The sequence below is a fragment of the Nomia melanderi genome, chromosome 1 (genome assembly GCF_051020985.1).
Source record: "Nomia melanderi isolate GNS246 chromosome 1, iyNomMela1, whole genome shotgun sequence".
NCBI classification, from domain to species: Eukaryota; Metazoa; Arthropoda; class Insecta; order Hymenoptera; family Halictidae; genus Nomia; species Nomia melanderi.
Window position 1 is genome coordinate 35,441,672 of NC_134999.1, and position 545,338 is coordinate 35,987,009.

General features: G+C 47.3%; 26 protein-coding genes and 2 long non-coding RNA genes across 66 annotated transcripts; 12 read left to right on the forward strand and 16 right to left on the reverse strand.

Moving 5' to 3' along the window:
- The first annotated feature begins 5,610 nt into the window (after positions 1 to 5,610).
- Positions 5,611 to 27,707, forward strand: Pdk (pyruvate dehydrogenase kinase). Of its 5 annotated transcripts, XM_076374134.1 has the most exons (9): positions 5,611 to 6,031; positions 10,599 to 10,731; positions 23,611 to 23,818; positions 23,961 to 24,145; positions 24,226 to 24,390; positions 24,624 to 24,802; positions 25,093 to 25,317; positions 25,483 to 25,710; positions 26,306 to 27,707. In XM_076374134.1, exons 3-8 carry the CDS (start codon positions 23,682 to 23,684, stop codon positions 25,645 to 25,647), a joined length of 1,056 nt encoding a protein of 351 aa, XP_076230249.1. In that variant the 5' UTR covers positions 5,611 to 6,031; positions 10,599 to 10,731; positions 23,611 to 23,681; the 3' UTR covers positions 25,648 to 25,710; positions 26,306 to 27,707. The 5 variants fall into 5 exon arrangements, with proteins under 5 accessions (XP_076230249.1, XP_076230196.1, XP_076230204.1 ...); XM_076374081.1 differs by lacking the exon at positions 10,599 to 10,731; XM_076374137.1 differs by lacking the exons at positions 5,611 to 6,031; positions 10,599 to 10,731 and adding an exon at positions 13,256 to 13,915.
- Positions 27,708 to 30,544: 2,837 nt separating this feature from the next.
- On the reverse strand, positions 30,545 to 67,865 carry atos (atos homolog atossa). 2 transcript variants are annotated; one of them, XM_031976472.2, is made up of 9 exons: positions 66,850 to 67,862; positions 38,347 to 38,561; positions 37,847 to 38,067; positions 37,514 to 37,736; positions 36,668 to 36,833; positions 33,644 to 36,116; positions 33,175 to 33,496; positions 32,767 to 32,966; positions 30,545 to 32,264 (listed from the first exon to the last, which is right to left on the reverse strand). In XM_031976472.2, exons 2-9 carry the CDS (start codon positions 38,557 to 38,559, stop codon positions 32,096 to 32,098), a joined length of 3,987 nt encoding a protein of 1,328 aa, XP_031832332.2. In that variant the 5' UTR covers positions 38,560 to 38,561; positions 66,850 to 67,862; the 3' UTR covers positions 30,545 to 32,095. The 2 variants fall into 2 exon arrangements, with proteins under 2 accessions (XP_031832332.2, XP_031832333.2); XM_031976473.2 differs by lacking the exon at positions 32,767 to 32,966 and having other exon boundaries at positions 66,850 to 67,865.
- A 136-nt stretch (positions 67,866 to 68,001) lies between these two features.
- Positions 68,002 to 69,147, reverse strand: LOC116426874 (translation machinery-associated protein 7 homolog). Of its 2 annotated transcripts, none has more exons than XM_031976497.2 (2): positions 68,992 to 69,147; positions 68,002 to 68,522 (listed from the first exon to the last, which is right to left on the reverse strand). In XM_031976497.2, the coding sequence occupies exons 1-2, from the start codon at positions 69,042 to 69,044 to the stop codon at positions 68,327 to 68,329; spliced, it is 249 nt and encodes an 82-aa protein (XP_031832357.1). In that variant the 5' UTR covers positions 69,045 to 69,147; the 3' UTR covers positions 68,002 to 68,326. The 2 variants fall into 2 exon arrangements, with proteins under 2 accessions (XP_031832357.1, XP_031832358.1); XM_031976498.2 differs by having other exon boundaries at positions 68,909 to 69,077.
- Positions 69,148 to 69,730: 583 nt separating this feature from the next.
- On the forward strand, positions 69,731 to 71,261 carry Dhfr (dihydrofolate reductase). Its single transcript, XM_031976491.2, has 5 exons — positions 69,731 to 69,961; positions 70,044 to 70,199; positions 70,281 to 70,404; positions 70,473 to 70,582; positions 71,106 to 71,261. Exons 1-5 carry the CDS (start codon positions 69,879 to 69,881, stop codon positions 71,179 to 71,181), a joined length of 549 nt encoding a protein of 182 aa, XP_031832351.1. The 5' UTR covers positions 69,731 to 69,878; the 3' UTR covers positions 71,182 to 71,261.
- Positions 71,259 to 72,477, reverse strand: HINT1 (histidine triad nucleotide binding protein 1). The gene is made up of 2 exons (XM_031976492.2): positions 72,159 to 72,477; positions 71,259 to 71,625 (listed from the first exon to the last, which is right to left on the reverse strand). The coding sequence occupies exons 1-2, from the start codon at positions 72,360 to 72,362 to the stop codon at positions 71,356 to 71,358; spliced, it is 474 nt and encodes a 157-aa protein (XP_031832352.1). The 5' UTR covers positions 72,363 to 72,477; the 3' UTR covers positions 71,259 to 71,355.
- A 116-nt stretch (positions 72,478 to 72,593) lies between these two features.
- LOC116426869 (Cyclin-dependent kinase 4) lies at positions 72,594 to 102,097 on the reverse strand. 9 transcript variants are annotated; one of them, XM_076373966.1, is made up of 6 exons: positions 77,773 to 78,370; positions 77,532 to 77,683; positions 74,745 to 75,409; positions 74,038 to 74,382; positions 73,797 to 73,957; positions 72,594 to 73,712 (listed from the first exon to the last, which is right to left on the reverse strand). In XM_076373966.1, exons 3-6 carry the CDS (start codon positions 75,387 to 75,389, stop codon positions 73,493 to 73,495), a joined length of 1,371 nt encoding a protein of 456 aa, XP_076230081.1. In that variant the 5' UTR covers positions 75,390 to 75,409; positions 77,532 to 77,683; positions 77,773 to 78,370; the 3' UTR covers positions 72,594 to 73,492. The 9 variants fall into 9 exon arrangements, with proteins under 9 accessions (XP_076230081.1, XP_031832343.1, XP_031832341.1 ...); XM_031976483.2 differs by lacking the exons at positions 77,532 to 77,683; positions 77,773 to 78,370 and adding an exon at positions 101,975 to 102,097; XM_031976481.2 differs by lacking the exons at positions 77,532 to 77,683; positions 77,773 to 78,370 and adding an exon at positions 90,303 to 90,460.
- Positions 86,613 to 99,417, forward strand: pwn (calcium-binding EGF-like domain-containing protein pawn). The gene is made up of 15 exons (XM_076374191.1): positions 86,613 to 87,943; positions 93,419 to 93,728; positions 93,825 to 94,166; positions 94,243 to 94,490; positions 94,577 to 95,401; positions 95,568 to 95,750; positions 95,826 to 96,024; positions 96,103 to 96,341; positions 96,421 to 96,548; positions 96,628 to 96,898; positions 96,982 to 97,198; positions 97,310 to 97,435; positions 97,513 to 97,720; positions 98,018 to 98,260; positions 98,334 to 99,417. Exons 1-15 carry the CDS (start codon positions 87,886 to 87,888, stop codon positions 98,439 to 98,441), a joined length of 3,705 nt encoding a protein of 1,234 aa, XP_076230306.1. The 5' UTR covers positions 86,613 to 87,885; the 3' UTR covers positions 98,442 to 99,417.
- Positions 99,162 to 107,858, reverse strand: LOC116426875 (protein N-terminal glutamine amidohydrolase). The gene is made up of 5 exons (XM_031976499.2): positions 107,032 to 107,858; positions 106,800 to 106,961; positions 102,714 to 102,867; positions 102,284 to 102,554; positions 99,162 to 102,141 (listed from the first exon to the last, which is right to left on the reverse strand). The coding sequence occupies exons 1-5, from the start codon at positions 107,280 to 107,282 to the stop codon at positions 101,987 to 101,989; spliced, it is 993 nt and encodes a 330-aa protein (XP_031832359.1). The 5' UTR covers positions 107,283 to 107,858; the 3' UTR covers positions 99,162 to 101,986.
- On the forward strand, positions 104,516 to 106,592 carry LOC116426870 (isochorismatase domain-containing protein 2). Of its 2 annotated transcripts, XR_004234990.2 has the most exons (5): positions 104,516 to 105,317; positions 105,580 to 105,723; positions 105,808 to 105,993; positions 106,062 to 106,262; positions 106,358 to 106,592. XR_004234990.2 is itself a non-coding variant. In XM_031976490.2 (4 exons), the coding sequence occupies exons 1-4, from the start codon at positions 105,189 to 105,191 to the stop codon at positions 106,206 to 106,208; spliced, it is 606 nt and encodes a 201-aa protein (XP_031832350.1). In that variant the 5' UTR covers positions 104,516 to 105,188; the 3' UTR covers positions 106,209 to 106,316. The 2 variants fall into 2 exon arrangements, 1 of the variants encoding a protein (XP_031832350.1); XM_031976490.2 differs by lacking the exon at positions 106,358 to 106,592 and having other exon boundaries at positions 106,062 to 106,316.
- A 1,313-nt stretch (positions 107,859 to 109,171) lies between the features above and the next one.
- Positions 109,172 to 111,308, forward strand: LOC116426873 (uncharacterized). 3 transcript variants are annotated; one of them, XM_031976495.2, is made up of 3 exons: positions 109,172 to 109,509; positions 109,882 to 110,198; positions 111,005 to 111,308. In XM_031976495.2, the coding sequence occupies exons 2-3, from the start codon at positions 109,883 to 109,885 to the stop codon at positions 111,097 to 111,099; spliced, it is 411 nt and encodes a 136-aa protein (XP_031832355.1). In that variant the 5' UTR covers positions 109,172 to 109,509; position 109,882; the 3' UTR covers positions 111,100 to 111,308. The 3 variants fall into 3 exon arrangements, with proteins under 3 accessions (XP_031832355.1, XP_031832353.1, XP_031832356.1); XM_031976493.2 differs by having other exon boundaries at positions 109,214 to 109,590; XM_031976496.2 differs by lacking the exons at positions 109,172 to 109,509; positions 109,882 to 110,198 and adding an exon at positions 110,280 to 110,892.
- A 1,136-nt stretch (positions 111,309 to 112,444) lies between these two features.
- gem (transcription factor CP2 like gemini) lies at positions 112,445 to 127,138 on the reverse strand. Of its 4 annotated transcripts, none has more exons than XM_031976477.2 (12): positions 126,498 to 127,138; positions 125,995 to 126,184; positions 124,615 to 124,759; positions 121,888 to 121,965; positions 120,134 to 120,343; positions 119,878 to 120,022; positions 119,207 to 119,443; positions 118,828 to 119,076; positions 118,684 to 118,760; positions 113,770 to 113,962; positions 113,016 to 113,466; positions 112,445 to 112,915 (listed from the first exon to the last, which is right to left on the reverse strand). In XM_031976477.2, exons 1-12 carry the CDS (start codon positions 126,633 to 126,635, stop codon positions 112,863 to 112,865), a joined length of 2,166 nt encoding a protein of 721 aa, XP_031832337.1. In that variant the 5' UTR covers positions 126,636 to 127,138; the 3' UTR covers positions 112,445 to 112,862. The 4 variants fall into 4 exon arrangements, with proteins under 4 accessions (XP_031832337.1, XP_031832336.1, XP_031832334.1 ...); XM_031976476.2 differs by having other exon boundaries at positions 119,207 to 119,419; positions 125,995 to 126,226; XM_031976474.2 differs by having other exon boundaries at positions 125,995 to 126,226.
- A 161-nt stretch (positions 127,139 to 127,299) lies between these two features.
- LOC116426866 (receptor-type tyrosine-protein phosphatase F) lies at positions 127,300 to 144,109 on the reverse strand. 7 transcript variants are annotated; one of them, XM_031976463.2, is made up of 32 exons: positions 143,779 to 144,109; positions 143,465 to 143,617; positions 143,132 to 143,403; positions 142,841 to 143,048; positions 142,402 to 142,743; positions 142,206 to 142,334; positions 141,977 to 142,132; positions 141,704 to 141,847; positions 141,523 to 141,641; positions 141,283 to 141,454; positions 141,146 to 141,213; positions 140,888 to 141,077; positions 140,690 to 140,805; positions 140,412 to 140,601; positions 140,038 to 140,337; positions 139,704 to 139,957; positions 139,015 to 139,623; positions 138,576 to 138,841; positions 138,212 to 138,503; positions 138,038 to 138,125; positions 137,752 to 137,963; positions 137,543 to 137,683; positions 137,269 to 137,466; positions 136,961 to 137,157; positions 136,790 to 136,896; positions 136,503 to 136,717; positions 136,304 to 136,429; positions 136,091 to 136,245; positions 135,864 to 135,999; positions 134,255 to 135,781; positions 129,079 to 129,452; positions 127,300 to 128,602 (listed from the first exon to the last, which is right to left on the reverse strand). In XM_031976463.2, the coding sequence occupies exons 1-30, from the start codon at positions 143,948 to 143,950 to the stop codon at positions 135,707 to 135,709; spliced, it is 5,802 nt and encodes a 1,933-aa protein (XP_031832323.2). In that variant the 5' UTR covers positions 143,951 to 144,109; the 3' UTR covers positions 127,300 to 128,602; positions 129,079 to 129,452; positions 134,255 to 135,706. The 7 variants fall into 7 exon arrangements, with proteins under 7 accessions (XP_031832323.2, XP_031832321.2, XP_031832322.2 ...); XM_031976461.2 differs by having other exon boundaries at positions 127,300 to 128,644; XM_031976462.2 differs by having other exon boundaries at positions 127,300 to 128,661.
- On the reverse strand, positions 131,178 to 132,434 carry LOC116426882 (putative inactive tRNA-specific adenosine deaminase-like protein 3). The gene has a single exon (XM_031976505.2). The coding sequence runs from the start codon at positions 132,432 to 132,434 to the stop codon at positions 131,178 to 131,180; it is 1,257 nt and encodes a 418-aa protein (XP_031832365.2).
- Positions 144,110 to 144,328: 219 nt separating the features above from the next.
- Positions 144,329 to 150,077, reverse strand: LOC116426881 (uncharacterized). 2 transcript variants are annotated; one of them, XM_076365572.1, is made up of 6 exons: positions 149,716 to 150,077; positions 146,189 to 147,503; positions 145,790 to 146,035; positions 145,298 to 145,677; positions 145,030 to 145,184; positions 144,329 to 144,951 (listed from the first exon to the last, which is right to left on the reverse strand). In XM_076365572.1, the coding sequence occupies exons 2-6, from the start codon at positions 146,811 to 146,813 to the stop codon at positions 144,615 to 144,617; spliced, it is 1,743 nt and encodes a 580-aa protein (XP_076221687.1). In that variant the 5' UTR covers positions 146,814 to 147,503; positions 149,716 to 150,077; the 3' UTR covers positions 144,329 to 144,614. The 2 variants fall into 2 exon arrangements, with proteins under 2 accessions (XP_076221687.1, XP_031832364.1); XM_031976504.2 differs by lacking the exon at positions 149,716 to 150,077 and adding an exon at positions 147,606 to 148,134.
- Positions 150,078 to 150,080: 3 nt separating this feature from the next.
- LOC116426878 (uncharacterized) lies at positions 150,081 to 154,906 on the forward strand. The gene has a single exon (XM_031976502.2). It carries the CDS (start codon positions 151,602 to 151,604, stop codon positions 152,757 to 152,759), a length of 1,158 nt encoding a protein of 385 aa, XP_031832362.2. The 5' UTR covers positions 150,081 to 151,601; the 3' UTR covers positions 152,760 to 154,906.
- A 130-nt stretch (positions 154,907 to 155,036) lies between these two features.
- Positions 155,037 to 166,757, reverse strand: LOC116426877 (uncharacterized). Its single transcript, XM_031976501.2, has 10 exons — positions 166,639 to 166,757; positions 162,922 to 164,534; positions 162,661 to 162,847; positions 158,638 to 158,810; positions 158,432 to 158,494; positions 158,221 to 158,348; positions 157,759 to 158,124; positions 156,677 to 157,020; positions 156,293 to 156,559; positions 155,037 to 156,217 (listed from the first exon to the last, which is right to left on the reverse strand). The coding sequence occupies exons 2-10, from the start codon at positions 164,524 to 164,526 to the stop codon at positions 155,775 to 155,777; spliced, it is 3,576 nt and encodes a 1,191-aa protein (XP_031832361.1). The 5' UTR covers positions 164,527 to 164,534; positions 166,639 to 166,757; the 3' UTR covers positions 155,037 to 155,774.
- A 3,603-nt stretch (positions 166,758 to 170,360) lies between these two features.
- Positions 170,361 to 193,473, forward strand: LOC143174566 (uncharacterized). Its single transcript, XR_012998717.1, has 3 exons — positions 170,361 to 170,626; positions 173,159 to 173,281; positions 193,355 to 193,473. It is a non-coding gene; the product is annotated as an uncharacterized LOC143174566 (long non-coding RNA).
- LOC143174592 (uncharacterized) lies at positions 177,623 to 179,415 on the reverse strand. The gene is made up of 4 exons (XM_076368263.1): positions 179,169 to 179,415; positions 178,774 to 179,089; positions 178,535 to 178,704; positions 177,623 to 178,401 (listed from the first exon to the last, which is right to left on the reverse strand). The coding sequence occupies exons 1-4, from the start codon at positions 179,407 to 179,409 to the stop codon at positions 177,974 to 177,976; spliced, it is 1,155 nt and encodes a 384-aa protein (XP_076224378.1). The 5' UTR covers positions 179,410 to 179,415; the 3' UTR covers positions 177,623 to 177,973.
- On the reverse strand, positions 179,481 to 182,696 carry LOC116426880 (uncharacterized; the record flags this gene model as incomplete). The annotated part of the gene is made up of 8 exons (XM_076373011.1): positions 182,479 to 182,696; positions 182,258 to 182,416; positions 181,963 to 182,183; positions 180,456 to 181,411; positions 180,234 to 180,365; positions 180,056 to 180,172; positions 179,762 to 179,991; positions 179,481 to 179,727 (listed from the first exon to the last, which is right to left on the reverse strand). Coding segments are annotated over exons 1-8 (2,280 nt in total), but the record flags the coding sequence as incomplete, so codon positions are not given.
- A 29,503-nt stretch (positions 193,474 to 222,976) lies between the features above and the next one.
- Positions 222,977 to 288,285, forward strand: LOC116432715 (uncharacterized). 3 transcript variants are annotated; one of them, XR_012998626.1, is made up of 5 exons: positions 222,977 to 223,254; positions 243,649 to 243,779; positions 280,909 to 281,232; positions 281,472 to 281,678; positions 287,891 to 288,285. It is a non-coding gene; the product is annotated as an uncharacterized LOC116432715 (long non-coding RNA). The 3 variants fall into 3 exon arrangements; XR_012998625.1 differs by having other exon boundaries at positions 281,472 to 281,671; XR_004236158.2 differs by lacking the exons at positions 222,977 to 223,254; positions 243,649 to 243,779 and adding an exon at positions 255,955 to 256,181 and having other exon boundaries at positions 281,472 to 281,671.
- On the reverse strand, positions 288,181 to 290,998 carry Atf-2 (Activating transcription factor-2). 4 transcript variants are annotated; one of them, XM_031989960.2, is made up of 9 exons: positions 290,803 to 290,998; positions 290,538 to 290,610; positions 290,400 to 290,457; positions 290,216 to 290,309; positions 289,995 to 290,140; positions 289,592 to 289,920; positions 289,309 to 289,528; positions 288,885 to 289,227; positions 288,181 to 288,809 (listed from the first exon to the last, which is right to left on the reverse strand). In XM_031989960.2, exons 3-9 carry the CDS (start codon positions 290,448 to 290,450, stop codon positions 288,400 to 288,402), a joined length of 1,593 nt encoding a protein of 530 aa, XP_031845820.1. In that variant the 5' UTR covers positions 290,451 to 290,457; positions 290,538 to 290,610; positions 290,803 to 290,998; the 3' UTR covers positions 288,181 to 288,399. The 4 variants fall into 4 exon arrangements, with proteins under 4 accessions (XP_031845820.1, XP_031845821.1, XP_031845822.1 ...); XM_031989961.2 differs by having other exon boundaries at positions 290,767 to 290,998; XM_031989962.2 differs by lacking the exon at positions 290,803 to 290,998 and having other exon boundaries at positions 289,357 to 289,528; positions 290,538 to 290,760.
- Positions 290,999 to 307,172: 16,174 nt separating this feature from the next.
- Positions 307,173 to 373,639, reverse strand: LOC116432712 (neuropeptide CCHamide-1 receptor-like). 4 transcript variants are annotated; one of them, XM_076367807.1, is made up of 7 exons: positions 373,204 to 373,639; positions 317,742 to 318,252; positions 315,808 to 316,000; positions 315,018 to 315,151; positions 314,188 to 314,356; positions 311,697 to 311,947; positions 307,173 to 309,862 (listed from the first exon to the last, which is right to left on the reverse strand). In XM_076367807.1, exons 2-7 carry the CDS (start codon positions 318,087 to 318,089, stop codon positions 309,695 to 309,697), a joined length of 1,263 nt encoding a protein of 420 aa, XP_076223922.1. In that variant the 5' UTR covers positions 318,090 to 318,252; positions 373,204 to 373,639; the 3' UTR covers positions 307,173 to 309,694. The 4 variants fall into 4 exon arrangements, with proteins under 4 accessions (XP_076223922.1, XP_031845816.1, XP_031845817.1 ...); XM_031989956.2 differs by having other exon boundaries at positions 314,183 to 314,356; XM_031989957.2 differs by lacking the exon at positions 373,204 to 373,639 and adding an exon at positions 361,474 to 361,714 and having other exon boundaries at positions 314,183 to 314,356.
- Positions 373,640 to 375,441: 1,802 nt separating this feature from the next.
- On the forward strand, positions 375,442 to 412,654 carry LOC116432725 (neuropeptide CCHamide-2 receptor). 3 transcript variants are annotated; one of them, XM_076372463.1, is made up of 8 exons: positions 375,442 to 376,035; positions 376,591 to 377,082; positions 401,225 to 401,461; positions 403,213 to 403,361; positions 404,117 to 404,316; positions 405,040 to 405,221; positions 409,395 to 409,609; positions 410,217 to 412,654. In XM_076372463.1, exons 2-8 carry the CDS (start codon positions 377,059 to 377,061, stop codon positions 410,464 to 410,466), a joined length of 1,257 nt encoding a protein of 418 aa, XP_076228578.1. In that variant the 5' UTR covers positions 375,442 to 376,035; positions 376,591 to 377,058; the 3' UTR covers positions 410,467 to 412,654. The 3 variants fall into 3 exon arrangements, with proteins under 3 accessions (XP_076228578.1, XP_031845837.1, XP_031845836.1); XM_031989977.2 differs by lacking the exon at positions 376,591 to 377,082; XM_031989976.2 differs by lacking the exons at positions 375,442 to 376,035; positions 376,591 to 377,082 and adding an exon at positions 399,027 to 399,085.
- Positions 412,655 to 413,805: 1,151 nt separating this feature from the next.
- Positions 413,806 to 416,577, forward strand: LOC116432722 (uncharacterized). The gene is made up of 4 exons (XM_031989970.2): positions 413,806 to 413,823; positions 414,190 to 414,243; positions 414,359 to 414,464; positions 415,070 to 416,577. The coding sequence occupies exons 1-4, from the start codon at positions 413,806 to 413,808 to the stop codon at positions 415,525 to 415,527; spliced, it is 636 nt and encodes a 211-aa protein (XP_031845830.1). The 3' UTR covers positions 415,528 to 416,577.
- Positions 416,044 to 432,466, reverse strand: LOC116432724 (6-phosphofructo-2-kinase/fructose-2,6-bisphosphatase). Of its 2 annotated transcripts, none has more exons than XM_031989973.2 (6): positions 431,124 to 432,466; positions 421,860 to 422,024; positions 420,350 to 420,519; positions 419,228 to 419,608; positions 418,728 to 418,997; positions 416,044 to 418,188 (listed from the first exon to the last, which is right to left on the reverse strand). In XM_031989973.2, exons 1-6 carry the CDS (start codon positions 431,323 to 431,325, stop codon positions 417,760 to 417,762), a joined length of 1,617 nt encoding a protein of 538 aa, XP_031845833.1. In that variant the 5' UTR covers positions 431,326 to 432,466; the 3' UTR covers positions 416,044 to 417,759. The 2 variants fall into 2 exon arrangements, with proteins under 2 accessions (XP_031845833.1, XP_031845834.1); XM_031989974.2 differs by lacking the exon at positions 431,124 to 432,466 and adding an exon at positions 423,339 to 423,562.
- Positions 432,467 to 435,897: 3,431 nt separating this feature from the next.
- LOC116432719 (transmembrane protein 45B) lies at positions 435,898 to 437,474 on the reverse strand. Its single transcript, XM_031989966.2, has 2 exons — positions 437,364 to 437,474; positions 435,898 to 437,157 (listed from the first exon to the last, which is right to left on the reverse strand). Exon 2 carries the CDS (start codon positions 437,128 to 437,130, stop codon positions 436,360 to 436,362), a length of 771 nt encoding a protein of 256 aa, XP_031845826.1. The 5' UTR covers positions 437,131 to 437,157; positions 437,364 to 437,474; the 3' UTR covers positions 435,898 to 436,359.
- A 6,977-nt stretch (positions 437,475 to 444,451) lies between these two features.
- Positions 444,452 to 476,233, forward strand: LOC116432716 (uncharacterized). Its single transcript, XM_031989963.2, has 2 exons — positions 444,452 to 445,258; positions 472,620 to 476,233. The coding sequence occupies exon 2, from the start codon at positions 472,628 to 472,630 to the stop codon at positions 473,813 to 473,815; it is 1,188 nt and encodes a 395-aa protein (XP_031845823.1). The 5' UTR covers positions 444,452 to 445,258; positions 472,620 to 472,627; the 3' UTR covers positions 473,816 to 476,233.
- Positions 476,234 to 511,902: 35,669 nt separating this feature from the next.
- On the forward strand, positions 511,903 to 519,626 carry LOC116432718 (transmembrane reductase CYB561D2). Its single transcript, XM_031989965.2, has 3 exons — positions 511,903 to 512,250; positions 515,491 to 515,746; positions 517,505 to 519,626. Exons 2-3 carry the CDS (start codon positions 515,504 to 515,506, stop codon positions 518,003 to 518,005), a joined length of 744 nt encoding a protein of 247 aa, XP_031845825.1. The 5' UTR covers positions 511,903 to 512,250; positions 515,491 to 515,503; the 3' UTR covers positions 518,006 to 519,626.
- Positions 519,627 to 545,338: the final 25,712 nt, after the last annotated feature.

Genomic DNA, 545,338 nt, shown 5'->3' on the forward strand with positions numbered 1-545,338 from the left:
TGGATAATTGCTTCCTTCCAGAACTCTCGCCGGGTTCCCACTGGTGGTTCCAGGTAGGGTCGTAAAAGGGCTTTGATATAAAATTAACGACTTCGCGGATATCTTTTGGCCCGCTAGACAATTTTTTCCCCCGGAGTTTTATAAATGATGCACCGAAAAAAAGTTTCTCTGATATTATTACCATTTTTTCTCGCTCGTAATTCGAGGGAGAGGGACGGGACGGAGGCCGCTGGTGAACGCGAATAAACGCTACGAATGATCGGTATTACGAATTTATCGAGAGGGGGAAGGGAACGGCGTGTCCGCGTTTAAAGAGAAGAATTAAACGATCCGCAGATCAAAGGAGGCCACCTTGTTCGTGTAACCGTGCTCCCGTGGCCGCCGCCGCCGCCGCCGCCGCCGCCGCCGCCGATTATTCTTCTTTTTTAGGGGAAAAGTCGGCGCGTTTTGTCGCAGTTAAAGTCAACGCCGCCCTCCGCGCCGGAGTTTTTCTCGGAAGGGAAATATCCTCGGATACGGAGTGCCCCGTGGTGTATTGTGTGGTTTTATCTTTCAACAGACTCGTTTGTTCAACCAGTATCCAGCGGTGCACCCGATACAGTGTCAAAGAACGCCGATACTCTGGACAAGTGTCACCGTAACTGGTTCCGGTCGCCGTAATCTCCGTCGTTTTAATTCCCTGACACTTTAATCGTTCCTCGTCTCGCGCCATTAACCAACGAATATCATATCCAATCGCAAAAACTCCATCGAGATCGTTGACGAATCAGTTTACGCACTCGACTCCTCCGTTCTGATGGGAGATTGACACCGGCGCGTTCGAGGATCACCTCCCGCGGAGAGGACTAAAAACGTCGGCGGCTTAGAAGCATAAAGACCCCTACGAACCTCAAAGTCATTCCGACCGTAGCACCCGGCAGATCTATCGACGGAAACTTCTGTCAACCCGGCTCGTTTAACGTCGTACAGTCAACTCTCCGCCGAGACTTTCCTCGTGGTTCGAACGTACACGCTACGATAGCTCGCGTGTACGAGCGTGTACAAAAAATTCCAACGAAACGGGGTCCAACGTTCCGAGCAGCGGAGGATACAGTAGCTTACGATCGATCGAAAGGGTGTCTGGTCGGAGCGAACCGGTGCGTAAAGAAAGAACGATGGCCGGACCATTCGGAGGACCTGCAGAATAAACGTAGAATCGGGGAAATTGGATTTCGTTGTAAATTACGGATAAGCCTCGGCCGATGCGACTCCGTACCCCTTTCGAGCGTTCCTCTACACCCTCGCGTGGCCATAAATTATCGTCGGAGTTCGTGCCCGTCGAGTCCTCGTACTCGTTCAATGGGGATTATGTCGTCAAGAGCCCAGGACGCACCCAGGTGTACCTGAACATTGAGCTTCGTTCGGAAGTGGGAGGTCTCGTGAGGAAGTCGCCGGCCATGCCGCCACGGCACGATATCCGTGGACATTATTGTTGACTTGTATTTACAAGATAATTCGCTTTTACACGGAGATTACGGATGTATGATTGTTTTATTGCCGTTTCCGCGCTGCGCGCGGTACCTTCGTCAGGTATAGCCACGTCTCGGCCAGAGGGAACAGTTGTCCGCCTTTCACGGGGCGAACGTTCGCCGATTGTCACGGGACAAGGGCTGGTTTAAAACTTAGAACGAACTGCGGTTGCAAACAAAAAGGTCCTAGCGGTTTTTCATCGGAATCGCTGCTCGGATGCCGGAGGACCTATTCAACCCCGTCACGGCTCCCTAAATGAACATCTTTGTAGTATCACTGCTTGCGACAGACTTTCAAATTTTCACGGAGATTAGAGAGCGTGATTGTTTTATGATACTCTCGTGGGCTGACCTTTGTGCGAATTCGGTCTACGGTCGAGGAGCCCGGCACTTTCCGAAAATACAGGGATCGTTTATATAATAAGTATACCTACGAGAAGTACTCTTTTTCTGCAGTTACAGCGAATTGATCGATGATCGCTTATTGTTTCCTCGTCTCTGCGTTCACGCTATTCAGAGTACTGACTGTTTCCTTAGTTATTTAATATTCGTAAAACACCGACGAATGAGTATTAGCATAGTTTCATAAAAACATTGGTAAACATGTAGGTACACAATTTGTTAGTTTTAACTCACTAATATAAAATTGCGACAGGAAAAATCACTTTTCGTTGGAAGATAACAGTTTTAACACTAAGCGCCATCCGTGGCAGAATGCTGAAACTGGTAGCCAATCGTTACTGATGACAGCGACCGTTCGAAATGACTGTAGGCGCCATCCGTGGCAGAATGCTCAAATTGGTAGCCAAATGGTACCGACGAGACAGTGCACCAGGAGTAACCGTGTCGCCATCTATAACTGAAACGCTAAAACTACTGACAACATATTACCAGTATAAAAGTTAACCCACAGTTTACTAGAAATCTGCAATATTTCACAATGAGATGTAAACGACGTTCAACACTACAAACGAAAAAATGTATGTGAATTAAAAATCATAGATATTTTATTTCAATATGTCGCATTTCGATACATTGTACGAAGCAGTGTTATACATAAGATTATAATTTTGCTATATCAAATCTAGTGGTGACTCTCAATCGCCATTTGATTTGACCCAACCAAATTATATAATTTAAAATTCAATATTAAATTTTCTATAATCTACCAACACATGGAACATCGAAACAAACTGGTTCTGTCACTTAATTTACGCAAGGTATTGTTGTATATTAATTGTAAAAAATACCATTGACATTTCATCAGGAAATAAGGAATATTTGTTGCGAAAAATATTCTTGAGTGCAAGGGGTTAATAACATCTGACTACCAGGTTCAACGTTCTACCACAGATGGTAAAATTAACATAAAATTCAATATTCTTGCTCTTGTTTACGCAACGTACACATGAAAATCAAGAACTCTCCTAGTTTGCTCTTCCCATTTATAATCTGCACAATTAACTATTTGGGCAAGGGAAGACACCGCTCGGTGCAGTTTTATGGTTCACTTTCGACCTTTGTTACTGACCCAGTTGTGGGACAAAGACGACCAATAACAAGGACGTCCGAAAACGAGCCGCCATTACAAACGAATCCAGCGCAGCGAGTGGACGTCACCCTTCCCCTGTGCACTTTGACATCATGCCAAAGGCACTGACATGGAGACGAATAGTAGATATATGGGAGAGTGAAGGATAGAGATAGTAGTGTTGGTGATACCATCTAGTGAACACCATCTGTGCTATTTGGATAGGTGTTTGAGTAGTCTTTGGATAGGTGACGCCACCAAACTTTGAGAAGGAAAGACAAGGATAGATGTATGGGAGTGGCAAGGATAGAGATAGTGTATTTGGTGGCGCCATTTAGTAGAGACAATATGGTACTATTTGGCTAAAAGTTTGAGCGGTCTTTCACTATGTGGCGCCACCAATCTTGGGTAAGGAAGTGGGATTTTTAAAAAATATTCAAGACTGTGGTATTAACCCTTAGCACTCGAGAGCCGTCCTTCAGTCGCCATTTGATTTGACCGAACGAAATGATAAAACTAAAAATTCAATATTAAATTTTCTATAATGTATCAACACATGGAACATCGAAATGAAATAGTTGTCACTTAATTCATGCGAGGTATTTTTTTATGGTAGTGAAAGTGTCATTGATATTTCATCAGAAAATAATGAATATTTGTTGAGAAAAGTATTCTCGAGGGCAAGGTGTTTAGCACTCCAGGTGGTTTTGTAATCTATCAGCAACTGCAACTAATTTTTATACTGCTATAACATTTCTTAGATCGTTCATTTTCCTTAGTACAAAATTTACACGTGTGGAAAATCTAATAATTTTAGGGTAATTTCTTTAAGATTCACTAAAATATTTAGTATTATAACTGGTGCAATATTGGAGCCTACAGAGTTCAAAGGGTTAATGAGATATTTCTTAAATATTTGACAATGAACAATTCATTACAATACTTAGATTTATTATATGAAGAAAACATGTAACTGTTTCGAACTCTGGAGAATGAAATAAGATTCTAGAGTGAATATTTCTTCTGTTCCTGCTTCGTGCCCTCTCGAGGAAACCTCCGTTGACCCCTGGACAAAACTATCTTTATCCTTCGCTGGTGTACACCAATTTCTTCAATTAAAAACAAACCCCGGATCGGTGGCGCCTCATATCGCGAAACGGCTTCAACTTCTAACCAAATAGTATCACATTGTCTGCACCAAATGGCGCCACCAAATCAACTACCTCTATCCTTCTCACCCCCATGCATCTACTATTCGCCTCTCACCTTAATGTCATCGATATGTCGTTAACATGTTCCGTGCCACGGAAATTTCGGTCATATTTTGCTTATGAACTGTATTGATTTTTTCAATAAAATATTAAGTTATATTCAAGTTTCCTTTTAATTTTATATATTTTGATATCGTTTCTTTATGTTCTATTCTTAACCATGTGTCCCTTAAAAATATTTTGTTACAAAAATTAACGTGTACCACATGTGGTACACATGGCACTGAACGTGTTAACCTTTTGCGCTCTGCAGCCTCTACTACGACACCACTTATATTATTAAACATTCAAACGATCAAAAGTGAAGAAACTACCCTATGATTATTACATTTGCTACACACGCAAATCTTTTCCTAAGGACAAACAAAAAATCTACGAAATGTTATATTTTTTCATATTGATCACGACTAAGAATGTCTTGGAGTTGCTAGATTAGAAAATCAGTTGCTAAGGGTTAAAAGTGCTCCCTGGCAAGGGATGACGTTCGCTCGGTCTGATTATTATGGTAGGTAATTTTTGACTCATCCTTGTCATTACCCGTCTGCTTTTCTTCGCCCACGCCTCGACCAGTAACAAAGACACACCGAAACAGAACCACCATAACAATCTATCCGAGCGTGTGGACGTCTTCAAGCCAGTTAGCCGATCGTGCGGTTTCCAGATGGTAACAGGCGAATCGGAGTCATTAACCCCTTGGCGTACTATTTACTTTCGCCACTAAGCTCATGTACCATTTCACTATCGACAAGTGGAAATTTCATTTGAGGATAATACAATGATAACAGCAAAACAGTTTGCTTTGATCCGTGGGTAATAACATCGATTGTCGTTAAATTAGTCTAGAAATCTCCATCGCGAGTCTCACTGTTATTCTACTGCAAGGGGTTAAAATTGACCACTCGCCATGAATCATCAAACGCAATTAAACTAATCTTCCACTTTCTAATACACTACCTACAAAAATAGAAAGTTCCAGTTACACGTTGTGAGACAAAGACTCATAAACATCAGAGTTCCAACAGGAAACTCGCAGCGCGAGGAAGATACACGGCTAGATAAGAATCGCCGCATAACGAAGAGGCGAGGATCGGTTCAGAGTCGCTCCATGGAACAAATGAATCATCCTCGGGGTAGGGGTAACCTCCGGCGAATGGAGTCGTTCGAAAATCCCGTATCTCCGCGGCGCGATAACGGCGAGACCGTTGGATTATTTTGAATGTGGCGCTTTCGGTTACCCCACTTTGTTGTTCCGTACGTGGCTACGCAGCCGCGCGTACGGACAGAGAGAGCATATAGGGGATCCCCTTCTTGAAACGCCAGTAATCGTGTCTAGCCTTGCCACGAACCAACACGACCGGAGGTGTCTCCTATCCTCGTGCCGGTGTACTACACGGCGAATTCTCGCGCTATTTCACCTGCTGCCCGCGGTAGATTCTTTCACTGGGAGCCCGACGCGGTTCATCCTCCAGTGATCCGGAGAGACGCAAAAAAAAAAATAACAGCTCAGAGAGGGAAGAGAGAAACGGCCACGCAGTAACGGTCCGATTCGTTAGATCGTCAGAGAAACGGAGCCGGTGGCCAGAAAAGAGGTTCATGTGTTACGAGAACGCTTGGCGAAATGAAGCTCACGCCGAAGTGTCTAGGGAACATCACCAAGATGCTGGACTTTTACTCGCAGTTCAACCCCTCGCCGCTTTCGATAAAACAGTTCATCGATTTCGGTGAGTGAGAGCGAGTGCGAGTGTGACGGAGAAAGTACGAGAGAGAGAGAGAGAGAGAGTGAGAGAGAGAGAGAGAGAGAGAGAGAGAGAGAGAGAGAGAGAGAGAGAGAGAGAGAGAGAGAGAGAGAGAGAGAGAGAGGGAGAGAGAGAGAGAGAGAGAGATAGGGAGCGTGAGAGATGGAGAAAGGCAGGTGAAGAACGGGATGCTCTTCTATTGGCACAACGCATCCTGCATCGATGCGTACAATTTTTTGACAATCGGTCTACCGCCCCCGACATGTTTCCCTCGATGTACACTGCATTCGAAGGCCCGAGAGATTCGAATCGATCGAACAACGACCTCGAGACAGGCGTTTTCAGGGTAGCCTTTGATAGCAATCGTAACAGTCCTGGGACCATCGCGTCTCTGGCTCGCAAGACGGCTTGCGGACGCGAATGGCAACCCGCGATGGCGTTACTGTACCTCGTGTATGTCGCATCGGTTGTGGCACAAAAAAAACGCAGGATATCCGGTGACGTTCCGGGATCGGTGCTCGGTTGGCCGCGATTCGATGTTGTTGTTTCTGTTATTAAGGACAGCGGTTTTCTCGGTATTTTTACGAAGATGAATTTATTGAAACTTATGAACTTGGAAAATTGATCAGATTCAAATTCGACGAGAAAATTTCGATACGTCCTTTATCGATCTTGGATATCGGTCTTTTCGGAATGACCCTTGAACAAATATATTTTGTGTACGGCAAACTCGGGGAGCCTCCCTCCTTCGGTCCACCTGGGGTTAGACATAACTCGCGCGAATACCGTGGGGAGGAAGAGGAGGACAATGGGTTGATCACGTGAGGTCACGGCGCGCCGAGAGTAATTCATAAATCGTTGCGTTATCCGTCCGGCTTGTTTGTTTCGGCGTCCAATCGAAATTGATATCGTTGAATGAAATTTGGTAATCGAATGAGATTACTCTCGATGGGTTACCGACGGGGACACTCGATCTCTCCGGGGCACGTGACGGAAAGAAGGCGGTCACGAGAGTTCAGGTAAATACGTTACATTGTTTCGAGCTCGAAATCGATGGGAGTGTCATTGGAAGAGCTCTCGACGCGAAAGAAGCACTGTTCCTGACAACTAGGAAGAAGCTTGCGAAGTCCATTCAACGTCGAGGACATCTCTGACACTGAGCCTCATTGATCGGAGTCCTCGATTGTTTCGTCCGTCAGCTTCGTTTCCGATTCGCAGTCACGTATGCGCTCGATGACTCACGTTCCTGCGGGTTCTGCCCTCGATCGGAGAAACGGGCGTCCGAAAATCTGGAAAAACACCTTTGTCGGTGCGGTGGAAAGGTTCCCGGAACCAGGTTGCGTCGACGCGAACAATTTTCACATCGCGACCACAACACCGATAATTCTGTCTCGCGTATAGTTAAAATTAGTATCGCATCATCGATGCTGAATTTTTACCACGAGGTCACGGCTGCGCATTTTTCACGCTAGCTGCTCGGTTTTATTACCGTTTTGTATACGCGACGTTTGTTTGTCCGGTTGATTGCGCAGAGAAGAAACTTGCTAATGAGTATCGCGCGAGCTGCGATAACATCCTGCGTCACCTTTGATCGGCAGACTTTGCATGCGAATTAATTACGTCGCTCCGCTTGTCGTATTCCGCTGGCCAATGAACTATTTCCGTGATAATCGTACGCGAATCAGTGCAATGGCTCGTCGGCGAATCGCGTTATCGGCTGTCGAATGTGAACCGACTCACCTTTAGTTACCTTTAGCCTAGTAGACACCGAATTACCGATGCGCGAACCGTCTCGTAATTACCATTAGGTTATTGCCTCTTTACCATTTGTATATAGTCAAGTTTCGAAAATTACACAACAAGATTACGGCTGTAGAATTACGCGTTAGCTCGCCGCTGCATAAATAACGTCAATCCGCGCGCGTTTAATATTCATCAGTCCTCTTAACACTAAACCTACTAGACAAGTCAACACGACCCATTACTGGCGTCTTTCTTTTGCCATTATTCAAGGGATGACAGATGTTTCTCCGAGGAATTATTAAAGAAACTGATTCTGCGCCGTGCCGACTGAATTGTAAATTAATTAGTCTCAACAGATGCACTTTTGTAGCTTCTACAGAGAAATTTCGAAGTCTATTTAACTTCTTGGTAGTTTTAGTGCTAGAAATGCGAGACTTCGTAGAGCAAAATACAGAAAATGGAAAGAGTTTAACCCTTTGTCCTCGAGGATACTTTTCTTAGCAAATATTCATCATTTTCTGATGAAATATCAATGACATCTTTACTACCATAAAGAAATACCTCGCATGAATTCAGTGACAACTATTTCATTTCGATGTTCCATGTGTTGATACGTTATAGAAAATTTAATATTGAATTTTTAGTTTTATCATTTCGTTTTATCATTTCTCGAGTGCAAAGGATTAATATTAAATCGATCGAGTTGCATTATTATCGCACGTTATATAGCTGGATGTCACCTCGATAGAAAAATATTGTTTATAATATAGAAATGTTTTCAAATCATCATTTACTTCCGCGAACGATAGTAATCCGATTTGGTTGGGGGTCACCGGTGATCCAATAGCAACGTGTTAACCAGTCAATTAAGCTTGACGAATATATCCGTCATCTTACAGCTCAAAATGGTGCTAATTTTTCAAACGACAAATTATTCATTTTCTCAGACAAACACGTGATTCTTCATTGTTTTACTTCAGTTTTTAGTTAAAATATATTATAACTACATTTACCCTGCATTCGACGAGTATAGACTTCAGTATTTAATTTCATTGTGCGTACAATGAGAGATTCTTCAAACTAAATTCCACAGTGAACACGTTCAGTGCCACGTGTACCACATGTGGTACACGTTAATTTTTGTAACAAAATATTTTTAACACATGGTCAAGAATAGCTTTATACATTACAAAGCACCGAAAACATCAAGAAACGATATCAAAATATATAAAATTAAAATGAAACTTGAATATAACAATATTTTATTTAAAAAATCAGTACAGTTCATAAACAGAATACGACCGAAATTTCCGTGGCATTCAACGTGTTAACAGGTTAACCCCTATACAATGACGAGTGAGACTCATGATGAAGATTTCTAGACTAATTTGGCAACAATCAATGTTGTTCATTATCCACGGATCAAAGCACATAACTATTTCGTTGTTATGAATGTATTATCTTCAAATGAAACTTCCGCTTGAAGTAGAATGGAAAATTTCGCTACTTTTCTTCTAAATTCCCGATAGTAAAATGTTACACGAGCTTAGTAGCGAAAGTAAATAGTACGCCAAGGGATTAATGAACAATTCTGGTATTGTAGTTTTAGGGGGTGTGTTTTTGAGAGTGTTTGTGATGTTTGGAAGTATTTTTGTGCTTGATACTATTTTGTCGGTGATATCCTCTGGCTAGTGACGGATTATCTTCAAATGAAACTTCGGCTTGAAGCAGAACGGAAAATTTCGCTACTTTTCTTCTAAATTGCCCATAGTAAAATGTTACACGAGCTTAGTAACGATAATAAATAGTACGTCAAGAGGTCAAAGATGCTGAAAGTAACACAGGTGAAGCTCCAGGTCTAGCGTCGAAAATTCCGCGGATCGTTCCGGTTTGACGTAACCGAATCGCGACGAGGGACTCGAGCAGGTTGCTCTCCCTCTCTTTCTCTCTCCCGAGGAGAGAGAGAGGAGGGAGGAGGAGGTCAAGGTTAGGCGCACCAATCTACTCGGGAAACCGCGGACCATCCCCCTATTTCGGCCACTGCCATTGGTCCCCACCAACCGCGAAACGCGAAAATAGAGTAGCGAACGCGTTATTATTGCGGCTGGAATGCTGCCATTTCCCCGCGAATCCTTGTCACTCGGCTGACCGTGGGCGTGCGGACCCTTGGAGTTTCGGTGCTGCCGACGAATTCGCAGCAAAGTCCGGTGTATAGAAAACGGCCTCTGACGTAAATCGACCGACGCGAGTTCGACCGGAATATTACTTCCTCCATGCTCGTTCGCAGAACTCTAGGGATCGCTTCCGCTTCGTGGAAACTAGACACCGGGCTGTTTAAATTAATCCCACGCTGTTGGAACATCGCGAGTATCCTTCCACGAAAGTGCTCCTAACCGAACTCGTTCGAACGGTAATGGTCTCGGGTCGAACAATCAGAAGTTTGGTACGATCATGTTTTCGTAACCCTTAACCCTTTGCTGAAACTGAAAATAATCTATTGTTACAATTTGTATAGGGATTACATATTAATTGTATTAAATACTCGGTAGTTCTAGTGTTAATTAAGCAATTGGTGTATAATTTATCTTTAACTCTTGAAGGTTTTGTACATTTCAAAGAATCTTCGTCCGCAAAGGGTTAAAGGTGTATTAACCCTTTGCACTCGAGAGGCGACTCTCAGTCACCACTCGATTCGATTTGCAAAATTGTAAAGTCTTATAGATAATATTAAGCTTTGTATGACGCATCAATATAGGGAATATTGAAATAACTTTCTTTCTTAATTTATATATGTTTTCTCGTTAATTAGTTTCAGAGGACATCGTCTGTGTCTCATCGGAGAATATTGAATATTTCTAGTGAAAAACTTTCGAGTGCGAAAGGTTAAAATGCTGAGTGGGGTCCTATAGGGAGTCAAGAAAGTATTTTTCCTTAATAATTTTGTAAGTAATTTTTTGTAATTTTTTATATTTCATGTATTTTCTCCTTTTTTATCGTCGAGTATTGTAGATGATTTGTCTATTCTAAAAACATCACTGTTAGTTTGTTTTTAGCTATAAACATACTGGGTTCTCCCTACAGGACTCCACTCAGTATTTTAAGGGTTAACACATTGCATACTGGTAACGAGAAATCTCGTTTTTATGTAAAGACACTTAGCTGTGTGACTTTGCTAATTACAGCATTTAAGGAAGTATTAAAGTTGCGTTGAACGGATGATGTATTTGAAATGTATTACACAACAATACGATACCTGAGTTCTTCTGGAGATAGCGATATAAGTTGATCTCACTAAAAATCACAATTTTTTGAAAATTAACACGCAATGTGTTAACCCTTTGAACTCTGTGAGCTCCAATATTGCACCAGTTATAATATTAAATATTTTAATGATTCGTAAAGAAACTACCCTAAAATTATTAGATTTTCCGCACATCCAAATTTTGTACTAAGGAGAATAAAGGATCGAAGAAATGTTATAGCATTCATTGTCGCTGGGAATACTATAAAAACTAGTTGCAGTTGCCGATACATTAAAAAATAACCTGGAGTGCTACGGGTTAACACGTGCCAGTTTTTTCCAGCGCGTTTCTCGTCGGGGAATAATTAAAATCGCATATTCATGAAGAAATATCAGGCTGAACGCGTGCTAGCGCGGCGAAGGTGTCGAGATACGTTCGGAAAGAATGGATACAGCTTATTCAATGAGCTCCCGCCGCGGATCGACTCGCGAGTTCATGTTTACGGACAAGGAGACCGCGACCTTCGCGTCGAACTCGTGACTACGCTCACGGAGAACTTTCCAAGAGCTTTGCGTCTCTGAAGAGCCGCTTCGAGTTTCCAAGGAGAGCGGGGCTCGTATTGTCACGATTAAACTGTCCCTTGTACGGAAACAAAAAGAATCTCAACAGGAGAGCTTCTGTTTCTGGGAACCTAACCATTCGAAGCTGGTGCGTTTACTTCGCGCGTGCTGCGAGATATCGCAGCTGGCACTGTTTGGAGATCACTCGATGGCGAGGACGTCTCAGGAATTCGGATGATTCAGTAGTTTTCATCGCATCTCATTTCATTTTCCATTGGTTTTATTTACCAAGTGTTTATATCTTCGATCACTAGATTACTATTAACAAGTAATCAATGAACCACTTGCACTCGAAGTTTCTCAGTAGAAATATTTGAACATTTTCTGATGAAATATAGACATTGAAACTATTCTAACGATTCACAGGTAAATTAAGCAACAAAGCTATTTATTTAAATATTTCACATTGCAATACAAAGTTTAAGATACTGAATATTCAACTTCGTTTTGCTGTATCAAATCAAGCGACTGAGAGTCACCTTTCGAGTGCAAAGGGTTAAGACTAGAACTTTGAACTAGAAATATATATTCTGTCGGTATATAATTCAAAGACGTGAATTCTCTCAATCATCTTTCAGTCATCAACCGTATCCACATTCCATTCGATTACTCCAGCAAGCTCGCGCGAGGACTGTTTGTACATCTCGTTCGCCAAGATCGATAGCGCGTTACATAGAATTCGTCAATTGTTCGAACGCGGCGATCGGCTCGTTGGCTGCGTCGACCGACGAATTCGGTCCCTTTCACTCGGAATCAGTCGCGTTTGTACTCGCTGACGCAACGCCAAACACTAGCTCGCAAAGAGACTGTTTTTACCGCGTGTAACCTGATTAGAGACGCCGCAGGCCTCGTCCGCACCGCCTTGACTTTTATCACGGCGTTCCTCCGGCGAGCTTTCGTCGTCGGTTCGAACCGGCGAGAACGCGGCTTCGGGCTGAATGCGAATCGCATGAATATTTTAAAGAGAACCTCACTCGAGGCTCGTAGAAGCTCCGGCGAGGAGCGTTTGATAAACGTCGAACGAAGAAAGAGATACCGTCAGCTCCGCTTTACTGCGACGACGAAATTGTTCTGGCTCTTTGAGCCATTGAATCGGCTCCAATAGAATTCTGATCTCCTATTCCCGCGATGAATCAACGTTAACTCGACGTTGAAAAGTCGACGCTGAGCGCGCTCGATTTATATGCATGCGGAGGCGCAGCGCCGAGAACGCGGCCCGGCGAGCGCGCCGCGCCCGACTGCACGTTCCGATTAAGGCTTTAAACCTAGCTGCTTCCTGGCGGCTGCCAGCCGATCGGAGAGACTGTTCTAGAACGACGGAGCATCGCTCGGTGGCCGATGATCTTTCCTATTGTAAACTAGACCGACGCCGACCGCCCGACCGTGCAATTTATCGCGCGCCACAGAGAGGCGCGATCAAACGGAAACGATGATGACCGGCGATCGGTTTTTCATTCGAGCACGTGAAATCATCAACGTCCCATTCGTTTCAATTACTAAAAACGAGACTCGACGCGTCTGAATTTACATGGGGATCCGGTTCAACGGACATATGACCGCCGATTAGGGATCGTTGTTTTCTACGGGTCGATAAGATTGACGTCACTTTCCGCCGCGGATCGAGTCGGTCTCGTTTGAAACTTATCGAACTGATATTTACAGCTCCATCGAGCGTAACATTTTTCTAGAGCCGACGATGTGCCGTTATCGGAGGCCGGATTCGAGTTGGTGTTCGAACTGATAATAGGCTTCGATGTGCAGCTGCCTCATCTTTGGGGCGTTTGTTTACCGCGGTGGCAGATTTATCGAACTGGGAAAAGCTCTGGGGAAAGCAATTGTCGAACCACGATCGGGGAATAGCGTTATCAACGTGCGTGTGGGTCGTGTGTACGATAGTGAGGCTGCTGGTTGACGCGTGAAAATACGGGCCGAGAGGATTCCAGCGAGTTCTACGGACTGGAGATGAACTTGGTCCCCGAGAGTCGACGGCTGGTCGAGTTTTTACGACGTCGACGGACCAGGTTCACTCGGGAAGGACAGCTTTCGTCCCCACCTCGGGGTCCGTCGATCAATCGACCAACGGAACGAGCAACCTCGACATTAGAACTTTTTTAATGGTTTCCTTGAGAAACTGAAGACACTTTGCGCATTAGCTCTGGATAATTAAAGTTAAATTAGTGTTATGAAACTGAACGTTCGATTAGTAGATTGTGCATCGAGTTAGAAGATAATGTGGTTTTGGTTTGTTGGTGTGTTCCAACTTTGTACGTATGAATAGATAACATGCTTTTTAGTTGTTCAAGGATTTACTCGGTTCTTTGTTTTTTCGGTAGAAAGATTCGACACTTTCCGGTGAGACATAGATGACACTATTTGAAACGAACTAATGAGGAAACACGCGTAAATTAAACCTTCGTGATATTTTATTTATTTTGTATGAAATATTTTAATTTGGTGATGAGATGAAGACGATATTTTGTGAAATTAACTCGAAGAGGAATCATGTATACATCGAGGAACAAAGCTATTTATAGTATCATATAATATAATATTATAATATAGTATAGTATATAATATAATATAGTATAATATTAAATATCAAATTTTATAGTTTTACTGTACGAAATCACGTGGTGACTGAGTCACCTCCGAGTGCAAAGGTTTAATTTCCTCAATGTTTGTTTCATAGCGTTAACCGTATTAGCATCTGCGACTTAATTAGAGAGGTACTTGAAAGTTTTAATTAGACGATAGAAAAGCGTCGAATTAACGTCTGCGTCTTAATTTCTCCGTCTGAATTCGCGGACGTGCCGGAGGTTCGTGAACCGTTTAGAATGTTCAGTTATCTAGGGTTAAATAAATGAGACGCATGTTTATTCAATTAAAGATATCGAATACCCAAAAAAACATCGCCTGACTCGCGATGCCAAGTATAATCACGCATATTTACGCGTGTGCGATATCGTTTAATTCCATGAAAAATCTTCGCCGACGCGTAACGGAGTTTTTTGTTTTACTTCGAGCGCGATAAATCTCGCCGGCGAAGGAAACGAAAGTGTATTTAACTTGAAACGCCGTTTCGGGAGTGAAGGAAAACAAAAGGGAAACAAGAAAAACACGATTCCCGAGACATCCGACTCCGTTTCACGGACATGGCGGCCTGCCGGCACCGTTCGCGTTGATAATCGCTGATAATTACGTCCTCGTGCACGCTACATGCAGCAGCCTGCTGATCGTGCTTACATAACGCGCGAACAACACGCGTTTTCATCTCGAGAAACGCGATGTGGAATGGCAATTATCCACGACGAAATGTGTTTACTAGGAGAAACACTGTCGAAAGGGACGACGCGCGCTCGATGAGTCATTTTCCGAACAGCATCCGGGGGGACGGTTTACGTCTGAACGAGGATTATTTATGACCGAGTGGAAAAAAAATTATCCACTCAATTTACGGGAATTACTGCAATTATCGTCGGGTTCTTTTACGATACGCGAAGAGTGCAATATAACAAGCAAGAAGGAAAATTCACGAACACAAACGGAACGCATCTGCGACAAACGCGAATAAGATAGAGTGCGAGCTGCAGATACGGGTAATAATAGGATTAGATGACAGCTGGGTAAACGAAGAAAGGAACAGTGAGTCGACGAAGAATGAAATCGGAATGACGATTCGAGGCGTTTTTGCGGATAAACGGTTTAACGCTAGGTTAATTTCGAGTTTCGTGAGGGATATTACGGAAATTGTTTACATTGTTTTTCTGACACTTGTGCTGACACGTATCCGTAATTCTTGTTGACGCCCGCACCTCGCAGTCCCTCGTAAAAGTATTTAAACCGGCTGAAAACAAAGTTCCTTGGGATTAGCTATTTGAAGGTCGTTTTATTACGGGGGATCACCACGTGAGCGTACCGAGCGTTGATACCTGAATCGGACATTACCTGGATTATCGACGGAAAAGCCCGCGTAGCATTACACTGCTGTCAAGTGCCTTGGTAAGAGGTAACCGTGCAATCAGAAATGGTACTGGCCATCAAGGCATGACCCAACAATTTGTGTTTCATGCGTCACCATCACCTTCGTCTAGTTTCTTAACGATACTGTGAGACGTTTAAAATTCACCGGACAAAGACATTCTTTTTGTATAGATTCACACGAACAATATGCATCCAAAGACGTTATATATTAACCTCTTGCCGTACAATGACGAGTGAGACTCGTGATGAAGATTTCTAAACTAATTTAACAAGCGTCAATATTGTTCATTACCCACGGATCAAAGCAGACTATTTTGCTATTATCAATGTATTATCTTCAAATAAAATTTCTACCTAAAGTAGAATGGAAAATTTTGTTGTATTTCTTACAAATTGTCGATAGTAAAATATTACACGAGCTTAGTAACGAAAGTAAATACGCCAAGGTGTTAAACGTAGTGGTTAACCCCTTGCCCTATGATTTATTTCTCAACGGTGATCAACGTAACTTTCTCATTAATAATCTATTGGAAAAAGAGAAAAATTCCATATATATTTTATGTCAAAATTTGCTTTATAATATAATAATTGATAAGAGAAAAATAATATTTCATTTAAATTCACAAGAATTGTTATATATTAAACATTGCAGTTAACCCCTTGCCCTATGATTTATTTCTCAACTGTGATCAACGTAACTTTCTCATTAATAATCTATTGGAAAAAGAGAAAAATTCCATATATATTTTATGTCAAAATTTCCTCTATAATATAATAATTGATAAGAGAAAAATATTGTTTCATTTAAATTCACAAGAACTGAACGATATTTATATTTGTTAAAGTCTGTCTAAAACCTTCACGAGTCTCACACGTTATTGTATGGCAAGGGGTTAAAAACATACTCTATTCATTTGACAAATCTATCTTCCAATCATCTCGAGACGTTTAACACTAAAACTAGGCGTTTCAAAGTGACCTGACGTCTTCCTTTCGTAATTCTTAAAAAGATAACAAATGGTTCTCCGAGAAATTATTACAGAAATCAATTTAGCAGTACGAAAGCTGAATTGTGAATTGTGAATTACTCTCGGAATCTACAGAAGAACTTCAAAAAGTCAATTTAACTGCTTATTTAACATTTTCTAACTAGACAAAAACGATGTTTTTTTAAATGAACTCAGAGAAATATCGCAGGTGAATTGAGAAACAAAGTTTTTTATCTCAATATCTCACACACCGATGCATTATATACAGTTGAATATTGAATATCAAATTTTATAGTTTTACTACATGAAATCAAGTGATGTCTGAGAGTCACCTCTCGAGTGCAAAGGGTTAAAGAACCATCGAACGATGTTTTATTCGACGATTTCCCCGACAACTGCACGCGTTCCACAGTTCTCTCGACCGCATGTAAAGCAAACAACATTAAAGTGACGAATCGATTCTCGCCGGTGGACAACGTCGAAGGACGTAACTTTATGACGTTCCGCATCGAAATGCAGTAAGCGATCCATCGTCGTATTCGCGATTCTACACGGCCTTGTGGAAAAAATCGTATCGTGGCATTGTTTCGTCCATTGAAATCGAGCTTAATCGACGTCCAGCTTCGTTTCGATTTCATTCGCGGCGAGTTACACGGCGTATGACAGCACAGAACCCGTCACGTTCGCTGAATACGATTCGTTTTCTTTGAAAACGCTGCGAAGTCATCATCCCCCATGCGACTTTCGCCGTCTCCGGCTTCTCGCGAATCAAAGTTGTTAATTGCGCTATTCTCTAGCGACCGGGTCACGCTTTACTCGGAATTTCGCGCGCCCTTCGACCCGCTGACCCCTTGCTGAACCATTGAACGCTATTTCTACCGAAAGTGTCGAAAGAAATTTTGAAATTTTAACTTGTAAAATTGACAATTCTATGTCAGCGTTTGCTATAAATGTTAACGGTTGATAAGAGACTATCAACGTTTAATTTATGTTAAAAATAAGTAAATGGCATTAGGTTTGTCCAAGGCACTCTAAAATCTTCATCGCGAGCTTGACACGTCATTATGAGGAGTTAATGTGACCCTGACATGTCATTATAAGGAGTTAACACTATTTCTACCGAAGGTGTCAAAAGACACTTCCTGAAATTTTAACTTATAAAATTGACAATTCTGTGTCAACATTTACTATAAATGTTAAAGGTTAATAGCAGACTATCAACGTTTAGTTTACGTTAAAAATAAGTAAATGGGATTTAGATTTGCCCAAATTACTTTAAAATGTTCATTGCCACTCTGACACGTCATTATGAGGAGTTAACACTATTTCTACCGAAGGTGTCAAAAGACACTTCCTGAAATTTTAACTTACAATCCTTTTCTCAGCTCAACAATTTTTCTCCAATTGAATTTTCGACATTTCCTGTAGCTAATGTTATAATCGTTATCGGTAAAGTCGAAAGTTAGTTCAGAATACACGACTAAGGTTAGAAAATAATTTTAAATCGAGAATTCGACAGGTGTCTGTCGGTGCCTCGGTAGAAATAGAGTTGATAATGTAACTGAGCTGCTAATAATCTAATGCAAAGACTACAACGCTAAATAATTAACAATTGTTCCTGTTTTTCTTCGCTACAAGAGAGTAACTCTACGAAGAAATGGTCAAGATTTGGCACTTAACGTGTCAAAATGACAGGTTTCAACGTTTTAGTTTCGAATTACTGATATCTTAAAAGCATTGAATATTCGAAATGATCTTGAAAGTAAATAGTTTCACTTATACTATAATGAATGTCTGAAGAAACTGATAATAATCAATTATTACAATTTTTATAGGTATTACATATACTAATCGTATTAAATGCTCAGTAGTTCTAATGTTAAAGCAAAAGGAAACAGGATCAAGGACTGCGAATTGTTTACGGCGCATGTCGTCCGACTTTTCGGGAAATCGTGGCTGATCTCTTGGCAGCTGATCACCGTGGACCGGATATCTCGATGAAAAAATTATCTTGGCAGCGTCAGCCGGAAGAACATTCGACGATTACCGGTGAAAAACACAGTCGGTTTAAAGTCCAATGGCCGGGAGCCTCGTGTCGATCGCGGATACGGATACGTAAACACGCCTTCGCAGAGGCGTCGCATTTTCGTTTATCGCGTGGGAGACACTCATTGACTTTGTTTCGCGACTGGTCCAAAACCACGTACCGATTCGATTTCGCAACTTGCGTCGCGACGACACTAATACTGCTCCTCGTTATCGGGACGCGGAGACCTTCCGCCTCGTGTGTATACTAAAACTATTCAAGCATCTTTTACTCTGTTATTCGAGCAATAAAAGCAATATGTTGGTTCCTTTTATAATGGAATAATGAAATAATAAAACTAATAATAATAAAACTATTCAAGCATCTTTTACTCTGTTATTCAAGCAATAAAAGCAATATGTTGGTTCCTTATATAATGGAATAATGAATTAGTTTTGATTTAATTAAGACTGAGTGAACACGTTTGTTTACAATTGATCAGGACGTAATGAACAACTAAAAGCAATATGTTGGTTCCTTTTAAAATGGAATAATGAATTAGTTTTGAAATAATCTAATGTCTTCTTTTTGCAATTATTACAAAGATAATGTTCCTTTGAGAAACTATTAAGGAAAAGTGATGCGCAAACTGAATTGAAAATCGATTAAAATCGATAGATGAACTCTTGGAGTTTCCATAGAGAAGCTTCGAGAAGTCCATTTAATTACTAGCTTTAGCATTAACTTGTTCCATAAATATTGTCATGTAGATTGAGATTCAATTTTCTTAATTATCATTTTATCCAGTCGAGTCCATAGAGTCCATTAATTGACAATTCTGTTTCTACAATATATTCCACGAAAATGAATCAAATTTCCGGAGATGCATATCTATTGGAACTACTATTGGAATCCTTTACCAGCGAATTATTCGACAGAAATCGGCGAACGACACGCGGAACGATACGTGCGCCGAGTCGGCTGCGAATGAACCGTGAAAACAATCAATGGCCAGTCTATATCAATTTCACGGTTCGCCCACGGGCTTGAATAAGGACGGGTAATTTAAGGAGAGCCCGTGACGGAGCGCGGCCGATGAAAGAGCCTGTCCTCCGATCGACGCATCGATCGAGGCGAATCGTTCCTCGCGGAAGACCTTGCGCCTCGTTCGGCCTGTTTCCCGTGGATAAAGTCGACGTGCAATTTCACGGCAATTTCTCATCGGCGACCGATCGCGCTTAGCAGTGAATCAACTGCTCGCCGACTTCTCTCCTGTTAACACTTCCACGTCCGCACGGTTCGCAAAAATTTTCTTCTCTATCGCCGGAACTTTCTGCAAAGTTGCTCATTAAAATGTACAAATATAAAATATAAAATTTATTACAACATAATAAACTTAGCTGCTTTTTATTAAATTATACGTGTATTTAATAATACGTGTAATTTCCAATGGCACCATGCTGGTGTCACCGCAAATAATAAACGGGATGCAAATGGCACCACGTTGGTGTCACCGGACGTGAAAGTGTTGAATGATATTTTTTACAACTAACATAAAGAAAAACCCTGCATAAATTAAGTAACAGAACTATTTTATTTCGACGTTCCATATGTTGATACATTAAATAAGATTTAATATTGAATTTTAAATTTTACCATTTCACTGGGGCAAAGCAAATGGCGACTGAACGGCGCCCCTCGAATGCAAAGGGTCAACACATCGCGTACCGGAAATTTTTGAAAAACTGAATCGCGCGAATGGCGATTTTCAGCGAGATCAACTTATATCATTATATATATGAAAACACAGATATCACATTGTTATGTAATATATTTTAACCCTTCGTGGACGAATGTCGACATTTCGGCCAGATGAAACGTTCAGATTTGGAAGACTAAGTCGCAGGCAAATGATTTAATTACTCGGACAGCAAGAGATTAGCAAATGAAATTTAATATTTTTTCAATGCTGCGGTAATTAGCAAAGTTGCATAGTTAAGTGTCTTTATATAGAAACGAGATTTCTCGTTGCCAATGTTAACCGTTCGAGTAAAAAGGCTTCTTGCCTTTGCAAAGGCTTTGCAAACGCTTCTTTCGTTTCAGTTCAGAAACTGAACGACGCTTTTCTATTTTTACATGAAAAGATTGTAAACAGCGCGATCGTTCCATTTTTCCATTTCTAAGTAGGTAATAAAAATAAATGATTAAAATACAAATAAATGAAGTTAATTTGATTCTACGAACCGATAGAGTGGCAATTTTGGATAGTGCAACGGAGAAGCGCGATGCCGATGGAAAGGGGCGTGAAAACTCTTCGAGCGGAAATACCGTTTCTCCCATTACCGCGCGAACTCGCCGGTAAATTCGAATTGACCGTCGAATTGGGTTTCCCGACGCGAGTTTCTCTCCGGAACACTTTTCATTATCAAGCACCGGGTACGAAGACGATTTTAGAAAGGACGCGTAATAAAGAGCGTGCGTCTTGATTAAAGAACCATTCGCCGACCCTCCTATATTTACCCTTTGATTGAAAATAACGTCAACTCGAGTCGTTCCCTTCCGCCAGCCTTCTGCAATCTTATTTATGTCCAGCCGGCGAAATATTTCCGCGGCCGTGGAAAATTACGAGCGCTCGTTCACGGATCCCGCGGCGAAGTTGGCCGTTGGCAGCTTTGATGCAATTAAGCGATGGGCTCAGCTTATTGCCCGGCGGAAGTGTATTACCACTCGTGACGCAAGTAGATTCCAGACCCGTGGAAACGTTGTTTTTCAGTTAACAATGGACCGAGAGAAAAACGAACGTGGATGCTTGCGTTTCAACCGTCGAACGCAGCTGATCAAGGTGAACGCAGTCCGATGTTTAGCTGTTCGGGTTTAACAGCTTGATAATGAACGTTAAATCGATGGCCGGCGTTTTACCGCGATGACTCTCGAACACGCTTTAATTAGCGACGAATGCAGCAACGTATGATTATACTGCCGCGAATAGAACAGGTATAATCGAGTAATTGCGAGGCTAGGAATTATTTGATTGTTACCTAGGAAACACGAGCAGTGGCACTTACGTTTCGCTAATGATAATGTCGTTTACTAGAGCCAACGATACCGACGGTACACGATAACTAATATATCTGATAACTTAATTATATTCCGTTGAACGGCGAGGGATCGATGCAGTGATCTCCCGTTGTGTTTTCTCATACAGAATCATCCGTATCTCGCGCATCACGAGACAGCCCGAACGACCGATAAAATTGTATAAAATTTTTAATGGAATTGCTCGATCGATCGAGTTTCACGGCAGATAAAGTCGATTCATAACCCAATACCAATATTACGCACTGTACGCTCTCGATTACGGGTGGCACGATAAAATCCTATCAATCTGTTAGTCAGGGCCGTGCCCATCGCCGGCGGGACGACGAAAACGGATTCCGCGCGCGTATCGCGCGGGTCGAAGGCCCGCGCGTGACCCACTTCTCCGATCTCGCGTGATCGAAATACCTCGAACAGTAAGATTCCCTATTGTTCGACGCGTGCACGCGCCTGCATTGTCTTCCGCTGCAATCTAATCTCCCTCGGAATTACGACGATGCTCTCTTTTCGAGTCGCCAGACACCGCTACCGTCGCGCTACGTGACTCGCGGTGTTGTCCACCGAGATTCACCGGGAGATAAGGAAATCGTGCGTTCAAGGAATCCGTTCCCTCGTTCCGAGAACGCGCGACCGGGTTGCGCAACGACCCTTGTTTGCCGAGGCCGCCGTGCAACGCCTCCCCCGACCAAAACAACGCCGATGCAATGCCGTCCGCGGGGGCGGACGGATCGTCGTCGAGATAAGATCGCGCCGCGTTATCACGGCTTCCTTTGGAATACCATGGATAAGACGCCTCGCAAATATGTTTACAAACTGAACGGGGAACACAGAAAACAGCCGCCGACACGCCGTTTGTCGGCGCCGCGGACACTATCTTCGCGATGCTCCGATACACACGAATCGCTTAGAAGTCATCGCGGTTGACTCGGTTCTTGTGTATCTTCTGGTTTTTCTCAATTTTCAATGGGATGAATAATATGCTTTTGGTTATTCAAGGATTTACTTTTCTTTGTTTTTCTTGATCAGAATGCAGGTGTTTTTGGAGCTTTTGAGTGTGGTGTGTAATCATTTCGGAAACATTGATTTTCGTCATTTCTGCTTCGATACACATGAATCGCTTAGAAGTCATCGCGGTTGACTCGGTTCCTGTGTATCTTCTGGTTTTTCTCAATTTTCAATGGAATGAATAACATGCTTTTGATTATTCAAAGATTTACTTTTCTTTGTTTTTCTTGATCAGAATGCAGGTGTTTTTGGAGCTTCTGAGCGTGGTGTGTAATCATTTCGGAAACATTGATTTTCTTAACCCCTTGTCCTATAACGAGTGAGACTCGTGAAGAGTTTCAACATGATTCAACAAATATATATATTACTCAGTTCATTCGAGTTCAAAGTAAACATTATACCTCTGTAATCAACTATTATACTTAACAGGAAATATAGGCATAACATATGCTTAGAATTTTTCTCTTTTTCCAATAAACTATTAATGACAAAGTATCGATCAGAGTTGAGGAAGAAATCATAGGCCAAGGGGTTAATCTAGATTTGATTAACTGTGGAATTTAGTTGGAAGAGCCTCTCGTTCTGCGAGCAATCAAATCGAAAAATGGAGCGTATGCTCGTCGAACGCAGGACGAATGCACGTAGAGTATATGCTAATGAAAGATCAAAGCGAAACAAAGAATTACATGTTTACGTGAAAAACTAAAGAATTCATCGCTGAAAGAATTATCGTGTCAAGCTTCACGATGACGCGTATACTCGTCGAACACAGTTAACTGGTTAACCGCGTTAGTTACTGAGCGACTCGTATACGACTTTCTACAAGAGACAACAGATTTACATGCGTCGTTACATGTTGCAGGACTAAGTGCATGCGAAAGGAAGTCTTTTATATTCTTAAGGAAGGAGCTGCCAGTCCGACTGGCGAACATTATGAAGGAGATCCACTTGCTGCCGGAGAACTTACTGAAAATGCCTAGTGTGGGTATAGTTAATAATATGTACGCCACTTCGTTCGAGGATATAATACAGTTCGAGAAGGTCGAAGTCAACGAGACCACTTTAGACAAGTGAGTCTTCAATGTTAGAACAGTCCATTGAACGATTCGCGTTAGGTTCACTTCTTACGCCGCTATCCGAACAATTCACCTGTATCTTTTATTCTTATTCGCTCGAGGGAAACGTTGAAACGAGCAGTCTTTGTTTCCGTAGATTCTGTCAAACGCTAGTGAAGATACGCAACAGGCACAAGGACATCGTCGAGACGATGGCTCAGGGAGTCCTGGAGCTGAAGGAATCCCACGACGTCGACGCTCAAACGGGGAACAACATTCAGTATTTCTTGGACAGGTTCCTCATGTCTAGAATCTCCATTCGCATGCTCATCAATCAGCACAGTAAGTTCCCTCGCGTGCCAGGCGAACGTGCGAACGTTCGTTCGGGCGTCAAGTGAAAAACACCGTTCTCTGTTTCGCAGCTCTGCTGTTCGGCAGCGAGTTGAACGGGCACAGTAGACACGTGGGATCCATAGACCCTTCGTGCGACGTTATCGGCGTCGTGAAAGACGCCTACGAGAAAGCGAGGTTACTGTGCGATCAATATTATCTGGCTAGCCCGGAACTGATAGTCAAACAACATAACGGCAAGTTTGAAACATGTTGATTGTACTGTAGTATCGCTAGTAAGTAGCACGACAAAATTCTATTCTCTAGTAGGCGTAGTGAATTCCCATGGCGCGACGCGCTCGATAATCGGGGATTAAAAGCGAAATCAATCAAGTATACTAATCGATCACTCACACCTCGCAGGAATATACCAAGCGATACTTTTCTCATACGGTATCCCGATCTCATCGTTGCGCCTCTCGTTTTCCAGATCACGAACGATGCAGCGAGATCAGGATAGTCTATGTGCCCAGCCATTTGTTCCACATGCTGTTCGAACTGTTCAAGAACAGCATGCGCGCGGTGATGGAGCACCATCACGAATCCGAGTCGGAGTACCCGCCGATAGAGGTGATCGTGTCCCGTGGAAAAGAAGACATTTGCGTGAAGGTAAACGATTCTCGCAGCCTCTATCGAAACCGACGCGAGTCCAGCGTCGAGCGACGTCTGAACAGCGAGGTTACCGGTTATCAGCGTGAAAATTGATCCCGACGTTTCGCCAGCATTGTTACTCAACACCGATGCATCGGGTATCGAGTGTATCGACGTGCCCGCCGACCGTCGTCGTCTGAAACTACGGGAGAATCAATTTTCGCGCGGATCGCGCGACGGAACGGCGGTTTCTTCGATTTCCCGAGTCCTCCGATCGTGTTTCGATTGCACAATTGTTATTCCCGCAGATGTCCGACCGGGGCGGCGGCATTCCTCGCTCTCAGATGGACCATTTGTTCAAATACATGTACAGCACAGCGCCCCGGCCGAGCGTGACCGACGCCCACACCGTCCCTCTGGCCGGTTACGGTTATGGTCTTCCAGTGTCGCGATTGTACGCCAGGTATTTCCATGGAGATCTGGTTCTGCAGAGCTGCGACGGCTATGGGACGGACGCCATCATATACCTCAAGGTGAGTGACGTATTTTTTCTCGATTGCGCAACGTTGTATAACGTTACGCCATCCGGCGAAACCGTAACCTCCCCGGCGTGAGTCAGTGCCGGACGTCGAAGGGGCTGCGGACAGGGTCGGATCGGGGGTCGATTCTCGATAACGAGGAATTTTCCACTTAAACAGGCCCTGTCGAACGAGGCCAACGAATTGTTGCCAATCTTCAATAAGACCTCGTCGAAATTCTATCGCACGCCGGTCTCCACCACCGACTGGAGCAGCCAATGCGGGGGTGGCATGGCCAACAGGCAGCTACGCATGAGCGACGTGCAGAGGCACAAGCTTCCATGAGGGTTGGAGGTTAGACACTGCTAGCGAAATTTTACTTGTATGGACCAAAGAATGGGAGGATAAGTACGTTTAAATAAGTTTCTTCGAGCGAGGGCGGGATTAACCCTTTGCGGTCCGAAGCGCTCTTGGTTTCTCGCTTTGAGGTTCACGTCGACGTTGGTTCATTCGATTACAGCTTAACCCTCTGTGGGCCCATGTAACTTTGAAGTCACATATCAGCATATTGGCATCTTGTTGATTTATTTCGTTTTGCATTCAAAGTGGCGAATAAAATGAGGCAATCGGTTAACTGCAACTTTCATACCCTCAGGCGTGAAGGTTTAACGTCATTGTAACTCGAAAGTTACGAAATATATTCGTTTGATGAAATTATGGAAACTATTGAATACTATATTTATTAATTTTGTACTGCATAGGTTTTGTTATAATCGTGAACAAAAATTCCCATAGAGGGTTAATGTGACACTCTATTTATTTATTCAAGAATATTTTGGAGTCATTGAAATGTTAGCTTTATATAGTACAATTGTGATACGATATTGAAAAAATTGTTAAAACAGGTAGAGGTTGCAGTAAAATAGAATCTGACTCGACATAGGACTGCTAAGGGTTAACGATCGAATCTAAGAAACTTTGAACTTTGTTACGAATGTTGCAGGTGTCTCTAACCAAGTCCCACTTTCACCGTGAAATCGACAGGCTGGCAATTTGAGAATGAACAGGCATGCAGCTATCAGGAGGAACTTTGTGGGCCGCGGTTGAGACACAGCATATCATGCTAAACGAATATCGGCATTTGATTATCCTGCGTTGTTCTTCTTCCGGACGTAAACTACCGAGCCTTGGAATCTCCGAATGACTCAGACGGTAATTCTTTTTATTCCTTCGGGACCTGATTTGTTTATTTCCCCTCGCCTGGACAGATTCTGAAGAAATGAAAGCTACGGCTGCCGAATACGAGACGAGTTCCTGCCGATAAACGGGATGATGTTCTTAATGTTTCAAGACTCGTCCGGAGATTCCGAGTAATCACGTTTTATTTTTTTATACGCGGTTCTGTGTAAGTATACTGTGCGTTTGTCGGATCGACACTTCGATTGTACGATTGTGTAACTACGAAAGAATTTCATTGCGTTCCGACGGGATCATTTTTTTCGTCTGGGAGAGCGTCACGTGGTACGCGAACTGTGATTTCGAGAACTGGAGGACGGTTCACTGTGTAAAAAAGAGATCGGCGATTTGTCGATTGCTCGCGGGTGAGAGTTAGAGAACCGACGTAACGCGAAGTCGAGCAGAACTGGCCGAGAAAGGACTGTCGTATCCGAATCTCCGTCTCCAACCCCGAAATGTATTTTGTATACCGTAAACGAGCAGATTTCCGAGGAACTGTTCTGACTCCTCACTTTTCCATGAACTTTTTATAAGAGAAATATTTTTACCGACCGTTTCGTTTACGCACGCGACGATACACACACACACACACTGTCATAAACAGCAGCAACGCTTCGAGGAATCCGAAGAAAATTTTGAACCTGAGATTTCCTGCGTTTCTCGAGGCGTTACTGTGCCTAGCTACCTTGTAGATTTTTTACCTGTTTACGTTGAACTTCACCGAAACGGGTTAACGTCCCTGCTGCAAGAAAATGGAAATGTACACGCGTCGACGGAAAGGTTTTGCATGACTCACGTCTCGTTTGCAATCGCTTGCGACGAAACAAGCGGGGAGACAAAAGCCAGAGGTCTCAACGATTGTTCCTAGATTCTATTTTTCCGTAGATTCTGTATAAAATTCAAGTATGCGTGCGCGTGAGAAATAGAGAGAGAGAGAGAGAGAGAGAGAGAGAGAGAGAGAGAGAGAGAGAGAGAGGTATTCGCGATGCAGTTGCGAGTGTATTCTGTACGTTCTCAGTGTATATAATTAAGCAATTATAGAATGGTCAGAGAATTGTGTGTATAGAAGATCATTTCTTAGCTGCAACTATGAGAGTTAGGGACACTGGCGCGCGTGGCACGAGTGAATTGTTGTACCACATTGTTAATAAATATTATGCGACGTACAACCTTTATTTCCATTACTGAAACCTAAATAAAATTTATAGTGGAACTACGTACCTTATCCCAAGGATGAACCTGATCCGACGACTGCCGATTTCAATTATTCGATGATTCAGTTGGATGACTCATAGGGTTCTCGTAGAATTGTTTTGTTGTTCCGTCGAATAATCACACAGTGGCAGTTGTAATGCATTGCTGTACTTTTATTACGTTTGGCCATGCGTACCATAAGTGAATCTCTGGACACAAATATATCTCTCTTCCTTTCTCTCCTCCTTTCACGCTCGCTTGCTCTCTCGTTCGCTCGTTCTCTTCCTCTCCATCTCTCTTTCTCACGGTCCCGTTCACTCTCTCACTCTCTCACTCATTCACTCGCACGCACTCTCTCTTCCTCCCATACCGGACACGCTTCGCTCGCTGAATAATAAAAAGTACGTCTTAGCAGTAACAATGAATTTTTGTTTATAAAATAACGCTACCCTATGTACAATGCCTGGCGTTCATCAGTGTGCTCAGGTGACTCAACGCAACGTTTGTAATAACCAGCGCTGACGAGTGGAATTCGAATTACCCGCGGACTCGATCGACGGATCCGAGGACCGCGATGCCGATCGATCGACGGGTAATTTACAAATTAGGTCATAGCCGATTCGCTGATACGTAAAAACAAAAATCCTCGAAGTAGTTGCGGTGCAACGGTTAAAAAACGAAATTATACTTTCTCTCTGTCCCTTTAAAAGCATCGTCGAACGAGCTACGGATTAAAACGGAAATTAAAATCACTGAAATCCTGAGGATAAAATCGTTAAAAAAGAAACAAAACAAAAAGAAAAAAATCAAAGAATACACACGCGCGAGGCTGTGTTGAGATTGATTTAAAAGTATTGCTGGTTGAGCCGTTCCTTCAACTCCTCCTTCCATCCCCCGAGTTTGGCACCGGTCGAATCAACTCGTCACCCACCCCTTTCCGCCCTTATTTTCGTCGACAACAAGAAAATGCACACAATTTCCGGATCATCCGCAAACCTCTACGTCCCGATAAAAGTCTTTATCACAATGAATAATAATTACAGTAATGTTCTTAGTGCGCGTTTCTACGGTTTCGTGGTACGAGACGTCCCTCGACTGTAGGATTCCAAAAATACAATATTATCGTTCTCCCCTCGCAGTATCCGCGATTCTCCCGAAAGGTACGCTAGAATGAATTGCATAAAGTGTTGCTCGATCTTCCCGCCGTGTGAAGGTTAACCTGTTAACCGGTGATGGACGATCCGACTTCGTCAGTTCCCGATCGTGCGCGATTTATCAAATTACAGACGTACAGATTGTATCGTGCCTCACGCGTACCGTGGAACGATATCGCTTCGATATCGTGTCCGATCGTTCTCCGTTGCGTCGTTAATCGAAGAAGCTCGCGGCTAACAGGTTAAAATAGCGCGTAGACTTTAAAGCTATCAAAGCGACTGTCGTTCAACGTTGAATCCGGAAAAATATCTGCTACGAAGAGTTTCACAGTGTGTATGCGTGTGTTTGTATCTGTCTCTTTGTGTGTGTATACATGCTCGTATTATTGATCGTTTCGCGTTGACAGGAGAATTTCGTTGACGGTTTTATCCAGCGTTCAAGATGTTTGCGTCAAATACGGAAAAGAGAAAGCTACGTTCTCGAAGTTTCATCGAAAGCAACTCGACGCGCGATTACGAAGTTTCTCACACGGATAGCCCAGCTGTTCGAGGCTTCTCGCCTCTGGTCAATGGGATCTCGATCAGGCGAAAGACTATTGCTAAAATTCCCTTCGATCGTTTAGTCAACGGTGAACCTACGCTACAACGTATGTATATACAGCATGGCAGTGGTTACACACTCTACGCTTTCCCTGCCGTACAATACACGCGCCGCGAAACGTTCCGGCTCGCGACAACGAAACAACGTTTGGATTCGTGCCTGAAAACGAATCGAAATCCTCGCAATTCCTTCGATCGTTCCGTTCGACCCGTGAATCTCTCGCGGAAAGTTTTGTTCTCGAAACACGGCGCTTCGTCGATGTTCCTCGTCGTTTTCCCAAGTCGAGAGACAAACCGATCCTCCTGGTGAATCGCAAATTGCACCTTTCAATGAATTTACTCGTCTCGGTTCTTTCGTGTATCGACGAGACAATCGTATATTCGTTTCGCACGGAACAAATTGTGTTTGGTTTGCTGACGACCACCACCTGAACCTTGTTCACTCCGATTCGACTCGAACGGGGCGACATGGAAAATCCGGGACCCGTTTCGTTTCCGTTCGATTCACGACTGATCATCGTGGAACGTTTGGTTACAAGAAATTGTTCGTGTGCGCACGGTTCAGGTAACGTTCGATCGAATCTTCCGAAGCGGAGGTATCCTCGAGTTGAGTTCGTTTTCAACGCGCGTAGAAAAATAAAGGGAAACGAACTGTCGTTCGGTACGGTGACAATAATGAGCGCCCTCGTGTGTCTGCGAAAGGTGTGTGTAATTCTGTACGGTTAGTAAATTACGCTCGGTTACATTCCTCGTACGACATTAGTACAGTTATTAATTAATTACGATCTAAGACATACTCGCTACTCAAATAGATACTTTTTATAATAATTACTCTTTATAGTCTATCAAAATATTCATCACAGTGCTACGGACACAAAATTGTGTTCTGTTTATACGTGTAAATAATGATTTTCTTCTTCATTTCTGGTTTTTTTTTTCGTTTTTCTATCATCGAGGAGGAAAAGTCGCGTAATCCAGCCACTCGTTGATCGCAAACTACGGTGTGTCACGCGAAAGAGTTCTCCGATCTTCCATTCTTCGATCATTCCGTTTCTCTCTCTTTCTCTCTTTCTTTTTTTTTTTTAATAAAATAAACGACGTCTTTGATCGTCTTTCGCTTTGTTTTCTTTCGAAAATATCAACGAATCGATAAATGGCATCTATTTTAAATTACATTTTAAACGATTTCCTAGATCACATGTTTTTTTTTCCACTTCTTCCTTGTTTTTTTCTTCGTATTTTGTACAGTTGCTTGAGAGGATGACGTTCGATGTCAACGAGAGACCCGATTTTTGACGTTTTCTGTACTCGTGTCGCTTACTTGTTATTATTCTTATCCGTCTTTCCTTTTTTCTCTTTTTCTTTAAACATTACGAGTGCTACACACACATGACAGTATCATCCCGTTTGAAAGAAAAAAAAAAGAAGAAAAAAAAACGTTTCTTACTCGACTTTTATACGTGACTGCTATTTACAACAATATAATCGAGAAGATGGCCTTCCAAGGAGATCTTCTAGCTTGCGATTCAAAGTCCGCGGGCCTGGCAGCTGGAAACGTTTGAATTTGAAAGACAAAGGGACCTCAATCGGCAACGTAGAAACGAGATTACAATCCAAACGAAACGGCTCGCTGCAAAGACCATACACTGAACTGAAAATTTCCATTGATCTTCGAACACGGTGAAAACTAGAATGGAAGAAGCTATCGCAAGCTAATGACGCGCCTTTCGTGTTATAAATAAAATTATTGCCTAAACGAAAGAAAAAGAAACAAATAAACCACGGCTAATCAATAAAGACAAGCGGCTCTTAGACGAAACAATCTTAAATGTTCCCCTTAGCATGCCTTTCTCGCTTCTCTTCGCAAAACATTTCTCCAGAGAAAGCAGCGTCTCTTTTAAAACATTTCTCCCGAAAATCGTCCAACTCTCCGACCTTCTTCTCCTTCCTTCGCAGACGATCGTCTGAAAATCATTCAGCTGCGCTACACGAAAATAGGTAGGCAAGCTCCTAAAAATCCATTTGTCCGTCCTTCCATTTCCTCCAACCAGCCATCCTCTTGAAAATACACAAAGGTTTCCCTCTAGTCCATTCCACAACCATTTCCGGATAAAGGCTCCTTTCCTCTTCGAATCTTGCGAATTCCATCACTTTCCCTCTTCCCTTGACAGTCTAACCTTCCTCGAAAAGCGTCAGTATTAACAGACTGCGGACGTTTATGCGATAAAAAACTCAAAACGACTTAGCGATCGAAATGAAACGAAAATATTTATATACTCTTTTAAGAGTCGTATACGCGAAGCCCCGAATAACGAAGGAAGCTTCATTAAGCTTCGATATGGATGGGGAACAATCATTGAATCGCATAGAGATCCGTAGTCTAATTATTAAAGACTGATTTCGATCGAACTGTACCACTTGCAGGGTTCCCCTTTCCTCGGGCTCGTCTCAAAATCCGTTTTCGTTCGACGCGCAGCCTTTTCCAAAGCGAACAGTGCCTTTCTGCGAAAGATCTGTGCGGGAAAAACAGTCCGAATTTAAACCTCTGCGTAAAGGGGGCTAGGAGAGCGGAGCGACTGGCAGCAACCCCATGGAAAGAGCCACATGGCTCAGCACCTTGGCGAAAATTTCGGATTGGTAGGACCGTGGATGTAGCTCCGGAGTTCCTTTGGTGGCTCTGACCCGAAGTCCGATGCCGTGTCGACGTCGGACTTCCGGCAAATGATCATACGAATGTCCGTGTGCAAGTAAATTCGGCCCGACTTGCCGGACATGAATCTGAAACGAAAAATTCCGTTGTAACGCCGCGGACGTCGGCGGTTCGTTCACGCGCGCAGACGCGCGCGCGCGCGCGCGAGCAGACAAAAAGCATGCCTAGGATCGTGGAGAAACTGAAGAAAGCTTAGGAGGCGGGTTAGTAGACGAATCAGCGGCGGGAACAGCGAACAAAGCGTAACGTAGCGTCGACGCAAAGAAAGGAGACAAAAGTCACGACTATCGAGCGTGAACGTTGTTCGCGCGTGTATTGATCGTCGATCGATAAGTGCGACGATAATCAATAATGATCACGTTAAAACTCCGTTTAGCGATAAACAGAAAGGGTCTTCTTCACACTCGATAGCTAGGACAGCTACTGGGAACACTGGACATGAAAGCTTTAAAACTTTAATCGATGAGGAGAAGCGCGTGCACTCCCGCCGCAGCTAATTAAAATTTCAAAGTTCCACAGTTGTACGGACAAAATTGGACGTTTCGTTCTAGAAACAGTTGTTGTACGCACCTAAGATGAACGAGGTAGCGTAGCGTTTTGTCCCGCAGTGTTCTCTGACGTAAAAAAGTATGAGATCGTGGCGGCATATCAGAAAGATCGTATAGTACTACGAACATCTTAACGACAGTACCCAAGGGATTGAGAAGCGTTACTTGTATAGTACCGCTTCTTGGTACTTGGTAGCCCTTTTTGCCCAAATTAATATGTGCCTATGCAAAAAAGGAACAGGTGTTTGTTCAGATCGGTCGTCCCCCGGTTACGGATTAAAAATCAAATTCAACGGAAGAGAGATCTTCCCTCGAAGTCACGCGAATAGGGAGTAGGAATCAAACGATATTTTAAACAATATTCCAAAAAATAATCAAAAGAACAAGAGACTAAAGTCGGAGAACAGAGAATCGGATCGTGTATACGTACGAGATAGGGCGTAGAAACTTTATCATTGTCACCGAGTGTGTAAAAGAACACGGTGACCGGAAGTTTTCGATGTTTCGGGCAGAAGGAACCGCTCGCGCCGAGCTCCGCCGTGAACCCGTGAACCGTCGACACCGGTTCGAGCCTTCCGTTCAACGCCGATTCCTCGAAGCTGCCTAAAAGAGCGTGACTCTGCGGTCTACTGCGAGAAGTGGATCGCCTTTTCGGCGTCTCCTCGCCTTCCCCGGCGTTCTCGGTCTCTCTGTCGGTTTCCTCCAATGAGACAGCGCCTGGGCTCGGCGGGGTATTGAGCTCGAACAATGCGCTGGAACAAGCAAACCTCGTTTCGTCAGCTTAGCCGTCACGCGCCTCTTCGTGGGAGAAGCTCTACGCTTCGATTCGAAGGATTAACTCGGCTTCGACGCGAAAGACGGTAATCTTAGGGTATCGTTGAAAGACAAAGGGCTCGTACCTTCTCTTAGATGACACAGAATTCAAGCTACTATCGTAATCGAAACAACAGCTGCCTCTTCTCAACGGCGCCGGGCTGGAGGTCAACGGCAACCCGGTCCTGCTGTGGAACACCATCGACGCGGCGTTCTCCAATGATCTCCGGAATCTCTCTTGCTCGATGGCAGTGGGCACTACCCTGTCGAGGGTCTCGTCCTCCTCGATGATCGTCGTATTGTCCTTCGCGTTGCTCCACGGCTTCGTTTCCTTGGCCAGCTTCGCAACAGCTTCGTTATCGTCTTCCTTCTGCTCGGTAGCTGTGCTATCCTCCTGGTTTGTACTATACAGTCTGTTCTGCCACTTGAGCATACCCGGATCGTCGTATCCGCCGGTGCTACCCTCCTTGTAATTTGTACTATAGGTTCTCGAGTTTTGATGTGCGCCATTTGTACTAAGCTCTGAAGGATCGGTGCACGCCTCACTCTTCTTCTCCGGCTCCGCGAAGCCCGTGAAGTCTATCCGTCGCTTCGCCCTGCTGTCCCTCGTGTTCTTTGGATCGTGCAAGCTCGGTTGCACGTTGTTGTACGAGAACGAACGTTGGACGACCGTCGGCTGTGCCTCCGCACTGTCCCCGGCTTTCTTCTCTTGCTCCTTCTTGAACAGCTGTCGAATCCTGCTGAACTTCTTGTTCAGCGCCACGTGCAACGACTTCTCGTCCTCCAGCGCCACGGTCCTCTGCTCCTGGCACATACGCTCGGCCTCCACGTTGCTCCGAGCATTCTCCGTCTCGCTCGCGGCCGCCGACGACGACACGGACCTCGGCTTGGTCCCGCTAGAAACCTCTGGCAGATTTCTTCGTTCCTTACTGGTTCGTAAGATTGCTCCCAATAGTATGTCCGCCTTGTTCGACACGTTCTGTAGACAGTCGGCGGCCTCGTTCAACCGTTTCTCGGTGTTGGTGCACTTCACCGTTTGCGAATCCTCGTTCGATCCGCTGTCCAGTTTCTCCCGCTTCTGCGAGGGATTGTAGATATTCTTATTGCCATAGATCTCGCCGAAGTGGGTCTTCTCCATAGCTTGCTGGTCGTTCTTCCGGCAGAGCTTGTGGCTGCAGCTCTCGCAAGCCTTGCCGCGATTCGCTATGTTGTTCGTCGAGCATTCGCTGTTCTCCAGGTTCACGTACTTCCTTTCCGGCCCGTCCTCGAACGACTTCTCCGACCTCTCCCGCCTCTTCACCGTCTTCACGCTGGTCCTCTTCCGGCCGGACGGCGTTCTGGCCCTCAGCACGGCCAGCACTTCGTCGAATTCCCGTTGACTCAGCTCCAGGTTGCAGTTCTTGAATTTCACCTCGGTCCCGTGCTGCTCTTGGCTCTTCAGGTTCGTCGCTTTCACCTTGTTCTCCACGTAGCCGTTGCTCGGCGCGACGCCCAGCATTCTGCCGGGCACCTTGGTGAACCAATCCAAGAAACCTCCTTCCTCCTTCGCTTTCTCCTTCTCCTCCGGGAACGACAACTTGGACATCAACTGGCTCAGATCCTTTCCCGATCTCCCTTTGTTATTCGCGGCGCCGTCTAACGCGGAGTCCGCGAATTCCTGGCCGGCGGACACGGCGTTGGAAAGCTTGTTCGACGGTTTGGTGCAGCTCTGGTGCACCATGCAAACAGAGTTCAGGGAGTCCTGCTTGAGCCGGTTATTCGTCGACGGGCCAGGATTTGACTCGTGGAAAGGACTCGGTTGCCGGAACGGATTGATCACTAAACTCGTATCCCTGGACACTGCCGGTTTGCAGGTTCTCTCGGAGTCGTTGAAGTAGCTCTCCTTGTTCCCGCGCAGGCTCTGGAACGCGCACTTGCTGTTCGCGGTGCTGTTGTTCCAGGACTCGACGAAAGACCACGGTAACGAGGAATTGAACGGTATCAGATTCTCGAACAGCCCGTTCCTCTCCGCCGGCTTGCTCTCCGCGTCTTTCATCTTCTTGTTGCCGGTCTTCGCGTCTTTCTTCTCCAAGTTGCACTGCTTGTCCTTGAAGCCGGCCGGCTTCGCTGGCTCCGCATCCTCGAGCGACCTCTTGTAGCGCTTCTCCACGTTCCCGTCGCGCTCCTCGATGCTCAGCTGAGCCTTGAAGCAACGCTCCAGGTTGTCGGCGTTCAAATTGTTGCGGTTCCTCACTCCGTTCTCCTCCAGCTTGCAGTGGCTCTGGCTCTGAACAGACTTGCCGCGGTTGTTCGAGATCTCGGCCGAGCACTTCGGGTAGCTCGAGCTTTGGCTGTCCTTCGCCTCCTGCGTGATGGACTCCTGGACCGCCGGCAGAGGCATCGGTTGCACTGTCACGGTGTTCACGTCCGAGGGACCGCATGGCAGCGAACGGCGTCGTTTCCTCTCTCCGGTCGGCCGCGGGATGGACGGTGAAGGCGGCGAGACGTCCTCGTCCTCGCAGCGGCAGTGATGCTTGCCGAGCTTGTCGCAGGACGTCTGCAGTCTGTCGTCCACCAATGCTGCGCGAGAAAAGCAGGTGTCAATCGGAGGTTCGGCAGTTCTCGGTGAAGCCCTTCCAGAGCGAACATCTCAGTATTTCGCAAGCATCGCGGCTAACCGACAATCGTCGATGTCGCCGTGGTCTTTCATTATATCGGCGAAACTGGGAGGAGCGCGATCCGCGAGACAACGGGATGCGAGATTCTCTTCGGCGAAGAAGGAACCACTGCTAGAACAATGAAGCTGCCTGCAACGCTTGCGAAACGTTGAGACATTCCTTCTGAAAGAACGAGGCTTACACCTGAAAACCTCGACGGCGAGAACCGTTTCGAAACGATTCGAGGGAACGGAGGGGGAATATCAAAGGGAATCCTGGAGTTTTACAACGATGAAATCAAAGGGGGAAAAAAGATTGCAAGGTAAAGGATAGTCGGCGAACGCTGGATCAGCGGATTTCTAGGCAGAGTAGGTTAGTGTCAAGTCGAGGGATATAGAAAGGAAGACACGGATTCTGAAGGTGATACAGGAACGCTGAAATATCACGTTCATCGTCTCTAATATCTTTGATTACCAGGCAGAACGAGGCCCTCGGTGTTCTGGGAAGCAGCGGGGACCGGGATCGCCTTGGTGGGCGTCAAAGCCCTCGCGACACCCTCCTCGTCTTTCTCTTTGATCGGATGCAACGGACAGGTGAGAATCGGCACCTCCTCCATCCTCGGCAGTGCCCACACGGTGACCTAAAATTTACACAAGAAATCCTCTTCAGCTCGATTAAGTGCAGTGATGGGTACACTCGAACGAGACCGGCGGGTAGCCGGTGTGACTCATCTGCTGGTTAAAAGTAGGCATTCGTTAGTGTCCTCGGCCACCAGAATAGAACCGTGGAAGGTACTCCAAGTACGTGGACGGGAGGACCATCGCACGGATTACATGAACGGTTCGAGGAACATTGACCTCGGCTTTTACCGTGAGTCGAACTCTCGAACGTGCCGTTTCTGTACGCGTATCGCTCTGTGTGCGGGTCGGTTCGCCGGAGTCGCTGGATCGATTCGGACCATCTACGCTCTCGCCGGTATCGCACGCGTCAAATGCGGACGAAGATGGATTTCACGATGGAATCGCCGTCGATGAATCCTATAGTCTGTTTTTTCGAGAGAGAAACAACCCGAGGTTCACCCGACACTTTCAATCTAAACGTTCTCCACATTCTGAATAATTCGCGCAACCGCGTCGGAGTGGGGAGAACTATCGCGATCGCAGATGTACCTTGGACTCGCTTCTTTCAACGAACAGACCGTAGCGTTTGTTTGCTCGCGCGACGATAAACCTGCATTAGTTTAACAAGAACCAGGTTGAGACGAAGCGATGCCGAACGCGATGGATCGGCTTGGTCCAATCTCTCCTCCGTTCCACCTACCTTTATCGAATTTCCATCGCCGCTGCCGGCCAAAGGGAAGGTATGCTCTACAGGGGCCTCCCGGAATTTCCTCAGATTCTCCTCGTTATACGGCACCACCCTCGTCGTGATGTAGCTCGGCGCTGTGCCGTTGCTTCGGGACCACCAGGCCGCGACTTGACTGAAGTGAAGCCGGGAGCGTACCGCTTGGTACAGCCCGTAAAAGTTCATCGTCTCCGGACTCCTATGTTTTTGTTCGTTCATTTTTTTATACAGACCAGACAGGCGTTTACGTAAATTCCCGTAAGCCGGTATACTATCGAGAGACCAAGTGCGTCGATCGCTTGCACTCACTTGCTGGGAACGACGCAGATACACCAGTACTCCAGCAGCATCTCCGACGCTTGTTGCCATGGTGAGATTGATAAGGACGGCACGGTACTGATCGGATTCTTGTTCGTCGCTTTGGCCAAACCGCACGGACAATCGCTGCACAACATTACTTCGATGCACAAGTACGAACCGATCGCTGTACGATCGGCGATCTCTCGAACCAGCACAAGATATCGATTGCACTGGACAAAACGAAAATGCAGATTTCACGGTTAGACTCTGATCGATTTTATTTTTACCGATAACTTTAACCCTTCGAGGACGAATGTCGTCATTTTGGATACATCGAACTTTCACATTTAATATATAACAGATCACTCGATAGTTTTCTTTTTCAGCGTTCAAGACAAGAAAGGTTCTCGATACTTGAAAAAAATCCTCATCCGCAAAGGGTTAAGCTTGACGAAAGAGAACAAGGTATCTGAAATTTGTATTCGTCTCTAGGACATGAATTATTTTACCAAGTAATTGTCTTCCTCGCACACATGGTCGTTAGGAGCCGCCTGCATGGGCGCCGCACAGTGTGGGCCTTCTTTGTAACCACGTGGAAGGCCCTGAATCCTCCCTTCGGACACAAGGACTCCAAGGGCTCGGAACACGCTAAGAATGCCACCCCGACCGCCAACCCCATTTGGGCTGGGAATGCCTCCTATCACCGCGCCTAGGCAGTGCATACCTGTAACACGCAGGAAATTGGGTCATCAGTTAACGATTACGAATAGGACTTCCATATTTCAAGTCCTCCTCGCGAGTCGATGAATCGATCGCGACGTCGGCGAACGGAATCGAGTCAGCCGCGTTTTTACAAGTTTGCAGAGGTCTAGGGTCTGCGTGCAGCGAGGTATCCATCATAAAGGGGCCCATACACGCTGCGATCGCTCTTCAAACAGTTGTAAACGATCGCGTAACTTTCATCGGCATAGGGGATGAAAAGAAAAAGCGACCGACCGTTTAAGGGTGTCGTAAACAAGGTCTTTCTTGCGAAGTCGCGGAGCCAGCGATGGTCGTTTCGCCAGTGAATCGTCGACGTACGCTTCGCTTTCGAACACGTCGTTACGCTTCGTACTTTATTTTAGTCTTGTGGTTTGGACAGTTCCGGTAGCGATGCGAGGCGAAGCTGTTCGACTCGCGGCGCGATAAATCGGAACGCGTGTGGGCCCCTCGAGATGCGAAAAGTCGGTCTAAACAGATGCTAGGCTGCCAGGGGACCAGCGCGAGCACGAACCTGCGCGCGTTCTCCTTCTGTGGAAGCAATGCCCGACGCACTGCAACAGGATCGCCGACATTTTTGAGACCCGGTCTCGGGGGAAGGAAAACTGGAACGATTCGATCGCCGCTATCGTCGATCTTAAGCGCGCGGCGAATCATGCTCGGCTACCACGCTTCGCTCGATGTCTTTATCAGGAGAACGAACTTTGCTCTCCGGCTCGCGGCCCTTTTCAGGAGGAACGCGTCACCATTATCATCCTGGCCGCGCGCTCGTTCCGCGATCGATCTCCTTTCCTTGTGCAATCGCCTTGGCGAACGGCTGGACCCTCGTAAGCAAATTTGCCGGATCCTCTCTAAGAGGAGCGATAAATAGCTGAGGAGACAGTTTCGCGTGAAAAATGGAGCTCTTCGCGGAACGCCACCCGCGCGGGTCCGGCTCGGGAACTTCTTAAAATGCTTGCCGCCGCGTCTATGCCAAGATCGTGCGTCACTTTTTGTGAAAAACCCATCCGTGTTCTCTTTGTCCTATCGTGCTTCCCGCTCGGGCGAAGACGAATTCGCTGGTCCAGAGGTACACGGTGATCCAGCTGATATTTAGAGAAACGATCGGGATGGACTCCACCGAACATTACTCACTGTCGCGATTCTATGAGTCAGGCGTGTGCAGTTAGATCCTTTGAGGCGAGCATTACGCATCGCGCGGGTCTCGGGGTGACGAAGCGATATTTCACCGATATTGTCGGACGCGTTCGGTCATCTAATCGGAAAGACGAAATGAGAGGCAGCCTTCGAAGACGCGAGTCTCCGACGGATTACGGGGACCCGTTCGAGCCGAAAATCGCGGTTATACGGTATCGAGAGATTTCGGTGGAATGGCTACGGTGTCCCGTGGTTTTTAAGGGCTTTCCCGTGTCTTTTCATCTGACACCCGATCCGAGAATTCGTCGGCCGTCTTCCGCCAGTCATTATGTAAAGGTGAATACGCACAGGAGGGCGATGGGCATTATTTATAACTTTGCCCGCCGCCATACGCGGCGAAAGCGACGAACCGGATTGGCTTCCTCGCCGCCTTTCCTCCGAGCGTTTCAGCGTTCAGTCCAACGAGCACAGAACTCTCCGCGTTCCTCCGGACGGAAACTCCGAGAATTCCAACGGGAAATGTAACGCTGCCAGCTTTCGTGGAAAATTCGGCTAGTTTCGAGGACAACCGCCTGTCGGCTCGCAGGCCGCGGCTTTAAAAAGATCAAAGAACCTGGCGAATTCTAAAAGCGTATCGGCCGGTCAATGATACGATATCGTGTATCGTTCAGATTGGAAGCGACGCGTCGAAAATACCAGATCCGTTTTGGAAACGCTATCTCCCGCAGATAAAAATCACAAAGTTCACGACGCAAACGTGTCTACGTCCCACGATTCTCCGGGCAACACTCGTACGTCGCAATGGCCATGCAACCATCACATTTTCCCGAACTTGGAACGGGGAAATTCCTAATTATCCCAGATCATAAGAAGCACAATCGTTGTAGCACACCGATCGAAGCATCGAAGGCATTGGAAAAAGTAAATTTCCGCGGATGCACGCGGAGGAAGACGATCAGACGACACCAGAACTGGAAAGTCCGCCTACTGCGCGAGAATTTTGAAAAAAACCGGGCCGCGAGCTACACCAGACCCGAGGAGGAATTTGAATAAAGTACTGCGCGGCGGCGGCGGCGTAAGCCGGCACACGCACGCTGCTCTGTGTGCGTTGAGGGTCCGTATGCAGAAGGGCGAGCTTGTGGGGCTCCACGAGGGTGATCGTACTCGCGTGTCATGCGCAAAAACTTCAACCCTCGGCAAAGTCCTTCGCAGCAGAGAGAGAGAGAGAGAGGGAGAAAGACAGACAGAGAGAGAGAAAGTTCGAAACGCCGTCAGGATTAAGGGGAAACCTCTGCCTGGAACATCTCCGGTTAAACAACCATCAAGATGTTCCGGTTAATCCGCAGTTATTTCGAGGCGACCGAGCCTCGGGATGTTCATGGAACTCGCGTCCTGATCCTGGCAAGGCCAGCCGTCGCCAGGCTGATTAACAAGGATGCTCTCAAGCGATCCGCCGACGACAAGGCGAAAAGAAGATACTTTTATACCGCTTCTAATCGGGTCGTCCGATAGTCTGCAATACTCGATAATCCGCCGCGAAAATCCTGTTAGCGCCGGCGACCGTCTGAGTTTTCCTCGTATAATTAGTTGCTCTAAATCCGGTAAACAGCTGACCGGCCGTCCGATTCCTGGCGAGTCGTGCCAGAACAGTGGCTCGATCGAAGCGAGCAGGACAAAAGCGCAGCGGTATCAGCTTCTTTCGAGCTCCATACGGACAACAGCTGAAACTAGAAGCGGAAATTGAGAACTCCGATCGACGCGGTCCTAAGTCCGCGGATTCGTTTCGACGGATTTCTCGACGACTCGAGGAAACTTCATATATTTTCGAGGAAATCTTCGTTCAACCCCGACAGCCTTTGGAGAGGCGTCTATGAATCGAGTCTGGGAGCTAAAGCCGGAGGCCCACGAAGGCGCGAGCATGTGGCGACGTCGCGGGAGACTGAGGGGGAGGGCTGATGCGCTTCTGATGCAGCTCGGCGCGCGGTGTGAATGCACCGGCTGGTCCAGCTGGGAAAACACCGGCTCCGCGGCGGCCGTGTTATCCAGCGCGGAGTAAACAGGAATTATTCGGGTTCACGAGCTGCCCCCGCGTACATTCGAACCACCGCGCGCCCTTGTCTGAACGCGGACTGGTTGCAGTTAATTGCATCGACCTTGATGCAGTCCCGATGACTCCTCCGCCGTTTCATCCGAGCGGAGTATTCGGCTCCTCGGCTGGGAATTCCTCCAAGAACGATCTCTTTGTTTAACAATAAGGCGGGAAAGTCGGGGAGAGGACGGAGAGGTGCCTTTTGAAGAGACAATGGCACCGGAGTGCTCGTCGCGAGATGTACGAGCTGGCGCAGAATGTAAACTCCTTTCGTTCGCGGGTGCGCGCGGAGCCTCGCGCGCCGTGGAAGTTCTACGAGGCTGTCGGCCAACAAACAGATAGCCAGAATTAGTCACTAAACGACTATCAATTATCACGATCCGCGCCTGCTCGCCGAGATCGGCGGCGATCGGCGTGGACAGCGGTCGCGGCGAGACTCGTCGACCGAGCGACCATTGAAACAGCACCGTTTGAGAACCACTGGCGGCGAAATGCACTGGCAACTCTTCTATGCGCGACTTCTGTTAAGACCGGACTAATGTGGAACGCGTCTCGACCCTATCGCTATCGATCGTTGCGCTCCGTCGCCGGAAAAATACTCTGTGTCGAGCCCCGATGGATTCGATATCGGTGATTGATTTCGCGAGACAATGATTTGACGGCTTTCTAAGGGGAACGTATCGCTCGTTCCGAATGTGTTCCACGTTTCTTTCGGAGTTTCGTTTAACGGTATCGTTGCCAAACGATTAATTCCTCCGCGACGAATAGAATGACAATCGGATGTTCCGTCCGTCGCCTCGAAATATAATTTCCGCGCGATCGGATTCTGTCGCGGCCGGAAGAGGATAGCGGCGAGCGCGCGTACACCGCGGAACGCGCGGCAACTTATGCATACGCTAGGACGCAGCATGAATTTTACGGCTGGAACGCGCCTGTAAACGCATTAACAGAATTACACGGCTTCCGGGGGCTGCCGGTTGAGTCCCTTAACGACGGCGATATTGCGATTTTTTGTTTCCGTAATTATTTACGCGCGCCGCGCGAGACTTTTTGCATCGTCGACGCGGGAGACGCGAAATTGCGGTCTTATCGCAATCGGGACGACCTCTCGCCGCCGTCGAGATAACGGCCAGATAGACGGGGGACCCTGTCCTGGGTCAACTTTCCGCGGCTTGTAAATAATTCGGCTAAGATTACGCGATCGCCGATCGAAAACAATCCTCGGTGTTGATCGTTTCGGCCGTTCGACGCGCGCGCGCGCGCGCGCGGCGTGTACCAGATGAAATTCACCGGTTATGTAAGGCAATTATTTCGCGGCGATAAGGTGGAAACACTGTCGTTGATTACGATGAACGTGTAAATACGCGGAACGATCGCGGATCGAACCCGCGGGGCGCCTGCGCGCGAGAAACTGGAATAAATACGTCGCGAGCGTTGCTAAAAATATATAACACCTTCTCGCTTCGTTGCTCTCGTTAATCCGTAATTTATGCTTGTCAATTTTCGCTCACCGAATCATCCGACTCCGAGCGTCTAGGTACCGTGCCGAGAACGCGGCAGATGTTTCGCATAAAAGTATCGAGGAAGGATTTTCGCGTTGCTCGTTAACGATTCGAACAGCCGGTAGCCTGGTTTTATCGGTACAGACGGAAACGCGAAGCACATGCCTGCCTTTTCTTCTCCTAATCGCTCGTGTTTACACGCTCGATGAAGGAAATCATTGATTAGGACGAGGCCGTCTTCTGTTACTACCGGTCCGTTACCAATTAGCCGAGCATGCCTCGCAGTGCGCTAAGCAGCTATAATTCCCCATCTCGTACGATAAACCGACGTCTTTCCTCTAATTCGGTAGCCTCAACGGTAACGCCGGCTTTATCTTTACAATCAATCAACGACGCAAGAAACGAGGTAGTAAGACGTTACCTGCCTCGGCTCCGAGCACCCTTCTAAATCAGTTTCTACCTTCTGAACGAGAGATAAAGGTTTTTTCAACGAGAACCGAACACCGTCCCGGCTCTCGGAACTGGCTTGAACTCGCGAAAGAAGCTACTCTTCCTGGTTCCATAAGGCTTATTAGCCCGCTAGATCTTTAACTCCCATTCACTGATCCGACATCAGTCCGCAGCTAGCTTTAAGAGGCTCCATCTCCGCTAGAAAGTCGAGAGAGGTCTGTACTGTTCGCAACTTCTTCCGTGACCCGTGCTGCTCGCCGCAGTTCCGGCAAACAGACAACCGCGACGTTCAATCGTTGGCTGGTCAGTCGCTCGAGGATAACGGATCCCCTTGACGACTCCGCTTTCAGAGTGCTCCCTCTTTCCGTCTCGGGACAAGAGCGTTCGAGGCAGCGACAGAGATACAGGGTACGTTCCATGAACTCCATAAACCGAGTTCCACCGTAGGTGAAAGTGTTGCTACCGATGATTCCCGTCGGGGCAACAACAATTTACACTTTCTCAAATACTGATGGTAATTATACGTCTCCGGCGCGCACTCGACAAACGACGCCAAACAGAGAAGGAACACCGGAAGCTGAGAGAGCCTCGCCGATCTCGCTCGACGGTTAGCGCGAATCAGTCGGCAGTTAACTTCGTTCACGGTCGTTTCCGAATTCGACAGCTTTCCAACAACTTTCGATCGTTCCCCGGCACGCTGCCGAAGTCATCGCCGCCGGTCTCTTTAACCTATCACGACGATCGAGCTCGTCTCCTCCCGACGACCCTCTCTCGACGACGAGATCCGCGGTGGAAACTTCGAGGGGACAGCGTTTCTCGGGTGGCGGTTTAACATTTTACGACCGTGAGAGTTTCCCAGGCCGCGTTCGGTATCGACCGGACCGAATATGTACAGCGCAATCAGTCGCCGGGCTGAAAAGGGTAATGATTGCGGCCCGCTCGCCGAGCAATCCTATAAATCTTCCCGCGTCACGCGTCGACGGAGCTACTCGGGAGGATCCGAGCTCCCGCGGGACGGTGATTTTCTTATTTCCGTGCCGCGGAATGCGCTGCATAGGGAATCAGAAGTGTCCGTTGACCGCGGAGAAATAAAGGGAAACGAACCGGCGAGAGGCGGAGAGGACCGAGAAAGTTATTCCGACAGGCTGCATTTTGAATACGCCTCGCCGCGGACGGCTTTATTTCTCCTCATTGGGGAATCAAATGCGAGCGGAATTATACTAGACGGAAGTAGCCCGACGCCGGTTCTAACTATTTAATAAGGGGCACGCCGGGTCGGTCGCTTTCGTTCGAGCTCCCCGGCCCCTTTCATCGTTCGCGTTTCCTTCGCGGAAATCCTCCGCGAAATCTTCGGTTTCGATTGTTCAATTTTTCACGCGACGCGGTCCTGCGCCTCGACGTCTGCCGTCGCAATCGTTATCACTCCCGAAGGATGGAGAGCTCTCTCTTTTTTCTCTCTCTCTCTCCGTCGTCCCTTCGTCCTTCGAGGAAAAGGGTCGTCGGTTGCCGCGTCTAGACGGCCGTCGAGCCGCCCACCCCTCCGATTTCGGGGGCGACGGTCGAGGCTGAACAACTGCGCCAGCTTCGGGCGCAACCGAACGGAAAACAAAGAAGCCCGAGATTACGCATGCGAGAGCGGAGAGAACTTAGTCACCGATTAATCGAGCAGCCTTCGGAGACAAAAGCTTCTCCGCAATTTATTCGAACGCTCTTTCGCCGATCGTTTATCGCATCGATAGTCCTATCTGCGCGTACCTTTGACCGACAAAGAATTCGATTAGCACAGATAAGATTACGCTTTCACGACCCTTGGAACGCGCCGCCGGATCCGAGAGCGGGCCGCGCGCGGAAAGCTTTCGGGAAACGGAAGCGAACGCGGTCGCGTAACGAGTAACGGAAACTATTGAATAACGGAGAACCGTGGCGACTCGCGCGGCTTATCGCGCTCGGTCTTTAATTATTGCGCTGCGCGAGGGAGCGATTAGGGCAGAGCAACTCGACTCGGTAACCCGCGGAACGAGGCAGGATTGCAGCATCTCTACGATTCCGCTGTTGTCCCCGTCGACGCGCGCAGCGTCCGCTGATTGCTTTATCCTTAATTTCACGTTTCTCCCGAGCCTCCTTCGTCCACCGGCGACGGATTCACGGTCATTACGCGAAGTTCGAAGTCGGCTATCTCCTCCCGTCCCGCGCGATAACAGAAATTACGAGTCCCCGTCGTCCCCCTGCCGCGCGGCTCGCGATGCTCCTTTTTGCCGGCACGACGATAAATCCCTCGCGAGCTATTGTGCAACCCGGCATCGCTTCTGCGACGTTGCTGTGTGCTCGACCCGTTCGACAGAGCCGCGCGTCGCTGAAAAACACGACTCGATTTCTGTGCCGATGTTATCCCCGACTCGCCGAGCCGCCGAGACGAGCAAACCCGTCCGCCGCGTCCGAATCGAGCGCGGTGTTGCCTGCGGTTTCGAACTGATTGCGAAAAACTGCCGCGACGCTCGCAATAAAGCCTTTTCTCTTTTTCGCCGGGAAACGTCGTCTCGAGCTGCGCGCTTCGAGCGAAACACGCCGTGCAGCGGCGCAGGAGAAAACGGGATTCAAGGGAATCGAAGAAATCACGGGAACCCGTCGGCGAACGATTCCACGGTACTCGAACACGAAATGGATCACTCCGTGTATAATAGACGATTCAATTCGACGCAATTTCGTAATTACGCCGACATCGAACCCGCTCGTCTCGCGTGCTCTCGCCGAAACAATGGCGCGTCGGAGTCTCAGCCGCGACAGGAGAAACTGTTTCGTTACGAAAACGCGGCCCCTTTTACGAGAGGAATAATGGACCGAGGAGCGGACTCTGTCAACGCGGAGCGTGCGTTCCCATTGATTGCGGCCCGGGCTGGCTTCGCAGCTCGGCCCTAAAGCCGTACTAACCGTTCAGGATACCTAGGACTCGCCGCACCGGCCGCGAACTGCACCTTCGCCTCGGACTGTCCGAGTGCGTATTTTTATTTCAACTTGTTTCTCTCCGCTCGACCGTTCGGCTACTGCTTTCCGGTCTCCCCCGAGGAGCAACGTACCCGCCGATCCGTTATCGCGGCGAATACAATTCCGCTCCATTTTCGGTCGTGACGCGCGTCGCTTAATTACACCAATTCGCTTCTTGTCGCTGCGCAAACATCGCCCTTTCCTTCCGCCGCTCGCCAGGAGGCCGTCGGGCGGATGCGAGCAGGGCAGTCGAAGGGCAGAAATCATTACTGACGCTCGGAAACTCGGAGCGTTTCGTACGCGGTGAATTTACGTTGTCGATGGAGTTAAACACCGATGATAATCGGCGTCGATTAAGTAATAGGAAATCTTTACGCGGATTACTAGACGGACGACGTCCCTGGCGAGATAACGGGACGCGTTTATTTTTCTCCCGGGCAATCGCGTTTAAAGAGCGGAATCGTTATTGTTCTTACCGTTGGATGCTCGTTGATAGGAACGATTGTTATCTATTAATAGTACCTTCGGCTGCGATCCGCTCGGCGAGACGCGGCGGAGGAGGGAAACTTTTCAGTCGGATGATGTTTTCCCACCGACAACACGATCAAATACTTAATGGCTCTTTCATTATACGGTTTATGGCCCACGTTGTGCATACGGGCGCCGTGTGGGCTTCGAGACCGAGCCCGGGTATCAAGCGATCGAAAAACATCGAGCTCCGCCGACCGCGTGTCGTCCATTACGATATTATATTCCGCCTCCGCAGGGAAATTGTCGTTTGCGCAATTGCACGTGATTAAGGCGCACTCGAAGGGATCGACTTCGAGCGGCCGTCGATGGCGGCGGTGGTGGCTCGTCGAAAAATCGCTCGGCGACAAAGTGAAATTTGAGACCCCGCGTCTCTAACTGCGAACTCCCACGGCCGGCGGGGACGTTTAATGGAAACGATAATGACGACGGCGGCGATGATGTCGCCATTGTTGGGAGAGAGAAGATACCGCCGGCACGGAATCGGAAGTCGGAGGAACAATGAGGTAAAAGTGAAAGAAACGCGAGGACGGAGGCGGAAGGAAGCTTTAAATCGATTAATCGATCGACCAACTAAATGAAACATCGAAGACGGCGTTGCGTGCGATAGAACGGTTTTACCGGGCTGCCGCTAAATCTACCCCAAGTATGATTCGCTAAGGATGAAAGAGAAATGGAGCGTAAGGGCACTCGTCTCGAACCTCTCGCGAGGGTTAACGCGTTCACTGGCACGGGAATTCCGAGCGTTTTGTGTGGTGGTACTTATTCCTTCGGAACAAAGGCAATTATTAATCATTTGATATCAGTGTTCGGACCGTTATCTAGCTACTTATGTTACTAAATATTTTCATCCGACGTCGATCTTCTTACTGCAATTGATCTCAAGCAGCTTAGACGCTCCGGTCACCACGATGGCAATCGACATATTAACCCTTTGCACTCGAAAGTTTTTCGATGGAAATATTCATTTCTGACGAGATATAGATGGTTTGAAACGAATTCAACGATAATTCATAGATAAATTAAGCAGAGTTTCATTTCAATATTACGTAGCAAAGTTCCATTTGAAATATTAAATATTCAACTCGATAGTTCTTGCATCGATTCAAGTGGTGACTTAGCCACCTCTCGAGTGCAAAGGGTTAATCCTCCCAGAACGTGCCGCGTGATAGTAACACCTCGAGCGGACTCCGTCGAAAATCGCACCAGCTCGTCGCGGGGGATCGTTGCGCAACGCGTCGGACTCGCCCGCGAAAAGGTTGGCCGTTGAAAAATCGAGAAGCTCGCGGTAACCGCGGCCAGCTAATGGCACAATAGTTTAGCATCCGCCTTGCGAATGACTTTCTATTTCCAGAAGCGTTAGAGAGGCTCGCGTGTGCAGCTGTTGCACACACGAGTCATGTATATTAAACAGCCGCGAGTGAAATCTCGACTGAACAAGCAAACCGCCGGCGATCGGAGTCGCCGTTGACCCTAAACCGACATCAAAAGTCGATCGTCCCGGGCCGGGCCGCGCTGAAAATCGAAACCGAATCGCGGGGAACGATCGGTGGTTGCCGGAACGAACCGTCTGCCCCGTTGTTCACGAAAGAATAACGAGGTTCTCGGGTTTACGCGGCGATCGCCGGGGAATAGCGACGGTGGGTCCGCGTTACAGAATTCACGAGGCTCGTATCGAGTTACGCCCGAAGCTCGGCGATAACAGCGCGGAGCGGTCGGGAAAGGAAAAACCGAGCGTCCGAGCCGGGGCGCGTCCACCAGCGATTCGAGTATCCACCGGCACGTATCTATTTCTATTTCCAGAAACACGGTGGACATCGCAGGCTCGCGCGGCTCGTGCCACTCGAATCGGAACGCCTTCGAAGAACCTCGGAAAGGAGCACGAGGTTCTCCGCGTTGCCCGTCGAGGCGCGTCCCGCCGGGACGTGGAAAGTCACGCCTTCGATGCGCGACAGATGAGAACCGGCCGATCGATCGGGCCGATTTCAGGCACGACGATCGTAGGGTCCGGACGACGAGCCGAGTCGACGTTTCTCGGCCGAGCGACGGATTTTCGAGTCGCAAGCGGCGCGCGTCGGTCCCGGTTGTTTTCCACGCGACGAACCGCCTTCCTCCCCCGAACTGAAATTCAACTCGCGAAAAATCGGCCGACCGACCAATGACGTAATCGAGCCAGTGAGAGTAGGCACCGGGAGACCTCAAGCTTCCGCTCGTACCGGATTCCCGTTTACATAACGCGGCCGGTTGCGATCGCCGCGGCGACCGTTTCGCCGCTTTTCCAGGCCCTGTTTCCTTCTCTCCGTTTGGAAAGATACCTGCTCCTTATCGGCGCGGTCCGGGGGACTTCGGGTTTTAAATGTCCGTCACGTCGCGTCCCGTCGCGGCGAGAATCGGCTGTGTTATGACATCGTTATTAGTAGACTGTGCATCCTGATGCGTTCGTTGCACAACATCGTCGGGCTGTGTACGGGACAGAAAAGTTTGCGAAGTTCCTTGTGATTCTTGCGTACTGTTAACCCTTATCACAGATGATTTTGTAATCTACCAATTCCAAGCCGTTTTTATAGTATCCCTAGCTCAAATGAAATATGTTATATTCTAACAGTCTTAGGTTTCTTTATTTTCCTTGATACAACATTTGGATGTATAGAAGATCCAGTAATCTTAGAATAGTTCTAAATTTATTCATTGAAACATTTAACCCTTTGAACTCTGTAGGCTCTAATATTGCACCAGGAATATTAGATATTTTAATGAATCTTAAAGAAACTGCCCTACAATTATTATATCAACAATTATTATATATATAGTATCCCTAGCGAAAATGAAAAATCTATAACATTTCTTAGATTTTTTATTTTCCTTCTTAGTGCAGAATATAGATGTGTGAAAAATCTAAGGAAAATAAAAGATCTAAGCGTTTCTCATTTTCGCTAGGGATACTATAAGAATTAGTTGCAGTTGATGGATTACAAAACCATCTGCAGTGCAAAGGGTTAATAGTATAGATGGTGTCATATTCGAGCCTACAGAGTGCAAAGGGTTAAACACACTTGTCCTCTGGCAACCCGATTTCCACGAGTAGAAGTTGCGCGTTTCTTTTCCGTGCTACGTAGCGACACTCGAGGTATCCTTCGGACTGCACGTGTGCGCGAAGGTGCAACTGGGAAAAGCGACCGTTGGTCGAATAAAAGAGTCGAGGTGAAAGAGCGGTCCTCCGGATATCGTGTCAAGGCTAATGTTCATCGATCGGGTAGTAGGTCCGCGTGCACGCGTGTGCTTATCGACTGGCCGGAGAACCGCATCGCTTCTCCGCATCCTTCTCCCCTGCCCGGGATAGGTCCGACGCGTGTTCAGGTGGAACAGTGTCGGACCAGGGACAGCCGTTTCCACTGGCACCCGAGTGGAACGTCGTTTTGCAACCCGCGTGTCCGCCACTCGCCGAAATCGCGCCGCCGATCGCCGGGGAAATGTAATTCACGCGTTCCCGACCGGATGCCGGAGCTTTACCGCGAGTCGACGAAACGCGCGTGTGGGAATTGCGTAAATAAATTCGATTCAGCCGCTGACGCTTCAATTTCCCGCTTATCTCTGGCTCAGGAATATTGCGAAAATCGTACCACCGATAAGCCGACCGTCACCGGCGATCTATCATCCGGGAATTTGTAGTTCAGATTCCCGATAAGAAGTCCGCGTCTTGCGACCGCGGATTCGAATGTCGAGATTCAACGGGTAATTACGCCGACAGAATTCGAAGCGCGGTAAAAATGTCGATGAAACTTTTAATTAAGCTGAAGTTCAGTGTGACGAGAATGCATTGTATTTCCCGAGTCGCGTTTAACGAGGAACCCAAGCGGGGCTCGGCTAGGTACGGTCCTATCCGTGCTGGGGGCTCGTATCAGCGGCGAGGTCAGCTGAGCGTGGCGTCGAGCCCTCAGCTGGGAGCGAAAGATGGCGTCGAACAGCTGATCGACTGTCCGCGCAAGCGTGTTGCCGTCAAGCGAGCAGCAGACGCTGCGCTGCAGCGGAGCGAAGCGAGGCGAGCGCACGTGCGAAATATCGAAAGTCTATTTCCAGGTTGGAACGAAAATGGCTCGCGTTTCTCGCGCCATATGGCTCTCTCTCGGGCCGCGTTCGCTTCCTGCGAGGGAACAAAGCCAGCCGAATAACCCTTTGACCGGTCGATTATTTTCGGAAGAAGGTACAATAGCGCCGGCAGTCTTTCTATTAAAAACACTCATCGCGAACGAGCGGTGGAAGAGGGGAGCCGGGTTCAAAAGAAAAATCGTGCGTCGCGCACTCGGCCCGAGGCACGATAAATCTAGACGTAGGAACGGGTGCCATTTTTACGGTCCTCTATCTGCCCACGTATCGACAACCTCTGTCAGGCATTATCAGTAATTAACGGTTGCACCGTGAAAAACGTTCGTGCCGATCGGCGTATCGTCGTGTCCACCGGCGTTGCCTGGCGAAAGCCACGGAATCGCCCTGCGTCGCAGGGACCTTTATCTTATCGTCGGCACAATGAGCTATCTCTAGGACGAGCCGTGTACTTTCGCCTAGCAACTGGGCGGCCCGGCCTATCCCGCGACGACGCAGAACATCGGGAGCTTTTCACCTCGTTCGTCCCGAGACCGCGGAGCCCTTGAAACTGTCGCGCGAGGTTGCCCCGATCGAAGCTGCTACCGGTGCTGCTGCTACTACTGCGGAGGCAGGCGGCAGCTACGACGTACGCTTACCAAAAGTCACTTCACACAAGCCCGACATTCCGGCTGGTGTCGTGCCAACGGTAATCGTCGCGATATTGCGGCACGCTCGTGACGTTTCTGCCCCGCGTGTCCTTTCACTCTGGCCAGATGTGCTCGAATCGCGCGCACTCATCGGCCCGGCACCGCGGAAATCGTCGGGGAATCTCACTTTGGTCGCGACCTGGACCGGGCCTCCTCTTCGATCATGCGGTATTTGCGGAAGGGAACTTGGCAAAATTCGCGCGAGGCAGGTGCGACGCGCGGCGCGCAGCACACTCCCGGCCAACTCCTGTTCCCCGTAGCAGGATTCGATTTTACGGAAATCTTGAGTTACCGTGGAACAGGGAGGATTAACCGCAAAGCTGCGACGGTCATTCGATCCGCGCGTGAAACCCTACGCTGCCCGTGAGCACGAAAACGAACGGTGAAAATTGGGTGCCCCGGCAACAATGTTGCTGGACGGCGAACCGAACCGGACCGCCGTCCGCCGTTGGCAAGGCCAGGCCATCCTGCTCGAAAATCTGTTGCACGGCCAGTCGGTCACCCAACCGAATCACGGCGACTGTCGATCGGGGAGAATGAAGGAGCGAGAAATCCTTTCCCGACCGTGTCCTTTCACTCGGCGTGCCAGGTGCTGCGAATTACGGGACCGCCTAAGTAGGCACTCGTGAACCATTCGCGGTTGCCCCGGCGATCTCAAGGCAGAAACAAACGGCACCTCTCGTTAACGAGACCGGCCACGTTCCCGAATGGAGCCTAGGCGAAACCAGTTTCGACTTCGGGGCTGAATGGGAGCCGCGTTGAATTTCGAACGCCACAAGTGGTCACCTATTTTCTCCCGGCCGTTGAATTATTCAATGCAACCTGGGCAAAAATGGCGGCTCGCCTGCAACCGCGACAAGGTAAAGCCTCGTCGCTTCGGAGGTCTCGGGCTCGGATAGCGAATGGTAGCGACGCTCGTTCGTGGAACGTTCGCGCGATCGTCGGTGTACAGGACGGAAGATAACGATCGAGAGGAAGAATCGAAATGCGACGACGATAGGGAAGCATCATTCGCTGGAGGAACGTCGGACTTTTTTGCAATACGCGTTACGTACGGGCAATGGTAATGGCCGCCTTGAACTTGAGACTCTCACCGTCTATCCCGATTACTAACGTTCATCGTAACCGAGCGAACACATCGAGACTGCAGCCGTAACGCGAATCTGTATTTCTCTTCGGCGCGGTATTGACGCTCCGAGTAATCGAATATGATTATGAAATCGATGCATTCATCGATGACAAGGTGACGACGATCGCGAGCCGCGCACAGCTGCAATGGCGTCGCGCCGGGGCGAATCGATCGCGCTCGGACTAAGTGGTACAGCCGCCCGGCGATCGAAGCGTCGATCGAAAGTGGACTTCTGGATTGGGGGAAACGCCGATCCACGCGAGATCGAGGCAACCTGTAACGGGAGAATGCCGCGCGTATCCCTATCACGTGGGCACCGATCTCCGCAGACCTATCGTCTGGCGACACCGATCGCACAGCCGAGCCAGGCCGCGACTTCCGCGTGGTGTCCTCGCGGCGGGCATGCGAATTGCGCGTAAAATCGGTCCGACGGATTGCATAATGCCCTCGTGCACGGGCGCAACGGTGCACACGCGTGTCGGTGCGTGGTACGGTGCGCCGATACCGTGGCTCGACCGGCTGTTGCTAACTCGCGAAACCGCACCTTTCTTGCGGCGCACGGTCCGCCATCGCTTCGCGACCATTTCTGGGGAAGAGAAACGATGCACTGTCCGCTGGAACGCTCGGAAACAACGGGGACCGTCGTCGAGACGGTCGCCGTTGGAAATCGAGAACTCGATACCCGCGAGTTCGACGCGGACACGGTCCGCGGAACGTCGAGATTCGCGTGCGACCAGATTGGCGATCGTCTGCGCGATAAATTAAGACCACCGTCAGGACACGTGGAAACTCCCCAAATTAAACCGAGACCGTTTCTGCGAACCGTCTCGAAGTTACAAGGTCCCCCGCGCGAGGGGAAGACGTCGACGCGAGGAATCTCCCGAAACGGAGGTCGGCCACGTGGGAAGAGAGGCCCGATTAAATCGAGATCGATTAGCTCCAAGGTCTGCCGTGTAATTAGCAAGCAACGTTAACTCGCTAGAAATACACCGAGCCGCGTACCTTTTGATTCTATCCGCGATCGGACTGCCAAAAGAACGGTTCCAACACCGGCCAGAAATAAACCCGCGCTTCCGGTAGGCCCGCGGGTGTTTCGCAGCGGCGAAAGATCGCGGGGAACGGAGCCCCGTTTCCTCTTGAGTGACGCTGGTAGCCTCCGGACGACACGTTCTCACTTCACCGATGCGACGAAACCGACGAAAGACACCCGCGTACACCGCGCTCGCGGGGGGAAAGCGGATTTCGGTTTCTCGCGAAAAATCGAGAGTCCGCTCGGGGTTGACCCGACGACACGCGTTCCACTTTTCCGGAGCGCAAGCTTGAAACTGGGTCGGCTGGCCGAAGTAACAAGGGGTGCACGGGTTTGCGGACGAATCTATCCCGGCTAGCCGTGACGCTCTCTCGACACGCGGACACGTTTCAGATGCCACGACCTAAATGGACCTATCTAGTCGTGAAACTATAAGCTATCGTCGTTCCCCGCTCGCTCGGATGGTATTTCAAGACGGGGATTCAGTTCTACTTCGTGCGTCGTCCAGGCCGAGCCGTCGAGCGCAATTACCTTACTATTTAGGGTACCCGTGTTGCACGTCCAATCTTTTTCCTTCGGGCGGCAAGAACGGCAACCTTTTACGTGGAAGATCGCCGCGGAAGGACAGGAACGGCTCTCGTACCTGTTTCGTGACTCTAATACGCGCGGAGGCCGTGACTATCCAGTTTCACGATGATAATCAACGCTGTAAGAGTAGACTGCAATATCGAAACCCGAGACGGCCCCGAACGAGATACAGAGGCATCGTTTTGGATTCTTCTTCTCGCTACATCCGCTCTGCCTTTGGCACGGGCGTCGCGCGCGCGCGGCCATCCTCGTGCGTGCACTTTTCGGTTCGAATATCACCGGTGTCAGGGTGAATTCGAATGACTCGACAGGTATCGTTAACCGATTTATGGCCGGCATTAAGCCCACTGTCGTCGGCCAACCCGTCGAGCGCCGCCTGCGGATTTCCACCGTCGAACGGTCTCATTAACATTCGCGTCGTTACGATACCCTTTATCTCTCTCCCCGCGTACTCTTTAATCTGTTAATCGCGACATTTTTTCAACCGTAAACGCTTATATGGGGACGATTAAACGCGAATAACAACGTTCCGAAACGTAACTTACTCCGCAGTAAACGTGTAAGCGCGGGGTAATTTAAATTTCCGCCGGTGTTACGGCACAATTAAACGCGAGCGTGTCCTCCGCTGAAAATGACGAGTCGGCTCGTCCTCCTTTTATCGATTGACCAAACAAACATTATCCCCGGGGATCGTTTAAAGTCCTGCCCTTGGAGACGCCACGACGGCTGCCCGCGGGATCATCGGACGCCGAAATCCAACGGGAAACCGAGCGCGCCGCGCGGCCTCGATCGCGCGAGAGAAAATTCCTCGTTTTCATGCGAGGATCCCACGTGCCGGCCAGCGTCTCGACGATGAATAATTACGCCGTTTCGAGTCAGCTTACGCCACCTCGCGAATAAATGATAGGCCTCCGCGCGGCGAGCGTTGCGTGTGTACCGCGCGAAACGCCTTCCTTCCACATTGACGGATCTCCCGGCGAGCTCGTCAAGGGAGTGACGTCAATTCGCTGGAGGGTGGCAAAAGGGCTCCACGAGGATCTTTCTCCTTCTACTGCACCGCGCCGAACACTTCACCTTCTTTCCCCGTGGTCGAGTTATTATCGCGAGCATTTGCTCGCCGAGTCCTGCGCGACCTTCCTCCTCCAACCAACCCTCTCCTCCTGCGACTCCAGTTCCGGTGAGAAACCGTGAGTCCCTCGATAATTAAAAACACGTCGTCGCTATTCGCGATCCAATTGGGCAACGGATGGAACGGCGAATCGATCTTCGACGACTTGCACCGGGATACTGCGACGCGGCTCCCTTCCGAAAATGCATTTGTGTCCAGTGAACCCGTGGCCACGATCTCGCGGCACGTCACGGAGAGCGTCTTGACGCGGGACAAAGCTTCTGTGAAGTGGCTCGACTCGGGGACAGGTGAAGGAGAGAGAGTGAGAGAGAGAAAGAGAGAGAGAGAGAGAGAGAGAGAGAGAGATCCTCAAAGGGGTAATGAGGCCGGTGGGTGGCAAGCAGTGGGTGCAAATCTAGGTTACCTGCATATTATGCAACCAACACCACTGCGATTCCGCGGTTGCACGTGCAACTGCATACAGAAACGCTCGGATCATTAGTTACACCGCCGCGTTTCGACTGACCAATGCCTGTTCGGTTTCTAATTCGGTTTGCCGATTGTTTAATTGACTTTCACGCGCCGCGGACGAGCACCGACGACACGGGGCCTCGGGAAATTATACTTTTCACCATCCCGTGAAAGTTAATGATTCCAACTTTTCGACGTCGACGGAAGAAGCGTGCTTCGCGACTTTCTGTCGAGCGTGTTCGATTGCAGCGGCTAACGATCGAAAGAAACTTTTAGGGTTGAGATTCGCGGTGCGCGCGCTGGGAGACGCTGTTTTTGGGTCCTTAGCAGGTGTTGGTACTTGCGGGCAGGTTGTTCCGCGTGAGTAGCTTCCCCGCGACCGTATCGATAACGAATGTAAACTATGGGTCGTCGAAAGGGCTGCCGCTCGAGGTGCACGAGTGAAGTGTGCGCCTGGGTTTCGTCAACCGGCGAAAGTTGGAGTTCGATTGCGCAGACACAGGGTTGCGCATCGCGCTTAGACTGGGTACGGAATACACCCTGCATCATCGGGAATCATTTAGGAACCACTTTAATCCCTTGCACCGTGATCTCTGTCGCAATCGCGTTTGAAAGGATTATTTCATTCGGAATTATTGTTATTAATTCATTGATTATTCGTTCAGAATTCGTTAGGAAAAGGTCTGTTCTCTGTATGTCCGGATTTACTCCAGTGTTATCATTGATGATAAAAAGATAATGCATAATTTGGACTTGAAAGAATTAACCCCTTGCACCGTGATCTCTGTCGCAATCGCGTTTGAAAGGATTATTTCATTCGGAATTATTGTTATTCATTGATTATTCATTCAGGATTCGTTAGGAAAAGAAAAAGTCTGTTCTCTCTATATCCGGATTTACTTCGAAGTGTTATCATTGACGATAAAAAGATAATGCATAATTTAGACTTGAAAGAATTAACCCCTTGTCCTATAACGAGTGAGACTCGTGAAGATTTTCATATATATATATATTACTCAGTTCATTCGAATTCAAAGTAATTATTCCTCTGTAACCATTATACTTCAAAGGAAATATAGGTGTAACATATGATTAGAATTTTTCTCTTCCAATAAATTATTAATGACAAAGTAACCGTATCGATCAGGGTTCAGAAAGAAATCATAGGCCAAGGGCTTAACCCGTTGCCCTACAGTATCGTGTCAGACTCGTGGCGAAGATTTTAAATATATTCATTTAACCCCTTGACCTGTGATCTCTTTGTCAACTTTGATACGGTTACTTTGTCATTAATGATTTATTGGAAGAGAAAAATTCTAAGCATATGTTACACCTATATTTCCTTTGAAGTATAATAGTTGATTACAGAGGAATAATGTTCACTTCGAATTCAAATGAACTGAGTAACATATATTTGTAGAATCATGTTGAAAATCTTCACGAGTCTCACTCGTTGTAGGACAAGGGGTTAAGCAACCACCTCTGCCCTGAAGGAGCTCGCCGAGACAGTAAAGAGTAGGCGGTTAGTTGTAAAATCCTGATCGGTGGAAGCCTTTTCAGAGCTTCAACCGATCGGCGAAAAGCTGTGGGACTCGGAGAAGAGTCGGAACATCGACACGGTCACCTACGCGCGCCAAGTGTTTCACGCGCGTGTAAACAGTTGGCTGAGAATAAAAAAAAATCTGTATACACGCGGCTCGAATTCGTAACGAAACCATCGGGCTTCATAACTTTCTTATCGATTCTGTCGGCCGCGGGACGGATCACGGAATTTTTCGCGGCGTCAACGACCCCGGCGACGTCGACGCGCGATACCAACGTAACGACGTGCCGACGAGGAAACACCTATGACTTTCAACGGCGTCGAATAACAAACCGAGGCCGGCTTTTGTGTTCCGATCATTTATGGAACGACCGAAACCGCGCGCGCCGTTCGCGTTATATCAAAACAACGTGGGGGCGCGGTATCCTAAAACCGGGGACGTTGAACTCGGCTCTGTTTTGGACGTGCACTCGAGAAAATTCAAGGTGACTGGCTCCCGGTTCAAGCGCGTTCGACCCACGAGCAGTTGTTCGGTTGACTCTCGAAATAAATCGCATGGGCAGGGTTCAATCGAATCGACTCGACTCGCGAACGTTCCTTTTCGAATCGTTGGAAATCGAATAGCAACGGACGTATACACGAATGTTTCGAAGATTCGAGATTCGAGATCGAGAACGTCGAAAACTGTCCAGCGGAAATGTTCACGTTCGACGGAGGAAGCGATTCGAAGAGACTAGCCCGTTGCCAATTACCGTCGACGGTTTGTCGAGACTTTCTCGAATCCGTGATTTGACGGTAATTATCGCACGTGGGATCGAAATGGATCTCGGTGAAAGCGAGCGAGAACGACGGTTATCGATGGTACGTTTCAATAATCCGCGGATAAGTGTAGCACCCGAGGTCTGCTTCCTCTATCGAAGATCGTTTGAGATCGAGGATAGTCGAATTCCTCTGAACCGTTCAGAGATGGATACAAAGACGATTCGTAGATTTTACCGACTAGAATATGTTAATAAATTATCGAAAGCGCAATCTTATTTCTTCAAGAAACCTTCGATCTTATCGCCTATAGTCCTGGATCTTCCCGCGTGAAATTGGTACGGATTGATCGAAACGTAACATCGACGTGCAATGTTCGACAATCAGCAACGCAAATGAAATGGAAATTGAGATACAACGTCTGCAATGGGTCGCGGCGATAGGAAACGTTTCCATGACTCGCGGTTTTTTCGTCGGAGCGTTCGATTCGCGCGACCGTTCCCGAAGGGTAATAATGCGAGGCGTTTCCCAATTGAATCGAGCGACGAGCCAAGCCCTCGTTTCCCTCGGAACCGTAGCAGGAAGGAGCGCGCGGATCCGCTCGAGCGAGGATCTAGAGTCAACCTTGGCTGCGAGTTCCTATAAATACCAAAGAGGAATACGCGGTGTCGCTAGATGGCCGAGGTGCAATGCAGTTGCACAGGCTGCAACGTCCCCGAACAAGGCTGCGGTAAACGGTCTCGTCTCTCAGATAACACGTGCACCGCCTATCTTCTATCTCGCGTGTATCGAGCTTACATAAGGCATCGCGGTATTATGCCTTGTCAACGACAGCGGCGCACCGTGAAGCGATTAGTTGCGAAACTCCGCTCGGCCGCAGTGTATTCTCTCTCTCTGTCTCGTTCCACGTTACATCGATCTAAGGTTCGATGGAGGTTCCCCGCGGATCGGGGGCGACGATTCGACGAGCGCCGTTGAAGAAATGAAATTGGCTAACGGAGAGAGACGCGCGGAGGATTAAGATCGCGCCGCTCGAATGGATGCACGGTTCGCGATAAAGAACAGGGGAAGACTTCGACGTGCGCTATTCGAAAGGATTAAGATCGAGCCGCCACGCTCGGGTTTTCGTAGGCCGAGCGAAACGGAGGCGCGTTGTTCAGGTAGCCCGTGCGCAAACAACGAAGGATGTGCTACTTGCACTCGTGAAAGTGGAGCCATGCGAGGAAACTTTGCGGGCTCGTTACGATTAGGCCGGTGATTCATCGGTGTACTAGTTTTCGGATCGCGAGCGCGATACGCGGGACACACCGCGGCCGCTTATTACTCGATTACCAACCAGCCGGGAGAAACGACGACGAGGCGCGTCCATCATCCGAAAGGTTCCCGGCGAGGTCGTCTTCCGATCGGTTAAAGTTCACCGGTTCAGCCTTCGCCGAGCTATTGTCAGACCAAGACAAAAGGTGTTCCGCGGACAGAAACTGTCGCGCGCGCGTCGATAAGCGCGTAAATGTCGGGGGAACTCTTGTCGCTCTTGTTCCGGTGAAAATAATAAATGCGGCGCGCCACGTTGGAACTAATCGAGCTTAAATCCTCGAAACTTATCGAGCCGGAAGCCGTCGGAAGGTCGGCCGAACAGCTTTTTCAATTTATACATTCTGTCGTCACGGAACACACGAACCGCTGCGTCGCGCTACGCCACGCCACGCCGCGCCAAGCCGAGCCACGCCACGCCACGGCAACGTGCATGTACACATCCTGCTCGTACGAACGGTTCTTCGGCGATGTGGGTCAGCTCGTTTACACGACCGGCTCTTGGCTTATCTCGCCGCTAAGCTGCATACGTTTCGACAACTTTTACGAGCCGACCCTAGCGTAGGGCCAATCCTACGGAACTACGGACTCGCGGTGGTCGTCGCGGGCTCGGCAATCAAGATCGCCGCCCTATTTCACCTTTCCCCCTTTTCTCGAAATCGCTATCGTTATCCGCGGTGTAAAACAAGAATGTAACTGTTCCGTCGCTTACGCGGCAGAACTGAACTTCTCGCATGCTTCGCCGCGCTCGCGCTCGTCACAAATGGACCGTGGACTTGCCCGTGTGTTTACAGGCTGGCAAACAAGTTTTCGAGAATGAAAATTAAACGGATCGCGCCGGTGGCACTAGCGCGCGGGCTTCCTTACGACTAAAAATAGGAGAAAATCCGTCTCGATCGTTTTATTTTAGAGCAGCCCGCGCGCGTCAGCGGTCACGAGCGATGCATAAACGGAAAATTTCGAGCGGAACGCACGCAGTTTTCTTCGGGAACTACGGTTCACTTATGTAATTCGTAACGAGCGCTTCCTGTACGATAGGTTTCGAAACGCGGAACAAGGTGTACGGAGCGTTAGCGTTTTTCCTCGTGAACTTACGGTTCGCTCGCGCGGAGCTTACCGCTGCAACGTCGACGCGTTAGGCTCGGTTTACCGTTAAGCATTTCGGTCCAGCTAATTTCGATCGTGACTAGGATCGAGGATCGGAGTCGTAACGGTTTTCTCTCGAAATCGAAGCAAGTGCAACGGGGTTCCGCGTTTTCACTGTTACCGCATTGCGTACCGCTAATAACGTCCGCGTTGGTTCGCGACGAGGTTCAAATGAGATTCAAAGAGATCGACGATAATTCCTCGACGTCTTTGCTGCACGCGCGCGCGCGAGCTCGCGATCGTGTTTTGCGTAATACAGTTGAATCCTAGCCGAAGCGTTCGATCAATTTCACCGAGCGTTACTCGCTTTATCACCGAGAAAGTTTCGCTCGTGTCGCGCTTATCGAGACAGAGGAAACTTTCTGCGATCGAGTGATTATACGTGCGTACATATTTATGAGAAGGCACAAGACGCATAATCGGCACAGCCGATAATGAGCTTTTTATAACGACTCCGCGGCGTTACGCAAATTTAAGCTTGCAGCGGAACTTTGAATTCGAATCGGAGCTCGTCGTTGCACGTGCGCGCGATTCAAGGCGAATTCGAGCTCGCTCGGAGAATTGGACCGCGATGATGCAACCATCGGGAAGTAATTATCGGCAACCGACGGTCTCCTCGTCGTGTTCGGCGCTCCTGATGACATCGAATCATCGCTAAGAATCGTTTTTATCTAGAAGCAGTGACGCAAGCGGCGGCCTGGTGCAATCGCGAAAGCGATGCAGCTGATTGCCGTTAATTACAGTGGAAGATCGGTCGCTCTATGACGAAAAATTCTCTTCTCATGGCGGAGCCTCGCGAACGCTCCCGGAACGGAGAATCGCGAGCGGATCAGTTTCGCGTAAATGCAAATCGCTCGAGTGTTGCACAAGGTTAACCGTAGCGTGCGTACGCGCGCGATGACGAGGCCGAAAACGATGACGAGGAATTGAATCGCGCAATGAGACCGAAGGATTTAGAAGCTTGGAATAAATTCCCTCGGAACAATAATCGATTGTTTCATCGTAAAGTGGATTTCCGAGGAAGTACGATTCATCGAAGGTTCGTATTCCAATATTAACGACACGCTCGTTCTTTCCGCGACGAACCCTGTCAATTACGCGCGCTTCGCACCGCCTTCGATCTTCAACGAATCCAGTTGAATTTGAATCGTACTTGACGGTCCGTTGGGTTGGCCGGTAGCTCCGTGTTCGCGAGCGAGCAGAATTGATCGATTGGTCGAGTTGCGAACGAGTGCTCCACACTCGCGATATTTTCTTTCGTAATTGCCACGGTGCTCTCGACGCAGAAGTGTTGGGCCGCGCGTTGCGTGTGTCAGCACGTGTCTTTGATCGTGTTCAAAGTCTGACGCAACGAGCGCGAGCGAGCGAGCGCGGCGCGGCGCGCGGCCGCTGGAAACCACCAAAACCCGACGAAGACGGGAGCGTGTCTATCGATTCGTAAAAAAACTAACCCGTCCGCGACGGAAAGATAACCCTGGCGAGAGTGTTCCGCGCATATACACCGAGTCCCTCGTCTGGGACGCGGTTATTAAATCGCCGCTGGACGTTTCACGTGCGGCGCGGATGCGTCACGGAGCTTGACGCAATTTCGCCGCGTGGATTGGTAAGAAAACGGAGGCACGATCGCGCCACGACGACGAACGCCGAAGGGTCGACGATGCGAACGTGACCGCGATTTATACGGATCGTTGACAAATGTGTGAAACTTTAGACCCTTCGCGCTACGAAGTTCTCGCCATTGATCGTGTTAACCCTTTGCACTCCGAAGTTTTTCGCTAGAAATAGCTCAACATTTTCTGATAAGACGAAGACGATATTTTGTGAAACCAACTCGACGAGAAATTCACGTGAATTGACGGACGAAGCTATTTTACGTCAATATTTCTCAGATCGATGCATTATATGAAGTATAATGTTAAATATCAAATCGCTCGTATATAATATTAACCCTTTGCACTCCGAAGTTTTTCACTAGAAATAGTTCAACATTTTCTGATGAGACGAAGACGATATTTTGTGAAACCAACTCGACGAGAAATTCACGTGAATCAATGGACGAAGCTACTTTACGTCAATATTTCTCAGATCGATGCATTACATGAAGTATAATGTTAAATATCAAACTTTATAGCTTCACTGTAGGAAAGCAAGTGGTGACTCGATGATCACTTTGATTCGATATACTCAAATTATAAGTTATATTATATTAAATATATTAAGCTTTGTATAAAATGGATATATGAAATATTCGAATAAAATAGCTGTTCCTAGATTCCTGTAAGTTTCCTTATTGCTTTCAACGAACGTTGACTATCTTATCGGAAAACGTTAAATATTTCCAGTGGAAAATTTTCGAGTGCAAGGGGTTAAATAGAAATAGACGAATCAATCGGAACTATTTTATTCCAATGTTTCGCGTCTAATTACGGTTTGTAATACACGAGACTGAACATTGAATTTCATGTTTTGCCCGTATCAAAGGAAATTATAATTGTCGCCTCTGGCGAATGGTTAATGCCTAGTGTAGGAGAAGTTCCTCGGAATGAGATCAATTATGCTGGAGTGACAAGTCGAATTAATTCCGCTGGAGAATGAAAAGGTATTAACTAAAAAAGAAGAGTGCATACGTAATATATAAACCGTTCGCGTGCACTCGAATGCGTCATAGGCTTGTCCCGGCGATTGTTTCTCTCAACCCGTCGCGACAAAACGAGCCTAGAATCGATTCTATAGCGGCGAAGGCTGATCGTTCGTACGAATATCACGGGACACGAGAATCAACCGCAAAAAGAGGAGACGGGAATAGCGTTGTCCGCAACGACCGATGCTTCAAGGTGTGCGAAATGATTTAACGGTGCAAAGTAATCATTATATGTTTGGACGCTATAATGGCAGACATGCCAGACGGTATCGCGGATGGTATCGAAGTCCGATCTTTTCGAAACGGACCTCTAAACACTGGCGTTACGTGTTTGGACTCTGGAATAAATGCCTCCTTGTAATCTCCTCCCTTCCAGCGGCGTAGAAGAAATTACACGTGGCCATAATTATTTGTGATACCCTATTATATCAGCGGCGCTCTAGAAAGTGCATTAAAGCCGCACAAAGTAATCAACGGAAAGTAAAAGTTCCGTGTAAGTTCTACACGTGTTAACCCTTTGCACTCGAGAGGCGACTCTCGGTTAGCACTGGATTTTATGTAGAAAAATTGCGATAGTGTTTCTAATTAAACTTTGCATTGCTATGCGAAATGTTTAAACGAGATAGCTTCGTTTAACCCTTTGACGAATGTCGACATTTGGGGATGAAATTTTCATATTTCGAAAACTGAGTGTCAAACAGCCGATTTAATTGTTTGAACAGCACATACTTTCTCTAGTTTCTATTGTTTAAGCAATTGATGTATAATTGAACTTCATCTGGTGAAGCTTTCGTATTTAATTGTTTGAACAGCGAGAGATCAGCACATACTTTCCCTAGTTTCTATTGTTTAAGTAACTGATGTATAATTGAACTTCATCTGGTGAAGGTTTCGTATGTTTCTAAGAACCTTCGTCCGCAAAGGGTTAACTTATCTGTGAATTGTCGTTAAAATCCTTTCAAACGATATCGTCTGTATCTTGTTAGGAAATGTTGAATATTTCCAGTGGAAAACTTCCGAGTGCGAAGGGCTAACCGATAAAACCATTTAACCACTTGCGCTGGAAAGACGTGTCACGCGTGTCGAAACGTTTCTGTTCGAAAATTCTCAATTATATCTTTATAGATTAACAATCTTGTTGCATTCTGTATCAATGTAAAATAGATAAAAAAATTTATTGTGCCAGACTGCCAAATCTCCGAATTTACAGCGGAAGTGGTTACCATGTTAAATGCCATGTTAGTCACCGATGACCGACGCTTCTGAATCACTTGAAAACAATCATACAAGATAATCGATGTCGAATCGAAATGTTTAATAACTAAGTTGGTAATAGTCGCAAATAGTGAATAATTGTTGCTATTTCTTCTGCTGAAAAGGATAATTGTACAGAAAAATAGTCAAGATCTTCGTCACGCTTAACAATAGAATCACCAAGCAGTCAAGTTGACTTTCAAAAATTTGTAAAAACCCCAAAAGTGCATCTACCGAGACTCCCATCGCTCGAAACTTAATTTTCATATTACTGAAACAATTCCCTTCGAAGGATCTATTGTTTCCAACAATTATAATAATTTTCGAAGAATTTCGGGTGATTTCGACCCATCTGGTAGTTCCAGTGTCAACACATTGCGTACCGGTAGAGAAATCTCGTTTATATAAAGACACAGCTACAAACTTCGCAAATCACCACAGCATTGGAAAAATATAAAATTCAATTCGAATTCATTATCTATTTAAAGCAAACTTCTAAAATGTTCAATTCAATATTAAACCTCGTGTACTGTATCAACAGATAAAACATCGAAGTAAAACAGCTGTCTTCTAATTTACAGAAGACAATCAATTGTATCGCGAGAAATATCGTTAACATTCAGTCAGAGAGTAACGAATATTCTTAATGAAAGATACTGTCAAGTGCAAAGGGTTAAAACACATTACATAACAATACATCCGAGTTTCTGTATACACAGTGACATAAGTTGACCTCGGTGAAAATTTCCATCCGCAGTTCGGTTTCCCGAAAATCAGCCGGTACGCGTGAACGCGCGGAACCGATACTGATCCCGAGGAAACCCGATCGGTAGCGCGACATTTAAATTGGAAACGGTGCGTTGTTCGGAATAACGCGACCCGTTAAAGAGCCGAGTGGCCTTAAAGGGTTCTCTTCTCGCGGGGACAACGAGATCGGAACGAGAAGCTCCGGACGAGGCATATACGCGTGGCGGGGGACAAGATATACGCATTAAACCGAGCGTGCCGTCTCTCTCGGCCGATCCTTCTCTCGCGACAGAGTACACCTACGTGGAGATAGGCATATAGGTTCGTACGGGGACCGCGTTAACCCACACAGACGTCGGGCCAGGAAATCGCGCTCTATCATCTCCGCAGCGGTTACGGCGCTACCCTTCGAGGGTGGTGGAAGCGTAGGGAAAAGCACAAGGTACGCAATATGGTACCGTGATGCAGGTGAATAACATGGTGTCCCTTTGTGGCCACCGCACGGGAAACGGGTTATCCTTCGGGTAAAGACAGAAGCTTCCTCAAACTCTCTTCGAACGATCGTAATCATAACTAACATCTAAGTAAAAACCTGTCGAAAGTTTTCGGTATGGAAAACCGTTCGCAGGGCCGTAACTAGCAGCTCTGTATCTTATTATCCGTACCCTCGACTCGACTTTCTACCTGTCCCACTCGCCTACCTGAGGTCCCTGGCTTAAGGGCTAATATACGGAGCGAGTATACGTAGTTACGCTTCTGAGAGTTGACCCTTCGATGCCCACATACGTTTGGCACACTGACTTTAAACAGTCGTGGTGTACGTTCGCCGATGGTGCACACGTCCATGGTATAAAAGCCATGGACGCTGGATAGAAAGAGGAACAGAGAAAAGGGAGAGTGAGAGAGAGAAGGGACGAGAGAGAGGGGAGAGGAGAAGAAAAAGACAAAAGCAGCCGAACTTTCCTCTCGCCCCTCTCTTGTCAGCGGAGCGGAGGGACGAGTTGTCAACGAGATGAAATAGAATTCGAGAATAATTTGAATGTCTCACCGATTTGTAGTATCAAACGAGGTAGCACGATCCACCGAGCCTGGAGTCGTTCCCGTGGGTCAAATGATCCTGACTGACCCCATACTTTTCCCCGAACTATCGACGCGCTCCTGGACTCGTCCCTGCTCTGTCACGATCCGCTTCGAAACCCTTCCGCTGGTCGTCCTTTCCGCGTCGAAACCCCGACAAGAGAAGTTTGACGGGCACGAGCTGCGACAGCACAAGCACTCACGACCACCTCGAAGGTCTGTTGCCAACTGACCCAGCCAGTGACAGCTCTCTGCGGGACAGCACGGCTGCCAATGCTCGCCCGAGAAAGACACTGCGTGGCTCCCTCTTACAATGTTGCACAAAGGTCTACTCTGGATCGACTTATGCCCCTCGACATCGAATCCGACGCGATTTTACGTCGTGATCACGAGTATCGCCGACTCCCTTGCCCTTGCCATTGCTGACCACAGCTTGCCGATTGTCAAGGAACAGAATCGAGGATTTAGCGATAAGAAAATGATGTGGTTCGCAGTAGAGGGAATAAAAGAACGGGCGACAAAGAACGAAGGAAACGAATTGTCAAGCTTCCTCGACGCTTTGTAAACGGTGGATAATGTAATTAAAGATTTAGGGAATTGGAGAATTTGATGATTTCAGTGTATTCGTTGTGTACGAGGATAATGCGAGCACGGAGAGTCGAGGGTACGCGAAATGGAAGGAACGAAAACGGCACGGGGCGAAGGGATTTTTCGTTGGAAGGTTGTCGGCACTGGCGATCATATGGCAATCAGCTGTAATTCACGTTTCGTCAATGGACGCGTGTTTTGCGGCTGAATTCAGAAATCGGTGCACGGGAGGATCGGGCAGCGTGCGACGTTCGCGACGTATTTGTCGGGTTTATCGGACCGCATGATTTTTTCAGTAAACTTTGCGCAACACGCACCGATCGGATTCGCGGCAGACTGAATCGTCGCGACACTCGAAATCGTCGGAGTATTTTCGCGTCAAGGTTAATTGATGTAACGGTTTCGTTATTCAACGGTTAAATGAGAACAAGTCTTAAGCAATCGGAAAACTCGAATCTTGTAATGATTTAGGGGCCGCGATCCGGTTGGTCGTGTTGGGTGACGCCGCGTTGCGAGTCTTGAAAGAACACGTTGGTTTCGTCTGATTTTTTAACACTCTTTTATTGCTATCACATCCGCCGCTTCAACGATCACGGTACAAACAGACGAACCCCGAGCGTCCGGGGGTCCCTCTTCGATCGCCGCGTCGAACGGAGAGACGTAGATGCCTATTAAATGCGTGTACTACTGTGATTTGATACATGATCATTTTATTTACAAGTGGTTTACCATATCTCGATGACGAGAACACCGTTCGGGCGTTCTTTGGTCGACACGTTAGTTAGTTATATCAAAAATCATGGTCTCGATAAAAAACACATTGCGCACGGGGCGTGCGGTTGTTGTCAGTCTTAAGTACATCATTTTTTGCCTGATTTCTTTATGCCGCCCGTGACCAGGGGCCCTCTTTGGCTCGCCTTTTTCGCGGCCTCCTGGAGAGCTTTCTGCTGTTCCTTTTGCTTTTGCTTGAACGCTAAGTCGTCGTCGTCCAAATGCTTTGGTTCCTTTTTCGGCGCCTTCAGAGGCTTTTTCTTGCCACCGTCGCGACCAGACATTCTGAAAGAACATCCCTCACTTTACGCGATATCTACGAGCCAAACGTCACACGTCCGTTGCTGTTCGAACGATTTGTACTCGAGTTAAAGCGTTCATTCGAACACGTTCGAATTCAACCTCCGCCGGAAAAGTCAACGGTTCTCGGAGACATAACCTACAAATGCATTGTCACATACGAAACTGACAATTACTCAGACTAAAGCGAATTAATGCACGCGGTTAGTCGAACGGAATAACGAGACGTGTTACACAACCGAAATGATTGAATATTGATTAAAGAACCCCAATCTCTAGTAGAAATCCGCGCATGGAAGACAATTCACGTGGGTTACTGGCACTCAGTACTTACGATAATTGATATGGAAAAAGTATGGATAGACTGTTACCTTGTGGGTTACTAACAAGTGGAATGCAATTGTCAGTCAACTTTCAAAATATCGTATTTTAAATCTTAATATTTTCAACGTACTGCTTCCACAGGACGAGCGACGAGCTGTGTTGTTCCACATTCAACTGCGGCATTCAACACAGTGCTGCCATCGACCAAAAGTTTGGTAACTTGATGTCCAGTACCGTACTCGTATCTACAGACGTTGCATCATCGACGAGGGACAAGACGGACTATGTATCTAAAATTAACTCACAAACTTAAGAATAACTACATAATGATTTATTTTTTTATTTTGCATATTATGTAATCATCTTGCGGCAAGAATGATCCGTTTCTGAAAATCTACGCTTTCGACTGGTAGCGACATCCGTGGCAAAACACTCAAACTGGTAGACAGCGAAGTTTGCGCGTTTCATAGAAGATGGCGCCACAGTCACTCCGCGTGAACACCCACATCGGTAACATTTGTCTACCGGTTTAAGCGTTTTACCACGGATGTCACTACTAGTCAAAAGTATTAATTTTTGAATGTTTAATTTTTAACATACATTATACAGTATGCACAGAATGACAATAATTATTCATCGTATTGGAAAGATTATATACTACACTGAAATGCAAAAAGAAATTTTCCATGATTAATGTTTTCTTTCTTGAATTTTAGACTAACTTGAAAAACACTTGTTTATATTAAACTATATATGGTTTAATTATACACATCCCAAAAGTGTAGGAGAATTGAAGCTTCATCCGTTTCATAGTCTCCCGCTAACAACTTGTTACATGGACATTTTTATTTGTCTTGTATAGTAATTGCACATGGCGTTGAAGGACTTTCCAGGTTGCGCTGCCATGGGCGCCGTTCAAATTAAACCGTTGTCACATGCTTCGTCACACGTAACACCCGTCAATGTGAGTTGGTCGAATATCTTCTGATAGCTGAACGTTGTGTTCTCGTTCAGAGAATGCATTTACATCTAAATTTAATCGCTGCTGCCTGCGAAGGCATGGGAATCGGCGTGAACGGGTCCTTACCATGGAAATTGAAGTAAGCTGACTTGTGATTTTAAATTTTCTCTCAAACCTTTCCTTTCGCACGTGATTAATCCACTTGTTTCACTGTGATATAGAAGCGAAATGGCCTTCTTCACGCACATGACGTCGAAAACGACAGACCGATGTAAAAAAAACGTTGTTCTGATGGGACGAAGGACGTGGGAGTGCATACCGACTAAATACAGGCCGTTACAAAATCGTGTAAACATGGTCCTGACATCGCAGTTTTTGTAATACTAATTGTTTTTCCGCGTAGAAGGAATATTCGAGGAAATGACATTTTACATTAACACCGTACAAAAATTACGTAGGAACGTCGGGGACAGTGCGATCCTTTGCAAAAGTATACCGCACGCGATCGAGATTATCTCGCAGCCTCCGCTAAAGGATCAGATCGAAAGTATATGGGTAATCGGCGGCAGCTCCGTGTACAAAGTGCGTATCGCGAGTCGAAATCGTGCGGAATTTTCCGATCGCGATTTACTTCTGCCTTTCACTTGCAGGCTGCAATGGAATCTCCTTACTTTCATCGGTTATACTTAACACGAGTAAGAAAGCATTTCGAGTGTGACACCTTCTTCCCGACGATTCCTAACGACATTGTCTTGAAGCAGTAAGTTTTACAATGTTCGACGACTGATTTATTCGTAAGGTATCGCTTAACCAGTTAATTGTGACGAGTATACACGTGATCGTAAAGCTTGACGAAATACTAATTCATTCAGCGATGAATTCTTTATTTTTTCACATAAACATGTAATTCTTTGTTTCGCTTTGATCTTAAATATACTCTACGTGCATTCGTCCTGCGTTCGATAAGTACACGCTCAATTCTTTGATCTTATTGCGCGCAGAATGAGAGGTTTTCCCAACTAAATTCCACAGTTAACTGGTTAACTCTAGGTTTACGGAACGCGTCAATTCGACGCAGATTGAATTTTATAAACATTATTTGGTAAATGTTTCAATCGGTTCTCGTTGATCCAATTACACGAATACGAATCCTGATTGTCTGTTTCTACATCTACAATTTCCAGAATCTAAATGAACGAATATCAACTTCCCCGGGAATAATAGAATAAACTGTACAATAAATGCCCGTAAACCTAGTGTTAAATATGTTTACTGGTTTTCAGAGATACAGATGTTCCTCAAGGCGTACAAGAAGAGAACGGTATTCAGTTCGTGTACGAAGTATACGAGAAAAAGTAAGCGGATTTCAATGGATGCAAAATACTTCAGATTTTATACTGTTTATATTTTGGAATAAAAGTATTTTTCTCAAAGTCTCATCTTCGATTAGTATTTTATTAACCAGAACCTGTACGCTTTGGAATAAAATGGTACAATCGCCATAAACGTTTGATCAGTCGCGGTAAAATTTAGTTAACCAGGTGGCCATTGCATCTGGCGACCGCCGAGGACATGCAGATGCAAATGATAGACCGACTGTGCGCCCTGTTTCCCGTCGTTAATGACCAAACGAAAACCGTCGTTGAGGCCTTGCTCCTTGGCGACCTTGCGAGCGACTATCATCAAATGACCCAGAAGTGCTTCGTCCTCGTCCTCGGCCTTGGAAAGTTGAGGAATCGGTTTTCGTGGTATCACCAGGAAATGCACTGGCGCTTGACCGTTGATGTCTTGAAATGCAACACACTAATACATAATAAAATCAATTTTATGCGATGGATTACATAGCCGCATTATCAACGGCGCAATAAGTGATGTAAGAGGATAATGATTATTGATATTGCTTGAGGGAATTCACACAGTCGCGTAATTATGCGTATTCTACAAAAAGTTTACGATTAAAAGTAGTAGTTACGACCTGAGTAAAAACTATAGTTTCAATAAATACAGTACATTTTTCAAAGTGAACTTATGAGATAAATTAACTTTGAAAAAGTTGGTGAAAGGTATAAAATAAATTTTGCTTCATTGAAAGTATGATGAAAGTTTCAAAATTAAAAAATCTTCCTACCATTGCTGTCTATGCGTCAGCACATAAAAATCAATATTTATATAAAATAGATTTTTATGTCAATCAGTATTTATATAAAATAGACAGTCCAATGATCATTGCACGATTGTAACGTGCCGGCAAATAACCTAGTATCGATGTTTACAAGGAAAATGGAAGGTGTACGTTTTGCAAGCTGCCATATCTTAAGCTGTTTCCGTGAGCTTACCTTATCATCCTCGTAAATGAAATTACATGGGATTTCTTTACGCAGTATCTTCCCAAAAATAGTGTCACCGCTAGGAGCAGCGGTTTGTGCTTTTTCCACCTCGGTCGCCATTTTTCTCCAGCATGGACTGTGATGCACGAGATTGCCGTTCAGGCACGCTATTCTTTTGGACGAAGTTAGTGCAAAATTTAGAAGGAATTTCATATTGAGTGTCCTGAATGTTTTTCACACTGTAATATCCATGACTAAACATAAGATTCTTAATGACTGATTAAATCTACGATTACGTGTGGTGCAATGTACAGAAGCCAATGGCGGAGACAAGATGGCGGGTCGTTTAAACGACGTACGAACTCTGTTCTTATTCCTTTTTAGGTTAGTTCGCGAAGATGTACATCGAACGAACGAATTGCATCGAATAAAATAATCAATATATAAAACTATAAAAAATCTTTATTTTATTGTACAGTCTTTTTTTAAACGTCTTCCACATTTCCTTACAAACTGCATGCTAAAGTGTATATAAATATTATTAGCAAAGGTTTATACATCGTACGAAACGTAACGTTACAACACTGAACGCTGTTAACCGTTTGTATTACATACATATGGCAGTGTACTTTCTGGTTTCATACGCGAATGATCCTAGGTATTCCTCCAACGGATCTGAACGGGTCTGGATAGACCCCAGTCTTACGAGAACAATGTTATTTAATGGTACACTTATCTCATAAGTTTAATATAGAAAATTAAGGCATAGGGTTCGAATGTTTCGTGCGAATTTAACGAGGTTCGCCCGTTTAATCGTGAGACAAATGATTTTGCAATCGCGGATTCTACGCGCTGGAAACTACGTTTCTGTGAAAAATAAAAGTGGGTAACGCAATACTTTTCGCGGGAACAAATCGAACCGAGGTACTACTTAACTCTAAATAAATAACGTATCGCTAACGCTACAACTAAATAAACTAACGATGGAAATTCTACGGCTATTCGAATAGAACGAGGAGAAGCATTGTTCACCGTCAGAGTAACGACTGAATACAATGAAATTACGATCGATGCGTGTATGAATTAAATATGATGACGGTTTTATAAACAGCAACAAAAGTATTTTGCAATTTTAATCCCTTAAACGAGAACGGAATATTCACGAGCTCTGTTCTAATTAGAAAGATATCCGTACTGTGCTTTATACTCGAAACAGATTATATTACTCCATTGTGCGGGAACGAAGAAAGTAACTGTAACGTTTCTCTTTATCCATAATCGGTACTATACGATATACTCGATGTATACGGGAATCTAATAAAAACACACGCGAGAAACAATCATCACGAGCTATCTTCAGCGAAATACCTGTGTCTGAGTGCCTGGGCTGCAGTCAATCGAATGTGCGGATCAAACGTGAGTAGACTCTTAATTAAATCTAAACCATCTTCGTTGAGATCAGGTATTATTTCTGCTAAAGGCTTCGGTTGCCTGTAAGGGAATGCAGTCCAACTAAGCGACACGTTCTCAGGCCACTCGTCTTGCGATGGAGTACCTATTACTCTGCAGAATGATAACAAAGCACGTTGTTTACTTCAAACACACTTTCCAAAAGGTAAACGCGAATAATCGTGTCAATCGACTTACTGAAAAATCCTATCGAGCTGATCGCCCTCACTCGTACCCGGGAACAACGGTTGCAAGCGGCTCAATTCAGCTAATATGCAGCCTACGGACCAAATATCCACGGGAGTCGCATAGGAGCATCCCAGGAGTACTTCAGGTGCACGGTACCACTGCGTCACGACCTGAATAAATAACAAATTCGATAATTTCCTTCGCAGGGATACAATATGGTAGACAGTAGATTATTTTGCGGCTAACGCACCACGGAAGTCAGTCTCATTTCGAAGTCGTAGGTCTTTGCCAAGCCGAAATCTGCGATCTTTATCCTCCCCTCCCTGGACACCAGCAGATTCTGCGGCTTCAAGTCCCTGTGTATGATCCTGTGACTGTGTAAAAATTCGACACCCCTGAGTATCTCCTTCGACATCTGCTTTACCAGTTCAGGCGGGATACCTGGCCGTGGACACGAGGACATGTAGGATGCGAGATCCCGTTCAACGTGCTCGAACACCAGCCACAACGTGAGTCCCCGGTTCAGCCTCTCCGATCTCCCGTCAGCGGAGGGCAAATGCAGATAATTCCCTTGGCAAACGTCCAACAATCGTACCTGCGCACACGACACAAAACAGGATAAGGATCGAATCGTTCAGAAAGATACAAAGTTACTTGCGCTGGAAATGAATTTAGAGATTCGACAGTCCCGCGCGAAGAATTTTGTTTTCGCCTATTTTACGCAGATGTGCACAATTTCGTTAATCATTTTGTATAGAGCGATACATTTCGAAACAATCCAATACGCGTAATGCAACAAGATTATCAATGTGTAAAAGATATCGTTGACCATTTTGAAGCAGAAACGCGCGTGGCACGTCTTTCCAGCGCAAGAGGTTAATCTCAGAAGACACAGAGCAGAGACAAAGAAGAATTAAGATGAGACGAGGGAGGAATCATCAATAAAGAGTATCTCACAATGTGCGGATGCTCGAATCTCTCGAGCTGTTTCAACGTAGCGATTTCCCTCAAGGTAGAGGTGGGCAGTCCATCTTCTGTAAGAGGTACCCTAACTTTTTTAAGCGCGACAACCTGGCCGGTGTTCAAGTCCTTGGCTTTGTAAACGGTACCGTAGGCACCGTTACCGATCAGGGAAAGTTCCTGATACAACGCGTCCCCGCCCCGCAGAGAAGTCTGAGTCTGCACTTCGCTATCGGTGTCCGACTTCCTGCTGCAGCTGCCAGAGTGCTCCTGCTGGCCGTACTTCATCTGCACGATCGTCTCGAAGCTGCCGAAGTGTCCCTCCTTCGACGAGCCGGGTGTCACTTTAGCCGGACCCTCTAAACCGCCCTGGATCAGTTGTTTCGTGCTGTCCAGAGATTCCTCGCTGATCTCGAACGGACTCGTACCCGCGGGGATCAGTTCCACGGTTTTCTCGGACAGGGAGGCCGCTACGGAGCTGGCCAACTTCTCGACGCTCTCGAGTTCCTCGGCGGTCACCTCGTGCTCCTTCTCGGAGGTATCGCCGATCGAGACCTCGGAGAACTTGGACTTCTTCGGAGGCGTCGGCGACGACAGGTCAGGTCCGAGCTCGGAGCTCGGACGTCGGGACGTTCCGGCCATCACAACATGTCGGCTTCTACCTGGAACGAAGAGACCAGTGTTATCTTCCACCGTGTTCATCATTTTCCGTTTATTAATTCGCGAGGATCTTTCGCCCGTGTTACTCCGTCGATTTTCCGTGCGATCGCGATGGAACCTGGGAAAGACAGCCGGCTCGAGCAATTACCTACGCGGAGTCTAGATGGGATCACGAACCGAGAGACAATTGCGATCGAATATTAACACACTCGTCGGGAAGTATCCTCGCGGCGAACGAAATAAAGGTGAGTTCGGTGGTTTCATTAAAATTTACGCGAACGATTCCGCTGCATCGTCCGCTGCGCGACATCTGCACCGACACCTGCGTTCGTATAATGGCGCTGCTTGGTCGTAGGCTTCCCGGAATATCTTGTAAATGCGAGAACGGCCCCATTGTACAGCCCTAACGGGGTTCTTGCCCTTTGTTTTCTTCGACGCGGCACTGGCCGTCGTCGACTCAGCCGAAAATCGTGCTACCTGGCCGAGTACAAGTCAGCAGAATTCCCCACTGAAAAACCTTCGGCATACACGACCATTTTCCTGTAGTTATCGAACGGGATCTCCGACTCGATAAATGTTTCGTTTGAAAACGTTTCCGGCGGAGTACAATTCGATGCAGCTAATCGATATAATTATTATTAATTCACGGGATTAGCACATCGGTAGAAATACTTATATACAAAAATTCGAAGTAGACGATATGTAGCCGTCTTATAGCTTCGAATCGAGATGTTACCTCGAAAATGTGGATATCGCCGATGAACGTGGCGCAAAGGTAGCTGGAATGCCAATGCGAAGTGACTGAGCGTAGAAGAAAACAAGTACACCTCTTGCCTGTGTACATACGGTGGTTAAACGTCACGCCGCCAACAACAAAGTTGAATGAAGAAGTCCGTCGATAATGCCGAGTTGCGTGACGAGATACGAAGACCTAGTTCTCGTCCGTAGCGCACGTTACGAGCGAAGAGAGTGTCGTGCAAGAGGGCCGAAGGGCCGTGAATAGGCGAACCACCGGGTTTCGTAATATTTACATAGGCCAACAAGGGTGTAATGGAACAAGCGATGTTATCGCCTCGAGATTTATAACCTTTATCGCTCGGCCGTGCATTCCACCGTCAATTTCCCTCCTCCCGGAAGCTTTTTTATCGCGCGGGACCGTTCTTGAATGAAGTTTTCGTTTATATAACGATAGGCGAGCCTGTTCTGTGCTCCTTTTTTTCACGCTCTGAAAATTGTCATAAGCGCCGTTGTCGCGTCATCGCCGAGAAGAAAGCGGGCCAGTCGGCTCGACACTTTGATTAAATTCTTTTATCAACTTCCTTTTGTGATAAACTCGACTGAAAAAGTGAACGGCCACGAAGGAACGAGCGTTACATCATTGGAAGACGATCGTCGAGTAAAATAACCGGGCTCTTCGAGTCGACGTTCGCCGGCGAGCTTCGCGGATCGGCAACTTCGTACGCGTTCCCACGTAATGTTATCTCGAAGAACAGCTTCTCGGAAGGATCGCGGGTCCCTCGAAGTACCATTTGCACGAAGGGAACATGCAGTGGCTGCGGAACGAGCCGGCAAACTACATTCCGCGAAGGTACGGCTGAAACTTCAGCCTTGAACTTCGCGCGCAGGGAATAGTATGCGGACTTGGCGAACTTTTCCGGTAATTAACGAAAGAAAATCAGTGGAACGATAGCGCGGAGAATGCGTCCCGAGTGGTTCAAGGCTTCGCCGATAAGAAACTCGACGACGGGAGGAAGTGCGAAGACAAATACCAGCCGAGGCGAGAATTGAACTTTCTACTATACAATTACGGAAGCCGAAGTCGGCCGGACGCCTCGACGATACGCGGGCCTAGATTTCAGTGCTCCTATCTGCGAAGCTGACGTCTGATTTCCCGAAACGTCTGAATCGTTACAAGCACGATTACCCTCTCTCTTTGGTGCGATCGACCGCGTTACACGTGTTACCACTGTTTACGGACTACGTGGCACGGAACGATAAAGGTTCCCGCGTGTCAATCACGCGTCGACCCGATCGCAACTTAATCGTCGCCCATTTAAACGGAATACCGAGCAACGAGTCGCGTATGAATGAACCGATTCTCGTAAACGCGACCGCCCCACTTACCAGCCGACCACTACCGCCGTTAGAATTTCTCGACTGTCGGCCGCAGGATCGGCAACCTGTTCATCGTTCGATTTCCTCGAGCGTCGGCTCGCGCGTAACCGAACCGATCCGAAGGGGTCGGATAAACACGATGAAGATTTATCGCGAGACGCCTGCAGGCGAGATCGTAAGTTACTCTTAATGTCGTGACGCAAGGGAATGCAAGAGGAGTCGATGTAAACAGAGATAGAGCGTGAAATACCTGGCGTTGCTCGAATGATCGAAGAATCGGGAATTAAGGGGGAGGGGAGTCGGGGAGCGGTGTACATGTATAGCTCGCCGAAGGAACGAGCCGACGTTTCGGTTAGACAGGAAGCAACACGTAGACGGGCCGAGTAAACAAGAAGGCGCCGGTGGATTTAGGATTATTCATGGGGTTGACACTGCTATCTGGCCGGGGTCTTTCACACGAGACGGAACACTTAAACCCGGCCCTCCCCCATTCACTTCCACTCGTAAACTGTGAGACCGAACGAAGGTCCCGACGAACCACACGGGAATTACGGTGGCGCGCACGATCGATCCGGAATTTACGATTCGCGCCGAGATGAATGGAGAGCCGCTGGCCGGAACGGTTTCGCGGAAAAGCGGCGGCCGATTACCTGATGGAGCACGGACGCGATTATTGATTTATCTTTTCGCGGTGACTAATCGACTAGCCGGCCGCGTTCCACGCATGGCCATTCGAAAGTTTCGCGTGGTCGGCGACGCGTCAAATCGTTTCACCGTTCGAACGACGCGCTCTCGATTTTTCCTCTTACCGCCAAGCTCGTCTTTTCAATCGGAAGTTCGAAATTCTCATCGATTTCTCCGCGAGTAATTCTACCGGAGATCGCTGTCAATCGAGATCTCCATCCGATAATTACGCGCAAGAAACGAACCGCGATCCGATCGTATCGATTTCGAGGAATCACGTGCTCGACCACGTGGTCGCCGACGACGTTCCCTACGCGCGCAGTTCGTAAACAAGAGAGAAGTGCAGGGGGACCCACCCCCGCCGGCGAGTGGTAGACTCTTGTCTTATCTTCACGTGTCGCGACATTCCAGGTTCTCACGTTCCACGAGATACGCTGCCTTTACGTGACCGGCGTTCTCACGAAAACTCCTCGGGGAACCGAGGGGTCGAATATCGACGAAGGGTAGCGTCGATCGAAACCGGCGCTCTTTTCGAAAACCTCCATGCCTCTTACCTCTACGAACGGACACGAACTATACGGAAACAAACGAGTCTCGCGTTTCGAGGTCCGTCATCGGAATCGAAACGAAGATCGCCGGTGTTTGTCTTTTAGCACGGAGGACGGAAAAACGAGAGCAACAAGTGCCGCGTATCGTCGGCATACGCGGCCGGGCGTCGGGTAGCGGGAAAGTGCGTAGTTTTCCGATTGAAACGCGGCGCCGCGTCTCGCCGGAGAAAGGTGACGCGCGTCCTTGCCGCGGGTTCGTCCGAAATGTGTACTGGCCGGTCCGGTGAGAGCCCGGTCTCTTCACTTACCCAGCCGGCTAGGTGCTGACCTCCCACGAGAGAAGCTCGGAGCGACGGGTAGCCAGACGGAGGAGGCAGCCGGGCAGCAGCCAGCGATGCGCCAGGGCACAAAAACAGAAGTGGCTGCTAGGTTCCACGTGCCGGAAGCGGTATCGGCCGAAGAACGTCTCGGGGTTCCCGGTGCCCTAGGAGTCGACGCGGCGCGGCGCGATGCGCGGATGCGGGACCGTCGCGTCGCTTTCCACGCGACGAAGCAGGACACACGAGCACGAGACACTGGTACGGCGGCCGGTAGCGCGAGTAGCTCGCCGCAGCGGGAAAAAGGGAGAAAGAGAGAGGGAAGGAGGAAAGAGAGGAAAGAGAGGAACAGAGAACAGGGTCGACCACTCGCGAGCGTAACCCAACGGCGACTCGACGAATCGTTGTGCAGCCGGAGCGCGAACGTGCCGCTCGAAAACACGATCGTAAGCGGACTGCACTGTGGACCGACCTGAAAAGTACTGACACGAGCGACGGACACGCATACGGGCAGAGTCAGTCGTTGCCGAGCCCTCGAGGAACCGTACACAGGCAAACCGAACGTGCCTGGCTCTCGAGGGGACTTCGATCGAGCCGCGTTCGCATCGACCGCTACCGACAGCTGCCACTGGCCCTTCCAACACACTCCTGCCGCCTCGCCACGATCGGCTTATCCGCATGCACCCGGAGAGGGAGGACAGAGAGAAGTCCGGTAGAAACGAGAGAACGATAACCGACGCGACGCGACGCCAGGCGACGCGGCGCGGCGCGGCGCGTCCGCCGCCAGGATGCACCCGACACGCGGCGCGACGCCCAGCCCACGAATTTACTCACTGACAGGACTACCGTCCCTCTTCGATTTATATCGCTTCCCCGAGCACCGACGAAGTCTTACAAATCGCGCCGGACGTTCCAGGAAACGTGTCACGTTTCGAGCGCGATGCCCGTGCGCGAGGGAATACTCACGCGGTACTCCTGACGTGATTCACGCGGTACTCCTGACACTCCTCTCATGATGCATAGAAACTGACTCTCGGTGATCTATCCGCTTCTAAGAATCTATTTCACTAATACCGAAACGATCCTGGCGTCAGCTTTCCGCGTGAGTCGCGTTTGTCGCGGCACGTTCGAAGATTGCCGCCTTCGAAAATCGCGACCCTTTCGAACCGACGACCACGTGATCGCGGAGCGCTCGTCTCGTTCGTTTCGAATCGCGTCGAACGGACGCGGGAACCGAGAGAATAGCGGAGCGAAGCTCCGACAACGAGCGGAATCGGTATCCCTAGTTCCGGGGCGAAATCCTCTCGAGGCTGGATACTCACGCACCAGAACGGCATCGCTCCTGTAGATCGTGGCTACGTCCAGGTACCAATTAGAGGCTCCATTTGTGTCGGAGAGAAGCGAGTTCTTCCCTTGATGGAGGCACTGCGCGTCAGCCGGAAGAAACGCACCCCGAGCGGGCTTCCGTGGTCGGGAACCCAACGCGGATGGACGCGGACGGGACCAGGGGACTTCCGAGCACGTGGCTCTCGCCTCTCGCGTAACTCTCACGTTAACACGCCGATTGTCATCGCGACTGCTGCACCATCGGGGCAGGTCGTTGTTCCTGGCGGTGGCGCCAGGCAGCGCGGTTAGTCCTCCGCGAGAAGTCCCGGTTATCCGGCTCTTGCTCTCTCCCGTCGGCCGATCAGCGTCCGCTCCGCGTCCCGAAACATGAATGGAATGCTTCCCCTGGCGGCCGATGTACGCGAGAGAAGACGGCTCTGGAATGGAATGGGCCGGGAGAGTCTTCGGGCCAGGGCCGGATCATTATTGTCGGAGCCCTTCGTAGGGCGAGCAACGACCACCCGACGGCCAAGGGCTTCCACGGGCACCGGCGACCCCTGACCGCTCCGCGCGCCCCTTTCTCGCTCGTTCCACGCTCGAATTTCCGGGACGGAACCGCCGACGGCGGCTATCGGGGAAATTTTATTTGAAATTGAAATGAGAAATAACGAGGCGATACGCGCTCTATCCGGCCGGTCAAATCGATCGCGATAACGGGAACCCGAGCGTGGACGAAATACCGCTTGGAATGCCGATCGGGAGATAATGGAACATAGATTGGGCGATGCGAGGGATCGTTCGTTGTAACATAGGCTGCTCGTTCGCTGCATCGCGTTCAATCGCTTCGGTCGATGGGTTTCGTATGATTTTCATGAGGTTTGTACTTGATCCCGTCACCGTTACACTTCTCGCTCGTCGCTGGCGAATATCGATGCACCGTACGTGTCTCGTGTCCGTTTTTTCAACGCCCTGTATACGTGATACGAATTCTGGAGTCACGAGCCGGGCTCGCCGTTACGTGCCTACTCCGTTTCGTCGGATTAGTAGATCCGGTTGGAATTGCGTAGCGCGACGAGCTCGTTGAATCACGCTCGTAAATTTTTGGCAGGCTTCCCTCCGCGCCGGCCCTCGCCACGAGTTTCCGCGCCCGCGAGCCTACGCTTTTTGTTTTCCGATCGAGAGAGATGTCCGGCGCCGCGATCAACCGAGACGTCACTGTCGCGCGAGGACACGGGAGCGGGGTGGGAAATCATTTCGCGCATCTGCGTGTGACTAAGACGCGGTGCGACGTGCAGCAACGATTACGAGTATCTTGCGCGCCGTTCGAGCGATTCGCGCGGCGAGTTATCTCGCGTACCCGGTGAAAGGTAATAGCAGTTGAGATTTCTGCGAACGCGATGACGCGGGATGACAGACGGAGAGCCGGCGTCATCGTCGACGATTCGGCGATCATCGACTCGACTCTCTTTCCTCGCGAACCGCCGAGCCACGGCTCGGCGATGTTTCTGCTGTGGATACGAGAAGTTCGAATGGTCCAGAACGAGCAGTTGGACCCGATACGATACAGGAAGCGTCAGTTAAGTGAATAAGAAAATGAGAAGACCCTGAAAGACCGGATCGAGTACGAATGACTAGTTAACTCGTCTTCCGGAGTTAACAAAGTTAACCCCATGACTTATTCCTTAGCTGCGATCGATACGGTTAAATCTTTAATCATTTATGCGGAAAAGACGAAGTTTTCATGATTATTCTATGCCTACGTAAAAGTCAACGATTAATAGAAAATTATTCTTAAAAAGAATCGAATGACGCTCAGTCCTGTGAGATTCTTTAAAATTTCCATCGCGAGGTTCACGCGATAATCCAGGTCAAAGTGTCTTGGATTGTTCAATGTCGCACTCGGATCGTTCATTTCAACTGTCGTGCGTTCCTTAGTCATCGTAATACCGGCAACTCCGAAACTACGGGTGCACGGTTAAGAACTCCCCGTTAATCCTAATGTATTCGCAAGGTATTCCGGAAATATCCCGTCGACGTCGGCGCTGATACTGCCACGCGTGATTTTCCCTAAAGCGCATCGATGCTACATGCGATCGTTCACGGTGAGTAATCAGGAGTACGTGACTAAATGTGTTTTCCACGAACGGCATGGAACACATTATTACCTTCTCCGGGCTTACCGAGTCGCTCGATTATTATGGCTGGCCGGGGAAGGAAAATAGGATTTACGACACGGCTATTAACGCGGACGAGACGTTCCCTGTTGGAAAACACGGCGGCGTTCCGAATGGAAGGGCAATCGGGTTCCGTTAGGTGCCATATAACGAGAATTCGATGCACAGGCGAGGTGGTTGTCGCTTTGTGCCGCAGTCGCCCGTTAGATTATTGAAACAGTTCTGGCTGTTTGACCATATTCTGGAAAAACCACTGAGGAACCTGTACCTCGACGCGCCGCGTTATCCATAGATGGATGAATCCCGAGCAAAAACCGTTTCGAGCGGCATGGTGCGAATAAGAGGTTATTTCGGAATAGAACGAAAACGGAGTCCGAGCGAACAGCGACCGAAAATCGTACCGGTACTCCAGCGCCGACAGTTCGGCGAGGGAAAGAAGGAAACGCGTTACTCCGTCTACATCGAACGAATGAAGGATTATCGTTGTGCCTTCGATCGACCTCGAAATTCAGAGGCCGCCACCTGGAAGCCGCGTGCACCTGGCAAATTCTGGATAGTCCCGCATAGTATTTCGAAGCACAGAGGCAGAAGGAGCGAAAGGGAAAGGGAGGGGGAGCACAATGAACCGATTGTACACCCGCGAGCCCCACGGAATGCCACGGAAATGTGCATCTTATCGTCCGCGCTGCAACACTGCGCGTATCGACCCTGTCGCCGGCAGGCCGTCCTCTCGATTCACGTCGAGCCGAACCGCTAAAAATAATCCCCGGCCTTTCAGGCTGTCACCGTAACAGGCCCATCAATCCGTGGAACGAAACGGACTCGCCAACCGTTCGGCGCGATTCGAAACACGATTAATAATGCGACGAATTGATGCACGAAACGAATGGAATTCCATCGGAAGTTTCTACATTATTCATTACCCTGCACCGTGAAATTCTCTTCGCGATCCGCGGAACGTTTGAACCGCGCCGCGACGCATCAAGCGTGATATACCGATTCCTCGGGGTTAGATAACGTAACGATATCGCTTCGCACGCGCTGAACTTGCTCGTTGGAACACCATTATCGCCGTTGCATCGCCGCGCATGCACTACCGGTCGGACGCGGCGGCCGGTGCGATCGGCCCGAAAAGTCGCGACGATAAAGCAGCGGCGAATAAATAAAAAGCGAGCGGTGTCATAACCGGTCGGGAGTACGATGAACCACTCGCGACACGGTCCCTCCCCGGAACGAACCGAAGAATGGGACATTCCTCGGACGAGCGTGCTTAATTACCACTTTCGCCGGGGAGTCGCGGTTACCCGTGGGCCCGGCGAGGCCGCGAAAACGAGCGGTCGGTACCACCAGGACCGATTTCGGGCACTGGCTGCCGGCTACGTCGACCGGGCCCTTATTGTCGGACCCCGACACGCAGACATTGTTCCCGTCTATGCCACGGAACGCCTATGGCCCGGCCAAACTAGACGGCAGACTGGTTTTTGCCCAATTTAGATCCCCCATTGTTCGGCTGGCTTGGAATGAAAATAGAGAATACGCTGCCGGCTGTGTTCCGACCGTGTGTTGCATAGGAAAACGCGGATGGAGCGAGCCTGCTACGCTCCGAACGAAATCTAGTGACCGTTCAAGGTCGTTCTGCGGCTACCTCTATCAAATCGGCTGGATCCTCCCCCAAACGCTATCTTTTGTGCAGCGAATCGATCGTTAGACCGTTTCGTCTAACGAAATTGTTTTTGTATGCGATGAACGCGCCGGTGCATCGATTCACTTAAAGGTTCACCGTTCAACGTTGGTACGTGTTTCTAAATGAGATTCAGTTAGTCTCGTACACTGCAGTGAAGCGGAAATTACATTTAAACCCTTGATCTGCCGAGCGCGAAACGCTCGGATTATCGGCAACAGAGATCTATCTAACCGGTGAACGGTTACTGGACCGGCTGCCTCATCGACCGCGGTTCACGCTGCACGCGCACCTGATCGAATTCGTCAAGGCGTTCTTAGAATTCGCGGCGCGTTTGTTGAACACCGGGGAACGTTAATTAACAGTGACATATAATTCCGAGTACCGGTTGAATCGAGCGCAAGCTCTATCGAGCCGAACGTTGAATATTTAAACGTTCGTCGAAGCACGGCGCGCAGTCATGATATAAGATATATTCTGTTCCATGAACCGGTCGAAGTAATGAAACGATTTTCATTCTATTATTCCCACCCGGATGAGGATGAGTTCCTGACCGCGTAATTTCATGGATACTTGCCCAGGGGGCTGCCCGTTATACAGAGATGCAATTTTAATTCCCTATGCGGCGTGTGTTGCGACCACGGGCAAGCATGCCGGTCGCTCGAACTTTGAGAATAGGAAAAAGGCGCGCCCGAGCTACGTGAGGTCAATGGGTAAATGGACTTCTCGCACGCCGGGATAACACTCTCGGGGAATTCTAATCGGAACCTGGAAAAATCACGGACCGGCTCGGATTCAGTGAAATATCCTTTGTATACACGCGAATAAGACACGTCTACCAGAACCGACGGAATTCATTGGGATTCCAGTTGAATTTTAAATTCAGATCATTGGCCAATTAAATTTATGCTTGGGCGGGAGAGGTGAAATGTTCCGTGAATTTCGAGCAGTCCGGTCGATCGCTTTAAAACCTAGAAAATCCGAAACACGCGCGACGTTCGAACGTTTCGAGCGAGATCGTTCGAATTCCATACCGCGCAATGTTTCTGCCAACAAATAAGGTAGCGGGCGAGTTATTCCGCGCGCAGGAAGATCGAAGATTACGCTGCAACCTCTGCAACCATCCGTCGCCCCGAAGATCAATGTTGCTCGACCGATCGGGGAAGGCAGTCCCGCGCATTCCAGCCTGGTTTCACCATACCGAGAAGGAGGAAGGAGGAGGAAGAAGCAGAAAATGAAGGGTCGCGGCCGTGCAACTACGCGCGAACATTACGCCGGCCCATGAAGGAACGACCGAGACATCTCGGAGAAACTCCTTTTTCCGCGAGAGTCGCACCTGTTGAACTTTCATAAGCTAACGACTCTCCCGTTAAATCGCTGTAAGAGTTTTTCGTCGTTTTCTAGGCTGCGAACGTTACGTAACTTTCGGCTTTCGAGAATAAATTTCCAATAGAAACTCATCGCGATGGATTGAAGAGAGTTTATAGCATTCGGTTACGCTTCATCATATCCAACGGCAGAAATTCCGAAGTTATTCGCGATGTCGCTCGGCGAACTCGACGGACCCTTGAAATCTCTACAAAGAGGAACGCCGCTATCTTTTTCATCGAGCCCGATCATTTATCTTCGGCGAGACATCTGTTTCCTGGACACCTTAACGCGAGACGGCTTCGTTGATTCGGCGAACCGGCCTACAAGAACGCGTTTCATTTTCTGATCTTATCGATAACTCGGGGTAAAAGGGACTCCGGGGGTATCCCGTCGCGTCGGGTCGCAGCTTCCTTCCCGAACGGAACGTTGCACCTGTAACTTTTCAGCGACGCGATTCGGAGCCGATTAATTCCTCGTGGCAGCGTTCTGGCAGCCGAGTCCCGTTACCCGCACATGCACGCGCTTTCGTGCGAGGACTCCGCGCGATCGGCCGCGTCCGAGACGCTCGATCCGTTTCGTTGGATTCTCGTTAGTCTACGGAAAAAAGTTCGTTTCCCTTTCGCGGCAGGACGCCCCGGGAAAAAGAGAAGATAACGAGGAACGCTCGGCTGGAAAATGGGCGCTAGTCGCGGTGCCGGCGTGGCGCGGCGCGGCGCGGCGCGATGGCCGCACAGGTAGCAGCCACGGTCCGCCGAGGAAACCGCGCAACGGGAGAAAGAGAAAAGGGGAATCACCTTGCGAGTAACGCGGACAAAGGCAACGATGGAGCGAAGCTCGCGGGACGGGCCGAAGGTCCCGAAAGAATCGGAAGGTAGGTCGAGGTAAAGCAGACGCCGCCGTCAAAACGGCGACGAAACGCGCGGACGGGGACGATGGAACAGTTCGCAGGGAAGAGGAATGGTTGATCGGAGAGAGCCAGGGCTGCCCGAGGAAACGGGACAGAGCGAGGGAGAGAGAGAAATTTCGTAGGAGAGAGGGGAGCACGGGAGTTGAGTGGACGGTGGAGGCCAGCATGGTGGAAGTCGAGCCACGAAGACGTGACGTATACACTCCAGAAGAGCGTGGTATAGTGCACCATGGTGTGTAGCATGGCATAGTTAAAGTGGGAGAAACTGTGTATGACCGTCCACACCGTAAGCCAGTCCCGTGTGAACGACCGTGAAGCGAACCTCGAACGAAACTCGATCAAGCCGTTGAAGGTTTTCTGTTCCCTTCGGGTTCCTCCTTCTCGGCGCGGCTCGATCGAGCCGAATCGTTCGACCAGTACGAGGTGTCGCGGCGAGAACTCTGCCCGAGGAACAGAAATTTCACAGTGCTCGGAAAGTTGGATGGTCTCCCGACGCCGATTCCCTGTTAATACGGTAACGCCGGTTCCGAGAGGGATGGCTGATTCGACTCTTTGTGGCTAGTGATCGAAATTAACCGAGTGATTCTTGTGATAGAGGGTGAAGTGATTCGCGCGAAGCGAAGAGGAAATATTACCGATAATGTAAGGAGTGCGGAGGAACCGGCAGGCAGAGCAGAGAAGATATTCCGCCTCGGTATGAAAGAAAGTTCGGGGTATCGTTAGGCACACGAAATCGCGTGGGACTGGAGCGCTGTTTCGAAATTCGAGGATCGGAGTGAAACTTTTCTAATAAGGACACAGGTGTGTACGACGTCGACCCGCATCGCACGGTGAAACGCCGGGCAGATTGTCGCCGGGAGCCGGGGCCTGGAAAGCGGAATAGCAGGAAGGAAAAGAAGCTGCGATTGAGGGATACGAAGGCCGGGAAATCGAGGAAAAGGTGAGCGAAACCGGTGGCATACCGTGACGGCCGAAAAGCTGACGCGCACACCGGACCTATCCGCGACCAAGTAGGTCAACCGGCGTGCGCGAGAGTGCGAGACCGAATAAAGGAGAGGAAAAAAGGCGTATCGGTAGGGAAGGATACGGGGCAGGAGAAACGAAAGAAGAATGGCGAGCAGCCGGGGGAATCAAAGTTTCCACGATGCTCGTCGTTTTTACACGGCATAAGTTCGCGATCCAAAATGGCGGCGATCGGTTGGTACCGTGGCACGTTTCACGACGATAAAGACTGGTCCAGCCATCGGCACTCCTGAGGAGAGATCCTTCCAACGTGTCCTTGACATCAGCCCGACCTTGATCGACAGGAGTAACCGCGGCCCAACGTTCCACCGCAACGCGCCAAAGGAGCCAGGATGGCGGGACACTCGAGACTGACGGTCCTGGAGACCTTGTTCCTCTTAGCTTTCGTAGGTAAGATCGCGAATTTCCAAATGTTCCTCGCGCTCGCTGGAAAATCAGCTAACCGGCACTAGAATCTCTTTGCGAGGTGCGTAGGGAATTATGCGTGAACCTTGTGTTGTTGTGAGAAGCGTTCGCAGAATGCGAGGCAATTAAGGTCAACTGCCGAGGATTCTGGTATCGTTCCAAATTCCTGCGGCGTGGATATCGCGCGTATTCGATTCATCTTCACGGCGCTTAATTTCCTGCGGAGGTCCGCGATCCGAGTCAGGAGGCGGCATGGAATCCCGACGACTGGGATCATTCGGGGCATACTTTCGAAGCGATCTCGCAAGCTTCACGGCGCTAATGATCGTCGCGAATCGCATCGCGACGAGAAACCGTGACGATCGGAACAGATTCTGTCTCTGGCCGATCGTCGTTATCCGCGCGAGACAACGAATGCCCGACGAATTAATGCCTGAACCTGCTCGATAGGCGTTTAAACCAGCCACGCGCGGCCGAATCCGAAACCGGTATCTTGACCTCTGTCGAAAATTTCATGTCGTTCGGCGAGTTTCTTGGAGCAACGAGCGGACCGTTCGTCTTCGAGACTTCCGCTCGGCCGCGCGGCGGTAATCTCGTTTCGGGATTCCGCGCGCAACATTCCCGACAACTCTTGCACCCCCTTGACTCCCAGCGAGAAGGTGGAGCAGTGGACTCGGCCGTAATTGCCGCAGAGACTGGTAACATACGATGATTTACCATTTCTGCGATTGCGGATACGTAAGTAGGTGTACGCATCCGGTTCCGGATAAGTTGCCGCGCAGGCGCCCATCGCGGAGAATTAACTATTTACCATGAGAATCTTGGAAACGTGACGCGAAGTTTACAACCGGAGCGACTATCGTGGAAACTTGAAAACCAGAGGTTCGTCGACCCGACGGGGAGCTGTCTCGCGTATAAATATTTAAAAGTGGAGGAAAGCTCGCGGTAATTGCCTTCTCGCCGGTGCGAAGACCATTGGCTCTCTCCGTCATGCGCGTTAATTAGAAACGAACACGTTGCAGGGGAAAAACCTGGTGAAATTTTTAGGCGACTCGTTTATTTCACCTAAAGCAGACGTCATAGGCCCGTCCGAGAAACGACAGAGGAGAAAGCTGAGAGAGCATGACGTGCATTCGTTGCCTGGCACGTACCTGTTACTTTATCATTTTCACATCCCGAAATGAAACGTACGCTCGACGAGGCCGGTGTGAATAATCTTCGACGCGCAACGACGGGAAGCCAAGAAATTCCAACGACTCGGCGAATTTTGATTCGACCGGGTCATTGGCTTATGCAAATTGATTATTTCTCGAGACCTAGGTGCGGTTCGGCTCATCAAGGTTTCGCAGTCGTCGACCCGTAACCGCTCCACGATGAACGAAGGCCCATAGAATTTTGATGAGTTTTTTTTTCCTGATCCCGTCTCCGGCGCGAGCGCCTCATTTTACGCAACGCGTCGAAGTCTCGTAATAATCGGCGCGCGATCGCTACCGCGGATCAACAACGACACGACGCAAACGCGAACGGAAAGTTTCGTCACCGGACTTTCGCCCAGCCGTGTTCTCCGTGAAAGTGTCACGAAATCGTCGCGCGCGGCGGAACGTGGAGCCGATTGGTTCACCGAGCAGGATTTCGTCTGCTCGAGGATGACGGAAAACGCTCCTCGAAACGCACGTCGCGCGGACGTCGCGTAACGTAACCCTTCCACGAAATAACTTTCACGCGAACATTTCGAAACGTTCACAGCCGGTCGGACCGAGGATCCTATTCCGATGCGCAAACGGAAGATCGATCGTGGAATTCCCGGGGAACACGTGTCCGGCGAGCGGACAGCATCCGTACACCTGCCGAATCTCGCAGGGGAGCTACGAAATGTCGCGTTCGCCGGCGAAAAGAATAAATATTGGGCTGGAATGGTGTACCGTTAACTCTGCCGTTACCGCCTCGAGAGACAGCGCATAGCTCGGTCTACGCTTCCACGGATAAACCCCATCGACGTTTCTTTCTTCTTGCCACGAGCCAGACGTAGTTAGAATTGCGTCACGGGGTCACGGTATACCCCGGTGGCTATAGGCAAACATCGAATCCACGCGTACCGGCGATATTCGCGGCTCGCCCCGTGTCGCTGGAGGGTAACGGTCGCTTCACCTATTCCACAATCGATAACGCTGCTATCGATCCGACGCCGGAAGCGGCGCGGAGATGATTCGTAAAGAGCGGAGTACCTTAATCGCCGCGGCGAAGGTGAACGACGTGGAAGAAGGAAACGCGGCCGTGGATCGCGTACACGCGGCATTCCATTAGCGGAATCCGGAGGCGGTGGATATCATCGTTGCATACATACCTCGGCTGGCGATCGATGGTATCCAGAACCGGTAATCATTTTTCCCGTCGCGTCGCACGTAAGACGCGAACTGTGTTACCTCGTTACCTCGTGAGACGCATGTTTACCGTGAACTTCACGCGACGACGTTCCTGCGTTTTCTCGAAGTCGCTCGCCTGTGAAGCGGCGAACAGTTTACCAACCGCTCCCATCTACCTCCGCGATAAAACCCGATAACTCGCGTAAAGTGTCACGGTCAGGAGTAAAAAGGAGATCGAGTGGGAGGCCGCGGAATCGAAATAGCTATCGGAATTCGAATCGCCCCCAGCCGGCGATTTCATTAATCCTCGAGCGCGACTCCGGTTAGTCGGAATAACAGCCGCCCGCGAGTTTCCTCGGCGAGGATACCCGGCTCCTGCGCGTCCGATCCAGGACGCTCGAGGTTCGAAACCTGACCAGCAGGAGGCTGCATTCCGCGCGTCGCGACAGAATCAACCATGCGATTCACCTACATTCTCACGGCATCCCTGCGCGACGCTCTCACGTTGGGAAGGTTATGGTGTTCACGCGAACACACCGTTACTCAAGCGAACAGCTGCCTGCGTTTATAATTGTCCTCCCGGGAACACCGCGAACCGAGTCGGAAACGAAAGTCCTGGCGCAGGACGTTCGAACCGAATCGGTCGGGGACGCGGCTTTCTCGCGGCGACGCGATCGAAAGGAAACCGGCGATTAATTAAGGCCGCTCGAATTAGACGCGATTTCCAAAGAGATCGTCGCCGTCGACGCTCGGAGTTTCCGATAGGATTCATCGCGGACCTGGTTGCTCCGGTGCCCGGTTGCGCCGCAATTTACCTAGATTCTCACGCAACCTCGTAACGTCGAAACCTCGACAGCACGTCGACTGGCGAACCGAGCTCTCCACTTCACGGTAATGTCAGCTACAACAGAAACCGTAATCTCGCCGGCGATAATAACGCGTCCTCGCCGGCGCAACAATGCGTCTGCATCTCCATAATGGAACGAGGATAACTGAATTAGCTTGCGCGAGCCTATCGCGACGGAGCTAACTGTAGATCTAGCTTCTCCAGCCGGGGATTTCAATAGTATTACACGTTAGAACATTTTAATAAGCATTAATAACGCGCCGACACGCGAGACGCGGTAATGCTAGTGCGCGTCGTTCTCTTCTACGATCGAGTCGGTTGCAACGCTGACACGTCGCTATGATTCTTCTGAACGGACAATGATCGGATACCCTCTAAGACGTGAAACTGATGCCCGCTGCATCGGCCGTTCCTTTTTCCGCTGTTTCCACGCGAGTCGAAGAGAGAACATCGGGAGCACGATGCTCGCCGAGTAGAACGAGGCGGCGGTTGAACTTAATTACGATCGCGGGTGGGCATTTGTTTGGAAATCACGTCGCTCGGTGCGCCGCCTAATGAGCAATTAGCGAATTAGAGTTACGGAAATGAAAATCGTCGTTTTGCAACAGCGTACCACGGCCGGCGCGGTCAACGTTCCGTCACCCTTGCCCGACAGCAGCGCGACCGAAAGCTCGATCGAAACAAGAAGCGCGCCGATACGCTCCTTACGATCCAGGATATGGTTAATTAACAATTAGCTATAGGTGGAGGACTGTTGCGACCGCAACGAACCGTGGCGATATAAATCGTACAGAAGTTACTCGCGGCAGGCAAGCAGAACGAGGAAAGGATAACGATTAACTCTTCGATGATCGTTAGTATAATGCTACGAATTGGTCAGCTGTGTAACGAATTGAATAAAAAACTTCGCGTGCGCGGTGTCTCGTGAAAGGTTCGAGAGACGGTGAAAGGTCTGGAAAGAAGGGAAAAGTCCGACAGGAAAAATGCCGCGCCGTAATACGAACGCACTTTCTAAGGAACAAAGCTGAACTTTTCGCCCGTAACCGGCTACTTTCGACGAGATCGAGACCCGCCTCGTTCCGCGGACCAGTCCGGCGATCGGAACGATTAGTCGTGCAGGCCAGAATCGCGGGTTTCCATCTGCGATATTCAGGACAGCCGATCGTTACAATCGAGCCCCGACGATCTGTACACAAGGCTCGGCCGCCATCGTAGTTTCACTCAAATTGCTTCGCGCGTCGCTGAATTGCTGCATGGAAATCTCCCCATTGTTTCTGTCCCGGCCACCACGGAATTTTAATGCTGGAACTGTACCCGGGCACGACCGTAAAATACGCGGAGGCACGCGTCCGCCTAACTAGTCGCAATAAAAGTGATATCGAGATAATCGTAAATGCCGGGGGGAATGCGCGATAGAGATAAACTGCGCGAGGATAGATCGAGAGAGAGAGAATTCGAGGCTTCTCCGAACGGCGCGCGATATCCCCCGAGTAACACGAGGATCGCGGCTCCCTTGAAGCGATCGAGAGGAATCTATACAATGTCGATGAACCTTTTTCCCTCGCGACAAGGCGGAAGAGGCGACGCGAAGAACGAGAAAGGGTACGGAGAAACCGGCGGCACGGAGGCAGAGAGAGAAGGAGAGTAGTAATTTCATACGCGTCACGTCCACGGTTGGTCAAACCACTCGATACCGGCCTCGAGAATGTCAACCGTTCAAGTACCGTTTTCCTTCCCGATCGGCCGTGGATCTTCTCGATTTTTTGCGGCCCTCGATCGCGACCCCTCCACCGATTCTACGCGATAGCGCTGCGTTTCTTGCAGTTACCGCGAAATCGTTTAAGCAGCCGATCGACGGCCGACGGATGGATCGCGTAACTCAGCGAGACGCTTTCGTCGCGTCCGTATCGCAGCGTTCGATACTATTCCAGAGATATGCGTCCAATCGAACGAGAACGAACGAAAAAAGCCACGAGGTCCACGAATACCGTTCGACGCGAAATCGGCCGGCCTCCCTCGAATCGTGCGGCGGACGCGTTTCTTACGTATACGTCGAAGGTCTCGTTCCACCGTCTTAATCACGATACGATTATCCATCTCCTTGTAGGGCAATTACGGGCTTCGGTGGGCGATGAGGCGCGCTCCTTGAACTCGCCGCACGCCGTGGCTCTCCGTTTTCCGTGCACGAACGCGCTCGCGAAATTTATGCGATGCACTGCCCGCTAAATTGCTGTATCGAACTGTGCGCAGGTGTGTCGGCTATCCAAAACGATCGAACGTCCTCCCGTTCCTCCCGGGAAGACATAATTCTTAGCGGCAGCGAGTACAGAGAACCGGAGAGGACGTCCAGCGTGTTCCATCGCGATGGATCGCCGACATTCCAGAGGACGATCCCAGCCTTGCAGCTGGAGAGCTCGAAGAGCGTCGCAGGCTTCGAAAAGAACGACGTCAGGTTCGAGGGTACCGGCCACGGGGAGGCTATCGACGAGCTGACATCCTCGAAACACGTCGACCAGATCGACGGGAACAACATAGAAGTGAAGCCGGCCGAGTATTATCGGTGAGTCCATTAATCATTCTTACTGTCGTTCGCAGTTCTGGTTCATTATCTCGAGTCGCACGTTTCTAACGTTCTCGGACCCACTGTCTCGTGCAGCATAGCGCCGACAACGAGCGACACCAGGTCGGGGGAAGGGCAAGGGGCTCCGCAGGGACCAAAACTCTTGTCGGAGCCCCACCAGCTGGTTGGAGAGTCGAACCAACGGGCACAGTACCTGCAGGCGCACTACCTCGATCAACAAAGACAGCCTCGCCAAGAGACCCCCAGGATCTATAGCGAACACGCTCCGCCGCCGATCCTGCAGACCGCAACTCCGGGACAGAGGCAAGCGAATCCTGACATTCAAGACATCATCACTGGCATCGTCAAACTCCTCAACGGGAACGTGAACGTCGCCGCCAACACGGTTAGGCCTCTGCGACCGATCCAAGCGACTAGGTACGTCGAAACGCGGCTTCCATGGCCTGCTGTCTCGTGATCTCTCAATGGGAAACATGGCATTTCCTTTTCGCAGGATCAACAATAGAGGTCCGCCAAGAATATCCGATGTCCCGCCTCTGCCTCCCGATTTCGATACACCTGGAATGAATCCGCCACCTCCGCCGGATCATCCTTACCCATTCGAGAAGCCTCCGGCCCCCGAAAGACCGGTGGTCAATCAGCTGCCGCCCGAGAGGCCTGTCAGACCTTTCGTCAACGGAGTTCCGCTGCCGGAACAGATCGTGCCTCAAGGAAATCGTCCTTGGAACTGGAATCGACCTGGTAATGTCGGAAGTTCCATATGCTGCGTGTCTAGAACTCGTGTTCTTAATCGTTTCGGTGCTAATTCGATCGTGTTGGGCGTGCAGGAGGAAACAGGCGACCGATCCCGCCCTACAAACCATTGCCGCCGACCTTGGACTCCACTTTCCATCGGGAGAAGGATCACGACAAGTATCCAGATAAATCTCAATTCGGCCCGAATCGCGGAGATGAAACGGCGGAATCTTCTACCAAGAAGGAGGACAACGACCGCAACGAGGCTACCACGAACAGTCTGGACGATATGAAGAACCACGAGGAGAGTGTCAATCACAACGACAAGAACAGCGATTCGAAACATTCGGAAGGCGAGGATTCAGCGAAGAAGGAAAACAAACCTCAGTCTCCGTCCAAGGAGAATAGAATAAGCACCGAGAAGCCGTCGACGCCTGGGTCGGAGTCTAGTCAATCCAATCAGGTGAGCGACGCGAAGAACGAGGACTCCCCGAAGCCTGTGATACCTTTGGAAATCAAACCGACGAAGTCCTCGAAGATCAGCGAACACAGGAATTCCACTTCTAGCGTAAATAACGAGAAACCCGGGGACAAGTCGATAATCAACAAAACGCCTACCAAATCCGTCTCGACGCTGAATATCGAGACCAGCTCGTCGGTCCAGGTGATCGAACCCACGACGACGAAGCTCGTTCAGTCGACGACAGTACCGACCGATAATGCTCCGAGTAATTTACCGAGTACGTCGGCAACGATAACTTTGGAGCCGAGCAAATCGCCGGATTTCGAGAACACGATGAGCCCGTCGAGCGTTTCAACTCCCACGGAAACTCTGCCTTCGACTTTCACCAAGCCTACGCCTAGCACAGAGAAAACCGTGATCCACACGCCAGCCAACGCGTTCACCAAAAACACAGGTAGGGAGGAGGCTCGCAGGGGAATCAATCTTTCTGATCCTCTAAAGCGGCCGTATCGCAATCAATCTATAATGAATTCCTCCGGCGACCTCCGCGGAGAAGTACGGTTAATTAGTCTCCTTTGTAGACCCTATCAGCCGTCATGGTCAATTAATTTCCTTTGTAGCCCCAACGGATCGCTATGCCTACCGACCCCGACCTGGAATCGTTCTCGACGATACCTTGGATTACACAGGATCCCAAGGACTAGCTACCCAACGACCCTACTCTCCGCCGAGACATCCGCCTATCGGTGATATTTTTGATGTCACGGTCTCGGCTATCCAAGGTCCCGGCGGCGGAGGCACCGGTAAACACCGACACGTTCAATTGCGCGAAACCTACGCCGACAGTTTCCCTGTATCCCCTTTTTTCCTTTGACCAGGGGAAGGCGTGAGGGTGCCGATAAACGGTGGGAGTGCGGACGTGATACTAACGTCCGCGGTTGAAGGCCAGGGGTTCGTCAGTATCGACGGGAAGCGAACGTATTTGAACTTGTTCGAAAATTCGGATAGAACTTCGACGCACGTGCAGCCGCAGCCCCAACCGACTAGAACGCAACCACCAGCCGTAGTTGGCACAGGGTTAGTACTCCTGCAACAACGGTAGGGAACATAGTTAACCTAATACAGTGTAATCATCGATTCCCCGCGTGTCCACAGATTCGCAGTTCCCCAGCCGGATCCGCCGACGGCAAGCCCGAGACCAACCGGGCCAATTCGAAGACTAACTTTCCACAGAAGACCCACCCAACCACCGGTCAGAATAGACACTTGCATCGTGGGAGACACCAGCACTTGCGACGTTAGCCAACACGAGGCTTGCGCCACTGTTCAAGGAGTGTCCGCGTGTCACTGCAAGCCGGGATACGCCAGGCTGCAGCATTCGTTGCCTTGCAAAAGTTCGTGCAGATTCGTACCTATCGTAACTACCGTTAATTACTGTCGGCCGTATGCAAAACTAGAGATTTTTGTTGACAGAAATCATAAGTATCGTAGTATCCATCCGAGTAGACAAGATCTACGATAGGAAAGTCGTCTGGGACAGAGGATTCACCGATAAAGACTCCGAACCTTATCAGACATTGTCCTACGAAGCGAATCGAGCTGTGAGTCGAGCTGATCTCAGTAGAAACGAATCGAAGAGCGAAGTGGAAGTTCAAGGGAATTCACCTTTAAATTTTCCAGATCGAATCCGCCATGTCGATGACACCGTTTTCGGACGAATACATGGGCTCCTCGGTAAACGGCGTGTACCAGGGCGACGTCAGTCAGGGGCAAGGGGGAGTCTTCGTGAACGCAACTTTGAAACTCACTTACGAGCCGAGAACAATCAGACCAAGCTTGGCGGGGGAACTGCAGAGGCACTTGCTCGGTGTTATTCACAGGAGGAGCAATAACATTGGGAACAGCGCGCTTTACGTTGACAGCCCACCTGGATCTATATCGAACTTGCAAGGTTTACATCCGAACAATAAAAAAGAAACTGCTGCAGATAGAAAATTGCAACGAGAAGGAACAACCGGTACTTTACATTTTCAGACCTGGACGAGTGTGCCTCGTCGGAACTGAACGACTGTCATTCGTCGGCGACCTGCACGAACAATTGGGGCGGATTCACCTGCGCGTGCAACCCAGGATTGAAGGATCCGCACAAGGACGATCCGAACGAGTCAGGAAGAACGTGCATCTCGTGTCCCTCGACTTACTGCAACAATCGAGGCTCGTGCTCGTACCAGGGCGATCATATGCAGTGCACGTGAGTATATTAATATCGGATCGCAATAAGGGTTCGCGGGTCCCTTCCGGTGACCTTGTATCAGCTAGGCCCTACAAGAGTTTCCGGACGATTAATTCGTTCTGTTCGCAGGTGCACTGGAAATTATTACGGTGCTCAGTGCGAGGTCGACGGAGAGGTTCTAGGGGTAGCAATAGGAGCGTCAGTAGCAGCTTTAATAATTATAGTCTTAACGCTGGTGTGTCTCGTCATGTGGAGGTAAGAATAATAATGTCCCCGACACGCCTACGTTTATCAATTGACTACCTTCGTATTATTAATAACGCGCGTTACAGTCGAAGGTGGTCGCGGGAACAGAAATCGATCGGCTCGCCGGTCTACGGGTACATTCAGGGTGGCATCCCTGGTACCCTTCCGGGAACGCTGGCTAGGGTCGGATCTGTGGGCACCCTGGCTTCTGTAAAGCAAGGGCCACCGACTAATTTGCCACCCTACATGTGGGCGCATTTTGGAGACCATATGGCGACGGCCAACGTATACGCGGTGAGGAGAATCATTGTTTCAGGCACTCTCAATCCATTAACCGAGTTGTTAACGCTAGGTTTACGGAACGCGTCAAATTGACGCATACTGGATTTTAGAAATATTATTTTGTAAACGTTTACGCCGATTTTGATTGATGCGATCACACTGATATGCACCCCAATTACCTACTATCAAATCTCCAGTTTCCACAATCGAAATAAACGAGCATCAATTCTTTTAGCAATAATAGAATGAAGTGTACTATAAATGCTCGTAAACCTAGTGTTAAATCGTTTTTTTTTTTTGTTGATTTAGACGGAGCCGATGGGTCCAACCAGGCCGAGCTCAGCGGTGTTCGGTTACCCACCCATCAACGTCCATGGAACGTTACCACCGGTGCCGCTGCCGAGACTCCAGCCACCGTTGAGATCGAGACAAAGACATCAACCAGATCCGGACAGCTCGGATTCCGAGCCACAGGATAAGGACAGGGCCGATTTGATCCCGCAAAATAGCGGTTTTCACGTTCCTAGGCCAAAGTCTAGGTCATCTTTAGCTGTGAGTGTTGCCGGATCGTTTCCCGCCGTGTTTCACGCTAAAGGTACACTACGAAATTTCTCTTTGGTTTCAGAATCAAAGCGGAATCTACAATGACGTAGAGTACGACCAAGGTGACGTGCACCATTTATCGAAAAACAATATCCCGATGTCTACCTACAGGCCGTACTATCGGACGTGAGAACCGAGGAGAAAGTAATTTAGTTATAAATTGTGACTTGTACCCCGGTTACTTAAAACGAAAAGAACTGACAGCGTGGAGTATTAGGTGTTAAACGTAAGCGGCCGCCAGTGGTTCGTATTAAGCGGTTGATTTGCCAATGTCGGCGAAACTTCTGATAGAATAAGCTCTCGGAAGTCTTTGATGTTGTGTTAATAGAGATTCGCATCGATGCAAGTCAGTCTTAGCGTTACTCGATTCCTGGCGACTAATTTGTTATTATTATAGATATTTATTATCCTAGCACTACTCTCGGAATGATGTATGAAAACCCCCAAAAAATGATATTAAGGCTGTTTCGTGAGAACTTATCAAACGAAGGGTGCATACTGAAAGTCTAGTATTAAAATGATGGCTCCTTTTAATTATTATTTAGTCTAATACTCGTGTTGCAAATGTAATAATTTATATTCTACGGATCAGCGGCAAGGTGTCGACGAAAATCAGATGCAATTTTCACACGTTCTATTCTCCTTGTCGTCACAGTTTTCTTTTTTTTCTCGACACCGAACGCTACACCGATGAACGAACGACAACTGAGCACGTCATATCGCTTATCGTATGTAAATGTTAAGAGTTTACCGCTAACTAAGGATCCTATCAGCGTGGAGGATCGAAGGACAGTATACAGTCGTACCGGCGAGCGATCGCCGGCACGACAAATATTCGCAATTCACCATGTAACTTCTGTAATTGTACATTATATATTTTTGCAAATTGAATACAATATACATTTGAAAATCCATGCGCGTCATTGTTTCTCTTGAAACTCTCCGATGCCCAAGGTACGGTCCGAACGATTGTTCAACCGGGTCGAACGCCGAAAATACTGTGCGCGTAATGAGCAAAAACGTTAAAACCACTTTGCGTGTGTATCGGTAACTTCGGTAACGAACATCGAGTATCTCGTGACAAGACGAACGGATTTATAGAAAAATCGTTTGTGCGACAGAAAGTAACGGTCGACGCTTGGTATTTGATAGTGTTTAACATTCAAAGAAGGAAACTGTTCGTCGCGTCGAAGGAAGTAATGTGATTATACGCTTTAACGCTTCGATTACCATTCGGAAGTGTATCCTCATTTTTTTTTTTCTCTCCTTCATTCTTTTGTGTGCAACTTTTGCTTCCTGCGTTCATCGTGTCAGTGACAAAGTATGGCACCTGACCAAGGAAAAAGGGAGGTGGACCTTGGAGCACGTGACGATTCATTTATATAGAGTCTGCAAAAGTACATTCATAAGATTCCAAGCGGAGACGAACGGAGTGCATCCATTTAATATTATAATAACTTATCGTAGACTCGAAAGATGAAGTTTATAAAGAGATTTTCTTCCGCCGTTTCGTATATATATATATATTTTTTTTTTGTTTTTTTTTGTGAACATGCGGGAATCGTGATAAAAGATTTGTGATCCTCAGAGTCCTATCCGTAAATGTATATCGCAGAATGAGAATGATAAGAAAATACGTCACCGAACGTCGACAAATATATATGTATATATAAAACATTGTATAATTCAACATTTCTCGGCTAAACTCTCTTATCGTATCGAAATTGATATAATATATATATATTTATTTATTTATTTATTTATATATAATTAAATATATCAATATAATAAATATGAAATATTGATAAATATATATTTATATAATTATCATCACTGCCGGTGATAATGCAATAATTCCTTCTGATATATTCAGCAATATCGTCAACGATAGAGAGATTAGGTCTATCTTCCTCCGTTTTTCTATCCCGTTAATCGAAGATATTACACGCTAGAAGGATCGGTCCCGGGTTTTCCACATACGATACGACGCCGGTGTGTTCCTGTGTGAAAACGATGAGGGCTGTTCCCCGTGCTCGATTTTCGGTGACTAGATATATAGTTTCTTCGGAGTCGCAGCGAACACGCAGCCGCTCGCGTGTACACGCGGATCGAAGAGAAACATATGTCGATGAGAAAAGACAAAGAGAATTAGTGAAAGATACTGGAAGGCAAAGAGTGGACGAACTCTTAAACTATCGACAAGACCGACGGTTCTTCGTCTTCATGGATCGATCGAGGAATCCTTCCTCGTCCTGCCTTGTACACCGACGAACCGACGGTCCAGCTTGCGTTCGCTCGTCGGACAACATTCTCGAAATGATCACCGCCGTTTAATAGCTTGAAAGAGTCTACAGATCGCGCAACAGGCAAGAATAGCGATAGTTTGTTATTTCTCTTTGTTGTTCACCAAGATTTCGTTGTTCACACCCGAGATATCCAGTGGATTCACGCGTTCGTTGACTCGTTGAAGACGATCTTTCGATGTGGGCAATTGGTCGTGCGGGGCTGCGGTCCCCTCCGCTTCTTTTCCTACGGTTTCGTCGCGGGTATCCGCGTCGACGAGCGAACGCACCGTTTTTTTAAGCATTAGTTTCATAGTATACAAACAGTAGACAAGTATAGCTTGTAGGTATTCAAAGTAGAAAGTGTAAAGTATCACAAGAATTACAATAATCGTAATATAATATTACATTATCTCAGAAAGATCAAGTTCCTCCTGCTGTTACTCGTATCGATTGCGCAATAATGGTAAGCGCGTTCAGTCGCGCCTGTGTCGCGGACGCGCTCCGCACGGGTATAACACGATCCTCGAGGAGCTCCCTGCGGTCCTCCTCGCGGTGCCGGAGCGAGTCGTCCGTTAAATACAATCAGTCTTTAGACACAATAACGATAACGATACAATACCATCGATAGAACAAAGCCGTGACAAAGATTCATTCACGAATGCATGGTGGAACGTATGTACGAAGACGAGGACACTTATAAACCACACGACTCGAAACTTGGAATACGGTCGATCGTAACGTGGTAGCACACTCTAACTGAGACGGAACGGTCTCCGCGACACTCTGCAAAAAAGACTTTTAAAAAGAGAGGAAACAAACATTTCAGCATAGCCTAGAAATATAACGAGCAAATACTTGTGACGAAGACTTGTTTTGAAGGGGAGAAAAGGCAACGCAGATCACGATAATTGTTCGCGGCGCAATATCCAGCGAAATCACGCGACCGCGAGGCTCGCGTAATCGAGACGACGCGATTCTGTTATCCATTTTCTCCGCCGGTACATGTAAGATTTTGATTTCAATGCGGATACGAAAGTTACAAACGCGTTGCTCTGGAACCGGACGATTACTCGAACAAGTCGCCGCTCTCGATCGTAATCACTTCGGGTGAGTTGCTCGATTAAGTGGCAAGATCGAGGCGTGACAAGGGTATAAGTAAAAATCAACGGATGGAAGGGAACGTGTCTCGGGAGAGCAAACAATCGGTTCCGTTTTTTTTTCGGGTCGACAACGATCGGAGCAACGTTATCACGAAATTTTGACCGAATGCGTCAGCTCGGGAGAAATTGCATGCACCTACCAATTCCCTTAGGCCATACGAGCGATTCTGACGGTGGAAATGTCAAAACAAACGATCGGTTACCCTGCGGAAACTTACTTAGTGGTACATTTAAGTCGCCGTCGGTTGTGACTGGGGGGCACGGGGTGCCTTTGCGTTCGCGTTCGGCCTATGAAATCGGTCGAAAAATTGTTCTAATGACAATACGATGCCGAAACCTGTCCCTGGCTCGGTGTTAATAAAGGAATCCAAGTTGCTTTTACACGCTGCAAGAGTCGCAGAGCAAACCAAAAACAAAAAAGAGAAACGTTCATCAGAATGTGGACTACTCCGATAGAGTAATTAAGCTGCAGCTAGAACGCCCCCGTTAAACGGGGCGAAAAAATTGCCTATCCGAGATAAACGTACTTGCTGTGGAGATCGGTGGATAATCTGGCGGTGTCTTGATCCACGTCCCGTCCTCGCGTTTCATGTGATGCCGATCCGACGCGAACTCTCGCAAGTACACGCTGGCTGGTACCACACGGAATCTCCTGTGATGCTCCGGTTGCACCACATCGTCCGACCTGTACGTTTCCATCGCGTATTTCCAAAAATGGGTTGGAAAAGGCAACGCACTATCTAAGTCGTAAACGACTGCCCTTTCGTCGGGTGCGTAGATAAGGATTACGTGGTAGTCCTATGAATATAACAAACAAACACGTTGTCTCTCCCCCAAACAACATGGGAAAAAAAGGAAAAGAGAAAAAGATAGAAAGGAAGAAGCTCGAACGAGACCGTAGCAGCTTCTAGCGTTATCTTTTCCTTTTATTTCTCTATCTTCAGCAAACAAACTGACCCAAACTACGAGCTTATCCTCGTCCTTTCCTGCCCGTTGTCGCCAAAGTGGAACGCTACGCCAAGGGTTGCTCACGAATGCAACATAGCAATGCTGTAATTGCGATGCGTGTCTCCTGGCTACGTCCTGACACAGCTTCCATACATTCTCCTCGCTAGAATAACACAGTTGATTCTTGCTGAGGAGCGTGTCCGAGGAATGGTTCGTTCGGTTCTCCTGTTAACCGGGCATCGACGAGTTAACTCGTCCTCCGTACAGACTCGAACTCGACCCATCGTTTCATGTATACCAATTGTCGAACGATCCCCCGGTTAACAGGTTGAACGCGACGGTTACACGGTGCAGCAACGTGAGCGCAGATGAAAGAGTGACTCAAAACACACCGAGCAAAGAATGATCCTCCGGCGTGGAAATAAATTGGAAACGTGAACAAACATTTTCCACGAACCCGTTTAATAGAGTAGCGTGAAGTGCATGGAGGTCGAGAACGCAGGTGTGTACAAGAGAGCGAGGCGACCGGTGGAACGTCAGCGGAACGTATGTGCAAGCGAACGTATATAAATCTATTCCATAACGAAGCGTGGCGTGAAAATATTGTTGAACTCGGATGATCGATGACGGGTATCGCGAACACGCTGAAAGCTTTGCGACACACCGGATGGTAATGAGAGGCCTGGATACGGAGGTCGGATGATTAAGATACGGCTGGTTCTGCCAGGCGTGTGCGCGCTGTTAAAAAAAGAGCCTGGATTTGCGTTCGTGTTACGCGAAGCACAGTCGTGTCGCGCGAATTATCCGCTAACAGCATGCATTATTAATCGAAAGTAACGTCGTGGGGCCGCGTATTCCCGGCGTACACAGCGATAACAAAGGCGAAATTATGAATTCTAGCAAGAAGCGGGGAGTTACACGTAACGCGCGGGACTTTTCAAAGCCGTACAGCAAGAGAGAAAGGGAAAGAGCGTGATACGGTGCACCGTGATTCGTAGGTATTTCATACCGTTCCAAAGATGGCGGCAGCATATCGCACTGCCGTCTCTGTACTACTGCATCGTATCGATCCATCACGGGGATGAATACCGCAATACGACACGTTTATTCCCGCGAATCGATAAAATTTCCCGTGCGCTATGTAAAAGCCGGCGATGACCGACTATGATCACTTACCAATAGCAACTCGTGTACACGCACTCTGATGCTTTCGGGAAAAGCTGCAGTAGCGGCTTCGCGTGCCCGGCTTCACGAGGCTCCACGGCCATTCTTTGTTTAGAAACTTGGCTCGCTCGTACCAACACAAAATCCGAGAGTATTCTCAGGAATAGAATAAATCGGAGGACAAGGGGACCCGCAACTCGGATCATTAGAACGTCTGCGCTCCCTGAGCCGGTGAACCGTACGCGAACATCGTCACCGATTGGCCGGATGATCAATCTGGTCAACTTGAGATACTCAAATCGGACCCGTACATCCGACCACTCGAAACAACATTGTTTGACTGCCGCTGCTCGCTGCTGCCGCTCTATGTGGCCTTCCCTACATCCAACTCGCCTCTAGCACCTGGGACGTTGCGGCAACACGCACGCGCCAAACACAGTCGATTTAAATCACTCGACTCGCAGCAACGGGAAACTTCCTATAAAATGCATACATACATTTTGCAAACCGGCTGCCGTTGCTCTTGCGCGCCGCTCTCGTTTCACGCGACAACTTCCCTGCGACGGGGAAACGATTCGTCGCGCAGATGATCAACCGAGATTTACGGAACCATGGCCGCCATACGGCACTGCGGGCTTATCACGAATGATGATACTCGTTTAGTACAACCGAGAACTACTCGACGGTGACTTGCATTTCTCGGTTCCGATGCGATCTACTCGGAAACTTATCGGATTTCGTTCTACGAATTTTAGGTTTCGGCTGAACTTTTGTCACGTTCTATTCGAGTATTAGGGGCAGGGCTGTTTAGATAGCTTCGAACTTGTAAAATTATCAAATTCCAGCTACTCTTGATACCGTCTAAACATAGATGTACACATGTTGTGCGCAAAAAGTATTCTTATCGTGTCCGAGTACGTTCGCGATTTCCTTGAACAGCAGAGATAGTTTCGATACTTTCTCGTTAAACCTTGAACGCTTCTGCTATCAAGCTACCATCGTTTGTAACCCTAAATAAACAAACAATTATTGCGTACCCTTATACGGTCAATTATGTCGCTTGCGCATCGAGAGGGTCCGTTGAAAAATCGATTAAGTGTTACATCTAAAGTTAGTAAGTCCACGACTGACCGTGAACTTTGAATATCGCAGAAATATATCACGTGCGTCACAACACGAGATCCAGTCAACTCAAAGGTGAAAATTCGTGTCTGTTGTGCCAGTGATAGCGACAACAAAATTTTCCGTGTGATAAAAATCGACGTATCGTGGTACGGACTGATTTCATTTTTCTAAAGGATTTCCATATCTCTCGGAAAAATGGCAATGAACGCAGCGAGAGCGGTTCTTAAACAAACGAGAACCGCCTTGTTCATATGCGACGTTCAAGAAAAGATCGTTAAGGCTATATCCGATTTCGACAAAATCTCGCAAAACTCGGTGAAACTGGTAAATATGTAAAATACCATGAATAATATCAGTAAACGCACAATTCGAATGATTTCTTAACACTCCTATACTTAGCACTGAAGGATATTTCTTAAATTTATGTGCATATTAAGTTTACGTTCAAGCGACGTAAGAAAATATTTAACGTTTGCAGATGTCTGCTTCGTTTAACGTTCCACTTACGATATTAATTATATTCAGTAACTTGATACTTACATTAAAACTCTTTTCGTGTAGATTAAATTGTATATATTATGCTCAGATAAAGGCGTTAAAGCTCTTGGAAATTCCTATGATAGTCTCCGAACAAAATCCGAAGTCGTTAGGTAAAACGATTTCGGAATTTGATATTTCCGGTGCCAAAGGACCGTTCGCAAAAACTACGTTTAGTATGTGTACACCTGAAGTAAGTCAGAGAACTACTGTGTTGAATCTATGATTATTTTTCATTCGGTTGTTTTGGTAATTTTCCTCTTTTTGGTTATATCAGATAAACAAAGAGCTTTCTACAGTCTGTTCTGGTGAAAAACCAGAAGCAATTATCTTAATTGGTCTTGAGACTCATGTGTGCATAGAGAACACAGCGATGGACTTGAAACAAAGTGGATATGAAGTACACACTGTTGCAGATTGTTGCAGTTCGCGTACTAGAGAGGATAGATTGCTTGCTTTAGAGGTAAAAACAAATGTGAACTATAATCCTATACATTAGATTATAACATGTAAATTAAATTATGTTAACAGAGGATGAGAGGCATGGGCTGTCATATAACTACTGCAGAGAATGTTATTTTTAAATTATTGGGAAGTGCAGATCACAAGGAGTTTAAAAATATTCTACGTTTAATAAAGACACCGTCATTGTCTACAGGACTTAGCCCAAAATTATAAACTATAAGGAATAAAGACTTCAATGTGCCATAGTCGGTTCTCATGACCAACAAGGTTATATTTTTATAAAAATTGTCCAATTATTAAATACCACATAAAGGTTCATAATTCTCGTTAGAGCGGTTTATTCGTACATTAATACTTTTTAGGTAAAGATACAAGAATTAAGAAGAAACCTAACAATTTAATTTTTCCCAGTTGAACCAAAACCTCCTTCTCCTCTTTCTGTATCATTTAAAGTGTCTACCTCCTCTAATCCTGGATAAACAACTCTTTCACAAATCAATTGTGCTATACGATCACCTGGAGATACTTTAAAGTCTTGATCACTGAGATTAAATAGCACAACCCCCACATTTCCTCTACATAAAAAAAAAAAATAATAAATTAAAATATGTTTAACATAAATGTATTTTTGTATCTTAATAATATAGGTAATAAGATTTCAATCAATATTCACAGAACCTTTATTTAATTCTATTCTAAGGCAATTCTTAATAGAGAATATGCTTTCTGAATAATTTATGGTTTTGTAAGACAGTGAATCCTTACGACAAATTATAATCTACTTATGATTGACAAGGTACTTACCGGTAATCCGCATCAATCACCCCGGCACCTACGTCTATATGATTTTTCCATGCCAGACCAGAACGTGGTGCGATTCTTCCGTAAGTGCCTTCAGGAACTTCGACTTGTAAATCAGTTTTGATTAGTTCTTTACCACGAGCTGGTATAACGTATTCATAAGCACTGTTAAATAATGAATGAAAATGATAAAGCTATTGTATACACGGTGGATCGTGAAAATTGTCGAAAATACCTTCTTAAATCGTATCCAGCAGCAAATTTGGATCCTCTCATTGGGGCATACGCTTTGTCAGACAGTTTTGCGTACTTCAATGTATCTGAGGACTTTGTATTAGTCATTTTGTGTTTGTTCAATGTTTTCACTAGACGTTTGAAATCGAACTGCGAGTTGTAACGAAAATGGAACATCCTTGCAGGGTGTTTTACCGCGCTTTTATTACAGGAAGTGTTACACCATGAAAGGGAAATCAATTTTTTCTTCATTAAAAAAGAATTCTGCGCTATAAACTTTTGTGCAAGGACTGATTATAATTATTCCTTTCATTACTTGCATATAGTAGTTGAAACAATGTTCTAATGTCATTCACAGATGTTAACAAATATTTGTGAATCCGGTCCGCGAAATTTAACACGCTGAGTGTTACGAGAATATGGGGTTTTATATTTTTTATTTGTTTGTAGTAAAGATAAGGAATTATTAATTATTTAGTATTGCAGTTCTTATGGTATACTATTATTTAGTGACTTACAGTACTAATCATTTTTATATAATATCAATCATCTTATATATTATCACTTTCGAGCAATTTAAAATTTCTGTTATCGATGGCCACCATATAGCAGTCAACGTGCTAAAAGGTTTTATTTGATGCTGCCATTAAATGTTGCTGTTATAACCTTACTTATTGCAGGATGTGTTCTCTACGTTCAAATAAACGAATATTGTTGCAGATACAGTACATTATTGTAAACAGTGTAAATACGCGTATTGCGTTGACTTTAGGTATTTATTTATTCTGTAATATAAAAATTAATATAAACTCTGATTCATCGTCCAATGAGATTTTCTGTCTGTTTCTAAATTGCCGAGGGCGCTATAATCAGCGTTGGATTTCTATGTCGGTGAAGATCTATTCTACATCTTTTCCATGATCGTATTAAACTGATTCAAAAAGATCAAGAATTTCACACATGCTTTAATATATTACTTTTCAACGTCAATATTTATAACATCCCCATTCTCGTAACAGATCAATGTTACGCAGGGATTGTACTCGAGCCCTTACATTTCGCGTCCAAGGATGAAAACAATGTCATGTATGCACGCAAATATTTTGCTGCTTAAGGGAATAACGAACGAAATGATATTTTTAAGATCATGCTGTAAATTCACTTGCTAAATATTCTCGAGGCTCGATCGAGCGATGTTTATTTAATGAATGAAGCTTTGAAAACGAATGATCATAGGAAAACGCATAATTTTAACGACAAACGTTTCACAGATGGCGTTCTCGTGAACACCTGTTTAGTGTAGTCAGTTACTACGGGTATCTCTGTTCTTAAAATTTATTGAAAGTTCCTTGAGCTGAAAGATGGTGGATCTCAGCGACGGCCCATTCGAGCACGGCTTCAACAATGTCGTCTTCATAGTTCCTGGGATTGTCGTCGTCGGCCTGGGCGGTAAGAATTCCTCGTGAAAAGCGCGGCATCTAACGCTCCCCATACTCTGGTAACGGCTCCCTTGAAACATATGGTTTCCTATTCAAGCTCGATAACTTCGTTGCATCTTCTATTTTTTAGCCTAATCTATCCTTCACGCTTTACATTCGGCCAAGTGTCTTCCGTTCCGCTGATATTTTCTTTGAGTTTCATTCAGGAAAACTACGAATCGCATTTGAAAAACTACGACCCGGCACTGTCCGATAACGAGTGCTCCTCGAAGGCAACAGGTTTATACTTCATTTAGTCAGGTCAAGCACCTGAAGCCTGTTCCACGTGATCCGCATTCATGGGTATAGCGTGATGCGATGCGCTACATAGATTCAGATACTGGAACGTTAGAATCGTTTCACGGACCAATTACTATACGGTTTACCGTCTCCCTAACGATTCGTTTAGAAAACTTGGAAATAGGACTCCCTGGCCACAGAGCGATAGAACCGAAAGTTGTGAAAGTGTTCACCCTAAAAACAGAATGAATTAGTCGAGGCGTTAGGATAGAAGTAAATTAGCTAAAGCGTTTAGTCCGCCTTCCTCGCAATTTATAGGAATTCCTTGTTAAAGATACAAACATCGGCTTCCACTCTTGCTGCGAGTGTTCGTGTGATAAACAATAAGTTAGCAATTAGCATAATGTGACATCTGGTGTAGTTCAATGGATGCAATGCAACGCTTATGGTCTCGAACGACGAGGATGCGTAATGCGCCTGCTTAACGCAGTTCAATCTACACGTTATAAAGGTCATGTAACGTAGATTGACTCACGCGTCGTGGCTTTCCGACGAACACGTTGGAAGCGGACACGTTGGCTTGATACTGTACAACTACCAATGAGATAAGAATCCTCTTTCGAACCGGCCAATCGACAGTTGATCGCCGGATCATAGTGTATCTTCGCGCCAAACACGAGTGATCTGCCCAGTGAAAAATTATCTTCATTCCGTGTGTATTCTCGACGAATTTACATCGTTCCAATCGTTCTTACCTCGAGGTACGTTCGATCATATTCGACGTGTGTATAATCTGGATTTCGGGTGGTCGATCTCCTCAATCGAATCGCACAATCAATCAGGTATGCCAGTAAGTTAGTTCTCGACACAGCGAACGCTTCAATGGAGGTTCTTCGAAGAATAGGCGAAACGGTTTCACGCGAAATATTCAATGAAATTATACCGTGCTGACACTATGGAATGGAATTTTACGTGTTTCCGCTGCTCGAGAAGAAATGTATTTGCGTTTTATCGATGATCGTAACTGTCCGTGTAAAAATAACGTTATCTAATCTTTGAATTCGCAGCGGGTGTACTCGAAACGATCGCAGACTCGAGTTCTACCGGTGTAATTAGACGATATTTTTAATTAGGATGTGGATGACACTCGTGAACGGCCTTCAGGCTGTGGCATCTGCAGCTGCGAACGATGCGGTCGAAGATGTATCGGAAGAAACTGTCGATGCAGCTGCAGTTCCTGACGCGTTACCAGAGTTCGACGGAAAAGTTCCGTCGCCGCAACAACTTCTCGAGATACTCGAATCGATGACCGGCTTATCGGACGAAGAAAAGAATTCTCTCAAGATGGACTTGCTGAGAAATATACAAGAGAATACCGAGCAAGGCAATGATCTAACAATGCAGACTGTGATCCTCTTGTCCCTGCTGAGTATTGTCGGGCTTATTTTCGGTAATTATCCTCTTGAACCTGTCAGACGACGGTTTCTTCGCTGAAAGAGATTAAAACTGCGTTTCTTGTACAATCTTTCGAGATGGGTCGATAGGCAGAATTCTTCTTGCTGTTGTCCTGGTTTCTTCGAGCAAATATTCGATGAGCTGACGATATTTTTGTTTTATCAGCAACGTTGCATAATGATCGATCTGCAAATCGATGTTGTGATTTCGCATATGGTTCCATCACGATTCCTGCCCACTTCTTATCTAATCGTCCACTTAACCGGAACCAGAGGACAATCGTTTACCTCGCACCTCCTTAGTTTTCAATCGGTGGTTCGATTTGACACTTGTATCTCTTCGCAGTCGATCAAAGGCTTAGCGAATCGTTCCAGTTCGAGTGAACGTAGAAAGCATGGCGGAGAGTATTTTGAGTGATTTGAAGAGCAAAGGTTTAACGCTCGACGGCTTGCAAGAACAGTTGTCTAGTGTTTTGTCGGAGGAAGCCAAGAATAAGTTGTCGAATATCTTCGAAAGATATCAGTCGTTGAACGACGAGGAGAAAGACGAATTCTTGGATACTGTATTCGGAAAGATACAGCGCGCCATGCACGAAAAACTGGAGGAGGCTAACCCATATACGTATCTTTTGTACACTCATTCGCATATCGTGTTCTTATTCGCTGTATTGTTGATAACTCTGGTTATTGGTATGTGTATATGGTCGCTGCGAATTACCCTATCCGTGGTCTGATAGAAAGTCCATTCTCCTCGGAACATTAATGTCCGACGAACGATCACGCGGTGTTCTTTCGATTGCAGTTTTCTTCGTCTACAAGCTGTTCAAATGCCTGACGGAAAGAGAGATGAAAAGGGAGGAGAAGAAGAAGCAAAAACAACTGAAGAAGAAAAAGTAATGTGAACGAACGTCGCGGGAGGTGGTCACGTGGTCGAGAGTGCGGTGCAAGAAAAATCTACTGTGCAACGTGTCCCGAGCGACAGCATGGACACACGTTGCGTTGTTTCGAGGATAACCTGTCGTATCCGATTGTATGATACAGGACGATCCACATTTTATTAAGGCGTGTTCTATTTTGTTAAATAAAAGAATATATTTATGAGTAAATATCCTATTTATTCGTCGGTTCCTTGGGAAACACGAACAGCTTGGCACCGGAGCATTATTTATTGTGCCGTTTTGTAACATACATGACATGCTTGGAAGTTCCTAATGAAATATACAGCATGCAGTTTACTGATACGCGCGCGAACTTCCGTGCGTCGAAAGATTCCATTCGAATATTACATTAAAAATCAGACAGTTCTTTCGAGTTTGGCGCATGTAGAATCTTTCGGACTGTCGCGCGATTCGGTCTAGTTGCTTGTGATGTGAACGAAACGCGTTATTAACGCACGCGATCATTAACCGTTCGATCCCGTTTTAGAATGTCGAACAAAACGAACTCTCGAGAACTGTCTTGCTAGTTTAAGGCTCGTCCTGGAATCGATCGGTTCTTCGCAAGATTCCTAGCTTACGAGTTATCATTTGGTAAATAGAATATAATACTTCATACGATTGCCCAAAACCCTCGAAGACACTCAAGGATGATTGCATACCCCTTGCAATTTGTACTACAGAACAGAATAAACAGAAAGAAAATTTCCTTTGTTCCTCTTCGATAATTGTTCTCGTTATCTCTAGAATTGTCAAGCACTTATTGAAATAAGTTCTAATGATTCGCTACCGATAGGAAATCCAAGGCACTTACAGCTTTCCTACGATCGCTCTGTTCTAAATATAAGAGCACCGAGCCTTCGGCGCTCTCCACTCGTTTCTTTTGCTTATCCATTAGCAACCACGCTTCCTCGCAAGCCGCGATTCACCATTCATCCCCGCACTCGTTCGGACTTAAACGTCTACGTAACATGATTTATAATTTGTAGAAACAAAGAATATTACACACATCGTGTAAACAGAGATCATATTCATCAGCAACGTCCACGATCAACGAAACGTAAACTTGCGGTAACAGCGGACCAGATGCTGGCGAATAATTGTAACAACAACAGTAGTTCGTAAACTAGTTTCGCATAGTTGCTATGTGGCACAAGAATTGAGTAGCCGCGGTTATCGCTGCGACATAAATATTTCCTAAATATTCTCCAAACTAAAGATTTACTTAGATCCTATAAAAGAAACAATTAATCGAGTTTAGTGGAAAGTAATGCGTATGCGATATATACGTATATATATATATGACACATTTACTTTGCGTCGAAACGATCGATAATCATAAAAACATAATTATATTGAAAAATTCTAATGAGTATTGAATATAGGAATAAGATTTTCCTGTTTTCCTCGTCTCTCGCAAATACGATCTTACCGCGGGACCAAAGACCTCCGGTAGTAAAAGGAAAACATCCCTGCGATACACTTTTGAAGACTCCTTTTTCCCGATTTTCAATAGGAATGAAGATAAAACTACGCGTCTCGAGAATGTCTTCGAGTAAACATCCACGTACTCGATACGCTCCGTTGATATAAAAATTTGCTTTTTTTTTTCCTTTCTTTCGAATCACAGATACATTTGGCAATGTGAGACTCATGGGAGAATTCTGTAACCCAATTTCGCAATCGATTGGTTAATTGCGGTTAGTCGATACACACGGTTTGCTTTTAGGAACGCGACGAGGGCTTTAGAAGAAGTTTGTAGCGCTCGCTCGCGTTATCTGGAACAAAGAAGCAAGCGAGAGTTCGTTAGAACGAGTTTCGCGAAGAAAATGGGAGCACGAGCTCGCGTTACCTCGCGCGAACCACTTTCCGTCTTACCTTTGATGGTTTCGACGAAGTACATACTCTCATCTTTCATATTCGCTACCAACTCGTCGGTGACCAGAACGTGGATACCCTGAGGGCCGAGGAAGAGCACAGAATGCAGTCGTTCGTGAGGCAAGTTCACAGTGTTCAGTAATTTGTTCATCAGGGCGCTGCTGGTTAGGCTGTCCAAATAAGCCACTCTCCAGAGCGAGCCGTTGTCTTCCAGTGCGAAGTAGAGAGTGAGCTTCGGACCGGGCGCTTTCGAGTGCAACGCGTTGAACAATCGAATCCCATCGACCAGGCCGCAGATTTGAATCAAGTCGTCCCGCGAGAGTCGCAGAATATCCGAGGCCGAGAAGCTCGCGAACGTCGACTCGAAGGCACCGAAACGGCCGGCGCGAAGCCACGTGCTCATCTGAGCTGCACTGGCGTCCGGTGACAATTGGGCCAGACACGGTGATCCCTGTGCAATCAGAGCGCTCGTATTAGTCCTGTGAATCCGAGCGGAAGGTGAGAGTTTTGTTACTCCTTAAGGGATCCAAGTGAGGAATCTGTGGTGCGAGATCTTCGGGAACTTCGGGACAAGGTAGGATCACGTGAAATCCCAAATTGCGTGGTTCAACGATTCTTTTCCGAATAACAATGGCACGAGCCAATGTTACGCTGCAGTTGCACCACGTATTTAGGTGGAGGCTGGATATTCTTAGGTCTCCGTTCACGGTGGACATGGTTCGGGCAGAACAGAAATCGTCGTGAGAGAACTAACTTCGCTTTCGATGCAAGACTGATCCGGCAAAATAGCTGCGGGCGATGGCAAAGCGGGCGCTGTTCCCACGTTTTCTTTCACGGCGTCCGAAACTGGAACTAGCGGCACGATACCTGCATTGGAAACCGAAAGAGCCAACGGTGCGACTACTGGCGAGGTATTGCCGCTTATGGTTGAACGAGATTGGGGTGATCTACAAGAACACAGGAACCTTTAAGTGAACGTTGCCGAAACGCAAGGCGTTAAGACTATTCGATATAGTTCCAAGCCCAATTATCGCCCCTGTAATTCGATCGACCTCGACTGCGAGCTTATAAAACTTTAAACGAATCTAATGCTCGAGCATTTCTGCGCCTATTAGCGGGATACATTGTAGAGCAGCCGCAACGCGAGATTGATGTACGCGCATAGTGTGAATTAACGTCTTTAGGCGCAATGAAAGCGAACACGGCTAATAGTTGACCCTGTAATCTATTACGACGCGCGAATATCGAGTCTTCGGTGGCTATCGTAGCAGAGAACGGCCGGCGTTGCTCGTAATTAACGTTCCTCGCGTCGAAAAGGAGGCGCGAACGAACAAATAATGCCGCTCCGTCGTTGACCTTAGAATCATTGCATAGTTACATAAGCGAGCCGGATCTCGAAAAACGCGGACTAACGAGATTTCCGATTTCGTTCGTGACACGGTGAATCGTAGGTCGCGCGGCTGTCTTACATGCATCGTCTCTTCGGCCGAAAAATCAGCTTGGAGATTCCCCTATCGTCGATCCTCCTGTTGTTACGGCCCTTTCTTATTGTGACGCTGACTAATCCGCCGCGCACGAGATTGCCTCGTCTCGCTCTGGATTCCGAAATAGAATGAATAAACTTAGCCACCACTTCCACTTGCCGGGGCCCACCGGTGACCGTTACCTCGTGCTCCAGAAGATAAGCGGAGACATTGCCGCGATATTCGGGCGTGGATCTGATGGCCCAGCAGCTTTTCAACTTCCAAATGGGCCGGCTCTTTGGCATCTCGAGTACGCGTCTCTTGAATTCCATCTACGCTCCCAAAGATTCCTTCTCGTCCGCGTACCTTCTCCTACGCCCTGCAACGACAACCCGTGTCTCTCGCGGTGCCTTTCTTCCGTCTCTTCACTCTTTCTTTCATGAATCCAGGCAATCCGATTATACGAACGCTCGAGTAATCCTTGATTGCCTTTCCATCCATTCGTACGAGTTCTGCTGGCAATTATCGAGCTTTCCTCCTTTGACTCTTTCTCGTCGAGTCCGGGAACCGACTACATCTCGAACAGTGATTCTCATGGACTCGAGAGTTGACGGCAGTGATCTTTTCGGTGGGCCCGGTTGCTCCGATTCCCGAAGCGTGGACGGCGTTGCGCCTGACTCGCGACTACTAGCGCGAACCGATCGTTCGAAAGCTTTGATTCACGAACCAGAAGCTCGATTCCGGATACAATCGGTATGAATCAGATCGCTATTGGTACCTACTCGCGACTGCCCCGAACCGGATATCTCCGGTCGTGACCGAGCCGGCAATTGTCGCGGCAAATTTAAAAGAAAAAAAATAGAAAAGAAACGAATATTCGATCTTCCCGGCGATAAGAAATCCTCCGATCTTTCCTCCGGCGGACCGCTTATCTCCTCTTATCGATCACTTTCATGGTCCGTGCTGTTCAGTAGACTGATGCGTCCTGGCTGCGTTTCTCTGCGATTTCGTCGAGCGAGTTCGCCGCGGCTACTGGCATTTGCGAAACGTATTCTAATCGGAATGCAGCTCGCGCAACGTCCGACGAGTATCTGTCCACGAGGTAGCCGACAAATCGTTCAAACGCATCCTCGCGTGTCTCGTTTGATCGTCATCGGGATTCGTTCCACGTTCTTCCTCGGTTTCCGTGCTTCCCCGTGTCACTCGCGCGGCTAATTGAAAAGGAAGCCGGCCAACGTCCGATGCCGGACCTCTCCACCTCGCGGCTCAGACCAGCAAAAATTCCCGCCGCCGAGCAAATCAGTTTACTTTCCCCGATCGTGTTACGTCGTCGCCCGAGATAACGAGGTGGTTTGCTCGCTCGCCCGCTCGATAGCTAGTTTAGCTCGACTGAGCAGTTCCTTCCAACGATCGTCGAAATTCGATGGTTCGAATCCGACCGAGGGTCACGCCCTGGGGACGACCGAAAGAGTGTACGAGGAAAAAAGGAAACAACCGGAAATTCTCCTCGGAAACGTTCAGTTCAAAGCTGAATCGAACCGCCCTGGCATCAGCTTTCCGGCGGCCAGGCTGCTCGTCATCTGACGAAGTGATCCTGCCGTGACAGGAGCACCTGCTGGCTGGCCAGGAAGTCGCGCGCGAGCACGCGCTGATCGTCGCGTTGCAACAACGACTCGGGATCAATGATACTCGACGCGCGGCGAGACGATTGCGGACGAACAGCCGGAAATCGAGTTTCTACGCCGGACGAGGGCATTCCAACGGCGTGCGGGTGCTTCACTCTCGATTCGACGACGCTCGATCGATTCGAAGAAAGTTTCGCCAGTCCTGCGCCGCGGTAGATCCGCCGCGTGGTTCGTGGTGGCTCGTACCGACTCGTGGCGTGTTTTAGAAAGGCGGACGGGTTACAGAGATCGAAGCATAAAGAGCGTGGCGGTCGAAAAATTATCGTCGTCGCGATCCCTGATACATCACACGCGTGCAGTCCAAAGTGCGGATATCTCTCCTTATCTCCTCGTCGGATCTCCGTTCAGCCAGGGCGCAGTACGGGACCCACGATCGATGCCCTCGATCGTCTACGATTTCTCCGTCTCACGCACGCCGCGCACACGTACACGCGAGCAAATCTCTCTTCCTCTCTCGGTCGGTCGCTCACGCTCCGTCCGGGAAACGCGAACGGTGTTCCGGATACCGCGAACGATTTATTTTTAAATTCACGGTCGATGCAACGATCCGTTTCTCCTCGGCGCTTTATTCGCTGATGGACGCGGACCAAATCGACGGACGATCGTTCCCCTTCGTTTCTTCGGCAACGAGATTATTTCACCAGGCGTGAATCGTTGCGCTCATTTCCGTGCATCGTGAACGAGGAACAGCGTCACTGACCAGTCCACGTGGGTACTCGTTATTTCCCTCGGACGAGCAACGGGTTTGACGTTTCCCCTCGGTTCGGATCCCCCACGACGACGATCGAACCGCAGCGTCGCTTGATCGCGTCCAATGGTCTCCCGGTGGTTACCGGAAATGGCTCGAGGTCGCGGAAGTGACCACCGACAACCACCAGCGTGTGTAAATTGATCGCGAGGCGAACGTGGATGGTGGAGAACGAAACGCGACGACGGGAACACGACGTCCGGTCTTGTAGCGGATCTCACTGGAGAAGACGGTCACCGGCACCCGTTTATTTGTAAACACGCGTGGCTCTCCTCAACGGTAGATCATGTCTGCGACTCTCACTTGTTACCGTTTCCCGTGGACTATCCTCGATCACTAGTGTCGCGGGCGCGATCGTTTCTCCGCGATCCCGTTCGCGAGAGAGTCTTAGCTGAGAGGTAGAGATCGGCCGCAGGGAAAAGAAAACGTTCGACGTGCCAATGGATGGAATCGCAGCGGATTCTCGGAGCGGTATATATCGCGAAAAGACGAACGACACGAGACTCGTAGCGAAAGGTTCGCGAATAGATCCACGGAGAGAGAACCGAAGCGGCTGCGCGGCGACGCGTGTATCGTGCGCCGTTCTGAATTTATTTGTCGTCGTGGCTGTCTCTCTCTTTCCCTCGGCGCGCATCGTTGTCGGCTCTACCAGACGCCGGCTCGTGCCAGTTCGAGCCAGTTTCTCGACTCCCGTGCCGACGTCTCCCTCCTCCGCCGCCGCCACCTCCTCCTTCGCCAACCTTATATCCCAAGTGCCGCCCGTATCGTCCATTGCCATTACCATCGCCACCGAGCTTTCCGCCACCACTTTGCGAATCGTTTCCACCTCCATCGAGTTCGATTCATCCGCGATCCCCCTACCTCGGTCCAAGGTGAGACACGGCAACGCAGCACTGCATTTCTGCTTCGCTCGCTGCATCATCTACTGCTTGCCCGAGCACGCTCTCCGACTCGTATGTCTAAAGTTGGTTCGCCCGCGACCCACGGGTTCATTAGCGGATCTTGCGCCCGTTCGACGCGTACGATTTTTCAAAAGTCTACGCGCTGACGAGTTTCGAACGAGCCGGAGGAGGGCTTTTTTTTTACCCTGCTCGGCGGTTGGTAGAGGCTTCGATCGGACGAACCGATTTCTGTATAATCGCAGCGATCCCTGCGGGCTGTGCCAGCGCATTTACGCAGGTTGTTGTATATTATCAAGTTTATGTATTTATCAAAGGAAACTGGGTATCTCGAGAGTCGCTGTCGCAGTGCTTCGCTCGCGAGTGGAGACGCAGCTTACAGTATCGAAAGGCGTTAAGGGTACTTTGATCGTTACAGAATGTTTACTGTCCCTTTTTCCTGCGGCACGAGAGATACTCCGAGCAATTATGATTCGAAATTTAAAGAAACGTCTACGTTCGATTCTGGTGTCCGAAACGGGCACGTAAACATGGCTATTCGGTCGGACGGGCGACCGAAACCTGTTCTATCCGAAATGGACCGGTTAATGTTTACGCGGCGCAACGAAATTCGTTAAATCGCTCGGCGCTTTACAATAGACTTTGCCAATACATCTCGCGCGCGATACAAGATAAAAATACCGACGATAAGGAAAATGGTGCAAATTCCAGGAATCGTTGAAAACGATTCGTCGATCTCTCGATAACGTTACGCAACAATTAGAAAATCCGTAGTATCGCGGAGAGTACTGATCGCTCGATATTCAGTGGCAACGGACGCTCCTAGTCAGACGAAACGAATGGAATTCAAAGGCAACTAATGGCGGTACTCACATTGCCTCCGTTGGAGTGTAAGGACTACCTCCGTTTTGCGCAACCAGGTTGGACGGCGATAGGGACTCTAAAGAAATCTGAAACCATATCCAGGGGAAACTGTATCGATCACCTGCGACGTGAAATCGTCACGCTGCCACTTACGTCGGAGAGAACCGTGCAGTCGTAGCTCGGCTGGTACTTGTCCTGCTCGTGCGGCGGTCGTCTCAAAATTTTGTCACGGTCCTGTTTGTGCTTGCGATCCGCTCCCTTCAGCTTGAACACCTTTACCTGGCAGGACGCAGCATGCAGGCGGGGTCCACCGGGTAAACGAGTCTCTACCTGGATTCTGAAAGGTACGCCTTTCTCTCCACCGTGCTTTTTCGGCGTGAATTCGGTGCTGATGCAATTTACCTGCAATCAAAAGGGTTGCAGTGGACTGCACTGGGACTCTCGCGGCTCCCGGCATCTTTCATCGTCGTCGGGGATATTCGCGCGGCGGCTACGCGCCGCCGATTTCAATCCCAAGCCTCTAAAACTGTACCTTTATGTAGACGCCGACTTCCTTGGTGGGGTCCCACATGAATTCCACGCTGTTGTTCGACGGCGATGGCTGACAAACGTCCACCATCCCATAACTGAGAGGAACGTCGACCTCTAGTAGACGTTCACCAGGTCTCGCGCGTTGCCAGGCAAGCATCTGTTCCCGTTCCGTATACTGGAGCCGCCTCTCGTGGAAGCATATGCGGATTGTGGACTGAAATAAAAAGGTCGGATGTCCCTTCAGAGACGTTGTAGCACCGTTTGGGTGACTCACATCTTTCGAACGTCGAGGACCTATGAGCTCACGCCGAATTGCGGACCTCTCCTGTGCCGAACGAACGAAAGCGATCGCTCGGCTCGAGGAACTATTAAAATATCAATATGTCGCAACGCTCAATTGCCTGCTCGCCAAGCGAGCGCTTTCGTTCTGTATCAGAGGCCACACGTCGAATCTCGGTGATCCGGTTAAATTTCGCGTCGTCGTGTCACCGACGCCCCACCAGTTTCAGCGGAAAAACAGAGTTCGCGGTTTTTATACGGCGATCACACGCTGCGACCAGAGTGAGCTCGCTCGATTCCATCGTGGGAAACCAGCACGTTTTTTAAGATGTCGCTACCCAAACAATGAGAGCTTCCTGATTTCCGTGGACCAATTAGCAAGTGACCAAGTACCTTTAATATCTTCCCCCGGTATGCGGATAGGTCGCCCAATTTTTTCAGCTTAATCTCGTACGACTGGCCTTGGTTCAGGTAGGTTAGCGTTTCTTCGTTGACTTTCGTCGCGATGCTCGTCGCCGCGGCGAGAACATACTGGAAGCTGGGGATCAACGTTTAACGTTAGCCTGGCACGATCTCCTCCGCGACCGAATCGAATTCTTCGATTCCTGGACCGCGCGTGTTCTTTCGATATACTGTTTCAACGACGTACCGGCAATCTTCGTTGAGCTCGTTCACGTGCTGAGAGGAGGACACTTGATTACCCGAGGACGAAGTCGGCGGATACTCCTCGTTGGAGGAGTACAACAACTGATGGAGACTGGCCGCCGTTTGCCCGTTATTGTTACTGTCGGAGTCGACAGGGCCGTTCGCATTGTTCGCCGGTGCCGAATTGATTGGTCGCTGTGACACGTGGTTCAAACTGAAGCAGAGATTCAACGGAACAAATCAATGCAACGGTACACGGCGGCCCGTCGCGACGCAGAGATCCGGTTAGATTTAATCCCGAGTAATTTCACTCGTTTACAGCACTCACTATAAATTAAGGAACGCCGAAGGTGGGAGGATTAGATCCGGAGGTGTTCTCATCGCAGCTTTCGCGCGGTGTGCAGATTCGACGTATCGCTGATAAGAAGGATAAAATATCGATCGCTCGAAATCGCCCAGTTTACGCGAGAAATGTCACTGATCCGACGGGAACGTTGATGAAGTTATTCGCGCGTGGGTTTCACGTATCACCGAGTTCCTAATTGGCGGAAATTTCTAGGGGAACAATTTGTCCATTACACGCTCGGCTTTCGACGCGCGGTGACCATAGCGGCTCCATGGCTTTCCCCGAGGAGTCTTCGAATTGCAAGCACAGGTAATTCCCGGACTAACGTCCGCAGTCGAACACACTTCCGGTTCTCGCGAATTACGCGCGACGACACGCTTCACAGGAATAACATCCGAAACTCTCGTTGAACGACGCACTGTGGAGTTTCGATAATCCGTGCATGACTTAATCCGACTCCCACTTGAACCGAAGTTATGATGCAATGGAAATTTTACTGTTGTTCGCGACCTGTGCAACGCTTTTCGCGTAGGAAACAGAGCGACCTTTCTCGGAATAGTATCGTTCAGGTTTATCACAAGAGTCTCGCAAAATAAAAAACAACAACAAAAAAGGTTACGCTTGATAAGAAGCTCGACGAGCCTCGCTTCACCTTGGATTATCGAAACACCACTGGTATTCTAGATCGGCGCGCTTATCGATCTCGAAACGACGCCAGTCTTCGAGTGGTTCGATCGTGTAGATTAGCGAAAGTCGCGCGAAGAACGAACTGCATCCACCGAACGCGAGTCCCGTAGAACATCGCGAGGAATTGCGTTTTTCGCGTGGCGGATCGGTCGAACGACAAACTGGCACTCGACGCTGTCGGAGTGACGCCGCGAGATAACCGCGGAGGATCCTCGGTATAGTAAAGGTCTGACCTGCGTGCCATTCGCTAGATAGTTCCGCGAAGAAACGCAACGATAACGTGTTTATCGGTGCCGAGTCTCTGCGGGGGAGTCTCTCGCGGCAAATTCCGCTACCGATTTTTTCCTTCCCTGGCCATGGCTGCTTTCCTCTGCAGCTTTTCCAACGAACGCGACGAAATATGACTGTCGCGGTATGTTTTTCCATCGAAGGTGTTATGCTGGCGCGACGCGGAAAAACCGATGTCAGTGCACGACTGAACTCCGCCTCCGGACGAGAAAAAAAGAGCACGGTACAATGGAAAAAAGGATGCTCGTCGCGGATCGTCTCCTCGAGTCATATTGGCAATTCTTGCACGTAGACGTCTTCCACGAACCCGAGGGGAAAGGAGATTTCGATGACAGTGCGCGAGCCAACGTAATATTTGTCGGTGCATATAAGGAACGCGATTACGAAACACGCGATCGAGGTGTGCTTCGAACGAAAGGACGCGGGCGAAAACTTACTTGGAATTTTGTTGATTTTCCGGCGATGGTGCTTCCTGCTTGAATACCGTCAACGATGGTAGGGCGAGCAGGGCTTCGCTGCAAGTAAACGATATTTTCGATACAATCGTTCCTTAATTCTGACCTCGCATTCATTCCTGAACTGTATTAACTGATTTCCTACGCGTGGTCTCGCTCGATAATTCGCCAGGAACGCGCTACGATCGAAGGGAATCTGATAACGTGTCCGGCCATGACTCACTGTTTCTACTTATTGGAAGTCTAGTTCTAATTGCAAACCAGGCAAACTTTCGAAACCGATTATCTCGGGAACGAAGTACTCTGGGAAAAAATGATATTCTACGTTCTCCGCTCATTCTTTTGCATGCAGAATCGCCGTCTTTCCGGTTGTGAAAGGTCAAAGGTTGAGTTCAGCGTCGCCAATGTATTCCTCAGGGAGAACGCAATTAAAGGGAGTTTCGGTCTTCGGTCGGAATATACGTTTCGACCGATAATAACCGATAGATTCCGGTTTTCGTTATCGACGTTTATTGATCAGTATGTCGTGACGCAAGCGAGTGAGAACAGATCAAGCGTAATCCATTCGGAGCACCCGTGAACGTAAGTACGCGTCCATTCGTCGGTGTCGCGTGAACTCTGTGACGATCGTCTCGTCCCGTAAAAATGCGTTTGAAAAAGTATCGTATCGGTGTCGGATGACATAAGGTACCTTTGAACTTCAGTACAATTGATACGGGAATGACCGCTCGAACTGATTCAGTGCCACCACTTTTGCTCGTAAACAGTGTGCATCGAAATGTTGTATACAAGCGCTTCTCGTGATTCGTCTCGAGATAGAACTCGGTATAAAAACCAGCATGAACCAGAAATGAAGTTACCGCTTATATAAACCGTATTTTACGTAAACTGCAGGCAAAAAACGGGATATTCTTGTTTACTGTGACGACAACATCGTCGGATTAGTCCTGGAAACGGCGGGATCAGATGGAACGGTAAGCTGAATAAACAAGCAGATAGCTGCGTGGGTCTATCGCGATACAATTCGATTGTCGAAGACGGAATGGGTAAAACGATTTGAGAACCGCTTTGATAAGGATTGAGTCAGTAAGGTCAACCGAAACCAGACCGCATCGGTTCACCGGTACAGCGAAGCGAATATCGGCCGCATTCGAATAAAAGCGTCGCGATAAAGCGACGCCGCAATTTCTTTTGCATGTACGCTCAAAGGATGCTCCCTTTAAGCGTATCCACTCACCTACTTTTCAGATATTGGTGCATGATTCTGCGGTTCGAACGTTACCCCCGACGCTTCGTCCACGGAGACGTCGAGTTAAAGTGACACTGACACTGGCCGATTCAACCGGTAGCACTTGCGAGTTCGACGGTCAACGATCATTTTCAAGTGTGCGAGCTACCGAAATACCGTTCCGTTCGAATTTTACCGGGTGTTCGGCTGTTCGCGCGCGTGGCCGAGACTCGCGGGGCTTCTAAATAGGAAGTACGACTAGAAAGTGGAAAGTGATTCACCGCAGCGGACTCAAATCGCCCAGAATAACTGGTTCCACGCTGGGGAACCGTTTCGGGGTTCGGTCCCTGATGGATCCGCGTTGCGTGCCACGAATTCCCCGATTCTTTTCATTCATGAATCGTTCGAAAATCCTCGCGGGCCGATTAACGGGACGAACGAGGACGTTGGAACCGCCGTGCCACGTGTTCGTCGAACGTCAGCTGATTCTCGTACGTTATTCTAGTATCGTCCTATCGCTAGCGTTTACACGTGCGATTATATTGCCCGTTATCTCGCCGGGCGAGAGCCTTGAATCGATGATAATTTTTTGTTGCACCGATGCTGATACTACGATGACAGCCTCGAAGCGACTCGCCCCGATCTTCCTACCGGAGGAACGGTAACGTCGAACCAGTTAATCGTTCCTCGACGACGTTATCACTGAGGACAGTGGCCGAGGGTGATAACCGTACAGAACGCGGAGTAAAATGAACGCGATAAGGATCGACCTGATCGTCCGGAACACGCGGAGCGTAGGTCGATAAGGGATACCATTCGAAACGCGTGTTCGAATGAAGGGCAACGATAGACCATGCGCGATCCTTAGGATGCATTCAAGCAGATCGAGGCTTGATTTAGCCAAGAAATCCGGGATTCCACGTTGCCGCCACGGTAATTAGGAGCTTCCTTCCGTGCAATCGAACGTGAAAGTAACTCGGAAGTGTCGGCGGATGATACGGAACCAGACGTAGATGTGCCTCCCAGTGAAAATGTTTGGAATTGGTTCCGTGATCGAAACGCACGTGTCTGTACACGCGAACACTCGCTAAGCGTCTACGCGTCTATGCTCGCCGTGATTTCGCGGTGTATGCCATCCGAGCGACGAAACACCGACAACTGTGTCTGGTTCGAACCGGATTTCTCGCTCGACACACGCTCGTTCCCACTACTCGGCGAGCACGTTTTAATCGGGATTCGATCCACGCGCGCGCCCGCGTAGATCACACGGGGAAACCTACTTTATCGGCGACAACTGCTCGCGAGGAACGAATTTCTTCGTGATCGACCAGTGGTCTCGCTTCGACGGGCTTCGATTTAATCCGTTCCTCGTTCGCGCTAGAGATTCCCAGCGAGAACGGCTCGGCGATCGAAATTCCTTCGTCCAGCTTGCTCGCTTTCGTCCCGGCCACCGTCGCCGACAGTGAAAATGTTGTATTTACCTCATGTTGTAGGAGGCGACAGCAGTGGCGAGGTCGGACGCAGCCAATGCCGATAGGGATCCATCGAAATCGGCGGCCAGGTGTTCCGCCAGCTCTTCCACTTGAGTCGACCAACCTTGCCCCGAGCCGTTACTTCCGACCGACCCTGCGAACGCGAAAATTTTCAGTCGCGTGTACTGTACGTAAGTGAATAGCCCGTTAAACCCGAGCGATCGGTTAGGAACGCGACGTAAGCTAGAGAAACATTAAATCTATCCCGGTATTCTCTCGTGAGTTCTCCTCTAAACCTATCGTATCCTGCCCCGATCGATTCTACTCTATCCTATCACCTTGCGCGTTGGCATAATTGATGTAGAACTGATGATGCATCGCTCCAATCCTCGACTTCGTGTCTTGGAGGCTCGTGACCGCGTTCCGACGTCGACTTTTCGACGTTACCGGTGTGTATCGTCGGCTCTGTAGAAAAGGCAGCCTCGAGCTGTCGATTTCGCACCACTTCATTCTATCTGACCACGCGAACCAAAGAAGATCGAGCGATGACCGAGGAAAGAGTAAACTGTGAGCGAAACAAACGCGCGAACGCACCACCGCCTAGTTTCTTTCGGAGGAAGGACTAGCATCGGCCTTTCTCTCTTCGGTTGGACTTAATCCGCGATACACTGTGTACTCGGGAGTTATCAGTTTCCGCGACCACGTGGTCAAAAAGGCGTCGAACGCGGCGAGCAGGCCGGCCCCGATGCTTTTCATAGATCAGTCCTGGACAAGTGTTCGAGGTAGAATCAGCTGCTATATGCGCACTCGATTTTCCAACACTACCCTGTCGCGTGAACGTGGATCGTTCTTGGTGAACAGAGGCGACGAACGAGGATGCTGCATCTACCATTATCATTTCGATTCTTCGGTAAAATTCGCGAACTGCAATTTCCGGATGGCGGACAGACGTTTCGCGAACCCTAAGATGTTCAGTGTCTCCAGCCTAACGTATCGCAACTGATAGTTTAAAGGAGTAATCGGGCATTTCGCCGCAGAAGCTTGATCGAGTGAGGTAAGAGTCTGAAAATGTCGCGCCTACGACTGTGTATCCGGGGTCGTTTGGACACGACCTTTCGTGCGATATATCTATACGGAGAGCTGAACGATAGCGGCTGCTGCGGTGCAATTCAGTGCTGCGAACATTCTTTCAAAACCCGACGAACAAAGAGAATCTAACGACGTATACTAATCTCTGTAATTGATTCCCCAAGGGATAAACGAAAACCATAGTCCAGGTCTTCTTCGAAACATTCGATTCGCGGATTGGGTCGGAAAAATGGAATTTCTCGGATCGCCTAACCTAGTGAACTTTAACGCTCAACAGGTGGACACGTTAGATATACTAACCATCTCTTCTGGGATGTTTCTTCTCGAGTTCTGTGATTTGCTGCAACGGTTCCCCGGCTCTGCGTTTCAGACTAGTTTGCTGGCAACTGAGAGAGTGGTCTGAGGATGGACTGAGGTGTTCGGGTGAGCCACTGTTCGAACGTATCTGGACGCTGTCCTCCGGAGAGTCCTTCGGTGAGTTGTACTTGTCCTGCCATACAGAATTTTGTGGACTGTGATATCCCATCGACGCCTATAAAACGTTTCATCAGCATTTCGTCAGTTCACGGGGACGAGTCTCGCACGGAACCCGACGCGGATTCGATCCGTTCACGATTTTCGACGAGGGTGTCTCTCGGCGAGACGATGGAGGAACAAAGGGAGGAGAAACGAGAGCTGTCGAAAGGACGGTCGAATCGCTTCGCCCGGAACGACTTGTTTGGCGAAGTTAACGAAGACGAGCGTCTTCGCGGCGCATCAACGAGACGCGATTAAGCACGGCGAAAGAGGAGATCGTAACTTACGTGCTGAGTAGCGATGGGGTCGCATCTGTTCTGACGAACTGGAGACAGCTGCTCGTACGGTGGCGACGGAGTGTTGGGAAACCATATCGTCCCGTTCAAAGCATCTGCGCCGCCGTCCATGATGAATTGAAGCTCCATTCAACGACTCTAAATCCCGACGCACTCTTACCAGGGTTCGTTTCTCGTTTCACTGATCTTCGGCTATCAATTGTTTCGATTCTGATCACCGTTCCGGACCGTTCTTGGTGTTCGAGCGCTCGGCGACACTTTGGAGAACGCTTTGGTGGCTTGCTCGAAAGAGAAGACGATAAGTCCGAGCTCGATTCCGTTGTCATCGACGATCATCCACGGCGATATTCCGGGATGCATCAAGACTTGTGGACTTCTCTTTCGACGATTTCAGACGCGCGCGTGCATTCTGTGGTTAACGATCGACGCGGGTCTTTTGATTCGCAGCTTTCCTCCTTGGTCCGCGTCGACGGTTTTCTTCTACCTTTCGTTTAACCAACGCGTTCTCCCGTCTCGCGCGATCCCCGTGTTTTCTTCGGCTGGTTCCTCCTGTAGGGGGCCGGAACTGCACGGTGCATCACTCGACTAACCGTCAATTAAGTGCCGACGTTTTCGCGAACGTTGAGTTATCCTTAGAACATCACGAAGAAGCTGTTGTACAATTTCTTGATGCCAGTTGTCTCGCGCTGCCGGTGTGTTTCCAAGAGTGCGCAACCCCGCGACCTCAGGGACAAAAATCGCGAAAAGACGACGAACGCGTCCTCGAATACCATCGCCACACCTTGGCTGCAACGCATTTTGTTACTGTTTGCCGTGGAAACTCGAAGCCGCGGAATGGGACGCCGGTCCGCTCTGTGGTCTGCTATCGAATGTATTCCTGATCCTTCCAGTACGGTATCCCCCCAAAAGTCGTACGGAGCTTGAACACTTTTTCGAGAATGAAAGTTAGCCTCGATTTTACGCGTCCCAGAGAAGCTCTGTTAATCCCTGGAACGATCCTCGGGCACCTTTTCCCTTTCGTTGGTGGTACTATGATGAAGAGAGGTATGGTGCTCTCAGAGCGTGTCACTGGACACTCGTAAAATATCTTGAATGTTTTCTAACGACTATGCCTCACACACTCGATAGTGTCTTGGTAATCGAAGGCCTTCGCCTGGCACGTCGTCACCACATTTTCAGAATCCTTCGTTCCATGGTGCCGATGGAAATAGAAACTCGGTTCCGGGAGAAGAACGAGGCTCTGTGCCTTAGAACCAAATCGAATGAGTGTTTCGTGCCCCGACGTTCCTCAAAATCCCGGCGGCGACGGTGGAAAGGAATCCTTTTCGCGAAGGCCAGCCAGGAACGATAACTTCTCGGCCGGGAAGTGAACCAACTACCGAGCTCTTCTCGCCTCGTTGTTTCTTTAAATTTGTTGTCCAAAAGGCTCGTCCGGTGTTTCGTTGCCAGGCGTAAAGCGATCGATCAATATCTCTCAAAGAGCAACAACCAATAGATCTGGGCCATCCAATTGCTGATCGAGATTGCAGCAGGTGTTACTCCGAGACCTTTGCTTATCGGCGCCTTATCAAACCGTACAGTCGGTTCCAACCGATAAAACGATCTCGCTGTGGGGGGAATACGTGATCCGTGCACGAGCAAGACGAGTATTTCACCGATCTTCCAGATCGTTGCCGCGCGACGAACGGGTTTTCGTCAACGAACGCTCGCCGAAGAAGTCGTTCTTCCGTCGAAACCGACTGCGTGGGTGTCGTAGAAAAGCATCGACTCCTCTACGGAGTCACTTCCTGCGCGTCGCTCCGGTTGTCTCTGCTCGCGAACTCTCGCTGCCACCGTTGACCGACTTAGACCAACTGAGATGGGAATCGGGCAGGCGGATGTCTCTCGGATCCTCGGGCTTTAAGAACCGACGACGTCGGACAGCAAATTGCGCGACACTGGCGACGTTTAAAGTTTTCAACCGAATGCTCCGGCGATGTCTTCTGTCTAAGAACGATCCGGGTATCTGATCCAATCGCGACCGCTTGTATTAAAAGGCTGACCAATAGTGTCTACGCTGGAGGGTCGACCCGACCGTCAATTGGAACCACTCAGCGCTGATGAGCAAAATGTGACTCGGTTTACCTCGTAGAATCGTCCTGTATACGGTCACGTACTGAATTCGAATTCTGATTAATACCTGACCCGTTCCCACTCTCTTTGCCCCCTCTCCGTCTTCGTTCCAGCAATTATTGTGTCATCGAGTCGTTCGATGCCCGAACAAATTTCTCGAATATTTTCGAGCAACTCGAAACCGACCGCGTTCTAATATTCCGCGACGGACGGAGAGAAAGAAAAAGAGAGAAAGAGAGGGAAGAAGAACGACGATGCTCGCGTCGTCTCGACGAAACGTAACCGCATCGCGACAGCTGTCTGTTTGCCACGTGGATTAATTAATTGCGGAGACCTTATCTGCTGATACCGATGCGTGCGTCTCGTCGAGAGGAACGGGTTCGCAGGCGCTCGCGCTCGCGCGGGAGACCGCCCGCGATCGAACAACAGGAAGCGGCAGATTGCTCTAACGGCGACGAACCTTCTCGTTGGTGTCGATCGCTGGCTAAGCTAGCAACGCTCGTGGAAAGAGTCGACGCCGATGCGTTTCCTGGTTACGATTATCGGAGCCACGTGTCCGCCGGTTCGACGAAGGACGGGGACCAACTGTTACTCGTTACTAGAGCTCCTCGGCAACGCGCGAACGCATGTTTCAATAGAAATTCTAGCCTGTTTGCGGCGGGATTACGCAACGATGCGGACTACCAGATTCTTTGATCCGTTGCACGAAGAGTCCAGGCCACTTTGTACCGGTGATCCTCGAACGCTTCGAGCTTGCTCGTCTACGCGCGACACGGCTAACACCCTCGACCCCAAGAGGTTCGAAGAAGTTAAATAATAGCAGCGTACCAGAACCTGAAACAACAAAACAAGTGTACGTCCACGGAACGGCTGGTGACACCGTCGGATAAGGAACTTTCCGTAGACGCCGACTTTCCGCGTAACATCCATTTATTCCACCGGCATCAACAAATCAATTTTATTTACAGAGGCATCGTTAACAGGGTCACGGTTAAGCTGAACAAACGAACACCGTCCGAGCTTCTACTCGCCGCGTTACAGGATCGAAATCGTTTACGCGGAACTCGTCGTCCGAGAAGTATATGGAGGCGCCATCCATCCCGCTGATTCGTCAACCACAGTAACTTTCATCCTTCTCAGTCCCGGCACTGTTTACCGTCGTTCCGCGGTTCGTCGTGGCGAACAACCATCGTCTTGCGACGTTCTCCGTTCGTCTCGGCGCGCACATCCGTTCCCCAACGGAGAACCGTGCCGGACCAACGGGGTTAGACGTCTGAAGTTTCGCTGATTGAAGTTAATTCCGCAAGGTCATTATTATAGACGCGCTACTCGTTTCCACACGAATTGAACCGTCCGTGCGTTACGCAGGAAAGAACGCAGACGCGGGAAGCGTCGTCGGGCTCGAGCCGACGACGAGTCGGATTCTTGCGTGCTGCGTGACGAGGAGGATCCGGAGGAGGACCGTGCGCACGTTTCGTGCGTTCCCTTCGAGATCAACGACCACCGCGGTCCACGTTGAACCGCTCGGCGGCCTTGTTTCCCGCCACCGTGCGGAATACGTGCACGCGACGCTGATCGGATAAACGAGGTTATTCGCTCCGCGCGGCTACCGTTTACGGAGGCGAACGCTCCGTTCGGGACGGAGTGATCGACTCGCGAGGACGATCACTTTCGGTGTCATCGATGAGACCGGCTCTTGTTTCGAGCTGGCCGGTCAACCCGCGTCGAGCAGGTCAAACTCGGAATTTTGTTTAACCGACGGCGCCCATCGAATCGTCGTGGCACGCAGCGCAATGGCTTGATATTTACGACAATTGTTACAAAACGTCTTGTCCACTTAACCCCCGAAAGGCGAACTTTTATTACATCCTTGCAAATGATAGAGTCTAAATCTTTCCAGGGCCTCGGATCCTAAATCTGGCACATACGTTTGGGGATCTATTTCCTCGAGACATGTCTCTGTAACGAACCTAATATGAAATGGAGTTTCCCGAAACTTGGATGGGCCTGCAATGGCCGATGCTCGAAAATTTTGTGTTAGGGAGCTGCAACCGAACGACAGGTTAAGAGATGAATTTGCGAAAATGACCGTCTCAATCTTCCGCGAGCAATGCGTCATTGCGCGACGGCTGGTACGAGCGCTAACTTGCTCCGTGCACGTGGAAATCGCTACGAACCCGGACGCATATCTCTATTCCCGCAAATTATACCAAGACGCCAAGGTCGTCGGTGTATCTGCGTGGTAATGGACGAACGCACGTCTGAACCACGTGGAACATCTCCTGAGTCGCCTGCCTTTGATTGAAATTATAAACCGGTCGTTAGATCCACGTTCAGCGGCGCGGGTCTCGATGTCGAGATAGATCTCGCGCCGTTACTATTAATCGGGGAATTGATAAGTCAGCCGCCGATGAATCATATACAATCTATGGAACCTGTTTCGTCATTCGTTTCAATTTTTACTGAACAGTCGGGGAGGATCGTTTATATTTTCTCGGTATACGTGCGCGATCCATCCCCGGGGAATCGTGATGCATCGCCCCGAGAACGTCGCGTGAGTCAATCCACGTTTCTGTTCTCGATTTCTTGCAACGCCTGCCGGCATTCCTGCTCCAGGATGCCTCCCCAAACTTTGTACCGATGATTTAACCCTGAGACGCTGTGTAAAACGGCTTTGGAACCCAAAATCCCCGCGGCTTGATTCGAAACGCCGTAGAATATCCTTGATACCCTAGAATGCACTAGAGCCATGGCACACAAGGGACAAGGTTCCCTTAGTAGAAACGTCCAGTACCCTGTGCAAAGGTAAGGCCCACATTTCTCAGTGTCTGTTTCGGCTTCACGCGAGTCTTCCGCTGATGTCGTTTTCAAACCGTTGTTCTTTCTGCCACGACGAATAATAGTCGACTTCAGAGACTCCTGTTTCGGGAGGCACAGAGTGGACAATGATTCTGGGAAACGAAGGGGAGCTTCCTCGACGTACTTTCTCTTGATCCTCTTTTCTCTCGCTAGATAGTTTCCGTCGTCCTGTTCGTTAATGAGATTCGAAGCTGCTGATTCGTTAGCGTTTCCCATTGTCTTTCCGTCTAGTTTCCAGGCACCACCTCCGTGAAGTTTCGCAACAAGATCCACTGACAACATAGCTGCGTGCCACATGGGATGCAGGTCGATCCTCGACGCGGTTATCGTGAGAATCCTTCCATCTTCCGGGTCAACGATCAACGCGCTACCGTTGCAGGTCTCGTTTCCGATAGCGCCTAATCTGGCTGCTTCAATCGCGACGTTCATGTATCCTTCGATCGACTTCAACTGTTGCTCCGTGAAGATCGATCCGTCGATCAATCTTTCCAGATTTGGATCCGGATGAAAGTTTAGAGGCCAAATCTTGGAAGCTCGTGCTGCCTGAGCTTTAGTCCTCGCAGCTCTGCTTGGTACCTTTACTATTTGAAAATCATCCTCTAGCAAGTCTAAATCGAAGCCTTTGTCGTTTAACAATATCTTCAGCTCGTCTTGGGTCAGTCTGCGTTTCTCGAGGGACGGTTCAACCGATTCTTCCAACAGTCCCGAGGATCTCAGAGGTACCAGTAACAATTTATTCGAGGAGCAACGTTTCAGATGACTGAATCCTGGCAAAATCGACGATATCCTCTGTATCGCGGTCGAGATATTTTTCTTTTGCCTGAGCAGACCCACGAAGACGTCTTCCAGAGGAGGATCATCGGTGAACTCCGAGCTCAAAATCGGTTTAGCTACCCAGCTTCTAGCCGTGGTTTCCACTTTGTCCTCCTTGGCACGCTTCGCCAATGTGATCGCCATACTCCCTGAAAAGACGGTGCCTTCACTTTACGTCGAACCTTCTTCGTCTGTGATAAATCTTCATCTCCTCGGAGACTACGTAACGCAACAGGTGATATAGGAAACTCATCCTCCCTGTACGAACACGTTGAATCGTCGAGTCTGAACGACCCAAATCGTGAAACGTGCGAGCCGATCGGTCCTCGAGGCGGGATCGTGCGATCGTGACAAATTGCATCGGAGATATCGTATCTTAACGCCGCGCCGGTGTCTGTGCAACGTGTTAGCCAGTTAGAAGTGCAGTTAAGGGGACGATCGATATCGGACGACGACTTTGAAATCACAGCGAAAGCTGTCCGCTAACGATCCGCCCGGGACACTTTCTCGCTCGGCCAAGGAAACAAGCTTGACCGTTTTGATTCGCGAGAGAGGCGGAAGAATATCCGCGGCGACCGCTTTGTGGGAGAGTGGTTGCTCGTGACGGTGCACTTGGTACGGTTCGCAGGAGGAGAAGCGATTTTAAATTGCTGTCAAGTTGGGCCATGGTCGGATCGATTGTCGGAGTTAGGCGCAATTGTGCAACGTCGATCCGCGGACAGAAGGAGCATAAGGTCTTTGTTGCTAGGCCGGTGAAGTCGTGATCGCTTTTCAATTAAAACCGAATCTGTTCCTCGTTGTACGAAGCTGTAGGTATTCGTTCCATCGTGAATACGATCCTCCGGTATGTAAATATATTCGATAGAAACGATCAATTTTATCGTTAAATCATTTACAAACAATCATGGAGTTAGCATTGTATTCTATGAATACTCGGCAAAACTAAAAGCAGATCGTTAAAGTGTGATCGATCAAGTGGGGCAATGATAAGGCGCACCAGGAAACTGGTAAATTTTGAAACGCATTCTCAACGAGGAAACAAAGTTACAGATCTGTTTCGTTAGTAACGGAAACGCGATTGAATGACGGTTGTTAGGAAGTCAGTTCTTAAAGCGTATTAACTAGCGGGAGGGAAATATGCCACGGTCAGATGATCTGTGAATGGATAAATGAGTGGACAGAACAGATTAAATTATAAAACGTTCATAGCGTAATGGCATACGGCGAATACGAGGTTATTGTTAAAGCTGGTCATTAAACGAGCAATAATTTTATTATACTTTCCAAACGATCCCGCCCGTCGAGTAGCAAATCCATTAATCACTTAACGCATTCAATAGATTTATCCCCAATCACGGAAGCATCTGTTACCCGCGGTTCAATGAATCGATACGCTGTCGTTACGATCAAATAAACATTATCCCTGTTAACGCGGTTAAAACCACTCTAAGAGAAAGCTTCCGCCGGTTGAAAAGCTCCGCGCGTCGAACGCACGGGAATCAAATTTCGCGCTGCGCCGCGTCCACCAACATGGCGACGGTCCATTCGTGCGAAGCGTGTTCCTTATATAATAGAAAAGGAACAACAAGCGGGCACGAGTGACGCAGCACGCGTAAACGTAGACTCGCGACAGGCGAATGCACCCGTCGAACCGAACGAGCCAGTGCAAGCGATCCAAACTGCCAGATAGTCCTGGACCGATCGAAAAATCGCGTTTCCGTTGGTTCGGAGCGGTCTGCGTTTTCAATGGGTCCGGTTCACGCGCCAATATGTCTTCCTCCTGGCCTTGAAACGAGACGTGACACGCGTGTCCCGCATCTTGTCAACACAAAACAAAACAGAGTCGATCGTGGGGAACGATCGGCGCCTTGGGCACAGGTGGAACACGACCGTGACACACGAGCACACGTGCTCGTCGTTCTTTTCGTTCACAGGCAACGTTAGAAACCATGAGAATCTCTTACCTGCTGCTGTGAGAGAGGACCGTACACGTATTCTTCGCTAGTCAGCTCTTGCCTGCTACTTCCCTCGACAGACGACAGAAGAAAAAAACCAGTTCCTGTCAGCCACACCTCGCGAAACCTCTAGTTATCCAGCACTCGAGCCACCGTCACACAAATACCACGGTAACCACACGTGAAAATATCCGCGGAGATGGACGTTTAGAGGAGGTCGACACTTATACCTTTCGCGATTACGAGTTATCGGCGCTACCGGCGCACCCTCTGTCGGCCGTCGACGGAATCTCCTGACTGGAAGAAGGGAGACACGGCGCGCCACGGGCAGAGCTACTTTTTCCCTTTTCTCCTTTCGTCAACTGTGATTTTTCGTCGCGTTAACGATCCAACATGACAATCGACCGGCCCTCCGACGAATCACGAAAGTTCACGGTCCCGCCAGTTACCGATTTAATGATAATCGTACGAAAAGTGAGTACCTTTTTTCCATTGGGTTTCTTAGGCGTCTAATGCGATTAGTCCGATCAGATTTGACGCGAACACTCGCGCGTATAATACGAAACGACGCTCCTTAAACTTCCAAAAGAGAGTTTCACTCGCGATACTTGAATTCATCGTTGGGAATGATCGTTTCGTTTATTAATATCACAGCTCGCACTGTTCAAGAGCGGAGAGATGTTAGCGACCGTCGCTTCGTGTCGCGCGGTCCGCATTTCGATAGTTATTTCGATAGTCATTTCGATTATTCGTTCGAACTCGTTCCGCCGGTTTGAAAGTCGATAGTGTCCGTTGGGAGATCGCCGATCGCCAGAAATTCACCGTTGCGATCGGCGAAAGGAAATATCCAGAATTACGTACGAATGTATTTGTATATTCCAATTGAGAACTGTTTATTTGATTCAAGTTCTTCGAACGGGCACGTTGGGACATCGTCCGGAGCAGATTGATGGGAGTTCTCGCGAAAATTCCAACCAATGGCGTCCGGTAAGTATCTTTTTGAGCACGCTTGTCCGCATCACAAATGATCGCGCCTACATTGAGATCGATGCTTGTACGTCAACGTGAAACTTTTATGCTCCTGTTAACCGTTATTACGATTAGTTAACGAGGACGCTTCTTCGTATGCGATCCATAGATGAAACGGATCGCGATGAGCGAAGGTGGTGGTGGAGGAGGAGCAGGAGGAGGAGGAGGATGATCACAGTGCAGCGAGGCCATTGCTGCATATGATTATGATAAATCAACGATAATGCTCGTGGGAAATGAAAGTCGTTTGCCTTGCGCAGGTGGAAAGCAAAAGGAAAAAACAGGAAAATCTGGTGTCAGGAATTTCGAGCTGTTAATTGACGTAACGATATAATTTCTCGGGTGGCACAGATATCGGGAAACCGGTCCCAACGTGTTTAATTCGATCGAGTCAATTGACCCGGTAAATCGAACGATCGATCACCGAGTCGTTCAAGTAAAGTTCGCGTACGTTTCGAAGTATTTCAAATACGCGTTCGCTGCGTCGTACAGGTACTCCATCTGTTCCTGTAATTGAATATTCGATAAGCGAAACTGAAATTCGAGGTATGACATTGTTATCGTGGTGTCTATAATTCGTTGGATTTACCAAGGTTCGAACGAAATCGTGGTTAGACCGCCTAACCGCGCGAATAGCCAGGCAAACGTCGCATTCTCGTTCCACTGACATTCTTTCCAGTAGCAGGCTCATGGCTAGGTATAGGCCACAGCCGGTTACACCGTCGCTAAACGAAGCGGGAAAGGTTTTCCGTGTAATTCTATGGGCAAATTGAAATTCGTCTAGCAAAATTGAAATTCGTCTCAGTTGGTACTTACTAGCACATGACGATGGTAAGCTCTCTGCCTCTGACGATTCTTTCTGTGGCTTGCCACAGCGTGATCAGAGCGATCATCGACGGCGGAGCTTGATTTCTACCGGCTTTCCATTCGGTCGAGCGAATTATTATTACTTGTTGTTCCGTGGGCGGCCTCTAAAATGAAATTGCGAACTGAAACGTTCCGCGTTCGAAGACGAGCTCAGCCACTCACCGCCATTTCATTGTCCAGCGTCAGCTTCTGCAAAGTGTAGTACTCGTATTCGGTGCATTCTTCCGCCTTGATACTTATGTATGGCACTGGTTTGAATTCTTTGCTCGGGGCGATCGAGCAACAAGTCTGGAACAGAAAAATCGCGATTAATCCGGAGAACACCGGATAGATACGGTAAAAGGTACAGAAATTAGCGAACCGTGTCATCTGGATCGGGTGGTTGCAGCTCGACGATCAACTCAACTTTGTACTCGTCCACCATTCTCCAAAAATCGCTGAGCGTCCCGGGCATCGGCAGTTGCGTTGCGATGTACTGGTTCTGCAATTTCACGCCATCCACGTAGATGGCGGATATATAGTCGCTGTCGTCGTCAGTCGGCGGATACCTTGTCAAATACACTCTGTTAGTGTTCGCTGCAAAGAAACCGCGTTATTGGCGTCAAGCGCGATAGAGCATGGATGATAGCGTAAACGGTGATTCTGAACCTGAAGTTAATTTTGGGAATCTCATTTTGGCAAGGTTGCGCATCGACAGTGACATTTTACTGGTCGCTGGTTTAAGGGCTTCATCTTGCCACATAGCCTTCTCCAAACTGTAAATTCTCTTTTGTTTACTCCAGTCGTGCACTCGAACCGATCGTCCATAGGACTCGTTACCTTTGTTGTTGAATCGCCAACTGTTTCTTGAGCTCCTCGATCTGCATTGGCAAAGCTTCGTCGCAAGGTAAACACGTTGGGACCGGAAATAGATACTCGACCAGAGTCAGATGAGCAAATAGATATTGCTGCTTGGTGTCCACCATGTTAGCCCTTTGGCTTCTGATCGATTGTGTTTCTCTGAACACGTCGATCACCTGAAAGTACGCTGTTTTTGGTTAATCGTGTGTCCAGTAGTTTCTACGCGCCGTAGTATGTTGCCGAGGATTCTCGGACACGTTCAGGAATGTTTTTAAAACAAGTTGTACCCCTTCAGCGATGGCTCGCCGCAGACAGATGTCGCAGAGAATTATAGTTCCAGTTCTGCCGATGCCTGCGCTACAATGGACGACGACGGGCCCATTTCTGGGTGACATTGCCAACAGCTTCTTTAAATATGTTACCACGGAGTGTGTGGACAACGGTACACCGTGATCCGGCCACGCTGTGTAATGCAGGTGTTCGATCTAATTTTTAACCACCCTTGTGGATTAGTTGTAATTCTCGGAATGCTTGAAATTGGTCTTAAAGAGGTTCGGTCACCTTACGCATCTCCATGCCCTGTTTCAGATGCAACGTGCGGAACGTGTAATCCGCGAACACCGTGTGCTTAGCGTTGAACACAACCAGTTCCCCGTATTTCTTCTTCTTCCCGATGTCCGGCCAATATTGTTCGCATTTAGTCTATCGATTGATTTACTCGTTATTACCACAGGCATCCGTAGCTGTTAGATTTTAAGAGAAACTCGTACCTTTCCGTTTTCGACTACGTTCGCGAGCATGCAAATGACCGTGGTCTGTTCCTGCCAGACCATCCTCCAGAAGTCGTTCACCGTATTCGGTTTTGGTCCTTGCGTGGCTATGTAATATTTCTCTTTATTGTAGCCTTTAATGTAATTAGCGTTGATGTAATCCGAGTGCGGATCCTCCGGAAGTGTCTCCAGTATCACCCGATTCTCATCGTCTATAACACACGAATAATTGATTAATCCTGAGTCTATTGGATCTATCGAATGCGAGGATGGAACTCTTACGCACACGCTATGAGGTTTCCGTAACGATTCTTCGACTTATTCTGTGGTAGCTTGCCGTAATCCCATGGTTTTGTCTGTCCCCTGGGCAGCGTCTTCCGACAAAAGAAGAATTAAACGATCGCCTAAGCGAAACGGCAGGAAACATTTGGAAAATAAATTTGAACAGCGGAGGATTTACATTGAATTGCTTGTCGAGGAGTCCCGAGTCAATCGCTTGCTTCACGTAATCCTCGAAATTCTTTACTTCCACCGGAGGTTTTACTTTACTTCCATCTTCGCGTGTATCATGCGCGAGAGGACTGTTGTGCGGCGTGTTAAAGTGCGATAAACGTTCTTTATGGGAAGTATCGGGCGTAACGGCTAAAATTCGATTTACATTCGATAACTCGTTGTTTTCGGGGATTACAGAATTTCGAGCGGAAGCCATTCCCTCCTGTAGAACGACGTTCGTCGACGGTACCTTCGTTTTCCTGTCACAAATACAAACGATCGCACATGTGAGCAACAAATTCTCCGTTCGCGCGTCGAATGACTGCTCGCACCTTTGATAAAGATAATACCCGATGGCCGCCACGATGAGGCATATCACGATAGGGATAAGCCACACTTTGATATGTCCTTTCGGCAATTCACCGATATAGAACGATGGCGTTTTTGCGACTTTAATCTCACCGCTCATCGGTCCTTCCTCGAGTTGCAAAACGACCGCTATCGTATAGAACTCTTGACGTTTTAGCGGGCAATTTATTGCACCTTCGTAGAGTTTGTTGTCGCCCACTGTAAACGTTCTCCCCGCGAACTTGTCCGTCTGTGTCATGCAAGAAAATTACGGCCATTCCATAGGTCGTAAGTCATTAGATCATGGACGTTCAAGTGCACTTGCGTTTTGAAACTTATGCTCAGCCGATATTTCGTGAAGTTTACTGTAAGATCATACGAATCCGCAACCTATCAATGATAATCGAGTTTAGAGATACTTACGGGAAATGTAGCGACGCGCCACGCGATCTCGATGAACGTAATATTCGTCTTCTCGGAACGTACAGGAGTCGCCTTGGCGGAATGGTCGCAGGGTTTCGAACCTATTACCACTACATGCATTACACTGTTTTTTGTGTCGTTCACAATCGCAGGAATGTGCAACAGTACTGTTGAATCTTCGGTGCCTGTTTCCACGGTCGGATCATTTTTGAATCCCGTTGCCGAAGGTGTTTTCACTTGTTTGGACATTTCTGAACTCTTCGCACCGGCGATTGTCTCGACAATAATTTTAATGTTATAGGCGGTCGATGGCATTAAATGAAACTGTTTGTTGTACAGCGCTTGGTATTTCAGCACCGGATATTCGTACGGCGACTTTTCCTTCAGTTTCGCCGATTTCAGACAGGTCGAAATCGTCTCTGTAAATATGAGAAACCTCCTAAGTTGTCCGCCTGTTCGCCACGGATGAGACCAGGTCACGTTTACCACTCCCTGTGCGAGAGCTTTCACGTCAAAGGAGTTAGGCATATCTGGCAAAAATTCGGACGTGATGACATTAACGGATGTCCTAATGCCTTTGTCCGGTACATTTTCATTTTGGGCTGCAACCTGTCGATTATCACGTCTAGTAGCTCGTTACGCGCAAAAATTCTAACGTTACGAATAATTTAAAGTTGAATTCTGCTCACCTGAATCTGTTTAGTTTTCCATTTGTGGCTAAGTTCAATTGTTGCGCAGATGTATTTCACCCAAAAGGGGCAATACTCAGTCGGCAATACTGTTTGTAATGGTGTTTCATATTTATTATGATTTTGCAACACAACGTAGTGTTCTATTTTCCCGTTAGTCGGTGGTTCTGGTTCTTTCCATCTCAAGTGTAGGATTAAACCCTTATTTTCATTGTTTACCTCGTATATACCCAGCTCTGTTACAGGCGGTGGGGCTGTTATACATAAATCTTTCGTTAGGTATCTACTCAAAAACCCTACGTTGCTCAGAAAGTTGTGAAAAGGTGTTACGAACCTTTCGGTGGCGTGATAAAACTGATCCTCTGAAAAGCAGACGCATTGTATTTTTTATGGAAATCTCGTGTCGCGTACACCGATACTTCGTATTCCTCCGCGCCGTGAAGAAACGTTCTCAAGTCGATACTGTAACCCGAAGTTTGTTTGTCGTAAGTGTTGTTCGCCACTGACTTACTAAGACCTCGAAAAAGCAGTCTGGTGTACATAGTGCCAGAAATCGTGGTGCAATCTTCTGGTGGATTCCAGTGCAGCACGAAATCCTCAATTCTTAATTCACTGTAGATCTCACTGGGAATTTCTGAATGGTGAAAGTATCGATAGAATATTCGACGAAACGCTTATGGATTACATAAAATATTGGTGACGGCTTACCGGCTGCTTCGGTGGTAAATTTTTTTTCAATTTCGCTACCGCATTCGGAGGTGCAGGCTGCGATTTTTGCAACGTAGGTGACATGCGGAGCCAGTTCAGCGATTGTTATGTTGCACGATAGGGTAGACCTCCTGATCTCCTTCTTAGGAAAATCCTTTTTAAGATCGAGACAACCAATATACGATTCGACCTAGTAATCATGATCAATGTACTTCTGCGTATTCGCATCTTTGTATTTGGTTATTCGTTTTTTCTATTGTTTTGAGCACGTTCGTTACCTTCAGAACAATCTCGTATCGTTTTATGATCCCGTTTTTATTCTTAGGAGACATCCATGTTAACGTAACCGAGTTCGAAGTCCTTACCAGTGCAATATTTCTCACTTTGGACGGCGCTGTTAATGTGAACAGCTGCTTCAAGTATCTTATTAATTAACACATTTAAGGTAACACGTGACAACGAGTATTTCTATTCACCTGCATCAAGAGTTCGGACTTTGCGCGAGAAATATATGTTCGGACCTCTGTTGATGGTAATTTTGTAAATAGTATACGGCTGCAAACTGTGAAACTTGTACGGTAAACTGTCCAGAGATGCGTTATAAAATACTGTGTTCAGTTTCGGGTTTTCGATAACGAAATTGTACCACTTAGTCGGGCAGGAATCCTGAAAATCAGTCACCTTTTAATGAGGTTTCCGTTTTAGAGTGTCGTTTCAGAATGTTCGTTACATACGAATTGTTGGTTAATCGTCTTCAATGTTAAACTCCTGCTCTTTAGTTCTACTTCAAAGTTTTTGCTCGCTGGAATATTTATTTTACATTCAGAGACTACATAGTTATCAGAGGCGATTCGGAATGGTAATGACTTACCACTGCAGAGAGTTGTAAAATTGTTCCATTTTCCGTGTTTGTATATGGTATTAATTCTGAAATTGCATGCAACCTGATATGAAACACCAGGTTTTAAGGAGTCTATGATTCCGATAATGTGAGTACCATTGCTGACAGCTTCAATGCTGTGGCTATATATTTTACCCTCCTCCTAATGGACAGAAAAGTCCCATTATGTGGGTTACTTATAAAGTACAAAAGTAAGCGCGTTCCAATTACCTTTATAGTGAAAAAGATATACGGATTTATCAGTTTGTACTCATTCTTTTCCGGGACAACAACACGAACGGACGTTGCGTTGAGAAAAGTGATATTCAGTAACGGAGGAACATTAATAACTATAACAGAGTACAGAAATTATTGCCATTTAATTGCAAAAAGTCTCGTATCAATTGTTTACCTTTATCACAAAAGGGTTCAATTCTGTTCCCTTCCGAGTCCTTGCAACCCTGTTCGCATATTCCGGTTCGAAAGTTACAAGCATCATTATTACACTGTCCACAAGTGTAATTGCAGTTCTGTCCATAGTATGGGAAGTCGCATTCTGCAACGGAAACTTAATAATAAGACTTGTTGTTCGAGAATAAGAATGATATTTGAAACGATGATACTTAATATAATCAAAATGTTATATGCATCGACAGTAATGATAATTTTCTATAAAATTCGTTACTTCTACTGCAATATTCGTCGATGTAGCCTGGTGGACACGTGCAACCCGATTTTTCGCAAATCACCGCTCTATAACAGTCACTGCTTAGTTGTAAATCCAACTGGCAATCGATAGAGCAATACGGTCCTACTTTGCCTTCGGGACATTTTGAATCACCTATGGGCAATAATAGACGACTCTCGTGTTACACTACTGTGATGACATTTGCATGAGTATTATTAACATTTACCGAAGTCTAAGTCGGGGGTGACACGAGGCATGGGACTCACGACAATACTTTCATTGTAGAAGAGTTTCTGGCAAGCAATATGCTGCCAATCGGATTTGGGCTTAAAATAGGTACTTTTTCGCGTGGAACCTGTAAGAATAGAAATCACTGAGCGCAGAATTCGTTGAATTTGTTAACGAACCAGTTCAAAACACACCTATCGGTGGACACATGCGGACGTTTGCTACCGCCCACAATGGCTTCGGAGTTTCTCGATCGAGCTGTGGGACCATTTTGATCGTAACACGCTTTCCTAAGTTGGACGAAATCGTTTTGTTTATTCGCGCGTATTGCCACGTGGGCAAACCATGAGCACCAGCCACTGTAGATCCCTTTATGACTTCTAGACTCTCCTCCTCCGTGGAACGATTTACCAGAATTAATTCCAATTTACATTCGGCGCACAATCCGATCGCCATTTCTACGCAAAGATTCGTGTTGCATAGAAGTTCGGGACTTCTGAGGACTGCGTTTCGATCGGTTGTGTAAAGGAAGTCGTCTGAAATAGATCTATAATAGTGTTACTGTTTCCATTACCGACCACTTTAATTGCATTTCGATAATGTCTGCGGACACAAGTAAATTCGAACGCTCACACAGGTGAAGTCGAAACAGCATCGGAATTTTGCTCGCCAGGAATATACTGTGATTGGTATCGGTTTTCGGTAACTGTTCCTCTCTCCTTGTTTCGTTATCTACATACGTTAAAATCAAGTTGTTGTCATCGTAAACCGAGATATTCCTCGTATTTTTGTTCCACGTGACTACAAACGTCCTCCATTCGAACTGGGAGAGTGATTTTTTCTGCATTACAGATAATAACTAATCATGATTAGGTAGTCAGGAACAAGGAAATTCGGGTAGAATAGAATTATTAGAAGAATCACCGAATATTCTAGTCTATTCATTTTGCACGAATCATCCGACGAATACATATTTGGTTCCGATACGCCGTTCGCGCATTTCCGAATGGTGGATCGCATGTTGTTCCAACCACTGATAATTATCCAGTAGCAGAAGTCAGTGGTGTATTTCTCGCCCTCGCAGAGCAGTATGTAACCGTCGTTCGATCCACGAATAGAAACCGCGAACGATTTACTTCCTCTTAATTTATCGATAGAACTATATGCATATCCCAAACTCATGAACTCCTTGAACCCTATAAATGTAAATGTTAACTCCAATTTTATTCCGGGGATCGTCGATTTAGAAAGCCGAACCTTCCCATCGATAATCGCACACTGGTCCCATCGGTGTCTCCATGGAACTAGTCAAGTTCCAACCGTCAGTTCCCCAATTTGAGAAGCATTCATTGCGTATGTTTAAATCGCAATCTATGACATTTTTCAGATAGTTTGGCGCTTGAAGGAAAGCTGAAATTTATATTCACTGCAAGGCATAAAGGTTGCAATCTCAAGAAAATTTGGTAACGCACGCCTGTTACTGTATGCAGCTATTTTCATAATATTTATATCTCTCCAGATTTTATTGTGAAAGAACACGCGTATGTAGGTTTAATTTCTATGGAACTTACAAGGCGCATTGGTTTGCGGAGTAATATCATAGTTCCACACTAAACTGCTACCATCGTTCTCCGAGACGCAAATCAATTTTCTCTCTTCCCAAAGTGGTCTCCCGAGGACGGTTAATCGTCCATTAGTAACAGAGAATTGTATCGCGAGAAGCAGTATCTCCAATACACTCATCGTTAGACGTTACAAGGTGAAGTATATTACGAGCATAGAAAACACTGATAATCATGTGGCACCATCACTTGCACAATGCCCCTTTACTTCTTTCCGTGAGACTGTATTTCATTATTGTACCGTGTTCCTCATCGTCGCGACCGTTGTGCCGCGTAGCGGTCTGCGACAAACTCGGAAAATGAAATTCTACGCTGCTCGAAGGAAATGAACTTCCTATGGGCGAATCTGCGATAAGGAATATATCCGGCATTACGATGTACCCAGAAACGATAAATCTAAGGGAACGGTTCGTCGATGTGTACAGAAGCGTCACACAGTTTGTCGTTTTCAATTTTCTTTTAAAAATCAATGCAAAATACATCGTTACTAAGATAATTATCCCTCTTAAGAATACATAAAGTCTCGTGCTTAGGTACATATCATGAGCATTCTCTCGAAATATTACAATCTACAACATACGCATTACCTACATGTTTATTTGGCTTCGTTATAAAAGTCTTGTACATACAGACACCACCGGCTCGAAAATAATTCTCGTCTCTTACATACAACTGTACGATAATTCGCACTCTCGCTACAAAGGCAGACTAGGATTGTTTATTTTCGCTCGATTTGGAATCGCGTACATGGTCGACAAGTTTCGCACGGACCGTGGAAACCGCGTTCATACCGCGCGGAACGATCTCTGCGAAGTCAGGGGGACAGACGAGGTGATCCAGGAGTGCACCCTTCTGTGTCGTCCGAAGTTGCATCTCGGCGCTAGCAGTGCTAGCAATGCTAAAGCAGCACCCAGCAGAGAAACGCCGCAAAGAGCACCAGCTGTAACGTCGTGTAGAGGTGTGCCAGCTTTCGGGGACTTCGCGGCGAGCAGTAAAAGTCCCGCGCAGCTCAGCGCCGAGAGTCCAGCAAGACCAAGACCAGTCCAAGTTCTTCTCAACGTCCTGCAAGCACCAGCCAGAGTGCAACACGCTCCGCAACCTGCCGCGCTGTCGTAGTAATACCTGCGAAGGGGCATTAATTCGTTAAACGCTCGAGCCGGCTCTAAGACCGTTGTCCAGTTTGCCGAGGCAAACATCTACCTTCTTCCTTGCGTCCAAGATAAATATAACGCCAGGCCGCAGGTTAAGATACCAACGAGAACCAATAATAGCGGGGCGTTTCTCCTATCGTTTTTCTCCAAACCACTGGCCAAGGTTGTGTTTGCATCACTGGGCGGCGGTGATAGCGGTGGAACCTAAAGAAACGCGCGTGACATGGTTAGATCATCTCCGTGTCTTCCTTTCCGCGAGTCAACGTTGCGTCACTGCGGTGAACACGTTAACCCCGAACCTCTGTGTATGTGCTCACCACCGCGGTTCTAGCGATGAACGCGCTTTCCACGCTTTGATAGCCGTTCCTTTTCTGTCCCGCGGGTACCACCTGATACCTCGATGAACCGGACACCATTGGCAAAGACTCCGGTCCGTTTTCCATGTACGCGTACCGAGGCAGTGGATCGCCATGACCCATCGACGCAAGGTCGACCGGAGCTGTGCCGACATACCGGAGTCTTCCACAGTTACTGGCCGGGCAGATGTCCTGCTGCCGCGAGGTGTTCTCCAAAAGCGGCAAACACCTCCTAGCCGAGGACTCTTTGTTCGGGGTGGACGTCTGAGGCCCGGTAGAGGAGTACGCGCGATTCTGCGGCGTTCCTTGAGGCGTGGATCGACTAGGGCTGAAGGTTCGACCTGAAAATCCATGAAAAGATCGTCTCGAGTACTATAACATCGATTATTCCGGCCCTGAAAGACGTCAGAGACGCAATTACGTCGAAGACATATTTGCCAAAGAGTCGCATACCGGTTGGTGAGCCACCTGGAGTCAGCGCTCTTCTTTGTGGCGTACCGGTTTGATTGAACGAGTGGTGTCTCTTCGGAGACAGGGTTCTTTCCTCGGACCTGGACCGTGGCTTCCTGGGAGTGGTCAATATCTCGTGTAGTTTTTGCGTGGCTAAGTTATTCCGCGGCGAGACCGAGATCTCCTGCCCGTTCCTCTCGGGAAGTGCCGGAGGGTCTTCTTCTTGCAAGGGCACTCTGCTGTAACGACCTAGTAACACGGTACCGCTTACTGACGAGAGAAAATCAAGGGAATCTTAAGCATCCCGTTCTACCGAAGGATAAAATTAGCAGCCGGCGAGGAATACGCGCGTCCCGAGGATTCGATTCAACGTTCATCGTTTAATCGATCTCTCCAACTTACCCTGCGGCGTGTTGATGTGTCGTCGCATAGGGGACACGTGCTTCGCCGAACTCCAAGCGGCATCGTCGTCCTGGAAATCCGGATCACCCGGTACAATGGCGTATCTTCCGGCGTTGTTCCGGCAGATTTGCGCCTGTAGCTCCCGACCCTCGTCTTGGTTGGCCGCCGTTGCGGAACGTTGTTGCACCTGCTGCTGCGAAATGAAGTCGTACCTCGAGGAGCCCCTCCTTTGGAACAGGCCCCTTTGCTGCTGCTGTTGTTGCTCGTCCGATATGTACTCGTACCTTGAATTTTGATTGTACGAGCGGGACTCCTCCACCGGAACGCTCGCGTATCTACGATGCGCGACTGTTCTGTTCTCCTCCAGGTAGCAATATCTGTCCCTGGTCACGCAGTTCTCGATCCCGCTTTCCGCGGTCCCTTGGAAAGCCGGGTTGCTCTGACCTCCGCTGCACTGCATCTGCAGCTGCAACGGAGGCGGCGGGGGCGGCAGATCGTCCACGGTCTGAAATTGCGGTGGCGGCGGCAAATCAGTCGCCTGATCGTCCGGAATGTATTCTGATTGCCGGCAGAACGAGGGATTGGTGTAACAGTGCACCGGGACCGGTTCCGATGTCTGAGCCATCGTGCCGCTTTATCGGTCCGTATCGCGCCGTGAATGACTCGCGTCGAGTTTGATTAATGTCTCTGGAACGAGGCGTTTTTGTTCCTCGCGCGACTTCCCTCGTCGGACGCGAGGCACCGCGTATCGATGGTTCGCGTGCGAGACGTAAATGGATGATTCCCTATTAAGACGTACACGCGCGACACGCTCGTCACCGCGCGCTCGCAGTTATCGTTCCCAGCGTCGCAGACGTTTCAAGCGTTGCGAGCCCGTCGATTTCCGATGACCACGTACAAACTGCTGATGTAAGTACGCGGCGACGATTGCTCCGTGAAGGTGGTAGCCGGGTAGAAGTTTTCCGGGTACGAGATCTCCGTAGCGCGAAACTGTAGTGGTATTGAGCCGACGTCCAGAGATGTGTCCGGGAATTTCTTACACATTTTCAATCGTTGAACAGGCGACGAGCACTCGACGATAGGACTCCTTCCGCACAGGGTTCACGAGAACATGTTCAAACACTATCCGCTAGGCCGTCGTTAGAATTCCTTGCTCGAGCGTCTGGGGAACGTTCCGAGAGGACACTGTATTTTTCTCGCGTGAAAATGTCCCTCCGCTTTCCGCGGCTTTCAGATATTCCTCGAAACGCTTACGAGTCCGTGGGGGCAAAGTCCGATGCTCTCCAATTGCGCTCGGTCCGTGCAGCACGGTCGCCTGCAACAAACTGCCACATGAGATCCCTTAAGAGCAGATGCACGAAGGGCGTTCCTCCATGCGTTCGCGAGCGGGTAAGCGTGTGTTCGTGCTCCATACTACCTGAGGGGTTGTCAGGGGGTTCACATAATGCGGGCCTGCTGTCCCATCGCGGGGTGGGGGCTCCGTTGCTTATAGTACGTTTCTTCGAACATTTTCTATGTTAGCGCAACCCTCGATAGCACGTCGAGGAATTTACATGACCGCGTTTTCAGCGTCCCCTCGTCGCTCCACGACCGCGACATTTAAACTTTAAATCCCACAAGATATTAATTTTTTTCAATTAAACGCCTTTCTCGCCGGATAACGATTCTATCGCTTGTTAATGATTCTCTTAGCAGCGAAATCGCTTGTCCTCGAAAGATGCGTAAAGAACGGTTAAAATCGGTTGAGGATACAATCCAATAGAGAAAACTGTATAAACACTACTCGTATTCTTGAAATTAACATAAAATAAGAATTATCCAACGTACGTGGGACTTGTGCATTTATGAATGTAGTTGAGGTTTTACGTTGAAGTGAAAGGACTAACGAAATAATAACGAAATAAGGTTCTTGCGGTTGAAAATTCCCTTCAGAATCGTAAGCACTTCCAAATTATTCGTAGCACATTCACCAGAAATATTCGTTGCAAATGATCGTACGAGAATCAGGAAGTTCGGAAGTGTGTGTGCACGTGGGTGCGTGTGTATGCTGTAAAAGAACTCCAGTCGAGGGTACTATAGATAATTTTCTGGGCAGCTGCCGCGACCGTTGGGACGCGTGCCCCAGTCGCAACAGCTGCTCCAACACAGACGCGTTTCGATCACAAACGCGCTCTTTATCTTTCACTCTACGGGCGCCGAATGCACTGTTGGCTCGTACGTACCGGTGCGCTCGGCGTTAACGGACGAAAAGTCATTTCGAGGAACAGGGAAGTGCACCCGACGCGGTCGGATCCACGAACGAAAGGCGCGACGGCGTCGTTGGCAAATCAACCACGGTGATTTGATCGCTGCATCGAGACATTACAAATGACCCAATCGATCGCCACGGGGAACGATCGATTTCCCACAAAAAAAAAACCGTTGGTTTCACGCTTCAGCGGATTCGCCGATTTTTTCGCGCGATATTCGAGAAACTTGTATAGAAAAATATCGAAAGGCATGCGTCGCGGTGAAAATAGGATTCGGGGGCAGAGTGTCTATGGAACCATATCAACTTTCCTTTCGATCGCCGTTAACGTGTGTTTTCTAGTTCGTTTACATAAGCGATAAGCACGGGAGTATCGTGTCGAACGGACGGATCGTTTTACATCGATCGCGTCGTGCGTTTAAGACCCCCGATTTATTCGAACCGTTTTGTTTTCGCCTCCATCAGGCGGAGCCGTTCGTCCGAACCGTTTGCGGCGTTAATAATCATTGTTCAGGAAAGTGTAGTAGATTTTCCGCTCGAGCGATTGATCGATGACGTACGAATTCCGCTCCGGAAGTTCGAGAAAGTCCACTTTTCTCTTTTCTTGCGCCGCGATAGGCCCCCACGATTTCGCTTCTAGTTTTTCGCGGTTCGATTTCTTTTGGAATTCTCTGAATCGCTAACGGTGAACGCGCTTGCTCGCTCCTCGTTTGTTCGATGATCCGTGGCCCGCGAAATGGGAAGCGATCGCACGCGAGGATAGCCCAACGGTGATCGATTCGGAAAACGCGAGCGTGCACGTGCGCGCTTATTCACGCGACACGCGCCGGAACGCGTGTCCTGCCGTTTCGTTCATCTTTTGTCGGCCAGGCCGTGCCCTGAGTCATCGAACCTCGTTCCATTGCCAGTTTGATGTTCAACCAGGCTCCGTTCTATTATTCGCAGAGATGGGGGCAGAAGGTCGAATTAACAGCTTATGGAAGCTGATGGCCGCGCGACGCTTTAAACTACTGCCCCGGCAACGGTAATTCAGATACAAAACAACCGTCCGCTAATTCTTGTCGGTCAAACAAAGGTTTTACGAGGTACAATTGACCCGATGATCCGTATTAATTCTTCTTTTAATTGTCCAGTTAATACCGGCCATCCTTCGCCACCTTAATTAGTCAGCGCTTAGTCGGGAATCGTTTTGCAAGACGTGTCAGTCGGCGGTGATGGTAGGTGGTAATCGCGTTGCGCCCAAAATCTTGCCAGGGAATAAAATCGGTAGTAAACTCACCTTTGTGTCGTTCTTTGGCAATAGCTTCGCGAAAAGGTCGACTGCCGAGCCTGTGCGAACTTCCACTGCGAAGAATAAAGGTCATAGTGATCCTTCGTGACGATCTTGGGATTCGTTCAGTCCCTATTGTTGGTCTAGAGACGCGTTCAAGTATCTGCGTGGATTGCACGCAATATTTTCCACCGAGATTCGTTAATCGTCATTCCGGTTCTACGGTAGTTACCCGCGACGCTAGAATTAGCTTCTCCGCTGCTACTCTCGCTGTCGGGCATCTTCCTGTAGCGCAATGCGTTACATGAGAACTGGAGCAGCCGACGGACTTTACATAATGCGAGGGTTATGAATATACGCGGCGGAGCGAGCCGATTCCTTTTTCTCATTGGTAAGCGTGACATCGTTTCGCGATCGCGGAAAGTGGTGTGAAGAAGGCTTAAAACAACGCGAAGGTTCATCTATCCGCCGTTGTCCCTTTCACTGCGAACCGACCGCGTGGGAGGCCCGTTCAGGATCTCGTAGCAATTTCAGCGAGAACTAGTCTTCGCGGTTCAGTCTCTGTCGGAGTGTCTACCGCGGACAGTCACTAAATTAACCGTGGATTTCGAGTGACAAGTATCACGCCGAAAAGACACGCGTGCTTAATCGGGACTCAGTGGAACGTGATCGAATGGGAACGACGAGACGTCGATTCAACAGCGATCGACTTCAATTGATTCCGTTATCGAGAACGATTTCAAAAATTCGAAGCATCTGGAGTGTGTAAACGGGACCCGTCACCAGCTTGTGAGACTCCGAACAGTGTTAATTAAGCGGTTAACAAAAACGTTCGATCAAACGACAAGCATTTCCGAGCGAAACGTCGAGGAAAATACCGAATCACGGTGCAATCAGCCGCAAGATCAATCGGAGACAATCGATTTATTATTGAGGCAATTCTGGCCAGCGGATATTGCTCGGATCGTTGATTTCCCAAGAGATCGCGGAGAACCGGGTAGCGGTTCGCTAAAGGGAATCAAGAAACCGGTGAAAACGGAGTCTGAGAAAACTCGAGCGAGCTGGCGCACACCGGTGCACGCGTGCAGCCGTATAATTGCATCGCCTCGTAATCAACTGGCATTGCATAATATTCACCGGCGAGGCGAACTCTGTGGCAAAACAACGAAGAAAGAAGAACGTGGAAGTAACCCTCGGCGCGTTTGTGTTTCCACGGATCTGTTCACCGCTCATTGGATCCACCTCGGTTAGACTGTTCTTTCTTCCCCGGTTGTTCGTTCTCGTTCCATTGTTGCGGGGGAGTTGCGCAACGCGAGCCCGCGAGTCACGAAGAAAATCCGCGCGACGCAGCCACGAGGATTTCAATTAACTCCGGAGCGGTTAGCATAATTGGCCGGCCGCCTCGTACTGCCAGCCCGGAAATTATCGAAGACTTCTGCTGGATGAACGCGGCGTAGCCAGTGAAGAATTATTACGACTGCCGGCTGGCCGGCCGCGACGACAGTGGAACCAGTCTCGATTCACCTCGGCGAGAGTCGATTCTCGTGTGTCGCGTGCTGGCATACACGCGCTCGCACGTATACACGTACACACGTACATGTAACACACAGACGAGCGTTTCCCGTGGACTGGTGTCACCCGGTACATTTCGTTCACGGTCAAGTGCTCTTTGTTCCGAAGCAACAGGAAGCGCTGAGCAATTTCCGTTGGACACCGGCTCGATATTTCACGTATGCGTATCTAGGAAATCGAGCGACGATGCACTGCCGCGCGGCAGGTGCGCGAAAATTTTCCCTCTTACCGTCGACAATTTCCTTCTGCCTGTTCTAACCGGCTGCGAACAGGCTCGCGTGCGAGGACCTCGGTTTGCCTGATCAGCCCGCAGCGAACGGACAATGATGGAGAACGTGTACGTGATAAAGGTGAAAACCAAGCCGCCGATATCATCCTTGTACCCTTCGGAAAGACGCTATTCCGCGTCGACCGTGGGAGGTCTGTCCTTCGTCCACTTCGGACTCGGCGCGCTTTCCCTGTTGCTCGGCAGTCTAAACGTGTCTCTTCAAGGACCAATACTATCGGCCGCCTGTCTGGTTCCCTTCGTGACGGGCGTGCTCGCTTGGAGAAGGTGGTACATCGATCGGAACATCGCAATTTTTTTCTACGGGAGCCTGTTCTCCCTGATCGCGGCGGTTCTCTGTTTCATCAGCATGGTTTTCGATATCGCGACCGCGGTCGGGAACTCCGGAGGGTCCGTGTGGTCCTTGGCGGAGATCCTCGATCAGCCTCGGGACCCGTCGCACCTGGAGAAACACCTGACCAACAAGACTCTGCTGAACGAAACCGCGTCCATCGACGAAGAGACGTTCAACGCGACCAGTGTCTACGATCAGCTTCATAACGTCAATTTCAACGACCCCACTCCTGGGATCGTCCTCGATAATATGTCGAACATATCTGGATACATCTTGAGAGCATCGACGAGCAGTCCTGGCGGGTTCGACTCCGAGATTCCAGGCGAAATGTCAGTCAACGATACCGTTTCAGGAAAAGGTTCCCCGATGGCGTCTAAGGGAAACATGCAAGAGGACTCCGGTAATGTCACGGACGAGTCCGTGTTGACTATAAAGAACAGAGTGGTGTCGATCTGGTCGAAGCATTATCAGAACCTGTCGCACGCGGATATCTTTCTGACGGTGAACGTTCTGGTCGCGTCCCTCTTCGAAGCGTTCTGGTCGACGCTGAGCGCCAGGATAGCGTTACGGGGGATGATGAACCGATTGCCTGAGTCGAGCTACGCGAATCACGTGACTGGCCGAGAGAGTTCGGAGCACACCGGTCTGGGGAAGAGGAAATCGCCGGCACCGAGGCCGTGCGTCCTGGATCACGATCGAAGGTTGTCGGAGAGCTTGCAGAATTTGAGCGCGCTGCACGGTCTGAGGAACCCAGGGCCTAGGTTACCGTTACCGGAGTCTAGCAGGGAGTTCAGAGAGAGGGTGGAGAGGTTCTTGGCGAACCAAGCGGCGCACAGGGTCGTCGAGGGATCCTGTTCTTGAGGGGGAAAGTGGGCCGCGCGTGAAAGGACCGCGAGGAACAGAAAAGGAACAATGTGTAGGAACGATGGCGGTCTTGATTATGAAAAAAGGAAAACGACGAATCGAGAAATCTGTTGTAGCGTTTATCGATCTCACACCGTAGGCTAGTAGCGTCGCTCCTGAATTCCGTGGCTGTAAGGTCGGCCGACCGGCCGACTCGCATTATGCAACGTGTCTAATAAACTTTCATGGGATACCCGGCAATTTTCTTCGTTCCTTCGCCGCTTCATTAATTAATTCGAGGCAATTGAAACGTATTGTATGTAATTTGTAAGTGAATAGGATCTCGCGAAGTCGGCCACGATTGCGACACGGCCGTGCGCCGCGGCCGATTCAGACTGTATACAGTTAAGGAACGGTAGTTGTTCGCAACGAGTCTTCATTCGGGGAGATCGTATCAATCACGACGCGATCCTGGAAAATGGTTAATTGCGATTTATTCAATTCGAGCGATGCGCTCGTTCGCGGTTAATTAAACCTTCCGCGTGAGCGTCGAACGGTTCCGGACAATGGTGCACGGATAGAATGTTCTAGTTCGCGAAACTACGACTCGGGGAAATTTCTGTACAGTCGCCGGTTGCACGACGGGAATGATAAGCGGACTCCTCTCGCGTAACCGGTTCCATTGTTCCTTATTCGGAATTTTCGAAAGATAGCCAGCGGTCGGTCGTTCGAATGAAGTTTTCTCGCGTGTACCACGAGCGAACGATTGTTTCCGCGATGGCGCTGAACAGTCTCGATTTCGAATGCTTTTCGCCCGGTATAGTATTCGATTGAACTTGAATACGAATATGAAACAACGGTCGAACGATACGGTGAGAATTATAGTCCCGTTTTCCTGGTGTGCCGATTCGATCTAGATCGAGCGGGGCGAACGTTGCCCACAATGGGTTCGAGCTCTCGTACGCGCGCATATACGTGTTGCGAAAGTTCAACGATCGTGCCACCGGTTGCGAAATCCCATAATCTGATATTGGCCAACGCGGAGAGCGCGGGAGTTTACCAAGAAAATTGCTGACAATAGGTCTCGCCGTGGCAATAGAGCCCGCATTCCTCGTTAAATGCTTACCTGGGCGTATTTCTGCGACATATCGATCGAGATAGAACTGTTGACAGAGGAGCAATTACCGTCGGCTCTGCGCCCGTTCCTTTTTAATTGGATCACCGTTTCCTTCCAAACAAATAATACCGGTTTATTTCGGGAAAACGTGTTTGTCCAACGGTTCTCCGCGTTCGATCTGGCGTGGAGAAGAATTGTAACAAACAGACCTGAGTCGAATGTTCGATTGTGTGCTCTCCGAGTTTATTAGCGCTCGAACGAATTTCTAGGATTCACCGAGGGTCCCCTGTCACACCGTTTCTTTACAAAACGAAGCTTTATTTCTCATTAATGATCAGTTACATCGTTCGACTTGCTACGTAGATCGCTCTTAAGGTACACTTTATCGAGTACACAACGTTAAACTACTCCCTCAAGCTAGCTTTTGTCTCTTTCACGCCTGGGTATCCCGACTATAAAATATTCATCTGCTTCGCGTGTTGCGCAACGAACGGTTGACGAACGGCGATAAACGGTCGATAGTTAAGTAATCCGGTACGTTAGCCGAGCAGGCTCGATCGTTCCGCTGCGCGTAATCTTTTTCTTGGTCCACCTGAATTTGTATCTCGAGAGCGAACGCGGCATTGCGGCGCAACATGCTCGACGAAGCTGACGTAGACCGTGGCGGTCTAAATCAAATTGCTCGAGGGCCGCGGCACGCGGCGGATCCGCGTTTTTCGTTAGAAAAAGGAAAGGAATCGTAAAAACGAGAGCGTGTGTAGATGTAAATTCGTGAAAGTCAGACTTCGCCGCGAGTTCCGCGGCACGCCGAAACGTTTCGTCGGCTCTCCGCGCGCCTGGTAGTCGAGGGACGTTCCACGATCAGGATACACACACCGTTGGCAGTGACCGAACACTCGGCAGACCCGACGAAACCTTCGCCGGCGCTGCGAATCCGAACGTGACGCTTAACGGTGAACAGTTTTTGCAACGATTAGCGGCTAAGTGTGAAATCGAGCTGACATCTAGCAAGGTATTGGCAAGAGTAAAGCACACGTTTGTACATGGACGTTTCTAACGAGCGCACGAAGAAAAGGTCCTCCGTCGGAGGGGCAACGTGACTTTCGGAAACTTTCTTGTCGTCCTGCGAGGCCTTTTCTTCGACGTTTCACCTATGAAACTAATTATTCCTCCCCTCTCTCCCCGTCTCCTCGCGTGCGAGTCTTCTCTTCGGCGTACATCAACGATTAATGCTACAAACAACACGGGCGACATCGCTTAATTAACAAAAATACCTGGCTACGGTAGGATTCCACGCAAACACGTATGAATTTGCGGCTCGCAATCCACTTCAGACTTCGAACGACGCGGCGCGGCGCGTCTTTGTTCACTTAGATCCTAACGATTAAGGTTTACGTTGTTTATCTTACGCTAAACTGTACCACGACAAATCACATCGCTTACGACTCTATTACGGATGCGGTAATCTCCCTCGACTTGCGCCCACTTTTCTATCCTACCACTCTCCGTTTGATTCGCGTACGCAAATTCGGCTAGACTCGCGGCTTTCTACAAACAGAAAACGCAATAAAAGACTAAAACGGACACGGTTCTCCAATGATTATTCTCTCGGAAATCAAAGGACGAGTTGTACTGTAAGTTCTGTTTCTCTCGAAGAATTCTTCCACCGTGTGTAGATCTACCGAGCGTTACAACCCGCGGGAAAAGTGTCAGCGAGTAAGTTGCCTTCTACTATTCTACTACGCCACGGATTCTCCCGTCGACTCTGCGACGCGGAATCTTCCAAAGAAAAGTGGAGTCACGTCACTACATTAATCTAGCCATCCACCTTCTTCTCAGACACTCGGCACAGTCTTCAACGTTCGGTAGACCTACAGTTTCCTGGCGGTATTAATCTTTAAGCTCCTGAAACGCGGTTACACGTTCACCGGTCGAACATTGTCGTCCGACTGTTGCTGTTCGCCGCTTTGCCAGCCAGAGTCCAGCGTCGTCGAGTCGCTCAGACAGCATTGGGGCGTTTCTTCTTCCTGATTGCTTCTATAGTCCCTGTAGTCTCTCTCCCTGGCCCTGTCAGTCTCCTCCTCTCTGAAGTAACCGGAGGTCGCCGGGCCCTCCTGCAGCTGTTCGTCGTCTTTCGACGCGTAATACGAGTATCGTCCCTGTTGGATCACCTCGTACTGCGCGTCGGGAGCTAGGAACGGTCCTCTGGCAGTCCTCGGTTCGTCGCTGTTCGCGTAGTTGTCGGACGGTATGTCGCCGCTGTCCGATGGCAGCGGAAGAGGCAGTCTGGATCGTTTGGAGAGCTGTCGCTTGCCTAAACGGGCCGCCAGGTAGTCGACGCCCTCGGAATGCTCCGCTCCTGTCGGAAATTGATCGTCTGACCATTCAGTAATCGTTATTAAAGTGCTCGGTTCCCGATCATTCGATTCTATACCTTCTTTCTCGACGGCCAGATCGTAGAAGCTGCTCTCGGGGCCGCAACACGACGACACGTCTCCGAAATAGAGCTCGCTCTCCGACTGTTTCGGTCCAGGATTCGCCTCCTGCTGAAACGCCCCGTTCTCCACGCCTTTCAGCGGCTTCCTGATCCTCCTGCTCTTCATCGTGCCCTCGTTCACGCCCTCGGGGTCGGTGCTGTTCGATATTTCTTCGGCGTTCTCGTAATTGTCCGAGGGACGTTTCGCTGGTCTAGGTCTGTGATCTGACACCATAAGGTTATGCCTCGAAGAACATGGTTCCCGCTCGCTATGTCTTTTTCGTTTCGCACGGGTTACAATGCAACCGGTTTCGTATACCTACGAGTAGCATGAATGGTTACCTTCGTTGTTCTCGAAATTCTCGATTCGTTTGGCGATCCTGGGCCTCTGTTCGGCTACTTGCGGTCTCCTGGCAGGGCTGTTCGGGTCGCTGTAAGGCGGCGGTGGGCCCCACAGGGGCACCGGCGTCTCCAGAACGCTGTAAGAGGCCGTGCTAGGCGTGTACGGTCCATTCTGTGTGTTGAGAACGGAGTACGGGCCGCTCGGTTGAGAATTGAGCACGCTGTAAGGACCATTCGCGTTCTCCGCGTTCGCCTCCGTCTGTCTGGCTTGCGTGTGGAAGCCGTAATTCGAGTCGGGACTCGGCGCTGGTCCTCTGGATCTCGACCAGGGCAGCCTCCATCTCCTGCGAAGATTAGAAGGAGACCTGAGCTGCATTTTTACACGTAAAAACGTTCGTTTCGGTTGAATTTAATACGCGGCGGACGGGTTCCTCGGCCGGGAACGTTTTTCACGGCGAGGGAGAATGTTCGCCACGCAAAAATTCCCCGTGACCTCGCGGAGATCGTATCACTCCGTGAACGGACGCGAATCACGTGACGGGATCGGGGTTTTTATCGTCGATCTGGATGAAACCGCGGATACCGTCGCTCGTTCATCATCATCCATTCCCGAGGCGAAGAGATCTTTCCCGCAGAAGTCGGCGGCGCAATGGAATGTCGGCTTAATTGATGCCATACATTAGCGGATTACCGGAATACAATGCGAGCCGGGAGCTGCTAGATCTGTAGCTTGTTTACGAGTTTGCTGTACCCCTGCCGACCGACAATCGTGACAATCGTGAATGAAACCTATTGAATATGTATCGCTCAGGAACGAGCGCGCACGTGAACATCTGAATTGCATCAATAATCGCTGAATGAAGCACACCGCGGCTCGCGTTCCCGCGTTCAAATTGCTCCGATGCAGGCGCCGTAACAGCTTAACCATTCTCGTCGCTATTGCGCAATCGGTTTCGAGAAATTTTCCAGGGAGAACGTTATCGTCTGTCCTGCAGTCCCTGCGATTGTAACGATCGTCGCCCGATTTGACCGTTTAACGGGATTCCAGCTGAACGAAACCTACGAAGGTTAAGACGTCGTACCTGGAGGGCGCCAGGTCGGGGTTCGGCGTGTAGAGGTTGCCAGGAGTTTGCGCCCACCACGGGCTAGCACCGCCGCAGTCGTTGCAGCATCCGCAGGAACCAGTCGGTGGTCCCACGGTGCCTCCCTGGCCGTAGAGAGATCTGCATCTGAGCTCCAGCTGCTCCCAGTACATCTTCTTCTTCTCGTGACTCAACAACTGGTACACCAGCATGCACGAGAATATGCAGGCCAAGATTCCTGCGACCGAGACGCCGAACAAGGCTCGCAAGCAAGCGTGCAGGGCGCCGTGGACCGCGTCGCAGTGAGGTGTGCCTTCGAACAGCACCCCTGGGTCTCCTTCCGGTGCTCCGTAACACGTGCACGACCTGTAGGGTAGCGATCATCGATCGTTAACACGTCTTATCGACTTCCTTTTATAGCCGAGCTGAATGTGCAGCCGCTTTGCTGACCGCCACGCTTACCTCGCTTTTGCCGTGTAAACGCATTTCCGAAGACCTTGCAGCCGAGACATGTGAATCACTGTGGTCGTGACAGTAACCAGCACGCATACCAACGCGCAGACCACGCCGACGGAACCGCAGACCTTCATCTAGAAGAAAAATAAGCGGACGTTAGTTTAAAGAGAAGGCCGAGACGATATCTTTCGGGATGCTGCAACGGTATTATACCCACCAGAAGCCCGTATCTGTGCTTCCGCCTCGCGAGCAGCATCGTGAACAGGCCCATTAAAATTAACTGCAACAACCACGCGCATTCAATGTAAATGATTATTTGCAACATAGTTCAGGGGCACGTTAAAATGATATCGGACGCGACCCGACGACGGGGGCCAGCGTCCAGGGAAGACCCGTTAATCTATTCCGATCTTCGCCTCTCACCATTATGCCAGGAATGTAAGACGGTACAGTCTCAAAGAGTGCTAGGCTGGCCGTGTGGGCTGAAAGGACCGCGTGCACCGCCAAAAAGAGACTGCCGACCGCAGCGCTCAACCCACCGCACAGGCAACAAAGGACAACGTACTTCTTGCAGCAACCGCCTTCCCCGGTGTGGCCTGTAAAATTAAAATCGGTCACTGATAACGGACCAACGGATACGACCGCCAGGGATTGAAAACGGGGGAGAGCACGCGTTCGCCATCACGCTCCGAGGATCTTCAACGAGGAATATTCTCGTCGACCGAAAGACGGGTAGCGTTCGTACGGATCCCGGTGCAATCTCGCGTCGAATCTTCCGCGGCTATCGCTTCAAAGGATCACGGTGAAACACGAAATAGCTCGGAGGTTGTTTCTCGGTGGCCGAAAACGGAATCCTTTGTACTACTATCGACCCTTTTCAGAAATGGTCCCGCACGACTTATTCCCGTCGCGCCCGCTCTCCGCCGTTGCGTTCGGGGGATAATGATTGTCCTCGCGTGAGAACCCAACAACGAGAGCCCCGATCTGACCACAGTGAGAAACGTGCCACGACGCGAATTCTTCGAACTCCGCTGATTACCCCGCGGATCGATTCGATTCTCCTTTCCGTCTCTTAAGTAGATCCCCGGACCGCTGCAAAGAAAATTGCGGATAATTAAATAATTTGTTATCCCATCGCGAGGAGGATCGCATGTCGCGTCGCGTTCTGCCCGCCCGATGATAATTTCACCGGTGGAACGAAAGATTTCAACGTTAAATCACGTCGGCGCACGGAATTGCCGTTTCTACCGGTAAGCATAGGAGAAGTGGCGATTTTTTTGTGGCTGGTAACAGAGGGACGCTCCATTCTATCGTCGGCCAGACTCGACTTTTGTTGTCAAAGTTCGCGATTCAGCCGACCATGCTGTATTGGAAATTCCTCCAATGAATGTTGAACGATAGAAGCGTCGGCGCTACGTTGCCTCAAAGACAATGGCAGATTCGTTCTCTCCTTCTCTTTCGCTCTACCGTTTCCCCTCGAGCGGGAGAGACACTCGAGAGAGAGCTCAACTTTTTAATCAGGTTTCCCGTTAATAAAGGAGGGTACTAAGCTTTTCTATAGCGGCCAGGGAACAAGCGGAAGGATCACCTTCGGTAATTAAAAATCTAATTATTTTTCCGTCGCACGGAGAAATCTGCGAACGTTATGTAGGTGAATTGAAATATGAAATACTCTCTGTGGAAACGAGAATATGCTCAAGGATTATCGCTCCCACGATCTTGTTCAATTTATGTCGACGATTCTGAATGAAAATTCCTGGACAATGGATCGGTCGACGTGACTCAACCTGTTCTAACTTCTTGACAGTCTTCGCGCTATTGTCGGGCATCGCCGAATAGAACCTTGCGCAAAGGACAACTCGAAAGACCGTTCCTCGAAGGAAAACTCCGTTACTTTGTCCAGAAGGACCGGGATTACCTTTTCAACGGATAGAGAACCTTTTTTTCCTTTAAGCCCGATATAGGCGATCCCGCTTTGAGACGGTTTATCGCGGTCTTCATTGAAATCGACGAGGAAAACTGTTTCACCGAAAATCGTGGGCTACCTGCCGCTGCCTCTCGTGAATGCAGCTTGGGAAAATTTAAGATAGAACCGTGGAACTGTACTAGCTGAACTGGCGCAATTTCGGTTTCGGGGAAACCGGAACCGAGTGAGACTGAACCGTCATTTACATTCGAGCTCGTTCGCTACGTGTATATCAAAGTAAAAGGGCAACCATGGATTTGCTCAATTTCAAATGAAAGAGGAAACCCGAGGCAGCAGTCGTAGATCCCATGGATAAAGAGCGACTGCTATCCTGCTCGATCCGCGCAATTTCCTCGTCTCGTTCGAATCCCCTGACCTTGTTACTTATAGCTCGAAAATCACACGATTCCCCCTGCATCTGGGCAGAATCCTCAAGATTTTATCCGACCACCATTGGATAGGGTATAGAGTAACCACGTTTATTAAGGAACTCGTCGATACCTATTTTTACGGCAACCTTTCCTCATCCACGTGACCTTCTACGACGCTGCAACATATTTTTTTTTACGGGCGAAAATAGAACGCGGTTGCTAGAGAATACTTTGGTCGCGTTAAACGGCGGTTTTTATGGTTACGCTTGATGCAACATCTTAGGGAAGAACGTCTTAACGACGCGGTAAACCACAATTCTAATACGACGGAGCTCCTTTTCGAATTCAACGGTCGCCGTACTATCGCTTGTGTAAAAATTTACGAGATCCATAATAGCTGAAACGAGCCATCAATCTGTTTGTACGATTTCATTTAAACGAATGATGTTTACGATTGGAAATAACGGTTCTACTCTTTTGCCTATCGATTAAAATGCAATAGATGCTGCCGTGTCACGCGATGTTTCCCATTTTCTGTACGAACATACCGAGCTCGCGTATGTATCTCCGACAATTAATTACCACGGATAGCTGAGCCATTCCATTAAGTCGCCTCCGATCTAGCTAATAGCGGATTATACGGGTACGCGGGCTCAGCGGTAGAGACAGAATGGGGTTAGGGGACCGATTGATAAATTAACAAGAAGGGTTAATCGGCATACCGCAGGGGTGAGGGTAGTGCGATCTCGGGAAGTGCGCGTGATTTGCCGGATGCGGCAAGTGGGAATGAGAGTGTGCCGCCATTGTGAACGGATAACCCTGGTTATCCATCTCCATTTCCGTTCCGAGCCGACATCGCACTATCTGGAGCACTGGATAACCGTCCATCTTCTTTGCTTCGAGGTGTCCGCACGGAGGAAACGTCGATTCACCCTAGTCACTCGATTGTCTTTGTCAACTAACACGTGGCGCCCATGGCCGGTGTTTATCCTCGCCGAACGGCTGCCGACTTCGTGCTTTCCGCGTCGCGTGTTAAATTTCGAAATTCCGGTCGAAAATGAGGGTGTCCCGTGTCGAACGGCGGAGGGATAAATCGACGATGACAACGCGGACACGCATCGACGTCTTCGACGCTTTACGGTCTACGTTTGCGCACCGCGTGTCGTCGCTGGGGATCACTTTCCAAGGTCAACTCTTTCGAATGCACTGTCCCATCGATCGATTCCCGATCAAACTCAATTTATACGCGGTCGATACGCTGTCGCGGAAGTCGACGATCTTCGCGAACGATGTCACACCGGTGTCCCATCAACACGAGTCACTGTGGCTTCTTCGTCGTGCTACGGTTCCTCCTGTGCGTTCCTTAGATCCACTGAAGACGAATGCTTCGGCACAACAACTCTAGGGGCTGCTACACGAGATCCGTGTTGACCCGCACGCTGGGGTGTCCCACAGGTGGTAGTGGTGGTGGTGATTCTCGGAGCGAAGACGGAGCTTAGAAATTTCTTTGAAAAGACCACCGAGCCGGCATTCCTCCCACGTCTATTCAGTGACGAGCTCGAATCGATTCCACCGAGCGTAAACGTATTGCAGCCTGTTGTTCGATTCGTAGTATTCTTCGACACGATGCTCCTGCTCTCTCGGTTGCCGTGAGCACCGACTGGTCGATATACCGTGACGATTCCAGCGACCCTACGCGGTCGAGGCTTGAAATTCCACGAGGGTTGTTCTTCGAAGCAAGTGGAATCGGTCAGCAGCGCTTTTTCCTGGTCGATAAGGCTTGTCCGCCACTGATAACGCGGCTAACCGGATCTTGGCTGCCGAGCAGACGATACCACAGGCGCTCGACGATCTTCCTCGAGCAAAATCACTAAGGGTGGAGCTGAGGTCTACCCTCAAGACTAATTTTGAGGGAAAGTTTCAGGAGTGTTAAAGGATACGACAGATGCTTTGACAGAGAACGGGAAATGAATATTTCAACCAAGTTCCGAGAAGAGACTGAGGAACCAGAGGGGATGTTTCTCTACGTCCCCTCTAAGAAATCTTGCCGCGATCAAATATGCGTGTCGCATTGTCTTATGGTGTACAGGTATATATTGCGATACTTACATTGATTAGCAGACGTTGTTTCGTATCTCCTGGTTGGCCGAGGGGGTGGCCGAGGCGGTAACGCAGGGGGCTGATGCGTTCTCGACGCTACCTCAACGCTGCCGTCACTTTCTCCCTCTTGCCCTCTCTTATTCCCTGCGGTCTGCATCACGTGGCATTGACATTTGCTCTTGGAAGGAGCCGACACCTGAATGAACAACACTTTTATGCACAGTAGGGCGTAGGCGTTCCCGGCGAGCTCGAATTAAAATTCTCAATTACCTGAATCGAGTCTACCCCGATCAGAGACGAGTTTTTGGTATCGTTGTTCTGCGAATGCTGATGCCCGTGACTATGAATGTGTCCGTGGTGGTGACCGTGGTGCTCCAGACTCGATGGAGCCCGGTCTCTTTGCCTGGAATCCGGATGACTCGCGTGCAGCGAGTGTACTTGCTGTAGGTGATGATGGTGATCGTGAACGTGGTCCAACCGACTGTGCGTCCTTGTATTCGCGTTCGACGAGGAAGATTCGCAGGATATTCCGGAGCTGACATGATGATGGTTCACGCTTGAGTGTCCGGTCAAGCTTCCCGACGAGCTTCCGTGGTGATGGCCGGTCAACGGCGTGGTCGAAAGACTGCTATTGGCGTTGACCGCGTGCCGGTGAACCGCCGGCGAACCGCCGTGATTCAACATGCTCGAATTCGATGACGCGCCACTCATAGCGCTAGACGTCCCGTGGTGATCGCTGGAGAAGCCCGAGTTTGGAGGGTAATGACTACTCAACGCGGCAGCGCTGGCGAGACGATGATGACTCGTCGGCGATGCCCTATGAGCCATGGTCGAGGAGGCGGAAATCGGGTTAGGATGGTGATGGGAGCTAGCGCTGCCAACAGCGGCTTGGCTCATCGAAGTGCCACTGGAGCTACTCAACGGGCCGGAGTTTCCATGAACGTGGCTGGTTAGGCTGGGCGCCAGGTTCCCGTGATGATGAGCCGACACACCTTGCGGCCCGTGCGGATGATGCACGGTGGCTGGGCCGTGGTGATGGGTCACGTTCGTGGTCTTCCCGTTCCCGTGATGATGATGAGTGTGCTGCCGCTGATGCTGCTGGAATCCCATCAGGCCGTCGCCCGCGTCCAAATTCGTGCCGCTTCGGAAGTTGTCCGCGTGTTTGTGAACGTGGGCATGAGTATCGCCGTGGAAATGCCCGTGGACGTTGCGTTCCGGCGACGTCGGCTCGTGATGATGCTGATAAGGATTCAAGACTTGCTGAATATTCTTCAGTTTATCTTTGCTGGAAGCGGCTTGCTTTGGCGATAACCCGGCGGCGTGATCCTCCAACTGCTTGTCCAGATCTTTCGCGGATGTTTCGAGCAAGCCCGTGCTAGGCTCCAACAAAGGACTAGGGCTGGAAGTTAGGCTGTGTTGGTTATCCTGCAGGCTGCTGCCGGATTCCTGAACTCTTCTCGCGGCCTCGAACGCCAAGTTTCGAGAGAGATCCAAGTTTCTCGGGCTGCACGAAAGATTGTGCTGGCCGTGCCTCGACAAAATCGCCCCTTGACTTTCGATCGACCTCGGATTCGATGATAGACCCGGCTGATGCTCCATGATATCGACATTCCTAGTATTCTCCAAATTGATCTGTTGGCTTTCTTGATGGGATAGCGGACTTTCGAGTCTTCTTATTGGCTCGAAAGCGCTCTGAAGAGCTTCCAGACCCCTAGGGAGTTCTTGGCTGTTGGAAATTCTTGTACTTCCCACGCTCCTCTCCGCCCTGTCTCTCTGCGCTCTCATGGAATCCATGCTGCTCATCGCGGAGCATTGGCAAGAGTGTTGCGGACTTTCCGGAACGTCCAGGTCGGTGGTTAATTGCGGCTGGGACATTTTTCTACCTGCAAAATCACGATAGACGGCCCGATTAAAGGGACGAAGAGAATCGCGACGACCGTTCATTGATCAGCTATGTAATAAGCTTTCATGCTATTTATCGCGGGGATCGAGGCGTTCGGGACGTCTATAGACGCGTCCGTTTTCGCGATCACGATCGATCATCGCGGCCGATTCGCGGCGGATTTCTCGCGTCTGGTCGAGAGGCGATTTATTTGCCGTCTAGCCGCCGCCTTGTTCGGCTTGATGAATCGTTTCGGATTGCAAAGCAGCGGGTGCCAGTGTCTAAGCGCCGTGTACACAGGGAAAAATAAACGCGATCGTTTCGTCCACCAGATATATTCCCGCTCGATTCCTCGCGGCCGACGATTATCGATGATCCACGAAACTGAGAAAGAGCCGGCAGCCGGTCAAAGAATTAACGAATCCCTCGATTACAATGGAATACGGGCCGCCTGGCAATGGGACGATGCTAACTGCGGATATCGCATCCGTTCTGGACGCGGAAACGCGGAAAACTTTCCCGGCCTATTAGCGCCTTCCGTCGTTAAAACTTTCGAATAGCTTTCGAAGAACTTATATAAATATCTCGGCGAGCGTTAGGCGTTTCTTCTTTTGAATTCCGGAGGAGAGGCCTCCACGGTTCGGCATTGTGCGTTTATTTAAAAGAATCCCGCCCTCTAACTTGCTCCTAGGTATTGCCTTGTTAAGGATTTCTTACGAGCCCCGATAATAAGCATCGGCCGGAAAGCATCGTTACGTTTTTTTTTTTCGGATCGCGGTCGTCGGATTTCGAGCGAACGCGAAACTTTTGATTGAAAACGAACCCGAGATATAACGGGTCCAGCCCGTTCCATCGGCAACTCTATCCTCGGACAAAACGGAATGTTACAGTATCACTTTTTCTTAACCATCAACACGTTAGACGGTCTGTTTAAGGGTCTGTTCAAGCCTGTTCCGAAGGTGGGAATCTACTTAGGCTAAAGGGTCGTTCGTGTTTCGTTCCGCGGAATCGATCACATCGACGGGCGCCTTTAAGCGGGGCCGATATCGAGGCATCTAGTTACCGCGAACCAGTCCAAAGTAGTCACCGCGTGTACGAGCCGGTGACTCTGCTCGGCCATTCGCATTCTTCGTATCTCGTTATACGAGTGCAAAGCCACCGAAGGCCATGGTCAAGTTCGATGCCGACGGCGTTGCACGGACGCGGTTCACTTTTTCTGTCGTTCGACGATCTCTTCTCTTCTCCTCTCGCGTTGGCTCGATCGTGGGGGAAGAAGAATGGGAATACTTCGCGGCACGTGGATTTAATTTCGTTCACGCAGAACGAAACCGACCGACGGTCCCGATCCGTCCCCCTGGATCCCCTTCTCGCCGGCGTGACCGTCCTTCCCTCGCTTCGTGTTCCAGACAGTTCTCGCCGAATGCCTGACCGGTAAAAAATATCGAGAGTCTCCCATGGTTTACTCGCGTGACCGTAAAACTGATGTAACAGGCGAGGTAACACGTCGGGCCCAAACGACGGGCCGACGAGTATCGGCGGGGCATCGATTTCACCGGGATCGCGAACGGGGATAAGAATAGAAAGCGACGCGGGGCTCCGCCGGGTCGAAGATTAACGCGACGTCGAACGCGAATCGACGGCAGGCCTCTATCGGACAGTTAGGAGCTGTTAATTTCTAGTATTCAGATAAGTTATCTTGGCCGAGCTTCCCTCGACCACGGATACCGGTTCCACCGTCACGGATTAATGGAACGGTCGTGTGCGTCGACAGGTTCGAGCTCGACTAGAAATTCCACGGTCCCGATCGTTCCGAGCATCCTAGAATCCGCCGGGAAACCCAGATATTAAGCCGTTCCCCGGTCGTTATTTCACGGTGGCTCGCGGTTTCCGCGAGCCACCGTGAGAAATATCATCGGCGACCGACCGCGACACCGCGCCGTCCGGGTGCCAGGCACCTTTTTTCTCGATGCGCGATACCAGTGCCCTACCCACGGTTCCCTTCGAACCCGGACCGTGGCCTCTCGCGCGCGAGAGAGCACGTTTTTCGAATCGGCATCTATCCCCGGGTACCCGCGTTAAGCGAACAAGATAGTCGTGCGGCTCACCTGCACGATCGAATATTCAAGTGCTCCCGTCTGCTCTCCTGGGTCCTCTCAATCACTGTCTCCCGGTGACGCTCCTTCCGCATGCCCGACGATCTCAGCGCGGATCTGAACACGAGGCAATGGTCTATTTTCGCCGCGGATTCCGTGTTCCTTGGTCTTCCCACTGGGATACCGGGATAAGTCGGTAGGCGTGTGCATTTTCGAATCGTCGCTCGGCGCGGACACGCGTGGCGCCAAAAAAGACGACCGCACGCGCACACCGTTCACACAATCACCAGCACCACCACATACATGGCTTTTTATCGTCGCACTGTGTCGGGCCGGACGAGAAACGTTTCGCGTATCACATTCACAGAGAGCGGTGTCCCTTTTCTTCGTCACTCCTTGAATCACGGTGTTCGCTGGTTAATCCGATTCCGAGAGTCGCGTATCGCATCGCGCGTCAGAGAACGGTCCCACGGAGTCGAGGGAGAACGGACGAGCGACCGGGACTCGAAGAAAGGAAGCAACCGGAGGATAGGAGCGGAGCGCAATATCGTGAGAGACTGAGTCTGGTGCCTTCCACCTTCACTGGCAGCCGTTCTGCCTTGGAATGTGCCTTTGCCCCCTCAAGCCCCTCTTCGCTCCTCCGTGCCGGGCCCAGGTGAGGGGCCCTCAGGGCCCCGACTCTTACGCCGCAGCCCCCGCTCTGCCCCCTCATTCGTACACAGCCTCGTACCCAGACACCGTCGATTCGGTCCTGGGACCGCGAATGTCAGGCCCACCCACTCTCGTGAGCTACGACCGGACGCGTTGGATAGAGCGGATCATACGGTGTCGTTGATCGGGCTGAATCGCGATCGCGTTCGATTCTTCATTTATTTATCCTCGTTTCCTACAGTCTACGGTACACGGGAATAAGGAACTGTAATTTTCAAATGGAACAATCGTTACGGTTGCCGTTCGAATGCAACGATCGCGAATAATTATTCCGCTGCGTCGCTGGCTCACGGGTTCAAGTGGTAAATTCAGTTCTCGCAATATTTACAAATTCACGTACCGAACTGTTTCGAATGGTTATTCACCTATGCGATTTAATCAAATTATTCTGTTTGTCGTTGCTTAAAGTGGATCGCTTTGGCAAATGAGACCGTCTGTTATCCTTGGAAAAGTTTCTTTTGGGGAATTCTTCCGCGATACGCGGATAAACGACTTTCTATCGATGTCGCGATTGTAATAGATTCGGTGTTTGGGTTACCTTTAAAAAGTTCTTCTATGAAAAATCATTGACTAGCCGCGTGCCACGAGTTTCGGAGATTTTCGTGGGCAAAGTATTTCCCAGTGAACTTGGACAAAGGATACCGAGCTTCAGGGACGACAAAAGATTAGGTAGTATCCGAGGCAGGTACCCGGAGCTTATGGTTAGCTCAGTTCATAACCGTTTAGAGCGTAAAGGTATAATTTTCAGGGAGGAAACTGCGACGCGATTCTCGTGAGCTTGAGGGTTCGAAGTTCGTGCTTTCTGTTCTATTAGCGTGATTGCTCCCAGCAACGGGTAATAGAGGATAATGGTCGTGATCCTGATTATCCCTTAAATTTAGTTATAAAAATTCTTCGCTAGTTACGTATAGAAGGATGTGAAATTCTTCCTCTTATCGAGCGAGCTGCACGGGAATTTCGGCTCCAGCGGTCTCTTACCGATCGATTGTTGGTTCTTTGTTAGCCATTTAAACGAGGAACAATTTTTTTAAGATCAAGTTACTATAAGTAATTAGTACTCGAGTATACCCGCTATCCAACGAAGGAAAGTATTTTATATCTCGAGAGCGAATCTAAAATTGTAGGTGCAAATCCGAAAGTGAACAAATTTTTCGAACCGCCGATCCCACGGGAGGGCCCCGCGTCCCCAAAGATTTCCAGGGTCTCCCTGGGACGTCCTAAATCATCCTTGACCATCCCTCACCTCTCTTGGTCAAATTCTACCGTCCTTTTCGCAAGGGTCTCGGAGTAGTCCTTCAACGGGCAGCAAGGAAACCTTGGGCTAGTCAGTTGTTCGATGACTAACGGGAAAGCCAAGGGGCGGTCCTTCGAGGGCCACCGAAAAAGGATGGAGTGGCTCACCTAAGGACAAACATTGGGGATGGCCCTTGAATGGATAATTAAAAGAGTCTCGGGTTTGTTCCAGAATGTTTATTAATGCAGCGAAACATGACGAATGCTATACATACAACAAGGGGATGGTCAGTAATCACAACGGTGTATAAAAGGTGCCATTCAGAGAAGTGACCTGGAATCGCGTAGTTCTGGAAACTTCTCTGTCCAAACAATCTTTGAATGGATTTTTCTGAATCATCGTGCGGACAATGGATGTTACAGATGGTACTAATCCGTAAAATCGATATTCTCACGGTTATTTAGAAGCTTTGGTTATTATAGAACTGTTTTTAATTGAGAATAAAAGATTTCGTTCAGCATTAAATTGGTGATTAGGCAATAAGTAAACCGCAGGGATTTATAAACGTTGCGTTAAACGTGGTATGTTAAAGGAATTATAAAATAAATTTTGTGCGAGCGCGCAATTACTAGACATCGAGAACAAAAGTTCCGCGTATATAATTTATTCCGTGAGATATTCTTTGATTGCAATATGGTCCGTATTCTTTATTCGCATTCTTACGGTGCTCCGTAGAAAGAAAGAACTCTTCGAGTACAATGGACAGCGTAATTAACGGTCAAAAGTTTTTAGCTTCATTAATTACGCGAACACTTCAAACGATGCCATTATCATTCCGAGAATGCTGCAAGCAAAACGGTTCCCTGTGCATAATGTAGTTTCATTTCTCGACGGCTTCGAGGGCCATTTTTCTGAATCAATTCGGGGGAAAATAAGAAATACGAGTGCCTTAATTGCGACAGAGTCGTAATTATATTTTAAAAAAAGTCGCATAGTCCGAGCTATGATTTTCATTCACTCTTGGCGTTCTGTTCTCGACAGAAATAAATGGTTAATAATTCATTCTGTAAAACGGATGCCATATTTTACTTGATAATATGTCGCAATGTTATTCAAATCGAACAAAATGTCACGGAGTCCGCTATATTTTTACATGAATCTGACATTAGTGACACTTTTACGATAAACGGACACTAATAAGTAAAGATAAATTAAAAATTCCACTAAATATTGTAAAAAAGTGAATGGTAAAGCGATCAATGATTCACTGCAGGTAATTTAAACGCGAACCTTGGTTCACCGTGTAGCGTCTAGATGGCGTTACAATAGCGCGCCGAGTATACTAACATTTGACTGAATATTTTCTTCCTCGTAGAATATACGTAACACACTTTAACATTCCAGTCTTTTCTTCCAAATTTAAACATCCATTTGGTATCGATTAATAAACATAAGTCTTTAATTTATGTACATAATATAATTTCTAGCTACCCAAGCGATTCGGTGGATTCCAGATCCGTATAAATTTTCTATATTTCAATTTTTAACGTTTCACATTTAATACGTCCTCGTCGCATTTTAACGAACGTTCAAGACGTCGATCTTGTAAACGGTTTACCTTTTTTTCTTTAAGGATGATCCTCGACGAGCTGGCCAGGTCGACCAGGCTGTATATATTCTTAGAGTACACTCGTCCGGCGTACGTCTTTGTTGACGTTTTTTGCCCTCTCGTTACGTTCGACGATATTGCTGGCTAACGCTGAGCATACCTCAGTCCCCTTTTCTCTTTCGAACAAGATACATAGATACGCGCACACGTGTGTTCCGTCCGGTGCTCTCACCTCCATTTCGAAGATTGTGTTTCGATCGGCCGCGGAATATTTTAAGAGACAGTTTGATGGAGACCTACAATCTTAATCGACCTATTTTTCCTAACTTACACCCCGGTATTTCTGTGACGTTGATTCTACATTCGCGATCGCGCCTCTGACGATGGTAGTGCTCAATTTCGACGTGTGCCCGTCCACGAAGTAGCACCGACCGAAATTGATCCTGGTGAGCTACGTTCCACCGATACAATAAAGACAGGTTTCAAATTAATATCCTTAAATCCACTGGACAGTTCGCAAGTAGGTGGTTTATCGTTTCCCTGATAACTTTCGTAATTGTGCGCGCACTAAAGATGAATTATTACCGTATTATTATTATCGCAAGGTCCGCCCGGGGAACGGAAAAATGTAGCATCGATTTTCGAAGGGGAATCGAAGCAGAAAGTAACGGCACCAGCCTCGCCATTGATTCGGCAACGTTCTCGTTCCTTCTTTTTTTCCTCCGGTTCCTCCAGACCGAAATGCCGGAGAATTATGAGCGGGTTATAGTTTTACGAGGGGTCAACAGTTCGGCTAGGAAGCCGCGAGTCAGGAGCCTGGCCTAGCCTGGGCCGGGCCTTCGTATTCGGACCATTAGTCGAACGCGGCAATTCGTCAAATCGGGAGAAATGTAGTATCAATAACGTCCCGCAGCTGCTGCCATCGAAGCATGCATTTTCCTGACGCGCAAATTGCGCGCGCACAAGCCTCTCTCTTCGTGCCTACACGAGCGACAATTGTTTCCGATTTTCCTGATTCCCCTCGCCGTGTCCCCCCTGCGATCCCCCGAAAACGCGCGGCCGCTCGTCGCCTCCGCGATCCGATCCGTTTTTGTCCCGTCTCGATGTTTTCCCGGTTGTTTTGCCGCCGCGTAATCTGCGAATCGATCCTCCGATTGATAGCGTCCCCGGCGAATCTTCGACCGGTTTTTCATCCCGATTTCCATTCGCCGTGTAACGCATTTTTAACGACGAGCAACACCGACGATTCTAAAGTACAATTATCCGATCGCGAGGCGGAGTTCCCCGGGAAACGATGGAACACCGTTTCTTCGAGGAAACCATGGAATTCCACGCGCGAAAGATCTCGTTCGTGTTAGTCCCACGGTGTGCCGCGTCGATCAATTCTAAACGCGACTCGATGGCTCATTTTTCATCGTTAGCGGGCGGCTAAACACGTGTCCATACCCAGCCACGTGTCACCGTTAATTTCCTGCGGTTTCCATTCCCGAAATCGTGCTCGACGGAAGTCTAGGACCAACGTGTGATGTTTGCGGATAAATCCTCGTGGCCTGCCAGAAAGCTGACCCCATCTCGCGCGTCCTCTTTCTCGTTCCGACGCCTTCGCGCCGACCGGCGCGCTCTCTTTCGCCTGTTCTCGATCACTCTCCCCCTCTCGTTCTCTGTATATCTCGCTTTCTCGGTTCCACCGGTATCCACGCTAAATAATAAATACGAGAGGGTTCTCCGGGAATACCCCGAGGGTGCCATTAGCGGGGTACAGGCCTCGGACCACCCTCTCGCACCCTTCGAAACCGTCCTCCGGCTCTCGCACCCACCCCCGCAGCTTCTTCCACGACCCGAAACGCGAGTCTAATACACTTAGAGGCGAGACGCAGCTCCTCGCGTCTATGGGCGGGTGGGGCGAGGGTCTCACCGATCGCTTTATGGAGGCTGCTTTCTTTTCTTTCCCTTTCTTTTCGTTTTCTTCGGCTCGCTTGACGAACGAGCCTCGAATAGACGAATGTCTTAAAGTTCACGGGAAGACCGCGGGGGCAGATCATATTTTCCGCGCCGCGCCGCGCCGCACCGCGCCGCACCGGGGGAAATTCGTTTTCATTTTCACCGTCCGTCCCTTCCCTTCCTTTCCTGTCTTCCCCATCCCTTTTTCTTTCCGCGTTCTTTCCGACCGTTCGCGTCCGCCACCGAAGCTGATATCGGTTTTTGGTTTCGTACGCTCGAAGACGGCCGCGATTAATCCACCGGCGAACGATCGAACCGGATTCACCGCGGAAGGAACGACTACGGTATCGAGCGGAAAACTTTTAATCAGCCGGGGGTGCGGCGGAGGCCGTAGCACTTTCGTTTCTCTCGCTCTTCGTTCCCCTATCTTTTATTTTGTTTTTTCGTTTTTTCATCTTTGTCCTTGGAACAGTTCGGCCCCGGCCAGAATTCGATGCAAAGAAACATTGAAACGGTACGTCAGCCTCCGGATATCTGTACCGGGCTTCCTGTAGATCTAATAGGGCGAGCCTGGGACGCCTGGAAAACGTTGACCAGTCGCTCTAGCCGGTCAAACGGTTAATCGAGGCCATTGCGACCGGCAGCGGTTCTCAGCTATTACCCTCTTCCATTTCGAAACTACCAAACTCGCGATACTTTGCGAACTTCGTCTTCCATGGGATTGTGAGCGTTAGCCTTCCTCGCGTTTTTCAAAGATGCTAAAGAATTTTTCTACTTCCGTAAATTACAATCTTTGGCTTTTCGATTATTTTATCTCTTTCGTCAATTCCTCTATCAATTAATTGAAATCTGTCGAACATCGTTCAACTCTCTTATCGAATGAAAATGAAATATGAACGCATATGTCACTACCTTGAAAGAGTTTAACTTTAATCGAACCACAGCTAGAAATTGAGCAGAGCGTAAAACTGTCGCGGTAAAGCGAGACAACAGAACGCGAAACGATCAAATACTGACCAGAGCATGCGTCATTTCAGGAAAATTGTCGTTTACAAGCTCACTTGGTCCTCGATGGTGGATAGATGCATCCTCGTAGACAGGATCGAAGGACACAACGCATCGGGAACATGCAGCCGGGGAAACGCTAGGCGGCACGAGGGGTAAGTATCAATAATTGAGCACCATGGGGGTGGCTCCGGTTGGCCATTTAGCGGTCGAACGAAGGGGATGGTCCGCGGATACCCATGGTACGGGGATATCGGTGGATGTATCGCACGGCGAGGCCTGCTATCGACATGTCGACGATGCCAGGCCGGGGCTGTATATTCCACGATATAGGAAACTATCCTAGCCGCGATCATGATACGCGAAAATACCATCTGTCATACGGGGGTGCGTGCCAGACCCTGTCCCAGCGGCCGACCACCACCCACTTTTCCCTTTCCGCCGGGATTTTTACTCGGTACCTTTTCCTCTCCCTTCGTTCGTCGCTTTCTTTTTTTCTCCTCTTTGTATTCGCTTCTCGTTCTTCGAACTTTCTTCTGCCGGAGCAATGGACACGGCAACCACCTCTTTGTTGCGGAACGTGTTGCAACTATTTCCCGCCGGTGGAAACCGAGTGAAGTTTACTTTTTAATCGATCCTATCGGCCGAATGTTATTCACCTTGTATTGCCCCAGGTAAAAGAGTATTTGATCCAATGAACCAAGCGTCCGTCGCAATAGCTATTCACGCATCGAACGCGGAAAATACATCTTTCGTTTAGAAATACGTCGTTTTATGAACGACTCTCCACATTTTGGCGAGATGAAGTTTTTGTATTCGGAAAACTAAGTCGCAGACAAATAATTTAATTCAAAGAGCAAGGGATAGACGCGTAGTACCGGTTTTTTCTATTGTTTAAGCAATTCATATATGATTTAGCTTCATTTGCTGAGGATTTCGTATATTTCCATGAACCTTTGTCCGCAAAAGGTTAATATATCTACAACGGTTTCGATCGCTTTGAACGAGAAGCAGAATGCGCGCGAGGTTTATTATCAGCAACAATGATTTATTAATAATCTATAACCGAACAGTGTATGTCTCTCGCCTTCGAATACATACGCGAACATCTCTTCGATAATCGATTCGGGTGTAAAGTCGAGTTAGCGGCATTAAACGGCGGCGCTGTTTCCTTAAATAGCACGACCGGAAGACTCACTTAGTTTCGATCCCGTATCGGTTACGGCTAACATAAACGGTATCGAAACTAGCACCCACCGTCGGTGAGCCGTGCTGTCGTGAATAATTCCGCGCCGCGGTCGAATTCATTCTCCAATTAAGAGGTACGGATTCGCGTTCGACTCGGTCGGGCTCGATCGATGGCCGCGCCGGTAAATTGAGGTCGTCGACGGGTATCACCGTTGAAAAACGTGGCCAACGCGCGGCTAACGACAGCGACTAACAATGTGTCGAACAATGTGTACTTATCGTATCACGGGTACGACGAATCTGTCCCCCAATAATCGAGTACCCCGTCCATTGTACCGGATTGTTCGTCTCCGTTCTCCCGTTTCCACGTCCGCGCGCGCGGATCGCATCGGCGCGCCTTGAAAAGCTGGCGAATTCGATATTAATGCGTTCACGCCGGTACGCGTTATTAAAAATGCCATGTGAGCCGCGCGTCGAGTGGCTCGCCGCGCGTCTCAACGCCGATGCCAGGCTTCCGGGAAATCAATAGACCGGTCGCGCGCCGATAGATCACTCGCCCCGCGAGTTTCCCCGCGATTGAAAATCGAACGCGTTGTCCGTTGCACAGGAGAGGAGCCTCTCGCTCTCCGAGTGTCTCGGTGTACGTTTCTTTTTTTGCTTCTCATTAATTACGTGTAACTGTCTCGACCTAACCCGACTTAACCCGATAGTCGATCGACACTGCGGAGCGACGAGCTGTGGAGACGCAGGACATCGAAAAGACAGAAGCGGAATATCGCGAAATGAAAACGCGGAACTGACAGCAGAAAGACATCACAGAGTCGAGTCGCGAGTAAAATCATGTTCGAGTTTCATTGATAAAGAATACATACAACGTTAAATCTCCCGATCGTTTGAAATCTCTACATCAGTGTTGAAACTAATACGAGAACAGATGAAAACCGATGAATTACAGCCGCATTTCTTTCAAGACTCTTCTCCCGCGGAATGGAGAGTACGCGAGAACCTCGCGCGGATCGCGAGACCGTCGAGAGGCGTTCGAGGCGTTTCGTTGACGAGCGACGACTGCAAAGGGTGAAAAGTCGATCGGTGGAAATTCCTCCCGTGTACGCGCGTCTGGTGTCGCGACACCGCTTCCGCGTTTTAACCCCCATTAGTGACCCAACCACCGAGCACCGTGTCGGTCGGGGAAGGAGCCGAGCGGAGCAGAGTGGAGCGGAGCAGAACGGAGCGGCTCCGTTACAAGGAACTTAATGTTATGTAAAAATAGCGGGGCAGGGGTTTACGGACGGTTGCAGACACGCCACACTTTCCCTCTTCCTCTCGTCCTCCGTATATTAATGCGAGCGGAGAGCGACAGACAGCTAGGCGAAACGGCCGGGCCGGGCGGGAGCCAGTCGAACCTCGAGCAGATGCTCGCCGGCGGAATATCTAAATAAATCCGCGCCTCGGCCACCCTTAAAATCCTCGAGTCGAATAAGTAATAACGTTCGCCGAGGCCGACGCGGTTGTTAGATCCGCGTCCCTTTTCCGTATTCCGTCTTGCCCTCGCCTGCATAAGCGAGCGCTTAGTCCGATTTCGGGACTTTAATTGGCCCGGGGGAATTCCGCCGCGTGGACTTACTTTACGAGGAAACTTTTCGAGATATTTCGTGCCCACCGCGCCGCCGAGGAGGGAGGCCGAGCTGGGAGTGCATATTTTTTTCGTTGTTCCTACCCGTTGGTTTTTTCGGAGACGCTCGCGGAGGGGCGAGAGCGGAGGAGCGCCATCGCGATGAGATACTCTTTCTCCGTGGCGAGATTTAATCAGTTTCGCCGTCGCTGTTGCGCCCAATCTCGCGATTGCGATATCGCCCAGACAGTCGAGCGAGTTCCGCGGAGACGCGGCCCTCTCTCGGATGAAGCGTCTCTTTCGTTGCGATTGCAGATACTCTTGATGCACTGCGGCCGCGAATATCTTACGTCCGCGCTAATCCTTTCCGCTTCCTCGAGAAATGAGTTCGATGGTAACGCCGTATACGTGCACCCATCGCAGGGAGCAATAAAGTTGCAAAGTTTACGGGCGCCGTAACCGGGAGAGCTTTTTCAAAAATTTCCTTTTCCTCGCGCAGCAACCGCCTTCTCATTTTACACTTCTCCGTCGTCCCTGCGCGTGCGTCTGCCGCGCGATCAGATATTCATCCTTTATTAGAGACCACGCGTCGTGCTCTAATTTCCGACGAGGACACCGAAACATCACCTATTTAGGAACACCTGCACCCGGTGGCTCGCGATTTGTGTTATGCGCCGTTTTCCTATGACTCCGGCCTCTTATATAGCGAGGCGGAATTCGTAGAGGGGAGAAAATTGTCGGTCTGTCTCGCCGGGGACCGATAATTTACTGTATAAATGTATTCCGGGCAAGGTGAGGCGAACCCTCGCCGCGGCGTTAATGTTCAATGAGCTGGCGGTACGGGCCGGCCGATCGTTCGATAGAATTTTTATTCGCCGCGGCCGCGCTACGAAACCACGAGCCAACATCGTTACCGCAATTACACCTTGTTTAAATACGTTACAACGCGCCGGGGGAAGCGAGGTACACCGCTTCCGCGGCGTTCCGACACGCCTCGCCGGATGTTTGACTTTTCAATGTAAACGGCGGATACTTGAACCGGCTCGAGCAACAAATTCCGCGATTTTTAATCCGTCGTGCCGGGTCGGTGCCGTTTCGACGGCGCCGCGTCGTTCTTGAAGAGCAATTAGCCACCGCTAATCGAGGGCTTCGGCCGGTTTTCGTACGTAGATTAGCGGGGCCGTTGTACGTGCGTGCAAACACGCGAGAGGCCGTCCAGTTGATCGCAACGACAGGACGATTTACGAGGTTTCGCTGGGCCGGCTGTCGGCCAGATAGACCGAACGTGTCAATTACGATAAAGCTCGTCGCCGATCGATGTATCTGATGAAATTATTTAGACGGCCGCTGTCAAGCAACGGCGCGGACCCGCTGGGTTTACCACGATATTACGCGGCGTCGCGCCAATTCTATCGCAAATACAATTACTCCGCCTGTAAATACTCCGCGTGTTCGACTCGAGTCGATACTTTATTCGCGTTAGATGTATGTATTCGCCGGAGGAAAGGAGAGATTCACGGGGAAAATGAAAATTCGAGTACCGACGCGGCGCAGCGAATGGATCCGAAAGTGCTCGTTCGGGAATAAAATTTTATTATAAATTTCCTTTCGTACAGCTATAGAATTGATTGTCGGCGGTGTCCGCGTTGCTCGCGGAGGCATCGTCGGCTTCGTTGCATGGTAAAGAGGCGCCGGTTAAAACGATCCGGTGTTACGCTTCCGCTTGTAGTTTCCCCGAAGTTAGGTCCGAAACTTGGGAGGATGGATGTTCGGCATTCTTTGAGACTCCGCGCGCCATTTCCCGGGTTCCCCGCGGAACTTGCCGATGAAACTCATCGAGCGCTTCCAGGAACTTGATTCGACATTGTCCGGGACCTGTTTTTCAACCGTCCACTTAATCGTCGAGCCTCGTTTAGCTCCGCGGGTTCTTAATCGAGTCTTTTCACTCCGCTGTCTCTTTAACATTTCAGTTGAGCTTGTAATTTATCGCGGTCTGGTTGGCTGCCGGTGAACTTGTCGGCTCGGTCGCCTCTCCTCGTAACTTTCTTCACCTTTCGCCTCCCGTTTCTTGTTTCCTCCGTGCGTCGCGGTCGTTATCCGAATAAACGTTTATCTTCTCTTCGAGATTTCCGAGTTTGTCCTCATCCGATGAATAAGTATCTTTGAGACTGTAATCCCTCGCGTGCTTCCCCCGTAAATCATTGGCCTCGGCCGCGCTCGAACTGATCGAAAAACCATTGTCCTTCCCGTTATTCCTCGCGCTCGACTCCGACGCGCTCCTCTCCTTGTCGATCTCGGTCAGCCTCTCGAACAGCTCCTTCTCCTTCAACCCTTTCCTCATGTCCTCGCCGAAAGCCACTTCCTCCAGTTGTTCCTCGTTCACCTTCTTCCACGACTGTCGTTTGTTCAGTAACAGTATCTCATCTTCCACTTGATTTTTCCCGGTTATCGGCTCCTCTTCCGTTACCGTTAGACCTGTAAATTATAATATTCCACGAGTCCAAAACAGCAGAAGCTACGAGTTACTACGATAATAACTGAATTGTTCCGTTCGAAGCTTTTTTCTCAACTGAACAGCAGTCAGTTGTCGCGTCTGATCATAACTTACCGTTTCTATTTGAATTATATTCTTTTCTAATCTCAAGTACCTCGAGTTTACCTTGCCCCGTTGTACACTTCATCGTTGCAGGTTCCTTCTCGCTTATCGAATCACTGGTCTCCGATCTCGAGTGATCTCCAATTTCCTTTAATTCTTTGACGAGTACGTCTTCCGTATACCTAGTTCCATAAACACAGATGCAACGAAATGAATGCAAATAGCCGAACACATGCATTTGTCACACGTACTCTTTCCTATCTTCATCCCCGGAACTCGGGATCCTTTCAAGCTCGCCGTTGCTCGGCTCCGCGTTAATCATGTCCATAGAGTTATAGATCAGCGGCGCCTCGTATCCCGAGTGAAACGAGGCCCAAAAATCTCTGTCCAAGTAGTGACGCTTCTGTCGCGAGGCAGCAGCTTTGTGGACAGCGTCCTCGTGTCGCGTCTGATCAATAGTACTTGCACCTTTGTGACGCTTCCCGTGGTTCCTTTCACGTCTTCCTTTTGCGCGGTGCTTTTTACGCCGCTTTGGACGTTTGTCCACGCTTCTGGCAACCCTGCGCCCTGAAATGCAGACGGGAGCCCTTTGTCACGCGGACGAGAACACGTGCCAAATTACGTTACTCCGGCAGAAGCGACGTACCGTCGCGAAAGTCATTCCCGTTCACGAAGAAGTTCTTGTCGCCGACTTTCAGCGTGTCCGTGACGCTCACCGCCGAAGAAAATCGCGCCGGCCCCGTGAAACCGTCGCCGATCGTCGCGTTCCTCGTTCCCGTTTGATACCGAACAATTCTCCCGGCGTTCCTTCTGGATGCTCGGCCCGGGAACGACGACGACTTCCCTTCCGTTTCTGTTTCTTGCTTCGCCTCGGCGTACTCCAGCATCGCGTCCAGTTGTTTCCCCTAGCAGAAGGCAACCGGAAATCGTAGAGACACGTTTTTCGGGGGACTAAACGGTGCTCGAAACTTGCCAAGTAATCGTGGACTGATTGAACCTTCGACTTCTCCGCTTCCGACAGCGCTTTGTACTCTTTTATCAGGCTTTCTATTAATCGAAGCTTCTTATGCATCTCGACGACGTCGCTGTCCTCCTCTCGTTCGCCTCGGTTAGCCTGGAAGAGGAACTTTTCCCGTGGAAAGTGTTCGACGGATTCCACCGAGTGAATCAGTGGCAGCGATGGTAACTGAAATGAAATGAATGTTTCACGGAGGATACTGAGAAGAAATAATTGCAACTGTGTCGTGACCGTGGGGATTTTCGATCATAAGATTTAATTCGATAGAATTATTAATAATCATGGATACCTGTTCTTGTGGAGTTTCCCCTGGATTGACTTCCAACATCCAATCCAGAAACTGAACCAAATCCGGTGGCAGAGACATGCAAGTCTTCCTCTCGACTTCGTCGAACACCAGACGATTCAGTAGCAGCATAACTTTGTCCATCAGCTCTTTCGTGTGCTTCGTCTGGCGAGTTCTAATATTTCATTTCTGTTCCCCGTAGAAAGAATAATTGAAATATTCGACTCACTTCGTTTTCATCGAGGGCCTGTCTGTATCTCTTGTTCTTCGCGACAGCGTCGTCGGTTTTGTAATTTCGGTGAAGCCCAGGGCCCAGCGACACCTTCAGGTCTTCGTTCTTTTGCACCTGAACAGGTTCACATGAACGTTTACTATGTGCGATACGGAAAAGAATATTACTGAAGTACCTGACTGAATATTTGTTCCACGATCTTCCCCGGCAGTTCTCCGTGAAGAGCAGAGTCCATTTGTGACTCGTCTCCCACGTTATCGGCCGCCAAAAGCAGCGAGGCCATCTTTCTCTGCGGACCGTCCGCGTTCTAAAAGATTACCGCGATCCTTCTCTTAAATTAAATTACACACCGCCTACTATTCTGGTCGAGCCGAACTATTCTCAGCCTATCACTCACATCGCGGCCAGCCATTTCTTTGCGATGCCTCTTTCTCTCGTTCAAAGGTTGCCGATGATTATGGCCATGAACTTTCTCTGCGCTCTGATCGGTTCCACTCTTCTTAACATTGGCGCGATGATTCACGGTCTTGGACACTCGTTTCTTCTGTTTCTTCCTATCGTGATCCTTCGTTTTCGATTCATTCGACTGCTTCTTGCGATGTCTGCGTTTCCTGCTGCCCCCTGAATACTTCGACTTGCTCTTCTTCCTTTTCTTGTGTTTCTTCTTCTTCTTCCTCTTCTTCTTCTTCTTATGTTTCTCCCGTTTCTTCGGCTTAGCGCTTCTGACCACCTTCGCGTAGTAATCGTAATCCGGTAGGTTTTCCGAATAGTCGTAAGCAACGTCGGTGTTCGAACTCGAGATTCCATCGGGACTGTCGGCGTGCCCGCGCGAGCTTGAAAGCTGTATACGATTGTCCATCTTGACTCTGCCCTCTGGATACCGGTTGTAGTCCATGCTCTCGGAATTACGCAGATGCTCGTTCGCGTCGTCGTAAAATGTTTCGTAACGAGACGTCGCTTCTCGTCTGACTCTAGCATTGTCCTCTTCCCGTGAGCCGCGAAGGTCCGAGGCTGGATTCACGATAAAACCGAGCTCCGAAGTTTCGGGTTTTAGGGTAGCCTTTAATGAGCCGCCTGCAGTTCGAACGATTTCGGCGGACGACGCGTCCATTGGACCCACTCCAACCGCCGTGTTCAACGATCCGCCGTTTCGATCCCCGTTCCTCGACAGATTAGAATTCGAATCGAAGCGTTCGACGGTCTTCAATCCCCTGCTGAGTCGCACCAGGGCGTCCTCGTCGAGATCATCGATCCATCCCGAGGGCTCCACGAAGGACTCGTGTAGATCCCTCGAGCTAATTATCGTCTGTTTCTCTCGATCTAGATTTTGGACGTGTTCCCGGGGCGACCGGGCTGCCGGTGGCACCAGATATTTACGATTTTCGTAAGGAGAACGCGAATCTGTGTCAATATATTGCCCCCGGCCTGTTAATGACCGGCCCGCGGCGTCTCTCTCCGTGAACGCGTCGTTTCTGCCTCCGTTCACCTGCGATTCAAGGTTTATAGAGCGAAAGGAAAGTAAGTCGAGGTAATAATTTATCGGGAACGCTTAGGTTTCCTTTTTCACCTTCTGTACACGCGATTCGCCGCCGCCGACGCCGCCGCCGCCGGCCCCGATACCGCCTCTCGGTCCTCGTAACTTTTCCTCCGTACTGTTTGCTTGCTCCGGACCCCCTTTAAACATATCGTCCGTGCTTTTAAGGGCGAAATAATTACTCCGGGAAACGTTGCTCGCGGCCGGATTTCCCAGCTGCTCCGATGATTCGACAAGGTACGACTTCCCCGCGGTTCCCGCGCTGCCTGATCCATCGTGAACGAGCAAAAGAGGCAGCAAGTTCGGGCTGGAATCTGAATTGCAACGACATGCGCATTCGTGACGGTTCGAGAAGACTTTCAGCGCTTACCTGAAATTCTATCTCGATCGTGAAGCTTCGTATCCTCCGTTTGATCCGTGGGCGATTCCACGATCACATTTATCGCGGGATGAACTTTGTCGTTTGGTTCGCAGTGCAGCCTCTGATCTCCTTTAATTCTAGGCTTGATTTTCACTTGATCGTCGCTCCAATCGTACACCGTCTTCAATTCTTCGTACAACGGCTTTACGTCGTTGGCCACTCTGTCGTTTCTGCGGAGTGAAAACGATGATAAAGTGCTTTTGTTACTTCTAGTATAATCTGGTATCGGCTGGGAGGAGTGTACTTCTGGTCTATAAATTGAAAGTCGTTGAAAATATCGTCGATCGATCCGGGAACCACTGTTTCATCCACGGTTACGACATATTTCATTGGATCTACGATAGTTTGAACCTTAGCGTCGTCCGAGGTCTTCGTTTCCTTGCCATCGTGCCGCTGATTTAACCTGAGGATACATCTCGATGAGTCGCTCCTTAGATTCTATAAGATCGAGAGTTTACCGCTGACCTCTTCACGTTGTCTTCACCTTGATCTAATCTGTCCGGTTGCCGGTCGCTCGATGGTCCGTTCGTATCCGGCGACTCGAAATTAAACGCTGAATCCGACAGTTTCGGGTTCACGGTTGTGGCTGTGATGTTTTGCGATTCGTCGTCCACGTCGGGCAAGTAATACTCCACCGGATCTTTGTGCTTTAGTTTCTCCTTCCGTTCCCTTTGCTTCTGCATCTCTTTCTCTTGTCGATCGTCCTTGACAGGCGGCGCATCGGCTTCTATCGCGTTTCACAAGTGATCGTGAACATTTTCCTCCGTTCGATGCGTCCAGGTCGGATTAACCCTTGGAAACCGGACGTTTCGAAAGCGTTGCGCGCATTTAATCGAGACATCGTCGATTTTCGTCGAAATATTTTCAATCGGAAGCTGAACGCGATCCACGATGAAACCTTCTGTCCAAGGGTTAAAAGACGCTGGACGCGAACCAAGCGAGCGATCGACAACGAGAACGTTCTCGAGATCCGACTTCGCGAGACCTTAGTCACGGTTCTGAATTTTCGACGATCGGGAAGTGCACGCGTGATTACCGAGCCCCACGTTGGATTCGATCGCGCTCTGCTCGGAATTTGTTTTAACCCGTTCCTGTTCGCCACTGGTGTCGCGAACTTGTTGCTCGACATCGTCATCGTAATCGTAGTACGCGATGAACTTAATCGGATCGCGTCTCTTTCTCACGCTCTCTCTTTTCGTCTTCTTCTTCTTCTGATTCAGCTTCTCCTGTATCATCACGTTGACCGTCGCCTTCCCTTTATCGTTCGACGCGGACCTTTGTTTCCTTTGCGAGGGCCCGCCGCTCTCTGTTAAAACGTCGAACGAGAGAAATTGTATTCTCCGTAGAGAAAATTTATTAGCCAACCCCGGTATCGTTAACGTCGCCGTCAAACTCACCAGCCTCTCCAGCCTGCTGCTGCCTGTCCTCCTCTTCTTTGTCGCTGTAATTCAATTCTGTATTCTCAACGTCGTCATTCGAATACTCCATGTACTGCAGTATCCTCCTCTGACCGTATGCATCATTCAATTTCCCATCGACCGTGCCGTCGGGAACTATCACTATTTCATGATAGTCTTTCTTTTTACTTCCCTCGTATGGTTTGAGGTCGCTGCTCACCGCAGACTGGCTCGCGTCAGTCGAAGTCGCGACTGCCTGTGACGACACAGTGCTATCCTCTTTGAACTCTCCTCTCCTCTCTTCCTCTGTCCTTCCCTCGCCATTCACCAGTTTCCTTTTTGCGTTTTCCTTCGCTATCGATGACTCCGAGTTTATACTCATCCGATTGCCACCTAAATCGCCGTAGAACACTCGAGAACCTTTATCTCCGTTCGCCGTGAATTCTTCGCCAGTCTGCGAGCTTAATTGTCCCTCGTCATTTTTTCCTCGCTTCGCTTCATTCGTGATCGCGAAAGTGTCTCGCAACGTGTTCTCGCCCGGTTTGCTCTTCTCCAAACTAAATATGCTCGCTCCATCGATCAATTCACCTTTATCCTCAAGCTTGGGTACAGTCTTCGGTTTTCGGTCAGCCTTTGGGCCAGTGCCGACACCGGACTCTTCTACTTTCACGTTGTAAACCGTCGACACCGTTTTCCTGGGCCGCCCTTCGTCCTCCATGACCAGCTTCTTCCTCACGTCGAGAGTGTTCAACACGAAGGGCTGCTCGTTCCGCGTCGAACACCGGGCATCGCTGAACTGGATCACATCCTTGTTTTCCGACTCGAGGAGAATATTAATATTTCCCGATCCTTTCTTCTCCGCCGCCGGTTTCTGAGACAATTTTCCATCCTCGTTCTCATCCGACTCGATCCCCCGCGCTCCCTTTGTGCGTTCGTTGTTTTCATACAGACGTCCCTGAGGTTCGAAGACTTTGATCGCCTGTTCTCCCTCGGCCGAGCCAGCGTTTTCTCGATTCTCTTCCGTTTTCTGCGCCCCGGCCGCGCCGAGAACCTCCTCCTTGTCGTCTGTGCTCGGACCGGCCGAGGTTTTCGCAGAAACAGGCTGCAATTCATTCGACGACGCGGTTCCAAAGGTTGGCAAAGAATTTCCCTCGAGATCTTCATCCTTTTCGTCGTTCCTCAACCGGTTCTCCGGCGCGTTCGAGTCTCGTCGAGCCAGATCGGGCGGTTCGTAATTTTTACTCGGCTTCCGATCACCGGCTCCTCTCTGGTCGCTGCTCGCAGCGTGCCTCGAACGATCCCCGAGATCGTTCGACAGTTTTCGCTCCCGCGAATCGTTCGGCGAAGAGTCCCCGTTATCGGGATCACTTCTGCCGTTGCAGCCAGCTTCGCCCGAGATCTCTATCGAATTTCTCCGGCGAGCCACGGCGTTGTTTTTGTCCGGAGGTTCGTTTAAATAACGTTTCTCATTCGACGGAGTCCCTTTACTGCGTCTTTTACGGTCGTGGAGCTCTTTCAGGGCCTGCTGCTCAAGGTACGGCGCCCCAAACCCCGCCCGGTGAAAGAGTTTCGGGTTACCATCGCCGTTATTAACTTCGGTCCTCTTAGTTCTCCACACTTTCGGCCGGGCATTCTTATCGTCGGGATCTCCGGGAGCAGCCCGGTCACCTTTTCTTAAATCAAAGGTGCCAGCCGGCCCTGAACACTCGGAATCGCCTAAAAACGTTGAAGAACCTAATATCACCGGCTCTCGCCGTTTTCTTACGAACGAAAAGCAAATTAGTCGCGGGTACCTCTATCATCGTTCTCTCCCGTTCCGTGTTTGTTCTCACCTCGGGTCCCCCGTTCGTCCGGCCCTTCTCCAGGTTTCCCGACCTCGACATTTTTGGCAGTGTCGCGGACCTTCTTGTCAGCCTCGCTCAAGCTTTTTTTCAATTGCAACACCGTCTCTTTGAGAGACTCCAGCGACGCCGGCTTCTCCCGTTGATCTTTCGGCTTATCCTTTGAACCTTCACCAAAGAGCAAGGGTTCTCAGTTCGCCCGGCGCGATATTTAAATTAGCTAGCCAGTACCGTGGCGACGATTCCTCGGATCGACCTCGTACTCGCGGATCCATCGATCCCTGCGTTTCTCCTCGTCGATCTGTGGCTCTTTGCTCGAATTCAACCAATCGCTCAAGGAACAAATGTCCTCTGTCTTGGTCCAGTCCTTCGGTATCCGATCGTCCGTTGATCCAGCCATTTTTCTTTGAAAAGAGGAACCTGATACACTGTAAAGATCTACGTTAGATTTAGTAAATAATTAATAATAACGACGATAATGCTGTACCCATTTTCTGACGTATCGAAATAGCCGTTCATTCGTAGTGTCATGGCATTGTTCGAAACACGATCATCTTCATCCGTTGGAAACCTCTGATCGTACGCCCTCTTCTCCCTTAATTTATCGCCGTGTCGAACGTTAACAGGCACGGAGGATCCTGCGACGCGTGGCAGCTCCGACGGCGATCTTATTGAAAATTGTTCGGTCGGAATTACAGGCAAGTCGACCGTCCAAATTTCGGATCTTTTATTCATGACACTGGAAGAGGAGCTAACACTCGCGGCGAATCGATCGGGGGACTCACTTCTGCCAATCGTTGGCGCGATTAGCCTCGCGTACAACGTGGTCTATCCACTTGAAATCGTTCCGGGCTCCGAGAACGTTTTCCAGGAATCTGTTGAGCGCCGCGCTGTTCCGCTCGTTTCTCTTGAACGGTTGAACATCGTCGTCGCGGACTCGATTGCCCTTTCCCTGCCGAGGAACGGAGCGGAATCAAAGCGATCGAATGAAACTCCGGTCGCAACCTGTTGTCTTCGGATCGCGTTACCACGGAGCAAAGTTCAGTTCAGTTCAGCTCGGCGGGGTTGTGGTACGCGCAATGATTCCCGTAGTCGCGCGGGTGTGTCCTGTCGCTGACAATTCTCCCGGTATAATAATAATAGCGCGGTGTCCGTTACGCATCGTCGTCCTTTTTCCAGCGCGTACGACGCGGCCAAGACAATGGGTTTGCGCGCGGAGAACGCGCGGGGCAGCCGCGGATACGGGCACGGTGTTATTAAAAATTCACTCCCTCTAGCGGCTGAAGTGGCCTCTGGCAATCTGCATCTCATTCCCGGCGGGCCCTTGTGCCAGCCAGCCATCAGGTGGCTGCCAGCACGCGGGAAAAAGGGGTGGAAAGCCTCGACCGTGGAAACGCCAGACCGAGGAAGGGCTGCTCCGGCTGCTGCCCTTACCAGCTCCAGTTGGCCCTTTCGCGTACCAACGACCACCGTCGTCGTCGCCGTCGTCGTCATCGTCATAGGCGAGCCGTGGTCGGGGCGCCGAACAAAAAAAAAAAAAAAAAGAAAAGAGAGAAAAGGAAAAAAAGAGAGAAGAAAAGTCTTACACCCAATTACACGCGGCATTTAACTAAATAAACACTCGCCGTCTTCCTCGCCAACCCCTGCGAAGGTCGTGTCTGCGGCCGCTCTTTTTCCAGCGCGCCTCCCTCGCCCCGCCATTCTTCTCCGACTGTTTCTACGGACCTTAATGAAGTCCCGCTTTAATGTACTTTACTTTGTACCTCTTTTTCGAGGACATTGTTTGCCGTGGAACGCTGCAAAGATTTCGGGGACGCTTCGTGCACCCGGGCCGGCGTCTACCACCACCATCGCCGCCACCGACACCACCACCTTCACCGACGCGTTCATCGCCTCTCCCGGAATGAAACTTGATATTCCCCTGTGATCACTTGTTGAATGTTATGTAAATCCTACGCTTTCATTTGCATCCGGCGAGGTATACGTGTTCACCTGTTATTGGTTTCGTTCGGAGCGTTACGATCCGCGACGGTATTTTATGAGTTAACCCCTCCAGCCCCCGTAATTACGATTCTCGCTCGCGGCGTGGATTTCCAACTGGATTTCAGAAGTGCGAATATTCTTCCACCCCTCTGTCTCCCGCGCTTTGTGGCCCGATACACTCGAAGGCTGCGACTTCGGCGTTGCCATTCAGTCGGTTGAAAGTTCCGACAGCCCTCCCGGTTCCTCGAGAGACTCGCTAACGACATCTCGATCGTTCGCCGAGAGGTGCCCGGTTCCTTTCGTCGCCTCTCCGTCAATCGCGTTCCGCGTGGGGTGGCGGGAGCCAAAAGTACAGCGAGCATAATCAATCACGAGACGTTTTCGGCCGTGATACGCGGGGCCGGAGGGGTGTAGACAGTTCGCATAGTTCCGAAACGGAAACGGTAATATCGCTGGCCCGGGGCGACCACCCCTTTGTCATTTTGTCATCCGGCGTAAGGACGAATCGCTGAGAAGGGAGTAGGTGGCGGCGCCGGGGACGCAGGGGCGGTACCAGGAGACAAAGTGGGACGAACAATATGTTTCCCGCGAAAAGAAATTAACGCTTGAGAGATTAAAACGTGTCCGAGAAGGAAACGTCTGTCGGGGTCGGTTCAACTTGTCGTTGCTAACGTCTTGCACCACTGAAACTATACCCTAGCTGTTCGTCGATCGCTATGTATCTTCTCGTCGTCCTTCAAGAATCCTACTCCATTTGTCCCTCGTTCGATCGTTGAGTTACGAGTTTCGTAGGGTATATAGGTTTATAAGATCTTGTGATTAACACTAGGTTTACGAAACCCGTCAATTCGACGGATATTGAATTTTTTAAACATTATTTAGTAATAGTTTAAGTTGATCTTGATTCGTGCAATTATGCGAATACGCGTCGTAATACTCCGGTTGTGAAGCTACAATTTTCGCGATTTCTATAAACGAACACGTAGTTCTTTAGGAACAATAGAATAAAGTATAGAATAAACGTCCGTAAATCTAGTGTTATATTAACATCGAGTTACCGTACTATGCTCACCATCGATCCATCGGTTTCGTGATGCGCGGAAAGTTTCGGTGTTCCCAGATTTTTCGAAGGTCCATCGTCGGTCTTCTTTTCGTCGTCGGAGCGCTCGTGTTTGCCGGTGTGAGCTACGATCGGGAGAACGAGGACGAGAGCGACACAGATCAGAAACGACGCTCGAGGACGGCGATCCGGATAGGCCGCGAGTGGTCCCGTCATCCTCGTCGCTCTATCTGCGACACGATTGTTCCCGCGTTAATCTTCGATCGTGTTGGTAGCGGTATTAAGCTCTAAGGGTGAATAAATTCAGGACGGAGAGCGCGCAACGGTCTATTAAGTCGGCTGATCTCGGGAAAGCATTAATTTCATGGGGACGCATAATTTTCCTGTCACAATTTGCATTCGGCCGGTTCGCTCTTCAGGTGTGCGCGCTGGCGCGCGCGTGAACGCGGGAAATTAAAAACGTCCGATCGTAAAGCCTCGAAAGGAGGTGAAATATCACCGGACCCGCACTCTGAATCGTAATCAACCCGTTCCGCCGAGAGAAAAACGCGTCGCGTTCGACGAGTTTCGTTTCGAGACGTTAGAGAATGCAGGACTCTCCCGATTCGACGGCGAAGAAACTCACGACGGCGTCGATACTCGACAAGGTCGCGGTTCATTTTAAACAAGGGAATTTCGGTGACGCGAACGAGAAAGTCGCCGGCTTATTCGACGAGCCGGTCGGTTACTAAATTAAGGCAGCACGGAAACACGAGGGACAGAGAAGGAGAGGCGATGGCGGTCCGCGCGAGCAGAACGGGTTGCCGGGCTGGCCCGGGCCGGCCGCAAAACGCGGGGGACAAGACAAAGGAAAATAGGGCAAGTAATTTGAAACGAGCTGGTCTGTATTTCACGGCGAAGAGGATTTTCAATGGGAATAATTCCCGCGATGATTCCTCGCCATTTCGCGTCACTGATTTTCACCTCGGCCCTCGGATATCATCGCGAATTTGTCGCTCCCAATACATACCCTTTCTCTCGCGCGCGCGAGCACACGCCCAGGTAATTTCGACATTTCATTCCCTTCGACCGATACGACTTAATAGATCCCTATCGCTCGGGTTATCACCGATCGCGTTAATCGTTAATGAGGTTTAACCCTTTGGCGTACTATTTACTTCCGGCACTATGCTCATGTAGCATTTTACTATCGACAATTTCGGAGAAATACAACAAAATTGTCCATCCTACAAGTGGAAATTTCATTTGAAGATAATAGAGTGATAATAGCAAAATAGTTTGCTTTGATCCGTGGGTAATGACATCGATTGTTAAATTAGTCTAGAAATCTTCATCGCGAGTCTCACTCGTCATTGAACGGCAAGGGGTTAATCGCGACGAGAGGGTACGTTCGAATCGTCAGGACGCGACGATTTTTTCCGGGGAGAGGATACGGAATCGGCGCGCCGCCGAAATTCGCGAGAACAGCGGGGGCGTAAATGAACATGATCGATTTAAACGCGGCTGAATGGCGCCGCCGGTCCGTACCCTCTTGGGGCTAATTACACCAAGAGATATTCAGCGGTTTTGATCCGCCCCGCCCTTTTCAACGCGGGAACACGGAACCCCGGTGAATATCCTCTCGATAAAAAATGCGAAGAATGAAGAGTTAAGCGATCGTTTCTTCCCGCGACCGATCCCGGTTCGAACGAGCACAACGGGGCGCAGGGGACGGTGAAAGATTTTTGTTCGGCTCGAGGAAAAGCACTCAGTTTCATCCCTCTCCCTCCGCTCCTTTCCATCTTGTCCCTCGCCTCCCACTATCCCCCGCGCATCCACACGTTCCTTTCACCCTTTTGCTCAGACAAAAGTTTAGCATGCCGCGAGCAAGCAAGCAAGCAGGCAGCAGGCAGGCAGGCAGGCAAGCAAACGGTAGCCGAGCGGCCGGGCGAGCGGCGGGTAAGAGAGAAAGGCCGGATATTTTTGTCGTTTCAGCGAAAAGAAACAAAAAATAGGAAATAAAAGGGCGAAGTCACGAAAAAAAAGAGAGGGGGAACGAAAAAGAGGGAGAGAAACGCGTCGCGCGGCATCGCGGGGAACGGGGGGCCCACGTTCGGGGGGGCGGTGGAGAAGGGACGCTGCCGACATAATGTACCGCGTAAGAGCCATTAGCTTATTAAAAACAGTGCCGGCTAAACACGAGTAACGAACCGGCTGGTGGCCACCGAGGGATGCGACAAAGGCGAAAAATTAGCCTTGATAACTTCGCGTTTCGATGGGAGAACGAGGAACCACCGGGGGATGAGTCCTGGCCAGGGAGAGGAGACCACCGGAAGGAATGATCTCGGTTTCCCTGAGCGTGCTCTTGCGGCGAGAATCGTTTCTCCCGTTGAAATGCTTTCGCTTTCCTTCAGCGGGAATCGTCGCGCACGTTTCCACGGTGTCTCGTCTTGGGATTCGGCAGGTCACGCCGAGGATCGAGGGATCGCGGTACTCGTTGAACGAAAGGATCGGTTACCTGACAATGTTTTTATCCTCTAGGATCGTCGAACGAGCAACCTCGTTTCCAAATACGTAGAAACGCGCACGTCATCGGTGATAATGTCGGCTGGATCGATTTACGTCACGATGTGCCAGCCAAACTGCATACGTTGACGTCTCGCATAACAAATTCCGATTGCACGGCCGACTGTTTCGCGTCGGGCAATCGATACTCCTCGTTTCTAACGCGCCTCGATTCCCGGTTCTCCGCTTCTCTTTTTCCTCGACCTCTCTTTCTAACTCTCTCTCTCTCTCTTTCTCTTTCTCGCTCTCTCTCTCTGTGCCGCTCCGTTTCCGACTCTTTCCACGGTCCTCTCCCTCGAGGTATGCGCATTTATAACGTTCGATAAATCTTGGCGACGACGACACGACGTCCGCGCTTACTCCATCGCCGAGAAATACGGTCCGCGGACTAACGATCGTCGGTCGAAATTCCGTTTATTTCGGCATACGGTCGCGAACGAAACTTCTTACGAGTTGAACGCCGGAGGAAGAGGGAGAGAGAAAGAGAGAGAGAGAGAGAGAGGACGAGCGGCACGGTGAACAAAGTTGGCCGGGGAATTTCGTTACGAGTCTCGCAGCCCTCGCGAGGAAACATTTAGACCCGACGCGTCTACTGTAAACGCATAAAATACCGTATAAGTCTCTATATTAGTTTCGCCCGACCTCCCTGTGGATGAACGAGCATATACTAAGACCGTCAGGTAGGCGAGCCTCGCGGAGAACTCATTAATAAACTGCCAGAGTCGCGAATCTAGGCTAATCGTTCGAAAATGTCCTCTTCGTTAACCATCCCCGGCCGTTCGGGTCTTAATTAAATTGCTCTTTCGTTTCGTCCGGCCTGTACCTCTGTTTTATCTCTATAGTAACGCATCAATTGCATTAAAAATATACATAAAACAAAACGTTACATATTTCCCTCGGCGACTACTCGGAGAACAACGGTTCTTGGCGTGCGTGGAGCGTTTTTCAGCGGGAGGAATCACGATGATCCGGAGCGGAACGATGATCGGGTTCCTTTCTGGTCCCTGGCTCGTCTTTTCCGCTCCGACTGATTGCGTATACACGCATGGCGACTCGCTTTTGCTCAGGTTAACGCAAATGCAAAGGGAACAAACAAACGGGGGAATACAAATCTAGAGTGAAATGAACAATGCCCTGGGAGAGTTACTGCCTCCTAATTGAAACCAACCCCCCGGCACACCCTCCGTTTCCTCTTTCCGTACCCGTTCCGTTCCTCTTCCTCTTTCCAGCGTGTCCCGTCCCGTTCCTCCTCGCGGTCGCCGCTCGTTTCCACCCCTCTTTTTCCCTCTGATCCCGATTCGCGTACCTCTCCGTCCTCACCGTTTCATCCCCTCCGTTCCTCCGGCTGTCCTCTACCCATTCCGCTCGGTCCCCCCTTTCCCCCCGTCGTGCACCGCCTAATCGTCCCGTGCAGATGCGTGTGCCGCGCTTTCTCTCTATCCGCGCATAAAGCGTATAGTTTACGACAAAAGTTCCGGCAACGAGCCTAACAAAACGGCTGTCGGCCCGTTGCGAAACGCGGTGCCCGGCTGTTTACATGCGTGGAACGAACAAGTATCGATCTAGGTCTGTACAGAAGCACCGAAGGTGCACCGCGCGCACCGGTCGAACAAAGAAATCAAGGTAACGCGTTATTTCCCGGGTATTTCCGGCGCAAATCAGCCCGCCGCGCGCGCGGCCTGATGAAAACGAATTGCTCCCATCCCATGGACCGATTACAGGAACCGTCGTTGTCCTCTCTCCTCGTTGTCCGATGAGATACAGACGACATTCTTCGGAACTAACCGATGAAAGGGACATATGCAAACTAAGAAACTACGTTGTACAAAGCTCGACATTATATAGGGTAATACCTTTAACGACCCGCACGATTTTTTCACTCGCAACCATCCGACAGAAAGAAGTTTAAAGTACGCTCTGTATACGAGAGTCTTTAATTGCGCTATACCAAAGCGAACGGCGACTAAGAGTCACCTCTCGAGCGCAAACAATTAATTTTCTTCGATTAGACTCGGGCACGCGAATTATCCCGCGCGTCAGCCCCTAAACCCCGCCGTTCGACCGGGCTGAATCGATACACTCGGAGCGATTATACAGTTTCGTTTCCTCGTTCTAAAGCCATTTTCTCGATACGTCGGCCAATAAACTACTCGAGTCGCTCGCGACTTATCCCCCACCCGCGGTGATTCCATTTCGCGGATCCATTTATACGGGAACTCGGTCACGACCCGCCGCCGTAATTACCGAGCGCGGTCCTTCCGGTTCGATTAACGAAGAAAATAGCGGAGCGAAGGAGCGAACTCGTTGCTCCTCGGGACCGTTGCCAAAATAACGTGCCGTCGTCGACGCATCCGACCGGTCCACCTGCGCGATAGGCTCGCCTTCGACCGCGGCGCGGAAGAGCCGGAGGTGGACGAGATATCCGAGAGAAAGAACGCGCGCCGCTCTCTTTATAGACAAAGTTTCGCCGCGAATTCGTGCGTTCCGGGTCTCGGTAATTTTATAAATAATTCCAGACGGCGTAAGGCTCGATCCGGTCGCCAAGTTAGACGAGCCGTGGAGTAAGGACGGGGACACGGAGGAAAAGGACGAGGAGGAGGAGGACGAAGAAGTAAAAGAGCGGGGCCGCGAGGGGTGAGTTTTATCCAGGCGTAGTTTACAGTGGATATTACAGCGAGCTGCTCGCGGGAGCGAGCAGTAAACAATTCGAGGCATTTTAATGCGGCCTCCGGTGGGCCGTAAGGAGGTCTCGAAACTAACGTGGCTCGGGTACCCCCTTTACACGCGGACTCTTCTTTCGGAACGTAGGAAGCCGCGAATGAAAGAAGAGGCAGGGCGGGAGGAGGGCGGGAAGGAAGAGGAGGAGAGGCCTTATCCCTTAAGGCCTCCGTACGACCATCGAAAAGGCATACTATAAGGCGGCTTCGATCTCGAACACCCTGGGTAAGCCTACTCTCGTTTCTTTATCCCCGGCCTCTTCGTCTGCGGCTCGTCCCATTCTACCGGCGCCTCTTCTGCGTTTGGCTCTCTCGCCGCGAACCTCGAATCGAAATCCTCGACAGATTTGCGGGTAACACCTGGTCACGCCTAGCTCGTGTCCCCTTTGCTTCGCGATTTTATCGTATTTTTTTTCCGTTATTCCTCGTTTTTCCCTTTTCCAGCGAGTCGCCAAGTCGCCCGGGGATCCAGAAACGCTGGGACGTTCGATCGGAACTTTCGGACGGGACGGATCGATCCCGTCGGATTTAATAACGTCGAATTTTTTCACCGGCGAACGCGCGGATTCGAGCGTTCGCGTCCTATCAATTATCACCCGCTTGAATCTCGTAATGGTTCAAAGAGCCGATCGATTATTAATGAAGTGGGTAACGTCGTGTATCGCGAGAGGAGAGGGTCGGCCCACCCGTAGGGTGTTTAATGGGTCGTTAACCCCGCGAAATGAACGAAACCCGCCCCTTCCGTCCGAATGCCGCGCGTCGAATACTCTGATTGCCTTATCGATCATCGCGACAAATTCACGGCAGAAATCTCGCGGCGATTCACCGCGATTCCCCCGCGCGTCACGTCGCGACAAACACACCTAGTCCGTGTATCGGGGGCCTGCACGCTTTATAAATTATTTCAAGCATCATATTCCTCGGCCCCCTTTTAGCTAACAAAAAATTTCATGATTCAGCACACCGCCGAACACTCATCGCTAATATATTTCCGCTCAGCGAAAATTTGCTCTTGGCCGGGCTCCAATTCGGCCGATCCTTCAAGGTAGACCTTTAAACTCGTCGCCATTAAGCCGCGTTCACAAAGATCGTGGCCCGGAGCTCTCGCGGTGGCATCCGAACGAAATACGATAAGCACTTAGCCCGGCCGTATCTATCAAATATAACCCTTATGCCGGCGGTTAGAGGGTGCGGTGCACCCCTGGGAGCGCCAGGAAAGGACAACCTTCTGGAATTTATACTACGGCCCTATTCGCCCCCACACCACCGACGGTTTATCACTTATTCATATAGCGTTGCGCGAGGAAAACTTGCCCTAAGTGCCTATAAACGTTTAGTCGCCGTGTGTGTTTCTACGTTTCCGAAAATCCACTCTTCCTGATTCGAGATATTTCCGTTCGGCTCGTGCCCCTTTCGCAAGGGGTTGAAATTTTCGCGTGGCCTCCACGTCGACTACCCGAAGAAGAACGTTGCAACATTAACGATGGTAGGCTGTTGAAATCGTCATGGCCGGACAAGCACGCGCGCGCGCGCGCGCTCGAAACAGTGGGAGATATACGACAGTCGGACGCTGAAATCTCGCTGGATTCCTCGGGGACGGTCCTCGAAAGCTTTCTTCTCTTCCTCGAGCGTCATCTCCGTTTCCCCCGAGTTTCAATTTCGTCTTTCCGTCCCCGGGAAATTTATCGCGTCCGTGGTAACGCCGATACGAAGGATCGCGCGGACGTTCGCTCGGGAAATACGCGCGGCCGCCCGGTACCGATACGCTCCGCGCGGCCGCGGTAATGGGTAATTAATGCGTCGCGATTTAATCGATCGACGAAGAACGCACGCTAATCTCGTTCCAATTATCGGTGCCCGGCATCGCCGCAACGGAACACGGGGATCACGCCGGAACGGAAAGAAGTTACACGCGTCGTCTGTCGGTGATTTTCCCCGTGAGAGGGAAAACTGCAAATTATTTTCCAGTCGTTCGTCGATTCGACCGGCATCCACGGTTGTAACGGGTGATCCCGAAACTCCCGCGGGACGTGTCGCGTCCTGCGCGCCGCTCACGGCACGGATACAGACAGCCGCACGAAATATCCCACCTTATGGTGATCCCATGGCACATCCAGGCCTGGAACTACGTCCCCATAACTCGCCCGCAGCACTTTGACCTTTCGCTTCTCTGTGTGCGCGAGGACCTTATGCAGGGACCACCCCGAATGGTATTGGTTCCTCGATCTGCGACGGGGGTACGCCGTGACGCGATCACCGAGGGGAACACGCCGAATTCCCCGTTTTCTTCGTATTTTATGAACAAGGGATAGAAGAAAGGATTTTCAGACGTCATTGGTTCCCGTGTCATTTTCGTAAAGGTCGTAGCGTATGGAACGAAGTCGATCGTCCGGCGTCTCGTTTTTTTCTTCGAAGTACCAACTGAAATTTCAAGGAGATCTATCCCCTGATTGATAAAACAATAGCTTCGTTAGCAGTGATCACCTTCAGGTTTGACAACTTACCAACACATCCATCGCGAGCACTTCGATTTATCCGCGTGTCGTCGATGCCTTGGCCTAATCGGGGCTAACCACGCTTGTCGCCCGGCACGATAACATCGTCGCTCGAGGGTTGTTGTAATGCGATCACGCTATCTTGACGTTGTGACGGTGAAGCGCGAATTGCATGTAATCAGCGGCGCACCGATCGATCCTGATATAGACGTTTCCTGGATTGTCAAGCCTGTCGGTGACATCGCGCCGTTCATTCGATGCCACTTGGCACGGTGCGCATTTTGTTTCTGGTTGTTGCGAACGGTCCGCTAATCGGCAGCGATGGGATCGAGCCGTGAACGAATCGGGCGGAGAGTCGCGGACGCGCGGCCGACCGCTCGAGAACGGACGCGAATCGCCGGGAGGCGTTCGCCGGAGTTCCGCGCGCGACGCGAAAATTTAAAAGACTCCGCGTAGCGACCGATCGACGCGGAGGGTATCGAAACATCCGTTTAATATCGGGCGAAGGAAGGGTGGGTTAGGCGGTGGGACGCTATAGCAGGCAGATTTTAATCCTTGTCGTACCGGTGGAAGGGAAGGGAGCGACGCTGAAGTGACTTGAAGTCTCTTCAGGCGAGATGCTTAATTCCACCCCGTTCTTCTGCAACCACCCTCCGGCTTCCCCTCCTCTCCCCTCCGTTTGCACCCCTCGAGGAATAATCCTCTGTTCTTTAATTCTCCTCCCGGTCGGATGGACTGAAAATTGTATCTAAACGTTGTAGAAGCGAACGGCGACGGCGGTCTACGATTACTTTTCGCGTGAATAATGTTTCCCCGACCCCGCGGGAAAGGAGGGAAAAATATTCAACGGCGGCGGGAAACGTTTCGCCACGCCAACGCCAACGCCACGCCACGCCACGCCACGCCACGCCACGCCACGTTGCATCATTTCCGGAGCCGCTAACGAGGAAAAAGTTGCTTGTTAATAACCAATAGCCGGTGATTACCTTTCTCGCGCGCGCGGTACCAATTTCCCCGGCCGACGTGCCACGCGAAACGAAAAGATTTCTCCAGAGAACGGAAAATTCCGGCGGACTGTGTAGCTGCGCCCTACCTCATCCCCCCGCTGGTCCCTTTGCCTACGTTTTTTTCATTATTTTTTAGTATCCTCCCTGACAAATGTATCTGTGTCCTCGAGCGCGCTGCGCCTTTCATCTCTCGTCTCTGCAGTCGGAGCACTTATACACTCCGCGTTCTCTCTTTCTCTCTTCGTTCCTCTCTGTTCCTCCACCCCAACCCTTCACCTCTCCTCTCCGGTGTTTCTCGTGCTCCTTCCCACCCGCCCGCCATCTTTTTTCGGTCCCTTTGGTCTCCGTCTCTTTCCTCCGCGCTTCATACCACTCCAGTGTTCCACGTTCCTCCTTTTCCGACCACGCCATTTTTCCGTCCTCCTCTCTCCCTCTCTCTCTCTCTCTCTCTCTCTCGTTTTCTCTTTCTCTCTCTTCGTCATGTTTTCGAGAACGCCGCGGCTTCCAGCTGAAATGCATCGTGATTTTAATACTTTCAACATCTTTATAATCCGCTTTGCACCTACACAAGCTGTAATGCCGAGCCCGCGCCGACGGGTATATTCCATCCGGATGTCTTTCTTTTCGCCCGGCTCGCGTCTTCTTCGCCGTTCACCTCACGCCCGGCACAATGTTGCTGCAATGCGCATCGCTGCTGCCGTGCATCCGGCTGCGCATCGACCGCCGGCCGCGAATTCTTTCACGAGCGTAATTTCATCACTCGCCCCTCCTGCCCATTCGAAGGCAAAATGGAGAACGGCTCGAGCGAGATACGTGGTTGGCCGTTCGCAATTTGGGTCGAGGAGCGGCTCGCCCGGGGACGCATTTGTTGTCGGGGTCTTTATGATAATTTCGTCGGGCCGGGGACAATTTTTCCGTGACACTCGTGCGCCTACAGCCTTTGTCCACGTTATCGGGGTGGCTCCCCTGTCTCCGATGTTCCCGAGACAAGATAATTGCTCGCGACGCGTGCTCGCGCCCATTTGCCTTCGGCTCGATACAATTAACAAGATCGTCGCTGTAATCAAGGGAGGGGAGATACGGCTGGGATTATTAAAAAAAAAAGAAAGCGTCCCCGGGAACGGTGACTTCTTCTCGCGTAGCCCGCAGCTCGACGCAAACATAGGTAAGACTCGAGCAAATCCCACGATTGGCTCGAGCGGTCTTTAAAGGGGTTTCAGCCGGCGCGGCGGCTTGCACACCGAAGGCGGTCTGCTAAGTAAAGATCGCGAGACGAAGGGGTTGCCGTCTTAATCCGCGGCCCGTCTGTTTGCGGTATTACCGCGTTAAGGGATGAACCTCCGAAACACAACCGCTCCCTGTTCTGTTACCCGCGAGCGATTAGTCGTATCGTCACCGCGCGACGAGCTTCGCGGGACATTCGCAAGGTCCAAAATCATGATATTCTGATCGGAACACAATTGTTCTTCCGTTCTCCTTGATACATCACTGTCGTAAAAGCGTAGGTAGAATAGGTGACGCGATAAAGAGAAAGAGAGAGAGAGAGAGAGAGACCGCGGCAAGGTTCGTTAGCGAGTAACCAGGCAACCGTGTAGAACGCGCTTATTATCGGAGCGCTTGTAAGGCGAGAAACGTCGAACCGACGCGACAGTTCGGTGTCGGCCGAGGAAAATGCGGTTGCGGCGGGCGGCGTTCGCCGTTGGCGATTGCGGCCGCGTTTCTATTCGCGGGCCGCGGCGATAGTTCGATAGGCAGCCGCGAATTTGAATGGATGGCTTTCTGCCAGCTAGGCTCGCTCGCGTGGCATACATTCCGCCGCGAATCACGCCGGCTGACACGTCTTCTGACGGGACGAGGACGGTTCCTGCGCGCCGGAAACGCAACGTCCGGCGATAATGTCCGTCAACAGGGACGATGCGAACGTCCCGGCAAACAATGCGCCATTGTTGCCAACTTATTCCATTACAGATAACTCCCTCGTTCATTGTTTCTTCTCTCTCGCTCGCGTTCGCGCTTCGGTTCTCCTTTCCACGAGTTCTCGAGCCGTATACCCTTTCTCTTTCCGTCGAAACGTTCCTCCTACCGTTCGCTCTCTTTTCCGCCCTCCGTCGCCCTCCGCCCACCGGCATCCTCGTCGACTCGATCGCCCGCCCCCGTTTTCCACGGAGGTGAAGTTTCCCTGGTTAAGGGATGCACCTGGGATCGGAAAGATAAAAGAAATTGTGCCAATAAGTTCGCCGACAATTACCGCGATCGGTTGCCGCTGCCACCGCCGCTGTTGCTCGTCGCTAGAAAAAAAAGGGAAGGCCTTCCTTAATGCACTCGTCGATTAATGTTTCACGAACGGAGCGAGTACCCGGGTATTAAGCTGGATGATAATGGCGGGACTCGATTCCTGGGTTAATCGGGGGTAGGAAGCGAGCGCGCGATAGATTCCCTTCGCGCAGAAAGAGCGAAGTCCCCCGGAGTCTCCGGTGGTAAGCGACTTCAAAGGAAGAACGCATCGCGACGCGCGCATCAGCCTAATATTTTTAACCGCCGCTCGTCGATTCATCGCCGACAAAGCGGTCGCTCCCCCGTTCGCCGTAATCGAGAAACCAAATGATTGTTTCCAGAGCGGAGTAGACGTCCCCGGGAAACGCGTTCGACGATGGCGAACCTTTTATAGCTGGAGAACCGTCTGGTAAAGGGACACTTGCTCCGCGTTCGCTCGGTGGCTCTTTGATGACGATCACCGCGTCTTCTCCCGATAAAAATTTCGTGCGCGGCCGGGGGGAACGGCGTCGTCTCCCCCGGTGTCTACGCGCGGCGATGATGGCAGGGCCGCCGCGGAGGGGATGAAGTATCCATCGGGATCGGGGAACAATCCCTTCACTCGCGGATTGCTTGTTCCGCTATTTAAAAGTGTCCTCCCGTGTGTACCGGGTAAGTTAAGTCCCCTGGACCCGCGTTGAACGCGGCGTGGCTCGATCGACAATAGCACAGCCGTGTTCGGGAAAGTGGCGCTGTTTAATATTAATAAGCCGGGGAGGCTCTGCCCTTGGCAGGCACGTAGATGCATATCAGACCAGGCATTACGGAAAAGACGAGTTCCACGACGGCGGGCCGCGCGAGGACATTTTTCGCTTTGGAATTTGAATAGCCGTGCCCTCTCGCTCGCGCTATCTCGCGCTGCTCCGGCTTCGACTTCGGTTATCGCGACAATATCTATCGCGGCCGCGTCAGCGCTCGAACCGTCGCGTCAGACGTATTTATTGGAACGATCGTTTCGAGTTTCCTCGTAACGGGAGCTATAAAAATCCTCGGGCGTTCCCAAAGAATTCCGAAATCAGCCGGTATTTGCGACCGGCTCGCACGGGGATTCGAAACGACGGCCTTTGATCAAAGTGCCACGCCGCAAACAGTAACGCGCGCGTTTCGTCGCACGTTAGACCAGAGCAAACGAGTTTCCCGAAACAATACGGCGGCCGCGTCGCGGAAATAACTTCGTTATTTTCCCAACACCCGTATGATCGATATCGCATTCAAACACCGCTATTGATTTAATCGCGACCGTATCCACCGCACAGTAATTAAAATGAAAATCCCTCGCGCGGCTGCCACCCCGAGGACTGTGGGCATCCGCTGTAACGCGCCTTCCGCCATGGAACGTCCTCGATGTAGAAAGTACCCTGCGAATGTACGAATATCAGCTGACAAGCCTTTCAACTCTTTACCCATCGACATACTACTCTGATTCATTGTAGAACAGAGTATTCTTATTTTTATTACTCGCGCGACGTTCATTCACTCGATGAGCACCGGTTTCGAGAAAATTCCGCTCGACGAGCGTCGCCATTCAAGATCCGATTACTCGGATCCCGGTTGAAGCGTTAACCGGCGACTCTTTGAAGAGGAAACAGAGCAATTCGCGTGTATTCTTCGCGTCTTCGTCCGCTAACCATCATCCGCTCTCAGACGGGGGCGTTTGTCGCGGGGACCACGTTAAAACTCGAGTTAAAACTCACGCCGGCGAGCCCCTCCCCGACCCCTCGAGCCCCCTGGCTCGCGATTACGCGCGTGCCGGCGATTTAACGCGGAGCGGTACTTTGCGGCGAACCCTGGGAAGAGGGACAGAACCGCTGTAACATCGTCGCCGAGGAACGCGCGCGTTTTACGCGTGTGCGCGCCGGCTGAAGGATACTCGCGTGTGTCGCATGCGGGCTCCGTTTGAAATTATTCCTTTTTTTCGCTCGCCTGCTCCGTCGCCATTTGCGAGTCCCGCACAAAGCCCATTTTTCAGCCGTTTGAAAGAGAGACCGCGTATGATCCGCGCTCCTCCTTCTGGCAGGACGATAAGAGGCGACGGGTAAGCGACGCGCGATCCTGAACTTTGTATTTTTCCCTGTGACGCGAGTCTTCTGCCTCTGTTGGCGACCATTGTTCACCGCCGGATGTTGATGCTTCTCGGAGATTTCGCGCGATGGGATTCATTGGAGAACGTCTCTTCGAGCGCCATTAAGGATTTAAGGACACTTGATTGAAATAGGAGTCAGTGAATTTAAAATATTCAATCCGGTACAGCGATCGTAGATTTCAGGTGAATAGGGAATGGAGAACAATGTAGGTTGCTTATTTATAATCGTTGCTCCGCCGTTTTCCTTTAAAGAATTGAACTCGTTTCTCCGGAAACGTGATAAACATGTCAGCTTAGAGATCTTTTAAGGGAACGGCGAACACTGGGAGGTTAAAATAGGATTCTCTCCCGATGCGTTTGGCAAAAGTATTGTTATAGTGGCTGTAATGGCGCCCGGTATTAACATGGAGTTATCCCGTTGATCAATTAGCGGGAGCCGAAGATGGTTGACGAATAATTTTCTCGCGGTGCACGGGGGATCACGGGCTCTCGGCCGCGGAGATGCTGCGAGGCTTAAAAGCCAATATATCAGAATAATAACTTGTCCATTAAAACGCTTAAGTAGTAATAAGTACGCGAGCCTAACTGACAGGCACTTCGAACTTCCCGCGGATTAAAGTGTCCAACTTCTCGAATTTATTAGAGAAAATAAATAACAAAACATGCCCTGCGCAGGTACCTCTCCTTGCTCGCGACTACCCAAGACGGAAAACGTGTCTTTCTCTACGCGTTCCATTGATTTATTGACCTTCTAACCGGAGAAAACGAGTTAACCCGTTGTCAATATCGTACGATTGTTTTCCGTTGCCTTCTACATTCCCCTTCGACCTAATTTTATCGCAGCACCCACCGTAGCAGTGCAAATCGAAAGGCGACCGTGTGTATTATAGATAGAATCGCTTCTAATCATTAGAACACACGAATTTAGTTTATTCGTTACGAGCACGCGATGTTAGCCTCTTAACAAGTTCCATAGTTGTACATGCTCTCATATAAGGCAAGCGCGTCCCCCGAAAATCGCTCTCCGAAGGACAATCTCCGCGACGAGCCCTACTAAAAGATTCAATTTTCGATAGACGCGATCGTGACTTTTAATCCCGAAAGAATGCGTGTACGTGCTTTATTGATCTTCCCGGTATCGCGGCGATCTTAATACAATTCGTGAACGCAGTTCGCGCGTCGCGTCGTCCCCTCCGACAAACAATTAATTACTGTATTAAATATCCCCGGTCGGATAATTTAGGAAAAGCTACGAACTCGTCGAAGGAGCCGGCTCCCTCGGATACGCGGTCGGGAAAATTTGAATAAAACACGATCCGACGGTGGCGGAAAATAATTTAACTCCGAGACGTATTCGGCAAAATGTACAGAAAATTCTGGTCGGCTGGAAATTCGAGAGGCTCCGTGCGGGGCACCGTTTCCCCGGGAAAAGGAGCTGCAGCTGGGTGGTGGATCGGATCAGTCGGGCCGCCATTGCGGTCCGGGAACGAAATTTCGCCGGGCTCGGGGAAGAGCACTCGGGAACAAATCGAAAATGGATTTCTCCGGGCTTCTCCTTGTACGTTCGAGCGGCGAACGAAAGCATTTACCAGTTTATTCGCGGCTGGCTGTTACCCGGCGGCCATCTTCCAGGCGTCTCGCGGCATGAAAGTTGCAGACGTCTTCCGAGGTACGCCCATACGTGGATCCCCTGTGAGGGACGTGTGTGTGTCCCCGACGTACACATTCGCGCGTGGATTCTTTCACACAGGTATCAACCTGTCTGGTTCCAAGCTACGGCCAAGTTCCTCCACCAGTTCCCTTCTCCTCCTCCTCCCCGTCGCTATCTTTCTCTCGGCCCTCCCCACCTCGGGAAGGATTCGGGGAGGACCAAAAAGGTATTTCTTCGTCTCCGTCGAAATACGTATCTACGTGCCTCCATATCCTCGACCTGTACGTGGAATACTCGACGCGGCTGCCATTGGACAGGGAAAGGTCTCGAAGACGTTGCTTGACCTTTAAAACCATCCTGGCGGGGGAACATTACGTCCTCCCTGCTGAACCGAGGACCTTGTACTCCGGGAATTCCGAGCAGCCTTTAAAGGAACCTTCCTTCCGAGAGATACACGACGTTTCCAACTAAAAGAACGCGTATTCTTCGCGACGCATAGAACCAGGGGAACGCGAACGAAGCGAGATCCTCCGGAAAAATGAAAACCCACGTCGAAGGCGGGTACCGAGGATTTTTCCCGTCGACGGACAAAGACAACGGGTATCCGGTGAAAAAGATCTCGCTCTGCCGAGCGGATGTACCGGGCACGGGAAGCCGATCGAAATACTCGGCATTCGCGTAGCCGAGTTCTTCGAAACTGTGCAGCCGCGATCCGAAAATTCCGGCGAGGATGTGCACGTCCCGGGGCCTCCGGGTTCGTGAATCGCGGCGGATAATTCGCGCCGCGGGGATTCGGATTCGATCATTATTTCCAGGGAACAGTGGGCGCATTTACGGATTGATATCGTCTATTTTTCGGCAGGGTGGGCCGGTTCTGCGTGCGCCTCGCGAGTCTTCGAAGCGAAACGGGGCGGCGGTACCGCGACAAAGGGGCGAGAAGGGGGTTGGCTCCGAGCGGCGGGAGAACGGCGGGCGACGAGGCGGCGGCGGCGGGTAGAAAAGGGTGCATCGTGTACGCGTCACGAATTCGGCGTCGGCCCGTAGGAATCTCGCGTTTCACCTGCGTTTTCCACCTGTCCTCCTGGGGCGTCGCTCTTGCAAGCTCCACCTACGACCCTCCTAGCAACGGGCGTGCGTCCAACGACGTCACGGGCTCTCCCAGATTCCCATTGGTCCCGTCGTATCGACGCGGTACAACCGACCGTTGCTTGTATTTTATTATTTTACTTACCTACCGTGCGGCCTCGATGCATGCGCCTTTCCTGCTCCTTCGGCCCGACGCGTCCGCCTCGCCCACGCTCCGCGTCGCCCTACCTCCTCGTGGGTGGTGTTCCTCCGGCGTGGATGCATCCCCGACCGTCCGCCTTCGTACCCTGTCCCCCTATCGACGTCTTCTCCCGCGGCACGCGTTTCCCCGAAACCTTGAGCCTTTCGGATCTCGAAGCGTGCACTCACCGAGAAATGGTCCACGAGTATTATTCGATGCTCGGAAAAACTGAAAGTATCGCGTACGCGGTGGGAGAAAGGTTTTCTCTTCGGCGTACAGCTCGTCCATTGTTGCTTTTGGGTTAGGTGCTCGTTAAACATCGGAATCTCTGATCCAGAAATCATGTTTCTACGAATCCAGGCTCCCGGGATGAAGAGAAACACCCCTTGGTCGGGAATGGAAACTCCGGAATGGACCGGAGAGGAATCGACCGTTGGAGAATTAAAATGCGAGCGGTACCGTTTCAACGAATAAAGTAAACGACAGCGATTATATACGATTAGGGGAGAGCTCCGAATTCCGTCCACGTCGCCGCAACCAGTTGCCGTTTACCTTGTTGCGCCCGGTCGTTTAATGTCGAGAAACGTAGTGTTCTCCTCGGGTTTTTTTAGGAGCCGCGAGGGAGCTTGCCGCGAAGGCTGAACGGCCGCGAGTATGGCGGCTCGCTGAAGAATTCATCAGTCGACGTTTTATCGCGCGCTCGAGCGTGTCGTCCGATACACCGATAAATATCTCCGCGCGTTAAGTCGTTCGCGCGAACGTTCCGTTATTTCCCGGTCGGATCGGAATTTACAGCGTGCCGGTCCCGACAGAAACCGCAGGATCATCTTCCTCGGAACCTCCGGAGAAGAATGACTTTCCCGGTCACGTAGAAAACGCTCGCCCCCCCGCGTCTAGACGGCATCCAGCTTGTTCTCCCGTCGGCCCGTCCTCGTCTGCCTCTTCCCCGGCCTCTGGCAGACCTTACCAACCGATTGGTTACCACCTTCTGGTTACGAAACGACAGGGTAACGCGCCGCCTAAAGACATCTAAGCCGCAGGGGTTAACCCGGCACCTGGTGCACACTCCCACGAGACACTGCTTGCTATTCGTCCTGCGCACCTCCACCCCCGGCCTCCGCGTCTTCTTACCTTGCCTTCCTTTTACATCGTACTGCTCTTTACATCCCTCCCCGATTGTCTCTCCCGTCGCAGAGATACGGGACGGCCTTCCATCGGATCGACGACGAACTTACACGAGGAACTCTTGGATTCTAGAATTCCGGAGACGTTCGTGCGTTGAGCCGAGCCCTGCGTGCTCCTTAGACGCAAGAGATATCGAGGTCTTCGTCATTCTTATCGGCGATCGATCATGTTTCTCTTTTCTATTCGAGTTACGGGTAACAGATGGTCACCAGGTGAACGCGAAGGTAGCGACCATGGAACGACGCGAATTTTTCGGACGAAATGGCAGTCACCCGGTTCGTCTGGCTCTTTCCGTAGCAAATCAAAGGTTTTCCCACGTGTACACGCGCGTAAAGTGATGTGTACACGGAAAACACACGGTACGTTCCAGCCACGTGTGTCGGAATCCAATAAGACAGCTGATGCAACCCGGTCCCCTCGTAAAACAAGCCAAACAAATTTCGAGGCCGATATCCTGGAATACGATACATCTCCGGCCGGCATAAAGCGACAGCAATAAACCTCCATTCGAGTAAATTAGCGGAGGAGGAGGAACTCGGGTCGGTGAAATTCAGCTCGCCTCGTTTTCCCTTCGAAGCGAACGGCGATCGTTGAAGTTTGGGAAGATCGACATGTTAAATTCATCGGCGATTAATTAGCTGGTCAGCCAGTAAGGCGGACCGTTCCCGCGGCGAGATTTCTAAGATGGCTCAAGTTTGTCGTCGCAGTGGCCTTCGGTGGGCCGTTCGCTCCGATATGCCGGCCGTGAACCGACCGACCGACCGGTCTGGGAAGTTGAATTGCGTTTAATATTACAGACTCAATCAGGCCCGCGAGCATCGTCTCAGGACCAATGTGTATTAATGACATGCCCGTTGATGGTTCCAGTGATTCCGATCGAAATTATAAAGTGTCCCCGGTATTATAAGATATTGATAGAACGCGCCGGCGACGCCGGTTGATAATGAATCGCGGGGTAACGGCGCGCGCGCGTGTGGCTCCGATGAATGTTTGATGGAACCCCGGCCGTACGAAGAACGGTCCCGGGCCCCTTCTAAATCTTGGACGGAAATTCGAGCGAACCGGAAGAGAAATGTGTACAGGGCCAAGCAACGAGGCGTGGCGAGGCGAGGCGCGCGGCACGGCCACACCTCGGCAAGATGGACGATAATCGTCATTTCGATGGCACGGGCACTCAGCCTCCCCAGGAATGCATGCAAAGCGACCCCGAAATGCACTCTCCATAAAATCCCGTGTTATACGAGATCACTTAGGGCAAGCTCCGCGTAACGAGCAACACTCTGTTACCTTATGGTGCCGTTTAATCGTCCCCGACCGACCGACCTGCGAAACTTTCCTTCTGGACTCTTCTTCGTACCTGTCCTCTCGCCTCGTATCTTCGCAAACTTCGATCTCGACCCGGTCGCCGCGTCTCGGGACATTAATTCAAGGATTCTCGAAGCTATTACGAGGGGGACGTCGAGCGCGCCTTTTAAAACACGATTCTATAGGCTTCCGTTAACGGCAACTGCTTCTCGCGTAACATCTGTCCCAATGAACAATCGCTCGGACAAAGATTCCAGAGATTTTACAGGCTTGCTCCGGAACGCACTTCGAAGGAGGCACTTAATAGGATAGCTTGCGTTAATCACGAGACAATTTTAAGACGGTGGTTTCCCTCGAGGTGAACGCACGCTTGCCCCTAACTAACCTACTAACGCGCGTTGTTACGTGTAACTGGTCTACGTAGGGCAGGAGATGACCACTTTATTAGCGACCGAGTAGATGGCGGTTAATTTAACGGGTTGGACGTTTAATGATCGATTCCGCAAATTCACACGGTGACCGCCCTTCGGCGATGCCTTGCCCGGGATTCGTGCGTCTGTTCGATGGAATTAGCAGATCGTTGAATCTATTCTCGATTTACTGAACATTAGAGACTTTAAATTTCTTATCTTCGCTTCTTTATTCTTTTTTCCGTTCATTAGGAATCGAACGGAAGCAGAAATTCGTTTCAGCGAAGCGTTTTAAAAGCACAGGACGGAACACGCGTGGAATGTAGGTCGTCTTTAGGCTCACGGAATTAATTCAACAGGATAGCCAGAGGAAGGGAAAGGCATCTCGCGTCCCAGGGGAACTATTCGCGAGTCCTTCGGGGTATCAATTGCCGTGCTCGTCCAGGTCGACAGCTGCGATAGTGAGACGCATTGTCCGGCTCTCGGTGCGGTCAGTTCCTTAATATTGAATAAGACCGACCCGGCTGCCGCTCCAATGGCGGCGAAATATTGACGACTCCGTCGTACGATTCTTTGGACACGCGGACGGTAGATTGAATAGAGGGAAGAAAGTCGGGAAACTGGATCGTTCTGTATTTTCGTAGTGAAAGAGAGGCGACAGGCGAATTCAAAGGTAACAATCATTTTATTCGAGCCAGAAATTTTACAAACATTCCATTCGTTTCTCGTATCGATTCGTTAATACACGTATAGATACACTAAGCAAACATTGAATTCGCTTCGCGATCTGTGCGGCTCATATTTAGACAGGTTCCAAGGGAAGGTGTTGCTCCATCATTTCTCAAGGAGCGGTTAATTAGATCGGCGTTTCTAATTTAATAGCTGAGCTTCACCCCTTGCTTTCGCTGGAACAGGGCACACCCCTCGAGACCGATAAATATGTCAGTTGACGTAGGCAATTACCATCCGTCCTCTATGAATTCGGCGACCTGATCGCAGTCCAAGTCGACGATTCATTAAGGACCGATCGGGGCCGTCTTCTTCCGTTCCACGGGAGTAATTGTTTCGCGGGAGGAATTCCGTCGGAAAGATCGGAAATCGGACCGCGGAGAATTCAGCCCGCAACCGACTGAGAGCCACCGACTGCGGTCGCGCTCAGATTTTCCCCGGCAAATGAAATTTTCCGAATCGCGAGACACGCCGGACTCACCGACGCGAACATTTCTCCCCATAAATCATAATCAATCGTTTTTCCGCAACCGTTTGAGTCTGACACATCGTCTCCCCTCCCACTGCCTCGTTTCTTGCTCCACGTAGTAGTCTCTAGCTGCTTTCGCTAGGTTCTCGATGCATTTTTGGGAAACACTCGGAGATCTGACTCAATTTTACACTCGAAACCCGAAGATCCATTGCTTCAGATTATCGGTCAGGCCCTCGATTGCGAAATATGGCGCGGATCAGCGCAATACGTTCTCGCGATCTCGCACATAAGTTCTCATAAAACCGGACTACAGGCCGTCCCATCGGACATCGAGCGTATATCAAACCGATCGAAGCGCTGATAGCTACACGCGTCTGCAGTGTTTCTCGGTACACCCAGAAAGTCCGCGTAACAATTAGAGTGTCCTCCGCGCGACGTTCGCCGCGGAACCCGAGCGAGAGGACTCGTCCTGGGAAATTTCAGCGCCGAGCACGCCCGCCGGAAACTGAACGAACGTCGACGGAGGATCGTCGGCGAACGGGGAGCGTGTCTATTCACGAAAACGCGTCCCCGGTCCGCGTTCCCGAATCTCGACGAGAGCTTTTCGAAGTCGGTTGTACGCGGCTTTCTCGCAGACACTCTTAAATTTGTGCCCCATTGTCGTGCACGGCGAAAAGGAAGACGGAAGTCGCTCACTTGGCAGAAGTAGCGATACCAGCGTGTATTATGGCGGGTTCGGTAGCGGAGCAATAGGAATGGGAAAGGGACGAGCGGGCGGGGGCGGGGGCGAGAGAAAGAGAAGCGATTCCTGTATACACGGGAGGGACGCTCGACTTTGGCGAAACCAGAAGCGGCCATTGTTCGTTACGAGTGGCTATCTCGCCGGACATTTCCGTACCCGAGTAGGTACATACTCTGGCCACTGTGGCCTACCAGATATTTCGATGTCGTGCTCGAAACTCCCATCGAATATCATTGTCGTGTTCGACTTCTCGATGTCGGTCGGTGGGTCCGGATTCGTTGCTGAAACACGTCGGCTATCCGGCGGATAAAAACAATTTGCTCATTTTTATTCGCGCGCGCGATGCCGCGGCGAACAAATCATTTTCCCTTTCGACGTCGCCCCTCTATTTGTCTCCTGAAGAACGAACGATCGATGCGCTCGCGTAGATTGATTTTCGTCGGTTCAGTTTTCGTTCGATTCTGGTTCGTCTTCGTCGAGGATCTTTGAACCGATGAAACGAGAGTTCACGGTGTCGGTATATTTACGATATAATTCAACGGTATTCCGAGGTTCTAGATTATCGTATAATAGGACGCGGAGATTGCAAAATGTTTCCCGGCGAGAACGCACTCTAATATCGGCGAGAACTTATTAAACTATTCGGGAGCGGATAAAAACAGGAAGCCCAGGCTTTTCGGTGGTTATCGGAAACGTGTAATTTCAGCGCGGCGTGTTCGATCAACGCAACCGCGTTCCCGTCGTTGTTACGATGAAAAATCCGTTGGCTCGGCGCGCATAACTATAACACGTTTCCGGGCCAGCATACGTTGGTTACCGCGGCTGACCAGCTATTGCTAAATCGTGCCCGAAATTCCCCGCTCGTACGACATTATGGAATTCGGCGAGCCAACAATGACCTATTTACCTTAGCGAAAGAAATTGATCGGCCGTTGAACGCGAGTCGCGTAATTCGCGGTAATTAACAGAATTCTGGGCAGGGCGGAAATGAAATGTCGCGGACGGCTGTAACCGGTTGCCCGTCAGCGTCGGGAAGCCGCGAAAAATCTGACTGCCGACGCTCGACGGCGGCTCCCAGGTGGAAAGATGTAATTTGCCTGATCGTTAGTGAAATCCTTGGTAATTAAGGAGGCCGGTGCCTGTCCAGGATGGACGTCGAACGAGCACGGACAGGGCGTGGTTGCAGTAAACGTCATTGGCAGGACACTAGACGTCATGGGCCACACGAGTATCGCATACGCGTCACATTTGCATGATCCTGTATACGCACACCATAGCCGGCTAGGAACAGCGGGTGCACATTGCAATGCAATGTGTTACCCTGGCCGCGTCGAGTGGCCGCGGCTAGGACTCTTGCGCCTACCACCGAATTTTCGACGGCACTCGGTGCGCCTCCATTGCACGACGATAGCCGAAACACGGTGGACGCGTTTGGATTTTCGTCGGAGCCGCGACACGTCGCGATAAGGCCGGTCGTCATCGAACGTTCCGAAAGAATGAATTTTTGAAAATATGACTGGAGATAATTCTTTGAAACGGAAAGACAGAGCGGCCATCGGATTGATAAGTTTCCGAATTTTTGCCGGCGCAGGATCGATACGCGGATCCTTTGACCAAGTCCGCGACACGCGGCCGTTAATAACCGTCGCGTCGATGCCGCGAGGGCTAATCGGTATTAATTCAATGCGTTTCTGAATACTTCATGAGAAGAGTGTCCTCATGAATTTCTGCATTAGAGGCGATCGCTCGCGGCCCTCGCTCGCCCGGCGGATTATCGTTGCCGGTCTAATGGAAATATCTCATTTCGGTCGAGCGGGCTCGGTCCTCGGTTCTCGCGGCGGCCGGCGATGCGCGATCGACAGTTCGGACATTGACAGAATGCGAAATCCCCATCGTTCTTCCCTCGGTTTTTGCGCCGCCCGCCGCGCACGCGAGTTTTCCCGCTCGAGACCGTTAATCCGTAGCTCGCGCGTCGTCGTCCGTTGTCCCGGAACGCCCGGAAGTTCGGTCGGCTCCGTGGCAGGAGGGCCCGGAGTATCAGGCTCCGTGTGGCAAATCGCTGTTTGCGGTCTCTCGCAGCCAATAATACTTAGCTCGACGGTAAATCTTGGTTGATTCGTGCCTACGAGGCCGATTCCCCCGGCGTGCGTCCCGCCGCGGTACAAAGGCAGGCGTTATTCCGGTCGGGCAAGATCGTCCGTGAAGCTGCCGCTCCATTCTAGCCATTCCATGCCACAGGAATGTCAATACTACCCAGCGTCGTGCAATCGTCAAGCCCCACCCCACGCTAGCCAGTCGCATTGACGTATCCGTTCTCGTCGAAGTCATCCGGAACCGCTCAACCTGACCCCCTTTCTTCCCGAACCACCCGGCCTAGAGAACCGGGCACACAGAGAGAGAGGGAGAGACAGTGAGGAACAGAGGGAGAGAGGAACGATGATGAAGAGAGAGAGAGAGAGAGAGAGAGAGGAGAGAGAGAGAGAGAGAAAGGCAGAGCCCGAGAACGCCGACACAGGATACAGCAGAGGACGCGGCCGGTTCTCGATAACCTCGAAGTACCTCATCGCGGCGCTGCAAGGACAATATTCCTGCCGATAGAGGGTGAGTCGATGACACGAAATCGCGGGTACTCTTCGGCATTGTTTTCGCAATAGGAAAGGACAAGGAGGAACGCCGCTTGGTACCGGGTCTGCGGCCGGCCCCCCGTCTCCGTCCCACGTTCATTGGTCCCTCCGGTATCGGTTACGCGTTCCTGGCTACCCTTCGCCGCCCCCTGGCCGGATGGGGTGAGAAACGCGGAGGAAGAAAAAAAGAAACAGACGGGGAAATAAGGGAAGCGAGAGAGCGACGGAGAAAAGAGGCAGGAGAGTCGCGCGCGGTAGGCCGACTTTTTAATATCCAGGGATGATCTGTAGCTGCGGGATGCTGCGTCAGCCGCTGTCATTGTTATACGCCCGGACCTCTTCAGCACAATGACAATTTCTCTGGTTTTATTCTCCGCCAGGCACTGCCTTTTTCCCGCCCGTTTCCGTCTCGCGTATTACCGTGCCCTCCTACCTCCCTGCTCCTCGCCGTTTTCCCTCGTTCAACCGCCGCCCCCGGTCTCCCTCCCCCCTTCTTGTTCCAACCATCGGTGGTATCCCTCCCGCGTTTTCTAGCCGGTCTCCAGCCCGGCTTCGTTCCGTTTGTCTACGCCGCGTCTCTATCCGCCGACCAACCATCGGCGTGTCCAGCCGCCGACGGGTTACCGGTCCCCCCCTTTCCAGCTCGTCGTTTCGACGTTCCGACTTTTTTGTTCGCGACAATTGCTCGGAAAACGGTTTCCGTTTTTCCGCCGGGCCGGCTGAGGGCGACCGATCGTCTCGCTGCTTGAACCGACGACAGAGGAACGAACGCTCGTCCTCTGATTAGAATTCCGACCGACCTTAACCTTCCGAGAAGCTGGACCACGATGTCTGCCACCCCGTGTGACGAGCACGGACGCCGGTCTGGCGAACGGAAAAGTTGTTCCGCGGACGACCGAAGAAAGATGGAGGAGTGGAAGAAAGGCAGCCGAGCACGGTCGCGCGGAAAAAGGTGCGATCGGGTTTCGCGGCGCTCGGCTGGAAGTCATAACGGAGATAGACGCGCATCCGAGCTATCCCTCATGCAGTCTATACGCCGGTGGGCCGTGCATGTACGTGTGTATCGGGGCTGCGCGTGTTTGTTCGGTATGGCACCCGCCGGCTCCAGCCCCACGGGGACGGGTAATAGATTTATTGGACACCCGGTACATGGGATATAGATATGGATGTTATAGGCGCTCGAGTTAGAGATACAACCCCCACCGTCCGATCCACCACCGCCAGCTACCGCCCACCTACCCTTGGAAAATACGAATGGCACATCTAACTTTATGAAATGTACACTTTGCCCTCTCCTCCGTCTCCCTCTGTCTCTCACCGTCTCGTCCGTTTTCCCTCGACCGCCTCTTTACTCGGTGTCGTGGCACGGATCACTATCGGATGCCTGATCGATCCTTTATTATCGATACGACGGGGCACGGTAAATTAATACCATTTTGATTGGAGATCGGTATGATGACGATGAGCCTCCGTTGCACTCGGAGTCGCCGGAACAGTGAAACGGAAGATAGAGTCTTCATATGTGCCACCGTGGGACGATAACGAGAATAATGTTGACTTTCTTGGACTCGAGGGGGCAGGATTGAACAGCGCAGTTATTAAATCCAGCCGCGATAAGAAGGCAAACACCTACGGGCAACGTAAAGTTTAATGGGTGGCGACTAATCTGCGTTTTACGTATTTACGGTAGCGCTTCGTTAACAGAGGCGTTCCTTCAGCGGCAGACCCAGTTGATTCGACGCCGCGTCGAGAGTCATCCGGCAAAGGAGGACAGACAGCGGTTACGCATTCGATGTCTCGGCTAAACGATTCACCGCGGCTCGGCTCGTTTCGGAAATTAGAAACATTATCTGTCTCTCTCATCTCTCCTATCGTTCTTCTCGCGAGCCGAGGCGCGCGCGCGGGCCTCCGGGAGCGAGGCTCTCGTAATCAAATGCGAATCTCCCAACGAGCGTTTTTAATCGAGCGTGTTCGCCGGATCGCGAATGATTTAATAGCCGGATCAGCGGCGGTTTCCCGCGCGATAATTACGGGAACGTTGAAACTCCATCAGCGGGCACACAAAGCGGGAAGAAGGTAAAAAAATTCATTCGCGGCCTTTATCTCGCTGAGACATTGTCCTCGCCGAGGATCTTTCATCCTTTCACCCTTTCATCCCCCGCGAGAACTTGTCGACCGTGAAATTACTCGCGCACGAAAAAGGTAAGCTTCACCGGCGAAAATATTCCGCCGGTCGCCGCTGCCTATTGCGCTCTCCCCTCCGCCCCCCCGCGCACATATGCATGTACACCCACCGCACGGCCACGCGGAAACTTAGCTTCGAGCCGACTCTTATTTACCTAGGAACCGTTCGCGAACACGATCACCGGGCTTTACGTATGTACACGCGTGGCGTGCGCGTGTGTGTGTGTGCGAACTCGCGAGCAAAAGGGGAAGGGGGAGAGAGTGGTCCGTTGAAAGGGCTGGTTTTGATTAGCTCTGTAGACAATACCCACTCTCTGATACCGCTCTGTGATTCTCTCTCTCTCTCTCCCTCTACGGTCGCCTACCCATCTCCACCCACCGTGGCACCCTCAACCCTCGACCCACCCCCTCATCGCCCATCGGCTCTCCTCGGCTTCGCCTTCGCCGCAGCGAACGCAGCAGCGGTAGCAGCGGCAGCAGCGGCGGCAGCGGCAGCCACTTTGTACGCCGACTGTTTTGTGTCTGACGAACAATGGGCCTGCACCACTGACAGTGCACCACCACCGACGCGCCTGTCGTCGTCCTCCCGTGCACCATTACCAGGCTAGTTTCCCACTAACACCGAGCCACCCGGCGCTTCGCCGCTCGCCGCGACTAGCCATTAAACAGCCAGCGACGCACACGCGCGAACAGCGAGATAACTTTCTTCCACCCCGCGAGTAACCGACGACGTTTCGAACCGAGTTCTTCGGCTAGCCACTAGTTGCGCGGCCTCCTCGATGGAAATTCGGTTCGAATCCCGGCGATTTCAAGCACAAAGTGCTAGTTTGCTCGAGCAAGTCCGCTCGCGAAGATCGAGGCGCGCGGACCAGCGAAAGGCGTTCGGACGGTTCCGTTGAAAACGGTATCCTTGATTCCTACGGGCGTTCGCGCCATCGCCGCGTGTATTTTTAATGACGTTCCAAGCCGCGAAGTCTAAATACCCGGGACGCTTTGCTCGCGAGCCTTTGAGCTCGCGAGATGAAAGAACCTCCCCGTTCTTCGATATTTAATCCTGCGAAACGGTACCTCGGTGTTGTCTACAACTCTTGATACTTCTTCGCAAACATCAGGTCACCGTCGAACGTTCGAATAAATCTGTAAGAATATCCGAAAATTCTTGAATTTTACAATTGCTCCTCCCAGGTTTCATTCTTCCTCCTCGCGCTTGTACTAAAAGAAATTCATTACTCGAGACGCACGGGCGAAAGAACTCGTCAAATAGAAAGCCGGTGCGAGGTAACGCGACGTCGGTTTAATATCACTGTCCTTTATATAAAACCAGCAGGTATCTCGATACTTGCGAACAGGGGTGTACATATCGCAGGAGACAGTAAGTGTTACACGATATTTCATTAACGAGAGGGAACTCGTAACTCGATGAATAGCACAGTTAATAAATGACACGCGTGACGGTGAGCGTAGCCGACGAGTCGCTCGGCGGTCCGCCCGCGCGCGCGCGCGCGCGCGAGCAGGGGCGCGTTAATGCTGCTTCCGTTGTACGGATTAAACTTAGTTACAGAACTATTCGCGGGGGTGCGGGCGAGGGCGCGGAGCCGACCTGGTTGTCCGTGAACTATCGATAAGCCGCGAACAGGTTCCCGTAGGGTTCCTCTTTAACCGATACCCGCGGCCGTATTTTCATTCATCGCGAAATTTCCAGCTGCACACGGCAGACGGAGAGAGGCCGTTCCCCGACCGGAAAGTGCACGTGTCCCCCGAACGGGCGGCGCATCGCGGGTAGATATCGCTTCTTTGAGATTTAATCGGCGCACAATGGCGGAGACGATCCTGTTGCGGTATTGTCACCGTTGTCGGTGGCAGACAAACCTGGCTGTGTGGCAGGAAACTTAGTTACTCAATAGAGCACACGATGCGAGACGCGTTACTCTTGCCGGCGCGGAGTGCAGGGACGGAAGTGACGATGCGACATCGCGACTATCCTTGGCCTCGTCGCGGAGGCACCATCTAATTCGCTTACGATGTTCCCTGAGATAGCTAGCAATCTGTTATAATTCATACGCGCGCCGGGTTCGAACAAGTTTCACCCCTCCGCCTCGTTGCTCTCTAATTCAATACGGGTCGACGAGCCGCGCCGCCGGAAAAATTGATCGCGCCCGCCGGTCCCCCGGTGCCGATTTCTCCGTGGAAATTAGCGGAACCTTCCCGGGGACGTCCGTATTATCCGCGGGGCCGTTTCACCGAATCAAGTTTTGATCGGCGTTGTTCCGGCTCGGGCGAAATTTGGCGTGTAACGGCGCCGCGTTGATCCGTTCGCGGCAGCCGCGGTATCGAGCGCGGCCGAAACTCAATTATCCTTTCCCGATCGCTAGGGTGTCCAGGATTCAATTCGAAAACGCTGCCGGCCGTCGAATCGGTGGCCCGGTGGTCCCCGTAAAAAACAGAGAATCCCCGGCCGCGCGGAACGCGCAAGATCCGCGTCGCGAGCGACAGAGAGAGAGAGAGAGAGAGATTCCGCGCGAACAATCGGGAAGCTATCGCCTGTAGTCGACTGTCGCGCGCGCGTCTCCCCGTTTCGTTATCCGATATTAGCCGATCAATTTTCATGCGATCCAGCACACTTACCCGCTTTTCATTCGTCGCGAATCGCGTCCCTCATCATCGGCCCCTCCTCCTTGCTCCGTACACTTCGGTGCGGCGAGAACGAGAGAGCGCCCGACGAAAAAAAGAGTGAAAAAAAAACGCGAGGAGGGAAAAAGGGGGAAAAAAATACAGTAGAACGAGAGGGAAGAGGAAGAAAAAAAAGCGCGCGCGCGCTCTAGAGGGAAGAAGAGAAGGGAAAACAGAAGCATCGGCCCGGTATAGCTCCGGTCTCGATTGGAAATTACTCCCTTTCATCCTTTCACGGGGTGAAAGAGCAAGTAGGAAAAGCGACGCGGCCCACGCCTATCCAGCTGCGGCTCGAATACATTTTTTTACTTTGCCCGTTAATGCGTCCCTCCTCGTGAATTTCGTTACCTCGTCGAAGCGCGGCGCCGCGGTGGCGTCTATCATCGATACGGATTTAATTAAAAAATGTTTAACAAACCCCGGCGCCGCGGTGCTCCTCCGCGGGAGCCGCGTAAATATTAGCCGGCATTCCGCGGTTAATTTCCTTGACGTGCCGCGGCCGCTCCGGCCCGTTATTATCGCCGAAAAAAAAGAAAATCAAGATAAAACCCGGGACACGGACGGAAGCGTTTCGTCTTTCCTCGCGGCGGATAATTGCACCGGGCAAATTAAAAATTGCACGTGCCACGCGTCGCCGGCGTGTAATGGAGCTGTCCCCGCGCGACGCAGCCAATGAACTTCCGCCCAGCGTCCGGCTCGAAGAAGACGCTCGCGAGTAGAGCCGATTCGGTTCGCGAAGAATGCGTGCACGTACGGCGCACAACCCTTTAACGGCACCACCCCTTAGCAGTTACGCGAAAAGCGTTCCACGCGTGCCTGCACCACTCCGGCGAGCGGTTTATTGCGCAGGAAATTCGAAACGCGCGATTTTTTCCCTTCGCCGTGTAAGAAAGAAAGAAAGAACGCGCCGGCCGTTCCCGGCTGGTTTACTTAGTCGATGGGTTTCGGTTATCCATCTTTCGATACGTTTGCCGGAGCCTGATGGAATAAAAATATTTCTGACGATCAGTCTCGCCGGCGTATCCCGCGGTTCCCGGATTCACGATTCCCCGTCGAACTTTTGCATTATTCGACGAGCCTCGGACGGTGGACTGCTAAACTTCGGATCAGCTCCGATACACGGCGCAGACTATCGACTGGATTATTATGAATTAGAAATCGAAGGGGATATTCTCGTGAACGGTAACGTAGGTAAGAAATATCAGGGGAGGGGAAATGTTTGATCCGTGTTATCGCGGTCAAGCGACACGTGCCGCGGAAAACGGTATCACATACGGGATGACCCAGTAGAACGAATTAAATACGCGTTGCGAGAACTGCGGGCAGAGGGTGGTCGCCGGGGGATGGGGCAGCGTGTGGCGTACTATTGGATTTGCTCGCAGGGGCGTTCTCCGCCGCGACGAGAGAGGAAATCTGACTTCGCGTGGAATTTTTTAATTAGCAAAAGCAAAACCCGATGCCCCGCGGTAGTCGGTTATGCGGCGCCGATGAAGTCGTCGGCGTGCAAGTGGTTGCACATCGACACGATCCGTCCGGGAACAGCGCACCCTCCCCGGACGGATGGCCAATAATCGGCGAGCCATCGATTTAACGATGCGTGGCGTTTATTATTGATATACTTCGCTAGTTGGTGCGTGCCCGGCGGCTGTGCCTCAAAATGGGGCCTCGCGTGTTATGTCTCGATCGGACCGGCAATAATTGTATCTCGTGTAATAGTCAGCGATACCGCAGCTGGCGGAAATGTAAAGAGAGCTCTCGTACGACCGCGGAGGGAGCGACGTCAAGGGATGCGAGTGTTCTTTCGCTCGGATATGTCCGAAACGAATGGCCGCCATTCGGGGAAACTGCGGAACAAGTGAACACGAGCGAACGCGGGATTTATTAGTCGGTGAAAAACTTTCGAATATCAAATCAACGATAAAGAACAAAGCGGCGGGAAAAGAACCTTCGAAGATCTATGAACGCGGTCTTCTGAACGTGTCGTGGATATCGATCGGGGAACGAAAATAATACGATTTGCCTGTTCCGAGCTGTCCGCTTGGAAAAGAGGAATCCTTTAGAATCGTCTCGTCTACGGTTCAACGTATCGTTACATCAATTTGCCGTTCGAACGCGACGATTTGACAAAATATCACGGCGCATCAGGATTTTCGAATGATCGCCGGCACGCCGTGACAGACGGGCGATACGCTAAACGAGGCAGAACGGGACGAAGATTAAAACGTTGCCGTTAATCAGTTTGCTAAATGATTCGTTGAATTTCTGGATAACTGGATTCTGCATAACTGAATCGGCACGCCGAAATTCCTGTACGGTTATGTACCCCCCAGGTATACTGAATTAAATCAACGGGAGATGCTAATTCCGGTAGTGTAAACCCCGAACGCGTGACGACAAATAATCGAACGGAACGACTGAACGCGCGCATCGCCGAGTTGGCCAGTTATTTTTCATCGGCGGAGTTACCTCCCGCGGATAAAATCTCAAAAATCTTCGGTCTCGTCCGGGGCCGCAGACGCTCCCGGAGTACGTGATCAATCAATTTCCGTCGGGTTGTCCGCGACGCGTCATTCGCGCGATCCGTGAAAGCGCGAGCTTAAAAACGTCTCGTCGGTGGATTCCTGTATCTTTATCTCCTCAGCCGCCCCCGCGAGGTTACAGAGCCGGCCATGGGGTGAGCGAGGATGGCGCCACGCGTAATGGGGTTACTACAGCGTTAAAAACCTCCCTTATCCGGGTATAATGTCGTCCGAGATCGCGATAAAGTTTCCACGGCTCGTTGAAACGCGCCGCGGCTCGCCGGGGATTCGCGCCGTTCCCTTTTCTTCCCTGTCGAAAAGCCTATCCACCATTATCGCGCGATTCGGCTAACCGCCGCGGCGCGATTCCGCCCGAAACGGCTGACGCGAACGGGAATTAGAACCGTGTCTGCTCCTGCAGGTACGTAGAGCCACTTCAATCAAGAGATTAGAGACTGGAAACATTTAAAGGATAGAGAGTCGGCGCAGGAGTGGGGAACAGAGGAATTGGAGTAGAGAGAGGGAGGGGGAGGGAGAGAGAGAAAGAGAGAGAGAGAGAGAGAGAGAGAGAGAGAGCAACAGCGGAATCGGGATCCGATCGAGAGTTCTCGAGCGGATTTCAATCTCTCCGAACATTTGTTCGGCGCGTTCCACTTTAACCCCTAGATCGCGGGGCAAAGCAACATCGGTTTCCTCTCCCCTCGTTCCGGCGAGCCCTGATAGAGGCCTCTGCCGAGTGGCAATCATGACGCAGCCGGGTTCGCTGTCACGAATGATCTCGCCGGTGGTCGGAAACGATCAACGGCGAGGAGCGGCGCGGCCGGGGAAGATCACGGGAAAGAGACAACGTCGACGGCGACGTTTGCGTGCCGGCTGATAGATCGACGCGCGAGGCCAGCGGCTCCTCTCTTCGGTGTAGCTGTCTCCGCGTCGCGAATCATTCACGCCAGCCGCGCATAAGCACGTAAGTCCATACTTGGACGCGTGCTTCCGTACGAATACGAAGTCCATAATGCGTGTGCGGTGAGAGGAGTCCACGTCGTCGCGAGCGAGGGGAGAGTGGGGGGTTTGTATTCACCCCTTCTACATCCGTGGCAACACTGTGATGGTCCACGGGCGCAGCAGCGATCAATGCCACCGTCGACCCTCTATGCTTCATCCCCACCGGTCCAAGGGTCTCCATGACGACAGCATCCCTACACCCCCCACCAGACGATCCGTCGAACGACTGGTGGGAGGCGCTGGAAAGCCACGAAAGGGGTGACAGAGCACCCCTATCGCCGCCGCAGCAAGGAATTCCTAGGGTGTGCGGGAGACGGCCAGGGGATTTTGACCCTCTCCCGACTGCTCTCGACTGCTCTCTCTCTTTCTCGTCTCCGTCTCCGTTCATCCCTCTCCTTACCCCCTTCAGCAATGCTCTGACTCACTCTGTCTCTCTCTTGTTCGTTCTCCGTCTTCGTCGCTCCGTCGTGATCTCGCTGCTCGCGTTCCTCTTCCGCGCGGCAGCGTGCGTGTCCTTCTCGCGTGTCCCTGTGTGCATCGGAGGTCAGGTGGGTCACTCCAGGTGGCACGGCCCTGACACGATACCGTCGACACGATTTCTGGATCGTTGATTCGATTATCGCGATCTACCTGACAAGAATTCAGCGGCGAGGAGGCTCGGTGAACCTTGATCTCTTCACGGACGTTCCCGCGGCCGATCCTCGAGCTGCGAGGTTTTCCCGGTGGTCCGCCGCGAGTCGAGCGGCTCGACGATCGCGAACGATGCGACCAGGTGGCCCGGAGATTCGACTCCGCCGGACCCGAACCTGTTCGCGCCGACCGTCTCGCGGCTATGCCGCATAAATCAGAAAGGAGCAGCGTGGGCGTGTGCGAGCTGTCCGTCGCGAGTCCTCTCGCAGCCGGCGAAAGGAGGATCGTTAAGGTGGACACCGCGAGAGCGCGAAAGAGGAGGACGCGAGGTGCCCAGCGAGGAAGAGGGAGAGCCGGAGCGATGGAGGAGGGAATTCGATCCGCCTCCAAATCGAGTTACGCGGCCTGTTGGAGATAATGATATTTATGCGCGTCAAGTGTATGATGTGTGGTCCGCCGCACATGGATCACACATATGCTCCTCGGGAGAGCCGGCGGAACGGCAAAAACACTGTCGACCACGAAAATGTGTCGCACGCTCGAGTCCCGTGAGAACCGAGCCTCGCGAGCGAAAGCGAGAGAGAAAGAGAGAGAGAAAGAGGCACGTTCGAAACACCATGCCGGGGGATTTTGAAAGTTCCGTTGATCCAGCGCGAGCCTTCTTCGCGGAACGTTAAGGTTTCACTTACGCGGAAACGCGCGTTGAATCGATTAGATAAACGAGCGGGACCCGATAAGCTCGGCCCCGTTCCTTTATTGTCTCGATTTAGAGATTCGTGCTGGAAACAAACAAGCAACTGTACAAGTCGCGCGCAAAAGGGACATGCACAGGGGCAAAAAATAGAGGAGAGGACTAAACGGGACGGGAACACGAGTCGGCTGATTTTTCCGGCATTGTTCTTCTCCCTTTATTACGGGGGCGCTTTGTCCCTGCGCTTTTTGATACGAGTCGCGTCTCGTACACGCTTATACGTGTATATACACACGTACCTTACGTACATATCTTTATATATACATATTATATACATATACATACACATATGTGTATATATACATATATACACGTCGACACTCCTCCAGCGACGCGCGTAATCTTAAAAAGAACGATATCGTTATTCCCGCGTTTAATCGCGTTTCCTTCCGCGGACCGTGTAACCGGCGCGATATTAAAAACCGTCGTTTAAAAGTATCTGACCGGCGGTTATGAAAAAATGTATCCCAGAAACGAGAAGCTCGGGTCCGCGAGTCGCTCGCTCGCTCGCGAAACGTTTCGCGGGATCTAATTTCGCGTCTTCCTTACACTCTCGGCTTGTATTTCCAGGCGTGTACCCGGTGCCGGACGAGGCCGCGCGGCGGCATGGACGCGAGATGATTAAACGAGTGCTGGCGGGAACGAGCTGGCGACCAGCGGTCGGCGCAGGATACGCGCGAACCACCATCGTCGACGGCGCTGCGCTGCGCTTTTCAATGAACGAGCGGGCACCGCGAACGCGTAAATATTTATCCCGGATAATCCGGGCGTGCGGTGGCGAGCCTTCTCTCTATTGTGCCTCCTGCTTCTCCCTTCTCTTCCTCCCTCTGTCCTTCTCTCTGTCTCTCGCCCTTCATCCCACTGGTGAACTTTTCCTCCTTTTCCGGCTCGCTCTCGCCGGGTCTGACCCTGAGGGACATTCCTGGCGTGACGCGTAAGGTCTGTCCCGCAAGGCGAGAGACGAAGAGAGCCAGACGACGTCGACGGGCTAGAGAAGAGCTTAGGCTGGTGAGCCACGGGGTTTCCAGCACGAAGTTTACACATTGTCATTTGGGACACGGCGCGACAGAGCCCGAGAACCGCGAGCGAAGAGGACGAAACGGCTCGGCTGCGAGCGAGAGGGTTGCAGCCGAGAAAGGAGAGAGAGGCTCGGTTGGGAAAGAGCGGAAAGTAGAAATGGACGAGGACGGAACGATCGCGAAGAGTGCTGGGCCGACGGAGAGAGGATCGAGAGAGAAAGACGACGAGTCTTCGGTGGACCACTAGGCTCCATCCCCACGAAGCTCCCGTGCTCCGTGCAGGGGTTGCTCCGGTGGAAGGGATACTCAGGGGAAGGTTAGAGGGGTGGGGGTGCTATATAAGTGCGGCGTGAGGGGGGGAGAGCTCAGTTCGTCCAAGAGAAGCGTATCGGTCACGTCGTTGCGACGATCGTTCACGAGAATCCCACGGAGCCACGGGACCCTTGTCTCTGTCTTCGCATACGGCGCACCGTGCTTCTTGCCCACGAGAACAAAAGGCTTCTCTTCTCTACCTGCTACTCCTGCTGCTGCTGCTGCTGCTGCTGCTGCTGCTGCCATCGCTGTTGGCCGCTGCACGAGATTCAAGGTGTTTCGCGACCCCTCTGGAAGCGAGGGACCGTTCCTCCGTGGCAACCGCAACGGTAAGTCCCCGTCAACCAGAGCTACCTTTTACATAACCTTGGAGCGCGATCTGGTCGAAGGGAAGCCGCACAATGACCAGCTTGAAACGCGAGTAGTTTAAGATAAACGAATAGGCTTGCCGGGTGAAAGGGTGATTTTTTTCCCCCTCGGAGAGAACGGAATTATTCGTTCAGTGGGTCTCTTTCGGTACGGTTTCTACGTGTTCGGGAAGTCGATCGATTAACGAAACGTTAGAGAACTCGGTGTTTCTCATCGTTGTGCGCGTAGAATGGCCGGGATGGAAGTTTTCTGTTCGGAGTACACCGGTTCGGAGTTTCCTGCGTAGAACGTTACTGCGTGGACACGGGTTCCTCGTTCACGGAGTAGTTGTTCAGGGCAGAGTTGGTTCCGTAAACCGGGCTTATCGAAGCCCGACGAGGGTTATTGATTGATCGATTGAGCTGGACCGTCGGTGGCACTGCGAAGACGCGCGTAGATAGTCGCCGGGTCGGCGACGAGTAGAATTCGACGACCATCGCGCTCCGCAACGCATGTACGGGGGCGCGCACACGCACACAACGGACCACCACTTTCATCTTCGATTCCGGCGACTACGGCATTCCCCGCGAGATCCGGTGTTATCGATAGAGAGAACGGCGTACGCGTGTCAAGTATGGCTCCGGCAGACACCTCTCGGAGCACGCTTCAACGTTCCAATTTCTATATTTAATTAGATCTGTTGCCGCGTCAAGTTGTCTCGGTCCAATTAATCAGGAGTAACGCGGCGGGGATTAATTAATAGCGTCGGTAACAGTCGGGCCCCGGACACCCGACGCGCGTCCATATTTGCCGTTAAATTTACCGATATTGATGCTAATAACGGGGGGGATTCGGTATATTTGATTGCCGATTGAAATTGGAAAACTCGCATTGAAATTACCGCTGTCGTCGAGGGCCATTGAGGACGTTGCGCAATTTGGCCCGCGTTGATTGCATTGTTTTATTTCGCCGCTCGTGGGAAAGGGACGGAGGGCTAACACCGTCGCTCCGACATTTTACAGACGAAGCCGTTCTTGTTTTCCCGGTTACAACGGGAGGTCCAGGGCGTTCGCCCCGAAATCGTATTTATCGGACGACTTTGAATATGAAACTGAAAAACGGAACGGGCGACGGGGGCGGCGGGGAACTCGGGAAAAGGAAACGATGCGGCGCGGGTATCTCTTTGGGAAGGCACGAAAGGGAAAAGAATCTTTGTGCGCGATTGAAAGAGAGTTCGTTCCCTTTCGTTCCGGTCGGAATTAAAATTACAAGGCGGCCGAGATTAATTCCATTGGGACGAGGTTAAGCATCGTAGCATCTTTCAGAAGTTATTTCCTCCGGGTCGTTTCCAATTGTCGAACAATGAACCGGCCCGGCGGACAAAGACGAAATCTCTTTCCGCCCCGGGTCTGTGTTTTATCGAGTGCAATTTAACCGGCAGAATGGAATTTCTTGTGTTGCGGGAGAACAACTGGTCGTTAAATAACGTCCAATGGACGCGTCGGTTGCTGGGCGCTCGCGAGATTAACGCGCGCGCATGTTCCGTGCACGATAGAATATTCGCCCAGCTGCGACAGGAAGTCGAGTAAATGAATATTTTCGCTGAATGAAATTGTCTGGCGTGTACCACCGCTCCGAGCGGCCGTCCGTCCGTCCGTTAACAAGAGACTTTCAGTTCGAGCCTCGCTCTCGGACCAACGGCCGTTTATCCGTTTGCGCGAACTGGGTCAAACATCGACTCGCGAAACCGCGGATTCGAAAACAAATATAATCACCGATCGAAGGTCGACGCTCGGGCTCGTTGTTTCTCCTTATTATCATCGCGTACGCGTGAAAATATCGTGTTAGGCTGCACGAATCGGTGGATCGCGTACCGAGCCTCGCTCGCGCCTTTTATTCGTTCGAACGATGAGCCGCTCGGCGTGCGCGCTTCGTGCTTTTGTTTCGATATAAAATTCAATTTGTCGCCGGATCGATACAGTTAATTTCTCAATAGCCTGTTAGATCGTAGATTCAATTAGCGAAACGAGATTCACGCGTGGCCAGTGTATTTCCCAGACGCGTATCGTCCCGTTTTTATTTAACGCGCACAGGGGGGGGGGCGCGTCGCTTTTCAACGGGCACTCGCGAAAATTTTAGGTCGCGACACCACGGACGCGACTCGACACGGAGTATTCCGCTTTGTAGGGTCACGCTGAACCCGCCTTAATCTTGTTAACCTATCAACACGTTTGAAAGCCTTTTACACCATACAAGGATATCTTCATTCTCAATCCCATTAAATCCCTCCATTCGGGAGTTTGGGACACGATGCCTTAAATGTCAAAGAGGGTAATCTTTTACGGCGAACGTTATTCGTTGAAGGACACCCGTAATTCGCCGGCTGCCGCGTTTTCGCCTTGTTTCGTCTCTTTTTTATCCGATTTCAATACGTTTCCCGCGCGCGCGAGCGAGCGTGCTATACAAAAATTGGTACCCGGGGAACGTTGTTTTGTCAATGTTCCAGCAATGCGATAATTAGCCCGCTGGTTGACCGTAATGAAAAATCGATCCCGCCTTTTCGCGAAGGCGTTGCGCGACGCAGTTTCGTGTTCTCTTTTGTTGCTGTGTTTCCTTTTTATTTTCGACGGGCAAGGTTGTAGGACTGTAACAATAAAGGATATATTTTCGCGTCTGTGCGCGCAAATTAATAAGGAAACGGCACATTGTGCGTATTCAGCGATCAGAGAAGCTTCTCTTTCTCTCTCTCGCTCTCTCCGGTTCTCCTCATCTTGGAGGCTCTTTTCATCGAAATTCTTTTCTCTGTGCGATGGAAAACGCGACGAGCGTCCTACCGTTAATTAATACTAATATGACCGTGCCTCATTAACGGTTACATTCATTAAATATTCACACCGCGTAGACAGCTTGTATCCAAGCCGCATCGATTCAATCGCATTGTGAAAGAGAGGCAGAATGAGAACTCGCCATCTCGTACCTTTTGGCTGCGCCTCTCCCTTCGTCCCTTGTCGGGGATTCAGTCGCGTTCACAATAACACTGACGTATCGCGAGGCACGGGCCACGCTTCGGGTAAGAATTTAAATTCGAATCCCTTAAGAAAATCGCAGTATCTCTTTCCGTAGTTTCGAATTTTCAGATATTTATACATACGAGAATCTGAGAATTTAGAAGTTCGAAGGCTTCGACATTTAACAATTTTCGAATTAAACGTTCGACGATTTGAATATTCGAATACTTAAAATTGATGGATCTGTTTGCGTCCGTTGCCCCGCGTTCCCTCCCGAAAGTTCGCGCATTCGCGAGCAGAAGTCGTCGGAACACGAAGAATCCAACGAAAATCGAACCGACAATGGAAAAGTTGGAAAGACGGGAGATTTGTCTCCTCCTCTGGCACGTGTACAGCTATGCTTGCGGAGAATTTGCCCTGCGGCCCATTAATCTCTTTTTTGTCGGATAAATATATTGACCAGCCGCCGAAGTTTCGACGTGGCTGATCGGTCTTGGTCCGTATTCGAAAGGCTGGACGAATTCTTGCCGGAATTCCGTGGACTCCTCCCCGAAATTGTTCCCGGCGAGGAGACGATTCCACGGCGGGGAACTTCCGGTAGGCGGGAAACAATCGACTCCGCCCGGAATAAAGTCGAAAGTTTATTTAAACGATGTCAGTTCGGGACAACCGGTCCGGCCGTTCGGGCGTTAAATAATATTCCAGTGGCGCGAAGTGCTCGGAGCTTATACCCGTCAGCGGAATTCCATATTAATATTCGCCATAGAGCGCGGAAGTGAATTAATAAATAAAGCGCCAACATTTTTCATTCAAATTTTCGCTCGGCCTTCTCGCGCGATTCGTATTCTCCGCGGATTACGCGGCTTTCATTATAAAACTAAAATGTTCTTTATCATCCGCGGTCGACGAATTAATCACGTTTGTTTCTACCGCGAAACTTTCCCTCTCTATCGGTTTATCGAGATACACTGTCAACTGAAAATATGGTACCCCAGTATCTCTATTAACAAAAAAGAAACGTTATATCCAAAGTATCAATAATATTCCGATCCAAAAATGAATCGCGAGCGGTTCGTTAAAAAATAATTACAACCCCTAGAATTTCTTAAAACTCCGTCCCCCGGCGAGCTTCCTCTACCCGCAAGATTTTCCTCCGCGTATTGATTCCGTCGCACCGTCATCGTCGAATGATTTGTGTTTTATTCGGCGTCCCCGTAATATATACACGGAGATCTGTGCGATCGCAGCTAGGAATCGGCGTTTCGTACAGGACGCTTCGCACAATGGCCAGCCCGGTGACAATGGCGTCGTTAGCGATGGCCTCGGGCTGCTCTCTATCCCTCTACCTCCCTCTATTCCTCACCCTCTCTCTGTATCACCCTCTGCACGCTCTTCCTCTCTCCCTCTCTCTCTCTCTCTCTGTCTCTCTCTCTCTGCTGAGCTCTCGTGTCCCCACCCTCACTCCTTTCTCTCTGTTTCTTTCCGTGTATACACGTCACAGTGTCTTGCTTCTTCCACCCTCTCGATCTTTCCTCCTTCCCTCCAACCTTCATTTTCTTGAACTTACCCTCCCTCTCTCTCCGACGGTCTTTCTTCCTTTCTCCGCTCGCGTTTCTACGGTTCCGCGTCTCTGTCTCTCTCTCTCTCTCTCTCTCTCTCCCTCTATTTCCCTCTCTTTGTGGCTCTCTCGCTCGCTCAACCGTTCCCCTCTGTTAGCTCTGTCAGCTCTGTCTTTGTCTGACCCGTGCGGTAGCGTGAAATGCAAACGTCCAGGTTCAAAGCTGACGAAGAGAAGCTTAGCGCCGGCGCTAACCGAACACCTACCGCCTTCGACTACGCTACCGACAGGGAACGACTCCGGCAGCGATATCGTAATGATCTTTCCACGAGCCCGTGTATATCGCGCCGTGAACCGCTCGAGCGGCCACCGTTCCATCGGCCGACCGTTCCACGGTTTTCCGTCGCGCCTCGGGGAAACAGGATTTTCAGGGGATTTGGTGGCAGCGCGGGGTGTATACGAAGGTGGATTAAAAAGCGTGTATTTCCCTCCGGTTCTTTCTCGTCCGCGCTTACCTCGCATAGTTGTACAGCTAATTATGCGTAATACAATTTTATCCGCGATTATCGCGCCCCCGCACTCGAGCTGACCCCGTTCCCCGTGGCCCAGTAATTAACAGGTAAAATTACTCGAATATTATTCTCCGCCGAGCCGCGGAGTGGTCCGCGATTTTCTATTTCATTATTCGCCGCGCGATCCCGCGGCCGCGGCCGACGTTCGCAGCCGCGAGAGAGGCACCCCTTCATTTTTCAACGGCACCGCGAAACTGAATTCCCCGCTCGTTCGGCGGCACGCGAGAATGAACCGCGTGATCCATCGTTTTAATTTCACCTCGTAACGGTACGCCCGGAGCAGCGGCGACGACGTCTGCTAATTAAAATCGCTCCGCGATTCGGCTCCATTCTCTACGCTGCCATTAAATCCATACTAATTCGGCGAAGAAAAGACAAACGGGCTGGATGCAAATCCTGCCGGCGGAGAGGGTAGCTTAGCGCCGGCGCCAACCGAATCTCTGCAACCCCGAACTACCCCTATATCGACTGGAAGTACCTCGGCCGGTGTGATACCGTGTAATGATCTCGGCCGCGATTCATGCTCGCGCCTTTCGCTCGCGGCTGCTGGGAAAGGGACGCGGCCGGGGACGGGCGAAAAAATATGAAACGCGTTCGGATCGGCGCGGCGCGGCGCGGCGCGGCTCCTTTCAACGCGGGATGACAGGGGAAATCTGGAGAACGACACCGCGCCGGAGAGAGCGGTCTCGCACTTGAAAGCCATTACTCGCCGGAACTTTCGCCGTCCTCCCTTCAGTTTTCCCTCCCTTTTTTCCCCCTTTCCTCCTCTTTAGCGCCTTGCTTTTTCATCGCTCCGCGACTAACCGCGGGACCGACCGATTCGACACGATTTTCAATTTCCGCCGTTCCGAGTATAATCTCGCCGGCCGAGGAACTGCAATCGGAACGGCCGCCAAAGTGCCGAGGAGCACCGGCGAACAGGCGATCCGCAACAATTTATTCGATGCCCTTAAACCGGCTCGATAAAGATCCACGGAACGGTCAGCGCCAGCTATCCTACTTGGACGGGTTAATTAACCGCTGCGGTAACTCGAGAGCAATGCGGGAAGAGAAAGAGAAAGAGAAAACGGGGGCTGGGAAAAGTAGGGGCCGGTGTCGGAACACTCGCGAAATGATATCGTCGCACTCCAGTCCTCTCTCTCTCTCTCTCTCTCTCTCTCTCTCTCTCTCTCTCTCTGCGTCCCTTCCCGGGCTTTTGCTCGTTTTTCCTCGATGTCGATTTTCCTGCGCTAAATTTCTGGCTCGGACACCCCTGCTTTACACCCCCGTGCCGTCCAAAGTAACCGCGTTTGATATCGCTCGCGAGATTTTACTGCTATGGCTCGTTTCTCCGGTTATAATCCAGCATTTTGCGTCGTCACCTTCGGTGACCCCTGGCATTTCGCATAACGCGCTTTGCGATTCCCGCTCGCTGTTAATAAATTTCAACGATTCAAAAGCGTAGGTTCTTCCATTGCGCGTTTCACGGAGATGTCCGTTCGACTGTGTTCACTGGAATTATACACGGTCTCAAAGCTACAACCTGCGTGCGATTCGAACGCTCGAACAAACGGTAAACGTTACATACCTGAGAACGTCGCGTAGAAATTAACGGGATCCCAGCAAATTACTGGACGAGGAGAGTCGTGTCATCCAAACGGTCGAGGGCAAAGTTTCTCTTCGCGAAAAGAATCGGTCTATGAGGAGAGAGGATCGTGGCTAACAGGATCTTCGGATTAGGGTAACACGCTTCTGGTAATTGTTTCCTTGTCTCTCCGCTCGATCCTGAACAGGGTTTCCGAAATTGGTATTGGAGGAGGAGATCTCTTTTCGCGTGGCGAAGTCGAGACGCGAAAGGGCCACTCGTTTCTCTCCGCCCCGGCCGAGCCGTGAACGCGCTCCTAAATTAACTCGCTAACTCCGTTAAATACAGGGTAGCTCGGAACGAGTACGTACAACCGTCTGAATCACGATCCCGCTACAAAGAGGAAAAATGTAGAATAAAAGTCTCCGAACAAAGCTCCGCTTTCAGCCTACCTCCCCCGAACACTTGAAACGATAAGCGAACGTGTCTGAGTAGTGCTCGCTGCTTCTACTTCTAATCACAGAGCACCCCGTGCAACGGGGATCTCCAATTTCTCTATTCCCCGCGACTATAAAATTCGCGGCTCGTTGTAAGTGGAATAACCAACGAACACGTTCGCGACCGCGGACGCAATTGCTTACTCGTCAAATATTTAAGTTGAATTCCCGCGGAAACGATTCCCCGCGAGGAGCGGGGTTTATTTTAAAATTCCTATCAACTTCCGCGCGGAGTGGCTGCACTCTGGTCTCCTCGGGAAATCCAGCTTCCCCGCGGTGGTACAGCTGCATTCTGCATTTTTCCGTTACTTTATCGGAAGACTCTTGATACTCGACGGCGAAGAATGCCCGTTCACCGTGGTAAATTTCACCGCGGAACGGGGACGCTTTAATTACCCCGATAAAACGACGAAGTCCCCGTTCGTCGCGGCAATAATACATGCTCTCTCCCTCTCTCTTTCCCCCCTCGATGAAACGATTTACCGATCACGAGCAGAACCGAGCGTCGAATCGCGGCCAACAAATTGTTTCCCGCGCTCGCCCACGCCGCTCTTTACCGCTGTTTTCTGCAGCGTATCGGAAAGCTCTTTGCGGTTTGTTCGGTCGCGACGTTACTCTTTCGCTCCCCGCGACTATTAACCGTGCTCGGCTTCTTTTTCCGACCCCCCCCCTCCCCCCCATCGATGGAACGACGTGGCCGAAAGTAATGCGGTTCCCGTACTCATTACCCGCCGTTTCAAATCGACCGTAATCGATACCCGATCGAACGCGCTTCCTCTCTCGAGCCCGTCTTCGAAGACACGGACAGAGAAAGAGAGAGAGAGGGAGAGAGAGAGAGAGAATGAAGCCGGTGGTAGGGAAAAAAACGAGAAAAAAGGGGGACAGGATAGTAAACGGTATTTCGAGATCGAGCAAAGAAACCTCGAGGGTTCTTCGGCGAGGGAGTATCGGCTGGAAAAGTGGCTGTTTTACGAACACAACCGAATATCGGAGGCACGTCGCGCGAGCACAAGCTTTTCCCGGGTAAGAAGGGTAAAAGGTTTGGGGAAGAAAGCAGTACCGAAAGAAAGAGAGAGAAAGAGAGAGAGTAGTAGTAGTACGCGTGAGTCGCGCCGATCGCGGTACACCGTTTCAAAGAGTTTCCGTGGGATCAAACGGTTTCCTGCTCCTTCCACGGGCACGGCTAACCCGCCCTAGTGATAAAACGAGTATTTTATGGAGCACGGTTTTCGTGCAACGATCTGCCTCTCGCTTCCTTCCTTCTCACTGGATATCGGCGAGTGGAGGCGTCCAGTGAATCGAACAAGCTGCTCGAACGCGTCCCTTCGATCGGCAGCTGAAACTTCCTTCGATCTCCTCGGATAAATTCAACCTTCCGTGGACAGACGCGTCGACTCATTGTCCAGAAGATTCGCGCTTACGTAAGAACAGGCAGACCCGTCGAGGCAAGGCTAATCGCGTCGTCCCGCCGGAGAGGTTTCTTGTAATACTCTAACAACGATTTTACGAGCGCCGAGTAATATACGGTGCGCCGTTGAATAATGCATGGGAGCGGGGCTGAATGGAAGAAATCGAGCGTAGGAAACACGGCAGGAGCGGGCTGTTTCCGTTGTATAACTCCGCGCAACGAGGTTAAGAGACGGTATCAAGCGCGATTTTAACTTTATCCCTGGGATTCCCGGCGCAGCCGAGGCGTCGCGGCAAAACAAGCTGAACGCGATGAGGCGCGGCCGGAGCTCCGCTGGCCGCGATACAAACCGTCGGAAAGTTGAACTGGGGAAACGAAGACGAGCCCGCGCGACGTTTCCTCTGCAATAAGGCTGAAACGAGTTTAGTTCGTTATCCCGGGCAGCTGTTCATCCAGCTCGCGTCGATCCGATCTGAATATTACAATGCGATTAGATGCGCGAGCAGAGTTCGACGATCGATAGTCTCCTATCTAGATTTAGAAATGTTCGATGAACGCGCGAGAGACGACGCGGGGACGAAAATCCGATAAAAGTACGCGAGCGAGAGAAAGAGAGAGACGGGTTCGAAATCGAACAATGAAAGCTCGAGGGTCCTTCGGGAGTAGCGGCGGGAAAAGTGGCTGTTTTACGAGCACAACAGAGTGCGCGACTCGTCGCACAATGTGACGACTCGAGAGAGGAAGAAGTTGAAGTTGGCCCCGACGTCCGCCGGCTACGTTGCCTAGCTGGCTGCCAGGTTATCTCGAGGACGCGTTCGAGACACGTTCCACGGATCAAGCACAATGGCCGATGGCTACGGGCAACCGTCCGTTATTTACAGTTATTGCTCGCCCTGTATCGCGTGCGTCCGCGCATTCCGGCTGCGAATTCTATTCGCGTGTGTTCTTTCCATCCCCTTTCTCCCGGCGCGCGCCTCCTTCCGAGGAGCGACCGGGAACAGCGTTAATTCACCCTGCCCCTGACGTGGACAAATGGTGGCTCGTCTTTGAAACACCGGACCGGAGCCGGCTCCCGCGAACCTCCGTGACGGACGTAGAATTTTTCTCCGGGCTTTAAATTATCGGATTTATGTTCCGCGGCCTCCCGTGCTCGCCACTAGAGAGGGCTCGACGTCATTCTCGAAGCAGATTCTACTCGGTAAGCCTTACTTCATTCGCAACGGAACACTCTTCGTTCTTTACCACGCCTCTCCCTTTCCGACCGCCATAGGTTCTTTCTCCGGGATCCTCCGGTGCAGCGCGGGTCGAGAGTTCTACGGTAGCTGGAACGGCGTGAAAGGAGAGCCGCGAACTTGAAAAAAGGGGGAAGAGTGCTCGGCGAACTTCTCTAGTTCCCCGGCGTTCTTTAACCCCCAATTGACCAGAAAAGGTGTCCGAGTGGCTATGAAACTTCCCGAGGAAAGGACGAGTTGGTTACGTGTTTTAATTATACTTGCATTAGCTCGAATGCGCGAGGGGGAAACCATCGGCGAAGGGTTGGCGAACGAAGCGAGACCCGCGAACGGGAGATCAGTTAACCAGACGACGAGCCTCGGATCCGCTGTTCGCGTTAGAGGAACGCGTGCCAGTTAACGAGTTAATCGGGCGACGTCTGACGAGATCGGAGCTAAAGTTGGCCGACGTGTCGGACTCGATTCGCGCGCGAGGGATCCGCGACGTTTGTCAACGCTCGGGAAGCTGTGTTTCACGCGGCCAGATACGCGACGTTAATTGTGAAAATTTCGAAGGTAGCCGCGGTATATCATCGTTTGGCCGGACAACGCGTTCGTTTGGCTGTTGTCCTACCCCGCCCCTCTCGTTGTCCCTGCCCCCTGTACTTCTGTACTCTCTCCCTCTTTCTCTCTCTCTCTTTCCCCGTTTCTCTCTCTTCCACTCGGTTTTTTTGTTTTTCATCCCTTGCACCACCGGCCAACGATCGATCTTTGTCACCACCTGCGAGCAAACAGTCGCACGCACTCACGCACGCACGCACGCACACAGAATCGCGGGGCCCCGCTCCGAACTGGTTTCGCGTGTGTGCCCGTGGCAAACACGGATCCCAGACAATGCGGACGGGACGAAGGATTCATATTTCCCAATGCGCGCCGGCCAGAACGCCACGGGATAGAGAGGAACGGAGAGACACAGAGAGAGAAAGAGAGAGAGAGAGAGAGAGAAGGGGTGAGTGAGAGAGGGCAGGATAGGATAGGATATACTGGCTCTCGCGAACACAGATAAACCGAGAAAGGGTGAGGAGAGTGGAAAAAAGCGGAGGCGCGGCGCGAAAGTCGCTGCGGGCTGTGAAACTTCGGAATATGGAGACGGAATAGCCGATATCGAAGAGACGAGAGAGCGCGAGTCCCGCGGAGGAGAGAGAAAGAGAGGAGGAAGATTCCGGTGGGCGGAGGAGCGTGCAAATATTTTTCCAGCCCTGGGAAAATCGAGCCCCCCCCCCCCCCCGCCTCTTTCCATACTTTTCCAACCGCCCGGTGCCTCCGCTCCTCCCATCGGTCGCCTTACAATCTGGATATCTCTGTATTTGCTCCAACTCCTCGTTCACCTCCTCTTTACCTCGTTCGCCGCTTCTTCTTTTCAATCTGTTTCACTCGAGGCGTCAACTTCTTCGTTCCTCCATCGATCCGTCCCGGCCGAAGTAACTTTGATCGAGTGAGACACTTTCACGATCCCACCCTCTCGTCGGATTTCTTTAATTCCACCCTTTCCCGCGACAGCCCCGTTCGCCGCCGTCCCCCCTTTTCAACGCATTGATCTCTCTTCCCGCGACTCATCCTTCCTTACCTCGTTCCTTCGTTGCATTAATCAAACGGCGTTTCCCGACACCACCCTTTCCGCGAGCAGGAACGCTTCCGAGGTTGATTCGGTGGAATACGTCTCCCCGATTTGCACGAATTTTTGCCTTGTCGTCCTCCAATTAGAGACGTCCCGCGAGCATCGTCGCGAGTGATTATAATAAGAGCACCGCGAGTAGTCGCTTCTATGCGGCGGACAATCGGGAACGGATGAAATTGTATACTTTCGAATCACGCGCGGATCACGCGGTCTATGAATCCCCTGAACCACGCAGCGGAGCTGTATCGAGCATCGCGCGGCGTCGGTGTAAGGCTTCCGTTTCCGCGGCCCAGTCTGACGAGGCACGCGCGGTTAATTAAAGCCTAGGCCTCGGAGTTAATTAGCGAGACGTCGATACCCGCGTAATTAGCGATTATTACCGTCGAAATCTCGCGGAAAGAGAATGTCTCGCCGCGAGTAGGTGGCCGCGCGCGCGGTTCCATACATCGGTGAATTTTAATTAATTCGATCCGCGGCGACGGTTCCGCCCGCGCACACGCGCGGTGAACCGGCGCCCGCGGACCTGGGTCAACGATTCCGTGTATCGTTCTGACGGATAGCGGCGGCTCGCGCCTCGACCCGCGCCCGCGTCCGATCAAACAACGCTCGCGTGTCTTTGACGCGTGGCTCCGCTCGAATTTTAATGGTTGAAGTAGCGCCGAATCGCTGTGCGCAAAAATCCGGCCTCAATTACCCGCTCGATGGTCCACTAACGATCCCCGGCGCGGGCTTAATTATTCGGTAGCCGATCGACGACGGTTCCCCGCTGATCAAAAGCGTTTCTCAATGGCTTCGATTGGAATCCCCGGCTCTTTCTGATACCTGGCCTCGATTGGCATCGATAATTGAGAAGATACGTTTGAAGGAGCATCGTGTTTATTGAATAACGAACCGCTGTAGTGTATTTTTTCCGTCGTTCCTTTTAACCTCGGTACGAGGGAGGGCTGGAGGTAGGTGTAATTGGCTGCGGGGAAATTAGACTGGCGGGGAACTCGAAATTGATCGAAGACAGTTCTACGAGCGAGCGAGCGGGATACGTATTCCCCGGAGCGAAAAGAAGAGAAACTTGAATTGGTCACCGGCATAAAGCTCGAACTCGATTGTTTCCGAACGATCGGGGCTCGCGTCGACGTGACCGTGGAAGATTGATCGTTTTCACGCGGTCGGGCCGCGCGCGTCGAATGCAGGACACGCGAGAAAGCGTGTAATTAATTTGGGGGGGAGGACGGGGCGTCTGGGCAAACTCCAATCAAAGTGTGCAAATATTAGAAAGCATATCGCGGCGGCCCGCGCCCCATCGGACCACCGCCAGCGTGACGTTGCCTCTCCCAACCAATTACTGCTTCCGCCTGATACGATGATCGCACGCGGAGATAACAGAAATTCGAGTCCGTTATCGTCACGGCAGGCCGCCGGCGGTATCTGCGAGCAGCTCTCGCTCCTCCGATCGGTCGAGGACGACCTTAGGAAAAAAAGGTAGCGCCCTCCTCTATCTCCGCTGACTACGTGGAAACACCGGGAAGGTATCCGAACGAGCGGCAATTAACATAATTAGTCTAATTGGTAACCGCGGCGGACGACGCAACAACTTTCCGATATGGAAATTCGAGCGAACGTTCGCAGGAGTGGCTCGTTCGTTCCGATTAGCGTTCCGCTGACCATTTTCCACGGCGACGCTGAAGGAAAATTGTTTCCTCGTCGACGCGACAGCCAGCCGCGCGATATTAAGCCCGGTCACGCTCTCTCGGCGTCCCGAGGTCCGTGGACGACATATTTTATTACTTATTCAGCCGGCCCGCGTACACACCGGCTGTGCTAGCGTCATCCCTCGGGGTCAGCGACGGCGGCGGCGGCTAGCGGGCCACGGCACGGGTTGCGCATCGATGCGGTCTAATTTATAAATCCCCGTGCGCGTTAACAATTAACGCGAGCCACACGCTTTCCCGGCAAGTTTCATTCCCGACTGCACGAAATTTCGAAAGGTTGCTCGAACCTTTCCGCGAGACGCCGAAGAGTTAGACACCACGAGTCTGTCCCGGTTCTCCTCGAGACGAGGAAGGCTGACGGTCGCGTTCAGTCGCGATTACCCTAGGAAATGGGGATGATCCAGCGACACGGTCGCCGTATATTATCCTTTATTTCACGGCCGCGACGCGACGGTTCCGCGGTTATACACCCCGTAGGTTTCCCGACGGTCGAGCGACCTTTATCCGCGCATCAGCCGACGAATGCGCTCTCTTCCGTTTATGCGGCAGCTAAAACCTCTCGTGTCTCCGGATCGCGGGCGGACTTTGGGCGGGGCGGTGCGGTGCGCGCGGCATAGGCGAGCTTCCAGCTCGTATAACAGCGTCGCCGTCACCTCGAGCCACCCTCTAGCCGGCAATCGTGCTCCTGAAACGTCACGGACCCGCTACCACGACGAATGACACCGAGAAAGCCGAGAGGGATATACTAGGGCCCTCCATTCTCCTGATGGAACGCCGGAACGACGCGTTCAACGTGGAAACGAGGCCGGGCGGAGACGAGAGACACCGAAAGGAACGAAGATAAAGAGAGAGAGAGAGGGATGCGAGGAGGAGAACGGGCGAAGATCGCGGGGAGAGATCGTAACTTAAATCCAGAAGTGATCATTTTAATAGGGCCAAATTAATTTCTCGCGAGAATGCGGCTGCTGCACCGGTAGAGTGGAGCCACTGACTGGAAAGAGAGGCGGACCGGAGGGGGCAGCCGGAGAGTGCAATGAGGAAGGGGCCGAGGAGGGGGTTGGGCGAGGATTCCGGGAGGAAAGGGTGAGTTCCAGAGGGGCCGCAGCTCCGAGACTCCAACGGAGGAGGGTGGTTAAACCGAGGGCTGGCTCTGGCTGCGGAACCTAGAGGTTAGCGGTCGGATAGAGGCCGGAGGCGAGGGAGATGGAGAGGAGGAGGACCTAGGCGCATAGATTATGAGATGGGTGACATTCTCTGACATTTTAGTAATGTCGCCACCACCTAGCCCACCTCCCCGGTGCTGGTATTTGGTACCCAAGGGGCATGCGGGCATAGTTCGCCACGAAGCCCCCGCTACAATTCGCCCCGGCAAGTTTCTCTCCGGCTAATTACCGTGCAGTGTCTTGCGGCCCGCAGACCAAAGAGGAGAGAACGCTTTAATAGAGATTTCGGCGTCGTTGTCCGGAAGAGCGACCGGTGCCAGTCAGTTTTCCGCGTCCCGGTCGCGGGGGGCTCGGGTGTTATCGTCGATTCACGGGGAACGAAGATTATCTATCCGGCCGTGTCCGTTTGACCTCTCGTTTCCGGGCGAACCGTTTCATTACTCCGTCGGCCGAAAAACGTTTCCCCGACATACGGCCGGCTTTTTTCCGCAGGCCCCGGATCGCGGTATTTCAATAATTCCACTGGCCGAACTAAAAGTTTCCCCTCTGACCCGTTTTCGCGTGTGTTGCCCGCCGGTGAACCGTGCCCGGGAGAGTCGGTCGTACAATTCCCGAGGAATTTTCATCGAAGACAGACCGCGCCGCTCGAATAAAGAGACAACACGGCGCGCCGCGGCGTTGTTCGCAACGGGTATATTAGTTTCGTCTGGTCTGGCGCGGTCTGCGGGTGCCCTCCGCGAGCCGACAGTTTTTCGATCGATCGCCGTCGCCAGTGTAAATACGGTTATACCGGCTGATTGATGCTTCGACGCTTTAACGAGATCACACGGTCGTTTTAACGAACTCTCGTCGAGGAAATGGAGTATCCGGAGGAGGACGGCATAAATTGTATCATACCGCGGTAGGGAACGCGCTCGGCGACGCGGTATCGTGCCGGATTGCAACGTTAACAAACCCGTCAAAGTGTCATTGAATTTAAAAAAAAAAAAAAGAAAGAAAGAAAGAAACATTCGCGCGCGCCAGCGCGCATACACGAGACTCGGTCGTAGAATCGAATGAACGGCCGGAGTAGTAACGTCGCGCGACAGAGGGGAGAGAATGAGAAGCAATTTCTGCGACTGGAGGCTCGCCGTTGCGAGCACCCTCGCGCGTAGGGATGGAAGAACAATATATCGTGACGCGCAGACCCTTTCAGTTGACATTTTATGCTCGTTGTCCATTGTCGTTTGAGTTGACACTGACGCCCAAGGAATCTCGTGCGACGGGACACGCGGAAGTCACTCAAAAATGTAAAATACAGGGAAAAGGGAAGAAGAGAAGAGTGCCGGAAGACACAGAGGGACACTGGGAAAAGGCGATGGACGGAGGAAACACCGGGGAGAAAACGAACAAGAAAAGACGACAGACAGAAGCTGAAGCTTTCCGCCGAGCGCGTATAAATGCATGGGGCCGCACCGAGCTGCACTTCGCGGAATACTATTAATTTCGTATTCATTCCTTCTTTCCACGCTCCGTATCCACGGCTCGCGATCGCCGACTCGTTAACGCTTCTCTCTCTCGCTCCCCCGTCGACGACGAAATCTCGAGCCCTGAAATTTTCAAGGCTTTTTCGCCCCGCTGCCGCATCACAATGCAACCTATGCAAATGCATCCGTACCCGATTGCATCTCGCTGCGTCCGTCGACCGATCGTTGTCGGCACGAATCGAGAAATCGCCCGGCGAACTGCACCCGCAACATCTTCGGCGAACCGCGAGCTCCTCGCGTATCTAAGACACGCAGAAACGGCGAACGGAAAGTACACCTTTCGTTAACAGATTAAACACGCGGGTTCGTTAATTGGTGGGCTCGAAGGGGCGTTTGAAAAGGGGTAGAAAGACGGCGGGGCCAGACGCGTTTTAATATTTCCCGCAGTTAGCAGCCGTCTAAGGACGTAGTCTCTTCGTATTTCCGTCGTAAAAGCCGAACGGCTTCGAGTCTGTCGGGCCGAGCGTAATATACGAACGGAACCGGACGAAGCGAGACGGCCGGGCGAAAGAAGACGTTGACGGAAAAAGATGACGATCAAGGGGGAGCGGAATAGAGTGGAAGAGAGGAAACCGAGTCACCGGGAGACGGTCCTGGGCTCGTAAGTAGTTTTATTAAGGGGTTCCTTTCGGAAAACCGTGCAGGATGGTTGAATATACATCGGGAGAGATATATGTGATATCGATTACCGTTTGGGGTTCCGATATTACGCTCGTACCCCTTCGCGCCCCTTCCAGTCTGCCCTTCTGCCTCTCTTTCTACATAGTACCGATGGTACTCTACATATCTCTCGCTCTCCGCTCCTCTCCTCTCTCTCTCGTACACACGCTCTCTTTGCCCCTTCTAGCTCTCTCTCTCACCCTCCCTCTCTCTCCGTTAGACTGGTTCGATCTCGCTCTATCTGGGCACTGTCGCATATTTCTCCGTCTCCTGTCCTCGTCCATGTGCTTCTCCCCTCGCATAGACACGCACCGCACAGTCGCACAGAGCCGCGGCCCTGGGTCCTCGTACATAGGGAAATTGTATGTGCATAGGGAGCAGGACGGTAGCCCGGAGCCCCCCGCGAAATAACTTTGGAGTGCCGTATCTACACACAGTGGCGTATGCACGTGCCGGCGAAAGAGTCCCCGGCTGCGCTATATACATACATTTTGACCCGTTAAATAACCGGGGAAAGCTTCCGTCGGGCTGCCCGTCCTCGTCTAGGCGACACGCGCGACGCTAAATTGAATATAGTTGAACATCGCAAAATATTTGCGCTCGGCCATCCGTTCCAGCGCGAGCGAGCGAGCGAGCGAGCGCGCACGCACGGATGCTCGTCTAGATCTCGAGAAGACGCGACGGTTCCCGAGGCTCGGGCTGCATTATGCATACAGGTTGCCCCAGTAATCTCGCTCGAGGCGAAGAAAGGAATGATTCCTCGCGAAAGACATTTATTTATTTACCTGCGCGATAAATTTCCTTTTCGAGGGAGATCCCTCCCACGAGCGAGCGAGAGATCGAAGGAGAACTTGTTGTCTTCCGAGAGTCGACGCGTGATCTCGCGACGCGGAGCAGCAGTCTCTTTCGAATGAAATTCAAATAGAGAATTCTGGGGCGGCACGTGTGCCGTTCAATGGAAGAGGAACACCGGGAGACGGAGGTTGACTTTGATTCTCAATTTTTCACCGCCCCTGCAGCGAGTCCGAATTTCGGGAAGCAATATAAAGCACTCCGCCCGGCGTCGTAACCGTCCCGGTAGAATAACTCCGGAGAATCGTGTCTATACGCGGCAGCATCGTATGCACGTGACAGGGTAGGAGGGTTGTCGATGCTCGCTTTGACCCTTTAAATAACCAAAGAAGATTCGGACGGGTGTCCCTTTTGCCGTCCCCGTCACGTGCCACGTTAAATCGAACAGAATGCACGAGGAACGAGGCCGCGTAATTGTCCGGGCACCGTCTCGGCGAGAAGTCAGGCTCTCCGGCGGATTGATAACCGAAGCCCGCCGTTCGTGCTCGTTCGATAAATAATACGATCGTCGCGTACGCCTCGCGGACGAGAACTCCGGCGCTCGGAGCGTGTCAAGGAAAAATCTCGCCGGTCCGACGGTACGGTATCCTTGGCCCCCGGAAAATAGCTCCGGTGAATAATCTAGGTCCGGCGAAATATTCCTGGCGGAATATATTTTTACCGTTTGAATCATTGACGAGGGCGGGCCGGCGGTGCTCGCCGTCAAACGGTGCCGGCGCGCTGAATAATAGACTCGGAGGCTGCGCGAGGAAACCGTGATCCCGTTCCGAAGGTACACAATTAAATTTCTCCCGGAGCGGATGTATTTTTCATCGGGTCTCGCGACCGGGAGCCCGAGCGCGGAGACATTTGTATAAAGAAGCGCGGAGGCATCTCGCGCGGCATTGTTCGCGAGGAATCCGCGATAAAAGATCCGGGCGCGCGGAATTTCGTGCGCGAGACGGGCTCGGCGGCGCGCGCGGAACCGGCGCGCGGCGCATTCAGGGGGCTCCTCGAAATGCGGAGGGGCTGCACTCGTGGAGGCCGCGGAAACCTGTGGACTTCGCCGGTGCTCGTCGGTAATACAGTAGCATTTAGTAGGACGAGGCTGTTATCCGCGAATGCGAGACGCGCATCCGTGAAGAGGCGGTTGAGAAAGAAAGAAAGGGGAAAATGAGGAGAAATAAAGCGGTACACGGCGCGGGGCAACCGGAGCGGTTCTCCCGGAGCCGACCGGTGTGCTTCTGGAAATGCTGCCAGCGAGAATGGCCGCGTAACTACGCCATTGTCTACGAAGCTGCTTGTCACAGAGTCGAGCCGAGCCGATAGACGTCTCGCAGATCCTCCTCCTCTGCCTCGTCTTTCTCCGTCTCCACCCTGTTGTCCTCCTCTCTCTCTCTCTCTTACTCTCTCCTTCTCTCTCTTTCTCTCTCTCTGGGCTACCCATATCAATCCGTCGTGTCTGTGCAGTCGCCGCGGCGCGGCGGGCGCTTCCAGTTTTCCATTAGAAACGGGAACAGGCACTTGGAAGTCTGGCGGATTCAGACCTTTTATACGGCACAGCCTTGCAGCGCGGAGCGCGCGCGTTTAAAATCAATGTTCAATGCACATACGGCTTCCTTCGCTTTGTCCGGATAGCAGAGATGGATGTACTCGTTGGTAGGGGATACGAGTGGCTCGCGCGCTCCTACACACAACCGTGTTTGCCTGTACACGGTCTTTGAGGGATATTCGGCCGAGAATGCACAGGGTGATTCACGCAACTGGAGCGAATCACGTGTCCTTTCCGATTGAAGGATAGGAACGACGTCGGAGGAGAGAGCGCTTGTTCAAGGGGGATAGAGGCATTTTCATCTGTGAGAGAAAGATACGCGCTGTATATATTCTTCATTTCTGGAAGATCTTACGATTGTATCTTCTTGCATCGTTGCGCTCGGGACAGAGGACAGTTTCGGGAATTCTGGTCGCATTCGGAGCATTGATATTGTTTCCTGTTTGCTCTGGGAACAAACGATATTACCGGCTCCAGTCGCATGAATCACCCTGTACAGTTGGCAGCGAGGTTGAGAAATCGAGGGTGAGTCTTTAAAGCACGAAGGAATGGAAAAGCAATTACGGAGACGCGACAGAACGCGTACCCGCAGCAGCATCTCTCTCTTTCTCTTTCTCTTTCTCTCCCGCTATGCCGATTAAATTCGTTTTTCAGCGGCGCGTGGATCGATCTCACAGCGCGTTTACACGGTCGTTGGTAGACGCCAGGAATTCGATACGATTATTCCAGGCTGTTTTCTATCCGTCCCCGTTATACGTCGCGGAGTGGAAGTTTTACCTCGAATATCCCCGGTGTACCGGTAACTTTCGTCCCGCCATCATATTCGTACCGACTAGTTACAAAGCGTACGTGATAGCGTGAAGTTCAACAATGCGGTTACACGTGCTGCCTCGGAACTGCTGTCTGCACTTTGAGTCATGAAGCAACATTATAAAGGCTAACTTCGGGACTTCGGCTATCAACTACCTCCCCAAGATTTCCCACATCGACTTTGTAACCCGCGCCGCACTCGCCTCTCGTCGAGGAGATCATCGACCGAGACTAAGCCCGATCGACCATAGAAATTATCTACAATTAACTCGGTTCATTATCGCGTTGACTTGTATTAACACTAGAACTACCAAGCGTTTAATACGATTAATATGCAAACCCTAAAAATATTGTAGCAATAGATTATTTTCAGTTTCTTCAGACGTTCGTTATAGTACTCAAGCGAAACTATTTTCAAAATCATTTCGAATACTGAATGGTTCGAAGATATCAATAATAGCGAAACAAGAAAACCGAAACCAGTCATTTTGACTGTTACGGTAGTTCTAGTGTTAAATCATCGACAGAGTCCGATAAACTATCGTACAAAATTTCTCATTTAAAGAGAACTGAATCAGCCAGAAATCGAAGCGCTGCGTCACTGTTCTAAATCTCGGTGTATGCATTTCAGGAAGAAGATGCGAGGGAAAGGAAGTCACGGTGCCCCGATTATCCTCTTCACGGTCGAGCTGGCAAACGACGAGCAGCTGGCGTCGTTCACACCTTGACGGTTTCGGACCTACATCCCCGCTGGAGGATCACGTAAGTCTCATTGAATTCTTTCGGTTCCGAGGTGAAAGACGCCCCCCGCGAGACCGCAAACAAGCATCCTACACATGCGGGAGCATTGTCAGTAAGCTGCGCGAGCAGTCTTTAAGCTCGCGACCTCTCGAGCCACCGCGTTCCAGCCGTCCGAGGTTCTTTTGTCGGCCGGTAACTTTCTCGAAATATTCCGTGACACCGCGGCGTGCGCGCGCGCGCGCAGAGGCGACGACCTGGATCGCCGGACCATTGTCGCGCGTATGAATATTTCCCTTTAACGAGTAACGGGAGGAAACTTTTGTCGCCGGCGGCCATGGCCGTCCGGAAACGGAAATCCGATCGAGTCGACCTTCTTGGAACGATATCTCGATTCCCCGACGTTTCGGCGCTCGCCGCGTCGGCCAGAGGGCACATCCGCGGATCCAGCGAACCTCTCCGGGCTGAATACGGAATTTATTAAATTCTTCCAGCGTCGGATTCGAGCAGATAGATGTTACCGCCTGGCGGAAGGTTAAGGAACGCGGAGAATGGAGTCAGGAGTTTACAAGGTTACCAGGAAATTGACTCGGTCGATCGATCCCCGCTCTTCTTTTTTTTATGAATCTTAAACCGTGAACCCCTCCGCCCGCCTCCGTCCATCGCGGAGCGATTCGCGCCGGGCGCGCGTCAACCAGTTGCTTCCCGGCGAAATTGAGAAATCACGATGTTTATCGACACGCTGAAAATCACATCACGCCGCCCGTTGCGCAGCGAACGGCCGACAGAGACGAGCGAGAGAGAAAGAAAGAGAGAGGGAGAAGGATTTCCCTTACAAGATTATCGGAAAATTCGCCAGCTCGCTAGCTGGTGACGCGAGCTCGCGCACGCCACGGCTTTTCAATCCGTTTTCTCGCGGCGTGGCGGCGAAGGCGTCTCTAGACGCCTCTTGCGGCGCCAGCGAGCTAGAAGGCGTCGAAAATCCTCTCACGAGGACGCATTTCCGTGAAACTTTCCGATCGCCGGAGGCTCGAGAACCACTCTACCGTTCTCTCCGCCGTGTACGGGGCTTTCTTCGTTCCTCGGCTGGCTTCCATCGTTTTCCCCATCTCCATCGTCGCTTCCAGCTTTTCGTCTGCTCGTTCCCCCCCAGCTTTTTTCCTCGCGCCGCGCCGTTTAGTCTTTCAGACCCCGCCCGTCGCACTTCCTCTCCTTCGTCCCTCTACGTTCATCTTCTCCCCGTCTTTTCGTCTTTCGCGACAGATACCATCAAGCGCGCTGCTCCGCGCGGCCCGCGGCGCCGAAGCTTCGCCGACTGAAACACGGTAAGACTAAACTCTCCCCGGCTCGCCAAATAAACTCCGAAGGCTCGGCGATGCGGCGCGAAACGGAGTGGCATCGGTGAGAAATCTCGTTTCGCACCTCGCGATCCGTGAACATCGGAGGATCGCGGGGCACGTCGGCGCCGGGAACGCGAGGCTAAGTGATTAAAACCGGGAATCGGGATTCTCCGCTGTCGGAGGCCCTCGCGACGTCCATTCTCCGCGATCGGACGTCCCCGGCTTGCCCATTATCGCCCCCTTTATCATCGTCATTAACCCAGATACGCTGAAACTCTTCTTTATGATTTTTTCCAATCCGGTCACATTTCCCCGGACGCGGCCTAAATGGAACGTATTAATTAAATCCTTCTGTCGCCGTCGGCCCGGTTCCGAGGAACGCTGGATTCGCCGGAAACCGATACGGCGAAATAAAATTATCCCGGGAGGAGGAGCGGCGCACCTGCGTTAACCGCGACGATTATTATCGCCACGGTTATTCTCCTGCAAAACCGTGGACCGGCGAAGGGTGCGCATAGAAAGGAGCGAAAGAAACTATTGTGAGAGACGTGGAACGGACAGAAACCTGGAAATATTATCCGAAGGTAACGCGGGCTCGACCCGCGTTCTTTGTCGCGTTCGAGAAGAAGACGCAAATTGGCGAACTTTGACGAAACTCGCGCACAATGGATTCGCAGGCCCGGCAACAATGAGCCCTGTATCGGCCCTCTGGCCTCTTTCTCTCACCCTCCCCCTCCCCTCTCTTTTTCTTCTTTTCTCTCTGCGCACCCGCGAGTGTGTGTCACAGTTTGCCTTTGAAGGGAAGCACAGAAGGAAAAAGTTGCATTCATCTTCATTGTCGAGATGCCTCCGAGGCCGCCGCCGGACCCCGAGGAGCCCGATGGACGCGCGACCCGGCCCGGTCCGCTCCCGACATTGTGTCGGCTAACGAGAGGAAACCTTTTTGCTTATTATTCCCTCTGTCGCGGGAAGAATACGCGATCGGATATTATCTGCACCGGGCGGCGAACGGGGCTCTCCTTCATCCGGGAGGATCTTGATTTCACGTGCCGTCGCGCCGCCCCTTCGCGTTGAATCGTTTATCGCGGCCCGTTGCGCTCCCGGAAATCCCTTCCCGACGAATCGAAGAGCAGCCGCGCTTCGCTATTCAGGTCAAATTGTTAAATATTCGGCTCCGCGTATATCTCCGACTCGGATAACACGGATATATCCGTGATTCGGTTGAACGCTGAGGGAAAGAGGGTCGGTTCTGCAGAAAACTTTCGGCGCGGCCATTGGACCGGGAAAACGCGGGATTGTTCGAGAGGATCGCGTCGCGCGGAGAACCGACGGAGGAAGAAGCAGGGAGACGTCTATCGAATTTACTTAACGCGCGGAGAGACCGCTTTTACAATGAATCGGAAGATGCACGGTTCGTTTCGCTCGGGGTTCGTTCTGCGACTTTCGCAGCCGTTCCGCCGCGTCGTTTGTCTTCTTGAGGGACTCGGCGAGCGGGAAACGAGGGAGGAGGAGGAAGAGGAGGAGATGGAAAAAATCGAGGGATACCTTTCTGGGAGCATTACTCCGCATTTAACGATAATTGCTCATTCCCCGGCAGTTCGTCGCGAAGATGAAAGAGTGGTGACTCGGCGAGTCGCGTCGCGACGTGGCGCGCGCGCGCGCGAGCTGCCGTCGAGAAGGAATGCGACGCCTCGACGCGAGCGCTGACAATATTCACGGTAATCCAATTGAAATTAATTCTCCGGCGAAAGCTCTTTGTTTCCTCCTCTGTCACCTCGCGCTCTGTCTCGCGCTCTCCGTCCCCCGCGGCCTCCGCGCCGCGCCAGCCCCCTCGAATGAAGTCTCATAAGCTCCTCCAGCTGGAGGGTCCGTGGAACCGGAAGTGACGTGAAATATCGCCGCGCGACGTAATCGAGCGCGGCAACGGATCTCTTCGAGGTTTCTCCGCTTGTTACCGTGACCCCCTTGGGGTTAATCGTGCGACCGAATCGAAACGGTAATTCGAGCGCAAGAGAGGACGCGAGTGCCCCGCGGATCCGCCCTTTAATTCACTCCACGCGTAATTAATTGTTCGCTGAAGGCGCGACGGTCTCGCTTCTAATTCTCTCCTCGTTTCTCGGCCCTTTAACCTGCCAGATTTCGTTCATTTTCCACCGTTGGCAATTTGTTTCTGACGCACGCGTTCCTTTGTCGATTGTTCTATTTGGGAACCGTTCGCGCCCGAATATCGCGATGCCCGCGCGAAGATCGTATTTGGGGCATGAAACCTTTTTGTTTCCCGTTCCGTCGTGTACGGACACGTTCCGGCCGAGCTACAACATGCTAATTTGCCGCGGAACACGAGCGAAACCCGATAATTCGGGGATTATCGGCGGTACGCGTACCAGCGGCAATCGGAAATTGGACGACGCGGGATTCACGTGGCGCGGAACGCTCGACGCGTGTCGCCCACACGCAAACGGCGCGATAACAATCGCGCTCACGTAGCGTACGCGCAACGCGAACGAAGCATAAGGCGTGTAAACGCCGCCTTCCTCATTAGAATGCCAAACATTCGACCGCGAACCGACTTCCTAACCTTCCTAATTCGGCGCTTCCGCGTTGCGCGCTGCCCCGATGCCCACGCGATATCTATGTTCCACCCGCGTCCTCTCCGCGGCCACGTGACACCTCGGAATTCAACCTTTCACCTGGCGGTACCTGAAATTTTCTGTTTACTCGACTTCGCGCGGTCTCATCTAATATTCATCGTCGTCGCTTCCCGAACGAATCGTACACCTGAGAAATGGAAACGAATGATTTCCACGTTAGAGACGTGACCCCGGAATTCATTAAAGTCCACGGGAATACGGTCTACGCGAAATCCCCTGAAATTCACGGCGTCGCGACCGATGATCAAGGAAACGAGGGGAGAAAAAGGGAGGCTCGTTGGAGCGGGGAGTAGTTCGCGGTGCTAAATCCCAACAATATAAATCGCGAGCCGCCGGGATATCGCGGGGGCGCGCGGAACCGCGATTCGGTAAATCAAAATCCTGCTGTGACGCCAGTGAAATTATCTGCGCCGTGAATCTCCGTCAATACCGTGCCGCTTTTGAAAAATGAGAAATATGCTCGCGCCGAGTCCGCGAGATATTTCTTTCTTGCCGGGGCGTCGGGGAAGGAGCCCGGGGAGCGAGGGGGAGGAGGGAAGTGCGAGAGAGGGCAGTCATCGGAAATTTGTCGATATTTTAATCGGTTCTGCCTCCGGGGGATTTCGTCTAGCCGCTCCTCCCATCCCCCTCGCCTCGTTCGCCGACCGCCGCCCTTAATACAGTCGTACGTGCGCCTATGATTTATTGAAAGCTGAAAAAGACTCCATCCCTCTCTCACTCTCTCTCTTTCTCCCATCCTCTTCCTCGCCGTTCCTCCCGTTCGCCGACTCCGTACCCCTCGGCTGCCCGATTAAAAAGTTCGCCCATTACCGGCCTCGTCGCGGGCGGCATTCAAGGCCCATTCAAAGATGTCGCATTGTCGTCGAGCCGTTTCGATGCCTTGGAAAAAGCTCTCGGAGCTTTATACAACAATGTGTCCTGGCGGCGCATTCGAACGGAAACCGCAGCCCCGGCTCGGCCAGGAACCTGCATTTACGCCGCGATAGAATAATAATGGCCGTTTATACGGGACTAATACGCAGGGCGCGCGCGGGGGCTGCCGGTCGCCCGGATTTCGCGGATCATTGAGAACCGCTGCGGGCTAAGATATCATAAAGCTCCGCCACCTCCGGAGGTGTATAATAAACCACGGCCAGAACGCGCCAATAAACGCTCTCTCCAAGAGAGAGGGGGAGAGGGGAGGGTAGAGGCGAAACACTCGGCCTACACATAATCGAGAGCCACGAAGAAAAGTTTATTTTATTTTTCACTCTCTCTCTCTCTCTCTCTCTCTCTTATTTTTTTTTTTTACACCCCGACCGACCGGATTGGACGCCGCGCAGTTGAAGCGAAATTAATTGCGATCGCGGCTGGGCTCGATGCTTTAATTAGGGCCGGGATTGATTGTGCTTGGAATTTGCGGAAAGCTTCAAAGGTGCTCGACCCTTTTTCTACGTCGTCGACTACGTTTCCCGGACGCGTGCAGTGTGACAATTAAATCCGGGAATTGATTAAGCTCACAAAGAAACCTTTCCGCCTAATCGGATAACTGGGCGGCGTATTATGCAATTGATATTCGGCACGAAACACTGGTTATCGCTTAGATACTTCCGTCACGGTTCAAAGGCGGCGGTGTTCCATAATTTAATTTACTCGGTTCTTTTCTCGGCGTGGTTTTAGAGCGAAATAATGGAGCGGCTGGCACGACGTACGCCGCGACGTGTCGTCTGATTGCAGCGGCGCGGTAGAAATTATTTACGCCGGTTCGTTTTTAGAGGATCGCGGATATCCCCGCGATGTCGCGACGTTTAAAAAACTATATATCGCGCGGTGAGATGAATTTCGACAATTTTCCAGCGTGCCGTTCCCCGGAAATCTGTTTCCACGATGATGGGATAATAATGGACCGGTTGCGCGAGTACGACGGCGGAGGCGGAAACCGCGAGAATTCGCGGGGGAAATCTTTCGGAGCTGCCGTGGGCTAAGTAATCGCGGAGGTACCTCCGGCTGGACGCGTAATAAGATCGGCGCAACGATCGTGGATGTTCAACGATTGAAAGTCTCTGTACCCATTGCATAGAGTCGCGCAGCATTGTCCAAGATCCAGCAATTAGTCGATGGTAACGTTCCATTGATCGGCCTACTTAATTGTTCGTCGTGGGAAATTCCCCCGACACGTTTTACGCGAGACGGCGAGTCCATCTTCTTCCATTCGCAATCGTATAAATTGGAAGAACTCCTGCCATTTTTGACCCTCGGCGTATACGGCTCCGCTCCGGTCGCGACAAATTGCTAACCCAATAAAAGGTGCTTGCCAGCGGAGCGCGAAAGAGTCATGGCGTCGACGTGCCACGGTTAATTCGTCGTTTCCTCTGAGCAGCGGCGCATGGTTTCTCGTTCGCCCGGCGCGGTCCGCCGGCATTCCTCGGCGACGACGTGTCGATTCGCTCCCGAAAAACCCCCGAAAGAACAGAGGCGGAGGAGGAGAAGAAAAGGTTCCTCTTTATCGCGACGCGAGCAACGGTTCCTCGAGCTCCGAGGAACCACTCCTCTTAAAAGCAGTCCATAAACCCGACGAAAATTGTGCCGCGAGCGAAGAACAAGAAGCCGGGCGGTAAATACAAAGCCGGGGCCGCGACGCGCGTGCATCCGAGCGTCGCCGTTTCATAAATCAGCGGACAAAGACGAGCGGAACGGTGCGGCGCGCGTGCGAAACTCCGAAATCGTCGGTGTCGCGCGGGGGACACGGCCGTGGGGGAGGGGAGTGGAAGTCGAAAAAACCGTCGGATGAAAAAGAGACGGTCGCCGGTGTCGTTTCCTCGAGGGTTGCTGCATCGGTCCCCATTAAACGCATCCTACTTTTCGAACTTAATTCCATTCGAGTCGACCGCTTAATTGTACGGTCACGTTCTCGGACGTGCACAGGGCCGTAGCCGATCGGGAGCGATTCCGCTGGGGCCAGCCAGACCAGGATTATATGTATAGGGGCGGACGCAGGGGCAGACGCAGGAACGCGCGCGCAGACAGGAAATCCCCCTCGTGGCCACGAGTGCTGCTGCACAGTCCACATTAGGCGGCCGACACCGGGAACAATCGGCCAGTAGGGGCTAATCCGGCCGAGGCATTTCCATCCGGCGTTTCGGAACTTGCCGCCGCCGCCAGATTCCGACGTCTACCCGCAGAATCCCGTCCCAACCCCTCTACTTTCCGACGAAACTTTGTTGCGAACTGCAGCTAAGCTGCCCGCCGAAATCACGGAACTAATCGCTATTTCAGCGATGCAGCTCGCTGCTCCCCTTACCGAACGCCCACACCCGGCGCATTATTCGAATGCTCTTATTTGCACCGGCTCGTTAAGGATATATTCTCCGCGAGCCACGTTTTCGCACCTTCTGCTGACTCGATTCTCCTCAACTCTCCTTCTCTTCGGCTTCTCCTTCTCTTTCTTCTTCTTCTTCTTCTTCTTCTTCTTCTTCGGCCCCTCTCGTTTCGCCCCGCACCTCTGTCCCGATTCTGTTTCGCAGAGAAGTTAAGCGAGGGCTCGTTTTAATTACTCCGGAACTCCGGGCGAAGTTTTATGAAATCTTATCGCGTTACACGGAATTCCGGAGTTATGGTGTCGCTCGTATTATTAATAAGGTCCTCGCGAGGTCGGCACACCGCGTGCACGGTTCGTAAACGTCGCGATATTGAATTAAATTGCCGCACAACGGAACCTCGCTTTTCTCAAGTTTCTATTGCGTTTCGCGTGCGGCCGTGCGTACTGCAGCCACCGCCGAACGCGAACCGTGTTCATAAATAACGCGGCCTGGGAGGAGAGTAACCGGGAATCTTAACTTTGTTCCAAACATCCCGGTCACCGAAATCCGTGGCACCGCCGGCGCTCCAACTATTCGATTCCCCGTGCTCCGGCCCGACATCGATTCGACCTCTTAAAACTTCCATTCGGTCCGCGGAATCAATCGAGATTTTCTGACGGATTGTAAATACGAGCGCGCGCGCGCGTTCGCGGGTCGGAGCGGCGATACCGCCGCGCGATCCGCCTTCCGAGGGTTAACGATATTCTGGGATCGGTGGCTCGTGCCAACTGCATTTTCCTCAAATCAAAGAGAACTTGCGCCCCTATAAATCTCGGCCCTGCAGCGTGCAACCTTCTATTTCGGTGGCTGGACATTCTGCCGTGACTCCCGGTGCGATTCGCACTCGACTCTCGGCCGGCCGGATCGCGCGAGTCCTCGAGCCTCGTGAAAAATTGAACCGGACGATCGAACTCCGATACATATTTCCATTTGTCCGCGGCGAGCGCGGCCGGCCGCGTAAGCTCGAATCGAGCCGGTAAGCGGGAACGAGTCCCGCGAATTATGCAATTGCAACTTTAATGCCCGCAGTCTCTGAAATCGCATCCGCGCGTGCCTCTCCCCGGCGAGGATTCGCGGCGAATCGACCGCACGGTTATTACTTCATCGCGTATTCCATTTCGCGGTCCGCCCGTGCATTCGGAACGCATTATCGCCCCGTAGACACTTTCATCTCGATGGTCCCCGGCCGTTTTTCAGCGGATAGCGGGCGGCGGTGCATCGCGCCCTCTCCGAGAGGCCTGAAGAGCGCGGGGAGCGCCGCTTTAAGCCTCCTGCACACGTCGAAACGTGTTCAAATACGCGCGTCGGCTGCTGGCTTCCCCGAAGCTTGCCTCTGGTTTGTCTTCGCCGATTCCTCTCGGTTCCTCGCGCGACGCCAGTCGTTTTCGACGTCGAATAGATCGCGACGAAGCCGGGGAGCCGATGCATGCGTCGCGACGCGTTCGAACGCGTGTAGGAGGCTTTGCAGGTCGTTTGGAAGACAGAACCGAATCTCGCCACTTGGAAACACTGTGTTCCGCCCTCTCCCGCCCCCCTAAGGCTTCCAGCTCACCCCCCGAACGGCCTTTTTTTCCCTCGGTCCCCTTTCTCTCGACGTTTCCCGGCCTTCTTCTCTTCCCTCTCCGTTTCTCTCGCTCTTATCCACTTTCCTCCGCGCCGGCCTCGCTCGACCGCCCCTCCGCGTGCTCTCTTCTCCTCTCTCTCGCTTAAAGCCCTGTACACACATTGGCAGCGGCGTGTACGCGCGCGCGGTGTGTGCACGGGACTCTAAAAAAGGCGGCCGGGGCCATTCGATGGCAGCTGTTCCACATTTGAAGGATGGATATTCTTCGGGCTTTGTCGCGACGACAAAAGACCCTCTCTCACAAAAGGCCTAGCCGGGCCGAGCTTTCCGAGCGAGCCTCTCTCTCTCTCTCTCTCTCTCTCTCTCTCTCTTTCTCGCTGTCTCTCACTCGCTCTCTCCGAGAGAGCACGGCACAAGCATTCAGGGGTCTAAGTTCCATATGCGCCTCGACACAGAGGCACGACCGGAGTTCCACCTATTTCTCTCACTCCGATTTTTCTGCCGATCCCTCTGTTTCGGAGCTCGAGACGCTGCCAGTGGCTCTTCCCTCGCGGTCAGTTCAACGAACCATCTCGGGGAAGCAGGAGCGCAACCGAAATTTCGCTTCCCCTTATCGGGAATCTCGTTGCGTTCGGTGCAAACTACTAAACTTCTGCTCGATTATGTATGCGGCATTCGGATCTGCAACGAATGCATAAAATCGGTGGCTCGGTAAACGCTGGATCGACGGGGATCCGCGATAGCTCGGACGAGTCGTTTCCTCCCTGAACGTTTCTCACGTGCCGAGCACGGAGATCGTTCACACCAGCCCTGTGACCGATAAAGAAGAATCACCGAAAAGACCCACCACCCCGGTCCGAACGAGTTTCCTTCTCCCCGTGTTCCACGACCGGCGCACGAGAAACTTGCCCGTGGAACGGCGGACAGTCTGTTCTGCGGTGACTAATGAATTTGCTACGAGCTCTTCTTGCCGGACGACCTCGTTTGACCCTACCGGGTCCGAAGTTACGAGCTGCGTACCACCAGTGTCCACGAATCGACCGGCGTGCCACGCAACGAGCCTCTTCTCTCCCTGCTCGTCGACGCTACTCGTGACTCGTCGACAACTGCGATTAGCGGACCGTTGAAAATCAACGATTTCAGGTCCCTAGCTGCGCGATCGACAACGCTGCGAGGGTAGTTCGGCCGAGACGCGTCGAATATAAACGATTTATTCGGTAACGATCGAGCGATCGTAATTTCCCGCTACGCTTTTCCACGACTTTTAGACTCCCCAAGGAATCACGTTTGAACACGATCGTTTATAAAGCTGAGAAATCAGTTTTCAAAGAGGTGGTAGCTACAATTCAGTTCGCATAGCCGAGGATTTTTAGGGTTTCACGAAGTTGCGTGTGGCCGGACATAAAAAGGCTGACGGACGAAGGAGGGACGCGATAACGAATACTCAAAGCAGACGATGAAGTCATCGCGCCGGTGACTCGCGTGGAAATCCGTCGAACGTTCTCCTCTCTCGCGTCGGTTCGAGCCGGCACTTTCCAATCGATCGTCGGTCGGTTTTTCCGAAGCCGGCGAGCCGGGGCGGTCGCCTGGTTTTATGCGGGCCAGCCGTATACAGCGTAACAGGAATCGTAATTAGAGTGTACTCTCGGATAGCGGTTTTCTTGGATACTTGATTAGGGCGGAGTCGCGAGGGTCTTCTGTAAATTAGAAACGGACACGAGGCGCTCGCGTGACGGGAACCGAACGCGTCCGATCGTAACGACGACTCGACGGTTAACCGATGCGTGAGCCAAATTAATAATCCCGGATCGTGCGATCCGGACGATCGACCGGCAGCTGCGCGCGGCGGCTTGTCTCTAAATAAGTTTCGCCCGTGGCAGAATTTATTATCCCTCCCCCGCGATCGTTCGTCAAACTGGTAATTACTTGTGGCGCGCCGCGTATCGACCTCGTAACGCCGTAATTCTTCGGCCATCGTAACGCCTTCGATTCAGCTCGACTCTTCCTCTGCCCTAAGCTACCTCGAGCCGTCGCGTAAACGTGAGAAATCTATTCTCCAAAACCGAAAAAAATTGAAAAACTACTCGAAATATTTGGTAACGCCTTCGATTCAGCTCGACTCTTCCTCTACGCTAAGCTACCTCGAATCATCGCGTAATCGTCAGAAATCTATTCTCCAAATCCAACAAAAATTGAAAAACTACTCGAAATATTTCGTAACGCCTTTGATTCAACTCAACCCTTCCTCTACCCTAAGCTACTTTGAGCCATCGCGTAAATGTCAGAAATATATTTTCGAAAACTGATGAAAATTGAAAAACTACTCGATAGATCTCGTATCGCCTTTAATTCAGCTCGACTCTTCCTCTGAGCTACTTTGAACCATCGTGTATACGTGAGAAATCTATTCTCCAAAACCAAGAAAAATTGAAAAACTACTCGATAGATCTCGTAACGCCTTCGATTCAGCCCAACTCTTCCTCCACCCTAAGCTACTTCGAGCCATCGCGTGAATGTCAGAAATATATTCTCGAAAACCGAGAAAAATAGAAAAACTACTGGAAAGATCCCGTAACATTTCACAAGTCAGCCTATCGCCGAAGCATGGCGCACGACGCGTGACAGACCCCGACGGAATATCGACGGAATATCAACGAAATACGTCGCTCATTGTTACATTATCGGTGCCGGTATTATTTCCTTTTATTATCGCGCCGACACGTTAGGCACACTCTCCCGCTCCATAGGAAATTGGAAAACGTCGAAAGAATTTCCTCCCCGCGGCGAACAACATCGCCGGTGTTGTCGATCCTCCCATCAACGTTTCGATATCGGAAGAATCTCGGTTTAAATCGAGCCCGATTAAATTGAAATTTCTCGATTTCGTGGCTGGACGGTTGGAAACGCGACCGCAACAATTCCAAGCACGATATTGTAATACGGATTCGGCCGGGAGCGCGCGCGGGATCGAAGTCGCGTTTCAAATATTTCACGATCGCGATCCTGTCGATGGGGGAGAGGGCTAAAAAAGGGAGGAAGAACGATGAAGGAAAGGGGGATGCTCGTCGGCCCCGTGAGAGAGGGAGAGGAGAAGAGCGATGCTCCCCGGGATAGGAGGGATGGGGAATCGAATGCATTTGCGTCCTGAAACGTCACGACGGAGATCAGAGTCGGACGTCTTCGCGATGTCGCTCGATAAGTTTCGGAGCGTCTCGGGTCTGTTCGTCGGCACGGTGGTGCCCGGTGTGGTAGCGGCACAAGGGGACGGCTCGGTGATTCGATTCAGTTCTCGTAGGTCTGCGCAACGGTTCGGGTCCCATCGTGTAACAGGGACTCGGCCCTCCTAATTGGAGGAGTTTGTGGTGAGCTGAACAAGATAAACTGATACAAGTGCGCCGCGAGATAAGCCGAGTCTGCCTCCCGTAATTGGCTGAATTCGAAAGTGAAGAGGCCTCGCGTGGACGGATCAACCAGCTTCCACCGCGAAGCGGTCGATCATCGCCGATCCCACGGAGATAGCGACCATCCCCGAGGTAACGCACGATTCTCGGATATTCTAGATCTCGCCCCTAAAGATTTTAACCAACATTCGTCGACCTCCTCGTACAACGTACCGCACGACGTTACGTGGTTTCGACTCGTTTTATTGAAACGTGAAATCTTCCGTTGGTCCCGAGCCAGAATCGATCCGTTTATCCGTGAACGTTTCAAAGCTTTCGACTCGCGACGTATCTTTATTCCGTTTGAGAAATTACGTGACGGGAGCAGGCTCGAGAGTATATTCGTGCGCGATTTATAAACGCGAGACGGCGAGAGAGATACGTAAGTGGCGCGATGCGTTCAAGAGGCGCGCAGGGGTCTCCGCGACGAGTTAACCTGTTAACCGGGTAACGTTTCGATCCTGGACGCTCGCATAAAAACAATTAACCCTCGCGCGCCGGAGCTGTTCACCGACGAGTCGGTCTTATTGCTTTTAAACAAACTGTATTGAATAACGAAGTTCGGTGCGCCGAGACGCGATACGGTAAAATAGATTAGTTTCCAGCGAGAGGCCGATAAACTTCGAAGTGGGCCGGAAATGACCGAACCCTTACATGGAATACATATCGTCCGGTTCAAATCGAACGAACTCGATCCGAATCGTTTCGCTGCGTAACGGTATGTTCGTTGCGATTGATCGGAGCACAAACGCCGAGGATCGAATGGAAAGACGGACGATCGTCGCGGAGCAGGGGCGACGAGTCAACTCGCGCTCCCCGGCGAACGGTTCGAAATTTCCGTTAATTCGCGCTCGTTGAAATTCCCCGCGTATCGTTTCAATTACCACGCTCGGTCGTTAACTTTAGCCATCGTTCTGGCGCGCGTTCGCCTCCAGTCGTCTATCAGGGACACGGGCCTGCGCCGGATGGAAATGTAACGGGCTCTCGAGAGCGTGAAAACGGCTAAACCCCGTCGCGCGGCTCCTAAGCGTCTAATAACAGCGGGCGCGAGCCGCGCGCTGCTTGCGCATGCATGACAAAGCATTTTTAATGCATACATTAAAAAACCAATCTTCCGAAAATCGAGTAACGCCGCGATGAACTTGAAACGATCGGCCCGGGACAGACATCGGATAGGGCGAAGAGGAGCGCGGCGTGTAACGCACACGCGTGCACGCCGGCGGATCAGTGACGAGCAACTCGCAGCCGTTCGATCGGTCGAAGAATCAAAATTTCAATTGGCACGCTCCGTACGAGCACGTGAACCGTCGACGTGGACCCTCTACGAACGATAATTGTCTTATTCGCGTGTACGAACGGTTAATATTTCATTAGCCGCGGCTCTCGCGAGATACAATGGCTTTCCAATTTTGGCCCACTGCGAAACAAAGGTTGCTCGTCACTGGCATAGACGCCTCTGGCGTGCTCCGATTCCCATAAACTGTTCCCCACGTGGTGGTTAAGCCTTCTCCGTATCTCCGGCCGACCCGGCCAGCCCGTTCTCGTCCATGTGTTACGACGATACGGAGCCGCGATGACCTAACCCAGTCTGTCAATTAAAATGCCACCATATGCCACTTAAACCGTTCTAAATTTCAACCGCTAACTCCCTGTCGTAGAAAGACTGGCGCTCGAATAGTCCACAGTTTAGCCGCAAATCAATGGAAACGACGCTATCTCTCGAATCATCGCGCTGGCGAGCTGCGAACAGGATTCGTTACACGAAACGAAGTTCCGAATCTACGTAAAACGTTCTAGACACTTATACCACGACGTCTGTTTATTACTCGACGATTCCACTTACGTGATTTCATTTTTCAGGGAAAATCGCGCACGGTAATGTCCGTGCGTCGCTTACCCTTCCCACTCGCCGAGGAACGCGTGATAATTCCATTGCGCGGGGCGGGGCGCGCGGATAGGAGGATCTAAATATTTCCATTGTTTCCGGATACACCTCGAAAACAGGCGAAGCGGTCTCGAGGCTCGCCCGCCCGGAACCCTCCTCGCGATAAGGGCGGCGGGAGGAGGCGCGAATTGCGTAACGACACGAAAGAAACGCGTCTCCCTTAATCGAGACGCCTCTCGAATCGCTCGCGCGATACTCCCGGGTAAAAGGAAACACGTCGCGATGGGAGAGGGACGGGGCGGTGCGGGGGGAGCGGCTGTTCCTGCGATTAAAATCAATTTGACGGATTACCGGGTCTCGACGGTGCAGTCATTAATCTCGTTACCAGTGTAACGCGTCGTTAGCAGTGCGATGTTGTACGTTACGGCGCGACATCCGAGCGTCAGTTCCTAATCGCGGAGAACGAGGCTTGAAATTTTCAGCGTGACGCGACAGAGCACGTGGAGAACGCCCGGGCGAGCTGGAAGGAAGAGGAGCGCGCACACGCGTCCCGGTTTCCTCTCTCGGCCCCCGTGAATTTCAGGCGTCAGGCAACAGCGTCGCGACTCGACGAGCAGCCGCGTCTGTTACCCGTCAAGCCAGCTTACACGATACAGTAGGGATATCCAAAAAAACTAGTTCGCTCTCGAGTGCTTCGAGTCGGCCGGTTCTCGCGTTCCTCGCGGGTGACGAATCCACGGTTCAAAGCAACGACAAATCGGTGGAACGTTGCCTCCGGCTCGCGAACGCGCGACGCGTCGTTTCGAAAACGACCCGGCGACCGGGCTAGCTGCTAGTATTTTACCGATAGCGGAACGACTTTGCGCCACTATCTCGTAGTAGGTTCGGATCGGATGGAAGGGAGCACTTCCCTTGTTGGGGTACGCGAGCTGGCTCGAGCTCTCTCGTGCTTCTCGTACACGTGTAACCGGGAAGGAAAAAGAAGTGGCATTACTCTCGTGCGCGTTATAGGGACGTACTCATTAGTAAATGAGCCCTGGGCAATCGAGTGGCGGGGTCCCAGGTGTTATCTCTCCTGGCGAGCTAGCGAACGAACGAACGAACGAACGAACGAACGAACGTCGGAACGAGAACAGCCCACTACCACCTTCCGCGTCCCATCGTGTATATAAATAGGGCTCCTCCGTGGTAACGTCGGCGGGCGGAGGAGGGAAGCCGGGGTTCGTTCTCGGCGCGGCATAATGCCTTTTGTTAATTATTACAGCAGCCACACTTAGGGGCTTAAAATTCGCCATAAATAATCACTGAGACAATACCACCCCCGGAACCCAGCGGCACACCGAGTCGAAGAGCCGGCGCTCTCGGCCCTCCCGCTCTCTTTCCTCGCGTCGAACACCAGCGACGGCATCGCTCCGCCGTCTGCCCACCCCGTTCATCCTTTCTCCGCTCATTTTGCACCCAGCCGAGCTCCGACCGACCCCGCCGCCCGTTACAATCTCGTTGCGCCCTTCGCGCCCCCGTTTTTCGACTCCCCCGTCCAACCTTTTCCTTTCTCGTTTCGCTCGCTCCGTTTCCTGTTCGTCGTTTCCTGTCGATATCCTCCGGCGAAATCCGGCGAAAAAAGAGGTGCGCGATATTGGGCCGCCCCGCCGCTGGTGGGAAAAGGGCTGGAGGGCGGAGCGGAGACGCGAAAAACGACGCCGCGGGAGACTACGGCAATTTAGCCGACGATGTACCCAGACCCGGGAATTATTCTGCGGATCGTCGCGCGTTGCGTCTCCTTTTCCGGATCATTAGGATTTTTCTTCGAACGGGGAAGCGGTCCCATTCTTCCGCGCTCTCGGCGGGGGGGATACCGTTTAACAAGCTACGGTTCGACGATGACGCGTCGGAGATACGTCGAGAGGGACTGCTCGCGTAGAAATATTAGGCAGCGACGCGAATAAGATCGATAACCGTGGATACGTTGCTCGAAGAATTCGATCTCCACCGAACGATGGAGCTCGCGACTTCGACGAACAAGGTTCGATCGATTAATCCGTACGCGTTTCCGAGCCGTATCATTCCCGAGAAACGTCCACCGTAGTTCGACGCGCTGGGAGTCGAGTTCGGTCCTTTATAATCACACCGGAGCCGGAGAAGAGGTCCGCGGAAGATTTTAATTTTTCAAGAGGCAGCCGCCTTTGAGGAATCCCGAAGCGTTTTCCATCAACGTAATTTTCCTCGCGACGTAACTTCTCGTGCCTTGTCCCGCGCTCGGCTTTTAAATTATCCACCTCTTTAAACACGCTTCCGCCGTCTTTATGAACCGTAAACCGGGAATATCGTCGGAGAGAAACAATCCATTAACAACATTCTCGATGACGAGCCGGGGAACAGAAAAGGCGGGCAGCCGCGCGCCGCTCGCGAGCTCCGCTCGAAATCGAACCGGAGGAACAAAGAGCGTGACTGTACAGGAATTTGTTTTTAATTGATTTCCGTTCTACCGAGAAACCCTTCCTCCCCCCCCCCCCCCCCTGTCCCCGTCGCCGTCGCGATAAATTAGACTCTCCGCCGTGTTACTCGAGTCAATTAGCAACGAGAAGGAGATCGTCGCTAGAAATTAAATTTTATCATCTCCGGCCGTCCAACCCCCTGCCGCCATAATCTCTTCCCCCGGCCGTTTCCGCAGCCAGTGTTCCGTTGAGTCTTCTTCCTCCGCTAATTTTTTCTCGATCCCCCCCGCCGACCGACGGAATATTCCTCGAAATGATCCGGAATACTCGCGCGTGTGCAGCCGGGCACGCGGAAAGATAGATACTTACCGGGAAGGAACTCTTTACGTCGGAAACGGTTTTTATACGATGCTCTCCGGTCTCTCCGGCAAAAAGCTAGCCCTCGGTATCGGCCCGGGATTCCCGCGGGCCAAAGAAAAGGCGGAAACGATAGCGGACCGCGCGTTCGCGTTGAATTTACGACCGCCGCTAAGTACGCTGTCTATCCTCCCCGGTTCTTTTTCTCCGTCTGAAATCCCGCGAAGTGATTTTTACCGGTGATCGCGTCCCTGGGAAACGCGGACCGGGGCTCGGCGTGAAATTAATCGATGCGGAAAAACCGTCGAATCACGAACACTTGCGTTCGCTCGGCGCGTACATTATGTACCGTGCAATTGGAATCTGTGGGGAGCGAGGGAAAGGAAGGAGAGAAATCGATGGGTAGTGCGAATCAAATGCTTAGGATGTTTGCTTTAGTATTTAGAAGAGTACTTCGGTCTTTAATCCATTGCGGGCGAGGATTCTTTGAAATATACAAAACCATCAACAGATGAAGCTGAATTATATATCAATTACTTGGACAATAGAAAAATAGAAAACTGCTGATCTCTTGCTGTTCGAGTGATTAAATCATTTGTTTACGACTTAGACTTCCAAATATGAAAATTTCATCCCGTCGAAATGTTGATCCTTTGAAATACACAAGACCTTCAGCAGATAAAGCTGAATCATATACCAAATGTCTAATCAATATGAAAAAAGGAAACTACGCGATGTTCGAGTAGCTAAATCATTTGCAACTTAGTCTTCCAAATATGAAAATTTCATCCCGTCGAAATGTTGATCCTTTGAAATACACAAGACCTTCAGATAAAGCTGAATTATACACCAAATGCCTAATTAATATGAAAAAAGTAAACTACGCGATGTTCGAGTAGCTAAATCATTTGCAACTTAGTCTTCCAAATATGAAGATTTCATCTCTCCGAAATGACAGTCGTCCGCAAAGGGTTAACTTCTGTATGATCTCTCGAGAAGTTAGGAATGTTGTCTGTGTACTATCCAGAAACATTGAGTATTTCTAGGGGAAAACTTCCAAGCGTAGCGGGTTCGAATGGAAAATGATCTCGGCGCGAAGGGCGGCGGCCAGTCACCGATTTCCGCAGCGCTCGGCTGTTCAGTCGCGTATTGCGGTTATCGAGATTATATCGGCTGCATAATGATCCTTATTGAGGCGGCATTAGTGCACGTATCTGTCGAGCTGCACGCGTCCCGATTATCTCGCGTAGACTGGAACAACCTCCGGCCCCCGGCTCGTCCCTGCCCTCGTCAGCTGCCTCTTTCTCCCGCTCGATCTCGCGACAAAATGCCTTTTGTCGGTCGGTGTGTAGTGGCAAACATGCGCTCGACTTGGTAGCATCGAAACCGAGGTAGATAGAGGAACAGAGACAGACGTGCCGGCGAACGAGGGTACGGAGGCGCGCGGGGAGGGGGGCGGCAAGAAGGAGAGGGGACTGGATGTACAACAAGGGTCAGCTGATAGCGGACAATTATCTCTCAGTTTAACCCGGGCGATCCGAGCCTCTGGCCGCGATGTTGTAAAACATTATTGTACGTAGTCGGTCGATCAACCGGCCGCGATATCGATTCCAAGCGGAATAGTATAATAACAATCGGCAGTGATTCGATGAAGCTGTTTCTTCCGCGTGCAGCCGTTCGATCCGCGATTCGCGAGCGCGAGGCGTACGATCGTGGCCGTTCACCTCATCAAACTTAGCTTCCGATCGCATTCATCGCGAACGGCGACGCCGAGGAGGGAAGAGAGAAAGAAAGAAATCGTTCGCTACATTGTAGTCTCGTTAGGTAAGCAGTCCGCGTTCTTTCGCCGCTTATCGGCGCGACTTGCTTTTGCGGTATTATGTCATCGGTTATATTAGATTCCGCGACGTGGCACGTAGCGCTCGACGCCTATCCCGCTCGGCCTCCGGCGCGAACTGCAAGCTGTCAACGATAAGGACCGGTAGTAGTTGTTCGACGAACCGAACGACGGTATCGCGTGACGAACGGCCGAGTAAGATTACAAAATCGCGAGCTTTTCGTCAACGAAAGTCGGCACGGTTTACGGTTCCGATCCGGGAACGGTCGGGAGATTAGACGAACGAGAAAAATCGTTCGTGCCGCGGACCTCTTTCTTCCTGGAGGGTGTGGGAGGTCGGTTAAGAAAATAGCTGGTTAAGATGTTCCTCTTGGTCCACGCTCTTCCACTTCTCTCCCCCGGCGGGGTCGAGATTTCTCGTTAGAGGTTAATTCGAGCAATTGATGCGGTTGCCATCTTAAAACGACTCCGCCTCCCTCCGCCGGGTCGGGTGTCGTTCCCAGCCGGCAGCCCGGGAACGGTTTCCCATTTCAGATACAGGTTTGCCCCCGGTCTAATTTGACCAGCGGGGGGAAGCGGCGGACGGAAACGGAAAAGGGGAGCGCGCGTCGCTGGGAGAGGAAGGGAGAGAGAAGAGGAAGGGCACGCAGGAAAAACGGAAGAGAGAGGCGAGTCGTACGAAAGCGAGGAAAGAGGTGTTAGAAGACGCGAAAGGGTTGCGGGAGACCGCATCGAACGCGAAGCGAGTTCCGCGAAGCTCGTTTTTGTTTTCCGGCGGATGCGGCGAAGAAAACTCGGCGACATTGTTCGAAGGCTGCGTCGGGAGTCTTCAGCCGGGATTCGGCGCACACTTTAAATTGAACTCGCGGTTAACCCGGCGAAGCTCGCGGAGGCGGAGCGGTTCCGCGAGGGGGATGGTTTACGTTTCCTGAAATTAGTTTGTACACGGGAAATTTATCATAACCCAACCCTGGCCCCGCTCCAGTAACGTAAATACTATCGTGAACGTGCAGCCGTCGTTTGCGAGCTGGCGCGAGGAGAGCCGTTCCTCGCGGGGAAACGGCGGCGCGGGGGTGGGACGCCGGTGGAACGGGGTCGATGTGCACCCATTCGGCCGGATTTCCATTCGAGCGACGAGAATCCGTCCCGTTGAATACTCGTCACGAGACTAATGGCCCATTTCCGCTCCTGCGCTTTCGACTATGTTTCTCAGGTTGCTTTTCTTTCGCCTCGAACGCCCCCCTCCCCGCCGCGGGGAAGCCGTGGCTCTCCGATCGCGGGGAGAGGAAGCGTTCGGGGATGCTCCGGAGGGTGCTCCGGCGCAGAAGAACAATTAAGTGGATTATCGTTCGTGATTCTCGAGGAGAGTAGCTCCGGCGTAACCCTCGATCTTGCTTCCTGCCTGATTATTGTCCCGGCGCGCGGGTTGACCTTCCCGCCGCGAGGGAAAAGCTTTTCCACGGGGAGAGGAACGACTTCCGCGCGACACGCGAACGGTGACGGCGGACTCGGGGAAAATTGTGAACGACGGGAAACACGTTAGCGAACGCGAGAGCCGGACGAGAGGGACGGCCGGCGAATTTCGGCGCGGAGGTGTAACGCGGAGTGGTTCAATGGCCGGAAAGCACAAAACCGATGCTGGAAATAATTCCCATCTGTGCGTGCGCGGAAAAATCGCAACATGGCTGTCGCGTCACATGCACTTTTCACATATTTTTTTTTTCCCACCCCGACTCCTCCGCGATTGATTGACAGATGATACCGGCCGGAGCCCGCGTGTCTCTCCCGGCAGCGTGTAATATTCCGGCGTTGAAACCGCATCGAAGCGTTCGGCTAGAGCTCGAGGAAATTTTTACGCAGCTGTCCGAGCTACTGACAGATCCTATTTACGATTGCTCGGACAAATCTCCCGCACACTTTTCCCCTTCCTCCCTCGTCCGCCTGTACGCGTCCGTTGTCCGCTCTTAGACGCTGCGTCGATGTAACTTCATCGTCCGAACGGTCATTCGATTTTTATCGCTTCTCTCCGGGAACTGTGTCACCGACTCGAGGTCTCCTACGACGAATTCATCATTTCTTCCGACCCTGATCCGCGTAATACAAGAATATTATTCGTGTGTTTATCTTCACGCGCACTCGCAGTGTTTGCCGGCGATCGGTATTTCTCGTGGATCGCAGTTCGGTTGACGCAGTCGTGTATCCGTACCGAGCGGAAGGGTAAATTCGATCGATTGTCGGGTGAACTAGGCGCGCTGGGATATACGCGGTATGAATAGGAAAGAGGTTCGTCTCGTTAACGGCGCTGCGAACCTAACGATGCTCCAGCATCCGACACAGTTGCCCGGATCGTCTGTCCCCGGAAGCTTTCTCCGTGCTCTTCCCGACCGGTAAACGTTCGACGCGCCTTTTTCCACGGAAAGTTTCGCGCGATCGAACAGCTGCGGAACTGGAAGAACGAGACAAACCCTAGACGCTTTGTTAGAAAGCAAAGAAGGGGCAGAGGAAGAGCGAGAGGGACAGAGAGAGAGAGAGAGAAAGAGAGAACGAAAACGAACGACACCGGCGTCGAAAGGAAGGGACGAAGGGAAGGAGGATCTATCCGGACCGGACGATCCAATAAAAAGTAATGGTTCGAAAAGCCCGGGGTCTTTGGCGAAAAGTCGCCTCGACACCTTTTAAGCTCGGAGACGAACGTTCAGCCGTCCACCCCTTTCGTTGTCCCTTTTAGCTTAAACTGAACGCGACGGGGCACGATCATCCTCGCGAGACACGAAATTAAGCTACAGTTAAGTGCCGGCCTGATGAAAAATTAACGGCGACTGCAGGCGCGGATTTCCTTCGTTTCGCCTTTATGGAAATTTCGGCCTGAAAATTGTCCTCCCCGCCACTCCGCCGTCGGCGTCCCGGTGTTCCCCGTCGAAATTGTTTTCGAAATTTATTACAGCGGCCGGGGCTCCGTTCGTTCGCCGATTCCGATTATTCGATCGTGTCGCGCTCGCTCGTTCTCAACTTTGTAAGCCGTCCGCCGCCGTAGGATCGCGCGGAACGCTAACGGTCGGTCCTCGAGGAGTTACGAGGCGCGTAATTGTCACGCGAACATCAATTACCGATAGCTCGGCCGAGCGTGCACGAGCACGCGGTCATTTTTCCGCGTGCCGGGCAAGGTTTTCCTGCCGCTCTTGAGCGACCGACAGATATCGAATGTTTTTCAAACGCACGCACGCACGCACGCACGCGCGCGCGAGCTCCCGGAACGATAACTAACGGTAGCGACCATCGATGTGTTGTCCGGCTTATCGCAAATCACCGATAACGAGGCTAACGCGCGCCGATGATGTAACGGTTTCGCGTTTTCGCCGCGGGCAGACTGCGGCGATAGCCAACCTCCCGTTGCAGCTTGTTCCCGCGGAAACGGGAACGCTCGGGGATGCGATTTTCGATCGAACCCAAGAATCCGACGCCGTGCGAGCGTCGATCGAGAATTTTCCGAGGCGCGATCATTCCTTCCGGCAGATCCGAACAGAATTCCACGATAATCATCTTTTCCGACCGACTGGAATTCAAGCAACTTTGAACTCCGAGGGTTGGAACAGCAGAGCGCGAGGCGAAGAGAGACGAGACTCCCGTTGGTGGTTATCAGACGCATCGCGAATTTCATTTTCCCTCGTGCGACTCGCGAACCACCGTTGCATCCGTGTCCCGGAAGGATTTCTTCTTCTTGCGTCGTTCGTCTCTCATCCCTTCTTCGTCCTCTGTCTCCATTCCTCGCTCTCCGGCGCTCCTCTTTCGCACGACTCTGCGCGCCGTCTCTCGCGCTTCTTCCCTTCCTTCTCCTCTCCTCTTCACATTTATCCGTCGAAAGCTCGAGCCGCGGAGGACGCCCATTATCGCTGGAGAGATAATTAAAAAGGCAGGCGCGGGAGAGATATTAAAGCGTCGAAGCGAGGGTAGGCCCTTATCAGCGGGCCGTTATCGTTCGACGGCCATGTTGAGGCCGATTTCTTCCCCTCGTCCTCTCGGCGTCTCCTTTTTCTTCCTTTGCGTCTGTCTTGTTTCTTTACCGTCTCGGTTTCCTTTTTCCCGAGATGTTTCGTTTTCATTCCTCTCTCTCCTCCGCCCGTTTTCCTTTTTGGAACCGTCCGTCTCGCGCGCCGTCGTCGAACCGCTCCGAGATAGGCCTCGAGCCGTTGCGCGAGCTAACGACGATACAATGATCTCGTTTTCGTTCCCGCGACACGGAGGAACGGGGGCGTGCGCCAGACGCAAAGAGTGTTTGGTCAAGGTACAATCTCCTCATCAAATACTCTCCTTCAATCTGCCACCCTTTGCTTTCGACTCGGTGTCTTCTAACTTGCTACTGGTGGCTGTATTATATTGGCCTCTGAAAGGAATCACGGCGACTCTTAACCAACGGGCCGCGTAGTTTCATATATTCCTCGCGGAACTCTCTAATACAGCGGCCGGAGGGAACCAGCGAGCGTTCGCGGCGCAAGTAGGAATTGGTATTCAAGGGAGACCCAGAGTGACACGCGCATTCTTCCCCACAAAGAATCGTCCCGCAGCTTTTCCTCGCCGCGTTTCCCGCTTTCCTTCGATTTGACCGGTTCACGAGGCCGGAAGGGGGACGACGAGCACGCCGGTTCGCACGGTGCCGGCCCATGGGGGGTTCGACGGAGCGACGAGGGTCGTGGCCACGTGAAAAGGTAGAAAAGTGGAAGAGGCCTCCGCCGAGGGGTGAGAAAAGGCCCCGCTGACGTTCGACTGCCGCACGACATCTTATTTCCTACGTGTCCGATAGGACGCGAGTAATCTACAAAAGGAGCAGGCTGAACGGCAGCTGCCGCTTCTCCCTTTCTCACCCTTTGTTTCTTTTCCTTTCACTCGGCGGGAGCAGCGGCAAGAACACGCTTGACGGATCTCGATCCAGCCTCTAATGTAGATCTCTCGTGATAAAGTTATCGCCGATGGACCCGGGAAATTGCTAGCGTTCGCGATTCTTCGGGAAACCACTTTGCCCGTTGCGATGTCGCGCCAAAGAAAGAAACGCAACGGGGAACGGTATAACTTGATATCGAGTCGAGGCAGGTTTTTCATTCGCCTCCTAGATCTTCCGTTGGAATCACTTTGTTAGATCTGTACATAAAGTACATAGATATATTTGGACAACTGCGGGCTACTCGAAATCGACGTGAACGAATCGTCGCGTCGACTGTCCTAGACCACCTTAGTACTCGATGAGAAGCAGCTGAAGTTAGCCCTTCGTTCGCGAGTAATTCGGGTTCGCCTCCAATTTCGAGTGCAATGAGTAATCGTTGTTTCGAAGTCCTCAGATAAACCGGGCTTAGCCGGGGGACCCTTTGTAACAAATAATGATCGACCGAGGGTGTAGCTCATCCAGCAATATTCCAGCATTAGAAAGTCACGGCACGCGATTAATGGACGCTATCGATCAACGCTCTACATTCCGCGAAACACGTGATCCCTGTACCATCCGCCGCGGGAGAATTTCTGTCCTCGGCGGAGAAGAAATCCGCGAGGATGTTTAATGTTCTCGCAGCCTCGACCGCGTAATTCGCGAGATGAAACGGATGCATTAATATTCCCGAGAGAACCGCGGCGTCTTCCCGCGTGGGCAGTGCTCTACTTTAAGCAGGTGACAAAGGAGGGGCCGCGCATTGAATGCACCGATGCATCGACGACGGCGACGACGGCGGCGGCGGCGGCGTCGGCCCTCTTCTTGCGGATCCAATCGGACGAGACGCGGTGTTACGAGGAACGGAAACTTTGCCGCGCGTCTTATTGTCGAATAGTAGGTCGCATTACTCGGTCAACGAGACAGGGAATAAAATTGTCAAGGTCCCCGTTGTCACGCGCGGCGGGTCTAGCCAGTTAGCGACGCGGGGCCGAGCCTTTCACACCGGCACGGTTCATTTAGGAACGAATGAAAAGATTGGGCGCAATTGTCTCGTCCTGTGTATCGACTCGGTCACATGGGATTCCTCGGACCCTAGACGCGCGCGTTTAAGGTCACTGAGTTTCGTCGCCGGCCGGAAGTTACGAAATCCTCCAACCGCAAAGAACGACTGCTTACCCTTCTCCTCGGCTAATTCGGATTCTACCAGCTCCCCTTCGCGTCGCTCGACTCGGATATCGAACGCTCGTGTTTTGTACATAAAGTAATTCGTTGATAAACGAGAGATCGGTAAATCAGCGTCCATTCGCGCCGAATTAAAATAATGATCGCCTCTTTTCCTTCCGCGGTCCAGTTTACACGTTTATTAGCGGTTTCATCGATGTTAAACCCGACCGGGGACACAATGGATCGCGATGATTGTTTCGCGAACCGTTGCAACATTGTCGCGTTTACCCGTAACTTTGTTGCTCATTTACCGCATTGTGAAAGCCAGCTGATTCACCGGGCGCGCGCCGGCTGGTTTATTTTTCTAATTAATTTCACTCGTATTTCCAGCGAAATGAACGCGCGATAAAATTGCCGCCGAGTATGCGGGAAAGCTTACGCCAGGACAAACAGGGGATACAGTTATCGCAACGATTGATAATCCCGAACGGTGATTAAACCGGCGCTCGCAAGGTTTTTGCGGAAATTCTGCCGGCTCGTGATTGAAGAGCTTTAATCGGCCGGAAAGCGGAGCGGGTACGCTGAAGGAAATCATCTTTCACATCTTCAAGCGGAAGCGTTCTGATAAATTTTAAGGAAGTGGTCCACGGTTAATCGCAGTTTATCTATCCCGCGCAGATAGGTTTGTCAGATTTTCTTAATTTTACAATTAAGGGCCCATTACGACGCTCGCCGCCTCGCTTCTGTCCTCGCGGCCATTACTTTTTCCGCGCCGTTCCACCCTGCGGGGCATCGTGATATTAACGGCCCGAAGTTGGCCCAGTTCTGTCCGAAAGCTCCGGTCCAATGTTACTCTCTCCCGCGTCGTTAATAGTTCCCCGCGTCTCGCCGGCGGGTTAATTAAAACATTTCCACGAAATTAATAGATCACGCCCGGCCGTCTTAAGAAGCCTGCTCGAAGTTAAGATTTATCGTCGAACAAGTTGTACCGTTTTGTTCGGGGTAATCGCGTTTCACCGCAGCGCTCGCGCGCTCGCGCGCGCGGCTCTGTTGTGGAATCTGGGCGTACCGCGGTCTGCGTCGTGAATTATTAACCCTCCTTCAACAACGTCGGGCCGGATCGTTGAAAAATCGGTCTTTGTTCGCGTCGCCCGTTCGTTATTGCTCCTCGGATGGAAATTGCTTCGCGAACAATCAAACGCCGAATGAACGGATCCGTTAAACGTTCTCGCGGCGGCTGGCAAAGCAGAAGAACGGGCCGCGAAACAACGAAAGCCCGCGGTAGACGGGAAATGTCACGACGATTCGTCCCGCGAGTAAATAACACCGTGTTCCGCGAGCAAAACCGACCTAGCCCAGTTTTATCAGAGGCGGCCTCGACAGCGGGGCGGCGTTACTTTTCCGCCCTTTGCAGCGGGTGAGGCTTGAAGCGGGTTGCCGTTTACGAGCCGACTACGCGCTCTTCTCTCCATCTCTCCTCTTTCTTTCTCTCTCTTTCTCTCACTGCCTCCCACTCTCTCTCTCTCTCTCTCTTTGCTTCATAGCACATCGCTCTGTACACGAATACATATTGCCTGCTGGCGGTAGCAGTGCAATTAACATCACTCTGGCTTCAAACCCTCCGCCCGATGAGTGACGAAGGACAAAAAGAGACCGCGTCCAACGGAGAAACGAAGAGAGAGGAGAGTAATAGTTTTCCCAGTCTCTCTTTCTCCCTCTCTCTCAGTCTTCCCTTCTCTCTGCGGTCTCTCATCTCCGTCTCTCCTATTACATGTTAACGTGTCCCTCTGTCTCTCGGCTCTCTCTGCCAGTTTCTCCGTCTCTCTCTGTCTCTCGTTGCCAGCCTCCCCTTAACCAACCCCTCTCTTCACGGTCACCATGGCAACCGCTCTCTCTATTCGGTCCATGCCTCTCCGAGTTTCTCCCTTTCTGGCCTAGTCGCTCTCTCCACTCTCTCTCTCTCTCTCTCTCTCGGTGCATATCTCTCCCGCTCTCCATTTCGCCCTTTCTCTCTCGTTCTTTGCCGCCCTTGCCACCACCCGACCGGCCCAAAAACATTGACCTTAGCATCGAGATTGCCCCGTGCTCTCTCGCGTACGCATCTCGTATTCATCGAGTCCGCGATGAATCGAAAGCGGAAGCCAGCCGCAGCACTCTCGAAACCGCTCGCCACCCTCGAACCGTCTGGGTCATCCGGGACAAGGCTGACTCGTGCGCCGGAAGAGCCGATATTGATGTCGTTCGATTTTCGTTGGGGACACGCTCGTCGGATGCACTTACATTCTATGAAATGTTCGAAGAACAGAGAAATCTTTCGTGCGTTTCTATCACCAGTCGCTTGAAAGAAGAAACTTTACAGTCAAAACTATAACGAAACGAATACCCATCGATATTATTTCGTCGATTAACAGACTACATCGGTGGTTCCGTAGATACAGTCGCGACAGCCGATGAGAACCACTGGCGAACGCGACACGTGCGTCTTCCTCCCAGCCCCATGAGCCAGCCAGCGATCGCTCGATGCTCGTTTTCGTATCGATTTTTCCCGCTTCGCGGTCCATTTTGTGGTGGCTCGTCGCGACGGGACTGGACGCGCGCGGAATCGTCGGGAGCGGATTCTTTCGCCGGTCGACGCACGCGGGAGAAACCTTATTACCCTCTACCCACCTCGCCGGAGTACGTCGCACGAGGAACGAGCTGTTCCGCGCGTTTCCGATTTTCCGCGTTATGTATTCGGGATGAGAAACGAGGAGCCGGCTGGAAAGGAGATTTCCAGACGGATCTTTTCGCGAGCGCCGCTCCATTATATCGCGGAAGAGATTGCTATCGGATCTGGATAGAAACGGGGGCGAGCAATCGTCGCGAGCGCCCGCCACCCGCCGCGAAATAAGCAGCGATCTTTCGGAAATAACGCATCGTCAGCCTAAAGATCGCGCGCAAACGGGTGTAATTTATCACTTTTCCAGGGAAGTGTTTCGCGTCGTCTCGCCTCGCCTCGCCTCGACCTGTCTGGTCGGATCGCGTCGGATCAACGCCGCGTTTCTCTTGCGCGTGTACGCGCCGCGACGCTCTCGTTCGACGACCCCTGCCACCGTTCGAAGGCCCTTCGATCAGATTAAATTCTTTACGGGTCGCGGAAACGCTGCCAGTTTATCGATTAATGAACACCTTTAGCGAAACACCGACCTCCACGGAATTGCTCTCGTCTGCGTCGAAGGAATCCCCGTCGCAACGAACGGGGTACAGAATTTTTTAAGAATCCGCGCAATCTACGATACTTTCAATAGATTCATTCAATTACCCGATCCCTTGTTCGTTGCTTATTTCAACGAAGACTTCTGCGGAATCTTCTATAGCAATTGAATATCTTAAACTAGATCTCGTTCGTTTATCGGGAGAGAAGTCGCTGCGAATCGTTCGTACTCGCGCTTAATCGCGGCTAAACGAGAGAAGTCATGGCCGAAGAATCGCCGGGTAACGGGTTAAGCCAGGCCGTCGTCTCTATCGTCGGAATATGCTTCTGTTTACTCTCGCTCTCGCTTTGCATACTCGAATGGAGCCAGGAGTGTTCCCGAATCCATTAACCGTCGTTACAGCTTCCGTTTGCTTAACACGGTTGTCGTGGATCCGACAAGAAAGCAAAAACACGCGTCGAGCGGAAAGAACGCTGCACCTGTTCGATCGTTCAAGAAATTCTCTTTCTCTCGAGAGTCGATACATTTTCTTTACATTTCTGACCGATCGGACGCAGTGTTTCTCTTTGTAAAACTGTTCTTTACCATTCGGAACGGACGCGGCGCTGTAACAACGATTTCCTCGAACGTTCCCGTGCACACCGACTGTCAACTGCAACGTCAACGCGTATTACGCGCGACTCGACGAACCGAGGAGCGGTTCTCGGTCCAACAAAGTTCTCTCCGCCGTTTATGCCGGCCGTCTCATCAATTTTAATTAAACCCGCGCCTTACGTAAACCGTCATTCCCAGTCATTTACGTGCACACCTGGCTAGAGAAACTCTCGCGATCCTTATCCTACCTGGCAGCCGAAAAATTCGTCCGAATGCATCGGTTAATTATTAGCGAGGGACCGCGGAGGAAGAGTCTCCCGATCCTCGCGGCGGAAATCGAGCGAATTTGCATGCGGGAACCGCAGCCAAATCCCTAATCGAGCGGAAACAGATAATGCCCCGGGAGGAAAGTCACCCTATTAACCCATTAAACACACCGGTGTCCTATTTACCGAGTCTTTTTTACTCCCGGACGCAGCGTCCCCGAACTTAAACGAAAATCTATATGGATTCCCGTTCGTTTGGAACGAGCCGTTCGTTCGGTCGGCTCGCGACCGGCGTCGCGTCGCTGCGCACCTTTAAATTACAATCTAGCGACTCATAGAGACTTCGAACGGAAGGATGTCGCATACGCTTAGCGCTTAGTCCCGATTCGAAAATAGAAGAATGAACTCGAAGCGCAGCGTATCAAGGGGTCATCGCGATCCCCCGGAAACGGCGAAGATAGGGTCAAGAGCGTTGCACACTCGGAACGTCTGGTCACTCGGCATTTCCATATGTAATGGCGGACTCGTTCGAGCGGAACGAGCGACTTATGTGAACGCGTTACGTCTCGCCATCGCGAGAAGTGCACTCAGGGTAACTCCAATTTCGTGGAAAGTCTCCGCCGGTTTCTGGCCCCTCTTCCCCTCCGGCCGCGGCTCGTATAAATATTTATCGGCAGCAACCCGCAGAGCGGCTACGCGACGCACGACGCGCCGCGACACACACAGGAATTCGAAACGAGCAGCGCGAAGGGCTCTCCGACGCGAGAATCGACAAATGTTTGCTTAATTCGTCGTTTCGCGCGGTCGCGGACGCTTGCTCCCGTCGCGTGCAGCTACGCGTATTCCGACCGCGATCGAATGGTCATCCATTTCCGGTCGGCGCGCACCGAGCACACCGCACTGCAATTTTCACGCGGAACGCGAATCGCGACGGTCATCGACGATCGCGTCCCTTTGAAATATTTTTGAACAAGTGTCGAGCACAGCCTTAGCGTAGAATCGAGGAGGATGAAGAGGATTCGTGTAATTATTCATCGATGAACATGAGAATGATCGAAGAGAATGAAATAAGGAAAGACGTTACACGGCACTGCCGCTTTAAACGGTTTTTCTATGGCGCAAAACGGCCGATCGCGCATGAATACGCCGAAGGACTCGGCCTTCGCCGATAGAATCGCGGAAAAACTCGCGACAGTGACAATTAGAGGCATTGTACCATCTGAGAGCGCTTATTACAGCGTAACTCTTTGTCGAGACCGTTACCTCGAGCTTTCCGCGGCGAAACTTCGCCGCGGAAACCAGTTTCGAATCGTCGCAAAGATATTTGCAAGGAAGTTCGCTCAAGGTGACGCATAAATTGCGAGTCCCTCCTCCACGCTCGCTCGCTCGCTCGCTCGCTCGCTAGCCGGCTACCTCCTCTGCCCTAGCGTCCGCCCACCTGTGCCGTTTCAATTTTCCGTCGTAATTTCGGGGCTTTTAAAAAGTTTCCCGTAAAATCTCATTTCTTTCCGCAGCGAGGCATATTTGCATACGCCGACAAGCTAATATCGCTGTTTACTTGGGAAACATAATAATCGTGTACGGCATGTGCGAGGAAACTTGCGGCCGGAAAAGGTGAGTTCCCGCGGGAGCGAGTCGACCTTTTTAATATCGATACTGAAGGGAAATCCCCGCGATCCCGCGCGCCCGCAATTTTCGACTGTCGCGAGCCTGACCGACAAAGTCACCGTCGGCCACTTGAATATTTCACGCGACCGCGAAATGGCCCCTCCAATTTTCCGGCGCGGCAAATTTCTTTTTTCCCCCCGGTTTTTTTTTTAATCGTCGCCCTTTCCCTTCGTTCGCGCATCGCTCTCTTTTTTTTATATATATTCCCCTTCGTGACCCCCGCCTCGGAAACCTATTCGGCCGAAACGTTCGACGATCAGGTTTTCCCGAAAAACCGGGAATTTTTCTGAAAGCCGATGGAAGGCGCGTCCGTTGCGCGGAAAAATTGTTCGCTCGCGTTGATAAACGAACGCTCGCGCGGACCTGCCTCAAAGACGACGCGAAACACGGGGGAATAGATCCGCGAAATACGTTTGGCTCGGTTCGCGCGTGTCCCGATTTCAAGCGGATTATCATTTGAAATTTTAATGCGTCGCTTGAGTGGGCCGCCGGAAACGGTCCGAAAGACTGGAAATTAAGGAGAGGACGCGCGCGTCTCGGACGGAGAAATAAAGCACGAAAAGCCCCCGACAGCTTCGTTTCCCACGTATTAACGTATCCAGGGAAAATTATAATTTTAGATGTTGGATTAGCATTTCGCTTACGTACGTCCAACGGGAGGGAGGAGGGAGGGGAATGGAAAAAAAATGAATATACAAGCGGGTTGGATAACGCGCGGACCTTACGTAGTAGATATCCACCCCGGCGAGTGAATCGTCCCGAAAGAATTTTTCTTCCGGCGGAGATCTCTCGATTCGAGGAGCGAAACGAGAGCTGAACGGTATTTGAAAAGTTGCTCCGTTGAAACAAAAACCGGGGCCGTTACTTCGCCGGAACTTTTATAATGGATACTCGCCGGGGCTTCTCTCGAAATTAACGACGAATACCCCCGATGTTCTCGTGGACTAGGTCAGGTGCAAGAACAACCGGGGAAGAAAGTTGCAATGAGAAGGATCCGAGGTTTCCGAACAAAGAGCAGCTGGAAGTTTTCGTTAATGCGGGAAGAAAAAGCCTCCGGTCGGTATTGTTGGTCGTTGCACGCTGTTGCGGCGTCTTCCAGATTGTTATTATCGTCCCCTTTTGTCTCTCGTTCCGTCATAAACACCGGGTTCACCGGCTTTCCCCGTAATTGCGGCCGCGTCGACGTTAAATCGCGATCGGGTTCGGAAACGCGGTCATTCCGAAAGAGAAGAGAGAATAACTCGCGATCGGGAATAGACGTACGTTCGGACTTATCGTCGCGGTAAATCGATCGATTCGGCGGTCGGCAGTGCTCGCGATAATTTTCAAGAAAGAAGCGCGCTCCGCTTTCACGCGCCGCGAGCCAACATAATAACACCGCATTCGAATACAATGGTCCGTTCATTAGCATTTCGTGCCCCTTCGGCCCCTGTCACCTCTGACCTAACCGATGAAACCGCTTCGCGAGCGATACAGACCTCGGAAAGACTGGCAGCTACTTTATTTTTCCTCGGTGTCCAGATCCGCGCAGCCGGTTAACGAAACGAATAGGATCGACGCGGTCCGGATTTAGCGGCTAGGCAGCGCCTAGAAGATTCATTCGCCGGATCGCACACCGCTCGTTTTTCCTCCGCTCTCGCCGGCGAGATTCCGAAGTTCTTTCCGACAGCACCTCGACAATCCCTCGCTGATCGGTTTAATCTCGAGGGATCCGCGCGCTCGATCCCGCCGCTAACTCGCGGAATTTTCCCCGGGAATCAGACACTGTGCAGCGGGAAGAAACAAGGGGATCGAGGGGAGAGAGAAAAATCAAGCAGCTCCTTTGATTATAGCGGCGCGCGGATGGTTGTTATACTTAATTAGGAAAAAAAAATAGAAAGAGAGTGTGAGGGAGAGAGAGAGAGAGCTGATTCTGCGGGTTCTCACGGTGAAAAAGAACACCGGGGGCGGCCTCTCTCCCCTGTAACGGAACCGTCGAAAGGATTCTCGAAAAGGGCAAAAGCAAGGAGGAATTTTCAACCGGCTGGCTGTGTACCGAGAGAAGAACGGTCGAGTTTTCGAGCCGGCAGATGAACTTTGAAGGGCCCGCACAGCCCGAGCGATATTCTTCCTTCTCGCAATTCCGCGCGCGATTCACGAGGACGCGGCCGACGTCCTCTCGGGCGGTGAACGTTCGTATTTCCTCGCGAATTATGCTAATTACGGTTGCCGTGCGCTGGCCTCCTCGGTGTCGTCGTCGTCGTCGTCGTCGTCGTCATCGTCGTTGTCGTCGTTGTCTCTGCACCGAGGCGCGAGTGGTTTTCGGGGCAAGCCGCGCGTTGCGCTCCCGTCCCGAAGAAGAGCGCCTCGAGCGTTAATTCGCCTCGACGCCGAGAAAGACGGAGAAAGAGAGATAAAAAGGACGAGGTTCTCTTGGACGGCACCGCTGCCAGACACCGACCACACCGCGGCCAAGGGTGACGACCGACTCCGGAAGAAATCGATTTATTCGTCGCTCCTCTGCTCCTTTCTGACCCGAGACAACAGGGACACCGGGGACAGACGCGAGGCCAGAGCCACCGACGCACGGAATATGAGGATCGATCGTCGGACTGCGTCGATGGTAACTCGATTAACAGCTAAAACCACCGGATACGGGAATTATTTGAAAAATTGATTCGTTCTGTCTCGTAATTTGTGTCGGAAAATCTAGACCGATCGGGCACGGTGATAATTAAAATTGGTTCACGCGCGGCGAAACGGTTTTCCTCGTTACGCCGGTGGGAAATTCGTGACAGAAGGCGCGATAAGATCTCCGCTATTTACAATGTTGATTATGCAGAAACGGTGCATAATGGAATCGAGGCGGCGCGAGCGCGAGCGCGAGCGCTCGTGCGCCGGTAATGGAAATGATTAAGCGAATCGCGAGCGGCCGCGTGTGACGTCAATAAATTTCGGGAAATATCGCTCGAAATGATTGCCCGCGTGTAGTGGGTAATTGTCGGCGTGGACACGATGAACCGGGGCTACGTTCATAGGAAACTCGTGACAGCTTCTGTCATTCGACGCGGACGGTATCGCGACAGCGTCCGATGCGGAATCGTTGCCACGCGAACGGAGGAGGAAAGAAATCGTTAGCGGAGAGAATTGAAAACTGTTGTGAACGGCGCGAGAGGCACTGTGTGTGTGTAGGCTCGCGAGAGGCGTCCGTTTATCTGTTATCTGAGTTTTTCGGGTGCACGATAAGTTCGCGTTTGATAAGTTCGATCGAGATAGCGGGCAGAAGTCGGCCGTTAACAAACAAGCGAGACGAGGCTTTATCCGGACGGCGCTGTGGAAATTTGTTAGGAAGGTTTCAGAGGTACGCCGATCCTCGGTTGATTTCGATCTCGAGTCACCCGCCGGCGGTGAATTAATCACGATCGGAAGGCCCTTTATCGTTCTCTGTTCTCCACGGCAAAAGGCAGCCCGATAAAAAGCTCGATCTCTCAATAGGAATTTCAAAGTCCACCAATAATTAACCGACGAGCGTCACTCCTCCCTCCCTCTCTCTCTCTCTCTCTCTCTGCCTTTCGTTTCATCGGCACACGAGTTCCTATCGCAAATTACACGCCGTCGAACGTGTCCCGAATCTAGTCCTTAATGAATCATTATTTCCCGATCCGACGATCGGTCTGCGTATCTCCGTCTCCCTCTTTCTCTCTCCGGAAGAATCGTCGGGAACGAGATGCACCGGGCGGGTAGCACATAATGCGCCTTGCTCCCGGAATCGAGGCAGGAAAAAAGTCGTGGGAAATCGGTGGAAAGTGGGCGGGGAGCGGCTCGCAAATGCGATATCTTGCTAACGAGCCGGTAATACGCGGCGGGCCACGCCAATAATTTCAATTTGCCGGTAGCTGGCGATGTCGAGGGCTGCCTCGGCTAGAGCTTTCGCGACGGGGGTGTGCTGCGCGGCGTATTCCGACAGGGTTTCTCGCGCCCCGAGCTTTCAGCCTATCGCGAATAATATTTAGAAAGCCGGCGAACGTTAACCGTGGCCGTTCGAATCGATAACACCGATACGCGGAGGCTCTCGGGGGACGCCGAAATCGAGGCGACAAGAAGAGGAGCTCTCGTTCGAAAATAACACCTGCGCCCGTTCGGAGCGCAAGGTGTGTCAGCGCCACTATAAAATTATTCCACCGCGAATGCTCCTATAATATTATTCTTAGGACAACTATAAATAACGCTTCGCCGGCGAAATCCGCCGCGCGGCGCGACCGCCGACTACACGCGCGTTTCACGTTTTGATCGCTGTGTCGCGGGAATTCGGGCGACGCGACCGTTCCCGATCGAACGATTTTCTCCGATTTCGTTGGATCCACTAGACCAGGGAAGGTTCATTCCTCCAGGCGTCCCGGGGGTTGCGCGCGGTCGGCGTGCACTTTTCAGCCGAATTTCGGGCCGTCCTCGGCGACATCGAGGTACCTCGTTAAGGGGCGGCGTATCAGCTTGGGAAATAGGGTAGCGTAGCCGCGGTTCTTGCTGTAATCAGTGCGTGGCGGTATCGTGGGACCGAATCTGCGCGCCATTACCAGGAAAATCCTCGCGCAGCCCTCGGGACCGTGTCGATCTTCGTAAGTTAGGAGGGTGAAGCGTCGAATTGGTCCGAGACAGCGGAGGCCTCGGCGCTGTCGATTAATAAATCACAAAGAAGACTCGCCCGGCCGACGATACTCTTCGATCCGTCCTTCCCTCTTCATCCCCGAAAACTAGTCGTCTAACCAGACAAAGGACAAGAGAGAAGAGGATTGTTCTCTCGCGTTAACGGCGGACGCCGATCAGCCGAGTAGCACGGTCATGCCCCGGAAATTGACCATATCGGTCGCCGTAAATAGAAAACGGCGGATCGAGAACGCTCCCGGTGAACAGGGGCGTGCGGACCACCTATCCGCTCTGACAAGGCAGACGCTTTCCTCCCGGGTTACGAGGCGGAGACGCTCGACGGGGGGAGAAAAATATACGGCAGGCCAGAAACGAAGAAGGACAGGCAGAAGGAAGGAAAAACGGAGAATAGGGGAGGACGAGTGGAAACGCGGCGGGATGGAACACGGTTCCCGTGTCGTGCATATGGGGTTGGGGGCTTAACCTTGACCCTCCTGGAATCCGAAACTCACCACACCCCGGGGCAAACCCTCCGCCGTTTCTGAATGTTCTTAACCGCCTCCTTTGATTTATCCGAACCTTCCAATTTCTTACCTCGCGAAGATATATATCGACCGACCTCGAGCTCCTCGACTACCAATCCGGTACAATTTAATTAGCACGGATGTTCCGTTTAAAGATGGAAACAGGGCTCCCTCGGAACGCTTCACGCCTTCTCTCCCAGTTGTCATTGCCAACAAAGGACTGGCGTGCGATGCGGATGGCAGAGGCGTCACACTTGGCGTCCCGGTTTCCTTGGGAACGGAGAAGGAACAGGGGATGCTTGATCTACCGAAGCTCGGCCAGGAATTACCATACAGCCCCGAGAAAAAGCTTCTAGCCTCCTCCGTTAAACTTCTAAACCTCGTATATCGTTGAAACGGCGAAGAGGCCGAGGTTCAAACGGAGCGTCTATAGGAACAGGGAAAATGTTCGTTCGTTCGAGCGGGTGAAAGTGAACGGAAGACGCGTCGAAAGTTGAAATAATTGCGTTCGCGGCCGACCGCCGAAACGGGCGGGTTAATTAAAATGAGCAGCGTATAACGGAGCGCGCAACTAGCCTTGATGTACCGGCGATCCGTCAAACGTTACGCACACACGGTTTAACGGTGGTTTGTTTTCGTTGAGAATCCTCTCCCGCGCTAAACCGACAGTAATCGCGGGCTCGCGTTCTCCTCGTCTTTCGAGTGCTGCGCGCGGAAGATTAAAAGCGTTCTCTTCCCATTCGCGATTATTACGGCGAACCGAGTGGCCGGGCTTTCACATTATCCGCCCAGAAAATTCCAGCCTTATCTCGGCCACAATGACACGCTCTCCGGTTCCTCTCTTCCCGTTCCTCTGTTCCGGCGTGTCCCCAGCGACGAGTATTCAGCCCGCTCTTGCAAATTTTCAATCACATCAGTCGTAGCTCGCGCTTCCGAATCGCTCCGCGCGCTCGCTCGCCCGCGCGCGCGCGCGCGTTATCTGGATCTCGAAAAGGCTCAAAGCGCGGCGCGCTCGTTGCCCCGATCTGTCTTTTTCAATTCGAGCCTACTGCATTCTCGCGCGACAACTAGCAGACCGATCGAGATGACTGATTCCAGGTTCCTTCTTTCACAATCGGGAAAAGTGTGGAGGGCTACAATCATCGGGAATGATTGAACGAATGCTTCTGTTCGCCCGGTTTAATCGTTCCAAGCGATCCGTAGTTTCGTCACGAATGAAACTTTTTCTATTATTGCTATTGTCTATTACTCTGTTCTCCCGTCCCCGCTTTCCCCGATTTCTCCGCGTAACGAAAGCTCTCGAGATCTTTCGGCGGGCCACAAATCATTGACCAGTGTCGTTTCCCGTTGGTTTACAGATCCAGAAAACAGCTGAACCGAGCACGAAGGTCGCCGGCCATGGAATATAATTAGTCCGCCACTTACGGAGCAGCCGGAGTAGCTACGGGTCCGCTGAAACATGCGGTCCGCGCATCGGAAATCGGTCTTTGTGCGAACATGTGCGGACCACAAGCGACCCGTTTCCTTCTTAAACGCAACGGGGACCCTGGAAAACCCCAACGTGGCCGGCCGCACGGAAAACCCTTGAACGGTCGGATTTTCAGAAACATTTGGCCACCGCCAAGGACTTCCTGCCTCTTACGGAGACGCTTCGGCTCCGATAGGATTCTCCGAACGCCTGGGTAATTAGACACGTGCGTTCCTTAATGGAATCTCGCCGTTCTTTCATTCGACTTAACCTATTAACCGGACAAAGCCGAGTTAACCGGCGATTCCTTTGTTTACTCGTTCGAGTGACGATTCTGCAGTTTATCCAGAGATCTCGTTTCCCTGTATAGACGTTCATCATCGAGACGCACGGTTAATAGGTTAAGATCAATGCCAAAGGATCATCTGTTAAACATTCCGCTGATTGTTGCAGGATATTAACGTTCCATTGTTCCACGCGTCTTCCCTCTGAATTGTTAAAGAACCCACGGACGTGTGAGCGGAGAATAGGATTCCGGGGGGATGCTTTGAAATTTTTCAGACAATTCGTTTCGCGGTGAACGGAGGAGAGAACGCGGGAGCACGGGAAAAGGGCGAGGAGAGCAATTCCTCGGGACGTCGAGGTGGAAGAAGGTACCAGGTATTCTTTTCCGAGGCGGAACACTTTACTGTTGCTCGTTCCGCGCTGGTAATGGAGAATCCCCCGGCCACCCCGAGGAATTAATTCGGGGCCAACGCCGAGACACTCCCCGATATCGAGTCACTTTGCTCCGCGGGGTCGTTGTGTTGGTTTCTGCTCGCCACCCCCTCGGTTAGCTTTTCGCCGTACTTAAGCCACTTCGCCGTGGGACCGGCATTTTCCAGCCGCCTAGGAACGATTTCTAATTTACCCCTAATTTCCCTGGCCGCCCCCGAATCCGTTTCAGTAGGTCATCCGTGGAAAAGAGGAAAAAAGGCCAAACAAGGGAGGAAGTTCCGACCGACGTTGTATCAGGCCCGACCGTTTGGCTCCATTTCGCGCCATTAATCGTGTGTTTAAACGGGCCGGCTCTCTTTATTGCCTAGACCGCGGTTTCCAAGATGAGAAGCAAGCTCCTGGCGACGTTCCACGAGCCACCGACGAACTCCCGCCGCTTTTTAATTAGCCCGACAAGAAATCGTTGGGCCGAATGTCTTTATACGCTCCCTAAATACCGTAATTAAAACTTCGCTGCGCCGGACTCGTGTAATCGCTGTCCGATTTACCGCGGCCAACTCGTACACCGGAATTACACGGAGAATACGGCGCGGAGGTTAGCCTGCCCCACATTTTTCAAATATCCTCCGCGCGGCTTCTCCCTCGACGTCATCCGTAACCGGACGTCCCTCTTCAACCCCCACGGGCGAGCCACTCGCGCTTCCGCGGAATTGCCTCAATCTCTGGCTCTTACAATCGCAATGTCTCTATCCAAGGAATAATTGATACCAGCCGCGAGCCTGTAGAAGGAAAATCGAGGGAGCGAGACCCATTCGACGGCGCGAGGACAGATTAAACATTTTTTCCCTTGTAACGCCGCTGTTTCCAGTTTCCCTCGCGAAGCGAGAAGTAAGTATGCTCTCCAGATTCCCCGAGAAGAACGTCTCTAGACGTTTATTCAGGTTTCGTGAATGAAACAACATATTCCGCGGCCTCTCGCAGCATCTTGGGGTTCGCGAAGCCCGCGCTAAAGTGAAGCGAGCGCATATCGAGGGGCGCGGAGGGGAGTCCCGTGAGTGGCCGCGGTAGAAGGGGTGAAAGCGGCGGAGAAAGAGAGGGAAATTCAAAGATGGCGCTACGCGTGCACGCGCGATAGATACGGGTAAACGCGAACGGCCGAGGAAGAGGAACAGAGATAGCCCCTCGTCCGCATCTCTATTTTTCCCCTCCCTCGAGCCAACCGACGAGGACTGACCGAGCTGAAACGTCCGAATACGATCGTCGGATGGTTCAGTCGTGCGCGAGACGCATTTCGTGGCGGTTTCCGTTTCCCGTGATCGATGAGCTTCGGGGCGCGCTCACGGAACACGTACGCGACAGCCAATCCCTGATTCGGTTACATCAGCATCCCGGTCCGTCGCCCCTTCGCGATTGGCCCCGGGTCTCTCGCGTGAAACTCGGACCACCGTTGAGCCCCTTTCGCGATTTTCCTCGGCGAGTAACTGAGTCCGCGGGTTTCTCCTCTGCAGTTCCCGTGGATCACGCGGAACCCGAGGATCGCGGAGACTTCCGGCGAGAGGATTCCCGACGAGACGTCGAGCCGTGCAGGCGACACCGTGGATCGGGAAAGAGGGAGAAAAAGAGGGCAGACGTGAAAGGGTATTTTGGACGCAGATCGATCGGCCGAGGCAGGTCTGGTTCGCGCCATGTGACCGGTCAAAGACCACTACGCGCGGCTGGAGGTTGGACGTGTCCGCGATTAACGCGGCCGGATGTAACTTTAAATCTATCCACGCGAAATAAGAATCGCATCGCATCGCCTCGTCTAGTCGCCGGCGCCGATTAGAAACCGAGCGCGTACGTTTCCACTCGACGCGGACTGATTCCCCGTGAACGGCTCGTTAATCGGCGATCGCGATCAATCGGAAATTCACTGGACTAAACTCGCGAGCAGCGGTGGTTCGCAGCGGTTTCGCAATCGAATTTGTTTATGTTCTATCGCGACGACGATTCCTGCAACGAGGCAGTTTGCGCGAGACGGTCAAGGTTCCCGTCGTCGGTTTCGTAAACCGGAAGTCGAGGAATAGCGGTTGGTCGGTCGAACGGGGATGACTGGTCAGAATTCTTCCGAACGTTCTGTCTTTGTTCCGTGTAAGATTCTCGTGTTCTATTGTATCGTGATTATCGTACGGTATTTGCGATTTCTGAGGAAATCGTGTCCGTTCACTTCCGCTCCCTCGAACCGCGTCCGTCCGAAGAATTCGCGCGACGATCGGAGGTTAAAGTTGTCGCGGGACGATTTCGGAAGCCAAAACCGTGGAGTGAATTTGATTCGTGTCGTGTGTTGGACGTATCCTAAAAATCGTGCGAGTTGGCCAACCAGGGAGGTCGTTTCTGGTAGTGGCGGGCTCGAGCGGTTCCGCTCGCGAGGGGGACGCCGACTGGCGAGCGAGCGAGCGCGCGCGCGCGCGCGAGAGTAGTGTCGTTGTCTCGGGTCAGATGTAAAAATAAAAGGAAGCACAGACGTGTGTCTCAAGGCTATCGGGCTGTGTATTGTCTCAGCCAGGACCGTACTGTCGGTGGAACAAACACAGAATCTCGTAAGAGCGCACTGGCTGCCAAACGGAAGTGTTTTTGGGCACCGCGACCTCGGAAGGGAACTGTAACATCGGTCATTTTCATATTCTAGCCTTTGCCCGGGGCCGTTCCAGTCGATCGAGCACCCCGGCGGACCCGTGAAAAGGGGAAAACTCGAAACGAAACCGATGGAACACGAATTCACCGGCTTCTCCCAAAGGGTATCGATAGAACCGCTCCGGAAACAGTCGAAAAGGTCGCTGTATTTATTCGTCGGACGATAGGATCGCGCGTTCATCTCGCCGCCGATTTTATTCCGTCCCCCCGAGGTCTTTTAACTCGGATGTACACGCGCGGCCGCTCTTATCGCCGTCCCGTGTGTATGTTTGCGCGACATTAAAAAAATTCTTTCATGGAAAACGCGCTCGCCCCGTCGCGCGACTTCCTCTTTCAACCGGGAGAATTCCATTACCGCTCGATACCGGGAAGCACGCGGAGGTCCTCCACGAAATTCGGCTTCCATCGATTCGAACGTTCGCTCCTCGGACCGTGGGATTCCGCCGGAGAAACTTGTAGCACCGATTGTACGTCCTAAACGATACAATTTATCTCGAGAGTTTCCAAATACGTCGCGGAATTGCGACAAAGTTTCGAGAATAACTTCGCGGATTACCAGCGTCGCGGCCGAACCGCCTGCAGTCCCCCGCCATTCGCGATTGATCCTTCCGAGATGATCTTTTCCGGCGACACATTTGTTTAGAACACTCCACGGGAAATAATGCCACCGTACCCTCGCGAACTCGTCGCTCCGTTGAACTTTACGACCGATATCGTAAATCATTTCTTACTCCGCTGATACTTCTCTCAGCTGGCATAGATTTCTATGCGAGTCTCTGGTGCCATTCAGTGATACCTTCCGATTCTTCATCCCTTAAATCAGCAGACTTACACCCTTAACGTCTCGTTTCATTATTTCACCGTCCTACTTGGTTTCTTAATCGTTTCGTAATCTCGCCCGAGACCGTTTCCTCCGGGGAATCGTCTCGAGGAGCGATCCCGAGGAGACTCTTGGAAATTCGCGGACCGTCCCTTCGCCGATCGTCTTCCGGTCACCGTTGATCGACCGATCGCTAGATAACGAGGAAGGTTAACGATTACGAGCTCGAGCGTTCCGACGATATGGTATCTGGCGTTTCCTTGGTTTATTTTCCGGCCGCCCGTTCCCAGGAAGCCGCGATACAATGTTGCTTTTTATAGCGTTCCCTCTTCTTTGACGGTCTCCGCTGACATCGTTGCACGTGCGTTGCATCGGTCGGGCACACCGCGCGAGCCACGTGTTCCCGCGGCGCATTCCTGCGGCTCTCCGATACGTTTAACCTTCGTCCATCTTTATACGCTCCTATGAGCCTTAGAAAACAGCGGAATGCCGTAAAAAAAAGAAATGTTTCGCGTCTATTTATGGGGAGTTCAGTGTCCAAGACCGCCTCGCTCGGCGCGCAGCGCCGCACCGCGCTTACCAATCGCGAACGCTCGGCCAGCGATAACCACCGTAACAGCTCCGTGACAGATAACGCTCGCTTTATCCGAGAGATCGGGACGACTCGCTGGAACCTTGAGAGTCTCGGACTAATTCGAGCCCGATAGAACCAGGTAAACGCGTGCGTGCCTTTTTATCTCGGCACACCCGGTACAGGCTTTGAAACACGAACGGCGACGATCTGGAACGGCGGGTGAAGTACGCGTGAGAGTACGTAATAGGATTCACGCCGCCACGGATGCTGCGGTACAATTTAATTGCAAGAATTGAATGACGAGTGACGAGTTAACTCGTTTCTACGGGCCGACAGGTTCAAGCCGGGAAAATAGAAGTCCGTGAACGGTAACTGGGTCACATTTGCGTCTGATTAGTGATCTCTTAATTCATTGCGCGCTGAGTGCCGCGACGCCGATCGGATCGATATCGGTTTAACTACGGCTCGCTGATTTCACGCTGGAACTGCCGAACACTTGAACCGACCTTTTTATTTACTACCTTCATCGGCGCGTATTTCAATTCGCGCGTTACCGAGCTTCGTTAAGAATTTCTCAAAGAAGCGTATCTGTGTTTTTGGTTACTGTAACGGAAGAAATTAGGACCATTTTGATCCACCTGGTATTTCTATTGTCAGATGACTAGAAGCCCCGTGAAACGCGCATCAACCGTGGTGTTTTCAGAATAAATATTCCCCGTTCATTCCGGAAACCATTGAAATCGTTGCATCCATTCTAGTCACCCCTCGGATATAACGCGGCGCAACGTAAGTTTCGTGGTTTCCTATTTCGCGGCTTTGCGGTGCAAAGTTTTGAACATCCATATCCGACTGTGGATTGCTGCAAAACAAGGATTCATTCAGCGCGCGCGCTGCCTCTGCTTCTCGGTATAATGGCTTTTAATTGGAAGTCCCGTGCGTCCCTTATAAATGAAAATCGCACGGTAAACAAGATTAAGCCGATCGATTCGAGTAAAAAGCGGTCCGTTCACGGGATTCAGTGTTTATTCCGAAAGTAATCGCGAGTCCGAGGCAGGCCGGGTTTTTCTTTCGTAGGCGCGAAACTCGGCCGAGAACTACTCCGCGATACGATTCTTCGTAATGATTGAAAAACTGAAGAAACTGGCTGGTCTGGTCCAAGGTTAGGGATGGCGCGTTGTATAATAGCCACGCGGAGGACTCGATTCAGGGCCGTAAAAGTTGGGCAGCCGCGTGGGGCGACGCGGTCTATTTTTATCCGAGACTCGAAACTGCGAAACCGAAATGTGTAGAAGGATTCCGAGAATGTCCCCCGTGCGTTCCCGATGTTCTGATCGCACGAGAGCTTCGACGGTGCCTCGCGTTAACGCGTCGACCACCGTGCTACGTCGGCCAAAGCTTTCAGCCATTTGAAGACGAGTTAACTCGTCGATTGAACCTTCTGTCTACTTCTATCGTAACGCCTGTAATATACTACTGCGACGTAAATCCTTTGATATCCATTGTACTTATCAATAACTCTGTTGACGGAAATTCATGGTCTATGAATCACGTTATTATCAATCGCTCGGTGGTCAGCGCGTTAACGGAATCATCGAAAGGACATTCCTTTGTATCTGGTTTCGCGTCTCTGCAGCTTTTCCAGGCGCGACTGGCTGAAAGCTTATGAAAGAGGGATTCTTTTTCGTTATCGATCCCTCGAGCGTTATCGGTCTAGGGAAACCGTGGGTATTTGCAGAGCGACCGATAATTTCAGTTACATCTCACTTGGCCCGTTGTGCTTCACCGGTCTGAGTCACAGCCGTGACTCAAGGGACGACGGGAATCTTGTTTGTCGAAAAACGAGGCGTTTCTTTTTAATGTGCTCGGTCAATATGTTACGCCGGTTGTACCCGGTTGGTCCTCGAGTGGCGCGAACTCGCTGACAAAACACGAGATTGCTTGCCAACGTCGCTATGTTCCGTAATCGGGAGCAAACATGAATTTCACTTGCGATTAGATAATATTATGCGATGGAAATCTGCAGCGTTCGGCGGTAGGAAATATCGTTGTCCTTTCCGTCTACTAATGCTAACGTGAATTTCGTTTCAGCCGTGGATCCATCGAGCGGCCGAGGAGAGAGGAAACTTTTGGAACCGGAATAAATGGAATTTCGATAAATATTATATGGAAGATAGGAGCTCCGTGCCCAAAGTCCCTTATCATTCTCCTGTCCGGTGTAGAGTTTTTAGACGACTGGACGGAGAACTGATAAGGGCCCGAGGGTCACAGAATCATCGTGGGACTAGCCTAAACGCGAGGAAACATACTTCGAATATTTGTAACGCGACGAACGCGACGAATGCTTTGCTGTTTAATGAATAATAAAGATGTGAAATGTTATCGCACGGTATGTCCGTTATTTATTTCCTTTCGTCGAGACAGGATAATGATGAACATTGTTACAAAATACTCCTCTTTATTTCGGTAAATAAATAAAAAAATGTATTATATACACGCCCCACGTTACTCCTTTCCTTCCTTTGGAGAAAATAAATTTAACAGCCGATCGATGCTCGAGCAAAGATTTCGGATCTCCGTAGGGGTAGAACGCGGTATTTTTAAACTCCCGTGCTTTTCGACGAGCCATGGTCTATCTCGTAATTCGGATTTATTTGAATGATTTGTCTAGGAGAAGTCTCCATTTTCCTAGATGGATTTTGTACAATTAGAATCTGCTTAGTCTCCTCCTTTTCCGTTAGAAGTTGACTAACTCCCATAATCTTAAGCGTAGGTACAGTCTTAATTAAAGTAGCGCTAGGAATCGTCAAGTTCGTATTGCAATCGACTTTAGGGAAAATAACTGGGTTCTTCGTGGGTGCCAAGGACAACTTCTTCTTGGAGGCTATGGGAACTTCAGAAGGTGAGAACGGAATCGATCTCTTTATGGGAAGTCCTATTGGCGTTGCTGAACTGGTAGTCAGATCTGGAGTTAACGATATCACTTTTTGTTCGAGTATTATTCCACTTCCTGAAGAGAAAAATAGTCATAAATATCAAATTGAATCGAAATTAGATTAGAATTCATCATTTGGATTGTAATTACCTTTCTGTATCGCCTTTGTAACTGGACAATCTTTATGGGCTAATAGAATAGCCTTCAATTTAGCCACTTCCGCACGTAAAACCTTTATTTCCATTTGAAGAGCAACATTAGTCTCATTCACGTTCGCGACTGTCCTCTGGAGCTGTTGTATCCACGCTTTTCTTTTCGCTCTGGCTCTCATGGAGCTCGCACGATTTCGTTCGAGAATCTCTTTCTTTTTCATATGGTCTACCGTTTTGTTTTGATTCTCCTTTTTCGCGGTGCTTGTTTCATGCTTCCCGGAATTGTCGTTTGGTTTATTGTTTTGCGAAGCTGTGCTTTTTATTAACACCTGTTTCAATTTCTGCAATCACACATGGAGAAAACATTCGCAAACGGGATATTCCTGGATGGTAATTAAAAAGGTCCATGCAATATTAAATACCATTTTTGCTAAGGACAATGAGGGGCTCATTGGCTTCTTAAGCTCTACCTTTTTAGTACATTGTAAAGGTGGCTCAGTTTTTATCACAACAGTTTGTTGTTTTAATGAGGATTGTGCAACACTCATGTTAATAGACTCACATACTGGTATCGCGGATAGTTGCATTAGTTTACCATCAGCTGTTTTCAATAGCAACTGTACCTCCTCTCCATTTATTGATCTTAAAGTTATATACAATACAGTTAATGGCACGTATAATTAATTTGAAGATTAAGTAACTTACAATTGTGGACCGACTTGTTCTTCTAACACCCTTGGTACTATTTGGGTACTTGTAACTTGATTAATAATATTTTCTACAAGCGTCTCATTCTTTTCCACTGTTACTTTACTCTTTAATAAGTCCTGTTCATCTGATCTTGTAAGCTTTACATTGGTACAAACCTCTGCATCTATGCTGGTACTTCCATCTGTACCTTTTTCTGCAATCGAAATGCTGCTGGAACATTCCTGAACACTACTTTCAGAAAGAATTTGATTGCTACCGGCGAGTACATCTGCTATATGAGGAAATATGTGAGGAGTATGCAGAGTATCATCTGTAATTCCAGCCTAAAGAAACATATGGCAATTATAGATAACTTAAATAGGACAAAATTACTTACATTCATTAATACAATAAGCACCTCTGACACTGAAAGTGTACCAGTATTTCCAGATTCCACTGCTCTTCTAAATGTTTCCTCAAAAGGATTTACATTTTGCAGATCTTGAAACAGACCAACTTCTTCACAGTTTCTGATAAAACGTGTTGGTGTGGGAGTTTGATCAGCTATTCAGTTTACAAATAATTCCATTACTTTCTATACCAACCATCTAATTAATTAAATAACTATATCTTTATTACCTACAAAACCAGCACTCTTAGAACCATTACCCAAATTTAACATCATATCATGTTTCTTCTTATGCACTAACAACTGATCCTCATTCGTGAAACTCTGCACAAATAAATCATACACTTTAGTATCATCAAGGTCCATTCAAACTCTTATAGATTAAGCATAAAATAGATATAAATAATGACTTACCACACTGCAACCGGATGAAGAACAAGCAAATGCCTTTTCAGTATCTGCCATTGTTAACCTACAACGACGGAAGTATTATCTTCAGTTACAAACACGACAATATATAAAAGAACAAAGTTGTCAAGGAGAAATGTATACCAAATTTTAAGTTAGTATCTTCATTATCTTCAGAATCATTAATGCAACCAATCATGTCTCGTACGAATACCACCTGCAAAAGAGTTTTTCATTGACACAAAGTCAAAGACATGTGATATAATTATCACTGAAAAGATTCTGCACAATGTTTTCAAATTCTTCAAATCAATTGTTTCCATATTGTAATGTCATACGCCATCGACGATGTTACTACTGCACCTAAACTCACATATTATCGTTTCACGCTTGCGTAATGTAGCTTTACCTAGGAATATTTTATTTCTTGATCCGAGCATTTCACTCACAAGCCACTAGAGAAGCTAGAAACATCTGTTGTTGTTTAATATTTATTAAACGAAATAGCCATAGGTCTAGGTTTTAGAAATATTTGTTTAATAAAGCAATTCACTCCTCTAATCACACCCACACCCACAGCTTTTTCCATTTTCCCTATCCACGCAACGAGTAAGACAAGGATAGAGAATTTTGGTTGCAAGCGACAGCATCGCCATCTAGCGGCAGGGCATTTTCGAAGCTTCTCCCTATACTCGTAATGTGTAAGGCAAGGACAGAGCTACTGTGCGACAAGGATAGAGATAGTGTTCCCGATGCCACCTCCTTCGAAAAAGCATCTCATCAGTCCCTGGTACCTACTCGTGAAGCATCAGGACCAAGGAGGTATCCGACAAGGATACACTTATGCGCTCCTTGGTGTAAGACAAGGATAGACATAGAAGTGCTGTCATCTAGCGGCGAAAACTATGAACTGCATGCACTCTGAAAATAGAACAAAACAATAGAATCCTCAGCGAAATCATTAATAACTCGACTTACGCGAATGATTCGTGAATATTTGCAGCATAGAATCATAGAATAGACCTTTCGCTACTTTCCTATACCGCTATCGTTAGGATTTTCATTCGGGTTAATTATTTATTAATTATTCTTTGGAACGATGTTCTGAGATAATGTAGAATTTGTTGAGAGCTACCGAGTAAATTATTAAGTTTCTCAGTTAATAGACGTAAATTGTGAACATTTGCGATTGAAGAAATTAGAATGGACCCTTAGGAATATTACAGTGTCCGTTGGAATCACATCTGAATCGTAATTAATGAGTTATTTGCGATTTTCGGATGGGTTTGTGTTCCGTAAGAACGTGACAATTAAGACAAGGAAAGCTGTATGGGAGTGAGAAGGATAGCGATGCTGTAGCGCGTTTCTTTAATATTTAATATTTTTATTTATAACGTTCGCCGTCCACGGTAAAATAGTCAAACTATTAGACGGTAAAGTTTATCGTCTCAAGCGCAAAGTTTTCATCGGTTTCGGTGAATATTAAATTCAGTTTCTGCGACATTAAAATTCCAAAGAAGGTGAAATAAATGATAACAGAATATAAATTCCAATGGTTAGTGCGTAGGAAATAAAATATTTTCGCACTGGCCGCAACCCATTGTCGATCAATTCCAGGAATTTAATAATCGCTCGGCCACCGCGATTTTTATTACGGACGCGCAGTTACCGTGGGTCTTCCAGGAAATTCTTCATAATATGGTGAAGTAAATAATCCATTTCGCAGAAGGAAAGTACCCCAAAATTCCTTAGATTCTTTCAATAGTTCAATAGCCACAGGTAATAACAGTGGGGACCGGTAGCGGGTACGACCGGAAATCGCCGAATATCGTCGATGAGGGACGAAATATGGGATGCATGATTCCGAAATTTTAGAATCAGTTCTCCGTGAGTCGCCGTTCGCGAAGGAGCTCTCTCCTCTCTTGTATCTTAGACAGTCAGTCCTTTTCGCGCAGTTGTGGTCGTCGGGCTTCTTGTGGTTTCATTCGGTCTTCTTGAACAGTGTTAGACTTTATTGAAAAGTATATTGGACAATGTTGAAGAGTGTTAGACTTTATTGAACATTATATTGGACAATGTTGAAGAGTGTTGGACTTTATTGAACATTATATTGGACAATGTTGAACTGCATTAGACTTTATTGAACTGTATTGGACAATGTCGAACAGTGTTTGCCAGTGTTGGACTTTATTGGACTTTATTGGACTTTATTGGACTTTATTGGACTGTATTGGACAATGTTGAACAGTGTTTGCCACTGTTGGACTTTATTGAACAATATTGGACAATGTTGAAGAGTGTTTGCCAATATTAATCGATGCTGGAGGATGCTGGAGGATGCTGATCGGTGGTCATCCAGGATAAACCATACATCTCAATTTGTTCGGAGTTCTGTGCAGATTGTGGCAATGAACGGTGAGTCGCATGCTTTCTTTTACTCCGGTTACCGATCATGTCATAGGGCGAAAGGTCCGTAATGGCACCGGTGACTGGTAGAACTATTTCAGTAGTTTTTGATTTTGCGAGTACAGTGACCTCGGATATGATTTATATCTGAGAGTAGTGACATTTCTGTGTGTATTTTTTAGATAGGATAGGGTTTTCTTGTACGTCGCGTTTAAAGTTAATTATAGAATTTGCATTAATGTGAGTTATTATTGAATTACAAGAAGTTTTATAGTTTCGTATATGATTATTAAATATAAATGTTAAGGAAAGTAAATGAAGATATGCTGATATATTGATTATATATATGTATTATTTTGTCTCTGGTTTTTTATTCTCAAAATTCAATTAGAATTCTAATGATTAATGATTAATATTACTGTTTGTTCGCATTGAAGTTTGTTTAATTGCGTGAATGTAATAATAGAATAATGTACAAGAAAACAATTCGCGACAGGCAGACACACGAGTCGAAGTAACAATGATGAAATTCTTTTTCTTCCATTTTAAAAACTCTTGCTTCGACGAAGGTGTTGCCTGAGGGTTTTTAAATATTTCTCATTTATTCAGATCAAATTAATTCTAAAAGAACAGTACATTTCCATATTAAAATATATTCTTATCCATAGAAAATTACAGTCTGTCTTTAAATAAATTACAATCTATTACAATCTTTATTTTTCTAAATAATTCGAGTCATTTTTGGAATAAAATCAGAAAATCTTAGCCCGTTAGTGCTTGAAATTAACAATTTTTTAGCTAGGATTTTCAGGATCATCATTCTGCATTAATTACTTCTATTTTCTGCTGAATTTAAATATATAAAAACAAATCTACCATGAAATAGGTGCGCATTTTTTGTTCCTTCTCTTCCTCTTGTTCGGTCGAACACGATAATCAACAAATCTGAAAATTTGTGTCTTGCAATGTTGGATTAAATGAAATAAGTGATAATTGAATACGAATTTCAATGAATAATTCTGAGTGATCAATATTTTAACAATGTGTATCGCTACGTGTGTAGTTGATTTTAAATTTCGATAATACGAGTCGATAGTTGATAACCTGCAGGTATTTGGAGACGGCCTTTTACGGATTAAACTAATTTATAGCTGCATTTATGAATGAGAATCGAGATAACAAAACGCGAAGCATGCCGTTGATTTACCAGCTTCGACCGCGACTTTTCCAGTTTTTCTTTTTACGAAATTTTACAAAATTTACGAAATCGTTCTATAGTTCCTTCGGAAGATTGATGATCCTTTTGATTTGTTGATTATGCTGGTTCGATATCGAGCATTATTTCACAGGAATGCAAGAGGCTATATGCCGAAGAGGCCCCGACAAAATGTCGCTCAAGAGGGCAACTATTAATGGCGCTCCATTTTAGCATGTAAATGGAGCGCCATTTTCATGTCACTACTTTGTCACTGTACTCACATTAATTCTAGTAGTTGTAGTTGTAGTTGTAGTTGTAGTTAATTTGGGCTGGTCATAGCCGCCCCATCGACCAGCAATAATGGGCATTTCGCGATTTTTAATTAGCGTTGCGAAAGAAAGATCACGGTTTGACTTAGCGTTGCGAATAATGTAATCGTGATTTTGATTAAAATCAATTTTAGTTGTTCCCTGAAATGATGTTAATAACAGAGTTGCGTATGATGAAGACAAATCGTGTTTGATAAGATTATTGTAACATTCAATTATAATTTGATATTGCTTCCCTATTTTACGATAGCGTTGCGAATGAAAGAGTAATCGGTTTTGATTTTATTTAGTGTCGCGATACTAAATGATCGCGGTTTGTTACGATTGTTTTTGTAATTAGAGTTGTAATATTGATCGAATGTGTTTCTTTTAGTGTTGAAATATTTATTGAGTGTGTTTTCTTAGTGTTGCGATATTTATTGAGCGTGTTTTCTTAGTGTTGCGATATTTATTGAGCGTGTTTTCTTAGTGTTGCGATATTTATTGAGCGCGTTTTCTCAGTGTTGCAATATTTATTGAACGCGTTTTCTTGGTGTTGAGATATTTATTGAACGCGTTTTCTTAGTGTTGAGATATTTATTGAACGCGTTTTTTCAGTGTTGCCATATTTATTGAATGCGTTTTCTTAGTGTTGAGATATTTATTGAACGCGTTTTCTTAGTGTTGAGATATTTATTGAACGCGTTTTCTTAGTGTTGAGATATTTATTGAACGCGTTTTCTCAGTGTTGCAATATTTATTGAACGCGTTTTCTTAGTGTTGCGATTCAGACAATGCCCAGAAACATGCTGGAACCATTGCTCGAACCGCATGATGGTTCGCAGTAGCCAAAATGGTTGCATCTGCCCCTTGCAGTTTAAAATGGCTGCACGTAATTCCCGATATAGAGTTGCGTAAAAAGAAATAAAGGTGCACGGGTGATTTTTGTATTTTATACTGAATAAATTAGAGTTGTGGTTGACGGAGCACCATTCGCGTGCGTGTTTTATATTCAATTCGTTGTTTTATAAAATAGCTTTGCGAAATAACTCGTTTTAGAGTTCTTTTCATATCTTTGAATCAAATCGTATAATAGTATTGCGAAATTTGATGTCCCTGAAGAATATTTGGAACCAAACGTTGGTTCCCAGCAATTGAATGAAATTACCTGACTAATAATTATGGTACTCGTATTTTAATGATTGTATTTGCGTTATAAGTATATGCGTTACTATTATTCCACATGTATTGCTAACTACTTTACTTACTACTTACTTATTGATTACTATTATTAGACTGTGAACTTTTATGCGAATCAAAACGTTTTCAGAATATAATTGAAGACATATAATTGCAATAGAAAATTGTTTTTCCCAGCAAACATTGTAAAACAGCACCAAGATTTGAATATTTTATATCCATATGTTTTTTCGTATTGTGCGCATTACGTGCAGCTCTCAAATTTTCTAGAAATGCATAAAAATTCGCAGTCTTTACTATTTAAGCTACCTTATATTTATCATTATTTATTATATATTGTTACTATAAGACGGATAATCTCGCAGAAAGAACTGTGTAATAACCTTTTGCTTTTACAATAGCTGTGTCAGACTCGCGGTGAAGATTTCAAACAGAATTTAACCCTTTTTATTCACAGTCGTGATTCCTTGTCAATATATTTTTCAAATAAATTATATTACGTTGTTTCCAATATTAGTAAGAAGAATCATTTAAACTGCCCTCTACAAACTAATTAATTTTTCAAATGCATTTTAAATCAATTATCCTAATAATACAGAATTATCGAGGAAAAAAATGCAAAAGAAATTCGGGGTGCAAAGGGTTAAGCATAAATATTACTCGATTCTTTTGAATACCAATTAAATATTCTTCCGTCATCAATTATCACACTTGACTGTAAACGACATAGAATATACCCAGAATTTTGCCCTCGTTCAGTAAACGATTAATGCCAAAATAATCGTATCGATCGCGGTTGAGAAACAAATGAAAGAGCAAGGGGTTAAGTTAATTCGCGAACGGAAACGGGTCCCTCGCAGCAACCTCCTCGTGGTGGGCCTGGAAACCAGCATTATCGCCGATAGAGTAATTCCTGTCGAGGATAATGCTGGGCCGATCGGCTGCGACATTGTATGATTCATGTACAAATGTAGCGAGCAGTTATCCTTTAGAGTCATTTCGCTTGTCTCCCTTTATTCCGATTCACGTTGCCATGTTGTGCAAGTGATTCAGCGCGGTGAAACTGACCGGGTTCACGGCGGATTGCTCGCGTCACCCTGATTTTGCAGCTTCTTAATCAGAGACTTCTTCTCTGATTTCTTTAACGTAAAACGAATCAAGAACTTCTTTCTTGCTTCGTATTTGTGTCCTTTTTTGGCCCGATAATTGTTCGCCAGCTGCGACCCATGTATAGTTTTCTAAGGTTATACTAGAAATAAGTTAGAAATAAGCGTGCGAAAGAAGACGTCGATCATCCGCCGTGGGATTCTTCAATTTCAGACTCAAGAAAGAAAACAGCCGTCGTGGGATTATTATTAAGTGCGTTAAAAATAAGTGCGTTAAAAATAAGTGCGTTAAAAATAGGTGCGTTAAAAATAGGTGCGTTAAAAATAGGTGCGTTAAAAATAGGTGCGTTAAAAATAGGTGCGTTAAAAATAGGTGCGTTAAAAATAGGTGCGTTAAGGCTAAGCTAAGTTAGAAATAAGCGTGCGAAAGAAGACTTCGACCATCCGCCGTGGGATTCTTCAATTTCAGACTCAAGAAAGAAATCAGCCGTCGTGGGATTATTATTAAGTGCGTTAGTAATAAGTGCGTTAAGGCTAAATTAAGTTAGAAATAAGCGTGCGAAAGAAGACATCGATCATCCGCCGTGGGATATTTCATTTCAGACACAAGAAAGAAAACAGCCGTCGAGGGATTATTATTAATAATCCGTTATTGCGTTAAAAATAAGTGCGTTAACAATAAGTGCGTTAAACGTAAGACTTAGATGTAGAACGGGACGTCGGTGGAATTAAATTTCCACCCACCTCCCAGGGTCCCTCGCAGCAACCTCCACGTGGTAGACCTGGAAACTAGCAGTATCGCCAACAGAATAGTTTCTATCGAGGATACTGCTAGGCCAATGGCTGCGAACTTGTCTAAATATGCCGAGCAGTTATTATTTTAATTTAATATAATTATATTCTTTACTTTAATGTAATAATTCCGCTTATTTCTCTTATTCCGGTTCACTTAGCCATGAATGCAAGTGGATCGGGCCGCGTGTCATATCAGCCATTCTGTCGTTCTCGTACCTCGGTGTGACCGACTCATCGGATCATGATGGTGGAGTCCGGAATCGGTACCCTGTTGCCGGTGTGCGCTCCGTGGGTAGGGCGACCGGTTCGCCTGTGCCCATCGAAACCATAAACCGTCACGGGATCCTACTTCTTCGTAATACGCTCGCGCCCTTATGGGCCGGGTGTTGGGAAGTTAACGGGTGAAAGTGGCGCCGGTGGAGATCATCTTTTGTTCCGATCACGAGGAAGCATCGTAACTCGGCACGGTGGGCTGACTGGTCTGATCGCGGTTTGCTTCGCGTCACCCTCATTTTGCCTGTTTTCAATCAGAGACTTCTTCTCTGATTACTCGAATTATCGAATCAAGGACTTCTTCCTTGATTCACTCCTTTTGCTTGTTGGTCCGATAATTGCTCGACATATCTGCGTCAAACGTATCGCTTTGTAAATGTAAACTAAGTTAGAATTAAGATTGTAATCCCTGACTTTGCTCTTGCTGAATCAGAGACTTCTTCTCTGATGCGAATGATGATCGAATCAAGGACTTCTTCCTTGATTCACTCCCTCTATTGCGATGATTGTAATAATGAAAATTATCTGATAAGCTAATCTAAGTTAGAATTAAGATTGTAACCCCTAACTTTGCTCTTGCTGAATCAGAGACTTCTTCTTTGATTAGTATGATGCTCGAATCAAGGACTTCTTCCTTGATTCACTCCCTCTATTGCGATAATTGTAATAATCTAAGTTATCTGATAAGGTAATGTAACTTAGAATTAAGATTGTAACCCCTGACTTTGCTCTTGATGAATCAGAGACTTCTTCTCTGATTCGAATGATCGAATCAAGGACTTCTTCCTTGATTCGCTACCCTTACCACTGCGATGATTGTATAGTATAAGTTATCCGTTAAGGCTAGGCTAAGTTAGAAATAAGCGTGCGAAAGAAGACTTCGACCATCCGTCGTGGGATTCTTCAATTTCAGACTCAAGAAAGAAAACAGCCGTCGTGGGATTATTATTAAGTGCGTTAGTAATAAGTGCGTTAAGGCTAAACTAAGTTAGAAATAAGCGTACGAAAGAAGACATCGATCGTCCACCGTGGGATACTATAATACTTTTCAGACTGAAGAAAGAAAACAACCGCCGTGGGATTAATATTAAGTGCGTTAACAATAAGTGCGTTAACAATAAGTGCGTTAACAATAAGTGCGTTAACAATAAGTGTGTTAAACGTAAGACGTAGTAGTAGAACGGGAGGTCGGTGGAATTGAATTTCCACCCACCTCCCAGGGTCTCATTCGCAGCAACCTCCACGTGGTAGACCTGGAAACTAACAGCATCGCCGACAGAGTAGTTCCTATCGAGGATGCTGCTAGGCCAATGGCTGCGAAATTGTCGAAATATGACGAGCAGTTATTCTTTAATTAATTATTAACTAATCAGTTAATTAATTATTATTTACTTAATTTAATAATTCCGCTTGCTTCTCCTATTCCGGTTTACTTAGCCATGAATGCAAGTGGATCGGGCCGCGCGTCACATCAGCCATTCCGCCGTTCTCGTACCTCGGTGTGACCGACTCATAGGATCATGATGGTGGAGCCGGAATCGGTACCCAGTTGCCGGTGTGCACTCCGTGGGTAGGGCGACCGGTTCGCCTGTGCCCATTGGAACCGTAAATCGTCACGGGAACCTACTTCTTGTAATTCGCCTCCAATCCTCTCTGAGGACGAGGCGTCGGGGAGTTAATGGGGGAAGGTGGCGCCGGTGAAGATCATCTTCTGTTCCGATGACTAGGGAGCATCGTAACTCGGCACGGTGGGCTGACTGGTCTGATCGCGGTTTGCCTCGCGTCACCCTGATTTTGCCTTTTTCAATCAGAGACTTCTTCTCTGATTCGTCTGATGCTCGAATCAAGGACTTCTTCCTTGATTCACTCCCTTTGCTTGTTGGCCCGATAATTGCTCGACATATCTGCGTCAAACGTATCGCTATGCAAATGTAAACTAAGTTAGAATTAAGATTGTAACCCCTGATTTTGCTCTTGATGAATCAGAGACTTCTTCTCTGATTCGAATGATCGAATTAAGGACTTCTTCCTTGATTCGCTACCCTTACCACTGCGATGATTGTATAGTATAAGTTATCCGTTAAGGTTAGACTAAGTTAGAAATAAGCGTGCGAAAGAAGACATCGATCGTCCACCGTGGGATACTATAATACTTTTTAGACTGAAGAAAGAAAACAACCGCCGTGGGATTAATATTAAGTGCGTTAACAATAAGTGCGTTAACAATAAGTGCGTTAACAATAAGTGCGTTAAAAATAAGTGCGTTAAAAATAAGTGCGTTAAAAATAAGTGCGTTAACAATAAGTGCGTTAAACGTAAGACTTAGTTGTAGAACGGGAGGTCGGTGGAATTGAATTTCCCCCCACCTCCCAGGGTCTCTCGCAGCAACCTCCACGTGGTAGACCTGGAAACTAGCAGCATCGCCAATAGAGTAGTTCCTATCGAGGATACTTGCTAGGCTAATGGCTGCGAAATTGTACGATCCACGTAAAAATCTGTTGAGTAATTATCCTTTAATAAAAATAGAATTTTTCAACAGGCACCGAGCATATCATCAAGTTTCTCACTTAATAGGAACAATTGGTGAACATTTGGGACTGAAGAAGATAGAGTGGATCCTTAGCAACATATCAGTAGCCGCCGCAATCACATCTGCATTCTAATTAATGAGTTATTACCGATTTTCGGATGGAATTCGGAAAGGAATATGAGCGCAAGGATGAAGATAGTATTTTGATGGCTCCATCTATTCCGAGAACGCTGAAACTGGTAGCCGAATTGCTCCTGCTAGATGGCGTATAAATCTTCAGCCAAGAAAAATGAGGATTTGATTTGTTGCAACACCTAGTGGAGACGTAAGGATACTATTTGGCGAGATGTTTCAACGTTCCTGACATAGATGACGCGACCAACAGACTATCTCTGTACTTCGCACTCCTACATACCTTTCCTCGTCTTACTCATTGCGTGTTCATGGATCGCGATCAACCCATCCAAAAATTGCTATTATCTCATTAATTAAAACTCAAATGTGATAGGAACGGATCCTAGAATGTTCCTAAGGGTCCACTCTACCTTTTTCAATCGCAAATGTACATCAATTATTCGTATTAAGTGAGAAACATAATGTTCAACTCGCTGCCTGTAAAAAAATTCGGTCAGCGACACGAAGACTAATAAATAAATAACTAACCCGAACCAAAATCCTTCCTATAGCGATACAGAAACGTATCGAAAGGTCTATTCTATGTTTCTATACTGCAAATATTAACAAATTATTCGAGGTAGTCGAGTTATTACTGAATTCGCTGTCAATTCTGTTGTTTTCTTCCATTTACGTGGCGCATTCAGTTCAAGTTTCCACCGCTAGATGACAGCACTTCCATGTCTATCCTTGTCTTGCACCAATGAGCGCATAAGTCTGTCCTTGTCGGATACCTCCTTGGTCCTGATGCTTCACGAGTAGGTACCAGGGACTGATGAGATGCTTTTTCGAAGGAGGTGGCATCGGGAACGCTATCTCTATCCTTGTCGCACAGTATCTCTGTCCTTGTCTTACACATTACGGGTATAGGGAAAAGCTTCGAAAATGCCCTGACGCTAGATGGCGATACTGTCGCTCGCAACTAAAATTCTCTATCCTTGTCGCACATTGCTCTGTCCTTGTCTTACTCATTGCGAGGATAGGGAAAACGCTGCCCCTTACTACCTGCAGCCGGCATCACTTGTTCTTGTTTAATAAATTTCGCTATAATAAATGGTAGTCCAGGAAATTGATATAGAATAGGTTCTCAGATATTCTCGTATAATATTGTTGATACAATTTTATTTCACATTAATTATTCAATAACGATTCTTTACATTGTTCCACGGCAATCTAAGAATCTTTAGTAGGTGTACAGTAATATATTAACATTCTGATTCTACAGACGTAACTGATCAAGTTTTGTAATTGAAGGAATTAGTGCGAACTGGCATCATTCCTGGTCCGCATCTATTAGTACTTCTTTCTACGTTTACTGTTTGCAAATGATACTAAATTATTTAATACTCTCTCGTATTAATCGTTTGAAAATAAGGAAATGAGATTAGACAAATGAACTGGCATGTTACGACTACTTGTGTATCTTAAGTTGTCTTCTTCATCTTCCTGTATCAATATTTCACTACCCTTATCTCTGAACGGTAACGCATCGGCTTTATGCTTTTCATAGATCCATTTGTTAGTAAATCAGACGCAATGTAAATAAATGAATATAAAGACGTAGTAAGGGGAAACTGACCATGTAAACTCGCAGTACAAATTTTGTGTATTTATAACGTCATACATTGTTATGCATCAGATAAAGAGAAGAGAACTGGAACGTTTCATTTGCAGAGGCGGTTCTGATAAAATCGGTATAATATCCAAAGTCCCGTTCTCTTCAACGTTCAGTCTTCTGAAGAACAGTTCTCCTAACAATGTTCCATCCATGGATGGTTCTTCCAAGTCCGCGCTGCTTTTAACCTTTAAATTCTGCGGCTGATGCGAGGTGCACTCATTTAATTCTCGCTGAAAGCTCCTCTTATGTAACCTAAGGGTCACACGCATTGAAAGGTACTAAGAGATTCATCAGAGAGCTAGGAATCGTCATGTAAATTTAAAAAGTACAAATGCATACCTTTTACTCAGAACTCTGTTTACTCTTTAACAAAATGAAAAGTTAAGATATAGGTGAACAAAATTCAAATATCACTTCCAAGGTACTTAGATAATTACATCATATTTATTCAAAACTGACACACGTGCTTTATCTAAAAATTATTCCCCACGTTCTTGCATGAAAGCTCGCAGACCGTATGCAATTTTCATTACATTCCCCTTGCAAAACACAGATTGACGTTTCCTCACCATAAATCTCACGAAAATTTTCGTATGGTTCTGATGCTATTCTTTTAATTGACAATGGTTCCTTACGTCACTGTTTCAATTTCCTCCGTCTGACAAGCCCGATGCACTTTCTCCGCAGGATCAACGACATGTCTCAGTCTCTCCGTTTCAAGCTGCTCCCGTGTCCTTTGAAATTTCTCCCGCAACGTGTCGGATTCCGTTTGCTTCCGATCGACGGTTTCCTGCAGCCGTGATTTCTCTCGTACGAGATCCCTTACCGTTTCCGTCAGTCCCAGGAATTGTTTTTCCTGTTCGGCGATTTGTCGCGTTAGCAGTTCCAACATCCGCGACATCCGAGTTCTCAGCTCGTTCGCCTCCGAGCGAGCTTCGTGCAGCTGATTGGAGCAACAGACCGAATAATGAAAACGAATTATATGTCCGACTTGCTTTATCCTGGTCCCTTTTCTCAGGAAAACTACAATTTCCTCTATCGACACTAAACTGATACGTTGCTCCCCGACAATTCTATGGCATATTCACGCGAAAATATACATTGTTAAGCGATTGCTTCTATTAATGCAATTAACCCCTTGTACTATGATTTCTTTGTAAACTGTGATCGATCTAACTACTTTGTTCTTAGTAATCCATTGAAAATAAGAGAAAATTCCAGTCTTACTCTATGTCAACGTATGCTCTAAGGTATAATCATGGATAACAGAGGAATAATAATTTGTATTCAAACACATTAAATAATATTTGCTTGTTTAATACTTGAAATCTTCACGAGCCTCACAATATAGTAGACGCAAGGGGTTAAGCAACAACCTACCTCTGTCCACCCACAAACGAACCACTTCGGATAAACGACCCCTAAAGCGTCTCAACGCTAGAATCCCAAACTGTTCGAAAGCAGAGTCGCGTTACCCATCAACCCCATCGCAAAATCTGATCCCCAAGCACCCCAGATCCATCAAAATGAAAAAACGCAGAAAAATACTTGAAGCTCCAGCTCCTTCGCCTCGTGCTCCCGTCTGTCCAGCGTCTTCTGATACTGCGTCCTCATCGCTTGCTTCTCAGATTCACTGACGACCAGCTCGGATCTGGCGTCGCGCGTCTCCTTCGTGCACCTGCGGCGAGAAAGAGTGAAAGCGGGACGCGGAGTCTCTCTACACCCTCGAAATGGGGAATACCGCAGCGAACGACGAAAGTTGCGCGCAATTTCGCGCGGGGGATCTGCGACGGCCCGAGCTCAATTTATCCGGCCGCGTTGCCGGCGTCGCCGGGAAACTCGCTCGGCGGGATTTTCTGTTTCGAGGTGAAGTTACGGGTCACCGGGACTGGTTCGTTACAGTCGATTCGCTCGGCTGGAGTCTCGGGAGCCGGGTTTCATTGCGATATTCAGCTCCGGGGGATCCCGGCGATCCTCCGGACGCCGAGCTTCACTTTTACTCTCGTCATTTCAGCCTGCGCGGCCGGGACACCGGCGATTATTCCGATGCTATCTTAATCGAAATCGATCCGGGAGTTCCGATACGCGGACTGCTCGAAGAATAATCGGGGCTAATCCTTCTGCGCTGGGAACGGCGAACGGCGGTCATCAACCGTGGGTTTAATCGGGCTCCGCGGGACTGCTACAAATCGGGTTGCCCAAGTTTTAATGGCTGTTCCAGGAACGCATGGACCTCGTTTCCGATGACAAATGCCCCGCGGAATGGGAGGAACGCCGGTGATCCGAGGAATCGAACGGGCCGAGGGTCGGGGACGCTCCGAACGGGTCTCCAGGAAATATTGAGATATATATTGAGTTTCCCGGCGGTGGAAAATGAAATCCGGGGAGCGGAAAGGTTACGCGTGGATGGCATAACCGAGGACCTTCCGTCGGAACTGACAGCGCCGCTGGGTACATTGATCTTTTACGTCAGTTTCGTCGCCGCCGTGTGGGGCTTAAGGATTTTATGCGTTTCAGCTGGCTCGGTGCGTTGCTTGGGAGGCGGGCTTTAGCCTTCCGCTTCGACAATGGGGGATTAATATAATACGCTTTTGGGCGTGATCGGTGGACAAGAGGATTAGCTTGTGAATGACGAATTAATTGGACGAGTCTTTGTTGCTGATGGAGTGTTTCAATAGATAACCTGTTGCACTTAATCCGTTATTCCCCTGTAAAAATTATTCACGCCGCTGAACCATGAATTTTCTTCTCTATAGATTCAATTCGTCCCATCGTAATTCAACTCCGACGCTCTCAAAGCCTCTCCAATGCTCTCTCGGAAATTATATAACGAACACCAGTGTCCGAGCTCTCTCGAATGCTTCGAATACTATTATTCAGTAACAGAATCACCCAGAAGTTAATTACAACGATCCACCGCTATGTTTCATAAACACAACTCAAACACGAATCCTCTACTCGCGTCTCCGCGGAAACATTGTCACGCCAGCCACCGTGGTGTAACTAGATTGCAACTTCGTAGAGCTCGGATTTTAGCATGCAAGGGTATTAGCCGAGGCTCGCAATTTTTCCGGAAGTTCTCGAGATTTATTAAACACCGTGTAAAAGTTCCCGAAGTCGACAAGCGCGACGCGGGGAACGAGTGGCGCGGAAGGGCAAAGGATTGATTAGGCGAGATTGCGATGCAAGAGGGAGCTGCGCGGGAATTTACTTGATCAACTGCTTAACCAGCTGGGCTATCCTTCGTCTGTCGGCAGGACAGAGGTCCTGGATGTGAGGGAACGCGGCCGCGTTCTCGTCTTCCTCTCCCCTGCACTTCGCGCAGAATTCCTCGTCCGCCCTCACCGCCTCGCTCTCTGTCGAGATCGTTTGTCTGCTCGAAGATTAAACAGTTGCAACACTTTCTGCAGTTAAGGGAACCTATCTGACGACCGCTTAACGTCACCGGGACTAGGGTACAGCGGAACTTATCGGTAATTCCCCGTCACGCGTCGGAACGTACGAAATCTCGCTCGATAATCGTACGCGCAACCGTCAGAACTAATCGAGCCGATGAAGCAATTTAAACTAAATTCAGCGCACGGTGATTAGCAACGTAGTTTTTCCCTTCCAACGAGCCGATCGAATGCGCATTAATTTAACATTAACCGGATCCAAGCGGCCGGAGCGGAATTTTCAAATGAATTTCGTGTCCGTTTAGATTATTTCGATATATTCAATTGTCGATCTGCGAAAGGTTAATATTCATTGCGTCGATTTAATATATATTATTAATCCGTCCATAATTGTTCCATTGAAAAAAGTATCACGACTTTGAAAACCTGTCAATCGATTAAAGCGAGCACCCTTAACCTATTCGAAGGTGTAATTGTAAATTAATTCGGACTCGATTACACACCTTCATCGTCCCGATGCATTCGTTCGTTCTCCCGGCAGATTGTTAGCGTGTGCTGGTGTAGTCTCGCGAGTCTAGAAACGAAATTTATTCGATAACTCCCTTTGGCCTTCTCCGGGAGGAACGGCCGCCCTCGTGACGCGCGTTATCGCTGAAAACAATAAGGCGGAACGACATGAGGCGAAAGTGACATCTACCTTCTGCTCCATCTAATATAGGCATTCATAAGCGAGCCGTCGTCGTAGTCGTTCGAGTACATGGCCGCCAGGCATATTTCCGCGGGCGCGCTCTCTCCCAAGACGCTCGTAGAGCCTCGGTGAAGCGGTTGCCGCGCGGAAGGTCAAATGTCGAGGACTGGAATCGCGGCGGGCGCAAGCGCACGATCACGGAAATCCTTCGAGCAACGATCCCTTCCTGTCCGAGGAACTCGCGCGACGTGAAGTTGGATTTATATAGTCGCGTTTTTCGAAGCGGCCGTGGAAATCATGACGATCAGCGCGGCCCATCGAGCGTGACACGGTTCCTAGATCGACCCGGAACCCACGCTTTCGCGTTGTGCTCGGAGAGATGGGACGTGACCGGGGGAGAGACGATAACGGAGTGCGACGGGCAACATCTGTTCCGTCGACGTTAAAGGATTTCGGAATCGATATTCCTGTAGCGGACGCGCTTCGATCGTAAAAAAGTTAATATACGTAATTTATGTGCAGCTTTTTGTACTTCTGTGCTTTTTCTCCATTCCCTTTTTTCGGTATTGATTATTGACGTGCGATTGGACTTCTTAGTGCGGTAGCGTTTGGGTGCTTGGGTGCTTGGGTTCTTTGATGCTTGGATTTTTAGATATTTGCATGTTTGGGTGCTTGGATTCCTTGATGTTTGGATGCTTTGGTACTTGAATTCTTTGATGTTCGGATTCGAAGAGATTTGGATTCTTTGATGTTTAGATTCGAAGAGATTTGGATTTGATGAGATTTGGATTTGAAGAGATTTGGAATCGAAGAGATTTGGAATTAAAGAGATTTGGATTCGAAGAGATTTGGAATTAAAGAGATTTGGATTCGAAGAGATTTGGATTCTTTAACGTTTAGATTCTTAGATACTTGGATCCTTAGTTACTTTGATTCTTAGATATTTGAATCCCTAGATACTTGGATCCTGTGATACTTGGATTCTTTGATGTTTAGATTCGAAGAGTTTTGGATTGTTAGATAGTTGGATTCTTTGATATTTGGATTTTTTGATGTTTAGATTCTTTAATGTTTGGATTCTTAGATACTTGGATTCTTAGATACTTGGATTCTTAGATACTTGGATTCTTAGATACTTGGATTCTTAGATACTTGGGTTCTTAGATACTTGGACCCTTAGATACTTGGACCCTTAGATACTTGGATCCTTAGATACTTGGATCCTTACTTACTTGGATTCTTAGATATTTTAATCCCTAGATACTTGGATCCTGTAATACTTGGATCCCAAAGCACCAAGCATCTAAATACTTCAATTCCAAGAAACCGAAATCCCTAGAAACTCGAACAAACTTCCAGTCATAGAAAGTTCTATTAACAACTTCCCCTAATTTCTCGTATCCCTACAAACTAATCGAATTTCTCCACATTAACAATACGAATCGAATACCAGCATCGATATCAAATTCGAGCACAACAAACAAACAGGTTTCACAAAACTTTAATAAGCTCCAGAATCCACGTTTAGCCTGGAAACTCCCGACAAAAGAAACCGATTTCCACGTATTATCTTCCAGCGCCTTCCGCGACCCATTGTTGAAGCTGAAAGCTAAAACTAATCCAACGCGGTCACGGCTTACACCTACACGAACAGCTTCAACTACAGAAGAAAAAGGGGCCGCGTTGCGTAGAGAGGAAAGTATCAACGCCGCAATTGAATTACAACGGGAAAACTTGTTCCGGATGGTCATCGATCCTCCGCGAGACTTCTAGAAGCACAGGCTAATAGAATGAAGGGACAAAGTTAACCTAAAGAGATCCAAGGGTTGATCACAGAATGTTCTGCTCAGCTCTTCGCCAAATTCCCAGTGTGTGGTTGAGGTATAGTCGAAACACGTTTAAGCATTCACTGGATATTATTATACTGGATAGACTAGATATTATTATACCTGATAGAAAATACCGTAGAGAGTCAACTATACATAGATCAAGCTTAAACGATAGTCAAGTGTCTTGGTCGACTTAACTCTAAGACAGGTATGTACACTGTAAAGTACTCGAAAAAGCCAGCCACCGGTCGAGCGGCCGAGTTTTGCTCGGGAAATCGACGCGTTCCCGGTGTACACGGCTCAACCACCCGTCCCTCGATGCAATTTACAAATTGCGCCAGTTTCTCGTGCTGGCTGCAGGCACACGCGAGCAGTGAACCGAGGAGAAACGTCACTGTTGTCCGGAACACCGAACCCACTGTGGCCAGTCAATGGTTAATTCGCTCGCACACGATGCCTCGTTTCCCGCGCGTCGTCAGGGTTCAAGATCGATCTTCATTTATTTCGGCGGACGCGGCGCGTTCCCGTGGGACACTTTTCCATTTCCGACGCTGAGGTCGTGGTGGTGCGAGCGTCGAGACGTCGGACGTTACCAACCCTAGAACCGCGTCAGGCGAATCGACTTTTCTGTACCTTCTCACTGAAATTACAATGCCGAGGTTTCGATCGAATATATTTCACTTTGGACATTGTGAGATTAAGTTATTTAAAGAAATATTCTACGAAAGCTTCCGTGTGTTACCAAATCGAGATAGAAACCAGGAATCGATTAGCAATTTTAGTGTCGCCTGTCAAAAGTTGATTTCTCAAGTTTCGCGTCGGTATAAGTATTTGTTTTGTAATTACTGAAAGGAAGAGGTACTCGTTTGAGAAATTCTTAACACATTGCGTACCGGCTAATTATCAGAAAATTGATGTGCGGATTTTCAGTGAGATCCACTTATATCGCTATCTATAAAAAAATTCAAGTATCATATTACGTAATATATTTCAAATGGACAAGTAGTTCTAACCAAACTTTATATTTCCTTGAATGCTGTGGTAATTATCAAAGTTAATTTGCTGAGAGTCTTCATATAAAAACGAGATTTCTCGTTACCAGCACGCAATGTGTTAACTAATTTAGTAACATCTAATTAGCTGTATAAGCGTTGAAACCTCAATACGTTAAGCGTCACGACAATCTCTATTTTTCATAGATCCATTCGTTTGTACTAAAGAAAATCAGGGGAAATTATTAATTATTCGTTGCAACCATTGCAGCGCACTATTATCAACTCCGTTATTAAACATCATTCGACATCGGTTATCTTGCACGTTACGATTGCTTTCAAGCAACCCAGTAGCGTCAATCGGTGACATGGCGCTCAACGTGTTAACACGTTATGGCTCTCACGGGGAATTTTGAATACTCGATTCAAGTACTCGGTGGTACCAGTGTTAAGAATCAGATGGTTTATGCATAGTTCCGACGTCAGTTCCGCGGGGCACAAAATATTCCGTGTAACGTCACGGCGCAGCAACTTCGCGGTAACATCCGTCGCCCCGACGCTTTTGCCGCGACCGAAACTGGCTAACACACCGTGTCGTTCATCGACAGGTCCATGTTGCTGCTGAATAATTCAGTCCTTTGGTATTTCGAGGAACAAGGTGCCCGGCTAATTCACTATTCCGTCGCTGAATTCCGATGACTTCTGAGAGCCTCGTCGGCGCCGTTCGGGCATCCGGTCAGAGTGATGGTCGTTTCCTGTTCCTTGATCGGCAGGCTGGTCCTAACGTCGTTATCCAGGATGGCCATGTGCATGGTGCCGCGATGACCCCTCCGGGAGTCGCCCATGTACCTCCTCGAGCTCATCATCGAGAAACTTTGCCCCCGGCCGCGGGAGCTGAGGTCTGACGAGCGACGCTGCCGGCCGCGCATCCTGCCGGGTATGCAGCAAAGTAGATACCTACGGCGGAATGGTATTTTTATGAAGATTTCGGCCCGACGGCCGGACCACTTTGATGCAAATTGAAATTTTCAACCCTCCGCGGAGCGCGGCCTGTGACGCGGGCCGGAAAAGAATCATTTTTGGGAGAGGGAGGTTGTAATGTCAGTTGCGTGACGGACAGCCGTGAAACGATACGCTCTTCGTTGATTAAACAGTAATTAGCAGTATGCGAAATGGATTATTCTTGCTTTCAGAAAAATTACTGGTGAATGTTACGTGTATTTGGTTAATATGGATATTTTACGGATATTTTACGGATATTTATAGGATTGATGCGAAAGTTATCTTTTTTGAGGGTGTAGTTTTTCATTTTTCTGGAGGAATTGATTAGGTTTCGGTTAGGCTAGGAAATGATACGCTCGTCGTTGATTAAACAGTAATTAGCAGTATGCGAAATGGATTATTCTTGCTTTCAGAAAAATTACTGGTGAATGTACGTGTATTTGGTTAATATGGATATTTATAGGAATAATGTGAAAGTTATCTTTTTTGAGGGTGTAGTTTTTAATCTTTCTCGAGGAATTGATTAGATTTTGGTTAGGCTAGGAAATGATACGTTCTTTGGTAATGAAGCATTAATTATTATTTTGTAAAATGGATTCTTCTTGTTTTCAGAAAAATTACAGGTGAATGTACGTGTATTTGGTTAATATGGATATTTATAGGAATAATGTGAAAGTTATGTTTTTTGAGGGTTTTTAATTTTTCTGGAGGAATTGATTAGGTCTTGGTTGGGCTAGGAAATGATATGTTCTTCGGTAATGAAGTATTAATTATTACTCTGTAAAATGGATTCTTCTTATTTTCAGTGCAGTTATAGATGAATCTATATGTATTTGAATAGTATGGATATTTATAGGAATAATACGAAAGTTATCTTAGTGACGGGTATACTTTTTAATCCCTCCGAAAGGATTACGCGGGAACGAATTGGAAACCACTGTGTTACGACGCAATGAAGCGAGAATATGAGCGAAACATTCTACTGCGCTTGATTCCGTGCAACAGTAAAATTAAACAGTAATTCAAATGTTCCATCCGTTGAATATCACCGAAAAGTTGACGACGAACGAGAAATCTCATTAACGCTTTATTAAAGCACACATCGTTCCCCGTCAAGCTATCATGCTACGAATGCGTAATCATCCTCAGCCTGTTTCCGTATTCAACGATGGGTATAATCATCCCCGAAATACCGTCGGTTCGGAGAATCGGTTTTCAGATTGCTGCGGTTTCAATTGAACCGATCGGATAATCGCGATCCTCGTTTCTGAAATTCGAATTTTAATCCCGATTGTTCAACAAGTATTACGCAAGTGCCCCGCGCGTTCAGCGATCTGTCAATAACAGCTCAGCGGCGATCACTCGATCACCTCGGAAAGTAATTCCCGGGAATCAGCAAGAAGAAACGGCGAACGCGTTACAGTATTAATTGAAGCGGCGTTACATCGGCCTGCAATAAAACCGACGCCCGTTGTCCGATAAATTTTTTATCGTTCGAGCATGAATTTATGGAAGTAGGTCGCGTCGGTTAACTGCCAGGTGTCAAATCGCTGCCAAGTTTTTTCGGGTAACACGGTATTTCGCTCCGGAGCGACGGTAATTCTGTTCCCGGCGTGAATATTTATATGAAAAACCGCTGCTCTCGATGAATTTTCGCGCCTCCGAACAGTGTTTTAATCGCTCGCCCGCTCGGAGCCGGGGGGAGGGAAAGTTTGCAGGTCGAGTGCTTTAAACCGGGGGAAATAAAATCGGGGAAAACAGGGTCGCGGGGTGGTTTTCATCGAATCACCTGTCGAAGTATTTTCGGAATGTCCCGCTGACGCAGTAGAGCGCGATCGGATTGATGCAGCTGTTGATGAACGCCAGGCAGAAGCCGAGGATGCGGAAGCAGTGCCAGAACGTGTTGTAGTCCTCTGCCGCGGTCGGGTGGATGTAGAACCACAGCATGAAGACATGCTGCGGAAAGAAGCACACGGCGAACACTATCACGAACGCCATTACCATCTTGGCGACCTTCTTGCGGGCTTTCATTTGCCTCACCTGCAAGCACACCCGGGATTCTTCGGTTACTCTCGTTAGCGTTGATGCTCGAGTCGCTCGGAAGTTAACCCTTTGCACTCGAGACGCGACTCTTAGTCGTCGTTTAACCGAACGCAAGAAAATTGTAAAATGAAAAATTCTATATGAAATGTCAGGTGAGGTATTAACGCATGAAACAGAAATAAAACAATGCTGCCCTATAATTTGTGCAAGATGTTCCTTTATGTAAGTTGCAAATAATATTGTTAAATATTTCGTCAGAAAATAATGTCTGCACTGAAAAGTATTGTCGAGTGCAAAGGGTTAATATAGTTAACATTGCCAGCCGCTGTCGCACTCGCGTGATTTATTTTCTTAATGTCTTCTTTAACCCTTTGCACTCGGAAGTTTTTCACTAGAAATATTTCTAGATTTCCTAATGAGACAAAGGCAACATTTTATGAAACTAACTCGAAGAGAAATCACACGTCGAGGAACGAAGCTATTTTATTTCAATATTTCTCAAATTGATGCATTATACGGGGTATAATGTTAAACAACAGATTTCATAGTTTCACTGTGTGAAATGAAATGGTGAATGAGAGGCACCTCTCGAGTGCAAGGGGTTAATAATAATTATTAAAAACAGCAAAGAGTTAAGTCGATTTTTTGATATTTTCTGATTTTTCTAGATTCTAATGGAATAAATAATATTTGGTTCAGTTTGTTAAAGAATTTACTCTTTCCTTTGTACCTTCTAGGTTAGAGAGACCTTGTAGCTTCCGAACATGTTATATAATCATTTTAGAAACCAAAACATTAATTTCCAGTATAAATAGACTTAACCGCATTGGTTTCTGAGCGACTTATTTAACGATGGCTTAATGGCGGTAATAGATTTAGAGAATAGATGATACTAATTTTAATGATGATATCAAATTACTAGACTTTCACTTGGTACATTCAGTAATTGGATTTAAAATGATTAAACTCTCTTGCATTATGCGAATAATTATATTCTTGCAAACAAACATTAGTCTGAGAGTTTGAATGAATTGTAATAGTTAAATAGATGTTTATCAGAAGTTAATTAGATGTTTCGTCTGTTCAACATTGTCTATGCTAGTTTTGTCCTATTACATCCGAAACGTTGGAACGGATTATAATATGGATCAGATTAGTCCAGTTACGTCTAAAGTTGATTATGTCAGGTCCGTGACAGGCTCGGGTTAGCTTGAATTATGCCAAGGCTGGGTCGAGTCCAAATATCAAGTTATGTTGTGTTAATTTGGTTGTGTTAGACTTGGTTACATTAGGGGCGGTTGTGGTTGGCTTCATTTATGTTAGATCTAGATTAGGTTCGCCCGCTTTTCTCCCGCAAACTTCGCCCGAAAGCACAACCCTCTATCCGACGGTTACACGAACTCGAGTTGAAGAATAAGTTCTTGAAGAATAACCGTTTGTCGACCCTCGAGCCACGGGGTCTCGCTTAAATTGTGATTCTTTCTGCGAGACTGCCACCCGAAACTTTCCCCTCGACTTTCGCGATGAAACGTCTGCGCCGACCTGTCATTCTCGATTACCGTAAATCACTAGACTATCTTCGAGATTTCGGCGAATATCGACGAAAATCGATATGTCCTTTTATTATATTACGAACGAGTTTCACTGAATTTAACCCTTTGAACTCTGTAGCCAATATTGCACCAGTTATAATATGAAATATTCTAACGAATCAAAGAAACTACCCTAAAACTATTAGACTTTCCACGCATCCAAATTTTGTGCACAGAAGGAAAATAAAAGATTGAAGGAATGTTACAGCGTTTTTCATTTTCACTAGAGATACCATAAAAATTAATCACGGTTGCTGATAAATTACAAAACCATCTGGAGTGCTAAGGGTTAACCCTTTGCACTCGAGAGACTCTCACTTGAAATATCCGATACGTTCTAATTAGATGTAGACGAGATACTCTGAAATGAATTTATTAAGAAATCACATGTGAATTAGGGAACTAAAGCTATTTTCTTTCAATATTTCACGTATCGATGCAGCGTACAGAGGGCAATGGTAAATACCAAAGTTTATAATGTTGCTCTGTCAAATCATCTGGCAAAAGGTTAATACAATCACGTTCTAAAATAAATTACACGGACGCTAGCGGCTAGCGAGCGAACAATTGAAGAATCTCGTAATTTTTCGGAGAGATTCCACGTGTGAGAAACTGTTGATCCTTATTTTCTTCCACTCACCTGACCTTGCATCTCGCCCGGAATGTTCCTGGTGCTCTTCATCAAGTGTCTCGCCATTAGAATGTAGAACACCGCGATGATGCTCAGAGGTATCGCGTAGTAAATGAAGAAACGGCAGACCAGGATCGTCTTTGGGTAATTTGGACCGAATTCTATTGGGAATGGGTAGCACGCCTTGAAAAAGTCAGTTTTAACCTTCAGACAAGTGTACTTCATTAAACCCTGGAAAAACTTGAAGTGTACTTCGGTTAACCCCTTACTGTACAATAACGAGCGAGACTCGCGATGAAGATTTCTAGACTAATTTAACAACAATCGATGTTATTACCCACGGATCATAGCAAACTATTTTGCTATTATCATTGTATTCTCTTCAAATAAAATTTTCACTTGAAGTAGAATGGACAATTTCGTTGCATTTCTTCCAAATTGTCGTAAAATGGTACATGAGCTTAGTGGCGAAAGTAAGTACGCCAAGGGGTTAATTTGTATTATACTAAAAATTGATCAAGACATTTTTCGTATCTAAATCTTCAAGTGTAAAAAAATATATAAGAAAAACTATTCAAAAGAGAATAACCCAACGAAGAGTTTAAGAATCCAAGGTCTTTCGTGCGGAGCATTTGAAAAACTCGGGAAAATAGAAGTGAAATAAGAATATTGTCATTCCGCCTCGAGGCAAGCATTGATTTTAGATATCACTGATTCCCGGCGTGGTTTGCAGCTGGTTGCCAGAGAAAAACAAGTAAATCGCGAGGCAATATCCGTATGCGCGGCGATGTTGCAGCGATTCAGGCAATAAACCGATTTCCGCGGAGATTCTGTTCGGACGCACCTGAAAGCTCACGTTCTTGTTCACCCGGAAGTTCTTGATGTAGGAAAAGGAAGCTGGAATGGCGCAGATAATGGCCAACAGCCAAATCATCGCGGCGACGATCACAGTGAACCGCGTCGCTCTCCTTCCTGTACCTTGAACGAGAACAAACCGTAATCCGTTGGTTGCTAACGCGTATCTCTGGTTTCAACCGAAACGGTTCGCATGTTTTGCCACAGTTATCGCGTTCCAACATTCTCCCGCGAAAAACTAAATCCCAGACATAGCGACAGGACTTTAAATCACGAAGATTAATCCGTGCTAATGGGATTCGCATTTAATTAGAAGCTCGCACGGCTTCGTCTGGCTGAATTATTGAAATCGTAATTGTCTCTGCGCGCAATCCATCGCATTATCGATTAATATTTCAGAATTAATCCCCGGGACGAAATCTTGATGCATCGTAAATTGTTGCTTTTAACGCGTTCGTTCGGGATTATTTATTATTTATCCAATACGATTTACAAAAACATGAAGAACGTTTTAAGCGTGCTAGAAAACCTGCGATCCTCGGAAATGTTGGAGCTTAATGTTGAAAAAAACGTTCGATCTCAGAGATAATCTTCAGGTTTTATTTGCAACGTTTTTTGTTACCGAAAGCTTCCTCGTATTTTCTACTCGCTTGTACCTGCGTATGGCGAATGTTTCATTTTAGCCGAGCATTGTGTCTGTACGTCGTTTGTTTAGGACAATTCCAAAGTTAAGCTTTGCGCAGAGAATAGCACGCGTGTCCGAACTTGTACGCGCGTACCTGTGGTGTGAAGTTTCCTCATGGGGTCGACGATGGCAAAGAACCTGTCCGCGGAGAGCGCCGTCAACGTGAACACGGACACGCCGACGGATATATCCTTGGCGCACTCGGAGATTTTGCACAGCACCAGTCCGAAAGGCCACGAGTCCACTATGTAGAGGATGATGATGAACGGGACCGTTGTCACTATCACCTACGGTGTAACGTTGGACAGATGAATCAAAGAATGCTCGCGCGCGTCGCGTTAATTCAACCCTTTGCACTCGAAAGTTTCTCAATGGAAATATTCAACGTTTTCGTATCGTTTGAAACTAACTTAACGATAATTCATAGATAAATTAAGCAACTGTTTTATTTAAATATTTCACGTAGCGATGCAAACTTTAATTTGAAATATTAAATATTCGACTTCATAGTTTTGTTGTATCGAATCACGCGGTGACTGAGTGTCCTCTCGAGTGCAACGGGTTGACGCATTGTTGACCGGCCACGAGTTAGCTCGTGTTCGTACTAGCATGGGCCGTTTCAATTTTTGAAGTGCAGGGCGGTGTAGAATATTGCAAAAGCCAACTAAAATTTATTTAACGCGTTCACTGCCATGGGAATTTTAGACGTTCTATACAATATTCCTTGTTCTTTTGTAACAATGACAAATCTTGTAGTAACCGATTCACTGCTAGTATAAGGTGTGTGATTTCATTTGTACTTTCAATTTATTTTGCTTTATATTACGATACATTTCAAATGCAACCAAGATTTACCAAACTGGCAATCTCTTGTTATGAGTATATTCGTGACTGGCAGTGAATGGGTTAAAAGGTATGCCCGAAGATATATTGAAGCTTATTCAGATTGTTTCACTTTCGCTTTTAATTAAGGGATAATGATCGGTGACGTAGCATAGCTTCTGCGTAGAACTGTCGGTCAACAATGTGTTAAGATCCATCGGATATTTAAGATATCGCGAAACGAGGTGTCTTCGCAGAGGCCACGTGCCGCGTGTATCTCGATAATTGGACGGGCAAGTCGTACTAAACGCCTTAATTGCCAACCTTCCGGAAATTACACGCGATAACGTCGGGACACCGCGATCGTGGAATAATCCCTTGCTTTACGGTATCCTCTGCGAATATTTCACTTGTAATCCAAGAAGCATTACGATTATTTACTTCTCGAAATTAAAGTAAGGTAATGTTTCTAATTATCGACGAGTTTTGTAATAAATGTATATGATTTTCTTCTTCTGGTAATATAAGAATCTCGTGGTAATATATGAAACCATAAAGCAAGGGGTTCAACAATTCTCGTCCCAATTATTTTCATGAAACTATAAAACTATACCCCAAGAAATTCCAGTTTAACCCTTAACGGACCGGAAGTATTTCAAGTTTACTTACCAGTGACCTACCACAATACTTAACTGACGACAAAAAAAATAAACTGACGTTTGTTGCCATATACAAAGCATCAAACCCAAGTAAAATTATCCATTGCTCCATAAACCACTTGCGCTAGAAATGAATTCAGAAATTTGACCGTCTCCTGCGATGAATTTTGTTTTTACCTATTTCACGCTGATATGTACACTTATTCTGTTTGTCAATCATTCCATATAGAGTGACACATTTCGAAATAATCTAATAGGCGTAATGCAACAAGATTATCAACGTATGAAACACATCATTGAGAATTTTGGGATAGAAACATCTCGACGTTGCGTCTTTCCAGCGCAAGTGGTTAACGATTACCAAGAAAGAAGATCAAAAACTCTCAATATCAATTTCAAAACCCCAAGCTCAAGTTCCAAGACACCAATCCCATAGCCACGATCATTCAAAGTTCGTTCATCCCCGTCCAACCACCGAAAACAAGAACAGACGCTCCAGCGAGCATAAACCGATGGAACTACGTGTGAAGTAAGAATGAACACGTGCCAGCAGGTCGCCGAGCGCCAGCGAGAAGACATAAATATTGGGAACGTTTCTCATGTTGCTATGCCGCAGTATGGTGAGCGCGAGCACGCCGTTTCCGGTCAGTCCGATCAGTAGTATCAGCAGAAACACCAGCGGCACGATGTAAGTCTCCGGCCGGTTCTCGTACGGCGTGTACTCCACGTCCGCCTTGCCCTCGGTGTTCACGGATGTTTGATCGATCACGTCGTACACGCTGATGCTCGTGTAACGCACGGTCGTCCCGATCCCGGACGCCGACCTGAGGATCGTCGACGACGTGGTCGGCCACGTGACCAGGAACGGCGAGACCGACGTGCGCGACTTGAACATGTTTGCCCTTCTCGATAGTTTTTCGGTAGCACGCGGCGCAAACGTCACGTTTCACGGTGGACGCGTCCGTCCTCACATCCTGATCGCTCCCTCTCGCCGCCCGGCGCTAATATTCTCCTCCAGGGGCGTGTTCAGCTGCTGCCCATCGGCGGCGACCCTCGCGCTGCGAATTAGAAAAGAATTCAACGTTAGCCCGGGAAACGACGCGAACGGAGAAGTGGCTCTCGAACGATCGTCCGGGAACGATTCCACTGAGTCCGGGGAAATTGTACTGTCCTCTGAACAGGGATATACTGCTCGGATTCTTCCGATCGCCGCGATTACTTAGAAACTCCGCCGATTCCCTCGTCCTCGATTCTCTTTGGAAACGCGAGATTCGTTTTACGTTACCTTCGCTCTTTCCTTTTAACTGGCTCGGGGTTTTAGGGCTTTCGACGATGCAGCGGACCGGTTGAAGGGAGGTTGAGAATTATTTTGGAATTGTGAGGATGTAGAGATGAAATAGAGTAACAATGTGATTTCGTTAGGAGTGCAGGTGAGGATCTGGTGGAAGTAGGAGGATATTTGTAGTATCGTGGTTTTGAGACAGTGGAACAGCGAGTGAAGGGCTATAAAAGAGAAAGGGACTCGTGGAGACCAGACCCAAGGGTTGGTGGGTTTTTTCGAAGGATACGTAAGCGGAGGATGATGAGTGCGTGGTGGTGAGAGTAGGATGTGACTGAGAATTTGTTGGAAGTGTGAGTAAGAAGAGTGCTTGTGGAGGAGAGAATGATTTTTAACCCCTTGCCGTATAATGACGAGTGAGAGTCGTGATGAAGATTTCTAAACTAATTTAACAAGAATCAATGTTGTTCATTACCCACGGATCAAAGGAAACAACTACTTTGCTATTATCAATGTATTATCTTCAAATGAAATTTCCACCTGAAGTAGAATGGAAAATTTTGATGGGAGAGAATGATTTTTAACACTAAAACTACCAGACGGATCAAAATGACCCATTCTTGATGCTTTTTTCTTGCAATTATTAGAAAGATAACAGATGTTTCTCTAAGAAATTATTAAAGAAATTAATTTACCAATACGCAAATTGAGTTGTAAATCGATTGATGTCTCGATATATGCATTCTTGGAGTTTCTATAGAAGAATTTCGAAAAGTGGATTTAACTGCTTGGTAGTTTTAGTGTTAAGTACGGATGGATAGAGATTTGGAGACTTGCGTTGACCTGAGAAGAGAAAAGACCTGTACATTGCGAGCTATATCGTTTCTGTTTATTTATATTTTATTCAATTACCTATTCCTATGTTTTTTTAAATAAAACATATTTAAATACCATTAACCCATAGCAGTCCTATGTCGAGTCAGACATTCTATTTTATTGCAACCTCTGGTTTAACCATTTTTTCTATATTTATTTGTAGTACCACAATTGTACCATTTAAAGGTAACATTTCAATGACTCCCAAATATTCTTGAATAAATAAATAGAGCGTCATATTATGCTGTAATTGAATGAACGGACGTCGACGCGAACCTCAAAGTGAGAAACCAAGAGCACTTCAGACCGCAAAGGGTTAACGTCGTTTTCCAATTAACAATTAGTCGGAAGTTAAACTAGATGCGAGTATCTAAGATATATAATATTTACTTTCTGTAAATTTCCAGATCTTATATTTTATATACTTATTCACATAGTATATATACTATACATATATACTTATTCAAATTAGTTATCTCACAATTATATCCGATAAAGTTTAAAATTATATTCACTACTGCCATTATATATAGAGTTCAATTGTCAAATAATTCTTTATTATACCATAGTATTTTCTAATGAAATAACGTTATTTTATGAGTATAAGTATAAATTGGAGTTTCGGGGATGTAAAAAGAGGAATACTTGTTTCCTCAGTTTTTATCAGCTGTAGGTTACAGTTCGTAAAGTTCTGAGAGGTATGCGAAACGTGATAGTGGAAAGTATGAACTTAGGAGCTTCGTATTATCATTGCTAAAAAAGAAGCTATTTCAAATGATATTTTACTAGCTATTTTCCATAGTACAACAGATTCTGTATATTATATATACAAACCCATTTCCATAGTAAGTAGAAACAGCGAAACACAGTCAGACACGCGGTAGAGATAATTCAAGATCAACTGTCCTCAGCGCGGGGGAGGAGTGACCGAATGAAATTTTCAGCGGAGTAATACATACTGCACGGGACGCATTCAATGATTCATAAGAAGAGAGATAATAAGGCGATAAAGGAAATAGACGGCGAACAGTCGAAGGGTAAATTCTTCAGGGACCGGCCGAGGGAATATCTCCTTAGTGAATTAAGGGATGACGCAACGAGAGGATCCTCTGAACACGTTCGACTCAACGCGAGCAGACTTAATGAGAGTTCCGTTGCTTGCGTTGTGTACCGGGCGAGAGAGCTTCGTCAATAAGTTTGCCACGCGATACAAGTGCGGAGGAGAGTCAGAGGAAGCGCGCGCGAGAGCCACCGTGAACCTGCAGGAAAACGAAATACGGAGTAACAACGTGACTTCGTTACCAGGCTGAACGCAGCTGAGGGTCCGCTGGACGCGGATGAATATTTTATGAACACAACTGTATGTTTTTAACTTGAACATCGCCGGCATAGTCTCTTTTTATCGTCACAGTGACATCCGAGGATTAAATACTCGCAGCGAGACGTTCGTTTAATATAACAAATGGGCACTTTTAAGGATCAGATGATAAAAATACAAGGCAAACGCGGAATAACAAAGTGACCTCGTTAGCAGCCTCCGGGATTTTTACTCTTATTTTCTTTCGATCGCGCCTCGCGTCGCACTCGGTTGGACGCGTGCAACTTTCATGAGAGCGTTTCGGGTTCGCCAGCTATACTTTGTGTCCCCATATTCCTTATATTCCGTCGCTAAATATCCAGTTACACGGTGTCTTTAACGCCGTGCGACCGACACGGGGCTTCTGTCCCCTGGAAAAGCAGCCGGGACTCGTTCGAGACAACTTTGAGGACAATAACGACGCGTTTTCTCGGCAATTACGAGCTCGCAAAATGTTGACCTCTCGGGCTCCGTATTTTTCAGAAAGAATTGTCGGTACCTACTATTTCCTTTGCTAATGTAAGGACTGTTTTAACGTTGGAACTACGAAATGACTTAAGAAACGCAATGCGGTAAGCAGCGAGAAGAAGAATATTTTCAAGTGCTGACAGTTTAGTGATAAATGATGTATTACAACAACAGAGCACTAAATATTAGGACTGTTTTAACGTTGGAACTACGAAATGGCTTAAGAAACGCTACGCATTGCGGTAAGCAACCAGAAGCTCAAGAATATTTTCACATACCGACAATTTAGTGATAAATGATATTACAACAACAGAGCACTAAATTGCTCTGCATCTCTCACCGGACATACTGGCTTCTCACTGGTGTGAAAGATTGACAAACTTCTCTTTTCGCCGACCACTCACTTTCCTGTTGACTAATCGATGTCCAACACAAAACCGTAGCGATGCACGTAGGCCCATGCATCTAGAACCGCCCACTCAGTTCCGACAGCCTACACTCACATCGGAAGTTTCTAAAGCACCCATCCACAGTCATCCTAATTTACTGCACGCGCTCCAGCTTTCACTCCAACCGGAAATCCTCCACTAATTTCGTTTTATGTGGAGCTACTGATCGCAGCACAGTTCCAACGAACCACGAACTGGGACGAGAAAAGTAAAGCTGCTGTGTTCCGGAAAGATAAATGAAGCGGTGGCTTCAAAATTGTGCTCGAGCGGCTCCGGCGAGCGGGTAGCGTGTAGTAGCTCGTTGTTAACTGTATTCCAAGTTGATCCGTCATTTCGGCGGTCGGGCGGCCATGATGAACTTAGCTCCGTGCAGGATTCCCTAAGGATCCGCTGCATTAAGCCGGCGTTAACTGAAATTACAAGGCTAGATCGCTTCCCTGGGCAATCTAGCCTCGCGTCTGTCACCTCAACCCTCTACGGGCCGAATTTTTGTTCATGATTATAACAATCTATGCAGTAGAAAATTAATAAATATCCACATATGAATACGAATGAACAATGTGTTCGATACTGTCAATTTCATCAAACGAATATGTTTTGTAACTTTCCAGTTATAGTAACGTTAAACTTTCACGCTTGAGTGTATAAAAGTTGAAGTTAATTGATTACTTAATTTTATTCACCGCTTTGAGTGCAGAATGAAATAAATCGACAAGATGCTAATATACTGATACGTGACTTCAAAGTTACACGGGCCTACAGAGGGTTAACCCCTTAACCTATGATATATTTCTCAATTCTGGCCGATACGGCTGCTTTTTCATTAATAATTTGTTGGAAAAAGAGAAAAATTCTAAGCATATATGTGGGAACTGTGTGTGTGAGCGCGTTTTGAATGAATGTTCAAAGCGTTGGAATATTCTAGATTATATTGATTTTCTTCATATGTTAATAATGTTCTTTTTTTTAAGAATCTAGAATATTCCAAATATATGTGAAGTTAATGCATGGTGATGAAAGAATGTTCTAGAAAGTGTGTGAGTGAGACAAGAGCATCTGAGTATATAAATAGTGTGTGCGTTGTTTAATTACATATATTATGCTACATATATTATGCCTATATTTCCTTTTAAGTATAACAGTTGATTACAGAGGAATAGTATTCACTTTGATTTCGAATCAACCGAGTAATGTTGAAAATCTTCACCACGAGTCTAACTGGTTGTTGTAGGTCAAGGGGTTAATGTTCCATTCAGCTTCTAATATACACGATTACAGGCTAATAAATTTACTCCTCGCCCTAATGCGGGAAAGGTGAGGTACACTTATTTCACGTGTACAGCGAGGCGAAGCTTGTAGCCTCAATAGCGTCGCGGAGGGGAAGATATATGCTTAAACAGTTCCCGTGCTTCCGTGAAAAGAGGTTCTTTCGCGGAGCTTTTGTGCAACAAGGGAAGCGTGCCTCGTCGTGCTCCCGGCTCGCCGTTGAAGACAATGCCAGCTTGTGTTTACAGGACACGCGGAATCGCAGTTCCGCCGCGGGAGGATGCAATGAATTTATCTCTCGAAAGGAAAACGTGTTCGTGAAAACTTGCGATCCGGGCAAGAACAATTGATATTGCCTTCGTCGAGTAGGCAACGTCGTTTCGCAGCGACTATGATATTTCTCTGCCTTCCTCCTTCAAATCTATACAGTCGCAGGAGGGATCTGTTCGGAAGTACTCTCCGAGGAAATTGAACGGGTTCTAAAGAGTGCTGGTGAAAGCTTTCGTAGAAGCATTTGATTCTAGAGATATCAACCCTAACTTCTGGAAGAGTTGTGTTTCGCTCCACGTTCTTTGTTGATCATTTCGCTTAATGTCATTAACACTACAACTACCGAGCATTTAACACGATTGATACGTAATCTCTATAAAAATGGTGATAATAGATTATTTTCAGTTTCTTTGGATATTCATAGTACTCAAGTGAAACTATTTATTTCCAAAATCATTTCAAATATTCAATGCTTTTAACCGGTTAAGTGTGGAATTTAGTTTGAAAGATCTGTCATTGTGCACGTAATAAAATCATTTTGCTTAATGTCATTAACACTAGAACTACCGAGCATTCAAACGATTGATACGTAATCTCTATAAAAATAGTAACAGTAGATTATTTTCAGTTTCTTTGGATATTCATAGTACTCAAGTGAAACTATTTATTTCCAAAATCATTTCAAATGTTCAATGCTTTTAACTAATTAAGTGTGGAATTTAGTTTGAAAGATCTCTCATTGCGCACAATAAAATCAAATAATGAAGTGCATACTCGTTAAATGCAGGCCAAATGCACATAAATATATCCCAACGAAAAACTAAAGCGAAACGAAGAAGAATTACGTGTTTGTCTCAAAAAATAAATAATCCATCGTTGAAGAAGCACCATTAAGAGTTTCAAGATGACGCGTATACTCGTCAAGCACAGTTAATTGCGTTAAATCGCCAGTCATCTTGACTGGTACGGTAGTTCTAGGTTAATCATCGCGAAGTAATTTTACGGATCGATTCTCTGGTCATCTAGGGGAGGTGACGTATCATTTGTTGAAAAGGGAATTTCTGCGCGACAGCGCGCGGAAATCGAAGGGAATCCCGGAGACCGCGCCTGTGCGCACGTGTTCCATTCGCCAGCCCTCGACGCCGTTATTTTTGCCAGCGCTTTTTTACGAGGCAGCTGCGTTTATAGCCGGGAAACCGGCGGAGGGACGATACATTGCTTAATAACGACGGAGAGGTCGTGAGAGTATGCTCCCTTATAACTCTGTTTCAATCAACAGCAGTCGCGGCCATGATTATCGAGATCGACGTTACGTCTGACGACGACCTGTTCGATGACCGACGCGCGCGCAGAGTGGCTGCCTCGTAAATCGGTACGGACGACATTTAGGACCGTTGAATGAGGCTAACTGCCCGATAACGATGCGATAGGATTAACTCTAACATAATGGCACCGCAATGCACGCTGGAGCTGAGAGGGTATCCGTACTCGAATGGCCGGAATTACGTGCATTTCAGGCAACACATGGGTACAGTTAAGGGATCTGATTAGAGGCAGGGGACTCTATTTTCTGAGAAAGACGTTTTCTTAGATTTGAACATTAGTAGCGTGGTAATTTAAGGCTGAAGAGGGACTTGAATACTTGGATTTCGAATTATTTGGTATGTTGCGTGCAGTTAACCCCTTGGATTATGATTTCTTTCTCAACTCTGATCGATACTATTTTGTCATTAATATTTTATTGGAGAAAGGAGAAAAATTCTAAGCATATGCCTATATTTCCTATATTTTATGCCGATAATATAATATAGGACATAATACATAATTCGAAATATATGTTATGCCGATATTTCCTATATTTTGTAATTAATAATTTATTGGAAACAGAGAAAAATTCTAAGCATATGTTATAATACATTTCCTATATTTTGTCATTAATAATTTATGGGAAAAAGAGAAAAATTCTAAGCATATGTTATGCCTATATTTCCTATGTTTTGTCATCAATAAATTATTGGAGAAAGAGAAAAATTCTAAGCATATGTTATGCCTATGTTTCCTTTTAAGTATAATAGTTGATTACAGAGGAATAATATTTACTTTGAATTCGAATGAACTAAGTAATATATATATTTGTTGAATCATGTTGAAAATCTTCACCACGTCCCACTCATTGTAGGGCAAGGGGTTAACCCTTTGGGGACGAATGTCGACATTTTGCCGAGATGAAACGATCATGTTTGGAATAACAAGTAGCAAACAATTCATGAACAGTAAGAAATCAGTACATAGTTTCCTTATTCTCTACTATTTAACCATTCAATATCTAATTCAGGAGAATCAGGTTTTATATGCTCTAAACAATCTTCGTCCGCAAAAATTTATGGATCTGATTGAAGTAGAGTAATATATTCCAAGTAGATCTATATATTTTATGGACATCGATAGTTGTGATATACGGGGATTTTGAGTACTGGTAATACTATCTCCATATTTTGATGCAGTACGGTGACACGCAGTGAACGTGAACATCCGAATTATGTACATAACTTTTTACGAGAACAAGCTACGTTCAACGAGAACGTCGGATATCAAGTGCTCTTTAAAGTATACAGGAAATAAGGTAGAAGAATCGAGTGTGATCGAAGATTCGACGTTAACCTATGCAGAAACGTTATTTCAACTCTGAGATCCAACGTGGATTCCTACAAAGCTTAAAACACTTTCCCTACCGAGAGAACCACTTCTCTCTCTTTCTCTAGAATCTTCCCTTAAGCTCCTAAAAGCTCGATATAACATTACACCCTGAATTTATGAAAGTGTCTCTTCCAACCTACGTCCCTTTTATTCAAGAATTCCATGATATATGCAGTTCAAATACATTTATTACATATATATGCACTTCGAATCAATCGCAACATCAATTTGACCATTGAAAAGCGCAGAGTAACGAATACCGACGCATTCAGAAGTTTCTTATACAACCGGGAAAGTATATGAAATATGATTTGCTGAATTCACAAGCATTAGGAATGAAAAATAGGCGAAAAACCGAGAGAAATGCGAATGCCAGTAAAGAGGAAGAAGAACTAAGAGGAAATGCAACCCTATTACGAGGGCAGCGGTCAACCGTGTTTTCCTCGTAGCCAAAGAAAGCCGCTTATAAAACCTGAGTGATCTCCAGCAAGCTGATTTCTTAACGGAGCGAGATCTCTTCATCTCCGAGTAAGTTTCACCGAGGAATTTATCAGAGAGGGAGACTCGAATACACAAACTACTGTTGACGCTTATTTCTTCTCCGCGAGGCGAAACCTCTGCATTAAGTAAGATTCATCGAACAAACTTATTAGCAAATAATGCCGACGAGTAAGCTAATATCAACATTTCCCCTTTAATCCTCGCGAGACAGATTTTCCGACTAGGTCTCGAATATCGCTACGAGTAACGACATCGCGCGACCATTGGCCTTTAGTCATCAGTTACCGTCACGCAAATAATAAGATTCGAAGCTGTTGTTACGCGAAGTGTACCGTGCAAAACGCGGCTGGAGCAAAAAGCATCAAGATTGATCGCTCTGTAACTCGGTAAGCTGGATCCCCACCGTAAACCGTGTACACTCGCGGAACTCGTAAAACCAGGCGCAAACCCGCTCGAAAATGTATGCACGGTTAACCTATCGTTCTCCGGCCATGAATGCCGATGCCAGGCAAATTTTTTCCGCTTCGCTGGACTCATCAAGATCCACGGCACCCGCGCACAAGCCAACTGAAAGCGTCATTAGGGTCGTTAACAATGGACGATCGATCCGCGAGATTGGTCGATCAGCTGGCGCGTTTCCCGCGAGGCGAAGTTCCGGTGGACGCGCTCAGCGCGGCATCGATCACCGATGGATGATGCGTAAAATATACGAAGCGAACTTTGGTGTTGTAGATTTTAATGTCGACGAGGTAATTTTTAAATCTTCATTAGTAGCATCGTGGTTTTAACAGTAGGTTTACGGGCATTTATTGTACAGTTTATTCTATTGTTCCTGGGGAAGTTGATATTCGTTCATTTAGATTTTGGAAATTGTAGAAATAGACAATCAGGATTCATATTCGTGTAATTGGATCAACGAAAACCGATTGAAACATTTGCCAAATAATGTTTATAAAATTCAGTTTGCGTCAAATTGACGCGTTCCGTAAACCTAGTTTTAAGACAGTGGGACAGCGAGTGTTCTGAGGACCGTAAAAGCGGAAGGGACTCGTGGAGACCTGTCCCAAGGGTTGCTGGGTTTTTTCGAGGGATGTGTATGCAAGGATAATGAGTGCGTGGTGGTGGGGTGTGTTTGAGAATTTGTTGGAAGTGTTAGAAGAGTGCTTGTGGAGGAGGGAATGATTTTTAACGCTAAAACTACCAGACAGATCAAAATGACCCATTCTTGATGCTTTTTTCTTGCAGTTATTAGAAAGATAACAGATGTTTCTCTAAGATGTTATTAAAGAAATGAATTAGCCAATACGCAAATTGAGTTGTAAATTAATTGATGTCTTGATATATGCATTCTTGGAGTTTCTATAGAAGAATTTCGAAAAGTCGATTTAACTGCTCGGTAGTTTTAGTATTAAGTACGGATGGCGAGAGATTTGAGAGAGAGTTGACCTGAGAAGAGAAAAGACCTGTACACTGCGAGCTATATTGTTTCCATTTATTTGTACTTTATTCAATTATCTATTCCTATGTTTTTTTAAATAAAATATGTTTAAATTCCATTAATACCACATTAGTGGTTTCGGGGTTGAAAGGACGTATGGAACTTCTTCGTTAGGCGATAATTAGAGGATGTTTATGGAAAATCAAAATGTTTGAATGTTTTTCTATGACTGTATAATTAATCAAATTTCTAATATCAATTTTATAGATGTACCTTTTATACAAATTGAAGGGTTGTTCTTTTATAAAGCAGAGTATAGAGATTTACTTTTTGTTGAAGAATTTTAAGGATGTTTTCATTTGATGTGCTAGGTACTTGGAATTGTCACAAATGCATAAAATGTTTTGAATGTTTTTCTATGAATGTATAATTAATAAAATTTCTAACATAAATTTTGTAGATGTACCTTTTATACTAATTGAAGGGTTGTTATTTTATAAAGCAGAGTACAGAGATTTACTTTTTTTTGAAGAATTTTAAGGATGTTTTCATTTGATGTTCTAGGTATTTGGAATTGTCACATAAAATCTGCAGTATAGTAACAATACGATGATCTATATTTCACGGGAACAAAAGTTTCACATTGACGTCGTTAGCCAAGGGTTAAAAATTGAAAAATATCAAAAAAGAACGATCGTTCCGAAAGAGCAGGAAGTACAATCAGCATTCACAGCTGAAACAATTCTTTCCACTCACCGCTCATTTATCACACCCGGTGTTTCATCGCATTCCTATCGTCCACAGTACTGCACAGCGTAAATGGAAAGATAAATGAAATTATCTTGGCGTTTAATGCGCTAACGCGTTCAGCGTCGCATAGATTACCGATGGCGCGCGTCAATTTCCTTAAAACAACATTTTTCTCTGAAACACGCGACCCTCGGAAAGCGGTTCGCGTTAAAAAAGCAACGAAAATGAAACGATACCGTAGGAAAATACCTAAAAGTTGCCGCAAGCCTACAGAATATAACGAAGTATTCCATTGAAAAAGTCAACACCAAACAGAACAACTCACAGATCAACTACATGAATCAAATATAACAAACTTTGCTCCATTCTCGCGGAAATTTGACAGAACTACGTTGGATCACCATTTTTCGAATATTCTCAGGTCGAATATCGTTTCGAAATGAAACCGTTCGCGGCGAAGTATTTCAATATTAAAATTCGACTGAACACAAACATTTCATTTGGCAAATAAAACGTTCGCGGGACGATATTTTCCATATTAAAATTTGAATAAACCCAAACATTCGGTTGCCGGCGTAAGAGATAATCCGCGAGTCGACTTTCCGATCCCTCTGAATTGAAGCTGACGGTTCGCTGGTTCCGCGCTTTAGGGGATTTTTTCGCTTCCCTTTAATTTCCCGATCGCCGTTGGCGTCCGGTTCCCGACGCGGAGGACGCGTTAAAGCGGAAACAAACGCGGCGCGCGACTGTTTCTCGAGTTAATTCCATTCGAGGACAGTTGACCGGAATAATTGGCGGATTCACAGTGGAAGGAACGAGGGTAGTAGAACGTGTCGTCTTCGTCGGATCGGTTTACACGTGTTCACGTTCGCGTGGCGATTAGTTCAACACTAAAACTACCGAGCACTTCAACTGACTTTTGAAAATTTCACTGTAGAAACTCCAAGAGTGCAGCTGTTCGGACTTTAATTGATTTACGATTCAATTTGCGTAGTGCTAAATGAATTTCTTTAACCCTTTGCACTCGAAAGGTGACTCTCAGTCACCACTTGATTCGATACAGCAAAACAATGAAGTGGAATATTTAAATAAAATAGCTTTGTCCCTTAATTTGTCTGTGAATTATCGTTAAATTAGTTTCAAACAATGTCATCTTTATCTCATCAGAAAATGTGCAAATATTTCTACTGAGAAACTTCCGAGTGCAAAGGGTTAATGATTTCTCAGAGAAACGTTTGTTACCTTTCTAACCCTTTGCACTCCAAAGGTGCCTCTCAGTCACCACTCGATTGGTGTATCAAAATTGTAAAATTTCATATTTAACATTAAGTCTTGAGTAATTTGTCGATACGTGAAATGTGGAAATAAAATACCATTGTTCCCCTTATTTTGTGAATAGATTCCTCGTTAACCCTCTATGTGCCGAATTTTTGTTCACGATTAGAACAAAATCTATGCAGTACAAAATTAATAAATATCCACATATGAATACGAATTAACAATAGATTCAATAGTTTCAATAATTCCATCAAACGAATATATTTCGTAACTTTCAAGTTACAATGACGTTAAACTTTCACGCCTGAGCGTATGAAAGTTTCAGTTTACTGATTACTTAATTTTATTCGCCACTTTCAGTGCAAAATGAAATAAATCAACAAGATGCCAATATACTGATATGTGACTTCAATATTACACGGGCCTACAGAGGGTTAAGTTAGTTTAAAAAATTACATCTGTATCTCATAAAAATGAATTGAATATTTCTAGTGACAAATTTTTGGAGTGCAAAGGGCTAATAATTGCAAAAAGAAGACATCAGGCATGGGTCATTTGACCCCTCTAGTAGTTTCAGTGTTAACCCCTTGACTATTTACTTCCGCTACTAAGCTCGTGTAATTTTGCTATCAACTATTTGGAAGAAATGTAGCAAAATTTTCCATTCTACTTGAAGTGGAAGTTTCGTTTGTAGATACTAAATTGATAATAGCAAAATAGTTGTCATTGGCAAGGGATTAAGGGATTCTTGGGCGTAAAATCATTCTTTCCAACGATCGAACTCCGATTCTCCGTTTCTCATTACGAAGACGCCTCTTTCGTTTTCCGCGCACAACGGTGATCAACATGCCGATATCATCGTTTGATGCGCCGCTATTATATCCAGCGTTGCGCAACCGACGCACCCGGAATTAATTAATTCTTCACCGCTGAAAATTACAGCGGCGCGAAGTATTTCTCCCTCCGTGAAATGAATGCGATGCGTTGTCCTATCCTCTACTTTCCGGCTCTCGTTTTAATGGCGAATATATGCGGCGCAATGGATTTTTGATGGGTACTCGGGGGTTTGATAGAAAAATTGTATTTCTTCCGGACGCAAACAATGCGAGTTCCGAGCCTCGTTTGTAATTTCAAGGGAATTTTATTAGCGAGGTATGCATTTTCATTTTCGTTTCTTGACGAGGGAAATTTAATTAGAGGGGAAGAGATGTTTGTGGAGTGGAATGGCGATCTTTTGTTATTATTTGATTTCTGGATTACTATACTGAATGCGGCAGTGAGAAAAGAAGATTATTCTTCTGGGATACGTATTTTAATAATAGTACTACGACAATGATATCGCAGTGATATTCATTATATTAATAATATTAGTAGCTGTATTGTCTTACTGCTAAGAGCTTATTAGTGTTGTAGTCCATTATACTCCAGTTGCGCGTTGCAGAGTTTCTATGCGGCAAATGATCCTCAAAATGACGCAAACTCATGGCCACCTACAGTGTACGTTTAAACGTAATTCGCGCGGCGTTGTACGGTGAAATCATATGGAAGGAACCAGATGTTTGGATTGCGAAAATGTCGAACGATCTTTCATCGAGACTGAAACGGACGATATTTCGCTAAACTGCGAGGCTACCGTGGACGTCATCAAGATTTTCACCGCTTCCGACCTTTTTACGGTGCTGTATAAATCCGCGAATCGCACGGAGACCGCTAATTGGGACGCCGGGAAAATAATCAGTCGCGAGGCACATGGCCCGGCTGCACCTCGCCGAGTAGCTCTACTCGCGTCCGGTATCGTTCGCCCTTGCCAGACTCGCAAGTAATTGTAGCTGAATCGTTAACCTCGAAATTTTTGAGTTCTCAAATTTTCAAATTTTCAAACGTCCACACTTTCAAACTTACAGATTATTGAAAGCATATTGATTGAAGAAATATTGTTATTTTCAGAACTGACAGCTATGTAAAGTACTTTAACCTTTTGAACTCTTAGGCTCTAGTTGTAATATTAAATATTTTAATGAATCGTTAACCTCGAAATTTTTGATTTTCCAAATATTCAAATTTTCAAACGTCCACATTCTCAAACTTCCAAATTATTAAAAGCATATGGATTGAAGGAATATTGAGTTATTTTTAGAACTGACAGCTATGTAAAGTATTTTAATCCTTTGAACTCTTAGGCTCCACTATTCCACCAGTTATAATATTAAATATTTTAATCAAAGAAACCACCCTAAAATTATTAGATTTTTATTAAAAGATCGAAGGTACGTTATAGCATTTTCCATTTTCACTAGAGATACCATAAAAATTAGTTGCAGTTGCTGATAGATCACAAAACCATGTGCTAAAGGTTAAATAATCCGGAGGTTTATAAAATTTTATAAGATAAAATTAACCTCCTCTAATATCAACATTTACCTTCGAACGTTCCTTGAGCGTATGTAACACGGTCATGTAAAGCCACATTATTACAGCATAATCGATCATCATCGCATAACAGGAATTACCTTTCGTGCTGCCAAGAACGCAATTTAGATCAGGACGGTAAGATGTACCGGACACCGTCAGAAATGAAAGAAATTAATGCGCCGACGTTCCATAAGTTCTACCTTATCTCCGGTCATTACTATAGTGAAATTAGCGAGCGCTTATCTCGAGGAACGGACGTTAGTGAAAGGTGAAACTTCATCGCCGTCCATCCAGCGATCCGACAATGCCTTAACCACTTGCGGTGTAAAGAAATTCACACGAAGTTTGACGTGTTCCAAAGGAGAATACAAAGACGCATCGACTGGCGATAAAATTACACATGTATAAATACTAAATTTGTTTATTAACACATTCAGCGCCGTGAAAACGCGGGATTCTGAGTCTATCTCTTGAGCGCCGGCCCCGCAATAATGCGTATTTCTAAATTTCCGTTTCTGAATTTGACGAATATACAATTAAAATGTATAATATAGCCACAAGCTCAATGTCTAAATATTATTTATTAATATAATAATTTATCATGCTAAGTCTTCGCCATAAAGGCGCGATTATGTATCTACGGCCGAACATTGTAAGGCCGGGGGAACATTTCTTTTGAAAAATAAAAGCGCTTTATTGTATGAAAATGTATAATGTTTTAAATATTTTTTTGGCTGCTCATTGATCAGACAAGCGAATGAAGCCGGCGTTTGGGCTAAGTGGCCGATACGTTGCCGGCGCTCAATGTGTTAATAATCTTGCATATTATAGTGATCCCGGATGAGCCCCCAAGTTTATAGTGGGGCTACTATTATTATAGATATTGAAAAGGTGGATCTTCAGTAAAAAGAGAATTAGGAATAAATATATATGTATTTAATGAGATAAAGAAACAATATGGACAACACGTAAAAATACAACTTAATACCACGAAGGCCAACACACGACTCTATTACGCACAAAAATGTTCTTCTGTCTCTCACCAAAATGTCCTTCTCGCACGCGTTCCCACTCGCTTTTAACACACACCCCCATTCGCTCTCTTTCTCACCCTTGCATCCTCCTCACTCGCATCTTTCGTCCACAGTCAAAATTCACGCAGTCGCGTACACGCTTTTCTCACGGTCCAGTCGCTCAGTTCCAGACACTCTTCCTCGCATTCTTTCAGCCACTCGAGATTTTCTAAACGCGGTCACACTATTTTCCAAACATCCCAGCGCCGCGTCGCAATACGACCTGGTCGCCCTTACGCACGCACAACGAACCATTCATCCTACAATGCTTTAACCTACGCTAAATAATTCTAGATACTACGATATTATGATATTTTTCAAAGCAGTTTGGAAAATTGACATTTCTGTGACAATTGCCTGTCGACGCGTATAACACGTCGCTGACGTTCCTAACAGAAGCATCTCTAAGTGCGTGGCACGTCTTTACGCAGGTGGTTAAAAAGTGACGGAGCAACGATGCACCGGTCGAGTAAGCTTATTCGCGAAAGTTAACAGGTTCGGAGCAGCAATAAGGGCCGATGGTGGTGTAAGTTAGCTCGACAAACGTTTGCACGTTGCTCCCTTGATCGAGCACGCTTAGTAGCTTCTTTGTTCGCAGCCTTGTCAACAGTTTGGCCAGCTGGCCTGACCGATATTGGTCTTTACTACTGGCGCGACATCGCTGCGGCTAACGGTATGCTCGTTTCAGCTGCTATCACGGATTTCTGGCTCTGTTCGTGGCCAGTTTCGTTGAGCACTTCAGCCCCTTGTGCCGAGAAATGTAGCTTGTTATTGAAATTTAACAGTTTGGATGCTAAACATCTGTTGTGGATATTTACCAAAAATGCGGAAGTGATTGGGTGTGTATGCAAGAAATTAATAAGAGTAGTTGTCTAATGAGATCGAAAATATTGTGTTATTACAAAGAAATATCAAATAACATTTATTCAAATAAATTTACTTTGATTTATTTCTTGAAGAACATAGTAAGAAAATTATAATTGATACTGATAAATAGGAGCGGAGAAATAATTATTCTGTAGGAGTTTATTGAAATTTCTTTATATTTGATATTCCTTATTTACGTATCAACTTTGCTGTCTTACCGATTGAGATTAAGTTTAATTAGTTTTTTAAGTCTAGATAGGTTTCCATTGTATTTTGAATTTGAGATTTATATAAGGGTATTGATACTAGTTTATGTTTCTATTTTTCGTTTTAAATGTATGATAAAATTAGGGTCACAGAGGAGACTAATATATTTTTTACCACAGTAAAGGGAGTGGGTAAAAGTTTCTGCGTTAAATTAATGGCTCGTTAACAGGGTCATTAGTCGAAGCCGAGACTAATGCGCAAAATCAAACATTTGCTCAAAGCAGTAAACCTACCTGTCGTTCAAAAATTCACAAGCCACATTGAGCCGCGGGTTTCGTAAATATCACTCGAGGCCACGAAGAAAATTTATATCGCTTGATCCGGGAATGGTCGGAAGCCGCTTTTGAATTGGGTCGCGTTCGCGTGCCGACGCTGTTGTTCAAACGGCGCGGGATCTTTTTTCCAGATGACTGAAACTGTTTGACAGACGTTTTCCGCCGAGGGAAGTTCTTGCGAAACGCTCGGCACGGAGGAAAATGTTAATGGAAGTGATACTCGTAAAAAACACTACGGAACTAGAAATATTGCTGTGCTTTAATTAACCGAGTCACTGTTTTCCGCGAGTTGGATCGTTCAGAGGCTTGACTGTTTATAAATTCGAACATTCCGGTTCTTTGATTATGTCTTAGGATGTGCGAATGGCTCAGAATAATCATGTAATAATAATCATATGTCTGAATATTAAAATTTTCAAATTTCCAAACCTTTCAAATTTTCAAATTTCCAAAGCTTTAAAACTTTCAACTTTCCAAACCTTTCAAATTTTCAAATTTCCAAAGCTTTGAAACTTTCAACTTTCCAAACCTTTCAAATTTTCAAATTTCCAAAGCTTTGAGACTTTCAATTTTCCAAATATTTAAATTTTCAAGCCTCCCAGATTTCCAAACCTTTTAAATTTCCAAATATTTAAATTTCCAAATACTTCAATTTCCAAACCTTTCAAAACTTTCAACTTTCTAAACCTTTTAAATTTCCAAATATTTAAATTTTCAAACCTCTCAGATTTCCAAACCTTTTAAATTTCCAAATATTTAAATTTCCAAACCTTTCAAACTTTCAACATTCCAAACATTTAAATTTCGAAACCGTTCAAACTTTCAAATTTCCAACCGTTTCAGATTTCCAAATTTCCAAATTTTCCAACTGTTCAAGCTTTTATTTCGTTGAAAATAATTTACATAGACCTCGTTCAACGCTGTTCATTTGGCGTGTCGTCTTTTTGGAACGTATCTCCCGTGCTAAACGGGGTCTTGTTGCATCTCATCTTGCGTATCTTTTGCCTGTGTATCAGGCTGGAAAGTCGATAATTCGGGAATAGTAATACCCTGTAAATCGAATGAAGCCTGGATGCAGTTACGGCGAATCGATACCGCGTCGATTCATCGCTGCTGGATATTTTGGTCGTTCATTTTCTAATCATCGATGGAGCCTCGATGGCCGCATATCCTTTGTTTCGGGCAGGGTTCTAAAAAGAACGGAAATTCAGTTAAAAGAAAAAAGCAACCTGAAAGGCCGTTAACTGTCTGAAATTCGATTCTCTTTTTCCAGTGTTCCACAAAGTTTCGCCGGTGCGCGCGAGTTTTTCCGTAGCCGCGGGAAATTAAAAATGCCCGGGGAATACCGCCACGATCGTAAGCATATCAAGCAAATTCACGACCCGCTGGGAATTCTAATTTTATTAATGGCACGTTTAACCAGGGCGCTTTGCAATGGAACTTTCTTGCCACTTCAAACTTATATTATCTTACTCGGACGGTGATGAAGTAATAAATATAGGCGAAAATATATTAACTGACCGTTGCAGTTAATACTGGATCACTAATCTAAATTCGAATTTATAATGATTCATATATTCATTTAACACAATGTTTAATTTACAGTTATTCAGAACTCCACGTCAGTCAAAAAATATCTATTAGTATAATAACATAAAATAATTACGTACTAATAACAATATCCGTTTCCCTGCCGACGATAAATTATTACAGAATAATTAAAAGCCAACAATCCATTTTGTAAACGCTGTAACCTTCCAAATTAAACATTTGTGCCATGCATATCCCATTAATCTGCATCAAATAGTAAACACAGCAGAATTTATCTAACTATACCTCACTGCAGGTAACTCTTTATTCTCTAATTAATCCATTCTCTAATTAATCATTCTTCAGGTAAAAGATTCATTAAGAAATACGAATCCTATCTACTCTAGGAATTTCCATTCCTGTATGGAAAACGATATGCAACGCAACGACCAACCGCAATTCGAAGAGTCTCTCGATCGATCGCGACGCAATATCTACATTGTGTTGTTTCAGTATGACAGAGGCAGCATGATAGAAGAGTGTAAGACAAAATAATGTAGGATTTTATATTAATACTCTCTGGGTTTCAACCCTTTGCACTCAAAAGTTTTTCACTAGAAATATTCTTCGATGAGATACAGACGATGTTCTTTGAAACTAATTATCGAGGAAACATATATATAAATTAAGAAGGAAAGTTACTTTATTAGTACGTATCTTAATATTATATATAAGACCTTATAATTTTGCAAATCAAATCAAGTGCTGACTGCGAGTCACCTCTCGAGTGCAAAGGGTTAATACACCTTTAACCCTTTGCGGACGAAGATTCTTTGAAATGTACAAAACCTTCAAGGGATAAATTATATACCAATTGCTTAATTAACACTAGAACTACCGAGTATTTAATACAATTAATATGTAATCCCTATAAAAATTGTAACAATAGATTATTTTCAGTTTCTTCAGGCATTCATTGGAGTATTCAAATGAAACTATTTATTCTCAAGATCATGTCAAATATTGAGTGCTTTTAAGATATCAATAATTGCAAAACAAACAAATCGAAACCAGTCATTTTGACTGGTACGGTAGTTCTAGTGTTAATAGAAAAAAGAGAAACTACGTGCTGATCTCTTGCTGTTCAAGTAATTAATTAAAGTGATACATTCCGAAGTAATCCAATAGGCGTAATGCAACAAGATTATCAATCTATGAAAGACATCATTGAGAATTTTGGGATAGAAACGTCTCGATACAATAACCTAAAAGATTATTCACAAGAGTCTATAAACCATCTACCAGATTACGTTCTCCTCATTTAATCCTTTCATTATAACGAACTATTTCCAATATTTATTAAAACTCGCGAGTTATTGCGATCTCCCATACAACCAAATCCTCCATACATGACAATGAAATAAATAGAAATAGAAAAAATATAAAAAAGAGAAACTACGTGCTGATCTCTTGCTGTTCAAGTAATTAATTAAAGTGATACATTTCGAAGTAATCCAATAGGCGTAATGCAACAAGATTATCAATCTATGAAAGACATCATTGAGAATTTTGAAATGGAAACGTCTCGACACAATAACCTAAAAGATTATTCACAAGAGTCTACAACCAATCTACCAGATTACGTTCTTCTAATTTAATCCTTTCATTCTAACGAACTATTTCCAATTTATTAAAACACACGAATAATTGCGATTCCCCATACAGCCAAATCCTCCATACATGAAACAAATCTTTTCGCAACTATAGCTCACAGAAGTCGATTCTCCGTCGTCCGACCGTAGACGTTCCAGTATCGTGAGAACCATCCCAATAAAAATATCGAGAGCAAACCTGCGGCGAGGGCAGCAGCCATTTTTGCAGAAGGGTGCGAGGGCAAACGTCGAGTGGGCGGCTCGTAAAGCTGAACAAGTGCCCAGCTCTTGACCCCGCATTGTAGAAACCCACCCCCGCCGCGGCCGATCGAGGGATTTCCGTATCCACGGGGCTCGCCGCGGTGTTTCGACCCTTGGTATTATCCCGCGGACCGTTTACGAGGACGCGCCGGTATTCCGATATTTATGACACCCGCTACGACGGTGTATTAATATAAACGAACGGTATAACGGCGTCGCGCGCGGGTAATTAAACGGCGGAATTCAACCGGCACCGCTAATTATCGACAACGGAAAGCGCGAAGCTATTCGAATCACTCCGCTCGTCGATCGGCTAACAACTTTTCGAACACCGCTCGTAGGCGAACTTTGGCATTAATATAAACGGGGTTTCGATTCCGAACTTCGGTAACCCATTAATGCTAGGAAGCTTCCCGTTTCACTTTCAGCGAGCGTTCCGCAATCGCGGAAACACTGGGAGTAAAGCTTGACCGTTAAACGCGTCGCTGGTCGTAACAATGCACTTTCGTTGTGCTTGGAAAGTAGATTTATGTTGCTTGGTGAATTAGGAGATTAGGGAACTGAATGGTTGATCATTGTTGTTATTGCACTTGGGAAAAATGGGAAATTCGTTTCAATTGCATAGAGCGGTTGTCTTGAGGGAGAGAGATGCTTGTTTGAATATTATACGTCGAATGCTGAACAAAATTGAGAAGGAGAATCTAATTCATCTATATTGTTCCTAATTATAACTATTTGTTCGTATCATTACATCGTCCCTCAGCTGGACAGTGCTTTTTCAAATTTTCATTCAATAGCTAAATTCTATTCACAGGACATTGAGAAATTGCTGAATACACGGGAGATTAATTACTTTACTTTTTTGATTAGATTGATTAGATTAGAGTGATTATATTACAATTAACACTAGGTTTACGGGCATTTATTGTACACTTCATTCTATTATTCCTAAAAGAATTGATGCTCGTTTATTTAGATTGTGGAAATTGGAGATTTGATAGTAGGTAATTGGGGTCCATGTCAGTGTGATCAATCAAAAGCGTAAACATTTACAAAATAATATTTCTAAAATCCAATATGCGTCAATCTGATTCCGATTGTCTTATCGGACGCTAGCATTTTATACAAGATTCTCACTAGATTGCAGTTTTTTCGGTAAATATGCGAAAACCGCATGTTAATTTCTCCATTGCTGGTGCTCAACTGGCAATCGCCCACATCTTACAGCGAGTTTCCTCAGAATCCATCTTGTCACCTCCCACGTGACACACGATCGCAGCGAAAAAGCACTGTAGTCACTTCTCGAGTGACTTACGACGGTTAAGGGTTGAATATTCCCCAGCAACGGTGGAGCATTAATAAATTATGTTCAAGAGGCTTCCAACTCTGCAACATAGTTGGCAACCTAATATTTGAAGTCAGAACCAGTTGCCACCGACCGTTTCCACTCTCTTTCCCTTTCACGCCGTTGCTCTTTGTTCCGTTGTCCCGCAGGAACAATTCCGTGAAACTGGAAAGCAATCAAAGTCTTTTACCCCCGGTTTATGGAGGCTGGCTCGCAGTTGCCAGTGAAATTTGTGGGAACGCCGGGGGAAACTGTGCACGGAGACGAGCGAAGCCGGCGGACCAATGGAATTCGTACGGCGTCGCATGTCAGACGTCTTTTGAAATTTAAATACCAGCCGGCCGGAGGATTTCGTTTGATGAACCAACCGCAGGACGCGACGTCGCGTCCGTGGCATGTATTTGCATTGCAGACTCGTCAGATTCTTCCCCCATCGAATCGATTTCCGCATAAAATATCCGCGCGCCTTCGACTTCTGGGCGGCTGCGGGTCGGAGAATCAACACGGGACGCGTCAACCCACGCCCCCCCCCCCGCGCGCTTGGAATTGAATTTCCCGATATCTGTACCGGGCCGGATCATTCGATCACCGAGGAGCACTTCTTGCGCAATTATACCGGGCGATTTAGCTGGAGAGGTTATTTTATGGAAATTAGGTGTCGCAGTAATGTAGACGATAGTTGTGGGAACGTAATCGCCTGATCGAATTAGATTGCAGCGGGGCTTCTTGCTTGTGACTGTTGATTTAGGGGAGAGATGTGTTTTAAGGGAATGGGAATTAATATAGTCGGATGCAGATATGTTTGATTAACAATTCGATTGAATTGAAGGCTTTAATGTTTAACACGTTGAATGCTATGGGGGTCACCGGTGACCCCCAAGCAAATCGAATTACTATAATTCACTCGATTAAACGACGATTATTCGCGAATATTTCTATATTGTAAATAATGCTTCCCATTGTGGTGACATTCAGTTTGATGAACGTGCAATGATTTAATATTGTATTTTTTCCATTTTGTGTATCTTGCTCTATAAAATCGTGCGGCGTTCAAAGTGTTAATGGTTTATTGAGTAGGACAGTGGGTTGCTTATTAAATGAATTATTTCTTTTTCTAGAAGATTGCTGTTGTGATGTGTGATAAGTAGAATAGGTAGATAATGGCCAGACATATTAGTAGAATCTCTTTTGTGTAGTTTTTATTGTATTTAATGAATCTTTGAAGTTTTCTCGAAGATAAAGCTTCCAATGAATCCCTTCTACTCCAATTACTCGTTTTCCATGGGACAGTGATTTATGGGACATCCTGTATACAGAACAGAGACGCATGAACGCCTGTACTCTCGTCAAAATACGTCAGGTTTGACGTATTGATGTCTCCCCGGTGTAGTAGAGCTTTCGTGTCAGCCTCCAGGGTGTCAGGAGAAAGGTTCGAAGGTAAAACAACATCCCACTTAACGGAAGGGTGAAAGGGAACGCTAGGACGTCAACTCAATCATTTTACTTGTATTTTCTAGTTCCACGCAGTCCTAAAAATGACACTTTTCGAAAGTGGTCGGGTCAACAAGCAATACATCCTGCCTCGATGTTCTTCGAACTTTACAATTCAAAACACGTCATAAATATTTGACAGAACTTCAAGAATTCAGCAAATACAGTTTACAACACTAGAAAATCCAAAGAACTTCAAATTTTCCATTTCTACGGTTCGTAGTCTATAATAATCAAATTCCGAATGAACTTTCATGCAATCACTCGATTCGATCCGACTCAGTTTCCCGTCAGTGTGTTGATAATGTAACACTAAAACTACCAGAGGGGTCAATTAACCCATGCCTGATGTCTTCTTTTTGCAATTATTGGCCCTTTGCCCTCCAAAAATTTGTCACTAGAAATATTCAATTTATTTTTATGAGAAGAAAGGTAACAAATGTTTCTCTAAGAAATCATTAACCCTTTGCACTCGGAAGTTTCTCAGTAGAAATACTTGCACATTTTCTGATGAGATAAAGATGACATTGTTCGAAACTAATTTAACGATAATTCACAGACAAATAAGCGACAAAGCTATTTCATTTAAGCTATTTCGCTGCATCGAATCAAGTGGTGACTGAGAGTCACCTTTCGAGTGCAAAGGGTTAAAGAAATTCATTTAGCACTACGCAAATTGAATCGTAAATCGATTAAAGTCCGAACAGCTGCACTCTTGGAGTTTCTACAGCGAAATTTTCAAAAGTCAATTGAAGTGCTCGGTAGTTTTAGTGTTAATACCGCAGGATGATTCCACTCGACTGTCACTTTCGCGACTGTCGCGACGATCCTAAACCGGCTAAACTAGCGTTGTCAGCAAAGCGAGAAATTTTAATGCCGCACTTAACGCCTCTCTAGCGACGATCCCCGGATTAAAGCGCCCTGTAGGAATTGCAACAGCTGCCCGAGTAATTAAAGAAACAGCGGCGGCGAGGACAGAGACGTTTTCGTTGCCTCCGGGCCAGATGATCCAGATTGAACGAAACACCGGGAACAAGAACGATAGACTTTGCCCGATGAAAAGAAGGTTGTTACGAAGCCGAGCAGAAAAGGGGGCGAAGAGTTTCGATGAAAATTGGTTTCCAGGAAAGTTACACGGCCGAGTTCGCGGCGTAGCCCCGATGAATGAGTTTCCTCGGGTTTTTGATTATGTGTACACTTTAGGAAATTTCCCATGGAAAGAATGAACCGGCATGGCAAAGCCGACGTATTGTTTAGAGGCCCCAGGGTGGAACGCAATTCTTCGTAATAAAACAGGTCCCGCTGGCATGAAATATCGCCGACCGTTGACAGCGAACGATGTAGAACGCGAAGACGAATTGTTAACCGGTATATAATTACGACCGTGTAACACTTGGCATTTGCATTTTCATCTTTCGACTCTCTTGGAAGTTTTTGCTACGAAATTTTCTTGAGTTTCGTTTGAATAATATTGTAGTATCTAGAACTTTTAATGTAGGTCAAGGTATTTTTAAGAAGAGTGAACGTAGGAATGAGTATGAGTGAAGGACAGGCTGTAAAACTGAGTGTTTGTGATGAGTGCGAGTGAGAATGCTTGTGGGGGAGAGAATGATTTTTGGGAGAGAATGTGAGAGAGTTGCGGGAACAGATTCGTGTGTTGGCTTCCGTGGCATTGAGTTGTACTTTTTACGTATTGTCCGTGTTGTTTCCATATTTTATTAACACTAGAACGTATCTTATTATTATAGTATTACTATAGTATAGATAATGAAAAGGTGGATCTTGAGTAATCGAGAGCTAGGAATAAATATATGTATTTAACACTAGAACTACCGTACCAGTCAAAATGACTGGTTTCAGTTTCTCTGTTCCGCAATTATTGATATCTTCGAAGCATTGAATAGTCGAAATGATTTTGAAAATAGTTTCACTTGAAAACTATAATGAATGTCTGAAGAAATCGAAAATAATCTGTTACTACAATACTCAGCGATTACGTTTCAATCGTATCAAATGCTCGGTAGTTCTAGTGTTAAATACATATATTTATTCCTAGCTCACGATTACCCAAGATCCACCCTTTCATTATCTGTACTATAGTAACACTATAATAATAAGATACGCGTTTCACCTCTATTAACAGAAAAATTGAGTATTACGTTAGAAATGTTGGGAAATATCAATAGAAAAGTATATTTGATCATCGCCACCACCTTTTCATTATCTATACTATAGTAACACTATAATAATATACGCGTTTCACCTCTATTAACAGGAAAATTGGGTATTACGTTAGTTGTTTCCATATTTTATTAAATACATATATTTATCCCTAGTTCTCGATTACTCAAGATCCACTCTGTCATCATCTATAATATAGTAACACTATAATATTTTCGTTTCTTGGGATCTTCGATGGCGTTGATTATATCGTGAGAAATTGTGTGAATTACAGATGACGTTGAATAATCTTATATAACAATGATTCGAATCATTAAATCTATATATTCATGAATCTACCTTTTAGACAGAAGGATGATTCACGTTTGATAGATTGAACGAGACTTTACTGACGAGTCTGACAACTGTACGCTGTTCCCACTCCCATCATGAAACAATAGACGTCCAATCATTTCCTGGAAAACACAGTCGGCGAACAAAAAACTCGATTCCGCATTTTCAAGTTCTGTTCTTCGCGCGGAATCGTCAGCACCGGACGTTTATCATTTGCTAGAATAACAATTCGCGTTTGCCGACAGTTATGACCGGTCCGAGCACATGTTTCCCGTCTTTTGCGGAACGACCGGAGCTGTTTCCGTATTCTAATCAACACCTATTCCTCGGGATTCGCGGAAAAGAGGTTAATTCGCCGGCAGACGGGCCGCGCGGAACATTAGGCAACACGAAGACGCCCGGAACAATCGGTGAAAGCCGAAGTCAAATAAACGTTCCGCGCGTTCCAGAAGTTTCGTGTGGGATGCATGCCACGTGACGCATGTCTGAACAAACATGACATCCCCCGCGGGGAAATATCGCGAGCAAATGCTCGCGATACTCGCCCATTAACTAGTCGCTTAAATGGGACGCTCATTTAAATTACCGTTCGTTAAAATTAATTGAGTTTTCTGTCCGACAACCTCTATTATTACCTCCTTTGCAATTTACACTGTTCACTTAGTTCAATACGAGACACTGCTCAATTCGATCAATCAAACACAAACTAATTAGCCTTTGAAATACACGAAATTCCAATGAAGCTAATAAAACAAATAACACAAAACTCTCGATCACAAAAATCAGAATCAAACCATTCAAACTCCAACAGAAACATTACGCCTCTAAATAAGTCTAAACTCTCGATGTTTCCTCTCCAAATACCATGAAAACTTTCGAATCCCCATTCTCCATTCAGTGAAATCGCAGACATCGTCGAGACGTCGAAAACCGTAAAACGGATAAGCTAAAATTCACAATCGCGAAATACCGCAGCAAGTCGAACTGTTAACATCCCAATAAGAGGGTTATCCCCGTGTTCCCCGGGAAACTTGCGCGATTCCGTCTCTCCCGAGGAAACCGATGGAAACTTTCAAAGTCGTCGGCGTCTTCTATCTCGCGCGCGGACAGAAAAATCGCGGAGCTGCCCGTGAGCTGGAAAATCACCGCGAGGAGTCGAATCGGGCAGCTGGAAGATCAAAGTAGCCGGGGTGGAAACGCGGTATCTTCGGGACCGGTCCGACTGACAGCGGTAATGGTCGGTTGTCGGGGCGAAACGGAGGGCCGGATAATTCCCAGCCGCGCGCGCGATCGATCCCGTGAAACGGAGAACGGTTTCCGGATCTTGGTGGATCGCCGGGCTCGGGATCCTCCGTCGCGACCGCGGAACGTGACGGCGAACCTGTTGGAGGATCCGATACACACGGTCGATCCATTTCGCGGGGATTTCCCGTCGATTCCACGCATTGTCGCGCACCGTGCCGGGGATCGGCGGACAGCCGGCGCGGAAATCGACCCGGAGATCCCCTTGTTATCACTTTCGCGATCATTAATCTCTGACGCCCTTTCACCTGTTACCCCGTGGAACGTGACGGCTGGTTATGTCACCGTTCGCCGGCGGAAAAACGATGAAAAATGAGCGGAGCGACGCCGAGCGAGCCGTGTCGCTTCCTTTGACTCGTTCTAATTATCGTCGGACGCCGCGCTCGATGATTGCTCCGACTACGTTTATAATTATAAATAGACCCGGGACGAGGGTTACCGCTGGCGACGTCGTTTGTTCGAAAGTTGATCGTTTGAATGAAACTGCGAACGCTTCGAGGTGGCGTTTGTCTGTTGGGAATTTGGCTTTCGGGATTATGAGTTTCTGGAGGTTTGTGGGGAAGGATTGTTTGAATATTGTGTAATGTTTATAATGTTATAGAATCGAGTGATAATAGGTTACTCGAAGTATTTAACCCTTGCATTCGGAAATTTCTGGTTAGAAATATTTAACATTTTTTGACGAAGATGATTCTTTGAAATTAATTGGAAAACACAAGTATATTAAGGTACAAAGCTACTTTATTCCAATATTTCACGTATCGAGGTGTTATACAAAGTTCAATATTAAATATCACATATTATAGTTCTACTGTGTCAAGTCAAGTGGTGTCAACTCCAGAGCGCAAAGGGTTAATACCAAGGTATGAAGAGGATGTGTAACGATTTGATTTTGTAAGATATTCGAAAGGGTTTGAAGAGTTTCAAAATTTAATAAAATTATTAATAATATAGAGGTGCAATATGAGTTGGTACATAGACCCTTGCAGTTACAAGCGAACAAAGCTACTTTATTCCAATATTTCACGTATCGAGGCGTTATATAAAGTTCAACATTAAATATCACATATTATAGTTTTACTGTGTCAAGTCACGTGGTCACTGAAAGTCACCTCCAGAGTGCAAAGGGTTAATATCAAGGAATGAAGAGGATGTGTAACGATTTGATTTCGTAAGGCATTCGAAAGGGTTTGAAGAGTTTCAAAATTTAATAAAATTATTAATAATATAGAGGTGCAATATGAGTTGGTACATAGACCCTTGCAGTTACCGTCGCGGCAATCCATAAAACAAAGTTGCAAGCCGTTAAATCGCAATTTCTTGAGGGTCGTTCAGCGAGCAGCAAATTGCCATTACCTGACGTCCATTTCAACGCACTAAAGGATTCTCATCAAGATGATCCGCGACAATGGCGGTAAAAAACGGAGGGAACTTGAAAAACGGTATCCTTGAGAACTAATTCAACGGCCGGGGGCTTTCTCTCGTTGCACAACATTGAAACTCTCTGTTTCTTTTGTATAATCCCGTATTATGAAGAATGCTTTCACTATTCAATGTTATAATGGGTCACGAAAAAGCTTCGGGGCACGTTCCATTGACGCATATCACGAATAACTATTTGCTCCCCGCGAGAGGCGCCGCCGGAGAATTTATGGAAATCCTCGCTCGCTTTTGTCACGAGGATTCCTGTTCATCGATATGGAAAAAAGGGGATCCGGATTCATCGGAATTTTCCTCGGGTATTAGATGCGACCGTTTCTTTTCTTAAAGTCTCGGGAGCGGATAACAAGCCTGTCGCTCACATTTTCGTTATCGATAAGTTAATATTCCGCGCGTCGACACCGACGGCGCAACAATTAGGAAACAGATATTATTTATTAACAAATGAATTGAACGTTTAGAATATTTTCATTTCTCCCGAATATTCCGGTCAAAAATTTTTTCGGTTCACTTGTTACACGTAGAAGCGGTGGAGTCTGACCATGACAGACCATTTCTACTGCCCACGAAAATCCGCGCTCGTCAAACCTTCGACGTCGATTGCCTTGGAAACGAAGCATCCAATAAAAAATCTATATTGCACTTTTCCGACGGACCTTTTCAGGAACGAACCCTTCGCGTTTCCGATTGATTCGCTCACAAAACAACTTTGTTCCGCTTTTTCCACTGACTCTTCACAAAGTAATCTTTTATCTTTTCTATCGATTTCCTCTTCGAAACTCCACTCCCCATTGGTTTCCCCTTGGAAACTGTATTTTCTATTTACAATTACCTTCTTATTAACCTCATTCTCCATTCATCTTTACCCAAACACCTTTATCTTCCATTTTCCATTGATATCTTCTCAAAACTTCCATTTTCCATTGATATCTTCTCAAAACTTCTATTTCCCATTTTACATCGACCTCCTTCAAAAAGCCTCATTCTCCACTTTCCATGAATATCTTCTCAAATCTTTAATTTCCCATTTTACGTGACCTTCTGGAAAACCTTATTCTCCATTGATTTCCTTTTAAAATCCATAATCCACATTTCCGATTGATTTTCTCGCACGAGCGCGGTTCGAATTCATTATCAGTTCCGCGGCGCGGCGTTCCAGCGCGCGCTGCGAGCCAGATATTTATACTGTCTACGGCGGGATCGAATCGTATTACCATTGAAACTCGTGGCAGTTTCGAGTTCCCGGCCGGAAGCCGGAGGAAACAAGGTTCCGAACGGTTTCATCAACCCGACCGGTCGAGGCGCGGCGGAAACATTGTCTGAGCATATCGCAACTTTTCGATCACGTTCGAAAAGGGACCTGCGGTCGCCGGAATTTTTCCCCCGTGGACGTACGCCTTTCACGTCGCCGACCGTGTATTTGCATATTTCTCTGGCGTCCCTTCAAAGTGTTTATAAAGCCGATTTTCCGAGAGTTTCGCTGTCGCCTAACGCGGCAGCCGGAGAGGCGCGCGGAATTTCGAGAAAAGTCGGAATTCATGGCTCGACGGGTAGAGCCTCGTTAGCGGATAACGATTTCTATTCACGGTCATTCGCAAAAGCGCCTCCTTCTTGCTGGTCGGGCGGAGGGAAGTTCGCGCGTCTCGCGATTCAACGTTCGAGATCATTGAGCGCGGATGTTCCTTGGCGTTCCGGGACGAGCCGCGTTTTCGAATGAAACGAGCCATTGTTCTCGGATTGTATAAAATATATCGGATCGCACGGCCGGCGGATTATAAATTCCCATCGCGTGGTTTATGGTTTATAAATTCGATTCGCATTGTGTGACAAAATATCGTTAAATTTTCGGTTTTATCGCGTGTCGACGGCTACTGTGTGGAAATGCGTACACGCGGCTGCTATTGTAGAGTCGGAATAATATAGTAAATGGTAGTAACAATAATATGATAATATGGTGCTATCGATTGGCTATTTATTGGCGATCTAGATTAAGCGTAACAGGTCGACGATGGGAATGAGTTAACGCGTTTATCTTATTTCGAAACGAAATCATCGATCCGTTGAAAGCACGAGTATAAATATTCGTAGCAGGTGATTCGATGAAAGTGTTAAAAATTAACGATATAGTATTAAAATTCTCTCGACGACTCGTTTCTATCGGTCAACTCGCTCGGTTGCGGCTAATGATGCGGATGCTGCAATTTTAAACGTCCCGCTGCGTGTTTATCGCGCGTTTAATGGCATCCAATGTTGGTTTAATACGCGACCGTCGAGAGATATACGTTACCGATTTTCTGCCGACAGAACAATTATCGTTATTACGCACGGAACGGAACGGCGAAGGACAATAGAACGCGGTTCCGATTTCATTATGGAACGCGACTGAGTTCCTTCAAAAATCCATGGAAATAATTGCTCCGCGATTCGTTACTCGGAAAAGACGTTCGTCGGCTGAACGAATCCCGATAATTCACCGAGTTCAGGGAGCAGGGAATTTCTGGTATAAATCAACGTTTAAACAGAGCGGTTCAACAAGACATAAAGGTGCGACGGTCGACTGAGCTCAGCGAACGAGGCGCTTACTAAGAAATATCGGACGAGATTTCGACAGAAAAGGAGACAACGGAACTTCCTCCATGGACCATCAATGGTTTAACACACAGACATACGTCGAGTCTTTCGACTTTTCGCGGTTTTTCGTGTTGCAAGATCCATCCGAAAATAGTGTTGCTAAAAAATGAATGGAAAGTCGGGAGCAAGGAACGCGAACACAGGGAAATCGAGGTTAATTCTGGTGAAGTAGTCTCACAAAACCAGCCTGCCGGTGAATTACACGTCCCGGCACGTGAAAAATGCGCAGGGAACAGTGGGAACGTGTTTGTTGCTGATAGAGATTTGTTGTACGCCTTCTGCATCACGGTACTTGTAAATAATGCCAGCGAGGTGTAAGTTTCCTGAATATTTCATCAACGCTGGATGGTCCCCCGTTGATCTTGACTTCAACGTGTTCATGCATGGCTGTGTCATACGTACAATCTTAAGATTTAATATGCATATTAAAATGATAAATGGAATAAATTTAGTTCACCACTTGATTTTATACAATAAACGTGTAAAATTTGATATTTAATATATCCGTATAATGCATCAATTTCAAAAATATTGAAATAAAATATCTTTGTTCCTCAATGTACGTGTGATTTCTTGTCGAGTTAGTTGAACAAAATGTCATCTTTATCTCATGAGAAGATGTTAAAATATTTCTAGCGAAAAATTTCCAAGTGCAAGAAGTTAATATGTTCAATTTTGATATGTGTGACGAAATTCTGTTTTTGTTGACTTTTGTTGATGTGATATTTTTATTTTAACACTGAACCTACCAGACGGCTCAGAATGACTCACTCCTGATTTCTCATTTTACAGCTATTAAAGATAACAGATATTTCTCTGAGAAATTACTAAAGAAATTGGATTAGTAAAATTTACACTGAATTGGAAGTCAATTAAAGTCTCAATAGATGCACTCTTGAAGTTTCTAAAGAGGAATGTTGAAAATCAATGTAACTAGGTAGTTTAGTGTTAATTATATTAATATTCCTTAATTACGAACAACTATGCATGCTTTAAGATTCTAGATTAAGGGTTGGATCAGTTGGGAAATGTCAGTTAACGATACAATCTCCGATTCCGGATCTCAAGAATGTTTTGTGAAAGATATTCTAATATTTCAAATGAAAATACTTCCGAAACCGTAAGCGATACTAACGTACCAATTTCTGCACGCTCGATTTCGCGGATCGTATTTCTCTCGCAGCTCGATGCCGTTCATACGACGAAATATTTCGCGCGCAGAGATATCGACCGTGTAAGTCGATTTTTCATTCGTCGGGCTTCCATTGTTGCAGAACGGTACGTGAAGACCGAAGTTATGGACTCGATATTAACGCTGTATATCTCGCAGAAAGCGCCTGAACAATGAGTGGAAATTGTAAATATTAACGGAAACACGACTTGTGGGTCCAAGGTGCCAAATAAATATTCAGAAGTCGGCTTCGAAGCATCGTGAGATTGAAAATCATTTCATTAAGCATTTAGATCAGCAGAATGCAGAAGTTGACTTCAAGTTAAGTCAAAGTTTGGTTTAATCTTAGGATTAGCTAAACCTGGATTACGCTGGAATAAAATCTTCATCTACTTTAATTAATTCTCATTGCCTTTTCATTATTTCTAATTAGTTACTAGATCTATACTGCACTTAAGTAGAGATTGTTAGATCTATATTAAACACGAGCCAGAATCCGTAGAGTCTACATCAATCTTAGATTAACCTTAAGTCTGTATTAACCCCTCGAAAGTTTTCTACTAGAAATATGCAACATTTCTCAATGTTTATAGAAACGACGTACCTCGAAACTAACAAACTAGGAAACGTAAATTAATTAACAAGGCTATTTCATTCCAGTTGAGAACAAGCATGAAGTATATTTTTAATGACTGTATCCATTGGTGCAGTTTTCTGTTTCGCGGTCAGTTTTTCCCGAGGACCGCCATCTTTTTGTTGCACGCGCTAAGCTTTCTTTTTTTCTCCGTATCGTTTACAGTTCGTAGCAAACGTTCAACCGTTGAACGTTCCATTTTCAGTTTTTGTACAGCACCGTACTGCATACTTTAATAAATATAAACTCAGCTCTTCAAACTGTGTTGTTTATTTCTACAAATAAATATTCAACACCAATACTCCACATATCGATCACATTACGAAGCATAACATTATATGTCAGATAATAATTTTGCTTTATCAAATCCAGTGCTGACTGAGAGTCTCTCGAGTTCAAAGGGCGACCTCAAAATTTTCCTCACAACTCTAAACTTCTTTTCAAACCCACATTGATTTCAAAGCTTTAGATGTGGGTCTGCTCAAGTTCATCCTTAGCTAGGTCCGATTCCTGCAAGTAGATCCTCGCAAAAATATTCCGAAGACATCCCGCGATCCATCTTCCGAAGCCCGAGACCAGGGATCGTGTATATTCTTAAAAATGAAGTATCGCTGCACGAGGAGAATGTACTTCCGGAAGATAAGCTCGACCTTCGATCCACCGGGTCAAACGTATAACCACGTCCGTTTAAAGGCACGATGGGTTCCATTATTTCGCTTGAAATTTCACGTATCCCGCTCGGCCAGCTACTGACCGCTAACCCCATAATTTGCAGAATTCGCACTCGATGCTCCGGCCATGAATCATTTATAATAGCTCGATCGAAAAACGTTCTGCAGCGACCCGCCGACCCCGCCGCGTGGAATTCTCCGGAATTCGCAAACAAACGGTTGCTCCGGAATCAATTAGAATAGAGCAATTAAGGCGTCATGTTGGGGTGAAATTTAGCGGAATGGCTTGGCTGCGGGATTCCAGGGTTTCGGATGCTTCCGAGCGTTCCACTTCATCAGTTCGGTGTGCGGACGAGAAACGATTTGAATAATTCGCGAAATTGCAAGATTGTTCCCTTTCGTCGCAGTATGATTTCGTTACTGAAACGTTTCGCTCGGTCTCAGAGGATTTTTGGGTAATAGTTTCTACGAAGTTTCGTTGGGAGAGCTAGATCATAGCATAGGGATTTCATCTTGCAATATTTACTTATCTCCGAGTAACAAATTACCTTCTTCGTGGCGCTATATTTGCAGGTTTATTGAAACTTTTTATCCTGGTCTTTCCCAAGGAAAACACTCAACCCCTTTTCGAGGGAACCATAAAAAATACCACGTTGCCATAAACAGGTATTAAGGGGTAACCTTTTCAAGGGGTCGTAACTAAATCTTTCAGACGGCAAGCCGAAAAAGAGTCATCGAATAATATCACGTCTGAGGCGGGGCCTCCTAAGGTGTCCTTTCTTACGTGTCTGTTAACGGGTCCAGCCGTTCCTTTCCTTTTGACAGCTTTCTCGTTTCGCAACCTTTGTCAACCCTTATCTGCTTCGTAGCTGGGATATCACATTTCTTTGTCCGCTTACCGGTCGCTTAGAGATGTTTGCTGCTCAATTGCGTCAAGCGGCATCAATCTTATCCGAACATCCTGCTTCGAACTTCCTCGAACTAATGAATCTATGTTAATTGCAGTAATAAGAGGACTATAATTTCTAATAAGAATTTTTACGAATGCACCATAGTCACAGTTATTAAATTTCTATATTTTGAATTCAATACTTTCAAATAAAATTGCGTGAAGCGGTATCAATCATATCCGAACTTCCTCCAACTAATAAATCTAGGTTAATTGCAGTAATAAGAGGACTGTAATTTCCAATAAGAATTTTTACGAATGCACCATAGTCACAGTTATTAAATTTCTATATTTTGAATTCAATACTTTCAAATAAAATTGCGTGAAGCGGTATCAATCATATCCGAACTTCCTCCAACTAATAAATCTAGGTTAATTGCAGTAATAAGAGGACTGTAATTTCCAATAAGAATTTTTACGAATGCACCATAGTCACAGTTATTAAATTTCTATATTTTGAATTCAATACTTTCAAATAAAATTGCGTGAAGCGGTATCAATCATATCCGAACTTCCTCCAACTAATAAATCTAGGTTAATTGCAGTAATAAGAGGACTGTAATTTCCAATAAGAATTCTTACGAATGCACCATAGTCACAGTTAGTAAATTTCTATATTTTGAATTCAATACTTTCAAATAAAACTGCGTGAAGCGGTATCAATCTTATCCGAACTTCCTCGAACTAATAAATCTATGTTAATTGCAGTAATAAGAGGACTATAATTTCCAATAAGAATTTTTACGAATGCACCATAGTCACAGTTAGTAAATTTCTATATTTTAAATTCAATATTTTGAAATATTTAATTTGAAGCATTGAATTTAAAATATAGAAATTTAATAACTGTGATTATGGTGCATTCGTGAAAAATCTTATTGGAAATTATAGTCCTCTTATACTGCAATTAATATAGATTTATTAGTTCGAGTATTCGTATATTTGAGTAGATTGATTAATTTCAGTATGCAAGTCTATCATGAAAATCCCATAAAAATTCGAACTTAATGACTTTAATAACATCACTGAAGTCACAAAGCACGAGTCCCTTGTACGGCTAATAAATTTTATTCCGCAGGTCGAGTGCAAGGACGGAAATTAAACTGCGCTAGGCGAAGAGCTGCCGGCAGGAATTAGACAATGATTACGACGCGTCGTTCGAGAAGCATTAAAAATTCGCTGCGAGGGGTGGAGCCCGCGACGAAACAATCTCCGCTGGTACAGGACGGAGAAGTTTAGCGTTTACGAGCCATTCGCCGTCCGAATCCCGCTGCCTTTGGCCGACTTCTTTTACAGCCGCAGGAGTAATTCGAGGGCAGCCTCGAAATCTCCACTCGTAAAGCTGGTGTCTTTATGCGAGCACCTGCCGACACCACTGGGAACAATTGGAACACGCTCGGGACGATTTCGGCGGCTGAGGTCGCGAGGTGCAACAGTTTGCTCCTGAAAATCCACTTTTGCGCCACACGAAAATCGCACTCAGAGCAACAAGAAACGAGGACACGACATTCAAAGGTAGTTTTAATATTTTGATTGCCATTACATTGGAATTCAGATGACATTTATAAACTACAGGTTTTGATATCAATTTTCTCAGTGTGGTACCTAAAGAATCGAATTTAGTTGAGAAGTTTAACCCTTTGTGGAAGAATGTCGACACTTTGGAGAGATGAAGTGTTCATATTTGGAAGACTAAGTCGCAGAGAAATGATATAATTACTCTGACGGCAAAAGATCAGCTCGTAGTTTCCTTTCTTCCTATTAATTAAGTAATTGATATTTAATTTAACTTCATTTATTGAAGACTTTGTATATTTCAAAGTATCTTCGTCCGCAAAGGGTTACGGAATCTTGATTTCCTGATTTCTATTCCATTAAGAAAATTTAACAATTAACGTGTTCAATCTGGATAAAAAAATTCAGTTATATCAAAGAAGCAAAATCCAAGCCGCACGGTAATTAACCCCTTGGCGTACTTACTTTCGCCACTAAGCTCATGTACCATTTATCAATTAGGAAGAAATGCAACATTGTCCATTCTACTTCAAGTGGAAATTTTATTGAAGATAATACAATGATAATAGCAAAATAGTTGTTTGCTTTGTTCCGTGGGTAATAACATCGATTGTTAAATTAGTCTAGAAATCTTCATCGCGAGTCACTCGTTATTGCACGGCAAGAGGTTAAGAGAGATTGAAGCAGACATGTCTCTCTCGGTTTATTTACCTAAAAATTTCTCGGTTTCTTTCAACCCGTCTCGCTTTGAGCGGTACGCATCGGAATATTCCGCAAAATCCTCGCACGGACGGTTCCGCAAGCCCTTCTTCCCTTTTCGGGGCGAGCCGTTTTTCGAGCGAGCTTCTTCGAGTTATTAAAAGGCTTTTCAGCCTCTCGGAAGCTTAATCATCTCGCCAAACTTCTGCTCGCCGCTTCGTCCTTCGCGTTTAAGCAATTCCTTTTCGGCCTTTCCGCAGTTAGTAGAATAATCACTTTGCGAAATGAGGTTATCAGCGATTAAAACGTATTTTCCGCTTCGCTCCTCTCCGTTTTCGCTTTTCTTTGTCGTGCCGCGGGAACGATAGTTTCGTCGGAGTTCGGATCCCGATAAGACCGTGCCCGGTGTATCGTTTCGGAACGCTTCTACAAATAACCGTCATCGTATAACGGGCGGACGGCGGATAATAAACGCGGAGCTTCGCGCGAGATCGAAGATAAAAGGCGTCCCTTTTCCTGTCGGATTATTCTTTACTCGGGACACCGGGCTGCTCGGTTTTTTATTGGCCGGGGAACACGCGACGCATCGTTCCCGATATGGCCCGCCGACCGGCGCGCCGGGGAACAGTCCAAGGGAACACCGGGAACTATTAAACGGGAAAGTAATGCGAGGAATAAAGCTCGCTCCTGATGGGATACTCGGTGGCGCGTTATTAGGTACTCGCAATAATTCCCGCGGATTTTCACGATGTTTTCGTGTACGCGTCACGCCCTCGGACTTTATCGCTGTTGCCGTGACTATTTGAATTTATTAATGTCGGCCATGGTCTTCGTTAATGACTTTGTTAATGGATGATGCGCGAGGAAAAATGTACTTTTATGTAGACTGTGGTTCTATTTTGTAGAACTAAAGGATTCGATAGTCATCTTCAACAGTTAACTGTGGAATTTAGTTATTGCCGTGACTATTTGAATTTATTAATGTCGGCCATGGTCTTCGTTAATGACTTTGTTAATGGATGATGCGCGAGGAAAAATGTACTTTTATGTAGACTGTGGTTCTATTTTGTAGAACTAAAGGATTCGATAGTCATCTTCAACAGTTAACTGTGGAATTTAGTTATTGCCGTGACTATTTGAATTTATTAATGTCGGCCATGGTCGACTTTGTTAATGACTTTGTTAATGGACGATCCGCGAGGAAGAATGTACTTTCATGTAGACTGTGGTTCTATTTTGCAGAAGTAAAGGATTCGATAGTCATCTTAACCAGTTAACTGTGGAATTTAGTTATTGCCGTGACTATTTGAATTTATTAATGTCGGCCACGGTCGGCTTTGTTAATGACTTTGTTAGTGGACGATCCGCGAGGAAGGATATACTTTTATGTAGATTGTGGTTGTATTTTGCAGAAGTAAAGGATTCGATAGTCATCTTAAACAGTTAACTGTGGAATTTAGTTGGAAAAACCTCTCGTTCTGCGCGGAATAAAATAAAAAAATGGTGCGTGTACTCATCGAAGTATATTTTAATGAAAGATCAAAGCGAAACAAAGAAGAATAACATGTTTATGTGAAAAAATAAAGAATTCATCGCTGAAGGAATTAGTATTAAGCTCTACGATGACGTGTATACTCGTCAAACAGTTAACTGGTTAAGAAGTGAATTCATTTTTAGACTAATTTCTGTTAATTCGTATTAACCCTTAATGGGCAACATAAATTTAAATCTATTTCATTATTTTTATCACTGTTATCCTTGTAATATCTACAATGAAATACATTTTTAGACTAATTTCTGTCTTCAATTCGTATTAACCCTTAATGAGCAATATCAATTTAAATCTATTCCATTATTTTTATCATTGTTATCCTTAATATTTACAATGAACGCGTTGAGTCTTGTACTAGGTCATTTCTGAGAATGTTTCCACTTATCTATGTATTTTTCGGCGATAAGTAAACTTCCGGTCCGTTAAGGGTTAATTAACCTAACCCAGACACTGAATCTCTCAAAAATGTAAAGTTTATCCAGTATATCCAGAATTTCCTTGTAGTCATTACGCAGCTCTGAAACCTAACCGCCCGGAGCAGACGAAGCAGCTACACCCTAATTGCTCGGAGTAGGAAAGGTTAAAGAAATATCTGACTTACATCTGGGTCACTGTCAAGTTTGGACCAAGTTTCTTGCACGGTTTATGCATTAGTCAGATCTGGGTTACCATTGTATCAAACTCGACCGCTACCCGTTCGGGCGGAGATTCCAAATTGAATCCGACAAAAAGGAATATCGTTTCCAAGTAACACACGGCCCCTGTCCCCGCGTGAAAGCGATTAACGACAAAGCAAATGTCTAGCCAACATAATCGGCGTACAATTTAGTAAGCGAATGGTTTGGCGGTTGACATACTCCCGCCTTCGCGATCATTACTACGAAATTTCGTGCCAACCAGTCGGTGATTCCGGCTTAGAAGGGAGGATTGGAGGAGTGTTAAACCGTAGAAATAACTCGAACAACGCCCCTCCCCCCCTCGCCCCCCCGGTTCTACTCCATCAGCGGGCGTTAGTTAGTTTGAATAGGACTTGTTTGGTTTTATGGCGCGCTCTGTGTGCCCGTGACGAACGTACGCGGCATATATTACGAGTCAATTGGGAGCAAAGTTGGAATTGACCAGCGGGATACGACTCGTCTTATTTACTCTTCAATTTAGAAAGTAAGGAGAGCCCGGCCGCGAACTCCCGCAAGAATCAACGGAACGAAACAGTGTCCGACCGAACTTCGACGAGGATTTTTCTTTTCTCCGAGCGACCGCGGCTGCGGAATTGCTGCGAGCCGAGTCAACAACGACGTTGCCGTCCGAGGGGAGCGCGTCAACGCGTTCGAGCGGAACACACCAGAAGGAAATGGAATTTTTTCCAGCCGATCGTTGCGCCGGCGAATCTACGGGCTGGACTATTTATAAGAAGGTTCACTGCACGCGCAGAACCAGACCCACGGATTTTAATGCCGACGCTATGATGATCGTCTTCCGGCTTCGGCTCTGATCGAGACGCGAAGCTTGATGTTGAAAATATCGGTGGTTTTCCATGGAATGTCTAATCACTGGTGATTTAAAGTGTTGGAGGTTACAGTTTTCGAATAGTTGCTTAGATTGTAAGAATGTTTGACAAGGAGACTCTTCGATTATGGCATCTAGATTATTTTAATAGGTGTTGGTAATTTAGAGTGGTTTCTACTGTTGCAGGTATGCTTAATTTTTAAAAGAACTAAGGATTAATAAAACTGTAATGTAATTAGAGTGATTTACTTATAAGTTTCTTTAAAAGTTAGAAGATTCGTTAACGTTTCAAATTCACACTTGTCTGAGATTTGATCATGAAAGTACTTCTATGATTATAATCACTGTAATACGGACATTATCGAATGTAACCGTTACCTTTCTAGAAGTTCTACCTTTGAATAATAACAAGAAATGAAGGTACAGAGAATAGTGTCACAGTACGCACTCTACACCGTTGTCAGTTCAGACGGGTAAATTGAGCCAAAGTGAGTTTTTGTGCTCGAATGGACCCTACTCTGCAGAATTCGAGTAAAATTCGTCGGAGTTGCGTGGTTCCTCGCAACGTTCTCGCCGGGATTTCCACGGGGATCGCTGGTAAAAGGTGCGCGTCGCCGATAACGCGAAACGCAGAGACGTAAAAGTACGAGTTAATCTAGCCTTAAGCATCGCGACGGCTCAAATATTGATCGTCACGGAAGCGAGGAAGCTAAGCGCGATAATGAGTCATCGATAATCTTGCCGGGCCGTGGAGCTGTAATTGTTATTGGCGACAATTTCTTCGCGACTGCCGTTCCCGCGCCTTTCTTCTCGCGCGCGTCTGATCAATCCCCCGGTTACGCGTTGCTGGAAAACAACCGAAGCAACGCATCCCCCTCGAATTATCCTAATTAGAAGCGTCTCGCTCCGCTTCGCTCCCGTTTTCACCGAATCGAATCAATCAGTTCCCGCTATTATCGCGTTTCCCGGGAATTATGAATTCCGGTGAACGCCTGCTAACTAATTAAGTAGCGAAAAAGCGTTCAAGTTCCTTCGCGGCATTCCAAGTCTTTAGAAACGGAGTTTAATTCCTTGTAACGCCGTCGGCGCGAGTTTCCCCGGCTAATGAATATGCATGCGCAATTGACGCGCTATTAATATTCACAAAAGTGTATCGCGCTCGTAAGTAGTAAGACCCTTACCGAACGTCGCGAGCCGAGGTAAAGAAATCTTGGAATCGCCGATGCCCAATCAACGTTCCCGAACGAAGATGAATGAATCACTAGTGTTCAACGATTAACATAAATCGTTCCTTAAAATAAAAGCCACGATCCACGGGAAACCAGCGAAAGAAGAGTGAATTTTAATAGAACTAATAATAACGTTTACCTTCAAAATAATCTTCTTTCCGTCTGAACTCTGCGGAAACGAAATTATCGAGCGAGCCGTGCGCACAGAAGACTCCGGTTATTAAAACCGCAACAAAGTCTCGGTTCCGGAGGATGGTTTTCTCATTACTGCTCGCGAAACGCAGTGCTCTAGCGATCTGACCAACTGTTGGGCTGAAAACAGTGGGCCGAATCGCTTCTGAAAATCGATCGTGATCAACGAATCGGTTCGATTCGTCGAAACAAAACGTCGTTACAAAAGTAATCGCGAAACCAGTGCGGCCACCCGCGTTCCACGCAACGAGAGCGCTGCAGATTAATAAAATAACAGGGTCATAACGCGATTGCGTCCTCCCTCGCTAACGAGGCAAACAAGCGGGCCCGGGGTAATGGCCCTAACAAAAATTTATTCGTCGACGTTCCGGCAGGGTCGTCCTGTTCAGAGCATTTTTCGAATTCAATTTCCGCGCGTAATCGAATCCGTGCCGCCGGGTTCGCCGTTGTTCGCCGGCGTTCGGGGCGTCCGCCATAATTGGCGGCGAACATTCGCGCGGCCGCCGAAAACTTGAACCGTTGCAACAATCAAGTACGGCCTGCGTGCCGGTGATTTGCATACGATTTGAATATAACGAACGCAAGCCAAAACTGCGCTACGGGGGGAGGATTAAAACGGGTAGCGTGTCGGGCCGCCGTTAAATCGGGTGTTCGCGGCAGGCAATTAAAAGCAATCGCGTTAGACCTCGGCCGAACGTGCAATTTGGACAGGCCCGGTTTAATGCGACGTCCTTAAAGCTTGTTAACAGACACGGTAGATGGACTCGTGCTGCGTGCGGTTTAGGCTAGAGCCACCGTTCGGTGATCACTTGATGTATAGAGGCACGGTATGGACGTTAGAAGTGTCTTGTCTGGATTTGATTGATTGCGTGTAATTATATTCACCAATAACAAGTTGGCACACAAATTGAGATATGAACTTGGAAGGAAATATGCAACGTGTATTATAAGGATGTGTGAGTGTGTTTGTGTACGCGTTGCGTATTCTAGGAGGGAGACTGCTCTGTGATGCTGCGTTTTGAACGAACGGAGGAAAAAGAAAGGAAGGAAAGGGTAGCTGGTGATGAGCGTTTGTATCGAGACGAACTTTGCGCTGACGAGGAAATTATTATTGACGAAATAAATTCCTATAAATTGAACAATCGGACTTGAGTTCCTTAACACGTTGACCGCCACGAGAATTTAGAACGTTTCGTATGACACTTATAAATCGTATTAGAATTAGTTATTAATACTTAGCACTCCAGGTTGTTTTGTAGTCTATCAGCAACTGCAACTAATTTTTATAGTATTCCTAGCGAAAATTAGAAATGCTATATTTCTTCATCTTTTATTTTCCTTCGTACAAAATTCGGATGTGTGGAAAATCTAATAATTTTAGGGTAGTTTCTTTAAGATTCATTAAAATGTTTAATAGTATAACTGGTGCAATAATGGAGCCTACAGAGTTCAAAGGGTTAACGGTTTGGTACAGCAGTTCTCAAGTTATACTATCATTAGGTACTCGTAATGCTAAACGTTTCAATTCGATATCAGTTTTCTTCCTGTAATTCTCCAGTTATTTGGACGCTCATCGGTGACCACCGTGGTCGACGTGTTAACACAGCCATCGAGCGATCGAACTTGACAGTACGTCACTCAGGGTATGAGCTTTTATTGACGAACAGGAAGTTCCAAAGTGAAATGAAGATGGACGAAAGTTGACCAATTAAACACTCATTCCTCCCAGCACTCCTGTGCGACGAAGAGCGCTTGTATCTCGCGCGCGCGGCCTCGGCCGCAGTCGCCTCGGCGAGAACTTTCGCGCGTGATATCGAAGAGCTTGGGGCACAAGGCGTGTAACGGGGCCCCGCCGACGATCCTATCAATATTTGCACGGCGACTGGCAAGGTGAGCAGCCGAGGAAGCAATATCGGCCACAGGAAGTTAAACAAACGCACAAAGAGACCGTTTCGTGTTTCGTTGCGAAGAGATTTTTAATCGCCTGCGGTTAATCCGTCATTTCCCTGGCGGGGTGTGTTTTTATTCTGCGACTTCACGGTGGAGGCTTCCGACGAATGCCGGGAGGTGTTTTAATTAGTGGAGAGTGTTGGCCTCTATAAACGAATCCTGAGATACAGTGGAAAGTAGATGGAAAATTAACTTATTAGCTGAGACACTTCCTCAATTTTCGATGGAAACTCGATTACAAACAACACAATGTATAAGAAAATAAACTGACAGATAAGTGATAAAACGTAGAAAATATTCAAATCCTCAAAATCAATCTAGTTATCAAAATATTCAACGCGTCTACAACCCTAATGTAGAATTCCAAATATTCAAGAATACCCATTAGGTGATGAACCACGAGTCACAATATTTTTCCCATAAATACTCAACTTCCCAGTATCACGAAGCGATCCCTCCATCGATCGAGTCCGACATTCGAGCTCATCAATCCAATTAAAATTTATCTCCGACGAAACTCACCGAAATCGAAGAACCTTCAGTCACTTCGGGAACTTGCTGTCCCTCACGAAAGTTTAGTTTCACTTCGGATCACTTACGGGACGCGAATCTGAGAAAGAATTCGACGTGGAGGAAGGACGGACGGCGAGGGATGATTTACTCACGGCTGATCGAGGGCGATCCGAGGTCGAAAGGGGACCGAATCGTCGGAAGATAGCGGAAGATCGGCGAGAACGGAAGGGGACGACCGCGTCGGCTCGTCACCGCGATACTACTGCCGAAGGTTGCTCTACCCACGCGAGAATGAGCGACCTACGAAGCCAACCCCCCACCTACCCTCGATCCGGCGTGGGACTAGCGTGCCGCTGTCAACCACCGTGGATCGGTGATCCTTTAATTTCGATCTCTAAGCCACGCGCGATCTTAACGCTCAACTGGCTCCTTCCGGAATAAACGAAACGCGCACGACTGCCGAAATTCCGTGTATTTTGTATGCTCCACTTTTCCTAGGAGAATCAGCCTCGAGAAAATTATATAGGATTATTCGTTTAAGAGGTTTTCCTTGGAAAATTCGCTTTGGGGGAATTAGTTAGACATTGTCTTCTAGACTACTCGGAGAATTTTCAACTTGCTTCTATTAGAAGTTTTAATTTTGGAATTTAATTAATCGGATTACGAAGTAATCGATGCGAACATGAATATGTTTAAATTATTTACGAAATTGTCCTTAGAGTTCTAGTGTCTTTAATAATTAATTAGGAGGAGAAAGAGTTCTATCTGTACTGTTTAATATAGAAATGAAACATTTACGGGAGAAAGATGATATTTAATTTCAATTTGAAGGAGAAAATAATACTGATGTTTGTTGAATTCGCAGATAAAATTTCATTGCGAGTACCACTGGAGAATGAAGAGCAGGAGTTTTAATGAAATCATTTAGCGATATGAATTTTGATGATATTTAAATACGATTCATCATACGGACGACGTTAATGATAGAACGATAAGGGAACGTGGCCGATCAGATCGAGGATATAGCTTGGCAATTTCTGGCGACAATAGGCTTGACATATTTCGCTACCACGCGTCTGTTTAATAATTGATTTTCACGAAGCCTCGTGATCGATAAAAATTGTGTATCCCGGCTGGTGATGTATAGGCGAACGGTTCTCTGTTATGTTCCTTTCGCGGCTACGTTCATATTTAAACGTTCGCGCTTTCGTGGCCATTTTTATTCAACTCAGTTCTCCCCTTTTTTCGCTACAATCGTTTTGTTCATTTATTCTAGCGGCTTTGTGTGCAATATCGCTGTAAAATGTCGAAATATCTCCTTGTTTTTTTTTTCATAGAATATCGCGTTTCGTGCTCTATATCGCTGATATCCATTTATTTCCATTATTATCCAGTAATTAAACAAACATTATGGATTCATGGTTTACACAACGTTGATACGCCAAACAAAAGGTTTCGCGTTTCACCATTGTTCCCTTTAATTGATGGCGAGTAAATCGTCGAATTAACACGCGATAAGGGGAACAAAGTGTACACGAATTTTTTCGAAGTATTAAATTCCACTATCGTGTAAAACGTCACGCGTTCGTTCGTTCCGTCAGTCTCAGACCGTTCCTCGACGGTTCAACGAATCGAAATCGCTCATAGAAATTATTAAATTATACCGCGTTGCGCGATTTCAAATGTAAACACTTCCAATTAATTTGAAATATTGCAATCGCATTGCTCCCCGTCGCGTGACGTTTTATAATTAAACTATCGACGCCGAGTTTCGTAGAATTAACGGTCCGCGGATGGTTCGATCGGCGCGGCGTCGATTAAAATGATTTCTTTTGAATTTCTAAGGTGATTAATGCTTGAAACACCTGCGCCGTTGTTGCGGTGTTTTATGTGATACGCCGGGATAAGCTGGAATGCATGAAACGCGGTGTGATAAGCATTAACAATGGATATTGTTGTTCCAGTGGAATTCCACGGAAAGGAATGCGTGTCATAATGGTTCATTAGGTCGCTCGGAAGGATTAAAGGCGTTATGAAACTGTTTCGTACAGATTGTACACCGTGACACGACACGGTTACCGTAAAAGTTACCATTAAATCCACCTGTGAAAGTCAACACCCTTCGCGTTGTCGCGTCAAGTCGGACACCTGAAGATTTCGACTTAATAAATAGATTACAGATTTTTATATTAATATATAGATTAATAGATGGATAAATAGATTACAGATTACAGAAATATATTAACCCTTTGCACTCGAAAGTTTCTCACCAGAAATATGCAACACTTTCTGATGGAATACAGACGATGCTCGTTGAAACTAATTAATGAGAATACTTACATGAATAGGGATAGTTATTTTATTTCAATATTATTGATGCATTATACAAAGCTTGATATCATATACTAGACTTTGTAATTTTGCTGTAAATCAAGTGGTGACTGAGAGTCACCTCTCGAGTGCAAAGGGTTAAGTATTTAAAGCGCAGTGCTTCTTGTAGTATTTGTTAGGGTCTATTGTTCTCCATCGTAAATATATTTCGCTAATTATATTCTTAAAACTTGAAGTTTGCAGCAGTCCGATAATAAGCATTCTTCGCGAAGAAAAACTAAATACCTCCTCTCGTTTGTGAACATTCCATTTTCGGCAAACGCGGATTTCACGGTGAAGCTGTGATATTCCCTTTGGCCCGGCATTTATTTCGAAACTCTACAGAAAATGTTCATTTCACGAAGCTTCCCACGTCTAGTAATAATCATTCCGTTCGGTGGAAATCTCCTTTTCAGTGTTAACGTCAGCTAAAGCGAAGGCAGATGGAGAGTCTTTAATTATGAGCTCTAGTGGTGGATTTAGGATCTCGTCAAGCCGACGGGGTTATATAATTTAACGAAGTATACATCATATTCCTTTGCCTAAATGCAAGTGAATAGTTGAATTCAGTCGACGGGGAAGAACTACTGGAAAATATTTATTTAGCCTAATCGAATCCCGAAACTTTCGTAGATAGATAAATATCCCTTTCAGTTCGTACAAACGTTTTGAATTGAAATATCCAATTACAATTCAACGTATCACGCACTTCTACAATTGCTTATTAATACTGCTTCAAAATTATCCCTCCATTTGCATAATATTATTATTTTTAATCTTCACTCTCGATCATTAGACCAATACACAGCCAAGATGCATTTTATCGGAGAACGTACATTTTATCTTGATCGTTTTGAGAATTTCCAATATCGAAGCATTATTTTAGACATTTTTCATTGTCAGCTTATAATAACCAATGCGTCAGCTGCGGAACCACGGGGAAATTGTCGCGCGGTTTTCTCAACGGAACAGGGGACGAAGTGCAAAAACCTGTGGAAAACGTAACGTCTGTCGCGAGTGAAGAGCCTGGTATTGCAGGACGCGTTTTACGATCGCGGGATCATGATTCATTATTCCCGCGAGGTATTCTTCCCCGAGCGTGGAGTTCCTGGAGGCGCTTTATGGGATTCAACCTGTTAACTGTGGAATTTAGTTTGAAAAACCTCTCGCTCCGCGTGCAATGGAATCAAAACATCGAGCCCGTACTCGTCGAACGCAGGACAAACGCACCTAGAGTATATTGTAATGAAGGATCAAAGCGAAACAAAGAAGAATTACATGTTTATCTGAAAAAATAAAGAATTCATCGTTGGAAGAATTAGTATCATTCCAAGCTTTAACCCCTTGGCTTATGATTTCTTTCTCAATTCTGATCGATACGGGTGCTTTGTCATTAACCCATTCACTGTCAGTCACGAATATACTCGTAGCAAGAGATTGCTAGTTTGGTACAATCTTGGTTGTATTTGAAATGTATCGTAATATAAAGCAAAGTAAATTGAAAGTACAAATGAAATCACACATTTTATGCTAACAGTGATTGGGTTACTATAAGATTTGTCATTGTTATAAAAGAATGAGGAATATTGTATAGAATGCCTAAAATTCTCATGGCAGTGAACGTGTTAGTAATTTATTGGAAAAAGAGGAAACTTCTAAGCATATGTTATGTCTATATTTCCTTTTAAGTGTAATAGTTGATTACGGAGGAATAATACTTACTTTCAATTCGAATGAACTGAATAATAATAATAATAGTAATAATAATATATATTACTTAATAATATATAATAATATATAATTACTATAGTCAACCGATCTCCCTAAAATCTCAAATTCAATTAAACACATTGCGTACCTACTAATTTTCAGAAAACTCAATTGCGCGGAAGACAATTTCCAGTGAAATCAATTTATACCACTATACATACAAAAACTCAGATGTCATATTGTTATGTAATATATTTTACATACCTAATTGATGCAAATCAAATTTAATATTATAATATTACTATAGTATACATAATGAAAAGGTGGATCTTGAGTAATCGAGAGCTGGGAATAAATATTATTATTAAAACTTAATAAAATATGGAATATTTTATATTATATATGAACTGAGTAATACATATATTCGTTGAATCGTGTTGAAAATGTTCACCACGAGTCTCATTCGGTGTAGGGCAAGGGACTAATAGGTTAATTGCCTCATTAGTACAATGAAGTTCTTTATCTTAAAGTTTCTATGATAATGTATTAACCAAAGAAATTATAGAATCTTTCGAGTGTACTTATATGAGAACAATGATCTTCGACGCATTAACTTTCCAATATTCCTCTAATAAAATATACATAGTAACGCTATAATATATGTACTTAATAAAATATGGAATATTTTATGTTATATATGAACTGAGTAATACATATATTCGTTGAATCGTGTTGAAAATCTTCACCACGAGTCTCACTCGTTGTAGGGCAAGGGGTTAAGACGACGCGTATACTCGTCAAACACAGTTAACTGGTTAAGGACCGGCCACGGTTCTATTTCGTTCACGCGCTCACGCTCGCGCGCGTCGAGGGTGCATCTCAATGCCATTCGCACTCCCCGTATATCGGCACGGATGGGACACAGTACGTGTGCCGTCGTAATTAAAACGGTTTAAGGTAAAGAGTCGACGCGGCGGATCGCGTCCGTTGGGTCTCCGCCGCGTTCGCTGCGCATTCATTCGTCGGACGGATATGTTGATCCTCATACGGGGTGGGATTCATTGCAATGAATATCGAAATTAGTTTTTCGCTAATAACCGCGAGCCGAATGAGAAGAAGTATAAATTGAAATTTGCCGGATACTGAATGGGAAAACGAATGCCAAAAGCTTTTATAATTCGAACGGTCACGATTTTATTATTCGATTCAGTTATTGAATTGTGAATTTTTTATTTTTTTATATTAAATATTAAACCCACTCGAAAACCTTCCACTGGAAATATTCAACATCCGACGAGATATAGACGACATTGTTTGAATCTAACGATGATTCACACGTAAATTAAGCAACGAAGCTATTTCATTTAAATATTTCACATAGCAATACAAAGTTCAATTTAGAGTACTAAATATTCAACTTCATAGTTGTGTTATATTAAATCAAATGACTGTCACCACTAGAGTGCAAAGAGTTAATGTGGCTGCTGTAATATAAGAGGATTTTGACGAACCGTTAGTGGAACAAAGGCATTTGTCTCGAAAAATGAGTTTTCATCGAATTTTAGCTTGCGGAGATTTTATCAAGGAAATTCGTTTTATCTGGATGTCCATTGTAAAGTGGACGTACTGCGCGGATTGACCCGAGCGGAACGTATCGAGCTCCAGCGAGACACTTCACAAATCATTCGACGCCAAATTCAATCACACCGATCTTCATTTCCTCGAGAATTACCATGTTGCATTGATCGGGATTCTATCCGGCTGCATTCTACCTGTGCGCTCGCAGTCTTACTCGGTGTGTTACACATGTAAATATCTTCCTGGCTGAAGTGCATCTTGGCCGTGTACATTTTGTACGCGTGCCAGCAGCAGGAATTTGTAACCGTCGAGAATTTGCATGCTGTTTTTCGACAGAATGCTGTATGTATGACTGCAGCACGATGGTTGAAGAACTCTTACTCGAACGAATTGAATCTTCGCGATGAAACATAGCGAAGGGGAGCAGCATTTCGAATAATTTTCGAGGAAGAGTATAACAAATAATTTTCAAAAGGAATCGAAAGAGTCTGCATGGAATTGCCCGATAAAAATAGGACAATGGGAGAATCACCAGTAGACGAATACTTGTTCCACGAGGTGAAATAAATTTTTCATTTTGAGCTTCTCCCGTGCCGTGGGCAAAATAAATAAATTACATGGAAATCGTGCTCGGCGAAGATTCGCTCGCAATCGTCTCGTTGCTTAAAACGAACGAAACGAGACAAGAAAAAAGGACTACCGTCGTTCGGGAATCGCGTTGCTGAGAGTCGTTCCAGACAAGCAATTTTCAAGCAATTTGTCTGTCGACGATCGTGATCCTTTTCATTATACGATCTGTACACCGCTGTCTATTTAACATGCATTTTTCTCGCGACATAATAACCGCAATCACGGAACTTCGAGAAACAACCGTAATTTCGCGAAGCGACATCGGAGGATCGATATTTGCGGGTCTGACTTTTATATTTAATTTAAACGGGTGGCTACGTTTCTATTTTCTGGGGAACACCCTGTAGGTGTCGATGTTCAGAAGTTAATTAAAATTTCTTAATCACCCGCCGCAGAGGTGAGCGTATCGCGCTAATGCTAGAAACAGGAGGTATAGCAGAATCCTCGGGCATTCTGGGGAGGATGATCGCGAATGTATGCTGCGCGAAATTGAAAGCGTTCTCTGTTAATTGGTTTGCAATATAAATACGTACATGTGTATTTAACATGTATTTGGAATCGTTGATGGACAACAAAAGCATTTTGTTTTTTTAATTGGTTGATTCTTGGAAAGTTCGATCGAGGTTTCATACTTTCAGAATACAATTATTCCTTTATTAATAATACTGAGAATATACTGTGAATTTCTTCATGTTTCTGTTTGTATTGTCACTTTCATGAGGCAGTGAAATAAGTTTAATTATATTCATTGATTACAGTTACTCAGCAATAAAGCAGATTCCGAGTGAGAGGCGACTGATCTCATTTAAATTGTCAAACCTCTATATTGAAAATATTTCAATTGTTTTTAGTGGTATACTGAATCTTGCACAGAAGTCTATTTAACACTAGATTTACGGAACCCGTCAATTTGACGGATATTGAACTTTTTAAACATTATTCAGTAATAGTTCCAGTCGATTTTGATTCGTGCAATTAGGCGAATACGCATCGCAATGCTCTAGTTTTGAAGCTACAATTTTCTCGATTTATATAGACGAACGCGTAGTTTTCTAAGAACAATAGAATAAAGTGTAGAATAGACGTCCGTAAATCTAGTGTTAAATATATGTTTTGTTAGGTATCAATGATATTTACTATATAATAGTTCTTTCAAAAAAGTGGGACATCTCTCTTAAACTTACTCTAATTAGATTCTTAGAAATTAGAAATGTTATACTCTCACTCGAAATTATTTGTTACTGTATTACAGCAGCTAAGTGAAACAAAAGGGTGAGTTTGGAATAAAGATTGAATATCTTTATTCAACCGCATCCGTTATACGTATACTTTAATATCTGAATTTTCCTATCTGGATGCTCCTTCATAAGAGTAGTTCAGTGGCTTCTTTGACCAAGAAAATTCTATTTATATGCAAAACTCTATGCACGTACGATAACGACTTTATATAATTTAGTAACCGGAGGGATATAAAATCTTGAAATATTGCAAGAAAGTTTACAACAGTCTTCGTGATTCCTTTTTAAAAGAATAAAATCTTTCCTTTCGTTTGTTTCGCGGAGCATCGCTTGAAACATGGGTTTCATATTCCATTTTACCAACCGAGAGACACGGAACCTTGAAATATTCAACAGAAGTTTACGACAATCTTTAATATTCCGAGTGAAATGAACTAAACCTCTCTCGGTTAATTCAAAGGTACCTGACGCAATATTCGTTTCATATTTCACTTGGCACCCGAGATCTCGAAATTTCACGTTCAAAGAAACTTAACGTCACTTCTCGTGATCTCCAATTCACCAAAATCTACTCCTCAGTCGCTTCAAACGTTAATGAAACACTCCCATCAGCTTGAACTTTCCTACCAATTCATATCAATATTCAACAGTTTATCAATCGCAGCGAATCGCACGGAATTGAACGCGACACCAAGCGATCCGAATCGTTAACCGCGCGTCGAGGTAAGCCAGGAGTGACTCGAGGAAATAATCAAAACTTGAGGTAGAACTCGAGTGACGTGACGCAACCGGAAAACAAACGCTTCGAAAAAGACCGGTCGACTTTCAGCGAGAAACATTGGATCCGCAAGATGGCAACGGTTGCGTAACCGAGCTCGAGCGCATAAATGTCGGCCGTCTCCTGAATCACCGATCTGGAAATCTCTCTCGGGGTCTGCCGCATCGTTCCCAGCCAAATATTTGCTGCGAATACAACGGGTTGATCTAATAATGCAGTTCGAGCGGATTCTCCGCTGCGAAGGGCACTCGAGGCGCGGAATCGTTGCACTCGTTCCGCGCGATACGGTTCCCCGATCGCGGAGGTGGCAAAAGTCGCGTATGTGCTCTGTTATTTCGCGCCGCGTCGAGAATAGTTTACCGTCACGAGAGAGCACGTGGTTACGGCGTTCCCGAAACCTCGTTAGCGAGTCGGCCACGCGGTGAAATGAAAGACCGTCGCCCCCTTCTTCGTTTGGCTAGCCGATCATTCGCGGGACGAACAAACGTTCTTATCTGCGCAAACATAATCCGATTATAGATCTGTCGGCTTTATCCGTGGCTCTCCGCACGCGATACCAATTTTCTCCGTATCCTGATTCCAACGAATCGATTCTGCGGTGTAAAGCAATTTCCAAACGAGTGCGTGTATGCGTTTCGGATGAAGTTGAGTGATTTAAATCATGCGGTTTGCAGATGGCGATAAAGGGTTGCGAAGATTTCCGGATTTTTCCGGAGTCAGATGGCGCGGATCGTTCGGCGGCGTGAAGGGATACCGTGTTTTGATACAGCGAGGGATCGGATTTATTTCTCATCGAGAAAGTGGCAGTTGTGCTTATCAGGCTACGATAACGAAGCGTTCGAAGCTTGCTCTGTCGATCGAAATTTCCCGCGCTAAGGTTGATACTCGGAGTCGTCGTCGGATGGCGGTAGAGGCGAATAATGAGAACGAGGTTTGATTTTACCGGTGGACGTTCACTTGGGGATTTCGGGTTGCGTTTGTAACGAAATTATAATATTGCTGTTAATTTCCTGTGAATATAATATGAATCGCGATGGAGCAAAGAGAATTCTATCGGCAATAACGGGATATTTAAGCGGTTTAGCTTAATGCGATTGGGTTTAATGGCGTTCGTAAGCTTGAAGTCGTGTTTCCATGTGAAATTGCCGAATGTGACGGCACACGCGCGAAAAAATCATTCGCCCACGTTGGTAATGTTGAAATTACGTATTAATAAGTGCACGCGAAACACATTGTTTGCCAGATGTTTGGGTTCATAATGTATTATCACACACCGTAATAGATTAATGTGTAATAATGATTACCTCGCACAACGCGCGCACTTTCATCCCTTTAATTAGATCGCAGAATTTAATTGCACATTTAGCAGTCGCAGACCACTGGACTCGTGACAAAATTGTTAATATTCTGGTGATGCGCTCACGGTCCGCTGCGAACTTAAATGCATCTGATTGCATCGATTGTAACATTTAACTGGCATCGCAATGGGCTTGATAACGCGTGTGAAACTCCGCCGCGTTATTCAATCCATAGAATATCACGCGGGATACATTCGACCTTGTAACTTTTCCTGAATCATTTCGACCTTTTCGTTCCTCGTGTACCAACGAAAAAATTACTCGAGACTCCTCGTTACATTCGTTAACGTCAGCAAAAATCCTAGAATTCTGGTTCCAACCACCCTAGTAACCTCGACATCAACAATCGAAATATTCACCTTTGTTCAACGTTTCATTCACATCGATCTCATTTAATTCCTTCGAGTTCAAATGAAATGTCAATCTCTTTATCAATCCTAGTGCTCTAGAATACACGTAGCCATAAAATTAGCGAAAAATGCTTTTCCTTTCGAAGCAAATCGCAAGCAATGAAACAGTTCCATCAACGTGGCAAAAATCCTGGGAGAGATCAAGTGGTTAAAACCGTCATCAACACTCCTTCGAATTCAAATGAAATATCTTTATCAATCCTAGTACTCTAGAATACATGTAGCCATAAAATCATCGTGAAATACTTTTCCTCTTTGAGCGAATCGCAAGCAACGAAACAGTTCCATCAACGTGACAAAAATCATAGGAGAGATCACGTGATTAAAACCGTTATCAACGCTCCTTCGAATTCAAATGAAATGTCTTTATCAATCCTACTGCTCTAGAATACACATAGCCATAAACTTAGCGAAAAATGCTTTTCCTTTTCAGGCAAATCGCAAACAACGAAACAATTCCATCAACGTGGCAAAAATCATGGGAGAGATCCAGCGGTTAAAACCGTCATCAACACTCCTAACGAACTTCCTCGCGACTGCAGGGCGTTTTAAGCCGCGCGATTCCTGTTAATACATCGCGTGATGGATGAGCGTACTAACCGTTAGCCGGCTGGAATTTATTGGGACGCGAAACCGCTGAAAATGCCTCGCGGTTCTTTTTCACGGTCCTTTGACGGTCGGCCAAGCGCGACCTTTTATCTCATTCCAATTAATTTCCATATTTCAGAGTAGGTACTCTTTCACGCTGCCGGGGCTCCCGACAACGGGGCCGATGCATTAACGTCGGTGAAACTGCATCCGAGAACAGGGAAGCAAATCACTGGGCCGCGCGCCGCTGGAAAATGATATCATGCATAAATACACGGCTCACTTTCAGCGTAGTTCCCCATGCGATTAGACAACCGCGGTTGTCCCGAGCATCTTCCAATATATTCCGGCGGATCCGCGACAGCAGAACTGCTCTCCCGTTGAAAGAGATAAAGCTGCTCGGCGTTGTCGGCGAGTTATAGCGCGGGCAACGTGACAGAAGTTCGGTTAACTCCGGCGCGGTGCGAATTAATCACGCGGACGAACTTCGAGCCGCGCCGCTAAAAAGTTACACTCGAACCCGACGGATGAAGGGCTTCCGCGGTAAACTTCTCCGGATACATTCGCGCTGAAAAATTTGTCAGCGGCAATTTAGCGGTTTCGCTTTCGTTCGCTTTTTATTGCGTCGCGCCGGGGGACGGGAGAGGTTTCGCTGGTATTCGGAGTTCGTGCAACGACACGTTTCGGGAGCGGAATTTCCGTTGATCGTGGAAACCGGAGAGTAAAGTTCGCGACGGTGTTGGAAAATTGTCTATAGTCTCGCGAGCTCGTGGATGTGGGTTTCCAACGGATAAATCGTTGAAGATTCATCGCGCCGGAGAGTAATTATCTATTCCCCGTTTCGATACGAGAGGATTATCCGTTGTTAACGACGACGATTTTGAAGTGGACGATTATAACACGTTCATCTTGAGTTAACGAAGCAACGGTATACCCGAGGAATGAATCTCTTAAGTAACGAGCTGTCGTGATTATCGATCGAAAAACTTCCACATTCTCCGGGACGGCGAGTAATTAATCAGCCGCTGGTTGAGCGAATAAACGACCTGCAAAGTGCATCAATTATTTTTCAATCTTACCTGAATCTCCTCCCTCGGCGAAGCTTCCCTTGGCGACGCGTGATCGAGTCCGATAATTAGAACACGCCACTTTCTATCCGGCTCGATCGAGGGAACGGTCCGTCGGCGTCCGAACGAGCGCGATCCATTTTCCCGGCCGACGATGGACCGGCGACGGATATTTCCGACACTCTTCGAACGATCACTGTAAAATTAATCTGCACTTCCCGTAACGAACGACAATTATCCGCGAATTAACCGACGAATTTTTCCGATAACGCCGCGCGAATCCATCGACCGATGACCGGTCGGTATTAAAATTCCGTTGAACGCGCGATGTTCGAAGGGTAAACTGGATCATCGAGGCTCGGGGGACGCGCGAAATTGAACACGCTCTGCGCCCGCCTCTCGGCTCAATCTCGTTGCATTTTTATTTGTCGAGCACGTACACGCATCGTGTCGACGGGAAGACTGAGAAGGTTGAAATTCTCTGCTGGTCCCCTCCGCGGGACCGTGTGTCACTTACCGTGGGAATTCTAATTGAATTCCAAGTGGATTCGCAAACGCAACAACAACACGAGCGCGACGCGGCCCGTAGTTTCGTGTTACCGGACGTTTCTGGAAATTCAGCCGGCTCGGCTGATCTCGTGACGGCGACCGGCGGGATCGATGATTGATTGGGAAAAGTGGGAGAGGACGCGTCGCGGCCACCGTATTTTCTGTATTTGATTTGCTAATTGATCTTGATTCTCTCGTCGAAAAGTAATTGTTTCTCACTATTCGCTGACTGTTAAGTGAGCACTTATAAAAATCCTATAGAATAATAATTCAATAAAATAGAACGTTCACGATTGTTTATAGCGGTCGATCATTTAACCTCGCATTTATGGATTCCAAAGAACCATCGTTCGCTCGATACACGGAATAAATTAATCTGTAAATTTGCACAAATTTCTCGTAAAATTTTGATCGACTGGTGGTCGAAGTGTGAACGCGACAGGGAACGCTAATTGGTGTCTTTCAATTGGCAAACGTTTACAGGAATCGCCAATTAGCGTCTCTCATTTCACAAATATTGGTCGCCGCGGATATTAATTGGAAATGTGAATAATACTGAATAAAACGGTTGAAATATTATGATGGAATTAGTTAGTGAAAACGACCGGGGGTTGAAAGAAATGGTATTCGCGCGGATTCTCGTCTGCCGGGACGCGGCCATCGATTTAATTCGATTGCAAGACGCAAAGTGACACCGTGCGCGACAGAACGGCCGGTAATTCTTCGTCGCGGGCGGCGAGTGTCCTCCTTATTTCCGTTTCATTGGACGGTAATCGGCTGAGCGGCACAAAGGCCGAAGATGAACACCGGTGGAAGAGGAAACAATGGGTTCGCCTCTTTGTAACGGACACCAAAGCCTCGAGCGAGCCGTGTTCGCCACCTTTCGCCGCCTGTACGTCCTTTAATCCGATCTTATTAGTTTCACAGTGGAAACCAACGCGGCGATCGGAATCTGTAAACTGCGCTCTGAATGTTCGGCCGAGTATCGGGGCTTGTTTCCATGGGCTGGTTGTCCTGGGGTCGACAACGCGCTGATCAGGGCCACTTACGCTTATTATGAGCAGCACCCTAGTTCGCTACACTCGCTGCATAATGAGAATCGTGTACCATTGCTGTCACGCGCGTTAAGTTTGCAATGTGGATCCATTCGTAATCAGTGACTCATAATCACTCCGGGAAATCTTTAAACGGAGGAATCGTATATTTAGATATTTAGGAATCTAATGAAAATTGCGCAAACTGAAATTGAGAGTTCGTATAATCCGTTCTATTAATACGCATATTTTCATAAATTGATTTATACAGCATTGGCAGAGTTCATTAAGTCTCTTCCGCCCTTTGTCTACAGTCTGCAGAATTATAAACCGATTACGAGTCTCCTGGCGATCGAGCTTTTCCAAAAGACAGGAAGCAACCTGACAGCCGCCGGAGAATTGACGTAACAAAGAAAAATCTAATTCGCTCGGACCGGACGAAGTTAGGGGTGTCTGGGAAGGGACAAAGGGGAGTTTTCTTTCCGGTTTGGGGAAAGCGGCGGAGGTAGGTGGTGCGTGGGCGCGGGGAAGCCCTCGAAAGAGAGTGGCAGTCGCCTGGAAGAGGAAGAGAAGACACAAAACGGTTGCATCGTGTTTTGCGACTGCGTCGAGGGAGCGTGGATCCTCCGCGGATCCAAGTTTCGCTTCAGTTTACGGCGCGCTCTCGATTTCGCCGAATTGATGGTTGCCGGTGCGGCGGCTGTCGATACGCGGTTCACACTTGCGACGCTCGTGATCACGCGTGGTAAAAATAAATGATCGCCGCGGGCTCGTCGATCCGACCGAAAGGAACGTCGACTGATCCGGGAAAAATCGAAATTCCGCATGGAACCGCGCGTGTTTATCTTCTCTGTCCCGCTGCGCGGATCGGATCGATGGCTGTCAACGATCCAGTGCGTTCGGTGTCGTTCCCCAGTTTGAAAAACGAATCGTCGAACGTCCCGATCGGTGCTCGCGCTTCGGTTTGATCGAAGTTTCCGACCGTTGCTTGATTCTCGCTCGGGGATAATCGAATACTCGTCGGTTTCGTGGAAATCGGAGCGATCCCGGAGCCGCGAGTGAACGGCGTCGCGAGTGTACATCCCTCGAGCGGTATGGTGGCCCGTTGAAAGGAGAAATTAAGCACGTGCGAGTCGCGGCGTGAAGCGGAGCGGGCCCCAGCGCGCGTGCCGAAGACGAAATCCTGGCCGGCCTCGGGGCGGACGGGAAAACGAGGCAAGGCGAATCGTTCACGGCGCCTCTACCGCGAATCGAATTAATGGTAATGAGGATCCACCGAATTACAAGGCTCGGTGCTCGTTAATTCGCTGCTCGGATCAAATCGCGACACAAGCGCATTCAGTGAAAAGCATGGGCGCTGTTAACGTTTATCGCTTTCGAGGGACGTCATTGGAATATTGTTGTTCCCGGATAATCGTTGATGGAAAGGGTACAGTGATGGGAAGAGAGGATTCACGGCCTCGTTGTTAAACGATCCGAGGATTTGTATCTTTATTATAAAATATATATTTTTACGTGAGATTCCTTGAGATTCACAAGGGAATTTATTAAGCTTCTATCTTTTAAGATAGACGTGTAATAAAGTTTGTAGAACAGTTTTCAGAGTAATTTCTTGAGATTCATAAGGGAATTCATTAAGCTTCTATCTTTTGAGATAGACGTTTAACGAAGTTTGTAGAATAACAGTTTCCAGAGTAATAGAAAAATGGGATAGACCATTCGAGATGGATTTTCGACAACGCTGGCAGCGTGGTGACAAAGCGTTTTCAATTTTCGGGAAGCTAGTAACAATATTTTTCGTTCGCTTCTATTGCAGCGTTGCAGTTGACACGGAGTTAACTTTTATTTGATAAAAGGGGGTTAATGGAAAAGGAATACTGTCGCGGAACAGTCGCGAGCGAGGAAAAAAGACACAGTGGCAAAATGTAAAAATAGAACGCAATAAATTTCGCGGCCGGAACAGTGAGAACCGACGAATAATTGATAGGCAAACATTCCTCGCGCCTTTGGACGTGCTATTTGCGATACTACAAGTGGTTTTCTAATTTTAAACATTAATGCACTCGATCCGCCTACGCATGACCGCGGCACTGGTAATACCGCCTTAAATTAACATCGCGCTCATTTGCGGCGGGCATCTGTTTTCGCGAGCAATTCGCGCGCGTTGCCCGCCTCCGATAAACACCGGAACAGTAAACACGCGTGCGAGCTTTTCATTCGTTGACAATCGATCTCGGTGACGTATCATCCCATCGAATTAACCGTTTCACTGTCGGAAGCTTAGATGTCGTACGAAGTCGTCGAAAAGGTGAGTCAAAATGGACGCAGCTATTTCATTTTATACCTCCCATATCCTTTTACGACGGAGTTCAAATCGATTCAATTATTTCAGTTCCAATCTCTTAATAAATGTTCGAGCGAAGGAAAATGGAGTCAACCGTTCCATTCCGAATCTCTTAATACATTTTTAAGCAGAGCTCAATGGAGTCAAATATTTCAAAGGAAAGCGACACCGACTTTCTTCAATTCTGTTCCACAATATTCCCGAAGCAAAATTGAAATGGATCCAACTCTTTAATATTCCATCTTCCAATACGTTTTCCAGCTCGGTAAAAATGGATCCAATTATTTCGCTGTATACCTTGTATCCTCTCGAAACGCAGGAAACTGTTAAGAATAATCCAATTCTTTGATCTCGTACCCTTTGATGCTTACATTAATAACCTCGCTCCTAAGCGTTTAATCGTTAATCCAGCTTTGAAGCTGCAAGGGTCTGAAACCGGTTAATTATCTGTCTTATCGGTAACGAGTAACGAGAAGGGCGAACGCAGCGGCGAGTCGTCTCCCGGAATGAAACGGATCAAGATATTCGGGCGACGTGAAGGATCTCCGGCACGAAGCCACTTCGTTGGTGTCACGGGCGTGATACAGTTTTTCGCGCGGAGTGTTTCAGCCGGACGAATGGGGTCGATTTCACGGATAACGCGGGGGGATGGGTAATTCGCGCGGTCCCGTGACATCGCATCGCGCCGCGCGCCGACGTGAAATCGTAAAACACCGTCGTGCCAGCGCGATTTCCCCGTTGAACGTCTTGCCGCGCTGTTCCCGACGTTTCCGTGATTGTCAACCGCGACGGGAACGCTCCCGCGGGCCATGAATTACCGTGCTTTTAATTGCTCAGCCACGAGTCCCGCGTCGGTTACACGTCCGCCGCGACAACCGAGCGTGCAGCTCGCTGGTAATTCGTTTAAACCTTTGTCGCTGCCCCCTCGAACGGCGAGGGAGACCTTAAACAGCAGGAATATGTGATTCTGTTAAATTGAATCGCGAGACGGACGTGGAAATAAGAACAGAGATATGGAAAAACGGAGTGATTAAGTTTCGAGAGCAATGTAAATGTTAAACTGCGGAGCGCATTGTAATGCGAGCAATGGAATTTATTGGAGCAGTTCCCTGCTATTGTATGTTGTACGTTCGTTGCATGAACGTTCGATGAATAAAATATACGCGTACGTCCTTTGTGAAGGCGGGTATCCGTTTTTCTAGGAAACAATGGGGATAGTAGGTTGTCGATGTGTTTGAAATGAAGATTGTGTAATGGATTGAAATGAAACGTGCTGCGTTCGAGATAATCATAATATCCCTGGAAGCCAAGGAGCAATATTATCTCAAGAATATTTGATATCGTCTTCGAATAATTATACTAATTGCAACTAACTCGAGACTAAGTTGTAGGCAAATTGTGTGAAGTGGATAATTAATTTTAGATCTATTATGCATAACGTAATACGAGCGGTTCGACGCGTGCCTATTAACGCTTCAACCGGAAGTTTTTAATAGGCCTCTCGATAAGCGAGTTGTATTGATAAGAAGCTCGATAGTTTCCTCTTAAGGAAATGAATGGAAAAGATAGTCTGAAATTACGGTATTCGATATGATTACTCGGCTCGCGGATGTAACGATTGTAATTAATGAATTGAGAAGTAAATGAAGAGATCTCCGATTGAAATATTAACGTTCAATGGCGTTTAAGAGCGTATTCTCAAGTTGCATCGCCTGAATTGAGTTTTTTGTTCACGAATATAATTGCGAACGGTGTTGAGAAGTTGATTAAGCTGTGTCCGATTGAAATATCTGTTTTCGGATCAATCGCGGCTAGGTAAACCGTTGAGGTTGAAAAGAATGGGAGGAGCGAACGAACACGAACGGCCTTTCTTCGCGATAATTGAAGGCGAAACACGTCTCTGTCCGCTCATCGACGAGGTAGAAAGCAGAGCAGAGGAAAAAAGTTACTATTCCGACGTTGTCAGACACGCCGCAAAAGAATTTTCCAGTTTGCAGCGTAAGCATCCTGAAATCCGTGGAATAACGAACACTCGGCTAATATTAATTCGCAGCTCGCAAGCTCTGCAAGTCCTGCTTACTAATAAAAACATCCCGCTACTCCGAACTGTCTCATGCAAAAGAGATGGAACTTCGTTGCGAGTTCTTTTCCAATTAATTCTTACGACGTCCCCTTCAACGGCGATTCTTTGATCGAATTCCTCTATTATAATGGGCCGCAGCAGGAACGTAAAATTTCTGGAGCCCTTTGAATAAAAATTGATGTTCCAAGAAAATACCGAAGAATACTAAAACTTCTTAGACAATGAAGTAATTTAAGTTTCTCGAGTGATTTGAAATATCTCAGATCAGTGATAACATTTCCCATTCGCCACGACAAAATTGTTTAACACTAGAACTGCCGTATCAAAATGACTGGTTTCGATTGTTTTGTTTAGCAATTATTGATATCTTCGAAGCATTGAATACTCGAAATGATTTTGAAAACAAATAGTTTCATTTGAGTACTATAGTGAATCTCTGAAGAAACTGAAGATAATCTATTGTTACAATTTTTATAGGAATTGCATATTAATCGTATTAAATGCTCGGTGGTTGTAGGGTTAAATATGAAAGTGAAACAATCTGAATAAGCTTCAATATATCTTTATTGTATGTAACGAATTGAAACGAAACTTCGTGTATACCTTTTAAATAAATTTTAACATTTTGCTTTTGCAATATTCTACACCGCCCTGCTCTTCAAAAATTGAAATAGCCAATGCTAGTGGTAGTTTAACACTAGAACTACCGTACCAGTCAAAATGACTGGTTTCGATTCTTTTGTTTAGAAATTATTGATATCTTCATTGAATGTTCGAAATGATTTTGAAAACAAATAGTTTCATTTGAGTACTATAACGAATGTCTGAAGAAACTGAAAATAATCTATTCTTAAAATTTTCATAGGAACTGCATATTAATCGTATTAAATGCTCGGTGGTTCTAGCGTCAAAGTTATCTTGCAGGAACGTTGCAATTCGTATGCACGATGAACACTGCACGCGGTAAACGCGGTATTTGCATCGCTATCGCTTACTTACATCGCTGTTATCACATACATGTACATTAATGTCTCTATCTGCGCTATGCATCATTTACATCACCGCGCACGATAAACACAGTGTTCGAATCACGGCCGATACATTCAAATTAATCGCGCGTAGACGCGAAGCCACTAGGATTCCTACATAAATCAATAATTAAAAATGCGTGTTGATTTTGCGAATGCAAATCAGCAACCGCGCCGATCGGCCGATGTTTGATTAGACGTCGCGTGTCGCTCGTTCCCTGGCTCGCTCGCGAAGTAACGAATTGCGACGGTAATCTATTCCGACGAACTGGGTTCGATTCGGCTGAAAGAAAATTCGGTGGGAAACTTTCTTGAATGGACGCCTTCGGTTTGATGAACGACCGGATCCGACGATCGCTCGATTAATTCGCCCGGCCGGTACGAAAAAAGGGGGCATTGACGGGACGCTCGATAGTTTCACGGAAACTCGGAGATCAAAGCGCGGCCGTCGTAACGAAGGCGACACGCTGTATCGAGACGTAATATATTCGGTATCAGTCGACTGCAGTTGGCTGGCCAAACGTGCCCGCCAACATCCAATGCCCCAAGTTTCCCGGAAAACGGTGCACTCGACGCCCTGTCATTTTCACTCACAGAAAAGTTGTAACCCTCTCAATGGCTCCCCGGTACTCGTTAACACGCTCGCAGTGACATTAACGACCGTAAAGGTTTAACGAAATGGAAATTTCATGGCCCCCGGCGCTCCGCGAAAATAATTTTCTGTGTTCCATCGTGGTTTCGGGACGACGGATGCGCGCACATGTCTCGGCAGATGCATTTACGCAGCCTTTGAACTGTTCCCGGAGCCCTTCGCCCCGGGATATCCGTTTTTCCGCTTCTAACGATACGCATTAATCTTTTCGCGGTTGTCAACGTTGTTCAGACTCCACCGCATATATGTGTTAATATTATCGAGTCTCCAATTTTTCGCGGAAATCGACGAACGTCAAAAACACGCGTCGTCGAAAGTGCTCGAGTTATTACCATTATTTTTTCGATGAAAAATTGTTACTGCGACGAAGTTGTTCACGTTTATTTCATTTTCGTGTTACTGCTGTGTTTTTGGTGGATCTCTTTATTAATTCTTTATTTAAAAAAATGTTTGAAAAAACGTATGAATAGTTGCGCGGAGCGTTATTCGAGTTAAGGTTCGTTGAAAAAACACGGGGCGAAGGCTGCAAATGACGCCGGAACTCGGCGCGGCTAACGAATTGCGAGCTACCTGGTAATACTTCGCATATTCGATACGCGCGAAGCATCCCGCTATTCTGTCTGAGATACGAAACGTCTGGTGTCGAACAGTCTCTAATGAAACATTTCGAAGCGCAGCGTCTCTGTGCCTAATTAAGTCGCCGGCGCCTTGGAACGACGTCGCCTCGAGCCTGTGCACTTTCGATATTTCGCAATTAAGTGCGCCGGGAGCGCGGAATGCAGCTATTTATTAGCGCGGTTCGCGTCGCGCTGATTGACAACAATATCTACAGTCGCCGATTTACTCCGCGCCTGGTAATTCCGCGTTTGTCGCCGGTCAAAGAGAGATTCCTCGGAAATCCACGGGAAAACTTATCTCCGGTGTTTCTTACCATTTCGAGAACAATTGTCGAATTGTCGAAACCAGGGATCCGTACGTAAATAATCGCAAAACTTTCGAGCTGATAGTTTCAGTATTTAACTCCAGCAGTATGAGAATGCCGAAATTTTCATACTATCTCAATCTTTTGTCATTGATTGTACATTTTATCACGTAGCCTAATAGATTCACCATTATCTGTCGTTCATTTGAAGAAGTGCTCAAGCTTGTCTTTTGTAATTGCGATACGAGTACGGAAATATTGCACAAAAGAATGTAATTTAGTGATCTAGAGTTACTAAAGGCGAAAATACGCGAGAGCACCGGCAGTCGAATATCGAGAGTCACCGTCGGCAGCCCATTTTAATTTCGCGATTTTCCCCGAAAATATTACACGTACGGAGTTCAGGGCATCAGCGACGCCTGGAATATCAAAGCTCGCCAGATATTTACAAGCCTTTTGATCATCGCCGACGTTTCCCGAATGCTGCGAGTTTCCCGCCGGGGAACGAGTGCGCGGCGATTCTTGTCGAAGCGATAGAACTTGAAGGGTTTTAGACGTCGCTCGTTTCCCATCGGAGATTCGAAACAGAGAGGCGTCGGTGTTCGGATAAAATCGAATTGAAAGGGCGCGTTCTATTTCACAGGAGCCTAAATGATTTTATGCGAGTAATTTAATATCGCCCGCGAGAGCCTTGGGCCGACACCCTTTGTAGACTCGGGCATTGTTCGACGCTCGCGCGCGCCGCCTTCGAATCTTGTCCGTCGACGACAGGTAAAACAACGTCGAATCGTGTCCTGCGCTGTCGTCCATCCGGACTCGGATCCGATTTTCGTCCCGGCCACACGGGAATTTACGAGAGCGGTCCATATTTGCTCCCTGCGGTTGTTTGATTAATTCAATGGGGAACATTTCGGTGGAAAGTGTCGACGGAAATTATTGTTACTCGATATTGGGTATTAACGTTCCGAGTATATTGAACGACGGTTTTTGTCATTTCTGGAAATTTTATATATGAAACACTGAATCGTTTATCGAAGTGTTAAATAGAAAAAAAGAGAAGCATGTAACAATCTCTTGTTATTCGAATAATTGAATTACTCATTCGCAATAAAGCAGAAGATGAACTGGTCGAACTGTTTCTTCTCATTGTTGAATTCTCAATTATTGTTACTCGATATTGGGTATTAACGTTCCGAGTATCTGGAACGACAGTTTTGTAATTTCTGGAAATTTTGTATATGAAACACTGAATCGTTTATCGAAGTGTTAAATAGAAAAAAGAGAAGCACGTATCGATCTCTTGTTATTCGAATAATTGAATTACTCATTCGCAACAAAGCAGAAGTTGAACTGGTCGAACTGTTTCTCATTTATCTGAAATGATCTACATGTAGACTTTTCTCTAGTCATTCGAAGCTTCGTTGAAACGCGCGTCCTTCATTTTGATTGACTACTTTCGGCGCTCGTGCAAGAGAATTATTCGATTGTCGGCATTACACGCAATAATACATCACTTCAAAGTAAATTGACAAGCGCCGATTGAAATTCAGCTGAATAAATCTTCGGTAGGATGGTATTATTTGAAGCCGGACGGACGCCACGGAGGATTACGGGACTCCCGGAAGTCGGGGAAAAAGAGGGCGGACAAAGGATCAACGCGGCGAACGTTTTATCTCGTTTAATTCCGTCCGACCGCTCTACTTGTAATATCCCCGCTAATTATCAGGATCAGCCCGGGGTCCGTTGAAGGTAAACAATTGCTCGCAACATCCGAGAAAACAATTAATTTACCTTAATTGCATTCATCCAGCGGGCAACGGATCTCCGACTGCTTCTCCACTTTTCTCGAATTAACGACGCGACGGTTGCCATTTTCGTTTTGTCCGCGATCAAGATGGCGGCCGCGCCGCGCGGGCCAGCTCCCCGGTGACTCTTGGATTATAGAAGTACGAAATGGCTTCGACATTATTACATCCGAGACTTACGTCGGTAAGCTCACGATAACTCGATGCCGATCTCGTCGGAAGTCGAGCCGAGTCCCTCCCCTGTTGGAAAATTAAAGAGCCGAGCCTTTGGCTTGTGTATCACGCTAAATGACGACAATGCGTCTCGACGAGGGAACTGCGGCTTGTCCCCGCGGCCGCGTCTTGATGAAATTGATCATTCCGCCGGGATCTACCGGCCGACAAAAGACCAACTTTGACTTTGAGATTTTGCCGGGCAGGTTTGAGCAAGGGACGAGAGACTTGCATGTTAAACAAAGGATTATTCCGAGTTTTATGAAAGCTGGTCGTTTGAATCTGCTGGCTAGAAAAACTTCGGCGTCCTTTCTTGCTGGCCGGAGATATTCTGCAGGATAATTTATTCCTATATCTCCGGTAAGTTACGGTGTTCAAATTCGTAATTGTTGCGATTTATGAGAGGAAGTCCTGCGTATGTTTGCTTTGAATATCTTCGTTCTTCTCTTAAAGTCTTGATAGGATCGATCAGTATAATTTGAATTCTCTTTTAACCCTTTACACTCCATAGACGCTTCTAAGTTAGCAAATGGTTTGACACAGCAAAACTGTAAACTTTGTATAATGCGTCAATGTACGAAATATTGAAAGAAAATAGTTCTCTTCCTCAATGCATGTGAGATATCTTAATTCAATCTAAGAAAATGTCGTCTGTACCTCATTAGAAAGTATTGAATATTTCCGGTGAAAAACTTCTGGAGTGCAAAGGGTTAATCTTACTAAGCTTGAATTATGTTTAACGTTAGTAGTTGGCAATGTTTAGTCTTCTCGACGAGGTTGATGATTAGGGAATCAAAATTTGAAACCTCGTCGATCGATTGAAGTTTCCAATTTCTATTTTATATCAGTTATTGAAGCCCGGGGTAGTATTGATGATCGTAATGGTTGATTTCTGAGTACTCCGAGAAATAGGAAGATGTAGCTTATAATATCACGGGAAAGTCCATTTCGCGACGAAGTACGTGAGAGCGGATTGCTTGGATAGCGGTAGAAAAAGGGTGGCGACGTTAGTTGTTCGATAAGTATCGATCCCACGTCGGTTTCGCGGCGGGCCGGAGGTGGCCATCGGTAAGAAAACGAAACACTCGAACGTTTATGGTGTTGAAAGCCCTGTCGAGCGAAGTGGTCGGTTTAAGGAATTTCTCGCGTGGAACGGCCACGTCGAGATCCCGTTAAAATGAGAAATGTGCGTCTCGAGTCTCGGGAAACAGGAAGGTGTAACGAGCGGTGACAGTTAATTACAATGGCCCCGCCGTCCCGACGCGGATGAAATTAAAATTGAATCGTCCAAAGGCGGGAAGAAAAATTCACCGATAATCAGGGGAGTAATTACGACGGGAGTCGACGGAATTCATCTGTCGCGTCAACAATTCTTATTCGGAGGGTAGCGTTCGATTACTGCTGTAACCTTTCTGATTACTTTCGATGACGAATGAAGATTCTAAGACATTATCGTAATAACTCTTCTCCATCCCAGTGAATCGCGATTACTGAGTCCTAGTTTCAAATTAACAGAACTCCAATTATTTTCGAACACCGTAAATTTCCTAATGATATTACTGGCAAATAGAAACGTTGACTGCGTAAAAAATGAAACCTTATTTCAGCAAACCTCGCGAGGATTTTACAATCTTTCAATTATCACTTCAAAGGACAAAGCTGCCCTAATTCTTCCTTCACAAACAACAGTTTCTATAGTAAATGTCAGTAACAAAATTGACATTCTCCAGAATCTATCGCATAGCCATTTCGTTAAATCGGAAAACCTCTATCGCCTGTCTCCCTTAAGACAAGCACTTGATCCTCGCGGAAAACCTCTGATGCATACGCCATTAGAGTGTCGCAGGATCCGGGAATATCTCCGAAATCTTCCCAGGAGATACCTCGAAGGTTCCAATAATACGCGACAAAGATCGAACGCAAAAGCGAAGCACTCAGTGTCCCTGGAGGACGGTCCAAGATCGGGAGACCTCCGGTTGTTTTTATCGACTAACAACCAGCCGGTGTTTATCAGCGTTCAGCGTCCGATTCCGTCGAGGTCTGTTCTAAGAGGACGTAACGGGCGCAGCTTCCGGCGAAACGAAACACGGAAACGGAGTAAATTGGTTTCCGACGTGGATCCCGCTCGATGGATCGCGTGTTTCTGCTTTGATCGGCGGACTGCGGCCTCGCCGAAGAGGTTCGAGCTATCCGGGCACTCGATAGTTTCCAAGCAGCGCATTACTGACCTGAAAAAGAGCAATTCCGATACGTGTCAGGCGTCTGTTTCACGATAAATGTCCGTACTCGGGTCTAATTGAATCGATACCATTGATTAATTAACGACGCGCGGTAACAGCGTCTTTTCCAGAGGTTCGTTAATCAAAGCTGCCTGTTATTCATGCCGCTGAAATGATTATCTCCCATTAATTCGTCTCGCGTCGTTGGATTCTGAGGGGGGAACTGATCCTGGAGAGTCCATTGACTTGGCCTGACCATGGCTAAGGGAAGATTATGGGACAACTGTTGATTCGAGGAAAATGCGACGGTTGAGAAGGAAGCTCCGTGTATGATTGAAATTCTATTCGGGAACTAATCTCCGAGCGACGCTTCGAGTAGATCAGTATTAAATAGTTGTTTGGTAATTTATATACTAATCCTTGGTAGAATTGTAATTCGATACTCGTGCTAAGCGCGAAGTTATTTCATTACGTGCATAGTTCCGTGATGAAGTTGTTGATATTAATTCGATGGTGTTCAAATTATGGTATTAAATGGAAGTGTTTTCATATAGTGAATTAGAAAGATAGAGACGAAGGGGAAACTGGATTTCATTTTAAGCGGCGGATTAAACATTATTTGTTGCATTATTCGCCAAGTGGATTAAAGTCAACGAAATTGTCTATCGGCTGGAACTCGCCTGGAATAAATGCAACGTCGTCTGCAGACTTCAGACTCAGACCTTTTCCCAAACGGTCAATTACAGTCGAATCCGATTCAGCCCGATTTCATCTGGACGTTTAATAATTGTCTCGGAAACGATTAAAGATTTTCCGATCGACCGGTGTGAGAGAAGTGATAATTCCATCCCCCGTGAAGAATCTCCGATGGACCGAATCGAAAGAAACGTTCGCTCTAATTAAACGGTCGAGCGATCGAATTGATACGTTTGCCTGTTTCCCGCGTCGTCGACTTTATATTATACCCGTTGATCGAACAGGCAAGCAAACATCATATTTGAGACCGTCGCGCGTCGGATGCACGTTATATCGATGGGTCTCGAATATCCGGGAATTCACATGAATGTTTCATACTCGATACTCAAGATGCACGCGTATAATGCATGAAATGCGTAAAAATAAATCGGGAAACTTCATATCCTCGGGAAATCGTTCGAAAAAAATCATAAAATGCGAAGTATTAACTGTGAAACTCGAGTCTATTTTTATCACGCAATATTTCACGCCATTTGTATCGAGCAGATACTCATTAACCGTTTGGATGCTAAACAACTTTTCTGGATATTCACCAAAAATTTCAGTACTTTTGTGAATACTGTGCACGCAAAAATATTAATGAGAGTTTAAATTAAAAAGAGATCTAACGAGATCACAAATATTGTGTTACTATAGAAAAAATATCAAAAAATAACATTTATTCGAATAAATTTACTATGACTTATTTCTTGAGAAAGACAGTAAGAAAATTATAATTGATGATAAACAGAAGCACCGCGCGCCGCAATTTTGGCGCAACACAAGAGCGCTATAGCGCTCAGCACGCAAACGGTTGAAGCAACGTAATCGTAACTCGCTTGATAACATTCTCCACTTAATAACCTCACTTTTCCCATCAAGTTCTTCGGTCAACTGTTTGCCTTTCATTCGGCTGCAATTTTTTCACGAGCGAAACGAATGATCATAGGATAACAAACGCATTGAAACCGCATACGCAGCGAAGATGATCCGAGCTTGGCCAATGATGCAAGACGTTCAACCCCTAATACGCAAACGATCTTCCCCAGAATCGGGAATTACGAGTTTCGCGTGAATGTCGTAACGATCGCACGTGTGACAGGTAAATTGATGTTGCGCAGAGACATACGTGCAGCGTAATAATTCCGGTAAACCCTGTGTGTAGATAGTTATCCGCAGCGAGGGCTGCTTCAAAGTGATACGATCAAGGGAGCTTGTCGCGCGGTTGATGATCATCCTCGGCGAATACTGGAATTAGACACGCCAATCAATTGATAAGGAGCCGTATCGCTGGCCAGTACAAGATACTAGTCGGTTCACTGACAAGATCGTTAATTAACCCTTTGTCAGCGATCATTGCTCGACAATCCGTACCGCTAGGGAATCATCATCCGAATTTCACCCTTTTCAGTCCACGATAGCAGCTCCATATTCCCTCGTAACCTCTCAGTTACACATATTCATTAGGTAACACATAGGCTTATCATTTACTATATTCAACATCGGATTCCACATTGTCGAACAAATTCTCGCGTTTACTTACTATATTTCTACGTCTCCAGAGGCGATTTCAACCGATGGAGTAAGTGATGTTTAGAGTGCAAGAGGTTAATAGTATTCAAAGAAGCTTCGAAGGAAAAATGTTTATCTCCGTCTCGTTCGACTCCCTCGACAGTCGCCGCAGACTTTAACGAGTTCCGAACTCGCCCCGTTATACGTTTTCGCGAGAGGAATGAAAGAGTCGTCGCTAGAAAAGAGTCTACAAGCTATTTTGCTCGTCCACCGTGACGGTGCTGGATATGTTCTATTACAGCGGTTCCGACCAATTAACGAAGGACGAGGAAGAGGAGCAGATAACCGGGTCAAAGCGAAAGGAAAAATTGAACGATCGGTTACACGTAATCCACTTCTGCCTCTCTCTCTCTCTCTCTCTCTCTCTCTCTCTCTCTCGGACGCTTTCAGAATATCCTTCGAGTTAAACGAATTTTTTCCCGGCCGTCTTAAACGCATTACAAGGCCGGCTGGATTCTTTTTAATTGCCAAGCGATTGTTTCCGAATCCGGTTACTCGAACACCAGCCACCGCCGACGGATTAAAGCCCTTTGTCGCTCGCTAATAACTCGAATAATGGAATTCCCACAGGCAGAGTAGACGCCGCTCAACCGATACCGCTTGGCACACTATCAATCGGTACCATTTAGCCGGCCCTCTGTCGTTCCAGCGAATTTTTCTCTGGACTATCATATTCCTAGCATGGAAAGCTTCTTCTTTCGCGTGCCCCTGTTGACGGGAAACGCGTTATTGCTTTCAACCGTGGCGCATCATCGATCCCATCTCCCTTTCCCTCTTGCTCCTAACAACGGGATCGTGTTCAATGCCATTGGCGAATCAGAATCAATTTCAACGGGTTGGGACGGGTTTTCTATGGGGTAGTGGCTCATCGATTATTTGACTGCGGTTCCTTGTACGAACTAAAATGTTTACCGATGGAATGAAGAGAACAGAGTTACAGTTAGGAAATGATTTTCCTTGGCGAATGTTTAAAAAGGCATTATGTTTGAAATATCATATATTTTTCGTATTATGTACGTATGCAATTTTAACACGTTGAACGCCGCACGATTTCATAGAGCAAAATACACAAAATGGAGAAAATACAATATTAAATCATTCGACTGAATTGGATTATTATCATTGCACGTTCATCAAACTACCGCAATGGGTAGCATTATTTATAATATAGAAATGTTTGCGAATAGTCATCGTTTAATTGAATGAATTGTAGTAAGTCGATGTGCTTGGGGGTCACCGGTGACCCCCATTGCGTTCAACGCGTTAAACTTCCGAATTTCTCATAAAATAAATTTATATCAGCTAATTTCGATCTTGAGATATCTACCGATTAAATTTAGGAACGTACTTATGAATAAACCAGAGAATTTACAGAAATACACATTTCCAGGGATTTAAGGGAATTTATTAAAGAAAATCCGATTTCTTTTATAATTAATTTCAGCGACTGAAACCGGACTGATGACGCATCGACGTGCCTAACAGTCGAATCTCGTCAAAATTTCGATCTATAATTCACGCGCCGCTATCGGTGCAGTACTTCAGTTATATAAAGTTATCACCTAAAAGTTCGACACTCGATTCCACTTTCCCCATGAAATACTCCAAACACTCCTCCCGTCAAAATAAACGTTGCCAAATTTCCGAGCGGCGGAGTATCTCCAGATTCGAGTGCTGCTGCTCTTTCTCCGAGTACCTTTGAACTGCTCGAAACTATCCAATCAGATTCGATCCTGTTTACAACATACTTTATCCCCACCCTTCGCGCTCCCCGTCCACCCGCCGCCGCGGGTCACTCCTATGGCGGACGAGGTCGTAGAGTTGAAGCGGCGATACGATTACGGAAACGCGGCCACAGGGAATCTACGAGCGTCCCGCATCAACGCCTTATAGATCGCGGGAGGAGGATCCACAGTGTAGAACCAGGAATCAACGTCGTCCCGATCATCGGGAAAAAAATGGCCACACCGAGGCGAGCCATTCCTGAACGGAAATCAAACGGGAAACAACTGTGCCGCCCTTTCGCCGATGACCGCAATCGCGGAAGCATTTCCCCTGTTTTTCCCGTCGTTCGACGCGAATTTTCCAATGTCGGGATACAGTGACAAATGACAGGGGAATGTAGAGAAATGGAACAGTCATGAGAATTTATCTTTCTCGCTGATGAACGTCACTGAGAAACGTCCCGTGAAGTTTCGCGGAAAGTTAGGGTAATTCTGAGAAATGGCCTGATCTCATTGGAATTGTCGAATATCTATATTTTCATTTGTTTTTAATGATATATCGAATCTTGCAGACGTGCCTAATTAATTATTCTCATTATATATTCAATTGTGTACTTATATTCTGATTGTTCTTGTTTACTTTCAGAAGTATAACCTTTTTTGTAGGTGTCAATGATATCTGCGATATGATAGTGCTTTTAGCAAAAACTGGGCCATGTTTATTCGACTTATTCCATATTTACTGATAGGGGAAGGGAAAGGATTGATGAAATTGGATCGACACGTAAATCGAAGGTTCGCAGGGAGAGTTAGGGTAATTCTGAGTGAGAAATGGTCCAATCTCATTAAAATTGTCGAATATCTATATTTTCATTTGTTTTTAATGATATATCGAATCTTGCAGAGGTGTCGAATTAATTATTCTTCTTATATATTCAATTATATACTTATATTGTAATTATTTTTGTTTACTTTCAGAAGTATAACCTTTTTTGTTAGGTGTCAATGATATCTGCGATATGATACTGCTTTTAGCAAAAACTGGGCCATCTCTCTTCGACTTATTCCATATTTACCGATGGGGGAAAGGAAAGGATTGATGAAATTGGACCGACACGTAAATCGAAGGTTCGCAGAGAGGCGAGATACCCGTGACGCGGTCGTGGCGAAGCTGGTTAGGCTGTCGCGTTCGTTTGCCCGATCCGCGGCCGACGTAAAATTTCATGTTATCTCGATAGATGGGATTCCGATCGATTTCAATACCGCGGTTTTCAGGAGCACGAGCAATTGCCTTGCCGCAGACATCGCTCAATCTCTACCGTGTTAGATTCCGACGTCGATATTCGGAATTCCTCCGGTAAAATTTATGGTTTACGAATATATTCGCGCAGAACCGGACCGGAGAGAGAGAGGAACACGCTCGGAGCTGTCGATGATGTGCTCGAGTGTACCTTTCCTCAGATTTTAGTGATATGTTGACTCGGTTTGTGCTCACACGTTTACTCCCACGCGTTCCATCGCGAGGATCCAGTTAGGAACCTGTGTTTAACTAGCACGTCGCGGAATTTCCAATTATTAACTCCTTTAATCACCGGAAATATTAACTTTATGGTATTCGTACGTGTTTTTCGTAATACAATTTGGTTAGATTCAATGTTTCCTTAGTTCTATGAAATGAATTTTGATTGTAACTGGAAAATAATAATGTTTAATCATTTGTATACTTTTCGTCGATGACTTGGTATACTTTAAATACTTTTAGTATCTTTAACCCTTTGCACTCGGAAGTATTTCGTTAGGAATACTTAACATTTTCTAACTAGACAAAGAAGAGATTTTTTGAAATTAAAGAAATCACAAGTAAATTGTGAAACAAAGCTATTTTACCCCAATATTTCACACACCAATGCATTATACACAGTTCAATATTAAATATTAACCCTTTGCACTCGGATGTTTTTCACTAGAAATATTTAAACATTTTCTGATGTGATAAAATCGATATTTTGTGAGACTAAGTCGACGAGAAATCACGCGTACATTGAGGAACAAAGTTATTTCATTCGAATATTTCTCAAAATGATGCATTATAGGAAATATAATATTAAATATCAAATTTTATAGTTTCACTGCATCAAGTTAAGTGGTGACTGAGAATCACCTCTCGAGTGCAAAGTGTTAATTAAATACTATTATATCTGTAATTAAATTCCTCTTGTCAATAATGATACTACTAAACAGCAATGTAATTTTGATATCCTTCTACCGTGAACTTGATTCTAACATTCAATTACGAAAATAAATAAACAAGTGTATAAACGTTAGTCCGTCAGGTATTTTGTAACGGGTTTACAAGCTCGAAGGTCTACAATGGTTGAAAGCGAACAATATCTCCAAACACGGTCGTTTCTCAAAGAATTTTTGAAAGGTACACGGGAGAAGTACAAAGCACGGAGGAAGTTGCAATAAACTGCACCGGAATTCCGTAGAACGGAGGTGTTTATTAACAGCTCCGTCTTTAGCCGAGCGTCGACAGCGGCTTCCGTTCCCCTCGGTGGATCGTTGCACCGCCGCTCGCAGCCGAAGACGCAGATCGATCGTGAAACTTGGAAATTTGAAATTGCCAATTGGAAAAGTTTCGGGTTCCCGCTGTCAAAGATTCGATGAAGTTTCTCATTAACTCGAGGAACCAGCCATTAGAAGCGGCGTTACGTCACAGGTAAGTACAACTGTCATGTTAACTTCCCGACCGCCCCCGGAATGAAGGATTCTTCGGGTAGAACGAACAGCCAGGTGGAACAAGTTAAGGGCGCGAAGTATCAACGCGAGAAAGTTCGCTGAGCAGAGCAATTGCGTGATATCCCCGAAATTCGTTGGCTGAAAACTTGCCGGAGAATCCATAAATCTCGACCTTGACTTGTATTCCGGGGAGAAACTTCCCGTGTCTAATTTCTATCTATCTTACGTATCAAGCATTGCTCGCAGCCCGACCCGAGAGAATCCGCGATTTGAATTTCTTCGAATCTGAATTCTAAAGTAGGTAAACGAGCTTCACTTCTCTATTTACTTAGGATTCGAAAAAAGTCGGAGGTTCGTTAGCAACCGCCAGAAAGAACTGTAACTACAACCTCTTCCATTACCTTCAATTAATTTGGTTAAGAATTTTTTTTTGTAAAATCGAGAATATTTGATGGATTACGAATAATCTCACTTCAATACTTACTAAAAAAAATAAACAGAGTAAAAGGCAATACATTGTTAAATGAAAACTGGTAGATCTCCCTATTCGGTTGACTAACAACACGTTGACTTGAAAACAATTACAATAAGAAAATTGCCATTGAATCAAAAAATTCAGAAACACGAAAAGTTAGATAATAGTGTAACATGAGCACTAATACCAAAACAATAATTATTTCTAATACTATTTTCCTGTATTATAAAGAAATAAACCTTGCTACAACGAAACGCTCGAAATTCTCGTGGCAGTCAACGTAAGAAACCAGTTTAATAACTTTCTTTTTCGCTGGTAAAATGAAGTAAATTATTTAAACGATTTTAAACTCCTTGACAAATATAATTCCGCAAGCGCAGCATAAATCTCTTCGTTGGAGCCTCCCAAAAGCCTCAAACTGTGAAGTTTAATGGGAACTTAAGAAACCCTGCATCTTGTACGTTGAGTGACGCGTTTTAAGCTCTCGCGATCGCTAAATCTCGGATACACGTACACGCGGAGTAACGTCGTTGAGACTCGCGCAAGTTCTTCGCAGCGAGATTACCGGAGTTTCACGGACAGTTCCGGTGTGACTTCATCAGCGGTTTGGAGACAAGTCGACTAGGCTAGGTGTCCTGTGTCCACGGATTCCCGGAGGAAGCCAACTGCGTCGCCTCGGATGACTCGATACGTTTCTCAAAAGGATACTGCCTCGCATCTGGCACACTCGATACTTATTGCAACTACCGGGTCGCAAAGGTCTTAAGGATCCCATATCCGAATGAAACTGCGGCGAGGTCGCGGGGCAGTTCCCCGAAATTAAGGACGTGCTCGACGATACCGATCGCGCGATTACGGAACTCGAGCGCCTGCGTTCCCCGGGATTCGTCGAATCCAAGCCTGGAAACAAAGAAAACGGGATCCCTCATTTGAACGAAAATTTATCTCTCCATTGTCGACCCCGCGGGATATTCGCACGATATATACGTACAATGTTTCACGCCGCAGCGCTGCTTCGGATGATTAAACTTTCGCGCAACCGCCGCTGGACCTCGAGAGGATTCCGTTTCAGCAAGTTTCCCGGTGAAACGGACAGTGAGCAAAGTGGTGTATCTATTACATTCACTTGCATTATTATTGAATTATAAACAGATTAAACCCTGAACATATATTTCTGCAGTATTCAAAATTATTTAAATTTGTAAGACAAATCTCCGAGCGAAAAGTGAAATGCAATATTCATCGAGAACGAAGTATTTCATTTATTACAACCGTCGTTTCCCGAACACGAAATACTCTATTCGACTTCCTGTTCTACTGACCGATACCCGAATAAGCAACGAATACACCAAACCCCCCGAAGCGCATAGAATTCTAGCATCGAAACAAAGAACTCGGAATCCCTCGTTTGAACTGGAATTTCCCCGAGAATCGATCATCCCCCGAGATACTTGTACAATGTACACGCAGAATACGTGTAGCCGATGTATACCCGACGTTGCTTCGGATGATTAAACTTTTCACAAAATGGCCGATGAAGCTCGAGCGGTTTCCGTTCGAACTGGTCGAAGTTCGCCGTCGAGGCGCACGGTGAATGCCTTGATATTAGAGCGGAGCGTTTCGCGGGTGAATTCGCCTGGCGAACTAACAACCGCGCGCAGGGCCGCATGAATATGCAGCGGCGCATTAGAGTTCCCGATTTTTCGCTGGAATTGATTCCCGGCCGGTTCACTGGCCGCGGTTCCGACGGAATATGTAAATGACAGACGTTGTTTTGCCGATGTCAGGCAGGCGCACCGCAGTCACCGGCTCCTGATGTCGCATCGCCGCTCGAAGTCACGTTTAATCGCGTCATCCGAGCTGTTTCTGTTTGCGCGATGACACCTGTTACCCCCGCGCTCGAGTATTTTCACGGGGACACGATTCGGACAGGGCGCAATTTCGAGTAATCACGTTCCCGCGACAGGGACGGGGGATGCGTGCGAGCTTTTTGCCGCGAGTGTTTCCATCCCTTTTGTCAAAGCGTGCGCGAACGTAATAGAATCGCGCTGCCTCGGATGTATTTATGCCGGGAAGATTATTATTTTCGAGAGGAGCACGCCGGAATTTATTGCGTCCCGGAGATGGAAATATTAATATGGATGCTCGCCGATGTAATTTTCATTGACGGCAGACGGTGACGTAGACCGGGGGAAAATAAAAATCCCGAGGGCTTGTTAATATTAAAACCGGGCTCGCTGCGTGGACTCTGTGTTCTACCGCTTCCGTGTGTGCTGAACGTTTCCCGTTGAACCGGCCGACGACATCCGACGTCGCCCAACTGGGCCAATCGCTTTACAGTCGAAGGAATCGTTATGGGAGTCCGTAAAGTCTCGGGACAGCACGGTCGTGAAACGTTCGCCGATAATGTTGTTATAACCTGCGAAACCGCGTTACGTTTCCAGGGGAAGTACTGCTGGAAGTATCGAGTAAAAATTATAGTTCGTAACTGGCTGGAATGGTTAATATAATAATGGTCGACTGCAACCCGTCTTTCGTGGGAGTTTAAAGCCTACGTAGTTCTTGGCGTCGTTTGTCGTCTTGTTAGGAATATAAGAACGTAAAGGTGTTCATTGTTTTTGCTACTGTTAGCGAATTATCAAAGAAGGCCAGAATATTGTAAATTCACTAATTACTACAATGATCAGATGTTCTTTACTATTGATATTTTTCAACATTTTTAACGTAATACTCAATTTTCCCGTTAATAGAGGTGAAACTCGTATATTATTATAGTGTTACTATAGTATAGATAATGAAAAGGTGGTGGCGATGATCAAATGTTCTTTTCTATTGATATTTTTCAGCATTTCTAACGGAATATTCAATTTTCCTGTTAATAGAGGTGAAACGCGTATATTATTATAATGTTACTATAGTATAGATAATGAAAGGGTGGATCTTGGGTAATCGAGAGATAGGAATAAATATATGTATTTAACACGAGAACTACCGAGCATTTGATACGATTGAAACGCAATCGCTATGAATATTGTAGTAACAGATTATTTTCGGTTTCTTTAAACATTCATTATAGTTTTCAAGTGAAACTATTTTCAAAATCAATTCGAATATTCAATGCTTTGAAGATATCAATAATTGCGAAACAGGAAAACTGAAACCAGTCATTTTGACTGGTACGGTAGTTCTAGTGTTAAATACATATATTTTGTAACTTTGAAGATACAGTGACGTTGAACGTAAACGCCTGTGTACAGAAATCTAAGTTGATTAATTATTTAATGTCATTCGTCACTTTGCAATAAAAAATTAAATATAATCAATTTATCTTAGTACATTGATGTGTGACTTCAAAGTCACACGGGCCTATAGAGAGTTAACCTACGCTAAAAATTCTAGATACTACATTACTGTCCGATTTTATTTTATCTCTTCTATCTCCAACCAATGATCAGGTCAAGAAGCACAAGTTCCCCTAATACTTTAGTGAGCAAAAAGCATGCATATTCGAGTCTGCCGGCCATAAAGCATCCGCGCCACGTTGCGCATCCCCGAGTATCCGATCTCCGCCGTATCGAACTGCGAAGCGACTGCATTTAGAAGCGCCGATATTAAATCAAAGCACGTACGGACATTTAAAAAGAAATTTATCGGTGAAGGTATCTGCCCGGTAAGGTACAGTTTCCGCGTCGCACTCATGAATATTCGCCCGAGCGAATAACTCTGGCCACGGTCTCGCCTTGTCCGAGGACGATTCGCCTGCCGCCGACGCACAGAATCCTTCTCTATCGTCGTGGATCGATATGATTAATTTTTATCGCGTCGAGGCCCGCTGCACGGTCGTGCCTCGACGTTATCGCCGTCGAAATTTCGCCGGACAAAGGGACCGGCGATCGTTATCCAACGTCGAAATGATTTTTGTAAACGAACGACGTCTGCGAACGGACGAAAACTTCCGAATAAAATTGTTTTCGGCCGCGCGGAGCGGAAACTGCGTTTTTTTGCGACAACACCGACCGAAAAGGACGAGTTTTATTCGATTACTGGCCGATGGAAAACGAATTTCCGCGGACTGGGACCGTTCGAAACGTTTTTTTTTTTCCCGCTCCGCCGCGTTACAGCACGGGGTTGATAGTTACACCGCGCCTGATCGCGATTTGCAATTCTAACGTGCGGAACGTTTGGCCGGCAAATGCGAGCTGGCCACGTCGACTCGCCGTTTCGACGTTCCAACGTGGCTTATCTTAAAAATCGCGCACACGTCGATTCTTCGGGCTGCGCGCGGTTGCGAATATTCTACGGGATTTACAGCTGAACCGCAGCCGTTCTATGCTGCTGAAAGTTTCGCCCGCAGCCAGGCACCAGAGACTGACTTAATATTAATCCGAAACTTATCGCATCCGCGACGCGCGCTCGCGTGTTAATTACCAGTTGTTTCATTCGATTCGGAGTTGTGCTTCTCTTGGGTGATTAATTGCGACAGTTGCGGCGGGAGTTTAGGTGGATTGGAAATTGTGTGGCTTGGCACTGTAATACCTTGTGTAATCAGTTTTTGTATCGGCGTATCGAAGTTCGTATTTAATACACAAATATCGTACGCTAGGATACTATAATATTAGAATTATTTTATATGGATGCATTACGGTTTGATTTATTCTTATATAACGTCAGGCAATTCTCCGTTTGATGAAAGTCTCATTATGTGTTTCCTACACACGGCGTATTAATAATACCAGAGACGCGAGGAATGCAAAATATTTCAAACTCTGCAGTCGTCACAAGCACGAACGAGAATCAAAATCTCGACTGCTCAACGTGGATTCTTATAATATCACATCAGGTAATTCTCCGTTTGACGAGAGTCTCATTATGAAAATCTGTTTCCTACACATGGCGTATTAATAATACCAGAGGCGCGAGGAATGCAAAATATTCCAAACTCTGCAGTCGTTACCAGCACGATTGAGAATCAAAATCTCGACTGCTCAACGTAGATTGTTGTTCCCATGAAACACGGGGTAAAATATGCGAGTGAAGCTCGTGAAGAGGATGTAATGCGACGAGGCGGACCCGTAATTCCAGGTACGCGTCGCATCAAGGGAGCCGGAATGCAGCAGTATCTCTTTCTCGAAAAATATTTCCGGATATCAACGGAGGCGTCTAAATTTCCGCGGAAAATAAGGGTGGCGTTCGCGCGGACTCGTGGAAGCTGCAATTCCCTCGACAGGATAACGGCGACCCGGTCTTCGTGGACTCGCTGTCATGTTCTCATCACGTACGAGGTCATTCGACATAAATTTTAACAGGGTCCACGTAATCGAGTTCGCCGCCGGCGCGATACAGTATTTAAAAAGCAGCGAACGCCCGCCTGCTCCGAAAGAAACGTCGCTCGTCGTCAATCCATTTTTCTGCCTCCCTGCGACGCCGCCCCGCCGCCCCCTGTTTCAAACAGAAGAAATTGAATTTTCGTGGAGCGAGCGACGCGACTGATATTAACGCGTCCGCCGGCAGCGACGGACAACAATCCGCATTTTGTTTAACACGTTAAACGCCGCGTTAGTCACCGGTGACTAACGATAAATAAATATTTATGTACAGATCGCGATGAGATACGGAATACGCGCGGAGACTCGTGTACGGGTAGCCTTATCGCGACAGAACACATAAATATTGCAAAAAGACACTTATCGCAACCGAAACGTAAAGGCTAAATGGGCTTAGCGTTTAACACGTTAGAAAAAGTAGATTACTTTCATGTGTTGCCTTCGGGCGAAGCTTTAACGCGCGGTGCAATATGCAGGTGAACAAGATTTTTTTCTTAATTCTTTCAAGCTGGTTTTCTCATTCACGGATTTCGGAATGAAGATAGGATAGTGATTTTGAAACGTTCTGATTTCGAAAATGTTACACTAATGAATTTAGAATGGAATGATAATTGAATTTTATATTTTACAATGGAGTCGCTCGAAAGCTCGGTTAAGTCCATGCTTCGATATTCGATTATTGTAAATTCTAATGGAATGAATAATATTTTCGTTGCTATTCAAGAATTCACTCGTTTTTTCATTTTTCTAGGTCAGACCTTATAGCTTCTAAATATATTTAATAATCATTGCAGAAACCAAAACATTAATTTTCTCGATTTCCTGCACTCAACTGTGGTACATTACTTTTACAAAGATTGTCCCATGAAAATGTCTCAACATTGAAGTTAGCAATGCAAAGAGTTGTCTTCCACTTATATTCTACCAAAGACGCTGTTAATAAAGTACTTATCTTAATGATGAAGATCACTACACAGGCGAACAGTAAAAGGGAAAACGTTGAAGCGTCGCGTCGCAGCAATTTGTCCGCGGGCCGTCAATGACGGGGAGAATCATGTTTACCGTCGACGCGACGCGGGTATAGCGACTTTTTATGAAGAGGAAAAATTTGCTTCCGTACTTTCCCTCGTTTCGCACTCGGTCCCTCATCGTGCCGCGCTTTAGCGAGCGAGTTAACGGTCGCCGCGTCGAAAATTACACGCCGCGAGTCACCGTGAAAATTGTTTCGAATCGCCGGGTTTCCGTGAAATTTTCCGGCGAGAATAAGCCCGATTCATTCGGGCCGATCCTGTAAACGAACTTTCCACGTGCCGACCGTGTCCGCCGGAGGTTTTTGTTCCCGCGAAAACAATATCCCATCGGCAGCGAACCCGCCGGATCTCGTTTTATTAATATCCTTTCAATTTCAGCTTGACAGAACTCCGCGCATGGATCCCGAATCACTCCGCAAATCGGGAAATATTGTTGGATTCCTTTTTCCCCGCCCACGCGCGCGGAACAGAGAAATTATCGTCGACGGGAGCGGCCGATAGATGAAATTTTTCTATTCCCGGATCCCTGTGGGAACGCGACTTTTGACGTGGAGCCCCTCGTGGGCGAGTTTTCCAAACAAGCAAGCAGACGAACATTTTCCCCCGGCTGTTTGCCGTGCGGAAAAAATTCCTGAAAATTACCGGCCACCGCCTTCGCGTCGGATGCACGGAAATCGCGATACGCGCGCGGCGTTGCGCGAGAAAATAGTTCGATGGGAATATTCGCGGACCGTGTTTATCGCGCGAACGCGTGCAAGTGAACGTAAATAGAAATAAATTGGCCCGAATGACGCTTGTTACTTTTTCCGAGAAATAACGCTTCTGCACGTTATAACGCCGTCTTCGGAAAATAACGTTTCAATGAGCATGCAAGATAAATATCGCTTCTGCGCGAGAGCTTATGCTTCGAGGATCCGAAACTTGATAAAGGGACGCTGCAGAATTTTACAATTTTCAACCGGGAAGACCCTCGCGACTTCTCACGAGAAATACGAGAAGAACTATCGTGCCAAAGTATTAGAGTAACTTCCGCGTGGTTTAGTCAGTTAAATCGCTGGATCCGCCGCGTCTTCTTCGAAATTTTGAAGACATGTTGTTCGGGGCGGACCGTAAATAGAAAAACTTCCGCATTCTCATTTCGTTCTTCCAGCTCAGCTGGCCGTGAACGAAATAAATGAATTCTGCGTTCGTACTTTCGCCCGTGCCCCTAATCATCCCTTTTGAATTATTATATAAATTACATAATGCCGAAATAAACAGCTTGGAATTTTGCACTTGTTTCCTGTTGCACACTCTCGGAACCCAGGTGGAAAGATGGCGTAAAATCTAGTAAAATCTAATAAACCGAGCAAACTCTCGTAACTTAGGTGGAAAAATGGCGTAAAATCTAGTAAAATCTAATGAAATATAAAATCTTATGAACCTAAAGATAGTAGTCAAAGTTTCGAGCTTCGAAATTATTCTAAATTATTGAACGATCGATAACCTAACTGATATCGTTGCGTCATCAAATTATATTCTATAAAGTCATATCCGACGAACAGGATGTTTACGAAGTAAAGGGTTGGGGGTTGTTTTTCGCAGATGGCCGGCATTCTGAACACGACGTCGTTCCCAAACATGGAGGTGAACGACGAGGACCACAGTTATGTGCCGTACGACCAGCGACCGGAAACGTACATCGTGCCCGTGGTATTCTTGATAATCCTGGTGGTCGGCGTGACCGGAAACGGGATCCTGGTGCTCACCCTGCTGCGCCACGCCAACATGAGAAACGTGCCGAACACTTACGTCCTCTCGCTTGCCCTGGGCGATCTTCTGGTAAAGAAACTTCCAACCACCTAACACCGGAAAATTTCATTCTTCGCTAATCAAAACCACTTGAAATTCTCGGGAATATATTCTCTTATTTCTCTGACCTTTCCATTAACACTAAGTTCACCAGCTGGATTATTTTCACCCATTCCAACCTTCGCGAGGAAAACTACAGAAACTACAGAAAAGTTTTCACTTCTTTCACTCGTACTAATCCATATATTTCATATTTTCATTTAGAACATTGCACACAATTATGTCTTTTCGTACAAATTTGTACGAGCGTATTATAAAGGATATATATTGAAATATATCTGGAAATGTGGAAGAAAATCGGGAATAAGCTTTTTCGAAGTTTGGAAAGTACGTCACCGGTTTCGATGTAAACCCGTACAAGTGGGATTTAATACAGACCCGCCGGTGGAAGGATTTTCGTATTAAAAATCCGATATGCGTGATTATCAGAAATATTCTCTAATAGAGACGTTTCCCGCTGAAGATTTAACGATTCGAACGCGTGGCCTGCGCTGCGCACGGTTTGTAAGTGGTTGCACAAGGCTCAGACAGCCCGGTCTAGCGGATAAATCTGTCGGAAGCGTGCGGAGCAGCGGCGCGCCGCGGCGCGCTGTAGGTTTTTGCCGCGGATGTGTACCTGGCCGCGGAAAATGGAGAATCCACCGGAACGAGCCTGAGCACGGAGGGAAAAACGATATTGAGAGCGGTTATTAATGCGCGCGTCGCATTCTATTCGATAACACGGTAGACGCGCCGCCTGATCGGCGCGCAATTTATATCCGACTGGAAAATATCGAAGATTAATGGTGACCCGCGTCGCGCCACCTTTGACCGTAGAGAAAAATCGCGTGTTCCCCTCTCGCGTGATCTAACAAACGGTTTATTAATACCTTCCTCGAATCACGGCTGATTTTGCGCCACGATTATTACATCCGGCGATATGAAGCGACGGATTTCTTGCCCGAGCAAATATTTATATTCAGCTGAAAATCAATAGTCCTCTTTAAATGAATCTTTTCGAAGCTGGCAGAAACGTATACTAACAAATGATATGTACGTGAATCGTCGGACTTTCCAGAGAGAATGAAAAATGACTTTTTAATTCAAATAAACAGTGGAATTAATATATATATATATTCTGATATACGATATATTGTGATTAATTCAGCCGTTCGTTCGAGTTAAAAAACAATTTTTCTTTCTCCCCGAATAATCCGACGTTTCACGCTACGCGCGTATTATACATCGTGTAACACGATCGCCCCGTAAATTAATGGAGCACTCCGACAAATTCCGAACGAATCGAACGTTACGGGAAACCCGCGCGGTCGCGTCGATTTTTTCCGCGGGCGCGCGATGCTTCCGGCGGGATCCACTCAATTATTCCTCGCGATCGCCGATCAGTTTCGATTAACTCGGCGCACGACGAAACATCAATACACGGGGCTATTATCAATCACCGAGTGTATCGTTCGCGGCGATACGCAAACGTCACGCCGCGGACCATTCGCTTATTGCCCGGCGCGCCGTTGTATTTGGCCCGAAAGTTTCGCCCTGTCGGCGGGATCCCGCGTTTCGGCCTCTTGAATCGTCGGATCGATCGGACTTCGCGATACGGGCTTCCGTACGACCCAATTCGGCGGAACTGTTCGAACGTGTCGCGATAAAAACGGAGGAGCCTCGCGCGAAATATATTCCCCCGGAGAGGGAAGAAATTGTATATCTCTCGTCTCGAATTCCAGGTGATCGTGACATGCGTGCCGTTCACGTCGACCGTCTACACGATCGAGTCGTGGCCGTGGGGCCTGGCAGTTTGCAAATTATCGGAGTTCGTCAAGGATATTTCGATCGGCGTCTCAGTTTTCACTCTGACCGCGTTATCGGCCGAGAGGTAAGTTGTCAAACCCGGTTACAACTGTGGAAATTGTTGTTTCGCCGGGGCCGGGGGGGCGGCTCGCCGGCTATCGTGAACTTTGACGAACTTCCACCCTCATTAATGGACCAATCGGCCGGTCGGCCAGCCGTCTAACCAGTAATCCAGACCAAACTTCGCCGCGATAAGTCTCAATTAAACTTTCACCGGGCGCCGGTTTATTCGATAACACTACCCGTTCAATCCGTCCGATCTGTTTCCACGTGGAAATATTACCTTTTCTTTCTCATACACGACATACATAGAAATTAAATTGTAAACCTGGCAGACGGATTGTCTTGCGAAGCTGAATTCCACGGAAAATTCAATTCGAAAACGTGTCGAGTATGACGCGCATGATCATTTTCCGAGACAATGGATCTGCAAACTGTTGCTGCTGACATTTCCGCTATTGAATAGTGTCATATCTTTCATACAAGTACGATGAGAATTTTCAATTTTTTTACCAATATCCGATAGATATCGATACCGTTTGTATCTGTATATATTATTTTCTTTATTATAGTCTGACCAATTGGTCGGTAGTGAGGAATATAACAGATTCTGTAGTAAATCGTTGGTACCGCTTTGAAACATTAATTTCTTTTCCGGCCGCGTATTTTATTCAGTAAGGGAAGATTGAAAGTTTCAAAGGAACCGTGAGCGTCAAACAATTTGTTCGTTGCCCGAGGCCACGATACGCAAGGGAATCATTTATTCACGTTTCCCCGCAGATACTGCGCAATCGTAAACCCCATTCGCCGTCACATCGCTGGACTGAGCGCGAAGCCATTAACAATACTAACAGCGAGCCTGATTTGGGTACTGGCGATTGTTCTCGCGATCCCATCTGCCCTGTTCTCTCACGTGCCGACCATTCCGTTACAGGGTAACCACAGTATCCTGATTTGCTACCCCTTCCCCGATGAATTCGGTGAGTACGAAAGGCTCTGCTCGTCCGGCGAAGTTTTCGATTCAGTTCGTTACCTTGTAACCGAATACTCTTTGTTCCCCGGGGACTATTGCCTCTCCTACGTACGCGTCGGAACGATATTTGCCGCCGTGGTGACGCCATTACGCAATTAAAGACAACCGGGTTTCACAGAGTTTTATCGACGTCGTTGGGAATTTTCTCAAAAACTCCAGAAATTATCGAACTTCCGTAGGAAGTTCCTATTAACCCTTTGCACTCGGAAGTTTTCCAATAGAAATATTTCAACATTCTCCGATGAGATGTGAAACTGACCAGAAAAGATACCGTACATCGAGGAACAAGGCTGTTTCATTTGAATATTTCTCAAATTGATACATTGTACGAGGTATAATATTAAATATCAAATGTTAGAGTTTTACTGTATGAAATCAAGTGGAGAGTCACCTCTCGAGTGCAAAGGGTTAACAATTGATTCGGATTGATTCGATCATTTAATGTGTTAATGTCTGTGATATTTAAATTGTAAAATTTGTATGGAATTATGAGTCTTAATATAGAATTAAAACGTAATTATATATTATTATTTTGTAGAAGCTTGATACAAGTTGAAATTTCTCGTTAATTTTTGAACGAATAACTGATTGAGTTATTTATTAATTACTGAGTATTCGAATCGATATTTGTGATACTTCAATTGGAGAATTGTATGGCATGGAATTACAGGTGATAACTACAAAAAGGGGATGGTGATGTTCAAGTTCCTCGCCTACTACGCGATCCCACTCTGCGTGATAGCCGGATTTTACTTAGCAATGGCGCGACACCTGGAACTCTCCACGAGAAACATGCCCGGCGAGCTGTCCACCGGCGGCCATCGCATGGAACAAATTAGAGCACGAAAAAAGGTACGTAGACGAAATTGATGTCGTAAAATGAAACTTCACGTTCCACAGATAGACACATAAATCACTTTTAATTGAACTGCGAGGAAATCGATAACCTCTGGGGTAGATTTAACTCTCACCGGTAAGCTCATTGAAATTTCATAGAACCTTTTAACTAGATGACACAACAATCAATTTACAATTTATTATTAAACCGAGAGTATTTAGAATTCCATGAAGCTTGAAATTTCTCTTTTAAATCTATAAATCCTACAAATCATCGGTTACAAGTTACATTGTATTAATATTATATATTTCTAAATTGAATAAACTACCACTGAATCGATACGAATGCTCTAATTTGAATAAAACTTGAGATAACCGAAGCATCGCGGAAACCGATTTACCAATTAGAGGTGCGAATGGTTCACCGACTAACAGTGTAGCGAGCGGCATTCGAGTCCTCTGGAAGGTGCTCCATAGTGTTCTAGAGGTTTCTAGGAGTCATTTAATTCTAGAACAATGGGTCGACAATCGCCGGGCTTCAGAACGATTGCGGTGCAACCGCTCCACGTATGAAACAGATAATTACGGGCAGTTTAGCGCGGGTCCGAAGTCGCCTGTGCAATTGCCTCGAATTATCCTGCCGGTTACGCAATCTCCACACGATTAGTAATAGGTCGGAAAATAACATTAGCATGACACTTGGCCGACGGTGACGGCAAAGTAACGGTGATAGTAAGTGTCCCCGATAACTTACTTCGAGAACAATGTAATTTCCAGCACGGAGCTAATTATAAATCGCCCGTGCGCCACCGGGAAGCAATATCGTGTCCCCGAGAACCCATTACACTCTTCGTATTGTGTCTGAATGAAAAGCGGCGTCCAATCACTTCGCATTACACCGATACACCCGCGCAAGAACCTTGCGCCGCTTTCCGTAGCTCGAGAATAGTTATTGGCTAACCCTCGCGAGCAAAAAGTTTGCGCGCCGTGAACCAAATTGCGAATTCATTGCTTTCTGCATCATCAACCCGTTCCAGTATGATCCACTTTACGACTGAGTTCGAAGAAATAATTGTACCGTCGATAATTCCCAAGAAGTTTGAAGATATGATTCGTTCATTGTAAGTAGATAGTAACTTTGAAGGTGAAATATTGAGAACAATGAAATAGAATGTTGATTCTTGTTGAATTAACTTGGAAATCTTTTATTGTGGAACCTAGAAGAAATGAATGTACAAATTATAAGTAAGAAATGACTTTACCATCGATAATTCGCAAGAAATTCGAAGATACGATTCCTTCTTTGTAAATAGACAGTAACTTTGAAGGTGAAATATTGAGAACAATGAAATAGAATGTTGATTTTCGTTCAATTAACTTGGAAATCTGTTATTGTGGAGCCTAGGAGAAATGGATGTACGAATTGTAAGTAAGAAAATAGCTCGGTGAAATGCAGTAAAAAGAATTTGAAAGAGGTTCCGTTCACCTGAGACATAATTTCCAAGAAAGATTGAATACACTTTCGGCGATAGCCGTTTCAATAACTCCGCTGTAGATTTCATGTCGTTACAGCAGGTGCGGCGTGACGTTGAAAAATCTGAAATAGAAATCATACGGAGACGGTTTGAGGACTTTTTCAGTTTACATTTCATTCAAGAGCCTCGGAGATTCTACATTTCCATGAATAGCGGTGTAGTAATGGCAAACGCAAGCTCGCCAGATAAATTTTTTAAATTCATACTCCGGTAAAGTGGGTTGCGACCGAGTAAATATTATTTTGTACTTCTGATACACTTTCGCGTTGAAAGTCACTCCTCCCTCGCCTGTGTTGCCACAGTCGCATCGTGTATAAATAATTTATTTCTCACAGTAATTATTGATTAGGCCTTCGGGCGTGAAACGAGTGTTTTCAGAAAAACTGTTCCCACGTGCTGGCACCCTCTGGTCGATTCCTCCAAGGGTCGAAAGGCGAGTTAATGCTCCCTTCGGGCCTTTGACGGACCGCCAACCGCAACGTTGGTGTAATGTTTCCAAAGGGGTCAGCAAGCTAACACCTAAAAGCCTGGACATTAACGACTGCACCGCAGTATACGAAATCCTTATGCCTGTAACTCACTTCTTATCACGTTTTGCAGCACGATCCTTCGTTAATCCTTAACCCCTTACTGTACAATGATGAGTGACACTCGTGATGAAGATTTCTAGACTAATTTAACAACACTCGATGTTGTTCATTACCCACGGATCAAGGCAAACAACTATTTTGCTGTTATCATTGTATTATCAAATAAAATTTCCACTTGCAGAATGGACAATTTTGTTGCATTTCTTCCAAATTGTCGATAAAATGGTACATCAGCTTAGTGGCGAAAGTAAGTACGCCAAGGGGTTAATTTGTATTATACTAAAAATTAAGAGGATCAAGACATTTTTCATATCTAAATGTTCAAGTGAAAAAAAATATATAAGAAAAATTCCACATAATAGTTTGCCAGACAAATGGTAAAGATCCCAAAGAGAATTCAACAAGAATAAACCTTATCCATTCGAATTCAAATGAAAAACTATTTGTCATCGATAATCATATTTTAGAATAAAGATAGAAAACGCCTAGAATTCTTCCGTTCGTCAATAACTTATCTACAAATCGAGCCAAATTGTTATCGAATCATTTCAATTCTCTCGAAATTTCGCAAACGCTGATTCAAATAGTAAAGGCGTTGCGCAACAGGACGATCGACATAAAATAGAGTTTTAGCTTGCAGTATCCACGAGCAGACGGCAATAATCGAAATTTAAAAAGGACTGAGCAGGTCAGAGCAGATAAGAGCCGAGCCATTCGAGGAAACGAACGCGAGAATTAGACGCGGATAGCATTCGAGCGGCCCGAGGCGTGACTCGCGTTTATCGCGATACGATTTGTCATTCGGCGCGTTCACGGTTCGATTATATTCCCGCTGATTGAAATCTCTCGCGCTTTCCCGCGGCAGCCGTTATCGAAATAAGCGGATTAGAGGCGAGAAACGAGTAACGCAAGAAACGGCCGAGGGATGTTTCGCCGTATCATCGTCACGCTCCGCTGGCGTTCCGTATCCGATAATTCGACGCCGAGCATCCGGAAAGCTGCTTTTAAAGTTCACAATAAGGGGGACACATCGGGGATGATGTCACCAGATCGAGGACAGGCAATATTGCGCGCGGTATCGGCGAAAATTGAATTGCTAGGCTCTGACGGTGACTGTGCCATTGTTTACGGGTGAACGACGCGAAAGACCGTCGGAGCGACTTGTGTGGAAGACACTTGGAGTTAATGAGATAAACACTTCAACGATTTGTGCTTTACAATTGTGTCTTTCATCGATTCAGTCATTAGTCAAAAATGTATTACGGAGGAAACAACCCTTTGGCTACTGTTGCCTAAAGGTGCTTCAACCCTTTGCACTCGAGAGTTTTTCACTGGAAACATTCCACATTTTCCGACAAGATATAGACGACGTTCGAAACTAATTTAACAATTCACGGATAAATTAAGCGACAAAGATATTTTATTTAAATATTCCCTTTCGCAATAAAGTTTAATTTAAAATACTAATATTCAACTTCATAATTTGTATCAAATCGAGTGGTGGCTGAGAGTCATCTCTCGAGTGCAAAGGGTTAATTTGATTTTAACGTACTGTTGGCTGTGGAATGTTATTGACAATAATTAAGAATAAGCTAAGAAGCTCGCTTAGATCTGACGTACTCTAACTCAACGATTATCTTCCGCTAGTATATTATATAAACGTGACTATTTTAGGCTGGTTTCCTTTCTTTAGGCACTTCTTTAATGCGTCGAAAAATTCTGTCGCTGACGGGTTAAAAGTTATCGTAAACAATTGATTACGTTGAAAGCTATTTTCACGTTTAACGTCTGCTTTAGTCGTATTAGATGATTCATTTGTGTCTAATTCCGTGTATCATTCATATCTATTTATGTAATAACAGCTGATAATGGTAACCGCGTGCTCAGACGATATTATCCCGGAATAGATTAAGTTGGATTTATATTTCGAGTATTATCTCTGATTAAATGTGAGTAAGCAGGTCGCCCGTTCAATTCATAGATGGACACGATTATCGAACGTAATATCGCTCGTTTGCTCTAGATATCGTGGATGATAGTGGTCACTTAACTATGATCGGCAGGTCGGCAAGATGGTGATCTCCTTTGTGATAATCTTCGTCATCTGCTTCTTGCCGTATCACACGTTCATGCTGTGGTTCCACTTCTGCCCGTCGTCCGATCAGGACTTCGACGACTTCTGGCACGCGTTCAGGATCATCGGCTTCTGTCTCAGCTTCGTCAACAGCTGCGTGAACCCGATAGCTCTTTACTTCGTCAGCGGGACCTTCCGCAAAAGGCTAGTAGCAGAGTAAACGGAACGGGGCTGGTATTGTTTAACGATCAATCATTGCGACCCCTTCGGGGAACTCTTCTGGTCGTTCAGACGGAGAGGCGAATCATTTCGAAAAGTCAAATAGTAAGAGATTCAACTAGAGTGAATCTCCGCGTAGAATCAAATTTCTTTTATTTAACATGATTTGCAAAAGACTGAAGTCAATCTGAAGTTTACCGTCATAGATAATTTCTATCAAAGTCGAGAGAAATTGTAATTTTTCAGACACTGGAATTAGTGAAATCAATTTATTATCTTTTGTTTGAAAATTGTCAAAATCATGAAGGTATCTCTATGTAAAATTATTGAACAGGTTTTCGTAGTTTCGTCAGAACACGATTTAAGTAAAAATCGAGAGAAATGGTAATTTGTGAGACACTGGGACGATTGAATTAGTGAAATCAATTTTATTATTTTTTGTTTGAAAATTGTGAAAATCATGAAGGTATCTCTATGCAAAATTATTGAACAGGTTTTCGTAGTTTCGTCAGAACGCGATTTAAGTAAGAGAAAATGTGATTTTTTTATGCATTGGATTAATAATTGAACCGTAAAATAATTTGTATCGCAGGTTCAATGAGTACCTGTGCTGTCGAATGTCCACGAGGACCTTAAGCGTGTGTCGAACGGAGACGGGAAGCTTAGAAAGGAATGGCAATCGTCTAACACAGAGGAGGCGCCTGGGCGGCCACGGTAGCCATTACGAGACTAGTTTCGGCTCAACGATTCGAAGACAGACGCAGGAATTGAATTCGACCGCCCTTTACGAGCTCGCTACCGAAGATACAGCTGCACCCACCTGCGACTTAGATTATAAGTAATTTGTAAGGATGATCGATCAATGGCAGCGCCGGTGACATCATCGGCGGCCATCGATGAACGAGGACCACTGGCAAATGGAACACCGATGGACGAATGCCTACATGATTACAGGAATATATTGTAAATTATGTATAAATTATAGAACAACATCGATATTCTCTTATTATTTACACAGTAGAATAATAGATTTTACGATTAATTACTCAACCAACGGAAGTTCCATTGTACAGCTTTGACTTGCGAATCTGTTGCAGAATTTTCAATATTCATTGCGCGCATTGTTCGTTTCCGATGTTTTATATCGTAATGAATTTAATTGAAGCGTGAGTGAGAGGACAGAGTGAAAGTTGCAGTTGAATAATCGCGGTATAGTATTCAAAGTCTCGGCGATTGGGGCTGCGGAACTCGCAAAAACATGAATTATTCTCTGATTTGCTGGAAGGAAGCGTTGTATATTCGAGAGCCTTTCTTCCAATTGAAAACTAAGATCAATTAAAAGATTTCTAAAAGACACGTTAAGAAAGAAGAAATATTTTCGATTCAGAATAACATTGAGAAACCATAATGAAAATTCAATTTCTGGATTCCGTAGAGAATAAACTACCCCGAACGCTCGTGACCTAGGTGTAACACTAGAACTACCGTACCAGTCAAATTGACTGGTTTCGATTTGTTTGTTTAGCAATTATTGATACTTTCAAAGCATTGAATATCCGAAATGATTTTGAAACTAAATAGTTCCACTTGAGTGCTATAATGAATGTCTGAAGAAACTGAAAATAATCTTTTGTTACAAGTTTTTTAGGAATAGCATATTAACCCTCTGTAGGCCTATGTGACTTTGAAGTCACATATCAGTATATCGGCGTCTTTTTTATTTATTTCATTCTGCACTCAAAGTGGTGAATAAAATTAAGTAACCAGATAACTTAAACCTTCATATGCTCAGGCGTGAAAGTTTACCGTCATTGTAACTTGAAAGTTACAAAATATATTTTTTTGATGAAATTATTGAAACTATTGAATACATTGTTAATTCCTATTCATATGTGGATACTTATTAATTTTGTACTGCATAGATTATAATCATGAACAAACATTCGGCCCATAGAGGGTTAATCGTATTAACCCCTTGTCCTACAACGAGTGAGACTCGTGGTGAAGATTTTCAACATGATTCAACAAATATTTATTACTCAGTTCATTCGAATTGAAAGTAAATATTATTCCTCTGTAATCAACCATTATACTTAAAAGGAGATATAGGCATAACGTATACTTAGAATTTTTCTCTTTTTCCAGTAAATTATTAATGACTAAGTAACCGTATCCATCAGAGTTGAGAAAGAAATCATAGGCCAATGCTCGGCAGTTCTAGTGTTAAAGTGTTGATTGTATTCGAGGGCCGAAGTCCTTGCCCCGATCGCCAGTAATCGAGGATGCCCGTTTGACGTGCGGCGCCTACCCTTCGCCCGGTAACAGGATTTAGTATCGCATGTCCATTGGCCGTCGCGTTTCCGTGCGTTATAGACGTCCAGATAACGGGTGGACGTCTTCCCGACGCCCCTATTATAGGTATAATTAGGCCACGCAGCGCGGAAGCGTTCGCCGCCGAATCGATACGCGGTAGGAATATCGAATTGACGAGCGGAATTTATTCCGCGGTTACTTATTCGCCCGGCTCGACTTCGATCGTGACCTCTCCATGAAACGCGGAGCCTCGAGGAATAATCTTCGACGCTTCGCATCCTGCCCCTGTCGCACTGAGTACGCTTCGAGGCACTGTATTATAATAATCGAAGAACGCTGCATCGAATAACAAAATTCCGCGGGAAGTAGAAAGTCAGTTTTTCACGGGGAAAACCGCGCCCGTCTGACACAAAAATCGAATAAATGAATATCAATTGTATACAACGGATTAATGTTAACCGTCGAGTTCCGTTTACCACGGTCGAACGTTGTCGCTGACGTGTCCACCGATATTCATGTCGTCTGCACAATTTGAAAGTCGGGAACCTGCGGTTAGATGATGAATTTCGGAGTCGGACGATTCATTACTGTACTTTTTACCGCATCGATAACTTTTCGGCGTGAGTTACGGAATATTAGGGGATGAACAACGGAGGATCTATTCTTATCCGTTCGACGGGATATTGAAGGATATAGCGAATTAAGAATAAAGAGAATTCAACGAAATCGTTTATTTTAATCTCCCTCAACCTCCTAGCGATCAAGAAATTCACAAAATTAACATTATCCTCGAACTGAAATTATTGAAACATGAAACAGTGATTAGAGAAGTAAATTGACTTACCTTTCGTTAAAGAAATATAAAACATTGCAACTGCTTTAAACTTTCGATATACTCAGATCGTTAGACATTAAAGATTCAAACGAGTTATGAATCGTTAATATTTCGTTGCTCTGATATTTTAACTCTTAGCACTCAGGTTGTTCTGTAATCTATCAGCAACTGCAACTAATTTTCATAGTATTCCCAGCGAAAATGAGAAATGCTATAACATTTCTTCTTTTATTTTCCTAGTACAAAATTCGGATGTGTGGAAGATCTAATAACTAGGGTAGTTTCTTTAAGATTCATTAAAATGTTTAATATTACAACTGGTGCAATATTGGAGCCTACAGAGTTCAAAGGGTTAAAACTGACCTTCACCAGCCTTATTCCTGTTCACAAGATAATCGTAGCGTTCGATCGTTTACAGCGATTTTTCGGGCTGCCCGTTTTCGTTCCCCTAGTTTCACGCAGCGGCAACAATCCGCAGCTAGTAACGTATTCCGGCGGAGTTTCGGGGGCGAAGGGGCGCGTGCCGGGCGCATTTATCGGGCGCAGGGCACGCGTCGCGCAAACAGGGGTTCCGAGGACAATGTTCCCTTGCAGATGCACGTCGGGCGAACGCGAGGGGCACAGTTCCTGGGGTTCCCGAGGGGCTGGAGGGGAGAGAAGCCATGGCAAACCGTCGTCACCCTCGCACCAGTCTCCCGTAGCTAGGGTCGCCACGATTTGGCTAGTCGATGCCGATCGACGTTAGTCAACGGTCGTTTCCCTGGGCTGCCTGGCTGGGAACAGGAAAAGAATCTCCGGAGAAAACGAGGACAAAAGGGTCTGTTAACGGGCGGTAGCTGAGTGCTTCTGTTTCGGGAGCGCGACGGGAAGAAGCAGCGAAGAGGGTGCTCGAAAGTGGGACTCTATTTTTGAACGGTGTTCCAGGCAACCTACGGGAACCTCTGTGATTAAAGTTATTCGTGAAATACCGTGGATTCTTCGGCGGTCGGCACTGCACTTCGCAGGTGGAAGTTTCGATTAATTTTTAAGCGAGATGAAGAGATACTCTTCGGTAAGAGTCGGCTTCCTCCGGAGTTGTTTAGCCCCTCGACGTTAGCGATCGCGGAAGCGGAAGGCAATTCTGCTGCCCGATGGAATGCAAACAGAGCGGTGTTGACGTTTTAAAATATTCAAGCGCGGAGGAGACTGTGTTCAAATATAATGAATGAATCAGTTTATTGCACGTATCGTCGATAATTCATGATGAAGTTATAAGCTTGATTTTCATGGATGTTGAATATATGATTGAAAGTTCCTGTTTCTTTATAAATCAAATGATTGAGATGTGTTTTCAAGTTTCGTAGAAAAACGTCGAGGGGTTAATTGTTTATCATATCGTACTTCCATTTTCTTTAAATTTCATCTGATTGCCGAACAGGCGCCGTGTCTGGCAGACGAAAACAGCGAAACGAAGAAGTTGAAGACGATCGAGGTAAATAAAATTTTAGTACGCGCAGCGGTTCCGCTAACGCTGATTTCGGTTGCACGCGCGGTGGCGTTTGATTACGCGTTTAACAGCGTGCACTCGCGCGCCGGTGTTTGTACAGGAGCCGAGCGCGAGGGAGTATCTGCAATTGGCGTTGGCCAGAGTGCTCGAGCTGCAACGGAAGATCAAAGAAGGAACGTACACGACGGACAACACCAGCGACCTCGGTAATCAGAATTTATATTGTAAACTTGCCCAACCGCGCTCTGCCTTCCCACGCGAGCCAATAACCATACAACGACTCCAGCACGAAAGTTGCACGATTTTTGTTCCATCGGAAGTTCCCGTTGCCGCGGTCGCTCTACCTCTTTCCGATAAAACCGCTTCGAAACTCGCTGACTTTATTGAAACGCGCTTCCGGAGCACAAGAAAATCTTCCGCGTTCTTGAACATTGTTCGCTTCGATATCGAATTCTCTTAATTGCGATTCGACCCAGTCCGAGGGACTTTTCAGTGGAATCATTAGCATTTCCATTAACATTGAATATTAATTATCACTAGATTCTTCTCCTCGTCGTTTCCTTCATATCTCTTATTGATTCAAGTCTTACCTTTTGAATTCAGACGAATCACTATCTAAAGATTGTCAAATTGTGCGACATAGATCGAGCACAGAATTTTTCTCCAGTGAATCATCAAAAGTCATTCTGGTCATCGTACTAGTGGAAGTCACAGTGCGACTAATCTACGAAATAAAGGCACCATTGTTGTTATACTATGCTTTATTATACGGTTTCACTCGTGTTTAGTACCACAAAATTCAATTCCCTAGGTGAATCGAGCAGCGAGGAAGACCTAACGAAGGAGGTTCTAAGAAAGGTCTTTCAGAATTTGCCGGGCACTCCGAACTCGGTGGATCGTATCATAAACAGGTCGTCGAGGAATCCTCAGCTGGACGCGATTCACGGTAAAAGGATCCAGCTGATGGGCTACGATACCTGTCGCAGAGCCGCCGTCGAATTCATGAAGAACGCGGTCCGCGAGACGAGGAGGGACGCGTCCCCGGCGATGATCCAGCCGAATCATTCCGACTTTCATTTAGCCACTTACTCGAGGAACGAACCGAGGCTCGCCCAATGCAGAACCGGTTTGCTGAGGAGCTCTCGCAGGAGGGACGCAGGATCCTCCTACGACCGGGAGATCCGGGACAGAATGCTGAAGAGCTTGGACCTCCATTTAGCTACGAAACAAAGAGATTACACTACGAGGCTGATGAGATCGGAGCTGTAGCTCTGGTGTCTTATAAATGGAGGGTGCCCGAGTTAATCCCGTTAAGAGAGACTCACAGGGTTTCTAATTAATTGTACCACTCTAGTCAGATCACACGAGAGCTGTACCTGTTTTATAGCTACTCTAGTCATGCACACGAGTCACTGGGTATTAATGAAAACGATGCCTATAAATTATTTTTCTAAGATCTATAATTAAGACAGACCTATGGTAAATATCTATAAATTACTATTTATAAATTTTATATGTATACATATACGTATGTGGATTATTGGAGGCCGGCTCGAATCGAATTCAATTATTCTGTACTGAACGGTTTTATAGTTTGTGTACGGCGGATTTATTCTACATTGACGGAGTTTTGTAACTGATACTGCGATGAGAGAGTGATGGATTGAAATTAAATTGATTCTGAGGTAAATCGTGTGACAGTCTTTCTCGATCCTGTGTGGTGCGCCTTTCGAACTAGCTTCTCGCATCTTGCGTGAGGACTGGACGATCGTGCAACGAGCCCGGTGAGCTTTTGTAAAAAACGTTTATTCATAATGTACAATTAAAAAAGAAAACAAAGACAGTTTGAAAGTGTCTACGATACGGCTTAAACGACTAAAACGCTCCGCAAACCTCCGTCTCGATTCTCGAGTGGTATAAAAACTATCAGAAGATCCGCCAATGGTTCGACACTCGACTAGATGAAAATTTCCCATTAACATACGATTCCGCGAAAAAACAGGGTTCAAGGTATGTATATATATATATACGCTCTAGCTGAGGCACACGTGCGACTTTCTTTATAAAAAAATAAACTTCTCCTCTGTACCGTCCCAACAATTATACTCCGCTTGTTCGCGTGTAGTATTTTTTTTTCGATTCGTTTTCATCTTTCTTCTCTCTCCGTTTCATTGTTCTCCTTCCTTCGATCACGAAACTGCGCTCGCGTGTCCTCGATGAAAGAGATTTAGGGTAATTTAAGTTGCCCGAGGACGTGCACGACGCGGCTAACAATGTACGATGCAGATTTGCGCGGTCTACGAGCTAACCGAATCGAAACGCGGCGGGACATCGACAGCGGAACGCGAAGGTTCCGTTGATCCCGGATTAAAATACTTTCTGCCCTAGACAAAAACATTTACCACGAAAGGGCAGCTTCCCGTTTCCGACAGTCGACACAATTTATCGTCCGATCGTTTAACTCTGATTCGATATTCACGCCGATCCCGTCGATTCGATTCAACAGCCAGTCCTTTCGTCGCTACGCTAGAAACCTACGTTGCTTCGTTCTTGTCCACACTCCTCCATTTTGACGCCGTCGAGAATTCTAAACCCTAATTATCACTTTTCTCGTCTGATTTCTGTATCCTCGAATATAGGTCGTTAACTTCAGGAACAAAGTCGAAGAGCTAGATTAAAATTTCGTCACTAGGCCTACAACGGGGCTGATCAGAGGTCACGTGTCCTTCGTTGCTCCGATGTTCACCGATCGAGACTACGGATCTTTGTGCGAATTCTATGGCCTACGCTGATCGGAAGAAGAAGATCCCTCTCGGCGCGGTCTCCTCGTGTCAAAAATGGGCCAGAAGTGTAACTAATACCTTAATTAAACGCGCTTACATCGTAAGGTTTCTGTGTATACTCTATGAATCCGCAGTCTAACAGTAACTCAGGTTACAGTTGAAAGCCGGCGAAAGTGGATCCAATACTCGTCTGTCCCTACGGATACCTGGTACACGGCTAATAAACATCGATTCACCAGTCTATCGTCTAAATATTAAAACTAAAACGCTTACATAACATATATATAGAGGGCTCGAGCAGCAGGATAGAGTATAGCTGCCAATGAAACACAATGATCGATGAATAAAAAGAGCCTAGTCATTTCACGAGCCGAACGAACGAGCGAGCGAGCGAGAAACTCGTTAACACATCAATCGGAACACCATCAGTCCCCGTGAATACATCTGAAAACCTGTTCTCCGTCTAATCTGCAAACTTGTTCCGAGCATTCCTCGTTCCCCTCGCGATTCGTACGCCCGCGCTCTTAGAAGTTACTTAAAAGTCTACATGCTAAGCAGAAAGAAAAAGAAATATAGTCAACTCCTCGCCGTGAGACACGGTCGCTAACGCCATTGACGTCCCCAATCCTCGGATCCTTGCTCAACGAAGTCCCGGAAAGTTCAAGCCCAACAGAGATCGAATTCTGGACGTGATCGTGGATCGCCGAGCGGACGTTCCTCAGTGTTGCTGCACGAGGGTCGGCCCGCTGCCTGGGTTCCTCCATGGGTCCGGTATGTCGAAGTGCGCCGGGACCGTGATCAATGCGTCGTCGGCGGTCCGATCCGCGCTGCAGTTCTTCGGTTTCACGCGGGTCGTGTTCACGCACTCGATCGGAAGCTTGAAGAACTCCAGCTTGTAATTGAAGCCCTGGCTGGTCGCGCGGATGATCGTGTGCAGCGGCACCTCCATGTACGGAAGCTCTTCCGGCTTTTTGTCCATGAAGAAGCCGATCACGCAGCGCAACACCGCCTGGTGCGAGACGACCAAGATGTTGTTGGACCTCTGCAACTCGGCGATCACCGGGTCCACGCGCTGCATCGCGTCGATGTAACTCTCGCCCCATGGGTAGCGGTAACGGAGCTTGTCTTGGTCGCGCCATGCGAACTCCTGGAAACATTGTGCTTATTTTAGTGCCAGTATTTGGAAGAAAGCTGAAGTACTTAAAGGAATCTGTGATTGTTCCATTTTGCTTTCTTGTTTTCTTAATCCTACAATATTAATCTTTTCTCTGTGGATTGCTTTATCGAACAGTCTATCAGCATTGTAGTGTCATTATATTCATCTCCAAAACCTAAACTGTGTTAGAAACAAAAGAATTTTGGAACAGTAGTTTGATTCAATTTCCTAGAGACTGTTCATTAATAAGCGTAGAATCCCAGGAAAGAAGATTAACAACCCCTCCGGTAGCTAAGAATCATTCATTAATCTTTTCTCTGTAGATTGTTTTATCGAACAGTCCATCAGCATTATAGTGAAGTGTCATTATATTCATCTCTAAAACCTAAACTGTGTTAGAAATAAAAGAATTTTGGAACAGTAGTTTGATTTAAGTTTCTAGAGACTGTTCATTAATAAGCGTAGAATCCCAGGAGAGAAGATCAACAACCCGGTAGCTAAGAATCATTCATCATCGCATCTTCAAGTACCTGCGGATAATGTTCCTGCATCTCCTCGTAGGAGAGGCCTTCACAGACTCCAGCGTGGAGTTCATTAAGCGCGTCAACGTGTTCCTGGGGCGCTTCGACGCCTCTGGCAGTAGCGATGGTCCTCCGAAGGCGACTGGTCAGCACGCGGAGATCAGGGATGCGCATCGCGTTGAACTTGGTAGCCAACGCTTGCGCGTATCTCTCGCCGCGAGCGCTAAGAGCCGTGTCCCCGCCGACTTTTCCGAGGACGTTGTACTCGCTTTCACCGTGCTGTAACGCAACAGAAAAGAGAACCTTTAATTTTCCATCCACCATCGTTATCTGCTCGTGACGCGGTTGGCCGTGCGACGCGAGCGAATTACTGCGCAAATTCCAGCGATCATCGGATAAAATACAAGAGCTCTCGAGTGTCTCTCGAAATAAAACGAAACTCGAATTCTAATCCGTTATCGGCAGGCCGGGAATATCGCGATCGATCAGATGTTTAAAAGATTACCAACCCGAGAGAAGTAAAGAGTGTGAGGCGTGAGCATCACACTCCCCAGATAGCCCAGAATGCTGGCCTCCACGTGTCCGGACACTTTGTACGTCTGGATATCCATGTTGGCCGTGTCCACGCGTATCCTGGGCACTTCCTCGTTCATCGGCTCGTACGAGCGAACGTAGTGCGCCACCTTCAGCTGTAAATCCTTCTCGGCCAGCGCCGGGTCCATGCCGACGTAGTCGGTGCTCCAGCGCAGTATCTCCTCGTAATTCCGCTGGAGCACGACAGGGTCTTCGCAGACGCACTCGATGAAAAGGACGCGATAACCGAGCTGCCCGGAAAAATAGTCGAAGACCTCGGCGCGCTGCGCTCGTGTCACCAGCGTGGCGTCCAGGATCTTCAAACAGGAAAACTCTTAAGACTAACTGCGCGTGATCGCGTTCGCGCGGCGGTCTCGTTATTATTTTTTTTTTTTTCTCTTCTCCATTAACGCGCGACGTTCGTGCTTCTGTTTTCTTCCCGGAGCGTCAGGCGTACAGGGGGCGGGGAGATGGAAACGTGATTTATTTCTCGTCGAATCTCGACCTTTCTGTGTACATTGTCTCGTCGGTTACATTTGCTTCTTCCGATCCGGCCGACAACGTGTGCGGAGGTGTACATTCAACGCACGCGTCCGGGAACGACCGATCGGAGAGGATCGAACGAACGGTTCGGCGCGATTCGAATCTAACGGAACCGTCGTTCTGTTCGAGGGCGTTTACGGTTTCTATCGGGCTCACCGATGGAAAATAATCGGCCGGCGAAACTCGCGCGACGGGATTACACGGTTCGAACCGCGCGGAGAAAGGCGGATTGCGAGACCGGCTCGACCAGCCTTGGTTGTCGTTCGCGTCTACGCCTCCGTTCGTTTCCCTGGTCGGTACCCCGGCTAGCACTCGCGAGAACTCGAGGCGAGAAATCATTCACGGGCTTCTACGTGTTTTCCGCACGACAGTGATCATCGGAAAGCTGGACTCTTTCGGTGGAATTAACACGCGGCGGTCTCGGTTCCTTCCGTTCACCTCCAGACCGACTTCCGGTGCGGTCTCGCGCGTTCATCGTGCGTTCGCCGCGGCTCTAGTTCGCTGATGATGCTTACAGCTACGGAATTCCCGGCCGCGAGCCACCCGGCGCAGTCATGCATCGCGTCTCCTTGGGCCAGGGCCCTCAACGCTGCGTTCGCCGTGTGATCGGGACGGAACAGCTCGTGCGACACCGCCTCGCCGTAGCCTTCGAGTCTTCTTCTTCGGTACTGGCTGACTCTCATTACTGGAATTCAGAGATTTCAGGACGATTTAGTCGGTTCGTGTGGGTTTCGGTTTATTGGCGATCTTAAATCTATCGCTGTTAAGGTATTTTTGGAACACGATCCGCTGTGGAACAATGGATTTGAAGGGTATGGGATGAAGCGTGTTATGAAGAACATTGTACCAATCATTATGTGAGCTACTAAAGTCCTTTCGATTGTTAAAACTTTGTATTATAATATTTTCGAGTGATCTTTGCATCTCCAAAATGTAAGTTCTGTGAGATTTTCACGAGAATATAAGATTATAGAGAATAAGGATTGAACAGTAATAAGAAATTCTTATTTAATTTTGAATTAGCGAGGAGAATGTAGGAAATATCACATCTACAAAGTATCCTCCTCAGCAATGCGAGGGTTAACTGGGTTGAGGTTAACGAATCAGGGTCGCCTTATTCAGAGGCATCTCGGAGACATCGCCTAGAGCGAAGGAAACATTGTGAAACGAAAGAAACACCGTTACCGATCTTGATACACTTTCTACTTTATCGCCAAGAAAGTGTTACAGCTTCGCCGTCGCCAGATACAAAATCCAGATAACTCGGATCACGTTTCACCGGATAAAAATCAACCCGTGTATCCGCCCTCCTCGTCCGGTTTCTCCGAGCAGACCGTCGACCAGGTCAAAAACCATAAACAAACTTCTGTTTTGAACCGTATCTCTCGTTACAGTGATACATAAATTAACTCAATGCCAACGGTTTACGAACCGCGGACGGTCGTTCCGCAGATAACGTTCCTCTCCTTAATTGGGCCCGGCTACGATGCAGCTCGATTCATAAAATAATAATGCAACAATTTCCCGAACACCGGACGAGAGTTAACGAGTCGCGGCTCGGTGTCGCAACCGGCGATACTAGCAAACAAATGGTAAACACGGTTATCAATCATCCACTTTTTCCTTACCGTACCGTCGTCAACTCTCTCGTAAGGTTCGCCGCTCGCAAGCTCGGCTCGAGTGTTTACCCGGCGATACACGGTGGAAAAAAAAGGAATGAATGCGTCCAAGGTAGATCGTAAGTCATAAAGCGACGGGCACGTAACGCGGACTCGTCCGATGAATGTGTTTCATTGCTTCGCGGCGGGAGAGGAAAAGAATTCAAGTTGTTGGACGTTGGCCAGACGATAACGTTACGAATAATTTCCTATTAAATCGCAATCGCGATGCGGGCAAAAAAATCGGAGCATTAATGGGACCCCGGAGAGTAGAATCGTATCCGTTTCCGAGCGAGAAAAAGTCCGAAGGACAGGTTTTTCTGTCGCAGGATCGAGGTGGCAATAAGACCGAAGCTGTTTCCCTCACCTTTGGTGGAGTAGCCGTTCCAGTTGAGCCTGCGCGCCAAGCATTGAGCGACCTGGCTCTTTCCACGTCCCGGTAGGCCGCACATCGCTACCACGACCCCCGCGAATTTTCGCGGTGACTTCGTTAATCCCGGTGTCCTCATTGCTAATTTCTCCTTTCCGGGTTCTGTAATGGGAAGCAAACAGATCGATCAGAATGCGGACGCCGTGAAGTACGCAGCCGGCCGGGTGAGTCACCCTCGAGCACCGGTCGCCATTATCGGGTCGCGAACAAACGTTCCTCGCGCAAACAATAGGCGCGAATAGAAACGCGGGAACAAATGCAATATTCATCGATGGACAAAGAAGCGTTCCGGGAAATGTTTTCCTCGGGATCAGGTGAAGTTCGTTGCTCGGTACGGTCCTGTTTGCCTTTTTAATTGGCGGGGCGAAGCGACGTCGATACTTCTGGCAACGTGCCGAGTCAGCTTATACACGTACGATCATTAAGCGACACAGATACGCGTTTCCACGGTGGAAACAAGCAACCCGATCACGTTGCACGAAATGTCCGAGGGAAATATTGTCGAATCATGGATCGCCTCGACTGAACGTGACATTTAGGTTCTAGCTTCTTCTTTTCCGCCTTTCGTTATGCGCCGCGGCCAGCTTCTAACTGTATATTATCGCGACAGGTAATTACTGGCCTGCGAACTTTGTGCATTTTTAAACAGTCCAACGACGGTGCAAACGAAATACAACTTATCGTCGGTCATATTCATTTCAACAACATCTTTAAATAATTCGTCGCTATTGAAAATTCTAGAGCACTCAGTTATCAACAAGAAATTCGAAACACAATGGCATTTAAGCGATACATATTATTAGCGCATCTCACCGTCGTTAACCAACGAAACGTCAAAGAGATATTTTGAAAACTGAACTATACAGCTGTATCGTTAAAATAAAATATCAAACTACAGATAACTGTATCTAATAAATGAGCCGCTCAGGAGCCAATGAAGTTAAGACGGTTTCTTGATATTTTCTGATTTCTCTCACTTTCAACGCAATAAATAATCTCTACAGTTATTACAGGATTTACTCGTCCCTTATAGCTTCTGAATATGTTCTATAATCATTTCAGATTATTATTATTAAGGTTTCTTTCCTTAATTAGACCCGACTACGATGCAGTTCGATTCGTAAAATAATAATGCAACGATTTCCCGAACACCGACGAGAGTGTTAGCTAATATTAACCTAACCAAAACATTAATATCCTCAATTTTAATTTTCTGGTAACCACATTGGCGTCTAAGCGACTCGAACAACGAACGCAACACGTTCCCTCTAACGCCGCGAGTAGTTCCAAAGAATATTAATTAGATCTCTCCTCGTTTAAATGACCGAGCCGTAGGAAACGGGCAGCTCGAATTGCAACAACGGGACAATGAAAATCATGCCGGCATCGTTCGATCGAAGGTGGAATTCTCCTTACCGATCACACACATGTTTCCGACAATGTGCCGCGACCCTCAAGCGAACGGTTCGGGATCGATAATGCTGTACGCGTTTCAATGCTGCCACCCAGTGAAAAAGGCTGCTCTCTTTCTCTGTGGCTCTGGCCGTGCTAATTGCTCGCGCGAATCTCTAACACTGAGACCGCCGTGTCGGGTACCAATCAGCTACACCGTCCGCGGACGTTATATTTAGCGTTCTCGGCGATCCGCGAGCCACTTTTTGGCTGCGCTTTCACGCCGTCCGCCCCCTTTCGCGGTACTCGACGCGGAAACGGCGCGATCTTTCTCCGTTTCGCGCCACTTCCCTCCGACTCGTGACGTCCATTGTCGATGAAATGTTGGCACAATGTTTCGGGCCACCCGAGCGGCCGTTCCGATGAATGAAGAAGACTTCCTGATATCGAGTTTCATTGAGTCACTTTCGCGCGCGCGTCGGATCACCTTAAAATATGCGAGTGATATACTGTGGGAACTTTTCGTGAACCACATTTGGAACGTCTAGCGGGGAGGTCTCCGCGAATGTCCGATATTGCGTCGAAATTTTAATAAAGCCTGATCACGCGAAAGTTGAATCGCAATGAAGGATTCGAAGTTTTGAATACAATGTGCTCGTGGGTCTCGTGGAAATGTTTGACGATTCTTCGGAAATATCGCGTAAATGAATCACCGATGCAAATATATTATAATGAAGATCGCGGATTAATTCGACTTTCACAGTTTCACCGACGCTAACGATCGTCAGCGTTCGATAATTAATTCCGTATCCCGCATTTTCGAAGTTATAATCGACGAGGCGTTTTATACTCTCCATCGATCCGCCGCTTATACCAGCTCGCCCTTGAAAACTTTAAAGAACTCGTTCTTGAATTCCTAATCTGGGACTGAGCCATTAAGATATGACAATGTAAAGACTCTGAATAGTAATTAAAAGGCATAAGTTGCCAGCGCGAATATGAATGAGGGTCAAGCGGATTCCAAGTAGATACGAATGCTAATTAAACTTAATGCCCGGAGTCGCGTTCGTATCGGCGTCCCGATGCGTATCGTCCGAAACTTTCGCGGGGTTATCCCGAAAGAGACGAAGGAGAAGCCGAGCGGACGGCGTCGGCTCGTTATAATTATTTCGAGTCAGGCCTCAGTGTTTACAAGATAAAGCGGGAACGCGGCGAGCGAAATAAAAACCGGCGTTGCTCCCAGAAAAATCACCGGGCAGCCATAGTCCACGGGACGTTATCGCGTTGTATCTTCCTCGGGACCGGTCTTAGACACAACATTCGTGGAAAAACGATAAAAGGTCACTACACTTGCACGAATTCCGACGTAGAATTTTTTCGCTGTTTTTCACAATTGTTAATCTCTTACCCCGCTCTCTTTTCCGCCGTTTTTTCCGTCCCCCGTTCACCGTATCGTTGTTGCATACCGCGGTCATATTGTCAACAGAATTAATTACGAATCGGACCCCTTGATCTCGGGGACCAAAGAGCCATGGTCGAGTCCGCGACGTCTGACGTGGGTCTTCGCGCGCAAAACACCGTCCGTGAAACGTTTACCGGAAACGAATGTTTAATACGTTCCGTGCCGGATCATTTTTTCAAGACTTTCCCTTCAGGCCGTATTAAAATTAAATAACCGCAGTATGCATGATATTGAAATACCTATCTTTGACTGTACGATAAATTTTTAAAAAGTTCTTCGTTTTTCAATGAGAATTCATTTTCGGTCTGAGCGGAAAATTCAGCGTGGATCGTATACGCCCCACGCGGCACGGAACGCGTTAACCAGTATGGCGGTAAAGTTTCCGTTTCCCGTCACGTGTGATGCATTTCGTCCACCGAATGATCTCATTATCAATCGAACGGTATTGTTATGCCGAGGGAACGAGACGGGTGAGGATAAGTTCGTTTGTAATTTGCCAGATAAGAGGCAAGAGTTTGAACAATTGCGTGTAATAATGGTTAATTAAGGGAATCGTTTTTATGACATTCGTAAATTCTAAGTGTTTGTTCGACGATGCAGGCTAATAATGTTTTCGTCGGAATATCTCGAACAGAGGACACTGTTGACGACATTACGTTATCGGAATGTGGGACAGATCGTGTCACATTGTTATTAGACCGCGGCTTTTTATGCGAAATTACGTGAGTGACGGTTAAAAATAATATCGAGACGGATGTTTATCGCGTCGATAGGAGCCTTTTTGCATGGCAATGCGTTAACATTTCATCTGGAGATAATAATAACATCGGAATGGATATTTACCGCTTTGCAAGTCTTTTTTCCATAATGATGTGCTAACCCTCTATGAGCCGAATTTTTCTTCACGATTATAACAAAATCTATGTAGTACAAAATTAATAAATATCCACATATGAATACGAATTAACAATAGATTCAATAGTTTCAATAATTCCATCAAACGAATATATTTCGTAACTTTCAAGTTACAATGACGTTAAACTTTCACGCCTGAGCATATGAAAGTTTAAGTTAACTGGTTCTTAATTTTATTCACCACTTTGAGTGCGAAATGAAATAAATCAACAAGATGCTATACTGACACGTGACTTCGAAGTTACACGAGCCTATAGAGGGTTAACATTAACCCCTTGTCCTACAACGAGTGAGACTCGTAGCGAAGATTTTCGACATGAGTCAACAAATACGTATATTACTCAGTTCAGTCAAATTCAAAGTAAATATTATTTCTCTGTAATCAACCATTATACTTAAAAGAAAATACAGGCACAACATATGCTCAGAATTTCTCTCTTTTTCGAATAAATTATTAACGATAAAGTAGCCGTACCGATCGGAGTTGAGAAAGAAATCATAGGCCAAGGGGTTAATCGTAACCCCGTTGAAGTTGTTATTTTTCTGGACTTTATCCAGCGGTAACTTGCATCGAGCTATAAATTGCGACTAGTCTCTTTACTATTCATCGATCACCTGTGCCCACGCAGGTGCTCGCGATCAAAATATCGTACAGCCCGCAGGTTAAATCGTCGTTTTAATGGTCGGTGGCGTTGACCCCGGGACGTGTCGTCACTCGATTCATTATTCAGCCATGGAATCGCGTCGGCCGGCCGGCCGGCTGCCATCTGCCCGAGCGGAATAGTCGTGTCAGTGTGGCGAGACCGCGACCATCGCGAATTTCTCGCTGGGAATGACATTGTTGAACTAATTATCTGGCCGTGTGTTTGGAGAAGAAACGTAATAAAAACGAAACGGTGCCGATAATCGGATTGCAACTCATTAAGCACGCGAACGCGTGGCGCGGGTTCAGAGTCCACGTGGAATATTGCTGGCGAAAATGATTGCGATGTTTTGGCAGTTAAAATGCCGAAATACGTACATCGGCGATGATCGAGTATTTCGTTGAACGAAAAATACGAACGTACGACATTAATGCAGGATTAATCAATCCTGACTGTCGATTCTATTCTCGACTTCGATGTCCAAACAAATATAGATAATAAGGAATAACAACGACTCGAGGTGTTTGTTTCATAAAGACCGCAATTATAGTTTTATTTATATCTTTAAGTATATTACGATACGATTCAACCCTCGAGGACTCGTGGATAAATAAACTATAAAATTAGATATCATTTCCGGTGAACTTGACAGAACAGGTAGATAAATAAATAAGAAAGCTAGAATAAAGCTAGTCGGTGATAAGAAGAAATACAGATGACGGATATACTCGTCGGTTGTTGATAATGAATCACGTTGCACGATGTTTAGCGGAAAACGGCTGCAGTTGCCGGAATTGTGTTTCGACTGGCGATGACGTATTCCTCACACCCTGCCACGCGAAGGATGAAAACAAGGTCAGCCTGGGAAAATCGATAACTCCGTCGGGAAAATTCTGCCCGGTTGCATCAGTTGGAACCTCGCGCCGTCCTCCGTTCGTCCGATGATTAAATTTCACCGGACGAAAGCGGCCACGAGCCACGATACAAATTCGAGTGTCAAGAGGCACACGGACCGGATCGTTGGACCATGATAAATTTAATTGGCGCAGATAACAGGATTCCTGAAATGGAATCGTATCAGCAAAAATTTCGAAACGGTCGCGCGGTCGCTTCTATTTACGAGCGTAACGGCACGTGAATACGCGTGTAGCTGGATCCAGTGAAATGAATTGAACTTTGGCAATATGGTGTGACCGGGGCTCGATCGACAGATAAAGATAACTTTACTAGGAATTCCCTGGCTGAAACAGATAAAAAGAATTTCGTTCGCGTTTGTTATCGTTCCACGGTGAACCGGAGCGATCTTTGTTTTTCCGACACTAGTTTGATATCTACAAAACTATTTTTAATATCTACCGCCACTTTTTTCGAGAACTATTCATGTTAACGGCCTTGCCAGTTTTTCTAATATTGCTACGATTGTTCAGTTTTTGCGTTCACCAGCGTTCTCGTTTCTTTCGAACGATCGAGGAGAATCTAGAATCGCACCTGAAACGACTATTGCCACGTGATCTCTAACTGACTCATTAAGAGGCCCTCAGCAGTCAATTGCCGATATTAAAAAGATTAAAAAACAATCATCGACGAGTATCGAATAATAAAAGGAAGCCGTAAATCACGATGTTTATCAACTCTCGGTACCGCGTCATGCACAATTTTATTTGTGCATTGTTATTTGCTGAAGACTTAATCGCGGTGCATCCGTTCCGTCGGAGTTTCTTCCACAATCTTGTTTGAGTTAGACTTTTGTAGGCTAGGTGTTAAAAAAAGATCAAGCCCCGATAACAGCACGCTTCTAAGAACGAATCCTCGAAGCGTGAATCGCTGATAAGGAAACAGAAAGATCCCCCGATAACGAGCATCGCGTCCAACGGGACTCATGGAATAATATTACGACGGATCGACACGGTTCAGGCGTCTCTTTCAAAATATCTTGAACTTTGACAACATCGCGGGATAAAGATATCCCGGGGACCCTGTACAGAGAAGCCCCGGCAGATAAACAGCTCCGATAAAGAATTAGAACGTGCCCGTAATAAGCGGCCGCGATAAAGAGTATCGAATCGAGTACAGGTTACGAGACGGCGTTACAGTTGTCGGGCCGTGTTATATCGTCGTGGTATTTATATGCTCGCCAGCAAGGACAGTATAAATAATTGGCGTGTGTCGCTGAAAGCGACGCACGTGCAACGACTACAGGCGATTTTTACGGCGGCGAGACGCGGCGCGGCAACCCCCTGATCGCGCGCGGCTGGTGTCCATTCGTCGGTTTCCAGGCTCGCCAACATATGCGTCGCACGGCGTCCGTTTCGCGCGTTCGTCGTTTTGCCATTCTAATTATACATCCCATGGGATATCCTTGAAGGAACTGTTTCGTTTACCGTGCCCGCGCCGGCGGACCCGTTCCTTTCACATTTTACCGCGAGGTAAACACCGCGAGTGTCGCGCGAGTCGAGCAACGGCTGCTCGGGCCGGCGTGTATCTTGAATAATTTCCCGTCGACCGACCGAACGATTAGATTACGACCGTAATCACGCGATTTATGATACACAAACAGCTACGAGACGCGCCTGACGGAACCTTTAATTGCTTCTGAATATCGAGCGCACGTGTTGTCGCTCGAAAACCCGAGAATTTCTCGCCTCGAACGACTGCCCGGTAGATAATAGTTCGTTGCCGCGGATTCTATGGTTCGTTTGGATACGTTTTTCAGTGGATATCGAGTTTCCAGCGGCCTTCGTTTCGCGTTCCCGGGTAGTTTTCGATCGTTCGCTACGAGGCGCCTCTTCACGAGGGAAAGTTGATCGTCTCGATCTTGAAGTGGGCACTCGAGTTCGTAAATTTCCACTGATAAGTGTTATTGTTTATGTTGCTTGCATAGCGAGCGTGCGACATTGGCGCGAGTACAACGCTGGCTCCGATGTACTAACGTTTAATTACTAAACCTCGATCGCGCGTGGTATCTCGTAAATATTTATGTTTACTCCGAATTATCCCCGTATGACTCGGACACGTATCGTTTCGGAATAATGATGTAAGAGTACGGTCTTCCAAAAATTATGTAATTCTTCTAAGGAACGGCAGCTTCGAGTGTTTCGCGGCGGTCTAATATTCAAAACGAGGCCGGCGATAACACAATCGAACGACATAACGGATAGAAGACAAAGCACGGTGAAAGGTGATGTCAATGCTACTCGACAAATATTATTCCGCAGCGGTGGTAGGCTTATCAAATGCAAAACAGTCTCGCGAGGAATTTCCACCTCGCCGGGGGCCTTGAATAAATACTGTTTAGAAACTATTAAACCTGCACAAACAACCTCCGCGCTGAGGCTGGATAATAAAGTATTACTTTTCCCGCAGCCACGCCAGATGTGCAAATACTCCGAAACCGAGAGCGCACTCAACCGGGTTCGCATCTCGGCGCTAATCTACCGAACATTGTTCACCATCCTGGATGAATTCTCGGCCATCCACGAGCAAACAGTTCCCTGGTGGAACGCCGAGGAATTTCGTCGCGTTGTTTGCAGTGTCAACGAGGAACCGTCATTCGACCGGAAGACTTTATCGCACGGTTCTCCGTTCGCTGTCTTCGTGCGTCACCGGCAATCGCGTGTCTCGTTAAGCGTCTCGAGACCGCTGCGTTTTTCTTCGATATTGCAACTATCGGTGGTTAAACAAGGGGGCCAAAGGAACGGCAACAGAGAAACGCCCCTCGTAAACCGGAGAGCCGATTGGCGCTACGTCGTCTGACGATAAATAACGAGTACACGATATTATTTATCAGCGCATGTTAAATATTTGACGAGGCCCCGATTACTCGAGCCCGTTAAGCCTCTCCCGCGCCCTCCGCGGATGCACTTATCTGCTCCAGATACACGTCTGGCAAGTGTAGGACAGCCCGTATTCCTAATTCCCTCAACCCGGCGTCGTTATCCGCCGAAAATTTCACCCGGCTCGAGTGTCCCAGTTCAGAGGCGAGCGCTCGAGAGCTTTTCGACAGGTTCTCTCCACGGCGGCGGCGGATACTCGCGACACACGAGTCTATTTACCACCCGGCGTATTTATAGCAGCTCTCCGAATACCCCGAAGAGTGCTCGCTGCTCGAGAAACCGTTCCTTGCAACCGTTGTTCCTCGTATTTACCCAGGTCTCTCTTGCCACTCGAGCAATACGCGGTTCTAAAGATTCCTACGCCCGTTCGAGCACGATGTATTTTATGCTATCGCGGTCTGAGAGGTGATCTCTTAAAGAACAACTATCCTATGCTGAAATGTTGCGATGCGACTTGAAGTATTCACGATAGATGTTGCGATGTTTCTATCGGCGAATCAACATTGAAACTTTATTACACGGAGGACCGAGGGGAATCGTTGATATAAGCAGACCGATGGTTTAATGAAACCTAGGAGTCGATGCATATACCGCGACACGTTTCAGTGCGTGCAGGGGCTGACGAACAATAGCCTCGTGTCGCTCGTGGAGAACAATTCGGGCGAGCATGTATCCATCGAAATTCATGTTTATTTAAGGCGGAGGTATGCTCGCCGCATCGCGACGCGTGTGTCGTGACGCCAGCTGCGTTGCATAACGCCGGTATCGGGCATCATCGACCGATAAAACGACGGGTGCCGATAAATGTCGCAATCGGCGATTAATCGGCAAACAGCTCTCCCCTCGCGGCGTCTTGCCGGGCTTATCGCCGACCGGCAAAACAAACGCGCAGGACCGTCGGTCCGTTAGCTAAGCTAGAGACTACCACCGATCAACCCCTAAAAGAGCATATTACCTGCGCGCTTCTCCTCTGCGCTGGGTGCCATGGCGTCGGCGTTCGGGTTCACCTTGGTGGACGCGTTCTTCTCGGCGAGCGCGATCGTCTCGTTGTCCCCCTCTTGCAGGATGCCCGCCTGAAGGGCCAGTTTCCTAACGGCAAGACAATAGCCGAGGATTGGAGCCGCCAGCAGGTCAAAACAGGCGGCCACCCAGGGCATAACCGAGCACGCGGCTTTTCTCGGCGGAAGGAGGATCCCTGCTCGCGGTGCGCGCCGGTTGCCTCTCCTCCCAAGGGGGAAAAGTGAAAGTCGCCGGTAGGCAGACGACGACGAAGAGCGTAATCAATGACGGGGAAGGATGAATGGAAGCGAAAAACGTTTCCCGCTCGCTCGAGTACAAGATATCCTGGCGAGCTGGAGCCCTCTATTCGATAAGCAACAACACACGGCGCAGCGGTGTTTGTTTTTTTCCCCTCTTAGCTCTTATTAAAGTTCTTCCGAAAAATGATCGCTGCTCGTGTGCCGTATTATAGACAGCAGATCCTCCCTCATTCCAATTTGCTTGATCCTCACTTCCGGAGCCAGTTTGCGGGCTTCTTTGTCTTCTGTTCTCAGTTCTGTTCCTCCCCTTCCCTCTCTGCCTCCCCGCTTTCTTCTCTTCTCTTGCCTTTTTCCCGAGTTGCTCGTCGGTACCTTGACGCGCACCTGACTTTCTCGATCGCTCGTTCACGAACGACGTCTAATCGTGTCGATCCTATACTACTGTGAGCGTTCACTTGATTACGGGTCGCTTCGGACCTGCGCACGCGCTGCCCACCGCCTGCTGGCTGCTGGTAGTTTACATAGTCACGGTCCTACTCCACCGACGTCTCGCGACGAGCCGGCGCTCCCTTTTCCTCCCCTCTGCCACCTTGCCAAGCGATCTTTGTACGCGTGTCTCGCTCCTACCGAGCTCACCTGGCCTGGTAAACAGCTCGCACCTTCTCGGTCTCTTGATCCTCCCGAATATCTGTAGGTCAGTTCTCGCCGGCGAACCGGTTTCAAGGATCGACGCCTACGTCCAGCCTCCAGACCCTTCGGGGATCGGTGTTCTGCCTCGAGAGCGGACTCGGTTGTCGTCCTTTGTTTATCGTTTCTGTTTTGATTTTCAAATGTTCCCTGTGGAACGGTGCCGATCGACCTGCACGTATCGCGCACAAGCTGGCGAACACACGGTGTTTGCTTCGTGAAAGGGAAAACTGCGTGGCTCGTTGCGGAAACGGAGTAAACTCGTGCGCAAACGTGAAAGCTGCTCGTCCTCGTTTGTGCCTCGAGGAGGTTCCAGCGACTGGTGTTCCTTCAACCGCGGCAGCTTTTAGCAACATCGACCCGGACCTGGCGTGCGCCCTCTGTCGGGGCCAGCCAATGAACGGCCCGACGGCCCCTCCACCGACGTCCCGGCAATCACGTTGAAAACACGTCGAACGGATCTCACGTTTGCCGACAAAATGTTGATATTCAACGGGCCAACGGGGCCGCTCCGCGTTCACGGCACTGCTCTCGCGTTTTTTCTTTTTTCAGTTTCGGCCGATCGGCGAAACGCGCTCTCAAAACGCCGGGATGGTCCCAGGTGATCCGCGGGTCCGCGGGGCCATTTGGCCGCATCGAAATAGACCAGCGTTCCCGCTAAATTTGAAACGCCGCTATAAACGCGTTTATTTCCATCGTTCTGTCGAAATAACCCTGGCCGCGTCGCGTTCACCGAAATTCGCGTCCGACTCGGGACGCGGGGTATTGATTCCTTGATTGGCCAGGGACATCCACTGGTGAGACCCTAATTGACCCCGCGCGGGCTCTACAATGTCCCTTTCTTTGTTACTGCGATGGAGCGACCCGTGGGTTATACACGGTGGTACAACAGAATGGCGATGATAACGCTGATAGAACTATAGAGTAGTGAAGCTTTTGTATTTTCGCGTGGAAAGTATAAGACTATTGAGATTGCGAGTAACATCGATCAGTTTAGGTACTATTGAATTACTTTCTTTACTGATTTCTTAGAGAAACGTTCGTATTTTCAGCTAAAGAGACCGAAGAGATGTTGCCCAACGATGGATTCAATGAAAGAATCACATAAAGCACGTGGAAGGATACTCGTTGTTGGCATTGCGATTTTTTCCCCAAACAGCGAACGTCATGGAAAACCGATGTGCGCTGCGTGGAAAACGAGCGCGCCGCCTCTGAAAACGTCGCAAACAGATGACGATTGTTTACAGCGATCTGTGGAGATCGCTGCTTTGTCTATTTCGCCAGAATTATGCGACTGTTGAAACGATATTTGCTCTGATTATTATCTCGCGACGGATCGAACCGTCAGCGTTGTTCCTTGGCCTGCCGGCGGAGCAAAGTCCACGCTCGTTTCTTCTATTTCCCTGATGGCATTTAAGCCGGGGACGCGCGTGCACTCCGCCGTCATTAAGCTCTGCTGTGGAATGGCAGATCATTAACGTCTTGACCTGTCAAATTACATCATAGGCAGATAAGCGACAGCGGCGTGGACAATGTACGAGAGCGGCCGACGATCGCTCGAATAAAATGATCGTCGTCCCCGATGTCTATAGTCTAATGATACTTATACAATGACAAAATTATGCAGTAATTATGCAACCGGTCGCCGGTTACGTAATCGCCGGTAGTTAAACGACAATGATCCGCCGGCAACACGCGTGTCCTTTCGAGCGGAATTTTTCGTCTCGGGAAACCGCGGGTCTCGCCTCGCCGAGGATAAATTGGCCTAGCGGAACGCTTTTGTTTTTTTGTGCAAACCAGTGAGTCACGATTATTATTTCGTCATTGGGAAACTAGCGACAGAGGTTTTCAACGAACCTCAGGAAAGTCGGTGACAATTGTTGGCACGGCTCCCCGGATTACAAGAAATCCATGTAACGGAATTCTCAGAGCTATAATCGTAATACTTTGTATACACACACGCGCTCCCGATAAATCAGTGATAAGTTTAGAAATTTTATTAATAAACGCACAATCCGTTTTAACCTCTTTTTTCCCTCGGTTGACGAAATCGCGACACAAATTGGCCTAGACTCGGCTACATTAATTTATTTTGGTATCTTTTGTCTGTCAGAAATATTAGATTATTTATCGTTCTCCTCTTTTTCTCGCAAGAAAACGATAAGAGTGTATCGTGTACAATTTTTTTACAGTCCCTACTTAATAAGCGATTCGCGGGAAAGACGTTAACAAGCTATTACATCAATTCCGCGTCACTTATCTCGAAAAATCCCCTAGTCAATAACGGCACGTGCTTTCACTGTACACGTGAACGTGACTTTCCAAGCGCATGATCCTCGGGTGTTCATAAACGGGAGGACTTTGCCGATTGTCAACGTGGTTAGAATAATTGCTGAGTTCTTGGAAATTTTTCGACGGAGTTGCAGCTAGCGGAAGATTTCTCATTTCTTCGCGTACGTAACCGTTCCCGCTGGTATCGGGATCCGCGGTAGCATCTGCCCGATAGAGGAGAGGCCGGCGAATTTCCTTGCACGTGATAAAAGTGTGCTCCGCCGCGTCTTCGCGCGATAAAACGACGATGGAGGTCACGAACGAGCCCGGGGCAGGGGTAACGCGAAATGAACTCGCCGATCTGTTGCCCCGGCGATGCTGGCGTAACTCAATTGAGTAGAGAGCGTCGAATCGTCTAGAAGCGAACCGATTAGAGGGTCCTCGTCACCGAAAGAGTTGCTGCCAAGAAGGTGCACGTTACCGTTCTATTGCTACAAATAGAATAATGCACCCGACGATCATTGCGTGTTGAATGGTTCTACAGGCCGGCTGTTGGAAGGTTGACCGATACCTCCAAGGATCGCACCAAGGCTGTTGCCTTCTGTAATTTCTAGGCGTGAGCTAATTCTAGAAAAACGCATAACGTACTACGATCGGATCGCTCTAGTTCGGATATTCTTGTGCACAAACATTCTGCTGATCGCGTACGCATGTGCGTCGTTCGATTTAAGTCAAAACAAAAACATGTTGTCTTCATTATAGACAAAAGTAGCTAAGTTTGGATTTCTCTGAATAAATATTTTGAAGTTCCGGTAGCTCTTCATTTTATAGTTCAATTCCAATCAAAACAACAACATGTGGCAATTATGGACGAGAAAAAGTTTGTATTACATAAATGAAATCGCTGTGGAAACTCCGGGAAATGTATTAGTGATTTCGTAACAATGTACTGTGTTCGTTTTTTGTAAATGTAGAATGTTCGTTGATACATTTGTTTTATTGATATTTGAACAGAAATTTAATGGATGTAGTTGTTTGATTATATATGAAGTTAGTTAATGTATAAAAAGTGTTTGTTTATTCTGTTTGTATCTGTTTTGTGAGAGAAACTAAGAACATTGATTTGGAAACTCCGCGGCTTGAGTAGTTTCTAATTTGGCCACTAGAGTTCGCACAAATGCAGTTGCGTGGCGTTTAAATTCTTTGAAGCGTCTGTGCCGCGAGTTTGCTTTGCAGAATTGAAATTCTCTGGTGATCGAATAATGATTTTGAGTAAAATAATGAGTGATATTGTGTGTTTACAGTATAAAAAGTGTTTAAGAGTTCAGGTGCAGATAAAGGTGAAGTATAAAAAGTGTTGTGATGTTATTGTTAACAGAAATTCATCTATCTGTTTATTTTGGTCTAGTGCATTGGTAAGTCAGAAGAATTATAAGGTAAGTATCAATTTTACAAATAAAACTTGTAATTTATTGTTATCGATAATATTAATTAAACAATAAAATGTAACTATTTAAGGGTTGTAAATGTATTTATTAAAATGATATATATATACAATGTATGATTGTGTGAACTATTTTGGCACATAGTTGTGGATGAAGTAGAAAAACTTATTACAAAAGATGAACATTCTATTAATAAATTAGTGAGCAATAATATAAGGCACCTCTTAATTCCTAATGAGTATTTCACCTACAATATCAGGGTATTACAAAATTGCTTATGCTATGGTATTTTGTATAATTAGGGTTGTATAAAATAGTCCTTCGTTGTATTATAAAATGAAATATCGTTACAAATATTAGGTCAAAAAATACTGATACAGTGTAACAGTTAAATTTGGTTTGTGCATTTTGATTATTTGGCACTACACTACCAGTAATATGTTTCTCTAAAGGCTGTTCCTTTGCGCATAAGGGGTAAATGTTATATATGCACAAAGTGAATTGCTTTTGATACTTTCTCGAGAAATGCTTACATTCTCTGATCTGGTTCTTGACAATAATCGTATATAGGTATCTCTGGTGGTGCATCCATTATGATTCTGGGTGCACAGCTTCTTGTTATAACTACCACGCACAGTGTTATTGCTGATGCAGCAGCAACATGCCATGAAAATATAAGAGCAACACCTTCTGGTAACATTGGAATTGAAGGGAACACACGTATCATGTGTGCTATCCAACTACCGTGAATTAATGTTGTACATGCTCTTAAAAGTTTCAATTCTGGCCACACAAGTTCCAAGATAATGGCTACAGATGTTGTCCATACTATGGAAGTTAATACTAAATTAACTATTGTATTGTTACCCAGACTATCCCAGAGGAAAAAGAATCCCTCTATAAAAAAGCTCTGTGCCAATGCCATTTTAACTAATCCTTCGCTCACATTGTGAGGAAAGTAAAAATTTAAAACATCAACAAGACCGGAAAATGCAAAAAAGAGATAAATTGTAGCCAATACAACTTTTGGAGATACACTTCCAACTTGCGGCATTCCACCGGTTATTGTTCCAGCTAGACCAATAGCAGTTGCTATTAGCTTTAAGCTACCCTCAATTGGGTGATTGTGTACTAATTTCTCACATTTCTCCATGAACTTCATCCCCTTTGTAGCATTTGAATCATCCCTGGGTCTCAAGGAAACCCAGTACTTGGCATAATCGTAGCACCATTTCAAACCAAATCCGTAGAATATGAATCCAGTAAGTATGCAAGGCATGTAGCTGTCCATTGAGTACATTAACTGCTGTACTTTATTTTACTGATTCTGCAAATTAAGCAACATCAATTAGTGATATTAAAATATCAGGTATTTATCATTGAAACTTAAACACAAGACATATATATCCTTTTTGTACTAAAGAAACTGGAATATATAGAATAGACATCATCAAGAAGAAAGTATCAAAAATGTATATAGGAAGTATATTTATTCTTGATATTATTATGATTATATGGTTACATAAAACTTACCCTGTGAATCTCTCCAAAGCTTCACTTTCTGTACAAAATGATAGTAGAGAAGTGACGCAGCAACGCTTCAAACATCTAGTGGTGAAATGTCTGAACTAAAATGGTCCCTGATAGATTACAACCAAATCAGCTTATCTGTCGTGTATACCAACAAGCGCATTTTTCGTGAAATATTCAGTAATTTAAACAATCCTATACTGAAGAATTACTTAATACGATAGATAATATTGGTTACTACTTAATCACGAAACGATTAGCTTAAAAATTTCAATTGTATCAATAGAATTAAGTTCCATCACTGACGAGATGTCGGGTAGATGAGGCATGTTCCTTTTTGTTTCTTTTTTGTCTCAATATTACATTTTTCTATGTACCTGTAATTTCTTATAGACATTTATCAGAATATTAAATATAATATTATCGTCAGTGCTTTAGTACCGCGCTCGACGTTACCGATAATTCAAGATTTCAATCACCGACAAGCGGTGCTAAAACAATCTTTCCACATCTTGTATTGTTGGATAATTGAAAATTGTAGAACATACTTGATCCTCCATCTGTGATATAGATCAACGAAGAAATTAGTACCAGTTCCGTCGCTTGATGGGGCCACCATACGCTTAAACGCTGGTTCCTAAAAATATTGAGTGCGGTACAGCTTTAGCTTTTATTTATTAATAACCGCGCTCTAAGATTAACGAGTCTACACCAAAAATACATTGCACAGTTAACCTATTTTTATATACCTTGTGCGTTCTCAGTAATGCTTCTTTAGCAATTATTTTAGTTCACATTAGATGAGCATGCCAATTCTATGCTCGCATTTCTAAAAGGGTACAAACTGAATTTTAACACATGAACACGTCGAAAAAATGAAATGACACGTGAAAAGTAACAAACTAGAAAACTCTGTTCTTGTTTATTACTCGTAGAAACTAAATAAAACATTAATAAGCATTATTTAACAATTTTCAATGAATTTATTCCGACGAGACCAAGAAGTGTCCATCGGCGATTAGTGAGTACACACCTAGGGGGTATATCGCGGTGGCTTTTGGAAATTCGAAGCCCGTTTACAGATGGTACCACGCGACCTGGGTAACGGGCTTTCATGTACGTCTCAATTATCGTTATGTAAATTGACTCAGTTTTGTGATGTGTGTTCTGCACCGGATGAGCATGAACGCGCGAAAGCCTTCGGGGTCTACGGCTGCGTAGTGCGGGAGACGCGAAGCCGACGAAATCAAGGCCGTTCGGTCCTCGGACTTTCGATCGGGGGTTGAAAAACATGTTATTAATATCAATCTAAACAACGATCAGTGGCTGGACGGGGGTTACTTTAAACCGGACGATCGGGGGCGAACTTTAATGAGCGATTTCGGGAGGCCACGCGCGCGTAGCGGGTCCATTTTTGGCGTGCGCCGTCGGGGGACAGGCGTGAGGCGGATTATCGCGAGTGCTCCTGTCGCATCTGTCATACACAACGCGTTATTATTCCATTTCTATACGCGTCTTCCCGTTTCTCCCTTTCTCGTTGGCCAGGATCATGCTCCATCGATCCGAATTGCCGTGTAATCTCGCAATCGGATTATCCTCGGGGATCGCAAACGAAATCGAATCGTCTCGCCTTCGCGTTCGGCTAATAAATGGACCTTCCTAATGTGGATCGAATGAGGCGGCCACGGAAACAACTGGAAGTCTATGATAACACCTTATTTTATTACCAGAAATACAGAAGTACCCGCGAGCCTGTAACGAGATCGCTAATGGCACTTCGGCTTTGTTGACAATAAAAGTCGACGGAACTTTATGGATGACGAGTTAAGGACGAGTTTTACGTTGCCACGATTATGTAAAGCTGGCTCGTAAAAGAAATGTGCACGCCGGTCGAGTGGTAATCTTGATTTTCTATTGGACCGTACGGTGACACAGTGGTCCTAAATTACCGGACAGTTTAATAACTCAGATCGCGGAACGATGACAAGGGAACGCCGCGCCTTATTTGCCGACAGTAATATCTTTAACGCTGCCGCGCAGAAGATTTCAAAGCAGCTGGTCCAGTCTTGATCCTCGAAAAGCCGCGGACTTGTCGCGCCGTAAGAAGTATACCACAACACGTTTTTTCCATTTTCATTTGTCGGAACGATAGAAAGAGGAGCAGGCGGAGGCGGCGCGGGAGGGCGGCCGAGGGAGGACGGCGGGAGCATCGGGGGTGCAATTCATATTTGTCCGTAGGCAGCAGCGGAATTGCACCTTTAATCAAGATTTCTACCAATTTGCGAGCGCCGACGGCGCGAAGACAAAGCCTATTGTTGCCGTAACTGGTTGGGGCTTCAAGTGTTCCAACGCAACGGTGAGAGCCCGATGCGCGTGTATACCGGGTGGCAACGGCGAACCGTACAATTGATCGGTCGGGGGCGGCTGGGTCTCGAGGCTACCCTCTCGATATCATTTAGTAATTATTTGGATTTTAAACAGAGGGTGGAACAATATTTCTTACCCCTGATAAATACAGCATTACAATCGTGATCGTGGGTTCAGTGTCTATAGCTAAATCGACGTTGAAAAGTCGATCAATTGGCAAATAATCGTATGAACCGCTGCTGGCATTCTGCTTAGTGAAAAGTGAAATCAGTTCATTGAAACTACTGGTAGTTAAGTATCGTTAAACTCTTAACCCTAATACAAGGTACATTGACTAGATCAAGCAGTTATTATTTATAACACTTCAAACGACATTACTCCGTCTTGATCAAAGCCATCAGCGTCATCAGTTTCAAAGGCTACCCAGAACATTCGAGAAACACCGCTAAACGAGAGGACAACGGACAGCACACCCGTTATCTCTAGAGCATACACGCGCCTTCGCCGGTCTCTCTCGGGCCAGGAGTTGAGACGAGTATTCTGGAGCGGAGGCTGACGCTCAGGGACTGCCAAGCTAGTCGCTTCGCATCCCAGAAGTCCCTACCCCACCGTTTGCTTCCGGCTAAGCCCGTTGCCACCGCGTCCCAAGCAACTTGAAGCCACTCGTACTTCTGTTTGTGTTTGCTAATTGTGAATTGTCTACTTCTTGCCGGTGGGCCGCGTGTACACGCCCGGCAAAAGCTAGAACGAGAGAAAGGAAGAAAGAGGACGTGGAAGAAAAGGGAGCCAGAGGGAAGAGGGCAGCCTGGATATTCCTGTAAAAGAGAGAGTGAGAAAGAGAGGGAAAGAGGGAGCAAAGAATCGTGCGCTCGCGCGCTCTCGTATCCTCGCCGCCCGTTGTACGGGTGTACAGCGGCGTATAAGCCGCATGCGAACCAAGACCAAGTGAGCCAAGCCGCTATCGTCCACGGAATGCTCAGACCGAGGAAAAACCACCTCCTCTCCCACCCCCAGGGCAACATCTCCGGGTTCACTGCTATCCCTACTTCCTTCCTTACACCCGTCAGACCGACTGCTACCGCGCCCCGGCCCCTTCCGCCCGCCACGTCCCCCGTTTCACCCTTCCTCAGACACTCGAGTTTACCTCACTAGTCACTACTTACATGAGTACTACCCACCAAGAGGCACCCGCGAGCAAGAGGGTACCAATTTTTAGTCATCCCGCCGCCCTCTCTCCGTCCCTCGAGGTAACGTGACGCTCTTCCCTTTGAAACGGCGAGTATTTTTCTGCGCGAAGCGGTTCTTCCCGTTTACAACGGGACACGGGTAATTGGAGATGCAATCTTCCCTTCAGCTTTAATCGATACCGCGCCGATATCCTCCGTTAATCCTGCGCGATTCCGAGGGTCGCTAATTAGGTAGTTCGGTAATAAGCGCTGCCCCTGCGAGAGTCGTTTAATGGTTTTCATATCTTTATAGATCTGTTTAACGGTGTTTGCCTCGGAGACAGAGGTCGGGTTTTAGGGGACAGTATCTTGCAATATTTCGTTGAGCGTATCTTAACTAGCTCTAGAGTAATGGCTATTCGATGACAAACATATGATTACGAAACTGTGATCTCACATGAAGAGAATTAATAAAAATATTACTAGAACGAACATAATAAACTGTTACTCGATAAGCATCGAAGAATATTTCTAGAATAAATAAGATTACACTTTAGAAATGGTAAAGTATTCCTGCGAATGCGTCATATGTTTTATCGTTCGTAGCTGCGGTTAGGGGATGTAATAGTATCTTAGGGGATGTCGCGGAATCCGTATTTGGAAAAGAAGCGGACCGGTATAATTGGTCGAACCGAATCCGTTCGGTCGGCGGTAATGAGTCCATTCCCGGCGTCCCCGTGGCCATATCGCCCCGCCGCGCGCAATAAAGCCGCGCGGTATTGTAAGGAGCGAGCGTGTTGGCACACCCCTCCGTCGGATGCTGCCGGGCTGCTCCGGTCGAAATATACGCCGTCTCTCCAGAGACGAGGGACATATTGTTTGGTTCAGTAATTCCTCGCGTTATTTCCCGTGTTTGCTTTTTATCATTGTAAACTGATATATTGTCCGGGGCAATCTCTCCCCCTTGGAGTCGGCGTCCTGGAGCCTGGAAAAGAGGACGGCCGAGCAGGGAAGCGGACTGGACGCTGGCGCGGACACGGACAGGGAGACAGTGTAGAGAGCCCGGCAAACGATCCACGAGTTTAACTTCGTTTCGCCGCGCCGTCGGAAACGAGATTACTCGCCCGGCACTCCTACACGCCTCGTTCGACCGAGACGCAAATATACGTCGGCGTGCACCGACGCGGCCGGCAAACAATAAAAGCGTGCGGGGTCCAGGAGGAATTGAAATTGATCGCGCGAAGAAGCGACAAACCGGGGAACAGGTTTGTTTGTCGTTTTTCGAGGATATTTTATAATTCCATTGTAGGCTTTCATTGGATAATTGCGCTGATGGAGGTTTAGATCTTGAATTTCTTTACTTTTTAATCGGGTGCAAGTATGTAACGTGTTCTTTGCTAGCGATGCTTATTTTTATTTAGAGTATTGCGTTATTCGCTTAATACTAGAGATTGTATGGATATTTTAAAATGAATGTAAGTTGTTTATATTTATATTTAATGATTACCTTTTATTTTTTTGATAGGTAGAATATTATTTACTGTTTTTGGAGTAGTACCGTCATATTTTGATTGGGTCTATTTCATACGTGATCGAAAGTTGCGCCGGGACTTCGTACGATCGCGCCACCCATCAGCTCGCAGCGACATAAAAATATTTCGATGGGCAAAAACGTGTCCGAATCGAAAATTTCCCTTTGTTCTTCGAGTGCATGCGTGTGACACTGCGTCGCGCGCGTTCGTCACATGACACGGCACGTGTGCCAACGCCAAACTCGTCGCGAGGCAAACAATGAATTAAGCTTTATTTCCATGGCACTTCAGGCCCGGCTGGTACCTCGTCCAATATAAGATTCGCAAATAAACGCCCGCATCCCTCTAAGAAGTTAATCCCTTCTTCAACCCCGTTCGGAATAAACTACCCGTCAATTTAAATAGGTCTCCCAGCAGCCCCAACTGAGTAAAATAAAAATAACACCAGAAACTGGCGTTAGCGTCTAAGAATAATAAAAAGGAAGCAGAAACTTAATTTAAAATTACATATCAGATTCCCAGATATCTAAGACGCAAACATTTCTTCTTCCAACGAAGTAGAATAAAACCGAAATCCCATATTAATATCAGCAGACATACATAAATAAAAATTCTAAAATCTCATCTTTCAAACCATGCTACAAAGTCCACAACTCAGCGGTCTGTAACATGAAATCCCAATAAAATATGAATATTTAGACAGATCATCCTTCAAACACCCCAGCTGTCCAGCGCGCGAAAAAAGTCCGTCGCCTGTGCATCCCTCTGCAGACGCGAGCTCGGTAATCCGTTAATCACAGTAGACGCGGGAAAGAGGGTAGGAAACAGGCGCGTAATCTAAGAAAAGGCGTCGGAGCATTGGCGTCGGTGGAAAGTGGTTGTAAGTGAATGAAAGTGGATGCAAAGGTGGAGGTGTGGTTGCTACGGGGTCGTCAGCCTAGCGAAGCTAGCATGATCAGCCGCGGAAGACAGAGGTCTGTCTGTCTTTATCAGCCAGCCAGGTAGAGCCCTCGAAGCCAGGCAACGCCGTCTCTGCCGCCACCCCCGTCGGCCGAGCCCTGGGGGAGTTGCTCACGGACGCCCACGATTGGCGTGGCTCCCCCGGAACGAGGGAGGACATCCAGCACCCCTATTGGCTCTACGCGAATCCATGCTCGGTATTCATTCGCTGCCTCATTCGTCGACCCCTCGTTCCGGTCTCCCTTTCTCTCCTCTTTCTCACTCTTCCCTCACCCAACCCTCCGGCAGCGATGCAACTCACCCCAGCGTTCGCCACGGGAATCTTTTCAATGCACTTCACCGCCAGCTTTCACCTTTTGCCGGATATTTCTAAGCAAATATTTTTTTAATAAGCGCGAGTCCTCGGTGGCTTACCGTTGACGCCCTTACGGGGCCAGGTTTCCTTTATTTTCCTGGATTATCTAATCTTTCGAATTTGAAGGATTCATTTGAATATTCATAAACTTATATACACTGGTCGTTGAAAAAATTGAAAAATATTTTATTGAGACGGTATCTTCGGAGAAATTACCTCTCGTTATTTCGAGTTAGCTAGATCCTGCGATCGACGTGTCTAAAGTGGCTGATAAGATATACGTCGAAATGACGAATCTGGGGAACCGATTTTAGGAGCAGGATCGACGAGGGTGACACGGTCGCCGGGAGATCTCGGTTTTACGGAACAGCGGGGGCAGGAAGGATCGATGGAAAGTGTCGAACAAGGAACCCGTGGTCGTTCGCCTGCACTTTTAACGTCGCCGTGTCGCCTCGGTCCCAATTGAATAAGAGAAAATAAAAGGGAGAGAAAGGTGGCCTGCGCGGAGGAAAGACGAACGACGGGAACTGGGGGAACGGAGAGAGAGACAGGGACGGAGCATTCCTTGGGGTGTTGCAGCCTATGATCGAGCAACGAGATGGGCGGATTTCCAGGTTGCCGGTGGCTCCGCCCCCGGGCCCGCCCCATTGGTGGTTGCTGCTACCTTCAGATATGGTCGCCTCCCTTTACCCTTCTGTCTGCAGCTGAAACCTTCGTCGGGTTTCGCCAGCAGCCACCGCGCACACACGTCAGCAAACGGCGCCTCCAACGGCCAACGGATCGTTCGCGATCACCGTCGATCATCTGCCAAGGGATCAACGGGACGGAATCGCGGCGGAATACTTTTTTGGGGGACTGGTCCACCCGGTATGGATCGTCGTGTGCCCGACGGTAATGTTCGCCGGTGAGACATCCTAACGCCGGACGTTCCATCTGTGCTACGGAAGTGTTGTTCCATTGAAGTACACGCGACCGCCGGGACAGTGACCGGATTCCACGGGGACATCTTCATGGATCGACGCGGATACTGTTGACGACAAGTTTCGGGATCAACGATGACCTGTGTAGGGAAGTTCCGCGAAGTTTCGAAGATGAACTGAGAAAGGCTGGCTTTGGAACGAAGATCGGATTTCAAGGATTTAGTTCATCGACGTGATGACAGTGAAGGGAGACACGAGGAAGCATTGATTTGCTGAATGTCAAGGCGTCAATATAACTGACTGGCCGTTCACCTTCGACGATGTCGATCGACGAATCGAGGGATCCTTGGAAACTGGATGCCGACGTATCCTGATGTCCGTCGCCTGTCGTCATGACGAACGAAGACTCGCCGAGCCTGTGACACAGTCGCCGAGGTGACATTTTCTCGATAGAACTGTAAAACCGAGGATAAGGACTTGGACTCTCTGGTTTTGGAGCCGCTTGCGAGATAAAGAAATAAGTGTTCTGGATTATTGGAGGTTTCGGAAGATTCTCGGATCGGGGGATCGGAAGAACCGTCGAATTTGCATCTGTTTCGTAAGTACCTGTTTCTGGTTCTTCTTCAAAGAAATTCCTGATTGATCGGGGTAGATTCGTCGCGGATCGTCTCGAAATTACCGCGAGTTAAATCGAACGTGGTCGGCTTTTAATTGGATAGAATATTTCGCTGGCTTCTGGATATAGAACTGAACAGAGGGAGGGAGGATTATGAGACGAATGACTTGGCACAATTAGCCAGATTTTATGAGTGGATGAAACGGAGGAACCGCTTCACTCCAGGCTGGCAACTAAATGGATTAAAACGCCCGTCGCGTTCGAATGCCCTCGCAAGCTGGCGTGACATAAGTATCTCGCTCTCGAAAAAAATCCTCTGCAAGGAACTACGGTGCTCCAGTCTCTTGAAAATTGGTCTGACATACGGATAACAGCGATGTAAAATACTAAACGTTGGTGGAAGAATATTAGCGCCAGCTTGAAAATCAAATTCTAGTCGCTAGACGCAAGATAATCGATTTCAAAAATGAGTTTAAGCTTTATGACGCGATGTCACTGAAAAATAGAAGCTTCTGGAAGAGAAATGGTTAACTATAATCATTCAAAACGAAGAATTGGAGCACTGTAATAATTCAAATACAATTGTTATACGAGAAACTTCTTTAGATGGTTCATAAACACTTATAACTGAATAGCACTGTAAAAGTTCAGTCTTCCAGAGAAGAATTGAGACAGTAAGATACCAAATCAAACTTTTCTAATAAAAAACATCTAAGTATTACATTCAGAATTATCCAAAACGATCTTCAGTAACATCAGAATCAATTACACTTCGTAAAACTCCCAAAAACCACCCCCTTCAACATAACTTCATTCACAAAACAACTGAATCATCGAAACTAATAACCATCCCACGTAAAACACACTATAAGAGCTTCAAATCATAAACAATTACCATTCTCGTATCCCGAAAACCAATGAAAACGGCCGAGTTTATTCACCGGCTTGGGGTGAGTTAAGCGACGGCCGCGTGATCGCGATCAAGGACTACCCCCGGTAACATCAGGTCAGCGTCGCGTCCCCGTAACATGTATCCCGGCACCGCCACACACTGAAAGCAGTTCCCAGCCCGTACTTACTGGAAAACGTTTTATTTGTACCGGCGGCCCGTACAAGTGGCACTGGAAATTAGCGAACAATTAGCTCGCCCCGCTTCTGTTTTCTAAACACGGGGCCGCTGCCTATCGACGGCCCATTATTTCGAAGCATTCGTGCAACGCGCCAATATCAAACCTCCCGTGTAAGCCTCGCGGCGGTGCCCAAGTGGCTCCGTTGGTTCGAGTGTGTCCGAAGTATTCCGGAGCAGTATTTTCGAGCGTGCTCGCAGTACCGTGCGCGCGTATAGCCGGTCGTTTTCGAGTATCGCGCGGGCACGGACGCGAGGAAACGCGTTGCGCTGCCGAGGGTCCGTAGAAGGGGTTCTTCTAGTGTTTCGTTGCGCTTAAAAGGAGGGGCGGGCCGGGAGGGAGACGGTTCCACGGAGAGGGTTTCTCGCTGCAAGGCAGCTTTGGTGTTGCAGCCTCTTCAAACCTCGTGCAAACACTCGGGGACAGGGCGTTCGCCTGGTACGACGATTAATATCCCAATAAGGCCTCGTTCACAGGCCTCGCACGACCGAGCTGCCTCGTTCTTTATTCATTGTATCGCGGCTCCTCCCGCGGGATAAACTGCCCGATACCCGGGTTCCGTCACTTCCCTCGCGAAACCTTCACGGGAAGATCCCATTTCTCGCGCGGCTGCCTCTGAATATCATATTTACGTGGAACGCTCGGAAAACATAGTTTAGAGAAGCTAACTCTGTCTCCTTATTGTATTTCCTATGGAACATCTACTTTGCAATCCTTTCGCGATTGAAACCTTCTATGGCACTAGATTCTACCAGCGATACGCTTCACTTTTTATCCAAAGCGTTACCAGGCGAGAATTCTGTTCCCATTTCGGCGATTAAAATTGTCAAGCTATTGACGCGAGATCATTCTCGAATAACTTCCTACGTTGCAACTTTTTCAACAAATTCTGTAATACAAGTTGTCTCTTTCAATATCCTCGTGATCTGAATTCTCAATAGTTGAGACACTCTCACTTCCATTAAAATTACCAAGCTAATAGCTACACCATTTACCACGCCACAGAATCGCAGATTAACGTCTGTATAAACCGATGAAGGTTCCGCGTAGAATCGCGGGATCAATGTGCACGATCGCGATCGAATTTCCCCGGAGGGCGAGCGAGAGGCGCATGAAAAGCACGAGTCGATCGGGAAAGCGTCGCGCTGGCAACGGTGGTCGGGGCAACTTTGTCGGGCACGTCAAATTTGTTGCTGATCGTCGGTAGCGCAGCTGACGAGCGAATTTTACAGCGGGCAGCGCGATTAGCATACCTATCACGCGCGCCCGCCGCGCGTCATTTATTCGGTCGAAAAGGGCCGATGGCTGAAACGCGACGTTAATTGCCGATCCGGCCGCGGAGATCACCGGGCCCCGCGTGTCCACCCCGAACCGGGCAGATACCGCTTTATTAGCCGGACCCGCGCCGCGGGTTTATGCGGCTGTGGGCTTTTAAGTGTCCCGGCTAAACGCCGGTTTTATTGGCAGATAAACGGGACAGCGTCTGTCCCCGGAGGAATGCTCCGCGGCGACTCCGCCCTGACGGACGCCGCTAATTAACAAACGACGAGAGATTACCGGTAAAAGGAAGTCCCCGGCTATCGCGCCGGTATTATAAACAATGAAGTATCCGCGGAACGTCGCCGCAACGAATATATTATATTCTTAATTGACTGTTTTACAACGGTCGCCTGTTCTCGCGCTATCTTCCTTCTCGATTCTTCCTGTCCCGTTCCGCGTTTATCCGGCTCGAAAACTCGCGTCGAGGGACTCGCGCAACGGGACCATGTTTTTCCTGCGTAAATATTTGAAATAAAACAGCGAGGGCAAGACGGTGGATTTCGAGGTTTCGAGTGGGAGAGACTTACTCCGCTCTTGGTTTCCGTCCACTTCCTTTTTCTTCCTCCTTTTTACACGGTTTTATTTTTTCCCCTGCTCTCTGGATGCTGGAGGCATTATTACGCTACTTGATTTCGCATCGTGCCAGCTGTCTCCGATTATTCGCCGTAGAACGTTTCGGGGGATCGTAGTTCAAAGGGGACCCCGCGGTCCTCCGCTAATATTTGAGGAGGCCCCGGTACACTTGGGCCCTACCGGACGTTAAGCTTCTGTTGTGCTGCGTCGAGATTCCTTGCTCTCTTTCACCCCGAGATTACGAATTTATCAGTCGGCAGCCAGTTTTACGCTATGATATTGTTTGCGCAGGACGCGCAGACGATGGTGGATGTTCTACATTGATTTCTTGCTTTTCGATCTTCGATTGAAAATGTTTACCGGTAATTTAATATTTCATCGCGATACTCGTTATTCAATTAATTGTTAGGGTAGAGGAGAGTTTTAAACGGTTCGATGAAGATCTTATGTAATTTTGAACTTAATAGCATCCTCAATTCAGTAAATCATTACGCGTGAATAGTAACTTATAAATTTTAGTTTTATTCGTGAAACATTTAGTTAATTCAACGCTAAGCGGCGAAACCTTTATTCTCAAACATTAGAAACTACCGTAGTGCCTGCGAAATACCTTTCACCACTGGTTCCCACGAGATACGAGCGAAACAACGAAATTCGAGGGACATCACGCGACGCATCGGAGCAAACTTCGGACTTCTAAGTATCTAATCGAGCTTAGAAACTTCAGTTTGTTCCAAGTGATCTAAGACTTCATCCGACCTACCTCCGGAACTTTCTCCGAAGCTGACTCTAAACTTCAGCCCCAGAGTCATGGTGATCTACGATAATACCACCGACCCCTTGACGAAGTCACTCAACCGCTTTATTGGAAAGTTCCGTCGCTAGACTTCCTGTACTTCGTACATACATTACACATCTCACACCTTCGCTCAAGAATTGCCCTCCAGAATCCCACCACATCCTTTCCACCCTCAAAACATTCCGAAAATTCCGCAGAAAAACGCAGCAATCAACTCCAAACCTTAAGCTACCGTGAAAGTTCTCTTCCATAGTTCCAAAACAACACTGAAACGCAAACTTTCCAACGAAAGGAAGTTCCTAATAAACCAGCCACAAATCCACCACAAACCAGCCAGCCTAGAACAGCTCCCGGTTGGCAAGCTAGTAATCATCCTAACTCGACCTCGATCCCCAAAGGGTTAAGGTCTGCGATCTATCTAGACGGCGTGCTCGCGTCTAGGTCGAAGAATATAACCATCCACGGATAGTCGAAGGGTACTCTCGAATATTTCACGGATGCGCGAGAGGTTCCTGTCCCGGTGTCGGTGTGCACACACGTATCCGTGACTGGGAGACCACCCCTTCCGGCTGGCTTCCTTCCTCGGCTCCCCGGCGCGGCCCGTCTCGCGCCAAGGATCACCGATAGTTGGCCAGATAGCGCTCGCAGCGTTACAGCGTTCGCACCGTAGCGGGTGGATGTCGGTTACACCGGCTCACCCTCGTCTCGGTGTTCCTCCTTTCAGTGGTCTAGCTCGTGTGCGAACACGTACGACGATATCTACCTTCGGAATAGGTTTCTGGAACGTTTCCCTGTGCGTGTGCCTGTTCAACGTCGGCCGCACTATAGGCGGAGGCTCGCACGCGCGCGGTCTTCAGCCAATGCTAGAGGCGAGCGCATTCGCGTCGAGACGTTATCTACCCCTTTCACGGTGTTCGTGTGCCCGCGAAGTCGAGGATGGGGCTGAAGGTGGTTGGTATCTTGTTGGAGGGCGAGAAATACGAGCCGGCCACGAACCTCTTCTAACGGGTTGCGTGCACGATCGAGCAGAGCGAGAGATACGGAGGGACGGAGAAAGAGCGCGGCTCGGGGGGTTGCTCCGCCTGTTCGCACCCCCTTTTCGCTGTACTCTTTAAAAAATTAGCTGCCCGATCCGACGGTTTTTATCTTGTCGCTGGCCGATGCCGTGACCGCCTTCTACCGATGGTAATTTACAAGCGATGAGACAATCGCGGAATCTATCAGCGCCCTGGATTTATACGTTCCGAGATCCCGAGGGGGTTAAAGGAAGCTTGTTGGTAGTTTTCGGAGTAAGCTTACCGTTGGATGGTGTATTAGATCGTGTGAGGATTAGCTCTTTCGCCGAGGATGTCGTAAATTCTCGTCTAAGAATTGCTCGTTAGCTGCGGATGACGTTTATGCCTGTCGGATGGAGAAATATGTATTGCACGCGTTGTAGCGTTGAGTTATACTGAACGAGGGGTGTTCCTATGACGTTGATTGTAATTTGGAGGATGTGTTGTTACACGGTATTTTCGTGGTTGGATTGTTTCGGTCGGTTAAAAGCTACCGGGAGTTCGATTCGGAGATTAATCGGAATTGCGGCGGGATATGTTTCTTATCTGAACTTGTGAAACAGGAAATCGACGTTTCGATAGGGGTTATCATCGCCGAGTTGACGTGAAATCACGATAGAGCCGAGTACCGCGCGCGATTATCCTGGAACGAGATTGGTAATCGGTTGATTACCGCGCGATTCACCGTTTTAATTCATGCGCGTGTAAATACGTCAAAGAGAACGTACGGCTCGTACATACGCGATTGGCGTTACGAAACGGGCGAGCACCGTGGCCGCAATAAATCAAGATAAAGTTATGATAAACAAATTAGTCGGCGCTGCCGCCCCTCACCGGTGTTATTGTCTATCGTATATCTACCTACAAATTACCAGCCGTCCCGAACACCTCGGGGTAACTGCTACTCGCCGGTCACGCTGGCAGTGTGTTGGTCACACGCACGGGGGGTTGAAGGAAATTCGAGGGGTAACTCGAAATTAATGCACCACTTCCTCTCCTGGCTTAACCTCGAATTGGAGTGTACCAGCATGCCTTTTATTTATTCGATCGGCCGAACCTTCGGCTAGGGACTATTTCCGAGGGTCCCCGGAATTTTCGAATTGTTTCGCCTCTCGTATGGAAATTGCTTTTTCAATTATGAAGATCATGTACTTGCATGTATATGATCTCCTGAAAGTATCCTGTACATAATAACGATAAGTTCCAAGCAATTAGCTTCTTGTTAGTTCCAATCTCTACAAACTTTCTCGAGTCACAGGAATTTTCACTGCGGATTTCGATCTGTCTCGCATTAATTTTAAAATTGATAATTTCGCATTATCAAAATGATTCCCGGCATTTTGCTTTAACAGAGTCTGTTCACTTAGGCAACTATTACAACAAAAAATTAAATTCCAAATTACTATGCCATCACTAAAAGACATCACTAAAAGAAGCAATTAGCTTCTTGTTAATTCCAATCTCTACAAACTTTCTCGAATCACAGGAATTTTCACTCCGGATTTCGATTTGTCTCGAATTAATTTTAAAATTGATAATTTTGCATTATCAAAGTGATTCCCGGCATTTTGCTTCAACAGAGTCTGTTCACTTAGGCAACGATTACAACAAAATATTAAATTCCAAGTTACCGTGCCATCGCTAAAAGACAACTCCAGATCACAGCATACGAAGGCAGTCGGCAATTTCCCCGGATCCTCAATTTCCCAGGTTCACGCGGAAATCCGGCGCGAGCTACTCGTAGCTCGTCGAACGCATCGATTGAAAACAGTTCACCGAATTGCCGGATCAAAACCATCAATGGACGGTGCCTGATATATTAACTTTCGATAAATTTCCGCAGCGGTAGCCTCCGCCGAGTGGAATTCGTTAACCGGTGCGCGGAGATTCGTTTCGATTCCGCTGATCAATAACGAGCCATCGAGCCGCGTCGGGGAATGTATCCCGTGGAAACCGCAACACACGGTGAAAAACCGGATCGCGGCCGGTCCCGAGCGTCCCGCGCCCTGTTCGGTCGCGTTTGAAAAATTCATCGCGACGGATTTAATCGGCCTCCGCCGGAAATCGAGGAAACCAGGCTGCGGGCACGCAGTCGCCCACGCATTGTTCCGCGGAACCCATGGAAAATTGATCGGCTGCTCCGTTCAGCCGGTCGCGTCCGGCCGACGACGCGAAATCCGGCGACGGCCGTGCTCAATTTTTACGATACACCTCCGGAGAACGTTTTAATTGGCCGGAGGCGTCTCGTGTTGTCAGCCATTACTGGGAATGGTCCCGCTCCGCGGACGAAAGGTGCGACATATCCATTCTTTTACACGAGATTAAGAGATATCGACTCGGGCTCCGCCGTATCACCGAGGAAACGACGGGCATTAATTCGGTCCCGACGCCCGCCGGTTTATAGTAAAAATATACGATTGGCGGGCAGGTGAGACGAAGCTTGATGATCCACGTGTCGTTTACCCCGGCGATCGTAAAACACCGTTTCGAGTTTCGCGGGGCGAGGTCCTAAGATTGGGACTTGCTATCAGTGTCCGCCGAGAGAAAGGTTCGGTCGGATCAAGGGATTCCTTGAGCTGGCGAACGACTGGGTTTGGACTGTGATAGTTGTGCGAGAGACGAAGAGAATTCGCGGAGAATGGGATATGGCGTGCGAAATTGTTTTCGATGGAGGATCAAATAATATTCAGTCTCGGTTAGGTTTGGTAAAATGAGATCTATATAGAGTAGAAATATTCAATGGAGTTCTTATGAATCGAATATTTTTCACTTCTCATCTCTTGTTGCTTGTAACATGAACGTTTTGAAGTTTCTTAATCATTTCCTCCACTGATATTGCAGCTGAATGTCTATTCAGAAGACATCTAAGGGAAACATGTTGATTCCGAGTTAAACTATTAGTTCTCCGCTGTTAAACCTAAACTGATCCGATTCGCCTCGGTTTGCCATATTTTCTCTAAAAAGTTCGAGAAGAAGTCCTCGTCGAGTTCCCAAGTTTTTGCTCGGGCCTAATTAATAATTAAACTGCAGAACATTGCACGCCCGTAGGGTCTGAAGATCGCGGAACGATCGCGGAGTGAAAAACATAGTGGCATCAAGTGCTTTTATTCTCCACTTACCGACGCCGCCCACGTAGGAAATGAATTTGTATTTCATTTGAATTGGCCGTGATCTGCATAATGTTCTGCAACGCAGATTCAAAGTCAGCTGAGAGCCTGGCAGAAAAACTGCTTGCGGGTTCCGCGGCTTGACGAAAAGGGAAACCTCGAGATCTGAGTCGGTGGCTCGTTGGCCGGAACGGCACAATGTTGCGAGTACCTGCATAAACGCGCAACAGCGTGTGTTTCTCGGTGGACGAGCCGTGAATTTCCCCGTCGAAATGTGATATCGAGGCTGTTTATCAGCGTGTAAAATTAAGTACAAGACAAGTTCGTCCGGCCTGAGTCGCGGGAACTCTGCTTAATAAAACGTGCGCGGTCCTTTAAGCACGGCCGAAGATACTTCGCGAGTGCAACCTAGTGTGCAAAGGGAAAGGGAGCTTCCGTATGAAATAAAAATAATATAAACCGAAGGGCGTAATTTCTGGTCGTTATTTTCATTGCTACTATAACCGCGCCGCGGGCAGCAGCTTATTAAAGTAACATATAAGCAGGCCAATTACGAATTTCCACGTTGAAAAAACGAGTTGGAACGTCTCACCGAGTTACTTTACGAGGCGCAAAAATAAATGAATACGAACACTTTTCTGCGGAATGTCCGGCTGATCGCAGATACCGGTGCGCGATTAAAAATAACACTCGCTTCGCGTTGGACGTCTTCATTTTCATCGGTGGCGTTTGTTGCCGGGGATCGTCGACACGTGAAATTATAATATCAATTGATCAAAGGTAAACTAATTTGTAACCACCGGCATTGGTGTCGTTTCGATGCAAATTTGTCCTTGTTGAGCGAAACGCAACGCGATTAATGCATATTAATTGAAACCGCGCGTGTTCGCCAGTCGTGTGATCAGTAACAAGCTTAAGATAAACGTTCTCGGTGTAGCGATTAACAAGCTACTTAATAAGGTGGCGGAGTGTATTCAAATTAAAAGGTGTTGGCCTTGTCGAAGGAAGTGTTTCCCTCGTTGTTCATTAATGATTAAGTCAATCGCCGTACAGTATTGCTGCAATTATGTATTTTCCATTATACTCTCACCGGTAATTTTGAGATATTATAATTAATCGAATAGTGTACGCATTTGGAATTATCCTGACAATGAATTAAAAATTTTAAAAAGAATTAATAATCAGTGCACGATACGATACGAGCGTTGTATCTTGTTAAACTGATTGAATAATGACCAGAGGGCGGCGAATCTCAGAAGCGGCGTTTAAGGGACGAAAACCGGCCCCGGAGGAGCAAAGAAAATAATAAATTCCAATTTATAGGTGTTAACGCGATGGAGGGCACCGGAGGAGTGTCCAGTCACGCTATGGAAATTATGACGTATTACACGATTGCCTTTTCAGCGTCGCACGCGGCTTGCCCGTGCCGTGACTAATAAGCAGATGTACTGCAATTTAACACGCATCGTATTAACGCTTGTTCAAACATCAACGCCGCACAGTGGCAATTATCATCACGACGATATTTTCCATTTGCTGAGTCTTCTTAATTACCTAAAATACGAATGGCACTCTCGCCATTTATCTCTTACCACGATTCAAACTAATCACTTCTAATCTGTTATACTGTCTTTGTTCTTACCATTTCAACCATTTCACCAATTTTTACCGTTTCAATGGTCACCAAGTCAGATCGGCCATTTTATTCCTCAGCAGACATCTATGACGCGAGGATTGTCTTCGCGAGAGATTCCCAGGCGAGCTCCGACTTGCAGATCGCATTATCGCGACGAGCCCGGGGGCCGGTAATTACACGAATGCTCGGATTATCTCGATTACTTTAATTAACCGGCCGTTTTTTTGAATGAACTCGGACACGGAACGCGCGCGCGCGCGCCCCTCGATCGCTGCGTACATGCGGACACGCTGGAACCGTGTCACCAATTTGCTATTTTAATTTTTATGCGCCTCCATTAGCCGATGGCCTCGTTCACGCTACGCGTATCTCGCGCTCACGGTGTGTATCGGTGGATTAAAGTGGCTTATGAGGTTATAGGGCTTGCTTCTAATTGCGAGATCCAAGGGTAGGCGTTACGTTTCATCGGTGTTAATTTTCTTACCGTGTATTCATATTATATCATACAAATGAGCATCCGGTGAATTATCCAAATTACGGTACGATCTCAATTAATCGAGTTATTTTTCGCAATGCAGATCTTTTGTATTCTTTATTACTCGCAAACCCTTGATTCAGATTGTTAAATCATAGCTCGGAAGATAATGCTCGAATTTTGGAAGCTTTGAGAAGTTTCTCGTCGAGTTTTCATTTATCTAGACCGTCGGTCACCCAATTAAATCGGTTCTGTATCACCTACTCAATATTCTGCATTCAACATTTGCTTTCCATTCGAATCGAAAAGGAAGTGCATAATGGAGAGTTTAAGGTTACCGCTGGTGGCTTTTCTATCGCGAAAAGTGAAGCAGCCTGGCCTCGATCGGCGTGGCCGAGCCTAGTATGCAACAGAAGTTTACGGTCGCCGGAAGTTCATGCTTATTCACTGAGCACCGAAAGGGCGACCGGGTATAATTTACGTATAAATTAAGCGGAATGAATCAACGGCAGACGATTAATCGCAATGGCTCGGCCGGTGATAATAACAATGCCCGGGCTTGTTTACGACCGGTTAACGAATATATTACCGTTTTCATTATTCCGCCACGTGGACGCCGCCGACCTATCGTGCCAGCCACTCGATCGCGATACCTGGCTTCTCCTGGCACTGAACGATCGCCTTTTGCCTTTCGATCCTCTCCGCCTCTATGAATTGAACCTGACACCGTGCATATAGCACACAAAGCGAAGCAAAGATGATCAATTGACGTTCCTTTCTAACTATAAACTGTAACGACAAATAATACAGGAAATTATAAAGAATAATATACAAGAATGACACAATGAAAATCGAAGAGAAATGGACATAAACTTCTGTAGATCAGTAGTCAACAAAATCAATCAACAAAAAAGGAATTTAAAAATAAAACACAACATTTTAACGAATCATTTGATTTGTCACCGTGAAATAATGAAACTCGGAACTGATTCGAACTGAAAAAATACTGTCCGCAAAATGATCTACCGTCGAGGGATTAACGGAAGCTATCCGATCGAAACGGTTCGCGAAACGACTCGAAATGGTAGTACATCGAACACGATTCTCACGGGTTCATTGTGCACGCGGGGAAGGGTAGAAAAAGCGAGCCGGGGGTAAAGGGCGGATCGCAGGAGGTAAACAGCCCGTGAAATTACCTTTTAAATATTAGATTATGATTAAATGTGTACCTACCTCGGAGGCACTAAATGTTCAGCGCCGCCTAGCCACCCCCGCCTCCCCCTCCCCCGGTCCGGGGCTCATAAAGCTGACGATGGGGGTGGTTTATGGTGGATGAAGTCTCGGATCACCCTCTCCGGGCTATATCGCGATATCAATCAGCTCTCGGCATCAGATAAGATTCGCTGCTCAGGAACCGAGTGCTTTTCAAAACGCGGATGAGGTTTCTCCGTATCCGCGCAGGCCATCAACGAACCCTGGGATCCTGATGCGCTTTACGTAGAAACGCGGCTGATCATTTTTTCACTGAAGAGCCTCGGCCGCGATTCAACGGCTGAGACGACATTGTTTCGGCGTCATCAATTTTTTAGCCCTGTGAACAGAGCAGCTGCGAAACAGAATGTTCTGGGTAATAATGACACTCGCGTGAAATAAACGTTTCGCGCGACTTGTTCGATTTTTGAATGTTCCGTGCTGATCAGTTGGGATGGAACATTTTTCGAAAAATGCTTCTTACGTTTGGTATATTCTATATATTATGAATTCCATGTATAATCATTGCCTTGTTTGTTAGCATTATAGATTTTAACTGACCTATCTAAACGGTAGGTAATAGAAAGCAATTTCAAGTAATCGTTATTCCAATAGACTGAACTCAATGTTAACAGCAAGAAGAGCTTCAATCGAACGAAAGTGAAAACGCGACGAATTAAGACTACGCAACCTCTACCTCGAGCAAACTTCACCTTGGCATAATATATTACGTATTACCCGAGCGCCCGAGCTCCCCGTGTTACTCGCGCGTACAAATTACCAGCGAAATTATGTCAAAATATTATTTAACGCAACAAGGTACTCGTCTCGTTCGTTAACACGGCTCTCCGAGAGAGCGTGCTCGGAACACGTGTAACCAATCAATAAAACCGTGCTCCCCGTCGGCATTATATCACGACGTAAGTCATAAGGAATTTAAACGGCGTATCGAGACCGGAACGTCAGGACCGGTAATCATCATCAGGTGCCACGATAACGCGACAATGTCGGCTGTTGTCCGCGGCTAATTGGCATCGTTAATTCACCGTGGATCATAAACGCTCGCTGCAGCACCTTTGGCAATAAATATTCCGCCTCCCCCGTCCGAATTTAAAGGGCCCACCCCGCACACCTACGAGCATACGCGTACGCGTCGACGGTGGACGGTGGTCGGCCGTAAACGAGCGAGCATGATGGGCAGGTGTTTATATCCGGCCGGTGCAATGGTACGTGTGCGCCCATACATATGCATGAGCGATGGAAACAGAAGGAAGAGGAGAGAGAGGAGAAAAAAAAGAGCGGCAGCGGTAGAAGCAGCGAAAGGAAGAAAGGGGGCGAAGGGGGGAAAAAAGAAGGAATGGAAAAAGAAGGAAGGATCCGCTCAGCGGGCATTCTACGCCCACGCTCGCGCTTGTCGAAAACTTTCCGTCCCATAAGCATATGCATTGCTCACTTAGCAAGATTGATATAACCCGATATATATCTGTGGGTGCGCGACGATGAACGGCCAGAAACAGAGACGACCGGGTGTAACCGGCCCGGTTCGCTCCGCTACGAGCGTATGCGTGTGCGCGCGCGTACGTGCGGGCGAGCGACGCGTGTGCTCGAGCGTGCGTGTGCATCCGCAATTACGCGCAAGACGGAGTACGCGAAGGATAATTAATGCAAACGAGGGGAACGGGCGGCGAGAAGCGGAGCGAGGGGAGGAAATTTCGGTTCGAAACCTGCTCGCGGGAAGGTGAGAAGTCGGAATGCGCCTCGGCCGCGGGGCAAAACGAAAGAAGTATATTTACGGGCCGGCGCACGGGGCTCATAATGCTCGCCCTCGAGATAAGGAAATTATTCGCGGACAAGTTGCTACGGGCGTGTAACCGGACGATATCGATCTGCCGATGGTCGTAACAGAAAAATACCCTACGCGCCGCGGCGCTCGTGATTGTCTATCTGGGAAACGAAGGGCGGCCAAGATTGCATCTGGTCTATGCGCGATGTTTACCGGGACCTTGGTCTTCTGCGTTCCGAAGGTTTGTGACTCCTTCGGCAGCTGTCTGAATGTTACGTTTTCCTGAATTTGGGAACGCTGGGTACGCGGCTTAAAAAATTCGAAGATTCAAAGACTCAAGTCTCGAAGACTCAAAGTCTCAAAGATTCAGATACTCGAAGATTGAGAGACTCAGAAACTCAAAGATTCGAAGATTCAAAGACTCGAAGTCCCAAAGACTCAATGTCTCAAAGATTCAGAGACTCGAAGATTGAGAGACTCAAAGATTCAAAGATTCAAAGATTCAAAGACTCGAAGTCTCGAAGACTCAAAGTCTCAAATATTCGAAGAGTGAGAGACTCAAAGACTCGAAGTCTCGAAGACTCAAAGTCTCAAAAATTCAGAGACCCAGAAACTCAGAGACCCAGAAACTCAAAGCCTCGAAGATTAAAAAATTTAAAGTCTCAAGGACTCGAGAATTCGAGAACCCAACGAATAAAGACATATCCACTGGTCCGAAAGCAAATACTCGCACGGTCGATTACACCGCGGCCGAATCCACAAAATGGGTCGGTCCGACACAGAGCAAATATTGCGGTTCGTGAAATTTTCCCGAAGATTAAGGCACCGCCGCCTGTGCCTTCGCGACACTGTCTCCTCGGTATTGGCCAACAAGTAGCTTTCACTCGAAACTCTCCCCACGTGACGGTCCCCGTTTAACGGCAACGAGAACTCGGAAGTCTCCGGGGAGAGTTTGCCGACTAAAACCAACCCCTGCCGACGATTCGAGGGGTTGCGCCACAATACAAGCAATAACACGTACCGCCTCCCTTCGCCCCACCCGGTCAGACCCGTTGCACGCACCCTCTCTTACCTTAATCGACGAAGGATGATTTGGTCTTAAATAAACTTCTCACCTCCATCGACGGCGACCGCATCCCCCTGCCTCGACCCCAGGTCGTTTATCACATAAATTGTCGAGTGGTCACTTTGATTACGGGCTCACCTCCCTCGTATTTCTTTATTTGCTTCTTCCTACTTACCGACGCCACCCCATCGTCGCGAATTTTTGAATTGAATTCGATTCCAGAGGAAAGAGCATTGGGCGACTCGAGGACTCGCTTTATTACCGCCAACTGACGATCATTATGACGCTACGACTTAGATTTAGGGGATGATCGAGTACCGTAGGAAGATGGTAGATTTTATTCGGAAGAGCTAACTTTTCCTTCTATCTCTCATATCGCAATTCGATGAATAACCCATTCACTGCCAGTCACGAATATACTCGTAGCAAGAGATTGCCAGTTTGGTACAATCTTAATTGTATTTGAAATGTACCATAATATAAAGCAAAATAAATTGAAAGTACAAATAAAATCACACATTTTATGCTAGCAGTGAATGCGATACTATAAGATTTGTCATAGTTATAAAGGAATAAAGAATATTTTATAGAATGCCTAAAATTCTCATGGCAGTGAACGTGTTAATCCTTTATAGACGAAGATATTTTAAAGTATTCAAATTCTACTTCATAGAAAGTTCAATTACAAGAAATTCCTAGCAACAAATCAGGAAGCTATGAATAACGGGTTAATATCTTTAAATAACAGTTCCAACAATGGAAATTTTGTTCATCGAGCTCAACTGTATTTTGTAGATCTATCTTTTCCGTTAAATATACTCCATCTCCCTTAATTCTCCATGTTCGAAAATAAAGGAAACAGCGAAAAAAGATGTTGCTCATGCGAATAAAAAATTAGATCGATCCGGAGTGCAGTGCACTCGACGCAGCGGCCAAGGAAGGCCGTGGGCAAGGGAACAAAAGATCGATCGAAAGACGAGCGTTGCGGTACGAGGCGAGACGGTATTATTCATCATCGAGCGGAAACGCTTGGGAAAGGTAGACCCGACATCCGGCCACGTGTCCCGCCTAAGATGGACCAATAAGATCCGCGATACGGAGGAACGGGACCAATCTAGAGAGTGATCGTGGCGAAGGTCCAGTCGGAGCATCGGCACGCGCCGGGACCGCCGAATTATTCAAATGGAATTCACGAAACGAGCCAGCTGCCGCGCCGGGCCCCGGGATCGAAATTGGGGGAGTGGGTCGTATGAACGACACTTTTTGTGTCCGTACGCCTGTGCGTTCATTTGATTCCCTTCCTGTTCATGCTCGATCCATTATTCCGCCGCGCATTTCTGGCTAGACGGGAATCAAACGTTCTACCCTTTCGCTGGCCGATTGTTTTATGTTTATGGAATTAAGTCGTTGAAGGATTATATGGGATTTTTTTAAATTGATCTGTGAGAATGTGGATAGTTCGTAGATGTTTCGATTTAGATTTGGAAGTTCTTATAAGGTACTAATGATATAAATATTTGTTATGAAAAATAGGTAGTTGTTCAAAGATATTTCACACATGTAGGATTAATCTTGTTCAATTTATTCTACTAATATACAATTGGGAGAATTTAACATACAACTATTAGTCGAACAATACTAATGATATCGAATCGATGATACATTCAATTTTCATTGTTTCATTTTCGTGTTTCAAGAACCGCCGAAAGATTACTTTCAAGCGCCACAGTCACGCATGAAAGGCATTTTCATTTCTCCGGGACGATCTTCCCTCGCCCCCGCGGGAAGAGCGATGAGCCAAAGATCGTTTCACAAGTAAATATAACGGACCGTTCGATGCTGTGTGTCTTTTCCAATTTTTCTGAGTAAACCGTTTCCTTCTCTCGCGAGGGGTTCCCTCCCAGCGTTCTGTGTTTGAACGGTTCGCAAGGCGAGTGGCTGGGAGAACCATAAGGGCGGAAAGCGAATTGCGACATTTAATGCGTAATATCCTATATAATCTTGTATGAAAAGCCTCGCGCAATGGTTCACGGCGGAATAAAGACGAGACGAAGACAGAGGGGGAGAGAAAGGAAGGAAGAGGGGGTGGTTTCTCGAGGGTGGCCAAGAGACGGTTAAAGGCATTGAGCCGTCCAAGCCACTCGCGAGAATTCTGAGCTCTCCTCCTGCGTCCGCCGGTAGAAACCCTTCGGGGGTTGGGGGTGGCAGATGGCAGCCGTCCGACTAGTTCTTTCCAACACTTTAACCCGTCGGAATCGGTAGACACTTAACCCTTGAGGAGGGGACGACTAGGATCAATGATCGTAACAGACCTTTCGAGCACAGTGCTTCCTTGTTCTAGCCTCGCTGTTGGGGGCCGGTGACGAGCTTGTAGCGAGTAGCTTCTGGCGTGTACCGTTAATGAGTGTAGCACGCAACACTTGGACAAATGTTTGCTGTCCATTAATTTTATTTGCGTACGAACGACTGCGTTATGGCGGATTTACAGCTCATTAATTTCATTCTTCGAATTTCTGTCATCAATCACTCGTTAATTATATTCTTCCTTGGTTCTGTATTAAGCTCATTAATGTTCTTCTGAATCTCTATATTAAAACATTTATTATTATTCTACCAATATCGAGACACGAAGGGTTGAAACACTCGATATTCCACATAGGTCTACCGTTCAATTGCTCCACACAAAGGAAACCAATTATTCGTCTCTAATTTCGTCTGCTTCCCGAAACTCCGCGTCGAAAGATTGTGTCGAATTCTCCAAGAAACGTCCACGGGGCTGAGCGTGCGGGTGAAGAGCAATAAGCCAATATCGAGACATCGCCGAGGACGGGGTCGAATGTGCAGGACTGCGGATTGGGAACTCGGTTCGAATCGACGTCGGTCGGTTCATAATTCTCCCGGTCGGAAAGGGTCGAAGAGAATCGAGGGACGAGTGATTGAGACGCGCCGTAAGACAGGTTGAATCGAAGCTACTCCAATCTCGGGAGGTCCCGGTAATCGATTCGAGTAGCGAAGGAAGGAAGTGCGGTTTCCCGGGAAGGGGGTTGCACCGAACCCCCCGTCACGGGCTTAGCGGGGCGAGCGTGTGTTGTTGGCGGATTTGACGTGCTTATCAATGGATCACAAATGTAATAGGCTGCACGCACCCCAAATCGACCGCATAACTGATATCTGATAAGGAACCAATAGCCGTGACGGGATTTGCGTGCGACTATTCATGCCTACATCAGACCGCCCCTCGACCCGGCGCGGCGCGCCGTTCGTGCCCGCGGAAAATCTATTTTCGAGAAACACGGGACGCCGGGGATTTCTCGTGAAATAATATCCGCCGGGAATGCGAGAAATGTATCACCGTCGTTGAAGTTTATTGCATTCGTATCTTCTTCCGTTGAAGTTTTTTCACGGTGCCATGATATGTCGGGCGAAGGGAACAAGGACGGGTTAAACGGAATCGTGAAGTGCTATGCATGGCACTTGTATAGCGTTGCGTGAAGCTTAGAAATGTCTTGGCATAAATTTATCATTCTTGTAAGATACGCTTCTCTCTTTTTTGATAGATTGTCTAGATCTTAGACATTCGAATTATGGATTCATGTATTCTAAATTTTACGAATCTGCATTGAAGAGCGAACTTTTTAATTCAATTGTTCTATGATCTAATCTTCCCCCAGCCTTACAGAGTTTGGTTAGGTCTTGGTTAGGTCTTGGTTAGGTCTTAGAAACTTTTTAATTCAATTGTTCTATGATCTATAACGAAATCATCAACAGTGGAAATAAATATTACAATCAAGCGCTAGAAAAATCACATGAGATTGCTATGCGTGCTTCAGCTAACAGAATTAAAATCAAATGTTCCTCAAGTAATTTCACGCCTCGCATCCTGTGTTTAAAATACGCAGCACTCTTTATCGGTGCATAATCGAGCCAGAAGTCGCCGGGATGAAAGGTCTCGCGTCTGGAAAGAGGGCAGCGCCCGTCTGTTCCTTTTCTTCGCGGAAGAAAAAGAAAAACACGACACCGGGATCATTTTAAGAGCAGACTATGGCCTCGTCATCCGGAGGCGGCCGGGCACGCGCCGCACGAGATCCCTCATTCACCGGCCGATGATTCTTGAAGACGTGGATAAGTATGTCGTACACGAGGCAAATGGCACGCAAGACTTCCGGTGCCACCCCTATCCATCTCCCGGCGGCGCGTATCCCCGGTCGGTGTCGAGTTTGGTCCATTCTTTCCACGGAGAATCGTGATCGCGATTGAATAGCGCGAGCGGAAGCGGCGGAAGGGCGCTCGCAGACGCACGCCAACGTTTCTGCACGCGGCGCGCCTCGGGAAATGCTTCTTTTGTAATGCACATTGTCTGGAACGAGTGGGAGGCGACGGCTGCGGGGTCCAGGGGACTCGTGGATACTCCTGCGATACGATAATCGAGAAACGATTCATTATTTTCAGTTACTACCGCGGAAATCACTTTAAGACGAATTTTATCTTGAATAATATCAATTATCTCATATTTCTGCTAATAACAAGATTCCAAGCTTCATATTTTTCGCAATATTTCGAAACTTCAATTTTTTAACCCCTTGGCGTACTATTTACTTTCGTTACTAAGGTCGTGTAATATTTTACTATCAATTTGTAAGAAATACAACAAAATTTTCCATTCTACTTCAGGTGGAAATTTCATTTGAAGATAATACATTGATAATAGCAAAATAGTTGTTTGCTTTGATCCGTGGGTAATGGACAACATTGTTAAATTAGTTTAGAAATCTTCATCACGAGTCCCACTCGTCATTGTACGGCAAGGGGTTAAATTATATAAATCTAATTCGTAAGCGACATTATTTTTCGAACATTCCTCCTAGGTTACAAATAAATTAGAAACTTTCGATTCCCCAGGACACTCTCTATAAACGAACAATTGAGAACCATCGTCGTTACACGATTGCAGACTTCAATACTCTCGTCGTTCGGCAAAGTTTTATAATACTTCAGTATTTTACAAGTTGTCCAAACAGAGCAGCGAGGCTCAAGGGAGTGCAATAATATTTTCCACTCGCTCCGGAGGGGGTGAAGAAGCTCGGGCAACCCCGCAGCCCCTTAAAAGAATCCTCAAGGAGTCGGACGTGCGTTCGGGACGTCGAGGAGGCCGGACGATTATTACCTCAACCGAGCCGATAATAATTTGATTCCGAGGCATTGTGCGGGCCAAGGCTCGATTCCCATCGAGCTCCGTCGAGTCCCGTCGACAAAAACGGTCCGCGACGCAAACAGGCCCGTGGGGCGGCTGAAAGGGCCCGTCGAAAGTGACAATGCCCCGCTCAATTGTTTTCCTGACTTTTATCCCGCTGATTATTCCACGGGCACTATTATGATCGTCGCCGGCGATCGTCATTATGCCGGGACGCGGCCCCGGCCGATTCTCGAGTTACGCCGGGCCATTGTCAGCGGGGCGGCGTCGACGACGCCGAAAATGCGAAATGAACGCGGCACAGACGGCACACCGGAGGCGCCCGCTGCGGCGTTCGTGGGTTCACGTCCGCCCGGGGCCACGTGTGCACTTTTATATTTAATTTGCGGGTCCGTTTGTCCTCCTTTCGTCGACAAACTGCCGTACGGCTTCACAATTAACACGGTTAATTGACGTTAATGCCTTCTGCGGCGACGCTTGCACCGTTTCTCGCGATGAAATCGTGAAGTCGAGGAACTTGGGAGATCCGAGTTTAATATTGTGAATTTGCTTTTTGATTGTGGTGGATTTCATTGATTGATATGAATCAAAGATTGATAGCGTTAGTTAATAATAATAATAATAATAATAATAATACTATTACTTAAATAACAATACTAATAGAATAGTAAATTTCGTTTCGATTTCAATATTTTTATATTCTATTTTCATGGTTCAATAATCAAATCTCCATTCGACTTTATTACTTCTACTTATCTCAATCTTTGCAAGCGTGAATAAATCTCCCATTTCTCTTCTCTCCGTGAAACACTGTACGGACGTATCTATGACTGCCCTCGTTATAAATCACACCGCTATCAGGTTGAATCAAATGAATTTCCCCGAGAGTTACCTCCTTGCTGGAAAGTGGCTTCAGAAAAATGGCGGAACGTCTGTTCTCAAGCAAACATCACACGGCTCTCGTTAAGAGCCAGGGCGTGTTCCCATCGCGAGTCACTGGGGATCGGCTCAAGTTAAAGGCAGAGCACGAAAAGGACGGATCGGTGATAACGAGGTGTTCCAGCGGGCCAGGGTCGTAACGGGCTGCGAGGGATGAGGGGCGAAACCCCCCGTAGACTGCGCAGCTGTGAACCCCCCGCCAATTCCGCTCGACTCGGCGATACGTCGAGCCCCGTGCGTGAATTCGAGATGCATCGAGCCCAGCGGGACCCGTTGCCATTTTGGAAAGCCGGCCTTATTCATACGGGCACGCACGTGGGCAACGATTTTTCGTTTTCCTTTTCTCTAGCCTGACCGCCGCGCGCTTGCTCATACGCAGGGCTCGTTAAAGCCTGCTTCGTTTTCCTCTCGAACAATAGTCGAGCACCGCGCTCGTCCAATTGAATCTGGTAACTTTGTTCCGCCGATCTCGTACGCAACACGCGAGATTTCGAAAACGATAGCCGCGTCCATTTCCTCCGGAACATATTATCGTAGCAACATTGAAATATGTTTCACGCGCGACCGCAGGTGCGCGGCGGTGACTCCCGGAGGGAATTTAAAGGCGAACGAAAGGTTCCGCGGGGCGGTTTATCAAATCTTCGAACGATTCAATTAATTTCCGCGCCGTTGTCCGTGCTCTCCGGTGAAACATCGCCGCGAGGCGTAATTGGCGTAAAGCAATCTGATCGCCGGCGGAACGCACGAAAACGCCCGGTGTACGCCGAGATACGTCGCTCTGCATACGGTATTAACATTGTTCGGCGTAGGCGCAGGGGAGGACGGAATTAAACTTCGCGCGCCGACCGGAAAGTTCCTTAAAATTAAGCCATTCCCCGGTGCGATTCGAGAGCAGCCGAGGAGCAAAGTAAACGGCGCACAACTGAGCGACTTAATTCAGAATACACCCGCCGGAATATACCGGCTGCCAACCCTACCGGCGTGATTCGTGCGAGGCGACTCGCAATTTATTCCTCTTCGCCTCGCCTCGATTCGCCAACGGCTGCGGCACCGACGCCGCCACCACTCTCCAATTAACTTTAAATCACCCTCTCCGCGGAGTCCTCATAACGTGAAACTTCGAAATCGAGTCTCATGGCGCGCCGTTTAGATCCTTGGAAAAATATGGCCGGGATCGTTTTCATCATCTTCACGAACCACTGGTTAAATAGGAATTATCGGACTCCAGTTTTCGCACGGCTTCTTTAGGACACTGTAGAAAATAATATTTTCCTACATCTTTTTCATTTAAAATATTTCTGGTGTTTTGCTTGTTCCATTTTCTGTTTCATCTTTTCCTAGAGTTTGTAGGTTTCAATTTAAAATTCAGATGAATTGTTATACATCATTGATTAAGTTTGAAGTGAAATGAATAAGGAGTTATTGGAAGTATTTAATAATCTAGTGCCTGAGAGTTTCGATCTCGCTACCCTCGTCATCCCTTCATTACTACGCGAAAAGTATAGGAGTCGAGATCCCAAGAATTTCGCTGAGAAAGCCTGTGATCCTGTTGGCCGATTAATCCGGCTAATTTCGAATCGGCTTACGGGCACGACGCAGTCGTTGGTTGAACGTTACAGGGGAAGGGCGGGTTTGTGGCCGAGTTATGGGACATAGGACAACCAAGGGGGTGTGCATTGTGCCTGCTGTCATCCTCAGTCGAGCTTTCGTTACCCCAAATGCTAATTATATGTCAACCGTTCACGCGCCGTAGCACGGGTGTCACGGATGGAACAATGGTGGTGGCTCGTTTAATGGGTCTCTCCCACGATCAAGACGTTGCTCGGTCTTTAAGACGTTCCTGATAAAAATTGCAGACTATTTGGCAGCCGTTGCGCAAGCTTTGTTGAACATCCTTTAACTCCTATCATCAGTATGATCAATTCTTAATCTTCTTCGTTGAGGATTCCAACACGTTAACTCCATTACTTTTTACAACTACTATCTGAACATTGTAGAAAATTATAAAACCTAATGACTTTTACACGATCTGGACGAACTAAATCGCGTTTCAGATTAAAACGCAGAAGGTGTGAACACAATCGTCGAAGGGGTGTAATTAAACGCGAGCGAAGAAAACAAACACCATTTCTTACGAATCTTAAGAAACATCGCATTCCGGAGTGACGTATCGATATCAAAATTATTCTGCGAGGATATACGATTTACCGCGAAGCTTCAACGTTAAAAATTCCACGACGTCCACTCGTTAAGCTTGAAACTTATAGGGGTTATGATTTAAAAAAGGCCGCGACGTCTCGGATATTTCACGAAGGCGCAGCTCTTTCTTTTTCGGTGGTGGAAACGGCCGGTGACACATTTCGACGGTATCACGGGCCCAGCGGAGCGATCGTAATAAAGTTAAGGAAGAGAATTCGTTCGGCCCGGCTTATTTTCTTATCGCCACTTAAGGGCGGAGAGCGATAGGCGTCTGACCTCATGAGCAGGTATATTCGCAGAAGGAGGTGGTTGATTGATGCACTCGGCACACGCGAAACCCCTATCCGCCCGCCTCGCACCGAAACACCCACCGTCCGATCCGGAATGTTCATATTGGGGAGCCACTGATTCGAATTATCGTTGCTTACCGTTTCGGGGTTAAACCGTACTTATCTTGATGAGCGTGTCAACCCGTACCTACAACGCCGCGACGCGCGCCCGCTCATTGATCTCGCCGTTCGCTAATCGAGGAACCGTTTTTCACCTCCGCGAAATGATACGCCGACATTTTTACAGGATGTCCGTCGGGTATCGCAGGAAAGGCTCGATGCTTATGGGGTAGATAGCGGAGTAGAACCGGGCATGAAAATTATCTGAGAGATGCGAGGTGAAATGTAGCGGAATTATATCTCTGGTGCATGTTTCTCTGATAAATAGAATACAATTTCAGTGGTGTGTCTTTCTTTGTATAGCGACGCTTTATATTGGTACGCTTCAGCGATAATTTTGTGATAATGTTGAGTTTCTATGTCGCGTCGAGTGGGAAATTTACTTGTGATTCACTGGTGCTGATTTGGTAATAGGGGTTTCTAATTTGACGACTCTCTTAATTTACTTTTGGGAAGATCTGTATTTAGGAGTTAGGTATAGAAGACTAGATAATTCTTTTCTCTAGTGGAATTAATGAAAGATTCATCGTTACTAATCTCCTAGCGCGAAAGAACATTTGTAAATATACCATGAAGATTGAATGACGATAAGCAGAAAATTACTTGAAATGAATTTACCTTAGCAATCAATTAGGTGCTCGAATTCAATGATTCCTCGCGTCACGGGTACAACAAAGATGTCGAGCGCAGTATGGAAACGAAAGGCTGATCGTTAGCGGATAGGAAGAGGAGATAATTAATGGGCCGACAACGAGGCGGGTAAATTTGCAAAGCCATTTCAAGTTCCTTCGAGCTCCTTCAACTTTCTTTGGCTTCCGCCCGCCCGTCGTCGCCGCTAACAGTTTACCGGCGCGTCGATTGGATTCTTCGGACCATTTGTTACCGCATCGGTAAACTTTGCACATTTAACCGGCGGGGCTCACCTGGTCGGCGGATCGCGGCGGGGGTTGTTCGTCGAGTGGGTCACGGAACCCGGATTTTATTTCACCCTTTGTATCGATCACGCGGCACGTTTGCCGTCCCCGAAGTCCATTGACTTCGGACCTCAATTTAAATTTAAACTGTACCTCCGACACGTGCAAACAGAAACAAACCGAAGGAAAGGACGACGGAACCGTCGTTCTCCGAATAAATCCGGAAAGGAGATTCCAGTGGAACAAAAGATGCCGAATTCCAACAGACCCAAGGAAACAAAATGGTCCCCGGGACTGGCGGTCGGCCATGCTTCAGCCGAGATTGAAGCAAATTGGCAGAATTGTCGGCGACCACAAGGAGCGATACTGATTACCTCGGCCGCTCGTTAAGCACTGTAACAATACTGGCCCCCACCACGCCGCCCAGGACCATCCCCTCTAGCGTGACTTCCCGGAGGGTGATAGAGCGAGCATCCAATCCCTCGGCGCCCGTTCCCACCACCGACTCCCAGCGTTCCTCTTCTCGCTCCCTCTCCCGTGACGCGACCGTGCGAGGCGTTGATAAGGCGCAACGACGGAAAGAGAAAGAGAAACTGGCTCCCTCTGTGAAACGGACAGCGATAGGCCGAGGTGGAAGGCGAAAGGAGACCGAGTGACAGCGGCGAACGTCGGAATCGGAGACGCGGAAAGAGACGTTCGAAAGAGAGGGTCGAAAGTATCTCGCGAAGGGCGAGAAGGGAGCGGAAAAGACAGGCGGAGGTTGGTAGCGGGAAAATAAAGTGCGAGAGGGAAAAGTGCAAACGGGAGAGAGGCTATCCATTAAGACGAGGAATGCGGGGGAGGAGGGAAGACGTTGAAAAGGGACCGTGGAAAAGAAAGACACTCGGCTGGAAGGGGTACAACGGGGGTGGAGGGGGGATGGAAAATCGAAGCAGGGAGAGAGGGAGGTTCGAAAGTCGGGCTCTAGCGTTTCACGGCGACACTCGAAGGCGCATAATCATCCTGTCCTTTTGTCGTTTACCGTCGACAGTTGCGCCGCCGTTCCGTGGCGATCAAACCGACGTCTACGGGTTTTCTATAGGTCATAGGGGCGTTTCGGGGGTGCGCGAGGAGATCGTTTCCCTCCTCGAGTCTCGCTTCTCACACCGGGGTTGCTTTTCCGCTTCTTGTTCCCTGGTTATTAGGGCTGCCTTTGGCCGCGGGACAATCGAGAGGCACCGGGTAATGGGCGGGGCTTCAGGCAGGACCGGTGCCGTCATAATTCCACCCTGTCGAGGGGCTCGGCGCTTCCAGCGTTTCTGGAACCGCGCGTTTTTCACGGCGATAGGCGCTCCGTCTCCCCCAAGGTGAGAGGTTTTTTGGTTTTCGGTTGGGTTTTTGCTGCGAGGGCTGTTCCTTCGTTTTGAATATTTCTTTCTGGGGAATAACATGAATTTCTGTGTATTGTTACGCTTTATGATTTCTATGGATGGTTAACGTTCGTAGAAATAGGAGTGGATTAATCTTGTTGCTTTAATTAAAGTGAGAGTTGATTGAACTTGTAGTATCTGAAAGTTTGTAGATTTTATTTGAAATGAATCTCGATTAAATTTTCTCGTTGAGTATTTTAGTATTGTACAGTTCGGTTGTATAGTTTAAGAATATTCCTGCAGTAAAGTTCACGATGCGTTTGGTACCCATTTATCGGGTCTTGGTTTTCCGTAATTGATATTCGTCTGAAATTGACGAATGAATAAGTGAGAAAGATTATTTACAAGGGTGATTGAATTTCTTCAATTTTTACATCGCCGGTCGAGCGCGTCCGCTCGACTCCGAAACGATGAGCCAGGAACGAGTATCTGACAAGGCAACCAGGAACGTCCTATCCAATTCCAGCCGTCATTCCAAGTCCAAACATAACGCCATTCTACAGGGCAAACATTTCTACTTTTCGACGGTGCAAACCTTCTGTGATACCTCGGGGTAGCTTGCTCTTCAACTGTGCTGACCATTTCGCGTCTCATTCAGCCCCCGTCATTCATCCCCCTTTTCATGTTGCACATGCTTAATGGCTACCTGTATATTCATGCCGTTTTGCGCGCAAATCAACATTCAAATTGCGTGCGCATACGTAATTAGATTGAACAGTGGCTCCGGGGTCAAGATCATCCCTCGCAACAACGAGCTCTTGGTTAATTTAGCGCTTTTTCTTTTGTCGACGATCAACCGTGTTTGACTTCCATCGGCAACGCGCACTTTCTTCGTTTTCAAATTGTGTTGTAATCATTCTTCGCCGATGAAAATCTAAAGCATGAAGTATTCAATAATTTCAAGGAGCTCAATTATAATCAGTGTCACAGTTCCTTTGAAACCGACAGGAAATGCACAAATAAAATAAGTTAAAGAATCATTCATCAATGAATATTATTGTCAAAGAAAAAATTACTGAGGAATGAAGCTTTAATTATCAAGATGCCAGCACATTGATAATAAATTTCATTCCGAATCGAAAATTCCCAGACGATACTTTGAACTCGATTGTGGCACGTTCCGTCGTCCGTCGGCCAAAGGAACCAACATGGCGGCCGTTCAGAGGCGTTTAGCTCCGAGATGAAGTGCGAAGTAGAGCATTCCCTCGTCGATGTTCGACGTTTGCCAGCCCCCATCGTTCAATGCAGTCCGTCCTCTTTTTCTATGTCAACACGAGGGCCAATTGAGTGGATATAATAGCCGGTACCACATGTTTCACTCGGATTCGCCGACATGTGGGTTCCGTCCGCGTCCCTCTGCACGGCTCACTAAAACATTAACAGAGTTCTGCGAAGGGAGGAACGCGCGGCGCACTAACGACAGTCCTCGAAGTCATCAAATTGATCACCATGATTTGGGTACTCCCCCATTATTCCGCCGCTAAAGCCTCGTGCACGCTGCGTGTCGCGCTAGGAATTACACGAGCGGATTCAATTACGCCTGTAAAAATCGTGTTCCCAAGCTCGTGAAACGATGCCGTTTTCATCGGAGAAAAATTCAATTCTCCAGATTCACTGCTATTAAGTTTCCTATGCAAAGACTATATAAGTATCTAACAAAATAAGAATCTTTCTTTCATTAGGAACACTATATTATTTATCAAATAATTTCCAATCCGATTCACAATCAGAATACAAACATCCGACCGAACATGTCATCGTTACACAATTATCAGAAACATTCGAAAGACGCTTGATTATTAAAAACCAGTATCTTCCAAGAAGAAACACAGTTCCATAAAAATATCCAGACGCCATGTCCACAAGGGGTAAAGCAGAAGCCCGGGCCGAAATTAGCGTGACCGAAAACCCGAATGGGCGGCGTTAACGCGAAAGGGAGGGTTCGCGGCCATTCCCGTCGGCGCGCACCCACGTCGCTCGTTCACGGAGCCGCAGAGAACAAGCCGGCGTTCGACGGAAAATAATAAACTGGTTCACGTTTCCATTCCAGGTCCTACCATGCGACCGTTCTCGACCGGCAATACAATGGCGTTGGAGATACCGACCAGCCTGCCTACCGAGAGGGTGTCCTCGCCGACGCCTTGCCGCAACCTGACCTTCTCGATCGAGAAGATCATGGAGCCGGACAAGCGACCGTCAGCGATCCCATCCGCCTTCAAGAAATACGAGCCGACGTACCTACAATATTACCCGTTCTTCTACTATTACCCGAACCCGCTGCTGAGAGCGTTCCCGGCGCCGCCGGCGACGACGCCGACGGTACCCCAGAACTCAGCGCCGCCCACCGCCGTCCAGGAAGCGTCTTCGAAGGTGAGCCTGACGGCAGTCTCGCCGGAGAGCCAGCGAGGCAAGAAGAGCCCAGGGCCGAGGAGCAACGAGATCACCGAGAACAACAAACAGAAAACGTACACCTGCCCCGATTGCGGGAAGGTGTTCAACGCTAATTACAACTTGAACAGACACATGCCCGTCCACACCGGAGCCAGGCCGTTCCTCTGCAAGATCTGCGGCAAGGGTTTCCGGCAAGCCAGCACCCTGTGCAGGCACAAGATCATTCACACCAAAGAGAAGCCGCACAAGTGCTCGATCTGCGGGAAAGCGTTCAACAGGAGTTCCACTCTGAACACTCACCGGCGTATACACTCGAACTACAAGCCGTACACCTGCGAGGAATGCGGCAAAGGGTTCCATCAGAAGGGCAACTACAAGAATCACAAGCTGACGCACAGGCCGGAGAAGGAGCACAAGTGCAAGATGTGTCCGAAGGCGTTCCATCAGAGCTACAACCTCAACTTCCACATGTTCACGCACAAGGACAAGAAACCGTTCTCGTGCAAGATCTGCGGGAAAGGATTCTGCAGGAACTTCGATTTGAAGAAGCACATGAGGAAACTACACGACACCGGACCGCCGATGTTGAACGAATTGAGCGCGTCGGCTCAGGGCAACGGTCAGCAGTCTGGTTACGCGTCGGTGCATCACGGTCCGGGCGGACACTCGTTCGTGCCGCCGTTTCTGCTGCCGCCGCCAGGTACACCGGGTTACCTGGCTCAACCCGACGTCGTCCCCAGAAGAGACTATCCGCTTCCCAAGGACGATCTCGTGACGTCTTATCCGTGGCCGGATCTGCTGTACAATGGACACCGGACGACCGAGTCCGCCGTTGAAGTCAAGGCACGCCAATGAACCCTGAAGAGGATGGAACTGGAATTTGGAGTATGGTATGCTTCGGATTGTCGGGGATCGTAGTGCTGCTCGATCGGGGACGCCCGCAGCGCTGGGAGACCGAGAAGAGATATACCAAAGAGAGCTGAGAGAAGACGGCGCGGATGGCCACGGGACAACCAACTACCTCAGCTACGGCAACCAAAAGTCACGGGAGTCGGGATCATTCCTGTTTTACCTTAAGATTAGCCTCGGGTTCGCCGGTGGATCCGTTTCCGCGGGAGACGTCTCCCACGGTCCGATGACACACGGGACGATCAATGTTTCCCAGGGAAGCTGGCTCTCCTTCGGCGCGGGCTGCGCGAACTGTGTTTCGGCTCTGCCTCGCTCCGGGACCCGGCCGAGCGACGTTCAGTGAGAATCGTCGCACCTGTATCGGATCGGGGCTCCATTGTGCTCCGCCGCGGACCTTTCGTCGTTCGGTTCGCTGCGGGATCGCGTACCGCGCGGATCAAAAGTTTCGAGCTTCGATCGTTCCTCTTTTCCCTTGGTTTCGACGGAAATTAGCGGAGATCGTCGATCATTCAAACTTCTTAATCTTCGTTGATCGGGTTTCGAAGTTTTCAATGCTCGAACGCCGGAGTTCGGCAACGAAAATTCCTCGTTTCACGCTTGAAGCTTAAACTTTAAACTTCGTGGAACGTTTCTCATTGATTCCTTCACTTTTACGACTTTTTATTTCTCTCGTTGTCAATGTTCCCGAAGCAGAAACGATCGAAACGGTTTCAGGATTTATTAGATAAACTCCAATTGCGTCTAAAGGAGACGAAGAAACACCGTGCATCCATCAAACGAGGAACATCGAAGCTAATCAGCCAGTCGAAAAAGACCAGAAGCATCCCGACGCGAAAGAAGCATCGCGCCGGCGGAAAACAGAAACATTGGAGCGACGCGTCGGAGCCCGGTTCTTAATTTCCGAAAACAAGCGGATCCGGCCGCGCCGATCGAACAAAAACCGTGGCCGGTGAAACAGCGCGGATAATCGAATTAGGCGACTCGCCGCGGACAATCCCGGCCGCGACAATGATATTTTAACCGAGCCCCCGATCGGCCGGCCGCGCGAGCCGCAAAACACCGAACCGAGCAATTGCCGAGCGCCGCGCATATCCGAGAAAGCAAATAATCGACGGCGGATAGTATCGGCGAAATAAACCGCGGCTGCAGTTAAATCAACAGCGAGAGAGAGAGAGAGAGAGAGAGAGAGAGAGACGAGAACGGCCTGGCGCGGAGGGTCGAAGGGAAGAGGGGGGTATTGGCGCGATGGCGGAACGGCGTGCTGGCCGGATCGTTATTGGGAACCGGTCCCCGCGATATCGGTTTAATCGTCGCATGAAGGCTCAATCGATCGGTAACCTGCGAGATGATTACTTATTCGTGTAAATATTTGTAAATATTTGTACCTGGCCGCAGAGGCGCGTAAACGTGTACGATCGTCGACGAGGTGGCGAGCAGACGGACGGGGGATCGTGATATTTCTCCGAAATCTCGACAGGATCAAGCGTTCCCTCCGTCGTTCCCCCGCGGCACGTCCCGCGGTACGAACAGAGAGAGAGAGAGAGAGACAGGACAGACGACACGGCAAGAGGCACTCTAGAGCGACACGTCCAAACCGCATATCTACTCTATTTAACTTTAGGCGAAATGTATAAATTCGGTGTGATAGTAGCTTTAAGCGACGCGTAGATAGCGAACGAAATGTTGGTCATTACGTAGACTTCGGATTTTATGCATTTACGGCACATCGCGAGTCTGTCGGGCACAAAAATCGAGCGACGACCGCCGGTCTATCGAGATCGTTTCCACGTGTGCAGCGAGGACAACGAAGCTTTGTAACAAATGAAAGATGCGAAAGATGTTTCTATCGGGACTCTGTTTTTCGTACGTTAGTCGATGATATCTGCATAAAGATCCGCGGTCTAGTCATTATTATCATTACACCGTTGTACGATTATCCTAGCCGGGTGTCGCGCGAGAGATCGCGCGGAGCTTCTGCGATAGGGACAGGACGTTTCTCCATTGATATTCTTCGTTCGTCGCGTGTCACGCGCACCGTGTCCCCGATGCATTTTTATTTACCGCCGGCGACCGGCTCGGCCGGTGAACGAGGAGAACTCGCGCGGCCGACCGGGGCGTTCTTGTGTGTTCTTCGTTCGGCGCGTTTGTGATTCGCGTTCGCTCGCGACCGCGCGCGTGTAGCCTCCGGAACACGACGTGACGGAGACACCAATCGATTCGTATTCCGCCGTTTCTACCGTGCGCGTTAGATAAGCAGCGAGCGTAACGACCGTGAATTAATTAAGCATGATTAACGGCGAGACTACAGAAACGTTATATATGTAGATAATCGGTAGAGTAGATGGAAATGCATATGTATGTGTCCCTCCCCCCTGTTGTAAATATCAGTCGAAACCAATGCAATAAAATCGTCGATACCAACGATCGTGTGTTTTCTTGCTCGTTTGCACTCCCCCGTTCTTTTGTGATTTAGGGCAGGCTCCTCTTTGAACGGGCGTGTTAATGTAAATCGAGTTTGGGACGGTTTGATCGAGTATCAGCCGCACCCGAGGAAGCTTCGATGTAGATTCCCTGCAGATTTCAGATAAGGCAGGCTTGACCCGGATGCTGTTCAAACGATATTTCATGCACCCCTTTGACGATGTTTCTCGAATTATTAATGTCGATATTGAACTTAACGATATTTAACGGAACATTCGTCTTAGAATTCTGAATTTGCAGCTGTAATGTTTATGTTTCCCTTCCTCGAAGTTCTTGGTATGTTTTGTACAATCTTTCACTCGACAAACTCGTTACAGGGTGAAAGTAAAGCATCGCAATTTCCGACTTAAGTTTCAAGCTTCGATCATAATCCGAGCGATACAATCTATAAAACTGCAATACAAAACAATCAATCATCACATAATGCAGCCTCGTATTACAACTACCAATGAACTCAGACATAACAAAACATCCTTCATCCACCTAGATTCCCAACGGAAGCCATCGCGCTCCTCAAACCGAAAAAATTAGCGGTGTCCAGAAAGGACCCGTTCAACCGTGAAGTATCGATCTCCGACGAAAAAAAAGAATACCTACCCCGAGCGTAGCTCACGTAACGAGGGTAGGAGCGTCCTAATCTCCGAGTGGCATCGTTCGATCCCTAATCTCGCGGGTATCGGCGAAAGAACCAGCCCTTAAGCACACCGTACGTCTCGATCGGATCGGGCGAGAAAAGCGACGGCCGTTATCGGCAACGGAGGAGGGCGCGAAAGTGCGAAAGAGCGAGGAAAAGGGAGCGAGTGGCGCATCATCTGCCATTAGACGCGATGCAATCTGCAGCGCTCGGAAGAGGCGGCGGGACCTCCTCCCGGCGAGTCGCGGCCGAGCGAGCGAGCGAGAGAGGGGCCAAAAGTTAGTCAAAGGTGGAAAAAGGAGACGGATCGATAGCGGTGGGTGGCCGGGAGCCGGCATCGAGGGTCGGGTAGGTGCCCACCTATCGGCGGGACAGAGAGAAAGGGCGGACGACGTGATTCCGACCCGATCTGTGCGAGAGATATCGCGCCGGCCTTCTGATGTATCTGCAGAATCTGTCCTCTATCCATTAAATCGGGACTCATCGCGGCAGAGTACACGTCCCTTATCAAACGCGGCGCTCGTCACTGTGCAAAATTCTCTATACAGACCCCGTACGTGTCAACGGAAAAAAAAAATAAAATCGGCCGCGCTCCGGGCTGAAATTCCACTATTAATTGGCGCGCGATGACTTATGAAAGAGGCGCGGGGTTTTTCGCAAATCAACGCTGTTTCCCGATATTCGGATTTTCGTGGAAATAGTATGACAACGTGATTTCCTTTTTTTTTTTTTTTTATTTTGGGAATTTTTGATGAAGGGTTTTTTTCAAGTCCTTTGTTGCGGTTCGAGGTGAATCGGAGTTTACGGGATTTGCGATTGTTCGGTGGTTTTGTTTCTTGGTTGTCGGGTAATTGTAATTTTTGAAATAGGCACTCGACGCGACGGTTCAATGGAATTCGAGTTACTTTTTTGCAGTGGGATGAACTGGGTCGTAGAGCGGCCAGTGTCACTCGAGATATTGACGCGTGTTTGGCGATGGTATCGCTAATGCACGGACCAGATGTGGGACGAAAAATTCCGTGCGCCGGAGGAGAATTTAAAGGACGAGGTGTGTCCTTGCGTCCGGTGGAGAATAAGTTCCGTCGGGGTGGAACGTTTGTTTAAATTTGAAAAAGGAAATAACATTCAGTTTCCCCGTATAAATCCGCGTTTTCATATCGCGCGTAATATCTCCTTGGAAATTTTTTTATGAAGGGATTTTATGGAAATGTACGCGATTATAAAAAGATGCAGTTAAATACCAGCCGTTGCTTCAGCTTTTTAATTAAAAACGGTTCTTCCTTGGTTTACCGCAGAATTAATGGCATTTAACAACCGTTTTCATATACCAGCGAATATAACGAATTGCACGAAAGATTGTTCAATCCCCGTAACTTAGAAATAAGATTCTTCAAAGCATTTCTCGTAGTATTCACTTGTAGAATCCGACTTTCCAAATTTCCTCTGAGTCTGCGTCGACGGACTTACGGTAACCAATGGCCAACTCGTTAATGGCAGAATCGTGGTTTAAGAAAAACGGCAGGAAGTCCTTTGTTACTTTTCAAGAAAGGTGTAAAGAAGTTTCGCCGATCAGCGGGGGTTGTATACAAACAAGTATTTAGCGGCGTTTAATGGGAATTATCCGGCCCGTGGTGGGACAATTAGGTGAGGATTATTAACACCTGGAGTCGGCATCACGCTGTTCCTTGAGTCGTCGCTACCATCCAGCTACCGTGCAACGCTCGAGAAACGTTTTCCTTGGCCGCCGCCACAAAAGTAACCGCCCTTGCGCCCTTATACGACTGACTCGTTCAACCGCGATTCCGGTTTTCCCATTCGGCCCTTCGCCGAAAGAAACCGACGCGCTGGATCCGTGGAACCGTGAAATCGTTTGGAAATCGGTGCCCCTGTACCTGCGCTCCTCGCGCAATATATTCGGCGATGTAACGTTAATCGCGGTCGCTTTAAAAATTTCAATATCATTCTTCAATACTCACGGGACTCTTGGATCTGTCTGTACATACCTTAGGTTCTATCTTTTAGGAATGAATATATATATATATATATATTATATTATAGTAATATTATAGTAATATTATAGTAATATAATATATATATTCATTCTTAAAAGATAAAGATAAATATATGTAATGACTAGTTCGATATATATAGTAGTAATATATATTATATTATAATATTACATATAATATAATATAATATATATGTTACTACTATAATAACCTATTATATAATAATATAGTAACTTCTGTGTATAGCAACATAACTTCTATATATATATATAATATTAATATAATATATAATACTATAATATAATATTAATATAATATATAATATTATAATATAATATAATATATATGTATTACTACTATAATAACCTATTATATAATAATATAGTAACTTCTGTGTATAGCAACATAACTTCTATGTATAGGAATATTATAGATAACCTAATTCCCATTAATTCAAACAGCAATCCAAAGCTTTCTCTCTAGAGGAGACCTAGACGAATCTAACTAGTCAAACTCGACAGCGAACTAACATTTAAAACTGAGAACGAACGATTTTATCAAAACAAATTCTGAACAACTTAAAAATCTTCGTTTTGCATACACTCTACTACATACATCTCTACACCCAGAATCAACCCCAAGCATCAATAAAAAGATGATCGTACAAACTATCCAAGCACAATCTTACCCAAACGATTTCCCGGAGGAAACGTCGGAACAGTCCGCGGATAAGAGGATTTCCGCAGCCCCGGAACGCGAGAGGCGCAAAAAAAACCTGTCGACGAGCTTCGACGGTATTAAACGCAGTCGTGGAAGCGAAGTACCAGCCGATACGATCGAGACAAACAAATATTTCCGACGCGAGGGGGTGGGGGTGCAGACCGCGCAGCGGGACACGCGAAATCCCCCGGACGATATCAGCGTACATAAATGAGACTCATCCCCCGCGTGTCCCGTGTTTTGGGACACACGGACGGTGCGCGCAGCCACCACCCTCTTCCACCGTTGCAACGCGTCGCCGAGCCCAACCACCCCCTATTAATATCCCCGTAATTGGTTAAAACCCGTAACTGATGAGCGAACTGTAAGTTATTATGCAAAGAGACCCTTGGTCCTCGGGACGATAGGGGTTTATGGGATACGGTTCAACACCTCTTCATTACCCTCTTCATCCCTCGATAGATCGTCTCTCTTTCTCGCCCCCTCTCTCCTTCCTTTCTGCTTCCTGTATCGCTGTGCACAACGGCATTACATACACCGCCGCCGCCGCCGCCGCCGCCGCCGCCGCGTCCCCGGGCATTGTCATTGTATCGCAGATCGCCCTCTGCACGCCTGGCTCGTTACAGGATTCATGAAAGAATTCAGTCGAGTGAATTCACACGCCGCGGAGTACACGACGACCGGCAGGATTCCCGGCCCGAAAGAAGCGTTTTCCGCGCGAAATATCGCCGGATTTCCAACGTACCTCGGTCCGCGCGGAGAGAAACATTGTGCGGATGCGTTTGAAACGACGACTGCTGTTTTGTGCCTCTCGGAATTCGGGCTTGGGGCGGTCAGGAGTTAACTCGCGTCGTGCTTGCACCTGTGGAATTTTTTTACGGTTAGAGGATTTAGATTTTAGTGTTTGATATTTTTGAGAAAACGTGGCTATCTTCAGTTATCTATATTTACCGAGTATTCAAATTAAGTATTACTCTTCTGTTATCAATTATTACACTGTGAAGATTGATATAGAATATGCCTGCAATTGTTTCCTTAATAAATCATTAATGACGAAGTTGCATCGATCGTAGCGGAGAAGTAACTCGTAGAGCAAGAGGTTAAAAGCCTTAAACTCCTGCATTCTAATAACACGTTGTCAAACCTAGTATCTCAATTTTCAGCCGAAGGAACTCGAAACAGGAAATACTCGCACAGCCATTAGCAGAAACCCGGACGTTACGGAGTATCGAGTAACGGCAACATAGTCGCCGGAGAACGTGCATCGAACAATCGTTCCCGATTCTTGAGTTACAGGAACGGTTGAACTCTCGGTCCCCGAGCCGCTTGCCCCGTCTAATTACGCGGTATCAGGTGTCACAGTCGTCGAATACTCGGCTGGCCCCCTACCCCCGATCATTGTGCGCCCGGTCGATCGTTATGCACGGTTCGACGCCTACGTGAAACGCGAGGGGACGGCGCGGCCAGTCGTCCGGATTCATCCCGAATCGTTCGTGTGACAGCCGAGTCGAGTCGGTCGACTAAACGGAATACTTAGCGATCCACGCGCTCGGGGGTAGGTCTCGGCGAAGAAACGGGGAGCGAGGATCGCTCGGAACGGTTCGACGCGTATCCGTTCGCGCGCCGCCGCCGTTTCCTTTTGTTATCGCAACGGCGCGCGGTCCCCTTGCCCCGATAACAAAGGCGATCCCGGGGCCGCGCGTGTCCATTTTATCTGCGCCGATACTCTAAACGGGACGCGGTGACGTTCACGGTGACCTCTTAATTAAACACACCCCCGGCGAGCGCTTAATTAACTCCCACGCGGCGGGCCTCGGGTTTTCAATCAATACAGAAACACACACGCGCTGCAAAGAATCCGGCGAGTCTAAATATTTGAAATAAACTTCGAGAAGTAATCTCGTAATGGGGATTAGAGCGACGGGGCGAACGGGGCCGGGGGTTAATTTATTACATTCCCCCGGTAATTCGTATTGAAGAGTCTCCGCTGGAAGCGCGGAGCGCAAAAGAATTACTTTTTTCCGTTTTTTCCCCCGGCTCTTTTTTTCGGAGGCTCCCACGCGAAATTCATTTCAATCCGACTCCGCTTTCCGTTCCTGACCTCGCTCCGCCGCGCCCTCCGCACCGCCGGCGTTCGGGCTAATGGAAAAAATTCCGTTCGCGGTAATCGCGGGGATATCGTCGGGTAAAAGGCTCGTCCGTCGGGGCTAACGAGGAACCGAGCGCATTATAATGACGTGCTCCTGCTCGCCCGGAATCGGATACGAGCCTCGGGTATCATGATAATCAAACTTTATTGTGTCATAACGGCGAGGGGCGGCGAGCGGCGGGTCCGGGGGAAACGGCAAATTGGATTGCGAGCGGCGCGGCCAGGTAACAGAAGTGTCGACGCCGCCGCCGCGGAGGAACCTCAAAGATTGATGGAGGAAACATCGAAGAAAGTGGTCGAGTGCGAATTCTTGCGTGCGAACCCGACTAACGAGCGGAGAACCCGGAGGTTGGAGAGGCGAACGCGACGGTTCCACGTTATAATGACGGGCCCTCTTCGAGCCACGGCAGCAAATGTGAAGGGCTCCGTTCCCCTCGCCCCGCCGACGATCCGCGACACCTTCGTTCCCGATTCCCGCGATAGGAGTGTCATCGATTCGGGTTCTACCCGCCTGACCCTCCCGCCGACTCTTTCCTACTCCATCTTCTACGCGAACAGCTATCTTCATCATTACGCGTCTACACCCTCGACAGCTCGGACTAAATCAAACGGAGCACGGAGATCGATGGATGGATGGAGAATCATTCTGATGAGGAGTCACTGAATGTATGCACCTTCCGTAACGGTACCTTGATTCGAGGTTTTTTGAGCTTCAACGTAGGACTACTGATTTGGGATTGATCGTTCCTTGCGGAGTCTTACCGTGATTAGGAGACTGTGGATAGGTAATCGAAGATGGAATCCTATTTGCATATGAAAGTTATTCTTAGCTCACTGTTCCTTATGAATATTTCTGTATATCCGTACAAAACCAACGATCCAATTAATTCTTACAGTTAATCCCCATGCGAGGGAACGACGGAAGATTACAAACTCCGATAACACATACCTGCTTGTACCAATCGCGCGAGGTGACCGGTAAATCAGCCTACAATCACGACAAAATTCCCTTTTCCAGGGAACTCCATAAATTTCTAATCAGTAGTTCATTTCTCACCGCTGGGCAGGCGCGAGGACCGCGCCGATCAGATTTAATTAAACATCTGGGGTATGTGGGTCAAGTCGCGTTAACCGCCAGAGGAAAAAAGCGTAATCGCGTCGACGGTGCACGCGCCGCGTCACGCACGCAACCCCGAAGGGGTTGTCGCCGGCGTCGGGAAGAGGGTCGCGCCGGCAGGAGGTCGCCAGGGGTGCCGGAGACATTTTCGAATCTGTTTAATCTTGGTCCGCGGTGCGTAAGTGAAAGCTATCTCCGTGAATGCGAAATCAAACAAAGCGACAAACAATCGGCCTGTCTCTGTCTTCGGCGGCGGGGCTCGTCTGTCCGTCCTCCGCGCTCCTGAGCGCACTCTAGCCATCGAGAGCAGCCAAAGTCGCTAGGACGGGCGCGAGATTGCGCCCCTTGCACCGCCGCTTTGATGTGTGCACTCGACACCATCCTGTCACACTCCAAGTGTTTATGAGGCGAATCTTTTCTCTCCGCCCCTTTCCCGGCCTCGCCGCCTCTCGCTCCCACCAGCGCGGTCCTCATTCTAAGCCGTGCGCCCTCCGCCGCCCTTGCGGCCCCCGCCATTTTCACCCGGTCTCTCGCTTTCGCTGCGCTCTTCTGATCGCCCGGTGAATGCGAGCGCGTTCCGTCGTCCCTCTCTCTTTTCGTCCACTTTCGTTGGATAATTAACCAGCTACCCCTTTTGCGAGCTGTGCCGCGGACCAACCACCGACGACGCGGTAAGGTCATCGAACCGGAAATAGCCTAGCGCGCCGACATCGGCGCCGGAGAGAGGAGAACGCCGTCAAGGCGAGAGGAATGAAGTGCCGGGCCTGTAATTAATCGAGCCCGTGCTCGTTCCCCGAACAATCCTATCGTGGATTATTTCACCGGTTTTTTTTCCGCTACCCGTGTTTCTTCGCTTGATATATTTTTTTTCTCCGCCGTTCGAGAGGGCACTGGAATGTAATGAGGTTTAGGGGCGCGCGCTTGGGATTTTCGGGTCATTTTCGAAGCTTCCGGATCGCGGTGGCGATACTGGAGTAATTTGTTCTTGCGATGTGTTTTATTGATATTGTTATTTATGTATGATGCTTGGAGAATATCGTAGAGTAATAATAGTATTATCGTATACATGCAATTTCGATGCATATTAATATATGTGAATATATTGTAATGTAAAGTGTAAAGTTTCAGAGGTAATTAGCTGAATTAGAAACAACGTTCTACTTTTCTCTTCTATTATATTAATTGTATTGAAGCATCCGAAAGATTTTCGTCGACCGAGTGAACAGAAAATAGTATTATCGCATACATGTATTAATATGCATCGAAATTGCAAGTATAAAGTTTCAGAGGTAATTAGCTGAATTAAAAACAACGCCCTACTTTTCTCTTCTATTGTATTAATTGTATTGAAGCATCCGTATGATTTTCGTCGACCAAGCGAATAGAAAATAGTATTAGCTTAAACGCCACTTTCCCAAGGAAATGTTTCGATACTCGAATCGATTTCCTCAGTATTTTCTTGTAAGGATCGACGAATTAAATGTCGTATACATGTATCAATATGCATCGAAATTGCAAGTGTAAAGTTTCGGAGGTAATTAGCTGAATTAAAAACAACGTTCTACCTTTCTCTTCTATTATATTAATTCTATTGAAGCATCCGTATAATTTTCGTCAACCGAGCGAACAGAAAATTGCAACGTGGCGAAACCCGGGAGAACCGCAGACGAACCGTTCGAGAAACAGCGGTTCCCGCGGCTGAAAAATTGGTACCGGCAAGGGCCGGCCCATTATCGTGTTATTTCACTTCTTTTTCTCCCCTCACTGTGCATGTCCGGCAGAGCCGGCACGCCGCGATTCAATTATTGCGCCGACATGGAAATTACGTATTTACGAGCCGCACGGTCGTTTCATCCTTTCATCGTTCCTTTTTCCTTGGCCCGCCAGGGCGGAGGCGGCGAATGAATGACGAACGAATGTGTTTCTGAAACTTGTTTCGACAGTGGCGATAATAAGGGCCCCATTGAGATGTTACGGGAACGCGGCAACAGTCGCCATTGTGTCTGGCCGGCTTCGTACCTGCCTGCGGGCCGAGCGAACATCCTGAAAATCTTCAATGGACCGTACTGCCAGCGATTCAAACGGGAAGCGGAACTGCCGAATGAATATGTTCTGTTTGACTCCCTTCAATCTGTTCCCCTCCTTTTCTTTTCGCCGGCTATTTCTGTTTTCTAAACTCGAACCTCGGTAATGATCGCGGTATTCTTCAACTACGCTCCTTCTTCTTCTTCTCCTTCTTCTTCTTCTCGCGACACGGTTACGCAACGATATCTTGATACCTTGTTGAATCCACTTGCGTAACTCTCGAGTTACGTAACTGTAACAAGCCTGGCGCAGTGATATTCGCTTGTTTATACAGAAGAATATATCACTGATTCTTATCACCGTTCGTCTTTGATATCCTTAACCCTTTGAACTTAATGAACCTTAAAGAAACTACAATTATTAGATTTTACACATCATAATTTTGCACTAAGTAGGGAAATAAAGGATCTAAGAAATGTAGCATTTTTCATTCTTGCTAGGGATACTATAAAAATTAGTTGCAGTTGATGGATTACAAAACCATCTGGAGTGTTAATTAAAACGAAATACGAAGAACATCGTCTATTTCACAGATTTGATCTTCCTTTATACTTCGAACTTGTCAAAAGTACACGATTGTCTTCACTAATTGAACATCCAACATGTCTCGAAAATTGCACTCTAGCATAGAAATGCACTTTCGTATCGACAATCGCATTCTACGAAGGTTTCAGTTAATCTTCGGGAGAGGATCGTTATGTAAAATGTAATAATATGTCGTTGTACCAGATCCTCCAGGTCCGCAGTGTATCAGTGAAAGAAGCTAGCAATGCAACCCTTTTGAAGCTCGAACGAGAGGTTTATCTGCGAGAAAAGGAGTAAATCTCAGCATTGTCGGCCTGAAATCCTTCGGGTTCCAGCGTCAATTAAAGCGACCAGGTATCCTCGATGCCCCGCGGGTATCAATGGCCAGGTTCTTCGTTCATACGGCGGACCAGTCGAAACCCGGTGAAACGATCGGCAACGCCTTGACGGACTTGACGGTAAAGGGAACCGACGTCCTCGCCCGTAGACTTCGCAGCGGCCAAGGATTAGAGAGGACCCCGACTGACGACGGCAATCGCAACAACAACGCGCCGTCGACGACAATGGAGGCGTAGCCGAGATTATGACCAATAAATTGGACCACGGTTCATTTCACTAATTCCCATAATAATCTAATAGATTAACGATTATCTGTTTAGTGCGGCTCGTTTGCGTTTCCACCTACCTTCCAGCGTGGGCCAGGTTCATTCAGGATTCTCAATTGAACCGCCGGTGCTAGCGTTCGCCGCGGGATTACCGTTAAAAGAGGAAGCACCGGCTCGTGTGAAGAATTTTTTTTTGTACCATTTGCTACGCGGGAATTGAGAAAATGTTTAAAGGTGAGCTGTTCTTGGGAACTGTTACACTCTTGACGTGATTTCTATTAACCCTTTGCACTCCAGGTTGTTTTGTAATCTATCAGCAACTGCAATTTTTATAGTATTCCTAGCGAAAATTAGAAATGCTATAACAATTCTTCGATCTTGTATATTCCTTCTTAGCACAGAATTTGGATGTGTGGGAAATCGAATAATTTTAGGCTAGTTTCTTTTACTACGCGGTACTCGAGAAAATGTTTGAAGGTGAGCTGTTATTGGGAACTGTTATACTCCTGACATGATCTGTATCAATCCTTTGCACTCCAGGTTTCGTAATCTATCAGCAACTGCAACTAATTTTTATAGCGTTCCTAGCGAAAATTAGAAATGCTATAACATTTCTTCGATCTTGTATTTTCCTTCTTAGCACAGAATTTGGATGTGTGGGAAATCGAATAATTTTAGGCTAGTTTCTTTGATTCTTTAAAATATTTGATATTATAACTGGTGCTATATTGGAGCCTACGGAGTTTAAAGGGTTAAGAAAGGTCACTCGAAAGGTGACTCTCAGTCACCACTTGATTTGGGTATTCAGTATTTTAAATTAAAATTATATTTTGGAATGTGAAATGTTTGAGTAAATAGCTTTGTTGCTTAATTTATCTGTGAATGATCGTTAAATTAGTTTCAAACAATGTCGTCTATATCAGAAAATGTCGAAATACTTCTACTGAGAAACTTCCGAGTGCAACGGGTTAAAATGTAGATCAATTGATTGGAATAGACGAATGGTAGTTAAATCTGATCACTAGTTACCACTGTTTAGATTGACGAATTCTCGTCGAATAGAATAGAATTCGAATTGTTACACTCTTCTATAAGCTTCCCTAAAATCATATATCCTACGTTGATAGATTATTTTTATAAAACAGACGGTGAACCCTTGAGTTTGACAGAACTGCCGCGCACCGCTATACCATGGAAATCCCCCGAAATCATACAGCGACTGTCATTTCACTATTACGATTAATATTTTCCCAATCGCGGCTACTCAACGCGCCCGGCACTCGGGGGAAAAAAATCACCGGCAGCACCGGTGACGGTACTATTTCCAATTAACCGACGGGGCGGACGACGCCGCTAAAGAGAAAAGTGGGAGCGCGCGTTGTTCGATGGCCGTTGTCCAATCGAAATAACAGGTGCTTATTTGCGGGGCTGGGTGAATCAATGATACGAAAAATGGTGGAGAGCGCCGGTCTCTTTGTCACGGGGAAGAGCCGGCGATTTTAGGGTCCAATTTAATTTAATAACAGCCACCGGGGGTGGGCTCGAAAAACCGGGAACGCCGGGGCCGAGGGAAACAGATAGAGAGAGACAGAGAGAAATGGCATTTCGGGGGACGAGGGTGGGGGTTGAAACGAGCAAAGACCGTCGATCGGTATTTAATGCCTCCTGCGATTGACAAGTAAGAGTTTAACTCGCACCCCGTCCCGCGTTTTCGGATAATCCAATGAAACGCCGCGCGCGCGCGCGCTCGCCGCACGAACACTTAAAGAAATTGCGTTTCCCGCGCGCGCGATCCGGCTGCCAGCACCCCCGGATGCGTCACCTGGTTTCGCGGAGTCAAGAACAATGACGAAGAAAATAGCGGCATTTTAAAAAGAGTTCGTGGGATTTTAGGGGCGCAGGAGAGAGGCCGGAGAGGAGCGGGAATGAGAAAGAGAAACAGAAGGCACGAACAAAAACGGTCGGGGAAAGGGGTGGTCGAGGGTGTAGCATCAGCCGAGACGATCGCGGACGAACGAGGGAGACAAAGCGGAAAAAAAAGAGAAGCAGGGAAAAACGAAAGCGACGTCGCGGTGCCGATTGCGGGTTGCGCTCGGTAAAAGAACAAAAAGTGCTTTCTGCGGAGGGTGGACCATATTCTTGAAATCAAGCAGTCGTGTCGTTGCGTTCGTCCCTCGTGTACGTGCACGTTTGTATGTACAGGGTGTTAAGGAAATAGGCGGACAAGCTGTTCTTCCGGCCATGAGGGAGAGGAAGGGGTGAAGTGGACTATAGCTTTCTGAGATATAGACACTTAAATACTTCAATTTATATCTAGATTGCTAACTCAATGGGGAGGTCTTTTATTTTTCTTGACACTTTACCACGTCATCCGAATTCGTGACAGCATTATTTACATAAACTTGAAGATTAATTTTCTTGGTGAAGTAACGAACGAACCGAATTCTGTTAGATGTGAGATACTAGGAAGATCAATCGTTATGAAGAATATTGACTTTCTAGTTTCAGCTTTATTAAGAAAAATGCTTCGATAGGAGTTCCGATGAGTGTACTTGGCAAAGTGTTAATAGTCTTGTCCTTTGACTTCTTTACAATCGAGTTATAATAATTAAAGAATCATTTCTACTAACTCGTCATTTACTCTTTCACGTCTCCTATACATCGCGAGAGTTCTGATTTCTAAAGGTTATATTAATATGAAATAATAGATTCTAAATCTGCCAGCTATTCTAATCGATTGATAACACAAGAATATCGATTATCTCGAGGAGAAGTTTTCGGGTTCACACGTTCGTTTGACCCATCTATCTTAGACAAGATAGAGCATATCAATGTTCGAGCATCTATTTCCTTGACACCCTGTATATCTTTCTCTTCGTCTCTTTTCCTCCGTCTCTGTCGAGCGTGCACGCGGGATGTGCGTGACGTGGGTGGACAGGTTAACGCGGCGCGAGGGATTTCTGTGTCCCCGTGAAACGCTTAGCGAGATTGCACCCGACAATACAACAATACAACGTGCATGACACGCCCGACGGGGATTTCGTGGGGTTGAAGGGGCGGCGGAACAGCGAGGAGGAAGAGCGCGTAGAACCGGGAGGAGGAACGGGCCGGATTTCGAGCAGACACTGAAATCTCGCCAATTCTAGAGGGATCGCTCGCCACACCCCTGTTTACCGTGTACGTGTGCACGCCGGGAGGGGGGCAGGGCACCGTTCCCATCCCCCCGCGGCGAAACGAACCGTCTTCGAACCGCGGATCACCGGTTTCCACCCTTGTTTCGCGGCGACGCTCGCGATCTCCGATTCATTCGACGCCGAACCTCGGCTAATCTGCGGAATGAACCGGAAAGGGGTGGATAGGACGCTTCGCTCTGATGTTTCGTCCCCATTCTGTGAAATGCTTAAGGAAAAATCATTTTTAACCCTTCCGTTACGACGGAATCTTGCGTCAACGCGCATTCCTGAGAAAGCGTATTGAAATTGCGTTAAACTAGCACTATCATTGGCTATTTCAATTTTTGAAGTGCAGGTGTAGAATATTGCAAAAGCGAAATGTTAAAATTTATTTAAAAGGTATATCCGAAGTTTCGTTTCAATTCGTTACATACGATAAAGATACATTGAAGCTTATTCAAATTGTTTCACTTTCGTATTTAATACTAGAACTACCGAGCATTCGATACGATTAACATGCAGTTCCTATAAAAATTGTAACTAGATTATTTTCAGTTTTTTCAGACGTTCGTTATAGTACTCTGGTGAAACTATATATTTTCAAAATCATTTCGAATATTCATTGCTTCCAGGATATCGATAATTGCTAAAGAAAAAAATCGAAACCAGTCATTTTTACTGGTACGGTAGTTCTAGTGTTAAACTGTAGAATTAGAATTCATTTGCGTCTGATCTAAGCGAGCTACAATTATCGTCAATAACATTTTATTCCTTATGAACTACACCGAAATCAAATTATTTTAATTTTCTGAGGGAACTTTCAGAATCGAGAAAATTAAGTGGTTTAATCATGGTTCTTAGATTCTAAGAGTAAGACGCTAGACGTTTTTAAGGATTTTACTTTGGTAATAATATCAAGCTTCCGATTCTTTAGGGATTCTCATGATTCGGAAGGTTCTACGATGAATTGCAGGATAAGGATTGATGTGATTTGTATTGAGGGATATTTCGTTCGTTGGTTTAGAGGGGCGCAAGTACTGGTACGAGCAATGAAGTTTCGGTTGTAAACGGGCAACGAGGACGTACAGATCGTACGGAACAATGAGTTAGCCCCGATTTAGAAGCAAAGTGGCAAGCTGCCGACACAAAAAAGTGGTCCCGTGTGTACCAAATGGTATTCTAGACCATCCTCACCCTTCGCAGGGATGCGTGTTCGAGTATGTTTCCCCGTGTGCCCATCCATATGTATCTAGCCCATAAAGTAGCGCACAATGCTGGCATTATAATGCTCGGAAACTGCGCAAGTGCACGGCCTCTTGATCCTCCACTAAAGATTTTGTATCTCCGTGTATCTTTGTGCCGCTCGCGGGGGCTCAAATGGCCAATCCAACGTGAACAATGAAACGATCCTATCCTTTTCTTGCCATTCCATGCGATTAACTTTCCATAATCTTCATATTCAACACGTAATCGAAACTACCCTGGAAACTTCACCAAAGGACATTCAAATTTCGCTGAATTTATTCCTCGACGATGGCAAAGGGGCGCGAGGAGACCTGAAAAAATCTGAAAATTCGTCGATAAACAGGCCCTAGCTGATTTGTTTTGAAATCAGGCGGAGGCACGGTTTTTGATTGAAAAAGATGACCCACTTCTTCGCCATTAAAATTCAATATTACGTCGCCGGAAGAACGTGCCCGTTGTACGTCAAAGCGGGATCAAACTTTTTCAATCTCGATTAATTCCGCCGCGGTGGTATTGCCGTGACAGGACGATTGTCCGCTGCTAAAGAGTGCGGAAAACTGCGGTTGAGTGACACGAGCGCTTGGAATTCGAAAAAAAAACGAGAGGCCCCTATGAAAATAAATAGAACGCGATCTACCGGCGTGACAGGTACACCCGCCCATCGTTCCGTACACGCGGTCGCCGCCGCCGCCGCCGCCACGGCAATTAGTCTTTGTCACAGACTCCTCCACAACAACGGGAATTTGGAAAATAAATTCTGGAAAAAGAACTCCATCTGATATTCCCGGCTCGCTTTGAAACTTCCATTTTACCAGTTAATGAATTTCGCAACCCGCGCTGGGGCCGCGCGTTACATTCACCCCTCGTTGACTAAATTGGACGCTTCCGCGTCTATCATTCATATTTTAATATTTTTCGAACGTAAACCGATACTTCGCTCATATTCGTGTCGGCGGATCCCTCAAATTTTGTATTTTACCTCTATTTCCCTTTGCCTCGCCACTCAACCGGTATTCCAGCGTAAATTATCGTTGGCTAATAACAACACAACCCTACCGGATTCCAAATAAAATAACTTCAAACTGTAAATATTCAAAATTTATTTTTCATACTGCTAAACCGGAACCTACAGTTCCCATACGATATAATCGACTACATATTCCTAAACCGTAATGTTCCAAAGTTACTAATTTAAATATCCATTGAAGAGTTCAATGGAATTTTTTCCCAATCGCAATGCTCTTTTCAACAAAGGCTCGGCGAAGCTCGATTTTCCGAGCATCTCCGGGCAGCGTTACGTTATTTAATTCACGAACCGTGCCGTGTGCTCGCATCGCGGAGCGAGTTGTCCGCGGCAGCCCGCCAATGGCCCGTAAGAACGTCCTATAAATGGTTAAGCCGGGCTTAGCGAGTATCCGCCACCGGGGATAAAGGTTATAGGCCGATGATTCGGTGCGGTTCGTGTGCACACGCACGATACACGTGTATCTAGCCGTAATACGCGGGTCGGTTCCCGTGGAAATCTCCCCGTGAAGAGGCGCAGACGTCGGAAGGGAAAGAATCCCCGCGGCGGATCCTCGATGACGATGACAAGGGCCGACAGCCTTTCCAAACAGCCAGTTGTAAACGTCTGCCTCCCGTTTCCCGGACGAGCGGAGAGCCGACGATCGCGCCGTCACCGACATTCGCAATTAATCGGATAAGATAATATTGCCGCGCGCAGGTGAGCATTCTCAGACGTCGATGACGATCGCTTATCGTACCGTGCCAATCGCTGCTTATCGTTTCGGCGCGATTTCATTCTTCCGTTTGCTCGGGGAGATAGCGGTCGTTAGAGATCGACGTTGCAGCGATCGGAAATGCGCAAATATTGGTATCCATGACTCACGAGAGGGAATCTTAGTAACGAATTCTCGTATTTGTGTCGAAAGTGTTTCAACGTGATCGTGAATGTTTCTTTAACGGATTCTTCGGAGGTTTCTATCGTGACGTCCTATAAGTAGAGTGCTGCGTAGTTTGTGTAATTATTGTACATCTTAGCGACAAGGTTTTGTAATTAATATTCACTATCCACCCGATTTCCCATTTCGATCGCCGGTCGTTCAAATCAAATGAATAACTTGCAAATTGTATTTAATCTAGCTTAACCGAAGCGGCCCATTAAAGCGAAACAATAAACTTCACTGCATCTCCTCTCCATTGTACAAATTAAACGAAGATAATTTCAACCGTCGAACATCCCCTAGTATCCTCCGAATAACTGGCACGATCGCGTTACGAGCTGCGCGTTGCAATTTCATATCGAGAGTCCGCGCGGCTGGTACTTGTTCGGGGATTAAAATGCTTTCAGCGATTACGGGTTCGTTTTCTCGGATCAATTAACGGTGGATTACACGAGGGACGGTTTCTAGAAGGCGCACGAGAATCCTCGTAATCCTGGCTCGTAATTTCGAAGGTTTGCCCCGGAGGAAGACTCTTTTAGAATTCTCGAAAGGGTGATCCTGATCTCGGACTAGCCGCTTCATCGATTTCACCGAGCGATACGATTCCACTGATCTCGCCGTTGCAACCCTTTGCTGGCTCCATTTCCGTGGGCAGCGACACCGAAGCGACTGGCGACGACAACAACAACAACAACAAGCAGATTTGGGCCGGCCGCGTTGACGATGCTTAAAGGACACGCCGGCTTATCTCCCTAATGCTTGTAATACTTTGGCTTCGGCCGGGTATTAAAGGCAAATACACTTACGTCGGACGACCCCATTTCCATGACGGTGCGCGGCACAGAAGCATTATGGTATTAGAGCATAAAGGCGATCCTCCTGACCCCGTTTACGTTTTTCGGGACTTTTGTGAACGCGACACAAATACCGTTTCGCCCGGGACTCCTCGACTGCGCGGCGCGGCCTCGTGTAGTTTTCTGATGCTGATGGATGAGGAATCGACGATTCTGCGACAGCTTGATGTTGAGGATAGCGCATGGTCGCGTCGAAGTAGATATATTGGATTCAGTTTTGGCTTTCGGGAGAGAGCCGTGTCCACTAGGAATTTTATCCCAACGTTTCGCCAGCATTGCAGCTGGCTTCATCAGGGGGCTAAAGGCACACTGAGACTGACGTGTGCCGAAGAGTCTCTTTAAAGAAATGAATGTAACAATCCAACAACAATAGCAATCAAAACTACTGTTAGATATATTAGCTTCGAAGGTTTGGGGATGGTGGATTTGGAGTTATGAAAACTTCGAGTGTCTTCATTACTGATGCTTGAATAACTGCTGTTCTTTGGAATGTATAGGGGATGTTTGTTCACTTCATATTCAACTCCAGGAATTAAATCCCACGTTGTTTTTAGAGAAATATTAAAACGTTGAATGCCGCACGGTTTTATAGAGCAAAATAGCCAAATCGAGAAGATGTAATATTAAATCATTTGATTGAATTGCATTATTGCAGGTTCATCCAGCTGAATGTCACCGCATTAGGCAGCATTATTTGGAATATAGAAATCTTCTCAAATAATCATAGTTCAACTGAGTGAATTATAGTAATCCGATTCGATTGGGAAAATAGAAAATAGAAATCATAAAAATTGTAAGTCACATATACGCGTTGAAGATATTCAACCCTTTGAACTCTAGGCTCCAATATTGCACCAGTTCTAATATTAAATATTTCAACGAATCTTAAAGAAACTACCCTAAAATTCTTCGATTTTCCACACATCCGAATTTTGTACTAAGAAAATAGAAGATCGAAGAAATGTTATAGCATTCCTAATTTTCGCTAGGAATACTATAAAAATTAGTTGCTAATCGATTACAAAACAACCTGGAGTGCTAAGGGTTAATTCACTCGAACTCAACGTCGGACTTCGTTTCGCAAAAGGTCACTGCACCTAAAGAAGAAACTTCCATAGACGTCGCAAGCCTATTTCCAACGCAGGATGTTTGCGGTTGCAGTTGTTAATCTATTACAAAAAAACCTGGAGTGCTAAGGGTTAATTCACTCGAACTCAACGTCAGACTTCGTTTCGCAAAAGGTCACTGCACCTCCAGAAGAAACTTCCACAGACATCGCAAGCCTATTTCCAACGCAGGATTTTTGCGGTTGTCGTCGCGTCCGTGACGAAAAAAGCTAAGGTGATTTGTCGAGCGAGGGGGTGCGCTGTTTGCAAGGGCTTCGATTCGGAGCTCGCGGTTACGTTTAACGCGGACATATGTCAATGTTTGCCCTCCGGCGCACGGGTTTCACGCTCATCTGGTCGCCACGGACCCTTCTTTTCGTTCAGATGACCACGGATCGACGTGCGCGGCCCCGTTACCCTCCTAATTTCGCCGTCGCCGGTCGCGAGAGACGCTCAAGCCACACGGGGAACGACGATTTACATACCACTCGAAATTCAATTGGAAATTAGAGGGCCCGGCGCGGCTTGGCGCGGCGCGCGACGTAAAACGGTGAAACATTCGGAATCGCGTCGCGTCGCGTCGCGTCGGTCTGGTACGCGTTAATCTTCCCCGTTACAAGGGAACGAAGTTTGACGGCGGGCGTCACCGCGTTTCCCAGCTATTTGCACTTGACATTTGTCCTGTCTACGGTTTCAACTTTCTCCAGCCGTGGAATATTGTGCCATCTTCGAGGGGCGGGATGAAGTGCACGACGACTGCCTGCAGGGAACGCCGCTCTGTTCGTCGGTTCGTCAGACCGACGAGAGAGGCATTGTGTGAAATGGTACGTTCCGCGGAGTTACCGCCGCGGAGAGGAACTTCCCCGGCAGCAATGGCTGCGATTCCGCGACGAAAATGGAACTCTCTTAAGAAATTAGTTGTAGGTTCACGTAATCGGGATATAATCGTTGATGACGTTAATATTGCGCTATTCGGAGGAACGTTATTTCATTAGAAAATACTATGGTGTAATAAAGAATTACTTGACAATAGAACTCTATATATAATGGCAGTAATGAATATAATTTTAAATTTTATCGGATATAATTGTGAGATAATTTGAATACTGCTGTGATGATTCCAATGTAGATCTATAGATTACTTTAATGTGAACAAGTATATAAAATATAAGATTTGGAAATTTACAGAAAGTAGATATTATATATCTTAGATACTCGCATCTAGTTTAACTTCCGACTAATTCTTAATTGCAAAACGACGTTAACCCTTTGCAGTCCGAAGTGCTCTTGGTTTCTCACTTTGAGGTTCACGTCGACGTTCATTCAATTACAGCTTAATATGACGCTCTATTTATTTATTCAAGAATATTTGGGAGTCATTGAAGTGTTACCTTTAAATGGTACAATTGTGATACTACAGATAAATATAGAAAAAATTGTTAAAACAGAGGTTGCAATAAAATAGAATGTCTGACTCGACATAGGACTGCTAAGGGTTAACTCATTCACTGCCAGTCACGAATATACTCGTAGCAAGAGATTACCAGTTTGGTCCAATCTTGGTTGTACTTGAAATATATCGTAATATAAAGTAAAATATATTCTTACCTTTAAATGGTACAATTGTGATACTACAAATGAATACAGAAGAAATGGTTAAAACAGGTAGAGGTTGCGATAAAATAGAATGTCGAGTCTGACTCGACGTAGAACTGTTAAGGGTTAAACTGCGGGAAGATTCAGGCGTCGTTCGTAGACATCCGTAGACCTCGCGAGGAGGTGTGAATAGAGCGTTCTCGGTAATGAGGAACCCACTGGCTAAGCAGCCAACCATCCAGCAGCCCATCTATCTAGCCAACCCCGTGTTTCATCCCCCCATATCCATTCTCCATCCGTTCCTATCCCTTGGCGTTCCATCTTCACACCCAACCCCTGAACCGGCCACTCGTGTGTGTTGCCTCTGCTACTGCGGACCCTCTTCCACGCCTCGGGTTTGTTCGCATCACAGCCTCCATTTTAACCTCTGTTGGCTGAACGATGGTCTTCGTGCGCGCCGGATAGCGGATGAATCGAGAACACCCGAAGAAATTCCGGTTATCAAAGTGAACAATCGTGTTTTCGTTGCTTCTAACGAGTTGGACGGTTCAAAGGAACGCGGATCAAATGTTTTGTTCTCCAGTATGCTGGAAATAAAGAGAAATAAGTGTAACTCGAAGTTTATCTCGATGTTGGTTTGATCGAAACATTGAAGGAAGAAGTAAACGTCCACTTTGGTTGAAGTTTTGTGAATTGTATCAAAGAAATTTCATTTTATATGAAGCTCCGCTGAGTAATGATGATTTTTGATAGTCCTGTCGCCATCCTTACTATATCTTGTCAGCTGACAGTGGGCGGAGCTTGCTCGAGTCTCATCCAATAAACTACAGCGAAATCGTGTCCACTCATCTCTAGAAATATGTTGACGATCTTGAATAATGTGCTTATAGAGAAGTAACATTCTAATTAGATCGATATTCATTTAAAAATCACAGCAAATGAATAACAGGAAAATATGAAATAAAAAGATGAGAACTAGGGTAGAATAAGGTGAATCAGATCAGTTCAGATTTAACACTAGAACTACCGAGCATTTAATACGGTTAATATGCAATTCCTATAAAAATAGTAACAATAGATTACTTTCAGTTTCTTCAGACATTCATTACAGTACTGAAATGAAACTATTTATTTTCAAAATCATTTCGAATACTCAATGCTTCGAAGATTTCAGTAATTGCTAAACAAAAGAATCAAAACCAGTCATTTCGACTGGTACGGTAGTTCTAGTGTTAACAGCGAGAAACCAATAGTTAAAACTTATAACGAACATTTCCCATAGATTTCTTATTAACAGACACTCAGCTTGAACATCAGCAAAAAGAACGACGAATAAACTTAAAAACCTTCGTGCGACAATGAAAACACTGAAAAATGAGAAACATCCGATTCCAAAGTCCCAGGGTTCCCATCAAATCCAGAAACTGTCGAACCTACTCAATCTTCCACCAAGAGTAACCGAATTCATCCTCGCCGTGAAAACACCGGCTCCAAAAGGCATTGCGCCGATTGCACATGCATTGCCCTCGGCACAAACGTAATCATCGCGAAGGATGGAAGCTCGCATTTCCCCGATCACGGAACGTTTGTTCCCGTCGGGCTGGATTTACCTTTCTCCACTAATTTCCATGACACTCGTTAATGCATCCGGGTTCCGCGGAATAAATCGCGACGGCGGTGGGACAAAGAAGAGAGGATCCGCCGGGGTGGCGGATGGGTGGAGCAAGAAACAGAGGCGCGGCAGGCAGATCCTCCCGAGGAGGACAGGGCAGAGAAGGCAGAAACGGAAGAGGAAGAGGAGCAGGAAGCGGGAGAGGGCGGCAGGAAGCAGAGGAATCCTTTAGTTAGGTCGGGAAAGCGTAGACACGGCTGAAAGTTGAAAGGATTCCCCGGATTAAGACGCGATAACGAGCTTCGCTCGCTCTCGAAAAGCCGCCCTTAAGAGGATCACGAACGACGCCGATTCCGTGATTGGCTGATTATCCGGCAAAGTAATGCCGGCGGTTTATTGTTTTCCCGATCTGACACTTCAACCCCACGGATAAGAGATTCTCCACTTGGTAACACCCTTCGCGAATATAAGAGAGATGAAAGATGCAACGAAAGTAACTTCCGCCCTCGGCCGCATAGAGAACGACAAGCAATTAGATAAATTGTCGTGGAAGAGAGATAATCGAATCCTTTTGAAGCCGTCGTCCGTTGCCTCGGCGAACGGATACAGCCGGTTTACCTTGTCGCCGGAGAGAAACGGCCGAGGGGGGGAAGAAAGGAAATTGTTCAATTGGCTACGAGTAAAATGTGCTTGACGAAAATAATGCCGATATTCCTTTTCTTGTTTCGTTTCGTTTCTTTCCTTTTTTTTCTCTCTCTCTCTTTTTTAAGAGCGACCGGCAGCGCGTTCGATCACGCTCTCGCGGGATATAGACGTCTGCCGGTGTTTGAATCGACGGAGAAGGACGGCCAATCGAAAGACAATGGACTTCAAACCTACCCCTGCTACGACGACGACGGCGACGACGGAGAGGAGAGACCTTCCCGTATACACGTCACGTCGCCTATTATCGCGATAACAGCTAATCAGCCGGGCTCCCTTGTTCCAGCCCGTTATGAGATCTGAGGAGGGTCGATCGGGAAAGAAAGACTCCCGCGTGTATTCAGAGCCTCTGGGAAACTGATCTTCGAGGTGTCACCGGGAGCTCTGAACAGTTCTTGATCGGGAATCGATGGCGTTTCACTGAGATCGAGGGATCGGCGCTTGAAGAGATTCAAGAACATACTTTAGTGCGTTCTGACAGGGTGGAGGATATTTTGGATGACAGCTCTTCTGTTAGTAGCGGTGTAGGGGATATTTTTATTGGAACGTGACAGTGAAGAGTTGGTTAGTGGATAATGGGGACTGCAATCGGAAGCGGCAAATCTCATTTATATTATTATATTGAATTAGAAAACATAGTGTAGACTGATGAGGTAAGACTAGGAAAACTAATGGTTAAAACTTAGAATCAACGTGTTTCTTACAAATGTCTTATTAACAGTAAAAATGGTTATTAAAAAACCTTCGTTATAAGCTAGAAACTGAAAAGAGATATATCCGATTCGTCCAAAGTCCTGAAGTGAATTGAACTATCCTAGTTTTGAGATCATAAGCTTCGAAGAATGGAAAGTAATTAAGTAATTAAGGAACAGAAGAATGTTCCGTCGTCTTAGTCACGATGTCCAACTGTTATTTGGCACACGTTTGAATCGGAAAATAAATAGAGTAAAAGGAATGAACTTTCCGAGCAACTGATCGTTGCAGAACTCACGCAAGCCACGGATACAAAGCTCGCGTTCCGTTTCCGCGTGCGCACTCCACAGTCCTCACCTCCGCAACGAAAACGATATCAACCGCCCCCCTACCGTTTCGCTCTCTGAAACATTACAGAAAGGAGCGGGGTTGTTAATGCAAAAATGCAAAGGTATACAATATGACGGGATCATTATTTGAAAAGTACAGTTGAGCTTCGGGTGCCCGGGAGTTGTTTGAGTAATAAAGAGCGAAAGGTTCGCAGGGGCTGTGAGGGCCTCGACATCGCAGTCGAGCCTTTGATCAACTTACCGGCATTCTCCCCCTACCGACTAAACGCGCGCTGATCTCCCATGAATATGGAGAATCCGTCGGACGAGGTTACACCGACTACGAACCGCGTCGTCTAATTGTCGTCTTTTAAGCCGGTTTTAGGCGCGACGACTACGTGCCCACGGAATTTCTCGGTGCACGAACAAAGGGACTCTATTTCAATTAAAAACAAAAAAGAAGCGGACCTTCCGCTGTTTCGGAAGCGCAGCGAGAGGTTTGTAAACAATTTTACATAAAATCCATAATTTAAGTGTCCTCTTTTTTGGTATTACTTGCACGTTTATAGTCTTTGATTGGACTTTTAGTAGTTCGGGCTGTGATATTTTAGAGCGTTAATGTTGCTGAGCTTTGATATTTCGAGGCTTCAGTATTTCAAGGCATTATTACTTCGAAGATTTGATATTCTGGAGCTTGGGTATTTCGAAGATTTGGTATTTTGGAGCTTGGGTATTTTGAAGATTTGGTATTTTGGTGCTTGGGTATTTCAAAGCTTTGGTATTTCGAAGCTTTAATATTTCGAGGCATTATTATATCGAAGATTTGGTATTTTGGAGCTTGGGTATTTCGAAGCGTTGGTATTTCGAAGCTTCGGTATCTCGAAGCTTTGGTATCTCGAAGCTTTGGTATTTCGAAGCTTTAATATTTCGAAGATTTGGTATTTTGCAGCTTAGGTATTTCGAAGTTTCGGTATCTCGAAGCTTTGGTATTTCCAAGCTTTAATATTTCGAGGCATTATTATTTCGAAGATTTGGTATTTCGGAGCTTGGTTATTTCGAAGCCTTGGTATTTTGTAGCTTTGTTATATCGAAGCTTTGATATCTCAATGCTTAGATATTTCAAAGCTGTAATACTTCGAAGCTCTACTATCTTGAAACTTTATTCCAAATTACTAATTTAGGTGCACCAGTGAAAACAACGAGAATTCGACAAAGAATGACCAAAGAAGACAACGCGACGGTCCGTCGGCAACGATGTTGCACAAGAAGAAGATAGGAAACTTTGTCCCTACGCTGCTCATCGAGGCCGAATACGAAAAAAACAATCGTACAGGCGTCATTCCTTTACCAACTACTGACTACGGAGGACGGCAGCATGCACGTTGAAGAGTACCTTCGACTCTCTGTGAAGGATCCTCCAAGTGGATAAAATAACAGTGGGGCGTGCACGGGTTTTTCAGGGTAGTTCTGGGTAGGTCGGCATAGATCAAAGCTAACCTGCGGGGGTGACCGACGACCTACCGAGAGAATACCGACTCTCGCGACTCCCTGCTCCCTTTCTCTCTCTCTCTCTCTCTCTCTCTCTCTCTCTCTCTCTCTCTCTCTCTCCTTCTATCTCTCTGCTTTCTCCACTTTTATTTCTAGGCGTTTCGCGTCCCGCTCCCAGCATCCGGCTGCACTCTACAGTTCGTTCAAGTGGCATCGGCTCTCGAGAATCGAGAAAGGAATAAAGAACGGCCGCGGCCTCATGCGTAAAACGATGCCACTGCAAACAATCCCCCCATCCGATTTGTTTAGGTATAACAATCTGTCTCACCCCATCGGGGAGGCCGAGTCCTCCGCCCACTATACGGCTCCTTGTCAATTTACATGCGCCCGGCACCGATCCGCTCTAGATTCTAAACGACTCGGCCAAGATTCCTTCAGACAGACGATTTGTTAGTTTCGTTGCCGAGCTCCCAGAGTCTAACGTCTCGAATTCATTTATTCGGCACGCTGAATTGCTGATTTTTATATTTACACCCTTTCGATCTGTAGTTTTCCAGCAACCCACGTTGTATAAACAGCAACGATATTATGACGATTGAACGTTACCTACGCCATCCGGTGAACTGTTTGTTCAATAACGCTTTCCGACGATCGCAAACAGTGATTTTCCATTGCACTGATTTTCCATTACTCTATCTATCATCATTTTTATCGAAGATATTCGTCGATCGATACAACCTTTCTAGATCCTCCATCCAGCATGCTCTAGCTACCGAAACTCATCCGAGCTAATTCAATATCTGAAACGCCTCGAAGCACGCGAAGCTTGCGCAAGAAGGAAGACACCACAAATAGGTGTCTAAAGGGTAGCAAAGAATCCGCACGTCAGAATCCGCGGTAACCGCGAGAGGATCCAAGGCAAACAGTCCGCGCCGGATCGCCAGTTTAATCATCCATCCGGGGTCTCGTTTGAGCGTCGCGTTTGACACGTCGTCCCGGGTGTTCCGCGCGGGAAGGAAAAGTAGAGGAGGTCTTACATGTCCGTCGATTCTCCAGTGAACGCGGGAACCACACGGCCGACACTCGGGATTCAAATGGAATTAAACGCACTTTTCCCAGCCGGTAGCTCGCTGGTTTCCCTTGCACGTTTGCACGCAGACAGCCGAGTATTCTCTCTCTCCGTCTCTCTCTCTCTGTTTCGCGAAAAGGTCGCGTTAGCTGGTGGCGGCGCGCGGTAGCAGCGGGTAGCGGTTGGCGGCGTAGCCGGCACGCCGCCATTTAATTACGCCTTGAAAAGGTTGGTAGGCAGAGAGAGGTCGGGAGGTCTGTAGGTTGATACAGCGGTAAAGGCCGAATGTATACTTACTTCCGTCCTTGCGGACTCCGGGACTCTCTCTGGCCGGTACCTCCTGGCCGCTGCTTCGCCCAGTGCAAACATGGATATGAAAGGTTAAGCTTTTGCCCCTTTGGCAAAAGCCTTCCAGGACTTCGGTCCCCGGCCGTCTTTCCGTCTGACTGCGAATCCCGGAATGGCTGCGATAAAATTTGCTCTTCTCTCGTGACGTCGACAGAGAACTGACTGACAGAGAGAGATAGAGATAGAGAGAGAGAGAGGGAGATAGAGATTACAGCGATCCTGCGGAGCCACACCGCCATCATGCAAATTGAAACTGTTCTCTCTTTGCGCGGCCAGGCCCTTCTTTTCCTTCCTCTGTTTCACTTGCCCCCTGTGCCGACCCGTAAATATGTAAATATCTGTTTGTTCCCGCCGCGATCTCCTTTCCTGTCCGGTTACTCTATTCCTCTGTGTTTATTGTGACGCGGCCGAAGTCGCAATTAATTTAGGCCTCGAGTGTCACCTGCCCCCCTTCTGTGCCTTTTGTGGTTGCCTCGAAAGTTACTTCCTCCGTTTTCTTTGTGGATTGATCTTGTTTAGCGAATCAGGTAATGGGACGCAGGTAGCGGAGATGATATCGGTATTGTTGTTAATGTATTTTCTTTGTTACGTGATGCTGTTATGTAGAGCGTGCGAGGCAAGTGACAAGATAGTGGAATATGGAATAAAATCTTTGTGATATTTTACAAAGGAAATTTTGATGATTTGTTGAAGAAAATTCATTTTATCATCGAGGCTCTATGATTTACACAAGATTTTGTAAGGACTGCAGTTACAGATATTGTTAACCGTTTGAACTCTGTAGGCTCCAATATTGCACCAGTTATAGTATTAAATATTTTAATGAATCTTAAAGATACTACCCTAAAATTATCAGATTTTCCACACATTCGAATTTTGTACTAGGAAAATAAAAGATCGAAGAAATGTTATAGCATTTCTCATTTTCGCTAGGAATACTATAAAAGTTGCAGTTGCTGATAGATTACAAAATTCTCTGGAGTGCCAAGGGTTAATATATTTTTAATAAAATATCGTTATAAAGCCAATCTTCCAGAGACTCCAAGAAAATATAGTTCGAATTCTATGGAGCAATTCGTGAATTATTGAGTCCCTCGAACAGGTTCGAGAAATTGCCCTGGCTCCTCTTGCTCAGACAATTTTCTTCTTTGTGCTGGTTCATTGAGCGAGCGAGCGAACGGCGTTGTGTCAATCCATGTGAAGCGTTCTATATACCGAGGACAAATAAGGTATATGAGTTTTTACCTATCCTCCAGCTTATAATGGCATACTTTGCGTCATGGACGCATTCCCGCGCAAGGCAGAGGACGGATTTCAATGGAAAATATGATTTCGATGCACGCCAGGCGGAAGATATTCGACATTTGTCGGACCCGGCCCACTTCGAGCGGATCCTTGCATTATGGGATTATCATTACGTGTGCCAAATACCTATTATGGGGCGTAGACGTTTCTGGTATGGCATTCAAGAATCTCGGCTAAGGCGATTACATCCAGGACTACCTGTGTTCCACGTTCTCTTTTGTTACGCGTTTCGACGGAATCGTGGGGTACTTATTGGGCCCGACGACATTCGGGCATCAATTATCTCAGAGAACACCCCTCCTGATGTTTGACACGTTCATTAATAAAATCTGCTTAACCCGCAACCGCCTGGAAAGAACTATAACCACAACCTTCTCCATTATCTTCAATTACACTCATTCAATTACTTTAGTTAAAAACTATGTTTTGTAAAAACAAGAACCGTATTTGAATTGCAAATAATCCCACGTCAATACTTACTAAATAACAAAAGAAAAGATAAACAGAATAAAAGGCAATGCGTTGCTAAATGGAAAGTGGAAGATCTCCCCATTCGGTTGGCTAAGTGTTAACTCGTATTACCAACCCTCTAGAAAACCTACTCGACTAGATACTTCAATAAATATTTTCTATTATTTTCTTAGAAACGCGTGGCACTCAACGTGCTAACTTATTAGCTATTGAACACATACAATATATTTATAACAATTTATTCATGGATACGTAAGTTTCACTTGATCAGTGATAAACTCATCTGCAGTTCCCTTACCCTCCGAACTCCACTGAACCAATGCTGACATCTAGGGGTAGTTTCAAGCATACCATAAGCAGAAATAGGGGTTGGAGTTCAGTCGGTAAAACAGTGAACTCACCCTTTCGAGACGACCAACCCCTAACTTAGTATCGAGCGATAAAATCACTTGATAATCAGTTTTATCTGCAGAGGGTTATGAAATTTAACCATACGTGGATATGAAAATGTCAATAAATAAAATTATCCTACTCCGATAATAGAGAGATTCTCGTACCACACATGAGAATGTAGGATTCCTCCTTATTGGTTCCTGTCTTAAGGGTTGAAACTGATTGCAATCTCTTGATGAATCCACTGTCATTTGCGTACAGTGGGTACACAGGGGTCGCGAAGGAATATTTACGCGTTATTTCATCCCCGTGGAACGCACGTTCTATTATTCCGCCGGAAATTGGCCGTCACGCCGGAAATTGATCGTATATCTGAGTGGGCAACTGTTACGAAGGATTGGCAGGTACGGCGTAGCACTTTCATTTCAGAACGGAATGGACGACATAAACGTAAAACGGAAAGACCGGGGAAACTGTTCCGGATAACTGTCCGACAGGCTTAATGGAAAGCTAAAAATGAATTTATGTGCGCTGGTCGCGCGGAACGATCATACGATCACGAAATATTAGTCTGTTCAACGGAAAAACAAGTTGACACGTTATATCCGTTCGGTTACTAATTCAACATTCTTTTACCCCTCTTAATTTACCACGAACGAGTCTTGCATTTCATTGAATGTTAATCAAATTATAGATGTCCATGGAAATGTAGGTACATTTATAAATAAAGTGACAGCAAGAATCAGAGAAAAATTACATTCATTTTTATTTCATTCGGATTCCAAATAAAATATTAACCCTTTGCACTCGGTGACTCAGTCGCCACTTGATTTGACGCAGTGAAACTAAGTTGAATATTCAGTATTTTAAATTAAAATTATATTGTGGAATGTGGAATATTTGAATAAAATATCTTTGTTGCTTAATATACTTGTGTCTTCCCTTCAAAAAATGTTGAATATTTCTACTGAAAAATTTCCGAGCGCAAAGGGTTAAAGATCAAATAGTACATAGCTTCATCAAATGTTTCTGCTTAAAATTCTAAACACTTAACCACGGAAAGTTGAAAAAATATTCACACCAAAGATTCTCGTCGTATTTATTACAATCATATTTTCACAAGACGAGCCGTTGTCATCGATTTCCTCAGTTCACCTCAACCGATCGAGAAATCGGAAACGGATTAAAGACGTCGCGAAGGATGTCGGGATTGCGTCGACTGTCAGGTGTCATCCCCCGTGACGCGCGGCTCGCGGACCGTTCGAGACTTCCGTCGCGGCTCTTACCCGGCGATAAAAATAAATCGCGCCCCGTAGATGTTAATTATGAGCCTCTGCTTCTAATTAAGAGTTCGTTAAGCCGGGGATAATTAAAATTGATAAACCTCTATCGCGACTACTCTGCTAATTAATTTTACTTCCAATCCTCTTTCTCTGTGCCAACGCGACCCATTTTCCCGGCCCGCGGCGCTGCGACGTCGGCGGCGACGCCGGAAGACGGCGCGGCGAGGAAGCGGACGCGCGATTTCGAAAAACCGTGGCCGCGTTCGAAACGGCGCGGGGAGAAAAACGCGGCGAACCCCGATAACGCCGCCTTATCGATCTCGGTCCCATTCGGCGTTCACGATAAACCGGCGGATTTAATCGCGGTCGCGAATCCGACGCGTTATCTCGCACGTACGCGGCAACACGTCTCGACGAATCGACGATGTTGTGGATAAACGCTGCGGCAGAGTAATTGGCTGAGCGCGCGAGTTTTCGTGAATGTTTTGTAACCGCGTATTCTTCGACAGTCGAGTGCCTCGATGTTTTATCGATGGAAGTACATGATATTTATAGGGTTTACGTTTGTCGAGTAGCAATCATTATCGAATATCGTCGAGTAACCGAGTCGATTATAAGCGAAATGTTTACGAAACGGATATCTCGAGATCTGTGCAATTTATTCTGACACATGACGAGTTTGTGTGATTAACTCTTTGCGGAAGATTCTTTGCAATGTTGAAAACCTTCAACAGACGAAGCTAAATTATATATTGATTGCTCAACACATTGTGCGCCGGCCCCGCGATAATGCGGGATTATTAGTCTATCGCTTAATTGCTAATCCTACGTTCATGTAACGTTTTAAATGTGACACAAATCCAAAGTAAAATGACAAGATCGAATTCCTTATTCTTTTTCGTGAGTTAGAAATTTTCGTTTAATCGATGTTTAAAAATGTATCAGTATAATCATCGACGCTCCCGTTTTTACTAGCTGAAATTTAGCCGGCGTGTGTTAAATAATAGCAAAAACAGAAGCTACATACTAATCTCTCGCAATCCGAGTAATTAAATCATTCGCCTGCGACTTAGTTTTCCAAGTATTAACGTTTCATCCGAAACGTCGACGTTCGTCCGCAAAGAGTTAAAATTCCTGCTTGTTAATCAGAAATGAGATGACGTAGAAAGGGAGAGGAAAATACTTTGGTACCGAGGTAGTATTTCTTTAGGTACTTTCTCTGATAGCAGGTTTCCGGGGTTCATTTATTCCACGTTTTGTCGATGAATAATTTAGGGTTACAGCGAGCACGCTGGAGTCGGAATTTCTGTGCAAGGTGCTCCAATTTCCACAATTTAACCACGTTTAGCCACACGTGATCTTCTGTTGTCCCAGTGGAAGAGGATTCTCTCCCTGTGCAGCGCTGGTCTGACCGTTTTGTCTTCAATGCTGATTCCAATCGGTCCAGTTGATCACAACAGACAACGGTAGCGGTCGTTTGGTCCGGTCCTGTCCGTTCAAAGTGTACAACTCCTTTCGTGTTCCATGAAACATGAGAGAGTCGCTGCCGCTAGAACAAACTTGGCCCCCGCGCTGGGAACACAGTGACTATCTTCCGGCCTTAATGTTATTATTAGACTGTAAATTACGTGTATCCAGTCACGGTCGAGCCGATGGATTTCTGACAAAGGGAATTTAATGGGATCGCGTCGAGGATTTCATTTTTCGACTCGGCAGAAATATTACAGTGAATCCTGGGGAACAAAGATGGATCGCGGATTCACGTTTCATTAAACAAATTACTCCTATTCCGCGGAACTGTTATCAACGCTGCCTCGGCCGTCAACTTGTTAAACAATTCGGTTTTGTCCCGAGACTTCGGGAAGTGCTGAAACAAATAGATTGTTTGCCTCCTGTATCTATCCTGCACCCCTTAAGGAGAACTGGTAACAACTCCAAAACATTTCTGTTTGAGTCATCAACGTCTCCAACCCCCGGTCTAAGATTCCGAAACGCACGTAACGGGGTTGAACGAGAGAGAACGGAGAATAGAGGGCACGTAGAAATAACACGCCGTATACCGTCATTAGTAAATGTAATATTTTATTAACCAGAACATTCCGGAAAATAAACGAAGCGCACCTTAAAATCACAAACAAATTTCTATGAATATTTCGAACGAACAGATAATACAAACTTTGATTAATCCTCTGGGAATATTCTAAACTGGGAATATTCTAAGGGATTCTCCATGAAAAATCTCAGTTGTTCGCAGGAAGCCTTAACCCTTTGCGGTCCAAAGTGCGGTTTCTCACTTTGAGGTTCACGTCGACGTTGGTTCATTTAATTACAGCTTAATATGACGTTTAAAGGTCATATCTTAATAATCTATTTATTTATTCAAGAATATTTAGGAGTCATTGAAATGTTAACTTTAACACTTTGACTGCCACGTCACCCGAATTCGGGTGACATTATATTTCACAGAAACGTAGACATTAATTTCTTCCATGACATATCGAACGAACCGAATTTTGTTAGATATATGAGATATAAGAAAGATAGTGGAGCAGTTATTAAGAAGAATCTTGATTTCTTAATTTCTGGTTAATGAAGAAAACTGTTTCGAGCACATGGGAGTTTTGACGAATGTTTACGTGGCAGTCAAAGTGTTAAATGGTACAATTCTGATACTACAAATAAATATAGAAAAAATTGTTAAAACAGGTAGAGTTTGCAATAAAATATAATGTCTGACTCGACGTAGAACTGCTAAGGGTTAAATACTAGAGAAAAGAGAACACATCGGTCTCTCACTATTTGAATAATTAAATTATTCATTTGCAGCTCTCGAATTTCGATATCGAACCTCGAAGCGATTACAGCGGCGTTCGGCCGTAAACGGATGTACGGACGTTACATTACAGAAGAAAGCATAAAATCAGGTCTCCTTTGAAAAACATTCCAAAATGAATGCCGAAAATATGAAAGCTCGCTAGCGGGGCGGATTTCGCAAATGGACGTATCTTAACAATGGAAAAACGCGTCACGCCGGACGCCGCGCTCGCCGGATGAATACGTGTTCCGTCAGATTTCCACAAAGATTCGGTATATTTTTTCCTAACGAACCGGTCGGGGTAATCGCGTTCCGTAATTAGCTTAATCACTATTAAATAAATTGCACGCGTCGAACGCGCGTCAGCGGGACGCGACCGTGTTCGGGAAGTTGAATACACTGCCGGGCTGATTAAATCGGAATAAATTGCTCGCTAAATACAGCGATCGGTTAATTCCCGATTTCCGGGGGAGGGTGCGCCGAAAGAACGTTTATTAATCTCGTTTAAAGGTCCGGACCCACCCCCCGCGTCCACCCGGAACTTTTCATAGAATTCTATCGCCGGGCCGAATCGAATCTAAATTCAATAATCTGATTTCACGGAATTGCATCGAATTTGCATGGGAAATATCGACGGGCTGATGCGGGGCGGCCTCGCGCACCTGACACGCGGACAAACTTTTTCCCCGTCGGTACAGTATTTATTTTCAGGGTGCTCGAGTTCGCGGGGCAATCTCGCGGCGCCATTCTCCCGTTAATCCCTATCAGCTTCTACGAGTTACTCCGGGATCAAGATTCCGGTTTATTAACACTGGGACCAGCAATACGGGATGCATTCAGAATTTGTTATAAATATTGGGAGAGCAGGTTTCTCGAGATTCAAAGAGCTTACGCTCTACTTGGGTCGATGCAATTTAGTTTGAAATTTCTCATTGTAGCATTTTTATCGGCTTAACACATTGCACGCTGGATAAATTTCAGTTACTAGAAACTGGAGCGTCGGTGATTGTATTCATACATTTTTAAACATCGATTAAACCAGAATTCCTAACTTACGGAAGAGAATAAGGAATTCTATTTTGTAAATTTTACTTTGGATTTGTTATACATATCTAAATGTTACATGAACTAGGATTAGCAATTAAAGAATGGACTAAAAATCTCGCATTATCGCAGGGTGGCGCTCAATGTGTTAATGGTGAAATAAGAATTTTGAATCGGTGATTTTGATCTATCTGATAGTTCCACTGTTAAACGCATCAGCTTTCCCGATCGGTTCAATCTGTGTAGACACGCGAGCGCGAGGTTTGCTTGTTAAATAATTCCCAAATATTTATGCAAGCGCGCGGAGCCAGTATTATGGACCACGTAAACAATACCAGCTGTTCAGTTTTCGGATTGATATGGTTCCGCACGGTAACACGCTTAGTAATTAATACCGTGTTCAATTTTCATGTTGTTGCTATTGATTGGCTGTGATTAATGATTCTTCGCGAGGATAATTCGTACTATTTAGATGGGAAGTTGGTGTTTAATCCTTTACAGACGGATGTGGAGATGAAATTTTCCTGTTTGGAATGATTGAATCTCAAAGCAATAATGTAATTATTAAGTAAGAGATCAACATGTAGTTTCCTTTTTTTATTGTTTATGTAATTGATGTATAATTTTGGTTCATCTGCTGAAGGTTCTGCATATTTCAAAGAATCTACGTCCGCAAAGGGTTAATATCATCGTAGTATTACGATTAATGGTTACTGTGATTTGTAATAATATTGTGGTTAATGTAAGAAAAATGTTACTATGATTGGTAGTAGCTAGGAAGGTTGCTGGAATAATTACAGTATTCCTTAAAATTGCTGGAAATCCTAGAAAATGCTGGATTTTGTAAGGAACTTTGAAAGTTCGGTGAATGGTCTAAAGAAATTCTTTCAGTGACTATTGAAGCTTAATAGTCATTGGTAAAAAAGATTGTTAATGGTAAAAAAAATGTTACTATGATTGGTAGTAGCTAGGAAAGTTGCTGGAACAATTACAGTATTCCTTAGAATCGCTGGAAATTCTAGAAAATGCTGGATTTTGTAAGAAACTTTGAAAGTTCGGTGAATGGTCTAAAGAAATTCTTTCAGTGACTATTGAAGCTTAATAGTCATTGGTAAAAAAGATTGTTAATGGTAAAAAAAATTTTACTATGATTGGTAGTAGCTAGGAAGGTTGCTGGAATAATTACAGTATTCTTTACTTAGAATCGCGGAATGGAGAATTGGATTGTTGGATACGGTGGACGTTCCGAGGTTTTTCGATGTTTAAAGAGAGCGATACTTACTGTGAACTTGAATGTCTTGGAACCGTTGAATGTTGCAATAGGATCGAGGAGATAAACTCGTCGCGGAGTGCTGTTACATAAGTCCGACGTTGGAATGAATAAAAGAATATTAGATAGACAATACTGTAGCTCGTCATCGATGTCACAGTTCAAGACTTTAACATCCAACGCCTTAACATTCTGAAAGTCTCTTCGGACTTGGGAATCTCGAAGGTTTTAAAAGTTTCGAATGTCTCCGAAATTCTAATCGTCTCGGAAGTTCTTCGAAATTTCAAGAAAACCTACAATATTTTATAATCTTCCAAGACTCCCACGACTCACGACACTCCCGAAATAATTATATTCATGAAAATGTATTGAATCTATTGGAACTTGGAAACTTTAAATTTATTTATCAAAACTTACAAATTCATAAATATTTCAATCCACCAACCACAGAGTGAAACAATCGAATAAAACCATTTAACTCAGAAATGTCCAAATTCAAAAAAAACATTCGAAAATCGGAAACAATCAAATTTCAACATCAGCAATATTCGAAAGAAACACATTGGAAGACCTGAAATATTCAGATCCAATCACCACCAATAAGCGTCCGTGCCTCGCGCTATTTGCAACTTAGAAATGATCAAATTCAAACACCAGCGATATTCAAGCAAAAACATTCGAAAATCTGAAACATTAAAATTCAAACACTAGCAATAATAGAAGAGCAACATCCGAAATCCTGAAATATTCAGATCCAGTCACGAAGAATATCCAAAGAAAAATATTGGAAAGTGCGATACTCGGATCCAATCACCACCAATAAGCGTCGGTGCCTCGCGCTGGTCGGCGCGCATCCGGCCGGGCCGACTGCCGCGACGAGTACTGGTTGACGCGTGATCGGCCACGCAGAAAAAAAGGTGACATCTGATTATCGGTGTCACGTACCCGGAGTGCCTCGTTTTCTGTCTTTTTTAATTAATGAGCGCCGCGTCGGTGGTCACGTAAGCACCGACCAGCGGGGCGAGCGAGCGCGCGCGGCGCGTCCCAATTATCTGGTTCGGCGCTGGCCGGGGGGCAAAACAGGGAAAAAGGAATTTGCTCAATATTGCGGCACACGAGTCGCCGAGTGTTCCGGCCGATTGAGATTTCCTCAATTAGTATGACAGCGATCGCGCTTGGATCGGCGTCGATGCTCGATCCGCGGGAACGGACACGCACGCCGGGGAACATCGCGAATCCACCAGCTTTTCCACCGTTTGCGATTGAAAAACAGCGCCTCGTCATTTACGCGCAGGACGGACGGTCTGCAGTTGTTTGGTGAGTTAACGAGTCGTTCAACGTTCCGCCGGAGTTTCCCAACATTTTTCGTTTCGCTCCCTTTTTCCGGGCGTCTTCGTTCGCCGGGTTTCTTTCCAAATATTTCGCGTTGTTGTCGACGGACGGGCGAGAACGAGCGAACCTTTTTCCGCGGTGGCTTTAATCGTCGGTTTTTCGGGGAAGGAATTTCTCGTTCGATCCCAGGGAAAAACCGGTGAACAACGTTCCGGAAAACTCGCGACTAATAACCGTGCGTTACACGATTTTTACGGTCCTCGTCGGACGAGCGTCTCGGGCTATAACCGGGACTTTACCCGGCGGCTCTCTCTCTCTCTCTCTCTCTTTCTTTCTCTTTATCTTTCTCTGTGTGCCTCGAGAGCGGAAAAGTCGGGGGCGAAGGAAGCGCGCTAACGAACTATATTGTGGACAAAATAAATCGAGATAAGCGTAACGTAGATGCGACCGTGTAGCCCCTGGTGGTCCTGCCCCGTCTTTCGGCCGGAAGGAAACTTGTTTATTTTATTTACTGGCTTCAATTTGCTCGAACAGATTATGGCGACCGAGAAGGAAAATATCATGTTCGTGCACGGACGTTTTTCCGCGGGACAGTTTCATGTTTCCCGTCGAACGGATCGACGGAGTACGCCGCGGGAGAGCGCAATAACGAAATTTCGAGGATCTCCTTTAATTCGAAAAATTTCGCTTCAAATACACGCTCCGCTGGCCATTTTTCGGCCGAACATTAGATTGTTCCGCGAATTTCCGCGAGCCGGCCTTTTTTCCCGTGGAGTTACCGAACACGGAAATCCAAACTCGCGATATACGATGCGATAACAATAAGAGGATCCTTTTATTTATCCGTTCGATGCGAAATTTATCGGTTTCGATGGTAACCTTCGATGTTGTTCTATGCGTTTTGATTAAGGAATATTATGTTTCGTTAAACAACTGATACATTCTATCGATATTATTCGAAAACGATATCTCGAGATCCGTGCAATTTATTCTGGCACATGATGAGCTTGTGCAATTAACCCTTTGCGGAAGATTCTTTGAAATCTAGGAAATCTTCAACGGATGAAGCTAAATTATATATTGATTGCTTAACACATTGTGCGCCTATCGGTTAATTGCTAATCCTACGTTCATGTAACATTTTAGATATATATGACACAAATCCAAAGGAAAATCAAAGAATTCCTTATTCTTTTTCTTAAGTTAGAAATTTTCGTTTAATCGACGTTTAAAAATGTATCAGTATAATCACCGACATTCCCATTTTTACTAGCTGAAATTTAGCCGTACAATGTGTTAAATAATATAATTCTTCGAGTCGTAAATTTATTCGTAATACGATCGTTTTCAATTTATAAAAGAAACGAGTTCTTTCCGATACAAAATAAAGATCACACAGTATCGATCGTTGGTTTAGAGATCCTTACAGCTTCTTACATCGACAACGCATTATTTTAATTAATCCCGACACAGAGTACTGAACAGTGTCTCGTCGATCCAGTTGCATCTGCTGATGAATTATATTTAACTCGAAATCCGTGAATTGAAATTGTTTTACCGGTCGCCTTTTTAGATTTTCGTTTCCTTCGAGCCGCGGGATCAACGAACTCATTTCCGTTTCTTTCGATCGGCGGCCCGATTTTAAAGGGGTCAGAACCACCGTGCTCCCAGATGTAATCACTCGAACACAGCCGGCAACCGTAACGTTTGTAATTCCCCTTATCGTGCCTAGTAATTACTATCGCGACGTGCTGCTCTTCGGCCATTAGCAAACGTTCCTTTTCTACTCTGTCGCGTCCGCAGTTTCGCGGCTGACACGATTCTTTTCAAGCCCGCGTCACGAAACGTTTGGCAATGACGTGTCCCCGCTGGTAATGTATCAATTCTCCCGATTATGAAGCCAGAGGCAAAACTGGAACGAGATGAACAATAGCTTGTCACCGGTATCCGTTGAACTCCTCGGAAATGGGATCTCTTGATCGCATTAATTGAATTAGACTACACTGTACCAATGATGTGATTCACACGCGTTTATCAGTGACAGCGACACATTGATTTATCGATGTTTAATCTCGAGGGACCTGAATTCTTGCAACATAATCCGAGGAACATCGATGTTTAATCTCGATATAATATTAGGAACGATATCAGTAACGAACGTATTTCCGTGTTCTCGTTAGTTTGATACGTCCTCCGCGACGATACAAGTTTTTCCGCGACCGGGCTGTGCGATTCTGAATTTTTCGGGATACTTAATTTATAAGCCTTATCTTCGCTGTAAAGATTAGTCTCTCGGCTCCGGGCGGAAACTTGTCTCATCTATATGTAGATCAGAGTGCAATCAATGCCCTAATCCAATCAAAAATCACCTGAAGAAATATGTATCTCCTGCGCGATCGTCCTATCTTCTATCAAACTAAATGCTCGTAGAGAAAATACGTTTCGAATTACAAACACTGCTTCCGTACGTTGCGTGGAAGTTCGATCTCGAAATAATTTTAACGAAGCTGGATAGTATTGAGAATGAAACATATCGGACATAGCATGTTCATTAACTCATCGATAACAGTACACGCCTACTTTGAAAAATCACACTGAACCAACATTTTCAAATTTATCTAACATATTGTCCATTAGAGATCTACTAACTTTCCAATGAATCATTTTCAAATTTACTTAACATATTGTCCATTAGAGATTTACTAACTTTCCAATGAACCATTTTCAAATTTACCTAACATTGTCCACTAGAAATCTAACTTTCCAATGAATCATTTTCAAATTTACCTAACATTGTCCACTAGAAATCTAACTTTCCAATGAATTATTTTCAAATTTACCTAACATACTGTCCACGAGGAATCTACTAACTTTCTAATGAATCATTTTCAAATTTACCTAACATACTATCCATCAGAAATGTACTGACTTTCCTATGAATAATTTTCAAATTTACCTAACACTGTCCACCAAAAATCTACTAACTTTCCAACAAATTCTAATCATACATTAAAATCTACTAAAAACATATAAACTACAAATCTAATTTCCAACAAAAGATTCCCAGAAACCAATTAAATTACATTATCCAAATAATTCAGTAATTCGGAACAGTAACTATCCGAAGCACGATCAATTCTCCATCCACTCCTCATTAATCCAAACCAATCAGTAATCACCGATGCGCAAGGTGTTAATCCAAAACGAAATTTCCCAAAATTCCAGACGAGCCGGTACAATGGTGCAAGAGTCGCACAACTTGAGGACGATAAAAATCGACGATCCGACGGTGGTCTCGTCGACGACGGTCTCAACGGAAAGCGAGAACACCGGTAACGGCGCGAGCTTGTACAGCAAGTGTGTGACAGCGATCGACGTCGTGAACCATGTACTCATCGTATGTTTGACGGTGCTGACCCTGTACTACTCGGCGGTATCCACCGGCGTGCTGGATCTTCACATCACTCTCTGCACAATAGGGGTACGTGTGTCAATTATAATCGCCCGCGGAGCACCGTAAAAGTCTAGTACACTTGGGGAACTTCTACGGGGTTAAATGGGCGTGCTTCAGCTCGCCGGTCACGTTTTCACAGTGACTAATAATTAGGTCCTCCATTGCGCGCGGCACAATGTCCCGCAGCGACTCCCTCGCGCTCGGACCGTAAATCACTTCCGTTATCTCTTCAATTTCTCTAGCTGCCGCTGTCTACAATTATTATGTAATTCAACAATAGGGACAGCATGCTCGATTCACGCGGAATCGAATCGGGGGGGAACGGAAACAACATAAATTAAATCCCTTTGCTAACAGGCAGATTGGGACGCGAAATTTCGACTGTACTCGACGCGATTCAATCGAGTTTTTAATTCGCCGGAACGGCTCGCATAGAAAATCAAATTTCATTCAATTTCAGTTCCTTCGGATCCGTTTAATTTCTCTATTCGATCCCCGCGGCTCGTTTTTCATCCAATGACGAGGTCTCGTCGGCGAGTCCCCGTGAATTGTACACTGAGAATAAGAAAATTGTTAATGTGAATTAATGTTTCGGTCGAACGATCATCTCCTTCGTTGCACCGATTTTTCTTGCATAATAATAAGTAAACAAGTACAAGTAACAACTAATACAAGTAAAATAACGAGGTATATATAGGAAACTTAACTCTTAACGGAGTAAGAATATAATTGCAATGGCACTTTTACTTACTGTGTCCAATTTCACTATTATTATCACTTATTCTTTTAATATTCGCAATTAACACGTATGGTGCTAAATCATTTCTACGAATTTCTCTCCGTTTGTTAGCAAGCTTGAAATGCTTCTACTCCGTTAAGGGTTAACCCTTTTCACTCGAAAGTTCCTCAACGGAAACATTCAACACTTTCTGACGAGATATAGGTCATATTGTTTGAAACTAATTTAACGATAATTCATAAATAAATGCAGCAACAGAGGTGTTTTATTTAAATATTGCACATATCAATGCAAACTTTAATTTGAAATATTAAATATTCAACTCCATAGTTTTGTTGTATCGAATCACGTGGCGACTGAGTCACCTCTCGAGTGCAACGGGTTAATATTCAAAATAAATACGGCGAGCACATCGAAAAACCATCTCACCCTCCACAGATAAACACTCACGTCCACTCGCGGAACATCATCCAAGCGAAATTCACTCTGCCAGAAGGCAATCCAGCCAGCAGCCATACTTCTCGCTCGAAATCCTCCTTGGGGGGACTCTAAATCACCGGCGGTTCGCGGAATCGCGCGAAAGTTTCATTCGGGGGCGAAAAATTTCGAGCGGTTTAATCGTTGTAAAAAAACCGGTGGAACTTCTTTGGCCACGGGGAAGAACGCGCGAAGAACAGGCGGGCGGCATGGTGTGAGGATCCAGGAAGGCGTCGGGGAGCTTCCGGTAACCTTGCGGAGTCCGCAGCGTCGGCGATTGCGCGCGATTCAAATTGCTCCATTTATTTTCCGCTCGCGCGCCCCGCCCGTGGGGGTTGAAACGCGAAATCGAAATTCAGGGATGACCCCGCGGTGTTCGCGCTCGGTTTCCCCTCGCCTGTGGGACTGGCACCGGTAACCTGTCCGGGAAAGGTCGGGCGAAAAAGAGCGGCGGCGCGGGGGGCGGAGGGGACAGAGTCCCGAGGTGGCCAAAGAAGTTCTAACGACTTGGCGGAACGACCGCGACTTCCAACCCCTTCCTTGACGACTCGATCTTCTGCCCTTTTCAGTACATCCTGCTGATGTCCGAGGCTATCGTGGTGCTGGCTGGCGAGAGCGCGCTGACGAACTTTCTTTCGCGGCGTGCCAAGAGCCACATACACTGGATCCTGCAGGTGTTAGGGCTGGGGTGCATCCTGGCCGGCGTGGTGATCATGTACAGGGTGAAGAAGGTACACTTCAAATCGAACCACGCGATACTGGGCCTGTCCTCGCTCGTTATGATGATCGTCCTGACTGTCTGCGGTTACCCTGTGCTGGTTGCGGCGAAACTACGGAAGCTGATCAGACCGGTGATCCTCAAGTTCGGCCACAACCTGTTAGGTATAAGCTGCTTCGTCGTGGGCATGGCCTCGCAGTGCCTCGGATACAAGATGAGATGGCTGCCGAACGTTTCCGGTATACCGAACGTTCAGGCGATCTCGCTCGTGCTGACCTCCGCGATTATCGTTCTGACCGTCAGGAGCGCTTTGCCTACGCTCTTCCGGCAGTTTAGGTCTTGCTTTAGGTAGAATTTTTAGGAGAGGCTGCTGCTTTGATGCATTTATTTGGGGGGTTTGGGGTCGTTTGTATGGTGAGTGGAGATTCTTTCGGTTTCCATAGTTTGCGTCATGTGGATCTCTTAGTAGATTTAGTCTGAAATTTTGTGAAGTTTATTTGATCGGTTTTATATTTTTGAATCAATTATTCCTAAGTTTAGATTTTGATCGTTTTTATATTTTTGAAGCAAGTCCTTCTCAAGTTTAGATTTTGATGGTTTTTATATTTTTGAAGCAAGTCCTTCTCAAGTTTAGATTTTGATCGTTTTTATATTTTTGAAGCAAATCCTTCTCAAGTTTAGATTTTGATCGTTTTTATATTTTTGAGCCAAGTTGTTCTCAAGTTTAGATTTTGATCGTTTCTATATTTTTGAATCAAGTCCTTCTCAAGTTTAGATTTTGATTGTTTTCATATTTTTGAATCAAGTCGTTCAAGTGTTCTGTTTGAATGAATTTTTTAGCTTGAGTAATTTTCGAATTTCCGAGTTGAGTAGATTTTATATTTTCCATTCGTGTTTCCCAAGTTTCAGCTCGAATTTTCAAATGTGTCTGTAACATATTACTTTGAATCATTGCAAAGACACTTAGATTTCACGGTAGAAAATACAATTCCACTTTCTCCGTGCGAAAGCATTATTACAAACGATCCCAACCATCCGAGCCGCAGCGCGATTCCACGGAAGATGATCCGAGTTCATCATTGATACGGCCCGATACACATTCCCGAAAATTCATTTGAAACTCTGAAACTGTTCCGTAATCCGATCACCATTGAGGATCGGATCGATGGTCGCGTAAACATTCCGCGAGAATAATTATTGAGCGCAGTCCGCGTCGGCGGAACGACGAGAGATAGACGTGTCTGGAGATAAATATTGTTTACAATAGATTTTCATTTGCCCGGCGATCCCCGGCAACACGGGGAACTCCGGTGATCGGCTGCTGGAAAATACGTATTGCGTTAACGCCGCTGACGCGATCGCGTCGCGTAATCAAAGTTCAATTATATAAAGTCATTACGGCCGGGCATGTCCGCGGAATATCTGCTCGCTCGTTTAATAGGCGAGTTTACGCGTTGATTCAAAAGAGGCGGCCCGCGCCGCTCTCGTCCAACGAAATCCCAGATTGTAATTCTTCTCTCGCGCGACCGGTGCTTAATTAATCGAAACAATTGCCCGCGCGAAGGACGGGTTCGGACCTTCCACGGACAACACGTATAAAGCGCGTTAATTCGTGGGAAGAAGTCGAGCTTAAAAGTTTCTCTCTACCGTAGAATTAATATTAAAGACAGTCGTCAAATAACCGGTTTTAAAATTCCATTAAAAATCCTGCGTCTTCTTGATTATATTCATTGATTAGATTTGATTCGATTAGCATTGATTAGAAATTCACACGAACTCTTATCCGATTTTTCCCGAATGAATTCTTCAAATTTTCTCTTCTCGACTCACTGATTCGTTTACCTGTATTTTACAATCGGTTATTTGATTGATTATGGTAGATCTAGATGTATATATAGCGATACGTATATTTAACGTCAGAGTTCTCTCTATACTGTATAATAATGAGGAATAAAAGGAAACGATGGTAAGAATGATGGTAGAAACATCTTACCTTGAATTTTGTATTGTCAGACACAATTAACTCGCCCGATCGAATCAAAGTACCGTTGTTACGATTGATTATGTTTGACTGATTACCGATGCTATCTTCTACGTGATTCGAAGCAAATCAATCGCGCCGATACACGCTCGATAATGAAACATTCTTTGGAACTATTTCGTGTGACACGAGTAGGCCTGGTCGAGTGCCGATCTAGATTCGCCGGATCGGTCACGATTAATCTGATAACTGTATCAGCCGCGTATTAGAAAGTAATCCGTGTAGCAGATATTCTCCTCGGATCGGTATACGAGAAATATTTTCGAATCGTGCGGGATTTATCGTAGAACGAGGAAGATCATCGGGTTTCCTCGATTAGGTAATCGTTCGTCACGGTCCGCACGCGATTTCTCGCTAGAAAGATCGTCGGGTTTCCCGCGTTGCGGCCTGGACGTCGGATCGTTATCCGTATCGCCGATAAAACGGGATGCAATCTGGAGAACATGATTTAATTAACGCCTCGTGTTTAATGTTAATCTGTTCGCGCTGCAATCATCTTGCGCGGGGATGATTAATACGTCCGTTGACACCCGATAAACTGGACGTGACCGATAGAACCGGCCGATTCGTTTCGCGAGCCCCGATAAAAACCCAGAAGGAAACGCGCGACGGCCGTTCCAGACACCGCCGGTATTTATTCCGGCGGAGCGCTGATTGCCACATTGACTGGCACGGGCGGCGCGCTTCCAGATTAACACGTAGACGCGGAACACGGCCGGATCAATGCGTGTCATTTAGCCGAGTCAAACGTGAGCCAGGTTAATCAGGACGCGCCGCGATTCTGCTCGTCGATTCTACCGCTTTTCTTCCGGGGAAGTCAATTATTTTTTCTCAAACGCACGGCGCTCGGTGTCCACTGAACGTTCGATGTTTATGGAATAGTTTCAATCGAGCCGATTCAAACGCAAATCAATCTTGACGCTGTTTCGAGTATCTAACACATGAGTGTATTTGGTAAACAATGGTTTTAGAGTTTTAATTTTAGCTGGGGAAGGAATTGAGGTACGAGACGACTTTTTAACCTTTTCCAGTTGAGAATCACTGTCACTTGGTTTGATACAGTAAAATTAGGTTTGATGTGTAATGTTAACCCTTGCGGACGAATGTCGACATTTCGGCGAGATGAAGCATATTTGCAAGACTAAGTCGCAGGCAAATGATTTAACCTCTCACCCTACAACGAGTGAAGATTTTCAACATGATTCAACAAATATATATTGCTCAGTTCATTCGAATTAAAGTAAATATTATTACTCTGTAATTAACTATTACACTTCAAAGGAAATATAGGCATATGCTTAGAATTTTCCTCTTTTTCCAATAAATTAATGACAAAGTAACCGTATCGATCAGATTTGAGAAAGGAATCATAGGCGAATGATTTAATTACTCGGACAGCAAGAGATTAGCATGTAGTTCCTGTTATCGCTATTTCAGCAATTAATGTATAATTTAGCTTCATCTGTTGAAGGTTTTCTACATTTCAAAGAATCTTCGTCCGCAAAGGGTTAAAGTTCGTCTAACGTAATTATCCATGGAACGTTAGAATAGAATAGCTCTATCCCTTGATTTCCATATTATTCACATCAATGTTAGTTATACACACCGTTGATATTCCATTAGAAAACGAAGAATACATCTAGCAAAACGATTTTCGAAGGATTATCCCCTTGGCATACTATTTACTTCCGCTACTAAGCTTGTGTAACATTTCGCTATCAATTATTTGGAAGAAACGCAGCAAAATTTTCCATTCTACTTGAAGTGGAAATTTCATTTGTAGATAATAATTTGATAATAGCGAAATAGTTTGTTTTGATCCGTGATGAACAACATTGATTGTTATTACATTGGTTTAGAAATCATCACGAGTCTCACTCGTCATTGTACAGCAAGGGGTTAATAAGTCAGTCCGCAAGGAAAGGTAAATGACTGCTCCAAGAAACAGCGAGAATTTCGGAAACCGTTCAAGCGTCAATTTTTAGGACACACGTACGGTATAAGCACCGAAAAAGCATAAAAGGGAATCGTGCCTTTTTTATGCCTCATCAAAACCGAAGGACTGTAACAGTATCGACGAGGTTCATCATAAAACGGCCGGGCTCTACATCTCATGCATTTTTAATCTTCATCGGCGCGAGCGATTTCACACGTCGAATAAAAAATAACGAGCGGCGGTGTTACTCGAATTTCCGAAAGTAACCCGCGGAAGAGGAAAAATCATTCCCGATCGACCAGCGCGGACGAGCAGTCGTCCGATATCGAGGGTAACCCGCGCTGGGAGATCGATGTCCCGCCGCCCAGCGGGATATGATAATGACTCGAAAGAAGATGTAAATAATGACGTTCGAACGAAGTGGCTCGAAACAGGCGATCGCATTTCGAAATCCTTTTCGCGTTTTCGAATGTTGAGCATCGTTATCCTGGAAAGCTTTCAGGGGAACGCGATCGCGCGTGACTCGGTCCGCCGGTGCGCGGGAAAAATGGCTCATCGTCGCGCGCGCCGCTGGATCGTTCCCTCTGTTTTATGCGCGGGTAATTCACGGTTTGCGTTTCCCCGCTCTTTAGAAAGATTTTTTTCCCTCCCGTCCCCCCCTCCGGCGTCAAACAATCTCGAGTTACCGGTGCTAATTGGTCGCGCGACACGCTCGCGTGGATCGTATGTCTGATTACACCCGTCCCCGACCGCGCGGCGATCATTTACACGTCGCTTTTCCCCCGCTCCCGTCCGACCGTCGGCGGAGAACGCACAAGGAAAAAACCTTCTCGCGGGCTCAACAAGTTTATCGACCAACGGAACGGTTCGGCCGTTTAAATTCAGTCGCGCGACGCGCGGAAAATGCGGGAAAACGAACGCGACCCGGCGGAGAGAGCGTTTCACGCGCGCCGGAGTACGGAAAAATTTAATAAGATCCCGCCGCGGTGCGTTCGTCGCCGGAGAGAATGGAATAAAGGACAACCGCGATTGCGACAGAGCCCGAGCGAAGGAGCCGCGCAACCCTTCCGCTGACCCCGTAAGTTATAATAAATATTAATGCGGCTCAAACAACCGGAAGGTACGTATGCACGCGCGCGCGGTTGAAACTCCGTTAACCGGGCTTCACGTGTTGTATGAATAATTCACGGCTTACCGCAAAAACTTGTAACGCATTACATATTCACGACACATCCGTTAACCCCAGCTTGCCGCCGGAATTTTTCGCAATACACCCTTAATCCCTTGTCGGACTTCCTCTTCCGGAGTTATTAATCTAGCGGCCGTTACCGCGGCCTCGCTCGCGGTGTTTATTTGTCACTGTTATTTGGGTCCGTTGGTGATTCAACGAGTGCGCACTCAGATTCCTACTGTGGGCGTGTTGCTAGGTGATTAATTGCGAACCTCATTAACGATTAAAAAAGGTGTATTAATGTTATGATTCGTGGTAATGTTAACTCTGCGGAATGTCGACATTTCGAGGAGAAGTTTCCATGTTTTGAAGATTAAGTCATAAACGAATAATTTAATTACTCAGACACCAATGAGCACGTAGTTTCTGTTTTTCCTATCATTTGAGTAATTGATATGTAATTCAGCTTCATCTGCTGAATATTTATATTTCAAAGAATCTTCTATAAAGGGTTAATATTGTCATAGTATTACGATTAATGGTTACTGTGATTAGTAATGATATTCTGGTTAACGGTAAGATTTTACTATGACTGATTAATTACAGTATTCTTTAGAATCGCTGGAAATCCTAGAAAATGCTGGATTCTGTAAGGATCTTTGAAAGTTCGGTGAATGGTCTAAAGAAATTCTTTCAGTGACTATGGAGGCTTACAATATTACTTCGATGCTGAATTAATAGAGACTATTCAATGATGCCAATGGAAAGACTCATAAAAGGATCCAGTAAATAGGTCATCGGAGGACTCATTGAAAGTTACATTAAGGGCAGAGTTTCGAGAGTCCATCGTAGGATTCATTAAAGGGTCCATTGAAGAATTCAATGAAAAGTGTGCTGAAAGGTTCACGTCTGTAGGTCGGTGCTCAAAGTACCGCGGTGGAAAAAGGAAAGGGAGGATGGTTCAAAAATAGACAAAATAGCCGAAGATGGTCAGCGGAGTTCTTTCAAGCTTCCGACCATAAGACTTTCGAAGTGCCTTTGAACTGTGAGATGCTCCTTCGAGCCCGGAAGCTCGGTGCAGACTAGCAATTCTTACTTTCGAAGCACTATTTTAAACTCTCCACCGTGCACTCTTTTCTGTAATCCTTCTCCTCCGCCGTTTACTCGCAATCTTATACGATTTACTAACAAGAGACTGATATCTCTAAGTAAATCTCGATCGAAGAAATTACTCGAAGAACGAACACCATGAATATTCTCCAACAATGCAATCATTATTATCAAGCTTTCCCCTAAAACTTCTTCCTACCATCGTATTATTAAATAAATTCAACCAATTAATTAACCCTTCGCACTCTGAGCAATTTCTGAAATAATCTCTCAGCAACTCCGAGTTCTACTAGCTACTCCAGAACTATTTCGATTATCCGAAATATTTTCCGTATTCTGTCATAAAAAGGCGTATACATTCTAATATTATGTTCCATTAATGCAATCACAATATAATAAAATCACGCACCAAACAACATCGTCACAACGGTGACAACGAAGTGCAGCACTAAGAAAAGTGTTAATAAAAACAAAACAATGATTCCTAAACGAATAACCTCCCCAAGACCGCCGAACACCAGTTCGACTCATTGACCCCTTGACCTATGATATATTTCACAACTAGATACGGCCGCTTTGTCATTAATAATTTATTGGGAAAACAGAAAAATTCTAAGCATATATTACGCCTACGTTTCCTTTCAAGTTAGTTTAACACGTTGAATGCCATGGGGGTCACCGGTGACCCCCACGAAATCGAATTACTATAGTTCATTTAATTGAAAGACGTTTATTTGACAATATTTCTACATTATAAACAATGCTACCGAATACAGTGACATTGAGCAAGATCAGCGTGCAGTAATAATAATCCAATTCAATCAAATGATTTAATATTATACATTTTGTGCATTTTGTTCTATGAAATCGTGCGGCGTTCAACATGTTAAGTAGTTTAGTTAATGTTAAGTTAGTTAATATTAATTTATATTAAGTTAGTTTAGTTTACTTTAATAGTTGACTACAGGGGAATAATATTTCCTTCAAATTCGAATGAACCGAGTAATACATATATTCGTCGAATCACGTTGAAAATCTCCAGCACGAGTCCACCTCGTAGGATAATGGGTTAAAAAAGTGTTCCTCTGAAATCGTCCCAACCACACCTGCACAGTCGACTAATCACGGTTCCACGCGTTTAATTAGCTTCTTCTCTTCAATACCCATCGGGACAATGCCGGCTAACGTACATAACCGGTTCCCTAGAATCCACACGGTTGCGCAACGCGTAGAAGGAAGAGAACCCGGGTCCGTGTACCTAGCCGGAGTGCCACGAGAGAGTTTGATAGTCAAATAGCAAAACGAGCCGGGATAAAAGATCCTCGGTTTCCGGCGGTAACCGATGCGGCGCGGCGCCACGCGCGCGCTGCCCTGGCCTCCTTGCGGCGTGTAAAAAGCCCCGCCGTACCAATCCCGACGCATAACCGCGGAAACGTGCCGGGCGAATTAATTACAAATTAACGAGGACAAAGGGTACTCGAGCGGTGTCTCGTGTCGGCTTACGAGCCCGGCGAGGATAATTCTCCTCTCGAAAATGGAGTAAAAACAGAACGAGCGGGATAAAACGAAGGCAATTCGACGCGCTTTAAACGCGCCGTCGACGGGGCCGTTACCAGCGGCGCTCGCCGTTATCGTCGCACGCGACCCCGCGACTTAATCCGACGAAAAATATTTGTCCGCCCTTTGTCCGCCGCTCGCCAGTTCCTTTCTCGCCGTTGGACGGCTCTATCGAATCGACGATTTATGCTGATGCTTTTACTGGCCAGCCTGGCCCGGGTCCGAGCCATTGTTTAGCGGGGCGCGCGCGCGAACGCCGCGGGTCGACGGCCATTGTGCCCAAAATTGTAACGCCGCCAGCGGTCACAATGCGAAGAACAATGCCCGCAACACGCGGCCACCGACAATTGTTAATTGACTGTCAGCCGACGGACTTGCAGATCTTCGGGAACTTCTGCGCCCGTGTCCGCGGTGGTTTGTTTTGCGCGGACAGACCGTTATCGGTGAACGTTCGATGTTATCGAGAGGGTTTTTCAGAGTTTAGAGTGCGACCCGGGGAAAAGGGAGACGGGGAATTTGGAATGTAAGCGAGGAAAGAGGAGAAAGAATTTGGAAAGTTTTAAGGAAGTTTCGGGAGTTTAACCCTTGACGGAAGTATCTCAAGTTTGCTTATCGGTGAGGAGTGACATGGATAACACGCGGAAAGAAAGTTACCGGAGTGACCCGGTACAATGCTTAACACATTACGTACTGGTAACGAGAAATCTCGGTTTTATATAAAGGTATTTAGCTATGCAACTTCGCTAATTACCACGGTATTGGAAAAAAAAATTTGATTCGAATTGAGTATTTATTTAAAATATATTACATAATATATCTGAATTTTCCTATGTATAGTGATATAAGTTGACCTCACTGAAAATTGCCATCCGCACACTTCAGTTTTCTGAAAATTTGCTGATGCAATATGTTAACGTGTTGATTGTAAATATTACAATAACCGCGATGAAAATAATAAACTAATATTTACCAGTGTATATAAGGCATCGACCCAGAAAGTGCCATGCTTATGTGACCTAGCTTCGTTAAGGGCCCTTTGCACAATATTTTTCATTAAAAATATTCTTTACTTTCTGAAAGTATTAACGATATTTTTCGAAACTAACACAATTGATTACCTTACATAAATTAAGAGACAAAACTATTTTACTTCGATGTTTTATGTGTTGATACAGTACACAAGGTTTAACCTTTTGAACTCTGTAGGCTCCAATATTACACCAGTTATAATGTTAAATATTTTAATGAATCTTAAAGAAACTACCCTAAAATTATCAGATTCTCCACGCATCCAAATTTTGCATTGAGAAGGAAAATAAAAGATCGAAGAAATGTTATATTTCTAATTTTCGCTAGGAATACTATAAAAACCATTTGCAGTTGCTGATAGATTACAAAACAACCTGGAGTGCTAAGGGTTAATATAGAATTGAAAATTTCATAAGTTTGCTGCGTCGAATCAGGTGGCGACCGCAAGACGCCCCCGAGTGCAAAGGGTTAATTGTCTCACGGATGAAACATTATGAAATCAACTGAGACGGATCATATTCTGTTTCTCTCAATACTGTTTTCGATTCCTCGGCGAATAATACACCGAAGAAAGCGAAACGCGCATCGCAATTTCGCGTGGAAAAATCGCCGATTGTCAACGGTTTCCATTAACGAAAACAGAATGTACCCATCAGGAGACTTCGCGCATGTAACAGACGTTATTCCGAAGTCCCGCGCAGACTCGAAACCCACAAAGGGTCCAATATGCATCCATTCTTCCCAGCGAAGTGCTCCGGCTCCGCCGTCGGCCGAACAAACGATCTGAAATTTTCCTCGAAATAAATGGCACGTATTTATTAATAAAACGAAAGAGAGGGGAATAAAGAGGAGAACGCGGAAAATCCACGATACAACGCACCCGCCACGGGGAGAAATCCGATGTAATATCGGGTCTTTGTAACTCCGTCAAGTATTCTCGCCGGAACTCCGCCGGGAAGGAGCATTTATAACCGCCCCGAAGAAATCAGAAATAATTTCATTCCTTGCTGCGCGGCGGGGCGAGCGCTGCCCTTAGAGCCTGACCCATTTCATAGGGAGCGCGACCCGCGTATGTGTATCGCGCCTGGTCGTTCCCCGTGACTTTTGTAACCGGTACACCGAACCTTAGGCTCCGCGGAATCGGCGAAGGTTATTTTACTCGGTTGATGAGCGAAAAGTTGCACCGTAAGTAATCAACACGGTAGATTTTAAATCTTTGCACTCGACCATATTTTTCATTGCAAGCATTCATTGACGAAATATTAACACATTGCGTACTGGTAACGAGAAATCTCGGTTTTACACGAAGACTCTTAGCTGAGTCGACACATGCAGAGACTTAAGCTCTTCACAGCACGGGGCAAAAAACGGCTCTTATTGTTTAGTATTTTAACGACACATCGCGGCAATATTCATTGGCCTTTTGAAATCAAATTCTAAAACTTTCCTTTCACCCGCATGTGGCAGACAGCGACGGGTTGTAAATGCATATTTCTGAACGGCGACCAAATGGTATCCTAAGGACACTCGGTACCTGGGGTTTGCCTGGAAGAAATTTGTATCCAAGCTAAACACATAGTCTCTGCATGTCATTAAATCTGATTAGAACTGATTGTCCGTTTAAAATATATTATATAACAATATGATACTTTAGTATTTTTATAGACAGTGATATAAGTGGATCTCACTGAAAATCCGCACAATTCAATTCTCTGATAATTAGCCGGTACGCAATGTGTTAACAATATTATAGTGTTACTATAGTATAGGTAATGAAGAGGTGGATCTTGAGTAATCGAGAGCTAGGAATAAATATATGTATTTTTTATTACAAGCATTCATTGAGGAAATATTAACAATATTATAGTGTGACTATAGTATAGGTAATGAAAAGGTGGATCTTGAGTAATCGAGAGCTAGGAATAAATATATGTATTTAATAAAATATGGAAACAACACGGACAACACGTAAAAAGTACAACTCAATGCCTACGCTAAAAATTCTGGATATTACTATACTATTTGCAACTTACACAAAGAAACATCTTGCGTAGATTATGGGGCAGAGTTGTTTCATTTCTGCTTCATTCGTTAATACCTGATTTTATATTGAATTTTTCAGTTTACAATTTTGTTGCGTTCAATCAAATGAGAGTCGTCCATCGAGTGCAAAGGGTTAATTGGGGAACGTAGTTTCTATAGAAACAAGATGTGTACTTAACACTGAATTACCGAGCATTTAATACGATTAATATGCAATTCCTATAAAAATTGTAACAATAGATTAATTTCAGTTTCTTCAGACATTCATTATAGTACTGCAATGAAACTAGTTTCAAAATCATTTCGAATATTCAGTGCTTCAAAGATATCAATAATTGCTGAAAAAAATCGAAATCAGTCACTTTGACTGGTACGGTAGTTCTAGTGTCAACGAACAGAAAAGAGTAAATTACATAGGGAGACGAAGCGTTCGTGAAAAGAAATCTACTCGGCGAGGTAAAATGTAATTAAAGGTACGTGTGATTATAGTATTTTTATAAGCGACTTTATTCCTCATATAGACGTTAAACATTTATCTAGCACGTACGATAGTCACGAGAAGCAATGATAAGTCACGTACAGCTGATTCCTATTTAATAACGACTTCTCGAGGAGTCGTCAAATTATCTCTATAACGAAGTACCATACGAGAAAGTCCTCTTCCATCTTCCACATATAATAATGTCTTCACTGATGGTATTGCCACTTGAGAAACACCTGGATCTCGGCACGACTCCGTTAACCAAATCACTGCATCGTTCGTTGACCAAACTCGTCGTTCCGTATCAAAGCGGATATTCCGCACGCAAAATACTCCTGCCGGAAAGGAACCGTGTCGTAACAGTTTCATATCTGACCGAATAATATAAAACGACCTTAACGCGGTCGGTTCGCGGGTCGGGCGTTAGTTCGCCAGCTCGTGACGAGAGTTCGCAGCGCGGACCGCGCCGAACCGCAGCCCGTGCTCGGCAGCAAAGGTAATAACGATTCGCAAAATTTCACGGCGCCGCGAGAGGAGCGGAACGTGCATTGTTAATCCAAGGGGTCGAGGAATGAACAGGATCGAATTTCTCATCGGTTTTACCCAGACATTCCCGCCATAAGTGCGGTTTTCGGGGACGACTGCTGAGAGAAGGGACGCTCGCAGATAACGGCGGCCCCCTGTATTTCAGGATATTCGTTCCGCCGATCCGGCGTCGCGTAATCCTCGCTGAAATATTTAAATTCCCGAGGACTCGCCGTGTGGATGGGTTTTAATTAGCGAAATAAAAAGAATCGCGGAATTAAAGGAGAGCATGGGGGAGGGGGCGGGGGCCGGGCGCGACGGCGTGACAGAGAAATCGCTGAAATTAGAATCAAGGGAAATTTAACGTTCTCCATTTTTTCTTCGCCGGCCTCCCGCTCGAGCGCTACGGTTGTTAATTGAACGAGCATGTAACACGACCGGGTAATATCGTCCTTTTTTGTTTCACCGTCGAAGGACAATCGGCTCCGGCGATGCATACGTTATCCTCTTAATTAACATACGTCATGGCGCGTAATAAACGCGCTTTGTCCCGGCGTCGGCAATATTGCCATCGAGCCGGATTCATTTTTTCCTCATAAATCGCCCCGCCGTATCAGCCGCCCCTCGGCTCCGCCGGCCGCCCGCGCGGCCCCGTAGCGCGCGCCATGCATATGCATCGAGATCGAATCTCGTCATAGTTATCGTCCGTCCGGCCGCGGTATCGGCTGGAATCAATTAATGTAAATCAAAAGCCGCGAACGAAAGCGCATCGGCCGCCGGCGGGCAAGGCGCGCCGCGGGGGTCGCGTGATCGGAGCAATCGAAAACCGGTTGATTGTCGCTGTAAGAGGATTCGGGGGACATTGAAGAAATTGTTTCGTGGATTCATCAGTTTTTATTCTTCCCTTTTACAATGCTCGCCGAGTGTATCCGTCGGAAATCGATTTCGCGCCTCTGTGTACCGAGGTCTTTTAAACCGTCGATCAACTCTCGCGTCGATCGTCGACGATATACAATAAGTTTAAGAATAAAGGAACAATTCCGCGTTCCGTGGATTAATCAGTTTTCATTCTTTGTAACTTTGAAGCATATTCCTCGGAAATTTCACGCTTGTACGTACCGAGAGAACTCTTTCGAATCCATCAATATTCACTCGAACAATGATTCTACGATGAATTCCCCAAGAAAACAATTTAACACCCCGACATAGACTTCGAAATTGCCATCTTCTCACTTCTCTTCCGAATGGACTATAAAATAAGTTCCTCGAAAGAGCGCCGTCGAACGCTATACAGCGCCCCTAAACTACCGTACAATTTTTCACTGCTCCCAATAGTTGTAAAATAAATTTCCCCGGGAATAAAAAGGTGCCCCACGGCCCGGAGAATTACACGGAGCACTCGGAGAGTATCGACACCCCCCGGGCAATAGTCAATTTAAGAAACGAAGTATGATCAACAGCTTCCAGCGGGGACACTTTGACCCATTTAGCCGTTGTCGGCGCGGTATCGAATTACCGGTGGTCCCGTACACAGACCGGCGGAGTTCGCCGGCGATGCGCGGGACACGCACGCAAGATTACACGCCCCTAACCGGACAGGATTGTGCGGGCAGTTGAATTATGTTCGCCGGGCCGCAAGTTGTCGGACGTTGGGACGATAGCGGCGCACGGAATGAATCGGTTATGTTTCATTTCGGCGTGGCCGTCGCAAACCGCCGGCCGCGCCGATCGAAACGCCGCGGGGCGAGGGGTCAAAGAGCCCGCCGAAAGGGTGTAAAACGCGGCCCGAGGGGTTTGCTCGGCGAAACTCGCGGCAGCGCAAACAGCGTCGCCCGCGCTGCTCTCCGCCTGTGTACATTTTCATCGGCCGATCGCCGGCGATCGGCAGAACTAATGCGTATTCGATGAAGATACATCGGCAGCGACGGATGAACGGGGTCCAGCTGGCGCGCGCGGCGGAGAGCTGTCTCAGAAACTCGATTCGAATCGTTCCGCCATCCATCGAGCCGACGAAAAACTCGGCACCGATGGATGAACAGGGAATTGCCGGGGGAAAAAGATTCCGGGGATTGCCGATATATTTATGACGGGGGACACCGACGCTCGCGGAACAATAAATGCCGAGTAGAAATGTTGATTCCGCATTGATTAAGCAGTCAACCGTGGAGTTTCGTTTTGCGGATCTACCTCCGCGCGCGGTGGAATCGAATGAGCGCGATGCGTCGGCCGCGTGAGAAATGTGGTTATTATAGAGCTAAATAGAAAATTGAAATGAGAAATTAGACGTTTAATTGGAAGAGCGACTGATTTTTATGAAAATTCGTTAGCGAAACTAGATGCTCAACGAAGCTCTCAATTATCATCCTTGAGTCTAATCGCAAAGTCCTTTGGATTGATATTTAATAATCCCCTCGACGTTAGGGAATATCGTAGATTCTTCGAATCCCCTTCAAGCTCGAATGCGCGAAGCTTTCGGCCCGATCGAGCTCGACAACGATAATCTAAGCGATATCTATCCGCCGCGTCGCGTATTCCCCAGCTCCTTCTCGTATTTCACGGATCGCAGGCGGCGGGCAATTAAGCGATGCGAGGAACAGCCGCGATTAATGCGCCGCGGAACAAACGTATCACGGTTTTAATTCTAAGCGTTGAAATGTGAACGGGATTTTGTGTTTACTTACGGGCCGGCCGAGGTTCGCGCGGTGCGTGCAATTAATATGGTGGAACGCGGCCCCCGGGAGGGTGATTTTGGGTCAACGCCAGATTTTAAACTCATTAAACACGCGCCGTTCCGACAGACTTGAAACGCATTTATCTGGTTGTACCCGCGTTGTTCTCGTATCGAGCGTTTTCCTGGGGATTTCGAAGCCCGACGCGGCGCAACACGCTCGGCCCGTTCCCATTCGGCGGATGCCTCGCTCTGTTCGCGCGACGAAATATTCACACACCCCACCCCTGTCGCGCGCCGACACACACCCCTCCCCCTCCGCCCCCCTTTTCCGTTGTAACGAAAGCCGGAGGAATAGATTTAACTACAGGAAATGGGACGTATAAATCATTTACACGGGGATATCATTCCCTTGTAAAATAAAATCGCCGACGGGGTATCCCGACCGTTCATATTTCCTCTCGTTCGCGGCGCACGGTAAAAATGCATTCGCGATAAAATATTAGAGCGCAATCATCGTCCCTCCCGCGCCCGGGTATCGCGATGCTCTCGTTGTATTTCGCGGCGAGCCGTTGAATATTTCATTAGAAACGAATGATCGCATCGGCCGGAGTAATAATTCATGGAAATTGAAACTTTAATAATTAGTGCGGAGTTTGTATTACATTTCAGGAATACGCGGGGCGACGGATAATGAGTCGTGTGTAATTTTTATACGCCGGCAAGCATGGCCGTTCCTTGTTCGAGCGGAGCAAGTAGAAGCTGCGCGCCATGGTCAGACAGGGTAACCGTTGCTGCGTACATTGGAGAATATTAAAATTCGATTCTTACGGCTACGATGGTTTGCACGATATAATTTCGACGTGCATTGTTACCGGTTTTTTGCCGGGGGAGTCGAGTTTAATGGAACGCCCGCTCCCGTTCGAGGTTAGGAGCGGTGTAACTCTGTTTGCGGGTTTTAATTGAGACGATACGCCCGGTACGTTCATTATACTGTATTATACAAAGTGAGACCTTAATTTACTTTATAATCCTGATTTCCATATTCGTCGCGGTGATGAATGATTTACAGGTTCCATTACGTCGCTAAAATCGCGAACACTATGCGTGTTCCCGCGTTGTTTACCGTTGAATTATTCACGTTCAACTGCGTTATTTGATCATTATTCGATACCAAACAATCGGACGATAACTCCGTTTTCGATACAATTATCAAAGCAACGTATACGCTGAACAATTCCATCCTCCATCCGAACACGTCGCTGTAATCTCTCAGGCCTCCACGTTTAACCGTTAACGGAGCAAAAAGCGTTTGATTATTCTTATCGCCGTTATTATTACAATATCTACAATCAATACCTTAAATATTATACTGTATCATTTCCACGAATTCCTTCCGCTTATCATCTACATTATCTTCCAGCGTTAAAATTAAAATACTCCCAGTCCGTCAACCGTTAACTCACAACCAAACTCACTTCCCCATCTCTACTTCCGGAATCCAATCTCCATGCGACGCCATCCGAATAAAAGAAAGCCGAAAAACCGCAAAAATCGCGGACCCGCCTCACGCAATCCAATAACGATAACTCACTTAATTTTTCACGAACGGCCCGGCCGACCGGCCGTTCCCTTTACAAAATCCATAAAACACCGATCGTAGTAGACACCGAGCAGATACCCCAGATAGAATCGCCGGCCGATATCAACAAGTAATATCAGCGGGACGAACAATCCGGAATTCCTGGAGCGGAGGCCGGGAAGAAGGCAGCGGCAACTGCGGCGTACAGACGTGCACATCGATACGAGGGAGAGAGCCCGGCCGGAGGGAAGCTTCTACAGGGAGGAGCGTATTTTTACAAATGACCGAGGCTCATCCCGGCCGCTCGGCCGAAGGGGATGGTGCTCGGTGGGCGGGGGATGCATCGGATCGACGGTCGGTCCCGGAAAAACTCCTCGTTCCGAGGAAACTTTCCGCGATGTTCATTTACGTAAGAAGAGCGAGCGAGCAGCCTCTGTACGTGTGTACCGTTTAAAATCCGACGCGCACGATCCGCTGCGGGCGGAAAGTTTCGCTGGCAACGGTCCGCTCGCTCGCGTAGTTCACACGTGGCCGCGGAGCGCTCTCGGGAAAGAAACCGGGGGATCCGCTCCGAAACTTCGTTCCGCCCTTAAACCCGGCTTTATGCAATCAACCGGGAATCGGGAAGTTCCACGGCCGGCACGGCTCTCCCGTAGTATTCGAATCTCGGATCCTTAAGTTACTTACCGTTCCCGCGTGCCGATACCCGCGCGATATCCGACTCTTATCCTCTTTACCGTCTCTCAACATCCGGCGTTCCGTTGATCCGCAAACGAGCGACGCCGCCAGGACTCCGGCGCAGGACATCGGATCCTCGGTTCTCACGGTCGATCGGCTCGCCTACATCCAGCGCGACGTCCGCTGGAAAATATCGCGCTCCGAAGGAATCCTCGCTTTATCTACCGGTGTCTTTATTAAGAGCGGCGCGTTACAGAAGCTCGTCGCGGGCGTTATCGTCGGCCGCGTGTAATTCGCAGGGGACATCCGGCGGAAGACGTTTATTAGAAAGTATCCGGCGCAGCGGCGCCGGGCAGAAATGAAGCGTACGGCCGCGATAAGTCGACCTAAAAGCGAACTTTCCCCCCTTAAATTCCAGCGCGCGCCGGTAAAGTGTTGATAATGATTGCCGATACCGCCCCACGACCGCGGAATCGAATTCCTCGACTTGCTCGGCTCCTCGCCCTCGACCCACCTTTCGCCCCCGACTTGTTTCCAGCCGGCAGCCGGCTTTTTTACCCCCGGCGACGAATGAAAATCCAATTTATCCCATCGTTCTCCGTTCGCCGCGCCGATGGAATTATTTTTGTATGTCAGATGGAGGCATTAACAAGCTTAATATCGATCCCCCCGCGCCCGACGCCTCCTCCCCGCTTCCCCGTTCGCCGGGGAGTGCTGCCATTTTTGTTCCAGCCTGGCGAGCCGTTCTATAAAAGGGAACGCCGCGCGCTCGCAATCCCGCGGTCGCATTCATAGATAGGTATTTATTTGAAACGGTGCGCGTTCAACCGCTTTGAGCTCTCTACCCCTCTCTCTCCTCCTCTCCACCGGTTTCTCTTTATCTTTATCCCGCGCAGACCGCCCCGAGAACTCATGTCGCAGCTCGGCGTAAATTTTCTAAACGGACAGCGGCCGTATTCATGCGCCGCGAATGAAGAGAATAATAAGCAGCCATTCTGCGCTCCGGTTAGACCACCCGCTCCGTCCAACCGCGTTAGATTCGTCGTCCGAGTCTAATTTTTCCCCCTCGTCGCCGCTCGCCGGCGTGTTCGCTTTCTTCGGAGTACGTGAGACGCCTTATCGGTTTAAAGGCGTCTTCGCTGCCGCTTTCACCGCGACGCTACCTAAAGTCGTCGGATTAAGGAGCTCGAGTCGCAAAAAAGGATGCGGGGTTTATATTCCTACGGTTTTTGTATCCTTTCACGCGCACCGCCCTCTTCCCCCGGGGAGACGAGCGAGATTATTCTTACGCTCGTTCGTTCGGCGAGAGTTTCCCGCGAGCGGCCGGGACGCGGCGGAATAATGCTCCGCGCGGACGGGATCTTATAAAAGTTCTTTGTCGAATGAATTTCGCGCGGAGAAAGGAGCCCCGCGTTCAACCGGGGAATCGCCCGTGAATACGCTCGTTGCTCCATTCGGAATCGCCACGATTCCGCCTCGCGCCGAGTGTATCGCGCGTTTAGACGAGGAGGGTCTCGTATTTCTGGATCTCTCGGATGTTGTTTCTTCCGGTCTCGAAGGGACGCGGTGATTTAGACGCGTCGCGGACAGGAAGGGAGGTCGCGGCGCGTCGAAACTTTTGGCTCGCGGTGTACGCGCGTATGCGATCCGCATGAATATTTTTCTGGAGATCCATTTCGCCGGGAATATGCATGCACATCCGCGCGCGTATTTCTCAGCGGGTAATCCGACTGTTTCGTCGAAGTCGTTACACGCCGACGGGCGACGCAGAGTAATCCTCTCGCGGCGCGGAGGAGCCTCGTGTTGTATGCATAACGGCGTGAACTTGTCAGGCAGACGCGTCAAAACCATTTTGCGCACGGTCGCCGGCGAGATCTAATCAGACCGGAATGAATTTCACCCCGCGCGTAAAGATATGCGTCGCTCGCCGATCGGACCGGCGCGCGTGCACGCGTGCCTCTGCGACTTTTTAAAGGGGCACGCGCCTAGCGAGCCGCGCAACGAACACCGGTCGCGCGGCGGGTATTTATTCTGTGTTTCGGTGGGAACGCGTCGGCAGCCGCATTGTTTGATGAAGCTGAGAGCATGGCTTTGTGGCGGGTCGGAAGAATTTAAAGAGTACCTTTGTCACCGGTCGACTCTTTTTTGCTTCGAAATTGGTCTATATTTCGGGCGCTTGTTCGGTGAATCAAATGTCTTGTGATTATGGATTCGCTGAATATCTTTGTTCTTTTACTGATGAATGTACTCGTGTCTGTTTAATTAATGCTTCATGGTTTTTGTGGGACTTTCTTTAACCCATTTGCGTATAACGAGTGGGACTCGTGATGAAGGTTTTTAAAATAATTTAACAGTCGATGATACTCATTACCCACGGATCAAAGCAAACTATTTTGTTATTATCATTGTATTATCCTCGAATAAAATTTCCACTTGAAGTAGAATGGACTATTTTGTTGCGTTTCTTCCAAATTTTCGATAGTAAAATGGTACATGAGCACAGTGGCGAAAGTAAATAGTAAGGGGTTAAACCTTTGCGAAAGAAGATACTTCGAAATGTACGGAACCTCCAGCAGATGATTAAATTTTATCGATTGCTTAACCCTTTGCACTCAGTAGGCGCCTCTCAGTCGCCAATTGATTTGACACAGCGAAATTATAGAGTTTGATATTTAATATTAAAATTTGTACAATGCACCGACGTGTAACATATTAAAATAAAGCAGCCTTTTTCTTTAATTTATATGCGATTTGTTAAGTCAGTTAGAAAGAATGTCGTTGGTGTTTGATTAAAAAATGTTGAGTATCTCTAATGAAAAACTTCTGGAGAGCAAAGGGTTAAATAATGGAAAGAAAGGAATACACTGATCTTTTGTTTGAGTAATTGAATCATTGTTTGCGATTTACTCTTCCAAATATGGAAATCTGACCTCGCCGAAATGTCGACATTTGTCCGCAAAGTTAAATTTTTGTACGAGATTCTATGTAATGTAAATGTATAGTGACTGGATGTCGGTTTTTAAAACGATACCGAAGAGTTACGGTGAAATACCGTTTTGTTTACTCTGTCGATAATTTCGCCAGGCTAAATAAAATGAATTTCCCGAAATTTTCCAATAAAACCTGTTGTTCGCAGCCTGCCGCGCTGTCAGATCATAAAATTCGCAGTTGAATCGTGACCGATACACGATCCGTAACACATCGAACAACTATATTTTCCTTTGAGTCGCTCTATTTTCTAGAAACTCCATCGCCGCCCACCTCTTTACGACTAACCGTAAAAATCATGGAACCGAATGACCCGTGAATGATCGCGCGTGTCACATGTTTCGAACCGTGGTTCCCCCCTAACAAAAGTATTTCCTTACAGCGTCTATAAAATTTAAAACACCAAAAATCACATGACAATTCAATCAGACGTTTCGCGTTCGCTCCGTTATCCCACACGAAATTCCCCGTAAAACTATGCTACCACGTCGCGCCACTAAACCCCATTCCATAGGTCACGTCTTCCGACCCGTAACCTCGCAACAGAATTATCACCCTTTTACAGCAAATACCCTAATATTAGCGACATCAGACTCTAACATTGAATATCGAAAATTACAAGGAAATCGTTTAATCGTATAAATAACGAAAGATTAATCGATAACCTCCTTTCCTATGAGAAATTTCTCTAACATTCTTGAATAGTTCCAGTACTATTCCCAATATCTAAGAACTCTATTTCTCCCGGTATTTCTTACAAGTTCTAATTTCCTATCAGAAATTTCTCTAGCATTCTTCAATAGTTCCAGTACTATTCAGTAATAGTATTGGATTCATTAATAGTATATAATTACTATATAGATTATAGATTCATTAATAGTATATAATAGTATATAATTAATATAATTCATTAATAGTACTGGAACTATTGAAGAATGCTAGAGAAATTTCTGATGAAATTAGAACTTGTAAGAAGTACCGAGGGAAATAGAATTATTAGATGCTGGGAATAGTACTGGAACTATTGAAGAATGCTAGAGAAATTCTGATAGGAAATTAGAACCTGTAAGAAGTACCGAGAGAAATAGAATTATTAGATGCTGGGAATAGTACTGGAACTATTAAAGAATCATAGAGAAATTTCTGGTGAAATGAGAAATTATTAGAAGTTCTAATTTCTCCATTATCTTAAAATAATCCTACTTAACCTCTTGTTCCAGCAATTCCCTCTATTCCCAGCAACCCTAGCAATTCCCTAATATCCTCTACTCCTATTCAAAACTTCCACCTATATTCCATCTCCAAAAAATATCCAGAACATCCAAAAATTCCCCGCAAGAACTAGAAAAAACCGCACGCCCAATCAATCGACCGTTGCCCATTCACCCTTTTATTCCCCTGAAAACCTCTAACAACCGTACCAACTCGTATCCTTGGCCCTAGCAGAGGGAAAGCTTTCCCAGCCACGGTCTAACCGTCGGTGGGATATCCGGCCGAAAATTCGCGTCCCTAATGCGACCGCTAAGCCCGGCTCGCTCGTCACTGAGGATAATTCAACGAGGTAACCTGGCCGGCGTCGGCGAATGACTCCGCTCCGGCCGGCTCGATGACCTTATCGACCAGGCCGGGGATTGACCCACGCCTCGTCAGCCTTTTACCGACGAACCGTGATAAGCCCTGATTGTTACACACGGGGAACGGACCTGATGCCACCGGCGACGCCGCCGTTGCTATCCGTTGCCACCAGGGAACAAATTCGTTTCGGATGCGGCGTGAGAATCCCGTGATCCACTCAAGGTGGCCCATCGATCCGCGTTTCACAAGAATTTGTCTGCGGCCCTGGCCCTGACGTTGACGCGTCGAATGCCGCACGGTTTCATACAGCAAAACACACGAAATGGAAGAAGTATGATGTTTAACCCTTTGCACTCGAGGGGTGACTCCCAGTCATCAATCGATTGGTGCGTCAAAATTGTAAAATTTCGTATTGAAGATTGAGTCTTGAGTAATCTGTCGATACGTGAAATGTGGAAATAAATTTTGTGAATAGATTCCTTGTTAAGTTAGTTTTAAATGTCATCTATATCTCATAAAGATAAATTGAATATTTCTAGTGACAAGTTCTTGGAGTGCAAAGGGTTAATCATTTCATTGAATTGCATTGTTATTACTGCATATTCGTCTAGCTGAATATCATTGCGTTAAGTAACATTGTTTATAATATATAAGTGTTCTCAAATAGTCATCGTTTCATTGAGTAAACTATAGTAATTCGATATAGTTCGGGGTCACCTGTGATCCCATGGCATTCAACGTGTTAAAGAGCCGGAGTCACAGACATTTTCTTGTGTAATTTATAAGAGTGTTTATAGAAATGTTGATTATCATGGTTTGATCAATGATTTCTTTGGAAATTCGATATTTTCGAAATAATTGTAAAAGGGGACATCTTTTTGTTACATGTGGTAGGTTTACTGAAGTTGGAAATCTTAAAATGGGTGATTTTAACAGTCTGTTATCTATGGAGTGTACGGAGAACGAAGATTCTTGTAAGGAACGTTAAGCGATGTTTCAATTATACATATAGTCTTATTACTTAAGGCTATTAAATGGTAAAGCCTTGTTATTCTTACATTAACCGTATGAGTCCCCAGCCAACTCTGTTGCACAGCCTAAAAGTGCCAGTCTATAGGTTCTTAGAAGATGAAATTTATTATTATTTCTTTTCCTTCTAATTATTCATTCTTATTTTTATTACTTAGAACTAGAAAAATGTAACGATCTTGCTATTCAAAATTTCTGTGAACATAGAAAAGCGTCATTCCGTTCCTAAAAGAAGCGCGATCGCTCCGCTTGGTATTCTTCAAGCGAGTGCCTCCGAAAATCCGTGGGACTCAAGCGATTAAATGCGACTGCATCGACTGCAAGTGTCAAAGAAGACTCGACTAACAGTCTAACATAAACATATTCGTGACTTCGGCCGATAAAACAAAAGCTAAGTGACCCACGCATCCTATCATTCACGTCCCTCGCAAGAATTTGTTTGCGGCCCTGTCCCCGACGTTAAAGAGGCGGAGTCCGCCGCGCGTGAGATGCATGCAAATCGCTCGCGCCCAACCTGCCGCCCTCTTTTTCCCTCTCCGGGGCGCGTACTCGAAAAACCGGACGGTTCGCGTCGTTGGACGAGAAAAAAGGTAGCTGCGAAGGGGAGAACGGCCGGGAAAGTGTAATCGCGGAATTTCGTCCGGCGAAAATTCCGCAGTCGGGTGAAAAATGGAAATCCCGGCGAGCGGCGTCGATTCCGCCGGATTTTTCGGTGGCCGTGTCTAATTGCGCCGGAATAAACGCGATCTGGATAAAATATGCGTTTGAACGCTTGTAAATGTCGAACGGATTCGCCGGTGCGCTGGCCAGCGCTGTTAATGACGGAGTGTGCCTTTGTTTGAGCATTTTTCCGCGAGCCGTTTCAAAGAGGATTCGACGGATGGACTTTCGGTTGCGTTGCTTGGTATTAACTCTGCGAGTGCAACGGTTATTGGCGATTTTGGGGTTTGATGGCTGATACTGGGGATTGGAGGTGAATCATTTGGTTATTTTGCTAACGAGGAGTTTTCTTCTTTTTAGTGGGTATAGAATGTTGTGATGTTACTGTGAAAGAAATAGAAGAGATCATGGTTTTCTTTTTTTTTAGTAGGTATAATAGAATATTGTTATATTACTGTAAAAAAGAAATAATATAATATTGTGATATTACTGTAAAAAGAAATAGAAGAGGTCATGGTTTTCTTCTTTTTATTAGGAGTAATATAATATTGTGATATTACTATGAAAAGGAAATAGAAGAAATCTTGGTTTTTTTTCTATTTATTAAGAACAATATAATATTGCGGCATTACTGTAAACAGAAATAGAAAAGAAATATTACTATTACAATACTACCGTAATATACTAGCTTTTTTAAAGAAGACCTCTCGAAAGTTTGAAAAATTCCCATCCATAAAGCATTAAGCTCCCACATTTGTAACGTTTTACTAGAATATTCAAAGAGCATCGAAAAGAAACTTCCAAGCAAAACAGAACAACTCCAGAAGGAATTCCCGTTTATTTCGAACTGAATCTGCTAGTTCTCTTTATTTCTCTCCTCGGTTTCACTTGGTGTAATTGATTCGAATGCCGTTAATTGGGGATCGTTACAACGTCGCAGCGAGGTTACCGTTGCCCGGCAATCGCGTAACGAAACCGCAGCCACTGCGCTCATAAGCGTCTGCTACTAATTAGCCGGCTGTATCAGAAGCAATCCATTAGTATTTTGCGTCGCCGCGCAATTTTATTCCGCGGCAGCGCTGCGCCGCATAGCTTTGCGGCACGTCGATCGAGCCATTGTCGACGGTGACATTAATTTGCGGCGAATTCTCTGACGCATCGGCGTCGCTCGTTGTAAACTGCTTCTTGCTGCGCCGTTCCGTTCTATCGGGACTCCGTTACAAATCCGAAAAACCGGCAGTTTCGGTAATGGAAACGATCCGCGAATTAGAAGCACGAGGAATGTTACGCGCTCAAAAATGACAGTAGGACACTCACCGTCACTGTCGCGTGAGAAATAAAAGGAGCCACTGATTGGCCGCTCGGTAGATGCTCCTTTTTCCTATAAATATACCGACTTTTTTTTCTCGAGCATCAGTTAACCCTTAGCACTCCAGGTTGTTTTTTATCTATCAGCAACTGCAACTAATTTTTATAGTATTCCTAGCTAAAATTAGAAATGCCATATTTCTTCATCTTTTATTTTCCATGTTAGTACAAAAGTTGGATGTGTGGAGAATCTAATAATTTTAGGGTAGTTTCTTTAAGATTCATTAAAATATTTGATATTATAACTCGTGCAATATTGGAGCATACAGAATTCAAAGGGTTAATCGTTCGCTTGCCTGACTGTGGTTTGCTGGTTCTACTTAGGGCGCGATGGGAGTTAATAAATGAGAATATTTGATGGTATTATTCTGCATGTCATGTTTGAAATAAAACACCTTGGTTGCTTAATTTATCCATGAAAAATCGTTAAATTAGTTTCAAACAATATCACCTATATCTCGTCAAAAAGTGTCGAATATTTCCATTGAAAAACTTTCCAGTGCAAAGGGTTAACTGTGAAATTATATTTTTTCTAGTGAAACTAAACAAACCAGTTCAACAACCTTGCCAACCCTATCACTGTGTTGATGAAATTGTCTGAATCATTGTTTCATTTGAACATTGTACTTTAAAGTTTGAAATTATATTTTTTCTTGGTGAAACAAACAAACCAGTTCAAAACCCTTACTAACCCTATCACTATAAAAAGTCGTAGGGTCCGAGCGTGAGTCTTGAAGTCGAAAACACAATTAACGACAAATCTATATTTTGTCAAAAAGTGTCGAATATTTCCATTGAAAAACTTTCGAGTGCAAAGGGTTAACTGTGAAATTATAGTTTTTCCGGTGAAACTAAACAAACCAGTTCAACAACCTTATCACCCTATCACCGTAAGAAGTCTTAGGATCCGAGCGTGAGTCTTGAAGTCGAAAACAGAAGTAACGACAAATCTCGTCGCGGACGCGCTCGCGCGCAAGGAAATTATGGAAACGGCGAAGCATCGAAAGTCGCGCGGAGATCCGCTAGGCACGGTGTTTAACAATGTTTCTCGTCGGGCGGATTATTCGAGATTATTAGGTTTTGCACGGTCGAGAGGCGCCCGGCAGGTTTGCGCGTTTCTTGCTCCGCGCAGCAGCAAAAAGCTGTTACGATAAAAGCTTCATATAAATCGATGTCCGCGAATGTGCGAGCGCAGCTTTATTTTCGTTTTTCTTCTCGCGCCGTGGAATAATGTGCAGTCCTGTTTACCTGACCCTCGACCGGGCAACGTGAAATTGTTTTTATTTAGGCGACGATGTTACTTATTTATTTACGCGCGCGTCCGCGCCGACTAGCGGATGCGTGACGAACGGGCAGCGCGCGATGAAAATTATGCATAACATTTGATACACGAGCTGCTCTCGGACGCTGCGCGAAATACAAACATTCCATCGAAGAGATCTCTCGTCCGTCGTAATATTCCGAGAGCTAATAGAGTCGGTCGTTTAATTTATTCTTCAACCCGTTCCCCGACTGCGGAGCAACGAACGAAATTTTTGCGAGTTCCGTTTATTCCGCGTTGCCGGACTCTCCGAGTTTCTTGTTCCTCTGTGCGAGATGTACGCCGCGTTAATGTTACTTCGGTGTAATCGCACAAAAGGAACGCGAAAAATTATTTAATACGAAGTTCGGGGGATAAGCGAGGTTCATTATGCGCACTATAGTAATGAATAATTCACTGTTTGCTTCGCGGAGGTACGCGCGCCGAGAATTCGCGTCTGACTAGCGCGCGGCGTTTCTACTTGTATCCCAGTGCGTTTCGTATAAAGTTTTCATTTCACGGGTTACTGTTTAATTTGCTAATTTCAAACGAAATTTCTCGGCGCCGCGATCACGCTTAGGACTCTTTTAATGCGTCCGACTGTTGTCCACCTTTTCTACTTACGGTAAACTGCGAGCGAATTCCGTGAAGGGATTTCATTACACATTCTATTAACCAAGTCCGCGACGCGGAGTGGAACTCTTTCATACATGTCCTCGTTTACGTGTCTGCTAACACGTCTGGCCATTATACGCCGTTTCTACTTACCGCGACTGGTACAGACGCTGTACGAGCGAATTTCGTTCTACGTGTCTATTATCTAGATCACACTAATGAACCGAAAGAACGTCACGGATTCATGAAATCCCGCTTCAAAGATAATTTTCATCTGTATGAAATATCCATATCGGATCAATGGAATTCAACAGCGTTTTCGAACGTAATATTCAACGAACAGAATGGATTAACCCTTTGCGGACGAACGTCGACGTTTATGAGATGAAATGTTCATATTTGGAAGACTAAGTCGCAGACAAGTGATTTAAGTCTTTGCACTCGATAGTATTTCACTGAAAATATTCAACATTTTCCGATAAGGTTTAGACGACATTGTTTGAAACTAATCTAACGATAATTTACAGATAAATTAAGCAACGAAGCTACTTTATTTCAATATTTCACATAGATACACAAAGTTTAATTTAAAGTACCAAATATTCAACTTCATAGTTGTGTTATATTAAATCAAGAGAGTCACTTCCCGAGTGCAAAGGGTTAACCTCTTCTGCTGGAACAACGTGTCACGCACGTCGAGACGTTTCTGGTTCAAAATGGCCAATGATGTCTTTTACGCATTGATAATCTTATTGCATGACGAATATTAAACCTTTGCACTCCAGAAGTTTTTCATTAGAAATACTTAACATTTTTTAATCAAATACCAACGACATTCCTTCGAACTGACGTAACGAGAAATCGCACATAAATTAAAAAACGAGGCTGTTTTATTTTAATATTTTACATGTCGATGTGACAAAGTTTAATATTAAATGTCAAACTCTATAATTTTGCTGTGTCAAATCAATTGGCGACTGAGAGGCGCCTACTTAAATTCTTTCGAAATGATTATTTGAACGATTTCACTCTATACAAAATGATTAACGAACGAAGTTAATGTCCACATCTGCGTAAAATAGGTAAAAACAAAATTCATCGAGACTTTGTCAAATCTCTAAATTCATTTCCAGCTAATTCCAGTTAATTAGTTGAACAGCAAGAGATTAGGGCGTAGTTCACCTTTTTTCTATTAATTAAGCAATCGATGTATAATTTATCTCTCTTGAAGATTTCCTACATTTCAAAGAATCTTCGTCCGCAAAGTAATAATCCGAATGAATCTAAAAATGATAAGGAAACGATTTCTTACCTTGTATTACCGCGATC

Bases quoted from the DNA above. Each gene is read 5' to 3' on its own strand.
- Pdk (XM_076374081.1), top strand. From the start codon at position 5,929: ATGAAGCTCACGCCGAAGTGTCTAGGGAACATCACCAAGATGCTGGAC. The intron at 24,146-24,225 runs GTAAGTTCCCTC...TCTGTTTCGCAG, and splicing joins CATGCTCATCAATCAGCACA to CTCTGCTGTTCGGCAGCGAG. The intron at 25,318-25,482 runs GTGAGTGACGTA...CCACTTAAACAG, and splicing joins ACGCCATCATATACCTCAAG to GCCCTGTCGAACGAGGCCAA.
- atos (XM_031976472.2), bottom strand. From the start codon at position 38,559: ATGCACTGCCTAGGCGCGGTGATAGGAGGCATTCCCAGCCCAAATGGG. The intron at 36,834-37,513 runs GTAGGTGGAACG...TGTAAATTTTAG, and splicing joins GCGATGGAAATTCGATAAAG to GTCACCGTGTGGGCACTGCC. The intron at 36,117-36,667 runs GTAATCAAAGAT...TTTCTCGCGCAG, and splicing joins CGAGGGCCTCGTTCTGCCTG to CATTGGTGGACGACAGACTG.
- LOC116426874 (XM_031976497.2), bottom strand. From the start codon at position 69,044: ATGCCGCAGTTGAATGTGGAACAACACAGCTCGTCGCTCGTCCTGTGG. The intron at 68,523-68,991 runs GTACGTTGAAAA...ATGTTCTTTCAG, and splicing joins TCGCTCGTCCTGTGGAAGCA to AATGTCTGGTCGCGACGGTG.
- Dhfr (XM_031976491.2), top strand. From the start codon at position 69,879: ATGCATTTACATCTAAATTTAATCGCTGCTGCCTGCGAAGGCATGGGA. The intron at 69,962-70,043 runs GTAAGCTGACTT...ACTGTGATATAG, and splicing joins TCCTTACCATGGAAATTGAA to AAGCGAAATGGCCTTCTTCA. The intron at 70,405-70,472 runs GTGCGTATCGCG...TTTCACTTGCAG, and splicing joins GCGGCAGCTCCGTGTACAAA to GCTGCAATGGAATCTCCTTA.
- HINT1 (XM_031976492.2), bottom strand. From the start codon at position 72,362: ATGAAATTCCTTCTAAATTTTGCACTAACTTCGTCCAAAAGAATAGCG. The intron at 71,626-72,158 runs GTAAGCTCACGG...ATTATGTATTAG, and splicing joins TCATTTACGAGGATGATAAG to TGTGTTGCATTTCAAGACAT.
- LOC116426869 (XM_031976483.2), bottom strand. From the start codon at position 75,389: ATGGCCGGAACGTCCCGACGTCCGAGCTCCGAGCTCGGACCTGACCTG. The intron at 73,958-74,037 runs GTGCGTTAGCCG...TTATTTATTCAG, and splicing joins AAATGAGACTGACTTCCGTG to GTCGTGACGCAGTGGTACCG. The intron at 73,713-73,796 runs GTAAGTCGATTG...ATCATTCTGCAG, and splicing joins CAGCTCGATAGGATTTTTCA to AGTAATAGGTACTCCATCGC.
- pwn (XM_076374191.1), top strand. From the start codon at position 87,886: ATGGCGGGACACTCGAGACTGACGGTCCTGGAGACCTTGTTCCTCTTA. The intron at 93,729-93,824 runs GTGAGTCCATTA...TGTCTCGTGCAG, and splicing joins AAGCCGGCCGAGTATTATCG to CATAGCGCCGACAACGAGCG. The intron at 96,899-96,981 runs GTTTACATCCGA...TTACATTTTCAG, and splicing joins ATCTATATCGAACTTGCAAG to ACCTGGACGAGTGTGCCTCG.
- LOC116426870 (XM_031976490.2), top strand. From the start codon at position 105,189: ATGGCAATGAACGCAGCGAGAGCGGTTCTTAAACAAACGAGAACCGCC. The intron at 105,724-105,807 runs GTAAGTCAGAGA...TGGTTATATCAG, and splicing joins TTAGTATGTGTACACCTGAA to ATAAACAAAGAGCTTTCTAC. The intron at 105,994-106,061 runs GTAAAAACAAAT...TTATGTTAACAG, and splicing joins ATAGATTGCTTGCTTTAGAG to AGGATGAGAGGCATGGGCTG.
- LOC116426875 (XM_031976499.2), bottom strand. From the start codon at position 107,282: ATGAAGAAAAAATTGATTTCCCTTTCATGGTGTAACACTTCCTGTAAT. The intron at 102,555-102,713 runs GTCAGTTTGTTT...TTATATTCATAG, and splicing joins AGGATAAGCTCGTAGTTTGG to GACTACCACGTAATCCTTAT. The intron at 102,142-102,283 runs GTACGTTTATCT...CGACTCTTGCAG, and splicing joins TCCACCGATCTCCACAGCAA to CGTGTAAAAGCAACTTGGAT.
- LOC116426873 (XM_031976495.2), top strand. From the start codon at position 109,883: ATGTGGATGACACTCGTGAACGGCCTTCAGGCTGTGGCATCTGCAGCT. The intron at 110,199-111,004 runs GTAATTATCCTC...TTTCGATTGCAG, and splicing joins TATTGTCGGGCTTATTTTCG to TTTTCTTCGTCTACAAGCTG.
- gem (XM_031976474.2), bottom strand. From the start codon at position 126,635: ATGGAGCTTCAATTCATCATGGACGGCGGCGCAGATGCTTTGAACGGG. The intron at 118,761-118,827 runs GTAAGTGGCAGC...ATATGGTTTCAG, and splicing joins ACTGCACGGTTCTCTCCGAC to ATTTCTTTAGAGTCCCTATC. The intron at 113,963-118,683 runs GTGAGTACCGCC...GTGTTCTTGTAG, and splicing joins TACACTCCAACGGAGGCAAT to ATCACCCCAATCTCGTTCAA.
- LOC116426882 (XM_031976505.2), bottom strand. From the start codon at position 132,434: ATGGCGATCACATTGGCGAAGCGTGCCAAGGAGGACAAAGTGGAAACC.
- LOC116426866 (XM_031976468.2), bottom strand. From the start codon at position 143,950: ATGAGTGTATTGGAGATACTGCTTCTCGCGATACAATTCTCTGTTACT. The intron at 139,624-139,703 runs GTGAGCAGAATT...GATAATCGACAG, and splicing joins GGAAAACTAAACAGATTCAG to GTTGCAGCCCAAAATGAAAA. The intron at 138,504-138,575 runs GTGCGAGCAGTC...TATTTGTGACAG, and splicing joins GGGTATTATCTTTATCAAAG to GAAAACGAAGGTACCGTCGA.
- LOC116426881 (XM_076365572.1), bottom strand. From the start codon at position 146,813: ATGGCTCAGACATCGGAACCGGTCCCGGTGCACTGTTACACCAATCCC. The intron at 145,678-145,789 runs GTATGCGACTCT...ATGGATTTTCAG, and splicing joins TCCAGGTGGCTCACCAACCG to GTCGAACCTTCAGCCCTAGT. The intron at 144,952-145,029 runs GTAGATGTTTGC...GCCCCTTCGCAG, and splicing joins TCTTGGACGCAAGGAAGAAG to GTATTACTACGACAGCGCGG.
- LOC116426878 (XM_031976502.2), top strand. From the start codon at position 151,602: ATGATGGAGAACGTGTACGTGATAAAGGTGAAAACCAAGCCGCCGATA.
- LOC116426877 (XM_031976501.2), bottom strand. From the start codon at position 164,526: ATGTCCCAGCCGCAATTAACCACCGACCTGGACGTTCCGGAAAGTCCG. The intron at 158,811-162,660 runs GTAAGTATCGCA...TTAATTTTACAG, and splicing joins AACAACGTCTGCTAATCAAT to GCCACACCGGGGAAGGCGGT. The intron at 156,218-156,292 runs GTATAGAATCGA...AATTTCCGACAG, and splicing joins TCTGGCCGTCGAGAAAGAAG to GAGCGGAGCATTCCGAGGGC.
- LOC143174592 (XM_076368263.1), bottom strand. From the start codon at position 179,409: ATGCTGGAGTACGCCGAGGCGAAGCAAGAAACAGAAACGGAAGGGAAG. The intron at 179,090-179,168 runs GTACGTCGCTTC...TCTGCATTTCAG, and splicing joins CGGGAATGACTTTCGCGACG to GGCGCAGGGTTGCCAGAAGC. The intron at 178,402-178,534 runs GTAAGTTATGAT...TATAATTTACAG, and splicing joins ATATAATTCAAATAGAAACG to GTCTAACGGTAACGGAAGAG.
- Atf-2 (XM_031989960.2), bottom strand. From the start codon at position 290,450: ATGGCAGATACTGAAAAGGCATTTGCTTGTTCTTCATCCGGTTGCAGT. The intron at 290,141-290,215 runs GTAATAAAGATA...TAAACTGAATAG, and splicing joins TAAGAGTGCTGGTTTTGTAG to CTGATCAAACTCCCACACCA. The intron at 288,810-288,884 runs GTAATTACAATC...TTTTCTCTTCAG, and splicing joins TACAAAGGCGATACAGAAAG to GAAGTGGAATAATACTCGAA.
- LOC116432712 (XM_031989956.2), bottom strand. From the start codon at position 318,089: ATGTTCAAGTCGCGCACGTCGGTCTCGCCGTTCCTGGTCACGTGGCCG. The intron at 316,001-317,741 runs GCACGTGTTCAT...GTTACACCGTAG, and splicing joins TGGCGCTCGGCGACCTGCTG to GTGATAGTGACAACGGTCCC. The intron at 315,152-315,807 runs GTACGCGCGTAC...TTCTCGTTCAAG, and splicing joins GAGGAAACTTCACACCACAG to GTACAGGAAGGAGAGCGACG.
- LOC116432725 (XM_076372463.1), top strand. From the start codon at position 377,059: ATGTCGTACGAAGTCGTCGAAAAG. The intron at 404,317-405,039 runs GTGAGTACGAAA...ATGGAATTACAG, and splicing joins CCCCTTCCCCGATGAATTCG to GTGATAACTACAAAAAGGGG. The intron at 409,610-410,216 runs GCTAGTAGCAGA...TTTGTATCGCAG, and splicing joins AGCGGGACCTTCCGCAAAAG to GTTCAATGAGTACCTGTGCT.
- LOC116432722 (XM_031989970.2), top strand. The intron at 414,244-414,358 runs GTAAATAAAATT...GTGTTTGTACAG, and splicing joins AGAAGTTGAAGACGATCGAG to GAGCCGAGCGCGAGGGAGTA. The intron at 414,465-415,069 runs GTAATCAGAATT...TCAATTCCCTAG, and splicing joins GGACAACACCAGCGACCTCG to GTGAATCGAGCAGCGAGGAA.
- LOC116432724 (XM_031989973.2), bottom strand. From the start codon at position 431,325: ATGCCCTGGGTGGCCGCCTGTTTTGACCTGCTGGCGGCTCCAATCCTC. The intron at 420,520-421,859 runs GTGAGGGAAACA...TCTGAATTCCAG, and splicing joins GAACGGCTACTCCACCAAAG to TAATGAGAGTCAGCCAGTAC. The intron at 419,609-420,349 runs GTAAGCATCATC...TCCTGTTTGAAG, and splicing joins CGGCCGGGAATTCCGTAGCT to ATCCTGGACGCCACGCTGGT.
- LOC116432719 (XM_031989966.2), bottom strand. From the start codon at position 437,130: ATGTACTCAATGGACAGCTACATGCCTTGCATACTTACTGGATTCATA.
- LOC116432716 (XM_031989963.2), top strand. From the start codon at position 472,628: ATGCGACCGTTCTCGACCGGCAATACAATGGCGTTGGAGATACCGACC.
- LOC116432718 (XM_031989965.2), top strand. From the start codon at position 515,504: ATGGTGCAAGAGTCGCACAACTTGAGGACGATAAAAATCGACGATCCG. The intron at 515,747-517,504 runs GTACGTGTGTCA...TGCCCTTTTCAG, and splicing joins TCACTCTCTGCACAATAGGG to TACATCCTGCTGATGTCCGA.